Below are 576,716 nucleotides of genomic sequence, written 5' to 3' on the forward strand. Positions count from 1 at the left end.
TCAGTGGGATTTAGAAAAATTTGTTGATCAACTTTGTCTGTTATAAGTGTTTGTTCTATAGTTTCATCAAAGTTATTGTTTTATTTTAGAAAAGTCTTCCAACAGCTCCAAGTACCTCTTGGTTTATATAATCCCCCCAGCAGACATGGCCGGGCACAGTCTTTGCCTTTCTTAACACAGCGGTTACAGCAGCACTTTGCCTGCCTAACTTGGCCTTCCCCAAAATGTGCACTCTTGTAGTGGAAGGGTTGGTGTGAAGATTAGCCAGGTGATTGCTGCCCCTCTGGTGCGTGCGTGCTGAATAAGTAACAGGCTTGTGAAATGGCTCCTTGACATGCAGTCTGCTTTCATGTGGCACTTGCTCGTAGGAAACCCCATTACTGGAAAAACTTGGTCCACTGAATTCAAGTTTCAAAAGACCTGGGACTCTTAATAAATCTGGATATTGAATGTTAAAATGGAGTTTGGCAAGAGAGGTTAAGCTAAGTTTGTTTGCCTGTCTGCTGGTTCCTTTAGTCACTTCTCTCTCTTATCAGCAGAATAATGTGTGAAAGCTGCCCTGCAAGTGGGAGCCGTTCCCTTCTGCTGGGGCTTGCTGTGTTGTGCCGCTGTGTCGAGTTTCCAGATGTCGCGGACTTCACAAAGCAACGCGGATGGAAACAAATGACAACTCCCATTTCTGCCTTGTGGTCTTGCAGAAGTTTGTTAGATAAGCAATAGGTGACTGAAACACGTTGGCAAGCAGGGGATAATCATTAATTATAGATTAATTGCATTCACAAATAGCAGCCAGTCAGTGGCAGAACGGGTGACTCTTTATTCTTCAGGTTGTCATTTACTACATTTTTTACATGTTTTTGTACAAACTGTGGCAGAAGCATCTTTTCAGAATTGATCCACAAATGTGGTGTGTGGACAGAAAGATGAATATGTCCAAGAGATTTCTAGGCAGAGAGCCTTGGGTTAGGCTAGAGGAGAAAGGGTGGACTCGGCTCTAGCGCACATGGCTGAAGTTGTGCAGAGAGGCCTGAAGGAAGTGCTGAACTCCTTTTGTCTTTTAGTGAAGCTGAATCCCCAGCACATTTCGGCTTCCCTTCAAAATACTCACTGAAATTAATAGTAACACTGTACACTAGGAGGAGAGCACGTTTTCTCCTTCTTTATTCCCCAAATATTTTTTAAGTTATGCTCTCTCTCCATTTCCCCTCCCCCCCCCATTTCATTGCATACATTTTATTTTGATGGATCCGGGCTGATAAGATGAATGCTGTTAGGGAGGGAGTGCTAATAGCGCCCTTAAAGTTTCTGTGCCAATTACGAGCACGTCTGCAGTATGAAGAGAGGAGAGAGAGCTAGTGGCCTGGAAGACCAGAACTGCTTTCAGATCAATAGATGAGCTGACACTGAGGCTAGAGGACTGATAGAAGTAGTGGAAAGGATAGACATATTTGGCAGATTTCTGAAGACATTCAATAGTGACACAGAGATGGAGCTGATAAATCAATAGCTCTTTGAGTAGATTAGATTGATATTTTAAATGTATATGGAACTGTCTTAGCCAGGAAGACTGAACAACCACTGAGGGAAAAGATAAGCAGAGAAACGTTAATTCATATTTCTGTATCATTTCAGTGTGGCTTTTAAAGGAATTGTGTGGAACTTGAACTGCTTTCCTTGATGCAGCTGGGGTGCTGGATCAGATGCAAGTTCGAATTGCGCTATTACTCTGGAATTCCTTGGCCTAGCTGGTGTGGGTTAAGTTAGTGATAATGAATAAGTGATTGTTATAGTGAAAAAGCATTTAACATAGAGGTTGTCAGTTAACAGCAGGACAGGACTGGGACAATTGTGCGATACTGTTAGGGGTGGAGTGGAAGTTGGCCCAGACCCACCAAGTATATTATCTGTGTGTGGGTGTTCTCCAAAGCATAAGGATGTAAAGGAAGGCATTATGGCAAACCTTCAACCCGTGTGATCAACAAGACTTAGAATCTAAATTATGCCTTACTGAAGACAAGGGCAGTTTTGTCAATGATTTCAATGGGAGCAATACTGGGCCTTTGTACACAAGGCTTTGTGCTACCTCTGGCCAATCAGGCCGGCTCCTCATGCTACCAATTAGATCAGTTGTCATAAACGAGAGACAAAAAGCTATAAAATGGTTTTAATCGTTCTGGGATTCCTGGAGTGATTTGCAGCTTTTGCACTGCTGATCAGTGTTTGGCTCTCCCACGATGTTCCTCCGTCTTCCTTAAAAACCTACCAGAAGTTCAACTTGAAAGGTTTTCTGCAAGCGATAGTGTTGTTGTGTTCACCAGATGTTGTGTAGCTAAATTAAAGGAGAGCCTGTACTAATGGAATTTCCGAGAAGTTCACAAGTGAATTATTATGGTTGGAAAACTTGACTATTTAATATATATTTCCATAGAGGCAGAAAGGGAGGACTGTAGAATGAAATAAATGTATAATAATGAGGGGGGAAGGATGTCCTTGATTTGCTGTCTCTTATTCTGAACTTGATGGAAACTGAATCAGCCAAAAGATAGATCAGCCACTCATCTATCCAGATTACATTGGTCAAAGGTCTTTGTCTGCTACTGTTTCACTGTCCAGGACTCATTGGACTGGGCTGGCCTGGTCTGTTTAACAAAGAATAATTTTATTAAAAAAAAAATGCTGAAGGGAAACCAATTCCATGAGAGCAAGGTTAAAGTAGTCTTGTTTTTATCTGCAAATACCATTTTATTATATTTGCATGTAAGTAGATGCTAGATAAGTATTTCAAATGAAGAGACTGTTTCAAAGTCATTTGCTTTTCTAGAAAAAAGAACAGCTCAGCAGGACATGGAAGGCTCCGAACTTGATGTATCTTGTTCTCCGTTGATAAATTTTATCTTTGCAAGTTCATAACCCTTCAAAGTTATCCTGAGACACAGCTGCCTCTCTGCAAGGCCTCTTGTTGATTACTATTCAACTGCAGTGTGGTGTAATTAGAAAGAAAGGGGAAATGAGACCTGGCAACAGCGCAGGGTTTCAAACGGTGCTTATAGGGCTGACAGAACGAATTTCTTAAGAAATCAATGTATTGGTAAAGAAACCGCAATATGATTTTCTCTGCTAGATATTTGTGGTCGGACACTTGATCTTCATTCTCTTGACACAAATACTTGCTTCTCCTTATGTGTACCATTATCGCTCAATTCACGATCATATACCAATATGAGATGGGGCTTGGGACCAAGTGGTTGCGTGCCTGAATCACTCTCCAGGCACCCTCGAAGCCGGCAAGGCCTGCCTGGCTCTGCTGCCTACGTACCTGTTGGGTTACAGAACCTCCCTCGGCAGTTAGCAGAGGGACTGACCTCGGAGGGATCTGGGGGGAGGCTCAAATGTCTCTCACCTGCAGTCTAAATGACTTTCATTGCTATATAGTGTGTGATCCTGGGACCCCCAATGGCTTGAGTAATCAAGCGATCCCCCTGCTTGCACACACGCAAAACACAAAAAGCTCTGATAGGAAGTGTTGGATTAGACCAGAATGTTTTCAGGCCAGTATATTAATAAGTTTAGGCTAGTTGTTTTCCCTGGTGATCCTGTCATTCCCAAGTGTGAAATACGAACCATCGACTGGCTTCAGTCTGTTTGTGAACCTTGCAAAAGGCATCTGCAGGTTCATGGCAAATGTGAAACTAATCCAAAGAGGTTTGGAAGAAAACCCACTCAAATTAGGAAAGGGGCAGGGGGGAGAATATGGTATCACTGAATGTAGTTAAGCCTGAGGCCAAAACACTAAAAATGCATTAACCAGAGCACTTCAGGAGGATACTTTACAAGTATGCCAAAGCATAATTTGTCTGGATTTCTTTTTAGTTTAGTTCTTTTCAGTTTAACCTAGTCCTTGAATTTTCCTAGGATTGATTTTGAAATGATTTCAACATGGCAATTTCAATCCTACTTTAATTTAATTTCTGCCTAGGAGTATACATATATGTACCTGTTGTGCGTGTGCATTACGCAGTCTGTGTGCACATGACTGCATGCAGTTGTGACCTTAGACTTGTGAGACCTGGGTTTTAGTCTTGATTCTCTTCCTGCTGTGTGGCTTTGCAGATCTCCTCCCTTTCTGTATCTTGCTTCCCCTCTTGCTTGTGAGGCCATGGCTTTTGGGGGAAATCTTGCTCTGCTTTGCTTTGTGTGTGGTTCTACCATGTGTGCTGTTGCAGGTTGTTGATGGACATGGGGACTCTTTGGTACTACCAAAATCTGGAGGAGGGATGAAACCTTAGGGAGTGTTCAGCTGCGGGCTTATGTTAATGATTAGAGAACAGATTACTATTCATGAGTGCTAGAGTTAAAAATAAAAACATCTGCAGGGTTTAAATTGACATCCAAGCCTGGGGGGGACTAACTACATCCCTTGTGTAATGCTCCACAGGCCTTGTATTTGGCCATCTCTTCTGCAATTTAACTACTGAAAGCCGGACTTCAGTTGTTGAAGATGAATGGCCGTAGGCACTATTCCCCAAACCCGCCCGTACCCTGGACGTTGCGCTTTCCCTCCTCCCCACATCAGTGCTGCAGGGCAGTGCCGCTGCAGCCCAGCAGGCACCATGAGCCATCGCCCAGGCCAACGCTGACGGTCAGCTGTCTGACGGGCTCTTACTGCTCCTGCTCCACTGATGTCGCAGACAATAGATGGATGCATTTGTCATAATTACATGCAAATCTCTATTAATTGGAAAGCATGTTTCTTGCCCTCAAGTCTGTGTGGCTATCGATGTTGGATCACCACGCTGTTGTTCCCCAAGGAGACGATATCCCAAAGAAAATAGGACCGCTTCCAAAGAGCTAAGCAGCTGTGCCCTGTCAGCCTGTTGAAAAGCAATCGCCCTTAACAATGGACTAAAACATTAGCGCTGCTGTATAGACATCACAGGCTTACCCTCCCTGAGCAGTGTGTGTGCGTATCTCGGGGCTGCCACGTACAGGACCTTGCCCATCCATCAATATCATCACTTTAAGAAGAAAAAAGTCTCAGAGATGTTCCAAATGGTTTTGCACTAAAAGGAAGCAACAGGCTTTGCATTTGGCGCAGCGTGCTGGAAGTTCCCGTGCTGGGCAGCACCTCTCGCCGTGGATGGGCAGGAGGAGTTGCCTTTGGGACATAATGCCTTTGATTAAAATTGGCAATTCTGAATCTCCTGCTGGCCCGAAGGCAGCTTGGTGAAATGTGACTGTTTGTGACAGCACAAGTGCAGAAGCCTGTCATTCATTTCCCAGCCTGTTACAGCGTCGAAGCAAGCCTTGCCAAAAATAGTTATCCACAGTAACACTTAGAGCAAAATACCCTCTTGTCCCGGAACCTTTGCATTAATGAAATGAAAATAGATCAGGCAAAATCAAAGGTTTTTTGTTGATTAAACCGCGATTTATGTAGCAAATATTCTCCATTTGTTTACAGAAAATGTTGGCTTCTGATTAGTACTATGCAACAAACTGCAACCACAGGCTGCGCTAGAGCTCTTGAAACCAGACTCAGTTCTTCCCATGATAGCATTGCCCCACGTTGCCTCATCCCCTCCCTTACCTGCCTTCCTCTAGGCAGAGTGGAGGCAGGTTTAACTGCAGAGTTGAATCTTATTGAAAATGTAAAATGAATATCTAATAATAGGGCAATTTAATAGAGCAATTCCAAATGGCTGAAAGCAGATTTATATCAGCACATTGATTAGTTGCTGGAGACTTGCAGAATCTTGTATTTCTGATTGGCCCTGGCCAGATGAGCTCTATTTGATGATATTATTCCTGTTGAGTTTTACACCAATCTCTCTTTGTTACTCTCATTTCCTTTCCAGTTCCTATCCAAGAAAATCTACGGTATCAAGGGTTTGAGCCCTATGGTCATGGCCCACCTGAATTCCCTAGCATTTGAAACATATCTAAGAAATTCAGACTTAAGAAGGTCAAAGAAGATTGTAGCACAAGCAGAGGTGAGAAAGGGAAATTGCACTTACCTGCTTTGGTTTTGCTTGTGGAGCTCAGATTCTGTGAAGACAAAGGCTAGCGAGATAAACCTAAAAATAGAGGGTAATCAGAGGTAGCTGCAGAATGAAAGCTGCAAGTATCAACTGATGCTCTAGAGATCTCAATGCAGAGAAGTATTGGAGTGGAAATAGCTGGAGCAGCTACTGGTTCAGCGTAAGCTGTTATTTGCAAACATCAGAGCATAGTGTTGGTAAGGAGAAGGCTTCAGGAGTCAGATGAATGATAGGTTCTGCAGTGAAAGCAGGGAAAAGCTATTGGACTTAAGCAAATTCTAGTCAGGAGTAAGGACTGAAACAGCAAAGAGATTGCAGGTGAGCCCTCAGATACAGTAACAGAATTGGGCTCCCCAGCACATGGAGTGCTTCTTTGTAGCCTGCATTGCTCCTTGAATATTTTTTCTTTATCTGAGCTGTTCAGACAGTCAATCTAGGTAAAAACCAAACTTTTTTTTTCCTAACCAGCTGAGTCCAGTCTCAAATGAAATCAAATTTCTTGAAAGCATTTTTTAAGCCTTCAAGAGCCAATGAATCATCTGATGTGAAACAGGAAAAAGGAAAACAAATGCATTTTAAGATTTTATCAGCATTTTGATCAGCACCTAAAACCAATTTGAAACACAAACAAACTGCCCATCTCAAGGAGTCTAGGTAATGCTGCATGGTGCTAGAACACAACCAAGTAGGTTGTACAGAAATCTTGAGGTATTGAGTAAAGCAATGTGTGGGAACGCAAAATGCAGATTGCTGATGGTACCATATGAGCATATTGAAAGATGCTGGCAAAACTGTTGCTCTTCCTCATGATTAGAGCCAAAGGCCATGTTTTTCAAGCTCTTAAAGCTCTCCTTCAGACCTGATGTGAGTGTAGACACCTGAACTTCCTGTGAGTTCAGACACTCAAGACTGCGTGCTGGGTTAAATCCCATGGCAGGAATGGCTATCTGGTTCGCTGGGCTTTGTGATGGGTTTGGGCTTCAGCTCTGGGTTGCAGCTGGGCAACTACCTTCAAGTAGTGTCCTTTGAGCATCGTTGTTCCTGCTGTGCAGTACCACTGAGTTTCCCTCCCTAACTCAGCTGCTCAGCAGATCATAGTTCAGCCGTGTCTGACATGTGGGGTAAAAGCAGGAAAAAAGATCATAACACTGCTCTGCGAATTCATGAGATGGTCATACCTCTGCAGAGAGCGATGGTCTCCAGATGGCACAGGCAGCTTTGAAAATCTGAACCTCTGTGATGCTAAAATTCTGATCATAAAATAATTTTCATTCCAGCCCCCCTCCCTCCACCCCATACTTTGTGAGCTGAAGTTGTGGACCAAGCTATATGGAGCAGACTGCCCTTCTGTGGATGGGATGCCTAATGTAACAAGATCTTCAATGGAGGCAATAAATAATCTGAGCTTTCTAATTCGATGACTTTGATTTGGGAATGTAGTTAACTTGGGCTTTGTCTTTCTCACCAATACCCTTAACTGTTCAGATTAATACTCTATCACCCAGCTGCTGATATAGTTTAGATAAGAAAGAAAAAAGACCTGAAAGTTCACACAATTTCTACTGTGAACTTCTTTGACCCTTGAAAAAGAGATTCATAACTTTAAAAAAAATATATTTTCCATTTTTACTCAGCTCACTTCCTGGATATGCCTGGGAACAAGAAGCAGGAAGCACCATAAATCTTGTGAAAAAGCCTGTTCTGGCAAATTTCCTAGCCCAGCTTTCCTGATCATTGAGTTTTGGATCATTTGGATAAACTTTATGTAAGTAACCAAGCTCATGTACTTCTCCAGCCTATTTGCAAACTCCAAATCCCATGAAGCCAGCTCACTGCTTAGTCTAAGCAGCCTGAACTCTGCCCTCTCCTGCCCAGCTTGCTTTCATATATAAAGTGCAAGTTTAGGGCTGCGTTGTTTTTTTGGATGAGCTTCGTGCTAGAGTGACTTACAATCTTACAGTGATTGCTACAGCCAAGTATAACATAAGTAGGCGTCATGCAACCTTCCTCTGCACAGCTTTGCTAATACATCCTAATCCTGTCTGGTGATATCTTGTGCTGTTCAGAGACTGTACTAATCCTGAGCAGAGTTTACTAGTTGCACTAAAATACCATAAAACTGCTGCATAACAATCCAAGGCTTAGTTTGAAGCTAACAAGTTGTTCCCTGTGCAGCAGAAAAAGCAGGTTTGAACCCTGAAGAGAGAAGCAGCCCATGAAAAATGGCTTGAGAATAGATTTTTTGGGTTCCTTCTCTTCCCCTCTAATGGTGACATATGGTTCTGTGATAAACACAGTTAAAGTAAGTTGGTGTGGCAGGCTACCAGGGATCATATTGCCAGAGGCTGTGCGTACAGGTACGTGTATAGTCAATATCCCCAGATGTTTGCTCAGTAATGCTAATAGGGTGCTATTATTCTCCCAGGCATTAGGTCCATTTTAGTCCTGGAAGAATATGGTGTTTGGTTAGGGCAGTACAGCACGCACTGACAAAGGGGTCTGCTGCCTGTCACACCTTGACTTGTTGAGCGCTAACACAGCCTGGGGGATCACAAAGCTGTCATTACAAAGCATTAGCATGAGAAAAGGAGCACTCCTCATGTTTTGGCATGTCACACCCAAGTGACAGGGAGCACAAATACAGTCAGGCACACAGAACAGTGCAAGTCAACGTCGGCTTTGACAATGTTGGGCACCAAGGCTGTCACTCCTTTGACACAGCCCCTCCTTCCCCCTACCCACGCTGCCATTCGCAACAGCAGCTCGCCCACCGCTTTTATTTCTACACAATGTGTCAATAATTACTTGTCAGGCCTCTGCTTATAGACCTGGGATGGTGAATAAACGCTTATTATGCCTGAAAAATGTTGCAAGCTTTACCATAAATCTTGTGTTACAAATGCACACAATAGGGGCTATTGACACAGAGGCAAACACTCACATTAACATGTAAAGTCATGCTGCCGAGAATGGAGTTTGACAAACTAACTTGCAGCAAAGGAGTTTGTTGACCTTTTCTTTGCCTTCCTGGCAACCGGACTAGGTTTGTGTGTATTAAAAACCCAGATGAATGGGAGATGAGAGAAGATACTAAGCATCTTCCTCTTTCTCTAAGAGGAAGCGAGGTAACTTTATATCTGAGAGCACTTCAGAAATGATGTTATCTGATATCATTCTGCAAATATCACATAAGCTGCTGTAGTTGCATGCTACAAGCCTTCCCCCCCCTCAAGGAGTTGAGCAAATTTAAAAGCAAAAGTTGACTGTATTTGAATTCAGCAGCCCGTAGACTTCTGCCTATGCCTGTGTACCCGTTAAAGGCTTAGCAGCTGAAACACCATTCTGGACTGCTAACTATTCATGGATTGCCACTGCAGGTTGTATCTCTTTAGTTAGCTGTCTACTGATTTAGGTTTCAGATTGCTTCTTGAAATGGACTGGAGATTTGATTTTGGTATGCTGGAGCAAATTGTATGAATGGTATTCTCTATGCCAAATTTCTTCTTGAACGCAGGGATCTACACCCTGTACTATTAATAGGGATAGATGAACATCTCCAGAGCATGATTCTAACTGCAGGTAATCTGAACTACCCTCTATAACATTTCATTGGTTTCTACTGATTTCCTTTTATTTCTATGTTTTCTAATGGTTTGCTTTATCTATTTCATCTGCATCTTTCATACTTTGAAATACTCTTGTTTAGGTCATGCCCATCCAGATGTCTTGGATCTGGTGACTGAAGATATCTCATAATTGTGCTTAACCCTTTCATGTTTTCAATAGTCTTTCCCCCACAGCTGTTTTCTGTCTTTTAATATCTTTCTCTTTACTTTTTTATTTATTTTGGCGTTGAAAGCTCAATTTCATTTTTATTCGTGAGTTTCCTGTAAACTTTCTGTCCTAGATATCCTATCTTGAGCTAGTGATCTAGAATGTGTGTTTCAAATGCTAGAAAAGAATACTTTTAAAGAAATGCTGCTTAAATCGCAGTGTTGTGAAGAAAACAGGAACATGGTTTTTTTGTAGCTTTTCTGGAAAACAGCTTCTTTTAAGAAAACAAGATTCTGTTTTGTTTTTAGGAAAACCTGAACTGTGGAATGAATTTGACCTAGTCCCTTTAAACAATCTAAAAACTCTTCGGTAAATAAAGTTTACATTGTATGTGTAAACCAGTGATTTACGTGCATGTTGTGGTACATAGATGAATGTGTAAAGCCCTCTGTACCGACCACAGTCAGAATTGCATGAGAATGTGAATATCTATATAGCTTTCAATTTACCTTGTAAAGTCATTCTAAGGTTAAGATAGTCGTTGAAAGAAACATAAGGCCTGCGTTTGAGGGCTGGTTCCATGATAGTTCAAACCAGTCTGAATCTGTGCTGTTGTCGTCCCGTTCCTCCCTCCCTAAACACGCACATGCACACGCGCACGTGTGCACACACTCCTCCGTTGCCTCAGGTCAAGTGCTTGGTGAGTTGGTTCAGGGAGCTAAACTGGCAGCAAACTATTGGCTTTTCTGTATGATTAATTTTCTTTTGGTTTAGCTCCCTGAACGGGTTCACTGCAAAAGCACTAATGTCAGCACAAGAGAAGGGTCATAAATGCAGCGTGGGGAGAGAGGCAGGGAGGGAAGAGAGTTTTAGGTTCTATAGAACCGCACCTTTAGGCAGCAAGCAATTCACCTAAATTAGAAGTCTAATTATCCTTGTCTCCTTCTGTAGTCGGTGAAAGCAAAAAGACACCACTGGAAAGCTTTTCAAATCTTAAGGTTCCCCCGAGTTATCTCTCCTGACATTCCTTCATTCTGTTGGCATTTGACACAATGAATTTTCATCGCTGTTATCTTAAACAGACCTTGTCTGCTTTGTTTTAAGTTATGCTGATCTCAGTTTGGGATAACTCCATTGATTGCAAATGTTTTTATCACTGTAAATTAGATTATTGGATTGCCCTGTTGCTGCTTAGCAGTGAACTAGGAAACCCACCTCTGTTTGCTTACAGGAAGGAAGGGTTTTTTCTCTTTCGACTCTCTGACTTCCCTTGTCATGTGAGAGCATCTGAAAGTCTGGATAGCTGTATCCTGGGGCCATGCTGAGCTGACCTAAATTCTACCTGGAGCCCCGAACCTGATGTTTTCTAATGGCTGAGTTTCTAAGGCCTGGGGCTAAAGCACAGAGAGCAGTGTAGCAAAACCAGCTGTATGTAGCCTTGGTAAAACGACTTCTGTGAAATCTCTATATAGGAGGTGGACCTCTTTCATACCGTTTCAGGACCCTCATCCTCCTGGAAGAGAAGTAAAAAGCCAAAATCCAAAACATGGGTAAATTGGGCTCTTTAAGCTCTGCAGAAGTTCATAAAGATGAGCACTTTCAGGATAACTTGTAGCACAGAAAAGTTGTCTGCATTTGAGAGCCCCTTTTTGCTTTACCTGATATGTAAAAAGAATACCATTTGTTCTGTATTGTAACGTTTGTTTTTTCCCTGTAACCGAGTGCGCAGGAGGGTTTGAGTCACTTTAGTCTTCAAAATAGTGAATGAGGTGTACAAGCTAGCAAATACAGCTATGCTAGTTCATAAGCTTGTTGGCAGAGCATTATGCTAAATTAAGATCTGAGTTCTGTGAATCCACAAAAGTGATAGCTATCTCACCCTCCTCTGTCTGTTGGTAAATGTTTCAAACTGTTTACCTGTGTCACTAAACCTGATAAAAGCCTGTTGTTCTTTTTCCCCCCCCGCCATGCCCAATTTCAAACTTTATGGAAAGCCATAATCATCTCAATCACTGAATTCTTTATTCGTATATAGATATACATAGTCCATCCTTTCCCTCCATCACAGAAGTAGAAGCAGCCCTGGAGCAGAACATGGATGCTGTTTAACTGTACAGTTATGCTTTTAGCATTAAGGATAGAGAGTGAACTGTGCGTCTGATTTAACTGTAAGTGCAGAAGGAACTTCAAAAGACAGAGCTTAATGATGACCACTGGAACTTGGCCTAGAAGAGAAAACTAAGGCCAACTCTTAAATAAAATGACATAGGTTTTTCTTGAATACAAGTGGTCAGGAATTCAGTCTTACATACAAGAGTTTCCAACTGAAAGGCCTCCAGTTCTTGGACTCAGAAATGTTGCTGCCCTGCCCCAGGTATCAAGATGTTGACATTTTAAACTGGGAAGCTTTCATCCTCTATCTTTTTCCCTGTGATTACAAAGGTGATTTGGTGCCATTAGGGAAAATACAACAAAGAGCTAGTTGCTTTGTTTTCTGTTTTTTTTCTTTTCTTTTCCCTCTCTCTCTTTTTTTAATTTTTTTATTCTGCAGTTTCTGACTTTTTAGTTGATTGCAGTCTTGTTTCAGGGCTGCATTCTATAATAGAAAACCTGTGTGTAAGTTCAGCAAACAGAGTCTGTGTCGATATTGCAGATGTCTGCTAACAGGGGCGTAACGGGCAGAGATGGGCTGTGTTGTGATTCCTGGCTGACTTAGCTATTCCAACAGAAGTTGCTAGTGTAAGTGTAGTTATACTGACAAAGCTTCTAGATTGTAGTTTTGTCACTGCTTATATGACATGACCTTTTCCACCCTAGATAAATTTAAAGCGAAAAGCTGGATAGTTGTCTAACAGCCACTGTCTCCTGCATGGGCTCCTGAGATTTTCATATGTAGCTGTGGGTGGAAAACGGGCAAAGGGCTAGTGCTGGTAAGTCTCTGTGGACATTAGTATACTTTTTTTATGACCTCGTGAAAAGTAATTTGATGCTATTATACTTCTGTGTTGAATCCATGCATGAGCACACCTCTTTAAAGATAAATCTCCTGAGGTCTCAGGCATGCAGTTTTTAAGGGCCTCTGGTAAAACCTAGGGACTGGTCCCCTTCTTTGTTTAACCTTAAAGATTTATGAAAGAGCAACAGTAGGAGGGGAAAACCTCTTTCTCTAGAGGTGATAGGATCTAAGGTCTGTATGCAGCTCATCAGGAGGATACCTTTTTGGTAGTGGTGTTCAAAATGTACTTTTGAAATGTAACTTAATCATTTAGTCATCAGTCCTGGCCTGGTTTCAGCTTTTTAATTCTCTGAAAACAGGATTTTAAGAAGTGTTATCATTTTATGTGTTAATTAATCATTTTTTGCCTTAATAACTACAACTACTGAAGTCACCATCTTCATATTCAAACTGTTAAAAGATACTTCTTTTCTAAGTCATGTCAGCATAGCTAGAAAATGTCATCTTGTCATCAGACCTGGCCTTCCACTTCTGAGGCTAATATTCCTTGAAGAAAGATAGTGAGATGGAACAAAATAAAGTCTATTAAGAGAACCCCAGTAACAAGTTGAGTCTGTGGAGAGACTGATGCTTCATTTCTGGAATACTGAAGTGAAATGCTCGTTAGAATACTGGATGATATGGAGGCAAGTTTCCTTTAAAACCCTTTAGTAACTCTTGAGAGCTTATAAACATCAAAGACATGAGGAGGTGCTTTGGTTGGAGACAGTGATTTGGGGGTAGCTGGACTACCTATTGGTTTTCATACTGTCTGATTTCATTCGCTCCAGAGGCTTGATTTGCAGTGATTTGTTCTTTGCTTCTTCTACCCCAGTCCCATTATGATAGACATTTGATTTCTTCCGTCTACATGATATCCTCCCCATCTACTCAGCCCTGGTGAGGCCACACCTGGAGTACTGTGGCCAGTTCTGGGCTCCCCAATACAAGAGACATGGAGCTACCAGAGTGAGTCCAGTGGAGGGCTACTAAGATAATTAGGGGACTGGAGCATCTCTCTTATGAGGAAAGGCTGAGAGAGCTGGGACTGTTCAGCCTGGAGAAGAGAAGGCTGAGGGGGATCTTATCAAAGTGTATAAGTATCTGAAGGGAGGGTATAAAGAGGATGGGGCCAGACTCTTTTCAGTGATGCCCAGCGATAGGATGAGGGGCAACGGGCACAAACTGAAACACAGGAAGGTCTGTCTGAACATAGGGAAAACTTCTTTACTGTGAGGGCGACTGAGCACTGGAGCAGGTTACCCGGGGGGAGGTTGTGGAGTCTCCTTCCTTGGAGATACTCAGAAGCAGTCTGGACACAATCCTGGGCAACATGCTCTTGGTGCCCCTGCTTGAGCAGGGGGGTTGGACTAGATGATCTCCAGAGGTCCCTTCCAACCTCAACCATTCTGTCATTCTGTGACATATCATTTTAAAATTTCAGATCCAGGTCTAGGTCAGACTTTATATATGCTGCGAAGCGGAGGGCTTTGGTTGAGATACTGACACTTGCAGTTCCCCATGGCCAGTGCTAATCTCATGCCACAGTGTGCAGGTAATTCCCAGTAAACTCAGTAAAATGCTTCGGGAAGTGAGACTGAGGTATCTAATATATACCAATGGAGTCTGAACTTGGCCTTGTTTTCTGTATGCTCCCAGCAACTGATCTGGAGTTTCTGTATGAATTAAAGCAGATGACTGATAAAGTGCAAGATGAAGAGGAAAAAACCCTGTACTTATTTTTCATAAGCATTACCATGAGTCAGCGGCATATGACTGTGTCCTTCAAGGTTACATCTGCGGGAGAGGACAAGAAGTAGAACATTCTGTTGTCCTGAGTGCGAGAGCACGCTTTCAGCAAATTCTCTGCCCTTATCTCTTGCTGTTTATGGTTCCTTTGGGAGGATTATGACCTTCTATCTCCTTTCCACTAAGGGTGGATTGTGTTTTGAAAACATCCTTTTCTAGATGAGTGTCATAGCCAGTTGGACTCAATTTCAGAAACCTTACTTCTCAGAATGTAGTACCAGCAGACTGTTGTTTTTTACTTAAAATGGTGATGAATCCCCTAACTATGGAGTGCATTAATCTCTCTGCTGCTGCAGTTTTATGTATTTTGTTGTTTGTTTTCTGAATTTATTTGTCTGAATCGGACCTAACCACTGTGAAACTGAAAACCTCAAGTTTAAGTGCAGACTACTATAAACTACTGTTTTCCAGTCTCTTGTACTGGCATACTATTGCTGCAGGGCAAATGTATGTGTGATTACTTCAGATTATAGTTCTGTGCTTTTAACTATTGAGGGCAAAATATATAGTTTTAACTAGTTCCTGCATACCAAGCCCAGCTCCTGTGCTTTTTATTAGGTATGGAAGCTCCATTCTTTTTTGGAGAGTTACCTGTCACTGCTGTCTCTCTGTAAAATAAGCTTTCCCACAGAATGCCATTATTTTGCCCTCATCCCATGCTGAGCTTTCAGTATCTTTCTTTCAAGAATAGTCCATAAATTTTATTACAGCTTCTCAGACATTCTGGTCTCTGGGAATGAGGCATGGGAGAATCTCACTGTTAAAAAAACAAAAAACAAAAAACAAAAACAAAAACAAAAAAACTTAAAAGAAAAAAAGACTGGCCTTCTGAAATGCAACTTCCAGCTTTGACAGTTGGCTTGCTCATTCCACTGTGTTCTCCCATGGCAGGTGGTTATTTTACATGTCTCATCCTTGGCTTCTGAGTCTATAATCATTTGGTAGGCTTGAACTGTTTGAACGAAAAAGGTCTTCAACCCATGTCTCCTAACTCATCCTCTAGACTATTATACAAAAAACATGCTATTGCTTCTACTAACACCTGCTCTGCATGCCATTTTTTTCAGTGAACAGAGCTTTAATTGTGGTGCTTTGTAGTAATCATAACGTTGTTGGTATGTTAAGAATGCTCAGGGCACAACTACTGTATAGGCTCCTTAAGGTGCTTTGGGATAGCAGTATCTAGTAGCAGGTCCTGAACTACTCAGCTAAGATAAGTAGCAAAAAGTAAGTGCCTGGATGGGACTGTATGGATTGCTCTTTCAGTTAGATACCTGAATTCTACCATAAGTGAGAATAAATAATGACTGTCCAATCTACTTTTCATTCTTTCTTGAATCACCAGTCCAGTAGGTCAGGAGAAAAAATAGCTGTGATAGGTCTCAATTTTAGTGAAGCTTTTGACAGTGTATCTTATAGACAGAGTAGGGAAATATGATCAAGATTAAGTGACCATAAAATTAGGTACACAGTTGATTGAAAAAAGCTTTAAATTAATGATTGTAAGAGGGGTGATGCCAGACTTGGATGGCATTTCAAAGGGGTGGTTGTGTAGCTGACTGTCCTGGGCTCACCTGTGATCAACATTGTTATTAGTATCTTGGATTAGGTATTAGAAAGATGAAGTGTGACATTTACAAATACTAGTGGGCTGGGAAGGGCTGCAGAAGTTCTTCAGCATGATGCTGGAAATCAAAAGTTCCTGATAAATGCAAGAAATCTTTGAAAATTAAGAAGTTGAAATTCAGTAAAGTCAAATGCAGAGTATTATACCTGAGAGAAGAGAAGGGTGTGATTACAGAGGTGGGTACTTGTCAAGTCAAATTTCACATCCTTCTCTGCACTATTATGTGTCGAAGAGGATGTGAAACTTGTAATGGTTCTCAGACTGAAGGTGAGTCAAATATGCTGTGTGGTTGCAAAAAAAAGTATCATCTTCTGGCACATATTTGTAGGAGTAGCATATGAAAAGCTTAGGAGGTGGTTACCTTTGCTGTATGTATGAAGAAAACATGGATATTTTCCACTGTATCAGACAGAGTAAGCCAAGAAGTAATTGGATTCAATTACTGCAAAATTGCAAGTTGATTTATGTAGGATATTAGGAAAAATTAAATGATGAAAGTTTTGAAGCACTGAAAGAGGTATCTAAGGAGGCTTAGAATTTCCTTCACTGTACATTTTTAGTAACAAATTAGATTGAAATCAATCAGGAATGGTCTTGAAATACTTACCCAGCTGTTGTACAAGGGAAAGAACTTGCTGACCTTTTGAGTCTTCCTTTTCAATGATAATCTATCACAAAAATCAATTCCTGCTATTTTGCCTGCAAGAAATTCACAGCTTCTAAAATTGTCATGTGTTTAAAGCTATTTTTGTGACTGTTTTTGGCATTTGTTTTTTTTCTTACTTTTTTTTTTTTAATCACACTTGTGAATGCATGTTGGCATTCAACTTGCACAGAGCTTGCTGGAAGATGACTTATCCATATATTTAAAATACTAAGATTTTAGCATGCTTTTATCCATCTGTGAAGAAAGAAAACTTGCTGAACAAATTCCAGAAAATTTGGGACAGGTCAATGAAAAATACTTGTTTTGATGTTTGACATATCTTGGTGCATATCAGTAACAACACAGGGACAGATAAATGTGGTATTAGAAGGGGAGAGGAAGAAAGCACTGATTTTATTGTTAGATGACTACCTTCATGTTACTGGTTCTGAACACACATGACAAAGCTAGTAGTCAACACAATACTAATAAGTGCTCGGGCAGCAGATGTTAAGTGTGAGAGCTGGAGTTTGAACACGCAGTTGGCATGTACCAGCAGACAAAACCACTTCAGGCCATGTTACTCTTCGTGCCAGTGCCCATGCTTTTGATGTGGCTGCCACATGTGCACAGCCTTGCCAAGACTGAATTATGCAAACATTTCATTAGGAAGAAAATTGTCAGCCACTACTTTTACATGACTCCAAAATGAATCCTCCTCTCCGCCTCACCCCCACTCCCACCACAGTTATTTGGTGGGTGCAGCATTTTCAGGATACAAATCTGAACATTTTCTTGATTGTATGAATAACTAGAACTGGCCAGATACACTTGGAAGAATTTGCTACCTTGATGGCAGTAATACTGATAGGAAGGCTAGGACTTCTTGAGACTTCAGTGAGAGCTTGGGCGCTCATTTTCTGGAGTGGTAGGTAGGCATCTTGTTTCTTGAGGGAACATTGACAGACCTCAGGTTAGCTACAGGGATGATGGCAGAAGGAGAAAATAAATCAGTTGCTGAAGCTCTGAGAGTAGTTGCTGGGTATCCATGTGAGAATAGACCTTTCTTACCCTCCTGGGAAGCTACGTGACCTCATAAGCCCACAGGAGACTCTCTGTTGGATTTGTTCCATTTTGTGTAATTTTGAAATTCATGCAGTTCATTGGAAGGATTAATTATGAATAAGGCATGTGCCTGCGTGTTCTTTTCATCTGTGAATGTTATCCTGCATGCGGTTATTAGGGGTCTGATTGGACTGAACGTTTTGACAAGAATTCAGTGACAAAAGGGGCCCATTAGTCTTTGAAGTCATGGGCCAAGGAAGAGGAATGCAAGTAACATCAGTAATGACCTCATTTAACTTGTGACAGAGTACAAGATAATCGCGAAAGGTCATTGTGATGTAGCTGCGTTGTACTCTATATGCTGCACTGCTCATGTTTCAACCAGTCCGTATTGCAGTTTCAATGAACGCCGAAATCCTCTAATGTTCAAATATAGGAAGGATGGACTGAACAAGACAACAGAAACTGGAAAGATTCTTTCCTCCCCCAAATACTTAAAAGTGAACTAGCAAAGAGCTAGAAACAATGAAAGAGTTTCTATCTACTGAGATTTTTAATGCAAAATTTAATTTGTGACTAAAAGAACTATCTTGTTAGGAAAAAAAAGTCTTTTCCATAGAAAATGTTGTCTTTTCATCATAGCTACAAAGCAAAAAGATTTCACTTTTTAGTCAAAACTGAAAAGCTGTAGGGACAAACATTCTAATCAAAATTGCCAGAGAAAACAAAACACATTTTGCATTAATAGAACATTTTCGTGAACCTCTAATGCAATTATCCATCTAGCTTTATGATCAGTAAAGAGAATTGAATGGCCTGCTTTGGAAATAAATGTCCTATCTCCATAACAGTTGCACCCAAAAATAACTAAACTTTTGGGAAGAAAAAAGAAAACCTCAAAGCAAATTCTATTTCTCTTTTTCCTTATATTTTTGCCCTCTTATGACTCTGTACACGTTTAGATTTTGGATTAGACTTACATATGTAGGAAAACACCACAAAAAAGACAATTCTCCTAGTATTCTTGTCCTGGTGGGAGATGGGAATTATTGGAAATGCCTTGGAAAACACCTTCCCTCACAGGAAGCAACTCTCCATGCAGCCCTTAGAGATCTGAGTATTTTATAAAGGGCTGAGGTCAACATAAAACTTTTACATTGCTAGGTAGATACCAACACTTTGGATCAGCTTTAACTGCATCTGTGTACTGAAAATGCAAGCAATTTCTGCTAGATCATAGAGTGTCCTTCTGCTGTTCAGTTTCTTAGCTGTGTCTTTTCAACAGTTAACTTTTATTATGGTTTCAACAAAGTTTCCATTTCAGCTTTGCAGATATCTCCAGTCAGGATGACTTGTCCACAGAAACAGACTTTTGTTTCATAAAATTTTTGGAATAAAGAGCGTTTTGCATCAACACAAGAAAGGATGATATTTCCTTTGTTTAGCCTTTGGTGGGAATTTTTTGGACAGATGCAGTCCACAAGGGCCTGTTTTCCAAAAACAGCTCTTGGATTGTGCCATCAGCTTATTTCCCTCTGTACAAAATTGGCTTTGTGTTTTAAGTAGCAGGCCATCTAACAGCCAAGGTTACAAGCACAGCCAGTTATGTGTGGATGGATTTACAGAGGTCAGCAGATCTGGATCTAGGCAGACTTGGGATTCATCAGAATTGAGATACCTCCATGTTGTGTCTCAGAGTTACAGTGACCCCTTTAAGAAATATGCAGACCTTTCTGTTATGCTCAAAGTATGCCATTTTTAGAGACCAATGGAAGTAGGAGATATATATGACGTAAGGCCTTATTTATGGTTTTTGCCTCATGCACAACAGACAAAGTTGCTTGGAAATTAGCATGTTTTTCCGATTTCTTCATGCTATTTGAAATTATGTAAGTGCCAGCGACACAGTAATCACTATGTGCTCTATTGTCTCTAGCGATCACATCAATGCTGCGGGAGTTTCCATGCAGCAGTGATTAAACTCTATGAATCCTTCTTTGGGACACATTGATCGCAGGGTAAAACATGGTAGGGATTTTTCAGGCTAATTCCTTCTGTTGATATTTCATAGTCCTGGTCAAGAGTTTTTGAAGGGATTTTTCTCATCACCCTCACCTCCCCTCCACCCACCCACTAAAACGTTAAGCAATGCTACAAATGTTAATTCCACAGGTTTGCTTGAATCTCCAGACAGTTCACTCTTATTTCACAATAGACAGATGTTTGAAAACATTCAAGTGTGTAGAAATACTGTTATACTAATTCAAATGTCCCACAGTCGAGCTTTGCAGTTGTTTTTTTGCAACACGTGCCTCATAGCATTCAGTGTTTTACTGGAAGCAAAACAACTGGGGCTAGTGGAAAACGTGACTATTATCTGTTATTTACTTCCCCCTTCCACCCTCCCCACCCACACCAGGCAGCACAGTTTGAACATGAAAGTCACTGGAGGATGGCAGCCTATAAATATTCAAGAAATCCAGGCAGGGCTAAAACGTTGCAAAAACCTTTGACTAACGGTTCACAGACCTAAGAGTTCGGACTAACCGCTGCTGGCCGGGGATACAGGCTGAATTCAAACAAAGACCGATTGTAATTTTGTGGTTGGGCATGAATGTTTTGCACAACACTGATTGAGGCCACTTTGAAAATTGGGCCAGGACTGTAAAATAACCTATTTACTGCAGTATGCATTGTATTTGGAAACACAGGGAGGCCTTGTAGATGCCAGCAGGACTTGGTGGAGACCTTATGGCTGAAAAACACTGTTCTGGGTATGAGGAGCTGCGTGGACCTTGCTTATTTTATTTGTCTTAGATTAGGTGAGGCAAAGTGGATTAAACACAAAGCAAGGAATTGGATATTTTTTAGTTCTAATTCCAATTTTCCCATTGATTTTTCTCTGTGACCTTTGCCAAGTCACTTAGCCTTTGGCCCTTTGATTTCTTGCCTGAAGAACAGGCGTGAGACTGCTCACCTTGCAGAACTTGGTGTGAGGACTGAAGAATTATTGTTGATAAATTAATAATTGTAAAGCCTGTAGTACATTAAAAGCCTTATATTAGTGACGAATGGTACAGGAGTCTCATGAGTCTGTACAGAATTGTCTGTATATGGCTAAGTCACCTTCCATTGATTTACTTTGGAGTCTCATTTAAACAAAAGATCGGGCTTGGAGATTGAACTTGTGACCTATGGCACTGGTACTATGATGACCTATTGCCTGAGGCAAAGTACTAAAAGCCAGCATCTTAAAGGTATCTAGCTGTTGAAGGATGCAGAATGGCTTTTTCCAAGCTTTCCACAAGGGCAAAAGTGCCTGAAGTCCGCTGATCTCTGGAGCTCTCCCTCGGAGCCTGGCTATAAGCAACTTTACCGAGCAAGACACCAGTGCCGAAGAGGAAGCGCTGCCAGACAAGCACCGCAGCTCGAACAGAATGAAATCCTTGCTCTCCTGTGTGGTGTTATCTGAGGAAACTTTGACACTTCAGGAATATTCCCCAACCTGGTTAAGGGAGATGAGGAGCAAAGGCATGTTCTCTCTCCCCACGCGAGGAAGGAATAATCTGCCTCCCCAAGTGCCAGCCATTATAAAAAGGCCAAACAGCTTGAGTAAGTGGGTTTGCTTGCATATCTGAAGATGCTGGGCGATCATTTCATCGATCCAAGTATCTGCTTGTCCTTAAAATAACAGCAGCGTGAGATCTGAAAGAAGTATTGTTTGCAGAGCGGGCCTCAGCTGAGGGGCTAGTCCTCGTGTCATCATAGGAAGACCTGGCTGTGGGTGTTTTGGTAAGCTGAACAATCCCCTGCTTTCAGTAGTTACCATGTAGTAGTCTCCCTTATCCCTTTTACAGTCATTTTTTGGTCTGAGAGAGAACCTAATTAAAGTATTTACTTTAAGAAAAAAAACAGGTCTGACTAAATTCCAATGTCAAAGGCAAAAATGGCATGGGAAGAAACAGGTATTGCCGAAGTTTAGCATAACAGATTTGCTCTGAGATGTAGCTTTGGCTTCTCTCTCACCTGCTTAGGCCCTAACAGCTACATATCTGCTCTGCATGATCTGCCTCCGTATATTTATATGTAGTCTGTGCAACTTTGACACAGAACGAGCTATGATAGAAATCTTTCATTTAATTAAAATTGATTTTAAAATTTCCTTGATCAATAATGAGTTAAAATTCATCCCAGCAGTGATGGGAACAGCAAACCTTCTGAGAAAAGCTTTCAGGCCAGTGGTTTTGGCTCTGGAGACTGGGTCTTGCCTGAAATTATCCCTTTCTTGGCTCCAGGCTCCGTGATGCTTGGCACATTATGGTTTACCCTATAGCCCAGCTTGTCAACCACCCATATGAAAAGCTGAGACATCCAGGCTAAAGGTCTCTCTCATTTTCTGCCTTTTGCAGTGTAGATGCTTTAAACCCCAAACTCTTCATGACATCTAATGCCTTCAGGTTGGTAATGCCTACCAGGCATCAAAATGAAATTAGCATTTTGTGGAAAATGACCCAATCTTTCTTCTCTAATTCCTACACTATAGCCTAGCTAATCCTTTTTCTGAGTGTTCACTCATGGGAGAATGGGGTAAGTCATTAATAAAGCAGTACTTAACAGCTAGGTTTAAAAAATTGTAAAAGGGGTCCTCTGTGTTTGTGTTCTGTTCCCATGCAGAAGAAAGACCCTAAGCAAATATATATAATACAATGTTGTTTTTGTAACCTTTCCTTACAGAAATTCATGATTAGTAAAGATTGGCTTCAAATGGCAGTAATACTCTGTTGCTCATGCTCCAGGGTGCTTCCTATTAATTGTCTCAAGCCTTCACTGAGAGATACTTTACCAAAAGTGCTGTGATCAAGGAAAATTAAGGGGCTGGAGTACTTGCTTGGTGCTGCTTCTCTCATGAGAGTTACCCATTTAGTCCCATATCAACATGCGATGAGAACTTTTTTCCTGAGAGGCAAATGGATCACCTTGCTTGATTTCCTTTGAAGCCACATTAACCTGAAATCACAAATTAACTTAGAGGATCTGATAGCAGGATTGGAGCTCTCATTAACTCTGCACTAGAATGAATACAGAAGGTAGCACTGCTGTGATTTAAATTAAAAAAAGAAATTTGTAACTAATGTGTAAATAACAGTGGTTTACATAAATGCATGCAGGGTGATGGGATGCTATAAAAAGTGCGTTGAACAGGAATAGACTATAGTAGCAGGTAGACGATAAGGGTGTCAAACAGGAATGAAAGGAATGGCACCGTCTCTGATCTGATGTTATTTTATTTGCTTGTTGGGGCAAAACTGGCTTATTGAACTGCTAATTTACATTTCATATTGAAAATGTGGTGAGATTATTTGCCATGCTTTGCTGTGTCTTTTATAGAAGTTTAAAATACCAAACCAAATGCCATGATGAGAAAATGTTTTAGGAAGCAGAGAAACAGATATCCCCTGAGCAGTCTGTAGCATGTGAAAAAGTGCACTAATTTCTCAGTTTCAGTTCTATAAAGTCAAGAATGATTGTATAAAATTAATAAACTTTGTGCTGGTGGGTTTTTTTCTTCCATTTAAAAGAAAATTTAGACGCCTTCACTTTAGTAGGAGACGTAATAATTTCTTAATAAAAAGCAGATCTTAAACCCTAAAATACCGTGTATCTTAATGAAAGACAACAATATTTTAAGGTGCTTTGAGAAGGTATTTAGCTTCTATGTTTATTTACAGAGTTTGCCCTCAGTGATGATAAATAATACTTACTACCACTTCTATAGCATTTATATCTAAAGGTCTCAAAAGCACCCTGCAGTCAGTCATTACTGGAGTCACACAGTACCCTGGTGATGTAGCTTGCTATGACTGTGCTACCTGTGCGAGAGATCAGTAACCTGAGCCTGTGCGACGGTAAGCCGGTCGCTTGGTGTGCTGCCGTGAGCTGATGACAGTACCAGGAATAGCATACGAGTCTCCCAGTTCCCATGCTCTCACCTCTAGACAGCACTGCTCTGCATTCAGAAATTCCTTTAGCCAAAAGTAGGCTTTTTTTTTCCTTTTTCCTTTTTCTTTCTTTCTTTCTTTCTTTCTTTTTAACCCTACACTCTCACATTTTTACAAAGTCAGTAAAGTAGCCAGAATTTACTTTGTGATGCAGAACATTTTTCGCAGCTCTGCTGGGTAATAGAATTAGATGCTTGATGGTTTTCGATCACACGTGTTATGATTAGGGACTTGTTTTATGATAGCTACACCCCAGTTTCTTTTAGCATCTAGGATGCAATGAAAGGAAAATTTTACTCATCAGAGACTCAGTTCCTTATTTGGAGTTAAAATGTGCTTCATTTTCCCTGAAAGCATTTTGGAGCCTCTACCTTCCTTCCTAAAGACATAGTTGGGGGAACATTTGCCAACTTAAACAACCCTGTATCCCCTCCTTACCCATGTACCTGCTATTTGTTTCTTCTCTGATGCTCCATCCCCGTAACTGTGCTATTACCATTGTTGCTCATTGCCACCTAGTGAACTGGGTAAGGAAAGCTGAGGTAGTTTAAGGGAAATAGTAGGAGAGAGAAATGTAATTGCCTTAATTTTCAGTTTGGCCAGTACGAGTGTGCTAATGCATGTGCCTTAAAAAACACCTTGATACATTTCAGGATGAGGAATGGTCAGTGCTGGATTTTACGAAAGATGGGAAGAGCAGGACCTCTGAACAGCATGGTGCCACCTACCCCTGCCAGGTCGAGAAACTCAGTAAGTCACATGTCAGAGTGGAGTGGGTAACCACTGCCTCCTGGGTGAGGAATTCTGTCCTCTTTACTTACTGCTAGTTGAGCATAATTTCAGGTTTCCTAAATGACTTCATTAAAAGATATGGGTTTTGCTCTAATAGAAACAGAATATGTATCATCTTAGCTATGGAGAAATGGTGGTTATTTCCTACATTTAATTGTATTTTGATTGGAGATAAAAACAGACAGTGCTTCCCAGAAGAAAGGTTGACCCCATACAAGGCTATATTGGAGGCAATTTAGGGATTATAGTTTGTTTTGTGAAACAACTGTCTGTTGTGTGGAAAATTCAGTTTTCAAAAAGTCCACAAAATTGGCCAGAGAGAGAGATTCCACTATTTTCAATCCTCAAACGGTTGATTAAGATGAAAGGTCTTGTTCTCTTTGCATTTTTCCTGCCTCTGTGTTCTTGCTTGTGAGCCATATATGTACAGTCTATAGATCTGAGAATGGTACCCAAGTCTTCGTGTATCATTTTATCTGAGTTTCTGGTATATCTGATGTGTTGAAAAATGACTTATAAGGCTTACCTGACCCAAAGGTAGAAAGCTTAGACAATGTTTGAGAAAGCTGTGAAAAAGGAAAACCAGGAAGACAAGCTGCTGCTGTTGCTGGTTTTCTACTTCATTCTTTTCACGGGTATTATTAGGTCCTTGGGTCACACCTTGAGTCCTATTACTCTTTGGAGTTCTCTTGTGGTTGCCTGTTGTCGCTTCCTCTCAGAACCCTTTGGGCCATCTGTGGCTTGTGGAGAATATGAAAGCCCCTTCCTGTGTCCAAGATCAATAGCTTTAAAAAGAGAGCACAAGAAGCCACTAATCATCTTTTCCACCAGGCGTGATTAATTTCTGAAGTGCTTCAGCTAGCTCCCTTTGAAGTTCCGTTTCCATCTTTTTTTATTTTTTTCCAGCAAGTGTCCAAAATTTGGAGGCCCACCCACATGTGTCCTGCAATAGGCTGAAGCTGGTTCCTCCAGAGAATCTGTGCTGTTTGGATGTGGGTGGGCCACAGCACTTTTTGGAAAGCTCTCTCAGATCCTGGAAATAAGATTTCAGAAGCCAGTTGAGATGTTTCCCAAAGCACCCTGGCTTCAGTGGAAAATGGGCCTGGTGCAGCTTTCCTGTCTGAATCTTGGATTAAGAAAAGAAGGAAAAGGGAGGCAGGGGAACCCAAATAGCCACTCTGCAAACTTAAATTGAATGTGGTTCAGTTCCTCTGCTCCACTCCAACTGAATAAGAGACTGAAAAAAGTTGCGCCCCCACAACCACCTCCTCTTTACGTGAGTAAATAAGACATTCCAGCAGTGCTGAGGCTGGGCCAGTGGAAAGAATTTTTTTTTAGGTTCCCACCAAGTCATCCACAAATCCACCTGGTCTCTCTTCCTGCTTGTGCTACAATCCACAGCAGCACTAAGGGCTGCTGTTACTGGAGTATTACTTACACAAACAGGGATTACATGTACGGCTGTGTGAAAAGTTCCCCTGGAATTCTGAAACTACACAAATTCAGCATTGGCTCCTTTGCAAGTATAAAAAACTGGTCGTACTGCAAATGGGTGATATGGCTCATCCAGAAATGAACCTGTCAGTATATTGGAGTGGATATGTGCGTGAACCTCAACATAGCTTCCGGTTGTATTGACCACAATTGTCTAGTACATCCTTGGCACTCAAAGGTGTGCACTGTACAGAAGCTGTTGATGGCTGAATTCATAGTTGCCTGCTCAGTTTGCAGGTACAAATAAAGGCAACATGTGCATGTTTTGGCCTTTGCACAGGTACTGATAAGGTTTCTAATGATCAGGCTTTGTAAATGTGTTGTATTGTATTTATATGTCTAAAATTATATGCTACTAATGTGAGACTGCCACTGAATCCTAGGAAATGGAGGCATCCATAATCTGTCACCAGGAGATACCTGTTTGGAAACAGAACCTGGCTAGCATTTATTTTTAATATATTGATTTGTCTATTTTTTTGTTCCTGTCTATGTCTGTTGTACCTGCTTCTGGCTGCTGCAGAAGTGCTGAGGCTTTTAGGAAAACTCTTAGGAAAGTCTGTTATCTTTGCTTTTGCAGTATTAGTTAAAGTGGAACTAAAAGGTAATGAGGAAGCTTGTGCTGGCAAGATTTCTTGCCCAAATGTATCAATTTATGAATTTCTGGGCATCTGTGCTCAATGTGAAGCACCTGCTCATGTAAAGTATGTTCTGTAAAGATTGGATGATGGCCCAATTTGCCAGAAAGAATTCCCATGTTAAAAAAGATACCTGTTGAAGGCACAGCAGCGAGCAAAGAAGTACGTGTCTCTAATACACAGCAATAAAGAGGACGGGAAAGAAAGCCAATATAACAGGAAAAGAGGAATGCACACATGAAATTAAAAAGTTCTGTAGTGATTGCAGTAAACAGTTAATGTGTGAAACAGAAAAGTGGTTTCCCCTGTGTTTCTGGAAATGTAAAATGTGTTTTATGCTCTCTCTTGAGAATGACCCACTTCTAAAGCAGTTGAATCATGACAGTAGACTTAAGTGAGGTTGAAACTAAATAGATACAGCTGTAGACATTTTCATAAGAGAAAGTCTCCCAGGAAGTAAGTCTTAGGAAATCTAGGCTTCATTGTTTAGTTAACAGTAGATGCATTTTCTCCTGGTCTTACTGGAGATGTGTGCTTGTCACACTCTAGTGTAGAAATTATGCTTCATTTAATCCATTCTCCCTTGTTTCTCTCTCACCCCTGTAAAGAAGCTGTTTTTGTTGTATCTTCTAAGACTGCTTTTCACCTCTTCAAATGAGGAGGGTCCTCTGTTCTCCAGGAACTTAATGTTCCTGGGTTTCTTGCTCATGCCGCTGGTGTCTCCTTCCTTGTGACTGGACCTTCTGGGGGGATTGTGACAGCTATCATGATTTGGAGCATATGCATAATCTGGGATTTTCAAGGCCTTATAACAACCATCCAGGTGGCAAAAGACAGTCTTGATTGAATTATGTGATAAATAATATATAAGCATTTATCCAGTTTTTCACATTGACAAAGAAATTAGGTGTTGCTGGTTTTTCATGTGCCAGTCAACCAGTGTGAAACCAAATTTCCTGCATGATGACCCCAAATCTCTGTCCAGCAATATGCACAGCCTGGTGGGTGATGTCCAGAAAAGGACTTTAAAGTGAAATCCTGACCCCAAGGAAGAAAATGACATTATTGCCAAGACTAGGCTGGATTGTCACTGAGGCCCTTATGGATTCATTGCTTAGGGAAATGTATGATTCACAAAGTAGTTGTTAGTGCAGAGGCCATTTGAAACCTTTAACTCCAATTGCTTTGTACTCTCCTAGCTTCAAAACAGGCATGTGATTTTCTGTCCTAATTTGGAAGTGGGGAAAATATTTGCTTCTGGGCCTATGACCTTGTACTAAATACCAAATTTGTCTCCTATTCAAATACTTACAGATGAGTTAAATCTCCCCTAAGGTTCACCAACCTCCCATGGAAAAGAATGGGGCTATTCATTTAGAGCGTGGGGGAGCAAGAGAGACATGTAAATCTTTAGGAAAAGGCTGCTAATCAGTTTATCTCTCTCTTTTTACTTGTGTGCCATACCACCATTCCTTAAGGTTTCAATGCAGCATTTTGTTGCTGTTGTTAGCTGTCCATTTACCACCCAGATTTTTGCATCTTCTACAGGAGCTCTTGGCAAGGAATTTGGGGTACAAGTGCTTGTGTTTATGCTGAAACATCAAACATCTTGGACATCAGCCTTTACAAGGGAAGTTGGTTTTATCTCACCAAGACTGAGTATCTGAGTTAGATCTAGGCGATTGCTTTCCTGACTTCCTTACATGTTGTTTTGCCACTTGTGCCAGACCGAAGTGAGCGTGGTGGGTATAGGAAATAGTCTAATCAGGATGGCACCATTTCCCCTGCCTTGCCAAGAAGGGTGAAGGTGGGAGAGAATAAGCTCTAGTGTTGGCTGTTTGGATGATATTTGTTTAATGTAATGAATAATTTTAAGCTGCTATTTTTTTGGTTGACTGCTTTCCTCATCTGTTACAGGTGTTCCTTTCCGTGTTTCTTTGGGGTTTATGGATGAAGTTGTGGTCATGGTGAAGTTAGTAAGAGTAGGGTTTCATCACACCCCCAGAAATCATGATTGGTTGGTGGTGCATAGTTTCTATACAGATATTTCGTTGAATGTGTAGCTGTTGTATTAAGCTGCATTTTCTTCCTGAATGTTTTAAAAATGGTTATCAAGAGAGTATTTCATGCCTTTCAGATCCCCTCCTCCCTAGTAAAATTAATGTTACTACTGAATATTTTGGATGGAAAAATAATTCTAAAGAAATTTGCTTTGAAATACTGTAAATGTAAAAACGTAAGGGTTTTTCCCTATGATTGTTATGTGTCTTTATCTTGTGCCTGGGAACACTATTTTGGATGCACGTGTGAAATGGCTCTTTTTTTAACCCCCATAAATGATCTGTTTCCTTCTTATTGAGAAAGAGGCTCATTGCACAAAGAGAGGAGGCAAAGGGAGGGCCACATCTCTGCAAGGGATAGATGATGGTGTGCTAATATTGGCATATATATACTGGCATACATGCGGGTCTCTTATCTGTGGCTAACTGAGGTGCATTGTGTGTATCCCTCTGTAAGGCAGCTTCTGCTTTGGTTTAAGAGCTCATTAGTATTCGTGGAACCTAAAAAGTGCATGAAAATACGTTCCCCCCCATCCCATTTCCCTCCTTTTCCCCTCTTTTTGAAACCTCAAGGTGTTGACTGGTAGCTTGGGACAGCACTTAGTATGTTACCACCCATTCACACCTCTACGTGTCCGCTGTCCCCACCTACTCTCACACTTCTGTTGCTGTAATGATGTGTTGCAGAAACGAACCCTGTTGCACAATAACCCTGTAGAAAGAACAAGGAGATATTTAAAAGCTGAGAAACAGGAGAAATAGTATGGAAGGAGAGAGAGAGAGAGAGGGAAGTGCTTTTGGCACACTGAGCTGGTAGTGTATTATAATTCAAGATAGATGAGGGCTGCACAGTAGGGACTATAACGTTCATTTGAATTCTGAAAGTTGGATTCAACAGGAAGAGAGCGAAAAGTCCAGGGTTTGGGGCACTATTCGAGAGTTTGGGAGATTGGGGGTCACCTCCCTACTTTGCTCTGGGATCTGTATGAGAAGAAATGTCATTTGTTTGTTTGTTTTTTTAACTTCCCTCAGGTCTAGATCCACAGAAGATCCTGGGCGGGGGGTGAGGGGGTACCTCTGAAATGTGGATCCTCAAAAATCCCACTCAGAACCTTGGAGGTTTTACTGCGTTTTCTTCCGTGAGAGGGAAGTGAGACTTTCTGAGTTTTCACCTTCAGGTCCACAACTGAGAGTCAGCAATGAGTTGAAACAAACATTTTGCATTTCAGCCACGCAGTCGTAACACTTTCTTATAATTGCACGTCTCCTTGGGAAGATCATGCCCCTTGATTGCCCTTTGGAAGAACTGAGGCCAAGCTTTGCGTTCGCAGTGCCACTGGAAACCAGGCGACTTTTACATTCCAGGCGCAAACCTACCCGGTTCAGTCCTCAGAACCTGATACCGCAAGAAATGATGCAAACCTTTATTATTTTCTTTCCAATTCTGTTAAATTCCAGGGAGCTCAGAATTTGAGATGATGGCTTGCCCTTAAAGAGCTGGTTGTACTTGACAAGTGTGCGGCAGCGCTTCATTAATTACCAGCAGCCCCTCCCAGCACTGCCTCCGTTAGGTAGGATATTTGTTCAGCGCACATAATTATCTCTCTGTCGTTCTATCTCGTATTGATTCATGTGGAAAAATATGATTAAAACATGAACATCTACAAATGATTCAGAATAACAAGAGAGGAAAGGCCATTGTTTTTTTGCACTGACTATACCAGATTACTATAATTACAGTTGAATGGTTATACAGTTCTCCGTGCCCCCCATAAGACTGTGTGCTCCTTCACAGCCCCAACGTGCCATTTAAAAGTAGAGACGTTTGAAAGAAACGTCCTATTAAGGATGTTTCTTTGACCCATTAAGAACCTTTACCTTGGCGCTGCTACATATAATCTCTGGCATAAGGTCATGCAATAGGGGAGGGGGAGATAGGAAGAGAAACACCAACCCTTCAGACATCTGTTCTGGTGTTTCAGCCAAGAGCTGGAGAGAAGGCTGTGCCAGTTCGGCAGCCGCTCCTGCAGCTTGCAGTCGGCTTGCTTTTGATGCCAGCGTTAATAATGTGGGCTTCCCGCTGTGGGGGCGCCCCTGCCAGATTCCTAATTAGCACCCACTGACAGCAGCAAAAGGTGAAGTGGTCAGTTCTTTCCCCTCCCCACATCTTCATCTCTTCTCCCGATAGATTTGTTTACTGTCGTTTTGATTCTGGCCGCTTAGCACAAGGCAAAAGTGTGGGGCAGGGTCGTGTGTGCTCTTGCCTTGATCTCGAATTAAACAACTGGAAATGTTGGTCTGCTGAACCCCTCAGGAAGGCCGGATTCACTGGGGTGTGTGTGCACACGACGGAACGAATTTCACACTTCATCCGTCGCGCGCAGTGGGTTCCCTACTTGTTTGCTCTCACAGCTGCTGCAGGCTCCTTCGACAGGACATCGTTTTCCTCTTCTGCTTTACTATGGGCTACACCTAGTTCAGAGGGCAAGGAAATGTTATGTATGTCCCATTAGCAGTTCTTACCTCCTCCTAAGAGGATGTAGTGCGCTTTCAGAGGACTTGTTTGTTCTTGAATTGCTTCAGGCCACTTCTTGGTCAGTTCTGGACCAATTGGAGATTGTTGAAAGGTTCTGGCAACCAAGGCTGGGAAATAATTGCATCGTAGGATTGCTGGCATGAGGTGTTATCGGTGTGGATACATGTGCCTATGTCATCTGGGTGAACAGGCCTGGAAGCGGGCAGGACCAGACCCAAGTAGTACACGTCAGTCTGAATGTATTTTGGCCCCTCGCAGACTGGCTGGTGGCACTTCCCAGGAGCTCTTTTGTGATACAGAGCATAACAAATTTGATGGAAGGGGAAGAACAGTTTCAGAATAGGTTTTTTTCTTACTCTGTTTATTTTTATTGAGAGGTCTCATAGAAGTTTATTATAGATCTGTCTCTCCGATTCCTTGAAGAAGGAGTGGGGTTAATTGTGCGAAAAAGCAGGCACCATGCAACCTGCAAAAAGTGGGCCAAAGAGTTCAGCAGCGATTGCAGACCTGCGCCTAAAGTGACTGTCACCAGAGCCCTCGTAGGCCATGTGCAGCACTTTCATCTTGACATGAAACAGGGCATTCAGCTTTCGCTCGTGAGGTTTTGAATTGCGGAGCTGGAGCTCGGGCTGTGTGAAGTTGTTATGAATCAAAACTGAAGAAAGGAGTCCCGTGAACCCTTGCCAGCTGAAATTACTGACTTTCCCTTGGCTTTACCTATAATTTGCTGTTAGAAAACCTGTGATCAGGTTTTAGCCTGTGAGCCAGAAGTAGCCAGCTAATCAGCAGCCGTTCTCGCTGCCTGATTAAATGAAATCCTTCATACTGTCATGCCTTTTTGATTAGTAATGCAATGTGATGTATATTCCAGTAATTGTCCTGAATGCAGAACAGTACGAGTCTTCTGCCAGGAGTGTTTTAACACAACTGCGCTGCCCACTGCAAATAATACCTGATTAGCTGACCTTCACGAAGGAAGTGAAATTCTCTTTCTTGTTGTCCACAAAATACTTACCAGGAGCCAGGAAATACCTTATAGTTAGCAAGTTACTTCAGTACTTTTCTATTTGAGTCCTATGAAATAAAACAATGCCAACATAATATAAATATATTGGAAAAATGCTATAACATATGCCCAGATATATATCAGACAGAGCTGAAAAGCCAAAAAACCTCCAGTTTCCATAGAAGATGAGACAGGGAAAAATATTTTTATGAGAGACAGCAAATGTGTATCTTTTTGTTTGGCATTATGGTATCCATGCAATGTCTCTGAAATGGCCACAGTTAAAGTTCATGCTACATTAGGAAAGCAAAGTGGTTTACATTGAAACTTAATAGAAGTCAATTGTGTTTGAAACATCTGATGCAGAAATAAAACACCTTATGTTTTATGGAAGAGAGGAGCTGGATATTTGGCACTCGTTCTTCTTTCTAAACACGTGTGCTCTCTCTATCAGTTTGAGATAATCCAGGTCTGGCTTCTGCCCAGTCACTCCCGACTAGACCTGCACGAGGTGTTCTGCACTCCCCGCACACGCATGTGCACACCCACGCGCGCACCCCTCGAATCAAAAATTTACTTGAGTGAGACTTAGTTGGCTTCTTTGCAAATCTTCAGCCTTCCAGGAAAACATTATTAACAAAAGGTATTTCTTCCTTCATCAGTGAGATCTTGTTTAATTTGAGAAGGACTTGGGTTTTTCTGCTATGGTTTTTTGCTGACTATGTGACTGTGGTTTGTGATGCCCAGCTCAAGCTTCTGAAGTTCATGTTTCGCTTTGTTCCAGCAGGGTACGATCTATCGGACTGCTGTAGCTTTGCTTGATCTGATTGCCTACGCAACAGGAAAAAGTACTTGCCCTGAGAAAGCAATTATTTTATAGATAGGTATGGTATGAATTGATCTTCCAGTTGAGCTAAGTTTTCTTGTGGACGTCTTCCAAATTCTGTTATTGCTTCCTCTAAATTACATACTGATTTTCTTATGCCTCTACTTGACAGGCACAGATTTTTACCTAGTTTTACCCTTTTGAATTCAAATTGAAACTAAACCTCTGTTCTTTGCTGTGTTAGACATACACAGACATTCACACCTGTGCGGTGCATGGGGGTCTAAACACAGGGGTCAAGCTGTGAAAATGTAATCCATGACTTCACAAATACTGATGCATTTCTGGACCCTCTTCCTTCCAAAGATCTGAAAGTCAATTTAGTTAGATAGTGTGATATCCTGTTTAGTAGATCAGTTAGGATTTGCGTTTTATGAAGAGGTTAACGTTTTCTTCCTACAAGGCTATGTGCAAGTCTACAACAGAGCTGCAAATGAACTATGGATTTGGACTTCTGGTTATTAATGCTTTTATTCTGACTTCATCCTTCTTCCCTCATAATTTGGCAAAGTCTTCACCACGAACAAGAAGCAAATAGAAGTCCATGATCCAATTGCATATATGTTTTAGATTCAAACTAATTTACTAAATAACTTTAAGTAAATGATATGTTTGTTTTTTCCTTGTTTAAACTAAGACAGGGAAGCTAATGTATAATAATTTGTAAGAATCTCTTTCTGTTAGCAGTCAAAAAAGAACTAGGAAACGTGAGCTAGTCAGCCAGAGTTAAGACTGATACATTTTAGTCAAAGTAAAAACTTTAGCAGTTATCCTTTTCAAATAAAAATCTAACTTTTGTTGGAAAAATAAGCAAATTTGTTTAACAAATTCTGTTTTTTTGTTTACTGGCCAGAAGATGAACATTTTTCTTTGGGAGACTCTTAGGCTTTAACTTGTTCTGTGCAGCTTACAGGGGTTAGATATAGTAACATTTTCTATGCTTTCAGTACATTTTAGTTTGCTGTTAACAGAATTAAGATAGGTCCTTTGCAATTCACACATTGTGCATTGATTGTGTGAGTTACTGACTTTTCCCATTTACAGACTGTTACTGGAAACTGGGATTTGTCGAGAGTTTTGATCTGTGCAAGAAATGGAGATCAGGATGTTGTATTTCATATACCAGTATATTAAAGCATATTCTCCTAAGAGCTATTTCCAATAATACAGGAATTGTTCTGTTTTTTACTATTTCATGCCATGTCAGCTTCATAAATAGAAGAACAATGTTTTGTGAAACAGTCTAAAAAATGTGTGGAAATTGTAATTCCAAAGGGGAGTGTGATAGAGTAGTGAACTTTTGTGTCAAAATTTTAACTCTGCTGTAGCTTTGTCTTTCCTAAGGGATTAATTTCCATAGCACTGAAGTTGTAAGTCACCTTCCGTTACCGTGCTTTGTTTTTGTTGGCACTCTTGGAGGTTTTCCTTTTTCTTCTGCAACGCGTTGGTGAGTATGTGAAGGCAATCTGGTCCGCCGTGCATGAGAATGTGAGGAAGGCAAGTCTGTCTGTGCAAGGGGAATGGACATTGTTCTGCATGCTTCAGTAGTAACCTGTATCGTCAAATAGTTGTCACAAGTAAGGTAACAAACTGTGTTCCAGAAAAAATTAAGTGCTGAGCGCACAACTGGAAAGGAAATTGACTGTAGAGCGTTGTATTTTGAGGACTAGTCCTCTCTGAATAAGCCTCCAAGATTCAAAAATCTTCAATATGAAATTTCGTCTTGGCTTTATTTATGGCTTCTCTAAGCTTTTAGCAAACTTTTTGTAACATGAGAATGAGTCAGTTTCTAAGACTTTCAGCTTTTCCATTTTGGTCCTTGTTTGTCCATCTCTCTCTCTCTCTCTTTCTTTTATAAGAGCAACTCCAAAACAAACAGGGAAATTAATAATAAAGGCCTCCATGTTAATGCAAATTTAAAGCCATTTGAATCCACAGCATAAGGCAGGAAATGCAAATTTCCCACATCAACATTAATATTGTATATTAAACAGACTGTGGTGGTATGGCTAAATGTCAGTCTTACCTTGGTTTGCTTAGTGTTTTTCCTAAAGCCACAGTTCTTGGCAGTCTAGGATTAGGTGAATATCTGGGCCTCCCAGATGGAACAGAAAATTTAGGAACTTTAGCAAAATTAATGATTTAAACTCAAACAAGAAGGCATGTGACTGTTATTTTAAAATCTAATGATTTTTGGACTAGTTTCATGACCTTTAAGTCCTAAGTCCTGTTTTTTGGGGTTTTTTTTGATTGCTTAGATTTGACAATCCTGGAGTGATCTGAAGCGGACAGCCATTCCTCCTGGTGGGGAAGACTGACCCAAAGAATTCAGTTTACGTCACTGTATGTGTTGTGTAAGTAGGCCCGGTGTAAAAGTGAGACTCAATATTGCCCTGTGCCAAAAGCCAGAGGTCTCCATGCAGTCACCGGGAGAGGAATCCTTCCTTCCCCTAAGCTGCTTGGACATATGGTCAGCTTATGTGTCAGCCCTTGTACTGTCTCCTAAGGGCTGCTGGCTGTGGGTAAGGAGATACGATAGTCCCCCACAGCTGGCTAGCATCAGTGCTGCTGTCAGCAGCAACTACTAACTAGCCTGGAGCACACACCGCTCCTGCGTGCGGAAAAAGCCAAGACCCAGCGTGGTTCCCTGGCCCAATCTGTTGAAGACAGTAAGTCTCCCCAGAGCCGGGAGCTTTTGTCTTTGCTCCCCTTGATCATCCTGACACAACTGATAATTACAAATACATTTCATGTATGATGTCTGTGGAATTCATACAGTGAGGCAGACCTTAATGTTTCCTGAGTCTTTTAAGTTCTCGAAGTTAGCTTTGCGTTCATCTAGGACAGTCTATCTCTTCCCTTCATCGCTGCATTTGCAGTATGGCAGGAAATCCTCTCTTTTGGGCCCAGTCATCACTGACTCCTTCTTCCTTTTCGATCCCCACACTTGAGTGATCCTGTTTCTTGATTGCTATCTAAATTGTCCTTATCATATGCCAGACACTGCACGAGCTGCAAGGCATCATTTCCTGCAGGGCAGTGCCAGGCACATAACATATGCTAGACATCTACAGGCAGATGGGGTTGGTTAGGGCCGGTGAAGCATGAATAAACAGGGTTTTGGTAGGAAAAGGCTAAAGGACTCCGCAAACTGGTTGGATGCCATACCCCAAGCAATGTTAACAGCTCATTAACATTCCCTGCAGGGCTCACAGGTCAGCCCAAGAGGTCAAAAAAATTAAGGACTATTTTCTTAAGGAAACAGAAGGTAAAGAGGGTTAGATACATACAGCTGGTACAGGACACAATGTAAGGATTGGTCTGAGAGGAGGCAAAGGGGAATGCTTCATTTCAGTCTCTGCCTGCTTAACTAGGACCAGCCATCTGTCCATTTTCTACCTGGGATTCTCCCCATGCTGAGCTGAAACTTGCTTTATTATTCAAAAGCAAACTTGCCCAATGGCACAAGATGTTGGGAGGCAGCTGATTCGTAACCTAGCCAAAGACATGGGGAGGAGGGAGGGAGGTTTTCCTTTGAACCAGGCTCTGCAAGCATATGGTAGGCCTTGTACTTCAGGACGTGATCCATATGCTGCTCTTCAGTGCCCATATGCTTTATATATTTTCTGTATTTATTTTAATCAGGATTGAGTCCATGATCTTGATTTTTCTTTTTCTGCTGGCTGTAATTGCGTTTGGTTGTGCTACTGGAGATAATGCGATGAGGTTAAAAATGAACACCGGTGTGTTCAGTTGTGTCCTTTTAACATTGTCTTGTCCTGTGCATTTTGTGGAGAGAATTGTATTCCAGGTTAATCTATAAAGCTATTAGTTTACATTTCATCTTGTTGCATCTCAGGAATGGAGTTTTGTTGACATCAGAGTTGCAAGAGGGACAGGCTCCAGTGACCAGGTTCTGCTAGCACTAACTAATACCACTTCTTGGGAGGTTAAAGGCTATAAATCAGTGTATTCTTACTTCACTGGAGAAGCCGTGAAAATCAGAAAGCAGCTTGAGTCTCTGTTTCCTAACAAAGTAGCAGAATTTGACCTAAGATACCTAAGACTGTTAGGTATAAAAAAGTCTTGTCAGCCACTTTCTTTATTTTCTTTGCTAATATGGTGATGTTTTGGCTTCAGTAAGGCAGTATTTCCCAGTCTCTACAGGGAACCCTTCCTCTCACATGGGCTATGTGGTGGTATCAGACATGGCTTCCTGTATGCCAAACTGAGCAAGAGCAGTGCTGTTCAGAGCCAACCTCTGACCTGCAGCCCTGAGCACAGGTCTGAGCGTGGAGGGGTCACCACAGCCAGGAAATGTTAGCCTGGCCCAGACTGAGAGGAGCAGCACCTACTCAGCGCAACTGTTGGGCAGTCCTGGCCCACTGCAGCCAGACGTGGCGGGTATAACCTCACCATAACTCCGTTAGTCCCTATTTCCTCCTGTCGTGCTCTAGCAGGGGTGTCACCTCCTCATGCAGCACTAGGGCAGAGAGCAGGAGGAAAGGGCTGTGGAAGTAGCAAGACCTTTTTCTACCATGGCTGGCCAATACCCATCATCTGCAGAAAATCCAGCATATGCTATAACTATGTATTTGTATGCAATATAAGAATTCAGAAAAAAAAGGAAACCGCAGTCCAAGAAGAAGAGCTACACTTGCCTACTCACTAAAAAAAGAGCTACGTTGTCTCATATTTAGCTCTTCAGCCTGCAAGAAGTCAAGCTTGCACACTGCCTGCCACAGGACCAGGGCTGAAAACGAAGTCATTCCTCATAGCTAAAGGAGTTTATGGCCAAATTATTTCAGCCACATGCTTTTTTTTTTTTTTTTTCCTTGAAACTCCTTATCTAATTAGTAGTAAAATCGGATTTCTTTTTTATTTCCACATTTTTATCTTTATAGCAAGATGACTCTTGTCAAAATAATTCCTGTTTTGGTTTTGTGATACTGAGGCAAGGAGGGGTTTTTTTTTGGTATTTTTTTTGTGGGAAAGAATGCACTGTGCTATGGGCCTAGTGTTAATGAAACCATATTCTCCTGAGGATTCACACCAGTAATTAAATGCATATTCCTCATTTTTCATTGAAAACAAATAGAGAATGAGCAGATTGGGTATTTCCTGCATCAATTGATAACATCTGCGTATTATTGGGGGATCAGTGGGGAATACTTAAGCCCTTTATCACAGTGTAGTAATGCACATTAAAATTATATGGAGTCAATGATAGTTTTGTATGAGCTAAAACTATGTCTTGGCTTCTTAAAGATTTTATCATTGAAGTGTTTTACCACCACAACATTCTTAGACGCTGAGAAAATCCTATGAAGTCAAGCACTGAGGACAAGACAAGGGGTTTCTTCAAGAAGAATCATCTCAAATCTTCATTTAAGTCTTGGGTTGAAAAGTTGTGAGGTAAGAAAAAGTTAGCAATATTAATCTGTAAATATTTTTCAATTTTACACTTCTCTGAATGACATTATTGGGGAAGTAGAAGTATCAAAATAGTCCATGGGAGCCTGGCGTTTCTGATCCCAAAGAAAGCAAGAGATATTACAAGCCCCCCAAGAGAGCCTGCTTTTGTGAGAGTTTTGAGATCCTTTTCCAGAATGAAGCTTTAGAAATACAACTATTCAAGAGCTTTGTGCTGGAGGCTTTTTGATAGAAAGCGTTTTTTTCAAAATCAAAGATTTTTGCAAGGGAGGTGTAACATCATGTGTACAGGAGAACTGGGGCCAAGGGGCCTTGAACTCCAGCTCCTGTGAATCATGACAATATTTGAAGAAGATGCACTTCAGTGTTGAGTGGAATCTAAATTGGTTCAATTTGGGAATATTAGAATGCTTTGTATGAACATCAGATGTAAAATGAAATATTTCTATACTCTGCAGTATAAATTTTTTGGAACTTTCTGCTCTACCCTGCCCCCTTGGCAAACATTTTATTTTCCTCTCAGTTAGGAAGTGTAATCAAATGAAGAAATCCTGGAGTCTCCAGAGTGCACAAGTTCCAGTTTTTAACAAAATCCAGTTAGAAAAGATAGCCTTTGAACAGAAAACATAGGAAGGAATCCCAATTTCAGACCTTCCACGGTTTAGCTGTTTCTCTACTTTAGAACTTGTGTTATCACATTAATATAGAGTCTCGTTTACTCCTTTTAGCACTTTTCTGAGGTGGAGACTAGAAACCAAATTCTCTAAATTATCACAAGATAATTCTCTGGGAAATCTTTCCTTTATGTCACAAACAGCTTGGGAATGTGACAACCTTATTTGGTTTTTCCAACATGGGGAGTTAGGCTCTGCTTTGTTAGCCTGCACAAGCCCAGCGCTGCTGTCAGATCAATTACTAATAGTGATGGCAATCACTGCCTTACTAAGGCTTAAATTACAATCTTCCTTATAGTTCTGGAAAGAACAATGTTATTTTGTGACATTTTCTGAGAAAATCCACATTTTAACTCTCCTAGAGAAGTCATGGGAATTATCCCCCGTGTTTTATGACAAGCCTTGGGTGGGATTTTCCAAGCCTAAGTAGAAAATGGAGGGCAAAAGCAGTCTTGTTTGGATTTTAAGAATCCGTTTCAGGCAGTGTATGTCCTTGAGACAGAGGAGAAGTAAGCAAGATCATGAATATGTGCTTGAATGTGTTGCTAGCATGCTGTGTAAAATGTGCTATTGGCCCGGCATCCAAATCTGGCACCCTGGGCTCCGGGTAAATAGAGAACAGAGGAACCCCTGCATTGTGCAGCTTCGGGGAAATCCATCCTCCTTGTCCGCTCTGAAGAGCTGGAATTGAGGAATAACAGTGGAAGGTCTGAGACCTAGTTCTCATCTCTCTGAGTAGGAAATGCTATCATTTTCTCTGTTCCCCCAGTGAAGTTTGAGGGCATCTGTCATTTTCTTCTTCCTTCACTATTTAAATGGTGAGAACTAAACAGAACTGGAAGTGTCTCCTGCAACTTACAGGATTGAGCTTTGATTCACACTTCCTTTAATTCACTGCAGTGAAAAATGGGCTGGCATCCTACTGTGAATTTAAATACTCCCAACCCAGGAATAAATGGATCCCATGGCTCATTTATCTTTCAGCTATTAATTAATAGTGGTTAATTGTAGTTATGAACTGCAGCATTCCAGTCTCCAGCATCCATACATTTTATTTAATATATTCTGATTAAGGTGGAGTCAGCGAGTTGCAGAATAAGTAGAAGAGCTGCTTGCCATCCTTACAGAACTTCAGCTTCCCCAAGAATTCTCTCCTATAGGAATCGAAGACAGTTGCATCTGCCTCTTTAGTGAGGGAATTGTTTGGTGACTGAAGCATAAAAAACCCTATAAAAGATCCATTTGAACCACAGTACTCATTTGCTTGTCCTTGATGTCACAGATTAACCTCTTGTTACCTTTCCCAGCATTGTACTAAGAGGATAACGTTGCACATCTATGGCTGCAGTCCTGTTTACAATATAAATAGGGTAATTCACGCCTATATGAGTCTGCAGCTGGAGATAATTCTCTGAACAGCTTTTTCCATATTAACTGTGAAACCTGTCGCCACCCAGAAAAGGACGGGTCATAGAACAGGGCTAAGGGCAGTAGTTTACTTAGATGAACCATGTTGCCTTAATTTGCTATTCGCATTTCCTTTTCCTGGAAACTCTGTGTTTTATTGAGATGTCCTTTATTGGTGTCGTAATAAATAGGTTTTAGGTTGATGGAAGTACAGAATGTTATTTATTTGAAAGCGTTGATGATCTTTGGTTTCCAAGCTAATCCCCAAAGCTTTATTTTGGGTGCAGACGTACATTTGAGGCACTTTACACAGCTCCAGGCGAAGGGGGGGCCCACAAAGACTGACAGGTGTTCAGGGCACATGTGTTGCAAGCTGCAAGGGTGGTTTCCTGTGAGACTTCCTCCCCAAGGCGGCTCTTGTTTGTTTAAGAGAAAGTCATATCCACTATGCTCCCGGTGGCATCCTGAAGCATACTTGCAACACAGCAGAAATGATGACTCTCAAACTGATTTGACGATAAAGCTTCCCGCCACCCCTCTGAAGTGCTCGTGGCTGGGCTCTGGCACAGAGATGTCCTGTTGGAAATTGAACTCAGCTCATCTGTGCTCTGGTGAGAACCCTGTGTTCAAGATAAACATTCTAGTTCACTTTGAAGTTGTGTGCTCATCAAAAGCGCAGTTATTTTATTTGTATTATGCTTGTTACTCCCATGAGACGTATGGTATAAAATCTTAGCCAAAGGAAGGCAGTTCCAAACCTCCTCCCCAGCCCCCAACAAAACCCTTTGCACTGCACTTTAACTATGGCTTTTAGATGGCTTCATTTCCTTCCAGATTTGAAAACAACCCTACACGCAAACTCAGGTCTTATGTGGTATGTCAAGATGAAGTACATGTGTTGCAATTAAAGCATCAAGAGGCATCATGGTGGCTTTATGGCAGAATGAGGATAAGTAATGTTCCTAGTGAAGGCACCATCCTTCCTCACGCGTTCCAGGACATACGCGCAAGCGCTAATGACCAAAGATAGTTGGAAGATATTTACATCAAGCTCATACAGTTCAGTTCTGTGCAAAGACTGGAGTATGTTCCATCCCACTGGCTCACAGCCGTTGGGAGTTGAGCTTCACCTGGGAAACCTGTCTCTGTCCCTTGCCGCTTTTTGTCTCATGGACCCATTATGGGTCCCACTGAGCTTGAGTTTTGCAAGCACAATATGTTTTGCCTGTAATATGCTTCTTTTCACAACTGAGGGTTCCTTTCACTGGCTCATAGCCACTGTTTTCAAATTTCTTTGACTCAAACTTACCTAGAACCTCCTAGGAGGCTTTTCTTGTGAATTGAAATATCTGAATTGGCAGCATATCATTTTCTGAGGTTGAAAGTGAGAATTTACTATCTACAACTTAAGTGAATTTTGAGTGCTAGATGGCAAACTGTAGTTTAGACCTTTTTTCCCTTCACAATTTGAAGAAAAAATGTTAACTCATAGTAATGAAATACTCCAAAATGCTAATTTGTAGGTTTTGTACAAAAATAATTACATAATCTCTAAGTGTGACCCATCTGTGAGTACTGGTAGTTTATAGCCAGGAATATACTCTACCGTATTTTTAAAAGGGGATAAAAATACATTCTGAACAGTCCTAGTTTGCTTGAAAGGAGTTTATCATGACTTGCTAAATGCTCAGCAAGCTAGGAAAGGAGTACGACTTATTTTTCTTCTGGTGTGTTTGCTTTTTTTTTCTTTATATTCCCCTTCTATTATTCTAGTCTACATTAATGAAAATTGATATATCTGAAGAAGTAATGATAAATGTAATTTTAAACTTCTCCGGTGCCTCCTGAGAATCTTAAAGTAATTTGCTCTTGGTAAAGAATTAAAAAAGAATGCCACTGTTATGAAAATGGCCATCATTGTAATGATGATAATTTTTTAAAAGGTGGGAGAACTAAATCATAGAAAAACTAAGCTCAGGATTTTCAGAGCACTCTAAGTACATAATTTTTGCAGTTGCTTTCTTTCAGATTGCTTAATGTAGTCATCTAAAATTCAAGGCTCCTAAAATCACTCCATGGAATCACTCTGTCACTACATGGATTTTGCCCAAGGTCACAGTGGGAGTCTGTAATAATTTTGGGCCCAGAACCTGCATGCTGATTCTGACCTTGCTTAAGCTAATCTTAAATCTTCTGTAGCTATTAATGTCAGTAGATTTACTTTTAATCTGTCCCTGAGATTACAATTCAGATTTCCAGACTTTTCATCCTTTAGCTCAGCAGAAAATAATTCTTTCCCAGTATGCTTCTTTTTCTGTAAGCCTTTAAAAAAAAAAAAAAATGTTCAGATGCTTATCTCAGTCTCTTCTTCTGGCACAAGTGAACTGGAAACCTCAGCTGGAGTCTTTTCTTCTACTTGGGTCAGAAATCTCTCAAGAGGAGCTTTCTTTGCAGTGTTTCAGTGCTGCTGTTCCTGATATTGTGAATGCAAATAGAAAGTACAAAACAAAACTGATATTCTGGGGGTTTATACTTAAGAAAAGTGTTCTATCTGATTGGTTTAGCAGTTGTTTGAAAGCATTCATATTTTTAAAATAGTGCTCCGTAGCTTGGAGAAGACATCGCAAAACTTTTTTAGTAGATTTTAAGACCTCAAATACTTATGTTCATGTATTTTGAATACTTAATACCAAAGATTAGCATTTTATTATATAATTTCTGATGCAGCCCTTAAGTCCACACTCGGTTGGACCGCTTCTTAATATATCTAGCTTGTTGGGGAGGCTTTCTTGCCTTGTCATGTGGCAGTCAGCTTAGGGCCTTATGTGTGCAACTGTTGGTCTTTCTCATTCTGCTCTTTCTTCTACCTGCGTACACTGGTAGTGACGATGCAAGGAGGCAAAGTTCAGGTGCACACAAATTTCAGGTTTTACCTGCTTGTTCTTGTTTGTAAAGTCAGCCTTTTCCAAATGGATTTGACTTGCTCCTTCTCTAGCTATGAGTGTGTCAGGCCAGCTACCAATGTAGTCATGGTTTTATGCATTGTTGGGAATATGCTTTAATCTAACCAAGAATGCCTTTTCTCTCCTGTGCACGGGAAGTGCTCGGTTTGTGTCTGGGCCTCTTAGCTGTGGTTCAGGCTGAGAGCGCTGAGGGAGCGTGCTGCTTTTTGCAAGCAGACTTCACCAATGGCTTCGATAAAGTTAGTATTTTAAGCCCTTTCAGAGGCAAGTCTTCAACAAAGCTCCTCTTGAGTCTTGGTTTAGGCCCAAGTATTTAAAATGGCATGTAATTGGCTATGAGAGCAATCTCATGTATTCTGCTAGTGGGAGGCAGGGCTAGGTAGCCTGGCTCGCTCAGGGTGACTGTGTGTATGCCCTGGGGTGTGCTCCCATCTCAGCTTGTTTTACTTTGTGTGTCATCTTAGAGGGACTTGACTCTGAAATTAAGAATTGGTGGAAAAAAGTTCAACAGAGAACAAAGCTATGTTTCCAGTATTCTGTAGTGTCCATATAACCTGGTTTTGGACAGCACGTCTCCTGAGGGGTGCACTGTATGCAAGTACTCATTAAAATTGGTTGTTCCTTAATGTTGTATCCTAGGTAAAAGATACAGCGTTGTTGAGTGGACGAGCTACGCTTTCTTTTCCCCTTCCTTTAGTTCAGTATTTCTTCATCTGAACCATCTATGTTTCAGTCCTCTGTTTTTATTTCTGTGTGACTTTAAATAGACCTTTTGATTCTGTTCTGCTAATGAAAATCAGAAGCCATCTATGAATAAGCACAGAGTTAAGTCAGGAGGCAACAGCTAAATAATCATTGCCTACGTTTGAGCCGTCTATAAAGCGTACATCTAGGAGGGGCTGGAGGCCTGCTGGGATCCTTTCATCAGGGTCTCCCCAAACGTGGGTGGTGGGGGCTCTGCCGGCAGGGCAGCTGTGGCAGCATGTGGGCTTCTGTTCCCCATCCCTGGGGGATGAGCAGTGGAGACAGAGGAGTCCTTACAAGGCAGAGCGTGGGTGGGCAGGTACATGGACCAGTCCTCGTGCACCTTTCTTCAGCTCTGCAGGTCTCCTAATAAGAGTGGTGTCAGCAGAATGTGGCAAGCAGTGGTTCTTGCTACTAAAACTTCATGGCAATGACTGCGGTAGCTCACAGACTTCCAGGGTATGGGTTGAGGCTTTTTGTATTTAAACTGTTTTAAAAGAAAGATTCTTTCTGACTGACTTGCTTGATTAGGGGAACTGGGATTGTAGGTGGAGTCTTATGTTGCCTGTAGTTTAATTTGGTGTCTTATAACTTCAGCTTTTGAACTTGCTTCTTGTTTGATCAAAAAGCATCTCAGTTTATTGTCCTTCAGTGCCTGCCGTATGAGGCCAGTCTGCCCTGGCTCTCAGAGGCTGCAGTGGGGGGGCTTAAGGGTTGCTGGGGGGTTGCGATGCTGTGTTAATGCAGGAAAAGAGGGTGCCTTTTCAGTCTCACATTTAAGAATTGCCGCTGGCTACCCGCTCCTGTCGTCTTCAATGTTGGTTTATTTAGCTAATGCCTTCTTAAATTGTTCCCTTCTGCTCAACAGCCTTCTCAACTTGTTTGCACCCCCCGTAGTCACTGTGGTTGCGTGTTCCTTTTCTGGGGGATATATTAGACTGTTTATTTAGGCCGAAAGCTGCTAAGGGAAGGTCTGCAACTGTGTTTTCACGCTGCCTAGCACAAACAAACCCTGACCAATGTTTATTTCGGCCTGCACTGCAGTAAAAACAATTGCTGTTGCATGCATTAATCAAAAAAGTTGTAACACAGTTAAAGCCAAATCCCTTTATTAAGTGGTGGCACCCCAAGTCCGTGGGAATAGGCCGGAGAATGGCAAACGTGGCCCACAGCAGCTCCAACACATGGCACAGTAATTGCTGCTTTGGAGAGACCAATTCACCTGCTCTCTCCTCCTCGCTCGTTCCCGTCACTGTCTCCACTTAAAGCTTGTACTCATGGCTCCAATCAAGCGAGCACCCAAATTCCTAGAGGTACCATTTTGCGGCAATATGAGCCTAATTGTTTCTAGATTGAATATTTTCATGGGATATCAGTCTCGGTGTTCCTGGAATTAGCATGCTCACTGAAGGATTGAAGATGCTTATCGGACCCGACAGCTTTAGTGTCAGCGGGATCGTCGACAGCTCTGCGAAACTTAGCTGGGCTGGCGACAATATTTATTTATGTGGAATGGAGACATATGGCCAGAATCATCCGCTCCCTTTCCTCAGTAATTAAAACATCTGGGAGCACAAAAGGACTGTAAGAAGAAAAAACCCTCTCTCTGCTAAATAAAACAGGAGTGTGGTGCCTTTACATAATTGCCAAGGCTTTCTTTTGCAGTCGTGGCGGGGTCTCTGGAGGACCAACCTTCTCTAATGTTTTTTGAATGTGTGACGGTCAATAGAAATACAACTGAACTAGCACAGCACTCAAACTTTTTATTAATACTGTATCTTACTTTATTTTCCAAAGGACAGATTTTAATGCTCCTGAGAGGAATGGGGGATTATTTAGAGTAGAAAAGCATACTGAAGTCATCAGCTGTTTTACAGACCATGGTTACTCGTTGATAGCTTTCTCTGCCTAGTGCTCTGTAGATGTATCTTTGATAAACACTATTTCACTGAGATTCTTGAGGTTCAAATTCAGACCAAGGCAGTATGATGACAGATGTTATTGTGAGATGGAAGTTCAATACAGTTTGTGAAGTGTGTTTAATACAGTTTTATGTAATCTTCAGAGATTAGGTGCCCCAAACAAAACCATCACAAAATGAAGTAATCTGCTAACTTCTTGGCCCTTAAAAAATCCCCAAATGAGCTGAATGCTCTCAGCCTTGCAGGGCTGGGCTTTAGAGGAGGGATCTTATTTTTGGTATATGACATTTTTAAATCCTAAAGTCGTCATCTGCAGAGATGGGTAGCCATTTTGAGAGCTATTACTGTTTTATTATACACAGGGCTCACACTGTGCTCTCTCAAAGAGACTTTATTTATGTCTTAATCTTTTTTTTCTTTAATCAGAATTAGGGTCATGGTTTGAGTGATGATCTTAAAGTACTTGAACAGCATCCTATCCCTGTTTTGTAAGCAACAGTATATTTATGCTCAAAGGTATTTCCTGTGGGAAGAATGAGAAACTTGGGCAAAGAGATGGAATGGGATTTGCCCAAGATCATATAAAAAGTCTGTGGCTAACCTGGAAATCGCTTAGAGCTCGTCTGAGGCTACTGCGGTGGTAGCTCTTTGGGTTCTGAGAACGCAGCAGAGCAGCATGCCCAGCAAGGAACCTGACTTGGAGGGTCAGAACGGTCTTTTATGATGTTAAAATCTGTGAAAGTGAAAAAGCCACTGCTGTCTAGGAATGACACAACAGCATATTTCTGGGACAAATGCTCATTTGTCAGTCCCGATCTGAGAGATCTGCGCGTGTAAGATGGAGTTGGACCAAGCAAAGACTGAGCAGGTAATGAAGGTGATCAGTGCACGATGCCTAAAGTAACTTGTCAGGACCTGGTCTTGTAGGGCGTGATGAGGGTGCGAAGCTGTAGGTGATGTAGGTGTAGGATGAGGGGGCGTGCTGTGGATGGGTGATAGAATTGATGCCTCTGTTTTCAGGAATGGGTGCCAGGGGTTGTAAGGAAGGGCATGGTGGGTAAAACAGCAGAAGAGGGGCAGTGATAAGGAGAAGAGTGTGAAGTTCTGAGTGGGAGTTTAGGAGAAAGTGTAGCCCCTGAACTAGCTTGTTGATCTGGCTGGGTCACACCAGGCTGCACTGCGCTTTGGGCAGTGCCGTCTGAGGCAGCAGTGAGGCACATTAGGAGGGTGAAATGAGGAACCTTGTTATCCAGCTCTTTGCCTTGCTACTCCTCCTGCAGCTACTCTAAGGTTTCTGCTAGCTACAGATGGCCAGTCCTGCATTCTTAGCAGCAATTACATTTATTAGAATACCCAAAACAATCATAGTAATAGATTTTTTTTTTCCTAAAGAAAACTTATCCCCTTAGAGGTCCAGTCCAGTATATTTATGTGGCAAACAATTGAAGTCTTGGCATTATCTAGCTAGCTCAAAGATTCAATTAAACCGGTCCAGTTATAGGTGTAGTTCCTAACTAAAGTATTTGATGTCCGCACAGACATAAATATTTATGCTTGGTAGAACCTATCCTGAACAGCAAAACAATTTGCTCTGACAACATGGAAAACATGAGTGCTCTCCATGTGATGACTATTATCTGCACTAATAGCTTAAGTTTCAGCAGGTGTCATTTTACAGGTGGTGGAAGAATCTGTCAGACGTGTTCAGAAGGCAGCTGATATTGCAGGGGCGGGTGCCAGTTTTCGTGGGTGAGAACAAGATGTCTGCAAGAAGTACCTTGGGCCCAGTTCTGCCGCACGAGTGTCCTTTTGCCCTGCCTGTGTGCTGTAAGGACCCTGCCAGCGCACACAAATGTGGCAACAGATCGTTTTTATCTTAGGAAGTAGCAGATGAGTAGTTCAGTTTGGTGGGTTCCACATTGCTGCCTCTCCCCTCATGTCCAACACCCCAGCCAGATGCATGTTCTGCTTCCATGATTCCTGGCTTCCTAACTAATCCAGAAACCTTCCAGTGCCTAATAAATTCCAGCGCTATCAACCCGTAATTCCTTCAGTCCCACAGTCTAGTACAGACAAGCACTTAACAAAATATTTAGGCTCTGTTTGCTGCTTGCTTTGGAAGATATAATTGCTGGCATGAGTGGAGTTTTTCTTAATTTATAGCATTAGTTAATTTGCACTGGAGACTCAGGATCCTACACTCTCCTAATTCTGTATTTAGGCCATATCAAATGGCATAATGAGGGTGATCATGAATTACTGTTGTTCTGGCAGGAGTTAACTAAGGCTCTTGGATTCAGATAGACCCCGGTGGTCAAACAAAAAACATCTCAGGAAAAGAGTTTGAAACCAACACATATACAAGAGGAGATGTTTCTGCTTTGTTTCTTTGTCAGCCTTCATTTAACCCCTAATCTTCATTCCCCCCTGTGCTATGCTGCTAGAAATGAGATTAAAAAAAACAAGCCTAAGGCAGGAGACAGCCCAGACATCAGAACACACTTGCATTTATTTAGCAGTGGTCATATATTTTTAAAGGAGTCAATAATCACTCGCATCCCTGCTTCCAAGCAGGGAAAAAAAATGGTCATAAATAGTGTAATAGATTTGGTGACAGGTGGATGCATGCATACATATATGTACAGATACACAGATGCATATTTTTTCCTTTTATCTGTCTTTGTGCCAGTGATTTTCCAGGGTCTCAGAAAACCATATTTGCTTCTCCTTCCATCCTTGTCTCTACTTGTGCAGTCGCTTATGGGGCTGCCACCCCTTCATTGCACCGACCGCAACTGTTGCCTGCACAAATGTGACATCTCGCATCAGGCTCCGTCCCGAACCGGACACGGCAGCGGCGCTGCAACAGGCGCCGCTCGCTTAGAGCAAGGCCGGAGAGAGGTGTAAAACACGGATGCTCTTCAGGGGAAACTCTCCTCCTGTGCCTGTTCCTCAGGCAGATCTCTGCATTTGAAAGAACACAGTTGAGATGTTTATCAGAGTGCAAATGGCAGGCTGGAGAAACCCGCACCGGCTTACCGCAGAAAGCCTTTATAGGACTGGTTACTTGGGAGAGAGAGAAGCCCGTATTTACACTCCATGACTGTGTAGCTGGTTAGTGTTAACATTGCTTCTGTGAGCATAGGGGGAATTGTAGTAAATCTTCCAAGAATGGAGAGCTAGTTTCATCTTGTTTGACACATTGTTTCCTGATAAGAGCTGCTGGGAAAATACTTCAGTTTTCTTGTCAGCCCCAGCTTGCTGAGTTGCTGGGGGAGGCTCTGAACCCACAGGGTCCTGGAAAAGAAATTCAAGCGGCCGAGCTCTGGAGGGAGGAAACGGGGAACTGTGAAATGGCTGGGCATCGGGGCAGCTTTCTGAAATATGGGCAAATGTGGATTTATATGGAAGTTAAATGTCTCTTTGGCTCTGCTTGACAAAGAAAGGTGAAGCTTTTCATTTGTTCATGATTCCTGGTTTGCGCCTGCTGCTGGTTCCCCCTGACTGTGCCTCCTCTTGGCCTGTAGTACGCAAGTAGAGCCGAGCATCTGCACTGGTTGACTCTGGCTGAAACGTGCAGTAGCCAAAAGCTCTTAGTTTCAGGACTTGTTCGGATGGGGAAATTTTGGAAAGTTCAGTGACTCAAACAATGCTATGCAGTTAATGCCCACAAAGAAAAAGGACTCAAAACCACTCTAGGGTGTTCATGCTTTGGCTTGAGTGGTTCTTGTTTGCTGTAGCTTAGTCCTGCTGAAAAGCTGTTCCTTACATTATGGTTGCAGTTAGTGTTCCCATGCATCCCAAATTCTCTGATAATCCTACTGATTCTTCTTGGAATCAGTCCTACTGATTCTTCTTGGAATCACAGTCTGTATTACAGATAAAATTGTTTTGAAAGAGTGTGTGTGCATGTGAGCTGGCGAACATGGAGGTTTATTTCTGAAACCCCAAAGCAGGGATAATTCTTGTGCTGCCTTTTTTTTTTTTTTTTTTTTTTTTACAAGTCAAACCTCCGTCTAGGTTTTGGTGGAAAACCCTCACTAAAATTTTATGTGAACCTATGTTGCAAACCACAGGCTGTTTGTGCATGGGCTCTACATGATTTGATTGCAAGTTTTTGCCTGAAGTTTTTTTTTAAAGTCTCTGAAATTCAAGGGTTGCAAGCTCAGATGAAAACAAAGCAGACTTCCCATGAACCACAGTGAACTGAAGCTACTTATTTTCAGCAAAACTTGCATCGGGTTGTATTCAACCCTGAACTTAGCACCGACTCCAGCAGAGGTAGAACGTTTGCTGTAAAACCATTGCAGATGTTTATTTTTAGCATCTCTGAAAATCCAGCCACTTACATAGGTGTCTGGTGAGGATTTATTTGGCCACCTGAACTGAAAAGTATTTCCTGTGTATCCAGCATGAAAAAAAACCCATCAAAACATGGATACAGAGAGGGATATATTTGTACCAGTTTATCTGCAATGAAGTAAGAAATATACCTACATATCTGTCTGTGAACTTTTCTTTTCGGTCCAGATTACTTCCTGCAAAAAAGGATAAGGGCTTGTGCAAGAGTACGCTTGTGACGGACACACACAGTGACAAACTTTTTAAAAATAAATGTCTCTAATTTTCTGAGCAGCTGTTTAAAACTAGATACATGTCAAAAACTAGTGCAGTGATGTCAGCTCAGCCTTTTGCATTTTTCACTACCTGTCTCTAGGCAAATTCTGATACATCACCCTGCACAATCCAAAATGCATTCCTTCTACAAATTGAAGTAGTTAAACAAAATGGGAGCTTGAATAAAAAAGTTTATAAATTAGCTATGAAGTTTTGTAAACACCAGTTTGCTGCCTTTTTTTTTTTTTTTAGATTTAATTGCAGCTCTAAATGTTTAATTCAGAGATTTCAACAGCAGACATGGTAGAGGTTCTGATGGAGCTGCTGCAATATAGTCTGCTGTCTGTCAAAGGGACAGCGCTCCCAGAAAGAGTAACCCAGATCCCCCAAAAGACATTTATGTCAAATTGATGATGAGCTTGGCTGACATCTGAGAAAGATCTTGAGATGACAGGATTAACCCTCAAATGCCCTGGGATGCAAAGGGCATGCCATTTGAAAAGAGGGCACGCACAGAAGTTGGTGGATGGAAAAAACTGCCAGGGTCAGCTGGATGCAGGTCTTATATCGCACATGGAAATTTCAAAACTAGGGGAAAGAATGCAATTAATTCTGTTAGTTTTGGGCCTTTTTTATGCTATTAAAATGAATACTGTGGAGTGCTTCACTGAAGTTAGACTTAGTAACGTTTTTTCAGGCAGTATGTTGGGAGCATCTTCTTGCTAAGCCCTTAGTGCTTTTCTCCTTAACTGGAGAAGTTCTTCACAGCAGACATCCAGTGCTACTGCTATAATGAACCGCCTGAAAAATGCAACAGTAGGTCCTTGATGCTTCCCTGGAGGAAGAAACAAGAACTGAAGACTGTCACCCTAACAGTGAAGAGAGGGCAGTTGGCTGTGTTTGAACATGTGCGCTAATTGCTGCTACCTTCGTGTCCATAATGCGACTCTTGGAATGAGGAGAGCCAGTTCCTCCACTGGCATCTACTGGTAGGTCTGTGCCACAGGCAGCGGAGCAGGATTTATTTACACCAGAGGAAGAGCTGACCTTCATAAATTGTAACCAGTCCTTGACAGAAATATGTACCTATGGCCTTGTCAGCTCTCAGGGGTTTTGTCCGTGTTGGGCTACTGGCAAACTTTGTTGGCAAACTTCCTCTAGCAAAGCCAGCAAAACCGTGTCCTTCCTGGCCTCTTATTCCAGTCCTCTCCCGCTGCAGGACGAGAAGTCACTCTACCCAAAGGTGAATTTTGCTGTTATGATCGTGCCTTTCTTTGACGTGGCTATGTTGGTTAGAAATTACCTCTCACGGTGTTCCTGGCTAGCAGTATTCTTAGCACAGGTGTGTGCTGTAGGCATGACTTGATGTACATAACTGCACCATGAGAAGGGAGTTGATTGTCTCAGTGAATTTAGCATTATTTTTAAGGCCTATAAATATTTCTAGAACCATGAAAAGAATTTGTATCCTGGCCTTAAACAGCTACTATATGTCTCTTAAACATATTCTTTAGATCCGATAAAGATACAGACTGAGGCAAAGATGTCAGCTCATGACATACCACAGGATTCAGCTTGAGAATAGCCTTTTGAACCAAAAATATAAATTGTGTGCAAGCTTTAATATTGCTGGTAGTGTTATGAGAGCATTAGAGGCCCCCATGGTTTCCTCCATTTCTTGGGGATTAATCAAAGTGTGCTCAAGATTTTATAAAAATAAATGTTTTATCAAAATAGATATTTCAGTGTGGATAAACACCAAGTTTTTTTTTTTAATTCCTAAAAATGAGTAATAATTTGCCTAGAAATAGTCACTGAAAATATAAAAAGTGTCTAATATCTATTAGACAGAAGCTGATGGACCTTAAGGCACTTTATTTAACAAATAAGGAATATTGCTCATATGTAGTGTTGTGATTAGTAAGGTTGTCTGCATGTATGGATGTGAAATACTAATGGAGGCTTTAGTAGAAGAGTTAGGACTCTCCTGGGGTTTGCCATATTGGTTTAGACTGGTCGCACGCAGAAGTTAGCAGCAAGCTGCAAAAGCTGTTATGTTTTTCCCCTGCTGTATGTTGTCATTTCAGGGACTAAAATGAGAATATCTAAGAGAGTGAAGAGGAGGAAATAGACTCTGAAAATGAAAGCTTATATGAAAAAATGCATTTGAAAACATTTGTGGGCATCTGAAGGCCAGGTGGGCCTAAAAGTAGAGCACTTCTAAAAGTAGAAATCCTCGAAGTTTGAGAGTTTCAGTTAGGGTTGCAGGCGGAGATCAGGCTTTAGCAGAACCTGAACACAACTGTGTGTATAAATTGGGATAATAAATGCAGCTCTAAAGCTGCGACGGGCTCTGTGCAGCCTTCAGATACCCTTTCTTAAGGGTGGGCGATGCTCGGGAGAATCGTGGCCATGATGGAGATTCCGGGGGTGAATGGCTGCATCTAAGAGAAATATTTCCTATTGGTCTATTCATTAGTATCATAAATGCGGGTGCCCAACATATTAACCTTTGACATAACTGTGTGCGAGGACATCCACCATCCTTGGTTTTGTCTGTTACTAATATCTTGAAGTTCTAAACTGGCACAGACCAGAGTGGTTTACAGCAAGTGAATTAGATCAATTAATTTCCGAAGCAAACCTAATGGGCATTTTAGAAGAGGATTTAATGTCTCATTTACTCTCTATAGCTATCTTGTTAAATGCCAATTAAGTATCTAAATATTTCTTACAACCTTAATGAATTACAGTATAATAAGTAATAAATGATCACCAGTTTTTGCTAACATGCTGAAGGCTGCTGTTAACTTCAGAAAGTGATTATTAAATTTCTCTAACACACTTGTTTGCGCCAGTAAGAATTATTTTCAATATTCAGATAATTTTTAAGAAACATGGAATAACTAGCAGAATATAGATTTATATTGTCCAGTAGGATGTTGTCAAGAAGTAAAAGTCAAAATGACCCTTAAGTCAAATGTTTGAATAAGTTTACAAAGTCCCTTTTGCCCCTAAATTGTGCAAATACTTCAGTTTCTTCCTATTAGTTACTTGCTTCTATAATTAACCCTATTTTCACACACAATTGCCCAGCTAAGCTGAAAATCTGGACCCACGTTTATTCAAACTGGTGAAGATAATCTAATGGAAATTATTAGTGCGATGGTGCAGATATCCTTTTCCAGGTGTACTTGGTGTCCTCCAAAAACATCTGTGATTTTTCTTTTTTTTTTCATGTGCAGTGAACCACAACTGAATGTATATGAGCATGCAGGCACAAATAAAATATACAGGTGATCTTTTTTTTTTTCTTTATTTGGGCTTCATCCTTTTTCTCTATTATTTGTGAACCGTATGCAAACATCAAGGAGTTGATTTTTAATCATTCCTTTCTGTTATCTTCAAAGAGAAAGACATCTTGCTTGTTGTTCTGGACAAACTGGTTTATGTCAAGATAAGGGTTGCATAAAACTTCAACGAGATCATGCAAACAGGGTCAGCAAGGCTGATTCAAAGGACAGGACTTGCACACGCCTGCCAATAGCCCATGAAATAAAACATCAACTGTTCCTTTTCCACAGCAACGTGCTGCTGTAGTGTTTCAACCTTATTGTGAATGGGCAGCTTTGCAGGGAAACGTGCTTCATTCTTGCAAGACCAGTTCAGGACTTGGTCCCTCTCGTGGAGTGAACATTAATAAAGTCACTCTTCACAGCATGCTCACTCGAGTCAGAAGAGACGCCCCACCTGCGGTTCTTTGGCACCCAACTGCTATTGCACAAGAACGGTCTCAGTCAGTTTTGCAGCGGTATGAAGTGTCTGCAGTTGACAGCAGATCTTTCAAGAGTGTTGTAGCACCTAAATTCAGCAAGTGGATTTCCCCGGGTTGTCCTGAGCTGCTTGGAGAGCAATGGGTTTTGTCAGGTGCTAAGCGCTCTTACAGACATAGCTCCTTCTTTACATTCCTGTACAAGTGCTGTTACTCTCCGAAAAATTTGACCATCTGTCTTGCGTTTTTTTTTTTTTTTTTTTTTTTTTTTTTCAAAGGAGTTTCATGCCCTGTTCCCAGCACTGGTGCTTTTAAGAGTATTCTCCAGGTATCTTTTCCAAGCACTGTCTTCTATGCTGTATTAAAGAGAATGCAAAGGTATTTTAGGATTATCTTTCTTAACCAATGTTCCTCCTATTTATGTCAGCAATTAGTTTATTCTTAAAAGAAGGAAGGAAAATAGGAAAAAAAAACAACACGCAAACACTCAAACTGTACGGCTCCCTAAGAGCTTTTTTTCCAATTTATGAAACAAACAAAACAAAAAATACCCTCCGAAGTTAAACTAATATGAAACAGCCCCAGCATTTGAACTTGTCGCACGAAGCTGGTTTAAATTTTAATGTGAGCTCTGGAGTAGATTTGTGTAAGGCAAGGTAAAGCAAGGCCCATGAAATATTGATTCTGTACATTTTCTTATGAATTTTTATACTCCAATTTAGTAAATTTTTCATCTCGCCTGCACTTAGAGGTTGCCTATAAAGTCGTTACTACCAATTGTATTAACTGTTGTAAATAAATCATCTTGGTTTGGGCTATTTGTATGAACATGGGCCGACAGGACCCGGTTTTGTTTGAGCTCTGGCATTTCATGGCCTTAGTCTGAAAGGGCTAAAAAGGGATTATCAAAATTTAAAATCTGTCATGGCGCAGCAGCTGAAAGACAAAACTCTTGAGCAACTGTCAGAGGCAAGCGTCTTCCTTTAACGTTTCCCGCCTGGATCAAATAAGGGAACATGGAGAATTCTCCAGCAGAACAGCTTTTTTCTGTTTCATGTTAGGAGAAAATGAGGGGAATGGCATCGCATCCTGCAGTCCTTACGCTTACGAATCAATCCATTGAAGATGCAGGTAAAAACTAGAAAGGTTAGGTCTGCTTTGGATGTAGCCCAGGCTTTGCAAAAGCTATATATATATATATACATATATATAAAAAATATCTTTCAAATGGACCTTGGAACACCTGATTTGAGGGAAATTCCATAAGTAAAGATTTTTCATTCTGCAATTTTGAGTCTGTAACTCTCAGTGCTTTCTATACCTAGTGCTTAATCTCTCAAATTAATATCCTGTATCAAACCTGGCTTAGATGTTAGCACTGCCTCCTCATCTCTAATTATAGCATATTAAGTGGGTAGGTAGGCAAGATGCTGTTCTGCTACTTTGTGTCTCTGTGTCAAATGCAGTGAAATGTAGATTTCCTGGTGCCTTTTTTGTTAAAAGTACTCCAAAACAACTTTTAAAGCATTTTGGTTACATTCGGTTCAATAAACTTACATTTCCTGTTCTGTGAAGATTACCATGCGTAAAGTTGACTGCTTAACTGTTCATAGAAAGCGCAGCACAAGAGCAACTCAAGGTGTGTTTAAAGGTATTGCTTTAGTAATGTTGAACTAGTTTCCAAGGTAGGCATTTTTCATTATTGTTTCTTATTCTGTTTTTAATCCCCTTTTTTGCTAAGACTCGGCACATTTCATGAACATACCCTTTGGACCTGATGTTGGTCAGGTCTGAACCCTGTGGTGGACACAGTAGCAGGTTGTTCGCTGTCAATACGCTGTAACTCCCTGGATCGTAACTGTCAGCAATCGCTGGGCGAGGACCTGACTTTAGAAAAGTTTCTAGCGTGTGCTTATATCCAGTAGTCTTGAGTGGTGCTTAAGTAGGTGGTTAAAGCTAAGTATATGCTTGAGTGTTGTTCTGAAGATGGATGACGTGAATGTAGCTTACTATGGCTGAGGTATAAAGCAGAACAGAGTTTTTTTCCAGACTCCAGTTAATGGTAATTAAACCCTAATCTATTATTTTATCCAGAGTAAATGTTCATTGAATTTCTGTTTTTGTAAATGTTCTGAAACAATGGTTGTTTTTTTTTTTTTTTGAGAAATTGTCATGAAAATTTGGGCTATTTTGGTCAAGGAACAAGTCTTGTGGAGATTTTCTGACGAAGCGTACCAGGTGCCCTTTTCCAGGTTCTCTGTTGGTTATGTGTAATTTTCTAATGAGTTTTTAATTCCTCTACTTATAACTAAAGGTTTTACATTCACTTTCATAAACTCCCAAAGTATTACTTATTTCAGTAAATAAGCCTGTTAGGTAAAATCATCTCTTCTAGTGTTTGGAGACAGCAGAAAGGCAATTCACAGCTGAGGGGAATTCAGGCAAAATGTTTGAATAATGCTCGGACTGTCCCTCTCCTGTGCTAGCCCAGTCCAGCTCAGAAAGCAGCTGTGCTTTGTTGTTTCATGTGCTGCTTATAGATCGACTTGCTAAATGCGTTTAAAACTCATTTAATTTAGAATAATAATACAAATAGCAATAGTAGTTAAAGAAAAACTCATTTTTTTTCCAAGAAGGACAGCACATCATTAGTTAAATGGCGTTCTGTAATAATCACCTCATATTCAGTTTAATTTGCACTAGGTATTTGAAGCTGACCTTTCAGCTGTCTGTATATTTTAAGTGTTTATGTAAACAGCAAAGGATCCAGTTAATTACAGAGCCTTCCTCCCATTCAGCAAAGTGATGTCCGGCCTTCTCTGATTGCGAAGGAGATAGGAGAAGGCCACTTGGAGACAGGAAGGAGCTTGCAGAAAGGGAAAACGGCGGGCGGGAGGCACGCGGGAGTGCTCGCTTAAATAAAGAAAAGTGAAACGGAGCAGGGCACGGCGGTAGCATCTCGCACTGGCTTCTCAGGAAGCTGTGAAAGGGATATGTGTAATTACAGGGCTTAGTTCTCTGTTTGTGTCGAGGTTACCAGGGTTATACTGCTAACAGGCTTGGCCCTAAAAGTTCTCACCACCTCTGTCTTACCAAGTGCTGGAGTTCAATTTTGTATTGGAAACACAGAACAGTTGATGGGCAGACTGGCATGCTGGCTAAGGGATGATTGAAATCTTTTCTCCAAATCTACAGCCACACCGACCTCCAAATGTTGGGGAATTAAAGCAACTCATGCGGGTGCTATTCCCCATGCGGTTGTTGCCGAGTTGCACAGGTTGTCATCTTCGGTTAGAGGTCTTGCATCTTTGAAATCCGCCATTCCCCTACCCCGAGGCAGTGTAGCTATTTCTTCAATTCTGTGATTTTACACAGAGAGCACTGGTCTCAGTTTGAGGTACCTTTTCTCAAGGGGCACGGATTTTATGCATACTGGTGAAAGGAGTATCACTATATAGAGAGCAAGGGGTTGATAATAAACCTTCAGGAAAGGGTCAGTATCTGCATTTCCTTAGTGTACAGTATGAAGACCGGAAAGGAAAAGGAATTGCAGAACACAAAAAATACACTTGATTTTTGTATATTTATTTTTACGACCCTGATTGGGGTTGGATATTCTAAATTTCCATGCTAGTCAGCTTCATTGTAGATGTGATGTTGTTGAAGTGATGGGTGATGGTGTTTCGCCAGTTTGGGGTGGATGGCTGCTCTGTCTAGAGCTGTAGTATTTGGGGAAGCTTAGATGTGACTCTCTCACTACAAACCGATATATTATTGATTCTTTTTTTTCAAAGACACAAGTAAAATCCTACTGTTTGGTTGGAACAGACAAACTAACTCAGTTACATCTGAAAGCCTTCTGAGGGCAGCTAGAAACGAATATTACATTAAGTTTGGTTATTTAGACTTTAATGCATATGGCAAAAGCTGTATTTTTAAGTTTTTAAAGCCATTTGGTTATAATAGCTTTCTGAACCTAAAATTATTATTTTTAATAGCTGTTAAATGCATCACCTTCACATCTTGCATGTGCAAACAATTGCGATGTAGGCACAGCTAATTAATCTGTAAACAAAGTGTCAGAAGGAAGCGTAGGTGAATGCGTGGAGAATACCTTGCACATATTCAACTGAGTTGTGAACAAATTGGATATTAAGAGCTGTCGTTTTGGCTGTGATATTGTCCGATGTAAGAACACAAAATCACTCTCATTATAAATGAAACTCTTAGGTGTTGCTCCGTATTCATGTAGTGTCCTTCAGGGACCTAACTGTTGTGTGGACGCTAGCTGGGCCTCCCGCTAGTTCTGTATGGTAAGTGCTGTGAATATGAGCCCAGTGTTTTGTCAGCTGGGGAAGCAAAAGCTCAGAAAACTAAATGCTTTGATAGGAAGAAGGTGTAATTTTAAAAAAATACTTTCCTGCATTTTGCATTTAGGGTATGAATGGATGAATGGATATCTAAATACTGTTTTTGTGTGTTGAAATGGAACACTGACCGTGTAGATATTAACTCCTAGTTTAAGCATTGGATTTGGCATGTATCTTCTTATTTGCCGAGTTCCCTTAACTCCTCATAACTCACTATGAAAAGACTTGAAAGTCAGGTGCTGGAAAGTTTAACAGAGAGCAAGGTCAGACCTAAGGGCTGAGCATTTTAAGAGACAGGAGCAAATTAAGTTCACGCTTCAACCCTCTGCTGTGAGAATCTGCCACTCCTGTAAACCCCTTTGCAGCCCCCAGAAGTCTACCAAACAGAAACCAGAAACGTTTCAGCATATATTTCTCCTGGAAGCAATCGGTGACAAGGAATGCAGTTTTGTTAGATGACTGCATTAGCCTTGAACTTTTCGGAAAAATCTCAGTGAAGGGAAAGAGTTTATTCTGGCTTCTAGAAACTCATGGGAGCCCTGCGGTGCCTAGGTTCAAATTTTTAAATGTTCGCACCAGATCAGAGACTGGTATCCACCCCCCGGAAGCTCGACGGGAGGAGAAGAGCAGAACGTACCAGTGAGCACATGCAATCCTTCAGAGTTCATTATCCAGCAAGTGTGTTCCAAAGGACCTTGAGAGCATGTTTCCAAGGGAGGGGTAAGGTCGATGCTTGGATGGGAGAAGCCAATTGAAATCAATGGGAATTGATTTAGAGTCCAGGGGCACTGTGTTAAAATCTCCAGTCTTACGATATAGCTTCATGAATATTAACAGAGCTAGGATCAATACGCAGCTGATTTTCAGACGTACAGCTGGCTCCTTTTCGTCTGTAGATTAAAGAAATGGCAGTCTTTCGTTCTTTAGATAAGATTCAGAATTCCAGAAAATAACTTAACTAGCTTTAAATCCCATTCTCTAGGACTGTTTGATAAGGTTTATTATATTTCCCTACTGTTTAAATGTACGTTTCCCTGCTTATATTTATCTCTGGTGTCTCATTCAAGGATTTCATCTAAAATAGTAAAGATGAGTGGGTTTCTTTTTGGACACTGAGATGCCTCTTGTGCATAGATGGCTCTTGTGTTTTCCTAAACGTTCAGAGTTTTGGGGAAGCCCTGCGAGATAACTCTCCTTGCCTCCTACCTGCCAGCAGATGGCTGCCATTCTCTTATGGAAGTGTATGGTTTCACAGCACATTTTATCTGGTGCTTCACAGAAACGCGTTCGCTGCTGCAAAATACTCTATTTGTCTAATATATGACAGACCTGCCTCTGAATGCCTAATCCACCAATCTGCAAGCCCAGGTGACTGACACCATCCGCTGGGAAGAGCTCGTCAAGGTTCAAAGGAAGAAAGCAGGGCGGCCGCTGTGCGCTTAGCGTATCAGCTGAACCTCCGCTGTCCCGCGCGCTGCCTTAGCTGTGAAAGTGAAATCAGCCTTGAAAAAGTTCTCCGTTAACAAAGGATGCACATTATTTGAAACATCCTGAACGCTTTTGTTTGTTTGTTTTGAAAGTGCAGGTCAGGATCCAAACTTGGCAGCTTGTCCTGATTTCCTCCAGGAGCTGAACAAATGCCCCTGCTCCAAACAACCTACTGAAACTTGGAGAATGGTTTGGGCTCTTCTCTGCAGCAGACAAAGATTTCCTTATCCAGCCTAATCACAAAGGCTCATGTCTCGGTTAAAAAAAAAAAAAGAAAAACTTCCTCTAAATGGAGAGGGATTTTGGTTAAGCCCTGATAAATTTGTTTTTGCTGTGTTTTCTTTGTTATCAGGAGTGTGTCACTTTAACCCCCCGAGAGAGCCTGCTGCACCAGACCATTGCTAATTAAGCAGCGCTGGCTTCGTGGCCGGGCTCTGAACAGCAGCACCTTGCCCTCCTGCGGAGCGCGCAGCACTGCGCCGGTTTGGTAGCTGGCGCAAAGTTCCCACCATGGGGTTTTATGGACTGTTGGCACAAGCAATCCTAATTTTGGGTATTGAGAGGAGGAAAAAGACTCCTTCCTGTTCAGAGTCACTTTGGGTAGTTCAGGGATTTCCTCAAAATAAAACTTCAGACAGAGTTCAGCCCAAACCAGTTACAGAAATTTGGGTTGGGGAGGTGGGGGAGGTAGATCTGAATCCAAACACTATAGTCCTGGTCTATCTTTCCTCTTGAGCTATGGTCTTGTGTTTAGCTAGCCCCTTTTTTGTATCCTCCTGCTCATCCTGAGGGGTTTTATAAAGATACCACTACTGTAGTGGCAAGTAGATGTACTGCCACTACTACGTTTGTCTTATGGTGGCACTGGAAAACTCACTCAGGACGTGCTCATCTCTGTACCAAAACAAGATACGTACGAGCTATGATCTGTAGTATTTAGTGTGTAAAACCTCCAAAATGCCCTGAATCTCACTTTGGGAAGGGACCATGGCAGATTAGGTGTCTTAGTCTTGTTTAAAGCAATGATAATTAAATTGCACATCCATTTAGGGCTTTTGAAAATCTTTCTACAAGGGGATGATTTGTTCCATGCGTGTTGCTGTAATTATGCTTCTGAGATTGTCAGATCTCCACCAGGCCTTTGAACGATAGAACTGAAACATTTAAGGGCTGATTCAAAGCTCTGTAAAGTTATTGGGAAATTAAAGTCAGTGAGTTATTCCTTCAGATTAAATTTTGACTCTGAATGCACTGCAATGTACTTATGAAAAGCTTTAGGACTACTAGGTTGAATACTGTTCCCTGTGGTAACTTTAGGTAGTATTTATCAAACCGTATCAGAAGATCCTTGAAAAGGTGTTTATTTTATTCCAGTGGTATCACTGTGACTAGTGATAAAGGCATCCACTAATGCAAGATACGTTGTCTCAGACATCAGATAAGCTGAGTAAGTTGCTGTAGTTTAGCAGTTCACCATGGAGCTCCTCCATGCTTGGTCGGATACACTTCAGTGGCCCAAGCTGTTAAGTCCACCTGTGGTGCAATTCGTTGCTGGTGGCTGCTGCTGTCTCTTCCTGCAGCCCCCACCCGGGAGCAGCCAGGCAGGCGACCCTGCTCTGCGTGCTCCTGCGTGGGGAAAAAGGAGAAGGTCGTTCCCCGATTCCCTAAACTAGTGGTTATTCCAAAAGTGGTGGACTTGCCCCCATTCTGAGCTCTGCTAGTTGCTTGCCCCTCCAAAGGGATGGCCGCCTTTGCACGCTCTGCTTGTTCTGCATTTAGGGGAGTGCCCTGTTTGGGACAACTTGCTAAGATTGATTTTTTTCACTAAATTCTGAGAAACTGGGACTTTGAAGGTTGGCCTGATATTTGTGACGGAACAGAGAAAACTTAAAAATTTAGTAAGAACACTAAAAAATGATTCCTTTGAGTTTTTTAAAGGTCCACAGAACAGTATTGCAGTGGGTTTCAGAACAATTTTTGCAAAATAAAAATGTGTGTGAAGACAATGTGAACAATGCAGTACAAAATGGGGTAAACTTTGAGGTTTTGTCTTTCTATACATTATTCATTGCGGTTAGTGAAAAGCAACTTGGCTTCTCTTGTGTTTTTGATGGCCAATTGGAAATGGTGAAAATGTTTGTAACTTCTATTGTGTTTTTTTCTAATTAGACAAGGCAAATAGTTTATGAGGAGCAAGGACAGAATTAATCATGGGCTCTTGCTCATCACAGCTGTGCTCTGAATGCCTGACAGAGCCACTTTATGGCATATAATTCAACATATAGAATAAATGTACTACAAAGGATGTCGTTTTGAAAGCATTGTCAGTGCCGGTCATGCTTTTTTCAGAAGTCCTGAGCACAAGCGATTACAATTGAACTGAATGGGAGCTGTGAGATGCTTTGGAAAGTGAAATTCTTGCTGGCATTTTTTAAAAAGGAGATCTGAATCTGGATTACAGCTTTTTATACAATTTGGATATCATTTTCCTGTGTAATTCGGTGGCTGCATAAGCATATTGAGCATTTTCTGCAGCCGGTTGGTTACCTAGGTGTCCAACTATCTGTCTGGGTGTAAAAGCGTAAAAATCAGGTCTGCAGGCTGCTTCCAAGCCTTCTTAAAGGAATATTAACCAATTAGTTTATTGCACTGCAGATTTTTTTTCTTCTCTTTTTAACCAAATCAATTATTTTAGTTAATCCGCAGAACATTGACTGCACTTTTTTTTTTTTAATGCTCTCTCCCACTCTTGCTTTAATAAGTGTGTCCTAACTTTAGACTTCTCAGTCTCTTTTACCTGAACCAGGCTTCAAAAATGATTCACAGTCATTTCCACTTGCAAATGGATGTTTGTCTGCATTGTACCTATGTATTCTGAATAGCTGATCTACAAGTACAAATACTATCTGGACATGCAAGCCCTATTAATTTGCAAGTTTAAGTAGCTGTGTCCACACTTTAAAGGTCTGTTTTATTCACTTTGAGCGTGTCACTGACAGACATAACTGCGAATGTAAATGCTAGTTTATAAAATGTACAGGATAAAAGAAGGTATAATTCTCTATTATATCATTTTTATATTGCAGTGGTGTGTCTAATATCAACTCTGAAGCACAAACTGAACTGAATGAGAATGTGGCTCATTTGGCTCTCAGTTTGTTAGAGCAAAATATTCACAGATTTCCATTTTGTTTTGTGTTCTTTTTAATATAGTATGCTAAAACACCTGAATATTTTAAACTCTTCTGGCAACTCTGGTTTGAAATGCTGAAAGCGTTGCAACTGTACAGATTAGAGTTTCAGAGAGAGTAGATAAGTGTCTGAATATAGTGCTTAGTTAAAAAAAAAAAAAAAAGTCTTCAGATCTTTTGAAGTTATCCCATGTGATACAGTGTAAGCATATTGTGGATGTTGGATCAAATACACTTTTGGATGTTGATTTTTTTAAGGCACCAGTTTTCATGGAGGAGAACGTTATTCTTGACTTGATCGCTTGTATTGTAAGTCACAACTGGCTGGTTTGTTGTTAGCAAATGCAAAGAAAACCCCAACCCTCTGTGTCTCAGGAAAACAAAGCAAGCTTCTGCTATCACAGGCACTTGGGTTTAGAAGAGGTCTTGTTACTTAATAGATCATGGAAAACAGAAGGGCTACTCCTTTCTGGGATTTGATAGCATAGCAAATCAAAGTTTTAGTGGGTTCAAAAATGCCAGAGCAGCACATATACTCCTCAAAAAAATATCAGCGTCTGGAAGTGAAAAACATCTGCATCTAAAACAGGCCAATTAACAAGAAGACACGAGTGATGCTAACGCTCTTGGTCTATTTTTGGTCACTGTCTACGTGATCAGGAAAAACAAAGAATGCTACTGCTTTGGTTAACTCTTTTCACACTTTTTTCCAAGCATTTCTTCTTATTTTCAGTAGGGAAAGGTTGATGAACAAAGCATGTCCATAATAGACTTACAAAACTGGCTAGAAGAACTGAGCAAAGACATAGTTGTTGGTAATTTATTTGATATATCGTGGGCTTTAAAATATAAACATTCTGCAGCCCACTGAGGAGAATTCTGCACCCTCTCATAAAGAAAGCCAAGAAAAGGTATTGTTAAGTCATATTTATCTATCTAAAGCTTGGATTTTCAAATCTGCAATTTTTATTTAGTTGTGATTTCTGTCACCTTATTTGACATTGTGTTTTAAAACTGAAGTCACAGTAAGCCAAAAGGAAACATAAATTTCAGTTTCAAAATCATTTGAGATCTTCCTCAGTGCAAAAATTGCTTTGAGGTCACCTTTCTAATGCTGTTGTCTCCCTCTGGGAGCTCTCGCACATCTTTGGATTACTCGATGCTCGTCTACGTATATCTCAATGACTTTGTGGCAAAAAGGCAAAAGTTTGGCCAGTGTTAAAATTACTTCCCTTCTTCAGAAGTGACTTCTGCTACAGAATGCAAAAACCACTGTATTTGTCAAATAATATGCCATCACAAGTGAAATATAGAAAAGTTTGAATGTGCTGGCGTACAGTTATTTTTTGAGCCTTAAATGTGAAGATATGATCAGACTTGTAGCTATTGGAGTGTACAAGGTTAATATTCACATCTCCTGAGCGTTCATGTGAGTAATGCTTAAACGCTCAACTGTTAGGTGGAGGTGATCTCCAGAGGAATGTAAATGGTGAAACAAACTCGCTTAAATATTCATTTGGCATTACAGATATTCTTCTGTTGAAGTGACTTCCTTACTGTTTGATGTATCTTGATTTGTGGAATGTCCTGAGTTTGTGTGTAGGTTTAGTACAAATAACCATGAAGGAATGGCAGGTTCTGGTACCAACATCTCTAGTAATTCTTCATGTTTTTTTTTATTATCTCTCTTTTTCCATCATGTTTGTTCTCCTTTTCCATTAACTTAAAATTGCTGTTGAAATACAGACCTGAAAAAAGTGTGTTTTTCTTCTGTAAGTTTCTGTTGTTAACAAGAAAGTATATGTTAGTTATTTAGATGCACGAATGGTAATACCAAACACAAGAGATGTACTCATATTTGAGGTGAAAGAGTTACTCAGAATCACACAGCAGCACTTTATAAACAGGGCAGAGAGAGAAGATGTAACTAGTTAAAACCCAGAAGTTGTCCACAATGCTAAATTTTGTTTTCCTTATTTTGGCCCCAAATTTCAAGGGATCTGTAATCATTAGAAATAGGCTGGACCTCTGTTCTACTTGTTTCTTGCGAAAGATGAAAAGCAGTCATCTCTGGGGCAGTATGGTGTAGCTGCATTGTACAAAATACATTTGAAAATATGACCTGAAGTCTGGATGTGAAATAGCTGAAGATTTGGTCTTGATCCCTTTTGAAAATGTTGTTGTCCTTTGTTCCCCCAAAAGCTTTGGTTTCTTTGCTTTACTACCATCTTATCCCATGTTATTTCTTATTCCAACCCTGATCTCTTTTGAACTATCCATGATGATGTCTAGAAATTCTAAACCAGTGATTGGTACCAAGCTATGTTGGCAGAAGAAATCTGAGCAAGCCCTATCAAAGTTTCTTTAAATTCAGTTGATTTTTAGGGAACGGAAATGTACTGTTAGTGTGGTTGCCTTTTCATGGGGGTATCTTTATTTTTAGTAATTTTATCATAAGATAAACTTCTTGCAAAATTGTTTGTTGAAAGTCTGTGGAAAGCATCTTTCAGACTGTTGTAAAGCATGATGCTGAAACATGTTGTAGGCCTTTAGTTCTTTAGTCCATTTGTCTGAACATTTCAGAGTCGCTGAAGTATAGCAGAAGGACTCTGAATTTTCACAGCACCGCTGAGCCTGTGCACTTCTGCATCATTCATAAGTAAAAAGATTTATCCGTTCAGGAATCATGAATCATTGCTTCATATGCAAAGGCCATTTGCTTGCAGTACAAAGGGTTCTAGACTTGTCAGGTGCGCGAAGGTATGCCTGGCTTGCCCAAAACACAGGTCTTGACAAAACTGTGTCACAGGAATCTCAGAAAAGTTACTGTTGATGGAATGGCTTGTTTCCTGCCTTGGGGACCTCATGTCCAATTGCTTTGATTTTTCTCCCCCCTGGTTTGAAGGGCAACTGGTGAAATATGGTGGATAAGGTCAGCAGAAGACCTTGAGTAAATTCAGAAAGGGTAAAAGTTAACAGTCCCAGTGGATTAAATACAATAAGGGCAACTATGGACTTTTCTCATGGAAAAAACTGAACAGCTTTAAATTAATTGAGTGGACTCTGCTTTTTCCATAACAAGGCAGAGTGAACATCTTAGCTGTCCTTAAGAGCATGATAGAGTTGAGGAAGCGCTGATGGCAGTGAGCACTCTAGTGGACTCCACGTCTGTCAAGAGCCTTTTCTGAGACATGTCAGAGTGGCTTGTTTCAGGCTTTTAGATGCCTGTGGATTGTGTTTGTATCAAACTTCTCCCTTCTAGATTAAAGCCCAGACTTTCTCCTGAGCTGTGCATTATTTATGTCTGTCTTCCTGTACTTTTTCACTGCTGGGAGTAGTAAAATTGTGTAAAGGAGACTTTGGGGTCATAAAGAGAGAGTAACAGCTAGGGTATAAGGAGAAGACAACACAGATAAAAAGTAACCAGTAATTTTGGGTACCTTAAGTTCTGTGCATCCAGGACACCCTGAAAGAGCTTTTTTTATCAAACGTTACTTAGGAAGTGTGAAGAGGATTGCCTAAAACTTGAGGCATCCAAAATTGACGATTTTTGAAAGTTTGCTGAAAATCTGAACCTTCTTCCCTGCAAATTCCGAAAAACAGGGATGATCAGGGTTTGCAGCCAGCCCCCACGTGTTTAGTTGCTAAATCAATTTCTCCTCACTGTTTGAGGGGGGAGAGAGAAATTCTTTTTATTTATTTATTTAAATCATTGTTCTTTTTCTAAGAAAACCCATCTTTTCCTTCATGTCTTGTCTTATATTACTCTATCATAGTTCTGTGTATTGATAAGCTGCTGCCATTTCTCTAAGAATGGCTAGATTTTGACAGTGAGTGAAAGGAATCGAGCGTACCAAAGGCGCAAGGTAATTAGTCTAGACATTCCTGTTTGGTTTTGGTTAGTTTTTCCACTTAAAAGATCTGGATATTTTTCTAATTAAAAACAGTGTCGTCTATTCAGGAAGCAGAAACTGTGTTGTGTGCTTTGGATGATGAGCTGTAAATAATGAGTAGGGAATAGGATAAATATCTCATAGACAAGTCATGATCAAGAATTTATTTACGCCGCTTAATTTAGTGGGGGGAAAAATACAATCAAGTCAAATTGGTACTGACCCAAGAAAAATATCTTAATTGGAAGTTAGACCGAGTTTGCAAGAAGTATAACCTGTAGCAAATAATTCTGTTGCTTGCTCTTTATGTGAACTATGTTGGAAGTTATCGAGGCTCAGCTTGAGAATTTGCCTGAGTTCTGTTCCGTACAGAGCATAAGGAGTATCTCCTCGACAACTGCTCTTTTTCGTCCTTCCAGAGGTCAGGTATTGTCCGTACATAGTACTGATGACACAGGCACAGTACTTATGGCCATGTAAATGGGTAGCGATGGCTGCTGGTAGGTGAAATCCCTGATGGCCTGCTTCAAACCCTTTGAAACGAAGGCAAAGACTCAGGTGCGTTCTGTTGGGTCTGAAGCTGTACCTTAATGGCTTTGAAGCTGATTTGTGAATATTTTGCTGGTATTTTCTCTTGACTGTTCAGTGATTCCTTGTCCTGTGAGGTAAAACAAACTCAGATCTTAATTATTGTTTTTTTCAAAGCGCAGCATATGGGAAAGTCAAAAATGTGTCACAGGTGCAGCAATAAAACAAAATCCTAATTGGTTATTGGGTAAAACTGGCAACAAAAGAGGGCACCAGTTCTCCACGGATCCCGGACCAGGTATGTTGGTAAGCTGCCTTCTCTGTAAGTCTGGATCACTGATAATGGGACAGTTATCTTTTTGAGGTGGAGTGAAATCTCTGTTTACTCATATTTGCAATCTCTGTGCAATCCTTCCAGTGCCATTTATGAAACCTTGGACAGACTCCGAGGTAATGAGCAGGCTCCCTCGCTGCAGAAATGCAGTAGGCTCTATTTTAACCTTTCCGACCGGCTGCATTTCAGACCGCTGCTGTCTCATTGCTACTGTGGGGTAATAGTTGTGACCTTTTGAAGGGACCACTTACCTTGTGCAAAACTGCACAGAATCGAATGAATAGGGCAACAGGCACCATGGAGCTGCTATTCTGCAGTAAGAATGGGGTGGATTTGTACCATATCGGGGTTGCTGAGACCTCTGTATTGCTTTCAAAGTTTCTGTTTAGAGTCTGCTGAAATTAATGCCAAGATGCCCTGACAGCTTTGCTGTGGCGACTTTGCTGGCTTTCAGGCCTGGTTCAGGAAGTTCATAGCATCCTTTTTTCTGTGCTGTAAAGCAATAGGTCTCTTATTACCTGAAAATTTTCTCTCTTTTTGTCAGCAAGAGTTACGGAGGGTGACTAGCCCCTGATTGGGGAAGAAATAAAGAATTAACAATAATTTTGCACCTTTCATCTTGCTGATTGCTCAGTCTCTGTGGTCTTCTGGACTTCGTATTTTGTGTATGTTAACTGTGGTGTCCTCCCCCAGGAAAGCAAATGGCTAAATTTGCACAGCACTGGAATATGTGATTGCAGTGTGGGTAGCTAGCTTAAAACTAGTTCAGATAAAATACCAGGAACTGATAGCTTCTGCATCAGTCTCTAGAGGGCTTGAATGGACAAGTTACAGCCATGCTGGTATTCCTACTTGCTATAGGGTAACTAAAGCTCTGAAACATCTCAACTCTGGTGAGAACAGAGTATCTAGAAACCTGAGCAGTGGAAGTCTGGGTAGGACCACTGCTCAAACGCCTACTAAATAAAGTTTGTCATTTATGTTTTTGAAGTATAATTTTGTCCCAGCTATTTCCTTAGTTCCTTCATCTAAACTTTGACTTAAATGGTAATACAGTTTCTAAAGATAGCCACTGGATAAACCAATGTGAACAGGAAATTATCCTACGTATACCAGTTTTTCCAGCTGCAAATACAAATGATAGATAAAATCACAGTATATTTTTAACATAGTCATTTTGAAATGGTATTATTTAAATTCCAGGCATTTTCAGCATTCCGGATCCCTTGAAATGGAGAAATGCATTTAGTGTTTATTTTGCAGCTTTTTGGACTTCTCATTTAGTGCATTTGGTGACCAGCAGGCTCTGTTTGTATTAGATTATACGTGTCAGTGAAACTAAAATCAAGCCAGTGATGTTGCTTGAACTTCCCCATGTAATGGAAACATTGAAATCCTCTGACATTGCTTAAACTTGCATTTAGGTCTGGCATAACTGGATGTTGATTAGGCATCAAATGGTTCAAATACCTTATAACTGTGCTCTTTTATATACCTATTGAAGGGTTTTTTTTGTTTTTTTAATGTAGCACACCTGAGATTTATCTCATACAAAAAGTAGGTCCTGCCTTTCCCAGATTGGAAGAGTTGATTCCAGAGAGATTTGCCAGTTGGAGGTTCCTGTTAAACTCTTGGTATTTCTGTACAATTCCCTAAGGTGCGTGGTGGTTTATTTTATTTTTAAGATTTGGAAGGGATATGATGAGTTGCATGGTCTGGTCACTACAGTAAAAAGATCATAGTGCTCTCGGGAGGAGCTGAATGTGGAAATTTTACGTGAGAAGCTGCCTGTCCATCCTTGGAAGCTGTAACAGCCTTGCCTTGTGGGGTGCTATAAAGTTTTAACTGCCATAATCAGCAAGGACCATCACCATCACTCATGGTAGAGGAATGGCTCTCCTGTATGATAACATCTGTTATCATTGATGGCCATGACTGTAGGATTGTCTAAGCATGTGGCCGTGCTTGAGTTCAAACTTGTCATATGTTGAAATAGGTTGGGTGGAAGACCACAACGAGAGGAGGACTTTGGCTGGGGTCTGGCACAGGATGAGGAAAGCTTGAATTCACATTACCTCTTTGCATGAACACACTTCTCCATTGAAGGCACAGTTAAAAGGCTGTTTTGTTTCTCTAGCTACATCTGCTGCCAGCTACGTAACGCCGTGCAGCGGTGTCATAGGGGCAGAGTGGAGCAGACTAGATATCTAGTTTCTTTCTTTAAAAAAAGAAAAAGAGTTGTTAGCAGCAAGGCAGCAGGGGGGTTGTAGGCAGCGGAGCTCGAGCAATGCCCTCGCTGGTGGGGTGGCTGTGCCCAGAGCCTGGGACAGCGCGCAGCGTGCTCCAGGCCGCTCTTGTGCACGCGCCTTGAGCCACAGTCCGTGCGAACCAGCTGGGAGGTGGTGTTACGACTCCTGTACTCCAGCAGTGCGTTACAGAGGCGCTTGTGGAGTCTCGCCAGTTGTTTTGGTGTATTTGGGAAGGGGACGGAAGGAGTGGTGGGATGTGGCTCAGTTAAAACAAAGCGCTGTGTTTTTGCCAGAGCTCTGAAGAGGTTTGCAGTGACTCCTGTGTTCACGGCTTGTTGGCAGTGGTTTGCCCCGAGACCTCCCGGTGTTGCTTGCAGCCCCAGGGACACTAGAATTAGAAGAGGTTGCTCTCACAGCAGCCCAGGCTGAGTGCAAGAATAAAAGAGCACGTGTCCTGCAGCAGGTTGCTGCCTTGGTATCAGTGCCTGTAAAACAGCCCAAGTGCAGGGATCCTGCTGTAGGGGTATTGCAGTAGTCTCTCTTTCGCTCTCTTTTTCTTTTGTACTGGAGCTTGAGGGTCCTCAGAGTTTGGTGCGGACACGTATGTGTTATCCAACAGTTTGGAATGATAACACAGGATTTTATCTCAAATCTTTGAAAACTATGCTTATTTTGAAGTCTGAAAAGCTGTGAATGATGTAGCCTTTGGGGGGGGGGTAAAGTTGCCCTCTAAATTAAAAAGGAAAAGCTTATTTTTCCTTTAGAAATAACTAGTTGTAAAGAAAGCACAGAAGACCTTCCCAGCATACCGTGGCTCCCGCCTGCCGCGCTGAGGATTTCAGACACAGCTTGCATCCCCCCCTCCTCTCAGCCCTTCCCTCCCACCTCCTCTCCCAGCACCATACATGTGTTTAATCTTAGACATAGATGTAAACCTGTCTATCCTGTATTTTGCATCCTTCAAGTATTATTATAATCAGGCCAGTTTATTAAGAATTAATGCCCCTTCGTGAACTGAGGATAATGGAATGGCCACATTTCCTCTTGTGCTGGACTGTGATTTACTAATAGGAGCTTCTAGGGAAAGGATCATAAAAGAGTGAGGCCCCCACCTCGGGATTAATATTTAATCAGGTGTTAAGAGAGCCTTGTGTAGGATCCTAGAGTTGCCAGCAGAAACCTGCAGGGGAAATGAGAGGGTCCTACATCTTAAAGGGGCAATGCAATTATAATTAAAGGCTTGATCCAAAGCCCATGGACATAAATGAAAAGCTCCTGTTGATTTGAAGGACTTTGGATCTGGCCCAGAGGGAACCAAAAATAATGAATTGTTTTGCATGTGAGGCAGAAACAGGCAGGCATGCGTGTTTTTTTTAATTCCAGGGATATCAAACAAGTTGAACAAGCAGGAGCCTAGATTTAAAATGAACAGCATGGAAAAGGTCTGCTGTGAAAGACATACATTGTACAACATGAGGGCCAAACTTTTCCAAACTCTTTGAATATTGAGATATAAATTCAGCTGGTTTCCTTCTTGCATAAATTAGCTAAACTGAGACAAGTGTGTCAGTTCAGTTGTTCTATGTTGCGTTACGGTGTGTAGTCTGTAGAGCGAGAGAATCTGTTTTTAAGCAGGCAGAGAGCAGTTCCCTTCAGTTTAACAAATAAAATTTGCCCCCTGCCCCTAAATCAGCTGCGGTTGCACACTGGAGCGAGCCGCTGCAGCCCTCACTGCTGGCAGGAGCAGATCAGGTGTGACCGCTCTTGGGCTCTGCAAGTGCCGCGACCCAGCTCCGCAGACCACCAGCGCAGGAAGTGCACATGGCCCGTCTGATAGTGCATCTTGTAAATCTGATTTCTGTAAAGTACGTGCCTTTTTCAGTTACTGTACCATGTTCTCTCAGTACTGTTGCCGAGTTATTTTCTCACAAAGCTAGGCCTATATAGATATATATGTATATATACACGTGCAAATACGCACGTACACACACGCACATGCGTGCACACACACACACACCAGGACTTAAAACAGTGTTACTGTCTTGGAACAGTGTTGGGTGGGGAAGGTTGTTAGTCAATACAGTTGACTACTGTGTTTTAAACTTTGCCCTGTAAGACGAGCCTCCAGGTGATAAGGAACCTCTGATAAGCATAAAAGAGGCAAAAATCGGGGTTGCCCTGAGGGCAGTTATCTCCAAATGAGGTGGGAGAGAAGTGGCCGCTGCGCTCCTTCAGTTGATGAGAGAGAATGAAACTTGACCATGGCAGATTTTTCCTCACTAGAGAGAATATTTTGCCTTCTGGCTAGTGTGTGTTATGAGGGGTCACCCAGCTGAGCTCATTTATATGATCTCACATCATCCTTTTAAATTGGCCCTTCCATCTGATATTCTCCGAATGTATGAAAATGCATTAAAATCACGCAGAAAGTGGGAAGGAATTCACCTCTGCTGGTGCACACTGCTGCTCGGTGTAGCTTACCAGGACCTGCTGTATTTCTTGCAGGCTGCCATGTCCTAGGTCACTTCGTTTCAATTGACTCGAGTTTGCATCTGCTCTCCACCTATGCTGTTTTTGCATTTTTGCTAAATGCAACACAGACGAAGGAGCAGTGATTAGGAAAAATGTTTGTGTCAATAGATCTTCTCGCAGTCTCTGCACATTTTCTATGTGCGTTGCACAAGTTAGCTCTGTGCAATATAGTATTGAATGATAACATGGTGCATTACAGCTAGTTCATTTAGAAAATCTGCTGGTATTTTGGCTTTTTGATTAAAAAAAAAAAAAAGCCTGAAATAAAAGCCTGCAGTTAAAGTGTCTGTACAAGTGATAAATCTTTTAAGAGAACTCGGGTTGGACATTTTCTGTTCTTTGTTCTGTACTCTTGCAAAATTATCAGGTATTGGATTTTAAACATGAATTCTAATTTTAATGCTAATTTACAGCTCTTTCTATCCTACAGAGTTCAACAGAGAGCTGTAAAATCCTACAAATTCCAAAACTGTAGTGGAACTGAATTTTCCTAGGTCATAGACCGGGTCTTGGAAGAAACTTTGTCCTACAGTCCATTTTTCATCTTCTTCAGACCAACCTTCTTCTATTAATGATAGTGACACCCTTCTGTTGAAACTATATCATGTGTTTAATATGGAAAAGTGACATTAGTAACGTACTGAATGTGATGGGTAGTGTTTGTGCAGTGGCAGCTGGAAAGAAGAAAAGGCCAGGACGGTGTGATGAGGCAGCTCCTCCCATGCCACGAGCGGTTGGTTTTGAAGACTGTTGGTGGGTATGTCCTGAGAAGTTCTTCACGTGCATCTAGTGCACAGGACTGGATATGTAGAGGGCAAGGAAATGCAGAATTGGCGATGTACGACTGAAATGGTTTATTGTGTAAGCAATACATCTACAGCTGCATCACTGCATGGGCAAGGCCACTGCATAGTTATGGGGCGGGGAAAGTAGGTACCTTTGAAGGACACGTATGGTGTCACGGGATGTTCCTTGTATGGCAGGCAGAGTCAGACAGTGGGTTTTTGCTGCCTATGACTCCTGAATCTCTTGACAGATCGAGAGTATCACATTGTTCATTTTCAGTGAGCGAAAACCACAAAGCTGAGCATTTTTGCACCCGGAGGATGCAACAGCCTGGCCTTAGCGCTGGTTGTTTTTTCTTTTTCTTTTTTTTTAACTGTTCCTTTAAAAAGTGCATTAAAACCCAAGCACACTATTTGTAATGTTACGCAATTTTGAGGGGCTGTTGGAGGAAGGAGCTGGAAGGTGTAACTCATGTGCAGAACAAGACTAGACTTTTCTTTCCCTATCCATTAAAAAAGGCAGATATTCAGAAAGAAATGGGTGGACACCTTGGAACCAGATACATGTTAAGTCTTAATAGCAAAAATAGCAAAATTCTTTTGTGTTATAACTAAAACCAAAGTATTTGGAATAAGCCTCTTCACTCCTTTTTCCTGCAGTCTTCTCCATGTTCGTTTGACTGTTTCTGATTTCACTGGCCTTTGAGAATTTGAAGGAATTTTTAACAGAATCTTTAAAAAGCTGTTTTTTTTTTTTCTTGGCTTTTTTGTAGCTAGAAATTAGAAACAATACTTTTAGGAATTGAGACCTGTGAAAATAGAGTAATTTCACTTCAAATTTATTCTGAAAAAGGGATCTGATTATACCCCGGAGTCTTGAGGTCTTTACAACTACCTCAGGCTCCATAAAATGTTATGATTCCTGATTTTTGCATTTGGAAGTATTTGCATGGAGAGGTTAATATGTTTGAGGATCAACAGGACAGAGGCACAGAAATAAGGAGGGGCGCCTAAATTGGGAAACGCAGAGTATAGCAAAGGTGGAAGAGGAACCGCTGCCTGCTGGGTCTTAGCTGCGTTCCTGAATGACAAGGCTAAACAGCTTGTCTGATATTGGTTGCTCCCAGAGAAAGTCTTTCCCTGAAAATCTCTTTCCAACGCCATTTAATAGGCAAGCCTTATTTCAGAATTTTTATTCCAGCTCATTTAGGTTCAGGGACCTTCTCCACTGCTTATTAATCTCAAGGAAAAATGTAGCTGCAAGAAGTTCAGTCAGTGTGCAGCCACTCTAGATGAATCTGGTGAAGGTCTTTCCTTTCCCCCTGCTGGCTGAAGGTCAGGAGCCATGGCTGTTTTAAAACTCTCCTCAACAAAGCAGTACCCAATTACACAGTCTTTTAGGAGGGCTGGCGATTATGAGACCATTACTATTGGATGGCAAGAACGGGATCTGTACGTAATTTGGTGGAGGATGAGAAACGATCATAGAAAACTGACTGGTGTTTGAAATGGAATAGGTAAGGGACTTCTGCTTTTAATGAAATGGTAATGGCCACAACGGCCGCTTTGTGATTCAGCCTGCTGTCCTCTCTTGAAAATAATACAAAATTGTCCATTAATGGCACACAGCACTGCAGTAAAACTTAGGAAAATTATTTATTGCTGCATCAAGCCATATAGTCCCTTCTTATAAAGCAAGATATAGCAGAAATGGGGTAAATGCCAACCATTTAGCATTTAGTTCCCAAATACTAAGGTCTTACCTAATGTGAAATCTATCCTTTTCAATTAGAGTGGAAGATAATGAAGTTTATGATGGTCCTTATTTTTTCACAGAGTGAATTTGGCAGTCTGGGGCTGGGCCACAGAGCTAGTAGTCTGCAATTCATGCAAACTTCTGCCCTGCTGAGAAAAGCTTCCTTCTTTTCGAAGAACATACCTGTTGACCTTGATTTCCCTTTTTTTGTCTCCAAGACTTTCATGGTCTGTTAGTTATCCTGCACTCAGACTGTGGAGTGGCCTTACCAGTAGGAACTGAGACCTTAAATTTTTTTGGAAGTTCAGTGCAAAGGGCAGAGACCTGGTGTGATGTGCTCACGGTGATGTGTGTTACTGTGTCTCTTACATGGCTGAAGGCTTCGAGCTGACGTACACTGTGTTGCTGTAACCGGACTGAGTGGTAACGAAGGTGTGAATTATTTGGGCAGAGACAGCATCTGCTAGGGTTTTAGCCAGCCAGCCTCAGGGAAGAGAGGTCAGAGAAGTCATTTTTTGCAGATGTTGCTGCACAGAAGTTTGTTGTGGGTGTGTGGTCTAAGAGCGTTCCTCACTCAACCAGTCCTTGTCCTCTCAATGCCTGAGAAGTTCAGCAGGTAACGGCAGATAGCTGGTCAGAGCAGCGGTTGCTTCTGCTTTTAAATCTGTTCAGACCCACCACCTTTTGTGCGATAGAAAGTTCAGTGATGTCGATTCTTGGAGTAGATGTACATGAGCGTGCATGTAAAATAAAGCAATAGAGCAGGTGGTTAGGCAAAGCTGAAAGCCTCATCCTGCTATGGTCCATGGGAATTTTGCCACTGACTTGTTAGACTTAGGGTTTCAGCCCTAATGTTCTCAAAGAGATATTGATTATACATGGTAGAAAACACCACAAGGTATTTTATCAGAAAGACAAGCACAAACGTGCAAATGAAAACACAGAGATGATAAAGCTCAAAGTTGTTTAGTGGGCCTTCATAAAGTTATATACCACTTAAATCCTAATTAACTCCTGTTTTGGGCAGTTCAGTGGGATTTAATAAATAGACTTGTGGAGAACCTCTGCACAGGGTTGAATTTCAACCTTCGCAAAGAAAATGGGAGGATGTTAGTTTACATTAGGCATCTGTGTATTTTGTTCCCAAAGTAGCATTTAGGAAGATGGCCACAAACAGCACATGCTGTGTTACAGCCAGCAATTTAATCTTCAGGCACTAGTATATAAAATCCGTGATGGGAGGAAGCTTGCATTGCTGCGAGTGTTGTATGATGGAAGTACTCACACAAGCCAGAAGGCTTTGCAACAAGTGGCACCCCAAACCTCTGAGCTCTGCTACAGCCTCATGTATTTTGCACCCGATGGATGTTCTTCTTAGGTTTCTTGTATTTCAAATACTTCAATTATCGTGGAAACAATGAGGCTGCATTAGCATGGGCGGAGCTGAGTGGTGTTACTACAATGCAGAATAAAATCAACGTATTCTGTGGCTTACAACTTATTTCATGGTGGGTGAAATATCAGTTTATGTGATGATTATGTTGCCCAAGTATGTGGTATACTGTCTCCGTGTCTCCTATAGGCAACAATTGCTGCATATGGGTTGTATGTGTGGTTATAATGTGATGGTGGAGTGTGGTACAGAGATTTTATCGTGTGTTTAGGCTGGTCACATTACTCACCAGTTCAGACTTTCCTTTTGGTCAAAATCTTAATATCTATGTGGGTCATCCCAAATGAATGTGAGCAAAACCTTTACACCACAAGACTATCATCATATATTCCGCAGCCGTCACATATTGAATAGGCGCATTATAGGTTCAAGGTTTGTAAAGTCTTTAAAAACATGAGTGGGACTCCACCTGGAAGGGCCGACTTCTTTACTGTCAACAGTTCTGCAGAGCAAATTGTTAAGAAAAAAGATAATTAATTTCTTTATAAAGAAATGATATCTGGCTCTTATTAGCCTGGAGATGCTCTGTGTCTTCTCAAGATATTTTGGCAATACAGACATATATTGTTGGTGCCTTCTTGAAAGTGAACAGGAAACCTGCTGTGTCCGATAGTGTGTTTAGGTCGCAAGACACTGGAGTGTAGATCTGCCACTTTCTGGGCTAATCCTGCTATCCTTTTAGTCTGTTTTCTGAGTTTGTACCACAGAAAAATTATTTTCAGAACTGCAAAATCTAGAAAACAAAAGTGCTTCTACTGCTTTCCGCCTCAGTGCTGGTCAGAGCGCGGGGTGGGACGCCTCCGCTCTTCAGTAGCAAAGGCGGCTAGAAGTGGTGTCGTGCGCTGGCTACCTGCTGCTCCTGGCAGCATTTCTTGGTGCTCCCAAAGGTTGTTCCCTGTGCCGGTGCCGTGTTTTGCAGGTTAACAGACAGCGGGGTGACCCGGGTGGAAGGTCTGGCTCAGGTAGGATGAGCGGCCCCATCGCAAAGTCTCTGTGAAGAGTCGGCACTCAGCTTTTGGTTAATTAGAGGTGGAAAAGAGGGAGCGAAGAGGGGTGGATGGAGCAGTTTTCCCTTCGTAGCAGGCGGATAAGTGTTACTATCTTAAGACGGCATTTCAGTCTTGCCTCTTACTCAGACTCCCTCCCCCCGTCCTCCCTTCAGCTTTAATATCTAGGTTTGTCTGATTTTAAACTGGGTTATTTGAATGTCAAACTTTCAATAACACTTTAATAGAGGTGTCCATTAACCCATGCTAAATTACAGCAGAACATCTCTGGAAATACATGTGACATCCACATGAATACCAAATGAATTCATTAGGATCAGTGCTATTACAATGAATACCAAATGAAACCCCTGGTGATGGGGACATCGTCTTTCTGTGAATAATCGACGGCGTTCCTTTGGCACTCGTCAAACAGATCAGCTGTTTGTTTCCAGTGATGAGAGGTGGCAATCTAGGTTTTGGTTAGATAAACAAATTGTGGCACCAATAATCACTTAGTTGGGGGCTGTAAAGCTCAATAATCATGTCCTGATATCATGCACAGTAGAAGCAGTGCTGCACTTTTTATGCATAATGAATCCCAAACACTTCATAAAAGGTGATAACTTTCTTTGACCACTGAATATATTATTTATAAAAGTGCTCTGTTCCCTTCCCCCTCCCACCCTTGGAGATCCTTAAAATTTTTTTATTTATTTTTTTTATCATGTAGAGTACACTGGTAGCGCTTCCTAGACTATGAGGTCTCTTCTTATACATAATTTATAAAACAATTTACAAGTGATTTATTTTTAGCAATAAGATAAAACATGGTGTGAAGGGTTTTGCCAACAGAGATATAGGCGGTTTGGGAGTAATACTTGTGGAGGAGCCTGGGGTCAAGTGAAATTTATTTTTCTGGTTTCCCCTGAGGTGAACCTTAAGGAGACTGCTTTTGCGCTCATTTACATAGTGCACTAAATACGCACACTTCACTAAAATTACAGGAGGTTGTATGGCACCATATTCTGGATGGCCTTAAAAAAATTCCTTTAACTGAACATTTTGGTAGTTAGATCTTTTTGATAGCTGCTATAGTGGTGTCCTTTTCAGATGTTCTCGGTTTTAATGACCAGTTCTTTCTAGTTGGAGCCACTACTTAGTGGTGGAGCTGTTGGTGTCCACATAAATGATACCAAATCCTAGTCTGTAATATGCAACTTCTTGTTGATCAAGGAAGGACTGTGTTATCTCCTCTCTCCCAGGAGGTGGCAGTGTTTAAGAGCATTAGCAGGACATCTTGAACATCATTAACCTTGTGTCCTTGCACCAACTCTGGTTCTCAACAGTCAGTAATTCGCAAGTACCGTGTTAGTAGCCTGGTGGAAGAAGAATTGCAAGTCGACTCAGGGATGGAGAGAGGGCCATTCTACAGCAGAGGTTCTTTACATCAGGTGTGGTGGCCTCTGATATGAATTAGTTGTTCTTCTGGGTTTGTATGTGGCAAGAAATCCAAAGACCTTGACCTTGTAGCTTTGCTCCAGTCCCAATCTGCAGTTGTCTCTGTTTCACAAGCAAACCCTCCAACTGCCTTTTCTTTCATGCTATACCTTGTTTCACCCCCGCTAAGGCTTTCTGCAAAAAATGGAAAGCTCATTTCTAAAGGGACCTTGCTTTGGACAACTGGTAACCAGTGCGGCACAAAATGTAATGAGCATCAATGATAATTTGTGGTGACTGATAACCAGTGTGTTATGTTTGAGCCTTCTTCTCTTCCTTAGTTTCTTCAAAGAGACATCAGGAAAAATTGCTGGTTGCCGCTGACTGTGTAGGAACACTTGTTCAAAACTGCCTGCTGGGAACACCAACTGGTGGCTTGCAAAATTGAGGTGAAGCTACAGGCAGGGTTTTGCAGCATTGCATGTTGCACAGTCATTTGCATCTGTGCAATATGCTACTTAATCAGCGTGCTGGTACTTTACTAGAGTGCTCAGACGGCCTCTTACATTTGTCTTATATGGATGTACATGACAGTGTGAGACAACTGGGAACAAGACTCCAAATCTCTGCCCTCTATTTTCCATGTAACAAAGTGCACTGATTCTGAGTGTTGGCATTTATATAACAGAGTTGGGGAAATGCTTAGTTACTGCAGGCTTCCAGGTAGGATTAAGGTACCAGCACTTGGGTGTTAGAGGGAACATCCTCCTGGAAGGTCATCTGAAAGGGTAAATGTATTGCTAAAGTGGAAACATTTCCTCTTCACTAGAAACTTAACCAGAGCAGTGCCTGAAGCAGTGCTATGTGCAGATATTGAAATGACTGTGACATAAGGTGATAGTTCAGAGATTGTGTATATTCAGCCATTTTTAGGGGACATGCTGGAAAAAACCTGAGAAAGCGCTTGGATGTACGAAGTGGGTTGTTCTGGGGTCTGCTGTGTTGCAGAATTGTTTTCAGTGCTCTCTGCTCCTCGGTTTGTCTTGACCTGCGCTCCTGAGCTATCACTAAGGTCTCTTGTGCAATTCTGGCCTTGAAACTCCTCAGCCTTCCAGCTCCTAGGGAACTAATTCCCCAGTAATCTATTTGTTTTAAATTAGTATCTCCAAAGTTAACTCCTTGAACAGCCTGGACTTTGGTTCGGGGAGATTGGGGATGTACACTCTGGAAAGCTGTAAGTGCAGGCACTGCTTTCCTTTGCATCCAGAATTCAACAGAGCTGTCAGATAACACGTGAGAGATGGTTAATAATAAATTAAAAACATTGCAGCCACAGGGAAACTGCATCTCTCCCCTCCCCCAGACTCCCCCTCTCTTTTGCTTTTTTCTACCCCATGGGCTTAATCAGCATCAAAGAGTAACAAATCCAATAAAATGTTTCCCTGAGCCAGGAACCAGCCTGAACTGGATGCACACACATCCTCGCTCTCTCCCCCGACTACCACCCCATTTTCAAAACAGCTGACAGTCGAGGTGAAAATAGAACAAAGAAAGGGACGGGGAATGGTAAATCAGAGAGACCGCCCCACCCGTCTGGCATTAGAGAGCTCTAATAGTCCTCCTGTGCTTTTAGGCTACCAATTTGGAAAGAGCTTTTCCATAGTCTTTTTTTTTTTTTTTAATCCCGCCAAGATCAGAGATTAGGGGAGAAGGCAGGGAATGAAAAGGGGAAAGCTTCTATTAATTTCTGCTCCCCCCCATTTAAAATGGGATTGAAACAGCAGCATTTCTGACACATTGCAGCGGGCTGTATCTATACACATCTGATGGCCTCACGGCTGCTGCGGGCCACAAACACCTGTCAGCATTTTGCTGAGCTGAGAGAAATGCTGGAGATGGGAGCGGATCCTGGATCCCGGAGAGGGTCTGTTCTGTGGTCTGTCTCACCTCCCTGCCAGTGCAGGCTTGTCCTCGGCAGTGTGGGCTCCTTTCAGAGCCGGCGAAGACATATGTCACCAGTGATAGCTTCCTAAGCAGAGCTAGAAGGAGGTGTAGGGCCAGGTCTTCAGGGGTGAGAATTGACATAGCTGTATTTGAAGTCAGTGGGCTGTTATACTTCTCCTTAGCTGAGGATTCAACCTTAAGGTATCCCTCTGTCTAGGCCAGTGATCCCTATCTGGGTGGCATGTGGACAGTGTGTGAGCCACTGGCAGTACTCTCATAGTGCTTATGGCATCAGGAGGTAAAAAAGTGTTTAAAAAAAAAAAAAAAGGAGGAAGAACTAAGGAGAAAGCCCCAGCAATGGCTTGCTTGTCTGGATACGTCTGTGTCCCCCAAAGCTATAATGTCTAAGCACTTCCTACTTATTAATATTGCAAGTGCATCTTCTCCGTAGGCCTGGACAGAGAGTTGCCATCATCTCTCTCTTACAGATGAAAGTGGAGCACAGAGAAAGGAAGGTTTTGCTCATGGCCATGCTGGCTATGGCAGAGTTAAGAAATGCATCCATATAACTCGTAATCTGTTCTATATCGGATTGTAGCCAGAGCATTGTTGCCTTTGCCTGGTTTTTGTGAGCCATAATGCTTTCAGGTGAGTTCAGGCGGTCTGACTTTCTGAACCTGCTGTACTCTGCCAGTGCGCAACCGTTCTGGAGATGGAGGTTTCAAGTAGCTGACAGCTCCATCTGCCAGTGTAATGGGCATCTGAACAGTGAGCACTTTATAACTCAAAAAGTTTGACTTAGCCTTCCAAGCAAGGTAAATTGGCTGTGCATTTTGCTTGTGCATACGTCTTTCAAATGAGATCCTAAAAACCTGGTCTTGTACGTCATATGAAAGATCCCATGGCATTTTTCATAAGAGCAGATATTGCACTGCATTTCTTGTTATATAATAATTCATCCTGTGTGTTGCTGTGCTGTGGATGCTGTCACCTTAGTTAATACCTATCTCCTGAAAGATAACTACTGCGTGAGTGACATCTGTTGTGTTTGGATAGGCTAGGTAGGATACAAGGGAACTGCGGCTCTTGTGCTGACCCACGGTATAGGACTGGGTCACATCTATAGCACATACAGTATTAGGCATGAAAGGCACTGCAAGAAGCTGAGGTAGGGCTGCTGATAAAGTAATTCTGCCATAACACTAGAACATGTTATCTTTCTTGCAGAATGTAGTCCCTTGGATACTTTCTCTGTTAGGAGGTGCAAGTCTGTCCTATTAGAAGCTCCAGTATGGCTGGTGCTATGAACTGGCCAGGCTTTAATGAACAAATTCTAAACTTCCAAAGAATTCCTATGGATATGCATCTGTATTATAGCCATAAATAATTAACCAGTCAATTATCGTGATGAATGCTATTTTAATGAATCAGTTGCAAATCATTTTCAATTCTTATGGTTTTCATTGGGAGCACATTAATCATGGCAGATTCTTTGGGCTGCAAAGGAATGTCAGATGTTAACCCAAGACCTGAGTATATCTTTAACAGAGATGAGTCAGATTCTCAGCGATCAGGTCCAGATGCAGGTATGGAAAGCTCTCCTGAAGGTCAGAGGCTCTTCAAATTTGGAAACATAGTGCTGGCACGTTATAGCAATTGGCCCAGAGCATGAAACAATTGAAAACAAGGTCTGAAACTGCCTAGGATTTGAAATACTTTCAAATACGGAGTTTCCTGCTAATTCTGTTTATACTGGGAAGAAGGTAAGATAATAATAGCAATGCATAATAACTGTTTGTGAAACATTGGATTGATCATACTGCTTTTTTTCCTGATGCTAGTCTGGGTTTTTTATAGCTTTGTATAATGCAGTTGACTTCAGCGATGCCTCTGCGCAGGAGAAGAAGTTGCCTGAATAGACCTGGTTGAAGGGTTGGGACTTAAATCTGTAAAAGCTGCCCTTGAATGTCTGCCTGGACATTGCACACGCTTACTTTGAGTTTGGAGTTCCTGTACTCCTGTGGAGAGCATGCTCGGCTCTACCACTTCTGGATGCTTCCGAATAGTGTGATTAACAGAATCGCCTATTTAAGTTAATGATTAGACTTAAACCCGTGGGTATAACATCTTTATTTAACTGAGTTATTGCCAGAACTCAGTGATTGCTCCTAGAATTAGCCAGGAGGGATGCTGAGTGAGTGCTGGCGTTTTGTAGAGCTACGCTTACAGCTCCTTGGAGGCGAAGCCGCAGCGGGCAAGTGCAGCAGATCCATAACGACCCTCATGGCATTGATGGGGAGCAGCGCAGGGAGCACAGTCTCTCCTACTGCAGAAAACGGTAGATTTGTGATGTGGGCTGGGATTTTTTTTCTTTTGTGAGGAGATGGCTTGAACAAGGGGAAGGTTGATGTAAGCACTTGGGTGGGGGGAAGAATTCTGGACCTATTTGAGGGCATTGTACTGAAGAGAATGGAAAAGGAAAAAACAAACTGTTAGAAAATACATCAAGTAATCCACAATGGCAGGCTTGAGCTGAGGTAGTTTTAGTATCATGGTATATGTAACCATATAAGCCTCAATTTATGAATTGACCTGTGTAACGTACCTATTATAAATGGCTTATTTCACTTATAGCTAAGAAATACATAGGTATCCCTCTTGTATATGTGAGGGAACCTGCTCATCACAGGCTAGTGTTGGTGTGTTTTATTACATTATTTTTACTCTCTCTGTTACTGTAGCAAGGTTGGAATGCAGGAAGAAAAGGTATCTTTAATGTGTCTTATGAGAAGATAGAGACCACTGGAAACTTTTTTGTAAATGCAGACATAGTTCAGACAACATGCTTGTCTTCAACATTTGCTATATGCTGCGGACTAAAATGCACAGCATAGTCCTGACAAATGGGAGCCTAATATTTGTTTCCTAAAGCTACACAAAAGTGTCTGCTGATTTTTTTTTTTTTTTTTGGAAGCTGTTGGAAACCCTTGTCTTCTGATAGGATGTGGGCACCCAGTTCATGTAACAAATATAAAAGCTTGTGAGCAGTCCTGACATGGCTTTATTAAAAAATGTGAAGAAATATTTGTGGGATATTTTGGGGGAGTTTTTATACTGCTTTACTGGCAATCACATGAATTTTATATCTGTCATGAAATCTCATGACATTTCCACCAACATGTTGCAAGGAGGTCATTAGAACAATTACTGAGATGTGGGGAAAGAAGTAGCATTCCATAGCATCAATTGCCAGCACTGCCATTGCTAAGCAATTAAAAATCATGAGCACAAAAATCTGACATTTTTCTGGACTGTGTACCGGTGGGGTGCACTTGCATTTTTCTTTTTGAGGTTTTCTGTACTGCTGTACTGCTAGACTTCTTTTCTTGCAAAAAATGAAGCTGTTTGAAAGAATTAAACTTGATTGAAAAAATCTCAAGGAAACTTTTTTCCCCTTCCGTTAAAACTGGCTGACTCGATACATTTAAGCATTTTATAGAAACTGTTCAATTTTGAGAGCTTCCAGGGGGAAACAAGCAAGTTCTGCTAGAAATCAACTCACTTTCTGTCTGATGGTGCCATCAGATTTTGCATTTCAGTTATTTATGAATGTGAGGCCATGTGTCTGCCCAGCAGTTGCAGTCGCCTCGGTTGCGGGCTTCCCGGGCTGGCCAACTTGGGAAGGCCAAGGAGGAGCGAGAGTGGCCGAGAACATCCTGGCGTAGGCTGCTGGAACCGGGGGCGAAACAGCATTTCCAGGTTCCCAGCTCCGTATCACCCTGCCGTGTTGCCAAGGACCCGCGCGTTTCACAGGATCTCTGAGATCTTTAACTGCCAAATGGCTGCAATAGATCTGGAAATGAATGTGATTCTTTTCAGCGTTGAGTGGCAACGTCAAAATTGCTGAGACGCTGTTTCACCCTTCCTTGGCAGCGATGGGCAACACTGAAGCCAATGAAAATTTTGTCAGGTTTGAGCCGTGGTGACGGAGGCTATCTGTTACACTCGCTGTAGTCCTCTAGGAAGGGATTTAGAGATCCGGCAGAGCGTAATTCATTGTGGAAAAGGCATATTTCACTATTAAAGTTGAATTTCAATTCCATGACATGGAGCTGAATTCCGACTCCAGATGGAAAAAATTCCAAAACTTAAATAATTTAATGGAGCTGATATCTGGTTTCCTGAGCAGCTCTATTTCCCATGCAGCAGTAAGCTAGAGTTCTTGAGAAAATTGTCAAGTATCGAAAGACTTGAGGAATAGGTGTACCGAAAGGCTCAACCAATCTCCCACTGTCAATAAGGCACGTAGGATTATTTCCCTGGAGACTCAAGCAGAGCCTGCTGCCAGTATGGCCATTAATAATACAGGAAAAATACTAGGGAATTTTGTCCGAGACCTGCTTTCAGTTTCTGGAAACACCTTTGAGTCTTCCTGGATCCAAATACATGATTTATCCTTTTTTAGTCCGAAGTATAGAAAAAACAAAATAGACTTGAACTTCCTCACGTAAGTAAGGAATTTCGGTACGTTATGTTGCCAAATCTTTGTTCGTTCTGCTATCAGGGACTGTAGGTTTATGGATTATTCCTTAGCACAGCAAGGAGGCTTCTTCATTGCTCTACCCCTGCTTTGTGCCAGCCCTCTTACGGATCTGTTTTCTTCTCCCGTTTGGGAGCACTAGGGTTGATGGTCTGCAGAAATAATAGAACTGCATCTGGATTGCGCGGGATGGGGTGCGAAGCGGCTCTCGGAGCTGCGGGATGAGGCAGGTTTCACCTGTTGCTCTGGAGCCCCTTCTCCCCTGCAGCTAGGCAGCCGGCCCCAGCGGCCCTGCCAAATCCCCCGAGAGGTCACTGCTGTCGCGAGGTGGTGGCTCGCGCTTTCCCAAAGCCCAGCGATGTTTCCTGTAATTGCAAACAAAGAGACAATTTGCTGCTTTGTAATCTGTGGGTGGGGGAGGCAGGGCTGAGTCAGGAAGCCCCCAGAGGGTGCTGGCTTTACTGGTTTCAGCTGTGAAATCAAAACACATGCATGACTCAGTGCAGTGGTTAAGTTCTGCTCACTTTGAGGCCCTGGCTTTGATTAAACTCATGTGTCATTTTCAAAGGTCCATGTTTAGCTTGGTTTTAGATCATGCTTGCATAATTAGTTTATTTAAACTATGTCTCATGTTAAATCAGATTTTGCCTGTGGACTTAAGTGCAACTATGTAATAAGATATACCTATTAAACAGATGTTTAATCTTAATGACTATGTTCTTGACAATCAATTGGAATTGAACATCTAATAACTACAGTGCAACTAGACGTATCTCTTTGCATTTAATAAGATACTATAGTAATATAATTATAGTAATATGGGATATTATAAATAACATATTCGTGGCAATACACCAATGTTTGTATAATACATATATAATATATAAAATCATCTGAGAAGTGAGGAGGCTTTAGCTCAGCTCATTTCCCTGATGGGAGAGAACAAAAACGCGAATGTTATCCTTCCGCAGAGGAAACGCGGTTTGTGTTGGCACTCTGCAGCGTGTGTCCCGTAACATCGCCGTGTCCGCAGGCCGCTCGCCCAGTCCAAGTCGTGTCCAGAGTGGTGGTGTTGAAGGCAGTGATACCGAGTTAGCAGAGCTAAGCTCTAAAGTTCCCAAAGAAAAGATAGACTTGTGTTCACCTGTATAGTGCCTGTGAGAATATTTATTTTCAGACTCAATAGAAAAAGAGGGAACGAAGTAAAATAAAACGGAGAGAACACAGGTGTGTAAATACATGTTGGAAAAAAAGCCAACCAACTCTATGTGAATCCGTATTGCGATTGTGCTTCCAGTTGCGTGTCAATACGATACTTCTACATTTCCACACCTGAGTCTCTGATTCGCAGTTGTAACCGTACCTATAAATGAGCTCTTTCATTAACAAATCCAAGAGAATGTCTGGTTGTTCCACCAGTCTGATCTGATATTCCTGACTCCAGAGCTTTATGTTCTGCTGTTAGTACCCATACAAATTAACTGTTTTTTATCCCTTTGTCATACTCTTTTACCATAAGCATATAGTGATAAACATTTATTTATAAAAACCAAGCAAATTATTTATATTGATCTGTTCAGTTACCTGCTATGTGTCAAATAGCCAATTAAAACAATTGGGTATTTTGGTAGGTATGCAGTAGCTTATGTGTTTTCTCATTTAGGCTCCAGTTGAAGGGGGCATTTAAACTCATGCTTAAATATATCTTTTCAGGAAATCTGTTACACATGTGTTCAGTATTAAGAGCATGCTAACTAGAAATAAGCCAGTTAACTTTTGTCTTATGCTTGGACCTAGTTTTCATTGGACTCCATAGAAAGATTTCCGTTGAAACCAGCGAGCCCTGAGCTAAGCGGTTAAAAAAATGTGATAAGAAAAGCAGGGAGAGAGGATGGGCAACAGGTGGATTAAAATTAGACCTTGGAGTATCTGGTATTTTTGACTATTAAATATGTATAGAATGGAACTCTTGTTAGTGCACATTGCAAGTGTGTTTCAGAATGTGTTTTATAGCACATATACAGAAAATGATGGACTAGGAACATATGAAAGACACATCAGGGATGGGAAACGTTACCCTAGCATTCTGGTCTCCAGCATTGCTCTAAAGGAGGGGAGAAAAAAAAAGCCTTCAAACTTTTCATGTTCCATGGAAATGGTTTTCAAGCTCCCTTTTCACTCAACCTCCCAGATCCCCCTTTATAAACTAACTTGGTTTCTGTGGGCATCTCTTTGCTAGTGCATTATATTTTCCAAGCACCTTCATGTGTTAATTTTTATTATTGTTGTTGCCAACTTGGCACTAAAAAATGCATTAAGCAGGGAGAAGCGTGTGTGTGTGTGTGCACGCGTGCATGGTCCCTTCCCCCTTTCCTCATTTTAGAGACTAGGCAAAAAAAAACCCCACCCAAAACCATAATTTAAAAAAAATTCTTCTCTCACGCAGCAGATTTACAGTGTAAAGCTAGTGAATTCTCCAAAGTAAAGGCCAGTTTTGGTGGCCTTTTTGTACTTGTACTGTTGAAGAAAATGCGTAGCTATCACTGCGCTTGGCTAAATTATAGCTAAAACTTGTCAAGCGATTATTTTTACTACCTTTCTTATTTAGTTCTTTATTTCCTGTTCAGTCTGAGAAGAGGATCGTGCTGCGTGTTTTGTTTTTTTTTGTTTTTCCATTCTGCTTGGTAACTTTTTTTCACACACCTCTATTGAAGACAGTGATTGCAAACACAGTCAACTTGATATTCAACTCACACTGTAAGTTAACAAGTAGTTCAAAGATTAATTACCATGAAACTTGCAGTTCATAGATTCTATTATGATACAGCTCAAGCAAAGAGAACAGGGGGAAACTCCGGCTGATTAGCCTCTGCTTATGTGTTAGCATGTACTTATGGGATCTGACTGGTTGTCACTACATAATGCAAGAACTGCTATGTGGTTATTTTTTCCCATCTATATTAATTTTAATATAGTTGAGTTTCCAGGACTTAAAAGTATTAGTGGCAATATTTGTCAGGTTATTACCGTTGAAATTGTTAATGCTTAAATAGATGAAGTTAATCTTTGCAGCAGCCGAGCGAGGGAAATTGTGTTATTCCCATATTACGCAGGGCTATTTGGACTGTGGTTCTGCTGTCATGAATAGCAGATTCGCACCCTGCCACATCACCTGCAGGACAAATCTGAGCGGGACCTGATGTGGACACGTCTGCGCTTCTGTGAAAGTAGCCGGTGTGCAGTGGGCATGCTCCGCTGGCTTTCTGCTTCTGTGCCAGCTTGCTGGCCCCAGGAGGACAGCTAAGACCTGACCAGCCACTTTGTGCCCCACCGGGCTTATGGACAAATGTGAACCAGCCCACTGAGACCGTGTGTGTGCAACCAAGCCAGGTTTGAAGGCTCTTGCCTTACCCCAGTGCAAAACCAGATATTTCTTAGTAATTCTGGTGGAGTTCACTGACATGGCTCACGGTGTGGCCTGCAAACAGCTTTTCTGGATACAACGGAGTGGAAAGCAGCTTGCTGTAGGGCAAGAATGCAGGTAAGGACAGGCAGGGCAGAAATTCCCTAATTTAGTGTTGTGGCCAAATGCCTCATAATACGGAAGCACAGCCTAGAACTGTGTTAGGTTTGCATCTGTGGCGCTTTAGATTTGGTAGTGCTAATCCTAAAAATAGATTTAGCATCTCATCGGACTACAGCATCCAGGAAAAGAGTAGTGTAGCAAGGTGTAGAAAGCCCCAGATGAGTTGTCCATCCTGTAGTCCCTCTGATAATGACACAAAATCTGCATTTTAAAATTTGCAGAGTGAGACCTGACAGAGATGCGATTGGAATTTGCTTCCCGCTCCGTTCTCACTTGAAGCAACTGTTCCCCTTATTCTGGAGTCAATTAACTGGGATGAAACAAAAGGCACCGGGAGAACCCGCTTGTCACTTCTTAAATGTCTCGGCCTGTTTGGAGGTTGTGCCTGAATCCCTGAGCAAGGGGGAGCCCTTTCCAGTGCGAATTCCCTGCATCTATAGTTTTGCTGGCTAACAAGAGAGGGCAATATACACAGGACAGAACAGGTTTCTATTCAGCCGTGGAGAAAGCACTTGTGAATGTTGCAGGAAATGAGATCTTAAGTCAGTGCATAAAACAATCTAATCCATCACAGCCCCTAGAATGGCCCCTCATAACTCAGGGGCTGTCATACCCCTTTGTGTGCATGAAGGCAGTTGGGGAAGAAGTGACGAACTGCGCACATATTCTGCTAAATCCGTTCTGGCAGCTGAGGTAATATATTTTCAATGCCAAGTCACATAATTTTACTTTAGCTCATTTGACTCCAGGCTACAAAGCTATTCCAGAAAACAAAGGGATGGTGTTTGAATAATGAATAATAATGAATTTAATTCTGTGGGCTTGCACTGGGCTGAAGCCTGTAGGAGGTTAAATGCAGATAAAGTAATGGAAAGCAAAAGTTTTACCTTATAAAACAGCATTATTTTATTCTAGTCGTCTTGACTTCATTAGGTAGCTTTGGACAGATGCAGGTGGCATCTGAGTTTAAAAGTGATACATCTTTAAGTATGACTTACAGATTTACACCTATAAAATAGCATAGAATTATTCGCATCATCTCCTTTTTGCCTTCTGGTTTGTTGTCTGTCCTGTTGTCTTCTCTTGTTTTTGCTGGATGTAGACCTTCACAGGAGTTGCAAGGAAATCTGAGCGTATCCTTGCACAGGGATAGATAAACGTGCACTCATTTTTTTGGTGTCACCCGACATCCTCAGCTGGTAGCTCAGCTGCTTTTCAAGGAAGAAATAAGGCAGATTTTCCTCAGTTCTGGGCAAAGAGACGATGCCTTTCTGTGCCTGTACAGCACCTACCATGCTGCATTTTTGATCAGTTTATTGGCAGGTGGGCAGGTAAGGAGAGGGATCCCCTTGTGGAGTGATCCGTGGTGGGTAACTTAGAAGATGACTTTGGTATTTGTTGATTTGCCACAGACAGGAAATTAAACACCGCAGCGGCATTAGAAATCATTGAGCCCCGGGTGCTTAATTCTACTTTGTCCATCTGAAAATCCCCCTTTCCTTTCGTGTTTTAAGGGAGTATGAATTTGCTTACAAAGTAATTAAGTTGTTCATGGAGTTGCTTAAGACTCTCGAAGAGTCGCACAGGCGGACTGAAGCAGCCAGGAATGTGCCAAAGTGCTACAGATGGTTGTCTGGGGGGTCTCGCCCCATCTGGAGAGGAAGCTGGTGAATGCGTGCACAAAGCTGTGTTAACCTTTGTGTCTCTTATACGGCACGCGTACATACTTGTGCTTGATCAGAGACGCTATTCCAGCTCAGCTGCTTCATCTGCGGGTGGGTCTTTTACTGCAGATGGTGTTCTCGGAGCCGTGGCAAGGGCACGCGAGAAGAGGTACATGCCCAGATAGTGCTCTGGAGAGAAGGGTGAGGCTGAAGAGGGAAGATGGGAGCACGCTCGGTCCGTAGCTGTTTGCTGCTTCCCCAAGAGCTATGGAAAAGCCCTGGGAAGGGTCTCCCTGGAGAAGGTCAAAAAGGCCCAAGGTCAGGGGAACGGGAAGAAGGGGACTCCCTCCTCACCTGCAGCGCGGGTACACAAAATTGGTAGCTGGCAATTGCGGGGGTTGTGCAGCTCTGACATTTCTTGTGTTTGTAACTTGACAGCCTGGTGCCATGGAAATCAGTGCAATGCCGAAGACGCAGCCTCCATTCAGCCTTCCATGGTGGAAGAGGATCAGATTAACCAGGAAGGCAAAACCGCTGTTGGAAACAATTTGGTAAGCATTTAAAGGAAAAAGATCAAGAGGCTTGACAGGCAAAGTGGGTTTATGTAGTGCCAGTTGTGACAAAGAGGTAGATAATAATGTTTGCTGGTGCTGTTCATTGAGAAAACTGGTTTCTAGAAAAGCTGTGTGTGGGATTTAAGCTCTTTGTCTGGAGCCCAAATGTGGCAATACTTCATTAATTTGAGAGAATGAGAAAGTGAAGCTGACTTACAAACAGAAGTGAAACAGGCATTCAGGCACCATGTGCATGGGACTTCCAGTGAGCTCCACTGGAGGTCCGGGCACTGAATATGTGCAGGATTATGTGTCATCTCATGGATCTGTTTTCATGTTCCAAGCCATCTGGCACACAGGGATAAGCAAACAGCAGAAAAGATGATAAGGAAACTGATTTTTAACTACTTTTTTCCTAGTCTTAATGTTGTAAGAGCAGAGGAAAGGACTTTTAATTCCTGAAAACAGATTAATTTTTAAATAGATCTAATATTAAGTTCAGTGATACATGTTAAGTTTCTACCTCGCAAGAAGCCAGTCTCCCGCTCTCTTTGTCTACAAGACTGTGGACACGTGTTCTCTCCCAGTTCTAGCTGTGGTGAGGAAAAAGGTGACCACATCCTTTCCCAAGGCTGCTCCTCTCTCAGGACTACCTGTAGGGTTGGCTGTGTGATCATTCCCTCACTCATTTCAGTCAGTGATGGAAGTTAACAAAGATTTATGATCTAAAGCAGTTAACCTGACCTAGTGCGTTTTGGCCGAAATGCGTTAGGAAGCAGTGGCACAAGCAGCTCGGCTGGCTGCTGGGAGAGCATGGTGACTCCTGGCATGGAAAGGGAAGATGAGCAGCAGGGTAGCGTGAGTGTCAGGCCTCTTAACTGGTGGTGGTTTGGCAGCTGGAGAGTGATACGTACCCAGCGCTAGTGTAGGCACTGAACGCAGAATTTCACTGCAGCGAGAGAAATAACATTAACCCAAATTTGTTTCTTGCCTTGTTTCACTGAAGAGAGTCTGTGTAGAAGGGTTAGAGCTCGCCTCACTTGAATACACAATATTGGTTTAGAAAAATAGTGTTGCAGAATAGCTACAAGTGTTCTGAATATCATCCAAATGCCTTGAGTCTTTGAAAAATTTCTGTTGTTGTTGTTGAACTGTACAATAGTTTTAAAACCATGCCTCTGTTAAAGAAGCTCAAACTCGTGTGCAGTCAAGGCCACTGATACCAGCTCTCATTGCTTAGCTGAGTATTGTGTTATTGCATGATTTTCCTTGAAGCCCACACTTTTGGTGTAATTTCATTTTGCAAGAATCTCACTTGGAAAAGAAAGAATTTCTAGCTTCCCTGGCTACAGAGGAAACCCAGAACACTTCAACATGAAAGCTTCCAAACCCAGAAATGACCTCAAGTTCGCATGTTTTGCAGAGGAGAAGGGCCTCCATCATGCGTGAGGAATTACACCACACCACTATCGCTCTTCCCTGTAGGGTGTTTGCAGAGCTGCAGCCTGCCAGCAGCTGTGCTGGTACAAGGTGTTTGGGCTGGAGGTTATCGCCTCTTCAGAACTGCTTCGAAGTCAGCTAGGTTAGGCTCGTGTTTAAGAGGACCATGTGCATTGGCTCAGGGTGCCATTTGTGAGCGTGGTGCCTCTAACCCGTGGCTCCCGTTGAGCGAAACAGCCCTGCCGCCCTCTTTGCCCCCGCCAGCGCATTCCTGCCCGCTTCACTGCAGATGCTGGTGTTGATGGCAGAAGCCGGGCCAGCTAGTCAACCTCCTGGGAAGGAACATTACAAAAAACCCAAGTCCTCTGCCTGCTCAGCCACTTGGTTTGGCTCACCATAAGCCAAAGCCATAAGTGCAAAGGCAGGAACGGGAAGGTGTGGTGGACCAGCACCTTTCAAAGACAACCAGCTGGTAAACTGGTTTAGCTATAATATCGTAGCGTGCCTTTGCCTGCTCTTGTCTGAAGCTGTCTGCAGAGGTTTTACGAGTACCAGGCTGTGCGCGGCAGTAACCCCTCCCGGGGGAGTCGGGAGAGGAGGAACAGTTGGAGGCAGACACGTATTTGGCACAGTAAGGTCCAAGAGAGGAACCTTATCTACCTTAAACTACGTGCACCTGACTAAAGTGGGCATTTAGCCTGTTTGAAGATGGAGAAGAATTTACAGCCTTTTCTGTCTGGTCAGCGTGTTGCTTCCAGGAGCTCGGTTCCTTTTTTAGAGACAAGGTGAAGTGCACTCCCATGGCAGACCGCTGCCTGTCCGAGTTTAAACCTCCTCCTAGAAAACAGCGAAGAAAACAAAGCCCTTTGAAGCTGCTTGGTGTTGACGTTCTCGTTTCTGAAAGGTATATAACGCCTTTGAACATTTTGAGTGGAATCAGACACATTAAAGAGAGGATACTGACTCCGGGGTCAGGAATTGTCTGGATACTCTGAGGTGCTCAGGTGCTGTGTTACTTCCTTGCGTATGCGTAAGCCGGTGCTTATTTATGCCTGTTTGATCTCGTTTCCCAAGGTGTGCTCAGACAGAGGCTGTGGGAAGGAACTTTCTGACTGAAATGGAATCCCTTATTCAAGATGAAATATGATTATTATTACTATTTTTTTTTTTTGGTAAGCTGTTTCCTGGCAAGGTTTTCCTGTGACATTTGCTGGGAGGGTAACCCATTAATTTGAGTCCAAGCACCAGCGGGAGCTAATCTGGATGACACTAGATCATGCTTGGCATTTGTTTCCTCACTGGTTAGGTGCCATGTGAAATATTTCCAGTGTTGACCCATGTTTCCAGCTTTGGAAGCAATGTTGGAAAGTGCAGTTATACTGAAGAGTTGTCTGATGATTTTTTTTTTCTTCACATTAATAGTGCAGTGGAAATGTTAACTAGTTCACAGAAAATTCAGGTGCAAGCACAATTTCACACCTGTGTCAGTACTGAAATGAGGAGTTGGCATGTGATTGCCGTCACTGTTATTTATTATGTTTACTGTGGAAACACTTCCCAACTGAGGATGAGGATTTCACTGTGCTATGTCTATGTACGCAGCTTAACCTGCTCTTGGACTTCACAGAACGTCTTAACACAGCCTGTGTCCGCACGTAACGAGTCCACTAGAACGATTCTCTTGAGTTTTGGTCCTTGAGCTTGGCAGAGCTACACCTGGAAATGGTGGGTCATGCTCAGAGCTGGCACTCCGCAGTGTTGCATCGACTTAATTAGCAGCCAAGGTGTGAGTACTGAGCAGGAAAATAGTTTGATCATTCTGCGTCCATGTCAGCAAATAGCTGCTGCTCTGCTTCCCATGGGCATTGAGTTTAAGTGCTCTTGCCAATGTGGAGCTGGGGTATGTATTGAGAGAAAGCTTGCAAATTATGTGATTCCATACCAGTTTCGTACTTCACTGTTATGGTGCAGACTAATTAGTTTCTAAGGACATGATGTTGTTAAATGTTTCGTATGTAGTTTTACCTCTATTCAGAAAAATGATTAAGAAAATTGCCAGCGATTTCCTGGGGTGATAAAAGAAGGATGGGGGAACAAATGGCTAAAAGCAAAACAAACAAACAAAAATCTTGTCTGGACAGGGTAATGTGTGTTGAGATGTTAAGAGCTGACTACAAAGGCGTGAGCTCTTTGGGAAACAGGTTTTCAGTTTGTTCTATCCCTTTTGCAGTACCTAGCATGCAGGGCTTCGAGATGCTCCTGCAGTATAAATAATGAACAACCATGAGGTGGAAAAACAGAGCAAGAATAGCAAGGAGATTGAGGCAGTTTCCTGAGCAAGCCAAGTGGTTCTGATAGCTGATTATTGCCAAAAGACAGCTTTGAGAGTTGGGTCAGGTTATTGACAGGACTGATGAACACCACATCTAGAGCAAAGAGGCATTTACAGGGAAGGGGGACAGAGTAGAGAAGGAGGGATGGTTCCCCCTCTTGATGACTGCAAGTCATATTGACTATTGAATAGAAACAAAGTTTTTTGAAATGCAATCCTTTTGCTGGGTCCTCTTAAAAAAAACCCACAAAAAAGCAAAAACAACAACAACAACAAAACCCCCTTTCCTTATCAGGACACAGGCACTGAGTAGCAAATAATAGTGCACAGCATGCCCCAGTGCCAAAAGCGAAGTGCAAGAACAATTCTTGAACAGTTCTTGAGCACACTAACTGGGGGGTCCTTGTCTTCAGCCCTTGAACTGCTGGCGGCTCTCTGTCCCCCTGCCCACTCTGGGAGCGAGAAGGAGCTTCTTCACCCTGACTTTGGGCTGAAGTAAGAAAGGACAAGACTGAAGAAAGAATTCCCTGCAGGAGTGAGGCCAGAACAGACCCAGACCAACTGTGGAGATTCCTCAATGGATTTTTAAGCTGCAGTTTTCAGCCCCTGAATTTTTGACTGTATAACTATCAAACCTAGGGTGAAGATTATTGTTCTTTTGGTTGAAGTACCATAAAAGAAATATTGGGATCCTGATGTGTTTTTGCATCCCAGGATAATTTCCAGGGCAGAGTCCTGGAATTACCCTATTGCCAATTCTGTGACTTGGGAATTCAGCTTCTTTTGCTGTAGATGCTTAACCTAAAGTGTGGTCAAGCTGTTGAGTGACAAGGTGAGCTTTAAAACATGCTAATTAGTTTTGAAAAGCCCTGGAGTAGAAAAGAACCTGCTTACATTGAAACAAAGAGGAACATGCAAGCGGATTTCACCTGGAGTTGCTCCAGTTCCCAAGTCAGCCTCTGTTACAATGAGCTGGTTTCTAAAGCTGACAACTGTCTTAATTGTCAATTGTAAATCCAAACCTCACTATTATCCTTTTTGCCAGTTTTGGGTATCTAAGGCCTGATCTAATGCCTATTGAGATTAGTGGGACTTTTTCAGTTTTCTTGACTAGAAGCTGGGTCAGGCCCCTGTTAGATGACTGTCACATTGGTGTCTAAGCAATTTGTAATTCCATTGAGACTTCAGGTTTGATTAGGAAATCTTTATTATATTTGCTTTTGTGTTTAAGCAGCCTATTTGTAGAGACTTCTTTCCCCTCAACGATAGTAACTGGAGATATGTTTTATTCCAAGAAAATAGTTCTCAACCCATGTTTCTTTGCTCTTTTAAAGAGCCTCTAGGCTTCTTTATGGTCAGTGCAGTCCATTTGCAACTGCCTGGTGCAAACTGATGTCTGTACATTCTTATCTCCCTTGCTTTGTTTTTTCTGTACCGAACTGTAAGCAACCCCTGAAGTTTGTTCAGATTACGGATCAAACACTGAATTTCTATTTCTTTCCTTGCAAATTCCTGGGGGAAACAAAAAATCAATATGCTAACGTTGCATCAAACTTTCATGTCTATGCACACATCAATAAGCAGCTGTTCCATGCTTTGTAACGTTTTGGGCCAAGTTTCTGATTTCAAAGAGATTGATGTAAAACCTGAGGAACTTCGTAGGAAATTCTCTAGATTTACACCCCTTGTTCAGACTGGATCAGGCTGTTAAATCAATCCAGGATCAAAATTTTGATTTGCATTGACCATTAATATCATAATTAGAACTTGATGAGGAATAAGGTCTTTGCATCTTTATAGCTATTCCTCTGGGAAATTAAAACATAATTTTATGACATTGTATACAGCCCAATATATATGGCTGTTCTTGTTTGTTAAATGTATATGAAATAGTATTTGCTACTTCACCAATTTAATACAAAATAAAATCCTTTCAAGTCAGAGAGTAATGTTCAGGGGCTTTATATTTGAAAAAACAAATGAATCCCACGATACACTGTGATTTGCAATAAAGTTGATCAATGTGATCTACCTACCACAAATTGCAGAACATACCAATCACATTCTTTTGAGTAATAATGTTGTTTTGCCTCTCAGTACATTGCTGTTGTTTCTGGTGTTAAGTATAGCATCTTAAGACTTTAATAGAAAAAAACTAAATGAAAATTGATTGATAAAAGCTCCATCAAGGTGTTTATTGTTTTTGCCCAGGGGTAAAGCAGAAACTTTTGAAAACCATGTCATTTGTATTAGATACTGTTTTTCAAAGTGCACAGGCAATGGAGATGTGAACATAAAGGCAGGAAATTGTGTTTAATCATTAATAACCTGCATGGGGAGCTTGTAGTACAAGGCAGAGTGTCCACCTTCGTGCTGGATGATGATGATTTGTTGCAAGAAGTGGTGTACGGAGGCGTAGTGGAAGATTGTGTATGCAGTTGTAGTACTGAAGCTGGCATCCAGAGCAGCTTCAAGCGAATGCAAATGAATGAGAAAATCCTTGATTAACAAGTGTCACTACATTATACTCCAGCTATATTGTACAGAAATACAATAAGGAAGAGGATATGGCTTAGCAGCAGTTGACCGTAGGATCTTAACCCTTTGGAGCAGAGTCTGAAATGACTCGTCTCTCTCTAGTCCTCAAAGTATTCTGGTATTACCATGGCAGAAACAAATCCGTTATTGTCAGAGAGTTTTAGTGTGGATGGGGACTCTGAACTGTCCGACATATATAGGGAAGTAGCAGCCAGTCTGAGAGCCCAAAGCGAGTAACAGGAAAGACGATGTTAGTAGAAGGAGTCAAGAGGGCTGTGGGAGGACGCTGGTTCATGGCGGTTGTGATGTGACACAGGCTTGAAAGCAGCCGCTGCTGGAGTAGCTTGCTGCGTGACTGCCTTTAAGCCCTGGCTGTGTAGGCAAACGTGTTACTAGCTCAGCTGTAGGAGTGAGCAGGCTTGGGCTAAACGTGTCCTGCCTTGGGTTCATTTTGTGCAAGATTATTTTCCCAATTTATTATTATCCCATTTTTTTTCTTATTATTCCAAATTATCTCTAGTTTGGAGGAAGTGTGAGTATGGATTATGGTCAGAAACTTATTTCCTGCTCCCCGTCACTAATGGTGGCAAGGAAGCGCAGCTGTTTTTTTCTTTGGCCACTTAAGATCATTCTACATTCTTGGGTCTCCCTGGGCCTTTCAGCGCTTCAGAGTTGCTAAGTGATTTGGGCAGCACCCCATCATTAAGTATTAAAGGTAGTTATTTGAAAAGACTAAGAGTAGGTGGGCCTGGCTTCCCTGTGATCAGATATGCTCAGGCAGTAGCAATGTAGGGCTTCCTCGCATCGTCTAACCATCTTCACCGTGGGGGCAAAGCAAAGGGCTGGCCTTACGGCGGGAAACTCTGAAAACGCATGTTGTGACATCCAGTTCCTGGCTTAAAAATCCTCCAGTCTAAATGGAAAATCAAAAACCCAATGGGAAATGGCTTTTGAAAATGGAAAATGTGACTTGCCCAAGACTGTGCAGAATTGGTGGCAGAACCAGAACTGAGTTCCAGAGTGCCCCTGCAGCGGCTGTCACGGTGGATTAACCTGCCACGTTCGCCATAAGGCTGTGGCTGAATTTCTGTACTAATTGTGCTCTGTTCTCAGTGGTTGAGCATGGAGGAGTCTGCGTGTTTGTGTTCATGGTGATCTGTGTTTTTTTGTTTTGTTTTCTTTGAGCAGTATAGACAACGTGTAAATGGCCTACATGCTGAGATTGCTGCTTTTAGCCCATTGGGAAGGTAGCCGTTAGATCTGGCTGGAAAGTATCCCAAATTTCCCTTCCACTTCTGATGGACTTTAATTTTTCTCCTTTCGTTGAAGAACGTCTTTTTGGATTTTTATAGGGAAAAATCAAAACTTTCTATTGAAAAACATAATGCTGTCTTTTGAATATGCAATTTTTCATCAGTTAAATAATTTAGGTGGAAAATCTTTAGTGCTACCCAGGATGCTCATGGTCAGAACACAGTTTAACAAAACCCAACAATCTAGAAGTGGAAACATTAATTTTTTGTTCCATGTAAACTAATAATGTTGCTTGGGAAGGAAGAGCGAAACTGTTCAGTTAACTGGAAAAGGTTCAAACACTGTGGTGAAAATATCCACGTTCCTGTGTGCCCAAGAAAGGTGCGTATTTGTAACGTTATTGTATTGCCTTTACTCTTTTCTGGTTTTGGCCTTTCTTATTCATAGTCATTTTCTGTAACCTGCACTGGGTGTGTGTACGTGCTTGTTTAAAAACAAAAACGAAGGTTTCACACTTGTTTGTAGTGATGTGGTGCAGCACCTCTTTCGTGCTTGGGTATCAGGTAGCTATTTGAGAATTAAGCAATTTCAGACGTAATTGCTCAGTGTGCACAGAAACTTGTAGTGACCATGCACGAATTGAGCAGGCAAAATGTGCAGCTGAGATTAAACTCTTTCGAGGTCAAGCCCTACAAATACACTTCATATCAGCAGCTCTGCTAAGAGTTGGCAATAGGACTTGAACTGAACATGTGACAAACATATGGAGAACATATTCCTTTGCTTTGTATGTTTAAAAATGGGTCATACTCGATGTGCTACTGCCTTTGAGGACTATAAGATAAAATGTGACAAGATTCGATGACTTTGAGATGGGAATCCTGGGTGCAATCCAGATGCAGGCCTGATACCAAAAGCTGCTCTCATCTTTGAACATTAATGGCCCCAAAGAACTGAAATTCCTTTTAGGTTTCCTCCCACCCACTCTAAAACAACATGAACACAAACAGTTTTCACTTGTTTTTGTCTCTGTGCCAATCTGTGGTTTGAGCACTGAGGAAAATGCAGTATTTCAGGCATCGTGGCTCACAGGTCCTCTCGGAAGTCGATGGCATGGGCTCTGGAGTTTTTTAGAGGGGTGTTAAGAGCCCAGCTCTAAGTGCTCCGAGGTTGTGACTCAGCGCAGCTATGCCGGGGCTGGCAAGAAAGCAGGTTTCAGAGGGTTGTTGCCCTTTATGCCTCTTTCTCAGCACCCTGCTCCTATTTCGCCCTTCTCACCCTGGCTGGGCTGACGTGGTCATTTGTGGGTCTGATCTTTGAGGTGTTCAGGACTAACCATATCTGCATTTCACCTTCCCTTTTCCATTTTATGGATGGCTATTTATACGTGACATCACTTCTTACTGCGGCCTCAGAAACACTTGCATTAGCAAACTGTGGGGCGGGGGGAGGTATGACTGTGTGAAGGGGTGCTGCTGGTACCAAAATCAACCTTCCAGCAATACTGGCAGTACTTCTTTATGCTGCTTTGAAGATGCAAATCAGCTATTAACCTTGGAAACCAGGGTGGTGTTTGAACACCCTGTGTGGATCCTGTATGATGAAGGATGTCTGGAGGATAGTCCCTGGTAGAAGGTGCGAGAGAGGTAGGGGATGGCAGGAGTATGACGAGTAAGGTATGGCGGGAGGTCACTGCGCTCCAGCATCCACGGGGCAGAGCCGTGCTGTAGCAGTGAAGAGGGTACGGCCAACATCGCAGCCAAGGCAATCTGATGGCTCGCTGACGCCGAAGGAGCTCCTCCAGCCCCCTCTCCTGCCCCTCCTCTGTGCAGTGCCGCTTCCTCCATTGCAGTCCTGAGGTGAGCATGAAAATAACTTTTTTAAGGCACATTTTTGTTTTGTTTTAGTTCCCTAGACTGCTCATTGCAGGGTTCTGCGGTTCATTGCAAGGCGTCAGTTTTGACACACAACGTGGTGGGAAGTGGGACCTCCATTTCTGGTGTCGCGGTTAAAGCATGCACCAGTCTCTGTGCTGGTCCCAGCCATTCTGGTGGCTGCAATGTAGAAGGTGGAAAAATGCCTTAAACTTAGCTTTTCCCTGCCTTCTCCCAGTCTTGTGCCAAATAGGGAATGAAGAAATTGACTGAAAAGCATTTATTTTTTCCTGCTCATTTTCTGTTATTTATTACTTTTCTTTTAAAGCAGAGTTCTAGGCTGAATGTGATTTTCCTGTGGGAGTAAATGCTGAGTCCGTCTGCGTTTTTATCTCCGTAGTTGACAATCATAAAAATTCCAAACAACTTCCCCCGCATTCCCTGCTTTGCTGTTGTCATGTTTTCTGCTGGTTGACAAAGTCACCTCTGTGGCCTTAATATTTGGGTACATTTATTTTGCAAAGTGCTGGGAGCTGCACGGCTTGTTGATGTTTTCAAAAGCTTTCACAAAAGCTGTTGAAACACTGCATGTTGCATAGCTAAGAATTCAGGAATTTTCTACTCCTACTCCCCAACTGTTTTTTCGATTAGTGTTTGTGTTTCTCTGAAGCACCCTGCAAACACCTCCTGTCAGTAGGGGCTGGGACAGCGGCTGAGGAATCAGTAATGCCGTCTCGCTTTCATTTGCTCGTCCACCGGATCCTGTAAGAGAATCCTGGGAAGATTAGGTACATCTCCTCTCCTCCGCGTGCACAGACCTTTCAATGGAGGTAAAATCGCAAAGCACTTGGAACGACTTCCTTTGTGGGTTCTGCTCTCCATTATATGCTCCCAATATATCTTTCCAGTGCTTATAGGTATCATTTTTCTCCTCAGGTTTTGTAGTAGTTGTAGACACAACCACTCTGGAAAACAGACAGAACTCGGGATGCAGATCCAGGTGTAAGGTTTTCCTTCTTTTCCCTGTTTCAGCAAACCAAGAACTTACAATAAACAGACACAAGATACATGTGGTTCTGCTGGGCCATTTCTGGCAGGAAATACAGACCTATCCTGTGCCACAGGGAAGCTGGTCTTATTATCTAACACAACGTGGATTCATGGTGGGGGAGTCAGGCAGTAGGCAATGGGATATGTACACTTGCGTGTCTGCGATGAAGTAGAAACTAAATTCAGGTCATTACTGTTTGCCACGATCTGATTGCTGGCAAGTCAACAGATAAAATAATCCAGTCTTTTAATGCAATTTTTAGTGGAGCAAACATGAGTTAAATTCATCTCCTCCCTTCCCATTCCCTCCTTGCCTGTACCCTCCCCACACCACCATGTATTCCAAAATATTGTTTGCCTGCTCAGTAGCTCTGTTTAACCTACTTGAAGAGGAAAAAATACCAGGGAAGTTAAAAGAAATGTAGCTTGAGAGATGTTTGTTTGGGGAACAGCAGGAGAAAAAGATAAGGCTTAACTTTACAGTCTGCGGTTGACGTGTGGCTAGGAGATCTGGAGTGAATGCTCCTCTGACCTGAGACAGGCAAGAACAAGCTATGATTTTTGGGATCTTTTACCCATCTCATGTGACCCATATATTCTTGGGCAGGGGTGTCTGGTAGATGCTGGATGAGGAGAGTACAGCTTTGATCATAGTGAGGACAAAGGGGAGACCAATCTCTTTTTCCCTTACCATGCATTTGCAAATGAAGAACCCACAGCAGAGACATCACCGATTCCCCTGGCTTAGGGTCTAAGTGATTTTTAAACACTTTCTTGAAAGATCGATGCTTTATTTAAATGAAGAAAATACTGTTCTCTGTACGCACAGCCTATGATATGAAGCTTGAGACTTCCAAAGTGGGCTGAAGCACACTGCCCTTACAGGATTTAACACTTCAGAAAATCTGTGCTTATACTTTGTAGTTGTTGGTGAGCAGGGAGGCTGGCAGTGATTTTCAGAAAGGGCTCTCCGGAGCGTGGCCATCTCTGACAAATGCTGCAGAGGCTCCTCTGAAGGGCCGTTCCACCATTACATGATACAGAGGCCACATCCCTTCTACTCAGCCTTCAACTAGCAAATCAACAATTCCAAAGCTTGCTAAGAAGCTAATGCAGCTTACCGCTTGAAAACAAGACAAAATAAGTAACAAAACAAAAATGAACACAAGTCTCTATAATGAAACAGAGGTCAATTAGAGCTTTTATTTCTCTGCCAGCTCCCACCCTTTTCCCAGGCAAAGGCAGAAATATTGGAAACAGCACAAACTCCGTGTGTGACTTTGCTGTGACTGTTTATTCTAAGTGGGTAATGCTTGGACACCACAGCAGTGGATAACTGGTAGCCTTTGAATTAGAAGGAAAATAGAGACAAATTACTTCAGAACACGATCATATTTTTTAACAGGCTTTGTTTATTCAACTGTAAATAGTAGCTGTTTCATGGATAATGGTCTCTTTACACAAAGGTAGTATGTGTAAGCTATTCATCCCAGTCATCTGTTCTTAGTTAACAACGTTGTATAAGATGTTTCTGATGCTGCGAGATGGGGCAGAGAAGTCTCTGTGTGTATCTTGAGGAACACCGGGGGCAGAATAGCTTAGCTCCATCCAAACATCGGCATCTAGAAGCAAATCTTCCGGGCTCCATCGTCCTGATATAAAAAGATTGCATCTTCCAGAACTGCCAGACCTTGGCAAGCACCAGCTTCTCCGTGTTTCCAAAATGGCGCAAAAATTTAAATTGACTAATTTAACCACTGAGCCTGCTTCCCCTTTCCTACATCTCCAGTAATAGCAGTAAATATCATTAACACCATTCATTTTTTAGTCCGATATTAAGTGTAACTAAAAGATAATTCACACTAGTGAAGAATGCTGATAAGTGAACTTCCAGGCTGGATTTCAGATAACGTGGCAGTTCAGAAATTCCCCACCCTTCATTTCAACCCTGGGTTGTACAAATCAAATTACAAACAAAGGCTGGTTCTGTTTGATGGTGCCAACTATCTGATAAAGGTCTTAGCTGGCTACTCCTCATGTGTCTTAAGGGAATCTACGAAATGAATGTTTGTAATTTTTATTGCTTTTGGAAACTACCATTTTTTATGCCCTACAAAAACTGCATAATCAATTTTCATCTTAAATCAGTTTTCACAGAGACTTCTTTTTCTCTCCAGACTGTTAAGCTTTTGTATGATGAGTTTATCTTAATAATCACAAAAACAAAAAAAAACAATGACCCATAACAAGATTCACTTTGCTCCTTTTTTATGTTTCATTCTGTGTACAATTTGGAAATGTCTGATTTTGAACGGAGCTGTGACTGAGAGTCATTTAGGACGGTCGGGGCACAGCGAGTAGAAGCAGAAAGCCCGTGCTGCTTTGTCATTTCCACCGAGGTCAGCGTTTTTACTTGTATCGTGACCCTAGGCTGCAGTTGCATTTTAAGTTTCCTTTGATGGTTGTGCTGCTTGGGTTTTTGCTGTAAAAGTAAATAAGTGCAAATCTGTTATTTTAAACTCAGACTTGGCCTTTATGCAGTTGATAGTGCCCCACTCCGGGCAGTTGCTGCTGGGGCGAGAGGGGGACGCGTGGTGCTGGGCAGAGGCAGGCAGCTGCTCCACATGCCAGTTTGGCTCTGGAGGAGTGAAGTGGGAAAATGTAGCTCTCCTGTCTCCAGTTATTCATGCTCCTCGTATGCTTAGCCTCAAAGAAGTCATCTTGGTTGGATGTTAGCACCGTTCCAACTGGATTGATTTCTGCAAAGTGTTAATGAACTGAATTAGCACAACGATGAAGGTGATGTACACTTTTTCTTGTACATTTGTTAAAAGGTTAGCAATATTTATTCCAGCCTACATGGTTTTTAGTAATACGAATTTGTAAAAAGAGTTTTGTGTGTGTGAATAGTGACTTATATTCACATCAAGTAAGTTTGGAGTTTCTCATCATCTGTTGGAACCCTTTTGGAAGAGCTGTGTTTGCTTATTGTCCCTGTAACTCATATTTATTGAGTTTTGAACCCTAATTTCAGAAGCCCTGGCTATGTTCAGGTGTATGGATGAAACCTTCAATCAAGCAGGGCTTGATCCTTTAGATGCTTTACTCCGTACTTCCCAGCGTGAGGAAGCAAGTGAGAAGGGTACACAGTAGGCAAGAGCACTGAATAGCGGAACTATGGGACGGGATGTCTCCACAATGATTAACATCATTATCAAAGTGTAATTTACCCAATTACTTGATTCCATTAAACAGAGTTGATTGACTGTTTTTCTCCTGCCACATTTTAACTTGTTTATATCTTGAAGGAGTGAAAGATGTATTGTTTGACATGACAGCTTTCTTTGAGTGTAACTACCTCTTTATTTCAATCCAGTGACTGACAAAAGATAGGAGTGGGTCTTTTTGATGGAGTGTAGGGAATTATTTCCTGATTTGACATCCTAATTGATTGGAGATTTCTTAATATGTTAAGGAGTTTTCCTTCTGAATTGCTCAGGAAAGCAGTATGAGTACCTTGCAACAGGAGTATAAAAGATGAAGATGTCAAGATGAATCAAAAATGAAAAACTTTTAAGCATACTTTTCTGCACTGTGATTATTAGACATGGTTAGTGAAGGGTTTCCCTCTCCACTTACTCTCTCCAGCCCCTATGCCTCCCTTCTCTGAAGTGGCTTCCAAAAATGGGAAAATAAAAGGGCAAAAGGGTACGCTGGAGCTTTTTAAACAAAAAACAGAATATTAGAAACAGGGATGATCCGTCTACTATTGTTAGACAAAAAGAATGCTGTTTTTAAGGAATTTGCAAATAGCGCTGGTTGAAAAACATGAAGCGTTTTCATGTAAAAAGTTGACAATCTCTGTATTTCCACTACAAAACCAAAACCATGCTTTGAGTTTTGGATTACCCCCTTCTCTCTTCAATGGCAAATGAAAAACAAATGGACTAAGATGATAAATAACAGGGGACAGTGGGAAGAGAGGGGAAGGACACTGGAGAAGGCCTTTGGTAACAGAGGACAGATACCACTAAAGGAAAATTTCATCCTGCTCTGCTGAGCAAAATCTGGTAAGTAGTATTAGCACGCAGCCCTCTTTCTGGGCAGACTTGAGATCAGCTTTTCCTAAAAACAGTGACAAGTCTGAGCTGAGAAAGCAGTTGGCTGAGGGGCGACGTGCTCCTGCGGTGTGTGTGTGTTCCCGCCTGCCCTTTGGGTGCAGCACCCACCCCGGTGCCCCCTCCCACGGCGCCGCTGGGTGCTGAGACCTGCGGGGTGCAAAGCTGCTTGGCTTTGTGGTTTACTGTAGCGCAGAAATAGTGATGCCAATGGACGTTAGTGCTGCTGAGATGCAGGCAGAAGCACCGACTCAGCCCTATGACACCTTAAAAAAAGTCAACAAACCAAGTGAACTGGTTATTTTTACAGAGATTTTCCTCTGGGGAGAAGGTTGCTCTGACTTGTGGAAGGAGCTGGATATTTCACCACGTTTCTGTGTTTCGAGAAATGGAAAAAATAGTGATGATGATGCTGATTGTTTTTAAAATGAAGCTGTTTGTAGTTATCTCTTGAGATAATAAGCCCCTGCTGGTTTAGTGCTTCCTTGATTTTGTTGTTGTAAATCTGGAGAAAGAGGCATCGTGAGCCTGCGTCAGCTCCCCCAGGCCACCTTCAGGTAACACTTGATCATCTCAGCCACATTTCAAAATATCCTTTTTAAAACTATTTTATAAGGTTCTGGTGGGGTGTTTTTGCGCTCTCATTTTTTAATACCAAAGCTTGATTACAGCAGTTCTTTTCTTCACTGTTTATACCTTTTTATTGGAAGCTAATTATCTTTGATCCTTTGGTTTTCAGCAAACATGAGACCCTATGTCACGTCTTTGTTTTACGTCGAGATGTTTCAGCGTCACTGAGGATGGCTCAGTTGTTGTCCTCCACTGCCTAATGCCTTGATACTCAGTTGCCACTGTGCAAAGTGGGTGGGAGTGGGTGGAAGGTGCTGTTTTCATAGCTTTCCATTTGCAGTTTGCCTGAGTGCAAAGGACCACGTACGATGGCAGGATGGGATTCAGGATTTGCAGGCTTACGCTGTTTTTGCAGGTGAAGGCCTTGGTAAAGCAGTAGTTGGTGAATGAATTGACAGTTGTTCCTTTTTCGTGACAGCTTGGCTTTGTATCTGCCTCTTAATTTTTTATCCAAAGATCTGAAAGTACTTTTCAATAGTTTAAATTTGTTATTTCCATTTCAACAATATAGGAAATGGAAAAGAAATTGGGGAGCAGCTAATATGCCACTCTGTGCTGCTTCTAATCACATCGGGATCTAAACCAAGTTTGCCTCGTGTCCACCCTCGCATAGTTACTGAGAGGCAATTGTTTTACATGAGATTTTCACGCGTTTATTTCATGCATGCCCCATGATTTTATTTTGTTCTGTTATAAATAATAATATGTAGAGCTGCTTTTCAGAAGCAGGGTTATACTCTGATCCCTACAATTTCATGTGAAAAAATCTTTGTGTTTGTGCTTGCAGATGGGACATACCTGTGTAATATTGGCAGTTGGACACCTAGCATATTTTGGGTATTACATTGGCAAAACAGGTTTGCTACCCTTGTTAGTGGCTGGGCCACCGGAGGATAACAGCTTGCTGCTCCTGCCAGCTGGTGGAGTTGGTCTTTCAGTTGAGGAGACAGATTTCGGCACAGCCGTGCTGAAACTCTGGGGATTCAATTGCTATGGAAGATTTTTACTCAGGCAGTGTGTATGCAAAAATGAAAATTAAGGGTAAAAGCACAGCCGTGTATAGAACGGGTCAGAGACCTTTGGGAATTGGAGGCTTGGAGCGCAGTAGGCCTCTCTCCTCTGAATTATGTCAGTATATCGCAGCTGATTTGGGGACCCAAATACAAGTGCTTGATTCAAAGAAGCATTTTCTCCAAATACCAAGTTAAAAAGAGTTGAAAGTGTAATGGGGGGGGGCAGACATGAGAAGGAAACCTCCTGGGAATCTGCCACGTGATCGTCCAAGGGTATGAAAAGCCACCAAGGGGTTAATTATCCCCAACGGCATATGAAATGACAACAAGCTCTTGGCAACTTTCCCCATTCTTTATATAACACTTCCAAGCGCTGAAGCTTGTATCCTCCTAGTAATGCTTTTAATTTGTGTTCTGTTGGGGAGAGGCCAAGATTTAATCGAAATCATTAGGATGGCTTTGCTTGAAGTAGCTGAGGGCTTGTAGTGAGCTGGAGGAGGTTACTGCAGAATAATTAAAAGAAATACATAAGGTCGTCATTGGTGTCTGAGCTATTCCAGACACCAGGTTCAAGGGGGAAAGGTTGAGTTTAATGACAACTCCTCTTAACTTAAGTAGAATGCTTGCACGGCCACATAGTTTTAATAATTAAACCTTGCCTTTTTCCCTTCCCACACATCTACCTAAGTGGACTTTGCTTCTAGTTTTATCTCAGTACAGTAAGGATGGATTTGAAACAAAGCCCAGGAGCCAGATTTCTTAGAGATTCAGGGCTTTTGGAGATCTACCACCCGATCCAGATCTAAAGTTTGTGGTTTACCTTTTATCGCTAAAATGGCATGAGTCCAAACATGCCTATAAACATGTGTGAGTGTGAATGTGGTTATGTAGATGTGTGAACACGTGTGCGTATTTGTGTAGAGTCTCAGTAGAGATTTGGTCTTGGATTTTGACTATGTAAAGGGGGCTATCAAAGCTGTGGTGCTGTGTACTTTCAGTCTGATATTGATGTCTACGTCTAGATTTTAGTCCTACATGTGCCTGAAAGACCATGCCATGGTTTGGGTGCGTGCACAGGACAACAAAATGCTGAGATGATTTTGAATTTTGAGGCATGATGCATGCTAATTGCATGGGGTAAATTATTACATGCACTTTCTTTCTTTGTTGGACATATATTAAACAATAAGGTACTCAAAAAAGAGTAAAAATAAAATCAGATAATTTCATCTCTCTTGCTCTATACAGGCCCAATTGCCTGGAGTGACATATAGCCAGCGATGGAGCAGACTCGCAAGTGATGAGTGATGCGTGTGAGAAACTGTCTTTCCTGAATGACTTTTTATGTCTGCATTTGAATACAGCCTCTTACAGCAGACTAGGTTCAAATAATGAACTAACAGTGAATGTTAAAGATTTAGGGAATTGACTGTGAACTTGTGACCCTGGGAATATAAGGAGGTTTGCTTTTCAGGAGAATTAGTCTAGCTGGGCTAATGGGTGCCAATAAGGGCTGTAAGCAGTGTGTCAGGGACCAAATCTTTTAATTAACCGCTGAGTGAAAAGTAGTTTGGGAAATGCAGTAAGTCAGATTCAGGTCAGATCAAGCAGAATAATATGTGGGCACTGATGAAATTAGCATACTTGGAAATGCAAGCTGAAAATCTCCAAACTTCCTTTACTAGACTGAAAGAAAATGGGATTTTGTTTGATTGCTTCAAGAAAACATTGCGCCTACTTCTACTGACTTGTTCTAGCAAGCTTTAGACTGTCTTGGCCAGCATCATCTGCAGATGATAAAGATTAAACTGGAGACATACCATGGTCCAGCTTTGGAAACAGCTGTGACCTGTAGTGCCAGCTGACTCAGAAGCATTGATTCTGCTCCTACAGTTTTGTTCCAGGCCATGATGCCCACAAAGTTACAAGAATTAGATTGGTGGTATACCGGTATCTCAGTCTTCCTTGTTGAATAATGTTGTCTCTGGGTTTCTTTGCGCTCCGACATTTTTCTGGATCTGCTGTAATGTTGCAAGTTTTGGGGGAGCGGGGCAGAGTCTGTCGTTTTTGCCATGCTTGTATCATACCTATCACAGTGGAGTCCTGGTCTGAAAGGCCAATACCACTAAGCATTAAGACAACACTGATGATGCCAATCAGTATTGCGCTTGTAGATGCAAGAATCTCAGTATAAGTTATACCTCATTAACAACAGTGTCAGTGGAATCCAAAGTACATCCAGAGAGTTTAGATGGTGAACTAGTGCATATCAATGTATCAGTAAGAAGTAGGGTTTAAATTATTTAATTCACACCTAATAAGATTTTAATCCTAGTGCGATTGTTCTCTGTGCACCTCAAAAAGTATAATTTTAAAGAAGGCCCGTGCCTTAAAGTTTGATCCAAAGGGCTTTGAAATCAGAGTGGAAGAACTTCAGCTGAGCTTAGTGGTCTTTGAATCAGTTTTGAGTCCTTTGCGTCAAGGCTAAAGTTTGAACATGCTTATAAAACTTTGATTGCAGGACCCTAATTTCCCAAGGACCTCTGTCAACAGAAACAAGGTGGTATCTGGTCTATCAAGTAGCTTATTGAAGCCTCAGCCATTACTAACTACTCAAGTCATCTACTTTATTGGAAGGTGTGAGTGCCCTGACTTTAGTCTTATGTGCAATGCAGGATAATGGTGGAGTCCATAAGATCAGAAACAACTTCCCAAAGCCCTATTGCATTCTGTCCTTGCTTTCTTGCTGGCTTCTGCTTGCAATGTTTGGGCAGAATAGCATTTTCTTCCCTCATAATTGTTAAAAGTTTCAGCTCTTGCCAAAAATGAAAGGGCTAAATTGCATTCACTTACTTAAAATCAGTCCTGCTGTCAACTACGATGCATGTTTAATTGTTCTCTCTGTACGTTGCTGGGCTGGAGCAGTTTCAAACAATCTACCAATCATGAGCAGAAGAAGAAATCATTAGAAAATCAATTTTTGCTTAATTGAAGATCCTTCTCCCAAATGGGAATGAAGGAAGATTTATAACCTCAGATTCAGTGGCTATATAATGATGGCACTTTAGCTTGTCAAGGTTTTCATTTGGTAGCTGTGGCATGGACAGCATTTAGCTTCTCCACCTGCTGGGAGTGAACACGGCGTGAGGGACAACGGACTACATACAGCATGTACCAGGGGGAGCAGAACAGGCCATGTTTACAAATCAAGGGTGGAGAAAAGGCATTATAGGAGGGAGCAAAGTAGCAGAAGGGAATTTCAGATGCATTGTTTATTTATGCATTGCTTCGGAATGCTACAAGTGGAAATCCCAGTGGCTAACCCGTGGTGATGTCCCTTTGGCATCCGGTCGCTACTGCTGACAGCGGTGTGCCATAGCCCAGAGCTCCCCGGCAGTTCTCACCTATAGTCCTCACCTATAGTGGCCCCAGCACAAAGATCCCCAGAGATCATACCCTAAGTCAGGGAGAGCTTTGCTGCTGGTTTCGGTAGGGTCACAATTTCACTTCAGCTCATCTAAAAACTTGTAGCCTAATTTTTTTCTCCCATTGAAAATTGAGCAAATCTGCTGAAATATGCGGTTAAATGGTAGTAGGCTAGGCTAGGATGCAGAACAGAAAGCTAGGATGGGAAAATCAGACATTTTGATTATACTCCCCTTCTACCCTTCCTGGTTTCACTTGCTGTGCTGAGCAAACGGGGCACCATTCTCCTTTAAGTCCAAAATGAGTAGAAGCGGGAGTCACAGTGTAAATATCAAGCAGTAGCTAAAAGTGAATTTACCAAAGTTCAATAAACATAAAAATGATGAATTTAGATGTCATGTAATTAACTCAGAATTACACGAGCAATAACCAAGTAATTACACCTTTAATAATGCATTAAACTTGTCAGGAATACTTAGTCATTCAACTAGAATTTAACAAGATAGCCTATAGCAAGTTACAGTAATTAGATATCACTACTGAAAACATTGACGGTTCCTAACTGATACCTTTTATTATAAAGTTAAATGCCAAACACTTCTTTTGAGTGGATTAAGGAATAATATTAGCTGGGTTTAAGACCATACTGCCTACTCTCCTAAATTGTGTGCAGGTATAAAAAAAACAACAACAAAACCCTAAGAAAAAAAAATGTATCAGCTGAACCCGTGAATCACTTCTACAAATTTGGTTCAAGTCTTCACTCATGTGATTTAAATTATAACCTGAGAGTGTCTGTTCCCTGGCAGGTCTGTCAGCAGCAGAGGAGAAACAGAGGTGGAAGAGAAAACTTTGTGAAACGGGATAAGGCAACAATTGTATCGTCAGGAATATGCAGGTCTTCAGCAAGAGTGTGGCACGCAGCGGCGTTTGCAAGAGCAGGAAAAAAAAGAGCTCAGGAGTTGTAACTTAGATATGAAGGTAGGACTTGGGCTTGCTCACAACAAAATCAAATCGTTTAGACTACAAGAGCAAGTGTTTTCCTGCTGTTTCTAAATGTGTTGCTGTATGTCAGTCTAACACTTGGCAAATTATGATTTATGTTTATTTTCCTTTGGTAACCAAACCAAAAAGTGAAATTTGGTTCAGAGAAAACAGGAAAAAAAATTAGAAAACAATTAAAACTATCCTATTTTGGTCAATTCAAAGTGTAGTTCTTCTGAAATCAAAATGTTTTGTTTAATTATTGGTATGTTTAACCTTTTAACTGTTTTCTTATTTACAACAGCTTTTCCCACATTTGACCTGAAGTCACAAATATTTTTGTTTACCAAAACTTCATCTTTTTAGCAAATTTCTGGGAGGAGAAAGTATGCAATTCTATTCTGGAAGTGTACTGCAATCTCTGATGCTATGAGGGATGTCTGTGCTTTAAAACAGACTGAATGAGACTAATGCTATCTGTATGAAACAGCAGAGGTCCACTAGAATGATCACGTAAATCTCTTACCGTTGTCTTCAGCTGTATAATTATAAGGCTTATCAGGCTGCGTGCTGAACTATGTCTGATTGTCACCAAGACCTTTCCTGATTGCATCATGTGGAAATATTCCATGTCAATCTGCAGGATGCAATTCCAGGTTCAAACGGCTGTAGCCTCATCCACAAATGCAAGGCCCCAGCCTTTTTTGCTAGACTGATAATTGAATTAATACCTAAAATATAGGCTCCTAGCCACTAAATAGTTAATTCCGCTTCATCTTTAATGCAACTCCACTGCTCTGATGTGTGTGGCTCTGCTGAGCCCTTCTTCCCAGATGCATAAGATTATTCATAAAAATGAAACGACTGCATTTATGTTTACATGATTCCCAGCCAGTTGCATGGCAACTGGAATTGTCTTTACTTTTATGCATATTAAAACTCAATAGATACCCTTTTAATAATTAATTGGTAATTAATGTAGAGGCTGTAGATTGCTTTATCCAAGGTATTTAGGTTTTATCCCGTGGTTAAACTAAGCAAGCTTTGTTTTTCTGAGTTAGGACTGCTTTAACAGGAGATGCCATGCACTGTTCTTAAAAACAACAGGCAGTAAACAAAACCCTAAAGGAGTCGGCCGACCTAGGCAGCATCAAGGCTAGCCTATATGACATACAGGGCAGAAATAGTTTATGTTGCAGAGGCAGACTGCAAAATACACGTTGTGAAGTAGACGGCAGCAATTTTCAGTGTGCTTTCAACACACCTGATGCTTTCGACAGTCTTCCAGTAAACTGCTTCTCTCTTTGGACTCCCCCAATCTGCAACGCCGGTGTGCAGCCTTCCCTTCAAAAGGTGTCAACGGCAGAACAGCAATGCAGTGGTTCAGAATAGCTCCATTAGCTCTGCAGGATTTATCCTCCCCTCTTAATTGATTGTAAAATAAACGGTTTCAATTACGCGTAGTTAGTATGTATAGACTCAATAAATACTCATCTAGGTCCCTTCCTGCTTTTTATCCTGGGCCACTCCAGCAAAAAAGTCATCTCAACTGGTGGCAAAACTTGCCCATTTAGCCACATCACTTTGGCTGGCAAATTTGACCTGCCCATCCTACCTTTGGGCCTCTCTTGATAGTGAATTGGGATTCCAAAATCAAAAACGGTAGTGGCTGGAACTGGCCACCATTTCCTCTTTATTGAAAATGTCAACAGGACACGTTCTAAAGAAAAGAAATCAGGGAAGGAAATCTCTGAATGGCTTTCATTATTGTTTTAACACATTTTGGAGTAAGAAGTTTCTTTACACTCCGAAACTCCTTTAACTAGACCTGGGTGTGGACAAATTCTCATGCTTAATAGGGAAGTTTATATATAAGCTTGTTTTTCCTTGCTCATCTTACACTAGCTTGTGTGGATGTTCACACAACTGAGTTCATAAGTGAACTCACTTGCTGTGTTGCTTCTCTTCTTGTCTTCAGTGTATCTGTAGCTTAAACATCACTGTTTTGTCCCTGCTGCATTTCCGCTTATATATATGCTTGTGGTGAATGGACACCCTTCAGGGCCCTCACTGACTCTATGCAGCAGTAGCATGGTCAAGGTATTTTTTCCTTACTAGTACCATTAATGTAATAAATTAAGTCAGACATGTTACTTTGTTTACATATGCATGCATGTGTACATATATTGATATATTTAATGCATTCGAATCAGTTTGCTGCTATGAAGGTTATTCTATAGAATATGACCATCATTCAAAGTTAGGTAAAACTAGGTATTCCCAGCACCTGGGATGGGAACTTGCCCAACTGCTAAGTGTATGCAGCTCCCACTTGTTCCTGCAGTTCCTCAGGTGGGTGCACAGTCACCATGACTGCAAGATGCCATCATGGTAAGTTTTATGAATTAAGGATATTATTGATTGTTCATTTTTGCTCACACTTCTGAAAATAAGGCTTAGAGTGTAACTGGTTGCCAGTGGAGATGCAGCATGTTCACAGAATCACAGAATGGTTGAGATTGGAAGGGACCTCTGGAGATCATCTAGTCCAACCCCCCTGCTCAAGCAAGATCATCTAGAGCACGTTGCCCAGGATTGTGTCCAGATGGCTTTTGAGTATCTCCAAGGAAGGAGACTCCATAACCTCTCAGGGCAACCTGTTCCAGTGCTCTGTCACCCTCACAGTAAAGAAGTTTTTCCCTATATTCAGATGGAACTTTGTTGGCTGCATGCATTTGGATTCCCTTACATTTTACATTTTAGAGAGGTATTCATGATGACTCTCTGAATCTTACCTAGGGCTTTGAATTTCCTCCTAGATGTGCCTCTCTCTGGATTGCTTTTGTGTTTCATATCTGAAATAGATTATGTGTGTAACCTTTCAGATATGCTCGCCCTGTTCTGCTTTATCTCTGCAAAACCAAAGAATTAAATATTTCTCAAAAGTCTTCCCAGGTTTCTTCCCAGAAATGAAAGTTTAGGTGTTTGTTGATAGCCTGAGACAAGAAATGTGTGGAGGTAGGTTTGATGAAGTAGTTGGTGGGTATACTAATGAATGAGTCGAAGGGAAAATTCAGAGCGATCCCTTACTGAGATCCAAAGATCACACAGTATTCGTATTCAGGACTTTCAATATTGATCCTAAAGATGGGCAGCTGCAGGTCGGTGCTTTTCTGGGCCAGCCATCCCACTGGTCCCTGTGACAGACCTTACACCATCCAGAACAGAGGATGCACCTGTGTTCTCCCAGGCTGCCAGCTAACGAAGTGACAATGGGGTGTGATAACTCACGAGCCAGTGCTGGATTATATAGAGTCACTGCAGCCCATTAACACTTCGTAAAAATCCTGCATGGCTTAGATTCACTGAACCTGAAAGGCATTAGAATAAAGACTGAAAAGCTGAAGCCCGTATGAAGTCAATAGTGTTCCTGGGATAGCAAAACTAGAGGCTTTCAGATTATTTTTTTGAGCCAATTTGAGACTGAGGTTTAAATAATTTTCTGTATGACTGTCCAGCATGTTGTATATGGGGATTTACAAGAGGGTGAATTCTTTGGGGTTTCTGCACAGGTGCCCTGCTCATCTCCCCTAGCATAGTTAGAACAGAGCAGGAGAAGGGGTACATTGAGTTACTGCCCAAGTATTTTGTGCTAACTTTCTTCAGGGACAGGCCTCCTGGAGACTGTGGAGTTTCAGCCTGTCCTCACGTGACTTGATCCTGCAAAGGATCTGAACCTACTTTGCATGTCCACTGTATGTCCTTTAGGCTGTCCTTTAGAGTCATGGACTTAGGGAAGAGTTACTGGAAAAAGGCTGATCTGGTGTGTTTGCTGTTGCTGAAAGGAGGTCATCCTTTCCCCAGAACAGATTGTTTTGGGCTAGTTAGCTGCTACCTCCTGGGTTGGTGAGCTCAAATAGCTCAGTGAAGTGTCTGATGAGCAGCAGAGCTGGTGCAAGGGAAGGGAATTGTGCAGCTGGGAGCAGCAAAGGGAGAGGAAAAATGGGAGGACAGCAAAATTCCCACCCTTTCAGTGCCAGTGGCATATAAGATTGGTTGATCTGTCCTAGTAAGATCATCTACAGAGCTTTCTTGCACTCCAGCAGGCAATCTTTGTTCTAGGTACTAGGTTCTAGCTCTCAGATCTGTCAGTTTTCTGTAATAATAGTTCTGTAATAAATGTCATAGTTAAGCGATACTTTCTTAGATCTCTTTTTACACTAATGTACTGTTCATTCCAAAATAATCATAAGCAATGTCTCTCCTGATTCATACACCCAGGCCTACTCACAGTCCTACAACTAAGGCTGTGGTGCCAGAGACGGAGGCTTTGGTGGTTATACCGGGTATTGTTGCGTTCTCCCCCGCCCCATGCTGTTTGATCCCAGGCATTTGCTGCAGTGTGTTGACCCTCTCAGTTCTGCAGGTGCAACTGTTTGTATGACTGTGCTGTGAACCAAGTGAGGAAACGTATTTGAGTTGAAAATAACCCTGCAAAAAGGGGTTGGTTTTAGTCCATACCAGTTGACTGTGTGCGTTTAAGGGGTCAACACGGAGAAGGAAACAAGCCAAAGGGAGTAAGAGGTAAATGGAGAAAGAATGTCTTAATTAAGACATGCTACCACTGCTACCATGAAAATGGTGTATAGAAGAGCTTCTGGAGAGCTACAGAAGTTAGTCTATAGTTTTTGTCATATATTAATTGTATTTTGATTAATGCATAAATTATCCTTTAGTGATGTGCACCATGTAATAACCTAGCTAGATAAATACACTGTAACCGATATCTTTCCCAGATAGTGCAGGAGCACTGGACCAGTGCATTTATGCTATAACTACAGGCAATCACACTGTAAATAGTTGGACTGGAAAGGTCCACAGAATGTTTCTCATACTTCCTACTGGCCACAGAACATTTTCCAATGACTTATTTAAGACCTAACGAAAAAGACCAAAAGACTATAATAACTTAGAAGAGGAGAGCAGGAGAAATCAAAGCATCAGCAATGTCATAAGGTCTGCGAATAGCAGGTGACTTACTGAAATCTCCAGATAACCTTAGGATGCTGGCTGTGCCCCATACTAAAGCGCAAGGCAAAAAATCTCTGGTGGTCATTGTCAAAATGGCTTGGAGAAAAGTTCTTTCCTTCTTGATATGAAGTCTTGTAATGGGCTAAATTCTGAGTGTGCAAGTAGGATATACCAACCAACAGCTAATGACTCTAACATCACTGAAGGCCCCAATGCACCTTTCCTGACCTCATGTTTCTAGTTATGTCCATCTTCAGTGAGTCAGAGGAACACAGTAAAAACCGAGTCAATTTATGCATCAAGGGGGGAAAAAACATCTTCATGTTCTTTGCAACACTCTAGTGGAAGCCCTGAAGTATGGGATTAACACAGTATAAAGATGAGGGAGACATACTGTGAAAAGATTTGATAGGATATATTTATTACTTATTTATTCAAAGCAGTAACATTCTGTGATAGGAAGGGGGAAAATGGAGTTAGGATGACCTGACTTATTATAATTCTATGTACAGATATCTCTTGTTTCAGATGGTAATGGGAATTTTCACTTTCCACTAAAATCTAAATGTGAGTCTTTGTCTTTTTAAAGCCCTGACTTAGCAAATTGCTTCAGCATCATTTTGCTTTCAATTAAATCATTCACAAACTGGCTTAAGTGCTTTGGGCTCCCCAGCTTGATTCCAAGTGAGATAGAAAATGGCAAAACTTGGAACATGGAACCAATAGGGGCACTAATCCCCTAATGTCCTTAGTGCCAAGATGTATTTGAAGTCTGACCCATGTGCAAAAAATCCTCTTCCCATTTTATAGTTCATTTAATCATGGGTGTTTTTGATAGAAACCAGCAAGATATCCTGGAATTACCTAACATGATCCAAGTGATTGTCCCATGGTTTGTGTAGCGTTCCCATGCAGAGGTTATATAAAAATGTTCTGTTGCTATGTGAACTGAAGGTTTGTTTTGATGTAGCATCAATACCCAGGAGGGAAGAAAGACTGAGGGGGAGGGAAGAAAAGACAAGACACTGGCATAGTGCCAACCTCTGGAGTTTTTTGTGATGATAAATGGTTCACAAGGAGTCAGCGTGACCTGCCAAGTAAACCTAAATGCTCTCAAAGAGCCGTGGGCTTCAGATACTGCTGACAGACAAGTACTCCTTATCAGCTTTGTGTTTAAACATACATGCAGAGTGTGCACACGTAGGATATCTGCTATAGTGAGCAGTAGGGCATGCCAGCAAAGTGGACTGGACTGACAGATAATGTCCAGCCAGATGACAAGGTCTGATTTTTTTTCCTCAGACTTTTACAAGCAACTTTGCATTTCCTTTTAGCTAGAAGCCTAGGTCACAGTGCATGCTCTTTGCTATTGCTTCAAATGGATCCGTTATGGAGCACAATGAAGGCCTCGCTGGATTCTAAAGGGAAGAATTCCCTTAAGTGCCATAATTTTGGCTGAGCTATAGAGAGAGGGTGATGTTTCTGTGGTTGCTGATTCAGAGCTAGAACTTCCCTTCCTCTTGTTTTTGGTTTGGTTTGTCTTACTTTTGTTTTGCATTGTATTTGACTCAGGTGAGAGGTTTGGGAGTGACAGCCTTGAAAATGGGCATCTTATTTATTGCCCCATATTTTGTTCCTCATTCACTCTCACCTAGAAAGTGTCAATCTTGCTCTGATGGGTAGGTCTAGAAGTGAGCTTGGTGGTGGTTTGGGGAATATGCTTGTGTAGCACTTAGAAATTGTGACCTATTTTATGAATATCTATGTATAACTATAATCCCTATGGTGTATCGAGCAGCCGTTTGGTGACAGAGATCATAATACACACGCACACACTTAGAGAAAACTACTAGAGGATGATCAAAGACGTTGTTAACATGGAATGACTGTTCCCTGGCAGGACAGCGAACAGGCTAAGGGAACTGACCAAGCTGAGGAAAACTGTTTTGCTCCGCTTACCCTCAGAGGGCAATTTTGGAGCAATGGAAAATCTTCAGTAGAGTAACAAGACGTATTAGAAAGAACCTGTCTTTAACTGAAGGAAAACCATTCAAACTCTCTAAACCTAAACAAAACAAAGCAAAAAAACCCACAAAACAAGATAGATCAAGAAATTAAAAATGTAAACCAGAGAGAAAAGGTAAAGGGATTGAATTGCGAGTCTTCCACTGTTTGGGTGAATTAATTCACCTATTTCTTATCCACTTCCACTGTGTATACAAAGGGGAGCAGAGGGGAAGGGAAGTAACAAGGACGTTATGAAGCTTAAGTAGTCACAGGACATTTGAAAGTAGAAACCATGTTAGTAGTGATCCCTCTGAGCGGAGTGGGTTAAATAGGTGCCTTGGTGAATAGCCGAATTAAACAATCTGCAAGACAGGAGCCAGAAGGTGGTGTCGGCTGCAGTGAGACTGTGTTGGCGAACAAGCAGGAGAAATTTCTTCTGTGAGCGAAGGGAGGAGAAGAGACACTTGGAACATGCTGTGCTGTGTGTCCCTGAGACAGCGCTGAGTGAACGGGGGCGTCTGTACCGAGCCGTGAAGTGTGGGGAAGAAATACTGGTGCAGGCTTCAAAAGTGGTGTAGCTACGTTAGCTTTGTGCCCAAGATTAATAGCTCAACATGTTAGGAGGGCTGATTAGCATCACGCTGTTGAGGCCGAGCTCTTTCAGCACTGGAGTTAACTTCAGCAGTATTAGTGCAGGGTTTTCTGGGCTGCACATTGATGTGAAGTGTTGATGTGCCCTGAAGCTCATTGTGACCATGAACTTGTGATCGAGCTGAATCCTCTGTGATTTCTATAAAGCACATGGAGTTAGTGGAATAATAGGTTGTGGTAGGTAGACTGCAGGTACGAGAGTTTGGTGCTGTGCAGTCCATACCTGGCTTTCAACTCAATTGACTTTGTCATGACACTTTGTTTATCACTTTGTGCATCTATAAAATGAGGAGAGGTGGCAGTAGGTATCAGCTTTCTGTTATGTTTGGAGGGAAATGGGAAGCAGATGTTGAAATGGAGTCTATGAGATAGGCTGCCGCAAGTGGGGAGGCTCCCAAAGATTAGGAGGTGGATTAGCTGATGGGTAACTAACTGCTTCCTCTCTAACTTACTATTGTTGCCGTCAATGTGAAGACCCAACACCTGCCGTACATACTTGATTTTTGTGACTTTGAAAAAGGGGATTTAAGAATTCCCGGTGGCATAGCTTCCCTGTCCTGCTGCTGTTGGTGCAGTATGGAATGGCTTCCCCCAATTTTCATGAGACCAAAGAAATAAAATATTGTTCTGTCAAAACCAAACTGCCTCTGGGCAGCAGATGAGGCAGGTTTTGGAGTTCTCGTCTATCTTTTTATTGTTTTAATTTTTCTTTTCCTTTTCCATCCTACGTTTGCACTTTAAGAAATTGTCGTTGAGGGGGGAAGAAGAGAAGGCAAACAAAAGTTGACTTTTGTTAAACGACTGAGACTTGGCAGTTGTGTGGAGGTCACGGTGCTCAGTCAGTGTCAGCCTCCATTCCCCAGAGTTGTATCCTGTAATGTATTTATTTATCATTACAGACGGCCAAAAATTTTTTTTTCCCTTTCAGTTTGTTCTGTCCAAGGCCGCAGGGTTCCGACAGAGATCAACAGCGTTCCCGCAGTGATGAAGCAGCTCGTCAAAAGCTGAATTAGATGTTAAATCTTTCTGAAGTGGGGAGGAGGTGGAAGGAGGGGAATCACATTGTGCTAAGAATTTATCATGTGTTGTTTCCTGTGAGATAATGTATAGGAGAAGATTTGTTATGGAGCAAGTTTCAAACTGCTGTTTCAGGGCTACAGTGTCTGCCAGGCTTATGATGTATTTGATCTTTTTTGAAAGAGCTTCTTCTCCTTCTCTACCTTTTGTTAAGTGTTGTGTCTTGGAGATGTAGGTAAATACTTGAAATATTCCACCTAATTAAATATGTACAGGTAGCATCAAAATTTGCATGAATAAGGAACAAGCAGAAACCTGCTAGATTAGACTGTGAAATTCAGTGGGGCTCTAGCTCCTGTACAGAGGGTAAGAGACTTGAATTTTCTCCTAGCTTTGCCATTGGGTATCTTAGACAAATTGTGTAGGCACACAATTTTGATGAAACCATTACAAATTTTGGTATTGACCTTGAAAGAAATAAGGCCCAACTTTTCAAAGGTGCTGCATATTCCCAGCCTTACTTAAAGCCAATGGGAGCAACAGCTTAATGGTGCCTCTTATAACATTTATTGAGGCATTCTGCATCAGTGATCACCTCCTGCAGTGCAGGTCACTGTCTCAAGCTTGCCCACCTGTAACTTGGTGGAAATGCTCTTTGTTTACTTCTTTTGCCATTTCACCACGCTTTTTTTTCCCTTGGACAGAAGTACATGTGAGTATCGTATTCATTTGTACTTTCTGCTAAAATTGTATATTGTATAAAATTGTATATATCTGCAGTCATTGAACTGGGTTCATGGGCCACTCATATACCTTCTTAATGGACCATAAAATGCCCACCTTTTTAAATTAAGAGGGGGAAGGTGTCAGAAAGATTCTCTCTCTCATCTACTGAATAAATAAGCTGCTGGAAGAACCTTCTGGGTAAAATATTTTGTTCTGACTCTTAAATAAAATGTCAAGAACAATGATAGATGAACTGGCAGTCCTGAAGTTTACTCAATTTTGTTTTGTTCTCAGTATCTAGGTCAAGATATTTCTGGTTTGCTTGGAACAGACAGAATTTCCACAGATCTTAAATAACATTGTTAATATTGTAAGTGGTTTGGTTATCAGGCAGGAAGGAAGCTTATTGATCAGCAGGATAAGCAGTGTGTGCATATGAGCCATCTCTTCCTGCTTAGCTGTAATGAATCTGAAGACCAGAAGTGTGTGTTGCAAGTCCCCTCTGCTGAGGGGTGCTGAAAGGAAGTAGAGCTGCTGGGACTTTATAAAACTATAATATACCTGGCTGTCTGCCTTAGCTACTTGCGTGGTCTTCATTACCAGAGCCACCTGAATAATCTTCAATATAGCTTTTCCTTACAGCGCTGGGAAGTGCTGCTGTGCACCTCCTGCAGCTGAGGGAGTGAGGCTCAGAGAGGAAGCTGACACTGTCGTATCAATTTGAACTTTGACTTTACACTTGAACCCAGTCTAGGTGCTTCTCCTCACAGTCTGTGTGTTGGTTTGGCCTCTGGACTGAACCAAGAGCTTTGTCACGTGCTGGTTCCCAGCAGAGTGTCCCTGCAGGGAAGAGACATGACTGGCTCAAGTCACTTAGCTCAGAAACTCTGAGCATATACCAGATGCGTTGTGGTTGAGGGATGGCTTTGGCTCTGCAATGCTTAACTTCACTGCCTCCAGGATTTAGGAAACCTATTAGGTAGCCAGGTGGCCTGGTATGTATGTGAGAGGGTTAGAACTCAAATCTTATCTCTTCCATAAAAGTGCTCTGACTTTTCTAGATGGGTCCAATTGGGACTTTTCTCCATTCTTCCTTTTGGAAGCTTGCTGTGTTGCCAAAAAAAAAAAAAAAAAAATCCGGATAAATTGTATTAGGAGAGTGACTGCGTAACCTGCCTTTGCTCAAGTGGAAAGGGACATAAGTTGTGCCACCTATCTTACAAATTGCTTACATCTTTCACATTAAACTCCAGAGAAATAGTTCATAGGACAGCGGCAGAAACTCCCAAGCGCCACAGTCATGAGATTAAAGATAAAATCATGCTGTTTCCCCTGCCCATTTATTCAATGAAACTTGAAATCATTCTATAGAGTAGCAAGGCTTTGACCAGAGGAGTGGACAGCAGCTGGCAGCCGGGTAACTAGAGCGTCCTTCTGAGAAATGAGAGATGTTTGTTTGCAGGCCTCTTGCTGGGGAGCAGAGCTCCTACAGGAGTGCAGTAGCATGGCATACCGGCACGGTCTGGACTGAAAGGAGGCAGAGGCAGCATGCTTTGGGAGGAGCACCTCCCGCCTAGGTGTGCAGCACCCACCCACGGGTCCCCTGAGGGGTTGGGGGAGAGGTATGCCGGTTTGTGGATTCCAGACTGGGGTAGCTGTGAGCTTGGGGTGAGCTCAGCTCAGGTGCTGAGGTGTGTAGAGAGCTCTACTGCAGATAAGGAAGGCACATGAAAAGCTTGGGATTAGGCACATCACCTTCCTGAATGCTGGTGCCCAAGGGGGAAGTTGCACAAGGTGGCGGAGCTGATCTAACAGTTCATTCCTGCCAAAAAGAGGGAAGTGTCTCTTTACCACCCAGCCCCTGTGAGCTCTGCGCTGAACCAGTTCCACTCCCTGGCTGCGGCGGCGGCGAACTATCGGATCAGGTATCTTGTGGGACTTCACCCTGGCAGGTGTTTGCAGAAGTTCATGATGAAGCAGAAAATTGAATCCTTGCACCTGGGGGACTATGCTAGCACCTTATCAGCCAAGCAGTTTTATTTACCACATGTTCCTGCTTAATGGTTTCTGGAGAATCCGGAAGAAAGGAGGAAAGTGGCAGTTATGAAAAGGGATATTCTCCAGGTTGGTGAGATTGGCTGGTGCTCTGTTACCACATTGCCTCTTCCTGGCAAAATGGACATACTGGTGGTATTCCTTGACTTTTCTGAGCTCCCATATTGACTCTGGTAAGTGTATAGAAGTGGAAGAATGAGCATGGTACAGCAAGTAAGATTTTAGTTTTCAGCTTTTTATAGAAGGCCTGTGTTTCAGTCTGGAAAACACCTCTGCAGTCCACTTGGATGGGAGTCTTGCTGAATTGCTTTTCCTGGTTTTTTATTTGTTCCATATTCCTTTATATGGTATCAGTCTTCCAGTCTGTGTTTCAGGAAGGATCTAATCCTCATTCTGACACTGCAGGTCACATAGTGAAGCCCCCTGTTAAAGCAGTGTATCTGTCACAATAATATGCTTCCGGTTCACAGAAGAGAAATCCAATAGAAAAGTGACATGATAAAAGATAAGCTGTGTTAAACAAAGACATTTTCTGTGTATCACACTGAAACATGGTGTATTTCATAACACAGCAGAGCACACTTCATCAGAGTCCTAGGGAAGAAACAGACCTGCTAAAAGAATAACGTTTTGGTGCCAGGGAAGTTATGCATTTAATAGATCTCTGCTGTATTTTGCAGAGAGATTTGCAGCTGCATTCATCCTTGGCTAAAATGTAATGGCAACATGTTTTGGGAGCCAGTTCTCCTTAGGGCTTCGTATTGCAACAGTGAAGCTATAAATGCTGGTTTTGAAGTGGTCCGTGTCAGAAGGCAAGCAGGATGCCATTTCAATTGGGAGGTGCTTTTGATTGATTGGCCCGTTTAAATGCTGAGCTGTCCAGGAAAAGATAATCCGGTCAGGTTGCCTTTTAGACACTTTAAGGGGACCAAGTTTGATTGTGCCCTGTGTTGTAATGGATCCTGCTCTTTATCCAGATCCACCCTGGGGAGAGCAGAAACTCAGGGAGAAGGTTCATTTCCCTCATGTGACTTCCCTTAGCCACTGCGACGTGGTGCAGAGCAATGTCTTGCAGCTGCCAAGGTGACACCTACCTTGCTGAGAGGCCGGGCAGATGAATGTGGCTGGAATCATGAGTCTTTTCTTAACCTGTCTCCTACTGTCACTTCTTGCCCAAGAGAAACCTCAGTGAAGTATTTTAACTGGAAATCTCTCCTTACAGTGTCATCCTCTAGTGAAAAAAGGAATGTGGTGCTTTGTGATGGGAGCATCTGCATGTTTGCGTAGAGGTTTTGGAAGAGAAAAACTACAGTGTGTCAGGGAATGACCATCTCTTGCAATCTTTTTGTGCATGCTTCCTTTTTGCAGCATTTAAAAGAGCAAAGAGCTGATCCTCAAGTTACTTTTGTGTTTGCTTTGGAAAGGATCCTTCTCTAGCAGAACTGGAACTGTCTCTAAGAGAGCAAGCTGTAATTATAAGTCCTGTGTATTCTGACTATTAGGAGGAAGAAAGTCAAGTTCATCAAGAAATGCTTCCCTTTTCTGACCTTGTCTCCCCATACCCACCTATCTTCACTTCAAAAGCAAACCGAAAGGGAACTGGATGGCTGAGTGCAATAGTAACAGGCCAAAAAAGGGCTCTTCATGGCACTGAAAGGAGCAGTGCTAGCAGCAGAAGGACAAGAACTAGGTCTTAAGGGACTTATGATCAAATGGTTTGGGTAGTAGATACCAACAGGAATTTGTTTTATACTTTGAAGTCAGTGGGCTTGTCTTCTCTTCCCTCTCCCATTTCTGGAGTTGTTAAACCACTATTTTATGACCATAGCAGGAGGAACTGGTTGGGTGGAACTACTCTGTAACATGTAAGAGTGGGAGACCTTACTGGACCTGCGGCACTGCCCTGAAGTAAGCCGGGGAGGCAAACGCCGTATGAGAACGAGAGCATCAGTTGGTGGTGGGACAGTATGGAAGGGCTTGACCCATGGACATGAGATGATGAGTGATACTTTTCACAGTAGGCATTTAACACTAATGCTCCAGGACTTGTGCTGTGGGGAGGCTAAAAAGGGTTCTTGGTGTATTGTGTTGTGTCTTGGATCTTGGATCCTCTTTATTTAGTAGATTGCTTTGTTTCCCTAGCGTTACCACTGCAGCTGCAAGCCACAGAGGCTTTTTGGCTGAAGTCCTCTAGTTTAAAAGAGCGAATACTGGATAGATCCCTGCTGCAGTGTGCATGACCGAATGCTTTCATTCCCCTCTGGCCTGGGAGAGTCCAGTTCTACTGATCTGTGGGACACATGTCGTGTACCAGGCTCTGGAGAAGAGGGAAATAGTGTGTGCAGAAGTTTTCAGTTTATATAGAAAGATTTGAGGTCTCTGGCCAGAGTCCTTTTTGTGCCTTCTTTGGCTTTTGGAAGTTACTGAGTTTATTTTTGTCTGTGTGAGTTGGCCTGTTTTTTTAATATATGGCAAAGGTGCCTAGAGTTCTGGATAGGCACTTTTTTATATTTCGTGTAAACCTAAACAAATACATTAAATAAAGATCCTTTCACCTCTAGGTTGGTGGTTCAAATCCAGTCATGCTTGGGAACAGAACTATTCAAGCAGTAAAAATAAAACATCTCCTGATTTATGAATAGAAGTGTTAAGTTTTGACTTGTTCTGATTACTGGCATCACGTTATTTGTGGACGTTCAGACAACCGCCAGAAATTCATGGAACACGTTTGTGAATCCCAGAAGTTTCATAAACTTCAGCCTGAGTGATTATTTACTTTCTGGTGAATAAGTGGGCTGGCTAAAGCGGCGTAAAAAGAACAGCTAACTAATGCGTAGGTCCCATAGTAATAATGAGATGCAAAGGCTCTGTTTCTGTTAGCAAGAACAAGGGTGACTATTCTGCTCCAGTTTACATCAGTGCATTGCTGTTTGCTCTGCAGAATTATTGTTACTGGTTTGAGAAAGACACGACGGAAGGAATCCAGCTTGATTTTCAGATCTTTCATTGTTTGCTGGGCCAGCAGTTGGAAAATGATGTCTTTCCTTGGAAGCCGAACTGGTATACTGAAGAAACCATAAAATGCAATAATAATGTGAGATAGTGCTGGGAGGGTATGGGGAGGGGGAAAAGTGGGGCTGCGGTTCAGAGCTCTGTGTGAGATGCAGGCTCCCACTGCCCTCGCAGGGAGAGCTGCTCCGCGATGCACGAGGAGAAGGTCAGCAGCTCTGTCTGAAGGTAACTCCCACTGAAATTGCACAAGCATTCAAAGCAGGGGGCTCTGCCTTAAAACGAATGCTGACCCAGCAAATCCTTATGACTTTCCCACCATGAGTGGAGATGCCACAGTTAGAGGCCAAGTTCAAGGCATAGCTGTCTGAAGAGGACTCACTCTCCTTAGCAGATACAGTCATACACGTATTTGTTAGGCATCCAAAAATATTGCTGAATACCAGACCAGGGGAAACTTAACTAAACCAGTGGCAATCCACTGCCTACAGTATTTCAGAGCTACTTTGGGACTAATTGTAAATGATACTTTAAATGTTTTTTTACATCCTTTCCTTTCTCTGTGTGAGTCTTTGTATCCTCTCACTTCTTTCTTTCCATCTGCAGTAGGTAAAATTTAGAAAAGGTTATTGTAGCTGTTTTGTTACAGCAGACAGTGATTGCACATGGAAGTTGCAGGACAGGGATAACATGACATGGTCTGCTTCTGCTGCAGCTTTGCCTAGGTGTGACTTTAAGACATTACTTGTAATTTCTATTGGTATTATAAATAATAGATCAGGTCCACAATTTATTTGCTAAAGGCTCCAACAGATGCAGTGTAATTAACAGACTGTAATCATTAGGTTTTGGAGAGAGGGTGACATATCAATTTTTTAACTGCTTTTCAGTTTAGAAATACATCCAAGTAGTGATGCCTCCAGAGGGTTATACACATGGATGAATGTAGTTTATGCTTGCCATTTTATATACATTCTCACTTTGCTTTCCAAGTATTAGCTTGTGTAAATCCCTTTGGCATGTGCAGATAACGTGCAAGTCGGTTGTGCATCTGCAGCATTTATTTGCATATGGAAGAAAACATATGTGGAATTGTGTGTGCTGAGTTATGCGTGCAGTGAAGTCCTCTGAACATTTGACCTTCCATAATATCTCTTCAAGTCTGCAACTCAACGACTCGGTTCCTTTTTGCCTTAAAAATAAAGGCAGGGTGACTTTGGATAGAGTAATAATGATGCTATATTAGGAAAGAAAACTTTGAGGCTTACTACCTAGTTACTCTTCCTTTAATCTAATAACACAAAAAACACAGAGACAGAGAAACCAGATTTGGTGAAAGTATACTGGTGCAGCTCAATGGTGCAGGTATCTACCTGATGCGAAAGCCTCCGGTGAACACACCCGGTGACAGCCGGGGAGATTGTTCTTTCTGTGCACACCGGGTGTAACACTGGCTGCAGCACAGCACCAGAGCCTCGTCACTGCTCTAGGTTGCGTCTGTCAAACATCTTTGTCCAACCGGTTGTATTTAGCTCATGGGGTCTTGGAGCAAGGGGGAGATTGCAGTGCTGGGATGCCAGTTCTCCACTGCAGCGGGAGACATGGCCCGAAGGAGTGGGACTTCTGCAAGTGAATTAGGGTAGTAATTGTAATAACTGCTGGTAACATTAATGCCGGCCCTTGAAAGAAGGGAGAACTGTTCTTCCTTTAAGTTTTGGGAGGGCTTCTAAAGTTTAATTTTGCCCAGCAGTTCCTAATTTCTGCCAGTAAATTCCATTCCTTGCATGTGCAGGTAAAGATTATGATAACATTCAAAAGCGTTTCCTTGCAATGCCAGGTAAAATCCAAGAATTTTTACCAGGGGTATACATGAGAGGGTTGTGGCAAACTGACAGGTTTTCCACCTCCAAACGTGTGGAATACCATTGACAATTATACAGAATTTTATGATAGGTGAATGAGAACACACCTGCCTTTCCTCATGCAGGCAAATGTGTCCACGGATATTCTCCCACTTTGGAAGAAATTGGGAATTTCATTTTGTGTTTCATGCTGCTCTAACGCAGCTTTCCTACTGTTATATCACTTTATTTAAGGACAGTGCTGGAAGCAGGAATGTGAACTGACTGCCTGGTGCTTGAGAAGGTGAATAATGACTTGGAGAAGACCTCGTGCGTATCTTTTGATCTTTGGGCTTCAAACACCCCTTCACCCATAATTAACTTGTGTGTTGACTGATCACCTGAGTGATCAAGGGAGACTCAGTATGTCAGTGGAAACCAGGAAACTATTATTCTGTGGCAAAACAGCAATCAAGCCAACTCGTCTATGATACAAATCAGATACCTGCAAGAACAAGTCACATAATGGTAAGCTGTACTGGAGATGGATGATATCCTAAATCATTATCTTCAATAGCATCAATTATGTTTAAAGGGTGAGTAAGACCATGATATCTTCATGGCAAGCGCTGCATTCAGATAACAGCAAGCAACAACAAAAATTAAAATTACAGCATGAATTTCAGAAGGGGGAGTGCACTATACTTGACTAACCAATAAATCAAGGCCATCGGTGGGTTAGACAGAGTGGAACGGTAATGGTTATCTTTCTGTTTGTAAAATGCACAGCTTAAGGTATATAGATCATTTAAAATATATACGAATTTGAAATCAACCAAAATATATGGCAGACATTTTTCTTCTTACAATTATGATATGTTTTTAAAGCATAAGTGCTTTTCAGGGAAAATTTTAGCATGTTTTGCATTCAAATGAAACATCTACTGGATGGGTGAAGCCATTGCATGCACTGCCTGTGCGAGTGAAGGAAATCATTGGATTTATAGGTTCTTCTGCACATTCCATCAAAGTTAGACTTTCTTCCTAATGTAAGGCATGGAATCGGAAAGGCTTTTATTGCAGAACTTTCCGTAAGAGAGAGAGAGTGTTTACTGTCTGACACATTGCAGTGTGTAAACAAAGACTCAAAATAGGTCTGTATTAAAAGGAGGAAATCCAACTGGAAGGAGATTAACTTAATAATATTTTCCATAACCTTGTTATCAGCCTTTCTGAGGCCAGTTTATGATAATAAACTGAAAAAAAAAGGATCATGTTTGAGACAGAAGTAAATTTCGGTCAGATATGAGTGATGTACCTCATAACCAGTTACAATTAGAAGGGAGGCGTCTTACAGCACTGTTCCTCTATAAATCATAGCAGATATTACCCCAGCTTGCACAACAACTGTGAAATATGCTATGAAATGTGAAACTCTTGAAATTAGATGTTTTGTTGCAATTTTGTCCTCAGGAAAGATCTGATTTTACAAAAGCTCTTGACTTTTTTTGAGGGATTGCTTAAAAATGGGGTGAACAGCCTCAATGCCCTAGAAAAAATAATTTAAAATTAACATTTAGTAATGACTGTTTTTGTTTTTCATAATCACAGTTTGTGCAAATTGAAAGCATTGCATATTTTGATACAAAGCATCCTTTCTTGGAAGAATAGTTTTAAAGAAAACCTTGTCTATGGCACAAGCTTCATATTAAGCAAAATTTTATACTAAACGTGAAGTCAAAATTACCTGGGCATATGTTTGAAATAAGTAAGTTAGTAGAGAAACTGCAACATTTGTTGGTGAAACCTTAATTTCTACCATGACTTACAATGTTCTTTGTCTAAATTGAAGTATTAGGGAAGCATGCTTCAAATAGGAAATGCTCTGGAATTTAGGTTTTGCAAAGAAATCCCAAATTGGACATCCAGCAGTGAAAAACACCCCAAACTAGAAATCATTTTTGTAGTTTGTGTTGTCAGTGAGTTACACTAACATTTGCCTTTTTCTTTTTAAATTCCAGATGTCCGTTTGTTACCGTTTTTGTCACCATCCTTTTTTTTTCAAGATACAGGATGGTAATTAAAAAGATACATGTTTTCCTTTATTCTTCTGATAGAGAGTCCGCTTTGACCTGGCCTGGTGCCCATCCACTTTAATTCCAGATGTTACCGTGGAAAGCCTATAGGGCAGGCAACTGTAGGGAAGAAGACCTTGCTGGCTCGAGGCCTAAAAACAAAACGAAAAGCAAATAGGAAAATATCCTGAGTCTTTTTCTTGTATTAGTATCTCAGTCTTTTTCTTCTGATGTTTTATTATTTTTTTGTTAGGAAATGGATGGGTTTGTTTCAGGAGTGTGCTTCTACAAAACTTACCAACCTTTCAGGACTGTTGGTATGGTAGGCCTGTAGCTGCCTCTATTGATCCTAATTTAAAGCTGTAATTGCAAATAAAAACATCATTATATCCCCCAGCTACCTTAATTGAAAGGATTGATTCACAGGAGCAAAGCATGATAAGAACTTCTATATGGGCCAAGTGTTTATGGACAATTTAACACCTTCATTGCAGCGCCGCCCGCATTCTTTCTTGCGTAGAGCAATGTCATAGGGACCAGCGGAGAAACCTCTGCTGTTCTAATACCTCCGTCGTTCTTGGGCTCCATGTGAAGTAATGCAGGGTATCTAGCCAGGACTCTGTAGACAGCAGGAGGATCACTGGCTTTGTCGTTCAGATGTTAGAACTGCCCAGAGAGGCTGCGTGTGTGTCCCTGTCAAGGATTTGTGCTCTAGCTGTGTGAAAATACTAATATAACAGGTTCCTGTAAGCATAGGAAGAAGAATATTATGACTATGAGCCAACTTTCTGGTCTGAAATGGATTAATTATCTACATCTTCACAACGTTATTTCTTTCAGTTGTCTCCCCATAGATGAACCATGAGACTCTTTAGCCTTGCAGTATTTTTTCCCTTGGTACAATGTAGAGTGAACTAAAGGTAAGTCATTTTTTTCATAACATCAAACTGCTATTTTCCAGCACCGCTCATTGTATAAGATTCAGCCCTGAAACCCATCTAGTCTGCAGAATCATTTTCGTTCTAAGCATATGCAATGACACTGTTAGTCCGTATGTCAGCCTTTCAGTATTAGCTTATCTGCAGTCTCATGCCAAACTTTTCTGGTCTCAGATGAGTATTTCAGTTAATTAAATAGGTTCTTCAAAAATAAAATAGCATAAACATGCAGGGAATTTCTCTAAGTCCTTTTCTGAACAAACACACAAACAAATCTAGACAAATTTGACTGGGACAAATATAGTCCCTATATAAATGGTTCAAGCAGGGGATGTTATAGAGATGCAGTGAGTATTGCACAAGCCAGTGTTAATAAGAATACAGGGCTTAATCTCTCCACCCCCTTTAGATCCCTTCCTAAATACCTGTTTGGTAGAGCAGTTGATGTGAGAGATTTGGGGGAGATTTAAGAGCATGTTCCCCGTCCACTCATGAAAATTTTCAGGAATGAATGTGTCTTGAGGCTTTCAGGAGGAGTAAAAGTTAGAAGATTGTCAAATTGTAATTTCTCCTCGTATCTGTCCATATTACAGGACTAGGGTGTACATAACGCCCTAAGTATGCCAAGGTCTTTTATCATGACTGGTCCTCACAGAATATGAAAAACTTTGTGTAAAGGAAATCGTGGAGACTTCAGACACTGGATTCCACTTTCAAATATGAACCTGAGCTAGAGCAGCGGGCACTCCTTGCACTGGCTTTTCCTCAACACGCAGGAACACGACTGTTTTGTAACAACTCAGGAAGGTGAACACCAGTGTCCTCTAAGGTACCAAAATGCTTTCAAGGATCTCAGCCCAAGAGATCCTCTTTAGCAACTCAGGATACATGTCTTCAGAGCCACATAATTCTACTTATGGTACAATATGATCATCCAGTCATATCTGCTTTATATACTCACCTTAGAGGAATAAATCTGTAGGGCAAGAAATATTTTTGTAAGTCTTTGATTAAGATGAACAGAAAAAAAAGAGTTTTCCTCTTTGACTGGCTGGAAACAAGGGTGAGATTTCATTGCTCGAGGGCACGTATTCTGTTATGCAAATAATTCAAATATATGGGACAAACTGAGATCCTTTAACAATAAATTAGAATCTTTAAAGAATTAAACAAAACTCTTGTTTATTAGATAAGCTTATCGGTTGTTTTATCTTCCAGAGGTAAACAAAGAACTGAAGGAATCTCAAACAATCTCTCAGTCTTATGACCTTATGGTCACTGTCCAAAATACCAGCGGTAATATTCCATGTTGTACAACTAAGAAGAAAAGCAGATTCTCAGCAGGGTTAGCCTGTGTCTTTCCAAGTAATCCCTTATTTTTGCAAAATATTTCCATATGGGAAACTCAGTCACTGAGCAGAAACACTGAAAACAGTGTGGCCAGTTCTTTGTATAGATACTGATATTGGCAGCTGGATACCTAATACAGTTGTTAGGCCTTTACAGTGCTGCTCTGCGTGTCCAAATGTAAAACTGTTCACTAGCATTAATGCCCGAGGCTGAAAATTGACTTTCAGTGTTAAACCCTAACCACAGAATGGATATTGCCATTTGGAAGGGAAGCAGATAGCTCCTATCAGCTGCTCTGGAGAAGATAAGTAGCTAGAAAGGGTCTGAAGAACTGCAGATATGAAACCCTTGCCCTGAATTTTGTGAAAGATTTGGATCAAAATACAAATCTGCAGCATATACTTATCTCTCTAATGGCCCTGAGATGTAGCCCTGAATAGAAATCCTTCCCGCTGGGGAAAGTCTGGATCTGGCTCTTCACTGGCCTTGCAGGCAGACCCATCTACAACTAATCCTAGAAAGCAAACAGAATTTCTTTTGAGAAAAACTTTTCCTCTCTCTCTTTTTTTTTTTTAAAGGGAAAATGTGTTGCAATAATGTTCAGCATACAGAAAAACCGTGCTCTCTCTGGTTACAGCTGAACGACACTACATCAGCAGCACGGTATGTACAAATTAAACTGTAACAATGTACCAGGGAGAAGCACAGTAATATCATAAAAATTATCCACAGTACAATATGACTAATGTTGTGTGAAATGCATTCATCGGCGAAATGATGTTTAGGTGTATCTTAAGGAGTTATGCTGATGGAGATAATGGTTATGGAACATAGATAAAGGAAGGAAAGGCGAGTGAAAGACGAAAGGTTGCCGCAAGGGCAGCGTGGCTGCGCGGCTGGGGAGGGCTCTCCAGCCGGCGTGTTTGAACATGGGAGAACCGTGTCCCTGCGGCACGTAAAGGCGTGTGGTGGGAATAAAGTTGCATCTTCCCTGCTCCCACCCCCTGCGTGGAAGTGTGTGCTCTCTATTTCAGGCACACGTGCACATTCCTACATTCTCTCTCACCTTCTTTCACGTGTATTTTTTTTTGCAATCGACTGTTTATCTTATCTAAAAATACAGGCCTTATATGCGTTTGTCGTTCTCTAGCGATATTACCTAGCGAAATTTGCTTCCTCCCCCACCCCCCATTACCAAAGCAACCAAAAATCCTGAAGAAAAGGGGCTGATGTTTTATTGACATGTCTAAAATCAAAACACCAGCCAAAACTCACCAGGGAAGGGGATGAATAGAGCAAACACTTCACTGAGGTGCATCCTGAAGTCATCAGCTCCTTCCTTAGGCTGAGACTCTTTCTGAAGTCAGTAAATGTTTTGCCTGAATGAGGAACCCTGGTATTGGTAAACTAAATTGATTTCCTTCTCTCTTTTTTTTAACATAGATTTGGAAAAACTTGTCCTGTGACCATCATGCCAAGTAAGTGCTCTTTCACAGATGTTTGTGCAGTACTTAAACATTTTGTTCTTAAAAGAACTTAGGGATTATCCAAGTAAGCCCTTTCTGTAGCTAAATTCCATTTTCAGAAACAACTGAAGAGGAGCTCACAACTTGCTGAATGTCCTTTAAAAAGCTCTCTAAGCACTTCTTAAAATTGGAGCACTGGACAGCAAAGTGGATCTGTCTGAAATTAAATCAGTCTTTGTGCAGTATGTTGTTGGAGTGCAGGGACTGATCTCTGACGCAGTCAGAAACTCAAATTGCTAGAAGAAAAGGAGTGCTTTTATGGAGTTCTCGATCAGTTTGCTACTTGCTTTGTTACAAACTGAGAGCTTAGGGCAAAATCATAGCAGAGTTCTTGTTTCTGATGTGTTGGAGCCCTGTTAGCTGAAATCTTGCTCGTTTATGGATTTATACAAGAATAGGAGGTAATCCCAGCCAAAAATGTCAGCATCCAAATACTCTCAGAGTCCAGAGAGATAATCCAGCGGTGGGAGTTGAGTTTGTTTCGTTGTGATGAAAGGGTCCACTAGCAATATTTCCATGAGGAGCAAAGCTTTCCTTCAGTGCTGGGTGTCCTGAGACTGAGTGTTTCAGTTGTGTTCCTCTGGCAAAAGGGGAGGGAGAGAGGTGATAAAATCAGTGTTTTTTATCACAGAGTTTGACTTTGATTTGGGGGTTCTTTGTGAACCTCATAAACGTAAAGCTTTTTCTCCAACCAGCTCAACATGTGCCAGCAATTCCCTGTTGAACGCAGCTGCCAAAACTCACATAGCTGTGATAACCCTCCTTTATCGAGCTGCATAAAACTCACTCTCCAAGTTGCACTTTCCACGGCGTGGGCCGGGGTGAAGCGGGACCAAACGTGAATATCCCGCGCGTGTAACGCGGGCGCTGTGGCTGTGCTCTCGCTCCGTGCCACAGGTTCTGTTTCTACAGGTCTGTGACAGCTTCACACGGACGCGTTTCTATCTACCCTTCTTCATTTGGAAGATAAACTCCAGCCGTTTACTCTTTGCAAGGGAAAGTATACTTCTCCTTAGCTTTGACCGAAGGGTGTACAGTAATGCTGAAAGCTCAACCTTGAGAAGGGGGAGAGGCACCCTGGGAGCTGCCCTGGTTTATCTCAGCTGATTCTCTTCTTTCTCTCTTCCGTAGCCCCTTAATAGCTTGACAGGGGAGCGGGAGGGAAGAGGCGGCCGTCCGATGAGCAGTGCCGGGGTGGAGGCTGTGGGGTGCCGGGGACGGGGGGAGCAGGGTGGCCGCCAGCCAAGTTCCAGCGAGAAACACAATCTCTGGCTTCCTCTAATCTCTAGAGGAAAATTAAGTTACAAAAACCTTTAGTGGAAACTTTGCATACGTTCAGTACCATAGCCATGTCTGACAGAAAAAAACTGATATATTATTTAGTTTATAGTTATAGAATTAAAGACATAAGCTTTCCCACCAGGAACGAAGAAAAAAATCCTCTCAAAACCCGAAGACAAAACTCCTTAAAAACCCCAGAACACTTGTGCTATCAGAGCTCTTGAGAAATTCTCCTTTTGGTGTTGATGGATGGTCGTAGGCGAACTGTGTGTCTAAACATCCTCCCAGATGAGTAAGATGGGTTTTTTTTTCACTCATCCAGGGAGAAATCCCTTCTTCTGTTGTCACGGTGGTTTGTGCTGCCTTCTGAAAGGGCAAAGGAAGGCAAGGGAGGAGGCTCCACATTGCCTTGGGAAGACATCAGTGGCCAAAGAAGGGGCTCAGGCCCCTCATGCAGGTAGAGCGGCTGAAGGGCTGACGTTGTCCTCAAGATGGGCTCCTCGCCACGGCGCGCAGGGCACCGTGCTTGTTAGGGACACGGGCAAGGTGGGGGGATTTCTCTCTCCCTTCCATGTCTGTCATCAAAGCGTTGATGAAAGATGGTGGAGTTTGATTTAAAAAAAAAAGCATAGGCATAAGTGAGCAACAAGTCAGGGCCTATGTGTATGAGATAAATAGCTGATTAAAATTAAATAACCTACTTGTTGCATGTGACACCTAAAGTAATTGCGGTAACCATGAGGAAAGTGTTACCTACCTGTTATGCAGTTTTATGAGAGGAAGAAAGCAGCTACATTCACTGGTTAGATCTTTCCGTCATTTAGTCTTTAGGACGGGTCCACGTGACACGCGTGAGGTGAGGTTTCTTTCATGCCTGAAACGGGGGTTGCGGTTCTGAAATCGCGCGACGTCACTGGGCGGCGTGCGTTCCCGCTGGCCGCTCGGGCCGCTGGGAGACGGGGTCTGTTTGCCCAGAGAGGAGAAGGGCCGGATGCCTCGCGATCCCGCCGCTTGCTCGCCAGCAAGCTTTCCTGCCACCCGCGCGCCGGCAGGCCCTTTCTCGCATGATTCATTTACCAGCCTCATCCGAGGGGAACGTTTTCCGCGCAGGGGAACATAACAGCCATGTTTACATGCCATTTCCCCTCTGGAGAGCTTTATTTCTCTTCAGCCTCAGGGACCTCGACACCAGCCAAAACGCAATATGGGGCTGAAATTGTACGCTGTCCGCCCCGGTCCCCGACGGTCCCTGCAGCAGACCGAGAGGCTTATGTTTGTGTAAGTGTGCATGTGCACGCACACAAAAACAGATGTGTGTTGTCCAGAATAAATGAGGCTATTCAAAGTGTCACAAAATGGACAATTTATGGCCGGTTTCAGTAATTAGTCGGACCAAAGAAGTGACGTGGGTCAGTATTAAAAATGCACTGTTTTGTTTACTTTAAAAAAAGCAACAGGGAGTTCCAGCTGACGAGCAAAGATACCGAAGAGAGGATAATTAAAGAGAAACAATCTTTGATGTTTGTCTTATTGCAGTTTCTCCTTGTTTTGGTGTGCTCCCCGTGCTCCGTCTTGAAAAACAGAGCTGCTGCTTTCTTTTTGGGAGGGCAGCGAGGGGGTGGCTGCGTGGGCACCGCTGTGGCAGGAGTTAGCTGCTCGCCTCCTGTCCTGGGCTCTTGCACCTTCCAGGGATTTCGAGTGCTTTGTACGGAAGTGCTGGCATGCATCAGAGCTTCTAGGAATCAGGCTATAGGACCATGCGTTTACAGGACCGCTTTTATTGTGCTAGTGAGGAAAAAAATTCCCGTGAAAAGAATTCATAGCTTCAAAAATATGCCCCACACCACCCCAGGAGTAACTTCAACAGTATAAGTTAAACCTTAAGAGCTCCCCGTGCCTCATAATTAACCACTTTATTTTAGTATCAGTATACTGTTTCATTTGAATCAACTGTTTCATGTAATTAGGTCCCAGTTGTTCTGCCACTTACACTTGATTTTGTGCCACAGCCGTACAATCATGGATTTCAAATGTGGCCTTAACAAATGCTCCTGAATAACCTAGAGCTTTGGGATATCTGCAAGCAGGCTCTGGCCCTTTTAACTGCAGATCTCTAGCGTGGCTCTAGGTTATAAAAGCACCAGACCTCAGGGAACGATGGTGCTTACTGGCTCGTATGTACAGGGAGGAACCGAACTTCTCTGCGTGCTGTTTTGTGTTTCCTGGTCCACGTGCAGCCCTGTCTGACCGGCCGGCTACAGAGCAAGGGTTGGGAAGCCCTCTTCTTGCCAGCTACTTGTCCTTCGTCTGGTACGTCTGCAGTCTTTTTTTTGTGGGCCTCCACGATGGGTGGATCCTGTGAAGGGATATAGAAAGAAGGGAGGCTTTTCCTGACTCGCACCTTGGGCATCCGTGGTGAAGCTAGCTCTTGCTCAAGGATGCTTTCTTACGTGTGGGGGTGTGGTTCAGAGGTGGAAAGTGGGAAGGAACAGTTGAGAGTTTTTAATGACTGTGTTTTAATGAAACAAGAGGTGATATTTAAATACACGGTTTGTTTCACTGCAAATTTTTGGCAGTAGATGGGGCCCTTACTGTAAGAAAATTGCAGTGCGTTGGGAAGCCTTTTGGAGATGGTGCCCAGTCGCAGCACATTGGCTGTGCCTCCTGGAAGATCAGCTCTCATTTTACTCAGGCACTTTGTTGTTTCCATGTAACTGGCTAGCATGAAAAAGAAAAAAAAACCCACAATGTATACGCCTCTGTGCCCACTCCAGTCTGTCCTAACGCTTTCCTTTACTGCCCGCCTTTCTAAATAGCTGCAAGCTCCACATCTTCGTTGTGGCTGGGCACCTTGACTGCGGCCCGGCTCTCTGTGGTCAGCACAGAAGGTGAAACATGCCTCAGGAGTGGGCTCTGGGGCAGAACTGGGACCTCTGCTGCCCACCACCGCCCCGTGGATGAAGCGTTTCGTTCGCGCGGACGTGCGTTTCCCGGCAGTGCTGGGGCTGGCCGGGGATCCAGACCTGCTCTCCTCGAGGTACTGCCATTATCCTAAAGTGCTTTTATTGATCCGTTGCCTTTCTGTCTCCCTCCTTCTCTTCCTCCCTTTACCCTCCCAGCCTCCTGAAGACTCATATCTTGTCTCATACAACCAAGGTATTTTAAGGGGCGAACAATGATTTTGAAGTCAGATTAGACAAACTGTACTTGACCAGCGTGAAAGCAGATATCCCCTGAATGACGTCTGAGGAAGGATCTGTCTCCATTTGCCAACAGTCCTTCTTTCCCTCCCCCTCTTGTTTTTTGTCCCCTCTCTCTGTGTTCCTATGATCTTGAAAAATTTGGAAAGTGTAAGAGATTAATTTTGAGACCAAGTGCACGTTTTTGTAGCAGCCTGTTCCCCAGAGAATGGCAATGCCATATTGTCGTGCTTTATTTTTGGTTGGTTGAGGAGAGCTCTAATAATAAATCTATAAGCATGCTGTGATATCTAGCAGTATTAAAGGCTGAGATTTACAAAGAGGCCTAAAAGACTTAGTACTTGAGGCCCACAGAAAGCCAATAAGAGCTGCTTGCCTTACTGGAAATTTCAGGCTAAGCATGTCAGAGTGCAGTATATTACAGCGACCCAAGCTACAAATCCGTTTGAGTTGGAGATAAAGGGAGAAAGATAAATACTGGAGAAAATGTTTACAATCCTGTGTATTAGCAAATACTAAGAGAGGGGTTTGAAGTTGGTTGATTTATTTTGATTTGTTATTTCAGTGTTCACAGTTTCTCAGGTTCCTGGCAAATTGTCTTTCCTCCCAAGTAACAGTACTTTGTTAGCTAATTAGTTAATGCATGGGCATTTAGGTAATGGCCTGAAAAATATGCAGGTGCATACAGAACAGGCTGAAAAGGCTAAATTTGATTATAGGAATGTATTTAATTTTTTAAAAATGTAGAATTTCAAGTCTTTTAATACCTGAGTACATTGCCATTGGTGAATAGCGTATTTGGCAGATAAGTTATCAGTAGTTTATAGTCAGGTAAACATAAGTATACATAAATGCCTGACCAGGGAATAGTTCTCTAATTTTTGAATATGGAAACAATCTTAATAAACACATACCTGAATAAAAAACAGACATTTGCTTTGAGCTATCTTTCCTCATTCTGGACAGGACTTCAGTCTGTGAGGAATACCACTGAAATTAATGTGAGTGTTTTGACTAGAAAATATTAATGAGAGTAAGGACAAAAATGTCTATAGTCACATTTATTCCTTATCCTGTTTATTCATAGCACCATTAATTTTTCTTTTGCTAATATTCATGATGAAGAAGAAAAATTAATCAGCAATACTAATGAAAACGGTTGCCCTTGCACTACTGAAACTCTGCTTTCGAGCATATGCTGTCACTTTTGCAGGCAAGGAACAGAAACAATTCTGTGCAAGTGCTGCACGAATCATGGATCGCAACTGGTGCTTGGGTCGGGAATCAACGTGAAGAGTTTTTAAGCAATCCGCTGAGTGAAATATGTTCATGTGAAACATTTAGCTAAGAACTTTGAATATAGCCAAATGTGTGTGGGGAAAAAAAATCAAAGTCTGCAAAAAAAGCTTTTTTGATGATCAGTTCCTCAGCCCATGGGATGCCCCTGTTATGCATTGGAGCAAATGGACCTGCATTGGTTTTGGACCTAATGTAATGAAAAGCAGTTAACAGTTCACTGCATTGCAGATGGTTGAACTAGTTCTAATACTATTTCAGTAACAGGAAACTTTCTCTTTGAGATGCTGGGCAGTTAGAAGGGAATGGGGGAGTCCTGAGAAAGAGAATCTTGAGGAAAGATTGAGGCTTGGCAAACACCTCTTAGTCATTTACTTTTTTATAGAGATTACAGCAGGACCAGCTTAATACAAACTAAATTGCGTTGCTAATGCAAATAAGCTTAATATCATACAATGAGCTAGTGGATAAAAGCCAAAGTTGTCTTTACTTGCAAACAGTAGTTCAAATTGATGCTGCTGTTGAAGAAAACAATTCAGTGTACTCCAAGCTAGACCCAAATTTGCATTTCTTCATGAAAAAGGACAAATTAGAGCTCCTAGATTTTTGAGGCAATATATTTGGTCAGTTCTTTAGAAATCTCGATGGAAGCACTGGCCAACCTTTGTGAGATGGTACTAACTTCTTTTAGTGGTTCATGCATATAAGTAGGCTAATAAATTTGTTTCTGTGTTTCAAAACCTAATTACCAAGTGAAACTACCTGAGTAAATGGGTTTCACAGTCAGAAAAGTTTCATAATCTTGCTTGTCTGGTGAAGGATGTTATGAAAATAATGCTGATGTTTATTCTAAGAAGCAAATATTTCTTTATACAGAGGAAGGTCAACTTGTGGACATACCTGCTGCAAGATGTTATCAGGTCAAGCCATGAAGTTGGATATTTAAAATGGAGGAAGGTGATTTTCTGAACATCGGTACGCAAGTAAGTGCTGTAAGTAATTCTCAAGCTAGAGAAAGCTAGCCGAAAATCACGTTTCAAGGCATAAGTGATGCCTGATCAGAATTATGTAAAAGCGTCTATCCTCCGACAGCAACACTGAATATTGACATGTGCGTTTTGTGCTGTGGCACTGCTGTGTGTGATCCAACGCAGGGAAGCAGGAATCGGGGCAGGTGAGCTGATCTGCTGCGGGAAGTCCTATATGGACATTAGTAGTCTTACCTGTAGGCTCTAGGGCTTTATATAAAAAGAAGTTCTCTATGTACTACAATGCAGTGCTTGGTATTTTCAATTACACAGGATTAAAGACAAGCCCAATGAAAAGGATTATGAGCTAGAGGCGGCTTGATTATTTTCGGTGAGTATCTGCCAGTGGGGTGAGCCAGGCAGCTATATGTCTGGTCTGTGGGACATAGATAAAATAGGAGGAACAAGGAAGGAAAACCTCCAGTAATTTGGGGGGAGGAGCAAGCGGTGGAAGGAGCCCTAAGTACCTTCCAGCTCACGCTGAACGTAACTGCTGGTGGAGCAGTTGTGAGCTGCTAGGTGAGATTCCCCAAAGAGCCTGCTGTAATTAGCCATCCTAGCAAGGTGAGGAGGGGGGGTGAGCTCTGCGATAAGCTAATCAGCGGTGTTTGCACCAATCCCCCTCCCCGCTCAGATGCCCTTTGGAAATCTGCAGCGTGTTTTGTGTTTGTTTCAGAGCCAGGAACAAATGCTGGCAAATGCAAAGGTGTTAAATGTTGGCCAACCTATCCCAACATGCCCTACAAGCTACTGAAGGGAATATTATTCTAAGTGGATGATGAGCTCAGTTCAGCGGCTGTTAAGTTAAAGCTTATTACCCTCATTATGAGATGTGTGTAATGTGGTTTTGGGCTTCTGATACGGGAAAAACAACATTTTTCAAGTGTTTTGTTGTCCTGACTGTTATGCTTGGAGGGGAATTCAGTTTCTGTTTTCCACTGGGTCAAATTCAGCCCAGAGATAAGAATTGTTTGCAGTGTCAGAGTTCGGAGCTGCCTCCGTGAAAGCGGAGGCTGAGTCTCGGGCGATATATTTTGACGGAAAGAGGAGAGGTTCCTCTGGGCTCCTAGTGGGGAGAAGTAGGGAGCAGGGTACAGGGACATTCAAGAGTTTCAGCCTGGAAACAGTCCTGGTCCAACAACGCTGGGGCTGGGTACAGTGCAGTGCAGGTGTCTCTCCCTGCCCCATGCTCCCCAGAGCCCTGCGTTCCAGGTGACCAGGTGGTTTTGCTCACAGCAGGGTATAAATGCCACAAGCCTGCTTGAATTTAGCTTTCCATGCAGTTTCATAAGCCCTGCAGAACCAGGAGTGCTGGAGCAGGAAGTGCAGAATCAGAAGCAGTTTAGATTCAGCAGATCTTCCTAGCTCTAGCTCAGGCCTGGTCCTGCAGGACTGGGCTAGTTTGCACAAGAAGAGCGTCTCTGCCATGTGCTCCTCATCTTGATTATCTGTGTTTTTCCTTTATCTGGGGTACCGCAGCTCCTCCCAATGATGGAGCGCTGGCTCTCTAATCAGCTTTAATCCCTAGCTGTCTTCGGAGGGTCAGGTCAGGAGAGGTTTGAGGTCTTCAGCCCTGAAGTGAAGCCCTCCCTGCCTCAGACAGGGCTGCAATTGAAACCAGCTGATCCCAAGTCGCTTGCAAACATTTCCATTTCAAACCACTGAAGTTTTATGTCTTTCTAGTAAATTTTTTTCTTAAGCCTCATAAATCTCATAAAGATCTGGAACAGCTAGTAAATTTGGCCATTCAGATGCACGTTTTCCAGTAAAGAGGATAATGATTGCTGTTTCTGATGCCACTTGCCCTCCCCACCCCCTCAGCTGTAGGACTGCGCCTCCCGGCGGTCTGACTGCTGCTTGCACGCAAATCGGGCCGTACTCTGAAAGCAGCTCACACGGGTTGCCTTTGCATTGCTCGTTTTGTTGGGAAAATTAAAAGGGATGCTGGTCAGCCATTCAGAAAGGAGCTAGGGTTTTCTGGACATCTACTAGCTTTGCTATTGCCCCAGTACATAACCTGAACACATTTCACAAATGTCTTGGATCAGAAAAAATAGCTTTGTGCTTGCTTGCTCAGAGCATCAGGAATCGTGCTGAATTCAGGCCAGGCAGCCGGGGTTACACAGTGGGGGCAATGGGAAGCCTCAAAACTCTGGAGGGGCTGGGGGACAAGGGCCCTGCCAACGTCCCCCACCGAACAGGGAAGAGGAGAGGGCTGTGCCGTCAGCAGGGCCGCGGCCGTAGCGCCTCCTGCTCCTTCCCTCTGAGGAGCCTGGCTTGCGGTGATACCTGGGCAGACTGCAGAGCTGTGATCGCCTCTAGTCCGTGAGACAATCGGGAAGAAGAACTTTCTGCATCCTCCTCGCTGTACCGGTGGCCAGCCTGGTCTGGTCCATTGGGCTTGGATTTCCAGGTAGACCTGAAAGCATATAAACCCAGGGACTCTACTTCTCAGACTTTCATTGGAAATGCCAGGCAAAAGTGCTTAAGATACTTAGGAAAACATACTATAGAAATAGAAAATTGCAAGCATATTTTCCCTTTTATTTGTTGTCTCCTAAATCCAAACAAGCTTATTTCCTTTCCTGTAATGCTGCTTTTGATAATCTTATGCCAAAGGCATTGAATCTGTTCTTATTGCTGTCAATAGCAAGATGCCTGTTGCGTTTAATGGTTCGGCTATTAAAGCGCTGCATCCCAGTTGTTTGGCTGTGAGCGATCCCAAGATATTGCAGTGACAATATGGAACCTTTTTCCTCTCTGAATGTTTCTCTGCAAAGTTTGACCATTTTGGCTGGGGTAAAACATGTGTCTATCTGGGATTCTTTCCAAGGATGAGATTTTGACAGCTGTGCTCATGCTGGCAAAAATCCTGACATCTTGTGCTTCATCGAAATAGCAGCTTCTTAGCGGAGAGGGGTGGGAATCTGATTTCATAGATGAACTCTTATGAATTGAAGACTGTGAGTCTAGCTTAATTCTTTTTATTTGGGGGAAGATCTTAACCCATCGTCTGAGAGCAGGGTGGAACCTCTCTTTGGTCCCCTCTCCACCTGTGGGCGCAGATGGCTGGGCAGGGAACCGATAGGAGTCCTCTGTGCAGCTGCCAGCTTTGTGCAGCAGTTTGGGACATGCCTTGGACTGCACCCATAAAAGTGGGTGTCAGCCTGTTCTGAGTACATAGCTAATGATTTTCATTTCCATATTAGATGTTTGGGCATGAATGGTGGGTGGTGTTAGGGCACTTCCAATGAGAATCCACCTTTGCGGCTGTGATCAAAGCTTGGCCTATTATTTATGCCAAATAGTTTATGAAAAAACAAAGCCCTGATACAGCTTGAAGTAGCCTGTTAGGGGGCATTTATTATTATTGCTATGGTGATGATGATTGGGTGTTTATTTGTGTTTTTTTAATAGAAACTCCATCTTGACGTTGGAAATATTTCCATCAAAAGCTGTAATTAATCAAAAATGTATATTTCTGCAGTAGTCTTCAGTCTGGTGAACTGTCATTCTTCTAATGAAAATTCATGTGTTTGGAGACTAGAGTTCTTATTTGTACAAACAGAGGACTGCGGCATAGAGAATTGTGTCACAAGATCACCCAGGAACTCCACAGCAAAGCCAAGGATAAACTGGAACAGGACTGGTTGAAGATCACCAAAAAGTTTTTGGAAGGTATTTTGCAAATATTACATTTATTTCAGGTTGTCTAATGCCAGTTTGTTCCTTTATATTTTATCAATACAAATGAAAAAAAAAGCCAAAACATTTTAAAATCATGTCAAGAACTGTTTTCCATTTCTGGTATTTCACTGAAAAAAAAAAAGGAAAAATTTATTTTGTTACAAAAACCAGCAATTAAACAACAAAACCCCAAACAAAACACCTTCTGAAGAAAACAATTCAAACAATTTTGATCAGGAAAAATTGTGTCTTAGGGTTAGACACACAAAATGAGATATTCATGGCAGATCTAAAATCATTTGTGTTACTTTAACTTTCAAGGAAGAACGGCTACACTAACTTAAATTACTCATACTTGCTGTGCATTAGGTGATGTATATGTCTATATGTAAATGACTACATGTGACATTTGTAGACATTTATATCAGCAGGCACCTGATAGCCTCTTCCTGTGTCTAAGCCCTAAAGCCTATCTTACAGATCTGCGCGGCTGTAGGCCCCTGTAATATGGTAGGTGAGGCAGATTTGAAATGGTTAAATTGGGGACAGCCCCAGAAAGAGAATTCATGCACGTGCAGAGTGCGGTCCCACAGTGCTGTGATTGCAATCAGGCATGCATACGAGGTAGAATTTCTCTGAGCATATATTATTTATCCGCATATACACAGTCGCTGCTTTATGGAAGGTTAGTGACCTAAGTTGAGTCGCCAGAAAAATGACCAGTAACCATGAAATTATATGGGGAAAAACTGTATGCCATACACTTTTCTTAGGGGACACGGGGTTTAAGAGTATAGTAAAGGACACTGTATTGTGCAGGATGTTTGGTGAGCGTGGCACTGACTGATGGCCTTGGGGGCCCTTTCAAACTCCTGCCTTAGTAACAACCTCTCCCTTCCTCTCCCACTTGTTTCTTGAAAACCAAGGCAAATATTAGCACGTCGCTGAGTGTTGGGCTGCTGTGTTTAGAATGCTTCTAGTACCCAGGTTAGCTTGATTAAAACTAACATGTCCAGCTCTACACTGAGGAATGCTGATTGCCTGTCTGCCATAAATTAAACCGAAGTTCCCACTTTAAGTTGACTTACAGGTCTGCAACACACGTGTTTACTCCGAGATAGCATAAGGCAGATGTCTTCATCTTCGCTGGCTCTTAACAGGTTATGCACATTGATTTTAAATTACTTAAAGCCTTTAAAACAATTTTTTTAAATGCTTATTCCCCCCAACACACACCTTAACTTTTAGCTGGCCTAAGCCAGAAACACTCAGGATCACGTGATTCTAAAACAGACCATCATAAACCATGCAACAGCTTTAAATCCACAGCGTGGTTGTTACCTGTAACCAGTGAAGAGGCTGGAATAATTATTGCTCATGTTTACACTTCTGTATCTCAGTGGGTTACATTCAATCCCTTAATGATGATGATTAAAAACATACTGAAAACACATAGTAATTAGAGAGAGCACTTACTGCGATTCTGAAAGCACAGAGGTGGCTCTGAAGTGTAGCTGGACACAGTGACGGCTGCCAAAGCGTTGCGAGAGTCAGGAGCATTGTGCCGCCGGGAGTGGGTAGCGGGAGGCCGGCTGAATGGGCGACGGCGCGTCCGGTTTGCACGGTGCCGTCTCTGCCCGCTGCACCGACCTTGGAATCGCTCCTTGTGCATCAGCGAGACCTCGGCGAGCTGCAAAGGGAGCCGGCTGGCTGGGGGGGAAGGGTCACGTCAACGCTCGGTTTCTTAATTTATGTAAAGCCAAAGCTGAACTTTGATTTCTTTGTGGGGGGCTTTTTTTTATTTTTGAGGGTGAGGCAGTATTTAAGAACGGGGGGAAGAGGGAGGAAGTTTGGAATGACAGCTGAGAACGGGCAGCGGTTCAGGCACTTTGTGCCCTGCCGGCGTTTTAACATGAGTTCTGACATACGAAGTTGTTCTCTAATAGCATGCTATAAACCTCGTGTTTTAAGAGTGTTTCTGTGGTTGAGCGACGGGGCCGTGTCTTGTGGAATGTACTTGTCCGATTGTTTTTTCCATTTAAACAAACAAACAAACTCTCATTATAATAAGAAAAGACGGAGGGAGGAGTGATGGGGGTTGTGCTATAAAACTGGGTTTGCTGGAAAAGTTGTCCTGTTTTCCGTCACTTAATTTTGACTGACAAGGGGAGCGCAAAGGCTGGAGAAAATACAGCTACTTTTTTGGAGATATTTTTGTGAGCACAGGAGATGAGTCCTCTCAGGAGGGAGCAATTTAGCCGTATCTAAAGAAAGCAGAGGCAGAGAAACAGGTGCTCCTCAGCATTTCCTAGTTTTCCTTGGAGGTTCAGTGGTCAGTCTTTTATTTTTCTATACCATATCTCTTGCTAATTTTCTCTGCGAACGCAAATTCAGCATTTGTCCCTGTGCTGATGCCTCAGTTACCTGCTCCCACCAGATGCGTCTCCCGTTCCCGCGGTGTTCCTGTCTCGCTGATGTCTCCTTGCAGGTGACCGGCTGTCAGCTAATACTCAACATGGCTCAAGCAGGGCTCTTAATCACTTCCCCTAAGGCCTATTCTTTCTTAAGCGCTGTGGACAGTCTTACGATCCTGCCTGTCACTCAGACCTGTAGACATTATCTTTGACTCAGACGTCTCTCTTGGTTCATGCCTTCAGGCTGTGTCTAAATCTTGCCACTTGTTTCTGCATAACCTCTCTAAAATACTGCCACTTCTGTCCCCTCTCATGGCTTATACACTTGTTCAGACTGTCATTATTGTGCTTCTCAGTTACTAGTACAACGTTGTTAATTCTGGCCTTGACAAATCCAATCTCACCCCATGCTGCAAAAAAGATGATGATTTGCCTAGCCTGCCTGTCACCCCTCTCTTTGCATCTCTCTTGCAAGTCTCTGCTTTTGATCATATCAAATATAATCTACTTGTCTTCATTCTCAAGGTCTTTCATGGCCTGTCTCCACCCAATATAGTATTTTTCCTTTGTGGTTATGATGCTGGTTGAGACCTCTGATCAGCCCTCTGTGCCGCTCTCTGTTGCCCACTTCTTAAAATTTCAAACCCACGTGCATTTTCCTGTGCTGTTCAGGCTGCTTCATAATTCTCTTCCCAGTTTCTCTTTAAAACTCCTTTTCTAAGATACGTATAAAGCCTTCACAGTAGTGAAGCTGTCGGTGTCGTGGGATCTATGATGACTATGCTAATTTTGGTGGTTTCCGTGAACCGCCCTTGTCTGTAACATCATCTGGCAGCTTCCCGCTTGCAGTGAAACCTTCCTGGTTCAGGAACCATCTGTTTGTTCTGGTTTTGCCAGTTGTCCCTGTGGGACTGTGTCCTGCGAAGGGAATACACAGGCCCTGTGCTAATACAAAGTAATAAAAATAAACAGAAAAAGCCAGCATTGATAGCACCATGAGTCTCTTGTTCACTGCTCTGTCGTTGCTCATGTGACGCTGGACGCGCACTGATCCTGGAGAAAGTTCACAGTTTTTGCTTGCTTCTGGAAAAGGCAGAGGAATGGACTCCCCTCCCTCTGCTGTGTCTCTTGCCCAGGGCCCTTTCAGCGCTCCATCATCCGGTAAAATGAAGGTAAAATGCTTAAAAAGCAGGATGCCAAGAGGTAGGATGAGCATTATGGAATCCCTCTTTTGGGTCTCCTGTCCGTCCTGGTGGTGTTCAGAGCTCAGCGCTTGTTGGCGGATAGTTTGGGGGACTTGCAGAAAATGAGCTGGCATCTGGAGTCTGTTTACTAGAAGAGACAGCAATGCCATGGGTCCACATCCGATTCAAGTTTTTATTCTTGTTGGTGTGTTCACTGGAGAAAGCTGTGGGTGCAGGGAGTCCACACTGGCCTCTCTCAGCCCTGGCCTGTGCAGGTCAGTGTCAGATGCGTACTGGTGAGGCTTTGCAGCATGCTCTGGAGCTATACTTCAGCCCACAGTCTCCTGGAGCTGCCGGTCGTGTCAAACCAGTATGAGCAATGGGTTTAAAACTTTTTTTTCAAATGCAGTCTTTGCAGTTTTGCCTATGAAAAAAAGAATTGGGTGCCAAAATGTCTGACTACAAACCCCAACTGCAGAGCAGTTCGTTTTCCTCTGTGAGAAGGAAGAACTCTGAAAACCAAAAAAACCCGCCCTGCGTCAGGAGCAAAGGTCGCTGCCTCTGCGGCCGCTGAGTGTGTAGCCCAAGGCCAGTCAACATCTTGAGCTTTCTACTGTGGCTTTGGGACCTTTTACAAAAGCTGGGCACGTTTCCAGCGCTGAGCTGTAAGAAGGACAGTTGACCCAGTTTGCACCTGGGGCATCTCGGCCTTATTTCAGTTTCACATAAGGCTTTGTCTCGGTTTATTTTATTTTATGTGGATCTTTTTTTTTTTCTGGTTATACTGTCACAGGAAATTCTCACTGTTCTATTACTTTTTTCCTGTTGGAAGTAGCCTTAAAATAAAATGAATAAATATATGTACATGTATATAAAAATATGCAGACAGGAAAGCCATTCAGATCTGGAGAGGTCTTGATAACGCTGCTGATGAGGTTGCCAGAGTTTTCCCTGAGTCGGAGCTGAACAATTCCCCAGCACCTCCCCGGCCCTTGGGAGCTGCCGCCGGGGTAGCTGCAAAGCTTCTAATTCTGACTACAGGTGTTTGGTTTGAAAGACTCCACATGCCATGTTGTAATCTCATTTAGGAAAGAGCTAATTAAATAAAAATACAGATGTGTTACAGTCACAGTTCCTGAACATCTGAAATGCCCGTGGGTTTAAAAAAAGTACAGGATAAACCTCTCCAAATGAGCACTATCCACTTGTCTTTGGTAATATTACCCAGTATTAGTAATTTAAATAAAAAGGAGAGAGAATTTTGAGTGCTAACATCTGCTTCTAGCCATCTCTTTACAGCAAGAACATTGTGTTTAAAAAACAAACAAGAAAGGAGTGCTTCTCCTCTGGTTCTGCCGCTCTGCATATCCAAATAGTCTAGCTGTTGTTTACTTCTTGTGCATTGTGTACCGTCATTAGTGTTTAGCACCATTTTCTCAAAGTATCATAAACTGTCAAAAACATTCCTGGGTGCAAAGCAGTAGCTAGATCTGGTCAGCTTTGTACTAACAAATTAGATAGTTGCTGATTTAGCTCTTTTGATTCATTAATTTGATATCTGTAAATGCTAATATACTCTGTGTAATTTGGATGAAAAATTTATGTTGAAAAGTGCTAGACAGCTTTTAATATGGACTCTGTTCAGTAATAACGATGATAGTGGTAATGATAACAATAAACTACAGAATTCGTATGGTCTTAATTCAGCAAAACATTTAATCCCATGCTTAGCTTTAAGCATGTGTGCATTCCTGTTTGTCAGAGTTAAGCATGCGCTTTAGCTCTTTGCTATATTACTGCTTATTGCAGCTTGTGCTTCTACTGTCCTTTGTTTGCAATGTGTTATTTCTGACAGAAATAAGCTTTTGGACTAGTAAATGCTGCAGAATGACTAATACGTTTTCCAGTAGGATTTTGGGGGGTCACAACAACATCTGAGGGGTGTTAGCTTGTTTGTTTACTACTTATTTTACAAGATTGCTTGTCTCTTATTGCCACTGTTCAACCAGTTTTCCGTAGTGCTACCTCATGGGAGCAGATCCTCAGCTGGGAGTGGAGACTCTTTGCCTTGGAGGGAGTGTATGAAGGTAGCTCTGTTAGCAAACCTGGTAATTTTATTGTGTATCTTCTGAGTAATGTGTCAGGTTTCTCTTAAAGCGTGAGCTCTTGGAGTCCTGCTTTTTTCTTGCATACTCACTTTTCGTGCACACAACACCAAACCCAGCACATTTCTTCTTCACACAGATGCAAGCAAGCACATTTCTGGTCTTCATGGTGGTGGGTGAGAACTTGAAATGTGACCTGGCGGTTATGTTCTAGGCTCTAAAATCAAAAGGCAAATGAGAAGCACTCCACATTTATTATGATATTTTTCATGATTTTCAAGCCTATTTCAGGACTTTCCTGAGACCTGACTCACAGTTTTTGAGCACTTAGTTTGGCAAGTCCTTGAGCTCCTGAAAGTCTAGCTTGCAGGGATTCAGTTTTTTATCAAACTTTTTAGAGAGTCCATCCTTTCTTGCTGTGCCAAGCATTTTGGAAGCACCATGTGAGAGAAAGTGTGGGTCTTAAAGACCGTACAGTCTAAAGGGATTGCCAAAGAGCAGGGAGTACCACTGCATCAGGTTTCACAATCCCAGAGCACGTTTTGCAGCATGCACCATGGAGGGCAGAAGCCTAACGCAACACCAGGCTCCTTGCGTGCGTGGCTAACCTGCAGCTATGGCTCGAGCTTCCAGCTGCCGAGGGATTTCTCGAGCCTGCCGCAGCATCAACACATGCCGTGATGCCACGCAGCTGCGTGTGCAGCAAGTGCGAAAGCCTCAGCGAGCAGGGAGAGCGCAGACTTTCCACCTGGAGTCATTGGGGTGTTATTAAATGCCTCCAAAATCAATGAGAATCCTTCCATTGTCTCAACTGGTCTTTGAATCAGGGGCTCTTAAACAGGGGATGTTGTTATTCTTTTGTTCCACATTCCCATGATTTTTTTTTTTTTTTTTTTTTAACTGAAATGCGGTGATGTCAGTTTTATCCTGAAAGCCAGAGGTGGAAGGAATGGTTAGCCAAGATTAAAGTCTCAGGTTTTTCAATTTCCTTATGTAACTTATGGCTGTATGTCAGTAGTAGTAAGCAAAGGAAAATGCACTAGCTAGACCAGTGTTCTGTTCAGTTGCCTGAGGCCCCAGCTGAAATTTAATAAGCAAATGTAAGATTTTAGTGTTTTGGAATGGAAACTTTACGGTAACCTCTTCCTGCAGTCCCTTTTTAAGTGATGTATCACATGTATGGGTTGTGCAGTACACCTTAGATGCCGAACCCAGCTCTGTGATGCTGTTGTGTTGTCAATCCTGCCCTTTCTTTGCCTTCGCTCTGGGCAGGACAGCATCAGCGTGGTTGTTGCAATGTGAAATGGCAGACCAGACCGTGTGATGGCGTGGCCTTCCTCTCCGAGGTTGGAGCCACGTGAGCCTTGAGGTCACAGAGCAGTCTGGTGCTGAATACAGTTATGTTACGTTATGGCTGGGAATGTAGTCCTGCAGCTCCCATTCAAACAGCTTCCGAAGCTGTTGGTTAAGGGGGGGGGGGGGAATTTCTACTGGAGCTTTTTTTTAAAAAGAGATAATCAAAACATGTTCAGGGGTGGCTTATGGAGAGCTGATCCTGGCTTGGGGAATGAGAGAAAGGGGGACATGACTTCTCCCAGCCCTGTTAGTTCTTATTCTTTGGCTCATTTTTCAGCTTCCAAAACACAGCAGTCTTCTATGAGATTCTCTCAAAATTTTTGGTTTTTATCAAGACAAAAATTCTGTTATTGTTCGAGGAGTCACCTGTCAAAGCAGGTTTGGCTCACCAGGGAGAATGCAAAACCCTTCCATGGGAAATCAGAAAAAAGATCACAATTTTAAATATCCAAAGCCTCTGTCTCCTGCGCGACAGTAGTGAGCAGTGTGTGCTCTCCCCTGTTTGTTGTTGGTTTGTGTTTGACTCTACCTGATATTTAAAGTTTCTTCATTATGATGTTTCATGGAGACTTGTAAACTGTTCCTCATCTTTTTTGCAGGCATGAAAATCTAGTCTTGAAGGTTGTGTTCAGAATCAGATCCTATCAGTGGCTGTTGGCAGGAATGTGCTGAGATGGCAAAGGGAGTTTTACTCTTTCTTCAGCTCCCCACCGCCCTTCCCCATCAGTACCAGCTGGAACAGCCCATTAGTCTGGGATTTTCTGCATGTTACTCAATACCTCCAATATCCGTTGCTGTCTTTAGATGAAGAGGCTGAACAACTTTCAGGAAGTGTATTGCATCTTGAATTCAGGCTAACCACAAAAAAAAAAACTCTTTCCCTTGTGCCAACTGCATATTCTAGCTTTATGTCCAAACAGCACATGCAGGTGGTGTACAAGTGGCCAGTCAAACATAGAGACTCCTGTCTAGGAAAGCACATAAACATGTTCTTAACGTTATGCCTGAGAGTAGACCCATAAAAGCCAGCAGTGTATGCAAGTTATGTTCCTTGGGTGCCTTTCATGTGCTTTTCCTGGGTTAGGGCCCAAAATGAGGCTGTCTCACTGCATGTTCAGGAATAGTTACTGAGGATGGAAATTAGGTATACTCTGTTTTAAAAATCAGGTCTCCATATCTGTAAAGTGTTTAGAGTTCAGCCAGTGAAAGGTCCTACATGATAATAAACCACTGTTCATTCCTCTTTCCTTCCCCATGTGTGTTTATTTCTGTTTGCGCCTCTTTCTTTTGCAGATGGCCGATAAATCTTGTCAGTGTTTTTTTGGCTTTACAGCCTTTTCTCAATCATCCTTCTTTTCGTGTCTCCAGCAATGTGCAAATCTGATCGCTTGCTATTTCTGCTAAGCGTATTTCCTTTCCGCGATACCTTGTCTAATTTGGGGGGCTTTTTTGGTGGGTGATAAAGGGACAAATTTGCAGTAGTCAAAAAATATCGCCATCCCCAGTGCATGAAAAAAATGAATGCTTTTTAGTCACTGATAAAATATAATAGTTTGGGAGTTTCTTGTCGAGGTTGGAAGACTAACCAGTAGATTCCTGAGAAGCATCTTGTAACGTCTGTTAGATCAATTGGAATTGTATCGCAGGCCAGGGGAACAATACTACACAGGCCCTTAAAGTGGAGTGAACACAGATGACATTTTTATTCATTCTCAGCCAGATTGCTTGGTATTGTGTCCTTTCTGTGAAAAATGACACTCTGGCAACAGGCCACTGACTGCAAAAGAACTTGGCATGGACCTCCTGTTTGTCTCAGCCTGAGCTGAGCATCACCAGACATGCCACACTGCTACCCCCAGGCTAAGAGCGCGAAAGCACCCTCTTTCTTTAATCAGCACCTCTGTGCCTTTTTTGATGGAAAATACTTGAGGGAGGAGGGATAGTTCCTGACTGTTGAGATCTCTGGTGGCACCAGCAATGTTACTTTGCTCTCCCTGTAGTCAGAGCATTGGCTCTGCCGGCTGAGAATAGCTGACAAGCAGCCTAGCCAGCTCCAAGTACAGATTTTTCAAGGCTTCTGGTTCTTTGTTTCCCATCTCCTTTTTCCTTTCAGGTATCTTAAGTGAGATTTTCAAAACCCTCCAAGTGATTCAGAAGACAAATCCAATTGTACCTGGGCCACTATAGCTAGTGCAGTGGGTACTGACATAGCCAAAACCCCAAGGATTTCCCTGAGACTTTTCAGAGGGAGACTCCCCAGGCTCCGCAGTCTGTCTGAAATGGAGAGCTTCTGAAAGGTGACTGGGTACACTGTGGACAAGGTGATATGCCGAGCGGTGGGTTATATTGCAGCAGGGATCTTGGTATCAAAACCAGTGCAGTTCCAGGGTATTTACATTATTTTCCAGTAATCCATATCATAAATCGTCTTGCCAAGGTCCCTGGTGGAACTTTCTGGCCTAAGAGAGTGGTTTAAAACAGAGAGAGTGGAGGAAGGCTTTTCCTCTTCAAAGAGCACAGTTTAACTATTAATTTTGTAGGATGCGCAGATATGTTATGCGAGTTAAATAGTTTTCATTCCATCCATTCCATCCATCCTTCCTTCCAGTAGGAGCATGGTGAGATATGCAACAGCCACAGCCGTGCACTAGGAGACACTGGATGGAAAAACTGACTCTGGAATTCTGTTCTACCCACTGGAACCAAATTCTCATTGTGCCACTGTGGAGTGGGTATTTCTCTAACTGAATAGTTGCGTTTTTCTGGGGTAAGGACAATGTCTTTGCTTTCAGCTGCGATGCGGTATGACATGTACACTAGGACCTGTCAGAATTCATGAAGTCAGCTCGGTTTCAATGTTAATAAGCGCTTAATCAAGTCATTTGTTTCATCCAGGATGTCGCATTCAGCAGCGGATTGTGAAATGCTTGAAAATGGGAATCATAGGAGCATTATTTAATGCTAAGTGTTATCCACATCATATCTGAAGCTTGAACATGCCAGGAAAGCATCCTTCACATTCTGCAGCTACTCTATCCAAGCTTTCAGGATCAATCGTGAATTGGCTGGGTACGTACACTACTACTCTCTGTATGTGTGTGGCATAATATTGTATGCCGTATGCAGGAATTCATTCTCATACTGCCTGTCTGTTACCTGTTTTCTATGTGTAGTTCTTTTACTTTAAAATAATACTATGCACTGTTGGACCAATCACTTTAATTCAAGATAGACACTTTAAACCTAACAGAAACTATCTGAAACTTAAAACCAGTAGTCCTCCCTCTAGTCCGTTTGTGATATGTAAGGAGAAAGAAAGAGGTTCAAGCCAAGCAGCTGCCAGTGGGATTAAGTTGGAAGCTATCCAGAGGGACCAGATTTATGATTATCATCTCCTGTTCTTGATGTAGCCTTCAAGAGGCACAGAACTAGGGGCCAAAATTGCATCTTTATTATTTAGGTCCCATAAGTTTTTTCCAGTTGCAAAGCAGAAAAGGAAGCCATAGTGAACTCATGGTAAATATTGTCCCCCTGTATTTTCCTCCTCTGTTTAAGTTACATTTGATGTTGCGTCACGTTTTTTTACAAGCTTGTTTCTGTCTGCAAATATGCAGGCATGGTACATACTCTCAGCAATAATAAAAAACATATCTGAACAGGGTATATGGGACGTATGTTGCTATACAGCTATGTCATTATGTAAAAAATTTCTGCAGAGTGAAACACTGAAAAGTCATTTTTTTTGTCCTAGGGAACCGTTTTCATTTTATATTGTAGATTTTTAGACCTCTTGCACGTAGGCGTACTTCTTGTGAACCAGACCCTTGTGGTAGGTACTGTGCACACAGAAGTAAAAAGAGTCTGGGTCATATCTGGGAAAAAAACATTTTGGTTTGGCATTTTTCCGAGAGTCTATCCTGAAATACTCAGCGAACAAAGATGGAGAAGGGGAATTATAAGAAAGGGAGAAAAATTTAATTTTCTCCAAATTTTATTTTGTGCTTCCACAGGTTCAGTCAAAATGAACCCTGCTTACTTCCAACCAGTGCATCAAAAATATTGAATGTTTTCAGGATTAACATTTTCTGTGAAAATTTTTGTGTTGTCCTAAAAGTCATTTCTCACTAGAAAATGTTTTGCCTGAGTTCAGTTCAAGATCTATTGAGTGCTGGAGCAATTAAAGTATCTGCGACTGTAAGGAGTCTTGGAAGTGCAGGAGACAGAGAGGATCACAGCTAAAGCTACTGAAATACTTTCTATCAGAAATAAGAGTGTTTGGAAACCTCAGTTTCAAACAAAATGTTGTGTTCACATATACCAAGTTCCAAATACTCATCTTCTCCTCCCACCCACCCCACTAAACAAATGGAAATCTATGAAATACTCAGCTTTATATCTCCAGGAGGACAGAAACTGCTTTATTTCTGTTTTAAAGTTTTTGGCAGGTGCTCAATATTTATGAGAATAGGATCATAAAATGACATAGATAGGTTGGTGGGAAAGGTGCTGTGGGAATTTTGAATATGACTTTGTAAACTGTCACATTTTTCAAATCTTAAACTTCAAATTTGAACCAGGTTGTTTGTTCATTTACATGTATCATAGTGTAGATATTGTGGGTAAGGAAATTTTTAAATCAATGAAATGTTTATATGTAGGGCTGGATCATGCCTTCATATTCTACAATCAGTTAAGTTGCTTTTATTTAATTCTTGTAACCACTACCCTTTTTAAAAACAAAAAGAGAAAAAGCCTTTTAAATATTTTTCATTAAAACATACTATTAAGTGGGTAAGTGCCCTAAGTATATTTTAATTTAATTTAGATTTAACAGCAACATTTTTCCCATGCTAATTAAATGCCAGTTTGTTATTAAGAAAATATTTATTGAAGTTGAACTCAGTGATAGATACATATCTATCACATCACTGTTAAACCTCATTAAATAGTGTTTTAATTGCAATTTGTTTTTAATTACCATTCATTAAGCATATTATTAAATCTAAATTGCATACTTATGAACGACGGGTTTGCCAATAAAAGTGGCTAAGGCTCTTAACTACTGCATTGCTTCTGGGTTCCCCTAATTTGAGGTGTGCAGGGTGAAAGTTTGACCTATTCGCATTATTGCCAGCTTGTGTGCCCTCCTTGCCAGCCTGCATGTCCCGTCTTTATTAAATAGAATTAAGAGCATCTGAGCCGGTCAACAGATATAAAAGGAAAATAAAGTAAGAAAAATGGTGACAAAACAGCTCTTTGGGCAAGGAAGGAGGGAGCCAGCGGGGAGGAAGCTGAAGCAAAGAGGGAACAAAGGCAGAGAAAATACAAATTAGGACATTGAAAACAATCATCTACGTTAAAAGAAGCAGAGGATGGGGACTGGCCGCCTGAAGGATGCAGAGGGATGCAACTAATGGGTTGCAGAACTTTTTTTCTTTTAAGTCATCATTGCAAGTCCAGTCAAGGCCAGTTGCTGTTACCATCTGGTGACAGCCTGGTGGCTTTTCAGCAAAGTGAGCTGGTGATCTCAGTCCGTGTGATGCTGGCACAGCTGTTGGCATGGACAGCCCAGTTCTGGAGATCGGGACAGAAGCACGCTGTTTGTTGGTTGTTGTGCAGTATCAGTTCACAGATAATAATTATATATATAAAAAAATAGTGCCTTTCAATTTTTTGTGATGTGTGACCCTCTAAATTTTTTTTCCAGAGGCAGTGCGGGACCCCCTATAGAAATGTTGCTCAGATGAACAGCCTTACGGTATGTGTGAACTTGCTTTTCTCAGTCATGTTTGCCAGACTTCTAAGGCAGGCTGAAAAACCCCAATGTAGGAGGTTTTCCTTTCTAAGGATAATCAATTTATATCTCAACAAAAAGACCTCATTGAGTTATCTTATCATTTGCTGTACTTCTTTTTTTTTAGTTTCAAAAAAAAAAAAAAAAAGAATTCTGGAGCCTTTCGCCTGGAAATGATGCCCTGTTTTTGCCAGAAGGGAGGAAAGGCTCAGAAGAATGGTGTAAGGGTGCTCTTCTGAGGGACACCACTTCAGCATAACCAGTTAGTGAACTGGAGAGCCTTTCCACAGGCCAGTGGAGGGGGGTAACAGACCAACGGCCTTAGTGCCTCATGGGGTGCAGCCTTGCCATCCTCTAGGTGTTTAAGGACCAAGAAAAGATCTCTACGAGTGTCTGACCCTGTCAAAGCACTAGGGGAGGAATTAATGGGGACAGGGGCCATTGGACAATGCCATAGGGACAATAAGACAATGAAGGTGATGTATGTTGGAGTTTAAGGTGATGTATCTTGGCGATAGCTAAAGTAGCCTGAGCTGTTGCAGACTTTCCCATGGGCTCGGTATGGAAATGGAGTCAGGCTTTGTACGTTGACAGTACGTGGAGCACTCTTTGGCTTGGATTCTCCATGCACTGAGAATGGGTTTGTGCCAGGTTATCTCCATTGACTCTAATGGATTTTCTCCAATTCACAGTGCAGTTTAAATCAGATGCAGGACTTCTTTTCTTCTCTTTCCATTTCATGAATCTCTTTCAAAACCTTCTGTACCAGATGTTACAACGGTAAACAAATCATCCTGGCAAACCGAAGTATCTTCTCATATGTTAATGTATGTGTCACAGTAGGCGAGGTCCTAGCATCAGTGCCTCTATCTGCCTCTGGATCTTCTGCTCATAAAACATTAGTTATGCAACGTTTTTTTTTGGCAGATGGGTATCTTCCATGAAGAAGCCCTTTCCATTCCAATACAACAGTGCTTTTATATGGACTGTTTCAGTCTGTGTTGCGCAACCCTTTTGCACAATGATTCATTATGCTGTCTTGCTTCTTGATATGCTGAATCATTGGATGACATTTTGCCAGCTTTTCTGTATGCCAACAAAAACTTGCTCATGTTTCAAAGATAGAGAACGCTGCAGAAATCGCTGCAGCACAGTGAACCTCAACGTTTGTCTGAGAGAAGTTCTCAGCAGGCTTTAAACTCCTCCACATGGGTGGGGAAGTTATCTTTCGGCTCCCGCTCGCTTTGGATGGTTGTAGGAAATTGCACATGGGTTCCACTTGTCATTAGAAAGCTGCAGAAGGCCCAGGAGGCTCCTGCTCCCTCTAAACTGATGGCAACCAACTATTTTTGCACTGTGTCACCTTAACCAAGAGAAAATAAATCGATCCATCTATCCATAAAGCACAACCTGCATTTGAAGACTTCACCTAGCAGAAACAGGGAACTGTGGAAAAGACTCAAAGAGTATCTGTGCTGCTGTGTTGGGGGGCTGCACTGGGAGCTGTGCATCAGTACAGACTTCTCCCAGTGTTCCTCCATGACCCCGGGGTGCTCTGGTTATTGTGTAGAGCTGCTTATTTTTCATGACTCAGGGGCCTGGTAATGATTTCTAACTTCTGTTTTAAAAATGAATTTACTTTTTGTCAATCCTCTGCAGTATTGGCTCCTTGCAGTGGCAAATGACACTTGGCCATTCTGGGATTCTTTCTGATTTCTTTTTGTTAAGAGTTTTTAATTGTAAATATTTATCTGCTCACAAATACCTCCGAATTAACTGAGTGTATTCACAACTGTTCTGAGAAGAGGGACAAGATTTTGACCTGAGAGGAGTACATTACACTGCTTGAATACAAGCTTTTTAAGGAAATACTGTTGTATTTTTCAAATGTGTTCTTTGAATACTTTGTTGTATTTCCCAATGCACTTCAGTTACAAAGCACAGCGTAGTGGTATGTACGTTATGTACTTTGTGGTAAACATTTGAATGGCCTTTTTTTTTCCTACAAGGAGATTAACCCTGAATCCCAAGGGAAAATTCTAGGTTTTCACATTGAAGGAGACATCCTCAAAGATCTTAAGGGACGTTTGTTCATTTGATTTTTAAGTGTAATTATCACACTCATTGCATAGACAAAAGTATCCAGTGTTTTTGATGTCGTTACCTGACTGGGACTTTTATGAGACAGGCAGTTCTAATGACTGTTTTTTCCTCCTGTGCTTACTGCACGCACAAATTCAATGAGAATCTGTCCATCTGCAGTTAGGCTTTGATGTGAAATATAATAAATATCAGATTTTAAAGAGCAGCATGTACATATTTGTCTGACATGTATACGTATAGACAAGGTCAAGGAATTTACTGTAAGTGCTTTTATTCAGGGTCCAGCGTACGTGAAACGTTCTTCATATGGAAGCTGTAATTACCATAACATTTATATCTGTGCTTTGATATTGCCTTTATATATGTCTGTCAGTTCCCTGAGACAGTTCGCTGTCTCAGCCTTAGTTAAGAGTCCTGCATTATTTTGCAATGCAATGCAATGCAATTCTGCAGCGTATTTATTTGTTTACGTCTTCATTCCTCGTGCTGCCAGCTGCATGTCACCTTCTTGTCTCGCCACCTACTCTCATGACCAAATGATTTTGCAGGGCTGCCCTGTCAAAGAAGTGGGTCAAACAAGTTGCAAGAACTGCAGATTGGTTGGATGGGGATCCACCTAGCAACACCACCACACTAATGCTGGATTGGGAAATTTGCCCTACAGGAGTTTGTCTTGATTAAAGGCTTCAGCCTGTCTTTGCAACACAAACACAGGAGCCCCCATGCTGCTCGCTGAAATTTACAGCGTATTTTCTTTTTACTCAAGCATATTGAAGCAGAACAGAAGAAAGGATCAAAGGTACCGTAATGTTTCTATAAACAAGTACTACTTAGCTTGTTTTTTTTTTAATCTTGGGTTTATTTTTTTCCAAACAAATCTTCTAGGCACATTAGGCTCAGATTTCTTTTTATTGCCAAATCACCAGCTGGCAACAAAATCACATATGTCTGTGTAAATAAAGTAGATGAGAAGCTGAACAGGAGATTGGGAGATGATTCAAGGAGTTATATTGGCTACTACACCTTAAAAATCGACTGCTTTATCTGTCTATTCAGCAATGTCCTATACAGACCCCTTTTCAGCACAAAGTACGAAATAACCCCAAGCTGAGATTTTAGTCTGTGGTTTTCCTCCCTTCTAGTGAATTTACAGGAAAACAGATAATTCTCTGGGACTATAACCCAGAACTTCATTTTTTGTTGGCTCATCAAGTGATGAGTAATCCACTCCCTGTTACTCAAATATAGGTGTAACTCTTATGATGACTGATATTATTATGAGGCATTTTCACTTTGAGGGGCAGATCATCCTTCTTTTGAAGGTAATGCAATTTTGCAATTGGCTTGAGGGCTCTATTACTGTCTTTTTGCTATGTTTGGATTCACTTGGCAATGAAACCTCAAAATTGATTAATTTATCTTTAAGGTGAATGTTGCTATTCCTTCTCCATTTTTAGACTGAAATGGCACAGTCACCTCACATTTCTTCATGCCACCCAGTAATTTGCAGGAAAAAAAAAAAAGTTAAAAGGAGCCTGTCCATTTTTATTTGATGAAAGTATCAAAAGGTAAGTAATCATCTTCCTACATCTAAAATCAGGTGAACAAAAGCATCTCTTCGGACCTGGGTGATTATGAGACGGAGATTTCCCCAAGCAGTTATGCAAAATGGGTTCCTTTTGACTGTGCTTATACTCCTTTTAGGTCCCTGTTGAAAGAAAGTTTTGCGTAAGTGTTGAAGAAAAGGACATGTAGTTATATTTGTCTGTTTGAATATCTCTAATCCAGGTGAGATGTTGCTAAGGAGAACAGAGTGACGGGATTCCCTTTGTCAGAGCAGTGGCACAGGAACCTTGTAACAGCTAGTCAGGATCTGCTTGCGGGGGCAATTTTGCCCTCAGTCAATCAACTCTACAAGAGCTTAATTAATGAGTGGGGAATGAGCTCCATTATCTGTGAGGTGGAGGACAGAAATGAAAGGGGTTAAGCATAAACAGGCTTTGTTCCTTGCTAAAACTTTTTAATCCTTGCCTTCTCCCTAACATCCTCTTCTTGGGAGATTTCAGTCCCAACTGGCTTCTTCAGGCTCTCGTCCCTACCACAAGATGTGTTTTTCTCTCCAGGGACGTAGTTCTTTTGTTTCCTCCTGGCGTTTCCCTTTAGTCCCTTGGCTGTAGTGTGAGGGTGAGGTGCTTCAGTTTGGGAAATGCCAGTGCGTGCTCACCAGCTGCATTTTTCCCAGATCGGACAGAATAGAGAATACTTTCTGCCCCACTCCAAATCATCTGCATAGAAAGATAAACTGGGAGTTAACAAGGGTCAGGTTTATGACAGGGAAAGACGACTGCTAATGACCATTATCTATGCCACAGGTTTAACTTCATTACTTTCGCATTAAGTTCTTAATGCCCAAAGCAATAAGCAAACTGAGTCCTGTTGAACTGTAGTAACCTAATCTTCTCTCCAAATGAAATAGAGGGGAAAGCAGAGCCGTTTGACATGGCTTTTTCTTCATCTTTTCTTTTCTCATCCTCCATTCACATATTAGGCATGATGTGAGTTTCCCTCCCTTCTCACAACCTTTTTCTTTTCTTCTTTCCTTCCTTCCTGAATTTTGCTGGCTGTCCAAAGCTGTATTTGATGCAGGGTTTACTCTGATCGAGATGGATTTAGGTTTCCCATAGGCGTGAGGCCAGGATTTGTCACTTGGAAAAGTCTATCATTATAATTTTTTAAGGTAAAAACCTGCGCAAACTACGTCCATAATCAAAAGCTCGTGCATTTCAGAGATAAGTCAAAGAGACACCAAAATTGAGCTAGTCATGGCATTGTGGGTCCCAATAAGTCAGAGCTCACATCTAGAGGAACATATTTACTAGATGTTTTGAAATGTGATTACACTTTTGCAAGGAGAGTGGAAGATGATCTTGGGCAATTCTGCCTGAATGTGAGTTGAAGGCATACGCCAGCCTTGATCCCAACCATACGTTCCTTTTCTGTGCATTTTCTAGTTAAACCCCCTGCTGACATTTATGACCCTGAACTTGCATCACTACATGTGTAAACAGTTCAGGTTTAGTGAGCAATGAGCAAGCACCAGCACAGAATTAATTGTAATTCATGATTTCGAATGAGATCAGCATTCCTGTTGTTTCAGCTCTTTTCCTTCTCACCCCCAACTTTATCAACCAAAAAATAATGAAATATCCTCTTCTGGTGTGACCTTGAGACTTTGTTCTGTATGAGGAGAAGGAAGAGTCATAGAGTCAGAAGAGGGAGCACAAACGGATTTCCAAATAGCTGCAGTTCCTGGACCAAAATCCTCAGCTTTTGACAAAGGATGAAATCAACAGTGCATCGTTTTTTGGGTTCCCCAACAGAACTAGAGGGAAAGAACCAGTGTTGGCTGGTAACTGATGTCCAATGGGGAAGAAATACAATACTGCTTAAGAAGAAGGATCCCAAAGTGATAGGTGCCTTAGAAAAATGATAGATTAGATAGGTATAAGAAAATAATATAAACTATGGAGAGTTAAGCAATGAAAGTGAAAACGTATGAAAAAAACCTATCAGCAATGCAATGTAATATATTACCATAATCCAATATTATATGGTAACCTCCATATGAGAACCTTGCACTCTGAGTAATAAGTGCCGAAGGCTGAACATTTATCTTATGACCTGTTCCCTGTTCAGAATGATCAGGGTTACCAGATATTCAGGATGCTGAGAAAATTGTCCCTCTGTAATAATGTTTCCCTGCCATGCAGGACAAAGGGTTTTAGTTTCCTTGCCCTTCTCTGCCTTGGAAGGGATATAGCAATGTTTATTTTCAGTAGCCAGGAAAGTGTGGCTGGAGTCTGGTCCATGAGTGTTGCAGCAAGGCTTGATATATCAGTCTGACAGCCATCAGCTGTTTTAACCAGCGCTATCTTCTCTCTACAGACATGTCTGCTGTCTAACTGCTTGGCTTGACACTAAGGCCACCCTTGCCACTTGTATTGGTCTCAGATTCTTCTTCAAATTGCCAGCACCTTCAGGACTTTTCTCCCAAATGAGGTATTTCTTGTATTTTGAAATAAGGGGGTCAAGTGAACTGCAGGGCATATCAATTCATGCTGCTGGGAATGCCACAGATAGGAAGGAGTGAATGGTGGATCCCACCTCAAGTATGTGTACATGCCAGCAAATTAAATGGTCCTTATTGGATCCTTAGTACTGACTTAAGAGAAGGATCAGCAAAGTGTTTGAGAAATTGGAAATCCAGAAAATCTGCTGTTACAGGATACTGAGCTCATCCTGTGAAGAACTGAGCTTTGCCTCCCTTCCGTGGGAGGGAAGGGAGTGTATTTTATCCCTGTGCTGGGCTCTTTAAGACTTGCTAACCCTAAAATTCATATGTCTTCAACTTTGATAAGTTTCTGGCCTTTCCTACCTCTTACTTTCTTGGAGCTCTCTCCCATCAGTGAAGAGATTTTTGGTGGTGTTCAGCTTGCCTGGGAATCTCAGAGATCCCAAACGGAAAAGCTTCCACTCTGGTAAAATAACCTACCTCTTCTGTAAAGGAATTCAGAAGAGGTGCAACCTTTCTACATTCAGATTGCAGCCTCCTTTCAGGCACTGGAGAGAGCTTCAGTGGATGCTGAGTTGGGTACTTAGCCATCAATGCCTCCTGTTGATCAAACAAGCTGCCACAGTTCTGAAGTTCAGGGTGAAGAGGGCTTAGGAAGAAGCAACACTATTTTCTAGGAGCCCTGAGGAGACCAAGGGCCCCTGCGCAGTGAACTATGTCTGATGTAACACAGCCTGCAAAATTAAATTTTGTTCAGCTTAAGCATTTAATCACTGCAGATGTTCAGGAGATACTCTGTGAAACATCACCTACTGGGACCCTTTGGACAGATGCTGTTTGCTTTGACGCTCCATCTGTCACTTAGAAATAATCACTGAAGCTTTAACTAGCATAACCCTGCAGGGCTGGCATCAAGGCATGGCATGTAAGAGGTTAAAAATAAGATCAAGGTCAGTGCATGCCATGCATGCTGGAAGGTCAGTGAGTGACGATAACCAATTCTTGCTCTCCGTGCTTTTCAGCAGAGCACTGTATGTATCATTACCAAAAGGTTTTTGTTTTGCTTTTCAGAAGATCTTCTAATACCAATGATATTGGCCCCATAGATTGTTAGAGCCCTTACATTCAGAGTGTATTTTGCAGAGGAGCAAGGTACGGCAGCCAGTAATGGATATGGCTTAAACTGAAGGAAAAACTTAGTCATTTCATACCAGCAAACAGAACTATGTAGTTTTAATATGGGAATGGGACTCCACTGGGATCTAGCAAAAGGCAGCATAGTTGTTTAATTGGGCTCAGAGAGGTGTAGTGCCTTTGAAAGGCATTTTCTTTTTATTTTGCCAGACTTCAGGAGTCTGAGCATATATCTCAGGAAGAGAAAGCATGGAGACAAAGAACTAGTCCGGTAAATATTTTATAGCATGTTTGTAAACCCTGATGAGCTCAGACCATTCCAGGCCCTACTATGTCTGAATTGTGTGTCCACACCAAGGCTCCCTGCCAACAGCTCTTGTTGCTGGTGGCAGACTGTAGTTCCCCTTCACTGGTGTTCCCAACCCTGTTAGTACCAAGGATTATAAAACCAAAAGGTACAACAGTGCACTCCATTTTGATCCATTGTATAAAATTTAATTCTGTATAAATCTAATATCAGATACCTCCCAGAAGTCTGATCATCAGCTATTGCCTTTATTAGCTCTGTTTCTAATCTAAGAAGAGAAACCAAATTGGTCTGGTAGGCTGTAGTTTCTGTAAACTTTTGTTGACTGTGGGTAGGTTTGTCCATTTCCATGTTTTGAGTTTTCCTTCTGTTCATTTGTTTTCATCAGGCTCAGTATCAGAGTAATGTATCATTCTGTTCATTGTTTTAAGACATTGGCATCATCAGGTTTGTTTTCTGGAATCTGTCTTGTTCTAAGATATACTGAAAACATTTGTTTCCGTGTTTGGAAACTCTTAGATGGGAATTGCTTATGCATGTTGTCTTGAAAATGTCTTGCTCTGGTAGTATTTTGCAGTTCAGCATCAGCTCTGAGCACAGATTCCATTGTTAAGATTCCTAATAGACTTTAGATTTACTGTGTTTTATGCATTGTTCTACTGGCTGAATAATTTTCCTTGCTCTTATTAGGCTTCTGCAATTTAATAGTGTGGATTAGTTATTTGACCAGTACCATCTCGGGATACTCCTGTCAGTGAGGCTTTTTTCTTTCAACTGATTTGCCTATAACAGTTTCACAAAGGTGAAAACTGACCTTTTCAAGGAACCAAATATATAGCATTACTAGTCTGAACTTTTATTTTGTTGCCTGCAACAAGTGTGATGGACTCTTAAGTAACTGTACTTACATTATCACTGTCAGTTGTGTGATCAGTTCCTCTGTTTGTCAAGGGTAAGTTAGAGGGATTTCCCCAAGATGGTGTCTTCTCCCCCAGCTTAATGGGTTATAGCCAAAATATTTATTAATTTTAAGGGGAGTGATAGGATGTATTAGTGGAGTAAAACTGCTAGTATGCATCTCTCATATGGGACACCCTGAGGCAAATAGATTATCTTTTCATCCTACACCTCACAACCAACCAGTTTTTTACATCAGTTATCCTGCTTTCTAGCATGATTGTAGGAGATGTCAACTAATATGCTGTTTTGTTGTTTTATCAGGGTCATCAAGAAGGAAGCATTCCAGATAGCTTTTTTCTGAGTTGTTAGTGACTTGGGAATAGGTAATACCATCTTTTTCACACCTCCTTTTCTTCCAAGACCTGGGCCATACCAAAATAGATGACAACCATTGATTTAAACATTCAGTCGTGGAAATCATTGTACCAGCTTCAGTAATGCCAGCTAGGTCATATTAGTGCTCATAAATGACTAATTCTATTTCCTCTTTTTTATTACCCAGGTTCTTGTCTTTGGTGTGTAGCTAATTAAATAATTTCTTCTTCTTATCCTCCCTTTGTGTTCGATGCCTTCCTGAATTCCTTAGTCGCCAGTGGAATTCCACCAAGGGCAGGGTTTGTCTGATCCTGCTGATGGTTGGGTGTCTCCTCACCTCCCTGGGGTCCCTCCAAGTGAGAGCTGAGCACGCCAGCACAAGAAGTTGCTGCCTTCTCTGCCATGCCTGACTTGTGTCTAGACTGAGAGCTGAGAGCATGGAGGTTAAAGGCTCCCTTGTGGCTTTTTGTTTGTCCTATAACATACACTCCTTTCTCTGTCTCTTCTCCGTCCTTCTGAATCAGCAGATCACTGTGCTTTGCCTTTTTCTGGTCCCTACCCTCTACTGAAAGATGTCTGAATTCAAGGAATGTGCCTTGCATCAGGAGATCAGTAAGGTTTGTTCAGTGTCTTTTCTAGAGCACCTTTTTTCTGATACCATGACTTACACCTCACTTTCTGGTTTGTATTACTGCTTCCCCTTCACATATACTTTGTTTCCTCCTTCATTTCAGGGAGAATGTTTTTTCCTATTAAGTGATTCCTCATCCCAGGATTTAAATAGATTGTCAATTTTTCTTTTTTACCAACACTAAGTTCTCACAAAATAACAGAAAACCAGGCCTTATACACTGTCAAACTGACACACTCTCACAGTGTGATGACCCTCTTTCTGTCACCTGCCACATTTTTCATGTTCAACCTACAGCTGTGAAAGTGTTTTTTCTTCCTCTCTTCCAACAACAAAGTCCAAAGAACACTCATTGGTTTGATGCCTGCCTCAATTTGCAGAACATCCTTGGACAGAAATAACATTGAGAGAAGAGTCTTCTTGAAAGCAGTAGGAGCCTTTCATTGCCAGCTCCTCCAGTGGGGCCGAGCTAGTAACAGCCATGCTGTAAACTTCATTTAATTTGCATGGGCCTGTTCCAGAGCCTTCTTATTGACTTCAGGGGGCATTGGATCAGGCTGTATGTTAGCTACGGCAGTGCTTTATGACTCAGCATCACTACTTTGGAACGGTCTCTGTCAGATCGGTCAAATTTTCCATTGAAACGTTCTGTGAGGAGAATGAGAAATGTTGTTCAGCTAGCTGCCTGCTAAGAAAAATGTCTGATTTTTCACCCTCCCCCCCCCCCCAAAGAAATTTTCCCTCCACCAGTAGAAACTTCTGGGTTCCAGGAGGGACACTCTGAATGTCTTAGAACTGAAAATACCTGCTGAAAACTGAATTTTTAACAGCCAGCCCTGCTTATTATGTTTGAGTGTTCTTTATAGCCCTTTCATCCACTTCCATGATGGTACCTGAAATGAGAGGAAAGAGATTTTTTAGAAGTAAAATTTGCAGACCACATTTCCAGTTAATCTTCCATGATAGCAGTTGCTATTGTATGACTCATTGACCTGTGACTAAATAACTATAATAGTAGAATCATTTTAGCCTAACACCATAAAAATTGAAATTAAACCTATGACTCTATAAAGCAGTATTTGTTACATGCTGAGCATATACTTTATTAGAGAAAAGGAGACTTTGTTTGCATTGCCAAGCTAAAGGATATACTTACCTCTTTCCATGTAAATGATTTCCAAAAGTTGCATTTTCGCTTGTGTTTTTTCTGTTTTCTTTTTGAGGGAGAATCAGACCTGAGTTTTGTGATCTGACATGTGTTTCCTCTTGGTTGTTTTATGTGTGGAAATGATTACAGGAGTGAAGTTGATCTGTCCATATAACACATGTACTGTCACTCTGACTTTGTTCCTTATCTACTCCAGGGTTTTAGTTGCTGATCCGTCCGTTTTGCACTTATGGTATTTCTTCTCAGGATTAATGGGATTATTTCTCTTCATATAGAGTAGCTTGCTGGTCACAGTTGTCTTCCAACCTTCTCCTTTAACAGTTAGGGAAATGTGTAGACCTACAGAAGGACTTCAGCCAGCAGGAGAAAAAGAGTATATATGTGTGAGCACTGGCAGAAGCACACAAGTGCATAGTGAAGTACAAGAAACTGTGAATAGAAATGCGAGAAGTATCCCTTAATATCCATCTGATTATCTTTCACCCTAGTGATGGGGAAAGATAGAAGGGCTGATCTGAGCAAATATAGGTAGAGGTAGGCAGACCCTTACCTTGTGTAAGTGGACAGATCTTCACTGTCTTCATGGGAGCTATGAAAACCCCTACTAGTCTCCCTGGAAACTTAGACTTTCACTTTTGTGATGGAGTTATGGCTGAACAAGGAGAACTTGAGATGGAGTAGGCTGAAGTTACAGAGCACACCATGGCACACAGTGGTGAAGTCAGCACATTCCCTCATCTCAGTACTCAGAAAAAGAAAAGAAGTAAATAATAAATTGTTGGCAGTTTGCAATTTTGCTCGTGTCTGCTCCTCTTGTTGGTTTTCTTCCCCTTTGTTCTAGGAATTCTGTAGTAGTGTTCTGAGGAATAATCAATTAATGCTTAGAAAGCAATTATAATGATTCCCACTTTACACTTGAATAAACAGAACGTAGTTTAGGTGACTGAGTCACAAGCATTTTCTGAGTCTGATAGGGCATGGACAGCAATAAAGAGCCTGGCTCAGCACTTGTGCTCTAATTGCTATTTTGCCAGGAAAGTTGGGGCTGGAGATCAAACAGACAGAAATGAGTTATGAAGCTCTCTGAATGTAAATTGCAGGGCACCGTGTGAAAAAAAACTGAAACCATTCAGTTTATTCTGTAGTGATTTCACAAGTACTACATGGCAAAGGCACGATTTGCTTGAGGTCTCACTGGATGACTGAGAGTTGCACCAAGGAGAGGACCCAGGATGCTAGTGCTGTGCTGTGCGTAACCACAGACATATCCTTCTTCCTTCTTGATACTTGATATTTTAATACATTACAGAGTGCCTTATCATATCAGTCTGTACGTAATCCTTTCTAATGTGTTCAGTCTGAAACGTGGTTAAAGTAAAAATGTCCTTTTCATGTGTGTCATAGCTCATAATCCCTTGCTTGTATAGGAAGAGTCACAACCTCAATTCACACAAGTGGTCTGGTACTATAATCGCTCATTGATGCTATTATAGTTTTCCATATCCACTCTGTGTGGTGTGATAGGAGAGGACATCTTATAAGGGTCACTTTTTCTCTTTTCTCCACCAGCAATGAAGATGTTACAGCAATGCAAAACCAGGTCAGAATGAATTTCCCCCTATTCTGAGGACATGTTGTTGTTGTTTGAAAACTCACAGAGCCCATAGAACTGCAGAAGAACAAGCACAAGCCTTGCTATCCTACTTCATCTCCTATCAGCCAAACGAGCAAGCCAGCTTTTGAGTCCTCCAGGGTCATTTTATTTTTAGGGCTGATGCCTGAAGCAGGAAGAAAACAGCGTGATCTGTAGGTTCTGCTTTGAGCTTCCAGTGCTGGCAGCAAAAAACAACTTATTTTGACATGCAAGCTGAGTTTAACCAATGGAAAAAACCCATATAGGCCAGTAAGTTGCCGTATTTTGAGTGCTGCTGTTCAGAACCACAGTACAGTTCCTTGTCCATCATAGATTTACTTTTGATCTTTTCAGTCTATACTTGACATTCCAGCTGTTTTTCTGTCTCTTTATTTAATTTCAGGCTCTTTCTCTCCATGCTTTTTCAGGTTTTTCATTTTTCCTTGTTTGTCTGAAATCCATCTTGGAGACACTTGTTGCCCTGTTCTCTGATCTGTCTTGAGCCTCTGCCAGCTGCTGCTGCTGCTGCCAGTGGATAAAATGACTGAGTCACCACTTTGTGAATTTTGCATTTGCTTGTGGGGTGGCAGAGCCAAGGCCATCATGAACAAATCAAGCAACCACAACAAAGGCCCAAAACACAAACACTGGGACTTAACCTCAAAGCATATGCTGGAGCCCAATGAGGTGACAGCCAGCCGAATGCATACCAAAGGACCTCAAAGCATTACTCAATCTCAGCCCTCGATTAACCACATCAGAAGGATACACCTCACACAGCCCCAGATCAGGGGAGACGGTGGAGGGGAAAGGTAGCGTGACCAAAGGACCTTTTTCCACCTCACAGAATGAGTTTATCAGAGCAGAGCAGCAAAGGGGGGGGGGGGGAGAAAAAAAAATATGCCCAGAATTATTGAACACAGCAAAGCTTCAGTTGAACAAAGCAGCATTAAATGCAAGAGAAGAGAGAAGGTCCAGCTGGTTGGGATGGCTTTGTTCTGCAGTACCTTTGGTGGCTTTGGGCCCAGACAGCTGTTTTGCCTTGCTTCATCCAGGGCAGGCTGGTGGGGCAGCTCGCTTCTCCAGACCAGCTCCCCTAAAGCAGTGGTGGAGAACTGCTCATGAGCAGGACTTCCGCTGGTGGAGCTTTACTCTGTACCTTGTTTTGTGAGGTTGTCCCAGCACTCACTTTTCTCCATGACTGCACCTTGTTGTTTCTCGTGCTTTCTAAAAACCCTGCTTCTTAGCCTGGAAAAAGAGAGTTTCTCTTGTTGACTTCCATACCTGAAAGGCCACAGGGTGTTTGTGCTCTTCACACCTCCATTAGCTGGGGCTGGAGTTTGCCAGCAGATAATGTATTTGCTGTGTGCCAGCAGCATTTAACTGAACACGAGGTTTAGCCGGCGCTTCGATGCCAAAGTCAGTGGAAGTTTTGTTGATTAATTTTGGCTTGATCAGGGTCACTCCCATCCTGCCAGCAGAGGCGTGTGGGCATCTAAAATAACCCAGGTATCGGGGCTCCGCGGCTGCTGAATGTTTCAGTAGGGCTGGACAGAGGGTAGGTGGAAACGCGCTCATCTGAGCTGCAAGCAGAGAACGGGAGTGTATCCGTGTGTTTAAAATACCCTGGCCTGTTTGGGGGTTAAAATAGCCCTGTAGTAAAAGATTTTCCATTCTTTAGCCCTGATGCGAAGGGGAAGTGGGTTCCCATTTGCATTGTCCCCACAGTGTTTGTGTAATTAATGTACGTGGGGGTCCTCCCCTCCCCCACCCGCCTCCGAGGTAAAAAACGACCTTGTCAAAACTTAGATTGCAAAATCTTAGTTACTAAGCAATGGGGAGGGCCCCACTGGGATGGCATCCCGGCTCCTGAAATGGTATGTATAGTAAAAACTAATAAAACCGGTGTCAGAGGCTCTCAGGCTTCCACGTCCCCTGCTGGGTGACCCCCTGATCCCAATTTATTAGCTGAACCCGGGGAAGCAGGCGAACCGCTCCGGCTCCAGACTGGAGGCTCCGGCAGAGGCCCTGACGCACGCTCCGGAGCCGCGGCTCCAGAGCGGGAGCCAGGCGGGGGGAGAGCGAGGGCGGAGGCAGCCGGTGGCAGGAGCCGGCTGGGCAGGAGCTGGGCTGTCTCCGCACCTTGGCGTTCGGATGCTTTAAACGCGGCGGGGAGAAGGGGCAGCAAGGGGGTGGGCAGAGCGCGGCTCGCAAGGCGGCAGGAAGCCAAACGCGTTTCCTTTCGCGTGCTGGCGGCGCGCTGCAGTTGGAGATCACCTTGTGCCGGCGACGGGAGGATTTAGCAGCTGGGGGCGGCAGATGGAGCGGCAGAGCCTGTGCCCCGGGGGGCACGGGGGGGTGGACACGGCTCTCCCCTGCCTGCCACCGGACTGCAAAGGTTTTCCCTTTAAAGCGTTCAAGGGGATGCGGCTCGCTGCGTTACTGCTGACCCCCTGCATTTCCCCTTGCAACGCAGCAATTAAAGCGTGGTGCACAAGGGGAGGGTGATCTTTTTTTCTTTTTCTTTTTTTTTTTCCTTGAAAAGCTGCCAAAGTGAAGCAGTATTGATGAGGATGGCTTGCTTTGATTAGCAGCGACTGGCTAAGGAACGGTCCCCTCCGTGCCGCTTGCCTCCCCCCTCTTCTGCCTCAGACATGAAACCTCGGTGTTTTCTCTGCTTTCACAGGTTTTCCCTCTGTTTTGCGCTGCTAATCCATGCCCAAATCAAGCCTACGCAGGGGCAAGAAGGCTGACACTAACTCCCCTTGTTTAATGCCAGCCGTCACACCTGAAGTGCCTTGGCTTCCCAAGGGCGATCCTATCAGGAGAAGGTGATGCGCTTTTTCTAAAGGCGTGATTATGCAGTAAAGCAGCTAATGCTGGAAGCGAGCAGGTTAAGGCTGTGTGGAGGGAAGCCTACGGCGACAGAGGAGGCCTGTCCCATTCGCCAAGGCTTTATACATGTGTACTTCACTATTTGGAAATGACTATCTGGGGGTGTCCTGAGGAGGGACAGGCCTCGCGTTTCTCCTAGCAGTGGCCTTAATGCTTGTTTCTAAGAGCAAACAGAAGGGCCAGACCTTGGCTTTGGCTGCTGCTCCTTAGTGCCCTCTGGCTTGTACAAAAAAGGGCTGTGATTACAGTCCTTCTCACCTGGAGATATTTTGGAGAAATACCCCTGGGTGTAAAGCCAGCACAGATGACAAATTTGGGGAGTGGAACAGCAAGTGCGTACAGGCAAGGTTTGCTTCCTTATCCTACTGGGAAGCGGGTTGCAGTTCTATAAATTGGGGCTTCCCTGGCTCTATTTTGTATCTTTTTAAACCGCTGCCAAGGTGAACAGTTAACCATGTAATTTTTGTTTTCAGTAGTCAAATACAGGATTTTTTAAGTGTTGTCTAAAGAAAAGAAGTGTAACATACTCCTTTTCTCTTGCTCCTTAGCTGTAATCAGTGCGAGTCTGACAGCTAGCACAGGTCCCTGGTCTTTGGCGTAAGCTTAAGATGTACTTTTTTCTCTGGGTACACTCTGCAACCAAAGAGAGCCTAAACCTGCTATCCAGACATGGCTCAGGCATTGCTGTTGTGGCATAGCAGAGCCTGAAACGCATGTGATGATCTGCAGCTTGATGGTTCCCAGCGCTGCTGCATCTCTGTCATGCACAGAAATACTGTGGTCCTTCCACAGGAAGGCTAGGTGATGAGGAGGAGCTGAAGGCTGTGTCCACGGCAGCAGAGGGTGGAGATGAAGAGGTCCATGGCTGGAAATGATGCTGTGCCTGCACTTCTAGCGCTGAGGGTTTCCACTCTTCCTAGTGAGGATGCAGTCCTGGCTACTGTTAGCTAGACCCTTCAAGTGGTGTGTCCATATGACTGAAAATAGAGGAGGAAAGATGTTCCCGACCAGGTAGGCATTCATTAGCTTCCTTCCTGCACTGGCTCCTGCAAGAAGCAGCCGCAAACCCGAGCTGATATTGTGGTCACGCTGCATTAAGGTGTGCGTTAGGCTTTCTGCAGCGTGTGCATGCATCGTCTTGATAGAGGCCTGGGAATAGCTGCACAGTGCAGCCATGCCTGATGACTGCTGCTGAGGTTTGGGAAGGGGAAGGAAGCCCCCTTGGATGAGTGCTAGTGCACAGTTTGGTTGTGGTGCGGCCTCGGTACCCACAACACGCTGTGTCATGGCAAAGATCCCCACTTGTCTGCTGAAGCAGCACAGTGGTGAAGAGTCCGAGTTCTCCTCCGTGTGGATTTCCCCATAACCTTTGGCAAGTTGTATCCAGTGAATAGCCCTTGCTATTTGTGTCTGAAGTATCATTTTTCTCAAAGTAAGCTGAAATTCTGTGAGTTGTTGGATGCTTTTTATCTTGGCATCACATGGTTTGTGTGTGTGTGTGTGTGTGTGTGTGTGTGCGCGCTTTAAGTATCAAAGAAGCAGGTTTGCTTTGAGAACTTGGGGATGGGGAGGGATGTTTTGTAAGAGGTCATGGGAGAGTGAGAGAAGTTACGGTCAAATTGTGCCCTTGGACACCTTCTGGAATATGCTGTGGGATGAAGATGTGGAGTGTGATATCTTCATCCCTCTTTTTTCTTTGTTGATGATTCAGAGCAGAAATGATCTGGGTCATTTTACGTTAGGAAATACGATGGGCTGATCTGAAACAAAGGGAGGAGAGCAAGTCACTGTTCTAAGTGACTTTGTGGTTCACTTGAATCAAAGCCCAATCTTGCCAACTCATGATTTGATCATCAGTGCTGCAATGCACAGTCCTTTCTTATAGCTCCAGCTCTTGAGTTCTGGAATATCTTAAAATCCACTCCTCTTCCCCCTGCTAGCAGGTTTTGTGATTTCAAAGAAAATATGGGAAACATGACCTCAGTGTGCCCTGAGGGCTGAGGAACTGGAAGGAAGAAGCCAATGGATTTAAAACTGGTTCTCACATGCAGTGAGAAAAAGGGTGATATACAGTACATATAAAAAAGAAAAACTGGATTTTCGGTATTGCCAGTTCCCACTTTGAACAGCACAAAGAAAGTCCCTGGAGAGAGGATCTGAAAAGGAACTACAAATCACCTATTTGTAGCTCCATCCCTGGAGTGAGTGGCAACTGAGTGTGTTGAAGTGTCATGGAGATCTGCTTTGCAGATGTGAAGACAGGAGAGCAACTTTTGTGAATTTTGACCAGCCCTTTGATCTTGGTCACGTTTGTGTAAATCTGGAACATAACTCTCTTGTGTAGAATTGATGACTTCTTCTCATATTGTTGACCAAACCAAAAATGTGAGAAGTGATTCCCCTGTGCCTGCCTGTGACCCAAAACGATGGAGGTTTTTGTTCTTTCTTTTTCCCTATTCATCTTAAAAATAAGTTTAGATTAAGGGAAAAAAAAGTTAAAACAAAATTCCTGTTCATCTTATGACACTGAAATATCCTTACTGGGACAAAGTAAGGTATATGCATGCACGTAATAAGTATTGTGATTCATTACTATGAATGTCATTGTATATATCAACACATTTAGCGTTGATATAAAATGCATGAATCAATAGAACAGTTACTGCTTTAAGAGAACTGAGAGTTGCATATGGATTTGTAAGTATGACGAATACAATGATATGAGATCAACTAACAAATTAATACTCGAGCTTGATTGAGAAATCTCCTACTCCCATTCCTGACCTTGAGAACATGCTTGGGAGCATGAAAGGTATTTTGTCTCTTCCTGCTGTATCAGTTGGTTTAGTAAAGAGATCACTTTTCCCTGCCAAGCCTGTCTCGTTTGTTGGAGAGGGTGAGAATTACATGCTTTTGGATTTTTGTTATTGTTTGTTTTGAGTTTTTATGTCAAAATATTGCCCTTTTTTTCTTTTTTTCTTTTTTTTTCTTACAGGAAGCAGAGACCCAGCTTTGCTCTGAGCCTTCCATTCACGAGACTGGTTTTGCTCCATGTGAGTAATTACGCTATTAAGAGTTTTGCATGCAGCAGTGTTTTGAAGCAGGTTCTTGGTGACTTTGGACCATGTGCATGATATAGTGGGATGGTTCATGGAGTTGCCTCTTGCCTGCAGAACTTAGTCACAGGTAGAGTCTACCATTTCTCCAAAACACTGTGGGGGTATTCCTTTGGGGAATGCTTTTATTTCCTAAGGCACCAACTACTCTCATAGAGTGAAGCAGAAGTGGAGTGAGGATGCTTACCTGGGTCTTCACTGGGTGATACAGGAATCAGAGTGGTTTTGCACCAGCTCAGAGCTTTGCACTGCGTGACTGCTATGTTTTAATGAGCTACCACTCAGCCTAAAGCCAACTTTATAAGCTTGCAGGGCTGTTCTTCTTTTGCCTGCATTAGAGGTTTCCTGTTGGTGAAAGATACTCAAGAGGAGGTGTAGCTGCCACATTGCAGATTCTTCCAGGTTTTGTTAAACTGGTGCTGCTGATTGTAACTTTGTATGAGACAGCCTGCTCTGTAGGTCCCAGCTGGAGCTGAAGGTTGCCCCGCAGCCAGGACCAGCAGTCTTGCATCCCCACAAGGCAGTGGCTGTTTGCTCCAACTGGATCCCTGCAAGTGGTTTGAAGTAAGTACCACTGCTTTCTTCTCCCTTCGTGGGGCAGTGGAACCTGCCCCCCAAAACCCACAATGTCTGTCTGATGGAGTCGGGAGCTGTTGCTGCCTTGACACAGATGAGATACCATTTGCCCTTTTATAAATTTGTTGAGGTTTTAGGACTTCAGCTTTGGGGACATGCAAGCAGAAACAGTGTTGGCCTAAGATGTTTGCTTGACATGAGCGAGCTGAACCATGAGTGTGCTAAAATGCTCCGAGTCTCCTGATCAGAGTGGTTGGTGAGTCCTTACTTGTTCTTTGGAAAGGAAAACGAAGATGTATTCTGTAGTTAGTTATGGTTTGGTTTCTGGCTGGCTGTGAAGAGCAAGGTTAGATTAGACTCTAGCAGGGATATCTGGCAGTATAAGTTTGCTGACAGTGGTTTGAGTAGTCAGTAAGAATGACACCTAGAGTGCTCACCTGTGTGTTTAAAACGTGCTCAGTGAATTCATATGTGAAGTAGACCAAAGAAGATATAAAAGACATGTGAAATGAGTACAGGAGCTTTTCCTTAAGATGAGCTTTTGGATGCAATAACTTGTTCCTGTCAGGCTGTGTTAAATAGGTTAATAACTGTTTTGATTTTTACTATTAAAGAACATTAATCCTATCTCTGATTTCTATTTAAGTATATTTATGAGTTTGCCCTGGGGCTGGTCAAAGGTGAATTTAGCAAAGAAAAAAAACGTTCAGTGAGTCCACCTTAATTTCAGTGTAACTGGACGGAGATTGTGCAGACACATTGCTGCCACTACAGAGCACGATAGTGCTGATTAGCCATGTCTTACCTATTTGTATGGCAGTGATTTTTGGCATGGAAGCAAACTGGTGTGTTGTTTCTGCGAAGGCAGTAGCTCCCAAACCCTGCTGAGTTCCTGTAAGCACTGCAGAGCGCATGCTGCCCTGTGGATGCCTGAAATATCCTCTTTGCAGCACCTGCACTTCACATCTGTCTGCTCTGGGCATGTGTTATCCAGAAACGGGAGATGTGGGTTGAGACTGAGCAGGCTTGAGGGAGGAACACAGGAGAGGAAAGTGGGGTGCAGGGCAGAAAGGTAGAAGGCCTGTACCCTGCTCTGGAGGAATGAGTGTGTGGGGTTGGGAGCTGTTTCAGGAAGAACATGTAAGTACCTTATATTAAAAAAAAAAAAAAAAAAAATCTAGTTCATTATTGTGGCAATTTCTATTTTAAATATTCTCTTTGTTATAAGAGAAAACCAGGATATTTTTTTAAACAGAGCCTAATTTATGAAAAGATCAGGGACCTCTGGCCTACACCGTGTTTCCAGTAGCTCTAACATAAGGGATAAAACCAAAGGGCAGAGCTGAGCCTGGGGAAGAGAGAATAGCATTTTCAGTGTAATCATGTTATCTGCAAAAACATTCTGCTTAATAGTCCTAGCCAGAATCAGCCACCTTTCTAAAGAGAGGTTGTCTAATATGTACAGAGCTAGAAAGATGAGAGGGGTAGAAAAGCCAAGAACAGGACAGAATAAATACTGGTTACACAAAGCCTGAAGGGAAGGGAGCATCTAGTGATCACACTATCGAGCCTTGGATCTATAAATAATGGTACCATGTTTATTCCCCCCAGGCCCTATTGTCAAAAAGACTTTTTTTCCTTGTCAGCCAGAGAGAGACCGACAAGGTTTATCTGAGTGGGAACAAAGTGCGTGCCCCTTTCCCAGGGCTTGCCAAAGCCACGGGGATGTGGGTATGACAGGGAAAGGTGCATTTCAAATGGACCTTTTCGGGAGGGGAGCTCATTGTCACTTAAAGACTCAGATGACTTAGAGTGTCTGTTTACAGGCAAAAACATCTTTCTGCTTCTTTCTGCACTGTACTTGGGAGAGATATAATAGCCTGGTCATGTGCTGGAAAGATATGACTCATTTCATGTTGGTTCTAAGTGAAACTAATGTATTACTCATTTTTATGCAACTCTAGTAAATTGTACTTATTAAAAAGGGGGGGGTGAAGGAGAGAGAATTACCTAAAGCCTAACCAGTATTTACTAGAAAATTAATTTAGAAATATGGTTGACCTCAGCTTCCTTGTAATGAAAATCTGCTGACATATCTTGTGATTTTGTTTCTCTTTTTAAAGCAGCCCTCAGGGTTGTTAATAGTTCAGGTATCAGGACCAGCTACTGATTCAAATCATGGCTGGATGATTTTGCCTGTGTTGTTTCAAAGAAAGGTGCTGGATTCAGTAGTCTTCTGGGGTTTCTGCAGTGCTTATTGCTAAAGCATCTTAACGCCTCCCCACTGCTAAACTCTGCTCATCATGTGTCAAGACACTGGGGCACACTGCTGGATTGGGAGCACAGCTTTAGTGGCTCTGAACGTTGTGGGGGTTGCTCATTTTTCTGGTGGTACCAAAAGTGTCTGAGATGTCTATGCACCAAGATAGACCTGATCCTTGCCTTAAAGCCCCTCTTTCATTTCTTTGCTGACTGTCTTCTGCTCAGAGCAAACAATCCCAAACCCATTCTTACTCACAGCACCATTTATCGTTGAATCCTGATTAATTGAAGCCACGTATCCAGAGGAGCTAGGAAGATGGCAGCAATTTTCAATTAGAATATCCAGAACAGCCTTGTCATCTCTTTCATAATTATTGCATTTACTTTCAAAGGTTAAATAAGATCGTTTTTAACAGCACAGAGTGCTATTTTTCTTCAGCCATGCTTGCAGTGTGTCTGTGTAGGACTCCCATGCACCACTAAACTGTGATTAAGATCAGAAAGAGGGCTCTGTGTTCTCCAATGTCCCTTTTTTCATCAGTGATTTCCATTCATATCTGCTGAGTTCACAGAATGGGAAGTTTGTGGTACCTGAGAAAAGTATGCCGTTTTGTGCGTTACTGTCCTCCTCCCTTTCTCTCCATAAAGTTTATGGAATTAGAGCTAAGCTGGTGTTTCCGTCAATGTCATATGAAATATCACAGAGTCTAGTTTGTTCTCCGGCAGCTATGACACAGGGTCACTGCACTGGGAACAATAAAAGTTTCTCTTCTGCGGATTTTGGGGAGAGTTTGACTCAAGAAGAGACTAAAGGGAATAGATACCATGCATCACAAAAGGGGATCTTCTTTTGGTTTTGCTTTTCGTTTTGTGTTTTTGTCCGTTTGTGTTCTAAATCACTCTTCTGGCTGTACATAGGTATGCGGACAAATGAAAAGGAAAGTGCCTGGGAAAAAGAAAAGCAGCTAAAGCAAGCGGAATCATTCTGGCTGACTTTGAGGGATGGGTAGATGCTTCAGTGAGAGTGAGGAGATCTCATCATTGCCCCTCATTCAAGTGAGCTGTAAAAAGCCCTTAAGCTTCTGGAAACAAGTACTGAAAGCAAACCCAAGCAGAGCCCATGTGCTCCACCAGCTTGAGGGGTTTTCATAGACTTGTCTTAGTGACTGCAGGAGAGACTGGTTAGGAAGCGCCTGGAAACTTGTCTGATTTTTCCAGCTATTCCAGTAGATCTAATGAAAAATCTTATTTCTGCCTACAAACATTGTTCTGCCTAGGTCCTTAGACCCTCAAAGCTAAAGTAAAGCACTGCAAGAAAAATGTTTGCAAGATTTAAGAGAAATACAATTTCTTCCTGTTGCTGGTCCCAACTTTACCCCAGTTCTCAAGGGGCTATGAAATCTTGTGCTTTATTGGTGCTCAGCTGATGATGGAAAAAAGAAGTTATTTCCCTTTTTAGGTTTTTGTATTCACTTTTCAGTTTGTCATTTAAAAAATGACTGAAGTTTGCTAGTAGGCTAATTTTGACGTGTTTACAAAGTAGCATAGTGCTTTGGTTATATATAAGAACAATCCAATTTCCATTGTTTCTTCCATTTCTAATTAAAAGCTCACTGAAAGGTGGAAGGCTTTGTAGGAAAAAATGAGGAATAGCATAGATGGCTTGTAGCAGCAGAAAGTGGTTATACAAATGTGGGCAAAATAAAAGCAGAGTTCAACAAATTCACTGCTGCTTTATAAAAATCACATCTGTGAGTCAGCAAAACAAGATCCTCTCCCATCTATAAATTTTCAACTCAGAAAAGTTCACAGCTTCCGCATTTCCAAGCCCCAGCAAGGCTTGCGGGAAGAGTGGAACGGGTGCAGTGTGACTTCAGAAGCCGGCAGCTCCTGGCAGCGGTTTGGCTGTGCACTGACCATGCGACTCCTGGCACACGCTTGCTCTCGATGCAAGTTTGTCCTGGCCGTGGGAGATGTGGGTTGAGCGCTAGCCTGGGAGCAGCGCCGCGTGCATGTGCTTCGCTGCATAACTTCGCCTCGCGCGCGGATGCTGCTGCTCATCACTGATTCATCCGGCGGCTGCTGCACAAGCCGGCGTTGCAGCTTGCTCCGACTCCTGGCATGGACTGCGGTTCCCCGCATGCCCAGCATGGGCTGGAGCAGCCCTGGTAGCCGGGGAGGTGGGCAACCAGGACTCGCATTAGTGGGGTTTTGTATTCTGCTCATGCCTGGGTTTGCACTAAGCTTTTGTTTCCAAAGAGGGTTTTTCACGCTGTGGAACTGATCCAGGCGTCTGTCCTACTCTGTCAGCCTTTCCCTGGCAAAGCGGCCCTAACTTCCCCGACAGAGTGACTCAGGATGCTCGTCGTGCTGGCTAATGCTTTCTTTCCCTCCCTCCTTGCCACTGTACACCCTTTCCCTCCCTCACAGCCACTGCTCCCTTGCATTTTTAGCAGCAGAGCTCGTTGAAAAACAGAACCGTCTTCTTCGGTGTTGTTGCGTCTTTGACATTTCCTGACCTGCTCCTCTGAGCTGTACATTGCTGATCAGAATCTCAAACAAGTTCTTTCACCCACTAATGCAGTGTTAAGACGATCGGCACTCAAATCCCTGAGATCTCTCCTTCGCAGAGGTTAAAGAGAATCGCTTTTGAAAACTTTAGCTTTCAGCTGAGTTAAAAGAGATGAGATCAATGGGATCTGTGCAGTCCTGATACAGTGCCCTTGAGGTTACATTCCCAGCCTGCTGATAGCATCGAGGCTGCTGAGCCTTTCCGGTGCTTTCTGAATGTGTCCCATCTGGAATAGTTTGGGGAAGGCCGGGTCTAACGCATTCAGGGTTCCACAGAGGGCTTTCTTGGGTAATCTGGGTGGCCTTCCCTAGCAGCATCCTCCCCAGGTGCAGCCACAGCTTACCCAGATGTAATCCTCAAGGCCCCTTCAGCAAAGCCATGCCTCCATTCAGCGTGTCTGTGAGACTGTCTTTCAAGAGAGACAGTTTTCATTTGACCTTCTTGAGGTCAGTCCAGCTTGACCACCCCAACCAGGAGCTTCTAATCCTTGGTGCTTTCTCATCTTGGGAGCAAGCTTGTGTCCTCCTCTCCATACGATCAGGGTGTATTTCCACAACAACTTTGCTAAAGCCTCCTGTAACTTGCATGGGGAGGACTCTGCCCACTTCATCTGACAGGCCTCCAGGGTGGATTGGTGAGTAATACTGAGTTAAGATGGAGAAACTGGTGGGAGATAGCTTCAAAAATTGGGATGTCAACTCCTGAATGTGGGTGGGAAATGCAGGACTGCCTCCGGTAGGAGGTTTTGCAGGAAGTTTTTGGCAAGGAAGCTACTTCATAGGCTGTGATCTTGCATAGCTATAGGAGAGGGCAGGCTGCCGGCAGCATGCCACCTTTGGGATTTATAGGGCCATTTGGCTGCTGCAAAGTGAGCCCATAATGATTTACACCAAACCATGATGAAGCAAGCAGAAAGGAATTAAGTGGGCAAAATATTACCCTACACTGCATCTGTGGCTTGGTCGGTGAAGTAATGCACCATGAAGACAAGTACTAGTGCTAGAAGAACCAGTGAGGCCCTGATGGTTTGATGGTCACTGTCTGCAGAAGGGCTTCTCTGACATTGCTATCCCACAGTGGCCACACATCTCCCTGCGTTGCCTCCAAGCACCTAGGAGCTGGCTGCACAAGCTGGACTGCCAGCTGATTTTGTATGCACCCAAAGTCCTAAAACTGGAAAATCCAGTCAGCTACTTTAATCTGTGGGCAACAGGCCAGGAAAAGTGACCACAGTTTCCCTCAGTTTTGATAATAGCTATCTCTGGCCCAAGATAGTTTACCAAGTCATTGTGGGTCGGGAAGCAAAGAGCTGCTAGGCAAAAGGGTTGGCATCAGGACATTTGGGATTCATGGGCTCTTGTGATGGGACGGTATTTTGATGCTCAAGTCAATGGACTTTATTTTGGGGGGAGTAGAGTTGGCTGGGTTGTTACGGTGATCATGGTAATGGATACTCCTCATGTGCCTGGGTGGACACAGTATCTATGAGGCAGTGTAATTCTGAAGTGCCTGTGGACTCCAAGCCAGAAGACAGTCTGTGCTTGTTTCCCCAAATTTTCCGAGATACTAAACCTAGAGAAAATATCCGTGTGTACTTTAATATGAATTGTTTCACAGAGACTTCATACAGCAACAGCAAATGGGGTGAAAGTGGGGTGAGTACTATCAATGCAATTAGGCATGGGACTGTCAAAGAGGTCCCAGTAAAAACAAAAAATGGAAAGAATGACTAAGGGTGAAAATACTTTGCAGCTGTGAATTCTGAATACTGTTTGCCAGTCTTTAAGTAAATGGTTTTACTTGGTTCTTGGACTTATGATGGAGCAGGCAGTCCCCTTGAGTGATGTTAAGTGGGGGCTGGATTTCTGGTGTTTCTCTTTGCCAGTAGTTTCTCTGTGTGGCCAATTTATTCTGCTTTTATTTGACAGCAGGAAAAGGCTTTATATGTTGTCATCAGAGTCGTCTTGCACTTTACAGAAAATGTCTGTTCACTGATTACATTTCTGGCCCAACAATGCAGGGTCACTTGCAGTTCCTGTAGGTCATCCCCATAGGGCTGCAGATACCTGGGAAACAGGATAAACATCTTCAGTGACGATACAGGTAAATATTACGTGTGTTGTCATGCTGTGGAAAGGAGATGTCTGTTTGTCCCAAGCTGTAGATACAGGAGTCCTGAAACTTGCAGACATAATCCTTGTGGCTGTATAGTTGGTGGAAGTGTTCGTGCATTGTCCCTGGTGATCTGTGGGAGCCTGGGGTGGTACTGCATGACATCCTGCAGACCAGTGGTGATCTCGGGCTCTTTCTGGTCATATTGGATGGAGAAGTGTGTCCTACATATGACAGCACTATGTGCGGGAATGTCATATTTACAAGCTGCGTTAGTGTTGTTCTGGATATCTCTGATAGTGACGGTAATGTTTGGCAGTGGCATTATTATGGCAACGGTGGATTTGATGTCAAATTGCTGTGCCTCCCAGCTAAAAAAGTTCTGTCTTGTCCAGCATCTAGTGGGTGATGCCCAATTGCTTCTAGTCTGGGTTGGCTGGCAGCTCTCACAAGTGTATGCCACCTGACAGCACTGGGCATGAATTTCTTGTCCTTTCACATTCTTGTATTAGCAGCCCGATATTGCTCATCTCATGTAGGAGGTCAGTGGGTCTTCCCAGTGGATGCTAGTGAACTGTTGAGATGTGCCAGGTGTGAACTCAGCAGTAGGGTCCTCCAGCAGCTCAGCTGTACTGGACAGTAACTCAAGCCTGGCTGGTGTAGCCCCCGAGATGAGCACAGGTGTCTGCCACCCAGATGTATGCTATGTCTCTTCTCATGCCTAGCCCTCAGTGAAACCTTCAACACTGTCTCTCTCCCTAGTCCTGCCTGTCCTGCTGCAGGAGTGTCAGACTGCTGGAGGGTGCTGGTGAGGCCTGATGTGGGTGCTGGAGGGTAGTGGTGGGAAGGGACTCCCAAAGTAGGGCTGTTTGCTGTGTTCTGCGACTCTGGGAGGAATGTGAGGAATAGGCAAATGGGGTGTGAGATAAGGGTAGGTGTGAAAGGGCTGCAGGATATGCTTTGGCCTTTGATATACAGTGTAAGGCAGTTGATGAACATCCCAGGAGCTTGTGGTATGGATATGAACAGGCCTTCACTGGGGCAACCCATGGGAATGACACAGTCACCCAGTGTGGGGATGTGGCCTAGGAGACGGTGAGCTCATGTGCCTCTCTGCTGTTAGTCTCTGAAGGCTACCCCTGCTAACCACAAATAATAAAAAAAAAGACTAACAACAAAGACAAAATGTAGTTTAAGCTAGTGAAAGGCAACAAAAAATAGGGTTATTTATTTAAATTGAACTGTGTTTGAAAGTCTGTTTTAATCTAGTCCCTGTACTCCATTTGTCGTGCTGCTGTCGGGGCATCATTTTCAGGGTTGTTGACCCCTGAGCGTGTAGATGCAGAGCTGAGAGTGCATTTCCCCAGTGGCTGAGCAGGCATTCATGTTAAAACTCGGGATGAATTTCTCAGGGGAAGGGAGTAAGGGGGACCAAGGAGCCCCACCAGCGGTGTTTAGAGTAATGCATGTGCTCTCTTGGTTTATGGTGGGGTTGTCTCTGACAGCAAAATCTTGTCTCTTCTGTTTGGATTAAGGCTAGGTCTGATCTGCAGAGGGTAGAGCAGGGGACTGGGAGGCAGAAATCTGGTTTCTATTTCAGGCTGTGCCACTGCAACATGCTTTTTAAGAGGGCTGGTGGATTATGTGTTTCCCACAACCAAAGGGAAATGTACTCAGGAGGGAATGTTAAAAAGCAGCCAAAGGAAAGAGGAAAGGGGTGATGTGATTTGATACCAGCTGACCTCCCTTGTATCAGCTTATCTCCCCTTCTCTTGGGTACCCTGAGAAACACTGAACCTTCCACAGAACGGATATTCTCTAAATATGCCCCCCTTTTCCCTTCCTTTAGCTCTTGATCTGTTGAGAAATTCCCATTTGTTTGTCTCTCCAGTTTCCATAACCTCACTGACTCTGAAGCAATGAGGAAAACCTAGCATTAGCCACTTAGCAGGGGAAGTTCAGCTCAGTCCAGCTGTGGGCTGTTCAGTGTTCACTCTTCTTTGGGTTTTTTTTCCACTACCATGTCCATTTCAGCAGAAGCAGCTGACACCTTAGTCACAAGATCAGAGTCACAGATCTACCAAAGCTCTTAATACCTAGTTGTATGTTTGTGTGTGCATTTTCTTTTTCAGGGTAAGTACATATTTTAAGGATGGAATAACAGTTTGTCCAAGAATCAACAGTCTACAGGGAGCCAACTGGTCTAGCAGCCAAGACTTGTGCTGTTTCCTTGAGGTTTTGGGGATGGGTTGCTTGCCTGTCCTCTTACATAAAAGCATAGCAAATTGTCAGAATAAACACATTTTTAAACACACGACACCATCAGTCAGTGCTTAAGAGAAGCTGATTGGCTGGAAAAGAGATCAAGGCAACCGGGAATTTGGATGACCTGACTCTGAGGCGTTGGGACTAAAAGGTTCTTTTTCATTCACTGGAGCTGTTTTTTTTTTTTTTTTTTCTTTAGGTAATTGGCCAGGAAAGAAATAAAGTATCCTCCTCCTTCCTCCAGGCAGTGAATCTGGAATCAGAATCCTATTGTATTATTTTATCATTTTATTTTTTTGCAAAAGGCAGACTGCTACTGGGTATGAATCCTTGCCTCAGGGCCTGCAGAGAAAGGAGCCAAAATGCAGATCTCCTGTCTCAGATCTGTGCTCACTGATTCACAAGCCAGTGATTAATTTAGGTTAACTTTGGTCATCTGGGGATGATCAGCACTTCCCGAGGAGGGAGCTCTGGCAGAAATTAGAGCGAGCAGGACAAAAGCCCGATGCTTTACCTTTAGGTGAGCTGTGTGACTTTCCTGTACAATTGGTTGGCCACATGGAGAGGAAGGTTTTGCAGCTGCCCTTTCTCAGCCGTGCATGTCCACCCTAGGATGAGTTTGTGCTTCCTGGGCACTGCTGGAGTTGCCATTTTCTGTACGATTGCCTCAAGCCTGGGGGAGAGGCAAGATGGGAATGTGTGTTGAGTCATCTTTCCTACATATCCTCAGAGCAGCGGGACACTGTCTGGGCCATAAACTCAATGGAGTTGTCTATGAAATTTTGTTAAATTTACAAGGCAACAATCATTATTCCAGAGCAAGGAGAGGAGATGGAAAGAGGCTGAAGTCCAGCTAGGATTTGGCTAGACTAGTTCTTGGATTGTTTTCCACGCTTTGTGGTTATCCTTATCTACATCTGGAAACTGGAGTGTGTTTGTAAGAGTAAGCGGATGTGTGAAGTGTTCTGGCAAAGTCAGAAATCTCATTTTCCCTTCAATATAATGCAGCCTAATTAGATTGCTATTAGCGTGTTGAGGACCTGCTAGGATTGTTACCTCTTTGTGAAAAGGCATCTGTATTTCTCTCCTCCCTTCTTCCTGCAAGGACTGCAGAGCTGGGAATGGGAAGGAACTTCCAGACTCCAAATTCCAGCTGTGAAATAAATCTATCAGGAGAGCGTGGTGTGGCCGCCAGCTGACCAGCAGTTTGACAATGTAAGTGGAACTATAAGCCAATTAACAGAAGTTGGGAACAATCAGTAATTCCCTACCAGAATAAAAAAGCCCCACGCAGTAAAAACCTCAAAACAAAACTGCTGCAGTATGCTGGATGTTTTTCATCCTGTAGATCAGTGCTGACAAGATTTACTGTCAGTGGTCGAGTGACCGGTTCAGACAGTGGGGGATAGGTTCTGGCTTGTCTGACTTGATTCTACCATGTCACTCAGAAACGTGGATCTGTACGTTTTTGGATATATTTTTTTTAATCTCTCTGTTGAGGGTAAGGCGGACAGGCGCGCTATGTCTACAGGAGACTGCGCAGTGTTGTGTGGACGTACTCGAGCTAGCTGTTTCGGGTGCTGTATGTGCAATTATGTAATGTGGAAATTGGCCTAACTCATTTGCACAGCTTGCCATGTTAGTGTGCCTCTGCTGCTCTTGGTACTCACGCTAATGTATTTAGTCTTAGCTTGGTTACTTCTGCATAGCATTGCACTGTGGCTTATAGTGAAACCAAGAGAGGATACAGACTAACTGGCTTAAGAATATTCTCCTTCCCCAAAAAGGCTCTTGCGGACCTCGCACTGTGAGATGGTCTGATGGTGGCAATTTTCACATTCAGAATTTGCTTTTGCAAAATGCAGGGAGGATTCGTCAAAATATCTTGGATGCTTCTGTCTTAGCTCACACGTGATTCAGCTGTCTTAGACCTCGAAAATCTTCATACTGAAAGCTCTCTGAGGACTGATACATCCCAGGAATCATTTTGGCTTCAGTAAAATTGTGTGTTTCAGTGAAATGATGTTTCTTCTTGCTAGCTTATTTATTATTGATCATAATTGTGTCACTGTGATGCCTCCTATTCATTTGTTTGATTCACTCATCTTGCATCTTATTCTGACTCTGAGTGCTTTTTAGGGTAGTCCTGCCTTTCTAGAGCGCACATGAATATCTGTGGTTCCACGTGAATCGTTTTAAAATGCTTGCAATAAGTATACGGCTAAGCAAAGTAAGGAGAGAAGCTGGGAGAGATGAGTGGAAAATGACTGCATGAAGAAGAGGAAAAAATTACAGTAGATGGTAAGGAATTAATCAAATAAACAAAGGTCCTTTTAAATGTCTCTCTGTCTCTCTCTCTCTGTCACTCTCTCTGTTTCTATGTTTTTTTTAAATAATCTCATTCTTGTGATGATTACACTGGCCAGCCCTTGATACTTCTCTGTCTGATTAGAGCAGAGTTGTAGTGGCCGTGATGAGTTACCACAACAGTCTATTACTGGCATTGTTAACTAGTGTCCCTCATTAAATTAAACCGAAAAGGACAGGGAGGGGAATCTTTCCAAGGTGATACTCAGCTTATAATTATTTAAATTTATTTTAAAGGATAAATTTATTTTAATTTATCAGAATCTCCTCGTCTTGAAAATAAAAGCTCTTCAGATTTTGGGGCTTTTTTCCTTTTTTCTCTAAATTTATGCATTGGGGAGGGTTAATTCACTCTGCAAAGATTTTTTGAAGGTCATACTCAGTGCCATTATCATTATACAGTACCTTTGAGAATAGCTGTTTGTCTGTGCAGGTATTTTTGTGGCCCCATGTTGCTCTGTGTACCAGATGCCATTTATCTACCAAAACAGTAGGCATCTTTCTGCCCATTGGGGTTTATATGCTAGAGATGAAATTCTTGTATATTAAAATACCAAAAAAATAGCAAAAGGAAACTGTCATTTTCCTCAGTCCTGGTTTGCTAATCTATGAAGAAGGCCATTACATGTGGGTAACCACTCTAAAGGAGCAGAAGGGCTCCATAAAGGCTGGATCTTTGAAGGAAACCCCCCCCTTTGGGGAATTCAGTAGAAAGATGATCTGCTGGGCTTGTTCTGTCTTTCATTCTGCAGAAGTGTAGTGAGGAACTAGGGGAGGTTTTGCATTTGCTGTAAAGGATGAATTTTCCCAAGGATATAGATTCATAAGATGAGGGATATGTCCAGTGACGGGGAAAAATAATTTACTACTTCTTAAGGTAGAACTTGAACCTACTGAAAATATACTTTAGACTTCTGAAAGGTTTTCCTTAGGATAACAGCTCTTCTGTCAGGATTCCTGTAGATCTTTTAGTACTGTGTAACTTCCCCTTCATGAGCCCAGGTCCTAGAAATTGCACCAGGGACAAAGCAAAAATCTGTTTTCCTTTGCAGGAACAGAGCCGTGGGGGTAAACAGCCAGGTCCATTCCAGTCCCCTACACTTACAGCTATTATACATGACACGTGTAAGCCAGAAAATCCCTAGATTATCTATAAACCTTGGTGCAGACAACGGAGGCTGCCAAATACTTCCTCACACTCTAGAAAGAAAGAAAAGCTATGTTAAAAAAAAAAAAAGCTACAACTGTGAGTCTAGAGTTGCGTTTGTGAACCGCTGAAGTAAGAAAGTGTGATACAAGATCATTTAGTTCCTTTTTAAAGTTTGTCTTGACTTCATTTTGTGTTGAGTGCTTTGAAGGTTTTCCCCTACCATGCGGCAGATTCCATGTTATGTGTGCTCCACATTGATGAATACCAGTTCTGTCACATGTTTCATGGGAAACAGCACATTAAGTTACTTCTGCTTGTAACTTGCCTTAAAAATCAAGTACAAACCATGTATCAGTCACCAGAAATAAATTGAGAAAGCTCTGAGATTGGAACCATCTGTGTACTTTAGGGGAAAAAAATGTTCTCCCAAAGAATCCTGCATCTGCCCCTGCCCCTTTGCTTACAGAGCTGGTTTTTATTTAGGATTATGGCTGCCCAGAAGAATGGTCCAGTGCCACGTTGGGTATCAGTTTACCCAGTCTTTTGGCTGGGAGAGTTGAGTTATAAAACTTCCTAGTAGCACTTTACTGACTCCCACCATATTAATCTGTGATTACAGCTGGCTACTGAAAGATCCTGCACTTCCAGTGAGAGACTGAGAGAAGAAATAGGCAAGCTGGTTAGTATGCACCTTATTTATCTAGTGTACAGATTATTGTTTTAAAATGTCGATATACCCATCTGAAGTGCTGGTACACTAGTCCAAAGTTCCAGCATGGTATGCTGATGTATAGCAACTCGATTTGAGGATTGCAATAGCTCCCTGAGCAGATACATTTTTCAAAATGTCACCGCAGTATTGGCTGTGATATGAGTTTGGATGGAGCACAGGCAAGTAGTAACTAAAAATCATTACCTGATAGAGGAGGGTTGCTAGGAGCTTGCTGTGTATAATACAAGTCGGTTCCTCGCAGCTAAGCCTGGGACTTTGCCCTAGGTCCCATGGCTAGGACCTCAGAGCTGTTATGCTCATAGGGTCTGCTTGAGTCGCCCTCCTCTGGCCCCCATTTCAGGGTCTTGTACCCGCTCGCAGCTCGCCTGCGACTTTCCTGCCCAAGGGTCCCAGGCAGCAGCTGCTGCTGGTCCTCGGATCTGGCATTGCCGCAGCATGCGAGCTCTCCGAGGGGGAAAGACGTGCTGTTCGTTAGCAGGTCAGAGAAGCCCCACTAGACCATACAGCCCTGCCTGCAACCCGGTGGCGGTCGCATCCAGTAGTGTTGTCTTCACCTGTATACAAGTGCACATGTATACATCTGCTGTGGGGTGGGTGTCCCTGATCTGAGATCACAGATATGACTGTGACTTATTGCATGGGAACCTACCATGCTGGAACTCAAAAAAGATAGATATGGAAAGGTAGAGGTAGATTTTGAAATTGCCCCTTAGTAATAGGGATACAGTGTCGTGGCATCTCGTGTTGTTTTTCTCCAGTCTGTTAGAGGAAGCAGGAGGTTTGTCATTCTGTGGGGCCGACAGTGTGGTATGGTTCACCAAGCACTTGTTCCTTAAAGTATGAAATTCTGCAAATGCTCCATCTGCAGAAGTCATAAAGCGTTTGACTGGCAGGGGTGCTAGGAAGACATTTGAATGGAGCCAGACGAAAGTAATGAAAGTCTCGTTTTCAGCCTTTTGATTCAGAACCACATTTGATCAATGTTTACACTTGATGAGTGGTGAGAATAGGTTTGAGGGGAACGCCATAAGTGACTTTACACTGTGCTGTCCAACTATTGGCATTGAGTTTGTGTGGTTGAGACTTGCAGTCTTCTTGCATCAGCTTTGGTGTCTCAAAATTAGCTGAAGGAGCAAGCCAAGGAGAGGCTGTCTGATTTTGTTCTGTTTCAGACAGCATACTCAAAATGCTAAAAACTATTGATGATTTCTGTTGTTTGACATCAAAATGACATGTGATGGAAATCTGGCATCTTGCACTCAACCGTTGGTGGGAAAAGAGGAGTCCCACCACTACTTTGCTTTTTATTGTATGTGAGCAACCTTTCTTAGTAGTGGTTAGTAATTAGTCAATGCCTAGAAAACAAGTCATTAGAGCTTCTTACCTTCATGAACTACAGTTGTCTTCCTCAAAATATGCCTGTGGCCGTGACTGCTTTTCTGTCTATTAAAACCAATAATGTGGGGTTATGATCTGAGCCATGGGACTTCAGAGGGATGTAAGCCTGTACCTGAAATTAGGCATCTGTATGTGTTTTGCTGCATCTGTGTGTGTTTTGCTGAGTAAGGGTGTCCTAGCCAGGTACTTAAATTTTAAACGTGTTGGGGCCTTCACTCATAAAGTAAACAAATTTCAATCTAGACAGCAGTGAGAGGAATAAACATTAAGCTCCAAACATTCTGTTATCAAAGCAGCTCTTCAAACTATGCAGAATTGCTCTTCAAGATGGGCAGAACATCTTTAAAACCCTTTTGCAGTAGCTAAGAGCTTACACATTAGCTTTCATGAGAAGCTTTACAGATGTCTGTGAATATTATATAAACACTAGCCTGTTTGCAACAGTTTATAAACCTGAATATTTTATAAGAAAATACTGAACGTTTAACTTGCCTTGTATTTTTTATATGGCAATAAAAACACCATTTTTATCAAAAGATGCTGGAGAACCTGACTAATAATATGACATTTTGTTATAAACTAGGAGGAAAGCTCACTACTCTCAAATTAATAAAGTGTATAATTTTTACAGGATTTTCTACTCTAAAGGGGAAACTTTGGCTTTGCTCGATTTTGCGTGAAGATGCATGTAATTTGTGAGGACATTCTCAGATGCATCTTTATGTCTCTGGCTAAAGAGATTAGCAACACTTGAGACTTACAGTGCTTTTAGTGATATCCAAGCGGACATTGCTTGGAAAATGAAAATACCATGTCTGCACCTGATCTGATAAATGCATGGCTTTTCATACCTTTGCAAAGTGACCTTCCTACAGGAGGCAGGGTTCAGCAAGTTCTGTTCTCAAACATATTCTTCTAAAATATATGTACCAATTTCAAGGAGACCCAAGATGTGCTTTGAGGAAGCTACAATGAGTTGTTTCAATCCAAAATTGCTAGACAGACTCCCTGTAAGTAACCCCCTCATAAACGATACGGTTGGTGTGGCCAGATCTCACACAAGAATGTGTCAGGATTAATTCCTTGGTGGCCTACAAAGTTTTTCCCATTTTACATTTGGTATGAACAATGTAGAAAGTAGGGTTACCCTTTATGCCGTTTACAGAACAAGTATCGGTGCCAACCTGAATAGAGCAAAATTTTTTTGGTCTATGTTCTTTCCTGTAGCTTGAACAGGAGCATGGCTTCTTCATTAAAACACGAGTGTCAGAAAGTCTATCACCAGACCTTTCCCTATAGCTCTGAGCATTTTGCAATCATTTCATTCCTGTAATTGTATTTCTATATTCTTATTTTGCATAATTGAGGAGTCCCTCTGATCTCCTTTATTCCGTGAGTATATCAGGTCACTTCTATGTCATGAGGCTGCAAAGGGGGACAGAGTTTTCTCTTTTTGTCCTCCCAGAGACTATTTTGTTTGTTTGTTTTAGAAGGTTTTTAATTCCATTTCACAGTTTGGAAGCTAAGGCACCAAAATACTAACTGTCTTGACCAAAGCCATAGACAAAATGGGGGACAGAGCACTGAACAATTGCTACCAATTTCCAAGTGAGCTCTCAAACCACTGGACATCTTGATTTCCAGTCTTTTCTGGCACTGCCAGAAAGTTTTCAACTTTCTGGGCCAATTCTTCAACCATGTTGTACCTCTTATTCCCTCTTGTAAATAAAAGCAGCCTTGCAAGGTAACATACCTGAGCAATCAATAGGTAGCTAGTAATTTCCATGGCCAGTTTGACTCCTCTTTCAGTTCACAACTTGTCCGTCAGTAAATTTATTCCTTGCTCGAAGCATTTTACTGAATCATTTCTCTTCAAAACTGTCTGTTAGCACTTTGCTAAGCCTCAGACTGAAGATCTTTGATCCACCCATTTCAAGACTAGATGAATGACAGAACCCAAACTCTGTATCCAAAAGCATTCAGGTTTTGGAGGTACATTCAAAGCCTGAGCTTGGATTTGGCTCGGAGCACAGTTGCTTTGATCTGGCTTCAGATCTGAATACTGTGTCCAGTGACATCTCTTTCCAGAACAAAATCTGGTGTTCCTGTCTCTGTGAGGGAGCTCTTAGCCTTGCTTGGTACCTCGATGCGCCTTGGGTTGGAGAAGACACCTGCTGATCCTCTCCAAATTCATTCAGATGGTGTTTGCATGCAGTAGGGGTGTTTAATAGTTGTTTGTTTGTTTTTAGTGGCATTTTGACAGAAGGAAGAGTGTCTAAGAAACCCCAGCACAGTGTGTTATTCTCACAGTCCTCTCCCTCTTGCCTCTTTCCCTTGCAGTGCGCAACTGCTTCCCACTTTCTAGAAATCAGATCACCACTGCTCCTCCCTGTTTCTTTCCTTTCCCCGCACGATGAGAACATGGGATGTTTTTTTCCCCTTGGATGGCAAAGTCAGGGCAAACTTGGTACTGTGGTCTTCTGCGCTAACAGCACATCGGCAGCACTTCACTCTTTCCAGGGAATTATTCTAGATTTATTCACCACAAAGCATCCAACCATAACAACTCAGTAATTTTAAGGCCTAAGGAAAAAATGTAACAAGATGTTCAAAAATTTTGGTTTGGGATAATTGGGAGTTGTTTATATCCTTGTGCTGCTGATTATGTTGTCATATACCACCATTATTGGTATCCTCAGGAGCAGGATTGTCTTTGCTTAGAAAAAAAAAGCCTTTGTTTTAACCACCTAAATGCTGGTTAATGTAGCCCGTAAATGAGAGGAAAAATATTCCTCTGCTGTTATTGGATTTATCAGATGCTCAAAAGTCATATTGTTGAGGATGGAATAAATGACTAGATAGGTGGATAAATAGGACACGTGTTCACTGGAAGTTTTAGGATAAAATGTTGGGGCACTGCAATTTTTCTGAAGCTTATATAGGGCAGAAAGTTCCCAAAACACAGCAGAATACAGCCCTCAGTCTTCTTGAGTTTGAAAATGCCTTTCTTTGCATACTGATCATACAGACCTTTTCAAGCTGTATCCTCCTTGGGTTTTGTAGCACACTGTTATTTCTATGTGAATCTGGAATTTGCATCTCTGGCCCATTGCTTACCCCCAGCTCACTGAAATGCAGATGGTACCCATGAAGTCCCATGGACGCTTGCTCCGGAAGTGCGTTGGCTAAGATAAGGGACTTGAAAGTACTGCTCCTATTGAGGTTCCCTGTAAGAGCTAGAACTAGTATCTCTTACTAATCCAGTGGAAAAGATTATACAGAATGGGCTGGAAGCTAAATGCTCTTTACACTACTTTGACAACTTAAAAGAAGTTTAAGCCAATATAAATGATATTTGCAGTCATTTAAGACTTTTTGGATTTCCGGAGTGGCCTATCAAGGTTTTCCTGTAAAAAAAAAAAGAATCAAGCCCTGTCAATAATGTGTTCTAATATTTTGTACTAACTTCCAACCTCTCTGAGGTTTCCGTCAGCAATTTCGCTCTGATTTCACAGGAACTGGGACCCAGATTGCAGCAGGCTAGATGCAGTATGTCAAGAGAAAGCGTTGTCTGCATCCACAGTTTTCATATCATCTAATTTAAAGTGCATCCTGAATTTTGGGGGGAAGAGATCTCAACAACTGTAGAGAGGAAAATGAGCCATTTCCTTAGCTTGAACCTGCACGAATTAGTGGTAAAGTGTTGATCTCTAAGCTTGCAGTTTCTGAACCATAAAAGCTGTTTATTTCACCCTATAAAAGAACATTTGAACTTATGTAGCTATTTAAGTTTAAAAGCTATCAGAGAAATGGGGGGGGGGGGTGGAGAAGAAGAGGCTTGAATCAGTAATCCAAGCTTGTAATACAATCTTCATGTGCTGCATAGCTTGCATAGAAATCCCCTTCAATGTAGATTTTCTCTGCTTGTAGCTGTCCTACCATATAGGAAATGTACAGTATATATTTCCAGCATTATCCATAATTGCAGTAAAGCTTACAAAGCAATCCATTCCCCATGTATTCCTGGTGATCTTCAATAACTGGATATTCTTAAGTATGCATTTAAAGAAAGGAAAATCTAACAAGAGCTGGCAGGAACTAACATCTGCAGTGATTTTCCAAAGGGAGTGGTGGTGGTGGGGGGGGTCTTTATTAACCTGCTCTGACTGCAGGAATAGCGACAGCTTTGAAACCTGGATTGAAAACTTGCCTGCTTATGCTTTTATTATATCTGAATTTCAGGTGTTTCTGTATTTCCCTACAGGTTGGAAGTGCTGGGGCTAAAGTCAGGGCAGTTAAGTACCTCCTTGGTAGGCAGAAGAAAGCTGCAGCACCCCGGGGAGAGCAGTGGTGTGTAACCAAGTGGCACCGCTCTGAGCTGCAGGCGAGGACTGAGGGAAGGGAGAGGAAGAAGCCGAATCCTGTGCTCAGCACCCTCCCTGCTATGCTGTGGCCTGTTGCATCCCCGGGGAAGCAGAGTGGGACTTGCTCTGCTCTGGGCATAAGGTCAGGGTTGTCCTTCGTCCTCAGGTGGAGCAAAGGAGGTAAAGGCTGCTTACGTGGGCCCTGACGGTCGTTCCCCCACACGTGCTTGGTCATTCACAAGCAGCCACCTTTCTCCAGCAGTCTCCATCGGTGAAAGGCAAGAGAGACTTTGATCCTCTCTTTGCAGAATTGATAGAAAATTGTCAGCGCCCTAAGAGGTTATGCTTCATGTGACCTGTGTAGACCCTTTCTATACTGACTAGCCCTGAACTTGCAGTACCTTACTAAAAATAGTTCAAAGCGCAACCATGAGTTCCCTCAACTGTGAGCCTACCAGATCTGCATTATTTGACTCACCATTCCTTTGCAAGTATTCATCCTTCCCCTCATAAAACTTAAAATCAGCTCATTCTCTGATCCAAGAGTTGACATCATTATGATGTTACATCCTATGTAATGGTGTGAGAGCTGGAAAAGCATTCACAGCAAAACCACGCACTGAATTGAATTTGCAGTGCCTCAGCCCTTGCTTGGGACCTAACCGCCCTCCGACCCTCCGCATTTACTTGTGCTTTTAAAACCTGTGCACTCCCTTGGAAATACCTCAGCATGTTGCTGAGGGTCTCCTCGAGGGTCTTTTTAATGTTCCCATTTTCTTTCCATGACCCCATTTCTTTTACAGTGCTTGTGAGAGTAAAAGTGATTGTCCTACCAAATTAAGCGGGTGTTCTTGCCAGGAGCAGTGGCTGGGATCTTGTTGACAGGTTTGGAAAAGATTATTCTTTCAATACATTTTGAATGAATTTTTTGATGACATCTGCCATATACTGTCTCCAAACTCAGACTGTATTTAACTGCTTAATATTGTAAAGGGACAAGGACAAATTAGCACCTTTCATTTTCATATCAAAATTAACACATCCTAATAGGCGTTTCAAGAATTAAAGGTGTCTTATTTAGAAATAAATGTAGGAAACTACTTAGATGTATTAACTTGAAATCTGGGCCTCTTTAAAGTTGATGAGAGTTTCATTATTGATTTCAGAGGTCTTAGGATTTTATCCTTTTTGCTTACATGTGTTTGGAGTTACCTTTTTGCTCATGTGTGTCTTTTATATGATGATTTTTTTCTTTTTGATGGACCACTCTCTTCATGGTTGGCTCTGAACGCCACATCTCATTCCTTCTCTCCAGGGCTTTCTCAGGACCATGAAAGATTTTTTTCCCCTTTGATGCATAGCTTGGCTTCTGGGTTTGTTTGTTCGTCCATCTTCCTCTGGTGCGTCAGGAATTGGCCACAGCTAGAAATGGGCTATTAGACCGTGTGTACGGAGGCTCCTGGTGGTGGTGGGAATCTTCTCAAGTGCCTGGCTGGTGCGTATTTGCCCCTAGGTCAGCTTGGCAGGGATCACTGCGCTTTGCTTTTTGTTGTGCTTTTCTCCAGTGAAGAACACAGCTTTTTTTTTTTTTTTTTTATGACCCTCTGGGCAAATTTCATGCAACAAACTCCTAGATTTTACTGGAATCCAGGAGCCTAAGGCACTGGTGGTATTCAAGGCTTTTGGTCTTCTGTACTAGAAATTTTAAGTTTGTTAGAAGGTACTGGAGGTTCCTGGGTGGCTTATGTTAAAGGGGACGTTGCAGTTAAATTCCTGAGTTTAGCGTCCGGATTGCTGTGATGGCAGGGACTAGATGATCCAGATGGTATTTCTAGCTGTAGATTCCTATCGTGCTATGGTATGTGATGCTGTGTAGAGCCATTTTTGATGGCACATGAAATGAGTATTTTGATCATTCCTGCTCATTGAAGGTGCTGTGAAATTGAGAAGTCATATTCTTTCCCCCAGTTTTGGTCCATGCAGATACGTTGGGTTAACAGAAGAGAGAATCAGGACTCGAATCCAAGTTGGTCTGTGTGTGTATTTCAGTTTTCAGTCTGAGAATATTAAGGGCAGATTCTCATTTATACAGAGCCCGCTTCAATATTCCGGCCGTATAAAGATGTCTTAACAGGAATGTAAATGAAAGCTGCTTTATACTTTTAACAGTGTTTGTAGTCTCACTTGGCTGCGGTACAGGAATGACACATGTCTGTACAAATGGCATTTGCCATCCTGTTGGTGGCTGCTGCTACTCTTCATGCCTGTACCCCTAAGCCAGTAATCTGCTGCGGTCCCGTCTTTCCAATCTCAGGAAAATGTTATGTTTTCTTGAAACATCTAAAGCAGGATTGAAGGTTAAAGTAACTTTACTGCCCTTCCTTCACCGTGCACTGACCCTGTATGCGTCTGCGTGCATTTCTACTAAATGCCAGTTCTGCAGTGCCCAGTACAGCTACGTAAGCAGAGGGGAGTCGTGATCCCATCGCCAGCTTGCTGCTTAGGGCACCTCCTGGCCAAGCTCTTTCAGATCGTGTCCTGAATACCCAGCTCTTCTCGCACATTACATTTTGGTGGCCCTGGTGCTTTTCTCAGGGTTCCTTACTCTGCTTCTGGGACCAAATCCCTAAAATGAACTATGGCAGCATCCCAGCATTACATGGTTATGTCCCTTTTCATTTCTGACCATTAAGGCCTTGCGTATCAGTGCCTCATCTTTCAGATGGGAACTGCTGCCCTGCCTTATCTTACAGGGATGCTGGGAGTATGAAGGACATTCAAAATCTCAGTAGTTTAAATAGCATGGTAATGAGGGACATGAAGTACAAAGCTTGTAGAGAAGCCACATCTGAGCTATACAGACGCATGGAAAAATGTCAATGCCAGCACGTACTTCATATATTTCAAAGAAAATACTGCTTTTCTAATATCTGAAAGCATTTAAACATTTCATTTGGTCCATAGCTGTATTCTGACTGTAAGGTCTTGTGCTGGTTTACCACATGTCCAACTGTGCAGGGCTCAGAAGAGCCATAAAAAAGACTCCAGAAGAATCCAAAATGTTTTTTTGTTTGTTTGGACATTCTGTTTTTGTTTTGTTTTGTTTTAGATAAACGTATACTAAGTGATGACTTCAAAGTGCATCGCTGTGAGACTGCCATAGGAAAAATGTAATGCTATTGCCCCCGTGGAAATCTGGGGCTCTCCAGTAGTTTCAGTCCCCCATTCCTCTCTTTTCAAGGTCATGAGAACTTAGTCCAAAACCTGTTTGTGGTCTGGGACTGACTGTTAGCTTGTCAGAGGCTCAGTTGCTACCAGTTTTAAATGGCAAAAATTCCACATGGAGAGAATAGAAGGAAAAGAAATGTCTCTAACAAGCTAAAAAGGCAATGTTTGGAGCTGCTGAGGAGACTGAAATCTTAAAATAACTTATGTAGGGGAGAAAGCTTAGGGGTCTCAGTGCAGGTGAAATGGCCTGAGACTTGTGAAATGCAAACATTTATCATATGATTCTGTAATTTAGTAAATGGACTCTTAAAAACTAAGAGATGAATAGCTTCTCCACGTGTAATAAAGAATATGATGGCTCTCTGCAGACCTTCACAGAGCAGAACATGCAGTGCAATAGCATTTTTGCAGAAAGCTCCATGTCCTCTGTGCTCTTCTGTCCTTGCTGTATTCTTTAGATTCTTCCCATAGATGGTGTGAGTGTCTTTACTGCAATGCTTCTACCCCGGCCAGCTGTTCGCTACCTTTCTTTTTTCAGACCTCATCTGAAAGTATATGTTTCTGCATTTCTAGATTAAATATTCTTCCTGTGTTGATAGTTGACTCTGGAGGAATTGTCTGAGTGACTGATAAGATAAAGCGACCCGTTTGGGGAACAGCTTGCGTGAAGAGCGTTGTAAAGCTGAATGGGGCTGTTAGAATTTAATCTGTCTGATGCTGTCGCTGACGCTCCGCTGTCACGCGTTGTTGTGCTATCGCGCTGTATTACCATTTTCTGAAGGATAAAATATTCTAAAACCAAACAAAGAAGAAGAAAGGAGGACTCCAGCGACTATCGGTTGCCTCCTGCGCTGCAGAGGGGAGGCACGACTCCTCCGCGACAGCCCTTAGCGAAGGTAGGGGCTTCTCTGGAGCCCTCATTAGTTCGTTGCTTATTGTGGTCTGGCAGTGCCCGGGCCGCTGAGCTCGAAGCCGATGACAGGGGAGATGATAAAGTGTCTGCTGAAGCTGTACATGGCTGCGGGTCACTGCCTCGAAATGTGAGAACAAAATGGGTCCGAGCGCTAATGACTTTCAGGTGTGCACGCCAGGGCCTGTCAGGGCAGTCAAGGAATTAGCGCTTGGCACACGGCACGGGCCTCGCGGCTGCCAAGTTAAACATAAATGGGGCCTCGTGTAAATAAACAAGGGGAAAGTGAGCTTTTACTCGCACTAGATTGTATATCAAGCTTGGACACACACCCCGAGCCCATCGCGTGCACGCGCACGCACTACCCCCTCCTGGGGCAACACGAGACGAAGACCGACCGCTGCAGCCCGGCGAGGCAGCGGTGCCGTGCGCCCGCCGACGCCGTCGCTCCTGCAAAGCCAAGGGGACAAGCCGGGCCGGGCCTGGGGCTGTTAAACGCCTGCTTAAGGCACTGCTCTTTGTTTCCTTTCTCATGCAGGTAGACAAGCGCTTGCCTTTTAGCCTGATACCTTCAGTTTTTACTTTGGAAATATCCTCCGTGGTCTCAGGGTGATTCCCCTCTCTGCCCGCTACCTCTCCTTTTCTCTTCCCAGCCCTCTCAGATAGACACCAAGATGAAATTCCTGCTTGGATTGTGTCTCCTAGGCCAATATATTATGCCACCTTCGTGCTCCCCTCCCTGCCCCATCTGGCTTCCGTCCTACCCCCAATAAAGATTATTAATATAGCCTGTTTCCGAGCGATTTATTAGCAGGGGCCAAACTGGTGCCATTTCCCATTTTAGCAGAGCACTGGAAATAATCCTGAGGAGTGCGCCCAGCTATAAAAATGTACTTACACTGTCATATTTGCAGTTTCAAACATGCACCACTTGATAGTCTCAAAAGTGCTGTTTAATTGGGTTTTATGGGTTCTAATTAATTATACCATGTAAAAAATTACTTGTCCCATTACAGCTCTCTGTGGTTTACTCTGAAGAGCAATGTAATTTGGAGATAAATCCTCCTTCTCTATCCCCCCTGCCCCTTTTCCCAGCAAGTTTCAGAAAGGTTTAATTCTCCTTAAACCTAGAAAGAAGAGAAGAGAAACTGAGAGAAAGCCACATTTTGATCAGGAGGCACAACTTTTCCCACTACCCTTAAGCAGCCTTAAATGTGACTCGAAATGATTCCACGTTCCTTCTGCTGAATCAGGCTGGTGAATTATGAATAATCTCACAGCTTTCCAAAGCTCAGATCTGTGGTGGCTGTGATTTTTGCAAAGACTTGCACATGTTTGCAGCTTTATATTTTATGGATTATTTCCACTGATTACACTGAGGCAGCAGTATATGAAGCTGAGCATGTGTGCAGTTTTTTGCTGGATTAAGGGCTAGGTTGAGATTTGAAAAGAGATCGTTTGTTCAGGTACCTCTGCGCTTCACGATGCAGTATGGAAACGGTGTTAAATATCAGGTTGCCTTCATGGCATTTTGATGTGACTAGAAGCACAGGAAACCTCTCAAGTTTAGTTTCTATCCTGTCTTGCAGAATCAAGGAGCTTGGATTATTCAAACAAATTCTGGGATAGTCTTCTGACTTGTAAATGCTTGCTGGAATGACTTAGTGAAAAATGAACAGCCAGGCAGGTACAATCATGGTTGTTTAAAATATACTCTTATATTACATCCATCACTGTAATAAATTGGGTCTCATGAGGCAAAGCATGAAATACAGTAGAACCAAAGTAGATGAACATTGTATCTTATGGTCTCTGACTTTATCTGGAAATTAGGAAGTCAGTGTTAATTAATGGGAAAAGACGTACTGAAGAAACCTCTTTATTTTGCATGTCTGCCTTATATAGGCAAATTTCTACTTATTTCAGACATGTCCTGTTGCACTTTGAACTATGTAAAACTTTTATGTATAACGGGTACCTCCAAAACTACACTGCCCAGCACTAAAACGAAAACTTAATGAAATATCCCAAGGCACTGGTATTGTTCTTAGCACTAAAAGGTTAGGATTCTTCATGTGCCTGCACGGATGAGTGGTCCCTGGATCAAAAAGTTCGCTAGTCATGCTTCACTAATTTGCTTATTTCATAAAATAAATAACCAGCATGTCAGTTGCTGGAAACTTGGACCATCCTGGATGTCTAGATCAGTGTGTTTCATACTCTGGAACAGAAGTAGTAAGATCTGCCAAAAGAATAAAAGAACCACCACAGTCACACGGATTACTCATCAATCTGAAAAATAATAAGATTAATACTAAGAACTGTGTTTTCATAAAGTAATCCTCTACTGTAGTAAATTTAATTAAAGAAATTTTATTACATGTATCTAGCTAGTTATGTTGACAATCCTGCAAAGTTGTTATAGAATGGGTTAGCAAAACAGAGGGCAAACCTGAATAAACCTGAATATCTCCATGCAGTGTTTGGGTAAGCCCAAACCAACCTGAATACCTTGGTGTTTGTACAGTGTTTATGTTTGCTTTTCCATGGCTTTTACTACCTCAGAAAGCCATTTATGGAGAGGAAGCAACATGAAATCTGCTTTTCTCATGTGATTTTCATCATCCAGATATTTAAATAAGTGAGATCTGCTCTTTTCATGCTCTTCTGTCCCCATAAATTACTCAGTGAGGCATTAAAAGAGCCTACGAAAAGCGTAGTAATAAATACATGGAGCTCAAATACAAATGTTGCAGACTGCTCACGCTGCTGTGGCAGCAGCTCTGCTATTAATTTATTGAATCCAACTGATGAAGGACCTGAATGCCTTTTGAGCGCTACTATATGTGGAGCCCAGTTTTACACCACTGAAAGCAATGCTAAAAATTCCATTGACTTTTATAACATTACAGCATCAGGATTACTTGGGAGCTCACTGAGCTGCTCCGATTATTCAGGAGGGGTCGTGAAAGAAGGAAAACAGAAATGGTGGGAAAGAAGAAATACCAGCTGCTAAAGGATCTTCTATCACCTGCACTGGGTCCTTACCCGTGGTGGACTGTACTTTGTACTTTGAGGAAGGAGTTGCGTAACAGAGCGGGGCTCTGCCAGGTCCTTTCTCCTGACACATCCCCGACCACAAACGCGGCCCCTACATCTGAGGACGAGAAACAGCAGGGACTCGCGTGAGTCACCTCCCGCATGACAGGGGAATTCCTTGCTGGCTGCTGGCAGCTTCAGGTCTGAGTGGTTTTCACTGCCTGAGCAAGATGGAAAGATCTGTTCTCAGCTGAGTATTTCGTTCCGATTTCTCACCTCCCTTCAAAATAGAAGGTCCTGATAGACAGTTTTTTTCGATTAAAAAGAGTTCTCACCCAGTTCTGCCTGATCCTTCGTGAACTAGGTTAACAGCAAGCCACTGGAGTAACCTTCGGAGGCATCTGAGACACGTTGCACTTTGCACTGTGCTCTTCTCCTTAATAACAAAACACAAAAGGGCAAATTATCAGTCAGTGAAACAGTCAGACTATCCAGCTTTCCATCACTCTTATTGCTTGGCTAGCCCGAACCCTAGTTTCACCTTTTAGAAGTATTCTATATCCGGCTGCAGGTGCTGTGTTCCCTGCGCTGCCTTGTGCAGGTCTGTCTGGCTTGGCACAGCTGTGGTCAGGAGTATTGCATGCTGGAGTCACTGGAGCTGTGCGGAAAACTTGGGGTTGATACTTCATGTATGAACCTGTAACAGGTCAGTGTTTCTTTTAGGTTAAAGGGATGAAGATTTGGGTCTTTTCTCACAAGCGTATGAAACGAGGCAAGCATGTGGGTGATGGGAGAACAAGGTTGCGTTCCCAGCTCTGCTCTGCCTAAATGGGAGAGGCAGTAAAACTATCTGGAAGAGGAGGGTACGTTCTGCTGACAATTCCTTTGGTATCAGTGTATTAAAAATAACACTTAGCACATAATAGGATTGTTACTAAAAAATTTCTATTCTACTGCAGTGGTATTTTAGAAATGGCTGGTCATATGTACCTGTACCTATAAATAAGATTGAAACTTTCCAGCCTCCCCCCTCCCCCTTTTAACTCTGTCAAACTCTAAACATTCACACTGAAATTTTCCATGTTGGTATCAGCTCAGGTTGATTTATTCAGAACAATTTAAACACAACACGATAAAATAAATTTTCAAGGGAAATTTGAAAGTTTGAGGCAGGGAGAGTGTTCTTCCAATTCAGAATGAAATGAAATTACGAAGTAACTGAATTTCCTGCATGCTGGAAACTCTGAGTCGTGCCTCCATGTGTTTCTTCAGCAACGAACATTACACAATTACAATGGACCTGATTCAGCAAAGTGCTGAGATCCTGATTCCCTGAAACAGAAAGACATGGACAAAATGCTGAACTGAAACATATAGGCAGAGTTTGAACAACTCTAATTACAACTTGAAATTTTTAATTATTTGGGCTTAGTGTTCTATGCCAGGTACATTTTCTGGATTTTGGGAAAGTTCAGCTGATAAGATTTAGGAATAAGAAGATAAGTATATATGCATACATATATGTGTGTGTGTATGTATATGTAAATGGAGGCAGTATTCTCCTTGAAAAGCTTATTATTTGGAACAGGTGGTTGGAAAATCATGAAATTAAGGTTTCCTGTGTAATGTTTGTTTGGCCTCCTTTTGTATGTGCATTTGGTATAGTCTTTAATTACATGACCAGGTACTATGTTTACTGCAAGACCCTGGTCTTGTTCAGTGCGGAGGGTGGAACTGCTCAGGAGATGAGACAGGGCTGGGTAGTGGGGGAAGCTGGTGCCGTCGAACTCTGTCTGTATTTGCTGTAGAAGCTGGAAGATGTGTAGTAAGAGACAGAGCGCTGAAAAGAGGGTGGGTGGTCTCATGACTGAGGTGTTTGAGTACTGCAAAACTCATATCCAGTGTTAGAGAAGTCACTTGAAACTAAGTTCTTTACAGTTGGTTATTAATTTTATTTTGTTTTCTGCATTCCTGTTTGCAGAATATAGAAAAGTTAGTGGTATTTTTTCTTGACATAAGACGCTGTGCAGTGTTAAACATCTGAGAAATCAGTTCCCAGGCATCTCAGTTTGGGTACCCAACATAAGCAGAATGTTTTGGTCTGAATCTCATTGTGTTTCAGTTTCCCATCTGTTAAACAGGAATAATAATATCCTCTCGTCTTACAGGGTGTTGTTAAAAGAAATTAATGTTGTGAAGCACTCTTATGCCATACTGATAAGAGCTCTAGAAAAACTCATGAGAAAATTAGCAATTGTGTCTTCCAAGCAGGTTTTGAATGCTATGCAGTAAATAAGGCCTCAAGCCACATGCCGAATAATGACGCTATAAGAAAATATTGAATATCTGCTTATTAAGTGAGCGCTGTCCATCCTGAGGTAGAATATGGTGGAAAATAAGACGTGATCCTGTATTTAGAGGGTGAATCATAATGCAGATGAATAAGATTTCATGGGTAGCTTTGGTTCTGATGTTTCCTAATTTTTGATCCCTTGGTTTTGCAAACAGATATAAATGGTACATTTGCGAAAGGATTCCTGTGCCTTAAAAGGAAGAAAATCTGTGTTCCAAAGTGCTTGTTGTTAAACAGACGCACAGGAACATAATAGTTATCTCTGTAGATGAGCTGCTTCTTGGTGCTGGTGGGTTTTGGAAAGGAAGAGACAGTGCAGCTTATATTATTTGGGAAACAGTCATTTCAAGAAAAGGTTAAGCATAGTTAAGCAGCTGTAGCTTGTTGCCTCTCCTTTGATTTTAAGAGATGAGAAAAACTTTCTGTCTGGGAAAGCCAGTAGTGGAAATGACTTTGAAATTAGTACACAGACACTTAGCTGGTTGGGCTCCTGCAAAATGTGCATGGTGTATTACAGTAGGTTCTTGCATTAATGCTTCTTCCTAAGGCTTGTGGAAGAGGAAGGTCTTGGATTTTGTAGCAATCAAGTGTATAGCTTTCACAGAGCTGTACCAACTACTTATTTAAGCTAAAAGAATATTTTGGCATGAGAACAAATGGGTATTAATTGACTATGACTAAATTCAGGCAGGAGATTAAATGAAGTTCTTTAGCCCTTGCAGTAACAGGATTCTTGTGTGCCTTCCGAGTGGGAAGAAACACAGAATTTCTTCGCATGGGGTGTGATCAAAATAAAGAATGGGATTGCAGATCTGAAGATCTGTATGAGAGCACATTGGGTTTAAGGACCTAGGAAATTTGTTTCTAGTCGCATATCTGCCGTTTCCTATTCCTGAAAGCAGCCCCCACAAGGTTAACATTTACCTTCTCCATTTCACCTACGGAGAAACTGCTCCCTAGAGGGATGAAAGGATAAATCCCATCTCCTAAACCTCATAATGAACGCTCACAAACCCTTCTCTGCCCTCTGAAAGATGGAGTGTGTCCATAGGCCCAGGGTTTAGCACCACGTAGTGGTTGGGCACTGCTTGTACCCCTAGTGTTTGTTCTCCTCTTCCTCGTTCTCCATTATTTGCGGAGTAGAACTGTGTTGGCACGACTGAACAAGGATCCTTGGCCGACACAAAGACGAGGAATGGTACAGGCTGCTTCGCAAGTCACTGGGAGCAAAAGATAGCTGCCCTGGCACCTCGTCCTTTGCGAGCCATGTAAAGCGTGTCCGATTGCTCAGCCGTCAGCAGGATGCGGCTTAGGGTGAACCGCTCCTGCTGGCTTGCCACTGTTAAGATCCGGCAGTACCTTGATGTTTGCTCACTGGCAATAATTTGCAGGATTAAATTCTCCAGCCAGTCTAAAATTAGTTCCAGGAGGCATTTTGTGCTTTCATTTCAGAGCCCTCATGAGCCTTTCCTACTTTGCAATCTGCTACAGGCTAATTACCTGCTCTCGAGAAGATTTCAAATATCTGTCTTTTCCGCTAGCCTAAAGACCCAAGTGGGGTTACTGTGTAGGACTTGTACCAGGAGCGTTTGCCAAACACTGTAACTAGCTCAGACAGCTTTGTGAGATGGGCAAATAAACCACTGCAGATAAAATTACCTTCATCCCGCGTCTCCACCCAAGATTCAGAGCAAACTTAATTTGGGGCCTTTAAAAACACTTCTCAGAAACCCATTGAAACAAGTGCTTTTTTTGTGTCGAGCCCTCCACATCTGGCTGACCCGTTCGGGAGGCTACAGAAGCACAGCAGACATTTGCAGTCAGACTGACTTCAGGGCTGTGGTTTAGAAAGTTTGGAAGGATGATTTCATGTCTTCTTCTGACAACACCGGCAGCACATGATGCTGCTGTCTATTCCAGGCAGACGGTGAGCTCTCAGGGCCTAACTGAGGCAGACAGAAGTAGAATAGTTTGGGGAGAAGTGGGGAATCTCACATCAGCAGAGCACAGCCCCCAAAAGACCGTAGGCCCTCAGTCTGCAGAAGTCCCGTGGTGGTAGTATCCCTTGTGGAGGTAGTTTGCCATGCTTGGTATTTCTGGCCACCTTTGTGGACCAGTACCTGTTAGGGCCATGCCACGGTCCTTTCTATTTTCTTCCCGCCCCTTCCCCACTCATTTCACATGATTCACATTCCGAATATATGTATGTGTCATGTATAAAAAGTCTTACTCTCCTGACCACAGCAGAAATCCAGAGGGATTTGTTTCCTTACTTGTGATTTCTCAGGCTGATTTTTCACCTGGCGCCGTGCCAAGAGAAACAGGCTTTCTTTCACATACTTCCCAGGGTCATCCTCATTCTGGGCGTCTTTCAAAGCCTGCTTGCTCATTGCTTCTGATGCACGAGGACAGGCACAGCTTCAGCTACCAGCCTTACTTTTTTAGGTTTTGTCGTTGATGTTGCTGTTAAACCCGTGGCAATGTGAAATGCACTGTATTCTTTTCTGAACCCTTCTGTCCCTCCCGGTACCGTCAGCGAAGGCTTCTCCTCTTTGAACCATCACTGAACAGATTGAAATTGCTTCCTCATTTAGCCTGCATGAAGGACGTCTATCGGATTCAGCAAGACATTCATTGAAGCTGTCCACCAGTATTGTCCGGTGATTTAGGGAAAACAAAAAAAGTCCCGCTGCCCGTTGCTGCTAGCTTCCAGCACTGCATCGCAGCATAGCTGAAGGCATGTTTTTCAAATACAGTTACCTAACATGAAACTCCTGAGCTGTGAATAGCAAGACCCTGACCACGGTGCCTGACTATGGATTTACTCTTAGCCAATAGCAGGACTTAGTTGCCTCAACGTGATTTTCAGTGTTTATACTTGGGTGCAATGTTTGAAAACTGTGTTCTGCGACTGAGATCCAGCTTCCTTTGAAGTCAATGGGAATCCCGGCTTTGACTTCCACAGCAGAAGGGTTGGGCACTTTGTTCTTTTGTCTCGTGCAATTTGTGAGTAATTACTGCGATCCAAGTGACGGGCTGGATTTTCCAGCTTGCTTCCAAGCTGCGCTCCTTCTGGAACCAGGCGCCTCTTCTGCCTCTCCCAAAACAAAATGCTGGAGGAGCATGGATAGAGGAAATCCGCTCAAACTAAGTAAACAGCTCTGAGGGTAGGCCAGCAGGATTCATTCATACTCTTTCAGCCCAGACTGGCTGGTTTGATTCCAGTTGGAGCACTCTCTTCATTACAGCCCCCCTGGGGAATGTTAATCTGTACAGTATAAACATTTATAAACATCTACTAAATCATTACACTTCAGCTGCCCCATAAACACTCATGAATGCTTTCCTTAGGCAGCATTGGTTGGGTAGCGTGTGGCTTTTGGAATGAATTTACGTGTGTTTGGCACTGGTAGAAATACGGGGAGAGGGCAAGGGAGGTTAAAAAACATTGTTTAAGCTCCATGACTTATTTAGGATAAAGACAGAAGCTGTTTGTGAAAGATTAAAATGGAACTAGCTGGTAGATGCTGAGGAAGGCCCAGGCCTGTAGAGGGGCTAAAACAGCCCTTCAACTTTGCACGCTGGATTTTTAGCTATGCCATTGCCATAAACATCATGATACACACACACACAAAAAAAAAAAGATGCGGAGACATGGAGACACGGAGATCTTTTCTCTGCTGTCAATATGAAAAGTGGCCTAGTGGTATTTCTGGATCCAGAGAATCTATTGTTATTCATATATGACCACAACAGTAGTTGTCTCTGAAAATACTACCAGATTCCAGAAAAAAAAAAAAAGAAACATAACTTCGGAGAACTGAGCCAGAATTAACGTAACCTGCAGAGCTCTAATCAGCCAGGAAACATCCAGGGCTTGCTTGTATACGCTTACAGGACACGTGAATGGGGAAGAAAGCAAAGCAAAACTTTTGCCTTGAAAACTTGAACTTCTTAATTATTGGATGTGATCTACCCTTTGCATGAAGGTGCTGAGATGAGTAAGGCTTACCAGTGCTGGGGTCGTAGTCACTCTATACCCAGCTCGAAATATGAATGTGAACGAAGAAATAGTAAGTAAAACAAACAAACAAACAAAAAACCCCTCGTGACTTGGTCTCAGATGGGTAAAGGACCATTCCCTCAAACTAATACTGTTTTTTTGTCGGGAGGGATTTTGAAAAGCTGGGACCTGGTAGAGGTATCATGAATCGCCACAAGGCTCACGCGTGAGTGCGGTAACCTGAGCAGAAGTTAAACATGTTGTTTGTGAAAGAGGTGTGTTTATTGACATTCTGATGAGTAGATAATAACTTGATTTTTAAAAAGTACCTTGGAAAATATTATTTAATTGGGTCTAATTATATAGTATCCTTCCCTTGAGCAAATATGCCTGTGTTTACATAAAATTTCTATTTTACTTGTGCATATCGCAGTTACATAGCTGAGCGTAATGGTTCCGTTCAGGGTAACGACCTTCAGAAGCTGCGAACAGGAGCCTCTTTCTGTCTCCTCTTTCTCTCGTGTTTTAGGCTATTCACGGTACGCAGCCGCTGCCTTCCAGCTATCGCCGCACCTAGCTGTGAAATGAGAGCAGAGAAAACGGCAGATTTTTCCCCAGTGGATCTGGATACACAATACAGGCAAGAAATCCTTCCTGATAAACACAGAGCCACGGCGGCTGCTGCTCCCGCTCCTGCCCGGGCCTCTCGGGGCTGTCGTTGCCAAATTAACAGCTAGAGTGAGAACTTGCAAATGGAAGAGCTCCAAAATCCTTTGTGCAATCGAAAGGCCTCGGGGGCAGCCGGCTGCCGGCTCCCCCCTCCCGCCCGGCCCTGCTCCGCCGCCGCCGCCGGCCCCTCGGCCCCTTCCGACGCTCCTGGGGCCTCGCTGCCTTGTGAGACGAGGGGACGCTCAGTATTGATTTTACTACTCACGTTTACCGAAGCCTCTTAAAACATGACATCAAAACAGACCATCATAGGCTAAAGGTGGCTTGGCTATATCTGCGCTTCCCGGCTTTCAAATCTCCCTATAGCATCAGTAGGAGAGAGTGAATTTTCCACAGCTTTTTTTTTTTAATGGCATTTTTGCATGTAATGAGTTGGGTGATTTTAAATCAGTTCTGTACGGTCAAGAATCCATCTCACAAAAAGCAGTACACATTATTAGCTTCAACTGGTCTTTTAACATCCATCTGAAAGGGTCAATAAATGAGTTGGCCTAGAGGTAAAACAGTTGTTATCGTGTGTGCAGTTATGGTCACAGCTGGAGGGCAGTGTCAGGGACAGGCTGTCTGTCTGCAGTGGGTAGGAGACTTTAGTCTCTAGAGTTTGTGTACTATTAATTTTACAGCATTTTAAATTCATATTATTATTATAAGAAATAAGCAGAGAGGGAGAGAGATCATCTTTTAATAGAAAACGGGTTTTAAAAAATCTGGAGCATATTACCCCACCAACTAATGATGCTATTACAGTGGGACTTTTATCTCAGTACGCTCCAAATAAATTCAGACGGAGGTAGCTTGGGTATGTGTTTCCCAACTTGGTATGAGGAACCTGTGGACAGGCAAAAGAAGAGAGCAGAGCAAAGCAACCAGCATGAAGTTTCAGGTTTTGAATTTTTGTTTTTCATCTTTAAATACCTAGGCTGAAATCTGGTGACTTAATTCAAAAGCAAAAGTAAATTTAGTGGTCTCATACAAGCCCCTAGTGGACATCATTTATCCAGTTGAAAAGATCACCATATATTTTAACGTTATGAGGTCTCTGATTAGAAAGTAAAGCTTGGAATATCCTCGGTTAAGAGGATTGGGAGCCAGAAACTTTTAGAAGTGAAGGCTGATCTACATCCTCCCCACAGCTATCGGGGATGAAATATGGTGCAATACAGCAATTGCATAAATGTGGGGAGCCCAAAGCTACAAAAGTAATAGAATTTGCATATCTGACTTGATGAGCATTGACTGAATCATGCTCAAAGCCGGGAACTAAATTATTTGGGTACTTCAGCTGTGATTTGAAGCATAGGGTAAGGGAACCTTACATGACATCTGCCATGCTGTCACTAGCCAAAGCTCTTTTGTTTTCGTTAATGCACACAGATCCCACTTAGTCAAAAGCCGTCAGCGAGAGAGGCCTGCAAACATCACTTTATGTGATAAGTCTCACGACGTCAAGAGCTCAAGACATCCTGTAAGCACAAGGTTAGTGTTTGACCCTTCCTCCCCAGCAATCGTGACTTTCAGTTGCAGAGTCCCTGGGTATTTGCCGGCAACATCCGGACATTTAAGAAGGCTGGTCTAATCTAAGCTCCATTAGAGGCATTTAATATTGGCTTGACGTGATCTACTGCAGCCTTTGTTCATATTTATTCCTATCTCCGTGGGATCAGATAATGGCGGTGGTGGCGAAGGGGGAGGGAAGAGCAGAGAACTGAGACCGCAGCTTCTGTCAGAGCTTTACCTGGAGGACAACGTAAAGCGCTGTCCTTGCAAGGTTAAGAACCAGCCTGTGGTTAAGCCCGGTGCTCTCCTGCCTCTTTGCTGAGCAGCGGCCGCTTCCAAGCTCCCGGCTCACACGTCTCGGGATTTCTCCCGAGAGCTGGAACCAGTGAGTCATCTGAGCCATCCTTCTGCAGCCTTCTTGTTTTGTTTCTCTCCTTTTCATAGGATCGACTGCTTCTGACAAGAAACCTGGTTTGCAGCAGCTCAGAAAATGATGTTCAGTTATGGGTCTCTCACCTCTCAAAGTGGGCACTGTTATTTTGGGGGAGGACTGAACAATTTCTGCTTAGGAACAGCTTGTGGAACATAGGTATAACAGGTCCCTGCTTAGGTCGGTCTGTGAGAAGGTGTTATATGTAAACCTCTTGCTCTTTCCTTCCAGTCGTGCACCTACCGGGAGGAGGAGGAGTTGTATCGCAGTAGCACCAAGTGCCAGGTCGGAGATCCGACGGGCTCTGTTCACGCGGCGTTTGCGGAGAGCTGTCTCACTGCAGTCACGCCGGCTCGGTGCGGAAACGTGCCCCGCTTTAGAGTGCTCCTGTCCCTGCCCTCCCTTTCTCTTCCTTCCCGGTCCTTTGTGTTTCCCTCTGCCGGCCGTGTCTTTGTGAGCGTACTTTCTTTTCTCTGCGTTTCCTTCCCTCCAGTCGTTCCCATCCCCAGCCCACTGGGCTGAGTCGTCGTTCCTGGCTGTTTCTACGCTCCAGCAAACCTCACTGCGCTGCTCGCAACTCGGCTGTTGCGGGGGCCTGAACTCTGCTTTCCAGGAATACTCCAAGGAATGGATTTACAGGCAGGAATATCTGTGGAGACAGAGTTGTTTTCCTTAAACATAAATATCAGAAAGTATTTGCAGAAAGCACATCTGTAATCCTGGGGGAGCAGCTGTACCCATATAACTGATTCTAATGTTGTTCTCATCTAATTAAGGCACCAGAACATGCGCTCTTTATCCAGAAAAGCCAGCTCCCTTTCAAATGCGAAGCACCACGATCTCGCCCACAAAGTGAATACTGAGCGTCTTTCACAAAAGCTATTTGCCAAATCATTTCAAATAGAAATTGTAGAGATTGTTCACAAATAACTAGAAACTGGAAAAGAAGCAAGGTCAGTTGAAGAGGTCCATATAATTTTGGTCCTTGTGTGAAGATACTTAGGTCGTACACAATCCTTAGGCTGACGCTGTGCATAAAAGCAAATCCTGCAGCCAGCTTTAGAGATAAGCACTGCTTCTGAGTTCCCTGGACAGTGTTTGCCAACGCTAACGTGCAATCCAGCTCAGTGACTTCAGGCGAATGAGAGCAGGTTTGGCTCTGCTGACAGATCAGTGCTTTTCCTTTCCTTGCAGTGGAAGCTTGGGGAGCAGGAAAACTTAATTCTTAGAAGTTTAACACTATTAGAGTGATTTCAGTAAGTTATTGTTCCTCTGTCGTAGCCTTCAGCAAATATTATGCAGTGAAACGCGAACACGAGACCTTGTCTGACTTTACTGCTGCTTTATTATGCCAATACTTTGAGTAGCAGCCAGAAGTGTTGGGATGGTCATGTGAAAGATGCAAGTCTCTCAAAATTAGTTCCCTATAGATTAAATTTGTTCCTATCACGTAACTTGTGATATGCTTGGTCTGAAGTGGGATACTTACTGCATCTTGCCAGGAAGGGAGTGACTGTTTGCACTAACCTCTGGTTGCTGAAAAGGTCCTTTCTCATGGCTGCAGTGGATGTGTTTTGGAGAGAGGGACGAGGGGAAGGAAATGTGGACAACTCTTGCCAAAGCAGTACATGTTCTTTGGCTTTTTTCCAGAGGTGTCAAATCAGGACCATTCCTTAACAAGACATTCGTAAAGGATTTGATGCAAAGACTACTTGTCAGCAGGAGTTTTGCCTGTTGACCGTGCTGGGGTTTGGATTGGGCCCCAAATCCTACAGCTTTGCTTATTAATAATTAAGTAAAAAGAGTTGGCAAAGTTTTTCATCCACCGTAAACAAACATGTTTCCCCTATGAAGTGCATTTAATGGAGTTTTGCAGCATTGGTCTCCCGGGCAAGCATATTAGTCTCTGCTTTGCCTCCCTGTCCTAATGGCCACAGCTGGGGGGTGAGGGGGGGCCGGTTTGGACTGCGGAGGAGGCTGGTTTTTATCCGCGTTGAGTGGAGAGGCATAAATTGGCATTCCATATCATCATAAAAAAATTCCCAGCAATTATTAAAAGATTCTTATCTCTTGCTCCCTACATGGATAATGAGATCCCTCTCTGCTGGACTGAGACAGCCTGTCTCTCAGCTCACTTAATGAAATGGGCCCACGTTTGCAAATTAGCATAGCCCTGACTCCAAACGTAACCTCTTGTTGTCTAGTTGTACATCAAGGCCCCTGGCTTATGTCTTCTCTTATTAACACCCCGTAATCATGTCAGCCCTCTTTAGTTTTCATTTCCTGTTTCCTTCTACAAATTCACTTTTGAGTTTTGAGCATGTTTTGGGGTGCTTTTGGATGAGCTGGGATTTTATTTTTATCTCCTTTTAACCTTATTGAAATACCAGTTTATCTGTGGGCGCTGGACTGGGATTAGGGCATCTGTGTTCGGTTTCATATTTTTGCTGGTCATCTGCCACGTGATCTTAAAGTAACGCATTTCATCAGTCTGCTTGTTTCATTTTGATTTTTATTTTTTAGACTGTAAGATCGTAGGGGCAGAGATTTTGCCTTGCTGTGGGTTTGGTCAGTGCCTTGCAGCATACAGTCATTTCTGGTCTCCATGAGGGTGTCTGTGTAATAGATGACCATTAATAATAGTAAGGAACAATGATATTGTACAGCAGCAATCACAATATGCTAAATGCCTTCTAAGAAGGCAGCGAACCCTTTGAAACCCTTTTTTCCTTTGCTCTCCCCTGATGTGAAACTTCATTGTTAGGCCTTTAGAGTAATAAATCAAAGCAGCCCAAAGAAGTGAATCATGATTTCTTTTGCCCGTATGTGGCTGACCCAATCTGTCTTTGATAAGGCAGTGCCCTTCCACTTTATCCGCTACCCTACTAATTATCCTTCACTTTCATGAGCACTAAAATCCGCTCACACATTAGAATAAAGAAAGAAGCAGGGAGGCGATTAGTTGTGTACAGGTAAGAAGCAGCCCACAGTGTTAGCTGGGTAATACTATTTTTCGAAGATTTCTCTTTTTCTGGGATTCACATTGCATTTTCTTAGCTCTGTTGTAGTAAAAAATACTTACAGTTTGTAACACAAAGGATAACTCTTCAATGCAAAGCTTCAGTATATGTCTTTAAAAGATTTATTCCTTTATCAAGTATTAATTTAAGAAGGAGTGCCTTGTAGGTAAGGCAGTGACATCAGTGGTAGGCTACAGGGCAGCAGATTTATTAATTTAATAGGTTTATCCATTTTACAGCTTGGATAATCATATTTCACTAAACTGGTACACAAGGAGGCTTCAGCCTATCTGACAGCTTTATTCTTGTGTAAGTTAACAAGCACATTTTGTACTCATGACCTTGTGAATTATAAAAGTGCGAGGAGCTAGAGAGGAATGACAGACCAAATCCAAGAAACGTGTTAGCATTTCAGTTTTCCTGAGCTAGGTTTATAAAGGGAGCAGTGAGGAACCTCAGCTGCAAAGACAGCTTAAACGTTTGTTCATTTATTTGGTTTAAGAAAATATGCAGCATTCTTTAAAAGAAAAAAATCTACTGGAATGTTAACTTAAAAATTATGGACCTCATTTGTTTATCAAAGACATCAGTTTAACAACAAAATCACTCCCTTCCCAATAGATGAGTTGTTCTTGATCTGGAACAACGAGAAAAGAATTGGGCCAGTTTTGACTGAAGTGAAGGTGTTTGTAGCTACTTGCTACATTCTGTGCTGGCAAAATCCACTAAATTCCCTAAATAAGTGTTTAAAATTCTTGAAACTGACTGAGAAATAATGCAATGAAACCAAAAGTGGAGGTAGACTTTTAAAAATGCCTCTTATAGTTTAAAAACTCATGTATATGTTTGTGTCATTTTTATAAACAGTTCTTGTTTATTATATAGGAAAGGAAGCACACACTCCTCTAGATTTTTTTTTCTTATTGGAACTGTTGGAGAAAAATGAAGTATTTTTGTATTTGTGTAGAGGTTTTCTTTTAAAGCTGGACTTTTCATAAAAAGCATGTTTTGATTTCTTATTGAAGTGATGACACATTCTGGAAGAAGACACTTTCTGTGCAAAACAGCATTCAGCTGAAACCTAACTTCCCTTCAGGAAATTTAACATAAAATGTAGGGGCCAGGTCCTACTTGGTGCTGCTAATAAAAGCTGAGCTACTTACATAGTACTAACTGCAAGCTCTTCAAATAAAACAACAAATACCTTGGAACTCATCGTAAAATGGTACATTTGGCAACACTGAAAGAACTGTAGACCTCAGGGATTTATTTGCATTTGCATTCAAACTCTTTTACACCGTTCTTGACATGTTAAAAGGAATATTTTGTGCAAATCAGAATTAAGCCACAAAGATCGGAATTTCGAAACCTGGATGTTAGTAGAACATGACAGGCCAGTACTGAGCTTATTGCGTGCTCTTAATTTCCTTCCTCTGTATTCTTCACTTTCGGCACGTCACTCATCTTTGACAGCAGATGATGAATGTTCAGCTCTTCTGAGCAGGTGCCAAGATCTGCCTGTCCAGTTTTCGGTGCGGAGCAGAACTGGGCGCTTGCTGTGCACGGCCCATGGCTTGAGCGCCTGGTGCTCGGCTGCCACCCTGGGACGTGTAAGCGAGAGCTGTGTGAGCACAAAAATCGCACGTGGCTTTGCGAACGCCGCTACGCAAGCCCCAGCGTGCAGCGGTGTCGAGGAGCGGAAGCTGCAAGCGTGGGCCTTTGCTGGCTCCTTCGGTAGCCTTCACGTCCTGTTCCAGGCGCTCTAACTTTCTGGTTCGTACACAGGAATGCTTAGTGTTTGGGTTTAAAACACTGCATGAGGATATTTATCTTTGTAAAAGAATTTACTTTTTAAGAAAATGCATTAAGTCATACAATATTTTGAGTTGAGTCTACAACATTTACAACAATTTCTGAACTTTTACCCCCAAGTGTGCAACCATGTGTCATGTAGGGAAGCATTTCTCTTCTAACGTATTGTTAGAAACTTAATGCAATTACCTGGTCTGCACTAGACCGAAGACATCAAAAAGGTCTTTTTAAATTTGCACAGCCTGAAATTTGTGTTTTAAGGCACTGTTCGGTGTGTTCCTTTGCAGGTCTAGCAGGAATCCCCCAGTGGACTTTGTGGACATCTGCGGAGGTTTTGTCCTTCTGGACGCTGTGCTCTGGAGGATCACGTCTTTGCCCTGGTCGGAAGGGCTGTTGGTCAGACGGCGGTGAGTTGGGGTAATGTTTCCAAAGCATTTTCGCATAAACAACTCCCCATTTAATTTCCTACCGTACAATGTACGCAAAGAAGTCAGCGTGGTTACTGCTGTTAGAGGATGCCAGAAGTGTCCCAGCAGGCTCTAGACGCTTTAATCCTTCCCTTTTCTGTTCTTCAAAAGGGGGAACTTGGTTCACTGAAACACGCTCTCTCACAGGGACATTTTATAGTCGGCCATGGATGCGTTACCAGTTGGGATCCCTAATTATTATCAATTTGCAGATTGCCTTGAATGTCTTATTAAGATTCTTGGGGAATGATTGATCATAATCAAAAAATTAATCACCAATCAGCCCTGGCAATTAACATTAGCAAGTCTATTTGCATATATCTGAAAATTTATGCTGCTGCTGAAAGAGGGGACTTCTGCTGAATATTATTGATCAGGGGAGAAGCGCCAGATGCTTCTATCCTTGGGACATTAGACTTTATTAGATATGGCTACTAACGTGTAAGAAATTGAAGGACATTCCTGCAGTCTGCCACAATGTAGGAATCGTCCAGTTTCTAACAGGAATTTCTTAAATGCATCCACTAAAATTTCTTCAAAGATGTGGGCTCTTATTCACTGCAGATACTTTAAATATCTGTTATGATAGAAAAGGTTGATAATATCAGGCTAGATTGTGAGATTTACATTAGAAGAAGTTACTCAAAAGAAATAATTACTTACTGTTATGAGTAAAAGGTTGGTAGGCTTTTGATGAGCTTGACTTATTGTTGTATTATTTGAAGTATGAAGAATTGAATAATAAAGTCCTAGAAGTGGTTGACAATAATCTATGCTTTTCAGTCAGCACATTTTCTTTAATGAATTCATAATCTTCATAAATTTTTTTTTTACAAACTGATATTTTCTTAGTACGTTTTTAAAGAAAGGTTTGTTATCTATAGCATGAGCTGTGGTTTCATCTTGAAATTGTCTTGAAATTGCTTACAGAATAATACATATGTTTAAAATGTTAGTCGTCTGCCACATTTTCTGATACTTGTATTCTTTTAAGAACAATAGCCTTCGATTTTGCTTTAATACACTTCCGTATGTCTCATACCCTGTGTTGTGTCTACAGCAACATGGAAGTGCAGTCTACTATCATCAGTTCAGATTTGGCTCTCATTTGTAGCTGCTTAAAGATGGGGAGCAAATTCATTTAAGCCAATAGGCAGAGTGATAACAGTTTATCCTGTTTAGCCTTCACAGCCATATAAATGATAGCAGAATTAAAGCTATGTCCTCTAAACACAGCTGGTCAACATTTTAAGTAGCAAAACTGTGTTGAAAACAAATGACAGCAAAAACAGGATTTATCTTTCCAGTTTCTGAATTTAAAAAGGTGGAATAATTCAAAAGATGTTTTCATTAAAAATTTTGCATTTTTTTGATCAATGTTAGTTTTCAGTTGTAGCTTTATTGTAAGCTAGAAATCTATGCAATTCATGTAGGATTTTGGAAGAATCTTTTGTACTGAACCTCTAAAACTCTGGGTGGATTTTAAAGCTGAAAAGTGTTCTCTTTAAAAAACATGAGTAAGTGGTAAAATCTATCCTTAACTTAGCTGGGTTGGTTTATTCTCTGATGTCAGCTCTGTGCTTATCTCAATCTTTCTTGAACAAATAACTTTTTATTTATCTGTAGTTGCACAATAATCTGTTTTGCAGGCTTTAAATGCCTGTGTCCTTAATGTCATTAATGTATTTCCTTGGGTCTTATGACTTCATTTTCCTCCCATTAGTGAATTCTGCAGCTGATTTCAAAATGGGAACAGAATCAGAACCCAGCTCCAGCTTAACAGCATTAAGTAAGTCTGAGTTTTTATTCATTTTTCTTTTGGTGAGTGATTTGAAAAGAGACCCTCATCCAATCCTGCCTAGACGCTATCTGAGGTTGGGTTAACCGGTTGCAACATCTGGGTTTTGCTGAAGTTAGTTGGTAACCACGAGACCTTGTCACCGGGAGGTTCAAAGGTTAATTGAAATCAGAGAAGCATAACCCGTTCGATTGTGCAGTTAATGACGCCCGGCTCCCTTCTCCTCCTGCCCCCTCCCAGGCCCAGCAGCGGCCGACGCTCGCGGGCGAGCGCGGGGCGAAGCCGCCGCCGGCCTGCTGTCATTCAGCCTGACGGTTGGGATATGTTTAACGGCTGAGTCACTGAAGCCGATAAAAAATGCCTGCGCTAGGGGAAAGGGGTATGTGTGTGCGAGGGGGAGTCAGTGACATCCCCATACATCATCCCCCAGCCGTAATGTTCCGAGTTTTCGCTGAAAGCTGGTAATGCCTGGAGATTTATGGCAGGTGTGCTTTGCTGAGTGCATAGCGTTGGGTGGGAGAATTGGGGACACGCTGATTGGGAGCCTGCACGACGAGTGGAGATTTCTGGCAGTGGCTTGCAAGGATGCTCTTTATGCTGCGGGAGTTCATATTGCGTTGAACGAGTAATATATTATGTTTAAAATATATAAATTTTCCCTTCTTCTCTCCCCAAACTGATATAAACAGTGAAATTTTGCTAATGAGTATTAAATACCAGAGGTTGATTGTGATGGTAACTTTGCCAGTGTTTCTGCAGTCAGCAGTTATGTGCTATTTACCTTATAGTAGCCAGACAAGCAAAGCAGATTTCAGAACTGAAGACACATTAATATACTAAAATCTGAATCTTGTAACCCTGTGCTGGACTTGGTGACAAAGTCTCCATGGGAATTGGCTTGGTTAAGCAGAAGGAGAAGTCTTCCCATTTGGGGTACTTTTGAAGTTCTGAGCTTGAAGATGGAAAATAACTTTGAGACATTTTATTTAGAGCTAGATGGACTATGGGCTTTTTAAAAACTTAGGCTCCCAGATAATCACTCTAAAAATCTCATGTCATATGTTTGTCCACATGACCTGGTCTAAAACCTAATCTTCTTGCAGTATAATATGAATATTAAGCATAGGCCTGCAGAATATCTCCCTCTCCTTTCTTCTCACAGCCTTCCTCTTCCAGCAAAAGCTTGGCTCTTACATGTATTCAAGTCATCCTGAAGAGAAGGCCTGTTCTTTTACTAATTTTTATTGTTGTGTATCTGTATTTTTGTCATTGTTGTGTCACTTGGGAAATGCAGTCTTGAATCAGGGCCCCACTGTCACGTGCTGTGCAAACCTGAGACCAAAAGACCCCTTTTCTTGAATATCTACCAACTAATTTTAATCTCTGCTATCTTTAATCTAGACTTAAGTGACTGTTCTCCTCCGCAGTACATCTGCCTGTGGGTAGAAACTCAGAGTATTGCAGCCTGCAACAAGATCCTTGTTCCAGTCACAAGAAAGTATATAATTCACATAAATGATTCTTACGAATAATTCTCCAGTGTCTTGTTACTCATCCCCCAGACATAACCATGTAGCAGTGCTAGTAGAAATTTTCTTCTGTAAACACAGTCGCATAAAAATGAAGCATCTTTGGGTTTTCTTGTTTCAAAAGGTCGAAAACAAAGCCCAAACTGTTGAAATCTTTTGTTAATGAAAACTGAAAGCTTGTCTGAATTTCATAACTCTTACTGGTTTCCAAAAAAACAAACAAAACTCCTAAAAATGCACTTATTTTACAGCCAAAAGCATTTTTTGTTTATTCCTTTGTTTAATTAAAAAATAATCAAAGTTATTTTATTTTACTGAAATTATCATTTTGAAGTGAGGCCATATTTTTGTGGAGCAACTAAAACTTCTGTGTATTCTTAGAGCTTCACAAAAGCCGCTCCTCTGCTGGGGCCACAACGTGTACACTTTACACAACCGTGGAAGGTGTTCTGTGGGTAATTTATGTGCCTGAGCCGTACGACTCCCACACACTACCGAGGAGGAGAAGCTAAATCAATCAGGAGAGATTTCCTGTGAACAGCCATATTACATCTACACCCGTTTGCTCTTGGCTGGTTGAGAAATGAAGCAATTTAAACCTGTTGGGTCATGCTGAAATGGGGGCCAAAAGCTTATCGATGTGCTGCACAGGCCTGAGCCTCGTTTCGTCTTCATTTCCAGAGGTTCGTCGACTGCAGCAGTTGCCCCTAGCCCAGCGGTTTCCCTGGTACACGCGCTGGCTCCGTTGCTGCTGCCCTGATGCCAGAGGTTGGGAAAACAACATTTTGATACAAATAGAGAGACTCTAGATAGGATTTTTTTTTTCCTGTCTGTGGAAGACTGTTGAGGAAAATGCAATTAGTCATTAGCTGTTATGTGGCTTTGAAGATAATCTTGAGAAATCCAAGTTTGCTGTGGAATACTAGGTGAAAAATCAAAAGTTTTTCGTTTGTCTAATGTTGCGTACAGTCTTAGAGATGTTCTGCCTGACCCTCGTGCCTTCAGCTTATTCCCGCATCTTTCTCAAAGCTGTGCCCTCCTCAGATGGACTGGGCAGCTGCATTCTTAGTTAAAAAAATAAAATAAAAGAGCACCCCGAGCATACCGAACATCCCCGTAGCGCTCTGACCTTGCAGAGGAGAGCACCTGAAAAGGCTCAGCTGCTGACACATGCTCGCAGGCAGAAGTAACGCACGGCGTGAGCTCGCTGTTGGGTTTCCTATTGCTTGTAGGTTCATATTAAACATGAAATTCCATATGGGCCTTTTAATGGTTGCTTGGAAATTGGATGTCTGTCACCCCAGAGGGATGTATTGGCATTCTGCACCTGATTGCATTTCTGCCTTCTCCCCCACAGGACAAGTCAAAGGTTACGGTTCAGAGGGGAGCGAGCTTGTCGACAGCAGGTTCTCTTCCAGCTGAGAGGAGGCTTTTTCTCTTTAATGGGCTGGCTAGGTTGTGCGTAGGTGTAGATGGTTGTTGGTGTGTATGAATTTAGGAACCTGAGCCAAAGTAAACGGACACAAACAGAAAAGTTGATACTGACTCCAAAATAAATTCTTCTGATCCTAAGCATGGTCAGAAGAATAAAGCAAAACAAGCAGAAATAAAGAAATAGTTCAGAGCTAGTCACAAATTTCCATCCAAGAAAAGGAAAAAGGGCTGTCAGATGAACTGTAAATATTCCTCGGAAAGCAAAGTTACCTTTTTAAATTTGAAAACTTCAGAAATTGAAATATTTTCATGCTTCAGATGTAATTCTGCTCTCTCCAGCCTGACGTTACGCAGTGCCGTTCCTCCCCGGTGAGGTGACGCGCAGTGCTGACGTACTCAAGCCCTCTGCGGTGGAGCCAGCTCACAACTGTAAGTGCCCCCGTCGCGCTTTTCCATGCTGCGCTGGTGCACCTTCCTGAGCTAGCATCTCTGCCAAGCATTTTTGCTGTTCGTATAGACATACAGGCTCTCCTAAAGTGAGTCTGTACCAGACTCCCTAAGTGTGGTGTAGTGATGCCCTGGACTCTGTTATTATATTAATTGCGCATGTTTTAATAGTTCTCGGCTATGAGGATTAGCAGTGCTGTCATCTCTATTTCACATTTGGGGAATTCAAGCCCAAGAGGCCAAGGCACAGATCTCCAGCACCTAACTCACCTAAGGGGCCTGAGCATTGCCTGCAGTAGCCAGGGTCACACGCGACAGTTTATAGCACAATCTGATATTGAATATTCCAAAATGTAGCCCAGTGGATGCTTTATAGTCCCTGGGATGCTCTTCCTTTCTGTGTCTGCAGTGATACTTAAACAGACTGGATGGGTGGGAGACTGGGTGCCAACATCTAGTATTGAATCTAAGCTGTTAAAGTATGAGTCTGCAAGTTACTTCAGTAAATCTACTCTCTTAGATTTAGTTGAGGAGATAAAAATCTGTCCTTGAATCTGGGTGACACGGTATGAAGCAACGATGACCAGATATCAGCAGTGTTTCTAGTTCCAAGTATTTAGAAATTATGAGTGAGGCTTTCCAAATCTTAGAAATAATGAAATAGGTTTTTGAAAAGAACATTGCAGGATATGTTTACTTATTTTCTGCTTTCTTGGCTTTTTGGATCCAGCTGGTTTACTTGTGAAGTTTTTCAGCAGAAATATATGTTTTCTAAGCTTCCTTTAGAAAATGAAACTCAGATTCTCACATATTCCTGCGTCCTAGGTCTGGACTTTAACAGCAAGACCAAACATTCTTGATAAATTTATATGTGCTAATAAGTGCAAATTCCTTGCTAAATTTCAAACCCCCCACGCTAAGCAAGGAGCATCAGAAGTCAAAAGTAGATTGAATCTGTGACTATTTCCATTTTAATTCTGCACTAGAGGTTGCACAAATTTAAAGTCAATGTGGATTATAGCCAAATTCTGTTACACTGGTTTCATTCATGATGACTTTGCTGCTATCAGCTAGCCAGTAATGTCTACTCCAGCCTTCAATCACGTGATCACTAAAAAATCAAGATACGTAAGAAATAATGACTGTAATCATCTGTTAGCTCAAGACTGGCATTGTTAACGTATGCATACAGCGATCCTCTTGGAGCTGGTTCTCAACTGGCCAGAGAAACTCCTATCACTGCCCTGTCCTGCACCCCGTGGCGTCCTACTCTCCAAAACGTAAATGCAGACACGGTTCAATCGGCAGTGCAGGCAGACTGCTGTAGCTCTACCGATGGCAAAACTTGGCTTAAGTTGACTTCAGCTGTAGTCATAAAACTTTGCAGATGCTGAAGGTTTAGCTGCTCCTCAGGTATATAGGCTCTGCTGAGTTTGGTAGAATTTGCAGGAGTTTGCCTGTTCTGAGGCTCCACATCAGTGTTTTTAGGAAGGTTTTACAAAAATGCTTATTTCAATTGTTACCCCTAATTGAGATAATATTGCAGAAATTTGTGTGGCTTATTGCCCTGAGAGAGTGTAAACAGCTTTTTGGAAGCTTTCTGATATGAAATTTTCCAGGCCTTGTATTGTTCTTGCACACTAAGTGCACGGAGAGAATAAGCAATAAAATACCAGATGGATTTTCTTTGAAACATAATTACTGTCCAGGTGCAGACCCCACTTTTGATAGTCAAAGATTTCCATCATTTTAATAGGATTCTTTTAAGTCACGGTATCAGCGTCCCTTGACCTGAACTGTCAGTCAGCGTACTGCACATACAGTACTGGTGAAACAAGAAAGGAGTTTGCTTTTCAGTCCTCTTTGGCCACTGTCCTTTTTCTTGGGGCTGGTAATTGAGATGCCACTTGGTGTCCATTCTGGCAGTGACTTTCTGAAGCGGAGAGCTGGCCACGGGGAACTATACTGAAACTCATTTGTTCTTTGCAAAAAGAGCCAAGCAAGAACATTTTTTGATTTTTTTCCCCCTCTTTTCCTTGTGAGGGAACAGAGCAATAAAATAATAAAAAAGGCATAGCCAGTCTCACCTCCCATTCTGACATGTTGAGTGCCAAAATTCAGATCAAGTCTTTAGGGCGAAGTGAGAACGCAATGAAAACAGGGACTTTATTATAAAGGCAGGGCTGTGAACTTTCTAACTCTAGCAGTGCTCCCGGATGTGACTCTTCACACTGTACACAGCTGCTGAACGCTTCCAGGGACTGTGGGTGGTGGGTGAGGAAAGGGGAAGAGGTGGTTTAGCTATGCACAATATTTCCCATAAGAAATAAAGCAGTAGAGTCTCACCTCACTGCCTGTTTTTCCACATATATTGAGACGGGAATGTATTTATATAACCCTATTAAAAGGGAACACTCAGTAGCAAGCTTGGTCTTTAAATAGCTACTGTTCTGCATACTCCAGTCTCCAAACTCCTCAATTTCAACTCACACCCACTTACATTCTTTTGACATATTCCTCAGTTTTTTGTGACTTTGGGGTCAAATCCAAAACTTATTGAAAGCAGTGGAAAGACGCTCGCTGAATTCAGTGGAATTTGGATAATACCCATAGAGCTCAGATACTGTGGTGATAAATGCAATAAATTATAGAGAAACGTTGCCCATGTTGGGTTAGCTCCACTTCTGAAACAAATGAAACTGCTGCTATTGACTGCCACGGGAATAGGTTCTGGTCCTTTGGTGGTGGCATTTAAGCTTGGTGGTGTGCAACAGCACCTCTCAAAACACTTTACAAAGCAGGGAAATATCTTTATCTCCCATTTACAGATGAGTAAACCAAGGCACAGAGCCATGCTTTAACCTGTGTGTCAGTCATGCAGTGCAACAGAGCTAGAATTAGACGCAGATACCAGCCCCTGGACCACCCAGCGGAAAAATAGAGGCTATTAACTGCTAGGAGTCTCAGAATCGCCCGGCACTGCGAGGTCCTGTTGATGCCAACAGGAGTGGAGGGCAACCAACATCCTCCCATAAATCTTGGAGCATTAATAAACTGACCAGTTCTTCAGAAGCATTTTGTTTTTACCACCAGGACTCATTATTTCATCTTTTTTTTTCCCCCCAGAATTCATATTTTCCCTTTGACTCCTGCTATTTCAGTTCCATTTAGCAAATACTTTCTTGTGTTTTTTTCCCCTGTGTCCCTCCAGCCACCTTAGTTTGCCTTTTTTTTGCCTCTTTCCCTTAAAAACTTTTTTCCTCATTCAGTGCACTAAGTGGATTTACGACCCATTTAGGCAGCTTACAGTGGCATTGCTTTTACAGTTCAGAGGCAGAAGGGCCATAAAAAGATTTACAGTTACAGCAAGAGTCGGTTGCATGGAAGCTCGAGATCCAAATTAGACAAAGGGAGCTGGGCTGTGTGAGTGGCCAGTTAAAGAAGCTTGGAAACAAAAACAAATGAAACTGCTGCGAGAGGAGGAGGTTGGGGTAGGGGGAGAGAAGGAGGAAAAGTTGCCTGTTAACTTCATGTTACTATTGCAACAGCTCTGTTAATTCTGTTATATAAAGCCCTTTTTCCTCCTTTTTTTCCTCTCTCTTGATGTTGTTGTTGGACAGATTTCCTCTGCAAACACAAATCTCAAACTGGAGAGCAGCAACTTCACACAGTAGTTGAGATTCCAAAGCAGATATTCCCAGGATGTTGGCAGCTGTTCTTGCTGCTGTCGCTGGGACTCCAGGATACAAACTCCAGAGGATAAAACCTAGTGGCTAAAGGAGTGGGACCAGTTAGAGTGAAGGACTTCAGGTTGCATTGCATGAGGTTAATCTGACACTTAAAAGAAGCTAGAGAATGGGAAAAGATTTTATCCTGTCCCCCACTAGAGTTTTCCTGCTGACTTCAAAAGGAACAAGACCAGGCTTGACCAAATCCATAACAAGCTGAGACAAAAGAGAGATTTGCCACTGACATTAAAGTAACATGTTTGGGCACATAAAGAGGGACGGGGCGGGAGGCTGCAGAAGGCTGGGGCTGAGCTTCTGTGAGACTCTTGGTCATATCCCATATAGTCAGAGCTAATGGACACAGACCACTTGGAAAGAAATGTTTTCTTTATGAGCAGCCCAAATGGGTGCTGCGTTCGTTTGAGTCTAAAGGGGTGTTTAGCTGGATGGGTACAGATCATCACACCTGCTCAGCTACGGTCCATGCACCGTATAGTCTGTACCATGGCCCTGCACCTCTGCTAATAAACCTTTTGGGGGATCTGAGCTTAACAGTTCAGGAACAGCACCATGCTAATGCAGGAACATGGCTTGAAACTGGCTTGGAGCAGCGGTGGCACAAGCACAAGACTGTCTGCACGTGTTCCCAGAGATGCGCTCTGTTTGGGGAAGTAATCATAAATAAGCTCTATGCATAAGAAAGCCAATACTTTCCATTTCTGCCCTAAATGCCTGTTCTTTTTTTCAGATAATCGAAATGCACACCGTTGGTTTATTTTTCTTCTTGTAGACATTAATTTCTGCTGCTCCCATTATTATCCAACTTCCTGTTCAAAATATCGCTTTTAGTTTCAAATAGATACAGCAGTTTTCATTTCCTGATGTCCTTCACGTAGTGATGCTATCGGACCATCTTCTGGGTTCCGCTCAATTGATGTCCACATTTCAGAAGTGGCTGATGTGCCTATTAGTTGCCTCTTCTTAGCAGCTATTTGCTATAGGGTAGCAGCAGCACAGGAGCTTATATTTCCCAGTTTCTTGAATATGAGCTTCACTTCTGAAGCTGATGAAATCCTTGACCTTGCTGGGCCCCATGGACCTTGTTTCCATAGGGTCTTAGCTATCCTTTGCTTGCTATGCGCTCATAGCTCTCCAGCAAGATGAGCGTTACTGGTGGTGTAGAGGTCACTGGGATCCTTTGGATGAAAAAACACTCCCTAAAGCTAGGCTTGTGCTTTGCTCCCACACGTTCTCACACGGATGTTAACATTCAGGTTATCTATAAGAGGAAAAAGCAATCACAACGTTGTTCCCTACATCCCTTATAGGAGCAGTTCTTCCTTCCTCAGAAGAAGAATCTCCTAATAAGAAGAGTGGTAATATTTTAGAAAGATTTGGCTAGCATTTGCTTTTTAAAGGCAGAAGCGGCCAGCCTCACAGAGAGAGGCTTCAGTCTAACTCAGAAATAAAATATCAGGCAGGCCCCTGTTAAAATCTAAAAGCTTATTGACGATGGCCAGATGGACATCTCTTACCCCTTTTCTCCCCTCTCCTCCCAGCGGCAACCCGTAGCTGCTGCCGTCCCCTTGCAAACCTCAGGCACGCAAAGCGCGGGGGTCTGGGTTTCCTTCGTACATACTTGCAGCACTGGGCTCCGCAGCTCTGCAGTGTTAGCTGCCCTGCCAGCTGGCTCCCTTTCTAATCGATGTTATATGTGGTGCCATATAAACCTCAAGTGAGCAGTCGTTCGGGACACTGATGGATTTCTGTGGCTACCACTGGAGATTTTCAACGGGACACTGAACTGTAACAAATTCTGCTGTGTCAGGGTTGTTCTCCTCGTCTCCTCCTTTTTTGCATTCCCTCCCTTGCGCTCTCCTTCTCTTTTGTCTCGTTCTCCTTTTCCCCTTTTTTTTTCAGTGCGAAGGGCCTTGAGCTTCTGGTAGTGACTTTGACTTACGAGAGAAAGCGTTGAAAAGGAGAAAAGACCATATTTTATGAGCGATGGTTAAAATGTATTCTTCAAGTACTTTTTTTCTTTTTCTAGTTGAATATAGTTGTGTGGACAATATAGCAATTTTCATGAAAAATTCTTACGGTGGTAAAATGTTTCACTTTTGAGGAGGAAAAAAATTGAGAATGAATACAGTCTTTCTGGAGACTTACCAGGCTTGTATTTCTGGTTGATTTTTCCTCTCATTCCCTCCTTTTGTTTTTTTCTTTTTTCTTCTAATATTTATACAAGAAACAAGTATTAAAAGAAAACCAGTCAAACAGTAAACTCAGAGCCTTCAGACATCTTTGTTTTGATTCTGTTCATTTTAAAAACCAAATCAGTGTTTTCAGTTTGAATCAATTTGGCAAAAACCTGAAAAACATTTTAGAAATATTTTGAAAAAGCGCCTACTATTGTAGAGTTTCTTTGCAGAAAAGAATATGCATTTCCTAGGGGGTGGACCAACCTTTTTCTTTCTCTATAAAGAAAATACAGAGAACTTAAAAGGCTTGATTTTAATGGTATCAATGGCATCAAAGCTCCTAGGTCAATACAGCTGGAATCCACTGCCAGGTCTAAGATCCTCAGAACAGGGAGGCTGTTTTTCTCTCTTCTTGAAATTATTTTATGTCTTTCCCCCTTCCCTTTTAATTCCCGTTTATCACCTCGTTCAGAACCGAACTGAACTGAGAGTGCATCCCTTATCTGCGGCCATGCTCAGGCCATCCAAGTGAGCTGAGTCTCAGAAATGACTTTTACTTAACCTGGGAGGCCCCACATCCCCTTTAAGCTGTTTTTGACTGTGTCTTCTAGTGTGTAATATGCTCCGTAAACAAATAACCTGTGTTTTTTTAACTGGGTCAATATGAGTTGAGTTGTACTTCAAGCACGGGACGTGGGGAGGAAGTGGTGGGACCAGCAGCAGAAGGGTAGACGGCGGCAGCCTCAGACCCAGAGCAGTGCAAGGAAGCAAAATATGGATTGCTGCCAGAACAAATGCAGAGCCTTTTGGGAAACCATTTCTAGGCCTTATGAAGAACTATGAGAACAAAGAGGTAAAGGAAGGTACAAATAATGTCAGACCTCCAGGAGAGCCGTTCTCCATGGGCAGGTAGCTCTGAGAAGGCTTTGCCCAGCATTGCCGTTGCGCTCCATGTTATCGCACCTTCAGTAAGGTTGTCTGCAGACACTGAGCTCAGAGCCTCTGGACTGAAAAGATCATGAGGTGTTACCAAAATGAGTTAAAAAAAAAAAAAGTGTATTAACTTGAAAACAGCAGCAATTTTGAACATCTCCGTATGTGGTCTAACTTTGGGGGCTGGAGTAAGGATCCTCAAAGGCATTTATGTGGCTAGAAATCTGAGAGGCCAAGTCACAGCACAGTGTTGTGCAAAAGAACGTAACTTTTGTGAAAATTGCTTTGCATGTTTTCTCCCCAGTTGATCTGTATGAGTATTATGGCCCTCTGGCTTGTTTATTGAATTTTACCTTTTGGATTTAAATCATCACTAAAACTCACTGTTAGAGAAAAAAAAAGAAATACATCTCAGCCTCTGCTTACTCAAAACTGAATAAAAAAAGGTCATATTTTCACTTCTTGATTTCTCTAAGATTTTGAGTGTAATAAGTCCCTTTTTTATTCCAGAAATTACTATGTTCAATGTTGTTTTGGAATAGCTATTAGTAAACTGCAGTTTCAAAACCTGCAGGCGGCACCCAAGAGCACGAAATATGACTTCTCTAAGCTTTCTATTTTTATCAGCCAGATTCTGATCGCAGACACCTTATGAAACTTTGCTGGCTGATAAAGATAAGATCAGAGTCTGGTCCCACATTTCAGTAAAATGAGGCTTCAGTGATTTCCAGCTGAAAAAAAAGTCCCTCACAGCTTCTTTGTCCCTTGAGGTGACGGCTTCATTTTGCTGTTCAACGGTCCATAGAAGACTCCTTGGGTGCTGGTTTTAGGAGTGGGTATGGTAATAGAGACCACTGGTAATGAGCTGGGGAACTAGAGAGTCTCACCCTCATTGTCAGGAGCAAGGGAAATAGTGCATGAACACACTGAAGCAAAACGTGCAGTTACAGGGATGTGATGGCAATACAGTAGATAGGTTATCCTGCCAAAACACTGTCTAAGTAGCCATTAATGGACCTCTGAGTTTTGTTAAATAATTAATGTGCCTGTTGTATTTTTTACTTATAGATCTTTCAAGGAATTTCATTTCTATTCCTTTGCATTTAGTTTCTGTTCTCTGAAATGCTGCTTTTGAGCCTGTCTTCTCAAGGATTTGGAGACATTGTCTGTTAAGCAATTTTCTAATAGCAGCTCATGTCTGTTGTGGCCAGAAACTTCTCCATGTGGCCCCAAGTATATAACAAAATAGATACCTCTCTGTTTTCTCATTATACAGTTAGGGAACTGAGGCATAGCCGGCCGAAGGGGATTTGCCAAGGGCAAACAGTAGGTCTATATACTAAGCAAGAACAGGTCTGCTGTCTGTAGGACTTTGTCTTCTCCTTCAACCAACACAAGAAAAATTTTAGTAGAGCTTTAAAAATTAGTAAATGATCTCTGAATCCTAGCATCCAAGGAGTTCTGAGTAACACTTTTTTGTCCATCTCCACCTGTGAAAAAAAGCTGTTCTCATTGTTATTGTTTCTACCCAAAATACCTGAAAATCTCTCAGGCTTTCTGGTCTGGGTTTGCAAACTCCTGTGATGCAGAAATCTTATACAAACGATGGAGTGCTGAAGTACTGACAAAAACCACCTCCCAGAACTTAATTGGTCCTTCCCTAATTATTCCTTGCTATCTCCATCACTGGGCTGACAGGCCTAGATGCCTGGAAAAGGCTCTGTTCCTAGTTTCTCCCAAAGCCTGTACACCTGGGGATTTTTGCCACCTTCCTCCAAAACACTCACCACGAGTGTGAGAAGGACATTGGATGCAACACAGCAACTCATATTCTTATCTTCTTATCACCAGTTATTTTCCTTGAGTGCTAAATGACCACTTTGGCTTTAGCTTGTTCTTCTCACGGGGAAGAAAGCAATATAATCATAGTATTAGTGGCTAGATCAAACGTTTCCCAGAGACTGGGGAGTACGCAGAGCCGAGTTTTTGGTTTGGCCTTTGCCGAATGTGGGGGATATTCACTGACTTCAGTTATGGCTCTGGATGTGGCTCCAGACAGCCCTTGTGGACAGGACCCAACGGTGGGTGCTGTTCTCTGCTCTTCTGCAAGTAGCAGGTACATCACATCCTGGGGTGAGAGCTTAGCTCCAAATGGCAGTCACTTCTCTAAAACAACCCAAATCTTTCATTACATCCGCTTAGAACAAGGTGTTTCTCCTCTTCTGAAGCACAAAGGAAGGAAATGTATCTTCAGGAAATGTTTATTTTACCAGCAGATTGTCCGAAGCAAGGTTCGACAATACCCGGAAAAAAATCCCCACAAAAATTAATATAAAAACAGGAGGGGTTGGAAGAAAAAAATGTGCGACTTTTATGAGCTAGAGAAAATAAAATGTTCAGAAATGTTCTCCCTGGTGCCGGTGGCTAAGAGTACGGCCATGGGGCTGGGGTTCCCCAGCTGGTGTGCGCCCTGGGGACGCTGCCGGCCTGCAAGGTGGTGAGCTGGGAGGCAGGATCCCCTCTCCTGGCCCCCTCTCTTAACTATGTCTTAAAGCAGCCTTTAAAAAACAGAGCAGGTGAGACACTTAGCAGTATAAATGTTTGCATACAAGAGGGAGAGATGCTGCATAACACCTAACCCAAAGAGGTAACTTAAACCCCCAAACCTGTAGCAAGCCTCCCTCCTGCAGCCCCTGGAGATGTGTTAAACATATTTCTTCTGAATATTGCGGCTCTACTTCCACTCCTTGTTTTTTCCCACCCTTATTTTTTTTCCTAGGCTAGGGGAGCTGTAGAAGAAAGCCTTTCACATCCTTCTGGATGGCAGCTGCTATCTGTAAATGAAACCGAAGAGGTTTAATGCCTTGCTTAAGAGCGGAGGAGTTAAAATGAAAATAAAAGAAATATTTAATTTTGTTCTCTAAAACAGAGCTCTGCCCAGTCCCCTCCTCCCACGTACGCACCGTCGACACCCCACCACAGCAAACAAAACCCTCGGTTATTGCATAAGCTGACCCAGCATGTCCCTGCAGTTTGCCGCAGACCTATAACCTCCTGCTCCTTCAGGCTGGCTCCAGCATGCTACAGCGCGAGTCTGCGTTGACTCAAATAAGCATGGAGAGAGGCTTCCACAGAAACCTCTAAATGGGTTTTAATGTCTCCCCACCGTAGGATTCCCGGAATTAATTTGCGTCTGGCTTTTGAAATCGGGGACGCTGTGCTAAAGAAGATGGATGCCCCTAAGAAATATTGAAAAGAATGAAGGGATGGCAGTGGTGGTTTATTTAGTAAGCCTGGCCATGGGCTGCAGAGTAGTAAGTGTGGTTGGTTGATTGAGATCAGATTTTTTTTTCCAGTGGCAACGCCCGTATAGTTTATTTATTTATTTTTCCCCTTTCACTTCAAGGCACCTAACGAAAACGCAGTATTTTCTAAATCTCTGTGATTATAAATCTAGAAGGACAGCATTCTTGGTTGCCTCAGAGGCCAGGAGCCTCTACCCACAGGAGATGTACAGGAGAAGCAGCCAGCAAGCTTGCTTTGTTATTACATAGCATTGCAGGGACTGGTTTTGGCTCGCGTTGCATGGGGGACCGCCGACTGCATGGAGCATCTCCATTTACTGGTTCCTCTGTGTGCAGGGCAGCCGAGACTGTATCGCTCACGCTCACTGCATACAGCTGCTGGAGAGGGAAGGCTGGCATGTCTGCCCTGCAGAAGCCACAGCTTTGCGTCGGCCGTTTCCCCTGTCCTTCTGGTGGGCTGTGGCCCAGCGTGGTTAGAGCTGCTTCATGCAACCTTGCAAAGCTGGCATGAGACTCGGTGCTGGTTCAGCTCCTTTCTCCCTTTTCACTGCTGCATCTTGTGCCAGCAGAACGGCTCCAGGAACTGCAGGAAGCCTAGCGACCCTTACTTTCTCTTGCAGGGCAGCAGCAGCCGATGAGACTTTCAGAGACCCCCTGAGATTTGGACAGCAAACGTAGATTATTGCTTCGGGATGAGTCAGAATACACTGCAAGGTTAGGAAGTGTTCTTCTGAAGTTTAGTAGTTGAGCTTTAAAAGCAGAGGATTTAGTTTACATTTTTTTATGGGCCACAAGATCAGCTCTGGAATTAGAGATGGGTTTAGCTGTAGAGCCATCTCTGAGCTTTGAAGGAAAAAAAATAAATCAGGGATGTTTGATTCCAGTGCTTTGCTTCATGCTCTCGCTGCCCTGGGAATGGAGGGAGGGCTGTCTGTGGCACGGTGAGGGCAGCCCCACAAGATCTCTGATCGTTCCCTCCCCTTCCTATCATTCACCTCCTCCTCAGCCCTACCAGAGTCAAATATAAACTTTCTTAAAATGAACACAAGATTCATTCCACTTGACCAAGTCTGACTTCCCAGAAAATAAACAGCTACAGCCAAGCCAGCCAGCCCCCTCTCTTCCTGTGCTGCCAGCCTCCAGAGAGGTGATAAATGGATCAAGAGCAATTCTGAGCCTTTTGCAATAGAGAAGTATGTGCTAAGGAGAGGGATCTAACCTAAGGGACTTGCTGGAGTCGACTGTTAAATAGCAATATTGCTAAGTGCCTTAATTTTCATAGGGAAGTTCTAATATCTTTTTTTAGCCTCAGTTGTGTCCTGGATAACCGATTTCCCTTCTGTTTCCCGGCCCTCATAATGGATCAAAAGGGTTTAGGTCAGTAGCACTTACTGTCGTAAGAAGAGAGCATTTCAGGCCTCAGCGCTTAAACTAATTTGAACTGTGCAATGGTTGATTCGCTATTTTGACCACTTTTTCTGTTGCCCTTTGTCTGTCTTCTGTGCAGTGTTGCTCTTACTTAGAGAAAAAAAAAAACACACGGTCTTTTTCTAGCACATGGTCAAAGACTGACAAAAAATGACAGAGCACAACGTGCTGAATGGTTTTCCAACCCAATTTTGCCTTCACAGTGGATTAACCAGACACCTGGAATAGATACTCGTTCGTTTCTGCTACGCAGTGGTCACCTAGTGCCACGTTGGCTGGGACGTGCTCATGGCGTCCCAGCAGGACGAACGTGCGGAAGCTCTGGGCACCATTTTCCAGGGCAGCTCTTCAGGAGCTGGGTGCTCCCTGGCCGTATCTCATAGCACGCTCGCAGCAGGGAAGCTTGCTTGTGCAGCTGCCCTAAAACCGCAGGACCAGCCATGGCCTTTTGGACTCTACTTAAGTCCACACTTTTCTTAGATTCTCAACCCCGTGGGCGCTCCCTGTTCACCGCTGAATTCCTTGGGCGCTTGTTCTGGGAGCAGCGTACATTCAGATGTTGCTGAAGATGGTACTGAAATAATTGATTCTTAAATAGCATGAGAATGAAACGAGCGTAGACAAAATAATAAATACACCTGTATAGAACTGACTCCTTTTCCTCACTAAGTGGTAGATGTTTTGGGACTTAGGTCAGAGTTATCTGATATGTCCCAGATTCCCTTTTCCTGTACTCTTCACTTACTTATGATGTTTATCTGCCTTTTCTTTCCCAGGACAGGTATCTTTGATCTTGGCTGCTCTCACTGTTAAACAGTGGAACGGTAAAACAGTTAGCCTCTCTTTCAGTGTAAGCCTGAGCTTCTGATCCGCTCTAATCCCCAAACATCCTGTCCGATTGTGTGAAGCTGTCAACTTTCTTCATCCTACTAGCAATACCTGGAGCTTTTTTCTTTCTTTCTTTCCTTTTTTTCTTTTTTTTTTTTTAAGTGAGAGCCTTTGTACTGCACCAGACCTGCTCTCTACAGAAAAAAATCTTGAACCAAGACAGCTAAAATGTTCTCTTCTGATGGCTAATTGCAGTAAGTAATAGTAGTCGTAGAATGCTGAACCCAAACACCTTCCTCTGGGAGTCTTCCCACTTTACATAGGCTGATATTCACAGACGGTCTTAATGAAGACAAATGTAGTCAATGAAGATTTGCTAGCACTTCTGTAAATTGAGTATGTGCTACTAATGATGAAATTAAAAGTTCTAAAAAATGACAGAAAAATTATTTTTATGTTAGGTTTCAATTTGCTGCTATTTTCTGCTATCTGCTATTTTCAACTATAAGCATTATCTATTCAAGCCAGAATAGATTAAAACTAATTGTTAGGCCCTTATGTTTTTCCTTCTTACTGTTTTATCTCCTAAGCAACTTTATTTGGTAAAAGACAAATAATCTGAATTCCTAAAGTCAGAAACAAGGAGTGGGAGTCCGGGAAACTGGCTGCTGATCTACTGCACTTTTTGCAACTGTGGTTATGGTTAGAAACTCTAAATATGGCACTGTGTTACTGTACACACTGCAACTGCACCCTGTGTGTCAATGTCTGAGTCACAGCAGTTTAATTTACTGACAAAAACATGTTTTACTACTCTCAGCTGTGAGAAGTCAATAGAGCTAGGAGTGAATGAGCTGAGCTCACTGTGTCGAATGCTACCAACCAAGTGACCGGGCTCGGTGCGTGTCCAGGGCTTGCTGCTGATGTGAGTGATGTAAGAAGCTGAAGGGGCATGTTTTGACAGGCAGACGTTGAGCCTAGAGGCGTTTGAGCAGGGGGGAGCGGTTTGTTCGCAAGGTTTGTGTCGGACAACAACGTGAGCAGGTGGGTTTCCTCCCCGGCACCCCCGGAGAGTAGGGGCACAGCTGTCGGCAGGGCCGTCCGGAGAACTGCACGGGCCCCGCGGCGCTCGAACCGATTCCCCTTTCGTAAAAACGCGTGAAAAGTTTTACTTCCATCACGACGCAGAACAAAAGCGTGTTTCTGGGCCTTGATGCTGGGAAACGGAATTATCCCCCTCTGGTTCTCTCTCCTCCTGAAGCAGTTCACATTCTTTTTCATCAGGAAATGAACTGGCAAAGCCCTTTTTTTTTTTTTTGACTTCTAAACTGAACTGATGTGATCTGAAAGTTACTGGCAGAGACTAAATTATGGGGCCAGTATAAAGTTTCCCTTCTAACAGATCCTCTCCCCCCCCTTTTTATCTTTAAATAATACGTATCCACAAAGGAGACCAGCTGGCATTCCCATACCGTACACATTCATCCTAACCTTTACTATTGCCTGACTCACACAGCATGCATCTGAGAGAGTTATTAATGGAAAGTAATAAATAAATTTGGTTTAATATGTGGTAAATAGGAGGTATCTTTTGTTTGTGCTTGAATTTGTATTTCAAATGTCTGTTTGTACTATTTATATTAATGTATTTCATGGGCTGCTTAATAATAGTAGCAATTAAGATAATAACAATAAATACTAATAATACTGAGTTCTTCTGCTTTTCATCAAAGGAGGTTAAGACTCAGGGGTATACCTCTGGGGCTGGTATAATGTAGATCTGATCTACTCCTGCTATTTCTTTTTGTGGAAAGTTAGGAGTATCACGCAAAGATCAGATCGCCTGTATTTTGGCCTCTGGAATGTCTCTTAGGCATTATAAATGCCAGTGAAAAACATAAAATTGGAAGGAAAACAAACACCAGGACATTGAAAAATGTAACCACAAATACTGACCTATTTTTTTTTCTGATTTAGCAGAATGCTATTAATATTATAATTAAAGCTATTTTGCAGCCTGGGGGCTTGAGCACCTGGCTCTTATTAAAGGTAGATCCATAGCATGTGGTGAAAGAAGAGGACAAGAAGGGAGATGACCCAAGCGAGAACACAAGAGGGCACAGTAGCACCTGTGGTGCACTTTTTGTTCAATGGCTTTTTGAAATGTTGGCTCTATAGAGGTCTTTTAGCTTTGCAGAAATGAAGGCAGGGCAAATTTAGGCCTATGTATGCATGACAAAAGAAGTAATGTGCATTTTAAGAAAGTTGCTGTATAGCAGCTAAAATTACGGTAAGTGTGTTGATTAGTTGGAATGGTAAAACCATAATTTTGTTGACTTAGAGTGGATTGTCTACTAGAATTATTTTTGGTTAATAATGAGATTCAGAGATGAGATGTGATGACTATATCATCCAAGGGTAATATGATAGTAAGTCCCATTATAAGTTTGACAGAATGAATTTGGGGAGTCAGTAAGATTGGTACTCCAGTGTGTTGCCCAATAAGGTCGAAAAAGTACGTTCAGCAGTGGCTTTCTGCAGCCTTCTTGATCTATTCCACTATTATTCTACCCTATCATACTAATGGAAACTATCTAATTTCAGAAGCAAAGGATATTAATGCTGCTTTTCAATTTTTGTTTAAGGAAGACTGTATTTCTGCAATGACTTTTTATATGGTGGATCAGAAATGGCCCAAGCAAAAGTAACTCAGGTTACTTGAACCCTAAGCAACCTCACCCTAATGGACTCTGCTGAACTGAGTGGTCATTGGTGAAAATGCAGTATTCTTCTGAGAGAGTTAGTGCTGTAAATAGATATCTGGAAAAGAGTAACACAGAAATAAGATCATATCCTAGTTCTTTAGTTGAAGTTCAAAGACCACATTCTTGCATAGACATTTCATTCAGGATGCTTGCTAGGGAAGCGAATGATCTCCTTGTACCGTGAGCACTTGCCTCTGCTGGGTTTTGATGAGGAGAAATGGGGTCAGAACAGCTGCAAGTGGAACAAGTCCAGTAAAGGTTTACAAACAGTGTCTTTTGGATTTGGCTGGTCACCGTTTCTGACTTTTGCAGGAGGTTGCCGACTGGGCCTTTACTAAGGGAATTGTGGTTGAAACCTCACAGTACTGTAATCCATGGCCTATATTTACTTCACAATTAAAGAATGAACAACAACCTCCTTTTTTTGCAAAGAACATCTCATCCTTGGGTCTCCAGTTCCTACTATTTGTAAGGCAGAATTTCCCTCCCATCCAAAGCAGCCTCCAGTGGTTTCATAGCCTCCCTGAAGTCAGTCTGTCATTGTATACGGGGATCAGAAAGGAAGATGTGATACTATGCTGCATGCAAAAAAGTGAAGAAACAAGATCATTAACATCTTAATATCCTGTCCTGACATCTCACAAATTATTTTAGACTTCATAGCCAATGTAAACAGGTTTGTTTTCAGCTCCCCTAATTGCCTGCTAATTGAGAGCAGATGCAGGCCTTAACTTTCTGCAGATAAAGAAGAGCCTCTTCTCTAGGGTTTAGCATCTATCATGAGGTCTCTGATGCATGCCTGCAAGCTTCCCTGGTTAGTGATGCCGAGGCAGAGAGGGATTGCACCGGCTCCTCTTGAATCACGCCTGAAACCTCAGCGAGACAGAAGGGAAGACAGAGCTGTGGGACTCATCAGTAACATCATCATCATTATTGTTTCATTTCGTACTCCAGCGCACTTTCTGCAGCAGTGTAGGCTTCCCTTTCGGGGGGCTGGGCGCGGGGAGGGGGAGTTCTCCGAATTATAGATGGGTTTCTCATTATGATAGAAATCACTGGGTTTATGAAAAATGCATTGCTGTCATATTCCATTATCTACTTCCTCCCATGCTGCAATTCTGTAGCTTGCAAGTCATTAGATTCTTTTTCAGAGTTCCTTTGAAATAATCTTTTCAAAAAACACTATTCGTTGGGTTTGACCCTGGAGAGATACTGTCTGTTACTAAAGCTCTCTCTTAGTTCTGTGAGGGAGACCTGTAACAACAAGATAAGTGCATGTATATTCCAAGTAATGTCTGGAGTTTGCTCCCTCCCATTAAATGCAATAGGAGCTCACAGTACAAATGCTGGAATTTTGCTTTGTAAATGTAGGAGAAAATTTAGTTTAGAAATCTAGGTAAATTTGCATTTGGTAGTGATTTAATGTTCCATGGTCTGTTTTAGTTCCAACTTAAATATTACATTAGAACCAGCAATAAAAAAAAATGAAAAAGCGTGCTAACTGCTGGGTTCAGAAAGAGTGGAGATGATTTTGTTCTTGCTGTCAGTGTAGCAGTGAGCTGCCTTTTACTTTCTCCTCTTCGTTTAGCAAGTCAGCAGCGGTAGTTAAATGATAGCCCTCCAGTCTTTCTTCAGGACTGTTTCTGTAAATGAAAGCAGTAACTTCACATCCTTGTGTTTTTCATATCCCTTACAAGGTGCTTGTGAATTTTAAAATTTTTGCGTCTGTTTGCAAAAAAGGTGTTCTTTGGTGGGCACTGGTAATTCTTCTCTGTAAGAAATGCCCTTTGTGCAGGGAGGCTGCATGGTTTCATACCGCTGGGTTCAGAAGATCATAAAACGATATTAAAAAAAAACAAAGAGTTCGGTGGTTTGCGAATGATAAATGGGTAGAAAAAAAGAAGGAAGAATTCCCATCTAACCCATGTCATTCAGAAATACGTAAAGCAGCTGGCATCTGGGTTATTAAATACTGTTCAGTCTCAGAACCGCAAAACCCTCAACGTTTCGCTGCGATTTCTCCACGAAGCCCCATCCCGCAGCAGAGCCCTTGTTGCCTCGCGGGCCAGCCCGAGGCCCGCGGCGAGCGCCCTCGCCCCTGCCGACATGATCGCTCTCTGGAAGGTTGCCAGAAGCCTTGCAGAAGAAAGTTCTGCTGGAGCGGTGATGCAAGCAGTTTAATAGGAGGGCAGGGGGGCTCGAAGTCAGTAGCACAAGGCATAACAGACTAAAGCAGCGGTCCATTAAATCAGCGCACTGGGGCCTAGGCATTTACAGTCACACAGTCAGATGTTTCCAGTAATTATTTCCCCATAGCATTTTTATTAGGTGCTCCATAAATAATATTCACTGCTATGCTCCTCTCGTGGTCTTTTTTTAAAAAGAGAACGAGGAGAAAGAGAGAGAAAGTGAATTAGCTTTGCCTTCAACTCGATTTTGAGGTAATACTGCCTTTCAATCATACTGAAGCAGCTCTGAGCTCGGAAAATACTAGCAAATTAGTTCCTCGTAGACCGAACATCGTTCCCTGTAACCGTAACTAGACAGACTTAACACACGGCAAGTTTCTATTTCAGATTTAGATTTGTCTCCTTGTCATGGAAATTTTTCTGGACAATTGAAACGAATCAGGAGCCTCCAGCTCCGCAGCGCCTGCGTGGAGCTGTGCCAGGCGTCCCATCGCCAGGACGCGGCTGCGGCAGGCAGCCCGGAGACCGGGAAGAGGTGGAAGTCCCTATCTGGAAACGTGCCCCGTCTCAAGGCTGGTTCCTCATTTTCAGAAGCAAACTTTGCTCCACTTTGCTGCCGCAGGATCAGGCCCGTTAGAGATCACCTACAGCCCAAGGATGGGCGGGAAAGAACATGCTGGGATTGGAGTGGGACTTTTTTTTCCCTGTATGCCCTTTGTTTAGCATTAACTTTCATTTTCTTGTATAATTTACGTAGTTCAAACCCAGGGTCATTGCATCAACAGCCAACACCCGTCCTCTCCTCTCTGAGAGACCTTCCCAAACCTCGACGCTGTCGCTGTGTGATCTGGCCTCAACATGCAGCACCTATTGAACCAGGCTGGCTTTTTGACAGAGGCTATTGGGCAAAGGCTTTTTCCAGAAAATATCACCCTGTTGCCTGAGTTATAGTATTAGTGTTAAGCAGTACAGCCTCTTTCCTGGCATTAGGACCTTGCGTTTTGCAAAGGGAGGTTTACTCTAGTATTTGATTTTCAACATTAATTTTCTAGCCAGAGTAAGACTTCCCAAATGAACTCAAGGATTAGGGGGCTTTTTTTCGTATTGCACTGCAATTCTGTGGCCAACCCCAAGCAGAACTCAGAGAAGCAACAGAAAAATGAAGTGTAGTAAGTAGACGTGGTGCAGTTTTGCTACTGTGAGATTCGCAGGCTTCCATTTGTGTGCGCAAAACCTTTAAGCAGCAGTGTGTATTTACATAGACCTATCCACAAGTGTAGTCCCTGTGTCTAGGCTTAAAATCTGTGCATCAAGTATAGATGTGCACCAGGAGCACAGAAATTGTTAACAGCTGGACTGAGAATAGGGTTTTAACTCTTAAGTCCTCATAGGCTGCTTTTTGGACCTTGATTCTGAAACTGGCTTGATTTTGGAAGGTACTGGGATCTCACGAGCTATTCCCTTATTTCCATCAGTCATTCCTTCTAGTTTTTTATCAGTGCACTTCACATTATACCTAGAGCAAGCAAATAAAGTCTTGTTTGGGGGGGTCTAACCAAGCTTTAAAATCATGTATGTGTGTTTGCATCCTGGTGTTCAGATCTGAAATTCCCTGTTGGTGCATTCTCAGCCCTTGACAAGCACGGGAGTTGGGCATATTGCTTATGGTAGCCATCAGCATCTGCTCAGGTTTGGTGGCCTTGTTCTTCGGGGTGTGTATATGAGGGTACAGTGCCACGTGGTGGTATTTCAAAGGGAATAAAGCATTTTTGTGCAGCTTATTGCAGTGGACTCAGGCTATCTTACTAGCCCAGCACCACTGGCTGAAATCCCCAGTATGTTCATCTGATCCAAGACTTGGGTCGGGCCTGGTGGAGCCCTTCCACACCATCCAGAAGCGGTGGGTGACAGGGAATTCCCTGTAGCTCTGCCAGCGGCAGGTTGGCTCAGCTGAGGATGCTCCTTTCCTGGCCTGACCTTTAGCGATGCCCAGGGCCATCCTGTCAGGAGAAAAAGATGAATCATCTGTTTCTCAGAAAACATCTTCTCCAAATACTTTCTCAGTTCCTTTTGTTCTCTCTTTCGTTTCTGGACTAGTCTAGCTGGGGAAGTTGCAGTCTGAAATTAAATGTGAACCCATTTGATATAAATGTATATATTCATTTTGTGGTATAGGAAGACGCAGTTCAGTGAACCCAGGACATTGGCTTTTCTAATTTTCTCTTGCTGCAGCAGGTAATGGATTAACCCCTTGTTATTCCTCTCTAAAGAAGCAGAGAAAGTGATACACTTTGCAAAGACCTTGATTAAAAAAAAAAACCACTGGGTTTTTAAAGAAATACTTTATTAGAACCATAAGGTTTCTTTTTTTTTTTTTTTTGAGAAAATTTGAAATCCGGAGTTTATTTTTCCTTCAGTGTCTCTCCTAAGAACCAACAGGAATTGAGATATTTTTTTCTCTCTCTTGTGTTTGTGCCTACTTATTAAACACACATGTGGCCTGGATTCCTTGCGTAGGTGCAAAGAGGTTTGAAAAAAGAAAAAGAAAAAAAGGTGTAACCCAGTCCATTGACCTGTCTCTTTGCCCTTAGGACTCTTTCGAACAGCTGTGAGAAAAAGAAAAAAGGGGGGGGGGAGAAAAAAGGAGGCAGTTTAACAAGCCAAATCCAGATGTTCATTTCATACACACACCCCGAACAGCTTTTGCATGGTTTATTTCGTTTTCTGAAACCATTTTTCACCAGCCTGTTTTCTCAGCTGGGAAACTTCTGGTGTAGTGTTTTCAAAAAAATATTGCATTTGGCATTACAAGAAAACAGAGCCTTTAAGACATTAAAAGGACAATATCCTTGTTTGACTTGGCCCAGGGAAGCAGGGCTATAGGAATTTTAGATTTTTGTACCACCCAAAGAATAGGTAAAAGAAATTTTCCACTCTTAAACCCAGTTTACATGGGAATTTGAGAGTTGATTTAGCTTGATTTTTTTCCCTTTTAAAGACTTCTCTGAGTACTTTGTGTTAGCGTAGTGGGACTTTATTAGAGTGAAGGAGTAAGCAAAGTGATAGGGATCGGTTCACATCTAGATTCTGATAAAGCATGGTCCAAAACTTGAACTGAAGCTGAGTGCATCTTATTTTTATTTGACTAGCAGCAGATCCTGATATGCTTGCTCACGCTGACTTTTACAAAGTGTAGACAGACAAATTTGAAATGATTTAATACTGGTGCGGTGTGTCTCTACTTAAGGCAAAGGTAAGCCGCATAATGTGAACCATGTCTTCTATCAGCTTTGCGGATAGCACTGATAGAGAGGGCAGTGATTAGTGATGGGACAGTGTCGGTACTAGGGTTTATAGGTACCCTAATGGCTGGCAAGTGATGGATGAGATTAGAGACAATCAAGTGCAAACAAGACGTACACTGGTATCACTTAGCTAACTAAAGGATATATAGCTCTTCAGAGAGCTCAAAGTGCTTTGAGTTTTCTCCCTGACTTCATTCAAGCCAGTGGGTGATTTGGCATTTGCTGTTATGGGCACCTACAGTTTTTTACGTATGAGATCCTACAAGTGCCATTCACTGTTACTTACTGTATTTGAGACTTGGTCTGAAATTCTCCATGTAAAGAATGGTCCATAACTTTGAAAAAGGATGGAGCAGTAATGCTTCGATGCTCCTTTTGTTCACTTGTTCTAAAACAGAAAAGTAGCAGCTATTCTTATCAGAAACTTCACCATCCTATATAGTTTTCAGGCCCTATCAGCTAAGAAATAAAAGTAGAAGTTTGGAATTGTTAGTGGGATAAGGTGGAAGTCAGACAACTTTAAATATAGACTTTGAAGACAGATACATTGCTGTTAAATAAATAGAGGGGAAAAAGAGATTAAAAGGTCCTAACTGGAAAAAGTGCAACATAACTTAAACAAGTAAATAAAAATGTTTAAGATATTTAAATATTCCATGCCATGTTTTTCTTTCACTTTGCTACTGCTAAAATAAGGGTAAATGATCAGATATCTTTCTTTTGGCATTGTAGAGCCTTGACGTACATGGTGTGTGCGTCGGCCTGTTTGTGCCTGTGCGTAGGTGAATGTGTGTGTCCTTAGGCCTTGGCAACACCTGGTAGTGAGAACATTGGCGCTTCAGCATCCGAACACCATCAAGTGGGCTATAAATACATGGTCCTTGAGCTAATATTCTCTTCAGGTGGAAAAAATGTAAGAAAAATCCAATTAAGGATTAAAATGCATTAGCCAGATTATTTGGCCAGTACAGAACTAGAATGAAAAGCTGCCAAGGAGTACTAGGAAGTTTTGTCGAGCAAGCTGGTAGTCTTTTTAAAGACACTGACTTGGTACGCAGACAAAATAAGCCTGGGGAGAGCACATATTGTCTCTTCGTTTCAGGAGACTACAAATTCCTGATGTAAAATGAACACTGAGGCTTTCTTTTTGGATCATAGGAGGGACTTTTCTGACCACAAAAACATCTGACTAGGACAGTCTTTACAGACAGTGGGGAGACGTGGGCGTTCTTACTGTACAACTGCGCCTTATCCTACTGCAGATGTAGGATACAAGGAACGAGTCCAGTGACCCAGTGGTCATTGGTCCAGTGCCCTAATGTGGCTTCTTCATCTGTCAGACACATATATGCAATATGTATTGCATATATGTGTCCATATCTTTATATTTGCATGTGTGTGTACTTGCACATGACAAAGAACATATATTAATTGCTTGGGTAAAGAGGACGGTCTGTGTGGATATGAAAACCTAGAACTCGGGCAGCTTCACACATGACTTTGGGTAATGAGCTCTCCTAATAATTAAGCTCAGAGATAGATAAGTCCAGGTGCTTCTACATAGTGTCAAGACTCCACATTTGGAAATACTGTTCTTTTGGTCCATATGTATACAGTGAACTAATATATTTGCCTTTGGGAAATGTCATTTTAGGCTCTCCCTAAATCGCAAGCGAACTGGTGATATCAGACTATCAGTATATACAAATATCAACATAAACACCTCTGCTGAAATGAGAGTCTTCAAGGCACCTTGAAACTGGTGGCAGGGTTTCATTCTGTGCTCGCACAGGACCCGCTGGTGCGCCAAGGTCCAATGTGGCCTTGGCCCACTGGCACGGCAGTTATGTGCTACTTTAACACAAAATCAGTAAAATGATTCAGGAGCTGAGAAGAAAATGGGGAGGGAAGAGATTTGTGGGGGGGAATTTGCAGTAACGCTGTCTCGTGCTGTCAGCCTGGACTGTTCTAGTTGTGTAAATAGAAAATAGTAAATCTGGTAAAGCGTGAGGGCTCTTATCTTGTTCCATCTTTCAGTAAAGCGGTGACCCAAGCCACATGGCCTCCCAAAAATGCATTCTTTGTTTAGCCAAGAGTTGCACCCTGTAAACATTCCCCAGTCAGTGCATTGAAATGGCTGCATTTATCGTTACGGCCTGCCATAAACTTTGGTCTGATAGTCTGTTCTGCGAGGGGTTGATGCTTGCTCTGGGAACAACGTTGTCAGTGCTGAGAATCGTGGCAGCAGTCACTGAGATCTCAGTCGCTGCCACGTAGACCAGGAGAAGCTGAGTGTTGCCCCTGGCGCTCCATGCTCTGTCTTGCTCATGCTTCCTTACAGCTTTAACCCAAGTTTGCCTATTACTTTGTAAAGCACAGGGAAATGCATCCCATTTCGTTTAGACTGAAGTTAAGGGGAAATCGTAATGTTCTGTTTTGTCACACCCCAGTAGATTAATTTATATAGCACTAATTGTCACTGCTGGGAAGTCGCATGTCATTTTTAGTTGTCTTCTGTACAAATCCTCTGCTGTTATGGTTGTGTCACTAAAAGTAGATACATCATATTTTAATGGCAATTCTTTTATCTGCATTGTTACACCATTTTCTGGAAACGTAAGCCAAGCTAACGAAACGTCATATCTATGTCCCTGGCTTTGCCAGCTTAGTGACCGCAGTAAAGAAGTGAGATTTGTTCACTTCCTGCAATGACAGAGCACGGGCCCATACAGAACTCATCCCAGTCACCCATAAATGGTGCTGTGGGGAAGGTGCCGTGGGTTCTTAAGAATTGAATGAAAAATAGATTTCAACTTTACTGCACGTTTCTGTAGCTTCTAGCACAACAGTGTCTTCTTCCACAGTGGGAGATCCTTTATTTTATTTTCTGGTTTGTGAGAGTAAAAGTAAAGGTTTAGATTTAGAGGGGGGCATTATAGTTGAGATAGAAGATGGAGCTTTCTGAAAGTGAATGCTTACATCACTGAAAAAATATTAGATATTCTTAGAATAATTAAGGTTGGAAAGGGCCTTTGTGGATCATCTGGTCCAACCTCCTGCTTAATACAGAGCCAGCTTCAAAGGTAGGTCAGGTTGCTCAGGGCCTTGTGCTGTCAACTGTTAAATATCTTAAAGGATGGATATTTCACCATCTCTCTGTGCAGCCTGTTCCATCCTCCTTGTGAATTCTTTTTTTAACTGAATTGGAATTTGCCTTACTGTAACTTGTGATGGTTGCCTCTCATCCTTTCCTTGTGAGCACCTGAGAAAATTTGGACTGTTTTCTTTGTAGCCATCTGCTAGTTAGTTGAAGGGGCCAACTAGATCCCCCCTTCACCTTCTCCAGGCTGAACAAATTCCTTCCCTCAGCCTCTCCCCATATGTTCACCCATCCTGAGGGTCCACAGCTGGACTTGCTCTAGTTTGTTCATATCTTTCTTGTACGGGGAGCAGGGGGAAGTGGTCCAAACCTGAGCATTGTGCTCTGGATGTGCTCTAGAGGTGGATAATATTGTTTATTAACCATCTAATAATTTAGTGCCAAGCTAACTGTGAAACATTTAGGAAGGCGTTTCTTTGGTGCCTGGCTTCATTAAACCTTCAGTACCCAAATGTATGCTCTATCAGCATCAGCTCCAGCACTTCATCACTGTAATGGACTTGTGGAAGGCAGGGAAAGGGAGAAGAAGATTATTATTGTCTTTGTGGATGTTGGGGTGCATGCACATGAGCTCTATAAACTTACAGTAAGAAAAAAAAAAAAAGGAATCTGTGTGAAAAGAAAGAAAAAAGCCCCAAGCCACATCAGCTTCCAAAATTTACACTCCTTTCAGGCATACTGGCTGCCCTCTGTCACATTCGGGAGCTCTTTGCCGCATTCCAGCCCCTTTCTCTGGAACAAGTGTTTTAATCGGAGTATTATATTGTCGTCCGCTAAGCTCTTACCAGCACGACGAGTGGGACCTCCTTCACTTGGCAGCAGTTTCCATCAGTGATCTGTCTTCTGTAACTATTTCCGTGGGAAGGCCTTCCATCTGGTGCTTGGCAGAGAGGGGAACTTTCCTCTCAAATGTTTTCTCTCTCTCTCTTTCTCTCTCTCTCTTTTGCCCTGTTTAAGGTATACCCTTTGGAAGTCTACAGCTTTCAAGATTTATTTTTGCACAGGGTACATACTTTGTTTTACGTGGTCTGGATTTCTTTTCTTTTAACGAAACGCCACCCCCATACCCTGCTTGTCCTGGCAAAGAGAGAAGAATGCTGTTTGCTTTAACATTACCTTCGGTCTCAGTATGCAACAGGTCAAAAGATGTGACAAGTACACATACTAATCCCTTTCCCTTTCAGTTAATAGAATAACACAGATGGGAAAGTTTACATTGGGATCTGACACTCGCTCCAAGCTAAAGTTAAGAAGGAGACGGGGCTGGACATTGCCTTTCAGATCAGAGCAATTACTGCGTAAACTCACCTTCCAGTGAGCATCGAGGAGCCCGTCATCCTAAACAATGTTTGCTCTGCTAAGAACTTGCCTTTCCCCTTCCCCTTCTATTCTCCTTTTGAGACTTGTAGGTAGGATTGAATAAAATACTGAAAGTTGTTGTAGAATGAAATATTCCCCAAGAATCAGTGATGTTCCAGTGAAAAAATGCTAACATTTTCCATTGAGACACCACTGTTTGTTTTGAAATGGCGACTTTCAAACATTAGACATTTTTGAGTGCTGAAATATCATGTAGGAAAATTCCCGCTAAACCCAGCTGGTTTTCCTGCAAATATTAATTTGATTTTATTAGAATCACATACTACCAGTTTTATTTTGCATAATCAGACCATTTATGTTTCATTTGGTTCAGTTTTCTTTTTCCTTATAGCCCCCAGAATATGCTCTCTGATATTCTGCACAGTGCATCCTATTCATAAGTCTGCGTATCTGAAGATTTGCCCCTTACTTTATGCCTGCAAGAAACATAGAGAAGAATACGACCTTTAGAAGATTATGCCTATGAAGGGAAAAGTAAGAGCACTGAGTAACTGAACGAGTTGATCTGTCACTTGCCAGACATCACTGTCCATCCATCAGGTATGTACCTCATACCATAAGAACCTTCTGCCTGCTTCCCTAAGGTAGCATGTTTCTGGTTACTGGGAACTCCTTAATTTAAGGTTTTGAGAATAACTCTGCAGTAGAGTTGATAGCTAAGGGCTATTCCAACAGACACTGGCCTCAGAGTATAAATCTAAGCAGGGAGAAATTATATTTTCTTCAGTAAGTTTTACTGACACAAAGAGACATATTTGCACTGAACTTACTAGCAATGAAAATACTTCAGTTAATTTGTATTAGAAACTCTGCCTTTAAGGTCTGCATAGCTGCAAATGTATTGTTCGCAGCAAGCATTCAGTTAGTGATCTGCTTTCTGATTAGAGAACTAACATTTGATTGTGTTTGAGAATCACTGTGTATCTTTTTTATTTAGTTTTTTACAACATGTGCAGTTTCAGAATTGCTTGTCCACATTGCTTTCATCCTGCTAGTTACTAGTACCCTTGATAACTCACTAGTACTCGATTTAGCTATGGATTTGGCTTGGCTATGGATTCACAGGCTCTAGTAAGTGTGGGTCTAATGAACAGGAAAAAGACAGCTGAAGTTCTACAAAAAGATGTTATAAAAAGGCAGGGAATAAAAACTAGCATTGTGATTTGACTATCAAGATGATTTTCAAACTTCTAAGTCACTTAGGCATGCTTTACAGTGTGGCACTAGTGTTACTAGCATTAGTGTTTGGAAATGAATAGTGTTATGGAGGCAACCTGGCTTAGGTAGAGCCAGTGCTCCCATTGCAGTGTGTGTAACAGTCATACTGATCTCCCTGGGCTGGCCTGGCAGCACCTCCGAGGCCCATCCATGCTGCAGGGACCATCTAGAGGAGAAAAAAAGAGCAATCTGAGAGCTGGTTAGAAGAATGCTGAGGCCTCGAGTTGAAGTCAAGGGTCTCTCTAGATCAATGGAGAGATGCCTCCCCGGAGGGAGCTTAAGGTGGACCAGCTTAGACTAATTGCTGGTATTTTGGTGACTAGCATGAGGTAAGAGAAATCCTGCCCTCAGCGCTGGTCCACAGAGTGACTTAGATACATAGGCCAGGATTGATGTCTCGGTTTAGGCAGTTATCTGAGGTGTTAGAGTTAGGGGTCTCCCTGGTCCTTTCTGGTTAAGAAATGAGACAGGTACCTCCAGGGGAGTGGGCTGTCCCCCAAAAGCTCTGATTTGACTTCTGGAGGTGCCTTTCTCTCTCAAGAGAGACAACGGCATCCTGAAGTAAGCACTGGGGTGACTAACTGTAGGCCAGGTGAGTCCAGGTCTTGATTCCTATATAGGGACCAACATGCCCATTGGTTTCAGTGGAAGTTTGGGAGCCTTATTTGGGGCAAGGCACCTAAATGCTTTTGTCAGGCTGACCTTTATTCCCTGTTGTAATTTCACTTCTGGCTTCTTGGCTAAGAGCTCAGCAGGAAGGGGCAATTAATACCAATCACAAGGAAAGCTTTTGCAACATGGGTGACTGTCCACAAGAAACACAGTTGAGACCACCAGCTATTTTATTTGTTTTTGTTCCCAATTCTGCTGATTGAGAAGCTCATGAGATATATCCTGTTTCCTTGGGGGTCCCCAGGGAAGCAGCAGTCAGACAGTCCTTTCCTAGACTGCTTTGGTCAATATAAGTAGTGTAACACTGCTGACACTGCACTGAACTTGCTACGCTGGTAGGTCTCATAGTACAGGGTGCTACGTAAGTCCTTAAAGTGTGCCCAAATGGAGGTCTGATTTAATGCAACAGCCAGCTTATTTCAGCCACTGAACTGTTGTCATTAGATGGTAAACACTTTAATTCATTGTCACTCCAAGCCTGATTTGAACTAGTGACCTAGAGGCAAAAGGCTCGATGTCCTCAGCTACCCAGTTGTGATCAATAAAACTCTCATAATGGAGATAGTGCTAGAGAGACTCCATCGTCACTGGGAGCCACTTCCCTTGGCTTTCTAAAAATAACCTCCATGCATGCTGAGGTGCCTGATGGAGGTTTTTGGATCTATATTTGCCTGCAGACCTAAATTTTAAACCTTCAGATACGTTCATATCTCTCTGCTCTTGGTTATGCCCACAGGTATCACCCAGTGCAGTAGGTAGCGTGGAAACTGCATCATCCTTTGGTTAATCTGAGCAGGAATTTAGGTGTCCCTTGCAATCACATTTTTCCCTGCTTCCTCCGCTTTGAGGGAGGCCAGTAATTTGTTGGTAGCCTTTTAATCCCAGGGGGCCTTTTCGCCTTCCCGTCTCCTACCCCACACAGCCAGAGAGCCTCTTGCCAGCAAACTGAGCCGAGGCTTGCTTCATTTCCTCTCGTGTAATCTCACCCTCTGCTTGGAGGAGAAAGGGGCTGAATAGATTCCACTTACTCCTTCCTCTGTGGCCACTCTGTCAATCGTTCCCGGGTATGGGAACACAGACCAAGTCACATTCAGTCTAGTCGTAATTCAGACAGAGGCACAGCTTGCACTTTAACTGGACTTTGCATCTAAGTATCTCCAGGTACTTTAAAAATTACAATTCTGAAATGTAAATAAAATACACCAGCCCATCCATTTTATGAACCATCGTTGCTATCTGTAGGACTTTCCCCTACTGACGTTATTAGGAATGTTTCCACCAAGTTTAGTTAGAGCTGAATGACCTCCTTAGAAATCATTTTTTGGCCATGTCGTTTATGTCTCTGTGTCAATTTCTTTTATTCACCATATTTTGATGAAGGAAGGAACTTTGCTTCCTAATGCAATTGGTATGGCACAGACCTGATTCCTGTAACCTCATGAGCCAAAAACAGCTACAAGACAATAGCCAGGAGTAAACATTTGCTTTTATAAAAACGTCTCATCTATCCAGAAAATGTGTTTTCATAATGGGACTAAGGCACAGCAGTTCATCATTTAAAGCATACAATTAAATATGCATGTGTGTAGATTATAAAAATGTTTGGGAAACACCAATAGAAGAGAAATATCCAGTGAGTTATTTGTGTGTTAAGATATTGTCTGTTTATTCTCATCCTAGAGATCACATGGCTGATCAAAACAAACTTATAACACAATATTCAAAATACAGATTATTTTCAGACCAAGAAAGCAAAGTTTTCCTCTGCTGTGATGTCTACAAGAAGAGCTGGCAATGCCAGGGAACATGATGTGCTGAGAGTACTGCTTGTCGCGGTTGTCTCGTAGATCTCTTTTTTTCTTGTTTGTTTGTCTCTGTCCATCTCTTGTCCTACATTTCGATATTAGGCTCCTTGGGCAGAGCGTGATTTGGCATTCAGTGTTAGAACAGTCCGTCGTTATCCCAAAGGAGCTTACGATTTGGAAGCAAATTGTGATGGTTATAATATGTATTGAATGTAAGTCACAAAACAAGCTCCAAAACTGAGCTTGAATTTAAAGATACAACTTTATAAAGAGTTTACGAGAAAGTGCAAATTTTGCACAGTCATCTTTAGTTCCTCTTTCAGTCCCTCATGTATGACAGCTGTGTATTCTAGGAAAGGGGTAGCCACACACATTTTGCCAAGTTTACTTCCTGATGATACCCCAATGAGGACATGAGAGAACATTTGGGCCCGGGTTTGTATTTCATGTGAATTTCCTGTGTATCAAATCTCCTTTTGTCACAAGAGCATCTTATCTCATCACTCCCTTTCCAAGAATTTAGTTGACTCATCACTCCTAAGTTGCTTTTTCCTAGGTACGCTTCTCTTTCACTTCATCTGTTACCAGTCCTGCCTTATTCCTTGGCACCATCCTAAAACATATATGCATTGCAGTGCCATTTGCAGAGCTGAACTGTGCCATGTGAACACAGTCCTAGAGGAGGGAGTAGGGTAGGGTGGCACCAGAGCTGGAAGAACAGCCAGAGATGGAAAACTTCCATGAATTCAAGCCTGTTTTCAGGCACCTTAAATTCTATGTTCTTGTGCCTAGTGTTATCCGCAAGATGTTCTGGACCTTCAGAGTTGCCAAACCAATACGAAACCAAGGCTGAAGTTGGAGAATTAGATGGAATACGGCTGTTGGAGGCCACGTGAGTTTGTGTCCTTCACAGTCAGGGAGCTTACGGGCAAAGCTGTGTGAATAATGGACTATTTTTGTTTTCTGACAATTCTGAAAACATGCAGCAAAAATATTTTTGAAAAAGCTTTGAGTGTATTCAAAACAATGCATCCTTTAAAAGCGTGCGAACTGAAAAGCTGTCAGCCTTCCTTTTTGGGCTGAACGAGAAGTTTTGCTTCATTTTTGTACACTTTATTTATTTTTTGTTCATTTAGCTTTAAGTTCTAAATAAAAACCCGACAAAATCTGAAGCAGTTTTAAAAATTATGAATGAAAAAATGCAGATATTTTCCTTTGAAAATTGGAAAACAATTTGAATGCTTGTAACCTATTTTTATTATTTGAAATTGTGTCCATACTACAGCCAGAAAGGCAGACAGCCCAAGGCGAACGCAGCCCTAACTGGAATGGGGGTCTGTATGCTACAAATGACATAGGATCATGTGAATATTTCTGCATGGGATTATAAGCACACTGGACTGACTGTGCAAATACTGTACAGATAGCTGTGCACATCCAGTAAGTGTGACGTGGCCTCGACACGCTGGACCATATGTGCATATCCCTGTGTGCTCTGGAAGACTTAAGGTTCCTTCCCTGTCTGCTAAATCTGTACTGGGGAGCTTAGCAGCCAAACTAAATGCAGCTTTTCATAAAGCTTCTGCCTCCAGCCTCTCATATTTTTATATATATATATGTATATGTATATAATTTGAGTAGTGGAGCTCCAATCTGGGATGATTGTTCCATCAGTTGCCACCAGAACCACCTCTTCTGCTTTTCTGCTTTGTGGCAGGCGGTGTTGGTCAAATTGCTGAGCTATGGATTTTATACTGTTTTACATGCTCCCTGCAGTGATGTACATATGTATTCATACAAGGGAAAAAGGTGGTTACCCATCCATTTCCAAAGAAAGAAGCAATACTTCCTCCCTCCGTTCTGCACTAAGTGTATTCATCTGTTGATCCTCCTGGCAGATGGAGAAAGGTAGTTAAAGTGATGGAGGCAAGGTTAATACGTGGACCTTTACTTGGAAACAGGCCAGTAAAAAAGAACTAAACGACCAAAAAGAATGGAAGATGATCAATTAAATCTCCTTTAGGAGGAGGAGGCTGTTGGTACTTCTCCAGGAACTTGAGGTAAAGTCCTGGTTCATGCTCGCTGTCGGGTTATACTTCACTGTGTATGTCACAAAATAGCCTAGCGAAGTGATTCAGTGCAGTAGAATTTGCCATTTGCCTCGGATCACCGACAGATGTCCTGGGACGTCCAAAAATGCAAAATTATTTTTTTAATAAGAGGGCAGTGGGACTGAATCAACAGAGACCATGAGAGACATGTTTGGTGCATGTGATTCTCATGTGCAATTCATATGCTACTTCTTGAAACCATGAAATTTGGCAAAAATGGATCTGTGCATCTGAAAAGCAGAAAGTTAATATCTGGCAGGGCTCAGCTATAATTTTCACATGAGAGGGCTTAAGTAGAACAAATTAAAAGTGAAATCTGTGGTGCACCTCAAGGCACAATGCACTCCCTTTTTGCCACTTTACACACAACTCTGGTGCTACTTTCCTTTTCCGGATTGAGAATATCTTCTCTTGGAAAGTATGTTTCTAAGTGATTCAGGGAAAGAGCTTCTTTAATGCCTTTTCTGCCCCCTTCTTTTTACTGCTTAAGAAGTTTTATCTTACCTTGGTATCCTAATGAACCTGAGACTATGATAGTTTTTGGGCCGCACCGAGCCTTTAGGAGAGCAGGGCTGTCCCTCCACAGTGGTTGTGGTGATAAAGGTGAAATATTTGTAGAAAGGGAATGTATCAGTCACCAGCTGTTATTATAAGCCTTCCACATTATTTAATGATCAGAGCAGGCCTTAGGCAGCCAAGCAGGGGTCTGTATAGCCCCTAAATGCCTCTCAGAGCCTTGTAAAACCGGGGCGTGATCTTGCCCTCTCTTATCTGTAATGCTACTTGTGAAACAAAATGTGCAGGTATTTGGCCGGTTAGCCATAGATGCAAACCGCAGCAAAGCTTGAGGGTGTTTCATTAGAACTCTATTTAAAAAAAAAAATCAAGATTAAAAAAAAAATGAGAGTCCTCAGAACAAAACCTCACAATGTAAAACCTACCCAGTCTCCATTGCCTTTGCTGTGGGTGTCTGCTTGTTTCTTTTAATTTGTGACTATTGCAACTGTTAGGAGTGGCGGAGTACTTTATTTATTTATTTAAACAGAATTTTAAAACCCTGCGCAAATCTGGGCACAGGCGTGTAAAACCGAACGAGCAAAGGCTTGGCGTGGCGTTGTTTTGTTCTGCTTGTGGATGCAATTTTATACATTGCTGCAGCTGGCTGTTCCTCTTTTAACAGCCAGGCTCTTCAAACCATGTGCTTAGGATAGCTTAGAAATTGCCAGGCTAGATACAGATGATTATGTCTGGCAGAATGTCTTTATGGTGCTGGCCATAAGGGAAAAGCATATGCAATGCTATTGAACGCTGATGGAAATATGATACCTGACTGGTGCCTAGTGCCATCTATGATCCAAGTGATGGTGGTTATGAAGTGACAGTCTGCTTGATATTGGTTTCAGACTGTTTTCCCTTATTAGTCTGAAGGATTAGGCCTGAAGGATATCTAAAACAAACTTTTAAGAGAATTTAAGACAGATGAACTCTGGAGTTTTGTTTTGACTCAAGATAATTAGGGCCCAGGGTGATTAAATTTGGACACACCTCTGGTCTGTGCTAGCCCTGGTTGTTAGTGAGGTATCTACACAGAGCTGCCAAAGAAAGGTCAATAAAAGAGTGACAGAAGGAATAACAGACAACTGCTTGGCTATTTCGGAAGATCAACGCTAGTTTTTTTCAGACACTGTTTCGAGGCCCTGCTGTCATCAGGAACAGGGTGAAATACGAGTGAAATATTCTACGTGGTGTCACTCAGTGGTCTCAGGGAAGCAAGTGTAGTAAATTGAAATCATCAGGAAACCAAGTTTCATAGCTTTAGGTTGATACAGCACCCATGTTCAGCGCAGATAATCCAGGCCTTGCTCATCCAGCATCCTCAAACAAATGAAAAAGGGATCTGGGATCAATAACTATCACTTTCCCATACCACTCTTTCTCAACTACACAGCAAATCATTTTGGGTAAAGAGACCAACAGAAGGGGCCCTACTCTGAACTCTAGTGATCTCAGCTGCCCTTTCCAGGCCTTTGAAAGGCAGGTAGATACAAACGTTCATAAACCTTTGCACTGTTGGGTTCTTGCTATGGAGTGTCTGTGAAGCACAGTTTGCTTTTTAACCTTTTTTTTTTTTTTTTTAAACCAAGAATGAGTTGAGAATTCAAGATCTCAAAATACCTGGCAAACTTCAACATCTTGGCATATTTTAACCTAGTCATTTTGAAAAAAAAATTGTTTGAATTTTAATGTCTAAGGTGTTACTTGTTTATGCATAAACACCTTCACCTTTCGAAATGAAAAGTTGTACTAGAAAATCTTTTGCTCAAAGCTTCAGAATATTTCAGCAGTTTTGAAACAATTTTCCCCCCTTTTTTAATCAGTTGGGTAAAGTGTCAGTCTTATACTTTTCAGCAGATAGTTTTAAAGTAGGCATTTCCCAGTGGGGGAAAAAAAAAAAAAATCAGGAGAACATTTTGCAGTTTGTTCTCCCCGAGGGTGTGCGGAGCCACATCCAGGGATTCGTGCATCCGAAATGGCGAGTTGTGTGCTTCAGCTGTGCTTTTCCCTAGCGCTCAGTGGAGAGGAGGTGCCCAATCTGCGCAGCTCCGAGGGGATTACTGTGCCTCACTCCCTTAGAGCCGTACGCAATTCCAGTTTGACTTTTTTTCTTGCTGCTTCTCTTTTCTAGGAAGCCGGTTGCTGGGGGGAAGGCGCAAAGCGTGGCCTGTGCTGTGACCTCTCCCTGCGGCGGAGGGACAGGGGCTGCGGTACGGGAGGGCTCGCGCTGGTCACCGAGAGCCCCGGCTTTGTACCGCCGTGCTGATGAAGTGAAGGAATCGTGTGCTGCTGGCTCCGAAGTGAAAACAATCACTCTGAAATCTCAGAGCTTCCTTAGAAATGTAAAAAAATGGGGTGGAAGCATAAGTTAATTGTGCTTTTACACACTGTTATACTTGTCACCGTGCCAGACTCTACATTTCTTCCAAGGGTGAAATGAAAACTCCAAATTCATGTGGTTATGAAACAATTTCAGTATGAGCACTCGGTGAAGAATTATAAAGTGGGAAAGACACAGTCCTGTGTCTCAGCTGGTTCAGAAGGGTCTGAATTGATCAAGGCTTCTTCCAGCTTGGAGGAGCCTTTGGAGTGTATTGAAACCATTCTTCATCTGTATGTTGAATGTATATAAGGTATTACAGAAAAGCTGATTTGTTATGACATTTCTTTGATTAGGAGACGAGGCAACTGGCAGAAGGCATCACCGTCATTCCAAGAAATTTCTTTCCTCTACAACTGAAGATTTTAAGAAATGAGTCTGATTTGCCCGATCTACACCTAGATAAATCCATGTGTTGGAAAGTGGACATAGGAAGAAATCACTGGCACTGCAGGGGACTTCTGGAGTCATACTGGTTGCAGTGGGAGACCTCAGTGCACAGGGACGAAGCAGCGTCTGCTGTAGCTGCAGGAATGGAGCTTCAGGTACCGGGAGGCCTCCGTTGACCGGGCTGGCGTCAGCCCCCTTTGCTTTAGTCCGGAGATGGGGAGAGTGCAAAGATAATTTAGAATTACACTTGCCCTTAGGATTTGATTCTGCACCACGCGTGCTTCATTGAGATTAGAATTACAAGGTCACTCACTTCTGATTTACGCCAGAAACAGGCCCAAATAAGATCAAATGAGATCAGTACCTCGTTCAACAAATAGCGTTCTGCTTATTTTTGTTATTAGAGATGAGTCAAGAGGAAAAAAGTGCATCAGGAAGGGGTCAAAATACCCTGAGGCTAAATCGAAACTGGAGGCAACCCATGTTAAAAACTTGAGCATGCCAGAAGTTAGTGCATTCAGATCTACTCTTTCAGATGCATAGAGGCAGGTCCTTAGGGCTGCTTCGTTGCCGAGCTCCCGCTTGGGCGCTTCCCTCCCATTGATAACACCATGCGCTAATTCAGGCACCCGGGGTTTCAAGTAACGTTCGTGCTATGAAGAACAGTTGGTCTTGAGGGAAAACATTTACATAATGACAGCTATTTTCAGGAAAATGAAAAGTACTGGGTGAAAAAGGTTTTGACATTGTGTGAAATATGGGATTTACACACAGTAGTTTTCACCATGTGTATATAAATGGGTGATTTACCATATATTGATTCACACACCATTTGTAAGTGTCTAATTTATTTATTTGTAGAGATGTATGGAAACCCTGGTTTGAAAAGCAGTTTGCATAACATCTGGTATGTCAACAATGTAACCTTTCAATTTACTTGTTGGTGAAAATGTCAATATAATGAACCTGAACTCAGCATTGGTTTACACAAATTTCCTGGCAGACAAAGCAGTAATGATTTGCATGTCAGTATAAGTGACATGTGCCCTCCAGTTTTGAGTAGTTTATATGGCAAAGAGGTATAAAAAGAGTCGAGCACATTGCTGGTTACTTACAGACTTATGCTGGCAGTATAAACTGCATGTATTTGTATAGTGTGAAGCACTGTCTCATTTTGACTTCCAGTTTTTCAAAAATGGCCTTTGATTTTTTACTGAAACGGCTTCTTTTTTTTTTGGATACACAGAAAAAGATAAGAGTAAAATTGTAGCCCTGAAGGTGCCTTTAGATCCTGGTACTATGCAGTCCATGAGCCTCTCCTGGGTACATATTGTTTCAATTACTTTTAAAATTTATATGTTTTCTATAGACAAAGATGTTGTACTTGGATATGGTAGAGGAATCTAGCAGACTCTTGATTGCTGTTAATAATATACCAACAGCAATGACAACAATAATACATTGTTTTCACCTCTTAGATTGCTGCCCTTATGAGATAGCTCACATAAATCACATGGCCTTTATTTTTCGCTCTGTGACTCGTTGCCTCAAACTTTTGAAGCAGAAGAATAATAATTGCTGTTAATATGGAAGAGCAACAAATTCACTTTGAGAGCAGAATCGAAGTCCATTGATGCCATCAGATGTTCCTCCTGGATTTTAGGGGGTTTAGGCCTGTGCGGAGAAGTCACTGCCTAACTCCTGCCTCCAAACTACTTGTGTAAAAAGGTGGGAGACCTGCTCTTAAAAAAATGCATCCCAACGCATGAGTCAGCCTTGCGTTGCAGCACGCGGTGCAGCAGGAGCGGCTGCCTGGGCTGCCCGACGTCCGCCAGCCTCGATGACGCCGCTCGTGGCCAGCTTTGCTCCCCTCCATGCGCCTTCGTGGGAAGGGTGCTGGGTTGACAGAGCAAGTTATCTCCTTTCGTTTCTCTTCCTTCCTCTCCTCCCTTTGTTCCCCACCCCAAAGATCTGCTTTGTGGTTTGGATTTCAATTAAGTTACTAAAAAAAAAAGAAAAAAGTGGGGGAGGGAAGGAGACAGTTACTTAACTAGCTAGTATATGGCTTTTCTTTTTCCTTCCTTTCTTTTTTTTTTTTCCTTGAAGACCAGATGCTATCTGTTTCCCATTGTTCTGCCCACACTATCCAGTTCGGATCTGCTTTGGGTGGCGTATGTAGGTACATGTGAGGGAGAGGGTCACAGCGAAAGCGGTGCCTGTCTGTTATTATCTGCCAGCTTTAAAAAAACTAAAGCCGTCTACGACCTCACACTCGCATCTAGGAAAAAATAATTTCACAAGGCTTTCCAGAGCTTTTAATTTTGCAGGAGGATTTCTAATATCTAGTCTGAATAAATGGAGTAAACCAATGATAATCTTTTGTGAGAGCTGCGGAGGATCTGCAGCGAGGTCCAGCATACCCTGACCCAGCGGCCAGGGCTCTGGGACGCAGCGCCCACGGTGGAGCGTGCTTGCCCTCCGGTCTAGACAGAGTCTGCGATGCTCTCGGATTTCCCAAGATCTGATTTTTTAAATAATTTCTTCAAAAATCACAGTAACTGTTTGTTTCCACCGCTTGTGATTATACCACCGTTCAGGCAAAGGGTTTTATTGGTAGATGCAATGCTTTAAATAAACGTGCAAGCAGAACTAACTCAGTTTGCAAATAATCAAGGCGCAAAACAGAAAGTAGCGGAGACATGTGAAAATCAAGAGCGGAGCAGCAGTCTCCTTGCTCCCATGTTAACAAGCTTTTTACCATATTACTTCCTGGCCTAATGAGCGGCTGCAGTGAGTCAGGTAAATGGCAAAGACTAACTCTGAGCTTCCCACCTGCACCTGAGGGGATAAGATGCACCTGAAACTGTTTGGGACAGAGCTTTGATAAAGGGTATGGGTGGAGGAAGGAAGTGATGGTGAATTTGGGGTTGGGCTGGGCAAGGCAGATGAGCCAAACTGAACTAAAATGAGTTTTCTTGTTGTATGTTTAGAGAGGTAATATTTAAAGATTGCTAGCTGCACAAAGGCAATATAGTTAAGGACTTTATTGGCTGATTTTAGGGTTTTTAATGCACCTAAAGAATAATGACAAAATCCTATAAATATCTGCATGGTGCTGAAGTTTTTTATTTATTTATTTGCTGCTTTAGCATGGGACTCCTGCTGAGTTTTCCCTCCAGCTGTGTCGACTCAGGACCCTGCCTGGCTGGAGCTCTGTGTAATATTACAGCAAACACAGAGCATTATTTAGAATCCTGGGCACACTTCCCACTGCATTAAAATAAAATTGAGTTCTCATAGGTCATGCTGCTGGCCTAGCTGGTGTAGTCCTTTAAAGGTCTTTCCCCTTTCCTCCTTTTGCTGGGCGTTCATTCCTCTCTTGCTTCATCTGGATTTGGAAGGGAGGTCACGACTGAGCTGGTGCCCTAATCCCATCGTGTTTCTTTGCTCTGTAGCCAAAACCTGCTAAAGACTCTCTTTCTCTCTACTGTATTTTTTCTGTAATGTTAACTTTCTCTGCTCCTTGTTTACACAGATGGAGGCAACACGTTTAACTGAGAAAACAAAAGCACATAACTGCATCTACATAACTTTTGCACATACCTGCGGCTCCTTTTGTGTGACCTCTGGTTTCTCGGCTCTAGACTAAATCTTGGCTGCTTGGCTTCAGGGTCCTGGAGAGCTGTGAAGCTCTCCACCTGACCACTTTCTTTCATTTTAATACTTTTTTTTCTTTACAGCTCTTTTGTGTTCTGGACAGTTGACAAAGCAAGAAGATTCTTCTCAGGCTAAAAACTCCTTGCTTTTTTATTTCCAGAAACGGATGAGGGCTGAAAGCAAAGCTGCTAAGCTGCATTTGGAGGGGAAGGTCCACCAGCGTCCTCCACGCGCGCTGGGTGGCTGCGGTCACTTGTGCTAAGGAGGTGAACAGCAGCGACTAGCTCCAGAGGTGAGTTTGGCCTGACTGGAAATGAGGTGGGGATGAGACTGGGGGGGGGGGGGGGGGAAGAGGAGGACACAGTTAGTTCAGAGGAAGAGAGCTCATACGGGCTCGAGTTTCATTTTAAGGTTCTGATTTATCTGAACAGAGCATGGCATCAGCTGAAATTCAGAATGAAACTAGGACACAGACTTAATTGCAAAACCAGCTGAAACCACAGGACTCAGTCACAGAAAATTCTCACTCGTTTGAGGCTGGCATAGAGTTTCACTGAGCTTCAGAAGGTTTGGGGGCCCCCAAAACAGGTTCAGGGGGTTAAAATGCAGTTTTATTTCCAAATTCGAACCTGGACTGGCAGAAGTATTGAGAGGTGTGACTGCAAAGTATTCACCCAAGGAGCAGGGGTGGCAGGGCTGGCGCAATGCTTTCCCACCTAACAGTGAGATTCACAGGGGATATTTCGTAACTGTTGGTGTAAATAGATACGGTCATCTTAAAATATCTCTGTTCAGTGCCATGACAATGAATGACACAGAAGATCCTAAGATCAACAGCTGTTTCTCTTGCAAAAATGAACCAAGAACCTCCGACCTACTGAAACTGCTCAACCACAGCGCTTATGCTATTTTTCTAATTGTCAACTGTTGATGGCTGTGATTCTGATTCCTGGAAATAACCGGCGAGAGAGAGGCCTGTTGCTGACATGAACAGACTTGTGGTTGTGTTGACAGAGCCAAAACAACAGCTTAAAGCGAATCGTTCCAGCAGTATCGCTCCCTGGCCTGTTGCTGCCTCTCCGCTGCTCCCTCCGAGGGTATCTCCAGCTGCAGACATTTATCGTACGACGGGATTTCTCTCCTGCTGCCACTAGCCTGGTTTTGCCTACAAAACCAGCCAAGACGTGTACCCCAAAGTATGCCACTTCCTCCTCAGCTCGCAGGAGCTTTTGCGTGCTCTTTTTTTTTTATACTAAAAGCAGATGGGAGGCATTGCACGGAGGGGCTGCCCGGCACGAGCTCTTGCCCGGAGCTGGTGGGGTCCTTCCACCTCTCTCCCGGCTCCCTGCATATCACGGGGGCAAAGGCGTGGGAGGCTGCGGGGGTTTTGTTTCTTTGTGATATTTGGGAAAGCAAAGTGTTTCTGAGGTTGACAGACACCATGCCTTTCGCTCTAAACTCTGCTCTCCTTGGGTACCTTGAAGGGCGTGAGGTTTTCGGGGGAGCTGACCATGCACAGAGTGGGGAAGCCAAGCGCAGTGCCTGTTCGGATTGGGAAAATCGTTGCTGCTGAGCGGAATGGGGCTCGGGGAGCAGCTTGCCTGGTGGCGTGGCAGGGAGGTCGATCCTGTGGCTGGGACAGACGAGCAGTTGAAATGTGCCGATTTCCTGGTGCCTTCGGTGTTTTTCGTTTATGGGAGTGAAACTGGGCTTTTCTCCTTTTCTTGTGCGTGCTTATTGCCCTGCATGTGTGGCGGGGAGTTTTGCAATCAGTAGATTTCCCCATCGGGATTGGTTTGTCTCTCTGATTTTACAAGGGCTGAACAGGGCATCACTTCTGGGCAAAAAAAAATACAGTAGTATATTGGCGGGGGAGGAGGGAATCCAAGCAAAACAATATCTGAATTTTATTTGTCTTACAAGCAAGCACATGTAAGCGTTTATTATTTCTGAAGGCTCTCTTGTCAATTGGACATTGAACAATCGTGACATCTGTTACAAGTTACTGTCCCCAGAGTCATTTCGCACAGTGTGGAGTTTGCTCTTTTCATCCTCCGTAAATGAAGCCCAGAACGGGCTCGCTGTCCCCACGGAGACGCGCTGGGAAAACACTGCAAACTCCAAGGAGGGGAGGCGATTTTGCAGAAGAGGGTGTTTGCACCATCTCTGCCCTACCACGGGTTGAGCAGTGAAACCCCCAACACACATCCTAGGAGGAAAACTGCAGCTTTCCGGGGGAGCCCCGCTGAGGTCCACATGGGGTGAGAAAACAGCCATTCCCTTAAAACAAAACCAAAAGGTCGGGTGCGAGCGCTGGCTGCGGCGGGGGCGGTTTCCTCCAGGTCACCTGCAGCTCCAAGCGTCGTGAGCTGCTGCTCGTTGGTGTTTCTAGGTTTGTGCATCGTTGACACCTCCGGCGCTGCCGCTGCGAGCTGGGCTGGCCGCTGCCAAGCCGCCTTTCCCTTCCAGCCCGTCCGACTTTACCAGGGAAGAAATACTGTCTGTTTGTTTAGGTGAGATATTAGTCTGCCCCTAGAGATCCAGGTCACTGTAAATGTAACACAAGCCCTATTTCCTGTTAGGAAAGGGGAAAAAATATGCCTGCGAATTGTCTCTGATGTGCTGCCAATTGTCAGAGAAGATTCAATTTGGTGGAGAATTACCGTGCTCTTAAAGAGCTGCACTAGTGACAGAGATTTAGGGCAGCTATTCCTGCCAGAAATGGGAGATTTGCCTTTGATTTCCATAAAACCAGGGTTGTGACTGGTAGCGAGTTGCCCCTCCGGATTGCTCCGGGGAAAGCGCCCAGTTCGGAGGAGAGGTGGAAGCGGTGACTCCTGTTAACTCGACGCCCGGGAGGGTTCGAGCCCTCGCGTGGCCGGAGGGCCGGCCTGGCTGGACGGGGCCACGGGCTCGGGCCGGCAGAGAGCCGGGGCAGAGCTTTCCGTGAACACTCTGCGCGGAAGGAGGAGAAACGGCATGTTCTTGCTGCAGGGCCGACGAGCCAGGACCAAGAAGAGAGAAGAAGTTGCTGTGTGCGTGTGTGTGTGCGGTGCACACATGTGTTCACTGATAATCCAGTAAGGCAAATATGTGACCTGTGGAATGACCCAAAGCTGCTACAATAAATCGCGGTATAGATCACTCGTGTATTTTTCCTTTCTTTTGCATTTCCTGGATCGAGGCCAATTGCAGCTGTCATCTGAGGCAGGGAATGTCCTCCATGAATGCAGCCACGTGAGGACAGGCAAACTAGATTGACCTATTTGGTCTCTTGTATGATAGAAAGGTTAAAAAAAAACCAAAAAACTGGCAGCGAAGCTGTTTTTTCTTATTTGTCCTTTTGCTTATTGCAAAGAGTCTTTGGTATTTAAACTTAGGCCTGGGTAGAGACCCACTACACTTGAGCAAAGATGAGCTTCACACTCTAGGCCTTGGAGCATTCCTGTCTTCAGAAACATTCATCCTCAAAAGTTGTCTGTGGCAAAGAAATTAAAAGAAAAAAAGATTCTACGGAACATGCCCCCCAAAGTTACCCATCCGTTAACTGGATATTAAACAGGCACTTTGCAAGTTGGCGTTCTTGGTGCATTTATGTGCCAATGGTGAATCTTCCACAAAAGAGACCATCTTCTCCATGTTAGCCTTAGTGGCAGAGTAATTGTTAAATAAAAGCTGTATAATCCATCAAAATAACCCCAAACAGGCTTAATTTTTATTTAGCTTAACTACCACAACAAACAATAGCTTGCTCAATGGTTGGAAGGGAACCAGAAGAAATGCAGAGAAACAATTTTTAAGAAGGCAAAGGATAAGGCTTTTTTTTAATTTTATTTTTATTTATTTATTTTTTTTTATGGCTGGTGCGCTCTCCTTGCTATCACAAAGCTGGCCAGGTGATGGGGGGTGATGCACCCAGTGCCTGGCGCTCTCTTTTTCTCTCCCCAGTACGCAGCAGGAGAAGGCGCATTTTCACCGCTATCTCTCCATCTGTGGGCACTCACCCTGGTAATGCCTAAGGATCTCTGAATCAGCTGGGGCACGCCTCGCATCAGCAAAATTATCCTCCCTGCGGTCCTTTGCAAGCTGTTAACCTCCTGCACTACGGTCCAGGCTTCCAGGCAAGGTAGTGGAGATTTACCAAATTCTCTCCAGCCGTTTTTCGAATTTATCAAGGTTTTGCCTGGAGGGCTGGAGCTCGGCGGGGTGGGTGGGCCGATGAGCAGCTGGATTCCTCGGCGGTGATACAAGGCACTGGTGCGAGCTCACGGGGCTGGCCCCGTGCAATGTTCCTGGCCTTTGACTTCATCCAGAAGTACCTCGTGCTGTGGAAAGTACAGAAACTGCTTCTAGCATGAATATGTATTTTTTTTCCTCCTTTTTTCCATTGTGACTCTTGCTTCAGAATAATGCTGGTGTAGGGGAGGGGAACACCTATTTTTTATGAAAATGCAGCATTTTATTTCATCAACATTGCTTAACAGAGACGTGGGTTATTGGCTGGACAGTTGGACAAACTGGTCCAAAGCCAGTGCTGCAGCCCAAAGTAGATGCCTGCGAGGCTCGTGACTTTGCTATTAGCTGCTGCGGCCACCGGCTTGTGTGGAGCAACCCATTACGTTAGTGAGAATCAATTCCTTGGGTGTTTCCCATCACCATCCCCTGCTTCTGGAAGAACTGCTGAACTGGTGATTTTTCTCCTGTTCCTTCCACCTTTTCCTGGCTGTCTCCTAAACATGCTCCAAGCTTAAGACAATTCATGTTTTCCCTGACTGCATCCCTGCTGCAATATAATCTCTGTATATATGGAAACAGGTGATGGGGCATCTGTTTTACACTAAATCAAGGTGGGAGGGTATTAGTAAGAAAGCAAAATGTGGGGAAAGGTCCTTCTTTTAGCCTCCATTTATGTTCTGAAGTCTCCTTCTCTTAGCCTTCTCTGAAGGCTCCTTCTTTCCGAATACCCTAAATCCTATTAATCCCTTTTGTTGTTTTAGTCCATTGAAAACTATTCCATGATTGCTTGAGGAAGTCTGAGATCCACTTGGAGAGGCTAAAATGGACTTAATCTGTTTCTTGTATGATAAATCCGTTTTAAGCTTCTTGGTGTGCCTTCACCAAAAATGTCAAAATTTAATGCTTTGTAATCAATGTAGGTGATAGGCCTTTTAATATACTTTCCAGCCTAAGAGTTTAGAATACTTTCTACCTTTACAAACATATATTCACATGAGACCAATACTGTTCAGGATGTGGGTGGGTATATAAGAAGTACCTAGGGAAAATGTATCTTATACAACAGTGTCATGGACTGCTGGGGAAAATAACTCTTACCAAATGTAGCATCCTGGGGAAAAGATAATTTCTCCTGAAAACACCTGCAGGGTAAAGTTTATTCCCCTTCTGGCAGTCTGAGTAACAAAATAAGGATGCTCTAATAAATGATGTCAGAGGCTGAAAAAGATGGAGGAGTGCAGAAAAGAAATCACTGGTCTACCTCAACTCTGCTGGATCTGATAATCGCTAGCAGATACGGGGATGCCCACACATCACTTCTGTCCACAGAGTTATCTTATCATGTTTGTTTTGCTTGTTTTTTTCCCTTCGGCAGCTCTGAATCTTGTCTCTTTAGTGGCATGACACACATGCCCATCACAGATGTACCCGACTTGGTTCGTCATCTTCATCTCCTGCAAGAGTAAGTATTTCCTAAAAATCTGTCTCTGTTCCTCCCCTTACCGCTATCTTTTGCAGTTCTATAGTAGCCAGTGGAAAACATCTTAACGAGGTTACCACTGTGTCATGCCGAAAGTAGCCAGCAACTCTTTTTAGTTTATTATTCATGCTGTTAAGTATGACCTAGAAATTTGTATCGTTTTGTAACCAGATGTCAGTTCCTTCAATTCCTACAAAGCAACTTTTTTGCCTTCCCGTCCCCTCCTTCCCTGGCTACTCAGTGAAATGAAAAGCCCACAACATGAGTTCATGCTCCTAACAAGATGAGTATTGTCAGGAATATACAAGCTGTGGTTTTTCCTTTCTGCATCCTGAAAGTGAAGAAAAAAGACCTTTGATGTATCCAAAGCTCTGTTATTCTTTTTTCTTCATTGAGCTAATAAAAGGTATCATTATATTATCACACTTGTGTCCCTTCCATGTTTTTTCTGGCCCATATGCTGCTTTGTAACAACAAGAACATAAAACATCCCATGAGAAGCCCTAGGTTAAGTTTATTTGACTTTTTTTTTTTTTTTTAACCTATGTTGTAATCAGGATTGTTTTGCTAACTTAGTTCACTGAGGTAGTTTTTGGTAAAGGCAAAGATTTGCTTAAGTGGCCAGAAAGAAAATACATATGACTGGTTTATGCCTTGCCACCCTGAATTGTAATGTTTTGTTTATTATGACTTTGGGCATGTTTTATTGGTGAGTGGAGAGGTCACAGCCTCGCATTTAGAACCTGTATTTGTGCTTTATGGGTTCTGGGATTTGAAACCACAAGCAGTCGCTGAACTTTTGGCTGCCCTAGGTAACACTGTGTTGTGACTGAGTGGGTAGCACAGGTCCTCCTCGCCGTGCGCAGCCTGCCAAGGACCGACTGGGTGACACTGGCCTGTGACATGAAGCGTCCAAAAGAGCAGATAAGAAAAAGAGACTGAAATAGCCCCCCAGCTTGCTCTCTTCTTTCCTCTCTCCCAGCTTTTTGTCCTTTTTAGTGTTCTTCTGTTCTGAGCCTCCTTGTCAATCCTGGCTTTTGAAAATAAATGATCTTACAGTACTTCATGCATTTATACCTCACCTAGAAAACATGCCCACGTTATGCCCAAATTCTACAGTGATGGATCCCAGTGTAAGTATCCAGCAGAAAAGCATCTCCACTCTGCAGATGGGAATGTGGCTTTGGGATTTGCCCAAGGTTTTGTTTTTTCAAAGAAAACAGCAGCAGAACCAAGGCACCTTCACTTCCAGAGGATTTTCCTAGCCTTACACAGCAGTGCCGTATTACACAGTGAGGGCAGTAGCATTGCCAAGGAGTGCTTGGAGTTGTGGTAAACTTGAAAATACTCGAGGTAATTCTGCTTTATCTCTGTTCAAACAGAGGTAAAAATTTCTCATTGAAAGCGTTAAGTGATGGATGTTAAGATAGATGAAGAACAGCCATGTGCTAATTGTTGTGCTGTTTAGTTTAAAGGATGAGCAATTATGGTATAACACAAACATATATTTACTGCAATCAGTGAAATCGCAAATTCCAGCCTGGATGCTAAATGTTCAGGTGGTTCGCTGCCATACGTGCCATGTAAAGCCTGAACCTGGGATACTCAAAAGGAGCCCAGACCAAAGGCCTTTTCTTTTATTCATTGTGTGTCCATGGCAGATGCCACATTCAAGGCAGCATGCGAGAATAAATTAATTCTCGCTAATGTAATGGTGTGTTCCTGCTTGACAGAGGGGGAAACTGAGGCCCAGAGAGTCCATCTGATTGCATTAGGTCCCTCCACAGAAACAAACAGCGACCCACAGACTGATGATTTCCTGCCTGCCACTCCCAAGTTTCATTCATCTGATGTTGATTTATGTCACATACTGATAGCAACAGCGGTGGTGCACCCATGCCTTCCCAAAACAGTCATAGTGGCATCTTGAGTGTGGGTGATTACAGAGAAGCTACTACAACATTCGCTGTTGGCCAACGTAAACTCATAAATCTCCTTAAAACACTCCCAAATTCAGCACGTTCAGTTTGATCACTCTTTATTGGGAGACTCCTTCTGTCAAATACTATTTTTCTTCAGGTCTCGGTGGGATGAGCAAAATAACTGTACTATTTGGTAAAATCACCCAGGGCAGAGCATCTGGTTCAGTTTTCACCTCCAGTTATTTGGTTCTAGGCTAGTATGGAATGAGTTACTGACGACCAGCCCTTTAACCTCGATCTTTTTTTCTTGAAGAGAATAAATGTAGTGAAATTGTCCTGCTTAAACCAAATGATCCCTTCAAATGTAGAATTAATACATTATAAATATAATAAAAATATACAGTCTTCTTGCCAGGATGTATATTTTTTCTTCCATTTTCCATGTTTTCTGATGTTATCTTTTCATAGCCATTTACTAAATATATATACATTCTACTTATTTACTTCAGCATCCAGCTTCAAGACTTCTTGTGGATTCCCCAGAATTGCACAAGCCATTCATAGCTCAGCCCCTGGAGAAAAGATGCCGCTGGAAGTCACCGAGGAAAGGGATCACCCTGCTGGCACGTTAGGGCCAGGTATTGATAGGCTTCGGTGCAGGACCCACTGGTGGGGCATGAGGATTGATGAGGAGAAAAAGGAGTCTCTCCAAAAGCTGTTTAAAGATTTTCTGTGCTCATGCTTTCACTACTGTTTTCACAAGAGTATGAAAAAATGAAAACAGAGCAATGCAAATTCGTGCAGAAGAGCAAGCAGCTGTGTATAAATGAGTAGAACAAATATGGTCAAAACCGTCAGGCTGTCTTAGTACCTGGACTTTGGCTGAGGGAAGAGGGAAGATGCATAAAAGCTGTTGTTTCCTGAGAAAGGGAGGAGTGTCGGGATTCTGGAATGCAAGGGAAATATGGTGTAGTACAACTGGGAGGTGTAATGCTGTGTAGCAGAGAAAGCTTTTTTTGTACTGTTTGGAATATTTTTACATTTGCCCCAGTTCTCTCTGCCTGATAATGGTCATTTGCCCATCAGCCCACAGTGGGAAAACTCTTTTCCACCAGTCAGTGTACATTGGCAGAGATTCGGCTTTCCACTTTGAGAACAACCCTCTCTGCTACCAGCAGAAGCTGTGAGAGTTTTGCTTTGTTTGTTGTTTTTACCCCCTAAGAGGAGGTCGTTCCCGAAAACGCTTACAACTGATTCTCGCCTCAGGTATACGTTCCTCCCGTGGGTTCGCTAGCTGTGGTCTGTGGAGTATGAATAGCACATGAATTCGTTCCTGCTGATACCCGCAATGAAACATAAGAAAATCGTGCAACGATTTCGATGTTGGTGCAGAAGGGCAAATTACCACATTACCCTTCCTTTATCAAACTGCGTTGCACAGTTCAGCTCTGGCAATTGGATATTTTCAGATCAATCACCAGAGGGGTTTTTTTACTTTTTTTTTTTGCATGCATTTTTTCCATCTTTTTCCATTCCATTTTGGGACAGATCCTGCCAGCATCAGCTTGCATGGTTGTGCAATGAGCTCTTCAGTGGCCAAAGTGAATGTGCCTCATGATAAAGTAGCAACTAACTCCCGTCTCAGCTGGACTCTCTTGTTTCTCATTGCTACACGGCACTGCACTCAGGCGTGTGTGTGTGTGTGTGTGCGCGTAGTGCAATGGATGACAATTTGCTGGCCTGGAAAGGGACCAAGCGCTTGTCTCCTGGGTAAGCTGGGCTGCACGTTAAGTGGAGACTTTCATTATTCACCAGCCAGTCAAAATGATTTTGCTATTGACAGAGGCTTCATTAAGTCAGCCATTCCATTCTTTGAAAACACGGACAAAACAGAGAAAGAGTGGTGGCAGGCAGGGGGGGAAATTCCATTTCTTCCTAAATTGAGTGGAAACATCTTCAGGAAAATTAAAGAAAAACCTGAGAGGAGGACAAGAGCAAAAGAAATAACTGTAGCCAAAGCCACTTTCCTTTTTCTTTTTCAATCTCCCTTCCAACATGCTCCTGGTAAAATCATTACAAAGGCCGTTTATTTTTAAAATTGAAAGATTGGGGAGAGTCATAATGAGATATTATGTGTAAAAGTTGCACATAAATTTCCTTCTGTCATATTTTGGGCTCGCCTAACGCATCCCTTTGGCAGGCCTGAGGGAAGCTGATCGCTTTAGTATAGATTGTGTGTGCTTCAATAATATTGCCCAAGGACAGAGCTACTGGGTGGCTGAGTTGGCTACATGCTGATTTAAAAATTAGCTGGGCTTTTATTGGCCACACTAAATTGTTCTTAAAAAAAAAAAAAAAAAGAAAGTTTTATACCAGAACGACAGAACGAGGAAGCATGATTGGAACAAGACTCTCCTCTCCTTTTTATTTCAGGGAGTGCAATTTGTACTTACTGGAGAGTTTTTTGTTCCTACTTACCCTTATGGGGAGCCGTGGAAGAAAGGAGATGTGACTGTGATGTGTAATGCAGAGAAAACATCTTAGGCTGAGTATTGGTCCCTGGAGGGTGGCTCTGTACAGATCTCAAGGACATGGAGTTTGACAGTACAGCGTTAGACTACACCTTGGTCTCAGTATCAGGATGACAAGCTTTGTTTTCCTGTTTTAAGCTTAAGGACAGGGGATGTCATAAATTTATTACAGAAGGGTGCTAAAATGTTTTTGTTACAGTGTTCATGATTAGGACAGTTTGAAACTTACTGTAATATGTGCAACCTGGGATCTGTTTCCCTTCTCTGAGTCCTGGGCTTGTTCCAAAGGCCACGGGAAGTCATTGGTGGTTTTGTCTGCCGAAAAGAAGAAGGAGCATAGCCAACAGACCAAGGGAAGTTCTTACCCTTTTTACTTAGCGCTGATGAGGCTTGCCCTCAAATACAGTGTCCACATGCAATATCAGTACAGTGTTTTGGCCCACAAGGGAGGTGTGGAGAAAGTGGACAGGGTTCAGTGGAGGGCTACCCGGGTGGTCAGGTACTGAGAGTACGTGACCAGTGAGCCTAGGTCAAGGCTGAGCTTGTTTACTCTGGCAAAGAGGAGGCCGTGATAAGGGAAAAACAGCTAAAATTGTGAACACTGACACTCCCTGAGCCCTGATTAAGATTTTCTTTGTACTTTGTATTTTGTCTTCATTGTCCCCATCTCTCTGTTTCTGACATTTTCCAAGGTCTCATCTGAGTGAGAGATCTCCGCAGTCGCCAGGAGCTGGGGCATTTCCTTTTCCTTCCTTTCTTGGTCATCCAGGAGGACAAAGACCATCCAAGTGCATAAGAATGAAAAGTAATTCATAACAGTTTTTGCTGATATGCTTAATTTAGAGCTTTAGAGTCCAAGTCCTAGCCACATCTGCTCTGTACTTCATTATGGGGCACTTGACCTATTTACTTGCTTTTTGACCCAGAAAATGAAAAAAGAAATGTAAGATGGAAAAGACATGACCAAAATGAGAGGTTTAAATAAATAACTTTTTGTGTGGGAGAAGGCCAAATTCACTGTAACTGTAAACACGGTTTTTTGAAATGAGCCAGATCTGAATACCCTTATATTTTGGGCAAATTTGAGTGGATCTGAGCTTTGCATCTAGGCTGTGCCTCAGTCCCATGCCAAATGAAAACTTGAATAGGAACTTGGAAAGCCAATAATTTAGCTCAATTGGTTCAGATAATCATCCTCTGAACCAAACCTCCCAAGCTCGTCCTATTGAGAGTTATATTTAATTAAATTAAGTTTTCACTCTTCTTTGCCGATAGCTTCATCTCTGGGTAGCAGCCTTGGGCGAGGTTGAAAGTGAAACTTGCTTCCTTTGCTTCAAGGCAGCTTTGTCTAAAATTGACTGCAGAATCAAAAGCACCATGTGCAGCTATTAAAACACTCTCACCACAAGCTGCTCTGCCAGCATTTCTGAATACCCAGTTCCTACAGGTAACCCAGTGTGCTTTCATCTTGGGTGAATTGTAAAAGGAGGCATCGGGGTTTATTAAAGAGTTTGTGTTGCTAACGTGTCATACATCATGCCATTAATTAAGAGAAATTCCTTTTTCCCCAGTTGGGTGGCTACATCATGCTGCCAGCGTGTATATATTATCCACGTCTCCCCACCCCGGCCTAACCCAAGCGCTGCATGACTGATTGTACCCGAGGGAACCTCCGGCCTCTTCAGGTAATTCAATTGCTGAGTCTCCAAAACCGAGGAATTAAAGAAACCTCCGCACTGGGCTCTGCTCCCCTTGTAATTAGTGCCAGAGCGCGCGGGGCGAAGCGGGGTGCGGCAGGGCCATGTGTTCCCAATCAGGGCCCACACAATGCAAATGTTTTCTTTCTGGGACGATCCGAAGAAACCTCAGGGGGATTTGGGGCTTTTATATATATGTAGATGTAATAATAATAATTATCCTCATTAGAAAGCGAGCTCCAAAGCTCTGTGACATGCTCTAAAATTGGTGGGAGAGCCGGCTGATGCTCTGAACGATAACCACCCACGCGTGACCTCTCGCGTGGCTCCGTATGCGCGGAGCAGGCGAGCGACGAGGCACCACGGGCAGCGGATTTCTGGCAGATCCTGGCCCTGCCCAGGGCGGTTTTGTGCAAGGCGAGAGGCTGAATTCACCTTGCTTCAGCTAGGGCCGGACGTTTAAGAAGGGAAACTCCTGTGTCCTTCCTTCTTCCCGCTGTGTGCAGTACATAGAAGCCAGTTGCTTTTATAACACTTATGTGTCCTTCTTGGATCATACAGTCGTGGAGGATTTGGTTTATCCAGGGTGGTCAGAAGAGCAGCACGCAGTCACCAAACGCATCCCCCAGCTTTCTGTTCTCCTCCCCAGCACTTCCCCTCTGAAGTCCCAGGGCTGAGCGGTCCGTGATGCTGTGTGAGCCCCCAATTTTATGGAGGGTACCAGGATTCTCCCTCAGATGGGGCTGAGGGGATAATTAGAGCTCTTCAGAAATTTCGTTATTAATAAGCTTTTGGTTGGAAAATGCCAATTCTGTGAAACAAACCTTTTCAGACTAAAGGAAACTATTTGTCACATCAAAGAGGGGCAAACACTGGAATAACCGCTGGCCTTGGGGTAAAGGAGATCTGTGTTCAGGTCCCAGCTCCAGTGAAAGTGCAAATTACTTGTATGTGAAAAACAGTCCTATATAAGAGTGGAGAATGATTATACACTCACCCAGTACAGGGGCAAACAGTAAGGAAATGGCTTCAGAGAGCTCCTCCGTGTTTAAGCAGAGGGTCCTGACTAGCCGATGCTTTGCTGCTGCTGGGAGGCGAAGGAGGCGAAGGCGCCTTGGCCTCTCCATCGGCGCGGGGGCATCCCCACGTCTGGGGACTCGTCGTGTGGCAGAATGAGCCTTTTTGAAATGGCACGATTGAAAAACCAGTGCGGGGAGGGGTGGCCACGGGCCCGGAGAAGAGCCGTGGCTGAAGCGCAGCGGCGGCGCCGGGATGTGCGGCCGGGGCAGGAGCACGGGTGTCCTCCCCGCTGCACCACTGCCTCAAGGGCGCGAATTCACTAGACTGGCAGGAGAAGTGAGGGCTGAGGACAGAAAGCTAAAGGTTTCTCTGCTGCACAAAGCTGCACATGTTTTAGGGAGTCCTCAGGAAAGGGCTCGTGGTCCTGGCGAGTGAGGCGGCGATGCCCTACAGAAGTGTTTTTCTCTGGTCACTGCACGTCCTGGGCTGGGAATACTGTTTGGGAAGCAAGTTGGGTTTCGACCCTCTGTGAATTAGAGCATATAAAAAAAAATAACCAGAGGAGGCAACCATCTTGAAACGAAGCAACGTGCTTCATTAAGCTGGCTGGGCGCACTCCTTGATCTATATGTGAAAAAAGAGCTTTTTGATAAAGAATTTTGCTGCCGGTCACGAAGTTGGTTTCACTGCATGATTGCTGCTTTAGTGAAATCTATCCAGTTTCTCTGGGAAAGGCTGGCTTTGATGAATACTGAGATTTGAAGGAATTCTGGAAAAAATTACTGAAATGGGACTTTTCAACATTTTCATAAAGACAGCTTTGTTTCTCATTTGAAAGTGATTTTATGGTTTGAAATTTGAATGGTGTGTTTTTAGATAGGAAAAAGGCAAATGCTGACACAGTAATGTTTCATCTTTCTCAACATCTTTATTGACTTGTTATCACTATTATTAGCATTTTTCTTTACAATTATTATTGCAAAAGGAAAATATTTGATATCATTCCTTTTTCTTTTTTTCCAAATCTGTGGTGAGAGAAATGATTTTGAAATTTCAAGCAGTCTCACATGTAGGAAAATCTTTTTCCTCCTGTTGCAAGTATCGCTTACTTTAAGGAACATGGGTGGCATCTAACATTGTTTTTACATTTGGCTGAATTTCCTCTGTTTTAAGATTTTTAGTTTGCATTAAAAAGAAATTAAAAAAAAAAAAAAAAGTCCATATAGTGGCCACTGAGGAATGGTGCTACTGGCAAACTTTGCTAGAAGCTGCTGATCCAGGAAACTGAATGGAGGAAACCTGCTACTAGAAACTCAATCTCAAGAAAAGTCCAGAAATGGGAAGGGTGTGTAGAGCCCCATGAGCCGCTATTGCCAGGTCCTGAGCATTGATATACCAGGTGGGAGATAAAATTGGGAAATGAATGTCAAGGTTCGGGGACGCTGTATCAGAGAAAACAGTCACTAGTAGTTAGCAGGATGAGTGTACCAAGACAGGTAATATGAATATGGTTGCTGTTCTGGTTTTATGTGTGTATAGCACTTGATGCATGACTCCTTGGCAGCATGACTTCTCCCAACGAGGTGGATTTCCATAGGAACCAACTCTGAGACCTGGTGGAATATTTGAGCTTCCTTTCTTGGGGAGGGATATTTTTCAGCAACAACAAAAAAAATCTGCTTACGTATCATATAGTCACACAATAGGTGTTGTTCTTTTGTTGATTTGAGTTCATGTCGGTGCTGTATTTCCAGGAAGACTGTAGGCTGGGCTAACCCACCATGAGATCAAACAACAAGCTTCCCCCAGCCCCGGCCCCCCCAGTTCTGTTTACTAGAAACATTTAAACTAGTGAAATACAGGATGTCTGTTCATTCTGTCTAAACTTTAATGTAGGCTTCTGTATATGGGGAAAATGTCTTCTGAGCTAAAATCAAAAATGAGTGAACTGTGGAAACCCTTTGGCTTCTCTTTGTAAACTTCTCCCAGATAAAAACGGATTCATTTTTAGTAATGACCTCTTCTTTCTGTGTTTCATTTTCAGGTACTGTTTCTGATCTGTTGCCAGGTCATCAGCTCACTAGCGTGAGAGTTTCCTTATCATGTTTAGGAAGCAAAGGACAGACCTGAAATGACATACGTTAGCTGCACTTTCCCCTTTTAGGAAGCTCTTCACGCTAAGCCTGTTTTGATGCATGTATATTTTTGCTTTAGATTTTAGTCAGAAACAGAACTCAGTAACTTGAATTTACTGAACATCTCAAGCAATGGACAGGTTCTCGGTTTGGTGCTGATATTTGCATCTGTGTCCATTGTATTGCTTCAAGACCAAATTGTAATTCATACCTGAAAACCCCTTTGGTATGCACAGTGCTAGCTATAAAGTCTTTACAATAAAGCCTGAATGCTTGGATTAGTCTGACATCTTTAAACTTGGATTCAAAATCTTCTGAGTTGCATTTTCAAGGACATAAAAAATGAGGCATTTCATACACGCAACTATATTTTCAAAAGTGTATGTGCATTTGACTGCCCCATTTTGTGAGGACTTTTGCAGGAAGGGCTGTACAGATGGCCAGACCTGCAGTGAATAGACACTTTGGGAACATATTAACTGCTATTGAGCATGTGGGTTAGGTGCACTTTTTGTGTGTGCAATTAACCACTCCAGAAATTTGACGACAAAGGAATCATTATGTTCCTGAAAATGTTTTTTATATAAATATTGTCCTTTCTGGTTCAGTAGTGTATTATTCTCATTCCTTTTGTACGGCCATAAAACTATCCCTGTTCTTGCTTTTCTGAATTGGTGTAACTGGCATGTGGAATGCAACAGCTGGTTAACTCTGCAATGATCCAAGAGCAGCAGAAGACAAGGAGTGCGGAGGGGCCTGGTTTCTTGTGCCAAGTGTAGAACTAAGCAGCTGCCCTGTATTTTCAGACGAACCAAAATGTTTTGTTAACTGTTTCGGTGCCAAGGGAGGTCCAAGGTATATATAGTGGGATATGGTTGCTGGACTCCAGGGTTGCTTGGCTTCAAGAAGTTCAGTGAGTCTCCTTTCATTGCAAGTGGTGGCTGAGAGCATCTAGGACAAATGCCACTGTCGCAGGAGGGAAGCTTGTAGAACAATTTCCCGTCAAATTTGTTTTTTCTCTACGACATTAAGCATGCCTGTATGTGCAAAAATCTCCCCCTAGAAGAACACTGAAGACTGTAAAGTAAAAATACTCAAAAGTTGGGAAATACCACTGGAGAAATGTGCTTTCTGATAGTCTTTAATTATATAAAATAATAGACTCATAAAAGCATAGGGGTAGAAGAGACCTTAACATGTCATCTAGTTTTCCCTGCCTCAAGGCTGGATCAGCTCTATCATTTTGCAATTGTCTAACCTGTTTGGTATTATCTCAAGTCCTCAAGATCACATGCTGATTTTTTTTTCAAAGGAAGTGTGGCTTTTTGGGATTCTAGGGAGATTTCATTAAACCTGTCCAGAACTGAAGATCTGCATCTTATTATAAAGATAGAATGGAGGATTAGGAAACTAATGTTAATTAAAAGAAAACTGAGATTCCTGTGTTTAGAGTGAGAGTATCAAAAGTGATACTGAGAAGAGAGCGTTATATTCTTCAAAGGAAATCCAGTGGAGGCTGCCTGGAGTGATTGTGTTCAGAGACATGAGTATCAAGGGGAGATGTGAATCTCATACCATAAGAACAGCACATTTACACCCAACACTCGTCCTGCTTCGCCGCTAAGTGGATGCTGTGGCCAGGCTAGAAAGAGGCTAATGAGTCCTAAGACATTGTATGCTGTGTGTACTCATGTGCAGATAAAAGAGGTGATGTGGGGAAAGTGCAGTTGTAATCTCAGAAGGAGGTTCTGTAGGAAGTGAAAAAGATGCACTGCAAATATTCGTGCTCTAGGAAAGGAACAAGGTCTTTAGACTGTGAAGTGCCAGAAACAAGGCCACAGTTAAGGTGCTGGAGAGTCAACTTGTGTTGCCTGTGGGCATGGGATAGATACTGCCCTCTTGGTGACTGTTCTCAACAGGTAGAAAAGCTGGGGCAGGAGTCCATGGTGGGACACAGCACTGAAGCCATGAGTAGTGTGGAGCACGAGCCTGTACAGTGGCTGAACTCAAGAAATTCAGGAGGAAATTAGGTGGGTCTTACAAGGTCTGTTTGGGTTGTGAGATACATTGTGTATAACTTAGGATGTCTGTGGGGCTGGGTGCTGACAGCAAGCTCTACCGAGCTCAAAGATTGCAGTTGGGAAGGAAACATTTGCTTGCAGTATGATGCGAGGAAAGGGGACAGCTTTCACCCCTGTGGGCATGAGCAGGGAATTCACCTTCTAAGAGCTTGAAGCGCCTAGTTTCAAGCAGAGTATCTGCATTCATCTCCCAAGCTTAGCTGTGCACACTCTGATGTGCAGGGCAAGGCCTGATGAATTCTAGATAAAGCCAAGGCAACTAGAGAGTGACCTAATTGTAATGTTAAGTGTCTGTGCTTTATGTTTGTTCTATTCATAACCCCCTCTTCAAACTCAGCTTTGAGTTTAACTGGCTAAATGAACCTTTCTTACTGATAAGTCTCTGTGGTTTAAGGGGTGGAGAGGGAATTAATCAGGGTGAGACTAACAAACAGTGAACTCCTTCTGGGAAGGCACTGAATCTCATTACAGAGATACTCCTGTCTTGAGGAATATGTACCCAGGAATATGCTTAGGGAAACCAGGGGGTGGAGAGCATTTGCAGCCAGACTGGAATGGGTCACTGTGGGGGCTAGCGAGGCCAAGTGCCAAGTCTGGGAAACGTTACCTTCTGGGAGACATGTGCCAGCAGAAAAGACAGCAGATAGTAGAGGAATGCTCTGAGTGAACCAAAGCGTAATGTCAGTGCTCAGCGCGTGGGCTGTGGGTGAGAGCACTGCCAAGAGCAGCAGGGAGGGCAGAGCAGTGTGCGGCCGGTGGGACCCCAGGCTGCTTTGCTTTGCAGAAGTTGCAAAGCACACAGTGAATGCAGCAGTGGGCTGCAGGAGGTGGAAAGCTGATCTCCTGGTGGAGGCTGTCCTGGAGAACTGGAACCTGACCTGCGTCTGCCATGGAGTGCCGAAATGGGGCAGAGCAGGTTGTCTGATCATAGCTTTCCTGTGGCATCAGGCACTGTGGGCTCCCAGCTTTCTAGGGGTCTAACAGGCGTGCTGTGGTCTGAGTGGCAGCAGTGCTGAGTAACTTCATCTGCTTGAAAGCGCCGGAGCAGGCTCGCAAACCTAGGAAGTGCTGTAAAATGTTAACTCTGAAAACAGTGTGTCCCTGTTATCTCGTTGGGCATGCTGAACTCATGGCAACTTCTTATCCTAGTCTTTGTGTCTCTGGACCTCATCTTTACACAGCCTCATCAGAGTGCTCTGAAGAGACATCTGTAGATGTTTTTGAAGCACTTGGATTCTGTAGTGATGAGCGCTATTGAAAAATCTCTTAGGAAATGAATAATTCTGTACTTGAAGAAGGGTTTGAAAGGTGTGCTGTATAAAATGCATGAAGCACTGTGTTTAGGCACAGGAACATAGAATATGGAGTAGCTGCTCATTCTCAGAGCATCATCTAGCCTGTATCTTGAAAAAGTTGAGAGGGCTTTGGAGAAAAATAGTGTAGGATCACTTAATGAAAGGCTGTGTCACCGCGCATATGCGTTAGTGGCCCAGAGTGCTGCTTCTCCCTTTTTGCTCCCTCCTGTGAGCCCAGCTGGGATGTCTCATCTCCTGCCACTCCTCCCACAAGCTCCTCTTGGAAGGGCAACCTGCTGAACTTCCCCCTCTTTCCCCCCAGCCCCTAACTGAAAACTGTGGGAGGAAAAGAATCGTAACTGGGAAAAGTGAAGCAGTGGCTACAGAGGTTGGGGAAGGCACAGGGATTGGAAAGGTGGAGTTGCTGACAGAGGAGCTCTGCGTTGGGGAGGGACAGACCTCCCACTATAGCCGATGGTGACCTGGGCAGACACACTTAGTGTAAGATACTGTGCAAACATAGAGTAGCCTGAACCTGTGTTCAGAAATAGATTCAGATGAAAAAGATAGTGCTACAGCTCAAAGATAGTGATATTTATCTGGCAGCCCTCCCAGTTTCCAGTAGCCTGCAGTTCAGAAACTTTCTGAGCTGGATGTTGAGTGTACATCCTTGTGTTGAATGATAGGCCTTTCTTTCTTGACCTTTGTCTAATCACTAAGTAGTAAATACTTTCATCATCTGTAATGTCCTTTGCAATTAAGTTATTAATTTAACAAGGTGCGGTACGCGAGTGCATCCTTTTCTTTGTTTTGTATCTTATGCCTTCTCATTTTTTGGTGCCGCCTATTTCTTTTGTAGGAGGAAACAGCAAGGAAGCATTTCCTGGGTAAAATGGAAATGTAGCTGGGGAGTGTAGAGCAGGAATATAACTGGTGAGAAGTGTTGGAGGGCAGGAATTGGCAGATTTTGCTTTATCAAAGAGCCAGATCCATTTTTGCAATGAGGTGGGGAGAGCTGATGACATCACGGCACCCCAGACAGCACACTGCAGAAATGCAGGAAGCAGAAATCAGAGATGAAAAAATACGAAGAATAGCCTCAAAACCCCCAAATACATTCTCTCTCATGCTCTCTTTAATTCATGATTTTTGGGTCTGACTTCTCACTTTCTGATCTGTTGAAGATGGCTATACCGAGATCCACAATATACCTTCCTATTTGGTCTGTTGCAAAGTTTTACTTATCAGCTAGAGGTCCTGTGGCAAAAATCCAGGCCCGAGTCTGTCTGGAAGTTGTGTTGAATAGTGGAGCATTCCGGTGTAGTTCAGAAAATGGGCATCAGATTTTGCCATTGTTTCCTTGCAACACTCAGGACTTATTGACAGGAGCAGCTTGTGCCTAGTCAAAGGAATCAACAAGAGAGCCAAAGCTGATACAGTCTTGACATAATTAGGAAAAAGAAATTCCCCCAAAGGGCCATAACATTAACTAAAAAAGCTAGTGGAGGGCCTACTTAGTCTCTCATATTCAGCTCTTAATTTGTGTTAGGTCAGGAGATATGACTCCAAAAGAACCCTGATCTTACAAACATTGGGAAATCTTGGAAATTTCCAAAAGTTGGTGTTGGGGTCTATGTTGAAAGCTGCAAGAACTGTGTATTCAAACACACCAGTTCTGCATCACTCAAGTCTCACATCTCCATTATCCTTTGAGAAACAAAAGTCTTTTCTTCTTGTATCCCCTGAGAATTTAAACTCCTTTCTCATCTCCTGACCCACCAAAATTACTTTCTTAAGTAGCACTCAATGTCACAGCTTCAAGAAAAAGTAGTTAAGTATGTGTTTAGCTTTACTCATGCTGAGAAGCTTCTCTGAGGATTTTGCTACCATATACTTAAGGTTAAGCACAAACTGAGCATTACCAAACTAGGGGAGTCAGCATAGGTTTGGATAAACTTAAATAATTAGCTTCAAAGTTTTGGTGAGTCGTCAGGTGTTTGTTTGTTAGAACTTGGCCCTCCAACTGAACAGCAACTCCACCATCCCCCAAAGTAGGGAGGACTTACTGCATGCAAATCAGGTTCTGACTCTGAATACGGTATATTGCTTATATTTTAAAAATCTGGCGGGTAGATGTGCTAGTCTTTTATACAGTCTGAGTTTTGGATATTCAGTGCAAATGTGTCTATGTTACGTACCGCTAAGTTATTTTATGACATGGCTTCAGGAAAAAGAGGGGGAAAATGATACTTGAAACATACTTTTTTTAAAGCAAATTTTAGTTTTAAGAAAACACAGATAAATTATGGGTCGATTCTCCTTCAGCCATTATTTACTAGACATTTTTAGAGATTATCTATTTATTTATTGCCCTCCGAGACTACTAGAGAGGAAGGAAAATGCAGTTAGTCCATCACTTCCCTGGATAAAGAGAGATGCAAACTCTTAATAAAGTATCGATGGCACCCCAAGGGGACAAAAAGAGATTTGCATCCCAGTGGCCTGGCTGACAGACCACATAAGTTACTGCAGCAGCAGCTAGGTCCTGTCAGTGAAGGAGGAGCATGATGAGAGAAGAGGGAGCAAAACATGATTTGTACTAGCATGCAGTGAACAAGCTAAGCTGTGTAAAAATGAATACATGAAATTAAAAGGATTAATGGGGCAAGTTAGTGCAGGGTAGCAGGGAAAGTCCCCTGTCTAGGCCATTCTGCCAGGTTCCACCCAGCCAGGTTATTTTTTTAAACCTTCTTTCTATTGTGAGTGAAATTTCATCTGGAGAGCACCTCATGAAGAAAATTCAATTCCTCCCCTCATCTCCACCTGGATAAGCTCTTGGAGCTCTTAAAATTTAGATTTTGTTTAAAAAAATCATAGCTGTTTTTACTAAAGCCTGAAATGTTGGCTTGGTACAAGGAAGGCTAATGTCATGTTAGCAATCAAAAATAATGCAGTGAGTTCATTTGCATTGAATATTCCTCTTAACCTCATGTTCTAAATCACTGTTAAACAGCTATGCTGCTTCACGCCAGAGCTGGCTGCATTTCAGGAGTGAGTAGAATAGTTTCTACTTATACCGCAAAGGCCTTTGAAATCACTTGTGATAAAGATGTATAGATGTAAGGTTTTTATGATTTAAATCAGAAAGCAGGGCCTAAATATTTTTTACAATAACATTTTGCCATGCAGTGCAGACTGTGCTTTTCAAGCCTGTCTACTCCCACCTCTGAAGTTAAACAAAGCTATGTATAAATATGCAGCATTTGCCCCACTCGGTGGTTGGGGTTTTTTTTACTACAATACCTGGTTTTCATCTTGCAAAAGGCAATTACAACATTCACAAGATGACAGTCATTTTATGCAACAGAAGGCTGACTAATTGAGGAAAAGGGATGATATTTGGGAATGAAAAACAAAGCTGTGACATGTAAAATTACATATAAAGTGGGGCTTGTTTCCTCATAAAATTCTCAACAAGTGAACTCCAGATGTCAGCATTTAAACACTGTCAGGTATTACTTGTATTACTGTAGCATCTACAGGCCCATGGGGAAATCACAGGTGTTGCGCTCCCAACCTGAGGGGCAGGTTATGCATGGAAGACCTTATGGCTTTTGGTGGGCAAGTTAGAAAAAGTGAAGAAAAGGAAATGTTGGCACTATTTTATTTCAATTTCTTTCTCCCTTTAAAAATAACTGCAACAAGTTACTGCTGACGTAGATTAATCAGAATTTAAGATGATACAGTGACTGGCTGTGAGGAGAAAGAAAAAAAAGTTACCCAAACCCAAAGAAACTCAGAAGTCCTCTACAGGTACAGTAATGATCCACTCATATCAACCTAAGCTTTCAACTGAGTGTGTAATTAGAGTCGAGAATAGGCCTGGGCAGCTTCTGTGGTCGACTGTTGCTGCTTCTTGGTAGATGCGAGCTATGTGGATAGATAGGTCTATGCCTTGGTACTGCTGTGGTCACACAGTTGGCTTCTAGGCAGGAGGAACACTTCTGTATGGTGGTGTCCTTCACCAGATCAGTCGTATTCAGTCCTGAACAAGTTATTTTTGACTGTACCTTTAAAGGTGAAACGGCTTCTCTGTTTGTCTGTGGGAGAAGTGGGAAGAGGCAGTTCAAGACAGCTGCCACTACACTGGCTCTGGCAAGCACGTTCTGATCTTTTCACAGAAGTTTTTGCATGTATTTCTCCTGGTTTGTTGTTTTTCTTCATCTAGAAGGAAACTTAAGTCAGTTTTGGAGGTCATATTGCTCTTTCGGTATTTGAAACAGACCAGTTTGTATCTACTAACGGAGATTTATTGATCGTACCTAACAGCTTGAGGGTTTACAAGTCATTCCCTATATTCCTGGAGTCGTGTCCCAGGAGACATTAGCATGAAATCTTGGATTGATTCACTGGGAATGTTACCTTTTTTCTATTTGATCTGACAGGGTTTTATTCAGTAAGGCAAGACCTTCCTCCCCTGCTCGCCACTGTCTTGCTCCATGGTCATGCTGCCTGGGGGAGCACACACAACCCAGGCCCTACATGTGGCTACTGGAAAACAGGGGAGCCAGCAGTAATCCCTTGTTTTCCTCAGAAGAGAATGCTCTGTCTGAATGTAAAAATGTATCCATAAATCCATCAAATTATCAAATATAGTAAATGCTAACACCAAGCCTTTCTGCTAAGGAGAGTTAAGCCTAAGCGGGCCTTGGCCAAAAGGGTAATGTGAGTCAGAGATGGAAAAACAAAGAATTGTACTTCAAAAATAATGTTTTGCTTAGACTGTTGAATTGTGGTCAAGGGAATGAAACAGGGGACAGGGCTGTTGCTAGGAGTTTCACTGTGACAGGGCATATGTGTGTAGGAACATCTGGTATGTTTGGTCCTAACACTCCAGGTCTTTTACCATATCCTGCCCAGCACCGCTGAAGTAAACCAGGTGTAAGTGGTTTCGACAGAACAGCCAAAACCACATCTTACTCTGAGAAACCGTGTCTTGAACATGAAGGCTTTGTTCTCTAGGGCCAGAGCTCCTCTTTCCGCACTGGTAGTCCGTGAACGTGTTTACAGAGGCCAGCAGCCCAAAGGAATTGAATTCGGGATCTTGAAAGCTTCAGCCTTTGCAAAATAAACCTTCAAAGGAGATTCAGAACTATCAGCAACAAAATACTTTCTATTCTCATCCATGGCAGCCCCCTCCATTCCTGTCTCATGTTTATTTAACAATTTAAAAAATAAATCCATTGCTTTGAGCTCAGGGGATTGATATTTTTAAGGTCTGTGGGTGTTTTTTTTTTCTCCATGTACACTTCCCATAATATTCTATATTTTCTTTTTCTTTTTGTTATTTTACTTTAACCATCATTTGCTCTTGTTGGCAATTACAACTCTTGCTTTTTCCTTATGTTGGTAATACGATAGGTGAGGTGAGGAAATGCTGATGACAAAAGGTCCTATACTCCTCTCCTTACTCTACCTGAGTGGTCCAAATTGTTGCCTCTCTCCCACATGGGACGTTTGGCCTAAAATAGATCCAGAAGGACATATTTTGAAATATCAGTGCTAATACTGTTTCTGCAGTGTCTGTTCCCTGTGCTGTTAATGCTGAAAGCGATGTGAGCCTTCCAAAGAGCATAGTCAGGAGGCTGTTTGAGTTATGTTAAAAAAAAATAAAACCCAAATTCCTGGGATTGCCTTAGTTGTCCCCCAAACTGGACAACCACGAGAGCTAATCTGAACTCTTTGCTCTAGATTACTGTTGTGAGTTTAGCTCCTTGCTTGGTTACTGGATAGTTCAGGAGCCAAACCATGTATGGAGCAGACGTAACATTTCAGAAGAAAATAGAAGGATTTTTTCACTGCATCCACATCGTTGCATTTGATGATTATTGTGTGATGAGACTGACTGCCTATATCACATCATGTTGTTTCTGTTCCCTTCTTGTGTGGCCAAAACATTTCAAACAAGGAAAACAAAAGCAAACCACCAAAACAATTAAAAACAAACAAAAAAAACCATAATGACTTTCTTATGCATATTTTAAAGGGAATTCAAGCCTGCTTTTCTATCTCCTCTCTAGCAAATAATATTATTTCTTCTATAAGCATTTTCTTTTTTTTTCTGATGAATATATAATAGAAAAGATCTTGCTTCACCTGGGTTTGTTTCCGTTCCCATGAATGCTAAGTCAGTCATACACACCAGACCAGAGTGCCTTAAAAGTGGGAGCCAACAGAAAGAAATTAGCCAATTCATGTATTATCTAACTGGTTCTGATGTTCAGATGCTGGGTCAGGCTGCACTGGAAATGGTTCTCAGCAGCTGTCCAGCCTTATGAAAACAGAGAGAATAAAGCTTTCAGCCATCTCATCTTCAGGGCTTAACTCACTTTTCTCATTCAATAAAAAGTAACTGCTGGTCATGTGTTCATCATCTAGCTCTGTGCTTGCTCTGTGTAGGATTTCAATCTGTAACCTTCCCACTAGGAAAAGCTTCTCTACTTGAGAGCATCTTCTCTAGCTCCGAGTATCATCTCCTGTTAGCGCTCCTGCAGAACCTTAGCCAAGGTGGCAGGTTTCACAGGGAGACAAGGTGATGGGGAAAGACCACATCCTACCAACTATCTTAATGTTAAACCCACTCATCCCGTATTGGATCAGGACTCAAAGGCCTCCAATGGAGAATTAGCAAGTACCCAACAGCCAGAGGTGGATAACTATTTTAAGGAGATGATGTCTATTGGGTCAGTTAATGGGGGGCTAGTAACATCTGAAGCACTAGTATGCAAGGACACGTGAGGACTCATCAAAAGACTAACCAATACCCCTGTACACAAGACAGTGCTGTAGTGTGAACGCATGCCTGGCAGACACTCATTCAAGGTGTTTGCTCACAGCAGGAGAGAGCACTGCATGCCTGGATGGTGACAAACTTTACCCCTGCTGGCCTGCCAGGGAATGGCCCATGCCACAGGGCCTTTTCTGATCTGTTCTTCAGAGTTCCCTCCAGTTTTGATGGTCTGACAGTAAGAGGACTCACACAGAAACTCTGCGACTTTACTTTTCTCATCATGACTACTTTATCAGGACTGCAAGGCAAGACAAGACTGCCTGACAGGAAAAAAAAAACATGTTAGAAACATGTGAGGGGAAAAAAAGGAGGAAGAAGCTCTACTCATCAGTGTTGTTCTTATTGCTTATATTCCCCTTCTCCACCTCCTTGAAAACAGCTTCACACAAAAAGCGTGCAAGTCTGCCTAGTGAGGAGGAGACATCATGCACCTTGTGGCTGAACGTGTGGTTAGAAGGCTTCTCGCTACAGTACGTCTGCCGGTCTCCTGCAGGGCTAAATGTATCACACAGGGCAACTGATTTTCGAACCAGTTCAGCATGCCATTGCTTGTGCAAAACACGTGTCCAGCCACCAGGCTTGCATAAATTGGCTGTAAATAGTTAATTAAATGCATTTGTACCCCACCACCTGATTTGCATGCAGAATTGTCAAAACAGCGTGCTAAGATTAGACACAATGTACTCTCCGAACACAATTGTGCGACTGAAACAGTCTGAAAATCTGGCGCATTGAGTTAAATTTTCACATTGTGCCTTCTTGTGTAATAACAATAATCTCCTCTGCCTTGGAGTATAATCGCAATAAAGAGCTTTTTGTGATTCATTCAGTGTTTATTCACTCAGTAAACAGCCCTTTATTGCTTTTTATACTACAAAGCAAATGAGATTATTGCTTAAATTGTCCGGTAGCGACTAGCTTCTGTCCTCTGGCTTGCTTGTTCAGTTTGTTTTTGTGTTGTGGTTTTGGAAAAGAAAACTTGTTTAAAATTAGCTCCCCAATAAATCACAGTAACAATGAAGTGAGAGTTTCTGCAGTGTGACAGATTTGTAGCTTTTTATGTTTGTAATGATGATGATATGTTTTCTTGCTTATTTGTTCCCTTCTGCCTTTATTCTGCCAAACTCTGAAGTCTGCTGCAGTGAAGAAAGTTCTAAGATGCTGGAAGCTGGGACGGGGGAACTTGGATTCCTTGCCCTTGGCTTGCACAGCTGCCTCTGTGCTGTTCCGCAGGATGGAAAGGTACAGGAAACGAGCAAAGAAAGGCGAAGGGCAGGAGTCCAGTGCTCCCAGTTGAGAGGCCTCACCTATAGTTCCAGTTCTGCCCTGCTCCTAAAAGCTTGAGCAATTTCCTTTGCTTGTCCATGCCTATACAATAAGGCTGGTGATGTTACCTCCCTTGAAAAGTGCCCCAAGCTCTTTGGATTGTAAGAAATTATTTTCAGTACTCAGTGAATCTTCACATGGTTCCCAAGAACAGCTCTTCTTATAACATCGCTCCAAGAAGGTGCACGCCAAAGGAGCTCCACAGGCCCCAAAATACCAGGATTGTGAACACCATAGTGTTCATCAGATGGAGAACAGCAAATCAGCTGTAGCCAGCATTTGTTCATTCAGCCCTTTCCTGAGCATGCAAATGGGACAGTCCATAATTACTCCTCGCCATAAGCCTACGTGGTGTATTCACCAAAAGAACGGGAAAGAATATTTCTCTCTTTCAGGCAGTAACGCATTAATGGCATTTCTTATTTCAGCGTTGCCAACTTTCAGACGTTAGCAAAGCATTTCACTGATAATTATTGATCTTCTGTATTTATAGAAAGCTAGTACCTAGTACAATTCAATATTCAGGACATGCCAATTTTCTACGAATACCTGAAAATGACTTGGTCATTCTCCATTTCTGTAATTGCCTTCATATTCCTAGGGCATGAATTGCATTCTTTAAAATCCACCTAGAAATGGAATGTAGATGAAAAACTATGCCTAAATTTCTTTCTTCTTGCTAAAGCCAGGCATGTTGTTTTCAATTTGGGCACCTCAAGTATTACTTAACTTCTGACTTCATTTACCTATGTCTAGTGTCAGTTTCCACACTCAAACAGATACTTTAAATTAATTGATCAAAAATCACAAATTGGAATTCTCAGTGTGTTAAATATGCAATTTGTTGTGTATTTTCTCTAATGGAAAATATATTCTCTACAGGAATCTTTGCGCTTAGCTAGTCTTGACAGCTTTTGAGTGACCAAATTTCTTCTTCAGGAGGAAGGAGAACCTGATCTACTTGTGTCTAGTCTAGTGCCAAGGGATAATTTAACATGTGAGCTACTGCCTACCACGTGCCCATCGTTCCTCACTGTGGTCACCAGGTAGCTTGCTTGCTCCAGAGGCTGAGCTCACTCTTGTGTGGTCATCTGGGTATCTCCTAGCACTTGAAAGCAGGAGCAAGCCCTGGACTGCCATGATAGTATGGTTTTGACAAGGAGCCCTCCAGAGATTCCTCTTTGAGAGCCTACAATATAAAAGCTATCCTAGTCTTGGGCAAAAATTCATTAAACAACCCATATTTCTGTGGTGCAAAAGTAATTAATTTTCAACCACTGCATATCATCAGCTATATGTACCTTAAAGGGGAGATTTTCAGACCCAGTATTGACAATTAAGCAATGTCTTTCCTTTGGAAGGGAAAGGAAGGTAAATATCAAATTGTCAGGGAGGCCTTCAAACATCTCCCCTTAGTTAATCTCATGCCAGTAATCCTTGCAGAGCTGATGGCTCGGAGCAGGCATCTGGACTTCCAGGTTTGCTTTGAAAGTGCATTGGAAATAACCTGCCCACCGGCAGGAGGTGTGTGCACTGCCACCCCATGGCCTGCGCCTTCCAAGGAGCTTTCTGGAGGACACTCCTGCCAATTTTGGCACTGGCTCCATGGATATGACATGTTTGGTTTCACTGTGTAGGAATATACTGTACTTCATGGTTTCCCTGCATAAGGAACATGTTGAGTGCACGGCCTCAGCTATGATTAGCTTTTCGTTTCACAGGACAACAGTGATTTATGAAGCATATTTTCATGTGGTAACCAGAAGACGTTTCTGTTTAATGATTGGACAGTGTACTTTCCTTCATCAAACCTGCTCCAAAAAATCTTTTATTGTTTAAGAATACATTCTCACAGGAGATCTGTTACTTTAACCACATTGCATTTTAAAGGGGCTCTGCTGCGGTTCGCTGAAGCTTTCAGGTTGCTGTATGAGGCGTGCGGTTTGTTGGAGCAAGGTGAGGAAATGTGAGCTTACGGCCAACGTGCCAAACAGGAACTTGCGAGTGTTGCTTCAATTGGCAGCTCTGGCGCTGGGTCTCTGAGCGCCCTTGGGCAGGTCACGTCACCTCGCGGTACGTCAGCGCGGGAGAACCATCCTTTCCATTTTCCTTTCCAGTCCCTTGGCCCGTTTCATTTCTCTTGACTGCAGACGGAGGTGCCGACTCTCACTGTGGACTTGTTGGGTGCCCGGCGCGAGGAGGGCGTGCAGACCCTGCTGTCACAAGAAATATTAATTAATCACTGGTTTAGAAAAGAGATCTCTGCAGACAGGCTCTGTGGGCCCGCAGTACAGCCCTGGCTTTTTGAACGCAGCCCATGGACATGATTAACAGAACTGCCTCAAATCATCCCAACTTTCTCACTGTTAAACAGCAGCTACAGCTCCTTCTCTTTTTGATTTTCTTTTCTTATTCTTTTTATTTTTTTTTAACCTGGCAGCCTTAGTCAATAAGCCATAAGCGCCTAGCTAAGAAGAACTGCTGTCATCAGACAAAAAGGCCTCCAAGTCCACATCCCTAACAACCTATTTTAATAACAAGAGCAATAACGGGATTTATTATGCATGCGGCTTTCTGCAATCATTTCTGAAGAGAAAATTAGTTTGAAGCCTCGGGCGACAGTTGAACTCTCAGAGGCGCCTAAAATAAAATAAGGAGGGGGGAAGCGGGGGGTGGGGGGGGCTGAAAAAATAATAACTGGGGGGAAAAAAAAGTGCGATGGGAAAAGTTATTGGAGCGAGCGTGGTGGTAAACTTCGTGACTTGCTCTCGTCCTCCAGAGGGAAGAGCGCGTTGGCGCTCGGCTCCAGCAGGCTCGGCCGCTGCGGCCACCGTGGGGCCCAGGCGGATCGCGGCCTCGCGGGGCTTGCGTGGCCACACTGCCCCGACCGTCGGCTTTACTGAGCCGTTGGAGCGGCCGCGAATGCCAGGGGGATCCGTGCTCGGCCGTGAATCTCAACGCCGCGGCTAGGGAGTTGAAAACAAAAGAGAGGAGGGGAAAAAGGAGGACAAGGGATGGATGCTGGCGCGGCCTGGCTGCGAGGGGGCACGAGGGCGGGGGGCTGCCCGCGGGGCTGCCGGCGTCCCTGGGGCCGGGGAGGACATGGGCCAGGCGGCACCAAGGACCCTCCGCTGCGTCGGTGCAGGGCGGGAGCAGGCCGTAAATCGGCTCCTCACGGAGCCCCGGGGCCCCGCCGAGTTTCTGCCCCCGCAGCCAGGCCCTTCCTCCTGAGCGGCCTGGAAGGGCCGAGGCGACCAGCCGCTTGGACCCGGGATGGGCTGTGGAGCAGTCGGAGGCGCCAAGCGGCCTTCGCAAGCCCGGCGGCCGGGGCAGCGCCTGGGAAGGCCCCGCGGCTCATGGCGGCGCCCGGCCGGCCCCCGACGGTGTCCCTGTTGGACGGCCGCCACGCGGGTGCCCACGGTGGCTGCTGCTGCTGCCCCTTGGCCGCTGCGTTCCCCGCTTCTCCCTGCCCCACGCTGCCGCCGCGGGCGCCCGCTCGGCAGAGGAGCGGTGCCGGAGGCCCTGCAGCACGTGCTGCGCTTTCCAAAACACAAGCAAAATCAAGGGAAAGGCGTGCACGTGTGGAGGGAGCCTCTGCGCGTGCCTGTGCGTGCCCGTCGCAGAAGGACAAAGCCAGTGACTCTCGTGCATGCAGGACTGAGTGCTGGGGGTTTTATTTGATTTTTTGATTCCCCCCCCCCCCCCCCGAGGCAATGCATGAACTTAATTGCTGGAAATACTGCAGACCCAGCTGACTGAGACCAAGAATCTCAAACCTGCTATTAGATGCTCCTCACTTTCTGGGCTCTGGTTTGAGGACACGTTACTTACTCCAAATCTGAAGTTTGAGGCCGCCCCTTTTGAAATGTGAGGGGTGGCCAAAGCAAATAACGTGGTTATTGTTCAAAAAGTCATCATACCATAAAAGTATATGATCACTTAAAGGCAGCATCAGAGAACAGGGTCTTCTGCTGGCTTCGTCCAGGCCCTTGGCTAACCAAGTAATTCCATAGTGATATTTATGGCTTGTATATAAAAAAGAAAATGGTCTGGAATCCTGTGGCTGTTTGGGACCCGCGTCTTTAATGTCTAACTGCTTATTCATTCTAAAAAGTGGGATTTAATAAGACAGCTATTGTATGTTATTTAAATACCAATTGATTATTAAAAGCATATATATTTATAACTACAAATTATAAAGTACTTGGGAAAGTGCAGCCAATCAAATCAGTGGACTGGCTGAGGAATATCCTTTTCTACCCTCTCATTTTATATATAGAAAAGAGGTTGACTTATGCAGCGGGAATAAAACTAACTTAACAGCCTTTATGGGTCATTTCTTTCTTTGATGAATCCTTGTAACTCCCTTTAATGGTAATAGGACCTTTGCTTTCCAACTGAGCTGAAAATAAACAGACCTCGCTGTCGGGGGTCCTATTGCCTTTTGGGGAGCTCTGAGCAAGGTTAAGCAGAGGCAGATGAAATGTTCTCTACTTTAATAAAGCATGCCTAAAATATTTCTGAATATGATCCTCTTTCCATACTTCCTGATGAATACTACCTAGAGAGTCCTTGCATTTGTACTGATGCCTGCTACAGAGATGGTCCCTCTTTGGACTGATGTATTAGCAAGTCACTACTCTTTTTACAGTAGCAAAGTCCCAGTCCTTGGTAGTCAGACCAGAAGGTTATCTTCTTTAGATTATTTGCACAGCAGTCCTTAAAGATTTTTCTGTCTTTCTCTCATACATACATTGCTGGTCTTCTTTGGTGGCTTTCCCATCTGAGAGAATAAGGACATGCTGAAAGCTATAAGTAATGAGGAAAGTTCATCCTGTCTCTCTTTTTCCTTCTTTTTCCTTTTTTTTCCCTGGTTCTCTCTCTTTTTTTTTTCCTCTGGGTAAAATTATATGATTAATGAAGGCTTGAAAAAAAAAGGTAGCTCTTTCCTGACTCCTTTTCCACATGCAAAGTGCAGCTGCCTATGCAGATACAGGTTCTGCTGCTCAAACAAGCTTTCACAGCACAGCAGGCCTGATGTGCAGCCAAAAAAAGAGAAGATCTGGTATCGTATTTATGTGTCTGTTTAGGGGAATTAACCCAAAACAAAGTGATAGCCTGAAAAAGAAGGCAGTAAGAGAACGGAGAGGAAATTTGTTATTTAAGAAAAAAAAGGAATCCTACTAAGATATACTCACAAATAAATGAAAACCACTTTAAAATCCTGTAACCTGATGGCTTTATGACCTAACTGTGCAAAGGAGAATGGTTTGCTTTTTCTTCACGATTCTCACTGATGTCTGAGGGTCACACACTGAGGTGTCATATCACCAGTAGGTATCAATCGGCAAGACTCCCTTGAAATCAATGTTACTACGTTAATTTGCACAAGATCCAGGTCCAGAAAAACAGAAACATCCCAGGGTGATGTGTTAAAGCCAGGGAAAGCACTAGACCTTAGTGCACCAAAGCGCTTTTCTTTCCACAGGTCTCTCATTTTCAAAGTATTCCTTTAACTTAGTGAACTTATTTTCTAAAACGTGTTCTGATTCACTGTTGAAAAATACTTGCAATTAACACATGTTGATTCCATCAGTGTTTTATTGTATTTTTTTCCCTCAGTGTAGTGAAAAAAATCCATTCCTAAACACGACAAGATCTTTGGAAAGATCTTCATTATATTTCGATAGCAATCTTGACTTAGTTGAAGGAAAACACTTCTGTTTATTAATTAACAGGAATTTGCTTAAGTTAGTTCAACTGAACAAACAGTTTGTTTTGCCACATGAGGCCAAATACTTTGAATTTTCATTTGTTGTGGGGTGAAGCCCTGCTGTTACTGAATCAAATGCTATAAATCTGACTTAGAGCAAAAGCAATACTAGGCCAAGCCTTGCAGTTTTTATAGAGACCTCTGTATCTGTCCAAGTTTTTATAAGATACCCATTTGCACTAGCGTCTGAGCTCCAAATGAATCATTTATTATGAATACATTGCCTGATAGATCTCCTTTTCTGTGTCCACAACCAGCTAATGAAATAAATCTGTTATTTTCTTGCTGTTTGCTCAAGAGTTCATGCTAACAAATTTCAATCTTGCAAACCATTTCCTACAAGGTGTTGCTGTTTATAAAGCGTAATATGAGATTGGTAATATAGATCATTAATATCATTTCCCACCTGTGTCACTGCACAGAACTTATTATGTGTTAGAAGGAAGGATCTGAAGGGCCTGAGAAAGAGGCAAGGAGGGCAGGATGGGTGCATACAGCACCCTCAGGCCACGTGGCTATGCTGGCCACCACTGAGGTCTTTCCTCAGGTCTATTTTTTCTTAGAGTGAGATGAGTATCTTGGCGCAAAAACTAGTCCTGCTTGTCAACCCAGCATTTGCCCTTGTAGTCAACAGAAAGTGCTTGCTGCCTCAGTCCACAATGATTTGATTGTTTTGACCTCATTTTGGTGAGAAAGGATAGTGTAAGAACATGCTGGAGAAGAGGCCGGCTGGTCATCATGCTACTCTTGGGGTAGTCCTGACAGGTCCCCAGAAAGAACTGGTTCCCATCATGCTGGAAAGCAGAGCCCTAATCTCAGAGGAGTTGAGGCCCCAGACGCAGCGTGAACTTCACCTGTGTGCAGGTTTGGAATGCGAATGTGATTTGGATCTTACCTCTTTCACAGATTCGCTTCCCCTGCATCCGCCTGGGCTGAACTTCAGCAGGGCAAAATTTAGAGCAGGAAATGAATTTTCTAATTGATCTCATTTGAAACTTGAGTGAGAAAAAGGATCTAAAATGATTTATTTTGTACCTCCACAAGTATCAAGATTGTATTGCGCGGGGCTCTGTACAGACACAACAATCAGAGAGACGGTTGATGTTCAACTTATTTGCAAGCTAGCCAAGGCCACCTGACTACTGGAGTAGACATTCAGATGTGCACTTTTGGACAGCTAACCTGCACTTAGATACCATTTACACTTATTAATAGCATCAAAGTGACATCCAGTACAGTAACTCTGGAGGATTATGTGAAGTGAAGGGTGAAATAATAACTTCACCAAAAGGCAAACACTGAGGCATTCCCTTTTGTGTATTGAACATTCCTGTAGGCTCTGAGCTTGCTCTTTTCAGACAATGCTTTCTTGGCTGGCTGGATTATTGTATATCACCTCTCTAACCTGCTGTATTAATTTCCATTGACTGTGAAAAGAACTTGTCAAATAAAGAGGGAAAAGGGGCGGGAGGAAGTCTTTTAATCCATAAGGAACAGTTCTTAAAAGCACCTTGTTGTGTAGTAGCTGCACACAAGTGAAGAATTTGTCAAGAATACAGGGCTGCTGCTAATTGTCTGAATAAATTACAGCATTGGAGCCTGGAAGCCACAAATCATGTCATTGTAGCACTAAGCCATTCCTTTATGGAATTGGTCTTTTACAACCTGGAAAAAAACTTTTGAGACGACTGCCCTGCAGGAAAAATTAGAAAGTGTGTGTGTGTATGTACGTGTATGTGTGTGTGGGGGTGAACAGGGTTGCTCTGTAGTCTCTAAGCAGCTGTCTCTGAGAACAGGGCTCCCAATCTGGTTGAGTTTTGTGCTGATACCAGCCAAGTCATGTAAAACAGCAAGACCACAGGTGAAGTCCTTTAACAGGCAGGAGAAATGAGCAAGATGAAGGGAAAATTTTCAGCTGAGTGAGGGTGGCCGGTGGTCACTTCTGCAGACTGACTCCAGGTCATTCCTCTTCGGACCACTAGGGCAAGTCGGCCCCAAGAAAAAATACTAATTGTGTAACGAAGCACACAGCACAGATTTATGTGACATTCATTTTACTGCAGAGGACTCGCACAAAGCACTATTGATTATTTTATCCTTTAAGATGTCGTTTTTCACCAGCATGCAGCAACAGGTACTTGTCATCCTTGTCATGCAGGCACTTGTCCACTCTGACTTTCCCCACCAGTTTTAAATACCGTACAAGGAAGAGGAATACAGGATTTCTTGCATTTTTTTCTGAAGTATTTGGTTCTAGACTGTGGGCTGAGTCCTGTGCTCACAGCTGTCATTTGAAAGGCTCCTACTGAGTTCAGCAGTCTTTGGATGGAGGCAAGTTCATGTGTAGTAATCTAGTGTGGCACACTTTTTAAAGGGGAGTTTAGCCCTGTGTAGAGAAAGACTCTTCAAGATAATTCCCAGCTCATACTGTGAACTAGACAATAAAGTGAAAAGAGCTCACTGGAATTTCCTTAAGGCAACCTGAAGCTGTGCTCCAGCTCTTTCCCAGTTTATTAGCAGTGTTTGGCAAAGTACTTCAGGCTTCTTTGCAGACCACAGTAATTGGTTAGCAGACACTAGAGGACAAGCTGCCTGATAAAATTCAGAGTCTGCAACGAGGCAGACAGGCATGATAACACAGCAATAAATCACAGCTGTTAGGGTATATTCCCCGGACAACTGGCAGAGAGGTTTCAGTCAGAAGTCAAGAGGAACCTGTAGCTGTGTGTCATGCTCCCCTTCACGTTCGAATCTCAGTCTGGATCCTCTCCAGCTGCCAGGTCAAACACAGCATTGAGGCCCACTCTAAAGGGGAGGTAACCACAGGTGAGATGCCAGGCGGGAGATATGCTCAGACCTGTTCTTCAGAGGCTACACTGGAAAATATATTAATTATTATTATACATGTCAGGAAGTTTAGTTCCTAGACCAACTGTCCATCGGTATCTTACATGAGTAATTAGTTGCAGGTCCTGGTAACTGCCTGGGATCATTCTCTGCACAACCCAAAAGTAACACAGGATAAACACACACCAGTGAGACATAAACCTGATATAAAGGTCAGCAAAGCTGATGAGAAAGATCTCAGTGTTGTCAAGCTCCAGATCCAGCAATGTCTGCTTGGGACAAACAGCCTGGGGACAGCCGTGTTTTGCACCAATAGGGGATCAACAGCTGCTTTTTATTTTCTCTCCCTTCCCATTTCTAGCAGTTTCTGTGGGCTAGCTACGCCATGTGCTGAAGGTAGTTAATGAGAGCAAAGCCTTCCTTCCACCAAAGCTATTGCAAATCTTTAGCTTTAATGCATGACCACTTGTTTGATCTTTTATCTTTTGACTGGGCATGTACTGTTCTTTTTCTCTGTACAAAGCTTCCACAAACCACAATGAAATCACTGTTCTGTCACCAAATTTAATGAATCAATTTCATCTATCAGAGCTTACAAAATCTTTTCTACCCTGCAAATAACCACTTTCCTTACATATTCTTTATTTTTGTGGTGCAGAGGAAGTGGGTGAGTGGCATCTCAAATGTTCAGCGTTCAGCCTTACTCTTTCCCTTGAGAGAGCAAGTAGGAGATTTATCACAGACTCTGGTGGCAGCACAAGTAGTCCAGTGCTGAGCACTTTGGTAAAACCAACCAGGAACCCATTACTTTAACGTTATAAAAACCATGATGGATATATACTTGTGTGACTGATGGAGGGCATTATATTAAGAGGAATTGTTCATTTTCTGTACATGCATGTAATAACGCTTAACTAATTAATTAACAATGCACTACTTGTTCAGCTATTTGTGGGTAAACAACCTCAGTAGTGCCAGCGCAGGTATTCTAGTGGGCACAAAAGCCTGGTTCTAGTCTTGCTCAAATGTAAAACAGGAGTGATCGTCTGAGTGGCGTAAAAATGCATTAGGCACGATGAGAAGTAAGTCTCTGGGACAGTTTTTTCACCAACAGCAGTGGAGGTGATTCTGTGTTTGAAATCTCTATTTTTTCCGTTGTTCTTGCGGAATCAGTCCCTACTCCCTTGCTGCTGCTCAGCCCTGCGACTTCCACCAAGCTGTATTTGGAAGGCTGCCATGAGCGCACATGCTCTCCTTTTCCTTTTTCAGGCCTTTGTCAGCCAGTCTATGTGCTGCTCTTCCATATTCGTACTGCCTTTCTCGGACGCCAGCCTTTCCTGACGCTGACTGTCATCTTCAGTCTGCCCTCCCAGCCACAGTATTTACCTGTGTGCTTCAGAGAGCAGAGAGCTCAGATAAGCAGCTCCTCAGTAAGAGAGTCTCCTGTCAAGATGGACTTGTTTCCCTAACAAAACATGAGCCTGATTAAGCTGTGCACTGCAGCAAGGGAAATGTTGGTCAAGCCAAGAGTGAGAAAAGCGCTATCAAGTTCTATCCAAAAAGCTTTGTATTATTAGCTGTGGTACAGAAGTTTAGACTTCTTCAGAACAGGCTTAGTTCAAATGTCCAGGAGATGTTGACCGAGAGAGACTCTAGGAGCTCAGCTGTCATGCAAGTACTATTGCTTCATTTTCTTTCTTTCTTTTTTTTTATTGTATTAGTGTCTGCAGCCTTCATTGGGTGCTGAGATTGGTCCTGCTTGAAGCCTCCATCAGCATCTCACACTGCGTGCTCAGCTAGCAACAAATAGACACCTTTCTCCAGATATTAGCCCTGTTCCCAAATTTGTCAAATTATAGCAATTTGCTCCATCACTGCTTGTTTATAAAATTTCTTGCACCTTCCTTAGAAAAAAATTGGTTGAAAAAATGGTGATATAGATGAGCTAGCATTAAGAGCCAGTATGACAGTTTTTAGAGAAAAAGGCAGATGGCTGAAACCAAAAGCACCTTGCTGACCACATGAATAGGGACATTTGAAAAATTCAAGCTCACTATTTGAGCTTGGTGGCTTTCCCTCTCCAAGGGAGGAAAATTCTCCATTTGAGAATGATCCACAGGAACTTATATAGTCCCAGGACATGTTAGGATGTGTAGCACAGCACCAGTCGCCAATACATTGGTTCTCTTTAATCGCTGAAGTTTACAGGATGTGTTGAGCCCAAGCTCTGATGATGCCAGAATTGTTTAATGTTTTGTATTATGGATTAACTTGAAAGTGGATGATATTCTATTCAATTTGCTGTGTGTTTTCTTTGTTGTCTGATGTTCATTTGATCCTTATCATCACAATTCTTCCACGAGGTATGGTAGAATAGGTATAGCCATGAATTAGAAGAAAAACAAACTACCAGCTGCACTTCTTTTCAATAGTATATATAACATATCCCCCCCCCTTTTTTTATTTCCACAATTGAAGTTGAAGGAAGTGATGACTGAGGCCAAATAAATGTCTTAATATTTAGAAGTTAAAATGTACATTTCTACTTGTAAAGTGTGTTATTGTTATTTAGCTCCAGACCTGCATTTTGCTGCACTCTATTACGTTGGTAGTTCTGCTCCTCCTGGGTTAGCTTCCCATGCACCTGAACGGGGCTCTGAGGGATCCAGAAAGCAGCTGAATCGCTGCAGTTTGGTTCTAGGAGAATAGAATGTGATGTGGGATATTTGCACCAGAGATTTGCACCTATCTCCTGGAGTTTTGAGGTCCCTGTGCAACTCCAGTGAATACAGGCTTCCTCCTCCTCCTCTCTGTGCACACCAAAATGAGCTGCTCTGATAGCACAAGTGAAGGTTGCTGCAGCATTGAGCCTGCACAACCCACCTATGCCTCTGTGTATCTTGGATCCCCTTTGCAGGACTCTCTGGTGTGAGGGCGTGCTACCTGTACCAGGCCCTCCTTTGCAATTTGGTTAGATGACCACATTTCTCCATCGTTCTTCCTCCCCCGAATCACCACTGGAAGCTGGACTTGTTTTTTCTGCATGGAATTTTTGTTGTGGGATGTAGTCATACCTTTATATCTGGTTTCGATTTGGTGCAGAGCAAATTAATTCTTCTGGCAGATTTTTCCACTATCAGTGGGGGTTCCTGTGGTACATTATCAATGCTCCTCACCCTGATGATGCATAACACTAATCCATCATTAGAGCAAGAGTGTGCTCTGATGATGGATTAAAATAATTCATCATAAGAACAAGGGACTATAATGTAACACCGTCAAAAGATGGCACCATGCAGAGATGAACAGATCAACGAGGAAATTCAGTAATGCTCATTGAATCAAGTGGATCTGCTGCCAAGAGGCTCTTCTGCAGCAAAAGTTTGGCAACCTGCGAAAACATCATTATTCTCCTTGCTGAACCAACTGTTTGCAGTAATGGCAGTGATTTAAGCATTTTTTTTGGAACAACAAAGGGATCCTCCCATTGCTAGTCACCCCCTTTTTGGGAATAAATATTCCAGCTACAATTACAAATCTTATGTGAGTCTTTTAATTTTTAAGGCCATTCACATAATGAAATGCAAATATAACAGCTATTTAAACCATCAGTCCAAAGTAAGTTTGTTGCAGTATGGTTAAGTGACTGAGAGAGAGGATTTAAAACTCTGGAGACATGGTTATAGTCTTAGCTTTCTTTTGGAAGCACTACATCTGTAATTCAGCACTTCATTCCTGTCTAGTGCGCATTTGCTTAACTGTAGCCATATGTTTGTGTAGATTCTTCAGAACTCTGTTAAAATAAGGATTAACTGAAGCACCTATTTAAATGCCTTCCTGGACATAAGTTTATGAAATCTGGAGTAAAAGCAAATATTGTACAAAAGGCTTAAGCAAAAGTTAAAAGTTTCTATTTCACTGCCTATGGACAACCAGATTTTGAGTTGCCTCCAGTAAGTGGAGTGTCAAAGGTCCTCTGTCAGGTGAAATGCAAGGGAAAATGCATCTGCTGAAAAAACAGATTGGATAATTCATAGAACTCAGACTAAAGCAGGCTGGAAGGCACCTCAGTGAGAATTCACTATGTTTCTGTCTGGAAACCAAATAATATATGGATAAATGTGAAGAAAAAAAAAAAGAGTGATCTTAAATTTTCCCTGTGACTCCAGAGTACGTGCATCTAACTAAGGAGGCACTCCGTAGGATGAATAAAAGTACTTCTGTGCAGCATTGATTTTCCACAGTCTGAATGACAGTGGTTGCCAGTCTTCCTATTACTGTAATTGCTGGCTAAATGAACTATAATTGTATTAAGTGGTAACTTTGAAATATGTATGCACTGTAGGAAGGAGCTGAAGCATTGCAGGCAGAAAAAATTGATTTGCAATATTTGGATGAAGTGCTGGGGGGCTCGGTTGCATGGAACCTGGTGCAAAAAAGTGCTGTAGCTCAGAGGGGTCCGGTTTTGCGAGGGGGGCATGTGGAGGAGGTGTGTGTGCAAGGAATGCCTCGCTGCAGGGACCGCAGTGCCTCGGGGTGCGAGTGCCTGCTGTGCTCGGGGACAGTAAGACTGTCTCCTGCATCGCTGCTATGATCGTAGCGATCTCAGCAGGCACTGATTTGGGTGAGCCCCCACCTCGTAGCCTGTTTAACAAATAGAAAGGAAAGTTAACCTGCAAGTCCCACCCTGAAGGCTCTGCAAAGTGGTTTCATCTGCAGATACTGTAGCACAGGGCCAGAACTCAATGACGTGCAACCTGCCCTGAGTTTCATAAAGAGAAACTTCTGGCAATGCACTTTTACTAAAATAGTCAATTAGTGAAAAGTCGTTGGTTGTTTATGTTGCAGAAGCACATCTTGGTGCCTGTTAGGAGCTCTGCGTGGGCAGTAAGAGAAGGCACTGCAAACAAGACATTTGCAATAGGAAATTCTTTGGGTCAGTGCTGTTGTCGCATATGGTTTGTACGGCGCTCATGCTTTCTGGCCCCAGTTCGCTGTTTCACTCACTAAAATTTGTTCCTTCCTTAGGTAATATTGAACATAAATAATGGTGCATTACATGGTGCTTAAGATTTAACTGCCTTTTTCGGTTTCCTCTGACTGTTAGTTGTCACTCTTTTTAATAATGAAAGAATTACAGAGGTTTCAATATGACTTTTCATCTTGATATGAAAACTAATGATAGTAATTTTTGAGCAGTCAAACTGAACTGTTTTGACTTATCCAAACCAATTTTTGCAACATTTTGGTTTGCTAAAATTTGACATTTCAGAATCATATTTTGTTCTAATTTCAGATAGGAAAATTGTTTCCTTCCTGGGCAATTTAGGATATATTGGGGAATATTTGTGGATGCTGTGCTTTGGAATGTGACTGAAAAGAGTATTGGTGAGGCTGAAAGCATAACAGAAAATGATCAAAATGCCGCCCATGAAAATTATGTTGTGAAACCCCATAAAATGGAAATAATTTTCTCATGAAAAGTTTTCTCTGAGTAAAACCCCATAAAATGCCATCTCTCCCTTCTATTCGCCTGATGCAATAGTGGGTAACCACATTCTTACCCAGGAGAATTTGGTGCCAGTTTTTGCAACAGGACTGCAACAATACATTTTATTTCCAGTGTGGAAAGACAAATGGACCTTTGTGGAGAGACGCAACAGAAATTCCAGCAAGCCTCTGAAACGAGGGCCAGGCTTGCCATTGGTGTCTGTGCCTTTGGCTGAGTCCTCAACACAGTTGCTGAAAGTGCTACAGTAACATTATTGTAAGCAGCAGGGAAATAATCTACCCTCAAAATCTCGTGCGCAGTTCCTGTTTAACCAGAAGCAAATTGACTGCTAGGCAAGTGACCCCCCCGCCCCGCCACACACCCTGCTCGGTCCCCTGATGGTGGAAATGGTGAGGAGCTTTCCGCGCTCGCCAGCGCACCAGGGTTCCCGGTCCGCGCTGCCCGTGCGGGAGCAGCCGGGGCAGGTGCTGGCCCAGGCGGCCGCCTGCTTCCTTTGCGGCCGCAGCGTGCTTAAGACACGGCAGCTTTGTGCCTGGGAAGCAGCCCGTTATGACCGCTGAAGCGAAGATGCCAATTAAAGCAGTCCTCGGGGCGACCTTAGCCTGCCTGGCAAGCGGCAGGCCAGCTCCAGGAACTCCCTGACTGATGGAGGCCAAAATGGCCCGGCCCGGCGGCTGCAGGGCGAGCTGCACCTGCCTCTCCGAAGGGGGAATTTGGTTCACAGAAGCTGCGGCTATCCCCAGAGGCTGCTTTAATAAAGACATTTCACCATTGCCTTAAGGACTCTGCTTTACCTGAATGTGGGAGAAAATTCATTTCACCATGCTCGTCTGCACTGGAACTCTCGGGGACGTTAAAATGACTTTGCTAATCCACTGAGGATTAAGGCACAGCACACTAATGCTGCTCGGTATCTCAGCAGGAGGGAGGCTGGACATGCTTTCCCATTTGTAAATTAATATGAAGCTCATTTATCCAGAATTCCCGTGCAGGCAATGCTACACACACAACTTGCTCGGATGGGTGGATGGGTGAAGGCATGGATGGATGGGTGGAGGGCAGGGTTTTCAAGAAGAACAAAATTCCTGAGATGAACTATAAGCAAGGATTTTAAGTGTTGTGCCTCCCTTCCTCCCCCCCCCCCCCCCCCGCCTCCTCTTAGTGCTTAATTGAGTCATCTGTAAGCATTTTGGTAGGTCAGGAATGCAATTAAATAGCCTGTCTATCGTAAAATATTTGAGCAGTAATACCTGATAAAATCATCATTATCTTGGAGTAATTGACCACATCAGATAATTAAGGTTCCTGAGGCAAAGCTTCACCCTCAAAGGAAGTTCAGTGATATTAGAGCAGGGCTGCGGTAGTCAAGACTGTGTTAGTGTTTCCATTATAAGCCCTATATTTTAGGGCTGTGTAATTCTATCAGTAAAATGGCTGTAGTCTGAAAGTGTATTCATGATTTGATCTCCCTTTTTCATAGCACAGTGAGGAAAATACAAGGTGTCTTGATCTAAGAGACTGAAAAGATCCAGATGAAAAATAAAGTTCAAATAAGGCATCACTTAAAGATAGGGGGAAAAAAAAAAAGAATGACAAGATTGCATCCCATCTACAGCCTGGTGAATTTTCAGCCTGAGAAGGGCATAAGAATGAGCTTATCATCTCTCCAGTTTTGTGAATGCTTTCACAGTTTGAGAGCGAAGAGCACTCATGCTTTTTTACATACAATGGGCTGAATTCTGCCTTCGATTTCTTCGTAATCTTAAGTATATAAATTTAAAATATGTTTTGCCCAAATATAAAATAGAATAAGCTGTTACAGGGTATAAATGAGTTCAGATGTTTGAGTATCTTGAGAAGATAGCTCACATTCAGACGTTCCTAGACTCAACTTAGTCACACTGAGTTTAGAGAAGAAGTAAATCATAACAAAACATGAGCCTCAGTTCTCAGCTGTAAAATTGAGATAAGTATTTCCCTATCTCTCAGACATGATGTAAGCAATAGATTTGTCACAGGATTAGTGGCAGATGAGACATATCTAACCTCCCTTTAAATATAGGAGTGCCATGCTGGATCAAAGCAAGGTCTATCCACCAATGCCTGGCTGCATTTGGGCCACTGCAAGGCAAGCTGCTAACTTCAAACAGCGGGTGCAAGCCAGGCTGTGCCGCTTAGCCTCGGGGTTAGGACTTTGTTCCCTGGCCCTTTTCTATTTAACCAAATAGATAGAGCAGCCATTACCCTGCTGCTATAATATCTGAGCTCTTCACATTTTTCATTGCATCTTTTCTTTCAATCACCATTTCAAGGCAAGGAAGAAATTTGTACCTCATTTTACAGAGACAAAAATGAGTTCTAGAGACACAGATTTTTTGCATCATTGAAGGATTATGTCATTTATTGTTGCCAAGCCTAGCTGACTTAGGAGACCAAGCAACTTTTGAAGATCAGATTTAAACTTCTAAATGGGTTAAGAATAACAGTGCCCAACTATATGGAAAAGATGAGGGGCAAGAATAAGCAGCATCTCCCAGAACATGCGGAAAGTGTGCTCAAGCAAAGTACAGAAGGAAAATGCTGTTGAGCACTGCACCTTTTTTCTTTGCTGAGACTCATCTCTGTTGGCCCAAAGAGAGGGCCAAGCCATTCCTCTGCAATTTAAGCATTTTTGTCTTACTAAGTGTAGGGAGCAGGATGTTGTGTATATTGAGGCCCTTATATTTTGGGGCAATCTTGGGTGTTGTTTTGGAAGGAAGGGTTGTTGCTATTTTATTCTTTACATTGTTTCTTTTTTCTGGATTGACTCTCAAACTACTTGATTTTTTTGCTGTATTTGCATTCTGATTTTTTTTCTGAAAAGTGTCTTAATGAAAAATACATACCAGAAAGCTCCATGTGAGTAGCCTCCAATGCTGAAGATCAATAACAGTTTATTTGATCACTGACAGCAAATGCTCTTTCAATTAAGCAGGTCACATAAATAACTTTCTGGTTCCAACATTATTTGGAAAGGTTGAGTGCGAAATAAATGTGATTGGGTTGGTGGTGCAAGTGCCACAGAAGGATTGGAGTGAAAAGCCACCTAAGTACTTGGATGCTACTCCTTGCTTTATCAGACTGGCCCCAGACTGCCAAACTGAGTTTGGAAATCTCGGTAGAGCATGCTTTTGTACAGATTTTTAGCACTTTGCTAATTTTAAGAAGGACAGAGGTTTCTTAAGAACCACTCTTCTTATAGTTCTTGGCATTTTTGTTTCTTCTATCAGCTAGAAACAGCCCAATAGCACACCCCCAAATTAAACTCTGTGTGTGGGATGATGCCTTTAACCACCCTTTCTTTACGTAACTCAAAAAATGTTTGGTCCTGCAAGGGTCCAGCTGATCATCATTTCATCCATACGGGTTCCCTCTGTTTTACGGCAGTACTCCTCCATGTCTCCCCGCCTGGGAAGGGGTTTGGGCCCACAGCAGCGTAGCGTCCCTGCATGTAACTCTAGGTGCGCTCTGACATTAAAAATGCTGCACCAGGTCCAGGCATGGTATAAATCCTTAGAGTTCAGTGAAAGCAAACAGTCTTGTGACAGATGAGGATAGGATCCCTACAGCAAAAAGATACAGGACAATACACAGAATATATACTGAAAAAAGTGGAAAGCTACAAATAATGCTTCTTTGTTCAGTGCTTGGAAAAATACAGGCTGCACACAAGAAGTAACTAATCTGTATTTCACAGGCAGGGACCTGAACCAAACAGTGCGGACTAATGATCTTTAGGAGTGTCCAATATTCAAATCAAAATCTAGAGCAAACTTTTGCAGTTATCCTTAATCCACAAATATTATAAGCCCAAAGCTGGATCAAAGCCCTTTTGGTTATTTGATTGTTCGCAAAGCAAAGGGAATGTTCCTCGTTTCATTTCAGGTTGGCTCTGCAAATGGTGCTGCTGTCCTTTCCCCTTTAATTTTTCCAATACTTGGTTTGTGTAGAACAAGTTGTGGGGGGAAAAACTGATTTTGCAGCTGCTGAGAAAAAGATCAGAGGCGCCAACCTTGTTTAAAAATTCCGCAATCAATTTAGGAAAAAAAAAGTAAAACCCTAGGAAACTCCTCAACTTCTCTAAGAAGTCCTCAGTTCAAAGATAGCTGTACTAGGAGGAATCCACAGGATCTGCCTGTCAATAGGGTTCTTAGAGGAAGAAATGCTGTTTTGGGGTTTTTTTTTTTTCCCTCTCTCTGCCACTGAGAGACATTTATAACTGCAGAACAAGGTGAAATTACTAACCAGGGCTGGTGGGAGAGGAGGCTCAGGGAGGAAAGGAGCTCATGTCCTGAGGACAACTTACCTTTGTGAACTGCTGCTGTTGATCTCTAAGCTGCTAAAAGTTGGATGAAAATAAGAGTCTTCCATGTCTCATATGAGGTTCTGAGCAGCCGCCAGGTTGCACAAAGCAGCTTGCTGTGTTCTGGACCCTGTATTCTTGGCTGTTATAGTATGACTTTAATGTCATCCTGAGAGGTGTTAAACACGCTTAACTCTGCAATGTTAATGCACCTGTAGGTACTGAGCAGCTTTCCAAAGCAGTTTCCAAAAGATCTCGTTATCTAAGTTGGTATATTCACATGACCTGTTTTTTTTTCCTCTTCTTAAAAAAATTTCAGTATTTCAACATCTGTAGATTTTCTTAATTAAATTTCTTAAATCACTGGTGGAGCACTAGGGTTTGAATGTCTTAACCACTGGGACTGGGGCAGACACCAAACAGTGAGCTCGAATTCAGCCTAAGGTGAACCGAAGGCCTGGCGTGCCCAGCGTTCCCCTGCGCATTGCTGAGGATAGGCTGAGAAGGCGGCGATCAGTCAGCGTTGCTCTCCTCAGCATCATCTGCCCGTAGAGACCATAATGTCTAATAGCCTTTCTGTATTTGTCCTCTGGGATTGTTTAGCTGCTTTTTGAACAGCCTCATACTTTTGGTCTTTGCAATGTCCTGTGGCTGGGAGTTCCACAGTTCAGTTATACACTGTATGAACCAAAACCTTTTTTCTTTCATTTTAGCTCTTGCATTATGAATAGCAGTGAGCAATCTAGCTATGACTATCTTTCATTACTATCTCAGGATTGCTCGGAATAGGAGGAAACCAGCTTCAAATCTTCACTGAGTGCCACTTATCCTAAAAGGTTGTTACTGCTCATGCAGTACCAGTGCTGAATAGCAATGCACAGAGACAACGGTTGACTTTCAGGTGCAGGACTGTGACAGTCTTTGCACAAATGCATGTGAGATCAGTGCTGAATAGAAGCAAAATGAGCATGCAAATAACCCCATGCACCAACGGGTGTTTCAATGCCTGCAGAGCTGTGTGTTCGCACAGGATCTTGCTTGCATGCTTGTCTCAGGGTAGTCTGAATGCTGAAACTGGCTGCGTGCCAAAGCACATATTCACTTCTGCACATGTATTTAAAAAAAATCTTGCCTTCCTGAGGATCAGCTTGATGCGTTGAATAGTGCACCTGGCTGCAAGTCAAGAGGCTTGAGATTGACTTCAACCGCAGTTACTTATGGAGACTCTCTTTGCCTCAGTTTCCCCTCTTCCCCTCTGTCCAATTTTTGTAGTTAGACTGGAAATTGTTCTGGACCAGTGTAATCTCTCATTCTATGCTCAGCACTATAGGGCTGAGATTTCTGGGGGAAAACATACACACTACCCTAATCCAAATCATGATAATGATAATTGTATGAAGCTGATGGACTCTTCTGAAATTTCCCTATCACTAACTTTTATACTGCCCATCACAGCTGCAAATTCCTAAAGTGACAGCACCTATTGGCCTACCATTATTATGCATAATAATAATTTAACTAAAATAGCAACAGAAAATGTGCATTACACAAAATGAATTTAAATTGATTTTTCTTCTTTCTCAAAGCTTATTACTAATTGGTATTTTTAGAGCAGAGATTCATTTTCATACACTAAAATTAATGGGCCATATCAGCGGGTGTGAATCAGGATAGCTCCTTTGAATTCAATGGGTCTTATATCATTTACTCCAGTGGAGAATCTCACCTACTATTCCAAAGAGCATTTTCTTTTTTTTAACTCACAAAGTAATTGCATTTCCAGTCTTATGTCCTGATCCTGCAAATAATTGTGCAAGACATTAACTTTATGTAGATAAGCAGCACTGCTGATGCCATTGCAGCTACTCACATGAGGGAAGTTAAGGTTTTGCAGGATCAGACCTTAAAATGCAAATCAAAGCATTGCAAAAGCTAATGTGTCCACGGTAATATTTTACAAATGGCAGCAACTAATGTGTAGTCTGTCCTAAAACTTAAGATTTCTGCAAATTATATTGTTTAGTGAAATGGTAGAAATGGGATTATTTAGGTTGCTTATTGCTTTTTATTTACCATGAAAGAATCTGCAATTTTTCACCCCGGAAGCTCTGTCTCCCAAATTGTCTGCAGTAAGTCTTTGAAATTCAGCAGGGGGATAACCTTTGGATTAAAGATCTGCTTTTTTTCTTAGCCCCCAAGAAATTCCAGCTGTAGTTCTGCTGAGATAAAGTGTTTTGAAATAGCCAATTCACTTCTTTCTAGAAAATTTGGCAATAGGTACTGATTGAAATAGGAATTTAGAAGACTTGCCCTTTTCTCCCCCCCTCTTCCAAGAAAAAAATCCTTTGCTGCTGGGTGTCCTGGATCTCAAATGATAGGCTGATGTGCTAACAGTGCAAGGTTAACTGCTGCTGATGGTGCACAAAGGACAGAGTTATCACAAGTTCTTTACACAACAGAAAAGCAACCTTTTTAAGAAATGAAAAGGAAAAAGTTTAGGTTGCAAAGTTAAGCACTTGAAAATGTAAGAAATGTCAGCTCTTCAGGATCCTATATCATGTGGCTATCTTAACTATCTTGCACACACAGTCTTTGATACCAGGATCATACACCCTGCTTTTTCTTACTGCTACTGAAATGCTCAGTGCACACGATGGGCACAATTAACATTGCATGGGCTTGACTTAACCATGGAGATAACACTTCTTTCCCCCCCAGTTTTTGTATGTAATATATATATCACCGTGTACTTTGGGTTATTTTTTTCTGCTTTGAAGCAAATTGAGTTTGACATTTATACAAGAAGCAATAAAACTGATGCAGTCAAAGTATATTCCTAAAACAAGTTCAGTAATGTCTCTTCCAAACTACGTTTGAGTTAGTGGAATAAATGCCTTTTCATGTTTGCAGTTGAAGTACCGGCCAATTCTGCCAAATGGTTTTTGGAAAATTGCCTTCAGAATTGACTTTCCCTGGGGAAGATTTGCTTCTATGGAAAGCAGAGATACTGGGAGAATTTGAAAGAGAGAGAAAGCAAGAGGGAAGGCAGAGGGAATAGGTTAAAGGCTAACTTTAAACAGGTGGCTTTCATTTCTCGTTGCCCAAATTGTTCTGTAATTTCTTACCCTAAAACTTTCTGGTTAACTACAGCAAATTTCATTTTAGCGAGAACAGTTGTATGCTAATCTAGCTTTGTTTATTACCTCGGCTCCAACTGGGTATTTCTTTCTCCTCTGGGCTTCCCATCTCCCAAGAGCAAATGAAAGTTTGGGAGTCTTTTACTTCCAATTCAACTTTCAGCTTATGCTTCTGGGAGTCCTGAATAATTTTGGATCCCATGGATTTGCTTCATCTCGGCTCAGAAGGAGAATGGTGTGGACTTTTTCACCAAGTCGTTAGCAATAGCTGACTTGAACAGAGATGCCAGTTTGACTCCCATTAGTCATACTTCCCCCCACAATGTAAAATTGTCTAGAATGAGTGCCCTTTATCCAGTTTGCTTGATTTATTTTGGTATTTGGAATAAGAATGTGTGCACAGGACACTGGAATAGCTATTGAAGTGTGGAGTCCACATATAACTACTTTACAAGTTGGCAGGCTTTGGGAATCAGCAGGCATTCACTGCACAGGGAAAGAATCCACTCTATTTCGTACATGTTAAACGGTATTTCCTAGTCCATCTATGGATGGCCTGACAGAATGAAGCATTTTGCAAATATATGTGTCATATATGATCAACCCCAATAAATATCTTTCTTAATACACTGCGTCTTTCATCTTGTGTTTCATGCAAGCAGGATGATTTTGCACATACTGCAACTTTTTGTTGCCCCAGTCTAGCTCTCCGAGGTGCAGATCATCTACAGTAATACGTCTTCAGCTCCACTGGCAGAGCTATAGCAAAAACCAGTTTTGTTTGTGGGAGGAGCTGATGAGCATTCCTAACGTCACTGAGTTTACACTGCCGTTTCTCTAAGCTGGTTACAGGGGCTGCTCCCCGCTCCCGTTGTGCAGGCCACCTCTGATGGAGCGTGTTAACGCTGCCCAGTCCTGAGGTTTGCTCCCTGTCACTTCCCGCTTGCGGTTCCAAAATCCCCAGAGGCCACTGTGGCTTCAACCTAAAACTCTACTATTTCCTGCTGGCAGTTGCAGTACAGCTCCCTTCTGCCCCTGAGATGGTGTGAAGGGGACAGCGTCTGTCCTTGAGACTCTGGCCCATTACACTTTCCGTCTTTGATTTGCGATGGCACCCATGAAACTGATATGAGCAGCTAATAAAGGAGGAGAGCATGTATTTTCAGATTGCACCAGGAAAACAGCTGCAGCACTTTCTCAGTTGTAGAATGGCTCTTGCAGGACAGAGGGAGGCCTGTCTTGTTGCCTCCAAATTTTCCCTCTAAAGAGTTTCAACCTTTCAAGACTCCCCCTGCGCAAACCTCCGGCTCGTGTGCGCTGATGAACGTAATTCTAGAGCTTCGTGGAGGAAACCAGAACTATTTTTATTTTTGGTTGAGTAAACCTTTAACATTGAACAGTCAGGTGTTTATTTCACTTCCCAAACTGCCTCCGGCTCCAGTAATGCTTAGCATGATCCTTTTCTCAAGGAGGGGGAAAAAAAAAAAAAAAAAAAGGATTGAGTTAAATGCTCTCAAAATGGAGAGGTCTGAGGAATCACAAACTTGCATCCACTGCCACACATCCTACCTCGGCCCACCCCCCCCCCCCTCACTTTGGCCCTCTTTGGAAGGAACCTGACAGGAAATATTTGAGAGGTAGAGAATTTTCAATGAAAATATTATTTCTCCATCTGCCCACTTTTCCGCCCTCGCAGGTTGTATGGCTAAGTGACGTTTAGGAATGTGCATCCTGCAGGCCACTCGACTGCCTGTCTTCTCACATGTTGCTTTCCCATCAGAAGCGCATCAGGGCACTGGGTCCTCCTGCATGTCACAGGAGACACTTGACCTTTCCGAGTGTGTCCAGGCTTTTCAGAGTCATTTCCAGCCTCGGTAGTTCCTGTAAACGGGGGAGGCTGTCCCCTTTTGATGAGCTTTACTGCAGCCTTCCTGGGAGGCACGGCGCGGGTGGGGTCCACCAGTGCTCCAGAGCTCTGGGATAAAAAAACCAACAACCGTGAAACCTACAGAAAGTTGGCTGATATTGCATGCACGAAGCTATTCAAACCAGATGCTTGCATGCCTTCCTGCCCACGCTACCTTACCCACACTTATCCGTTCCTAGCCTAACAGGATGTTTCAGTTTTTTTGTACCTTGAGCCATTTTCAACAAAAGCCATAACAGGAGAGGGACACACATTCTCTGCAATGACCTACAAGAGGCTGCAGTCAGCAAGAGACGCGCTTGCTCCTTCATCCAAAGGCTGCCATGTTGCACTCTTTTTCCTTGGGCAGGCTAAATTTATTCCAGGTGGCTAGGAAGTGTTAAGGCAACATGGCTTGACAAATAGTGTGTGTCTAAGAGAGGGAAGAGGAAAATGACTGAGGTTAATTTGTGTTGGAGATTAACGCTGGGCGGGCCAGGGGAATGAGTAATAGCTGGACACATTTCAGCCTACCCACCACCCCTTTTTGTGCTGTAAAAAAAACCAAAAAACAAAAAACAACCCCCCAAGTGTCTAGCATGTGCCTAATTCTTTCTTCCTGTTCAGCCGTATTTCTCGGGTCAGAGGGATTCCAGGTGCTGCACCTGATTTCCCTGTGTCACTGAGTGCCTCGTTTCTGGATCTCTGTTACGAAACTCAGTCCTGGCCACCATTTCAAAGCCCTCCCAGTCAGATCTTCCCAGTGGTTCTCTGTAACTGGGAAGCAGTCATTATAACTTGCCCTGCCCGTGACAGCATAGGCTTCTTTGAGCAATATTCACCAAAAAAGCTATGGCAGATCTGGGAGGACCTTGTTGACCAGCGCTAAACTAAATCCATCTAGTCTTGGCAAGATGAAGGGCAGGTCCGGAAAGCAGGTTTTGCTTTGGTATGAATAAGGATGAAAGTTAATGTCAGAGTTTTAAAGGAAGATATAGCTGCAGAGATCATATTTTTTGAAGCTGACCATCTCCACCCATACATCAGCAAAAGTGGTTGATTTTGGAAACATTCTGAACAGGCCCTGAAATTAGTGAAATCTCCAGCACATAGCTATAAACTATAAATCCAGTTCAGGGCCCAGCAAGCTGAGCATGCCAAAAGACCCTAATGAAGCAGAGAATTAGGGCTACCATTTTGATAGGCTCCAGGAAAGCAGAAATATTCAGCACAGGGTTGCTAAATAGTAACCAGTGTGCCAATGTGTTTGTTTATTTTTACTTTAAGTGCTGACTGCACTTTTAGGCACTCATTCCCATTTCTCCCCTGTTCTCCCCCAAGCCCACTGGCAATTGCTGTCTTTCAGTTAGAGCCTGTTCACATTAGCATTTGATTTGGCAAAATAGGGGCGTGTGAAAACTTCCAATAGAAGAGGTTGAAAAACATTAAAAATATATATTTTTCCCCCCCAAATGATTAACTAATTATATATATGAGGCCCAAATATTCAGCCTTGAATTAGCATAATCCCATGGGAATCTCATGGTCAGATAGGCCAGTAAGAGTAGAGTCAATGTTTCATACCGAGAGTTTATGTTTCCATGATACCTTTTCATCAGTAGGGAAGCCAATGCTTCTTGTTCCTGTCCTAGAGTGCAGCGAGCACTGGTTCTGTGATGCAGCTGCTGTGCTGTATGCTGGCTCGCTGAAATGATTTTGGCTAGAAAAAAAACCATGGAAAGGTTGGCATGTTTGTAACTGGCATCATTTCTATCTGGTTTCCCGCATGGTGTCATGGAGTGATGCAGCAGCACAACAAGTCAGAGCAAGCAGTGGCACAGCGGTGGGACTGAATGGGGCCTTTCACGGAGGATTTCATGGAGGATCTCCTGACCCCACACCACCCGCATCTGTGCAGTGGTGCTTTTCCATTGTGCCTGGCTCTTTCACACCCAGAACACATTAGCCAGGGCAATTAAACGTCTTGGTGAAACAGAAAAGACACATGGTAACAATTTTCTTATTGCAAACTTATCAGGTTTTTATTTATTATTTTTTATTCCCTGTGAAATGTGATTACTCACTGGCAAGAGCCTGAAACTTGATGGCATTTTACAGCGAGTAGGAAGGAAAAACAATCCCTTTAGTTTGGTACACAAGTTCATCAGAAAGGTAATCAGCCACATAAACTCCACCTTCCCATGCCCATGCTTTAACTCACAGCTGTGTAGATATAGGCTTTGAGAGCTGAATAACCCATTAATCTCCATGTGGAAAATCAATAAATTGAAAATAATTAGCTGGGTAGGAGACGAAGCAAAGAATGAGACAGCTGTTATTTAAAGCATGATTTAGGCATGTAGAAACAAGGTATAACAAGACATGCAGGGAGGGGAGAAGGAAGGGAGGATATGAAAGAAAGTATAGAGTGGTGAATCCAAGGGAGCAGAAATGTGCGTGTATATATAACCCAGGTTAAGTAACTCCATCCGGGAGGTATTTTGCAGTGAGAACTGTAGAAGGATCAGCAGTGCCTCTGGAAAGTGCAGCTCACTGATTGCAACTGCTCACTACTGAGGGCTGCAATTAGTCACCAGCTATTGAAAAAGGAAACAAAACTCCAGCCACTGTCAACTTTGTCAACATCTTATTCCTTTCCAACTAGTCAGACACCAGGCTCTGCAAGGAAGATATACAAGAAGAGGCAGCAGGATCAAAGTCAGGCTACAGTTGTCCCATACAGTCCTGCCAGTGTAGCACTGCAGCCTCAGAGCAGGCCAGGCAGAATATGACCCTCTCCCCCAAAAAGTCCTGCTTCACTTCACATTGACTTGGTGACAACTGTTGAATAAAAACATCCTCTGAGAGAAACAAATAAAGTGAATTAGAAGAATGTGCCTCATGAGTGGGGAGACAAAAACTTAATAGCACACTGATGCAGATCAGTGATAAACCAAACTGTAGCTCAGCTGTGACAGGTAGTCTCATGAGGGGATATTTGGGCTGAGCTCTTGAGTGCATTATTTTTAAGCTAAGATTTAAAATCCATGCTCCTGTCCAAACCAAAGATTCTAGGTTCAGTTTTGGTTCTAGAGAACTATTTAACAAGGTTCCAGTCCCACAGGGCTGACTAGCCACCGTGTTTATGGTGGAAACTTCACGGGATCCATTGTCACCCAAAATAGACAGAACCTGAACTGGAAAACTTCTAGACAATGAACAGACCCTGGATGCAATTAATATGGGAGGAATTCCTTGCGGAGATGGAGACTACTTACAAGGAGATATCAAAGCAGAAGCACTACATAGCTGGCCATACCCAGGATTACAGTCCTGGGAATGATGTATGTAAACTGGAACACTATGTTTCAGTTATTCAGAAGCAGTATCTTCCCTTCCCTGCAAGCTGCAGATCAGGGCATAAACCTTAGGCATTGACATGTGCTTGAGTCTGCAAGGAGCCATAAACAAGATCTGTGTGGGGCATGAAGTGCCTTGCATGTCTCAATAGTGTTTAATCCAGTATTCACTTCTCTGGGAAAACCCACACCTCCGTCATAGATAACTCCTTGTATGGTAGAAGTAAGAGAGCAATGAACTCAGCCAGTCCACCTAAGATGACATATTATCGATTAAGTTCTGCCTCTCCTTAAAGAGGTCCTGCTATAGCCTCCCCACACCGTTCCTATGTGTGGAGGGGGACCATGTGCGAGGGGAGTCGTCATTTCTACAAACACCCAAATAGTGAATCTGACAGCTGCTGCAAAGCTGTGGAGAAAGAAGGGTGGAAGAAGTGACTAGTTACAGGGCTGCTCTAGACCCAGAGTACCTCTAGCCAGGTGCTGGACGTAGATAGACCTGAAGGCTCTCCCTGCTTCTGTAGCTTCTAGCATAGATTAGCAAGTGCTGCCACATACAGTCTCTTTAACCTGACCTAGATTAAGGATAAATTAAGTTCCGGGTTGACTTCTGGACCTGTGCTTGGGGAGTGACTCCGGAAGCAGTTATTCAAAAGCCTGTGGCTTTTGGATGAAGGGAAGCCAGATTTCAGGTCCTGGTATTGGTGTATCCCTGATGTGTAGAAGAACTTGGACTCATGGGCAAATTTTCTTGCTGAGTGAGAATTATTTTGTTCATCTTTCTCAGAGTAACACTGATTTTCTCCTCTCTTAATCTCACTTTCACCAGCTGTCCAAACCCTTGGAGTTCTGCTTCCACATCTCTTCATGCCTCTGAAAATCACAGTCAGGTTCTTGAAGACCTCTACAGGCTTCATACTGTCTGGAGACAAGAGGGAATTACAGAGGAGCTTAATTCCCTCTATTTAATCTAATCAAAAGCTTTCTAAATACATTTACTAGCTTCTTGTTACTCTATTTTATCAACCTCTTTTTCAAGATTTAATGAGAGATCTATGCCATTTCTCCTGGTTTGTGGGAATATTGTTGAGGTCTCATCAAAATGTTTTCACTACTGGGCAAAAGTCAGATTTAAGATTCATCAGATGCAAAATTTCTTTTTATTAGATGTGGCCTTATGATGAAGGAAAGAGAGGCTGCAATGGCAAAGTTCAGATCCAAGCTGAAAATACAGGGATATTGGGAGGTTTGTTTTCAGCCACTGCAGCCACCCGGACAAGAAAAGGAATTAAATATCAAGTTATGGGTTAATGCTTATTCTGGGGGTGCTTGGGCTATTTCGGATAGATATCAGGGAGGAAGTAGAGGCTAAGTTAATCATCTTGGCCACTTTCTATCTACAATGCTTTTCCAGGATTTTTCATTTTATTAGGAAGGATGGCAAGTCCTTCTGCCTTTCTTTTGAGATCCAAAAGTAATGTATTTGCCCTTCTCACTTACTCAAAAGTCTATATGCCTATTAAATACTTAGACTCTGAAAAAGCTACTTTTAATAGTCTGGATGGATCTATTTGACTGTAACTACAGAGAACAGGACTAAAAAATTAAGTGACAATAGGAAAGAAAGTAAAATCAGGGAAGAAGGAAATAAAGAGTCTAGATGAATTATATGGATGAAGACTATGTTAGTTCTCAACTGTTGACAGCACAGAGAGACTCCGTGCTGTAGGAAATCATGAAAATGCTAAAAGAGATCCAGCAGCCTCCAGAGAGTAAATAAACCTAACTGTGATATGTGAACCTCATCAAACTTAAGAAACAAGGACTTAGAAGGGGGGAGTTGCAATAAGGAATAGAATGACTCAGGCGTGAATAAAAAACTCAGCAAAGGCCATATGAGATTGAGGTGGAATTCTGGCCAACTCCAGTCTGCTAAAAAATTCTCATTCAGATCTCCTCCCCCCCCCTTGAAGAGAGGATGCTCTGGGGGGGGCAAAGAAAGTTTGGGGTTGGGAAGGCTCCAGCGTCTCTAGCTGGAACAATAACTAGACTCAGGATTATTCTTTTACTATGTTTCTACCACACTGTCACTTCAAGCCATTGAGCAAAAATGAGATACAGTTAAATTAAATGAAAAAACCCTGGGTAGGAACAAACCCCCAGACTTCTGCTTGTGAAACACAGCAAACTCGCCGATAAGGTTCTGTCTGGATGACAAAGCCCAGGATGCGTTGAAAAGAGCTCCTTGGGAGTGCAAGTCTGAACAGCTTTGCCAAGCCTCAGGAGCATCAACCGCTTTCCGCAACAAGCCAAAGCCCAGCAGTTTCTCAAACACCAGCCAGTGTCAGGCGAGACTGTTACTGAGCATACCCTGCTCCTTCGCTGCAGCCCTCTGGGGCAGCAGGATTGTTGCATGTAGAGTCTTGTGTGGAGGGAAGGGAGAGACGAGAGAGCTCCCAGACTGACAAGCAGGTTTTGCGGTTTTGTTTAAGATGCTGAATCAGAGTTTCACCTGGAGGGGAGGCAGAAGAGGATGGATCCTGGTTGGCAGGTGTCTGCTGAAGCACAGCGATTCCTGTATCTCTGAGGCTGGCAGACGGCACTGCTTGGCTGGGGTGGTGTTTCTGCTGCTCCAAAGGCGGTTAACGTCATTGTCAGACATGAACGTGCCGGTTCTTGTTGTGTGGCCCTACCAACAAGAGAAAACTCCTTTGAACAAATCTGCAGCAATTTGAAGGGATAATGAAATTCAGCATCCACCCAGGCTTCTGAACACGCTGAATTACACAAGGTTCAGAGCTCGGATTTGTCCTACCAGACCGTTCTCTTTGCCCCTGAGACTAGTGTCTTCGCACTGACTGTGCTAGGAGTAGCTTTTACAGCGAGGATGAACACATATTGATAGGCCTTATTAATTTATATGCTTCCTTCTATTTTCTTTACACACCTAGAATAAAACCTTTCTCCATCTTGCATAAACTATAGTGCACCAAACACAAAGAAAGCTTTAGAAAGTGAGGCCACAGACTGCCCCAGGCTTTTCCATCAAGTTGTTCAGTGCCATGGCACAGTTTTCAGCAATGTTCACCGCTGCTGCAACATGTTAAGTAGGCAGACTGTGAGAACAGCTTTGGACAGGACATATGCTCCCCTTGGCTGAGCCATCCTGAGGTTGGATTCACCTGCAGAGCTGCTCTTTGCAGCTGTGAGCATTGTAATTTGGATCCCAGCTTCAGAAAATCTTTCCAGCACAGTATGGCAGTATTGATAAGAAGTGGTTGATCATAGGATGAAAATACTGAACATATTTACATGGCAAAGTGTATGTGTACTCTTATTTCACAGGTCCTAGCAGTCACTTTGGGGGTGAACAGTTCCTTTCTATAACCACAAATAGTATGAATATGAGCAGCAGGTATTGATCTTTGAACACACATTGGATGAACATCACATGATACTGGTACCAGCTCTGCAACAGCTGTGCCACATTCACAGAAAATATTTAACGTCCAAAATGCTGATGGGTGAGCTTTCCATCAGTAGTAAATTAACATTCTCCCCACTGCAGTAAGCAGTGGTAAGCTCAACATTTGACAGAATTGGTGACTCCAGTGAGCTAGTTGGTAATTTTCTGCCTTGCCAATGATTCTTCTCATCTGCCCTGTCTTGCTGGGCTGGCACGGATCTACCTGTGCTTACTACGCTGCATTGCTTTGCCAGGTCACTAGATGGTGTGCAACTGTGATAATGCAGAGGAAGTTAAAGGAGGAAAAGGCTGCTAAGAGGAAGCGGAAATAACATGTGTTAGCTCCCATAGAAGAAGGTAGAGCATTAGCATTCCCTTCGGGTCAAGATTAGGCACGTGAGCAGAGCTGTTTGGAAGGAGCTTTCATAGCCCCCAGTGACCATATTATACCAAGTTTAAAGCAATCTGTTTGTGCCCTTGCTTCTATATGTATTAAAATTCATCAAGAAGATAAATAATTACTTCATTGCCATCTGTTTTTATTCTGCTAGATAATGTAATCAAGACTATTCTATACACATAAGAAGTATCGCCTAACTAAATATCATCCAAAACACAACCTACGGCTTTTTGAAAGTCACCAGTATTTGTTGATATTCAAGACTGAAGCAGCTGGATCAAGACAAGGCAGGTTATACACCAGCATTTCACTACTGCTTCAGTATTGCTTGAAAACATCCATGGAAGGTTTTCTCATAAATAAATAAATAAATAAATACAAAATTGTGTTTGCTGAAATAGAAATTTCTTCTCTGGCTTTTCTTTGCAAAACTGTAGTTCTTGGTGAAAAGACAATTTATTTTCAGTATTTGGTTTCAGGAAACTAAAAAAGAAGAAAAAAAGAAAAGAAATACTTGTGTGTCGGAGAAGGCATTATTTTTTATGTAATCTCTCCTCCCCTTGAAAAAATGCATAAAAAATATTGCTGCAGATAGCTTTTGTATTGGCTGAAATTTTCATTAGAAGCAAACAAGCACATAAGTGAGCCCACTATCAATCAAGTTCAGTGACTTGCCCAAAGCCACAAGGACAAAACAACAAAGCAAAGAGCCGAGTAGTTAGATCTTTTCATCCCACATTGTGCTCTGACCACTAGGCCTTGCAGATTCCAAATAGCAACAACAAGAAGAGATCCACCAAAGATAAGTGGGCTCAGTTCAGTCTCTGACTTTACTAAGTTTGCCTGAAAGTGGTTGTGTGGGTGGTGCAGAATTTGTCAAACAAGATGTTCACAAAGATCTCCCTAAGCACAGCTGAGAAAAAAATGAAGACAACCCTACCATAAAGTGACACATAATTCAGCTGAAGTGAAATATACTGATGCAACAGCTGAGAATAACTCATTCCCCTTAGGCAAAACTAATCCAAAAAGCTAATAATGAAAACGGGAGGACTCCAAACCATTATTTTTACTTTCTAGGCCAGCAGCAGGGATAGCTTATGTGGTTAGCAGCTGACTCTTGACTTTTATTCTTGTTTCCACCACTAACTCATTGTATGGTCTTGCAGCTTCACTGTTCTGGGCCTCAGTTTACCTATCTTTAAAATGTGGATACGAGTTGAGTATACAATCTTTAACTGATATGCACAGAATATTCTGAATAAATATGGAGAGGACTAGTTGCTGAGGCAGACGCTAGTGTCCTTTTCAGGGCCTGCTTTTTCTCTGTGATTTAGAAGAAGGTGAAAGAGGGAGACTTCCAACATGCGTGTGCTCGTTTAGATTAGGAGGAAAGGAAATGAAAGAGAGGAAGGAAAAAAATGGAAAGAAGGAAAGAAAGAGGAGTGATTTATGCTGCTATTCATATTCTGGATGTTGTGAGAGCTGCCCGGGGACCCTGGTGACTGGGCCTTGCAGCAAGCTGGACAGGAGCCTGCTCTCCGCTTGCCCGGCAGCTGCTGGCTGGACAGGATGGCTCGGAGCCGCCGCGCCGCCTCCGGCAGCAGTGCACAGGGTTGTATTAGCACCAGTCAGGGAAGCCTGTAGGCCTGGGGTGGAGGCTGTTTAAACTTGCGCTGCTGCCAAAAAAATAATGCTTAAACTACAAACATAATATCATTACATTCTCTGGCCAGGCCTCTACAGATGTAAATCACTCAATCCCGGGAAGCCAGGGCAGCTTACACCCAGTGAGAGCATGTCCCTGGATCACGTGAACTACCCTTCAAGGCATTTCCTCAAGGACTGCATCTGGGCATCTATTTGTTCTCAGCTGATGGCTTCCAGTTCAAATTTGCTCACTTAATCACTAAAAAATAGAGCACTCCTTCCATTTAGTGTGTGGCAATTGAAGTGGGCCCACACTTCTGAACCTGTTGTTCAGAAAGATTCTTGAAATCATAAGGTAACACGCATTTTTCTTGCAGAAGCTTGAAATGTGAGACAATATAGTTTGAGCCCCACAAGCTGTATGGGAGACAGGGCTCAGTACTCCTTGTGTCAGTAATTATGACTCAGAAATCATGGGAAAGAGGTCGGTGCTTTAAAATAGCCCATTTTTACATGCACTCTAATCTGTAGTTTGGGAATGGAATACAAGTGCAACTCTTTCTTGGAAGGTCATTGAATTCAGATGAACTGCCCAAACTGGTTCCTATTGGCTTGTAGAAACATTGTGGACAGCAATATTTATGATGATTAGCCTGACAGGCTGAGTAATTGCTTTGCAGCTAAAATGCTAAAAGCAATGGAGCTGGGTTTTCAAAAGAAGTATTTCATCAGAGCTTCCTAAATAAAATAATCGTGGGAAGTACACTAGAAAATGGAACTGATGGCTGGACATATCTTAATATACATGTATATAAATAAATAAATAAATAAATGTGCACACACAGATATGTGTGTGTGTGTGTGTGTGTGTGTGTGTGTATATGTATGCATATACACATATATATTAGTGTAGGTCAGGAAAATGAAGAAACCAATCTGTTTAGATTTAAGCCTGGATTTCACAAATCTTCCTGCACACATTCATTACTACTAATATCATTAGGTCCATAATTTAATTGGTAGTACTCATATGCATAAACATATTTTCAGGGACCTGAAATGTAGAAATCAGAAGAGTTATAGATGGAGCATTCAATGTGATCGATAGCATGAACCTACAGCTTTGACTATTTACTTTTAGAGGTACATTAATAGTGAAAATGAAGCAATTTTGTTTCATCAAACATTTGAATTTCCCACAAGGATTGGTTACTTTTCATTCAGTAATCTTACTGGCTATGCCACACTCAATATTACTGCACTTTTTAGTTTGAAAGAAGTCTCACGTCCAGTCTACTTCCACCAGTAACTAGAAGTTTCCATTGTGGAATTAAACAGGTGAACTACCAAAGAGGCTCATCTCCTATTTTCTAAACACTTATGATGTGAGGACAAGGCTTTGAAAGTACAGTCTTATAAGCTTGTGCTGTATACAAACCCCTACTTAGGAGTCACAAGGTTATCTTCACTTACTTCAGCTACTAGGTGAGATTCAGATCTGCTTGGTTTCTAAACGAGCTGAAACATTTAAAAAATAGAGAAAGTAGGACAAGTATTGATTTGAATCTGGTTCATGAAGCTGAATTCTTTGCTTGCTAGATATTAAAGATGTTTAGATATTGGAGTTTCTAATTGGCATGATCAGATAGATACCACGACTGTCTGTGCAACAGTGGTAAATGTATGTGCAATGCTCAGCCAGGGAACTTACCTTCGGCACCCGGGTGTGTGGCCCTGCTAGATTAACAGCGCACGTGTGTGTTGACATGAAGGCTTTCATGGAACTGTAACCTCAAGGCCCAGACTGTATGAATAATCAATAACCTTCTTCTCATTCAGGTACACCTTTAATGCAATGCCTAGGAATTTACCGTAGGCTCTTATTAATGGAAACACATGGCTAAATCCTGTCCAATCATCCTACACTAGAAATGGGCCTCCAAGGAGTACTTCTTTTTTCATAAAGGGATTTCCTTCACTGTTGCTTCATAGACTGCTCTTTGTTGAGCTTTATGGATACCATCCCCCCCCCTTCTCGGCTGATACAGCAGCAAATATATAATTACTGCACAGGAAATAAACTATTGTCTAAGTTTTGGGACAAGAACTGCTTTTGTATATTCATGACTATTGCAAAACCACTAAGGAATCAAGTTAAACACAGATACTCTGGCCATCTAAATGTGAGCTGTTTCTGGGTTATTTTGGCAGATTTTGGACTAAAGAGTAACCGAGGCTGTCTAAAGTCTGGCTATGCCTAACTCTCCTCCACTCTCTGTCTTTGAATGTCATGCCAATCTCACTGGGCATTTAAAGGACACAGAGGAGAAATCTTCCTGCTATAGATTTGGCAGGCGCTAGTTTTATCAAAGCCAGCAGAGGTGGGGAGAAGGTAGTGCTGTCCAGATTTGGTCTTGAGAGATCTGGCAAACCTGCTCAGTTCTCAGAGACATGAATGCAGTTAATATAGAAACGTTCATGGGTGGTGAGTAGATGGGACAAGAACTCAGGATGACTTCATCCTTTTTTCCTATTATTACCAGGTATTCTGTAATAGCACTTACAGGCTCTAACCAAGACCAGGACCTGCTATGCTAGCACTTGTATGGACACGTAAATCGACACAGTTCTGGCCCTGAAAGGTTTAAACTGAGATCTTGAAAGCAAAATAATTTTGGCCTTAAGGATGACATAACAGACAAAGAGCAGAAGGAGAAGAGGGAGGTGAAGTGACTTGTTCAATGTCAGGAACAGTCTGAAAGTCTTCTGACTCCTGTTCTGCCAGTTTAGTCACCCATGGATTATCCCAGATAGATAAACACTACCACAAAGTGGAAGCCACTTAGGAGAATTAGAAGCAGAAGCTGCTCTCGTCACTCATAGCCTACAAAGTTCTTAGATATTACCTACAGTTCCTTACCATTCAAAATTCTAGCTTTTGGGGGATTGATTTTATTTTGTATCTCTCCATCTTCCCACCACACCCTTGTGGAGAAATCAGAGATCTGGAAAAGTGTAATCTAAGTAACAGAAGTTGCTCCATATCCTGGAAGTGATTTTTGATTTTGATTTATCTGTGCATTTTTCAGTTTCTCACTCTGTCTCCATCACAGTATCTAGGAGCATTTACGAATCAGTTAAAAACATTATACCATATCAGATATGAACAAATAAATTTCTTCTTACCCATCCCCATCCATGCTCCAGGTCTCAACTTTCCTAGGCAGATTTATCAGGAAAACCTTAAGTAAATAGCCGGACTTGCTGGATGCTTTGAAGGGTAATGCAGTTTGACTTTGCCAAACCATAGGGCAAGCAAGTTGTTGCATTAGCTGAAGATCCTGATTAGGAAATGCCTTTGTCCACAAAGGTATGTGTCAACCCCACCCTCACACACATAAGTTCAGATCAGTTAGATGCAAGATTGAAGTTGATCTCGACATCTATCGAGATGAAAGGAGTGAGAGCCTCAGCATCCAAACCATGCTGGGCTTCGTTCAGAGATCCAAACTGGGATTTGGATTTCATTGCAGCTGGAAACACACTGGAAACCAGTTCAGCCTGCTAAGCAATGCGGCAATTAATGACTGTTCCCATAATCTCTCTGCTAGGTTCTGTCTGCAGCCCAGTTTGCTCTATATTTAGGTTGCTAGGGTTTCCTTCTGGAAACTTAAATAACATCAATTTGATGGATTTCCCCCATCCAGGACTTGGGGAAAGTAAATTACATCCCTGGGGGTACCTCTAACAGGTAATACTTCCTGAGTTGCAAGTACCGACTCAAAGTGTTTCAACCAGAAAGAACTTTAGGGGTTGGAGAGCAGGGGGAGATGCGGAAGAAACCTGGTAAAGCCATCCATGAATACCCTGCAATTTTCTATTAATGTAGGACAACCCTCTCTCCTTGGTTTGGCAAGAAACTTAAACTTTGTCCCTGTCCCTGTTTCCCATGATGGATAGAAAAGGCATCACCAGAGTTGCTCAGATGAAAGCTGAAATAGGATTGGGACTTGGCCCTTTCCGCTCTTGCCCACCAGATCCTGGTAGAGTGCTTGCTCTGGCAGTGAGCTCACCTCTGTCTGGAGCTCCCAGGCTGAGCTGGGAGTCATTCCTATCTGCCATCACAAACAGCAAGCTTCCTACAGGTCATTTACGCATCCAGAGCAAGTGGGATTCTCCACTTCTAGTTGACTAAATTTCCAAATGGTCTACAGCGATTATTTCACTTAAAGTACACTGCAGTCTAATTCCATGTTATAATATTTGTTGTCCTTTTAATACTCAGTCTGCTCCTTAACCTGGTAGATTCTGAAGTTAGTAGCTAATTCTGATTCCCATTTCTGAGGGACACCAAGAAACGAGAAGCTGAAATATTGGGTGCCTAACTGCAGTGGACCAGGAGGATTGTGGGATTACATAACTAAAAACTTGTGAACAGACGTCTGTTGTTCTGGTCAGGGCATCAGGAAAGGAAAAAAAAAACCTCCTCTTTTCATCCCGCTCACTTCTATGAAGGAATTTAGTCTGGTTTTTTTTTGTTGTTTTTTTTTTGGGGGGGGGGGGTGAGGTTCTGAAGGATTTAGAAACCTTTTTCTTTGTTATAGTTTTGGATTGAGAATTTTCCGTGATGTCTCTCTATTTGTTTCGAAAGAGTTCTTCCTGTTTACATGAATTAAGGATCTGGTCTTTGGTTTCCAACCCAACCAAGGAGGACTTCAGTACAATGAAAGAGTTTTTGTCCTCTCAGGATTTCCAGCTGAGCAGAGAACCCAAAGTGCCAGAAATCTTGTGGGAAGCACTGTTTTCGGGGAAATTTCAACCCGTATTTTTGATATGAGTCATAAAAATAGTCAACCCCAACTGTAAATCTTCTAAAATCCTTCTGCTGCACTCAACACTTCTGGCAATAGATTATTTTTTCTTTGAACTATCTATCTCACTTAAAATGAAGTTGTGACACCAGTATTTCGCATTCCCTCTTGGGAAGTGTTTAAGGATAGGGTCCATCTGGAGGGTTCCATTCTTAGCTGGTGGAGAAAGTGCCACTGAAACTGATTGTAGCTGTGCCGTGTGGTTGTAGATATGGCCAAGTGACATGTTAGGTGCTCAAAGTGTATCCTTTGAAGCTCAAGCTCTGACAACTTAACTGATGTGGAGAAGCAGGAAGCTGAAGACTAAGCATCATTTCTGAATGTGTCCTGGCTGCAGACTCTCAGCAGTCAGTGGTACTTTTGATCAGATGAATTCCTCCTATTGGGAAGAAGGGCAACATATGCTGGGGCTTTAATTTAATTTCAATTTGCTTTAGCAGAGATTTATAATTATTATAAGAAACGATTTTATAATGTAATTTTCTGTTGTCAGAGTAGGTTAGCTTTATGACCTGCTTTAAAAAAATAAATGCGGCTTTAATTAAAACAAAACCAAAGAGAGAAGTACAGTCTTGTACCAACATGTTGCTGTCAGCACCCTGCTAACTGTCTGAATTGAACTGTAAGCCTCTGCTCAAAGATACCAGCTCCAAAAAGAAAGCTCATGGTACATTTAAAGCTACCGGTGGCTTATTTTTAATTTGCATCTGAACTTAGTATTGCTGGAGGTTTTCTAATAACAATTATGATGACTGTCAAAAATCGGACGCTAATGAACAGCAACCCTTAGTAGGCTGTCAAGTTTTACAGAAGCATAGTTGGATGCATTAATAAACCTGACTTTCTTCTTGCTTAACAGCAGTGCATTTCCATTACTTGAAATGGAGTCACTTTTGGTTTAACCTAGTACGAGATCAGAATCAGAGTCATTAAATTTAGCCTTCAAGCTGCCATCTTTCATGAGGTAAGATGATTTTGCTTCTACATAATGGATGTCACAGAGCCCATCTTCAGTACATGCTCACACTACTCGTAATTTTCTGTATTTGCATTACCTGACATGTGAGACAATATTAATGCTATATCACACTGAAGTCTCTTTGACATCAGCAAATAGAGCCACCATGCAAACCAGAGACTTCCTAGCGTGCATGCACCACGCATAGCCCCATTTTGCCTTTCTATCTCCTTCACAAGGTCACTGGTATTAAGCTGACATCTTAACCATGTTAGTATTACTTTATCAGAATTCTTTATGTCTTAGTGTTCATCATACATCAAGATCTGAAGAGCTGTTGCCTGCCTGACACTGCCTGGCTTGGCTAAGTCAATATGTAATATTTTGGGGATGTAAATTCTGCCTGGGATCAAAATGGGATTTTGATTTTGATTTTAATATTAATCATCCTATTGATTTCATTCTGATTAGCCTCAGAGTGAGAGAATCATCTAGTCCATAAACTAAACTTTGGGGTAGGTATTTATTTTTGATTTCTGTTCTTTTTATTAAAATGGTTCAGTAAGGTCCTCCTCTGCTATTGGACAGTGGATGAAAATGCAATGGTAAAACTAATTCTGGGTCTCTAGTAAATGGTATGTACCCAGGACAAACAGATGACAGTTTCTAGGTGAACAGCAAGATCCAGGAGCAAAACTGTGAGGGGCAGATTGCTTCCTTTGGCTCCAGCCCTCAATGTGATATGTTTACTTGGACCCATACAGGAGCCCAGTAGCTGTAATAGGACACCTCAAGAAAGGATTCTGCAGTAGCTGTCAATATTAAAAGATCAAGGCCATGTATAATGATGTAAAGCTAAATGTTTGAAGGATGATTTGTAGAAAATGAAACCTCTTCTCTAGCAAATGCTTCTTAAAATTTTTTCTACATAATACTTTTAGGTAAAAATAGGAAAAAAAATCTAACAGTCCAGGATTTAGTTTCTAAGTTAGCTGTCTTTGAGGAAAAAAAAGTACTTTTCAGAAAAGATATTTCTTAAGCTAAGATTGTCTAACCTAGCATTACAAGCAAACAGCTTCAGAAATTATATAACCTCCTTTAATACTGCTATACTAAAAACTGAATTTCTTTCTTTCAAGATGGATGCCACTAACATCTTAAACGCTGTCTTGATGTGAGATGGGCAACACTCATTTCTATGCCAGATCAGAGTCTGATGCAAAGTCTTATGTTCTAAATATTATGTTCCATTAGAGAGCTGGTAAATCACTCTTTCTAAACATGTTTTGAGTCTTTGAAAGTTATGAGACATCAACTTGCATAATCTCCTAAGAACTTTTTCGGAAAACAGGTAATGGTTTATAAAATGTATTTATTACCATTTCTCTCTCCTCCATTAGTACGTAACTGGTCATAAGGCCAGATTTTGAAAAGTGTTCCTTTTTTTTTAAAGGCCACATTTTCAGAAGAGCTTAGCATACAGTGTCTTAATCTCTCACTTGTGTTGCTTGTGGCTTTGGACACCTCTTGGCTAGGGGTCATCTTTCTGTTCTGTGTTATTCATTCTGTTGAGCACTGATTCACAACTATATTTCATAGGCACTATCATGCACTAAATAATAATGATGGTCATAATAACTCTACATATCACCTGAGGCATTAAAACCAGTCAGGAGGGATGCAAAAGTTGGTTCAAATAACTTCTGAAACATTTCTCAAATACTTTTTCTAAAGATACATGCCTGTGATAGGATTGTAACTGTAAAATCTTATCAGTGTCCATTTGGGATGGCTTTGTGCTCCCCTTAGAGAGAAGCATCTCTGTGAATACATGCTGTCACGGAGCACATCACATCTGCTACAGGAATGTGCCTGGTGTTCCTCTCACTCTCATTAGTTTATTAAAACATCCAAAAAAAAAAAAAAAAAGGCACTGTGTATCACAGAAGTTCGTTGCTTCTCAGTAAGCCTTACTCTGGAAGACAGTGCAGGTATCCAAACCATGAAACATTAATGTTTATGATGCACCATGTTTGATAATGCTATCATGGGCTAGAAGCAATATTGTGTATAGTCATGGATGGGGAACGGGTCTCGATGCTGCTGTTTGACTAAGGGTTGAACCACAGCTCCCCAGTTAAGATTATATTCTTCTCTCACACCTTTTGCATATAAACACATAATTTACCTCCCTTTTGGTATAAGTGTATGTAAGACCTCAATGGAACTATGATGCTTGACACTGGATTGGCCTTAAGACAGCTACATGCTTGATACAGGAATAGCTATTTTCTCATTTGGTTCCTCCAGTGAAGTAGATCAGTAGTAACCTTAGCAGGTTAGTTTGGGTCTTACCTGATTCCCTGGAAACTGTAGCCAGGTGGTTGATTCTGGATCATCAAGAGATGCTTTTGCTCTTGGGCCACAGACCTGTACGATTTTCCCAGTGGTGCTGAGATCAGAGAAGAAAGAACAGAATAAGCTCATTTTGTTTTTGATCCTTATGGAAATGTCTCTGACAAGTGTATGCTAAATGAGAATCCGTAGACCCTAAATAAGAAGCAGTGCAAGGAAGCAGCTTGAAGCTCAATTTCCACATTGATTTATGCTGAATTCAATTTCCTGTAAATATGCTAAAAAATAATGGCTTTATTTTCAAGGGTATAGGGTGTATTCCTCTCATAGCAGTCAATCAGAGCTATATTGCTTGGCAGTGAACAGGACTGGAGAAAGTGGAGGAGCAAGGAGGAGGAAAAAGCCTTTCTGTGTCCTGTAAACATTGTTCCTCCATTTTGCTTAAAAAATTTTTTGACAGAACAAGTATTTGAAATGCCAACATTTAAAAATCTCAGACAGCTGAACTCATTTCAGTTACATAAAATCACTTTAACAATCTCTTTGCAGTTGGAAAGATATAAGGAAGAAAAAGGAAGTACTTTTATTTTCCCTGTTCAATTTTAAATGAATCAAAATGTCTCCCCATTATCCCCTTGGATAAATCCAACACGAGGTATCAAAGAAATTCCCCCTAGAGCTCAATGCCTCTGTCTATAATGAAATACAAAGGAAAACAACTGCTAACACAAGTAGACTTTGTATTGCGTGAACGACTTTTCCTGTATTAGCAAAGCAGACTACTAATATGACATGATGGGACATTACTAATGCAACAGAGTGTAGCTAATGCAAACAAAATACATTGGCTTGCCTAGTTGAACAGAATAGAGAATTTGTTTTTTCTGGGACCCAGATCCTGAAAATCAAAGCGAATCCCTCAGAAATAAATCTTATGGGTAATTCAATAAACAAGTCAAGCCCCTCAGATGCACCAAGCAGCTTGTGGACATTGGAGGAAAAGATAGATCCAGGCACCTAATTCCCACACTGGCTTTTGAAGGGAGTTGGGTTCTTGGCTGTCCTTGGCACTTTGGAAAAATCTCCTCTTGTATAAATAATGAATGATGATAATTTGCATTGACATAATAACTAAGTATATGTGGTTATCAGTTAAGTCTGTAAAACTGCTATTCAAGTTGCTGGGAGCTTTGCTGTCATTGAATCCAAGGCTGTGTGTTCATAGCAAGTTCATCTCTGAGAACTAGCTGGTTATAATGCTCTCTTAAAAAAATAGCAGTGATTTTTTTTTTTGCCTCCTTCCCCCTCCTCCCACTCATAGCTCTTAATGACGATATTGTCAGCTGTAAATGGATAGGTTTGAGCAAATTAGAGAATCCTGTCCCTAGTTTCAGCTGAGGGTAGTATCTCCCACGGCAAAGGGTCTGCTTAGACTTTGATGCATTTCCCTCAAAAGACTGTCTATTAAATTGAATACTTGTGTACTCTCCCGCAACCTCGAGGGCTGTGTGCTTCAGTGGGAGCTGCTTTGCAGCCGGTAGCAACTAGTCGCAATTTGTTATTAAAACTGCAGCTCCCCACTGCTTGCTGCTGCTGACTACCATGAGGCTGGAGTCTGCTCAAGAAACGCAGAGAAAGCAGAATCTGAGAATATTCCCAAGCTCACCTTTTAATGAAGGCATATGGCATTCAGGATATTGTTATTCATGTAGTAATTGGCAACGGCATACACATATTTATGGTACCGCTCATCATGCTTAGGAAATTTTGGAATTGCTCCATTTTTATGGGCCATAAACATGCACCTAAGGTAAAAGTATATAGCAAACACAAAGAAGCATGAATAAGTCTTTATAATTACACATATATATTTATGTACACACACACAAAACCATCAGGCAAGGAGAATATATATTTTTTTTCATTGTAATTACTGAACTAGAGAGTAAACTGTGCTGTAAATAGTTTCAAATAAGTCTAAATGAGTAAATTTAGTTTTTGTAATTGTCAAGTGAAAAATCAAATACGAGGTTATGAGACTTTTCCTAGATATTTGAGGCTGCATACAACCAGAAAGAGGAGGATGATCTGGAGTGTTTGTAATTAGCTACTGAACCTAATTCAACATTTGCAGTAAAATTGGGGCTTGGCAAAAAGTATAGATTCAGAGAGGAAAGAAAAGGACATCATTTTATAGGCCTCTTTCTGTTGGAAACTTAAAAAGTTTTTTTTTTCATTTTATTTTTCATTGATGGAGAACATGGAGTTTTCTCTATCTACTCATCCTTCCAGAGAGATGTGAGTATTTGGGTCGTATCCTTACTAGGGAAAACTTCTGTTCTAATCTTTAATAGCAGAATTAAACTCCTGCTCCTATAACTATGGTTATCCATATGGATATTCTAATTCCATTTTTATTTCAGAATAAAAATATTTTTTTCAGTTCAATTATATAGGCTAACCCAGAAATAAGAGCTCTTATGCCAGAGTAAGAGTTCCACATGGAAGGATATTGAACAACAGTGGCTTAAATCCACAGACTTATATTTCTGCTATCGAGAAGATTTTGTCTCTCTGAGAGAAGGCTCACTAAAAACAAAAGACCAGTTTAGAGGAGTGGTATAAAACAAAATTGCATGTGCCAGTGTTTTTGTCTATGAGGACTGAAAAGGTAGATATCTTGAACCATTAAATGAAAAAAAAGCATGTTTCTGTTTGTTCCAAATTTACCAAAACTCACCTACTTATTAAAGCACAGCCATTTAGGATGTTTCTCAGTTCCACAGTAGGGTGCTCAGCTGAGCATTCAGTAGTACCCACATTCTCTGTATGCCGGAGTTAAAGATCTAAATACTGATTTTGCTAATGAATGATCTGCAGTTGCTGACCTTGTAATTTTTGTACTCAGTGTTTTAAAGCTGGTATCTGAGAGTCTTCCCCCTCTTGCTCCAAAACCTGAAATTGTAGTCCTTTTGCCCCATCTTAATATTTGAAATATAATGCTTACAAAGACCACCCCAGCGAGCCAGGATTTTGTACTTTTCTATTAGAACCACAATTCCCCTTTATCTTTCTGCTTAGACATCTGGTGTTGCAGGTAGGGTACTTTGGCTCACAGCATCTGGGCTGAGAAATGTTTTCTCTCCTCAGAGTCCCAGCTACTTCAGAAAAATCCTTCAGAAACCATTTATCAGACCACACTGAAATGTTCAGTGAAATTTACTGTGAACCCCCCTCTTTCCCTATGAACACAATTGCCCCAGCCTCATTCCAACAGAGCAGTTGTTAACAAATTGGTTAATTAGCAGCGCTTTGCTGAGGTTTGCTATTCTAAAACAGGAATAGTCAACTCCGTTCATACAAGATTGGAAATGACCTTAACCACTGTTCAAAATTTAAATGGGATTTGTCCTGAAATTTAAAAATCTCTCAGGCAATTATTTCTTCTAGTTGCTGGCTCTCAGCATCTGTACTCATGCTTCTGGATTATTGGACATACTTTGCTGGCAGAAAGAGAAAATGAAGAGCTTTATCAATAACGTATTGGCTTGCAGCTCAGATCTGCTTCAATCCCTGACTGTCATGAATTTTACTCATAATCTTAGGCAAGTTCTGTCATCTCCCTGTAAAACTGAGCAATGTTACTTCATCCCTGCATTTTAAGATGTCTTATTCACTTAGATTGGAAGTTTTTTTTTTTTTGAGAAGGGCCATTTTTGTAAGACTGGGTAGAACCTGCCACAATGTAGCCTCATTAGCAACAAGAAAGTCTAAGATAGCATGATAATATTCACAAAAGTAAATAAGGGATGTAATGAAGACATATCAAGCAAGAAGACACTCTTGCAACATTTCTGTCATCAAACTGAGACCAGAAATTTCAGAAATCCCGTGAAACCACTTGTTCTCCTGATGTTACTAGTTGAATTTTTCAGACTAGTGACATTTCAATTGTTTGGATAAAGCTGGAGGAGCATCCAAACTTTTGGCTGCTGACTGGAAATGTCCAGACTTTCTGAGGTTTCTCTATCGTTGACATAAACCATGGTCTGTGGCTTTCAACAATAACATTTGCACTGATTTTAGCAATTCAAATCCAGATGCAGCAACTGAGCCTGGCAAAACATATGAGCCACAGACCACTTCTATCTATCAGAATGTGGAATCATTTATGGTAAATAATTCTCTGCCAGCATGGACAACCAATTTTTCTTATGGCTTCTCTGATGTACGGGAGCAAAGTCAGTACTATGAATGTCCATATGTATATACAGTCTGGAATATTTGCTTTGAAATACTGCACTTGCACATCTAGCTGGGCCGACCTGGACATGGAGCTGAGTGCTCTTTTGCACAAAAAGGAAACCTCACTTAAGAATTAAACCTGCAATGGGTGAAAATGCTTGGAAAATTCACTAGCCTCTTCCAGAAATGTGCGTAAGAAAGCAATTCATAGAGGGATGGCAAATGCAATATTTTAAAGGTATGCAAGTATCCAGACTCACCTGGACGTAATAATGTACTGGGACGTGGGACACTTCCTACAGCTGTAGTGACTGTGTGTGCAGACCACTGTCAGCCCCTACTGGCAGGTGTCAGAGTTGCCCGGCTAAGCGTCAAAGGCCTAATCCTCCTCCTGCTCGAGTGTCAGGAATCAGCGACTGGCCAATTTGGAAGGGCAAAATAGACAGCCTGTCTCATCAGCACATCTGTGATTGCCGACAGTCTTTGGATGTGAGATAATATTGAGGCCTGCAAGGGAAAGGATAATAATAATAGACTTAACTGAAGCTTTGATCCAACTTTATGAACAAGAGAGAGCCAATTCATACTGCTTACCCAGAAGCAACTCATGCCAGGGAGCTGAAGGCAGATATTCAATTAGAAGTATCACTTCATAAGGGAAAATTCTACATGGAGTGAGATATGAAATGTGAAATTTCAGTGGGAGCTGGATTTTCTTTGGGGGAGTTCAATGGAGAGTTTGTTTTGGTAGCCAATCTCCTAATGGAAGGATAACTTCATCCTTAAATCTCAAGTGATTTCTGCCAATTCATAACAATTTACACCTACAGGGCATCAGCAAATTAAGTCTGACTGCATCACTGTCATGCAGGGAAGTACTGGGTACACTGGAGCATGGAGAGACTGGCTTACAGAATGACATATGTTAAGAAAAGAAATAAAATTTAAGAGTCCCAACTCCCAGTCGCCTGCTGTAATCACTGTACCTTGTTTTTTAATACTCTTCCAGTGCTGGGAATAAATGAATTATTTAGGTTCTGCCTGACCATTTTTCTCTCTCCTTTTTTAGCATTTTATGTCTCAGCTTTAATTCATTCCCAGTATTTTTTCCATTTTAGTTTCTAGCAATAACATTATTAAATTTCATGTCTGCTTCCCTTTTTATTTCCATCTTTCACCAAAAAGATATAAAGTGAAATGAATCCAAATGAGAGAGCTTTTCTCTTCAAACCGCTCTCGGTATCATCGTTTCCTTAATTAAGTAATTGAAGCTCTCCCAACACACACAACGTCATTCAATCTACTGCGGTCTCTCGTATATGCTGGCACTTAGATTTGTTCCTATAGGGGACTGTTTTTCCAGTTCATTGGTCTTTTCTGCATTTCTTCCAATAAACTCTCAGGCCTGGTCCTCCTGGTACCCCATGTCATACAAGCAGCGTGGATTTAGAACATAAAGAGAAAATTACTTTAGTATTATTCATAAGGCTCTTTATCCTGGGGATTATATTGGGACCAGTCTCTATAGCTCTTGCTTCCTTACTTGCATTTCTGGCTGAGCAGTTATATTCCTTGCTTTAGTTTTGTATCTGTGCCCACATTTTCTTCTTTTGAAGTGGAGTATTTTACATTATTAGTAACAAAGTGCCTCCTTTGACATCCTGGGCTGTCCAAACCTCTTTTGCCATCTCTTTCTTGAGCAGTTACTGTCTTCCCTGGCTTCTGGAATGACATTTTTCTTTTCTGGAAATCCTGGCCAAAAGAGTTTTCAGAATAGAAATACATCTTCAAAGGATAAACAACACATAGCCAGTGCTAAGATTTAGCAAATGCCAGTCCTTATGACAAAATCTCCAGAAAAACCTCATGGCCCAGCTGTTTTTCCAGAACAGTTAGTGACCCATGGACCTAGTTCTTGTAGATAGCTGTGATCCCACTAATTTAGTTAGCTGCTCAATCCATTCGATATAATATAGTAATGGCTGTAGCTGTTGGGGGTTACAGTATAAATTTTCTGCTGAAAGTTTCTCAGTGGATAACTGAGAATCTATTTCACTAAATTTTTCAGGGAAAGGATCCCCTCAGGAGCCTAGAAGATATTTTGACGGGGATTGGAAGTGAGGGAAGAGCAATGCTCCGCATTCCTTCTCTTCTGTGGTGCTTGGGTTGGTCTCTTGTCTTCTCCCTCCACTACCACCCTTGCAATGTCAAATCTGCCGAGGGCTGAGGAAGTTCATTTCAGGAATTGCCCTCTCCTCTGAGAACCTAGGATGATAAAGAAAGAAATCCCATCACAGGTGTTTTTCAAGCTTGGGAAGAGGTTTAGAGAAGCCCAGGAGCTGCAGAGGAAGAACAGAAAGCAGGGAATGGGACTATACCATGAATACGGACAAAGTGGTGCAGCTGGTGGTGGAGCTAAGCAATGGCTGGAATCGATTTGAGGCTTACAGAGTTAGAATTTGGGAGAACTAGTTCCCACCACAATTAATGAGTGAGGGCTTCGTGACATTAACAGGATTTCTCCTGTTAGGAGACTCCAGTCTCGTTTCTTGCCTAGAGTTTTGCAGCACGGATCTGTGTGGCATGTCCTTTGCATGTAGAGGATCCGTAAACCCAACCTGTGGCGGTTCTGCTCATCAAGCAGCTGGTGAGTGAGCGGCATGCCGACTTACAGCCACTAAAGTAAAGGAATTTCACTATCGATCTGGAGAAGCACTTGAGAGAACGGGAATAACAGGGCAATAAAGATCGCAATATATCATCAGAATTGGCTGCTGGACCGTATAGATCAGAGCTGCATTAGGCTCATTACAGCCTGCCTGAGACTGATATGAAGAGAGTATGGCAGCCTTAGGAAGGGGAGGAGCTGCTGATAAAGAAACAAAACCAAACTAGCTGAAGAGAAAAAAGAACACATCAGCATGACAAAATTTCCTTTGCCAGCCAAGACAAATGCCTTTGAATCCCCACAGTAAGCTGCTGTCAATGAAATGCGAACACTAGTTAAAGCAAACTATTTCACTATTTCATCCCTCCTCCTACTCCCCCAAACACACACCCAGTTCCTGGAATGAGTGAGTTACATGGAAAGAAAGGGAAAGACAACCAGAAAACAGAGAAGAAACAAAAAACAGGAATCCACTTCCCACGTAAGTCCGTACATCAGCAAGTTGCTTAAGCAGGCCTCTTACTTTAAGCACGAGGGCAGTGCCCTGTCTTCATTCAGCTTGCCCGTGCTGAAAGCCGGGGAGCTGCTTTCCCCTCTTATTTCCTCCGTGAGACCCAGGGGGAGGGCACCGTATGTCCCAGCCCGGGCTGAGCTGGTGGCGAGGTGGGCACAGCTCTGCTGCCCTCGCCGCACGTGCTTCACCCAGCAGCCTGCTCACGCGGGTTTGAAGTGCCCCGCTGGATCGCTGCGCCCAGCGGTTTGGGGCTCGAGCCCCTGATGCACTGTCAGAGATAGGAAACCTCTGCCGCACTCAGAACTGAAAAACGCAAGTGGGGGAGTAAATCCCACCAGCCTAAATCTGCCCACGCCTATTGCAAGCAATAGAAATACAACTATTTCTACCAGCTGAGGTTTGGCCCAGCAGATATTCAGCTTTTCAGGATACATATTAGTCCCCTGGGCATTTTTTTCTTTCTATGTCCCTGGGATGATCGGAAGCTTTTCCTGTGTAGCAGATCCGCTGATAGCCTGTAAAGGAGCCAAAATCAAAGCAAGAGTGATTGCAAAAACCTGATCACAGACGGTGACTCCTTGTCACTGCGGACAAATCTAAGAACACATTCTCCATTCCAGCCCTGCTATTGCATCCCCTGCAAAGAAAATCTCCATAATTGTCACCTCCTCATGGAAGAGACAGGTTGAATTTGACTCTTTGTGGAGAATGAAATAACTCTTCATTACTAGGGAAGGAAGAAGAAGGGGGACTTCCATGAATGCGTCCCATGCTCCCCCAGCATCCTGTTGGTTCCAGTTGCTGTTGGTTTGCCAACACCCACAGGATGGTGTCGGATGCTTTTAACACACTGCCTGGTTAAGAAGCTACTTACTGTGCATTGAGCCAGGTGCGCTAAGCTACTGAAGTGCATTTTTATCAGCAGGCAAGGGCTTCTAGTCAAACAGGAGCCTTAATCCTCCTAAATAGAGTGAAACCTCCCTGCAGATAAAAGACTCGTCTGGCTTGTTCCAAAGGGAGTCGGTGACACGGCTGCTCCCTCACCCCCTTCTCCCTCAGGAAAATATGGCCCTGCGGGAAGAGCGCAGAGGGAAGATCAAAGGGAGCTGCCGTTGAGCTGCCTCCTTCCAGCAACAGAAAGGCAAACCCGTCATTACAGGGAGCAGCGCAATTAGAGGCGCAGCGCGAGGGGAAGGCATGCACGCTTAGGATCGCTGGCAGACAGAGCAATTGGGGCCATACCACGGCGTAGGAGAGATTTGGGCTTGGGAGGGGACCTTGTTTCTTCCCACTCCTTTGGCAATGTAAAGCCCAGGTGTGTCCCTGGGAATCCCTAGCTTTTCAAGTCGTTTAGGAGTATTAATGAGTGGATGCTGGTTTTCACCTGCACAACTCGCAGGTAACTCTGGACTGGATTTCCCACTACACTGTGTCTCTGCAAAACCTCTCTCTCTCTCTCTCTCTCCTTTCTCTCTTTCTTTCTATTGCCCCTTCCCCAGAAAGAAAAAAAAGCAAGCATCCTCTTTGAAAGTTGCCTTCTGTAATTTTTTCCTCTGGCTTTGGAGTATGGAGAGGAAGGAGGGCAAAAGGGCAAACTTCCTCGAAGGTTTAAAGCAAGGCTAGAAAGTAAAATGATGCTCCAGAAAACGTGTGTAACGATGCTGGAGTGGGAGCTGGCCCGGCAAGTTCTGCACTTTCTCCTCTGAGTAAGCGTCGGTCGTCCTGGGACAGGGTCCAGCTAATTATCAACACGCTCAAGATTTGGCGATTGGGTAAATAGTCGTAGTGAGGCATTGGAGGGTGTCGGTAAAAGCGCATTTTCCAGCTAGCTTTTTAATACCAGCTGAATAGAGTAGCTTTATCTGTTCAACAGCTTGCCCGCGTGCACTCGAAACTTTGTCTGTCCAACAAGCCCACCTTACCTGCTCTCTTCCTGCAAAGTTGGCAGCGTACAGGTTTCCAGCACGGATCAGTGTCCTCCATCCCAGGCGTCAGGAATGGGGGGCCAGGGACGAGCTGCAGAGCAGGCGAGGGCTGGCTGTGCATTAGCGACTGCATCCCGCGGGGTGGCAAAGGCTGTTGGGCACGAAGGGGCCACAGGGAGAAGGACGCATTCCTGCTGGCGATGGATGGGGTGGCCAGAAGCTGGAAACGTAATTGTTGGATAAAGACCAGGCACAGCTCTGGTTGGCACTACCTTTCTCCTTAGGGAAGGGGCAGAGTGCAGTGCTCGCTGCCAGGCCCAGTTGCTCAAGCAGCTCTGTGGGGTAGACATGCCCCTGCCATCGCCCGTGACAGGCTGCAGCACGCATTTCCCGCGGGGAAATCCGGTTCTTCTGGTTGCGATGGAGCAGGACACAGGGCCATGGTTTCTCCGACTCCTCTGGGTAGCCCAGCATTCCTGCTGCGTGAAGCCTGGAGCCAGTCTTGCATGTGAGTACAAGGGCTGGGGTTGAGTAATGGCCTTTTGGGAAGCCTTCTGGTGTCTCCGGTCCTCCAGACCATTGTCAGAAACACCCAGGCCCTTGCTTTGCAAAAATTCACATCAACCCATTAGCGTTTTGTGCATCCCGTGGTTTGACTAACTTTTATCCACCTTGCTACAGAGGAAACTGTATAATTTTTGATTTTTAATCCCTCAGACTGGAAGCTCCAAACAGGGGATTTCCATCTAACAGGCAAGTGGTTATTAATAATAAATAAAAACAACCTCTTACATGGATGGAGCACCTCTCATTGAAAGAAATAGATCCAAAGGTGTTACATAGACATGTTTCTACTTTTAGAAATCATCCCCATATGGATTTACAGCACAGATACATTTTGTCCTGTAGCAAAGCAAAAATCACTTTATCCATCACTGAAAGCAGCTGCCTCAGGAGCTGAATGAAAGCTATAGCTGCTAATACTGGCAAATAATAGTGACTATGACTTGTTTTGCATATTTCTATGAATACACTTTAATCTTATCTAACACTTAGGGATGCTGAGGTTCTGTTTGTCATGATGAGCTCTATATCTAAAACTTGGTTTAGTCCCAAATCCCACTTTTATTGAAACACTCTGATACAGACAACCTTTTAGCCTTCCCCAGGGAGAATAATATTTGCTTTCTGATAGGCTGGATTTACATACTTTTCCTTTTTATGTGTGTACATGTGTGTTATGATGAGAAGTTTTAAAACAAACGGAGTTATCCCCAGCTGCTAAGTTCTGACATGCACTTTAAATAAGTAAACGCAGGGATGTGGAGGGGTATGGAGGAGGGGAAAGCAAAATTGGCTTATGCATTGCACTGATCACGGAATTATCATCTGCTATCAGACAGTTTGCCATTAGACCCAGCTGCTGCCAACCTGACCAGTGCATTTCTTCAAGCTAAGCTAACAAAGCACTTATTTGTTATCCAGGGAACTACCTCTAATAGACTTCCAGTGAAATAATATTTGCTTTCCAACCCTACTTTGAATCCCACTCACTTTGTTAAAAAGATTGCCTCTGGCTGTCTCCACTGGTCTAATCTAATAGTTTCTAGTTTGTACAAGCAAAGCGCTTTCAGCCAACTATATAAATAACTTAAAGAGAAGAAGACACTTTTACAGCGCTCTGTGCCGGGTGCTATAGAACATGACAGATTAGTAAATGACGCCTCAGTGGAGCTCATCTGGGAACCTCTGTCAGCTGAATATGAGCAATTACAATATTGTATTTGGGCTGAAAGGGTTGTCTGTCTTCTTACAAAAAGGCTAACAAGAAAAATAATTCCTGTCTTATTTCTCCTGTGCATGAAACCGATCTAAGTGGCTCTAGCCCCTTTTCGCTTCCCCTCCCGTTTCCAACGCAGCAGCAGGAGGGGAGAGGGGGGGAAAAGCAGGCAAGAAAAGAAAAGAGAGTTATTTTCTTTCTGTTTTCACTTTTGGTTTGAATTGAAAATGAAGAAAGAATAATATTAGGAGACGGGACTCCCTGAGGTTTGAGAGGGGGCGTTATATCGTTATATCAAAGCGTACTTTCTGCCACCCGCCTCTCCTGCTCGAGCGGTCCAGTGCGCTTCTTAAAGAGCGAGTGCCCCACGCCTGTTGGAGCAGCTCGATTTATCTCAGCTCACCTGCTAAGATCACCGAGGGCCTAGAGGTTCAAAGAGTTGTCCAAGGTTTAGCTGTGCTATTCCCACTGCTTTTTCTTTTAAATAGAAATGCCGAGGCTGAGCATCATGTGACAGAAAATATAGCATACAAGCTGGGATTTCCAGAGGGAAAAAAAATTCACATCCCCTTGAAATTCTCTTTGGGTTTCTTTGAAACTGCCTGTAGGACTAGAGGGCTGATACTGCATATGCTCCTCTAGGATCAGTCAAGTTACACCAAAGAATCTGCCACGGCAGGAGTTTGACATTGGCTTTTACACAGCAAAAGCTGTTTCTTTTTTTCTGAAGAACCATCCCGTAGAAGGAATTTCTTTTGTTTTCATCTCTCTTTTCTCACCACAGCCAGTTATTGTGGCTCTTTTCCGGCCTGTGAGTAGTTGCATGCAATTGCAAGCACATGAAGGGACACCGGCAGAAAATTATGCTCTTATTAAAAGTGGTCCTCCTGCTACAGAGAGGAAAACAGTGTCATTCCACCTTCCCTCCTGCTATTAAAGCAATGTATACCCCGTCCTATGCCACCCTGAGGCCGGTTAGGGGCTCAGATGCATGGGCTGTACCTGCAGTTAAATACGGGGTTTTGGAAAACAACGAAGCCACAAAGGCACCTGCTCACTGCTGTGCCAAACATGTCCTGGCATTTTTGGTGTGACAGTTAGTTTCTGTGGCCTAGTAGCTGTTGTAGAAGGACACAGATCCATGGCACGATGCAACCAAGCAACCGTCATTCACGGAGAGTAAGCTCTGATTCTTAGGGGAAAGATAGGGTCAAACATCACATTGCAATTAGGATAACTGCCAGGAATCTCATCTAAAACCTGGACAAAAACCCCCATCTAGAACAAAAGCAATGCAGTGTTCAGGTCTACCATTAGTTCTAAATTCTGCTTTTGGTTATGCTCATGCTGCTATCTTTGAAAACAGTGCAAGCAGTGTGCCAGCAGCACGGAGCATAATTTGGCCTACAGATTTCCCCCGCACTAGACAACCATGCTGTACTAATGCTTGAAATATGTCTGAAAACAAATATATGAAACTGAGATCATTTCAACCAAATCAACAAATTTTCACACTGAAAAATGTTTGCTGCCAGAGCCCCTGTTCATTGCTCATGGGAGTGATTGCAACCTTGTGAGATCAGAGATGTCGTGATTAGATACAAATTGTCAGCTCTTGGGGTTTGGGAGATGTTTAACAGGATCTTGATATGTGTTTTCCTCCTGCTTTTGCTTTGTTTGTTCCCAAGTGATACTTTAATCAGAGATTTTCTTTTGCCAGACAGACAGTACCCCTGGAATAAAACAGCAGTAGTGAATGTAATCTTCCCTTTTGAAATATATGGCCAGATAGAAGAGTGAAGAACATGTCAGTAGAGATGACTTGAATGAAGAGGCCAGTAGTTCGGGAGTCAAACACCTGGGTCCCATTCACCAGTTTGGCCACTCAGCTAACGCTATATCTCAGACGTGTTATTTCATCTCTCTTTGGTCTATTTAAACTGTGAGCTCTGTGGGGCAGGGTTCATCACTCTGTGGCTGTGTGGTGTGCAGCAGGTAGAAAATATTTATATTTTAGATTACATTTGGCTTTGCATTTAAAAAAGGAGTTCAACTTCTTTGTTTTATATAAAAAAGCACAAAATGTCTTCCCCAGGTTTTCATTACACAGTTGCTTCCATTTGGAGTTCTAAAAAACCTAGCTTGTAAATCTCTGTGTTTTGAAAACAACTAATTTCAATTTTACATGCTTTCTGTTCAGTCTTGGGCACCACCTTCCCAAACATAGGTGAATGCTGCTGTTTAAAACTCTGCAAAGCACATTTTAGAGAGGAAAGTTTGGGGGAAGTCTCCCTGCTCCTGCGGGAGGTAGAAGGAGGTAGGATTGGGCAGTCTCGGCAGATTCAGCATTGTGCTGAAGGAGTCAGTCTGTTGCAGGTTGGAGGCTTTAACATTTCGCAGTTGCTGGTGTGCAGCGTTGCTAGCAGGACAGGGACGGCCAGGGCTTTGCAGCGACAGCCGTCTCAGACGTCTGCGGAGTTTGTGAGCACGGTGCCAGTATTGCTATGAGCAAGGGCAGCGACAGCATCCAAGTATCCTGGACATATCTTTCCCATGAAATCTTCACAAAATGAGTGGTTAGATCCTAAAGTGTTACAGGACTGAGCAGAGCCAAATCTAGTACTTACTATGCAGAGATTATTTTTCAGCCGTACCTCGTCACTGAGATCCACAGAGATACGTCAATGCCTGCGTCCACTCATTTAGGTTAGTGCTACGCACCTAAATATCTTCTCCGGCTCCTGGCCTCTGACCACTGGTGTCTTTTGTGCAATGACATCACATCTCTCCCCCACCCCTTCTTTTCCTAGATGACACAAAGTGAGGGAAAGCGTTTCGCTGCCTTGCCCCGGCTGCCCCGGCTCCGAGCGGTGAGAGGTGTCCCACTGAGCTCGAGCCTGATTAACTCCCATTGAAGTCAAGGCGAGCGCTCGCCTGCCCGGAGCTCAGCGCACGCGCAGCTTCCCGCAGGACGGCAGCCCGGCCTGGAACAATTCGCCTGTAAGCTCCGTATTTCTCAAACTCAGGGCAGGTTGAAAGTCAGGATCTATATAAAGACTCTTTCACATCCTTAACTGTAATGTTGTTAACCTGGCATTCAGCACTTGAATACTGCTGTGATGGGCACTAGAGATAAACCTCGGAGAGCCAGACATTGAACTAACATTGTGAACGTTTCTTTTTAATCCGGAGAGCTATTATTGACAGTGTGGCAGCTGCTGATGAAGGGCTTTGAAGTATTTTATGGGATGTGACAGCTAATAAAACAGGTTGTTGTTTTTAATTGTTTGGCAGGTAGCAGTGAACTGTGAACAGACATAAACTGGGTGCAGAAGAGTCTGTAGGTTTCCCCAAATTTCCGCTGTGTTTCCTTGCCGTCACCAAAACCTAACATTAAAAAAAATTAGTCCTCCAGTTTGCACCCTGTGCTTTGCTGATATGGTCATGACAGAAAATTGCACCATGCATCCAAAAGTGCTCTGCCAAATTCCTGGGTCCCAGTCAGCCAAGGCGGGGGAGTTTCATTGCAGGGCACAGGGCTCTTTCTGAAAGAGGTCATGTTTTTCCACACAAAGTTTTGCAAATTATCCTGTCGCAGTTTGTCTGCCAATTGCACAGATGGTGTGCCTCTGTTGCACCGAAGACCAGTGAAAAATGTCCCGAGACCTATGTCCTTATGAGACTGCACGAGCTAAAAAGCATCTGCGTTGCACTGCGTATGTGCAAGCACATTGCATGGTAAGAAGAGCAATCTGGGTCTAATTTTACATCCTGCTGTGCAAAGCTCTGCTTTCCAGAGCTGCTTTGGGTGCAAAACTTATTCTCGGTTTCAGCCCAGTGCTTTGGCTCCTTCAGCCTGCTGCATAATTAGCTCCTAACACTTTCCATAGCGCAATGTACTTTTGGGAGGCTCCAAAGAGCTTATTATATCTCTGTTTAAGAGACCCAGAGGGACTATGCAGGGCTTGCATTGTCTGAAATGAAAGATGTCTCGTCAGGTTACACCTTTTAGCTCCTATCTGTATAAGCATGCTGATAAGCGGCGCTTTTTCTTCCTCCATCCCCCCACCCCTTTCTCTCTCATATAATCTTGCCAGATCTAGTCAAAGCAGAATAGCTGCAGGGGATTCATTAATCCTAGTCTAGAGCTAACCACCACTACCACCACCAAATCATAAAAATAAAAATTTAAAGCACCTCAGTTTATTATTCATATATTCCCTGTCCAGCCTTTTTTTTTTTTTTTTCCGTGCTCTCTGGGTACATCCCCCCCCTTCCTGGGACCCCTCCCATCTCCCCATCCTCTCCCTGTTAAACAGTTATCAATTCCAGAGGGAGACTTGGGATAAAATGACACTCCTCCCATGCGCCGAGAGCTGCCAGAGTTGTGTACACTGGCACAAGTACAACAGAAACTAAGCCTTGGCCTAAAGCAATGTAACACCCAGATAAACGAGTCTGCCAGAAAGAGGCCTGGCCGAGGCTCCGCGCAGAGCACTCGGGGATAGGCTGATATGAACGCTCCGGAGCTGCAGATAGCTTCAAGACAGGGTGTATCCAGGAAACCCGGACTTCTCCGTGGTGGTACATCCCGCGTGGCAGCGGTCCAGCGCATCCCCCAGAGCCACCCTCCCTGCGCCTGCTTGCCAGCTGGGGAGGTGTTCCCGAATAATCCCGAGCAAAGACACCGACACCGTCTCCACGCAGAGCTGGCAAGGGGAATCCTTCATCTTTTGTTGCCTTAATGCGTTTAGTTGTGGGGAAATACTCGCACGGGGGAATGGGGAAACGCTGCCTTGCACAAGGGCACCAGCTGAACGTCCTGGGTGGTCAGGCCAACCTCCGGGGTGAGGGAGCGGGCTCCAGCTTTGCCCACAGGTCGGGTGAAAATGTGAAAGAACAGCAAAAAATCTGTTTGTCCTCTACACTCTAAGACTATTTCTACCTTTCCTAGTGCTGGGCTCCACCACAACTGCCTGCTCGTGGCAGCAAAGCCTCCGCGTGCAGACCCAAGTACTGACCGGGCAGGAGAGCCCTTCCTCACAAGGGAAGCAGCTGGAAGAGATCTGGTCCGGCTGGGTATCCTTGCGAGGAAGAGCTGGCTCTTCATGTTCAAACTAAGGAGACAGCCTGTCTGTGGGTGATTTGGACACTTCCCCAGTCCCTGTCTCCTGATTTATCTGCTGTGAAACAAATTGGTTTTGAGAAGCACCGTGATTGCTAAATGCCTGAATGCTGGCTCTTTTCCTGCTTCTAATGGTGGGAGCAGGCAGGGCCAGAACAAGATAGACCCTGGTCTTCTCCCCTCCCTTCACTGAGATGCTCAGGTTGCTCTCTTTGCCTTTCCCCAGCCTTTGGAAAGACTGTCAAAGGATGCCCAAGGAGTGAAGCCCTCCAGAAGTGAGAGGCTTGCTCCAAAACACCTATTACCCTCTCAACACCAGCCTGGTGAGCCTGCTTGCAAATGGTGCAGCAGCAGGCAGAGGGCAGTTTTGTCCAGCAGCTCATTCAGGGAGGGCAACATGGGAGGGCGGTTGGGCTCCCCCGAGGTATAATCCCCCTTTCTGCCATTTGCAGAGCAACTGTTGTAGCTCTAGCCTCAGCGCAACGTGCACAGACAGCACCGCTGCACTACGTAGCTCCCAAATCTGGCTGCTGTTGTCCACTGTCAGTATGCACCTTATTAGGGCTTAGACAGATTGCAGATTTAATGAGGACTGGCTGCTCTAGGCGTCCACTCCGAGCTTTCATGTGCTGCACAGAGCTGCAGAGACCGTCGGAGTAGGCCATGAGCTTCAGCAAAACCGTCACCTGCACCTTGCCATGCCTCCACTGAACGCGCCAATGGTGGGAAGAGCTGATGACAATGCCCTGGAGGGCGGTTCTGTTAATACCTAGACACTCTTTGAAATCTAGGTGGTCCTCTCCTGTCATCAGAATTGATCTGTTTTATGGAAAACCACAAACAGCGACAAGTCATCAGCTTGCAAAACTCTCTCTGCAGATAACCTGTGTGAATCATGAATGCAAAGAGCAGTGGGTGTCTGCTAGCTAAAACGTACAGCCTTCAGTGAGGAGAGAAAGTGCATCCAATTAAAAATACTCAATCAGTGTAAAGAGGCAAGTGCAAACAGCAGAGACCAGGTCTGTTTGCAATGAAGAGACTGGCAATCTCAACATGACCCAGAAATGCAGGCCACGTGGTGCCTGGTACACTACATATGATAAAGGGAACCATTTTGCAAAAGTGTGCAAGGTATCTGTTCACGGTCCCCGCTGCTGAAAACTAAAAATTTCATTGTGAGGCCTATCAGCAACAGGTGGCAACTGAAAACCACCAGACTGGTTTTCCTAGCAAGTTTTTTCTTACACCTTCAAACCAGAGACGGTGCCTAAAGTATTACACTGGGAAGGGTTCTCTAAATCAGAAGCAATGGTAAACATCAGCTTGGCTTCATTTTGAGGAGTCTAGGACTGATGCATGACTCAGGGAAAAAGTTTCCACCTGAAATTAGACTCTGATTTCATCAGCTGAATACTGAATACCATCAGCTCTGCCACACATTCTGGCTGGAGCAATCAAACGCTGCAGATATGAGATGGAGGCAAGCTGCTGTTGAAACCGAGGGATAATTGATACCTAATGAGTGTAAGTGCTATCAGTGGTATTGTTAAATATAGTTAAATGTAGTTTATCCACCTCTAATTCAGTATTGATCCACTTCTCCTGTATGCCAAAGAGGCTGAGTGCACTTGATTTTTAGTGGATCGCTTCAACGTTGTTAACTGCCGTGGATCCAGCAGTACCTTTTGGCAGCTGTGGTTGACCTTCAGTGATCTACACTCAGACTAGCTGAATGTAAGTCTGGTGATAAGCTGAGTTTTACTACTAAAGCTCCAGCTCCTTGAGTCATGCAACCATGTAAAGAACTCTTTTCGCCCTTGTTTCTTTAAACATTTCTAACCTCCAGCATTACACGGAAAAAAGCTCAAAAAACCTGAGCCCTAAAATCTCAAGCCCAAAAAGACAAATCAAGAGGCTTCGGCAACTATTATTTTTTAAACCCATAAGCTTGAAGCGAAACTCCTTGCCTTTCCGCAGCCTGACTCATGCTACTGAATGCCCGAGGCTGACGGAGTTGCTTCCTCCTCCCTCGCTCCCCAGTGCGGACACGGGCTGCAGGGCTCGGAGCGAGGAGGGCTCCCTGGCAGGAGCTGCCGGTCCCGCAGAGCCCTGCGCTGGGCAGCAGGCTCCGGCGCCGCTGGCACGCTCGCTGCTGACCCAAGCCCCGAGCCGTGCCAGCAGCCCAGGCACTGATGATAATGCAGTTTAAAGCTGGCCTAAGCAACCCAGGTGATTGCTCATTTCTTTTCCAACAGTTTGGAGTTTCCACTGCCAGGGCTTTATCTGTCAGTGAGTGCAGGAAAGGAGGCAAAAAGCTGCCTCGCCACTGGCAAAAGCCCAAACTGTCCCTGTTTCTCCTTTGTGCGGTTTGAAACAGCAATCCCTGATTGCAGGCTCTGCCGGGCTGGGTCGGGCAGCGTCGCCCCGCCGGGCTGCAGAGACCTCCCCAAGGAGCCGGCAGCGGCAGTGCCATGGTCCGGGCTTTGCCAAGCGCTCGCGGCTGCCCTGCTTCAAAGTGCGACTCCAGCCGGGGCAGGGAGAGAGCAGCGAATGTGCAAAGGCTCAATCCTGCAAAGCGCCGAGCGCCCTCCTCTTCTCCCTGGCTTTCATTCCCAGCACCTTGTAGGATCAGGCCCTTTCTTACGAACTGTCAAGTCATTATCATCTTTCCCTGTTTGGCATTTAACATCTCTTGGCAAAAGATTAATGAATTGACTGGCTTTCAACAGGTTTTATGAAGCAAGACAAGAGCATGCCAGCACAGACAGAATATTAAATGCATTCAGCAGGGAAGCCTCTCATTCTTGTTGTGTGTATGTGCAGCGAGCGTGTGTGTGTAGGCACGAAGGGCTCTAAGGGAGCTCTTGGCTCCGTATGGCAAGCAAAGGGGGAAAACTGCAGTAAAAGCAACATGTGGCCTTTAGCTTACTGCCTTACCTCAAATGAACCTTCATTAAAATTGCTCTGAGCCTGCTGATTTCGCACTCCCCCCCAACCTCGAAGATGCTTGTCATGTATACTCACATGCTAGAAACATATGATTTAGCGATTAGGGAACTTAAAGCATTGTTCATATTTCTGTGGTCATTTTGTCCCGGGATAAGTGGCCTTCCAGCCGTGCCATCAGCGTTTGGGTGCACAGGTTCACTCTGTCACCTGCTCCAGCAAGCAGCAGACAGAGCTGCCTGCACAGGCGGAGGGAAAGAGAACAATGAACGGTGCCGTTGTGATTTATAAAGGAATAATTCAACCAAAGAGTTCTGGTGACATCAGAAACCACCGGAGCAGAGACCTCCCAAAAGCAGATTTCATGCCATGTAACATGTCTTTTGGTTGTTGTGTTTTTAAAATATATGGATTGAGTGTTGGTTTAGGTCTTTAAAACAAATGAACCATTTTATTCAAGTAATAGCTGTGTTAGCGGTGACTGAAACTATTGCAGTGCTTATTTGCACGCAAGGGTAAAGTAATGGATTTTCAGGCCTGATGAGATCCAGCCAGAATGCTCCTGAGTGTGAGAGAAATTTCAGTCCTGACCCTGCTCTGAGCTCCATGACTCATGTCCCAGACCCAGAGTTTTAAACCTCTTTAGTACCTGGAAATTTTTTTTTGGGGGGGGCACATCTGATTTGGGGATGTTGAAAGAGAGAAAGCCCTAGTCCTGTGTCCTAATGTTGGAAGGTCCTGGCACTGCCAAGTGCTGAGAGTTGCAGACAGTTTCTGATTCCCATGGATGTGACTGGGAAATAAATTTGGTCAGCATCTCACAGGTTTAGGCTTATTAAGACAATCAGAATGATGTGATGGTTTACTAATTATTGCCTCTGCCCGTATAATATTGCATGGTTACCTTTTGAATAAAAGTTAGCAGCGCCAGATCCTCAGCTGGAGTCAGTCAGACTGCATCCCTGGGAATGTAAGGATGAGGCTTCCTACCACATCTCTAAGGCCATAAGGGATCTGTGAACCTCTCTGGATCCTAGGCCTATTTCTAAGAGGTCCACCCAAAACAACTAAGAAAAGCAGTTCATGGTCAGGAGCTTCTCTGGAAAATTCCTAGGGGAATCCACAGATCAAAAAAGGTGAAATCCACTGCTCTGAGAGGAACCGGGAGATGCAAAAGCTGTTCCAACACTTCCGATAAATCTATACTTTAGCTGCTTCGAATGCCCAGATACTGTGCTATGGGCTCGCAACCTGACATACAGCTCTCCTCCCGGCACGCACGTCGTCCCAGGGCTTGGGAGGGTGCTCCTGGCCGGCACAGCAACACCTGTCTTTCTCCAGCTCCTGCACCACCTTTGTGGCTGCACAGAGGACCTCCAAACTCCTCGTAGCTTCAAGCTTCTCATCCAGCAGAGACAGACAAGAAAGAAAAGGCAAAGTTCTCATCCCAGATGCTTGTTTTACAGACTGCATGGAGATTAGTGACACATGGCATATTATGCAGGTAAACATTTCTGCTCACAGTTGCCACACAATAAAGTTACCACATGCCGGCATTTGTACCAACAACCCACGTTATAGTGAGGGTGAAGGAGGTTCCTTTTAGGTGACAACTTTGCTAAAAACTAGAGGTATCCTATTTCTTTAGTGTCAGTAATAATATTAATAATAATAATAATGTGTGCCACCATAAATCAGAGCTAGACTTGTAGGACACTCCAGCCATTTCCATCTGACTGTGCTCCTGAGGCCAGCTGGATGGTGTCAAATCTGGTAGTCTTCTGGCCTGCACCATAAACACAGTGAGCACTGGGGATCCTTGCTGGCAGTCTCAGAGGTGGATGTAAGTTGGAGCAGAGGCTCCATGCTTTTTTCCTCCGGTTGGGTTGTTCCCGAATGAGACTGTATTGTCATGTGAGTGTCCTCTCCCTGCCTTTGTGCAGACAAGTACGGGATTGCAGGCTGCACATGGATATGCAAATGCTACCTTTACATACAAACCATTATGTTCCCTTGCACGGGCTTCATCTGACAGTCATTTTGCAAGCGGTTTTCTTTGATACGACATCGTGATCGGCATGTTCTAACTGGAACGGTGACATCGTTCCACACCTTGAACCACCCACATGTATATCACCACCCACATGTATATCACCACAACCTCGCCAGATGCAATATCCTTGTACGGGCAGGAGTTTCCCAGGAGAAAAACTGACTGAACCTACTTAGTGAGCTTGCAACACTGTGTTTTTTACTGTGCCTTTGACATTTTTGCTGTAACCACTGTGGTCGTGAAGTGAGGCCTTTAATGGCACAGAAGCAATGAATACAAAGTACACTAAAGCTGAGGTAGGCATTGCAAAAAACTTGCACCAGCTAGATGTGTGGGTGACATGAGTTACAGCTTTTGTAATGTCCCCTTTATCCAGGAACAAATTCCCTTCAGTTGTCTCAAAGCTGTATTTTTATATATATGTGTATAAAGCTGCATTCCTGCAGCAGTAGTTTTCACGCTGACACCAGCACTGGTGTACCTTTGCACAGGTACAGGCCTTTGAAAATTTGGATTAAGCTTGTGTTTTCCAGAGTTTTGAGATCAAGGAGGTTTCCACACTCAGAAATGGAAGACACTCACAATCCATATTTAACTGCACCTTGGATTTTTTTTTTTTTTAATAGGTATGCTTCCTTGAGGCTCTTTAGGAGAAGGACTGGCACTCACAGCTTGCACGGTCCATCAAGTGGTAATGACCACATGGCTTGGCAGCATCAAAGCACACTGTAGATACCTCGGAAGCCTAGGTTCTCTGTACAGGGGAAAAAAATGCACATGTATTTATTTGCATGCAAAATCCTCTCCATGCATCTTGTGTGGGGAAACGACAGGGCAAACACACAACTTCACATTGCCTGTTCTCAAAATATTCACTTTGTGCGGCATCATCCTCACCACATCGACGACTGCCCAGAAACAGCGTGTGTGAGCGCAGGTGCTATCGCGTAGGTCCGGTGGCAGCTGCGGTCCCAGGAAGCCACGGGGGCTCCCTGCCACGTCTGCGCCTTGTGCCCGGCCCTGGCGCGGCTGGGCTGCCCGGCGCGCATAGACACGGGGAGCGCACAGGAGGTGTCACTACACAACAAGTGAAATGGGTATTTATTTGCAAAGCAGAAGCTAAGGGGAAGCGATGCAATTCCCCTGGTACGGCACGCACATCTGCAATGTGTCAATGTTACAAAAGCACAGTTTAAGGGCATATGTGATCTCCCCAGCAAAATGAATGGCTCTTCTCAGCCAAGAAGACTAAGCAAACCTGTGCGAGTGACAGATTTACATGTCATTGCATTAACGGATAAACCAACAGTTTAAATACAGTTTACATACTTTGTGTGAAGCAATTCTAAAACCTTAGTTCACACCCATCCATGCAGGGTTTGCTGACTCATAGTAAACTCAGTCCCTACGGTGTATACATTCATGAGCTAATCTATATGATACCAGGCTTGCTTTTTTTACCAAGCTGGATTGTGAAGCTGTTTTATTGCTTGTTGCTTTCCGTGCCCGTTGAACCCCTGCACTGGCAGAAGTACCCTGGGTGTGCTCTGCATCCCCATCTCCCCATCAGACCTTGTAGTTTTAATGCTTATGAGAAGACAACAGTTGTCATTAGAAATCACACCAAGAGCCTGTTGTACCTTAGGAAAGGTAGTGCTCGCCAGCTGGCTCAGAGCAGGGGTCTGGAAGCCCTGTCCCAGACCATGAAAGTTTCCTCCTCAGCCACGTCCCATAAATGTAGCATCCTCAAGCAAAAAGGTTTTGCTGCGTTCAAGTCTGTTGTTTTAAAAAGGGAAGATTTTTGCAGTTCTGAAGTCTCCATAGATTTGTATAAAGTTCATTCATCCTATTCCCTGCTTAAATGTAAATGATCATCAGGAGAGGTGCTATAAAACCTTTGTGCTAAACAAGATCTGAGACAATTTTTTAGGTTTCTGAGAAACCAGTCTAACTCCAGAGTGGGGAGGGGATTGTAGCCAAGGGCCTTATTGGACTTATTTCAACAGTATTCCTTGAAAACACAAGAAAGAGCAGGGGTGAATGAGTCTGTGTGTGTGCACATATATACATCTCTTTCCTTTCCTTCCAACAGCTTTTCCTGCTCATCCTCTCCCTTAATTGAGATTTTTAGCTCTGACAGTGGATCACAGCAGTAATTATTTTCTTGATCTCTTGCCACACACTCTCTTTCATCTAAACTATTTCACCCACTCACTTTTGTGCAACTAAATGAGACACAGCGAACACGTGAGTAGTGCATTCATGCTGCAGAGGGAATAGGAAAATTCAAATTGGGGCAACAGGGCTTTCTCCAGGTTTGAAGGACTCCATGGAAAGTGCCTTTTGGGCCTCACATAGTTTCTTCTCCAATTGTAATTTATTCTTTGCCCCATTCAAATGCCTGTGGTACCAACCCTCACCCAGCCAGGACTCTTCATGGCACTTGGAAATGAACCCAGGCACTCCCAGATACTGGGAAAAACTCAGAAGGACTCCTGAACTCTAGATTTTGAGGCAGACATCCCCTGGCATCTTTTTTTGCTGCTTTAACCTGAATAATCTTTCCAAAATAACTGTCATTGATTCATTTTTGTTTTCAGTGAAACAGATTTTTAGCTCTTTCTGGTGGAAAAAATGTTTTGTCAGAAATATTTTGACTTTATTTCCAAACTGTGAAGTGTGTGTTGGTTCTTTTCTGTAATTATTGTGCATTTTTTACGTGTCAGGGAGAACACTGAAATGAAAGGGATGCACTGCTCTTGGCAAACCTGATCTTCTTTCCCCATTGTTTCTTTTCCGTAGCTGAGGGAGGAATATATCATTTTGTTCAAGAAAAGGGAAAATTCCTGCTATTCTCAGTGCTGTGAACTCTGGGAGTTTGATGACATGCAATCACTGCTCTTGCCAATGCAACAGGACACCAGTTCAGCTGCATTTTTGGCTCAGTCCTGTGCTTTCCAGGAACCACTTCACAGCCACACCAGCCCAGATTAGGAGTACAAGGGAAGGGGGCAGAATCCTCCGGTTGCGACACCCTGCCCCTTTCTCCACCTGCGCTGCAGCTGACTTTTGGAAAGCAGTTCAAGAGAATGCACAGTTTCGGGGAGTGCATTAGCAACGCGCACGGAGGAACTGCAAAGCTCTGCCGTGCTGGGGGCTGTTGCAGGGCTCCTCTTTGTGCTCTGCTCGTGCGTGCTGGAACCGGCACCGCGGCTCTGCAGCCGGAGACACCTGCGCACGCTAACAGTGGCGCGCGGTCTCTAAGCAGTTCAGCACCTGCAGCATGCTCAGGCACCACCGTCCGCCCTTCTGAAACCCCTCTCGGGGTCCTCTGTAGCTGTTAAGTGTTTTTCTTCCTCAGTTCCACTTTGCGTCCACAGCGAGTGGCAACGACAGAGGCCAGGATTTGGTTCTAACCTTTGATATTCCTAGCATGTGCTTTTCAGCTGCTGCTTTCTTAGATGCGAACAGTCATGATCCAAACATCCATTTCTACAAACCTGCTAGCAGACCCCACAAGCAGCAGCTCTATTAAAACTCGGAAAGTTGTCGGCAACAGTAGTTCTCTAATGGCAGTCAATGAACACTGAACTCTGCCTCTAATGGGAGGGCAACAAGTCCGAGACTTGGTGTCACGGTGACCTCTGTTACCACCTTCCTCTTCATCTTTTGTTGTTTTTTTTTTGCCACCTGGGAAAAAAATTGAATAAATTAACATTAAAAAAAGCCAAACAATTCAGAGAATAAATAGGCCTCCAACTTCATATGAATATGGATTAAGGTGTCACTTGTGGGCTCAGGAATTGTCCCTTTTGAAGCTCTTCAGGATGGTCTTTTAGCTTCCGTTATTTTATTCAATAGGCTTGTCCATATGGAGACACAGGAAAATTAAGCCTGGGAATTTAATGATTCGCTGGTTAAGCCACAGCCAGTTAGTGAGTTCAGAATTGGAATGATTTGAGTTTAGTTTAATAAATATCATAATTTGACTTTTATAGATCCAGAAAAAGCCAATCAGTCAGTACTGGAAGTGTCTCACCAGCGGTGCTAACAATCTGTGCAAAGACGTGAGGGCCTGTGAAAACTACCTTCTCCAAAATGACTGATATTGGGCTAACAAAACCAGGTTAAGACCTAGACTTGCAACCAGCATCACTTTAGTACTGGTTTCCTGACATTGCTTAAGTAATGTAATTGTCCTTCAGTGGAGTTATAATGCTACTGAATAGGCTATTAAGTGAAAAAGAAAATTAACTGTACTATTAAAAAGCTTCTTTGTGATGATATAACCATTTTGTACATTAGCATTTCCTTGCTGGTAAAGAACATCACCCTCCTTAGCAACACAAGCCCACCAGTAGCAAGACAGCAGAAATGAGACCTGAGAGTCGATGGTTATTTTACCCTGTGTGGTTCTCCTACCTCCAGATCCGGTTCCTTGCCGGGAGTCAGATTCCCCAGTGCACATGTGGGAATTAGCAAAACAAGAGACTGTTCCTCAAGCTGCAAAAAAGATGTTAGCAGTGTTTCTCAAAAAAAGATCTTTAAATGGGAGTTTGTTGGGATGAATTAAGCTGATCAAGTGTTACGGTATCCCAAGTGATCCTCAGCAAAATGGTAACTGAAAAGAAAATCAACATCTGCCCTACACATTGAGCTGCAAAAGCAGACAGGAGGACTTACCCCTCTGAAAAATGTCATCTTCCCCAAGTGCATATGCTTAAGCCAGGCTAAAGCCAGCTGTTCAGAAGAGTGTGTCATCTTACAGTGCACAGAGCTGAGCGTGTGTATATAAAAGTGTGTTTTTTGCTCCCTGACCTAGAATCACGCTGTTATATAAACCCTGGGATTATCAATAACCTCACATTACCAACCAGCTCCTGTTCGGCTCATTAAAGGCTACCGGCTTGCATCTCTGCCTGTTCTGACTCGTTTAGCCTCTTTGGCATTGTTTCTGTTAATGAAGATAGCAATTCATTACTCTGCACTAGCTGAAACACCCAGAGGTTAACATGGTTTTCCCTTTTGAAATGATTGTTTTACAACGGTATTGCAGCAGTTCCTCCTGCGCTGGCAAAACAGGCGTCAGACTGGATCAGCCAACGGCAAGATATTCCAACCTCAAATACGTCTTCCTGAAATTATGGCTGGATATATCTGAAGTACCCAAACCTGGATTAAACTAGTAAACTTCCACCACTCTGAGCGCAAGCTCGGCTCCCTCGTTTTATCACGTACGACATTACATCACTGCCTTGCAATGAAACATATAATCATAAACCCAGAAGCTGACTCTCTCTAGGGGTTTTGGAAGAACCAGTTTCTAGGGATAAGAAGCTGAGATGTGACCTTGTTTCTTTAAGGTTTCTTCATATGGTACTGAAGCAACTTTGCCCTAAGTAGGTTCATAATACTGTCCTTTTTTTCCTTTAACTGACTCTAGAATTTGACCAGACCGACAGGATCAGCAAAAATTCTGCAAGAAATCCGGGAACTGACTGTGGTCGTTCTTTGGGCTCTCAGTTCTCATGCAACCTGCTGTCTTGCATAGATCCATGCTTTTTTGCCCTTCCAGAAACTCATCCCAAATCTTACCTACACACTCCACTACAAAGCTAAGAAAGTCTGCTGTGCAGGCTGAAAGGCTCCTCTTATTTCTTACCTTCTTTTCTTACTGGACCTCAGTGTGGTGAGAAGCCACTTCTTAGCCCATGATTCTGGTGCAACTCAACTCTCCCTAGGGCAATATCCTTTAGCTTTGATTCCAAAACCAAAGAAATCAGCTAAATTTGAAGGTGTAGAATGCCTCAGTCCTGACCAGTGCTCTGTGAGTTTAAATACTTAAGGTCTGTGAGTTTAAATACTTAAGGTAGCCAGTTTAAAGGGTGTAAAGCTTTAAAGCAGCTTTCAGTCTGAAAGTGATGTCCCTGTAAGGCCAGGATCACCTAAGAGCACATCAGAGACAGTTTTGAGGGAAAAGCATTTTACTGGCTGAATAATCATCAGTCTAAAAAGGTGAATTTCTAGGTCCCTTAATAAAGGAACAACCTGGACAAGAACGGAATAAAGCAATGGGAACTAAAAAAAAATCTTCCAGAAAACCCATAGCTGGAACTCAAGCCAAAAAAAAAAAAAACAAAAACCACCCAAGAAACAACCCCCCCCCCAAAGACAAGGGAAAAACAAGATGAGAAAAAGAAGAGTAGTAAAATTAATTTTTATTTTATTTTACTTTTTTACAAAGCTACAGGACTGCAGGCAAAAGCAAGGAAAACTATTTTGCTCTTGCTGTGGAAAAATTATGAAATTCTGATTGAGAGCATGTTCTGATCCATCTGAGGCTGGCATTTTAATGGGGCTGGCTTCTCCAAGGCAGCCTATTACAGCACCATTCAATAGTTCTAACCATTGTGGAAAAATGCCATGTGCCAACAGCTATTTTCCACAATTTTGTTCAGAAAATCCAAAAGAAATGCAGAAAATTGATTTGCAGCCCTGGCAGAGAGATAGAGAAACAGTAGCACAAGGCTGCAGGCCAGTAATTTATGTTTCGAATGTCACTGAGTGCTTTGCCTATAATTTCAAGGGAGAATGATAATAATTAAAAGCACAAACTCTCCAGTTATTTCTTAGGAGGGAAAAAGCTGAACGTAGTAAGTGCAGGGATTTCTTTAAGTGCTTAACTTTTCCAGTGGAGTTTCAAAAATTAAATATAGTAATAATAGCTGTCATCCAGAGTTATCCCAAAGCGCTTTCCAGTGCAGACGGGAAGCTCCTCAGGCACCGCTAACACGCAGCCGTGGCGTAGGTGAAACGTGGCAGCCGTCGAGCAGCCGAGCCGCTCGGCGAGCCCAGCGCCGGCCCAAGCAAGCGCGACGCCTTGCATCGGGGCTCGCGCGTCTGCCTCTCGCTTGGGGTTGCTGGCGTGGTGCTGCCCCGCGACGCGCATTTTCATGCATTAACTCAGGCTGCAACCTGCTTGTTTAGCAACAGCGATGCAGGGGAAGAACCACCGCGGCTCCCACCGGACCTCTAATGCTCTTCCCATGCACAAATTCTTTGGCAGGGGACACAATACCAAACTGCAAATCATAGTTTGCCAGAGCTAGATTTGCAGACGCGTCTCCAGTACAAGTCTCCGAATAAATGGCTAAATTCACCTCTATACTGTATTTGAATGAAACTTAAGTGTGCATGCTCCGGCGTGCATGATGCAGGAGGCTGTTTATTCGTCCTGTAAACAGGGGCTACTCTGCTCGCGGCGGGAGCGGACACACAAATGTCAGTGGCGATAGCAAAGGATACGCAGGAGCCGCACGAGCATTCGCACTTAGTCTTTAAGAAAGTGAATAGGAATTAGGTGTATGCACTGAGGAGTGAACTTGCTCTAGTCTGTAAATAGGGATCCATTTCCTCTTCAAATTATTTCATTTGCCAAAGGTTTATAATTATACCCCCAAAAATAAGCTTCTAACTTTCCACGTCAACTCTAACAGTCATAGGGACATTCTCAAGGCATTTATTACATCCCCTGAGGAAAAAGACTCATGTTATTTACCTGTTGCTCTCCTACTGAAATGTGTTTGTTCGTTAGCTTTTCTGAGGGATATACAGCACTATTTGTATTTATAAAAGCAATAAAATCAATACATAGAAGATAGAGCTAAGAAAAAGTTCTGGGCTGAGCACGATTTTAATCTGATATTTTCAGCAATATGACTGCTATATTGTGTCTATATTTTGCCTAGAATTTTCAAATAAAATACATCGCAAAATTCTTGATGGATACAGGTAATATCATTGCAGAGATAAGTGGTATGCAACTATTAGCTTGCAACTGGTTAAACACTAACCATTTGAAGTTAAGCTCTATATTTTTGTTTTCTTGTCCAAAAATTATAATATTTGCTGAAGTACAAAGGGAATGTATGTATTGCTACATACATTCACATTTCTGTAGCAGAAAATCCTCCTCATACTATCTCATGCTGGTTGTAAGCAAGACTAGAATTAGGACAGATTATAACAAATCTGTATATCAGTGCTGCTCCTAAATGCATTTTTTTCCTCCAGAATCTAATGTTTCATTAAAAATAAAAACAATTTTATACCCATTCTTACAGGTTTTATAGTAGGAAAATCTTGGTATCAAGTATCAGACTGTGACTGACATAGTCTATGCCTGCCTGAGTTTGAAGAAAGCCTGAAGAAAGGTATAGATAATGAAATCCTGCATTCGTCTCAGTCGAGTATTAACTCACTTCTTTGCTTTTTAGCAGTGCATATAAGAAAGGGGAGGGTGAGCTCACAAGTTACTGTGACAACTTGCTAGTCTGCACCTGGAGCAAATCCCACCAGACCCATTCAGAAGGAATATTATCCTGAGGGATCACACTTTTTAAAGTTCCCAGCAGTTTCCCAGCCTACATTTAAACCTTATGGAGGGGTAATGGCAGCAAAGAGCACAGTGGAATGCAAAGACCATGGAAAAAGATATTCTGAATTTCAATCTTCTACATTACTAAGGTGTTGCTGTACCTTGCTGGACACAATAATCCCATCCTAGTCTCGTAAATACATGGTAAAAAATAAATTATCCTACGTAGGGCAAGCTTTTTTGTATATTCTCGACACTGGTACACTCCCAAGAAGCTGGCTTTTAGTACTACTTTTTGGTTGCACCGACACAATTACGTACTTTGCTGATTTAACTGAGGGCAGAACTTGACCTTTAGGCCTCATTAGCTTCCTGCAATGTCAGAGATGCCTTGGCCACCGGACTTTTGTGCCAAGCCCCACAATAGCATGTTATCATATAACAAATATATGACTAATGATTACTAAGTAGCAGTTAATGAAAGGTTTTCTTGCTTTTTTCTGTTTTATATAATTGTGCAGAATTTGAACCTTGGATAATTAAATGCTATATAAAATGTTCCAATACTAGCGATCCTGGGAGCATCCTTCTGAGCACTTGGCAACCTTGTAATGGCTCGTCATTAACAAGCGTGCCCTAATGTGACATTCCAATTCAGCAGCCTCTCCGAGAAGGTCTTTTTATTCCTTTGCAGCAAGGAGATGAAGACTGGGTTATCCACAAGAAGCAGGTGTTGCAGCCTTGCTCCCTGTGGAGGCTATTTCAATACCCAGACGTCATTAGCACTGAGATACAGTACGTTGTAGTACAGTAAATGCGTCACGTTGCACTGGCTTCCATGGTACTCTGGTGCATCCTGCAATGTATCATTGCGGGTTTCTGTCAGCAAAGGTTGTTTGAAAGGGAGGGACTAGTCACTGTAAGCAGGCACTGCAGAGCGAAGAGGAAGAAGGTAATTTTTTTCCCCCAATTTAGAGACCTCTATCTTCTTTTCATACATTCAGCATTGAAATAAATGAAAAATATTCCAGACTCAGGAATCACTGGGTCCGGTTTAGCAATTCTGTAAATGGCAGCATTAACTGACAAAGCTTTATAATTAATATTGAGCTACAGCAATGTCCCTGATAGTGCACCAGTGCTCCAGTGATTTCACCAGGGTAGGATTTAGCCCTGTTGTGGCTTTGCCCTGTGGTTGGCTGGTGACACCATTTCTGAGTAGCTAGCATTATCCCAGGGTGGAGGCAGGTGAGACATGGACAAAGGCGTCTGTGCTACCTCTTTCTTGCCATGTGGGAGAGACTGTACTATTTCGGGGGACCTGCAAGCCCCCTTAAGCTCCTTGCCCCCAGCAGACCAGGCCCAGTCTTACAGCACAGGCTCTCACCTTAGGATCATAGGTGAATTCAGGCTGGAATGAACCTCAGGAGGGTCAGGCTCAAGGTCAGATCAGGTTATTCAGGGCTTTATCTAGTCTCATCTTGAAAACTTCCAAGGATGGGGACAGCACAACCTCCCTGGGCAACCAGTCAGGCCACCTGACTGTACTCCTGGAGAAAGGTGTCCTGGTGTCAGTGAGTACACAGCAAGTGGAAATTACACAGAGTGGGTAGAAAGCAGTGTAGCAAGGAAAGCAATTACCCAGGTTGTGCAAGCTAAAATAGGAGGGAATTAGAGGGTTATGCCTACACAGCTGTCTCGGATTACACCTAACATAGAGATAAACTGATCTAGCCTAGAACTAGCCAGTGGTCCTTGTGTTGGTCAGTTGAGAGGACACCAATCACTTTTGTCAACAGCTGCTGAAGCTTAACATTTGACTGTGTTGGTCAGAAGCATTTTTTTTTATATGACCCCTGCCTTTATCACATAAGTTAATGACACTAATTTTTACACCCCTGCACAGCATCATTTAAAGTCTCAGTTGAAATGAACATTGAAGTCTTTCCTCTGAATTAAGCTTTGGTTTCACCTGGTTTTGTGTAGCTTTGCGTGGAATCCAGTGTGATTTAGTAAAATCTTATGTCAACAAAGCATGAGTTGGCCAGTCTAACTGTGCATGATGGGGCAGGAAGGTGTTGCTAACACAGCAAGGTGGAAAGTGCTAACATCTGGCGCACAGAAGTGAAAAGGACATCCCCATAGAAATAGGTACTCTTAATGTAATGGTCAAGAACAAGATTCTGCTTCCAGCTCCATAACTGTAAATCAAAACCCCTATAGACATCCAGCTAGCGGATGGAGAAATCTGAAGATGCTCTGGTTACGCCTGCATCAGTGTGAGCAGAACTTGCCTCTGTGTTGTAAGTACAAGTCACAGTTTACCCAGCATGAAGTGTTTCAATTTGATAATAAGGTTTGTGTTTGAAGGCAGGGTTCTGTGAATACAAGAAGATAATTTTATCTAAACTGATTTATCCATCCCTAACAACTTTACTCAGCAGGTTTCTGATGCCGAGTGGAGCTTCGCTAGTGGCTCGGCACGTGTGTTCGCAGGAGATGCCTTTTCTAATTCCTTAGCGAGTTCTTTGTTGCAGGAGGACAAGAACGAAAGGCTGGCTGGATGCAAGGAGAGCCACGACCCCTGCGTCCTAATGCAATAAAGTCCTCTGGGGCTGGCCTCGAGGTTATGCTCCCATTGCTGTGTGAGTGACCTGGATTAATCCCTGTTCTGGTCCTTTGCTCTGCGGATGAGCAGCAGCGCAGGGTGCTGCAGAGGTTTAGGCGGCGATACTCAACCGTGACCCCTCTGATAGATCACGGGGCGGCGGGAGCGAGCCCCGAGGGGGCCTGCCCGGCTCCGCTGGCCGGCAGCGCCGAAGGCAAGCGGGGGCAGATCACAGCCCGGGAAAACGAAGAGGGCTTGGGGCTCTTTTGAGGGCATAGGAGTTGTCCTTAGATTTAAAAAGCAAAAGACATATAAAGCGACACACCCCGCTGCCATAGCTCGTCAAGATGTGGGAAATTCAACAGCATATTATTTGCTGGAAAGAAAATGTCTTTTTTTTTTTTTTTTTAAATGTGGCTCTCAGTGAAAACCACGTTTATAAAATTTCAAACAATGTATGTTTTGTGGTTGTTGGGACCGAGCGCAGCACTCCTCACGGAGCTTTAAATCATTTAGCATGAATGCAAAAGCCCTCTCCGCTTTGCTGAATCGAGAGATCTCCAAAAAAGCCTGAATGTGAAAAGAAAAGTAACAGCTGAAAATTCCAGCCAGCGGGTTCGAGTTTTCCAAGGCCTGTTTGCTTTGGCCTGCCGCTGCCATTCCTTTCTTTCTTTCTTTAGAAGTGTGAAACTGGTTGGTTGCTGGTATTTGTTCTGCGGTCTGCGCTAGCTGTTCCATCTGTGTAAACTCGGTCTTGCCAGCCTGGGAGTTTAACAACACTTTCCCTTCAGCTGGAAGGAAAATGAAAGTCCCGTTAAGTGGCACTTTGAAGCCTTGCAAAACACACTGCCTGAAGTTTAAACGGAGAGCGGGAAGGGCTGCTCCGGCCCGGGGCTGCTCCCGGCCCTCAGTTACGGGGTCGGTCTCGTGCTGGAGCGGGCAGAGGGCTTTCGGCGCCTGCAGGCTCCGGGCACCTTCTCCAAAGTGCCTGAGCAAATTCAGCACCTAAAGCCTACAGGAACTCGGTGAGAGCCAGGGAACCAAGTCACCTATGTTTTTACTATCATTAGTTGCCCGGACTCTGATCTCTGAAAGCAGGCAGGCTCCAAAATGGTTTAGTCAGTGGGGGTCTAGGCATCCGAATTGAAGTTAAACGTCTACATCTTTCTGTGGGTCCAGTTTCTAGCTTGCGTCGCGCATGGGAATCGCTGATCTTCTCATTCCCCATGTCCAGGTCAGTCCTAATCCGAGTGCGATTCCCCTCTGGCCTGACAGCGCGGTTGTGCCCAAAGCGATCAAAGCTTCGATCGCCTCTGATTTTTAGCGTTGTGACTATTTCTATGTCTGGACTGTCATTCCAGGTCACTGCTATAATTGATCTTTTATATTTGCGGCTAGCTGAGCTGCAATTTGGATCTGGTTTGCGGAATGAGTTTCGTATCATCGTCCAGGTCTTGAGGAGCGAAGGTTGAGGAGCACCTGGCTCCAGCCCCGCTGCGGCTGTGGCAGAGGACGGACGCCCTCTGGTACGTCGAGTGGCCTTGATGAAGGGTTGAATTTCATCCTGACGGGGCTCCCAATCCAGCTCCAGGCGGCAGCTCTCCATTGTTGGGCCAGTTCTAATTCAGAGTTAAGTCTGGCTCAGTTACTGTTAAAAAATAAAAATAAAAAATCCCTGATTAACTCTGTCTAGATTAGAATGTTCTTAGCCTTTTATTTACACAGAAAAGATGGTTGAAATGCTGTTTTGCCTCCCTTTTTCACACTGCTGTTCTTCTGACCCGTGGTGTATATTTATCCTTCTTAGGGTTCATTGGCCCTGCTTAGAATATACTGCACAGCTCCCTGGCATGTGGCTGCCTTCGCTGCTTCCTCTTTTTTTCAGTTGTTTTCTTTTGTTTCCTGCCCGTGTACTTAGAGAGGGTGCATTTTCAGAGCTACGTGTGGGATTTAGCTGCCTGAATCCTGTTACAGCCAACAGAGAAGCTGTGCTGCTAATACACAAGTAACACTTCGAAAATGTAGTAAAATTCAGGATTAGTTAATATCACCATAGGAGCAGGATATATCTGCTCAGAGAAATTCATTGTTGCTGAGAAAGCAGAATTCATCAGATCCTTCTAAAATAATGTTTCTGAACATTCATATGAATTCCCAACAGCTGTTGAGTTCAATCATGTTTACTCCTAATAAAAAAAATACACTGCTTTTTTTTTGTAGAAAATTTAGAGGAGGGGAGGTTGCTTTTTTTCCTTAAAATTCCAAGTGCAAATGTTTTAAGGAAGACTTACAACTAACGTTGGAAGTATATGTATTTTTGAAGACTGCTTTCAATTAAAAATTTCCTTATCGAAAATTACTTTTTATTGAAATCCCAAACCAAAGAACCACTGAACATTTTTTGGATTTTGATTTTCCCCGTTGCTTTTTGCTGCTTAAAAATGGGGACATTTCAATTTTTTTTTTACTTTGACTGCAACATCTTATTCCTGCTGAAAATAACTTTATATTGAAAAAATCCAACCAGCTTTTCTCCCTGTGAAGATTCAGGAGATCTCTTCACGGAGTGTTAGCAAAGTGTCCCTTCTGTCACTCAGCCTGTCCTAAACGTAGCTGGAGATATTTATTCCCCAAAGAAATCTCCATTGCATAATGCAGACACCTTTCATTTTTTTGTACTAGAGCTCAGGAAGCCTGTACCTGCCAACATACTTTGACCAAAGAAAGGTCACTTGTACATTTGCATGAAGTTGAATACATTTGCATAAATCAAGCTGTGACTTCCTATATTACATTCATCTTGAAGGCATATACTGTTTTTCATGGTGACATGGGATGGGATGCAGCAGCAACCAGTTATAATAACAATGCCTAGTTTAGGCTCAATCCCACATTGCCATGAATATAGATCAATCCCCGAGTCTACTTGAATGCTCACAGGTGTCAACAAGACCACAGTAGATGCTAGGTGCTGCTTCTACTCATCTCACTAGAGAACGAGACTGTTTGTCACTGTTTTATGTGCGCAGAACTCCACTGAAGTCATGGAAAAAAAAAAACCCTCCAGGTGTGCGGAGGTCCATACAGGGATGGGAATCCTAATCAAAGTATTGCAGTTCACAGGCATTAAAAAACAGGCTTTTCCAAGATCATAAGCTGATGAATACATCTGAGGGTTTTTTTTTTTTTTTTTTTTTTTTTTTTTTTTACAGTAAGCTTTAGGTCATTTAAGTTTACCCAAGGTGGTGGCTGGGATATATTTGGATTCAATTTTTTCTCTGCTGTGATGAAGGTGGCAGAGAAAATTGAGGCTCTCCTGCCTTTCCTGACTTTAGGAACCTAAGCTTTCAGATGAATTTCAAATTCCAGGAAACATCTAATAAAATCACTGCAGCTGGCACTGTTCTAAGTGCCAATATATTCACAAGCAATTTGGGAGTGCCAAAGCGATGACATGCCAGGCCGGCCTCCGCTACTGTGCACAACAGACAATGGCATCTTCCAGTCTGTGCTAGAAAGCCAGGAGACCAGCTCGCGCATTCCCAATTTTGACCTCTGGCAAAGCTTTTTCTTAATAAATCACCTAAGCAGTTCCAGATTGGCCCTTGAGATAAGCTGTGTGATTACTTTCACCCTTAAATCTACTGAAATATGAGACTGGATCTTAAGTGCAGATTCCTGAAAGGGGAAACCTTTTTTTTTTTTCTTGGAGATGACGCACCTCAGTTTTTATCACAGTCAAAGATTGCTTTCAAACATTGCACCAGGGCTGCACAAGCCAGCCAGGCAGGACTGGCTCTTTGCAGAACAACCTTTCTAAACTACGCTGAGGATCTGAGTAATGCACGGGCCTTTCAGTAGCCTCGTCCCTGCAGCGGGCTTCCGCGAGTGCCACCACGGTGGTGGTGGGGGTGTTGGCAGACAGCACGGCTAACAGTGTGGAACGTCTTCACCTACCTGAAAGCCTACCAGTTAGCTCTTGGAGAAACGACTGCTGCCAGCTTCCCCTGAAGGTCCTTGTCAGTGCTGAGCCTAGCACAAGTAAAAATTAGACTGCTTATCCACCTCCCTTTGCTTCAGTCTGCCCTTCTTATGTATAGCTGTTGTCCATGCTCATAAGCAAAACACATAGCAGCACCAACAGTATCAAATGGCCTGGGTGGCCCAGGCCACTGAGCCAGGAGCCTGGCACAAAAGCACTTAGTGCAAAGAAAGAGGTCTGGATAAGCATACTAACCCCCACCATTGTAGGAGTTAATGCTCTGCTTACATCTAATTAAGCTGTGCAAGGTGGGATCATCAGGCAGGTGATCACAATCAGGAGACACCAGAAAACTGTAAAAAGATGCACTTGGAAACCAGCAAAGTTTTACTGAAGGATGAGTGGTGGTTTCATTTCTTTTCTCACCTCTCACCTCACTTGTGCTTCTGCTCTGATTTTAAATCCATGCTTAGGTAAAAACTAGCTCTTATTCATTTTGGCATATGCATGCCAAAACACAGGAATTATTAGGGCAAGGAATGGCATTTAGCGCAAGGCCTTTCCTTGCAGCCCCTCTGCTCTATTACTCCTAAAGTGAATAGCCAGGTCCTTCAGCCTCTCAGACAGGCCTCATGGAGCTGGGAAGTATAGAGCTCTCTTTCTTGAGACTGGGTGAGACGGGATGAAGTATAACATGTCCAGCCCTCTCTGCTTCTGGTTTCTGGCTCTTTCTTGAGCACATACTGATTTGTAGCCTGTCTACAGCAGAGCTGCTCTGTGGGCAGCTTTACCAGGCACAGCTTGATGGAAGGTTTTGCAGAAGTATAGGACTGCGATGGTGCTGACATGACAAATGAAAGCAAAAGCAGCTCTTGGCCTAGGCACAAAAGCTGTTTATTACCTGCAACTGCAAAGGGCTTCAGGGGATGGTTGTTCAGTGGCCAGCAGTGAAGCTTGCAGAACCTCTGCACTCCCAGGCAGCGAGCTGTAGAGCAGCACTTGTTTGAATAGAGAATATTGAAAGGGAGATACGAGAGCAGATATTCTATGTGCTGGGGTTTGACCTTCCTCTCATTCTGGAGCAAATCAGTAGGAATCATGACAGGTCCATGGAGAACTTGGTTCCATGTTTCTTGAAATCCTGCTCCATCAGGAGCACACTGGTATCCCTGCACCTGCGCGAAACAGTCTTGCAGTCTAACCTAGCCCCCACAAGAAGCATTAACCAACAGAGCTGTAAGAAGGTGACAGGCAGGTCATAAACTTAAGCCTTTGGTGATGTGAAGTAGACAAATTTCTCCTCCAGTATCCAACAGGAGTTTTTGGAAGGGTCATATAATGATTTGAGAATTACAGGTGGCCAGGGCACAGGGCTGTGAAATCCCTGTCAGTATTAGCTGGAAGTGTTACATATTTAAACCAAATCAACAGCATATTTATTTTATTTTCATCTTTTGATGACCTCAATAATGACCTCAGTGCAGGGCATTTTCTGAGTCCTAAAGATTAGCTGGGGTTTACAGTTCCCAGAGTGCTGATCACTCCAAGGCAATCACGAAGACTTGGAGCATTTTAGGGGAATTCATTACTGGCTGCTGAAGTCTATATGTAGCAGTTTCATAAGATCTAGCCTTTTTTTTTTTTTTTTTTTTAATAAATCGGGTCTGGCCCTCCATTGCCCCAGCATGCACTGCCTCCTAGCCAAAGCAGCTCTCTTCGGGTGTTTTTAGCAGCATGCCTGTTCTCACTGCAAGTTTGCTTCCTCTGTGGTTTGTAGCATGTTGCCTTCCGTGCTGGTAGGACTAACATAAGGGGAAGTAGGTGGGGAAATGCCACTCCTGTTCCCCTGCTAAAAGCAGAGGAAGAACTTCTATCTTTAGCTTGGAGAAGCAGCATTCCCTCCAGCTTCCCTTTCCTATTTTGCTGGTACAGCAAGGGCTCCCCTTGGGTTCAATCCATTTCAGGTGGATGACAGGAGGAGTAGGTGGCAGTTAGTCAGCTTAGGGCTAATCCTTCCAAGAGCCTGCTCTTGCCCTAGTGAGTCTCATGGCTTTGCACCACGGAGCATGAGATAAGAATCAGGGCAGGGGAAATGCATACAGCCCTCAACTTACATAAAAACTGTCTGGCCTAGCACAACAATTAAAAACAAGAAGCCATTGACAAAGCGTTACCAGGATTTTGAAAGGATCAAGAAAATTTTGGCACCTCTATTGTCCATGGTATATTGCCCTGGTGAATTTCTTGGGTCTTTACAGTGATGTTTTTGCTCCTGGCTGGACACTTATCAGACAAACATCCCGTCAGGCAGAAACAGCAAGTCATTACCAGGCCCTGAAAGAAAAAAAGTAAAATCAACCTAAATACAAACTAAAGCAACATCCTACAAAAACAAGTGATCTATCTGATACCATTTTTCTGCTGGAGGCATCTCCATTAAGGTTCCAGTGACAGCAGATGGAAGACAGGATGCGGAGAGGCCTCTAGGAAGGCTTCTTTGAGCCTGTGCTAAAGTTGCTTTTAACTACAATTACAAAGTCAATTAGAAAGTCATTTCAGCACTAATGTAACAACAAATGATTGATACTTAATGGGCTTGGCAGGCAACTAGCCCAGTAAATACAGCAGAGCAAAAAAAGGCAATTCAAAATTATAAAGATGTCAAAAGTCTGGGATTTTATTTATATATGTATGTATGCATGTTTTCCAAAATAAAAACATTTCAGTCTGAGGTTGCAAATGAAAAATATCTTTAACAAGAGCTAAATTGACGTTCCCAGCCATTCCAGTGCAACCCAAAATGGGTTTAAGGTGGCAAATTCAATTCCAGATCGCCAGCTGGATGCAGAGCACCTCACAGTCTGGGGAGGTTAAGGTCTCAGGTGGTGGTTTAGCCCCTTCTGTAGGTAGAAGCATGCTCTCTTTGCAGGAGTAAGGGTGAAGGAAGCATGAAAACACATGCACATATATATAATATTTATTTCTTGCTACCTCTGTCTTGGAGAGGTGAGAGGCCAATGCATTTGCCTGCTCTCTCTCCTGCAGCTTCTCTCACTCTCTCTGGATTTAAAAGCAATGTTGATGGCATGTGGCGGTGATGTGGTCTTGGTCTACAAGGCTAATCCCAGATGGGATTAGAAATCCTCCTACTGCAAGAAAAGAACCCCAGAGGGATTCAGACTACATCCAGCTGTTGAGACAGAGAAAGGGGTGGCTACGTTCAGTCCAAAGGAGAAATCCCACGTGTCCATCCCCGGAGCAGACAAATGGTTCTCCCTTTGCCGTGGTTACAGCAGCACAGAGCCGAGCGACTGTAGGGCACTGCAGCATGAGCCGAGGCAGATGCACAGAGAGTCCGTGCAACACAGAAGAAAACTGAGCTGTTGGGAAAGTGCTAAGTACAAACGACTTGAGCAAAAGAAGCGCTTCATGTAGACTATGCAGCCTGCACAGATCTGTTTTAATGCTTAAAATTAAAGCAGAGCTGCTTGTGTATGTTATAATTATCTCATGGAGGTGCGATTAGCAAGAGGACTTCCCTTAATTTTCCTGTAATCACAGTGAAACCTGATTGAAGCTATCCTTTTTTCAAGGAAAATTAAAGTTTGGGATCTCCTTTTCATTTCCAATGAAAAACGCCCAAGTTCTGTTCGTGGTGATAGTTACATCATTTGAAATCCACGATAACTCCTCTGGACACAATAAAGCTATGACATGGGTGGATATCCTCACATCCTCACTGCCCCCCCCCTCCACTCCTTCCCTCACTTCTGTTCTGTATCTCCTTTTTCTGTGAAATTGCAGACCTGAGAAGGTGCAATTTAATCGCAAAAGAATAGCCGTACATGGAGCAAGTGGACAGACTGAATGATTTACTTGAGGTTGTTTTTTTATAGCATCCTTTCACTCACCCCAAGCTTTTTTTTTTTTCCCCCCCAAACATATAAGAGGGCTGTATCTTACAGATGTGACAGGCTTAAGCTGCCTTGAGAACACGGCACCTTCCGGACTCCCGGGACCCATGAGCCTGTTTTTTTTTCATAATGCGTTTGGTCTGTCTCTAAAGAGGCTGCTGAAAAATGATTGCTGAACTCATCTCCAGTTCACTCCTGCTAATTAAACACCTCTGGTTCAGTGCTCACTCTCGCTCTCTCTCTTTTTTTTTTTCTTTTGGCTAGTTCCAAGAGGGTATTATTTTTAGCTCTGGAGAGTTAAAGGGGAAGGGAACTGTGCCAGAATCAGGTTGTTAGGAGATGGGGAGAGAGGAAAAAATGCCGAGGGTGGGGGGAGATCTGTAATGATTAAAATTCCTTCTAATAATAAGACAGAAAGCTCTGGTGCATGGGCCCAGCCTAAATTAAGCTCCTGAATTAGGAGCGCTTTCCAAAATTCCTCTCTGGACAATTTAATTAGGCGACAGGTATTTCCGGAGTCACACGGTGGTTCCATTTGGCAATAAATAAAGACTTCAAGAATTTTTACCCTAGAATCCAATGCAGAAAACAAAACAAAACATTCAGCAGGAGACAGAGCAGCGTGTTGTGAAATTGGCCCGTCTCCGTCTCCGCGGGCTTGCTCCGCGCTCAGCGCTCCTACCTCCTCCCTCCCACGCCATCCCCGTCTCGCCCCCTGCCCAGCTGGGGTAATAAATGGTGCACTAGCGCAATCCCGATTAGCAGGCCAGGAGGTTAATCTCTAAGCCGCTATCTGATAAAGTCCATACCCAGCCCCTGTGCTCCGCAGCCTATTGATAACCTTGGGGCTTGCTATTATTTAGTGTCGGTGCTGGATTGAGGTGTGCAGTCCGCAGAGCTGGTGCAAACGGTGTGATCCATCTCAGTCAGCTTGGCTCTCTCCTTGCGCTGTTCCCCCCGCCGGCCCACACCTCCCTCCCTGGTGCCGTGATTGCAGACGCAGGATCCCAGCCCTTCACGGGCAATGCTGGACATGGAGGCGAGGCGAGTCCGTCGTGTCAGACTGTCTGGAGGAGGAGAGGAGAACAAGGGGCTGGCACGGGGAGAAAACCCTCTTGCATTCCCTGAACCGTGAAACCTTTTAATCTTAGTTGATAACTAGAAAGAATAAAAAAAGGAAATAAAAAATGTCAGTGGCTTCATTTTATGGTGTAAATGATCTCTTTTTAACTCATGAGAAGCAGACTTATACCCTCCATCCAAAAAATTCACCCGAACTTGGCTATGTTGAGGAATGCATAGTGACACAACAAGGGAGATGTGTTAGTTTTACATGAAATATATTGCTGATTTTATTTCAGACACAGGGACAACTGATAAGAAAAATCAGAATTCCCAGTCCAGCTGCAAAAAGATTCTTTCCAGCTACACTGATTTTCTGATCATCTTCTTTCTACTGGCTGGTCTTGTATTGATTCTCCAATTCCACTTCCAAACCTTGGATGCTGCTTTAACATTTCCTTGGAAACACTAGATAGGGAAACAGTGGATGTGTGAAAATATTGTTTAGATTTCCTTGGGATGGCAAATGAAGGAACGGCTGAGTCATAGGCACCCAAATCCCATTGAGTATTGGTTTGTGTGACATCATTAAGTGACTTCAGAAGTCCCTGCTGGAGAAAGGGTTTTAACAGTGGCCTTTCAGATATCAAGAAGGCAGATAGATTGAGCAACCCTAACTCCAAGTTAGGCACCCAGAATTAGCAGAAATCTGAAAAGTTCTGGTATCGCTAGCTGCTTCTTAAGAATTTTTAGAGGCGTGAGAGTCAGCACCATGCTCACAGGAAGACTGCTTGTTTCTCATGTGGCTGTTCTAATCTTTAGCAAACATGGTGTGCAGTAACTACTACTCATTGTCAGGAAGTATTGTCTAACGCTTCAGGAAATGGCATGAGTTTGCATTCCTTGAGCCAGTCATCCTGGCTTCTGAGTGCTCCTTGCCTCCCTTCTTCAGGGGTATCTGAGTGTCTAGAATAGGAGGATGAGGGTATTAATTTGCATCAATGAGTTTGCATCAGTTTTTGCACCAGACTGGAAGAAGAGAGAGTATTTTGATTCATTTTTGTTTTTAGAGAATTTTGAAATTATTCAAATGTATGTGTGTTCCCATTTAACATATAATAATGATTTCATTTAAATCTGAAGAGAATCTTCTAGTTGCAAGAGTTATTACCCCACATTAATTAAATATTCATTGATTTCTAAAACAAAGGAAAACTCTCATGCTTATTGAGGTTTTACTGTGATATCCAATATAATGTGGATCTATTGTATGGTTTAATCCTCAGCAAATTTGCATTTAATAAAGGCTAGTTAATATATAACAAAAGTTTCATTAAGCAAATGTAATCAGATTGCAAAAGAATCATTGGGAATGGCAAAAAGGTGGATTGATGGCTAGTATAAAATCAGACTGGACAAAGCTCCTAACCATTGAATTCAAAGGAACATCTGTCATTGACTTCATGGGGATAATTTTAGTTCCATATCTCAATGCAGAAAACCACTTTGTGCTGCTGGTCAGATATTCTGGGGACCCTGACAGATTGTACTACTATGCAACGAAGCTTATTTCAATTGCTTAAGATGTTATAGCAGCTCCTCTGTGCAATCTACTGTAAGGCACCCATATCTCCCCATGCTTTATACGAGTTTGGGTCATCTGACACCTATGGGAGTCCTTGGTCCAAGTCAGACAGCCAAGAACAAGTCGCTGCCTTACTGAACTTGATTTATTTCTGTATATCTATCCTTTAGACCTGAATGTGTGTGGACAGTCTCTGAGGCCTTCCTTGCACCTTTAACTAATGCTGATTGGAGGTCAATTTGAAAAATATCAGTGAGAACATCAAGTCCTTTTCATGTGATTTTTTTTTCTCCTTGGCCCATGCAAAATTGGAAATACTAAAAAAACCCAAGATTTTTAATCTAACTTTTTTTTGTTTTTGTCCACAAGGGAAACATTGAGGTCTCATGTATTTATACAGCTAAAACATTTTAAAGTACTATTTGGAACAGTTACTAAGTCTGGGAGTCAAGGCTGGAAAGCATTAGTCCGGAAACTCTGTTTAATACTCACTTGATGATATGTACTATAAAATCATTGCCTGAAAAAAAGAAAGGAAGAATAGAAAAAAAAACCCTCTCAGCTCTCACTTACCTGAATTACAGCTTCAAAATTCTTCCCCCATATTCACCATATGCACTGCTCTTCATCCAAGTGTTGGGTTTCCCATGGTGCTGCCAATCTGGAAAACAAAATATTAAGGCATGTAAAAAACAATGAATCCTGCCCATTAATTGTTTATTTTTTCATTTGGTTCCTGCCTAGCACGCCATCTTCCATCTGAGAAAGCCATTAGCACTGGGAAGACAGGCACTGAATAAGCATTTTGCTGGAAATGGGACATGTTTGCTTTCTTTGGAAGGTGAAAGTAGTGGAAGAAATAGAATTTGACAATAGGGTGAAACTGCAAAAAAAGGGGGGGGGGGATTTATAAAAGAGCACATGTTTTACCATAAAGCCTCCTGCTAGGATTTTCATGCATATACACGCCCCCTGCATCTTAACAGCTGCTTTGAATACCTCTCTCCTGGTAATAATGCTATGGATTCACAGTCTCTGAGCTTTTTTCCATATGACTCTATCATATTGTTTGTGTTGCTAAATTTGGATTTCATATAAAGTTGAGAAGAATAGTCCTGCACTGAGCAGAAAGCCCCAGAGGCTCTCCTGTGCAGGCAGGTGATGTGCAGTCTGCCCCGCACAACTCTGCCAAAGCCCCTCGGCCTTGTGCTTCAATGCTTTTCCTGCTATTTCAATCTAATTCTGATCATATATCTCAGATTAGGCCAGAACTAGAACCACATCTGCTTAGAGCTTGGTGATGCTGCAAAAAACAAAATACCACTGCAGATTTCATTCAAATATAAGCTTGATTTGCATGATCTGTACTCATACTTTTTTCCTACATTGCTCTGTGCAAATATTTGAGGCAACTGAATTTCACTTGCATGGAACCTGGTGAAGGATAAACTTTAAGTGGCTGCATTCAAAAGTCACTTCGGTTATCCTCTTTTTAGGAGAGCCTGAGGAGATGGAAGCCCTAGAACAGATTGTCTTTAGGTCAGGATCTGGACAAGGAGGATTTGGGAACTTTATCTCTTATATTGTGTCAAGAATTATACCCCCCTCCCAAAAAGGAATGGAAGGAAGCTCATGAGATTGTCTAGACCATGAACTGGCCACAAAGCTGGATTAGTTCTGTCGATGTCTTTCCTGATAGATGGTTACTTAACCAGTTCATAGCAATCTCCAGCAGTAGAGATTAGTCATCTAAATATTTCCATGCATGGCAGAACCAGAGCATGGTGTCCCTCCCATGACCTCAGGTTGCATGCTCATGTGTCCAAGTTTTTTGAACTAGACACAGACTTTAGGCACAGCCTTGGGGGAATGGGTGGGGTGTAAAATTCCTCCACTCAGGAAGAGCACTGAGATGACACTTTGTTTCAGTCTCTCCTTTAGTCACAATTCCTTTTGTGTTCATTCTTTTTTTCCATCAGGAGGTAAAAATTTGCTGTTGGCTTATAGTAGCAGCGAAGTAGAATCCTTTCCACTGCAGCTCAGAACATGCTGATCAGAGATTGTAAAGGTAAATCCAAGACTTTGCTGTACCCTGTATATTCCCTGACTTACTATGCTCAGTTTCCACTCTGCTTTTGTTACAGACTTAGGTCTATTTAGGCCATACAAAGATATAAGGGACTTTCTGGCTCTCCGCTGTAGGCCATTGTCTGAGTTAGAACTTACTTATTTGTGTACAGCCAAGGAAAGAAAGTTAAATATAACCTTTGTACCCAGCCAGCAAATCTTGGGTGGACTGATTTTTCCTATAGGATGCTCCAAAGAAAGCTCCTTTAACCTATTTATCAGATCCCTTTCCCTGAGTATCCCAAATCCTAGCGGTTCTTCTGATTTTCTTCCTGACTTGCAAGGGTTACAACTGTCCACTTGCAGGGGAGAAATAATGCCATGTGATCCCTGTGACCAAATTATTAGCTAAATCAGACCATATTTTGAACACTGAGCATATCCTCTCAAAGAACTGCTTGTGAGCTGTCAATATTATTTATGTTTAAAAGGGCAAAAGAAACCATTGAGTAAATTTGAATAAAGAATAAATTTGGGGAAACTGTAATCAGCCTGTGAATATTTTGCAAACAATAATAATAAAAAAAAGGAATGAAATAGGCTAAACTAATTGATTAAGTTATTTGCCTCTCTCAGTTCTGATCCTCTGCTTGGTCCTTTCAGTGTTTTGATAGCATACCTCAAGCCTGACCTGACTCAAACTCTTCTATTCCAATCAAAGCTCTTTCTTTAGCAGAGAGTGCCAGTCATACTCAATTAAGTGATGGTTTTGCATTGTCGGCAAATGATCATTAAGGGGGGGGTAAGCCAATAACACAAATCTCATTTGTACTTGCAGACAGAGTCAGGTCTTTAGGTGCTAGAGAGACTAATGTATTTGCCCTCTGATTTGCTTTTTTTTTACCTTCCACCCCCCAAATGGTATTACAGTTTTCAAGGAGGTGTTTACAGCACTACTGGCAGTAAGTCTCTAGCTTTCCACCTACTAAAGAAATGCAAGTAACATCTGATCAGCTATAGCTTAACATCCATGGACCCAGCTACACAAGGAGATTCTTGAAGATAATAACAGATGGGGACTTCCATCCGAACCAGAACAGCATTAAAGGTTGGAGGACTTGTTGATCTCAGCATGGTACCTCCCACACTGCAAAGTATTCGCCAAGATGCTCACCAGACTGAAGTGTACGTGCCAGAGGCCTCATCCACTGAAATAGCTTCCTGATCTTTCCATGCTTTCGAGCTCAGCTCAACTGCCAAGAATCCACAGGAAGGAAGGAAGAAAGAATATCCTCTTGCTCCTAAATACCCCCTCGTATTACAGCTCAACACTCTGCTTTGATGCTTTGCTCTAAGAAATCCTCGGCCCACCACTGTGTCAGGAGACCGTCATGGCTAGCCTCTGGGCCTCATTCCTTGTTTCAACTCTGCTGGATGAGGAGGCTCTGGAGCTTTCTGATTCCTGCTTGTTGCAACTGTCAGATGAAATGTCCACTTTGTGAGTGCCTGGAGGTTACGGCAAGGTGTTGAACAGCTTGTGTGAGTGCATACTGGATGCAGGTTTATGTGAGGAGCTGTATGGAGGTAAAAGATAAAAAGAAAGTCTAGAAAGGAGAGCAATGCTGGGATTTCTGACTCCAGCATCTGCATACATAGGGCAGCAGTGATATTGGTGTAAAAGCAAAGGCGCATATCAACCGCTGGCACTGCTTTTACCCAGCTGGGAGGGAAACTGCCTGGGAAAAGAGTTGACAAGAGGGCAAATTTGAAATTTTAAACATGAAATGAAGAATGGGACTGGTTCAGGCATGGATAGGGTGCGTTGCAAGTGCCTTTCTACTTAACTCCTGCTGGCTGTGGTGAACAGAGAAGAGAACAGCAATAAGACTGCTGTAATGTGCAGTGGTGGTTTGATTTGGTTCGCTGAGCTAGTGAACCTCAGAAAGAGTGAATTATGGGCAGTTTTGAGTAAACCACTTCAGGTGAAGAAGGAGGTAGTTGTGATTGATGCCAAGAACTTACTGAGCTGAGGTGAAAAGTGTTTGCGTATTCCAATGTAGCGTGACATATAAGCCCTTCCAGTTACAAGGTGCTACCTAGCATAAGGGTTGCCTTTTCATAATGCTAACCTGTTATGATGAAGGTTTCAGCCTAATGTAAACTTGAATTTTTTATTCTCTTTTCCGGCAGGGCTCTGTTCCTCAATCTTGGAATGCAAAAATAGTGATAAAAAGCCATAGTCCGCCTTCACCTCCAGACAAGCTTAATGCTTACTGCAAAAAACTGTTCAGAATGGCTTTTCCAAATCATACTTCTTCCAAGAATTTGATCTGCACCTACCACTACATTAGTAGTCTCAGTGACTTGTACAGCTACGCTTGGTTCCTCCCCTAGCTGCTGAGCTGACACTAATAGGGGGTGCAGGCACAGAGACATCAGTCTTCAGCTGGGATGACAATTTGGCCCCGACTTTCCTAATAGTACTCTTCCACTGTGAAGAAAACTAACAGAGTTTGGTGAAAAAACAGCATGCCCAGAAAAGGAACCTGAACTTTTTCTTATTCTGAAAACAAGAAAGCTGTGGACTTGTTTCATCAGCATAATGGGAAAAAGCTGACATTGTGACTTTGTATACCCAGACAAAGGGGCAGAAGATTCAAAGTAGGAATGGTTCATGGGGACAGATTTGTAAGGCACATTAGCTTTCAAAAACATGTTAGGAAGACAACTCATTGTTTGGGAAGTGGCAACCTGATAGCAAGAAAATCTATGTTGCAGTGTGGTCCACTAAAGACTGTAATATGGAAGGTTGCAATACAATAAAGAGAAAAGTATAGAAGTACCTCCTGGACATCCCTACACAAGGCATTCTGGTTAACTGTGATTAAATGATGAATCCAGTGTAATGTATGCCGAATTCTCAAACTTACGGACTTCTATTAAGCCATGGGAGAGACAAATGTTTTAACATTCTTTAGCAATGAATCTAAAAAATGAAATTCAGCTCCAGCCTCAGTGCAGACCTCAAATTCCCTTGGATGTCAAAGTTCCTGTTCAGAAACAGCTCCTAGAAGTGTACCATTATTAGACATATCTCCAAAAATCTATTAGGCAATTATCAGATATTTCTTCCACTCATACAAAAAGCTGCTTTTTCTTTAATGCAATTAGAGAATCACTTCCTCAAACTTGCCATGTTTACACTCTTAGTGATAATAACTTAACTTTCACAAGACACTGATTCACAAGCTTTGGTCAGCGGTCTCCTAAATACATGCTTAACACGGCTGGCGATTACAGTCCTTCCCATCAGCTTCCCGGTATAAACTATGAGAAACACAAGTTATAAACCAATATATGAAACATGTCATCATGTTATTTTCTGAGGGTAACATTTTTTATGGCAACTGGTAGGTTTTTTGAGTCTTTCTGTGAACCATTATTAAAATATTAATCGCTGACTGATAGCATCACATATTACTTACTACTCTAAAAGCATATTTGTGCCCCAGAAATATACTGAACTATATTTTCCTTTGTTGCAGAGATAGACAAAGACTTTCTTCTGTTCTGAGGTCTTTGTGTTCAAGCTCCTTCCACTTCCATTTTGTCACTTTACATGTTTTGTTTCATAAATGCCAAGCTTTACTTCAGATGACATAAAAAAGGGTAAAGCCTTGCTGTTTTGTGAGAGGACTGAACCAGCAGAGAGAAAGACAAACTCATTATTGTCCATTTGAGGATGTTATGCCAGGGAAGGCAGTTTTAGTTTGTTGAGAAATTCACTGCACAATAAGCAAGTGAATAAATTCAAATAGGGCTTTCTTATGTCTCCAGACCTTTTGTGCCTTGTTCCTACCTCGCTGATATTTGGACATTAATTTTCACTAGATTGGTGGCCAGGGCATCTGCTATCCATATATAGTTTGCATTAATGTCATTATTGCTTGTGTGCTTGCACAAGCAGTATCCTGAGAAAGAACAAGGCCTTAGAGTACAGAATATTAAAACATGTTTTTTCACTCTTCTACAAAGGCAGCTATAATAATCATGGACAAGATAAAGGCATTGATATCCAATAGTCATCTTAAATAATGATATGCTTACTTAAAAGTGTATCTGTCTATGAAAGGGGAAAATCCAGCAGCTAGGTTTAATTTTTTACTTATTTGGTCTCATGTGATATTTCCATTTTACTCTATAGAGCAACACTGTTGGAACTCATGCATATGATCAGAATCAGCTTCAGTAACAAAATAATTAATATAAAAACAGTGTTTCTAAAACGAGAATTTTTCTCAAGAAAAAAACCCAAACCCTACCATAACAATCAAGTTGAAAGAACTTTTTCTTTGTATTTAATCTGGACATTTTGAATACATGAATGTGTGAATGGCAGACAAGAGCCTCTTATAGACTAATCAGAGATAGAGGTCATGCCATAAGTTATTGGAAAGGTAATTTTTTTCTGGGTATGCAATATGGTTTTGAATTTGACCTATGACTTTTCAGCTGTTACCCGTGACCCTAAATAATCTAACTTCAGCTTCTTGAGGGCTATTAGGAATTGAAGGTCATGCCATGTGTTTCCATATTTCCAAAGTAAAGTGTTAGGCCAAATTATAGTCTGTTTAGAAAATCTATAGAAAATTACCTGGTGAACAAAGCACTGCTTGATGTTACCCATCTAACTGGATGTGATTTCAGGTTAAGTTGTGGTTGAACAAGCCTCTAGCAGATTCTGCTTCCTTGTTTGTTTTGCTGCAGAGAAGGAGGAAATGATAATTAGTTACTATGTGCTGTTACAATTTTTAAAAGTCAGATACTTGTTTATTAAGGAAAATACTGTTTCTGAGATGTTCACCTTCACTCATAAGATTATCACTGTGATCTGTGCTCATATAAATACCCCTTTTTTAATTTCTCAGGTTATTTAGGATAAAGGCCTGAGATTCATCTTGTCCAAACTTTCACTGTAGATATCTATTCTGTAGATGTCTAAACAACTCCATATTAGCTAGTTGCGGAGGTTCCCCTACAGACTATGGAGAGTAACAGGCTTTTCTGAAGAACAATTCATCTTGTCTTGATGTGCATGACTAAAACTGGTCATTAATCATGATTTAGAAGTCCCTTTTTCTCTCCATCGACTTGACCATAAATGAACTGCAGATGACTAAATCAAACTTAGGTCTACGTGATAGTTGCCTAGAATCAGGTGAGATGAGTCCCTCCCCAGGTTTCTGAAGAGATTCATGCCAAAGACAGACCTCTTCTCCAGAGGTGTTCAACAGAGAAAGCTAATTCAAAGCTTGACGAATTTCATGCTTCCCTCTACTTCTAAGGGAAGGCTGGGACAAGAAGAGTGGTAAATGCTCACTCTCTTTCTCTCTTCTGTTAACTGTAGGTATGGTGTTTCTTTTCAGCAATTTATCAGTAAAGACATGCTGGCCTCTAATCAGTGCTTGCTGATCTAATAATCTACAGAATGATTTCCTCCCTAAATAAGAGTGAAGAATAACTAACTCGAATGCTTATAATAGATCATAGTAGTTGGCAAATGGGACTTTTGGAGTTGTAGTTCTGAAGCCAATTGATGTATATCTGCTTATACTAAAGCTGAATTCAGATCACTAATTGGGTCAGCTAGAAGAAGCACTGTGACGAATTCCAGTGTCTTATTACTGCTGGGAACTCAGAGTGTTTCCATGAATGACAGAACATCTACTAGCATTTGCACTGGTCAAGGCAAAATTTGGCAAGGCCAAATTTGGCACCTATGTAAATATATGTATTTGTTATGCTTCAAGTAAGTTTCTGTTGGATGGGATTGAAATGTGTTATCAGGAGTGACTGAAACACAAAGAAATAACCAAGACCTTCAAAATGGACTCAATAATTCAGGATTTAGTAATATGAAAATCAGGAAAAAAGGATCATCTTTTCTAAAGGCCAGATTCCCTTAAAGGTCTTAGAAATATAGGCATTCAAAATTGATGAGCATTTAAAATCTTAAACATCTTCATGGTTATTTGCTCTTCACTGGGATTTATGAAACTTTCTTTGTTTCTTTCACATTTTCCATTCATTTAATTTCTCTTATGCTACCTCCTGAAAACCTAAATGGCTTTGTTATTTTAACAAAAGCAACAGTTACTTCTGTCTATTTCTCCTCCAGTCAAGACCTTTCCAAGATATCACTTTTTGTGAAGCTCCACTGCATGAAAACTAGAAATGCACATGAGCTGACACTGTGCCTATCTCTCCGTTGACTTGTGATGAACTGAGGAAGCTGAACAGAGATGTGAATCTTGAAGGGGAAAAGGGGAGGCAATTTAAGTGCTGAATTAGTGAGCTGTTTTGCCTCATTCTTTCTAATTTGTTACCAACTGATGACTCAGCATCACAAGGGGAATAGTGACTCTGCAATTTTTGTAAACTCTGTCTAGTAACTTCTTCCACATATAAAGCGGTGGGTTTTTTCTTGCAAGCAAGTGAAAGTAGCTGAAACTGGTCTGACATCTAACTTTGAATCCTACTGATGTGCTTCCCACAATTTGTGTTTGTATTCTACAGTGTAAAATGGTAGAATATACCAAAATTTTGGCATCTTTATGCTGGATGCTATGCAAAAAGGCATCTCCAAAATTCATTCTTTGCCTCAAAGAGTTTGCAGTCTAAATATGACAAAATGTAATGAGCCATATCATGGTGAGGAATAGCTTTGTCTGGAAGTATTTGTCCAGAGAGGGAAAAATGACCAGTCCTATGGAAGTTTAGCCAGTTTAAATGCATAGTGTAGATCTAGCATGATGACAGGTACAGTTTCTTGTAATTCTTGCTAGTGCAGAGAGCACTGTCAGCAGAAATTGTGTGCTATCCTAAGTACTCCTATACTAAGTTTCAAAGTTGAACAACCTCTGAAGTGTGTTACTGAATTGTGCCTTATGAAGGACATTTTATTGTACTATTAGTTTTCATTGTTGCCTGCAGCATGGTCTGAAGGCTACGTCTGAGGCAGACCCTGGAAACGTTGTAGGCTTCCACTTCAAGGTAGTTTGGAGAACATACTTCTGTGCATGAATTGCAGTCAGTGGAACTGTCTAACAAAATATCTCTGCAGGGATGTTTTCAAGCCATTTGAGGGCAAAATGTTCAGTTATAGGACATCCCCTAAAGCAGAACCAAGTAGTGTGCCCTAAGCTGTTCCATCAGCTCCTGATATTATTCTTTTATTTTCTTGTCTTTTCTTTGCCTGCCTCTCTCTGAAGGATTTGATATTTTTCTGTGCAAAGCATCTTCTTTCACATCAGCCATATGAACTTCCTTAGGGAGATATGTCTGTTCCTTAAAATAAAAGAAGTTCTCTTGTAAGACATATTGTCCTCCTGATGACCCACCAAACTAGGAGACTAAAGGTGGTCCTTTCACAGAAGGAGAGTGTGTTTGGGCTAATATGCTTGTGAGCAATGATAAGTGGGAGCTTTTCTCTTATTTCTGAAGAAAAGGAAAAAGAGCTCCCTCAAGCAGTGCTGCACTAAAACAGAAAGGGCAGATTCTTCTGTCCTAATCCCTTAGGTGCTTTTGAAGTTAGGCTCAATTCACCGCCAGATTACCCTTCGGGAGACGAAGCCCTATCTTGCTTTGATTGTGAGATAAAATAGGAGGCCTAGCATTTGCCTCCTGTATCTGCAGATATGGCTTCAGTAGTCAAGGCTTCATTTCTGATTTCAGCCCAAATCTATGGGTGCTAAGAACAAGGCTGGAAGATCATAAGAAGTTTTTTTGCTTAACTAATCTTTTCCTTTTTAGTTACACCAATTAATATGAGTAGGTGGATCAGCACAAACAGATACAGGAGTTCTAGTTGTCCCAGAAACAACATTTCTCACTGAAAGGCTAGCTTTTTTTAGTACAAAAGCAGTGAGACATCCAAGCATGAACCCAGCGGGGTGTCTCTGGGTGTGGACGGTGCCGTTTTGGCCAACACTGGGGATTTGGTTGGGACTTGAAAGTACAAGTCACTGTACTGGGAGCTGGACTGTAGACATTGCTGCAATTTCCATCCCTGGGGATGCAGTGGTTGGAGTGCCATCCACAGAACCAAAGGGTTTATGCGTCGTGCAGTGGGACTGAGCAGATAAAACCTTAAACAGGCAGAGGAAACCGAGGGTTCTGCTGGAGAATAAAGAGAATGGTGGGAAAATGCCAAGAGATTATTGGCTTAGCCAAAGATTACACATTTGCACTAGTAATTAAAATATTTTGCATTGGATATAGGCTTTGGCAGGTACCACTGACAAAAGATTTCACACACGCATGCGTGCGCGCAAGTACACAAGCTCACACACACACACATACACACAGGCAAACAGAAAGAATGAAATAAGCCATTAAGAAATATTTCTGCATAATGCAATTATTACAGCTGTATAATTGAATGGGGAAACCATTGATCTGTAGTAGAAAGGAAATTGCTCTTTTCATTGTGTTCCTATGAATATGTGAACATTAATCTCAATCTATAATCAACGTTCATTTCAAATCTGATTGCGTGCCACTAAACACCCGTAGCTATGCTAACATTATGTTAATACGGTTCAACATCATAGCTCCCAGCTTCACAGCACAAATATTTTTCTTTGGCAATCAATAGTAATTTCAGCTGAGTGGATGGAAGTCACGTTTTAATGGTAATCTTTCCTCCAAGCCTCCAAGTGGAAACTCGACTGGTACCTTAACACGGCTGCAGTGCATTGCATGTAATCAGATAAATTAACCTAAAAGAGAGAGAGAGAGAAAACACAGATCAGAAATAAAAAGCGGTGCCAAGAAGCTCTACATTTTCCTGATAGATTAAAGTGCTCATTACCATGAGAGAGAGAGGATTTCAAGAGGGGAAGCTGAATTCCTTTGGCTCTGAGCCATGGTTGTAGAGCCGGCAGGTCACCGCATGGTACATGGAGCACTCAGCACGGTGGGGAGATTCCTCGGAGAAGTGGGAAACAAGGCAAATCCAGGAGGGTGGACTTTGACTCTGCTTCCGAGAGGCAGGCTGGCCTAAGGGTCCAGGTGCTTGTCCAAGAATAAGGAGTCTCAGATTTATTGCGTTGGTGCACTTTCTGCGTGACCTTGGGAAAATTATTTATTCTATTTGTGCCTCATTTTCCTGGTTTTGTGCAAAGACAAGAACAGTGCTTTGCTGTCCCTTGGGGATACTGCGAAGCTTCTGGAGTGCTTGGTTCCTGGGGAAGGGCACCGCAGAGCTATGTTGCTTTAGCTAATCAGACCTCTCTTGGCTTTGCTGACTCACGGAGGTAAAGTTCAGGAACTCTTAGACTTCTACTATGTTACATGGAAGTGTTTTATATCCATTTTGGTATTTACTTTTAAGTACTCCAATGCCTTTTTATTTATTTATTTATTTATTTATTTTGCATTGGAGGGGCCACTTAGACTGCTGGACCGGCTTTCTCAAAATCTTCTCTCTTTCTATCCTCTGTTTCTAAAGTAGAAAACACAGTAGTCTCTTCTTGTAAAATCTCCACAAAAAGTGCTAGATACAGACTGGTGTCATGTTCACAGTTACCAGGAGCTCCATAAATCAAGGTATTAAGACATAAGAACATAAGGGTATGAGAACATCTGCACTGATGCAGAGGCCTATTTAGCCAGATATCCTGTCTTTTAAAGTAGCCAGATAGCAGGAGTCTAAGGAAGCAGAAGAGATCAGACATATAGAGATGATTCCCCCGTAATACTCTCCCAGGATCTGGTGGCCTGTGGCCCAGGCATTTCTTGAGCTATAAATGTTATCATTGCCCACAACAAAGGGTTTTGTTTGTTTGTTTGGGTTGGGTGTGTGGGTTTTTGTGTGTATTTCCAAGAAACCCCAAGGGGTGTTTTTCATCCAAGAAGTTTTCCAACCCCTTTTTGAACACTTCCAAGCTTTTTGCACTTTCAGCTTCCTCTAGCAAGATTTTCATCAGTTTAACTGCATGTGGTGTAAGGGAGTGGATTATTTTGAATTTTACTGCTCTTAAACAATATTTTTCAATAGCAAGTACAGATTGTGGCTTGCCTTGGTAGTATTTATTTTATCTCATGTTTTTAGTTCCCCACTTTGAGGCAGCTTTAAAAGAACTTGATTTGTTAACTTGTTGTCCTTAAATCTGCTTATTTCTTTAAAGTCTGGTCCCTCCTAGGTTTCTTAACAGATTTAGACGTCTTGACTTGTGTACACCAAAAGAAAGACTCTCTATAAAGTGAGTCACTTAAAAAAAAAATCTTATCTGTGTTCTTTCACTTAGTGGTGGATACATTCCCATTTACCATTAGCTGGGATTACCTCCAAAGGCATTCTCTATGGGAGTCCATCTTTTCAGTTATTATTCCAAGGTCCTGACCAAGTTCTAGCAGAGGTCCTCAGAACATTGCTCCAACCAAGAAAAACTCTCTACTTGAGTGGACATCTTTTAAGGGAACAGAGTCCTCCTGAATGGCTGCCGTTTCTAATTTTGCAGATCTTCATAGCAGTTTTTCCTATTTTGGATTCTCCCAAAGGTATTGGCTTCCAGCAACCTGCTCAGATTTACTAATGAGGAAACCAGAAGCAGTTAGAAAGATGAGCTCCGAAAAGTGCACAGGTTTCACATGAACAGGCTCCTTTTATGAGATTACTAATTTGTCCTGCTTTGGAACAGACCAGAAATCCCTCAAACTATTTTGCCTTTGGAACTAAACCATTTTGGCTTTTCACTTTGTATAAAATCAGAAATTCTTAGTGGTGTCAACTTTAATGTCACTACCGATCTTAAAAACTATCTTAGTTCTATTTTATGTCTGTTCCGAGGTCTCTCCTTTTACATCCCTCCATTTTCTACATGAGAAATATTTAACCACTTTTTAAGTTTGTTTTGCTAAAGTTGTCCAATAGAAATGTGTTTCATTCAATACTATGCACTTTTTCACTTCCTGGGTGGAGAGTGAGGTGGAATACGGGCCTTTAAGACCTATGCTGACTTATCAAAGTCAGCCAAACTGAATTTAAGACCAATGGTATTTCAAAAGTAACAGAACATACTTGCATGCACATAAGTAGTGAGATTACAGCAGAGAGCAGTCCCTTTCCACCTCTAAGATGAGCCAGAGTTTCAGCTGGCCTCTGACTTTCTCCAATATCAGGGAGCTGAAAATGTGACTGAAAGCCAACTCTCTCCCTCCTCCTGTTTGAGCTCTCTGCCCAAGCCACTGCAGACCTGACCCCAGGACCTCCTGGCTCTAAAAATGGATGTTCTCCTGCCCAGGTGGCTCCGGTGAAGCACAGAACTGGAAAAGTAGTGTTTATAGATGTAATGATTCGTGGAACAGGTAGGCCTTTGGGACTGGGAAAATCAGCTGTCATCACTTGAGTGTCTTCTTTATATGTTCCTAAGAAAAGGAGAGCCAATATCCTTCACTTGCTGCAGACTATTGAAGTCTAACCCCCCTTGATGTAAAGTGGGTTAGCTCTGCTGATGTCAGTGGAGCTGAGATGGTTCACTTGCTGGCTACGGATTTGTTCTGTTATCTTTGAGGATGAGCAGGATAAAAAAGATGCTGTAGCATTACAATTAAAGTCCTTCATATGCTGTGGGTGATAATCCATGCCATTCCCTGCCCCTTTAGAGCCGAGTAAAGTTGTCTCAAGATTATGAGCCTTAGATGTTTAGAGCAATTTTGACTGGATCAGAGGTTATAGCCTCTTCTTTTTAACATTCTACTTTTATTTGCAGGCTATGAAGTGTAATAGTTCACCATTTTGGTTTAAGTATCACAATAAAAGTCAGTGAGATGGAACAGGCAATAAGCAACCGTTTTACATCAGTGCTGCTGAGACGGAGTGCTTAAGTCTTCATTAACCTACAAAGGAAGGAGTTACAGAAAAGACACTTGAAATAAAATACCAGGGATGGGGCTTGAATCTCTTCTGGAATTGCACAGGCAGACACATAGGAAGACTGATCTCCATGTGTGACTATCTCCTCATTTTTGTGCTGTCATGCAAAAAATGGGAGGCCTAGGCAGCTCAGCACTGGCATGGCAAGTGCACTGGTAGTTGGCTGTGTCACTGGTGGTGGGTTGTAAACCATCAAGAATGTCAGGCAGGCTGTAATGCAGGATTTTAATAACTCAGGGATGGCATTTCTGCATGGCGCATTTGTAAAATCTCCTTGTTCCTCATTAGACCCTTTATTAGAATTAAGGCTTCTGCACCTCTTTTCTGACAAACAGCACTCTGTTAATGATCTACGCATTTCTACCAGCAGGCACCTGTTAGCAGTTCACATATATACCCCAAGAGAAGGTGGGGAATATATTGGTAGGTGGACAATTTTCTGATTTCTACATACCAAAACAGCACACAAGAATGGCAATGGCAGTTACCTCATGGAATGCCAGTAATACTTCTGAAATATGTATTATTTCACTATTTTCCAATTATTTAGAGCTTTCATAACATAAATTCAGTAAACTTATAAAATTCTGGTGTAATAATTCACAATAATGTTTAGTAAGAGAAATAATAATGTTTAGTAAGAGACAGGCAATTGGGGAACATTTGGGGAACAGAATAAAGGATACAGATGTGTTGGAGGTTTAGGTGAAATTATCTCAAATATTCAGCAAGAGCACAAATCATCGCTGTTGGAAACATGGCCATGTTTTGATTGCATCTGATGGTAGAAGAGTCAGGCCAGCTGTGAAATATTAAAAAAATATATATAAAACAATAAAAGCTCTCTCCCATCCCCTGGGTAAGCTGCACGGCCAAGAACAGAGTGTAACGATTCTGACGCCTGGTTGCAATCTGGACTGAAACTCCTTTCTCTTCCTTCAAATTGAGGAGGAAGAAACCTGTGGCCCAGTTTTCTGGGCTGATGGGTTGAAAATCAGAGCGCACAGCTACTCTGGCGCTGTGGTTGGTCTTTGCATAGGACCCCTGGATGGCACGTACCTAAGTATTCGTCCTAAATGAGCCGTGCTCTCCCCTGCAGCCTCTTGGCTGAGTGGGATGTGCACCTACCGCTAGTCCTAACCAGTGCTGGAGTAAAGGAGCCGCTTTTGGGTTACCCAGGAGATGCAATAAACTGCGCCGAGCTGCTCCCCTGGGGCTGCGAGGCCTCCCCAGGCCCCAGGCTGTAGCATCCCAGCCCTGGGCCTTATGCAATGTGCTTTTTTTGCTGCTTCTTTAAAAGGTCTCATTGAGATTGCCGCTATTTACTTTTCAGTATAATGAAGATCGTTTCCCTTGCCTGGGGGAAATACGAAGTAGAAATGCTGAAAATTTACTGTGCTGGCTTATTGCTTAAAAGAGATTTTGCTGTTCGGAGAGCGGAGCTTACTATGCCAGGCTTGCGTCTCCGCCGTGCCCTGTGTTTTGCAATGTGTGAGTACTTGTGACATCTTTTGCAATCTTTGCAGAATCGCTCTGTCTGCTGGGCTTCTGGTTGAAATCCAGTACGACTATTACAAACTTTCCAAAACATAGTCTCCCCCTGTGTCTGTGATTCACTTTCCCCCCATTCTCATCCTAAATTTGCCTTCTTCCAGACAAGTAAACATCTCCTCCTGAATGCCACACAAAGAATGACAACATGCATTTTTGTTTCCTAACATAAAACTGGGAAGAGACAACACACAAGGAAAACTTATCTCTTAAAATAGACAGATATACCTGACTTTCTTCTTTTATTTTACAGCAGATTACCATTTTACTGCAGATTACCACAAAAAATTAAACAGATGTAGGGTGAAAGACAGTCAGAGAACCCGTTCACTTTTCAGCTCTGTTACAGGCTTCTTTTAAACAAGTCACTTATGAGGAGAAATTCAAAGATATCTATCTAGTATTTAAAGGCCTCATTTCCTGTGGTGTTCAAGGTCGGTTACAAGTAATTTTGCTTTCAATTTAAATTAGAGGTAATAATCTTTTGGAGTACATCTGCTTTGTAATTCAGTGCCATGCACAGCTCGGTGTAAATGAAGTGGAAGCAACGTTATCCTGTGTATGAACCTGGGCTACTTACCTAAATAGGGTGCCTGCTCCAGTCTGGGTGCCAAGAGCACTGTTGCCACATCGCATGGATATTCAAATCACGGCTTCAATCCCTCATCTTACACAGGGGCAGAAAAGTACTTTATTTTGCATGACAAAAGCAATTCATTAATGGTAAGGATGTTTCAGGATAATACCTTAAAGACTATGATGCATTTTGATGCCACAGGAGTCAGGATCAGATAAGTAACTAAGATAAACAGATGGCTAGGAATAAATAATAAAATAAATCTGAGAGCAAAATAAATGTAAAAACGAAGTGCTTGAAATATTGACAAGGAACACGTATATCATTTACCCTTGACTCCATGATTACTGTTGGGGGCAAATTCCACAGACTGCACTCAGTTACATCCAAAAAAAGTCAGTGTACATCTTAGAACCGAGAAGGAAAAAGAAAAAAAAAAAATCTCAAAGTTTTCAAGGACTGAGGGAAATGGGGCCTCTGCAGTTACCGTGGCCTGAGCTTGGTGCTGGTGAGCAGTGTCACTCTGCAGGTTTCAGGGTCACTTAGTCCTGCCCTGTGTCACGGCGATTTAATCCGTGATAATTTGTGGTAACGTCACCTGAAGGGGTGAGATCACTGCAAAGTCAAAATCTGGAAATAAGCACTTCATTTCATTGGCTTGTAATTCTAACCAAACTAACCAAAGAAACCTGAGCTCTTTGTTTTTAGTGGGCTTTACAGCTTTTTTAATAACAGTGAAATAAATAAATCATTACATTGGATTGAAATGCCCTGTTTTTAAAAACTGCTCAATTTTTTCTCCAAGAATGTTAGCCCAAATTCACACAAATCCATAAAATATTCTAGAAACCTTCAATCTCTGTGAGTGAGGAGCAAAAAGACGCTTTCTAGGAATCTCACTCTGTTTGGGACAGCATAGTTTTTCCCACGCCCTTGGCATTAGAACTAACTCACCAAAACAGGTAGCAAGTGAACAACAGTAAGTCAAACCTTCCTCTTCCATCCTTATTGCCATACCATGTCTGACACTTCTTGCCCAGCCTTCAAGCCCAGCTATGCCAGGAAGGAGGGAAAGGCCATAGCTTGCTGCTGTTGGGCAGCCAAAATAAAATAAACAGATGATTAAAAAACAAATGGCTTTTAGCTAGTGCTAAAATTTATGTGAGAAATGGAACAAATCATAACGGTCCTCCTCGATCAATTTTATGTTAGAGTACTTTGGCCTTTGGGTTCCTGTACGTGTCCTTTCCCTGAGGTGCCAGGCTGTGCTAAAGCTGCATGAGAGTCCACATGGTTTTGAGTATAAAAGAAACACTTTTGACTATCTGGCTGGTGACTCAGTGTAAATCTTATACATTACTCAGAGATTGCATTTAAAACAGAAGTTTTTTTTTTTCCTTGGCCTCTGCTGTCTTATGAGAAAGGGCTCTCTGTGTATTTAAACGCTGATGAACTCTTAAGTAAAGAATCAAAACAAAGGGGAAAAAATAGTCCCCAAGAGTGTGTGCACTGTGAAGGCTTTTCTGCCTTTGCCCTCATTTTTTTTTCCTTCATACAGCTATAAATCTTTGTGCTCTCTCTCTCCTTGTCCACTGACTCTGCCAGAGGCAAGTGAGCAGCAACTCACACAAATATCCAACCCTAGAGAGAGACAAAACACTGAAATAATCCCTATCTACTTCCCCCCGCCCCATGCCATTTACTGCCTCCCCTCTCCACGCAGCCGTGCCAGCTGCGAGACATGTCGGCATGTCATGCAAGGGATTTATCTGATGCTTTTTCACTTCTCTGCTATTTGCTTGCAGGACTTCAGCAAGTGAGAATTTTATAACTGGCTGATCAAGGGTGAACAGAGAACCTCACATCTCCCTTCTCTGAATAGCAGCTTCTGCTGGGCTTTGGAAAGGGGGAGGCCATTTCGCTCAGAATCTTTTTTTCCCTAATTTTTTTCTCTTACCAAAAAAAAAAAATCCATGAGGTGTTTCTAGCTTGACCAAATTTGCGCCATGCAGCAAACAGTTTGGCAGAGTGCAGCACTCTGGGTCAACGTCCTGATCCAGCTCCGAGGGATGTCTCACTCCTCGGGAGGCAGCCGCATCGCGGGAGCAAGAGTGATGGCACTGATGGCAGCAGGGACATCGGCCTCTGCTTTCGTCCACGCCGAAACCTTGCCTTCCCGGGGATGCTCGTTATTAATGAGAAAGGGTTGGAAAGGCAGGAGTGCCAAGAGCACTAGGGAAAGGGAAGGGTTTCTTGAGCATGCAGGTGCCGACGGACGGCTCTGCCTGGCTGCATGGAGCCCAGGGACAGCGGTGACAGGGGTCACTGGGCAGCGGTGATGGCACTTTTTAAAACTTCAGGATGACTGGGGTTTTTTGTTATTTGTTTTTGTGACAAGGTTATTCGTTCTTTTGGTGTCAAGGGGATTTTGATCATTGCATTTTAAATAAGGTTAAGTTCAAACAATGTTTGGACGTTCTTCTCTGTAACCCTATTTGATTTTCCTATATAAAGTGCAATGAGAGGCAGCATGTCAGACAGGCACTCAAAAGGGATTAATAATTGCTGTTTTTCCATCAGGAAAGACATCTACAGGCCGTCAAAGTCTCACTTGAACATGTAGCTAGCCAGAAATTCTAAAGCTGCTTCATTTTTTGCATTTGGCACCCGGAGCCCCAGTGGCTGGGTCGCGCTGGCGGGTTTGAATACACAGTGGGCAGGTACAGGGGTAACTTCATAAGATCTCTGATGCAGCGATATAGAAATGGAAATTCTTGTATGAGTTGCTGACTACATCGTGGACATTTTGATCACCTGTTAAGTGGTCTGTAGTATCCTTATATGCTGCAGCGAGCACAGCCAGAATATCCTTAGTATTTCTGTAGGAGAGAGCGCCTGTGCCTTTAACCACATGTGACAGTTCCTTTGCCTGCCGTGCCCCTCACCAGAGGTTCATTTTCTTCCCCCGGGACATCACTCAGAGTAATTGTCCCCAGTAATAATCAATAAATCCAAATTATCTTGAATAAAGCCAGATTTATTTAACACAGTGTAACAAATAGAAAACCAGAAAGAAAATCCATGTAAATACAATTTAAAGAGAACAGACTTGTCTGAGTCTATAGACTACATAGTAAGCACTCCAGCTGGCCAAGATACTTTACAACACCGTGTAGAGACCAGCTCATTAACTCTTTATATTTAGGAAAGTGGGTTTCTGACTTGCGAACACTGCAGGCTGCATGGGACCTCTTTTCCTAAAAGACCCTCTCTTAAAAACAGTGACTTTTCTCTCTGTTTCTTATCATGCACAGTAAATAAGAAGGACTGGAGATGGATGCAATTTTTTTAACTAGAAAGTCATTTTGGATGATGCCATTCTGAAATTTCTCGTGGAAATGCCTTAAAGTTTGGATTTTTTAAAGTTTTTTTTTAATTTTTTTTTTTAAGTTTGGGTTCCTCACATGGAAGGTCATCAGAATAGTCTCTGAAATCATCTATTGGCACTTGAGCCTTTGGGCCTCAATGAAACTAGGATCAAATTCATACCAAATGATTTCTGACTTCAGGTTTCTTTCCCACAGCTAAGAAAATAAAATGCCATTCTTGCTAATTTTTTTTTTCCCTTTTCCTAGAAGACAGGTTTTCAGAGGCTGTGATTTCTTGTTTATTTTTGCAGTGACAGGACCTTCTCCTTGAGCAAAACAGTCGAGGCTTTGTTTCTCCAGCTGATTAAAAGTTTACATTTACAATTTATCTATACTGTTTGGTCTTTGCCTCTGTCACTGAACAGATTTTTGTAGTTGTATGGATGGGACTGCTCTCCCCCTGGACCACTCCTTCAGTTGCTGTTCCCCCTTGAATGATCTTTTATTTAGCGTTATTTGATTCTTCCCTATAAAGTGCAGTGAGAGCTTGCATCATTCAGAAAATTAAAAGGGATTTCAGTGGGAGGTTTTGTGTGCATTTATGCTTGCTTTCGTTCTTTCTTGGGTTAGGTGTTTAGAGGCTAATTTTCAAAGTTTTCCATGTAAGACAACAGTGCTGTGATGCCATCCGCCAAGTAACCTCTGTTGGAGCCACCAAGATCAATCGCTACACAGAGGGCTTGGAAATTTTGAAGGCTACTTCATTAAAAGGGAGGCTTCAAACTTTGGTAGTTTAAATGCTAAGTTTTTCTGTTATCGCTAACTGTAGTATTCAAGCAAGTCATTTCATGAGCAGTGTAACTTTGGAAACTTGTTTTTTTATGTGCTTGTACCTCCAGGCTGCGGTCTCATGTGGATTCTCTGCTGAGGTATCAATGCACGCTGCAGCCTTTCCCTTTCCCCTAAAACCTTTAGGACCTTCATAGCTTTGAGATTCATGCCTCTCTGCCAAATATGGTTAAAATTAGCCAACTGTTTCAAAAGTTGAGTGTGCTTATGCACATGCCCAGAGCATGAGTGTGTAAACCTTATTTCCTTAGAGAACGAGGCTAAAAGGAAATTGGCCGCTTTAATCAAAATCGACAAAAGTATTTAACATTTTTAACAGAGCAAATCAAGACTGTTCTTATCGTGTTCTTGCTTTTTTGCAAAAATGTGTAGTGACCCATATCCTCATGTTTGTTTATGTCACTGCAAGTAAGATTTCGATATGTGGAAAAGTATGCAGTGATGGAGTATACCCCAAAATAACACTGCGGAGGTAGATAATTCCCCCTCCGAAAACCCCATTTGACCAGATTATTGTACCGTTCTCAGTGTGTGTATTTAGAATTTGCGGGCGGCTTTTAGCATGCACACAATTCTCTACAGACACATTCCTTCTCACGCCTGACCTCCGTTTTACATGATTTTAAGCTGTTTTCATCTTAACGTGAAGCTATTCCCAGTGCATTTCAATAACATATTTAGCATGCCATTAATTTTTTTTTTTTACTTCAAACCTCATTCCATCTGATAGCCTGGCAGCTCTGAATATAACCAGTTTCCTTTTCATTACCAGTGCTTTAAAAACAAAAAGGAAGACATCATCAGGATTTCATTGCTTTTTTTCTTCGTCATTGAGAATTTCACACTGTGTCAAAAATATGCAGAGATTATCTTGCACATCCCAGTGATGGAGAGAGAAATAATAAAACTATAATGCTTAAACTGAAGCGAGTGCTCTGTCATTGTGTTGCAGATAATCGAGCATATTCGTAGAGTCATACTGTATGCAGGGTTTTTTTGTTTCCTTTTTTTTTCACACCTGAGTGCCTCAGCCATTGGTGGATGTTGCAAAGAGGTTTCCAACCCGTGAAGCACTTGGTGGTGGGCTGTGTGAGCACGTTCCTAGTGAGACATGAACCCTGAGCTAACAAAACAGGTAGTATTTGCACTGGCTTTGTATAGCAGGAGGCCACAACTGCAGTCCTAAAGCCAGAACAAAGGATTGGACCCAGTGAAGCGCAGAACATGACCAACGTCGTCAAGAAAGTAGTCTTCTCTCAGCAGAGAGATGTCCCATAGAAACGCAGTTGATGGGATGGCTCAAGGCCTATGCACTTCTCAGAGTCGGAGCCCTCAGCCAGCGCTTAGCTCTGACGGCAGGGTGGCTCTGCCCGGGGTTTCCGTGAGGGATGTCCATGATGCTCTACTGAGCAGGACTGGACGTAAGACCAGGCCTCAGATTTCCTCTATATTCCAACATTTCTGTGCTTCAGTGTGTGCGTGTCATACTTCAGTCTTGCACACGCGGGTCCCTGATGGCCTGTAACAGCGCAGTTTCTGGAACATCAAGTGCAGCAACGTTAGCAGAAGTCTAACACTGCCATCACTGCTTTTATTAGGTTTTACCAGGTCATTGCGAGGAAGATCCGGTCCTGTCTCACCCCAAATTCTGGTACGTGTTACAATCAGTGGAGGCTTTAGGAATCAGCATTGTTGCTTGTTTTGCTTCCCCCAGAAATGGGGTGATTTGTCATATTGGTGCTCTTCCCATCTTTTAATGGAATGGCCCTTGGAAATGGAGTCAGAGATGACATTTCATTGTATTAGACACAGCTGAGATTTGTTGTGTTACATATTTTCCAGAGAAGATGTTGATTCCCTGAAATCAATCTTGGCTGAGTGAAAGGATGAATTTAAATTTTAAATTGTAATTTTTTGTTGCTTTTTACAAGGATTTGCTTTAACGGTCAAAACCTCCCTTCTGTCTTGTTTTTAAATGAAAAGGGGTTGACTTTTGTTCTGAAGTGATTCTTTGTGTTTTTAAAACTGACTTTGATTTTTAACAGAAAGTTTAACATGTTTATTGGCCAGATCCTCCATTAGGGGAGACTTCTGTTTGTAAAAGTACTTGAAGAAACTTGTTTTTATATTGTCGTCCTAGTTTTGGATAGGAAAATATTTCAAAGCTCAAAATCTGATGGCATGGAAAACAGTTTTCTTCCACTTCAGTTTTTTGAACAACTGCCTCTGTTGAAATACTATTCTGCTTCTTTTTCTTTTTCCTAGTACCCATCAACAATTCATTACTCGCTAAGAAATGGATGAAGTTGAAATAAACCCATTTAATATAGTATTTTCCAAGTTTACGCCAATGTGAGTTTGAATTTGCAGGATAGACAAGGCGATTACCATTTTTGTCAAGCAAAAGAAGCCGATGAACTTTACAAAATGCTCAGTAACTGATTTATCCGTGGTAGTGCAGCTCTCCGGCTCTCTGGACATGGCACAGCCCAGATTCCTGCCAGCTGTGCATGCTGCTAAACATACAGACCCATGCACAGGCCATGGCTTGGATGTGTTTTGCTAAAGCATTTAAAGATTGTCCAGGAGCGATGGCTGCTTTTTCCCTGACACATGAGGTGTAGCCTCTCATGATGTGCATCATCATCTAAAGCAAGCCGGTTTCTGCCCCTAAGATCTTTCAACTCACAAATCTGAAGAAGTTTTTTAATAGAGCTGCTGGCTCAGTCCCAGTGTGGAACGGCACCTGTCTAAGTCCCGTAGTCAGCAGTGTTCATCAGCTAAGCTAACGCTGTGCACACGCTGAAATGCTTTGCTGACAGGGAAATGCAGGCTTAAACAGCTTGCAACCTGTGGAGACCTAAACTGGGACCTAACCATCAAAACCACTGCAATACCCCCGCTCCCAGTGCATTTCCCCCCCTTGCAGCCTCCGCAAAGGAGGAAAGCAGATGATCCCAGAAGCCCCGACTCTGCACACGGAGCAGGTCAGGAGCAGGCAGCTCTCACGGACATCCCAGGAGCAGCGGGCAGCATGGCATGCTTTCCTGCGCAGTTGCACGTCTCCGATTTACCTAAAACTGGAGCCTAGCTAGTTAACTTGAGGGCAAGTTTAATTGCTGTAAAGCAGGGCTAAGGGGAAGAGGGCTTTATTTGCTTTCTCTGCTGGAACTATCAGAAAAGCAGCCACTGACTTTGCTTATTCCAAACTACCTTAGGAACCTGTGGTCTCTAGTGGAGACGTGCCCACTTGTGTCTTTAAAATCCTTTGGCTGTGGAAGCCATTTCCTGCCTGATTTATAGGAACGGGGAACTGGTCGTTGCGTGAAAAACCAAACTGTATTCCTTCCATGCTCTTTCCCCGGCTCATACATTATGCTAATGGTATTAATAAGGATTAATGTAGGCTTGAAAGAATTAGAAAAACATCCCATACATCAGCCCTTCAGAAAAGCTGCATCTTACATTTATCACGTTTAAAAATCTCCCCCCCACACCCCCTTGCAACCCTCCTGCAAGCTCCAAGCTGCTGGCAGAAGATTCTGGGAGCTGTCGGGGGTGGCGGACCCTGCGGACAAGCAGGGAACAGCAGGGCAGCGCAACCCCACTCTGGGGGCTGATGCTGTTTGAGCTCTGGAGACAGCAGGACCAGGCTTAACCCCCCTGTGCCAGCACACAGTGATTCAACTGGCAACGAGAGACTGCAAAAATGCTGCTTTCTCACTTAGCAGATCTGCTCTTAATTACCTGCCTCTTCATCAGGATTCATTGCATAAGCCTGTGGAGTCAGGGTGTGTTTAGGCTACAGCACCTGCAAGCTGCATTGCTCCTCTAAGTGTATGTGCATGCTTCAGTTATGATCATAATCGACTTTTTTCTTTGCTTTATACTAATACTACAGTTTTGTTTAGCAATCCAGAACTAAAACAGTTTTGGGACAATAAGCTGGACTCAAATATGATCTGCACTGCAAATAGGAGTTTGTTAGCTGTAGAAGCAAGGCAACATGTCCATGCAAAAGACACCGAGTTACAGCTGCAGCATGCAGGGAGCTGCGGCTCTGCAGAGCCGGGGCAGAGGTACGCCTCCAGTAGCAGCATGAGTAGGAGTGCGATGCTGTGATATTCTGCCTGCGCAAGAAATACGAATGGGCACAGTTTTTCTGAATAGAAGGAAAAAACTCCCAATCTGATGAACTTATATTTTAAGAGGCCCTTGGCAGGTTGGAGCTACACTGTAAGAGCTGCATATGTTAAAAGCCACCGGGACAAGTGGCTTAAAGGGGACAAGACAGAGGTGCTGATTCTGGCTGAACACTCAGGTGCTGCCTGCTTTGGTTACCTTTTATGTTCTGTTTGAGTTTTTTTCAGGGTTGAAAGCTGGTACTTGTTATTTCTGGAAAGCTGAATTTGGGGGCCCTTACAAACATGTTCAGATCAGAAAATCCTTTCTTCTCCATTACTTTCTGAACCCTCCCAAAAGTAACTCAAGCAACTTTTCACTCCTGAGTTTATGCAACTTTAGACTGCCCTATACCTCTAGCAGTGGCATTCTGGCTTCCGTAAGGGATGAGTGACTGGTTGTCTTTCACAAAAAAAGAGAGCCTCTTCTGTCACCATCCTTTCATTTCTAATTTACATCCACTGGCAGCTCCAGATATATGCCTTATTTTTGGCTCCTAAGAGGGAAGCTTTTCATACATTCATCGTTAAACAGAATGAGCCAGTCCATCAAATATAGAAGAACTTGGGGGTAGGGAGGAGAAAGGTCTAACTCCACAGCTTTGGATTCTAATTTCAATTCTATAGTGTTAAGAAAGATCAGCCTCTGTGAAACAAGGTCAACGCAATAGTAGCAGCTTGGCCTGCAGAACACTCCCATATGCCCAGCTATTAATCATCCTATTTCTCAAGATGTACCAACCAACTTAACTCTGGAAATATCATTAACAAGTAGCTAAGTGTTAAATTGCCAGGAATTTCCAGAGTAAGGAGGGAAAGGGAAGAAGAACGAAAAAGCAAACTTTTTGAAGACTTTTTTTCTTTTTGTACTCCAGCCAGATGGAATTAGGGCAATTGTTCACTTGCAAATACTATGGAGATTAATGAGGTCCAGAGGCAGAGCCGTGAGAAAATAGAAATGTAAAGGAGCGGAGTTTCCAAAAATACAGCTACCACGATACCATAGGGATGGATCAGCTTGAATGTTTCATCTCATAGCCTGACTGGGCAGGCTGCCTCACGTTCTTGGCTTATTAAAAGTCTGAACCCTTTTTTCATCCTCCTAGGCCCACCACTCTGCAAATGGAGCTCATGCTTCTACAGACCAACACTTCTCTACCCAAAAAGTCATGAGCCCTAACTCTGCCAAAGGTTTAAGAATACACTTACACTCATTGAAATGTTTTAGGCTGTTATATTTGCATTTCTTTGGTAAGTTCATTTTGAATTAATTTGTGTAGTACTAACAAAGTGTTTCCTCAATTTTGTGAGAGAGGGAGGGAGCCCTGGGAGGCTGCAGTGATCAAACTGGAGACTCAGGCTCACATCTGGGCCACCTGACTTTGGGCTCATAACTGAGACGCGTAGTGAACCTAGTTGAATACACAGGGACCCTTAACTGATTCTACTGCTAATATAGGCACTTTGGGTAGATGCCTAAAATTGATTGGCATGTCTGAAACTCCAAAGAGTGAAATCCTTCTCGTCTTCTTCTCCAAGGTCAAAAGAAAATTTGCACTTGATTGCAAATTGCAAATGCCAAGACTGCACCCTCAAACTTTATTCCTGGCTGTGCTGGGAAGTGCGGAGATTGTTTAGCGATATGTCAGGTCTCAGCTTCCCAGGGCATCACAGGGGGATAAAAAGCTGTCTTGCAAATGACTTGTGTCACATTCTTGCTTGCAAAGTGCTTTCACAGCAGCAAGGATGATGTGCAAAAGAAAACAGTACAATGATATACTGCTCAACGTCACCTTTCCAGAAAAGAGTTAGAAATCTTTAACCTGCCTACCGGCACTGCACAGTACAGCCCTGATGCAAAATGTTAGGAGGCAATTGATGCCCACTTGAAGGTGCCACATTACTTAAGAGGCTATTATGTCAAGCTATTGGTGCAAGAATATCTGCAGAAGAGTTATCCTGGTCGTGATATAAATTTGAAAGCCTGTCTCTCTCTGACACTCATGGTCACTATAGGTTCTTAGTCTCAAAGTTGTGTGTGGCAAAGGAATGGGGAGAGGGGAGGCTTAGATTTACTATCAAAATAAGCAGCTTTAAAACAACATCTAAAAGATACAAGGTATAAAAGAAATTTATTGTTTTCTGTGTCAGGCTCTATAAGAGCAGGAAATACTATTTAAAAATATTGCTTTAAACCATTAAATGTGGTCTGAACCTAGCTATATTAATATAGCATAGAGAGGAAAGCTCATGAGGCAGCTACTGAAAAATTTCAATATTCAACGCATGGGACAGTTAAATTTAAAACAGCTTAAGTGATTCTTGTGTTTTACCTGCTGTTGCTGCCACATGCAGATCTTGTCACTTTAAATCTTCATTTCGCAATTTTCTGTTCCGTAACTGTAGGGTATATAGTTGGATCCACAGAAGTATAATATTCTGACAGCTGTTTCCTTTGCTAGCAGTTTATTTAAGCACATTATTTGGTGCAATTTAGACCTCATTCAGAACTGCTTCAGAAACTTAAAAAGACTCATTTTTCCTCCCGTTTGTCTGTCTGTCTGATACCACTCCAGTCTTCAGAGCTTCCAGTTCACAATCATTTCAGCCATAGTTAATCAAACTCAAAGAGGAAAGGCATATGCTTGCAGGCTAGATTTAACCTTTAGATGGGTGCCAGGAAATCTTTGGACATAGAAAGAAACAAGAAGAAACTGCTTCTGTTGAGAACAGCAAGTAGAGTGTATCACTTTCATTTATAAGGGCTGCTCCAGAACGTGGATTATGGGGAGCAAATTAACCGATCTGAATGAAATATGATTTGTTTTTAAAATCATATGGGAAACTCTTTGTCTTTATGCAATAGCCTCTGGAGCTCAGGCACGCGGTCTCAATGCTGCAGCTATTCTCGGGTACCTAGCTCCTGCTGCAAGCTGGGAACCGGGTTCCTCAGTGCAGGGATCACAGAGGTTGTCTGGAGCGATGCTATTTTATGGGAGCAGATGGAGAGAGAGAGATTATCTGCAAGCCTTTACAGAGGCTCGCGAGATGGCAGAGCTGCCCCGGCCTCGCTGTGGTCTCTGCCCGAGGATCGGGAGGCAGCGGAGTACCCAGCCCTGGGTCTCGAGAGGATACAGTGCCCAGAGCAGGGAAGGCAAAGCCGGCACCATAGGTATCACAGACAAACGTGGCTTTTGATGGCTCTCACCGGAGTTAGGGACAAACAAAAAGAAAAGCCAATCTGGACTCATGCCCAAGGTTTCCTGAGGCCTGAATAAACATCATGTCTCGTTTACTCGCTGAGCCTCTTGGCTCTGCTGGAAGCCAGCAGGCGCTTTTGCAGGCGGCCGAGTATGAGGAATCATTTTGATGAAGTCACTTTGCAAACTGGGCTGAAGGAGGCTGGGAGTGGTCCTTCGTCGTCATGTCACATTTTTTCCCCCCTCTGCACTGGAGAGACAGGGAAGACCGTGACTGTGCCTTGGAATCAGAGCTTCCGACCTGATTTATGGAGCCCGGCGAAGGGCAGTGAGGCAGCGTTCCCGCCGGCTCGCGCTCCCCGCCGCGGATCCCCGCGCCCCAGCCGGCTGCGCGTCCGCCCCGCTCCTCCTGCCTGGACCCGTGTGTGCCGCGGGAGGGGCTGGCATTCGCATTACTGATGTGGCTCCGCAGCGAGAGATATCAATCTCCCAGAAGTAATTAAATTAACCAGATTTACGCAGGCATTCACCACATACTTTGGATTTTCGAGCGTGCTGCCAAGATCTCCGGCTGCCGGGCACTGCAGCAGGGGCGGGCGGGCAGGGAGGGAGGGAGGGAGGGAGGCCGGGGGCAGCCGTCCCAGGCGGGGAGCGGAGGAGATGGCTCGGCCCGGCGAGCCCCGGCCGCTTCCCGGCAGCTGGCAAAGGCAAAGGGAGCGCACCGCCCGGAGCGGCCGGGTTTCGGCAGGGGCCCTGCCCGGCTGCAGATCTCTAGACGATGTCTGAATTGCAAACAGGTCTTTCCAGGTTAGGGCTCCTCCTGCCCTCCCGGCGCTATCAGGCTGCATCTGATGTGGGAACTCTTCTTGAGTTATAAACTAATTTGTAGCGGGCAGCAGTGTGTTTGGTGGTTAGAGGAGGGAGGCGGGCAGCCGTCGCTGCACCTACCGGGTAATATAGACATTTAAGCAGTCCGTATTAGCTCAGCCCTGGCAGCCTGGCAGATTAAACCAGCTGATCTGCCGCTAATATCTGAACTAGCTCATTTTAAAGCTAGTTTAAGTAGATCTAATCTACAGTTCAGTCACAATACACTGTGTGCGCTCAATCATTTATTCAGTGCCACATCCTGAAATCCTTCTCTTTGTAGTAGTTTAATCAGACCCGTTCGCTGCAAGGAGACTAATTGCCTGGATGAGGTGTGCGAGATTTAGCCAACGCTTCAAATATCTGTGCAAGTCACTTTAAAAGCCCAGTGACTCAGTTTATCCATCTGTGTAATGGGGCATTCCCTTTGTCTCGGCGTTGAAAGGCATAATGAAATCCAACAGAGACACTGGGCGGCAGGAATTCAGCGTCTCCCTGGGCTTGGTCATTAGGTCTTGATGAAGCCAACCCTGCTCATGAAAGGAGAGGCACAGACTTTCAAGAGTCCAGCGGGACTGCTCAGATGAGGAAGTGCTTTCAGCTGGAGAATTTGGTTTGTGAAGCGCTTTGATGCTCTTTGGAGAGAAGCAGCTATGACATGAAAATTCTTGCCCTTGCCTATTTTAATGAAATATAACCAAGTTTGTTTTAGTGGGTTTTACTTCAAAATGTCTGTTCGTTTCTGAAGAAAGAGAAGTGCCTTTGTCAGCTTTACTTGTGTAGTAACACAAGTATTATGTTTGCAATAGAGCTGCAAAGGAGCATTCTTTTAATGTAGTGACATTTGGTCCCATCTAATAACTGTTTCACCAGACTAGCAACACCTAGTGTGTGTCCCAGAGCTAATTTTTTGATGGAGATTTCTCTAACCTTGGAGAAAAGAGAAACTGAAGAATAAAGTTCAGGGGAATTGAGGCCAAGAAATCCCCTTACATGGCTTTGCTGTCACAAGAGGACAAATGCAAAGCAAGTGGGCAGCAAATGCTTGCCCTGGAGTTACTGCTTCTGGTTCTCCCATGAGAATGGGCAACTCTGGTCTAACTCTCTGTGCATATGTTTCTTCAGTCTGTTTCTATTTTGCCCACTTATACGGCAAGCACTTCAGAGAAGATCTGCTTTATCTTGCTTGTTATACATAACTTTCCATAATGACTGACCCAGTTAGCCCTGGCCTTATTTGGAAGTGCTTTGTGCTAATGTAAGTGATCTTCACCATGCTCTTTGAAGATCAAATGGTTTCAAATGGCTGGAGGTTTCTGTGAAAACGAGCGGGCACTGGCTTGGTCCCTCCCCCAGAATTTCGGGTATAACTGAATACCTTTGATTTTAGTGCATTTATGGGACAACGTTTCTATCTTTATAAATGCCAGGTATGAAACAAAGCCAGCTTTCACAGGAAAAAAAAATGCAGCACTAATCTAGCATAGCTAGCCAACAGCACAGCTTAATAAATGGCAAGGAAAATGCATCTACCTGGCACCTTTGTCCAGTCACTCAATTTCCCACCTGTCAGTAGGGGTGTTCAGTTGGCAAATGTCACTTTGCCATATCACTTTGAAACTTTACTTCTAGGTGAGTGCCACAGCATAAAATTTAGCAGACAGCAAAGAACAAGGTCCTGCGGGCCAATTCCAGTCTCACAGGAGGTGCTAGCCAGGTCTTTTAATTCATTTCCATGATCTGATCCACTTGGCACATGTTGGCTTGCAAAATGCCACCAGAGGACCTCTCAGTAGAAGGTTATGCATATAAAGTTCTTCCCATGCTCCATCCCTCTGAAATTCTCAAAAAACTGGGGCCTTTGGGTGAAAGCTCAGGTTCGTCTTGTCTCCTCACCATGAGGTACAAAGATTGATCTCTCTCAAAAATGATTCTTATCCTTCTGGAAGCTGATGAGGACCTAAGTGGTTTTGAAAGAAATCCACAGACTTCTCATGCAGTCTTGCTCCAAGTGTTTTTCTTTACAGCCAAATAAAACTTAAGCCTGGAAATCCTTGTGACTTTTATGTCTTCCTATTTTCTCTTTGAGTGTAGATTGTTTTTAAAGTCATTTTATTTTTGTTGTGACCTCATAAGCCACCTTCTGATGTTGTGTGGGCCCAAAGGGATTCCAGAATCAGCAGTATAGGAATACAACTCCAGAGCTTCAGGACACAGGTTTTTATACTAGGAGAGTGAAGAAAGCAAGTAACATTTTACATAGTTCACATTCGCCTATCAACTATGGTGGGAAAAGTTCATTCTTTTAGCATCCAAATGAAGCATGATTTAGCCTGACCCCACCTGTTGGTTTAGTCTTTTTCTCTATTGCACATCCACATACTGTCAAAGCAAATGAGCATGCATATCCATCTTCATTTCCCCATCATTTCTTATAATCTTCCAATCTCTTTGGTTCAGGGGTACCAGCAGGTTAGCATGCAGAGATTTAATGACAAATGAGCCCCCTCTTCACCTAAGCTGTCTCCAGATTGCCTGTGTTTCTGCTGTTGCTGGAACACAATTCAATTTCACATAGCAAATTGTTTATTTTATATTGCTCTATCAGGCACCATTTTGTATGGTCAGGATTAATTGGTTGCATAGGCAGAGCACTGGAGAGGAAGACAAATACTCAGCTTTTGAATAGAAAGGTGACTAGGAGAGAGACTGTGCGAGTTCACTGAGCGTTACTGTTATGGAACATCTGTGCTGTTTTGCAGTATTGTGCAGATAACCAGAAAGAAATGATTCTCCCAGAATGACAGGAGAGAATATACTAAGTATTTCTAGATCTTTCAGACTCAAGGCATATCTCAACCACTGAAATATCTTTGGAAATTTCCCTTACTGACCATAATATCAAAGTTAAAAATAGATCAGAAAAATGGCTCTTTTGAAATATGAGGTCTATTTTGGGGACTGAAAGAAAGCCATTGAAAAAATCCTAGGTCACTCTGCCAAGCCTATGAATTACAAATAACAGGCAGGCTGGCTCACGGAAATCCTTGTTTGCCAAAAGTTCGCTGTTATCTTCTTTGCGATGTTTCTTGCAGGTGTCAAGCTTCAGTGAGCTTAGCAGACACCACTGACTTTCTTGGACAGGCAATGCCTTTCCTAAGAGACACCTTTACTCAAGATACAGCTGGAAACTAATTTACACTCTATGTCTTCTCTGTCATAATTCATCTTTCCAGGAAGGCTTATGGATGGACACAATACCTTGACTCTTTTTTTCTTAAAGGCAGGAGTAAGCACCATCCAGTACTAAGGTCTTTTAGCTTCTCCAAGACCAACAGTAAATCCATATTTGCAACATGCAGGATCTTCCTCTGGGAGAATTTTTCCCTCTTCATCCTGAATGTAACAGGACTGAGAGAAGAAGAGAGTCTCTCCTATTCTCAAGTTGCCTGTTGGCGGTGCCCTGGTGCTGAGGGGACTTGTTCCTAATTTCAGAAGGAGCATGGCTAGACATCTGCCCTGATTTCTGCAATATATGACTAAAACAAGCTCTAGACTTTGTTCACTGATGTTAGCATGAGAAGGCTGATGATGGGCAGCTGGAATCTGCAGGTAAAGAGCAGCTTTCAGCAGTACCTATTTTTTTACCTATTTTTACATTGTCCCTGAGTGTCTTTCAGGTGCACATCCTTCTACCAGTGACTGAACAGACTGGCTCCTGGTCACTGTGCCTCTAATTTCCCTTAATCTGGCCTTCTTTCATCCAGACCTTGTGCTCTGGGATATGCCACTAGAGCTGGCTTAAATATCCCCTCTGTTCTGCTGTATTATGGTCTCCTACAGGGATTGCTGATGCTAGCAATTTAAGAGTAGGACCCTCTACAAGAAAAGATCCTGCACTTAAAAATCTGCTGTTAACAGCATTCAAAATATCCTCTGTTAATCAAAAGTCTATTGCTAAAAATACTCCCAGTGCTTCTTGTGTTAATTCCAATAAAGAATAAACTTTCAGGGCAATGGGTAACTCGAGTGAGATTTCAGTAAAATATACACAAAGAAAAGAAAATCTATAACTTTTAAGTAATTTAATGGAAAGGGTACATTTACAACTTGTCAAGTATACTTTGGGAATGTTGTTAAACTAATGAATTTTGAGGAATGACACCATTTATGTTCAACATGATAATAAGCACAGAGACATCCCTTGTTGATCTCAATTTCTTCCCATTGGGAGCCTTATTAAGCCTGATAGTGAGTCCTAGAAAGTTTTTGCTAGGAATGGGCTGCTAAGACTGAAGGAATACTACACCATTACAGGCAGAAACAGGCAAAATATCAGTGATAAGCAAGAACATTTTGAGTGAGCTGGGAAATCTGGAGGAAAAATAGTTCCTTTGGAATGGCAAATCAGAGGAATTCTTGCCATTAAAATAGTCTTTGTTTCATGTTTTGTTCAGCCAGTCTGACAAATAGAGAGATCATATAACTTTAGTGACGAGTCACACAGTTCAGTGGAGAGCTCTTGAGCAGCGTCCTGCTGTGATCATGTCACAACCAACAGCGCATAGTTTGTTTGCACCATTTCCTTGCTGGAGAAATACTCAAGAATGAAGACATCATTTACAAAATTTGATCATGATATGTTCATGCAAAATCTGTGAGTAGGGAAAAAAAAAGCATTCTTCCATAAGAAAAAGTTTACAACAAATAATTCAACTTGCTATACTAGTTACTGCAAATATCCCCCCCTAGTTAGTCAGGCTCCAGAGTGCTGAGTTAATGAAGGCTACTGCTCTGACAGGGGAAGAGAAAGAGTATGATTTCAGTAGACCTATGAATATATATCTCTATATTTTTTAAACTTGGTTAAATGCAGTTATTAAAACTGAAAAAGCCCATCCTTAGCAATAAGTACATGAAGGTTCCCATTAAAATAATCCTTGCTCCTTATGGTTAAAGTTAAGCAAGTACTTCAAATGATTTGCTAAATTCAGTCTTTGCTCCTTGGACTGAAAGTTACCTTTGCATATATACTGCCCAAACAGTCAAGAAATGATAAAGGAACCTCCCCTGAAATTAGTACCTGAGTGTCTGCATAATACTCGTAATAATAACAACCCTTTCGTCATCAAAGAGATTCTCACTGAAGCCTGGGAGGGTGTAATTTTCTCAGGGCCCATCATGCATGTGATCCACAACACTGTCTCGTCAAATAATCCAGTGCTATGCTGCCGCTGGGATGTGTCAAGTTACACAAAGAAAATTATGCTTTATGTGTGTCCGTAAAATAAGAGTTCGGGGGGGCTTTTAACATGGAAAGCATTTAAAAAAAAAAGGAAGAAATATCTTCTATCTCTAAATGTGCAGCTAAAGAAGAAAAAAAAAATCCTCTTCCTTTCTCCTTAAATAACAATGATCACAAGCAGAAGGAGGCTGTTGTAAAAAGAGCAGAAAAGAGAACTTAAATGCACAGCTCTGAAACAGACAGAGAGTAATTACGAGTTAGACATGACATAGGTGAAATGGCTTCTGCTTTTAAGGAAAACAAGACCGAGGAATGCAGTGTGATTATTTCTTTTACCCACCTGATCTCATCTTAGCTCACAGCAAGGAGTGGCGCAGAAGGCATCGTGCTTCGGCACTGAGACGCCAGCCCAGCAAACCGCCAAAGCTTGTGCTTGTGTTCCCTTCCCGGGCACGCTAAATGGTCAATACGGGCTTCGAGTGCTTTGCTGAACTTGAGAATTTTTAGTGTTTTAAGTGTTTGTTTAGAGCTGGGTATTTTTAATGCTGCTAGTGATTTACAGCTAGGCAGAGGTTTGCACCAGTACCGTGTGCTCATAGCTGTATGCATGCTAATGTGGTCCTTACTACTGTCACTCTCAATCTATTCCACTTTTGGCTTTAATAGGAACAATATTCCATTTGTTGCTTTTATCTTCAGTTAGATGCTAAGCTCTTGGGTTAGGGAACTCATTGGATTTCAGATGTGCTGCATGCTATAAACCTTTAGGTGATATTTCAGGAGTGTTCGGCTCCAGCCCAACTCTACCCTGCTGGAGTTGGTGGGAGTTTTACCATTGACACAGTGGGTGGGAGAACCAGGACAGCTCTCGGTGTTTTGGAAAATCTCCTCCACCAGTACAAATAACTGACAATGCCCAAATATGCTTTGCTTTTGCCCCTGTTGAAGTTAACGTGAGGCTTGCTGTTGACTGAAACCAGGATTAAATGTCTGCGTTTTTAAAAGTCTCAGATTCTGCTATTGTTCGCAGTGCCTAGGAGGAGGTTCCTTACTGTAAAGTCTGTAACTTCAGTGTGTGTCAGCTCATCTTAATGTGCTGAGAAGCCGAGTTTGCTGCAGCCTGTGGTTTGAGAACCTGTCTCTTAAGGTCAAATCAGAGGTCACTTTTCCAACTGCTGGTTGAAAAATCACTACAGCTGGCCAAATATTGCAAAAAGCATTTATCTAAGAGAGGCCACGTGTTTGCTTCAGTGATACTTGCTTTCTGCAAACATTCACATAAGCAACCTTTTGTTTGCACAGTAAAACAAAGTATTGCAAAGACCATATGCTAACTATGTTCACTTGGCTGTTTTGAAAGGTTCTTCAAAGGTCTGGATTGTGAAGTTTACATATGGACTTAAATAATAAAAAATATTTGATTATCATGAAATGTCCTTGATTGTCAGAAAAAAAGAAAATCTCCAGGTACCGCATGATTTCTGATAGAATCATGACAGCTGATAACTAGATTTGATATCTTTACGCTTGTTGATCTTTGTAAAATGGAGATAATGCTTCCTTAATGCGAAAGGGTTGAATACAGGATAAAATCATTTAAAACTGTAAGGTTCTCAGCTACAGAACTGGTGAAGGCTATGTAATAGGTAGGCAGATTAAAATGCTGATCAGTTAATTGACACATTAGACTATTTGTGGCTAAGTTGTTCATAGAGTAAAAGGGATAAATTTTGAAAGAAATTGGGTTTGCCACTATTAGACTGCAGTACTACAGTCCAGAATAATGCAAAAATTTTCCCAACCCCCTGTATAATACTGTCATAATCACAGCTTCTTCCTACCCCCAAGAATCTGTATTTCCCTGTACCTGTGGGGGATTTTTCTGCTTTCACATTACATCCTATCCTTAATCACCATTCTGCAGAAAGTAAACAATTCCTCCTGTCCTTTTCCCACCTCTTGATATTTTGAGCCATTCTTGGATTTTCTACAATTTGCATTGCGCAGGGATGCCTGTCAGTTCACCTATGCATTTTTAGCGCCGTCCCCTCCAATGTGGTCTCCTTCTTCCTCACTCACAGTTGCGTGTCCTCCGACAACATGCACACTTCAGTTCACGTGCCCCCGCCCACCCTGCGGTGGGTCACTGATGCATGAACAAGCCCCCCTGCTCCCTGCGGCACTCCACTTCTCACCTCTCACCGTCACCCCATCTGTATCCATTTATCACCGCTTTCCAACTTGTCTAACCTCGGTTACCGAGTCATTTTTTTTTTGTAGCCAATTGAGAATTTCACTATCAATGCCAGACTTATTAACCCTAAGTCTTTTATGCAGTATTGTATGAAAAAAAAAAAAAGAAGCCTTGTGGAAGTCCAAGTCAATTATGTCTGCTACTTCAGCCTTGTCAGCTCTCATCGTCACCTCCGCTCCAAGGAGTTAATCATATTTGCTGAGGATGACCTACTGTTTGTAAATGGATTCTGCTGGCTGCCCTTGCATAGCTCGCCATTGCAAGAGCCCGTCTGTGTTGCATCTGTAGTCTTTCCCAATGTTAGGGAATAGAGCATAATATTTCCCCAATTTTGTCACTCCTCCAGCCAAATGTCCCCTTATACCATTATTTTTGTCACCAATGGGAAACTGAGGATGATTTTCCCCATGAAAGACCTGAAGGCCTCAGACAAGATGACAATCCCTATAGTAGGCATAAACACGCAGTGAGAGGCGATGGCTGATGAGCTGCTTAACTCCACATGGAAAAAGTGGAGAGAATTTGCAGGCACCCAGCGTGAGTGCGAAGTGGCTCACCCGAGGCCTCGCCCCAGGTCAGCAGCCGATCGGGGAGCAGAACCCGAGTTTTCTGATGTCCTTAGGCCTTGCTACGTCTCTGACTATTTTTATCTGGGACCCCCCGCCCTGCAGTCTCTTTGCAATGGTGTCCTCCTGTACACGAGAAAAAGGCGCATAGCAACATGTACATCGTTCGGGTGTTTCTGTTAACAAAGGCTAATCAAGCAGCTGATCGGAAAAGCAAAGCTGACACGTGAGATGAATGTACAGTGGGGCAGAGGGTGATCATATGTAATGAAATATGTCAGTTCAAGTCATAATAAAAACAATGAACTGAAGACCTGACGGGGAGGGTGGAATCCATCTCTGCTAGTGTTAGCTGTCCATGCTAGTTGTCGGGGCTGTGCCTCCAGTCAACGGAAGGAGACACCTATCACATCTCCCTTGAGGATGACTCACACACCCATCTCAGACACCAAGCTTAGGGTGAACTATCCTCCGAATGAGGCTGTCTTTCTCTTTTGATGAAAGATGAAGCCACGGTGGCTGATTTTTGGATTTCCACTGTTAGGAGATGGTAGAGATGGTTTTCTAATTATGAATCAGTTTGGTTTGGATGGAGTTAAATGTCCCTTTGGCCTTCTAAAAATAGGTACAAATATCTCTTTTTCATATCTAACCCCTAATACCATATAGGACTTGATCTGATCCCCAAGGGTCCTGAAGAGAAGGAATAAACAGCATCGCCTTTGAATTACTGTACTAGCATCAGGGAATCTGCTGTACTGAGTCTTGCATTTTTATTCCCAGTTTATCCATAGTCCCAGACTGTGGACTGTGGATGAAGACTCAGGGAGCAAGGAATCCCGGTACCTCCAGTCACCTACAGACACTACTGTCAATCTTTGCCACTGCTCTTAGAATTAGAATCTCTCAAGTATAGTAACAACAGGGTACCTGTAGCTTGGGGTGTCAGGTTGAAAAGGTCTGAGGTTACACTCCATATAAATAAACAATGTGTAGAGGTTATTTTTTAGACTACAGAACCGCCGTCAAACCTAGTTTACAGTACAGTCAGCAGTAACATCAGTTTGAAAAGTTCTGCACATCAAGTGAAACTGAGCTTAAGCAAATAAAAAATAGTCAGTCTCACTCATAATCCCTGCAGTGTAGGTTTTCATGTCTTTGACTTTAATGGGAAGCATTTTTATATCAAAACAGTCATTTTTACAAAAAGGACTGTTAAGTGTCGCTTCTTGCTAGTTAGCTGTGAAATTGTCCTTAATATGTGCAGATATTTCAAGTACTACATAAAAGTCACTCCACTAGCACAACTTCTCTTGTATATCTAGACCTGAATCTAATTGTTACATGATGTGAGGAGCAGCATATTCATTAGATTCTCATTGTAAAATGAGGAAAGATTTGCTATAACTCAGGGTATCAGATCCAGATAAGTACTCTAATTGTATTGAAAGGGGCATTGATACACCTGCCCCATGTTAACTGAGAACCTGAGACCTCAACAAATCTTCCTTGGGTATGTGAAATCTGGGTTTCATGGGCTTTGCTATGTCTATTTATACAAATTAGAAGTTTTTCTGCGAAAAAGTTAGTGTTGGTTTTGGTATATATCCAAACACAACCTCTCTCCCCACCCCTGTCCCCAGGAGCTGACTTCTAAATAAAACTTTTTTATTTTTCTTCTTTTTTTCCCCCCATCTCTCCATCTGTATGTAGTTAAATGCAGAAGCCATATGAAGCCTGTGTTGCCTTCCTTGTGTTTTCGCAGCAGACTGTTATTGTAAGGGAAGCTTCCATGAAGTGGCGGAGACCACGCACTGCATTAGCATCTGAGCAGGCAGTGTAAAAAATCAGATCTGATTCTGCCTGCGGAAGATAAATGAGCCGGAGTCCCCAATGCCCAAGATTTGGTCATCTCTTTATGAGTTCTGAAGTACCTATTAGCAGCTTTGATGAGTGCTAGGGGAGATGAAGTCTACCTTGAACAATGTTAGAAAGCTGAATCAAATCACTCGAAATCTCCCAGAGGGAGAAACAGCCTGAACTGGTTATAGACACTGTATCCTTTTCCTCTATTGCCTATAAGGTTTATATGAACAGTCTGATGGTGGGGAAAAAGTAAGCATTTTTTCAGCAAAATCTCCCAAGAATTTACTCATATCTGTAATAGCTACTTCTCCAGCAATTTTATGTATGTAGTTAGTCGGTTTTGCTGAAGCTTTTATCCCCACTCTGTGTCTTCACTTTTCTTTTACAAAGAGATGCCACCTGCTAAGATGAAACAGGTGAAAATGAACTTTCCATTGCATGTGCTCCTTGGTCCTGCCAAGGCCAGTTCGAGGTGGGCTCTGAGGACATATTTAGGGGCAGCAATATGTATTTCCAAAGCACTGCACAATCAAGGAATGCATTATTTTCTGCCACTCTGCCTTCTTGGAATAGTTTGCAGATTGCCAAGCACAAAAGAGTACGGCCATGCAGTTAAACCTGGCTGAACTACTGTGATTTAGCAAGTCACCATGTGTCAGCGGAACCGCAATAACTGCTTTGTATTTGTTTTTAGCAAAGCTGAATAGCTTAAATTGCCTTCAAGCTGCCAGCTGGGTGCCTGTACACTTCTCGTTGGAAATGAGTGTGTCTTCATTGATTATGGACCCTAGAGTCATATTTGCTTAACTGTGCCCCAAATTTGACTGTGTTAGGCAGTTTAGCTTTAGAATTGGACCCCAATGCTCCTAAGTTTGTCAAGGTTAGCTATTTGAGTTCAAGATCAGAAATTTATGCTGCAGTTCCCAAACATTTTTGCTAGGTGTTAATCAGTAGTGGCGGCTGTGGCAGAGAAGAGCAGCTGATCTGGAGGCAGGGACAGTCACTCCTGACTCTGCCTTGGGCTGCATGTCATCGTGATGTGGCCGACACATCTCTGGTGTACAACGCTTAGGGAGCTCTTGCTTTAGACAGCCTGTCTCTCTCCTCCATGGCTGAGCTCGGGCCAGAGCGCACTTGATGCTGTATGAGCAGTAAGAGGTTTTCCTGGGCTACAGTGCAGAGACTGTGCAGGAGAGAGGAAGAGCTACCGCCTCCTTTTTCTGGTGGAGAAATGGGGCCACAGCGGTCCTATGACTCAGCCATCATTGAGGGGGAAGCCTGTGAAACAGCCAGTATATTGCAATCCCAGTGACTAAATTCAGAGGAAAGGGATTCTAGGTTTCAAAATGTCTTCTTTCCACAAGTAGATGTGCCACACTGAGCTGCTACCCCCATGCTTAAGCAGATAGAAAGCCCAAAACGAGTGAGCTAGGAGGAGCTGAAGTGCTTGCAGTTGCTGAAGATGTGGGACACCCTGGTACTCATGGCCTAACTCTCTGTTTGCTCCAGGGAGCTCCAAATCCAGCCTATTGCCTAGCAGTTAATAAACCTTTCATCCCTCAGTGTCACATCTCACATAGCTACTCAAGGCCTTGTTAAAAATATTGGTCCGGGAGGAGGAACTCAGATCCAGATGAACACAGTTCATTTTCTTTTCAATGCATTCTGTGGATGCTCTGAAGCAGATTTTGATGCCAGACATCTGTGCTGCTCACGTGCACCCAGGAAACGCTAAGTACGCCGCAGCAGAGCTCAGAGCAGGATTATGCTTGCCTGATACTGATGATTGGTAGCAACTCCTGAAGCCTTGAACATTGCATAGCATCAGAGGCTGACACTGTCAGTGCTTTCTTCACTGCAGGGAGCTCTGTAAGTAATGTTCAGCCTAATTTAGAAGATAAATGAGTTGGATTTGCAGCAAGAGTGACTTTTCTATAGGAGCAAATGAAGTGGTGCTCTAGGCAGCAGTGGGAAGATCTCCTCTGGGGCTGTGTGTGGTGACTGTGGGTATTGGGAGAAAAACTGTTGGACCTAATGGGCAGTCACAGATTTGGTGATGACAATGGAATGCAGCAGACCACTGGCCTGCAGATCAGATACTGATTTATTCCTCTGTAGTCAAGGCTCTGCATCTGGGGAGATTTTTTTTTTGCCAGGTGCAGGATAGTCCTTTGTACAAAAGCCATGAAGTTAAATCCCTTGGAGTGTCTTTGGGTTTCCTCCATTGCTCAATGTCTGTATAGCAGGTGCTTGCTTGTGCTCTCCCTCTGGGCCAGTGTGGGATGTGTGACAAGTAAGTGCTGATATTGTAATACCGCTTCAGTGTGAGTCTCTCTTGATTTAAAGCAAGAGAGTGACCCAATACAAAGAGATTTCAGCATCAGAAGACAGCAGCTTTGTCCTCTGTCCTTTTTCCCTAATTGCATGGAGCAATTGGCCACACTGAGTCGAACTTTAAGCCCAGACCAAGTATTTCAAGGATATAAATTGATTTGCTTTGAGGGATCCTTACAGTGCTGCTTCCACTGTGGGGACAAAAGAACCTCAGAAGCACAAGGGGAATCCAGAAAAGCTTAGTTAAGCCCTAATGATTACTGAAGGAAACCAGTAAAACTAAAAGGGGAAACAAGTCCCAGCATAAACCTACCCACCCGCTCCCACCTGACAAGGTTGCTTTGTGGACTGTGGTTTTCGATGACCACAATTTGCAAAGATCCTGTCCTGCCCCTGCCCCTCACACCACAGATGAGCGCAGAGGGGCTCAGAGGAGGAGGCTTTGCTGTCTTTTGCAAGGTCAAGGGACTGTTCAACAGGAAATGAATTTTCCACCTAGGGGTTTGCTAGGAAGCAAAACTGATCCCATCTTTTCCCATAATTAGGCCAATGCAAAACAAAGCACCCAAATATACAAAAACATTTCAAATCCTGGTCCTTTTGTGGCACCTGCTGACTATACAGGATGTCACTCTGATGTCTCAGCTCTTCAGTCCCTTGAATGTGGCTTCTTGTACCACTAAGGTCATGCTATATAGCTATTCCTGAAATTCAGAACAAGAATGTAGCAACGGAGAGCAGACGTAACTCCGTATTGCTTTAGAAGCGAATTCAGACTGATGGGAGTCTGCTACGCAAGCAGATGGTAGTAGATCTCATGCAGTTGGAGAAGTGTGACCTCTCATCCAGTGTGTATTGTTAATTACTAATATAGCAATCAAGGGCTGTTGTACTCACCCCAGGAGCAGATGGTCTTATCAAGATACAAAGAAATTGCAGGCGATGAATTGTGCATGGTGTTACCTGCCCTCAGTGTTGTCCTGTCCACTGCTCAACACACACCACAGGCTGAAGGCTCACTTGTCCTCTGCAGCAGCCGTATAGCTTGCTGTATGGTTCTGTTATTTTTCTTTCTCTGCATATGACTGAAGAGGGATGAAGACAAAGTCCTGTAGACACTAGTCTAAACCTGTAGCATATGAGGGAGGGGGGGAAGGTTTGCGGGCTGCAGTGGCAGATATCTAATCTTCTGCAGAATTTTTCCATAGAAATGACACCTGGGCTCCCTAAACTTTTGAGCTGCCTCTAAAGATTTTATTAGACCTTCTTTGCCTGCTTGGCTCATATGTATTCCAGATGTTGGTGGTTTGAAGGATAGAGTGAGATTCCTCATTCTCAAGCCTGGTGTTGAGGGGTCCCACCACCCACTGCTTTTGCATATTTTACTGTTGCCTTGGGTTGCTCAGAGCATTGCAGCTGGGATTTTCATTAGCCTATGTACTCTACGGGTCTCTTCCCAGAGTATCCTTCTTTTTCAAGAAGGAAGTTGTTTGGAGGGCATCTTCTACACCTTTGGCATGAAAGTACATAACATTTGTTCAGCATTCCTGTGCTTTGGTGATCACACCGTTTAGATCCTCTGTGGGACAGAGCACTGATAAACAGACGTTGCTCAACATCCAACAGCAAACCTCCCCAAGATGACAGCATTATAATCAGTTCAAATAGATCTCATTCAGCCTTTGCTATAGGATCTCTTCAGGGTGTTATCCAAATTTTTTTATCAGTTCTCTAGTAAGATAAAGCTGAAGATTTTGTGGGTAGATGATGCCTGAGGCATGATACCAGCAGCAAAAGGGTTGGAAAAGTAGAGAAGTAAGGATCAAATACTTTTATCATCTCCTCTAAACAAGAGTTGCAATCTTCCAGGCTACGCAGATATAGGGAACTGAACGCCCCACCAAGCTTTTACACCTGTGTCTCCATAAAAAAGGAGAATTTGTGGAACAAATGCAACTCATCTGATATAAGAGGGGAAGATTCAGAGTAATGATTTCTCTTCTACATTATTAAGGGTACAAGTGTTTGTTCCTACAGTTCACTAATGTTAGCAAAAGTCCTGAACAACAGGGATTTATTGTATTAAAAATCTCACTTTCCTTTTTTTTTCTTCAGTCTCTCACTCTTTCTTCCCTATCTCTTTCCTTCTTTCTTTGTCTTTTTTTTCTCTCTCTCTCTCTCATTTTAGTTGATAAACAGAAAAGGCAACGGCCCTAGAACAGTCAGTGCATTGTCAAGGGGCCTGCCTTAATCCACTGAAGTCCCTGAGGAATACGAGGGCTCTGTTAAGTGGGCTTCAAAGGCAGAAGGTGGAATGAGGTGTGATAGGAAACCAGCTCTTACTAACTGGTTCACTTCAGGCTAGCTTTAAATAAATTGCAGCTCTGAGCCGTTTGGACGTTGACAAGAAGGCTGTGATATTTGTGGCTGCACAGAGATTTCAGCCTTTTAAAGAGGAATGGGAGAAGCTGAAAGGACTGAAAGCTGTGAAATTGTAAAGCAAAAACAAAACAAGCCTCTCAGCATGGAGACTCCCTGGGCTTGTCCCTGGATTGCTTCTCTCATAGACAAATCTTACCTGGCTCTTAAGAAAAACACATGCTGCATTCCTTGTTATTTTGGCTTGGTTTTGGTTTTGGGAGGGGTTAAGCTGTTTGGAAGCATGTTTGAGAAGTGCCGTACATGGATTTTTTTGGAAGAACTCAGGATATCGGAAGCTGAGTTCTGGGAAACATACCATTTGCCATCAATTTGGGAGTTACCAGCAGTGTAACCTCACCAAAAATTCTGGTCCATAGTTAAGGTGCCATGAAGTAAAAATCTAAGTCTTGAGCTCTGTTGCAAATCGAGCACCACCAAAGCACTAATAGTACCCATTCTGCATCCACTTAGGTCTCCTTATAGCTTAATATTACCACCATAGATGTTGCTGAGTAAAATTTTGCACCCAGTTTATCTGAGCCACTAATTGTGTGGAATCCCGAGGTGGAGACTTGGTGATAGCTGTGGCCTGACTTTTAGTCCATTTAGACTAAATAAAATCATAAGTGCAGCTTATTCCCAGAAGACCCCTAACAGCATTGATCAGGGTCCTACTTTTCAGGTTTTTAGTCAGCATTTGAGTATTATATTCTTTCTCCCTTTCTCCAAGCTATTTTTTCCACCCTTAATCACTGCCAATAGAGATGCAGATTGCTATTGATGTTGGTATAATAGCTGGTCCACTGATATAAATCAACATAGAGAGCAGTGGAATAACATAGATTTATATCAGATGAGGATATGGTATGCTTTTAACAGCCAAGTCTTGAAAAGCTGAGGCAACTGTTCACAGTCTTAATACATCAACAGCAATTACAAGTGAAGAGGCCTGGAATGGAGACTGTAGGTTTTTTTGGTTAAATATTGTTTAAGTTTACAGGTCTGGCAACTGGGGTACTTTCATTAAAAAAAATTTTTTTTAGAGAGATGTTGATGGAGGTGAAGAGCTGCCCTCCATTAAGTAAAGGTGACTGACTTTGTATTAAGTGGGGTGAGAAGGGACCTCAGATTGCACTCTCCCAGCTCTGCCCACTGTAAGCCAGCGAGGGTTAGAACTAAGCCCCAATGAGCAAAGAGCCTGGGGGCAGAGGGGAAGGCCAAGGAATAAATCAGTAAACTAAACAAACACCATGGAAAAAATTCAAACCTCACAGTGAGCATAGCCACTAGATTTTCACTAGTTCTGGTGCTGTGTACGGTACATCCACTGCGCTTCCCATCAGGGCTTGACTCTCACATGTAGGCCTTTGTTAACAAGGCCGTGACTCAAAACGACCAGAAGTGGTGCAAAGCCACAAGTGAGTTCAATCAGAAACCAGCAGGAGTTAGTGAAAACAAGGGAACTGGCAAACTGAGCACTAGCACTCGCAGACTTTCTGCGAGGTCAGGCACCATGGAAAGCTCAGGAGTGATGAGTTTGGGCAGGTCTCCTTTTTACCGCAAAGCTGGCCTTTTTCTGTTGCCCTTCTTCACACATCCTTGCTGTATGGCCCCGCTCTCCTGTGGGAATGCTGCTGGGAAGTGTGATGACAGCTCGTTCAGCAGCACCCACTTGTACTGTTCCTGAGCAAGATGGGGCAGGCAGACACCTGGCCTGCAGAACCAAGCGAAAGGACAAAGCCAAGTTTAATCATGTGCCACTTGCGGTTCCTCAGAGGCTCATGAGCTTCAGGGAGCACAAGCAGCAGCAGCCAGCTCCTGGCCACCAGCCTTTCCATGAGGCCCTCTCCTAAGGAAAGGGCAGGTTGCCAGTAAAGTCAGCACAATTGGTCTGGTATGCCCAGGAACATGCTGCACGTACCATGCGTGAGCAGGCAGACTGTGTGTCAGTAGTGCAATAAATTGGGTCACAGGAGAGATGTGCAGAAAAGCCAGTCAGGTGGGGGGGAAGGGCAATGCTCGCTAAAGCAGGCTTTGCAAGCAAAGCGACTGGCAACCTGGGAAATAGGTTAGTGCTACCAGCGCCCAAGAAGCTCCGTCATACACGGTGACTCACATCTATCAGCGCCTTAGTTGTACAATGAGAGCATGCCCAGGTAACAGCTATCACTCCCCGCTTGCAGGCAGGTAGAGACACTTAACTCCTTCTCCTCAGATTTTAGCATAATTTATAGAAAAAAAATTACTTTCAAGTATTTTTAATAGAAAAATAATAAAACTAAACAGGATACCACTCAAGCCTGAGAATCCCCCCAAAGTTTCTTAAGCACCAAGTGAATTTCAATGGGAAAGAAAAATTTTAACTTTGACTCTCCTTTTTGGAAGAGAGGAAGGGAATATATATATATACTTTATTTTGCAAACATATCAAGGATTTCAACTGAACAGCTGTTGCTCAGTCTGCAATTTAAAGAAGAAGTTTAGGCTGCAGTAAGGTTGCGCTGTTTTATAGATACCACACTGCCATGCTGGCATGGATGAGCAGAAGGAGAAACTCTCAGATGCTGGCCAAGGGCTGAAATGAAGCAGTTCCTCCAAAGGGAGGGGGCAGCTAAGGAATGAACCCTGATCCCATGAGTCATAGTCTGTGCCCTGCTCAGTTCCTGGGGAAAGGCAGCTGCACACCACCCTGTTTGGGTCAAACTGTGAGGTACAACCAATCCCTATGGTTGGAAACTTCTCAAGGCTGTACCCTGTTAATTGTCTGCCTTTAAAACACTGCGTTGGGTCCATAATGCCATGAGAGTGTGAATGCTAGTGACAAAGAAAAGGAAAGTCACATAGTTGTTAGACCCCAGCGTGTTATCAATGCAGATGTGTCCTTCCTGTGTACATGCTGCCTGGTGTCATCCCTGGCAGAGCTCCATCAGCTGGCAGAGCTCCATCCTCCATGGCTGGCCTCACTATTGTGCACACGGTATATCTGTCTGCCTGCGCATCTGAAAGTTCCTAAGGCAGCAGTTGACCAAGACAGGAATAGGGAAAGCTGTGTGTCTCAGGCAGAACTGTTGGTGAGAGACTCATCAATTTTGCATTAATGGTTCCATGTCTTCAATATCTTATGAAAAAGTGAAACAGAAAAGGATTCTTAGGATGTATGGATGGAAATCAAATATTGTGATGCCTCAGTGACATTTAAAATACTACCTAATCTAATCCAAGGAAAACTTTCAGAGACAGTGATTCATTGGATTCAGACTTAGGGGTGCAAGAGGTGACAACTATGCAAATGATGACAACTGCAGTGCAGGGGAAGGTGTCCAAGGGTCTCTCCATGGCACTGGAGGCCTAAAAGAGATCCAGATCCATTCTAGGTCAGTCCAAATGCAAGTGGATAATAGAACTTGTTCTTTACAGCCCTTCCCAAGACTGCTTGCTTCCTGAAGTCAAATCATTTAAAGATACACTTCTCAACACCACAGAAGAATTTATCCCCCTGAGTAGGCAGCCTGAGATTTGATCTTGGATACAGACTGATTCAAGTCACTGCCATAACTGCCTAGCTCACTCCCATGGAGGACCAGGTTGCTTCATTCCCATTTCCTTGGCCAGGTAGAGCTGTGGATGGCCTTCTACCTAAGAAGGTCCATGAGACCATGGTTCTTCTAGCTTATATTGGTAGTGCAGGATGAATAACATCTGGCTGTGGGTTAATGATCAAGCTTTTTGCCTCCAGATGAGTATTGGTGCTGGATGTCAGGTGAGTTAATCTCTCTCTCTCCAGTTGATGGTGGGCAGGCCCCTGTGTCAATCAGTAGCATTAGCAGCTTCCAAACAAAGAACTTGGAAGTTATTGGTGAGATGTGCCACGTTCAGGGAGAACAAGACCTTTCTATTCACTAGATGTTTAGCAATTAAGGTCTTAAGGTCTAAGGTCTTAATCTTGCACTGAGAGGTTGATCCTATTGTTATTGAAGTCAGTAGCAGTTTTGTCATGGTCTTGAATAAAATCTGGGTCAGGGCCAGAGTTAACTTTAAATTAAGAATCAGAAAATGTGAAAAGAGATAGAGAACATCAATGGGAAAGAAAAAAGTTGATGTGTTGGCTGGACATTTCCTCAATGGATTTGTTTCATGCTTCTGAAATGTCACAAGTTTTACTTTGAGCAAATCTCAAATGATTTTCCATTTGGATGGATAAAATTTATTAGATAGTCCTTAAAAACAAGTTCAAAATTAACCACAGGGATCTCCCTCCGTTCTCATTAAATTCATCTTTATTAAAAGTAAAGTGGTGGAGAAGGCAATCTTCCAGTGTCAGTTTTCAGATGTTTAGTTATTAATCTGATCAGTGACAACTTGTGAATTTAAAATTTAGGACATAACACAGATTAAAAATATCCTTTTCTCAGAAGATAGCTCTAGGGAGGGTAATATCACAAATACAGTCTAAGTTTATTATCTTTCTCTTTCTTTTTCTTATGCTATCTTCCCTCCTCCTCTTCCTTTTTACACTACTACATTTCCTACATGTGTTCAGCAAAGCTGAAAATGATATTTTGATAATGGGCACAGGATGAACGTTTAAGAGGGCTAGCTGACAATGTGAGACTTTGTTAAGGAAAAGAGGATACAATGAATAGCTATAATGGGAGTCATTAATGAAGGGACCTTTTTTTTCCCCCCTGAGGAAGGCTACCTCTTAATGCCTCTCAGGTTTCCTTCTCTATTTATACGACACTGTGGAGGTCAAGCCTAAAGTTAGGTCTTTCCTGGTGATGTATAATGAAACTTAGGTCACTAAAGAATTTCTTGAATGCTTTTTAGCCTACATATCCAAATTAAGTTTTGATTGGCTACATTTATTCTGCCTTCTGCCTACAACAGATTCCACCGTCCTTTTTGTGGGGTGATGTTGTCCTTCTCTCCACTTACAAAACAATTTGTAAATGAAATGAAACAAATGGAAATGTCTGCATATCCCTGGCTAGTGTCATTTGTATTCCAGTAGTGTCTAGGAGTCTTGTTCTAGGACAGCACTGTGCTAGGAGCTGTATAAATGCGTAGATATAGATGATTCCCATCTGCAGAAATTTACAGTCTGTTTTTCATAAGGGTCTTCTTTTCCTCATGACACATTAATTTTACACTGACACTACAGATTATATGGCTATCAATCCTTGTGATGTCAGGGAAGATATATTTTCTTATGTAAACTTATCTAAAAATTTGGAGAGCTCCACTCCAATTAGAGAAATTTGACTGGGTTTGATAGAAATAATTTGCCCAAGCTGGCTGCTCTCAGCAGTGAAATATATGTGTTTTTTTCCCCTACACTCTCACATCTCCCTAGTAGCAACAGGAGCAGGAAACGTAGCTCTTCATTGCTCTCTGCTCCCATCTCAGCCTCCCTACATCAGGGACATCCTATCTCCAGCCTGGCCAGGGACCCTTTATTGTTGGGGTGGCAAAATCCAATTTCACCCACGCTGCTGAGAAGCCTCAAAGCTGCTGAGAAGGTTAATATGTAGGCTGGCTTTGTTCTTCCCTTCCCCATTCACTAGCTGTATTTAACTATTGCCCAACTGGCCATGCAGTGAAGACACTGTATGTTTCTGTGTCTGTGACGAAGGGAGCAAACCATGAATGAAATAAGTATTATTTTTCCTGCTGAGGGCTGGTGGATTGAGAGCCCCATTGACAGGTGCAGGGTGAGAGAAACAAGCAGGTGAGCTGGGCAGCGAGAGGAAGAGAAGGAAGTTTTCTCTTTTAGCAACAGCAGAGTAGCAGTGTTTTGCCTTATTGCTGAATTGCTTTTCACGAGAATAGCATGCGAGGCCAACCCACACTCCAATACCTCCATTTCCTTAATGAAGGAGAATTCCTGAGATGAGTTATTCACTCTCCACATCCTTCCTGTTATATACATCCTGCCCACAGCAAAGGAGGCTTCTTAATGAAGTAAGTCTTTTTTTCTTTTCTTTTCTTTTTTTTCTTTATCCCCTTTTTCCCAGCTACGGGGTTTTTGAGCTGCAGGTTCAACTTTCTTCCACTGGGCAGCAAAAAACTGGTGCAGGCTGTTCTCCCTCTATGGTGCATGTTTTAACTCACCTCTTCTGCCTGTGCCGAGAGAAGAACATGGCACACCTTGCCCACAGCACGTTAAAGCCCAGAAATATTCCTGAGGGTTAGTACCCTATGTCTTAGAAATTTAGATTCTGGATTGGCAGTGTTTATCATTACAGACAAATCCGATATGCTCTTCAAAAAAAAAAAGCTAAGTATTTTTTCTTTGCTACCATCACTGTTGAAGAGAGCAGACCAAACTCCATCCTCAGTTTCCCCTGGGTAAGTCAAGACTCAAATCCACCCACTTCAGAGCAGTAGGTCTGTGGAGAAGTGCCATGCGATCCCCTCTTTTCCAGCTGGTTTTATTTCCAGTTTCTCTTTTCATATTTAGTTAACAGTGTCTATATTGCGACAGGGCCATTTTATAGGACATACCTGATATGGCTTTTCTCACAGAAAAGGTTGCAGACAGCTTCCTGTGTCGGGACTGGAAGCAGTTTTTTCAGTCCCATTTCTCCTCTCCTTTCACCCAGGCTCTTTTCTCTCTTTTTCTTAATTTGAACACAGAATTAAATTCCTAGAGAGGATGTCTCTTACAGCATCTCCAGTCTGGAGTCCTTAGTCTTGCCACAATCAGAGCTACTGAGAAACAGTTCCAGTTTGCACCACTCCATCCTTTTCCACGAAGGGCCCAGGCAAATCAATAATTAATGATGTGTTTGGTTAATTTTATCAGCTAAATACTGCCAAAACATTTTTGCTATAGGAGCAATTCTCTATTGGACAGAAGCTGTCTACATTGACACAATGGGAATAGAACCAGCTTGTGTCCTACAGGGAGGGAAAAGAAGAATTTTTTTTAAAGATGCTGGATTTGGGATGGTTTCCACAGCCAGTCATAAGGTCATGGCTATCTAAAGAGTAGAATGGTCAAGACCTTTTAATAAATCCAGACATTGCATCTAACTAAATAGCTTCAAAAGATGATAGCAGCTTGAAGAACCAATAACCACATGGACAGAAAAAGGATGCTGATAAAAAAGTAAAAGAAAGTTGCTGATCTTCAATAAGCAGGCTGCTTTTTATTTTTAATGTAATGCTGTATTACCACATATGGTTACACACGCAGTGTTGGGGAGCTAGCTCTGAAAATAGTTCTTTTACTGGCTTTTAATAACACCAGATGTCTGTGTGTAAGAGGGAGGAAAAGGACTGCAATCGAACTGGGAATTGGACCCTGTGGACTAGTTGAGCCCCAAAGCTGTGGCAAAGTCTCTTCCCTTCATACAGCACCACCTGTATTATTAACTTGCATCTAGGAGAGGAAGATGCTCTGGGTTTTCAGATATCATAACTCCCTTGCCATCTGTTTGATGTGAGGCTGACACAGTGTATACTGCTGCTTATGCCACACTGAGTGTTAAGCCATTATACAAATAACGCCGCAAAACCACTCTGCTTTCTGTTGCTGTTGGTCTTTTTCTCTGAAATAGCCAAACACAAATATTTTGTTGTTTCGTCTCAGCAAAAGACACCAGCTGGGCTTGAGAACCACAGCACAGCTTTCTTCTCATGATCTCACCAGACAGGGGGCAGAAGCCACGTTAATGTTGTTGTCCACCGTAGGGACATTGCCACACAAGTCAGTGGTGGAATATAGGAGGTTTCTGTACTTCAGCATAGTAGAAATCTGCCCATATTTGAAGAGGCAGAACTAGCTTGAACACCTTCATAATAGCATGGTATAATGTAATATTCCACAGCGGGAATATCCAGCGCGTAACCCTGGCTTCCTACCTGTGCATGATGTTCATACTAATGACTGCCATGGTCAGAAACAGAGCGCAGTTGGTGAAGTACAACCATGAAATAGCTTGTGCACCGGCATCACTGCCTCCGTTTGTTGTGTCTGTTCCAGGAGGGTTTGGTGACACTTTTAGATCTGACTCCGAACCAGCCTGTGCCAGGACTTCCAGAGCCTCACCTCTGCTTTAACGAGGAACCCACCTTTCCTTGGCCAAACATGGGAGCTGCAATACGTCCTGTTACAGACAGAGCTTACTAGAAAATCTGAGTTTGGATAATGTTGCTAGGGTCAATATCTGACGGTGAGGAAGAGGAGCATGCTGGCCTGGGAGAGCAGCCACTGGAGGACACCATATCCATAAAAAAACGAGTCATCGCTCCTATTTAACAGCTTTTGATGTGGCGTTGTTAAAGATCTCTCTGAGCGTTACACCAGCTACCTTGCATGGCTGTTCAGGGGAATTAGGGACCAAACACTTATTTAGATGGATTCTAAAATCTCAGTCTTTATATTCAGCAACAGACACCGAACTCAAACATTTAGTAGTTCACCTGCTGCTTGCTTCCAGATGTCAGAAAGAAAACTCTAAACAGCCCTAGCTGGGCTTTCTGACTGACCACGTTAAGGCAGTGACCCTTAAGTCATTTTAATTGCATGCTAAAAGCCAAGGCGAGGAGGGATCCCTGCCATGTCACGGAGGCAGCTGAGCTAGGGCCCTAGTGAGGAGAGAAGAGTGTGAGTCACATCATCTGCCTTGAGCTACGGTTATCTACCCCAAATTGTCCTGGTGAGAGGCCTGTTTGCGTTCATCCACTCTGCAGGGAGCCTACAAAACCTCCACTCACAACGAAGGCACCTTGGGGAGATGTATAGAGTTACATGTAGCTCCCCCAGCACCTGCTCCCTTCCCCAGCAGCACCTAGGCCGGGGGGGTGCTGGACATGGGACAAAGTGTGCCTTCCGGACTGAGACCACTGAGGAGCAGCTCAGCTCTTTCAGAGCCTTTTGGTATCCTCTATCCGGAGAGAACGATGTTAGTACTGATCAATCAGTTGATTTTAGTGCCAAAAGACTGTGGGAGTGATTGAGTTCCCTTTACGCTTTCCTCTGCTTTCTCTGCTGCGGGTTGCATTCCTGACAGCTCAGTGCACGCAGGAGGGGAAACACGGGTGGACACAGCTGTGGTCAGGATGGTGGGGCAGGCTGCAGCTGTGTTACCCGATGCTTGACAGCAAAAGGGCTGTGTTCACCTCCCCTGTGGAAAGTGGAAAACTCTGTACCTGCAGGGAGGGATGGTGGTTCGGGAAGGGTTGCTGTGCACCTAACACTTCTGTCTCTTACTTGTTGGAGAAGGATGTGGCCCAGAAGCCTCTTGTGTTCACCATGTGTGAAAGGGTGTGTATTGGTGGTCCTGTGTTGAGTCACAGGACAAAATGCTTGCGATAGCTGTGCACAGCAGATGTGGCATGATTTACCTGTGGTCCGTCAGAGGTTGAAAGGCGGACAAATACCAAAAACCCGTATGTGCACTCATTCCCATGGAGCTGGCTCATATGTGTCAGTGACTTTGAGGGTCCCATCAGAGGCTGCCAGGCCTGACAGCTATTTATCACACCTCCTCTCCCTGTGACACTGCCAGCATCCAGGACCAGCCATCTGACCTATTAGTGGGCTTGGTTTTCTTTTTCAAGAAGGTAATAAGGCCCACATAATAAAAAAATCACTGACAAAGTCTGAACTGAAAGCTATTTTTTCACATTTTTAAAGATTTGGAAACCAACCCTATCCAATTCAGGGCAACGTTTTGTAATTGCTTGGGAAACCAGCACGCAGGCTCTCAGGGACTTTGGGGGTAAAGGACAAAGTGCAAAGGCAGAGCTGATCCAGGATGCAGTTGGAAATGGGCTAGTGCAAGCCATAGGTAAAGGGCACACAAGGGAAGCACAGAGCATCGAAATATGGGGCTTTTCCCCTCAGCCCCCTCCCATCTCTGCCGTGCCTCTCGAGCCAGGGGCCTTTCTGGCTTAGGGGAAAAGCCAAACACGCATCCACCAGAGCTTTTTATTTTTGCTCTTGTGTGTTGCTTTCCTGTAAAGGTCTGAAAATCAAATGCCTTTGGGAGCCACTTTTTTTTTTTTTTAATGATGACAACACTTCTGCACTTTTTCAGATCATGCACTTTTTATCCCCTGGCACATTTAGTAAACAACAGACTATAAAATAGAGAAGAGCAGTCCTCAGACGTAATAAATAGAGTATGGATTTGATCCAGCATTTTAAGAAAAGATAGTTCCACTTACTGCAATGGAGAACAATGATGCCAGGATGTGATATGAATAGCTATAATAATTTATGTGTTTTTAAGACTTTAGCAAAGAAAAATCATAAATCAGACTTTGGAAAATTCACTATTTTTGCCCACAGAAGCCTGCAGCAGCAAGCAGACCTGAAGGGAGATCACACAGTGGCGTTTCATTTACTAAGTAATATCAAATTTGAGTCTGTGTCTACACATACCATTGGCAATCACATCTCCTCCAGTCTGTCTCTGCTCTTGCATTTAAGGGAGCAACTGTACAGGAATATTGTGACTTATGCCTGTTTTGTGGAGAGGCTACACTTGTCATTTTACCCCATTCACTTTGACATTAGATCCTTTTTGCTTCTCAGTGGTTTGAGATGAAGGTTCATCCTCAGCCATGCACTAGTTAGAGCTGGTGGTCGGAGCAGTATCTGAGGAAGGAGGCAGAGCTTCACTTCTCCATTGCTCTGCAGCTGCGTTAGTCATTTCCACCAGTGCAAAAGGGATACTCCACCGCTCAGACAGGATGGTGAATGGTTATACAAGGTGCACTGGGAATGGAGAACGAGGCTCTGGGAGTATTGATTTAGCAGACCATGAGTGAGTTTTCATTGTTTCTCTTAGAAATGTTCACAAACTTTTGTGCCAAGAGCAAAGATAAACAAATTTAACATCCAACAGTGGACGGGGGTAAAAACCCACCACTTTGGAAATTCAATTCTACGAGCTTTTGTAATACTAAACGTAAAGGGATGAAGGAGGCAATATTCATTTTATTCCTTGTTATAGTGGTGGACATATATTAGCTGCTGGAAGCCTCAAAGCACTACTTAAGGGGTTACAAACTCTGTATATGCAGCTCAGCAGTTACTAAGCTATTGCCACCTCTAGGCTAAAGTAAGGCAATCACTAAATATGGTCTGGGACACTGGTTGGGATTTTTTGGCAATTATTTTAAATTGAAAAAATGCCAGTTGATGGGAATCACAGGTGTTGATCTGAATGTATTACTTTGGGGGAATATTTTTGCTTTCAAATTTAATGTGATTTATAATAACAAAGTAAACATTTTGAAATCAAAAGAAAATATTTTGAATTTACACACCAAAAATATTTTAAAGGAAAGTTCAGAAAAATGATCTGGTAGCTATGGTCTGGATTCTTCTAATTTTCAGATTTCTACCTTTCACTCTAAATCAGGATGGGAAAACTCTAGACTGAGAATTGTTTGTGGATGGGAAAAACTGTTTCCTGCCCACCTCTCTTGGCAAACCACTATGTTTCTGTTTTGCTGCTGAAACTTCAAAAAGCAAAAGGCAATGGTTGGATCAGAGCTGATCTTCCAGCAAATGAAAAACCCTCCCAGGATATACATTTTTTCAGTAACATGTTCATGGCCATGGGAATGTTTTGAAAGGTGAGGTTTCTGTAATAACTCCTGCGGCTTCTTCACCGTGGGAAGGTAAGCGAGCGGTAAACATGCCCGCTTAGACCGTTTTTACATTTCTGTTTGCTCTTCTGTAGGATGAAAACATTTGTCTGATGGGTTTTTCAAACGGGAAATGGCTGTATCATTCCACCCATGAAGCCACGTGACATGGCTGCGGGGAGGCACAGCGCACTGTGGTTTTGAGTGCTCTGACCCTTCCATGATGTCTTCGGTCTATCTTTACCTTCTTCCCCTATGAGGAAGGCTTGAAGTTCAAAATAGAAACTGTTTCCATACACGTTTCCTTTGAGCTCTTATTTCTGTCCTTGTTCCTTACTGCATTCTCTGGGGATAACACCACCACCACAAAGCTGCTGGGGTGACTCCTTATTTAAGTTCCAGGCACTGATCTTCTCTCTAATGTGTTGTCAAGCAAACAGCTCTGAGTTTGATTTTGAACTTGCAGTCACCTACTGGCTGTTTCCCTTTTTTTAGGAACTGGAGAACTCTGAAGAAAACTCAAACCCAAACCAAAACAGAACACCTCTGTCAACAAAGTCTGAAGAAGCCAACCGAAGTTGTGGTAAGAAGAGGAGGCCTCAAACCAGAACTTTGTCTCCACCATCTGTAGGAGAAAGTTGAACTCAAATGTCTGGATCAGTGCTGAGAAGTGCCTCAGCAAAGTCATTATTTCTAACCCCAGAATTCTACAGGTACCTAAAACAAACAGCTCTGGTCTTTGCTTAGAAAGAACTGAATGAAAAAGAAGAGACAGATATTTGATGCCTTAATAAAGACATCACTGTCATGAATATCCATGGATATTCATCCCTTGTTTTACTGTAAGAAATGGCCTTTCCTATCTAGGGCTGAAAAGGCTTTTGAGGACCATCTCCTTCAGGCCTGCCCAGCTGACCCCACATCTGACACAGACATCGGGAAGCCAATTCTGATGCAGAAGTGCAGCACTGCATAGGCCAAGTCCGCTTGCTGCCCCTTCCCATACTCTGACTCGGTTATTTGGACTACAATTCCGGTCACGTAGGACCCAGCTCAAAGGGATCGTCTTTGCACTTCCCTAGGTATCCTAGTATGAAGGAGAAGGTCCTCATTAGTATGATGTCAATATGCTTAACAGCCCCCTGAGGAAAAGGTGGGCAAACCTGCCTTGAAGTTTGATGCAGCATCTGCCACTGCAGTAAGCAAAGGTAATGGCCACAGTCATCTTATGAAAGGAGCAAATACCTAAATATATCAAAAAACAAGGAGTTCTTTTTGGAGAGAAAGAAATTATACTGGGGGCAGGACAGATAAGGAAAGCTCAACACAGTCTTTTGAGTCCTCTAGTCTCCCTAAAGAGACTGAAGAGTCAAGACTTGCTCTCCTGATCCTAAAAGGTCCCCTGTCCTTCAGGAGATTCCCTGTGTAGGTGATGGTATGAATGAAAAAACATTAGAGGGGAGATTTTTTCAAAGATATGCCCCTGACTCTCAGGAGCCCGAGTGTCTAGCTCTGCCTGAGAAAAAGTCTGACCTTTTCTACAAGCCAGATTAATATCACATACGTCTGGGACCTAATGCGAGGAATTCCTGAGTTCTGATTCCAACCCCCATCCTCAGATTTTAAGTAATTTGCCCAACCCACAATCTTTACCTGCCTGTTTGTGGACCAGAGCTAAGAGTGGATGTTTCTCAGGCAGGGATGTTACAAGCTAGCTCCTGTTTGCAAGACGCTTGGGAGAGGGGGATCGCCCTTGCACGGCGCAGGGGATGCAGTCCGAGGAAGCGCTCCCTTCTTGGAATGGAGCGTGACACCAGCACACCTACCTGACCCGCTCGGAAATCAGGGCCGTTCAGCCAGTTTGCTCGTCTGACTGGCTGATCATATCAGCGGAGAGCTGTACCGAGAGATGAAAGAACGCAGCAGTTTATCAGGTGATTTAATTTCTCATTACCCAGAATCAGTTCATGCGTGTGTCTTTGTTATCCCACTGCCCCCGCAAGAGCAGAAACGATCAATCCCAGAAATATTTAGAAGGAGGAAGGGACTTTTTTTTCTCTCTTGCCCTCCCAGGCTTTCAGACCGGAGCGGGCAGGGAGGGGGTTTGCAGGGTGTCAACAACGATAAGCGAGAGGGGAGACGACGCCTGGCACTCGGAGAGTTCGGGCTGGGACAGTCTGATCTCTCCCAGAGCACTCTCGGCGCTTGAAGATCACTGCTTTTGACACGTTTCTCCGGCTGCTGAATGAGAGGATTTACTTGGGTGAAATTTAGGCCCGAGGGGGACATGAAAATCATATTCATAATTTGAAGTGACATGTGATTCAGGATTAAAAAGCTGGCTGGCAGAGAAAAGAGCTGAGGTTATCCTTTTGAGCTGTGCTAATGCAGAAAACTGTGTTTTTAATCCTGTTTTAAAAAGACCTAGAAGGTTTCCAGCTGGGGCAGTTAGAATTTAAAGGAGTGGTAAAGACAAGGAATCCCTTTTTCAAAAGGGGGGGGGGGGAAACCCCAAAACAACAACAAAAGATGAAGTTCTGCTTTTGTTTTTCCCTGATAGCGGAAGCAAATATAGGAGATTTCTCTGTTGGAAGCAAATACAGGAGATTTTTTTAACCACCCTTCCTTTGTCTGGCACCTTAAAACACTGCATGCAGCAAGACTGGACAACTGGGCAGGGCAGAGATGGCTGTTAAGGGAGAAACTAGTGCAAAGCAGAAACCTCCAGGAGCCACGACTGCAGATTTTCTCGGTTTGGGTGTTCTCCTGGGGGAGCAGAGTTTCAGCAGCGGCAGATCGGGGTTTCAGCGCCTGCCTGTCTCCATTGCTGCCAGGAGCCCCAGGCCCATTTTACTGTGAGAGTAGAGCAAAAAGATCCCCCCCATCCCACTGAGTGTACAGTTATGTAATTAATCTCTGCTCCTTACGATGCCACCGTTCCTGAGCGGTGCTTAATTATAGCAAGACAGTGCACTGACATCACTGCTTATTATGCTCATTATACTTGTTTTAACGTTTTAGCTGGTCTTCCTCTTCCTTATTTTTGTCTTTTTGTCTACCGTTTCTCTCTTGCTGCGACTGGAGGTATTTGAAAGGTTGTGAATAACGCATTTTACATCAAAATAGTCTCTCTTAAAAAAAAAAATAAATAAAATAAAAAAATTTGCTCCAAGAAATAGGTCTTCTCATGTTTTGCATTGCTGCCTTCCCATCTCCCCACCACCCTCCCCCTGTGGAGGCGAGGAATGAAAAGTGTTTGGCATTTGGGGCAAGAGGCTAGTTCTCTGGCTTATTAATTTTCATTACCCTTTTCTAATGGCAAAAAATGCAAAGAAAAAGAGGGAATAAAGGAAATAGTGGAAAGGGGAAAAAGCTAAGAGAAGAGGAAAAAAATCATCAAAAATAATGAAAAGTAATAACTAAAAATCATAAATGTTTTCTTTTCAAAGTTCATGAAGAAAGTGTTCCTTTTTTTTTCTCATAATATTATTTACCTATTTTTATTAGACTAATTTTAGCACTATGGGGCAAGGACCCTCTTTTAATTATAGTTGCTAATAATATAGTAAATGGTGGCCCATATTCCAAAGATCATCTTAAAAAATGACACATTAGAAGAGAGTAGCATGTCTCAAAGTAATTTGAAGACTGAACACCAAATTGCACAATCACTAATTAATATGTTAAAAATGTGTTTTTCTGTATTTACCTTAATAGTTTCTGAAAGGCTCAGGTTATTTCTTCAGCAATTTTGCAAAACTGCATTTCACAAAGTAAAATTAGAGTTACTTGTGTTCTGTTTTGATATATTTGGGTTGGTTTGGGTTTGATTTTTTGGGGGCCTTTCTACCTTTTACTATTTTACATAAAGTCCATTTTGAAGCAAAGGTTTCAATGAAATGAAAAATCAAAGCCACTCTGTTCTGAAAAATGTCACATTATTTTCCTGTTTTTCAAAGCCGACTTCATTTGATTAATACCACTGCCTCTCCTCCAAAAAGACCCTATTTAATTGAAATAGCACTTTCTAATGAAAATCTGCACTGACAAAAATAAAACAAACTTCTGCCCAGCTCTGTTCAAAAGCTGTCCTTTGAACAAATCACATGAGACCAAGATTTCAATTTCCCTGTCCCTCAAGATACAGTAACTTCCTATAGTTCCTTTCCCCCTTCTGGAAAACTCCTCAGCTAGGACAAAAAATATGATCCAAAGGTAGCTGAAGTCAATGAGAGCTCTTCTATGTATTGACTTTGGGTTTTGGGAAAGCTCTGGATCAATAGGGTGCTGTTATTAATCAAATAGCCTATGTGCAGAATTTAAGTGTGCCATCATATGAGGTCCTTAAATCATCCTATTGAATTCAATAGAAGTTTATTCAATTCTACTTTCATGACTAAAATAAGAATTTACTATTTTCATCTCTTGCTCGCTCTATTGAGGCGCTACAGCTGAAGGAGGCTTGCTGCCCCCTCTGCCCCAAACATCACTGGACACTGAATTCCAGTCATGTATACTTGTTTAAACCCTACTGATATGTATGAAACTGAGGAGAAACAGAAAGATCTGGAATTTCAAGGACCTAACCTGAGGACATGATTTAGCCTATAAAAACTTCACTGAGAGCAATGATGCACAAAAAGGAAAAATTTTCCTTGATGTTTCCACCACAATTTTGAGTTTGCAGGACTAGCAGTGAGGGCAGAAGGAAACCACACCAAAATCTAAACAACCTCTCTCCCCAGAATTGTTTTCACTTGTAAGCTGAACACATCCGATATTGGATCATTAAGAGACCATAAACATGAAACCCAGTGATGCCGTTTTTGACAGAGGCACTTTTCAGAGTGGAACTGCACTTTCAGTGTGACAGCTTTGGCTGCAGGCCAGCAAAAGGCACAGTCCTCTGGGGAGTTTTGTTACAATTCCTGGGTACGCTAAGAGTACATGGTGCATATTATATGTAATGAGGGAAGCAACTTCTCCCTTGGGTTCTTAATAGAGTTTCCTGCCTTAACAGCTTCATTAGTATTTTTTGTTTGTTTTCTTGCTTCAAGTGTTGACACATCATAAACCAGACTTATTTGCCAATCACTATGTGCACGGCTGTCTCCAAAAGACCCTATTTTGGGGTGCTGATGGGAAATGACTGATTAGGTTGTAAAGTCTAGTACATAGTGTGTACTGCACAATGTTATTGAGATATTACTGTGTATAAAGAGATATTACTGTGGGTGTTCAATCAAAAAGGTACAGTTGAAAATGCTGTTTGGAGGACAGTTCAGGAAGTGCCATCTTCTGGTCTGGATGTCTAATTGATTGTTTGCATGTACAATTACCACAACTGTGGTCACAATTACAGTAATTACACGGGCAAAAGAAACACGCAATCGCATGTGCCCAGTTCTAAAAATCCAGGACGAGGTAATTGCCAATGACCACAGAGAGAGTCTGCTCAGAGAAGGATCCCAGCGGCCGTCCCGGGCCAGGCTGCAGTATGTGCTCGCCTCCCGCGTGGTGCATCCCGCTTTCCATCGCCCCGGTGTCTGTCTTGGAGGAAAGGAGGCTGAAGCCTCTCCTGAGCACCTCCGCTTGGACTTGCATACCTAACCTACATTTCTGAATTGTTTTTGAAATCCAAAGCAGAGATGAGGCCAGGCTCTTTGGATATCGTTTATGGATCAGCACAGGGAAGACACTATAAATAATATCATCACACATTATTAACTGCAATCTCTGAGAAATCCAAACCTGACTAAGATCATCTTTATTCATAGGAAAAAGTCCGAGGTATATCTGCAGAGCATTTTTCTGAGTTACTCTGTCCAATATTACTTAGCAGTTGTCATTTCACTGTGTGTACAAGAGTTGACTTTTTATCTGACAGCTTCAGAAATGAGGTAGAAAAGTTACTTCTAAGATCTAAGAGGCATCCAGTATTATCTCAAAATAGAATAAAACCAGAAGCTTCATAGAAATCAAATATTAAACTTTTTAAGAAAAAAAATTTTGTAAAATTTACTCACAATTTCATCACTGAAAATAAATTTGACATATCATTCTTATTTTATTATTAAAGTTATCTTAGTTTCTAAAATTTCTATTGGATGTGATTAAAAAAAAACCTTCTTATATAATGTTGCAATTTAAAGTAAGAGTGTAATGATGCAATCACTGCAAAAAAAAATTTCACACACACACACACACACACACACACACACAGAGACATATTCTAAAACAACCATGAATTTGTTTGTCTGTAGATTATCTTAAGTGTTCATGGTGATGAGAGTGCAATAAAACATAATAAAAAGCCTGTGAAAAATGATGAAATAAAAAAACCTTCTGCTTTTATAATGTTATGAGAAAGAAAGACCTTTTTTTTAAATATGTAATTTTTATTCTGCCTCTTTAATTTACATGAATAATTTAAAAAAAAGCAATCTTATGCTTCTATGTTTTTTCAGGATTAGAAGAAAATATGCTATAAGAAAAGACTGATGAATGAAATGCTGCAAATACTAAAAGGAAGTCTAACGTGGGGGAAATGACTGGTCTGGTTTTCAAAGAAATATTTGAGGAAACACCAGAAAGTTGATTCATTTTTCATCCCAAACGTCGAATTATAAGAAAATCTAACTTTCTACAAGGAAGAGAAAGAATACGAAGGGTAAATACCCTAGAAATTCAGATTTAAATCCTAATAAATAAATTCAGCTGTCAGAGGTACAAACTGCTTCAAAGTGACTGCTTTTAAACAAAATTAGATACTTGCTGCATGCTTCGTGAGATACATTGCACAGATATCTAAAAATGCATCAATATGTATCACGTGCATACATATACAATTTAATTAGGTTAATGAATTGATACTTCATGTGGCCATGAGCCACCAGGTATTGTACACTAATGGAGACTCCTCAGCTTGCCCTTTCTCCATCCACCCGCATCCACCCGGCAGACATGCAACGGGCCAGCTGAACAAGGAAACACTGTGCTTCTCTTCTTGGTTAGAGGAATAGCCTACTGACAGCTTTCACAAAGGAGCATAATATAAAATAACTGGAAAAGAGCTCCTTCCTATGAGATGTCGGTAAGGCGCTTGAGCATGCCCAGAAGTCCTGCCCGAGGGTGGGCAGGTTGGGCTCTGTCTCTCTGGGGCTTCAGGGTACCAGCCTGGGTGCATCCGTCTCACCTAATTTAAAGATCCTTCTCTTAAGCTTTAGAAGATCTAGGCTTTCTCTAGAGAAGCCTCATCTACAGTTAATGCTTCCCATTTATTTTAAGACAGGATGAATCACGGCTTGGAAGTGTCCACCCCTCTCCCTCGAGTACAGAGTTTGCCTAGGTGAAAAACATTAAGTAACTTAAACTTTAGACAGTGAAGCGAGGGGAGGTGAGTCCCAGCATGGGGACAACCCCGTCACTCTCCACATCATCGCTAACAGCAGCAGTCAGGCTCTCCAGGAGGGACCTGGGCAGGGGCTCGTACTCGCCTCGAGGCCTCCAGCACTGTCTGTGAACGAAAAGCCCCATATGAAGACTAAACTAAGTCACTTTATTGGACATTAGAATCTGGCCTGATTTTCTGGCATACGTCTCCTTCGTCCAGCCTGCGTTATGAGTCACAACCTAAGCCCTAAAGTTACTAAAACTGTTTCACGTACAATCAGGTTGCCTGTTTCGCAGCATATTATGCTTTAGGGCTTGGCAAAGGGAAGCGTCGCACTCACAGGCAGCGCAGGAATTATGATGAGCTTTTCCCAGCTGGACTTCTTGCAATCATCACAGGGATAAAGAGTTCCTCGAGACTCACGATCTCTCCCTGTCAGGCTTCAAGCCTGTCTCCAGGTCTGTTGAGCTTGTCAGGGTTTTTATTTACAAGTTTTAGCTAAAAATCTGTCCTGTTAGATTAAGCCAGGCTGTTTCTACTTTTTCCTTAATCTCCAGGCTGCCTCCCTCCACATGTTAAGGGACACTTAGTTTGTTTAAGGCCTGAGGCAGGCATAATTGCAAAATTTAGGCAGAATCCTGAACTGACCCCAAAGGTCTTCTTACTCGGACAGAAATCATTTGTCATAATGAGCCTACTCGTAACCCACTGACCCTTGGAGCTCAATTAATTTCACGCAGAAAAAGTGTTTGCAGCCTCGGGACCCTGCTGCTGGAGGGATTTGCACAGTGCAGCAAGAAGTCTACCACTCATCCAAGCCAGCATGGGGAAATGGGCTTAGAAATTTCTCTGGACAGACCAATGAACAGCGATAGGGCATTGCTCTTAAAGCAAGGATGGTAAAATGCTGTATTTTTGCGTTCAACTGTGTATGAATAAACGTGTGTTCCTTAGAATAATAATTATATATAAATAAAGGCATATAAGAGCTTGTAGGTGTGTGTTTTAATTTTGGGTCCCTTGAAACTCTTCAAAATACAGTCACCTCGAATGAAGAGGGAAGCGATGAATCGGAAGGGCCCGATTTGCCAGCGTGCTGCACCAGTTCTGGGCCAGAGAGCTGCACGGGCAGCTCTGCCGGGGTCAGCTGCTGAGAAGGGGGTAGGCAACTCCCCTAAGGGACCAGGGAAGCAATAACGATCTGCAGTGGAAATAATTAACTTGGGGAAAATGCTGCAGTAAAATGGCCATATGCTTCCCCTACTCAGGCAGAGCTAGGGCTTTTCTGCATGGGTCTGCAGTGAGCTGAGCAAACCTAGAAAGCGTTTTGGGGCTAGAGCTTCCCTAGCTGAAGATGAACTGCCTGGATTTAAACTCTTGTTCTTTCTCAGCATATCATGTTCTTTCTCACATATCCCCTGGATTGTTCCCTTACTTTGCCTAAGCGACACACAAATCGGAGCAAGAATATAGCTTTAATCTGAATATTTTTATTCATGTTTTCTGGTCTCTGCCATCTCAAATACTTCAAAGGAATGGCTGTGCAGTTTAGCAAATGAAATTAAAATCTGTCTAAGCTACCTAAGATTAGGTGTCTTGGGGAGGCTGGGTGGGGAGATGACAGGGAACAGATGAAAGGAGGGTTCAGAGCATTTGAATCAGTGGATCTGCAGTCAGATCCTGTAGCAAACTGTCTTTTTTGGCTACATGAGAGGGTTGCACTGGACCCACTTGTGCTGGAGTAGATGTATACTAGCCAGAATAATAAAAATCTGGCTGGTTCTAACTCCTGGCGTGGTCCAGTCAGTCTATTTAATTAAGATGAAAAGCACAGTCAAAAAGATAATTCAAGAGCCATCAGTCATCCTAGACAATACAGGGCAGTGATTTTTTGTATCAAGTCATTCAACCTGCTTATGCATTTGCGGGAATGCATGTGGCTGGACTGGATAATCCAAGAGGATCTTTCCAACAGTCATAACCATTTGCACTTGCATAGCACCTTTTGGCCGAGGATCCCAATATCTATAAATCTTTCAGCTCATGGGTGGGAGCCCACTAATGAATTTCAGAGCCACGTGATAAATTGTGTTTATTATGCACTTTCATTATACAGTACTCGTAAGGGATTTTTTTCACTAGAAACAAGTCCTGGACTATGCAAGTTCTGCTGTGAGCTCAGCTGCTTTCATTCAGTGCAGCCAGAAAGCTATCTCAGGGAAATCCCCAGATGGCACAAAACTGGCATTCCCAGTTATTACCGCACAGCTTTTTGGCACAGGAGATGGTAAGGGGGTGAAGGAGAGTGCACAGAGATTCACCAGGAGTTCAACCATGGCAGTCACTAGGTGCAATCAGTTCACTTTAAATTTGTTCAAACTCCTCTAAGTCATATAAGAATGTGCTTTGGCTCCTACTGGGCTCAGGACCCCCTGGGAGAAAAACATGGCAAAGAAGTACCTCTCTCTCCTCATGTTTCCTTTCTGCACAAAGAATAAACTCACTATTTAGGAGAGAGCCCCATGAATTATACACAGCATATTAAATAGTGTAAGTGTGCAACAACTTGCACAGACTGCTTTCCCTGGTTTGATATATGCCTGTTATTTAGGTTGTTTAACTGATAATGCTATTTGGCCCCTGGTTTGTTCACAGTCTGACAACATTCAGAAACTTCTTTTTCCCCAAACTATTGTCTCAAGCACGTTCATGCCTCACGATCATGGAATATAAAAATAATGCATACTGAGTGTGTGTGTGTGTATGTGTGTATATATGAGAAACATGATCGCTGAACATTTATGACATTAATCTTCTCTCACAAAGACAGAAGAGAGAGCTCATAAGTTATCCCTGTGCTAAAACATGAATGTAAATGTCATACTCCTAATGGAGATATTGTCTAATGAAATGTTGGGAATTACTGGCTCTCCTGAGCCACGTGCAAATTTCATTTCTTCCATCCTTTTGGGTTCATATTGAATATTTTTGAGGTGGTGGTATCAGCACTGTAATAAAGAGTGGATGGAGAGATTCTCAATATAGCATTAAAGATCTAACCTGCATAATGTGGGATGCCTGTGGGGATGCTGGCTGCCCACTCCCCTGGCATCTGTAATTAAATGCATTCCAAATTTACATTAAAAATGAATACTTTGCAGAGCTCATCCCTTAAGAACTCAATTCAAAGGTGAAGCTAAGGGAGTCTAGGCTATGGGAGACAACAGCATGGTCTATAAATTGCAGTGGTGTAATTAAATCAATGTAAAGTGGATCAAGTTACTTTGGTGCCAGCTCGACACACTTAAAATGGTTTAAGCCTTGTTTAAATAGGTTTAGCTTCATTTAGTAAATTAGTATAGACAAGCCAAAAATTTTCTATAATTTACCATTGCTTCTGGCCTCATCAGCTTGTATATCACACTGGCTTATATCTTCTCTGAGACATACTTACCGGTGTGTAACTTACATTCTTATTCCTCCTTCTTGCTTTGGCCCACTAACCTGAAAGGATTCATGTGTGGTGCACACACGCCTGAAGAGAAAAGGTTCTTCAAGAAGAGTGGCTGTGGCTGAGGACAGATGTGCACCTTGGACACATTGGTGTCAATGGGGGAAGTGCCAAGCTGCCAGCTCCAGCCAGCTGGTCGTCACCAACAGCTCTCCCCCTCCGCTCTGCTCATGACCTGCTCCTGCTTCACTCCCAGGCTCACATCACTCTAAATTGGATTTTTTTTTTTACTGAAATCAGACATTTTTGCTAACTTGACACATTCAACTGAAAGAAGGCTGAACGCCTTCACACAGCCAGCGCTGCTGGCAGAGCTGAGGTGGTGGAAACCTCTCCAGGAGGAGGCTCTGCTCAGAGCTGGGCCATGGACCAGCTGGGAAGTGGCTGGCTCTGGTAACCCCTTTGGCCAGCACAGCTGAAGCAGCCAAAGCTGCTTCAAAGCGGAGAAGTTTCTTCTCTTGCTTTAGCTTATCTGTCTTCTTCCTTGTTCTTCATTTGTCTACTTGGGAAACAAATCAATTAATTCTGTTGAACTCCACTGTCTTCAGTAGCGATGATCTGCTTTCAGGGGAGTAACTTGTAACTTGGTGTAATCTGATCACTGTGCAGAGCGTCTTGGTATGTGTAAAACCTGTGACAGATAATGCAAGTCTCAGCTTAGGCTTAATAAGGTACAAATAACCAGAGGGATCATCATTCAGAGGGCTGTGCAGCTCACAGGGAGCGCTTAGGGACAGTAATCTATCTAGCCCACCAACATATTATGCAACTGTTACACTGATACCATCATGCTTATCCCCACATTTGCCCTATGATGTTGAGATGTGTTATTATCCCCATTTACAGCTGCAGCACAAAGGATGAGGGTAGAATAAATGACTTGCCAGAAGGCAGATGGGGAGTCTATGGCACAGAAGATTATAGGAGCCAGGTGACCTGTGTCTTGGTTTGGCTCTATGCCCAGAATATCTCCTTTTCTTCCTGTAGTTATTGTGCCTTCATTTTGCAAAATGGAAACCTCTATTGAAATCTCTAGCCCTGTAAGGCTACAAAAAAAGTGATCTAATTCCTAAGTTTAAAAAAATATAAAGGAGCCCTTACTTACCCTGTAGGCCTAGGACTGTTGCATGATTGTACTATATTTAAGAAATGACCCAGCATGAGTAATACCCATATTGTGATGTGGTGCAATTTTGGCCAGCACATTACTATTGGTCTCTATTTTCCATTCACATGAGTCAGTACAGTTTTGTGCATCCAGGACATTGACAGTGTTAGTGGATGCTGATCCTGATTATCTGGAGGAACGACACAGATCAGGGACACCATTTCCGTGTCTCGGATTGCCCCCGCGGCACGGCTGCCCCGCTGCTCTCCGCGGCAGCGATGCTTAACGGCAGGGCTCTTGCTATACTGTGCATGAGCCCCGTCACATCATCATCACACACTGACACAGAGTCTGCACTGGGCTGTTAAATTCCTTAAGTATTTATTGAAGCCAGCAGTGCCTCAGGCTCCCCCCTCCCCCGTTCTCCACATACCTAGCTGAAAATTACTGCCAGCCTTTGCCACTGACCCTTAGAGGAAGCATTGAACCGATCCCCCCTGACAAACACAGAGCAATGGCTCAGCCTTGCCGAATGACCCCCAGTGAGGGCGGCTCGACACCGTAGGCGAGGATTGATTGCAGGTAGCAGGTGAGACCCTTTCCCTCAACTGCAACTGGGACCTGGCCAAATGCTCTGCGCTCCAGGCAAGACGCACCGTGCATGGGGATAGGAGCTTGAGCTACTTTTATCAGGACCACCTGGCTGCTGATTATCTTTTTAGGTTTTGTAATTGCTGGGTGTGCTGATGCTTTTCCTTGCACACAGTTACTGGGGGACCAGCAGAAGTGCTTCGTGCTTCCCTGAGCAGGAAATGGAAATGAGCACAATCAGTCTGCTTATCGTCTCCATCCTCCCGCACTTCCTCTCGTGTGGCTCCATCGATCTGCAGTGAAGATACTCCCCATTTACGCCGCTGTCCAGAAAGGGAGAATTTGATTTGATGTAATTGTTGTCCGATGCAGTCAATCAGGCCTCTGTCCAGCACTTTATGGGAGCAATATTACAGCAGTAGTGACTTTGGTGTTGTGGTGGATTGCATCGATATCCTCGGGAACTGATGTGTTAGGATGAGGAAAGTGACATTTACTGCAGTAAAGGGAGTACATATTTGGCCCCGAATTTAGCTGTGAGTTGAGAGGCATAATTCTAGCTTCAGCTGGAATCATTTATTCCAGTTCTGAATCCTGCCAAGACAAGTAAGCGCTTCTTCATGCTCACATGTTAACGCTGTTATGATGAGCAAAAGATTCATTTATTTCTTAATTGCTGCTCAAATTAAGTTGTTAAAATCAGGGAGAAACCCAACTTTGAGGGACCTGGGTGTGCATGATACGCTTCTTTATCTGTTTTCTGTGGGCTAATATTGGGGGCTACATTTCTTCCTATTTTATATTAAAATTAGAGAGAGGACAAAGTAAAAAGAGAGAAAGAAAATGCCTGGTCTAAATCTGGTCGAGGTTCTGAATCCCAAATCAAAGGAGTGAGGCATCCTCCACTATAAATGTTTTATGAAGAGCACACGCAGCATGGTAATGCCCACAGAAATCTGACAGTTTTCTCTGCTTTCTCTCTCTGTGCTCTAGTTTCCTCCCTGTGCCTCAGGTCATACAATTGAGCCTTGTTGCTCCTGTCCTTGCCTGTGGCCCCTGATTCATCAGTTTTCAGACATCCCTTCTCTGTGTCTGGGAGAAGTAAGCAGGAGAGAGACAGCTTTCCTTGAATTGCCTCATCTCCATCTGTATTTCTGCTTGCCTTTTTTTTTTTTTTTTTTTTTGCTGCCCTTCATCACTTCTTTTGCCCTTTCTCTTCAGTTGCGTTTCTTTTTTCACTACTGTTTCACTGTTTGGTGTTACTTGGGTGGAAAATTACTTCACGGTATGTTGGGGAGAATTCTTACGAATTCGTACTTTGTACGAATGCTTCGTACTCCCGAACTCATTGACCCTGACCTCAGCTTTGCCAGGTAACAACCGTCCGTGGCTGCATACTCGTGCTTTCGCAAGGATCTGTTGATTTCTCTCCGGTAGCTGAACCGTGGTTTTAAGGTGCCTCGGTGTTTCAAAATATCCTCAAGAGTCTGAATGTCTCTGAAAACAAGGCCTAGAGCCATCCCCTGCGTGGCTATTGCCCCTAAAGCTGAAACATCCAAAAAGGATCAGCTCAACGCTTCTGTGGAGCTCCAGCAAATTTTTATCCAACAATTTTCTCACTTTGTTTAGGCATCTATATGAGCACTAGGGAAAGCCTTGGATTTGTTGGGTTTGGATATGCTTTTCTAAGTTCTTTGAAAAACTGTGAACTGTTTTGTTTCTTGTTTTTATTTTAAAGGGTAACTAGGGATGAAGAATCTACCCCATCCCTTGGTTAATGGTTCCTGTGATGCTTTGCCTTTCCTGTTGAAAATGTACTCCTGATTTCCTTTTGGAATAGGTCTAGTCACAGTCATTATTTTTAATTTTAATTCAGCTTTATAGGAACCCTTTCATCATGACTAACTCAAAAAGATGAGGATTCTTCCAAGTTTTTCCCCCAGCCACTTACCAAATGGTGTAGAGTGATAGACCATGAGGAGGAGTCTCCATCGCAGTTACAGCCTTTCTCATTTTGCTTTAACTCCTTTCCTTTTCTGCATCACACAGAGAGATAAACCGCACAATTTAAGTTGCATATAAGTTCCCTTCCATTGGACCTACTTCTGCTGCCAGGCCAGGGGATGAAACTCAAGCTGCAAACACACCTTCAGCATGTCACGGTCCTGTATCACAGTCTGACCTCAGCTCCTTCCCAGATGAGATGGTATTTTCACCCAGCCCCCAGCGGGATTCATGTTGATGCAACAGTCAGCCAGCTCAGCCTTCTGGACATATTTTTGCAAAGAAATAAAAATTGAAATTCAGTATATTTACTGCAAATGACAAATGAGAGTATAAAGCTGAGTAGAGAAATTACCCAAGAAAAAAAGTTTCCCCCCAGGAATCAGATCATATTTGAGACTGTAACTGGATCAGACAAGCCATAGCCAGTGAAACAACAGAAATTCATTGTGCACTGAAGAACTGCAAAATATGGACCTATGGCTCTTCTGTCCAGCTTCTCCTACATACTCTGTCCTCATCCTCTGAAATGTGCATTGCTCTCTCCTTGGATTTGGAGTTAGACCAATTTTATTTTTAAAGAAGAGGCAGTGTAAGTATGTTTGCCCTGAATGTTGCTATGCTAGAAATGCCATGTTATTATGAAAGCATATTTTCAACACATGGGCAAGGTCTACGGCAGCCTGTCGAAACGATTTATTGATGGGTCAACATTTCCACAGCATGCACTATGGAGTGAAGGATTCTCAGGCTACTGAATGTTTTATATTCATTTGATGAACTGGATTTTGCATGAATTAAACCAAAAAGATCAGCCAAGAACAGTTTGGGTTAGGTTCTCAGCTCTGCCATGAGATCTGCTCTGTGAGACACTTCATCTCTCTCTGCTTCTCAGCTCTCCTTTCCCAAAATGAGGTATTGATATTTCTTTCCCTCTATACTTTGTCTTATCGAGTCATGGATATGAGTCTGGGCTCTTATTTTACAGTGTTTGGTACAAGTAAAAACAAAGTGCTGTTCCAAGTTCTATTTCAATCTCTAAACTAAAACACAACAAAATCCCAGTAATAACTAGGTTAGGGCTAGTTTTTTTCTAGCTTGTATTCCTCATTATTCTTCATAGGAAATCAGTGCCTTATCTAATAGAGAAGCTACAATGGTTTTTACTCTTAATTCTATTATTAATAATAATTATTATATTATTTGCATGGGCAGTGCTCTTGAATGATCAGGTCATGTGACCACAGTATGGGCTCAGGGGCCCATGGGCTGGAGAAGCCTGAGATGGACTATGAGGATGAAAGAATCGGAAAAGCAGAAGGAAAATGTTGGTTGTTCAGGCAGGGAGGGAGAATAGTTTTTCTCCAATTTTTGCACCAAGTTCCAGGCCAGCCCTGTCTATTTATTTGAAAAGTCAGGCATGCTTAGCACTTTGCAAGCAAAAAGACGAGAAGGTCCTTAAAACCATAAAGGACAGCAAACCCTCAGAGAGCGTTTGGACTGAATACTGAAATCACACAGGCAAGCCACGAGGTAACGCTCGTAGAGGGTTCCCTGGAAGAAGTGTTGTTTAAAGTCATAGTCTGTGAGAAAGAAAAGCAAGCATTATGGCAGACTGGGAGAGGGAAAAAGTGTGGGAAAGAAGATAGGAAAAGGGGGATGTTAAGTATTCAGGAGGTGGGAATGGAATAGATACGCTTGGTCAGAGACTACAGGTACAAGGAATGAATTTTCACTGGATGTGGCGCACCAACAGGAAACAAATGAGGAGGATTACAGAGAAGTTGGGCACACAGTGACAATGTAAAAAACTTTGACAGTGCTCTGGCCCAAATGGAGAGGGATAAGGGAGAAGTCTGTAGAGAGGCCTGAGCCATCCTAATTCTTCTCCTTGCCTTTGGGCTTGTACAATAGACTGGATACAGACAGGTTCCAACAATGCGTGGGTATTGGCTTTATCTGGAATTTATGAGGTTTTCGACTTACTGTCAGAGCACTATTTCCCTGAGTTTTTTATTTTTATTTTTTACTTTTTCTCAGAGCAGAATAGGTGCATGAAGGGCACATAAAGGTTTATTGAGTAAAAGCCCTAAATGCTTGCAAACTTTTACTATTCTTCTAGGGCTTATAAATATTTTTCTCAATCCTTCTCTTCAAGGCAATAAAAAATTAGTCTAGAGGTTAGCTGTGGGACACTTGACATGAGTCTGGCTCTAATCTCATTCTGAGATTGAGGCAAGAAGTAGAATTGAAACAGCCCGGACTGACAAAGTATTGAAATAGATATTAGCATGCTCCTAACTATATGCTGTACCTTTCTGTGGCATAAAAAGATCACTTTTGCTGTCTGACATTACCAGAAAGTAAATCTACTCAGCTTGGTGTGTTAAAGGTTCATGAAAACAGAGCTGATGGCCACCTTGCTCCTAGCCCTGCTCCTGGGCAGTCAGAGAGCACGATGGCTGGCTAGCTGGATGGATGCTGAACAGATCAAGGACATGCTGGTAAGATAGGTGCTGCCCTCTCTCATAGGCAAGCTGAGGTTTGCATTTTCAGTGGAGTGGCCTCCTTTTTGCAGGGTATAATTTGTTGCCTAAGGTATGAGCAAACTCCATGCAAACACTGTAGATGCCAGTCCCAACAGTTTATGGTGATGATGGGCTGAGATACAGCTGAGGAACTCCAAGGTTCAGACACTCAGCTTTGGAGGCACAGGTTATTTTTTGAGGGCAAAGTTACATGAAAATGGACAGTTCTCATGTGCTCATCCCACTTGCAAGCCAGATCTCACTCCCCGCAAAATGCAGCTTTTAAGGAGGTACCTTTACAACAAGACTGTCTTAGTCCCATTGCTCATAGTAACCTCATCCCAAATTTCCACCTCTGTCTAGCTAACAGCCTGTGTAGATCTGTATAATTTGCTGTGAACCTCCAGACAGGGCTTTGTTTAGCTGTGCATCCTCAGGACATCTTTTAGGAGATTTGAGGAAAGTAACTAAGAAAAGCTAGTCTGTGGCCCAAGGGTTCATATCCATTACACAAGACCCTTCACTTCCGTATGAGAAATTTATGTGATGGATATCAACATGGCATGTAGTAACTGTTTGGCATGTAGCTGTGCTAATTCCCTGTCAGAATAAGGCAAATGAATTAATGCATGTTGACTTATGACTCTTTAAAAGCTGTTCCTGGTCCAAAAGCATACAACTTCTTTGTTTTCCTTCCATTTTCCTTCCCTCCCATTTTAATCTGTATAACTTGGTTTGCAGCCCTAACTTAGAAGAACAGGTTTCGTTCTTTCAGGCTTGCAGGTGACCACCAATATTAAAGATTCAGCAGGTGTAACTGTCTCTGCCACGGCTCCGGGGGGAGGAGGTTTTACTCAGGTGGTTCAAGGAGAGAGGGCTGTGTACAGGACAGAAAGTGAGCTCAGCTTTCCCAGGCTGTGTACGTCAGCAAGTACAACTCCCACGCAGGAAGTACAACTCTTCAGCAGAGCAGCCGTGTGAAACTCAGCAGTTTTGGTTTGCTAGGGTACATACGAAAATATTTTTGGTGTCAGTTTTCCTGGAGGATTCCAGCTTCTGAAAATTAAGGCAAGCACTGACTTTCCTGTTCCAGAGCAGTTGCTGCTAGAATGTCTGAAGCTTCTCATTTCATCAGCATTTCATAAAAATACTCTGAAAACAGGAGAATTTCATGGGAATGCTTCTGAGGACCTTCAGCCTGGAGGTGGTAGGAGGCTTGCAATAACACATTCATTCATTTGAGATTGTTTTGGTGTTAAAACCATTTCCTATGTGGATGTTTACACTGAGACATAAAGAGGAGAAAAGTATCTATTTCACAGATTTTTTTTTAATATAAGTCCATTTGTAGTGAGAAAAACTCCAGTTATCTTTGAGTACCAGGCATTCCTCTAGGAAAGCTGATATAAACCTATATAGCCTTTAACGATTTAAGGAGATCCTACCAGTATGTGTTGTGCATTTATCTAATGAGATCGCGTGGGCTGTCCTCTCAGCACCTCCTCCTGTACTGAAGTCAGGCACCTTCTGTGCTCTAACTAGGCCCTCAGATTAATATTGCCTTGACATAATTGTTCATTCAACACAACTGCTAATTTGTCAGTGGAGCTATCCCAGGGTCTTGCTCCAAGAGATATGCAAACAATAACCTTCTGACCAAGAGACAGGCCTAATGTTTTCACTGCTAAACTGTTGAAAGGATGTTTTGTGTGAAGAAGAAGGGAATGAGCCATGAAGCAAGGGGGTACAGAGTTAGTATTTTTGAAAAGAAAGGGAAAAAAAATCCAACCCAAATTATCCTTCCCTAACACAAATGAGAAAATTGATAAGGGAGAAAAAAGCAAATACATACAAAGTGTATCAGAGGAATGCATCACTCTGCAATCCAAACAAATTCTGGGCATCATTATTAAACCTTCATGTATTCACAAATTCATGTATGTGCATGCTTTCTCTTGCACACCTGTATGCATCACAAAAGCACTAACGTGCAACTTCCAAATAATTGCTTTTTAATTACAAAACTGTGTCCCTATTCCAGTAATGACAACTGCAGCACAGTCAAAACCAACTGCCATTAAAAATCATATTTCAAAGAAACACCAAAGATTAGCCCGTGGCTTTCACTAAGCTGTGTGTCTTTAATTCCTGCTGGGTGACACAATGTGCTAGCTTAACGCAGCCTAGCCTCTGAACTCAGCGACACAAGTCTTGGCTCCTTGAAAAAACAGCACCTCACTTCGCCTATCAGATTTTCAAAGCTACCCATATGCAGCACAATATAACATATCCTCTCCTTTCTCTGCCACATTCGTCTGTGGCACATCTGTGTGCCCTACCTCCCTACTTATTATAAAGGTCCTCAGATTCTTTTGTGCATATATGCATTTTAACATCTGCAAAAGAAATCATTTCTCTTAGAAACAGTGTCAGGGTCGGGGAGTATACACAATAGCTGGAAATACTGCTTAAGGCCCAGAGGGGAGAACTTTTTTCTGCTATGAAAATATGCTATTGCGAGGCAATGCAATATTGAAAACCAACCTCTTTCTCTCCTCCCCCCTGCACCCAAGAAAAAAAAAAATGCACAAGGTGGAAGAGCCTCATCTATTGCAGAATCTACATGAGAGAACAGATGTGGCAAAACAAAACCCGTAGCTTTCCACAAAGAGCTGCCAAAAATAACATTGGCTCAGCGGGCATGTGATCTTCAGAGAAGTTTGCTTCTTGAATGAGTCAAAACAGTGATTCCATTTTTACCTCTTCAGTGAGGAGGAAACGTATTCTCCTCGAGCACCTAATTCTCCCGTAGTGGCTCACTTGCACTGAATTGTATCAGTAGGCTTTGCAGGTGCTGAGAGAAAATGGAAAGTGTGTAATTTTTTTCCTCCAGTTTAAGAAGTGGCCACTTCAATGTGGCAAAATCGTCCAGAGGCATATGTAAAAGCAGACAGCTGTATATAAATCTCTGAAATGAAGAGAGAATATAGAGAGGGGAAGGTCACCGAAGTTGTTCTTCCACAAAAAAAGAGCTGGGGTATCACCGGAAAATATGTCTTACTCTAGGATGCAGAGTTTGCAAAGTTTACAAAAAGTCTTGTGTGATGTGGCTGGTCTCCCTGATCTGCCACATGTCCTCTGGTTCTTTGTTCCTTAAATGCAAATACTTTGGCTTAATTTTTGTAGAAATATGACCTCAGAATGTGTCAGTTTTCAATATGTGACTGTTGGGACTTCAGGTACAGAACATTTCCTGTCTCCGGTGTTCAATGCTTCTGCCTATTTTTAAGATTGTACCAACTGACATTTTGCATTTTATCAACAAGATGTTTTTTCATTAGGAAACACAGTTTGATGTTCCAGCCAGTGTCAGGCTGGGCCTTTGAATTAACCAAAGCTGTGGCAGGCTACCTGGGTTTGTCATTCAAGCTTGCTTTTTTCCTCAGAAAAATAAAACCGTCTGTGTTCTTTCACTGACCACCTGGTAAAACAAGCGAATTGCTTTAGTCATCTTCCATTTCCTTCATCTTATGCATTAACTGACTCCTGCTTAAGCCAAAGGAAGTCTTTTTTTATTGCCTAGGCCCCTCTTGAATGGACACTACTATTTCTTCATGTTCTCAGAGTCTTGTAAGAATTTATCAATTAGCATTTGTGAAGGGATTTGGAAAGGTAACATGTAAATTACTACAATCTGTTTTGCATGTGAGAAGTGAAATCATCATCTATGTTCCAGTAGTCAAAGCTTTATTGTGAACAACAGGCAAAACATATTCTGATTTCCAGGTCTCGGGGAGAGTTTGCAGAACTTGTGTTTCAGTATATCATCCCTAGGCTTGTAAAATTAGAAAATGTGGAACTGGAGTTGGTAAGAAGGTTAAATAACAGACTCGCACAATTGGGTCTTTACAGTCTGTTTTCCTTTAACAACGGCATTTAAATGAAAAAGAAGAGGGTTCCTTGAAAACCTGTTACTCTCTCAAGTGTCTTCCATATCTGCAGGAAGAATCTTTTTAATTTTGCAGTGTCTGAGCATACGATATCCAGGCTCCCCTGTGGGAATTCTGCAGGAACCACAATGATCTTATTTGCATTTTCCCATTCAAGTATTGTCAGGTTTCCTGTGACGTATTTGGGAGATGGTTCCTGATGCTCCTGAAAACTGTTGCCCATGTCGTTCAAAGCAATATCAGGAGGAGTGGAAGGAAGTTCAGCTGTAGAGCTGATTGACTGTAGACTGTGGATATATTTCACCAAGAGCAAAGATATAGTGAGAGCTGGGAAGTACTGGTTAGTTGAGTCCTGGGAAAATTACTGCTCATTAATCTAATAAAAAAAAAATAGCATTGAAAAGTCTTTTGGATGTAAATGCTGAAAGTGGCAAAAGTAATGCACCATATGCCAACTCCAGAAGAATACAGTCTCTCCTCAGACATCTGAAGTCATGCTGTTACTGTTGGAGATTTCAACAACTTGAGCTGAAGTCCATTGCCAAGATTTTCAAAACCAACTACTGGGGAGAGGAGTTCAGTGGCTTTAGTGGAGCCTGATTTTCCCAGAGTTTGAGTATTCAGCAGTTTCTAAAAATCAGGCCAAGAGCTTTTCAAATTGAGAAAACACATTTGACAATTCACGACTGGAAAATGTGGTCAACGTGGGGCTGTAGGTACTCACGTCTTCAGAAAATCAGTCCAAGGTTCCCTCAGTTAGAAACCTGAAGTTTCCAGAATGAGAAGTCACTTTGGAAAATGTTAGCCTCAAACTCTGTTTTAGCTTTTCTGGCTATTAACATGGGAAGAAAAATATTGTATAATGACTAAATATGATAATTATGTAGTGGCTCATTGAGCTGAGAAAATGGAATAATATGTGGGAAATAATAGTGTCGTGCTAGAGGTGAGGCACAGTTCATTTGTGAAAAGGCAGTGACAAAGCTGTCTACTACTGGCTCTCTAATTTAAGGCAGCCTCTTGATACAAGAAATGGTAGTTGTTCTGTGACACTGTGACTTTGCATCTCCTTATTGCAAGATTTATGGATTTGTGTTACTCTTTAATTATTTAAATACAAAGCTAATCTTTCAGGACTCAGAGGAGACAGAAGAAATTAGAAAGTGCCAAGGATTTCCAAACAGGGTAGTCCTTCTCATCCTCAAAATGCTATCTGGGCTTAATTTCTTCCTATGTTCTTTTGAAAGTTTAAGAATATAAATTTGTTCTGAAAATTAGTCAGATTCATGTCAGTGATCAGGAGTAATGGAAACAAAAGTATTCAGACCATTTCCCATTTTTGAAATGTATTTTTTACATATATTGAGAACAACTGGACTGTTGCTATACATCTTTATAATCACAGGCCTATAGGTGATCCTACAACCACCTCCTAGGAGCTGCAGTGTATTTTTCTGTACAAGAGGAACATGAGCCCATATTTTGTTCTGACTTCACATGAAAAAAGAAATTACCATTTCTGTGAAAGTCTAGGTAATATATATCTTCACTGCAAGATTTCATATCTAAACAACTTAAATGGAACTACCCTTCACTTTGATAAAGCACCCGGAAATGAAGTCTGTGCTTATTGAGCAACTCACATTTCACAAAACACCAGTTCTGTCATAGTGCCCACTGTCTTGCTTTCAAGTCTTGGTTCACCCTTCCCTCTCTGCCTTGCACTGCCTCAGCTTTCTCCCTGCTCTATCAAGCTGTTGCATGACCAGCCATGGCAATTGTTCAGGTGGGTCTGCAACACTAGAGAAACAAGTAATACATCATGGATCTTTTGATGGACCTTAATTTCTAAGAAAAGAGAGGAAGGAACCAAGATTAGAGACTAGTCTGCTCCAGGGACAGTACACCATGGTCTGTTGGCTTCTTCTTGGAAAATGCATGGCCCAGCCTCTTACTCCTGACAGTGATCAGTGCAAGCTGCTTACGGAAGCAAATATAACCTGAACGCCTACATATGCAATATGTGATGGCAAAATTATCCATTACATTTCTGATTTCCTCCCCTTTGGTTTACATTTAAAATAAAACAGCAAGATGCTCCATCTCCCAGGTTTTGAAACACAAATTGATGTTGTAATTTATTCCCGTACATTACACTGCCGCTGAGTTATTTTTATACAACATTAAAATTATTACGTAATGTTCTGACACATAATTACTGATTCTTAGCTGTTGCCTAAGTACATCACTGAACACTTGGGTGGCATCAGCTGATTGCTGATACACTCAAACTGTTATTACATTTTTCCTTTCTTAAGAAGGATCCTTCTTTATGTCAGGGTTTTGGTTCTCCTTTCACCTTTAAAGAAGATGCAGTTTTTCTTATAAGTTGATTCTTGTTTGTTCTCCCCTGTAAAAGAGAAATCTTATGGTAAATCATTTCCTATTAAGTTGTATAGGCCTAAATCTTAGCAACGTCAAGACACTATTTTACCGCAAAAAGGAATCAAAAGAGGACTGAGAGATATCCTGGAAGAAACAGACTCCTGCTGGGCTGCTATCTTGACAGAGAATTAGTAAGACCTATTTTCCCAGCTGTGGTGTAAGGCTGTGTCTCCAGTCAAAGACCTGACTGAAGTTTATTATTGTTGCTCTTTGCAGATCTTTGAAAGCTTTGGCTTGTATAGGTCTGTTAAATAAAACTCAGAGATGTCTGCAAAACCCAGAATATGAGAAATACACACACACGACGTAATGCCAGAATCTGTTGCTCCTGTTGAGCATAACACTGGACCCTGAAGATTTTTGACTGTTTCCTGCAGAACTGTATTATATTTACAAAGGATCCTATTGGTATCTTTTTCCAGAAAGTGTCACCGTGAGGTTGGTATGTCTGAGAACACCTATATTATGTATCTGAATATACTATTTTTACATTAGCAAAATGGGGAAGCACTACATTTTCCCCCTTTTCTCCTAATGGCATGCTCAATCCCTGCCCACACAGCAGCTGGAATGGGAGAGGGACTTCTGAGTAGCCAGAAGGAATTGCTTTCCTGGAAAACCATGAAACCAAGGATTCATTTTTCATTCCCACCACTCTCATTAGCAGGTAGTTGTCACCTTTATCCCTCAGAAGAGCAGACGTTCACCGGGCCAGTGCTTCTTCGTGCTGGATGCTGCACGAACAGTCGGTGTGCGAGTTCCTTCCATGCAAAGGACTAGGAAATCAGTACAGCCCTGCCCCAGGTACTTCCCCTTTCCTAAGCCACCCTCTCCACTCCCTGCCTGCAGCTCTCGTTAAGCATGCCGTTGAACCTCCACCAGTGGTTCTCATCTCTAAACACAGGTCTGATGCACATTGATAAGAGAGTCACAAACCAAAACAAGCAGAGAGAGGAAAACTCTCGTCCTCTTTAAACCCTTTCCCCCAGCTCTCCTCAAAGGAAGTCTCATGTGCTTGGTGGCACAATCACTTTTCAAGCCCCCAAAAGCACTTTTTCAGCCCCACTGTGAAGGGAAGAGACCCCAGTACTGTTTGCCCCATAAATTCAACTGGCATGAGTCAAGCTTCAGAAAATCTGGAGATGTATTTCTACTAATAAAAACAAGAAGAACATAGCATGTTGTATTCTTTTCTTTCAAAGTTTTGAGGTCAAAGTGTCATTAGAAACTACAAACTTTTTTTCTCAATGGTAGAAGCTAGAAAATTGAGGGGAGGGGTTGCCTTTTTACAGGAAAGCTGAGGTTCCTTTGTAATTAGTTAATTATAACTCTGGGAGCCAGGGTTAAACCCAGTATGCCAGTTAATGCAAGCCATATCCTCAAGCTGAAGGGGCTGCAATGTGGAGGTTCTCATGGATGCGCTACCCTCTTCTGCTCCTAGCAAATATGCCTCTTTTTAACTCTGGTTTGCACTGTGTTGACTGCTAAAAATCAACCACCTACTACATTTGGTCTTTTATATCTCTTCTCTGGGAGGAGACAGGCTCAGACATGTTCTGGGAGGAACAGGCTGCTAGTCTGTCTCTGACACCTCCCTGAAATACGGCGCTTCAATATGCGTCTTCGCCGCAGGGCACGGCTGGTTTGCCCAATTCGGGCAGCACGTTCTAGGAATGCCACACGTCACCCATGGGCCCCTGGTGCCACCCAGGTCCCTGCCTTCACGGAGAGGAGCAGCGCGGCAGTTGCACAGACCCAGGCTCCTTGCACCACGGCAGGTTTATGGGGCAGGGTGATGTCCGTTCAGCAGCTTGTCTGTACTGGAAAAGGAGTTCCTTGTGTGTTTTGTTAATGTTTTGTTTTTAAAAAACATATGTTTACTTGTATTTCCAGAGGGGAAAGGCAATAGACTGGGAGTTAAGGAAACTAAGGTTTAGTGTTCATTCTGAGAGGCCCTCTTGGGTGACCAACAAGTGACATTGTGTCTCTGTACCCCAATTCCCTGTCCCTAAAATAGGAATAGTAACTGCCTTGACTGAGAAGTGTGTTGGAAGGACAAATAGAATAACATTTATGAAGTGTTTAAATACCACTGTTGGGAAGGAGTGGGGAGCACAGAAGCACATTCGATGGCAGATTTACGTTTTCTTTACAGTTATATGTATGAGGTGTTCTAAGTGCCATGTTTCATCCATCTACCCCAAGACTAAAAATTCAATGGCTGCATTAAAGGGATTGGATTCTTTCCTAAAATGGGTGAGATGGCATGCAAATCCTGTATAATAGTCTGGCCCAGAGTAATAATATGTTTCCTAATGGACAGGGCAAAGAAGCAAGTGGAACAAGTCTGGATGACACCAAGCTATGATGTGAGTGATACTGGCAAATGTTACAGTGACAATAAACAAAATTTCACCTTCATGCTGGGGTAGTTTAGTTGTATTTTGAGAGGAAAAAAGAAGGAATGAATCAGATACCTACACTTGCAACTTCTACATCCCCTGGGAGCATTCAGACTACTGGGTTATAGTTTGGTTAGAGTATGTGTTTTTATTCAGGGAAATGTTGAAAATATCTCAGTTTCATTCCAACATGAAACAAAAGCAAAAATGGTCATGAAATGAAAATTTGGGGGTTTTGCCAATCCAGATTTGGGGTAGTTTGGGGGAAGAATTAAAGTCCTCAAAGAGAGGCCAGTAGGCAAAGATCAGCTGTGACAGTCAGATGTTACATATGTAAAATTACTCCCTGGAAGAACAGAGACCTCCCATTCCCTGTACAGCTTTGCTGTGATGCATCCTGACAGAGGCCCGGGAGCATCCTCAGCACAAGGCAAGGCAGTGCTCAGCAGAAGTACATCTGGCCAGGAGGACAGAATAATTTTCCATTGATTTCAGTGGGAGCTGCATGCACTTGCAGCCCGATAAATCTGGTCCTGAGTAATGCAGCCTGTATGCCTGCATTTGCCTCTCTTGTTCTCCACGCACACCTGCCTACACAAACACAGACGTTCGCCTGCTGACTCACTGGCTTCCCAGCAAGCCGTGCTCCCTTTACTAGTTAAAACATGCGGCTGATACTCTCTCAACCCTGTGGATTAACCCCTGTCTCCTTTAGACACCATCACCTACCGCTAGGCAACGGAAAACAGACTCAGATTTGGGCCTGATGGGCACTCTCAGTGGTGATGCGTGGAGACAGATTTTTTTTTTATGAGCCTCACTTGACCCTTCAGGGTAAGAAGTGGAAATACTTGTTGTGTAGTAAATTGAGCAAACATGACATGGACGGTAAGAGAGAGAGACAAGGAGAGAAGGCGCAGATAACTGCGAGGACTTTATTTAGTCCTATGTAGCATGAGGCTGGGATGGCATCACTTGAGAAAAAGAGGAGCTCTTGGGTCTCCCAGGGCTGAGTTTATACCTGCAAAGCCTACCCAATGGTTTCAACCAAGGTGGTTGGAAAACAATGATAAGACAACTTCTAATCCAACTGTTTTCCTAACATTCAGGCTTTCAGAAAAGCGGGCTTTTACCTCTCTGAAAGGCACCTGGAAATGTTTTCATGATTTTATTTTTTCTACTTGGGGTAGAGAGGAGGGGAAAAATGTTTTTATTGTTATTTTCCAAGAAAATAAAGATGCAGGATCCCCAAAACACATTTTCCTAGTGCAAGAGAACCTGCAGAGTACATTTATGACACCTTGCTGGGGCACATAAATGACACAATGGTCTGTTCTTATTGTGCAAAAGCAAAGGTATTACACTGCAGGTATAGGATTGGTACAAAAAGTCTTTGAGCTGTAGCCAAATCATACTCATCAACCTGTTTTACAGATACAATATTAGATTATTCTATTTCATTCTACAGTGGACCCTGTTTTTGCATATAAGGCAGAGGTCTCAACTCATGAACTCAGGCTAGAAAAATGTGTCCAGAGCCTTTCAGACTGCAGGATCTGGGTTTGGCCATAAGTCCAGATACAGATTCCTCTTTTCCCTCATCCCTTAGGACTAGAGAGCACATAGAACTTCTGTCCCAATAAGTTAATTATACAAAAATGGGTGTTATTTCATCTTGATGCATCATCAAGAAGCAGTAGGTGGAACTGATTTGAAGCTGCTATATTCAAATTTCCCATTACCACACAATTTCTTCATCTTGAACTTCTCTTGTTTAATAACTGGTTTAACAAACAGGGAGGTTGGTAACATCTGGATCTATTAGCCTATCTTGAATGTATGGGACTTCAAGTGTCAGGCTACAAGCAGTCCAAAATTTTATTAGTAACCTCGGTGGTTTGATGGGGAGGAAAGATGGAGCCTTGGAAATGTCTCAGCGAAGAGACGGTTCCACAGTTTCATGTTTCTGTGACTTTCTTGCTTCAGCACAGGGGAGAGACCTGCAATTTCCTAGGGCCTTAAAAATAAGGATTGGAGGGGCCCTATTTCAGAGATTGCCCGTCTTAAGGTTTCCTTTCTCTGTGTTTCATCTGTGCTGAGATTCCTCACTAATAAGCAGCCTTTCTTGCCCTTTCTTGAGCACTGGGCGTTTGCACTGTGGGGAGATGCATTCAGCAGATAACGGCTGCAATCCCGCGTTGTGCAACACGGTGCGGCTGGGCCTTAGATGCAGGGAGCAGGTTCGCCGGTACAGGCGGCTCGATGAAAGCATTTCTGCCCTCACCTGGACTTCCCCTCATCACCATCAGTACAACCACACATGCATCCCCGCCCTATTACTCCAGCCGTCTAAGTAGAGACTGCCAATTTATCAGAGCCGGTGTCTATTATACAATAATCCATTAGGGCCCGGAAGATTAAGTCTGCATTAAAGGGAATTGTTTGTCCAGACATGTAGACATATCTTCTGCTATGATTTTTGCTACCCCGCTTTATGATAGTTTCCCAGAAGAAATACTTTTTATCAGGAAAGGCACTTGGGGGGGGGAGGGGGAAGAAGGGGTTCTGCCAGCATACTTGCATTTATCTAGGGGTGTTTTGGTATAAAAACACCATTGAAAAATCATACCTCTAGCCACCCTGACTGTATCATCAATAGACAGGCCTGGCCCAATTTACCAAACTTGTTAAGGCTTGGCATTTAAACCCACTTTAGAACCAAGGTCTGCCAAAGGTGAGAGGTTAGTGATTTAATCCACCAGCACCCTTTCAGTCAGATAGATGAAAGGCCTGGAAAGAGCAGCACAAAGTAATCTGGCTATTTCATTCACATGAATACCATTTTCCAACGACCACAGACAAAAGACATGGAAAAATATCCTAATGTAAACTGGCACAGAGGCCAAAGCACAAGCAGTTAACGTTAATTATGCATTACTCAAACACTATAGATAGCACCAAACAGGAAGGGCAAAAACTCATAATGCTATTAATAATGAACATTAAATTTGTAAACTCTCTATGAGGAATAATTTGCATAGCAATATAAAGATGGTATCTAATGTGGAAAAACTGGAAACTGTACTCTGGTAAAAAAATAATTTAATCATTATTTCAAATGTTTAAAACTATAGCTCTATTTATTTATTTATAAGCACATATTATGCTCTCTAATTTACAGGTTCCTGACTGTGTGGTGCATAACCACTCTGCTACTGCAGAATTCCCCATTTACTGGGCACGTGGAATAACGGGTCTGGAGCATTTGCTTTCAATGGTCTCAGATGAACAGTGATTCCTGGTGGTACGTGTGCTTGTTTCAAGATCTAGCTGTGACAAGAATGCCCTAATCTAGAAAGCCTGTCTTTTTAATCTGGCCTTGCATTTTAATTTGTTTTGGGAGAAGGCATTGCACTGGGTTGCAGAAGTTTTGTGCTCAGTTCTGCAGAATCCACTTGTGTCTTCACAAAAGAGTCAGATCTCTGTTAGAGTCAGCTCTTTGCTTCTTGGTGAAAAGCAGTGCCTTTCATCTACCCCATCTCCTTGAAGAGCTCACATGGCTGGATCTGGTGGCATATCATCCCGAGGCTTGCTGGAATGACTCCAACACGCAGCACTTTGGAGGAGAAAAAGATTCACTGACTATGTGTAAAAGACTCTTTGTATGATGCATATGGGGCACGATATCTAAACGTGGTGTCTGAATTAAAAACATCAGCAGTTACCAGGGCAGGCAATCTCCTAACCTAGGTGTGCTGACTGTCTTTAGGTGTGCTGACCGTCACGAACCAGATGGCAGTTCCTTCATTAGTCTTAGGCCTAACCTCAAGCCAAGCTGCATTTCTGCTAATCAGAACTGTTCCAAAATATTCAGAATTACTGAAAAAATCAGATACTGTTTATTATACAGTCTGCAGGGAGGTCAGCAGTATTCTCTGGAACTGCTGGGTTTAATTCAGGGGACTGTTCGGGGTGGCAGTACAAAGCACGGTAACATTAGTCAGACCTAGGAAACCACAGTGCCAATTTATGTCCAGTGAAGATTTCTTAGCGGAGAAATCTCTTCCCTGCCCATTACATCCCAGTCCTGCCTTTCACGGAGCCCGAGAAGCAGAGCACGGGTAATCCGCACCTCGGGCAAAGCCCCAAGCGGGTTGTGCTGGTGGGGTGGGAGGAAGGACACAAACCAGCGCAGCCCCTTGCTTTCACCCACGGGGCTCTGAGTCCTCAGCTGAGACTGTGTAGGAAGCTTTCGTATAATACAGCAGCCAAAGCAGCGAGAAGGTTGGCGCCTACGAATGGGGTGGTCTCCTCCCTCCCCTTGTTTAAAACAGGTACCTGGCAACCTTCGTCTGCTTCCACCCGTCACCCCAGAGCACACCTCTGTGTCCCCGTCTCGCCTACTCAGCTTTGCTGGGGAAGCTTCCTGCTGGCTGGGCTAAGCTCTTCGCAGCTGGACGTTGGCTTCGCAAATATCACAGACACCTCTTGGGGGGCTGTGATTTGATTTTCCAGCGAGGCCTCCTGGGAGTGTATCTCAGGCACAGGGCCGGGGGAGCATGGGGAAGGATATGGTCGTATGTTTGATCAGAAAAACAATAATGAAAAGTGGATGGAGCAGGGGAGAGAGCAGTGGGAGTTTTCTCATCAATCCTGGGTCCTGTTGGGCCAGCAGCTCCTCTGGTATGTTTAGGGATGCTGTGTGCCTTAACAGCCTCCATTTACTAATGCAGTAATGACCTGCTGGAGGAGGATTTGGCCGCTGTGCTAATTGCATTCCTCCACTGCACAATAACTTAACACGTTATTAAGATTCCACGGAACAGGGTCAGGGAATTCATCTCTCTCCAGTGCTCTCCTGACCCCTGCACCATCACATACACACACACACACACAGGCCTTTCCTGCCTTTCCCAAATCCAACTGGATGCTTTTAAAAGCTGGAAAGCAAACAATCCATCATTTGTAATACTGGTGCAGTCACAAATTTGCTTCTTATTCAGCATTCCATGCCTAATTTTGAATAACCATAAACCCCAACTCTCCTGCTTTACACTGCTCTTGCAGAGCAAAATGGCTCAGAGATGAAAGTGAATTATTTCACCCTGCACAGAAACAATCTGTGGTGCTGCCACCGGGATGTAAAGAACCTCAGTGGAGAGCAGAATCAGTGCCCATGTCTTCCTTTCCCGTCACACAGTGATTTAAGAATGAAGAAAGAAGTGCATTTGAAGAACCAAATTTTCTTGATATAGAAAAGAGCAGGTCAGCCCTGAGGAACAGACTTTTGGGACAGAAACCTCCACCTATTAGTAATTTGGAGGTTTGCTGCGGAAGAGGTCTGAGGGCTGGCTGCAAGCACTGTCTTGTGTTCTTCTGCCATCCTCTGCAAGGCTGAGGACAGGAGTGACAAGTGTAAATTATCAACGTGCAGTGGGACAACAGGTCTAGCAATGTCCACTGCTCTTCCACTGCAAAGCCAGGAGTGAACACTGCCCTTAAATCTCCATTCCCTTCCCCTGTTCATTTCTATCTGCAGAATGCAGTTATTTAGGCCCTTTTGTTTGCTCTTGCTGCTCTAGACAGAATAACTTCCCTCTTTTCCATTTTCTGGTGCTGGGTTTCCCTGGGATGCCAGATATGTCTAGCCTGGTTTGCTGCCTGACATGGAGCAAGCTGGCCACAGCTTCAGGTGGTGCAAATCATATGTGTTGAGGATAAGGCCTCCTTTACCACAGGTCAAGTTTTTACAAGCTCTTCCAGCTCTCAGGGGTGGACCAAAGCACGGAGGCACCTTTCTTTCTTTCTTTCTTTTTTTTCTTTTTGTTTTGCTTCATGCTTGGGTATTATATTGTGCAATCTGACCCATTATCGTTCATCCATCAGATAAATGACTGTTAGAAGAGAATCTGAAGAGGCAATAATCATCCCAGTGTGTACATTTGTAGCTGCTACTTGGCCAAGAGGCTCAAAGCAAAGCAGAGGGTTAAAATCCTTTGAGAAGTGCCAAAAACAACAGTCGGGGGAGAAAAAAACACAAGGGCAGCTGAATCATCTTGGCTCGCATGGCAAATAAGAGAGCATGATGGAGGCGAGTGCTGGCTGCCGAGTCCCAGGGACGGCTCTCAGCCCAATCTGCTCATGGAAGACTGGGACCCCGGTGACTTTCTCACTGTGTTCCTGAAATGCCACCAGCCACAGCGATGGAGAGCAAGTGCCTTGTCATGCAACCAGGCATTCACACCACTGTGGAATGCCCATCATCAATTTTCTCTTCTTTCTTAACATTTTTATATCCTCCCTCCTCTCCTCCCTGCCAAAAGATGAAAGGCCCAACTGCACCTTCTTCAGAGATGTTGTCTCTATTGCGTGGTGGTCACGGACAGTGGGCTGCATCCACAAAACCAGATTGCTTGAAAAAAACACCTCCTGGGATCTGGGCAGGGCTCTCCGAGGCTGGGGCATCACCCCAATTTACTGGCAAGGCAGGGATTAGCCCCACTGCTCCCGGCAGCCTCCTCACAGCCCTGCGCACAGCTGCTCATCTCCCCTAGCTCTTCCTCGTCGCCATAGTCCCACTCCAAACTGTGCACCATCAACGTTCTTGCTATCTCGTACACCCGCAGCAGCTTTCCCATTAGTACATGTCAGCATCCCTCAGTTCCTTCCCTCAAAAATCTTCTTAAAAGTCTCCTCTGTACTACACAGTGTTCAGGCTGTAATGATTTATATCAGCTTGTGCTGGATTTAGTTAGTATCCTGCCACTTTTGGACTATTGGATTTGGAAGAGGAAGAGATTGTTTATTTCTTTGACTCTTCTCAGAATAATATGTACACTTAACCCACTAAATAAATTAATAGTAGTAATAGTCAGAAATAATAACTCTAAATGAAAGTGTGTGCAAGATGAAAACTCAGTTGATAGAAGCTTTCCTCTGACTTTGACTGGTTTGAACCACAACTTGTTTCCTAGTCATTCTCCTTTTGCTTTTTCTTTATTTGCATGTGTCCCCATCTATCAGTCTAAAAGGCAAACAGAAGGCTGCAAGTTAAGACTATTTCTACTGCAGAAGCACCATGAAGCTTTCACCAAGGCATGTACACACACTGAGAGCTTACCTAACCTGAACACTGTGGCCTCTGCGGTGACCATCCCCAAACACCTGTCCTGGAAGGGGGTGGTGGGGAGGCTCGAGCTGGTGTCCGTGCAGGTGCATCAGGAGTTGCCGCATGGGCACCCTTCCCAGCTCATTGCCACCCTCCCCTCCATCCCGGCAAGGTCACAGCAGAAACAGCGTTTGAGTCACCTCTCGAGAAGGGCTACAGCTGTCCTGGATGAGAGGCTGTCAGGTCATCAAAGTGAAGTCAAATTTCTTTTTTTTTCCCTCCCCTTTATTAAAAGAAACCTTCAAGTGTGTGGGTTTTTTTTTCCTCCGCTGCTAGGAAAGGACTGGTTCGAATGCCCCGAGTCCTCTGCTCTAGTATAATCATGCTCAGGTGCAGAACAAGTTGGTTTTGGATTTTCCCCAAATAAGCTCATTAATGTATTAGTCACAAACAGACTTCAAGGACATTTGACCTCAGTGTCTCTGCTTTCCTCTCTGATCATCTTCCAGCTTCTGCTTCAGCCACAGAAAACTACAAAGAAAAGAAATGGCAGAGTCAACGAAACGAAGGGAAGCCAGAGATTAGAGCTGTGGTTGGCTGGGAGCTCGGCACAGCGGAGCCTTGTGCCATGCTCCCTGCTGCCATTTCCAGGTGACTCCAGTGACGCGAATCCAGGTAGTCACATCAGGAAGGATTTTGACCCTTCAGTTGGATAATTTTTTATATCACCTCTCTTTGTGCAGGGTTTTAAAAAGTTGTGTTTAAACGCAACTAAACATAGACTTCTTAAATGTTTAGTATTTTAGTGAATGATAATTAACAAGGCTGGGGTAAACCTGAGAAGCAGGCGTGGTAAACAAGGAAGAAGGACATTAAGAAAAAAAAAGGAGCAGCAGACAATATAGGAGAAAACAGAGTGAATTCTGAGCTGAAATTTTAACAAAGAGCTTTTCTTCTGACTTCCCAGTTCTGCCATTCCCCAATTGCATTAAAGTGGTTGGCAAGACGGATAATATTTTTAGATGAAATGTACTGGCAGAACAACAGGAACTGCAGCCCCTTTACTGTTCTGCTGGAAATTTCTGCTGCTGTTTCTGGTAAATATGGCTGGTGGCAGGACCTGGCTTGTAGCTTTAACCACATGTGGGAAGTTCATGGGGCAAAGATGCCAAGTCTAAAATTAACCCCCTTGAAAAAAAGATTAAAAAAAAAAGGACCAGAGCAGGGTGAGAGTGTTTAGGTCATTATTTTTAGTCTGTCGTTATATTAAGACATGTAGAGATTTAGATTAATTAAGAATAAAAAATACAAGATCTCAACATTTTCTGGACTTAAATGAATAAAGCATTTGAATAAAATAGAGCAGCTTTAAATCCTTAGGCAATAGCCCAGTAAGACACAAAGCACTTAGGGGGAAGGCTGTAGCTCCTGGTATTGGTATGGAGCATGGAGCTATGGTGTTGCCACGTCTTGCTACAAGCACTGCATTTCTCTGAGCTCCATTACTAGGACTCCATCAATTTTTGCAAAGATTGAAGATCAATTAAAAAAACTGAATGTGTTTCATACCCTTGGACCTGTGAAAAAGAATGAGACACGAAAGGATCAAAATCTGTAAAGCAAATAAAAGGTGGAGCACCAAAACACATCGGTGTTTCCTCATTTTTGTGAGTTTACTTTGGATTGTTTCTGAACTTTTTAAACTAGTCTCCTGATTTCAGAAGGAATCTAACCTCTGAATTTTGAAGTTCAGAGTGCAATAATACAGCTGATCTCAGGCACATTGATAAACATTTTTAAACAGCTTTATTAATATCACCAGTATCACCAGCACAGCAGGACTAGGGAAGGCTGGTGTCAGGAAAATAACCACTGCTCCATCTTTCACCTCAGACAAAGCACTGGGATTCATTTCTTCTTGGGAAATAAAATGTTCTTCCCTAGACTTTGTGCTTGGTTGAGTTTTCCATTCACTGTTTTGTAAGACAGTGTGTTGTCCCAGGTCCTAAATGTTTTGTTGCTTTTGCTACTCTGTCCTTTGAAACAAAAACCTTTCAGGAGCAGTGGTTGTATAACAGAAGTCTGTGCTAATAAAAAACAGTATGGCTCTGGATAAGTATGTTGTATTTCAAGGAAATTTTAAGGTGGGACTACTGAGAGATCAGTATTTATCAATTTCTTCATGAAATCCTTCTCTTAGAAATAGTGAAAATAGATAGTCATGCATCTCTGTATATATTCTGCCACTTTCTTCATGTCTCACTCCTCCATGTTATGCACCTTGTGGCTTTTCATACTTTGTTCAAAATAACTCTGTCAATTTGCTACTATTTTTTTCTTTTTTTAATTAAAAAGCCCCCTGCTAATTCCTTCTTTCTGCCAGCAGATATGGACACTACTGTACAAAGTACCACATATAAATCTTATTAGAAACAGCCCCTGCTCCAAGAAATTTATAGACTATATTAATAACACAAAAGAATGTCATTGTTTTTGCCAATTTACAGAGATGTCAGCTCAGGCACAAATATTTCCCCAAAGCTACGTAAGAAACTAGGAGAGCTCAGAGCCTGAATGCAGATCTCCAAAATCCTCGTTCAGAGCTCAGTCCCAGTCAGAAGATAACTCACCCCAGCGAGGAGGCTGGAATAAAAACCAGAAAAAAAACCCCACACCTCTCACCCAGGACAGACAAAATGGGAAGCCTGTGTAGAGCATGCTGTGACTGAAGGATCCTTCTGGCAATGGGGACATCAGAGAAATAATCCCCTTCCTGGGTTTGGGGTTTCTGTTGTCATTCAATATGAAAAATCATTCCAGTGGAGAATTCCTGGAATAAGACAATGGTGATCGATAACAAATTCTCAGCTATTGTTGAAAAAGGTTTCAGAGCTATTGCAGGCAAGACAAAACCATTCTCAGTACCATTACTGAAAGTCAGGTTTCAGACCTGAAGGCTAAAATGAAACAAAGCAAGCTTTCAATTAACTTCTCGACGTGCTCACAGTTCCCAGGTCAGGGCAGATAAAAAGATGAATATTGAACAAGGCATTGTTCTGCATCTGAAGCATCTTAATGAATACAAAAAGTTATACAACGTATTAGAGGAGTGCTTTTGCCTCCTATCAACTGTTCCTTTCTCTGAGCCAATGATGAGATCATGGCCCCTTACGGGTGATCAATTCTTAAGAATGATATTGGATGATTTATTGCATGCCCGGAGGCAAGTTGGAGTTTCCCCTTGAACTTTGGAAAATCAACATTGTCACTAATATGAGAGATAAAATTTCTCATTAGAAAAGCAGTGGTTGTCTGAGAAAAGAGAAAGAAGTTTCCATTACTAGATGTTTTTATGACTTTTGTTACTGACTTGGGTGGCATGGACCAATCACAAAGTCCTCCCTTTTGCTCTCCTTTTCCCATCTGCTGAAGAGAGGCAGACCTCTTCCAAACTACTGTGATAAATGTGGAAATACTGCAAGTGTTACCTTAAACATTACTATGGTCACAATAATATTTAGCAATGTTGCTGGTTGTTCATTGTCTAATCTCACCTATGGGCTCACCTTGGCTACTCAGGCACACACACACACACACACACACACACACACACACACACAAAGTTTGATTTTCAGGAATCACATATGGGAAAACAAAATTTTAAGTGCATGTAACTACTAGTATCTGAGGCCATCTTTCTAAGGGCCAGCAGGGATTGCCATAAGCAGCCCTGATTACTGCAGGTCCCAGGGGCTATGGAATCCCCTGGGTTTGGCGTTTGTAAATTATTTTTGGAAAAAATGGGTTAACGCTCTTCTCTTACATGGGTTAAATAAGCATGTTTGCAATGCCTCTGTGGTGTATTCTGACCTAGTGTTACGAACACTTAAATATTGCATAATGGAGTCATACCAGTTCAAATAGGAGAACCAGATTTCTATGGATCTGATCCAAAGTTCATTGACATTAACAGGGAAGTTTTCTACTGATTTCAGTGAGCTGCAGCTAAAACTCCGTAAATATAAGAAAGCCTTTTTTATGGTTAGCCCTGCAAAGCCAGTGAAACTTATGAGAATTCACTGGTTTGTGTCTCATGCATCATCAGCTCACTCATAAGCCAAACTGTGACTACTGCTGGCCAGAAAGAGCACAGCCTGATTTCCAGACCCCAGCCTGTTTGCAGAGCAGTCACAAAATACACCATCTTTGTCAAATAAACTTAGAAATCCTCTTTTGGGCTTGGGATCTTCAGAGAGAAAATAAATACCAAACCCTGTAACTCTCAGAGTAACTTTTTAAACTTTATTGCAGCCATTGTTTATTCATTCCTAATGACCAAACACACAAACACACACAAACCAACATTTCCCCTTAACACATTCAAAGTTTAAAGGACTTCCAGAGTACAAATAATTCATGGCATTAAGATGCTGGGGCTGAAATCCTGAAGCTACTGGAGTTTTGCTAATAATTGTACTATGTTTCACCCAAAGAAGATTAATTACCACAAGTTACAATCTCCATAAATACTGTTTTGCAGTGGTGAATTGTCTAAGCCAGTTCCTGTGAGTGAAGTAAGTGGAATAAAAATTAGAGGAACCGGAAACAGAAGAAAAAATTGGGGGAGAGGAGAAGACAACAGTGACACTTTTACAGTTGCGTTTTTACGGGCAGCCCTCTAAGACCCGGTATCTCCGTGACAGTCTTACATGCAGCTGCTGTACAATTTCACCAATAGAACGCAAAACAAATCAGGCTTTCTTCTTTTTTTCCTGCAGCAAAATGTCCTAAACACAGCCGTAACCGAGATATGACACACTGACCACAAAAAGAGAAAGAATGACTCCGCACTTTCCTCTTTCGTTCAGCCCATCACTTTTCTTTCTGATTGCAACCATTCCATCTTATAAGAATTGAAAATGAAATCTCGTATTGTGTCGATAGTTATGTTTCTTGGCTGCGCATGTGCAAGATTCATCCCTGTGTGTACACATGGGGAGGTAGATCAGGAAATATGGACTTCTCTTACTTGTTGGCTTTTACTTATTTTAATTTTCTTCTTTTAAATTGACGTTTTGCATGTGAATCTTTCATGTTTTGCTCCAATGAGTGAGAGTGAAAAGAGAAAAAGGGAAGGACCTCAAGATCACTTCTAAAATATCTCATGATGAGCAACAAATAAAATCCCCAGGAAAAAAAAAAAGAACACAAACCAACCGACAGCTTTCATGCACTGCACAGATTGCAGACAGGCTCTCAGGTGTCTCCCGCTTGCTCCACTTTCCCACTGCAGGGCAGAGAGACCCTCTTACTTAGGATGACCAAACTCCATAGCTGAATGTTAAACCAGCGCTGCCAGGCTGTCCAAACTCCACTGAAGTCAACAGAAACCTGTTGTCTTAAGTAATCTTCCAACTAGCTTTCTAACCAGGTCTTTACTGCACTATGCTCATTTTACTTGCCTCCCTTTCACTTAGTCACATCTAGATTTGGGTTGCATGCAAGAATCATCTGCATAGGGAGCCCAGGTTCTCCTTTTTTCTCTGCACTAGGAGTCTGTTGGTGCAGGAAGCTCCCTTGCTCTTTAGTCTTCTTAGTTTGTAGAGAAAAATGAACTTTTATTTATACCTCTTGCTTTGCCCACTGAGTGATGCCATGGGCTGAAGAGCAGCCCTTGTAATTGCATTTCAGGTATTATAAACTATCTGTCCCATGGAGGTTGACAGTGTGATTTGAACATTCTGATTTTTACGTATTTTGGCACCATGAGGAACCTAAGTAACAGCTTAAGATCCTGACTCTTAATATGAGGGACTGTACAAACCCAGAACAAATGACAATCTTTGCCCCAAAGAACTCACGGTAATACTAAGCAGCAACATCCTGTCTACTGGGCCACTCCAAACAGCTTCACGTGAAGTCAACAGTGACGACCGTGATAGAAGAATGAGGTCCATGGTTTTGTAATGGAGACCTCTGTCAATGAAAGAGTCCCTAAGTCTTTTCCAGGGCCTCATGACAATTACTCCTTCCGACTCTGGTAGCAATCAGAATGCAGAATAGGGGGAGGGGGCTTCACAACGATAATTGATCAGAAATGAGACAATCAGTTGACTCCGGTGGCTACGTGATTAATTTTCAGGGTCCAAAAATGCTATTAAAAGCTGCAAATGATGTGAAAATTTGAAATGAATTTTAAGCAAGTATACATTTCCTGACTAGAAGGCACTTTAGCCCTGTAGCACTGCAGCTTAGAGACATCCATCTGGCTTTCTTCTGTCAATCGATACCATTAAAGCCCTAAAAAAATCCTTTCTCCATATAGTTATAAAATATCAATTACATACATTTTCATTAGCTGAATGCAGTGATCAAGGCTGATTCATTGGTTGTTTGTTTCTCAGCGAGACATTGTTGGCACCGTCCCAACCACAGAGTCTTATCCAGCGGGAGCATCCTCTAATCGCACTGATGGGGTCCCAGGTTTGGCACGGCGCATGCACACCAGCCGTCTGTCTGCGACCGTATCACAAGACGTCAGTCACAGAGCTTCAAAATACGGGTGCCGGGTTTTGGTTTCACCTGTCAATCACCCCTACCGTGCTTTAACTGTCAGTGCTTGCAGAGGATATTCTGCTGCAGGACGTAAAAGCTCCAAACAGACATTAATGAGTTATGCTAAACTCTGACTCTCTTCTGTGGAAAGTACTTTCCCCTCTGTTTTACTGATGCAGGCGTTTAGATAGAGAAAAGATAAGTCACTTGCCTGAGGGCATGCACTGATTGAGTATCACAGACCAAATTAAACTCTGACATTTCTTGGCCCTCAGCTCCGTTTTGTGGAAGCTCAGTCTCCTGAAGAAACAGTTGAAAGAGAAACTAATACAAAGCATTCCTGCATTAAATACACCACCTATTCTGTGCTCACCCACTCCTATGATTTTAACTACAACCATTTCAGCACCAGCATGCAAATGTCTCTCTGTCCGTGGCTGCACACCTTCCTCCTCCTCCTCTTTTTCAGCTCAGCTTTCTCGTATCTCCACCTGTATGCATCAACGTTCATGAAGGCTAAAATTCAGCTTGAGATCTTTTCTCAAAAAGGCAGGGGTTAAGCATGTCTAGAAGTGTAGAGATATTTTTAAACCAAGCAGAAACGTGCACGGCCACACTGAGTATGGTTTGGAAAGCTGCAGCTTTCTGTTTTCATTCAGCACTTCTTGTCAGAAATAACGCAAGAAAGGGAAGATAATGGAAGAAGGCTAGGTTTATTCTTTGGAATGAACACTTTAAATGACAGCAGTAATCATTACTGTCTTTTATCCTCAGGAAAAAAACCAAATAAACAAGTAAACAAACAAAAAAGAAGACACACTTCTCATACAGCCTGCTGGAATTTATGGCTCAGCTTCTCAGAAGTCCTCTGAAACAAATACCATCAGCTGTGTCCTGAATATTTTCTAACAAAAAAAAGGAATGTGTATTCCTGGAGACCTGAATGTGGTCAGAGAACATGAGGTTCTGCACAAATCAATTGACTCCAAGCCATCGAGTCAGATTTTTGTGCCTCCTTTCCAGTCATATCAGGATGGTAGGCTTGTGAATTCAGACACCCCTTTTGATGATTTTTGGCTTTGAGGATTTCCAGGTTCTCTCAAGTTATCAGAGCAAGCAGAATAAGCATTTCTTGCCCTCAGCCACCTGCAGGGAGCCGGTACCTCTGCTCCGTGTCATAGGGCGGCAGATGCTGGCACCAGCCTTGCAAGGTTACATGTTACAAAACAGCCTCACCCAGCAAAGCACCTGCTAGGGAGCCGTGCCTTATCCCACGGATCTCGCTGTCCTGCGCAAACTTCTCATGCCTTGTACCCAGTAGCATACTGAAGAAGACTATGAGACCTCCTTTCTAAAGGTAACCCATGGTAGAGCCTGCCTCTTGCTGTTCGGTTGAACACAGAACGGGTCAAGAAACTATTCCCTCACTGAAAAACTGTTGAATGTGTTCAAGCTAAAAATTTTTACTGCAAGAAGAAAAATCCATTGATTTTTTTTCCAGTTTTCAGCAACTGAAGAAGCTGCCTGACTGGACACTGCAGGAAATATTTGCCTGACAGACTGCAAACTTTCACTTTTCAGTTGTTAAAAATGTAGAGAAATGTTTCCCTTGTTGGCTCCAGCAAAATGAATATTTTCAAATACCAGGGTTTTATTTCTTTGGCATTAATTAAAAACCTTATTGACTAGAGATTTTTCATTTTAATGATAGAAAAAATATTTCTAATGCTAAATTTCAACTAGCTCTTCTTCAGAGCTCCCCGCAGCTTCCCCTCATCACACAGACCTAAAGGCAAATCACATAGATAGACCCAAGAAGTGTTTCCCCATGCCAAGGTTACATGGATATGTGTGCTTGGGATTTGGAGTTCTGACTTTGGGAGGACAGAGGCCCAGGGTGGCTGCATGTGACAGCACGGAGGGATGGGCTGCGGCATCCCACTGATCACGGTACAGCAGGATGCAGCAGGCACCTCATGCTGCAGGGCAGCAAATGGGATGCAGGCAGGGCTTCTGCTGCCTCTTTTGCCTGATGATGAAAGGCACCAGCCCAACAGCCTGGGAGAAGCATCTTCTGCTTATGCAGGCAATAAGCACTGCAAATGCAGCAGTGCAGGCTTATCCTCAACCACTAGTTCTTGGCTGGTGCTGTTTGTGCCTTGACAGCAGGCTCTGTGCTCTGTGGGGCTTTGCATGGGTGCAGAGCTGCTGTGCACACCCTTTGGAGATGGACCAACTCATTGCAACCCCCTTGCTCGCCCAGCACGCAGCCACCCAGCCATGCTGGGAAATGCTGCATGGGCAACGTGTGTGGCTCTTCCACATTGCACATGTGGTCAGCTGAGCTCTTTCCTCAGTAAATCCACCATCTCCAGTAGTTAGGTCATAGGATAGCATGTGACTCTACATCTGCCAAAGTCAGGCCTGTCCTCACCGCTGCTCAAGCTCAGCTAAGCTGCACTCCAGCTCTGCTTAGCTGTTCCAGATGGAGAAAGGGTGGGTTAAATTTGCTTTGTCTCTTGGCTTCTGCTCTACATCTGCCAGGAACTGCACATGCTGGGGTTATGTCCACGTAGGGATATGCATTTATAGGCAAGCCCACTGCCTTGAGCCATAAAGGAACTGACTCAGCCTGGTCCACTGGAGATAGCCCTCCGAGGCTTGCAACTTCTTCCAAGCCCATGTCTCACTGGAGTGTTTTTTTGGCCAGATAGTAAGAAGTGAGATGTTTAGTGGTAAAAAATGAAACCACTTTTGATTTAGGGAAATAGTGAAATTTCTCTCAAGGGCAACAAATTGTAAATTCCCCTGAAAATATATCTTCCCTGTGAGAACCTCCTAACTAAAAGAAAGTGGAGTTTTACAGGGCTTTGTCTGCCAAAGAACTGTGTAGATGTGACTCATTTGTTCTCCCCAGGCCAAATGTTGGTTGGTGCCTAGAAAGAGGTTTAAGCCTCCTTACAGACACCCTCTGATGCTACACTAGAATCAGCACCACAGGACACATTCTAGCTGAGAGAAACTCTTCCCAGCTTCCTTGGGCGCTCTGGTTAATACCAGGAACACCAGGGGCAGAGGACAGTGTACTGAGCTCATTGCTTGTTCAACAGAAGTATAACCATTCTGGACACCTTCCTCCCTCCTGGTCTGTGTCTTTTGGAAAATCTGTTTATGTCTTTCTGGAAACGAGTCTTCTAGGCGGGCTACAAGAGACCAAGTACTTGAGGCCAGCTGGTGAGCTATTTTCTCTCTGCCGCTAAGCTGGTAGTTGTGTTCAGTTGAATTTGACAGAGGGATAGAGCAAACCAGGTCTAGACCAGTTCTAATTTTTTTTTAATATCTAACTTCCTTACTGTTGCTATTACGTTATGATCAGGAACAAATGCTTCATCAGCACACTGTCTTTTTCAGGAAAAATAAAATAGGCCTTTAACCACAAGATTTTTAGAGTTGATTCTGTGTCTGTATGCTCCCATGACACATGAGAAAACACTTGTAAAGAGAGCCAGATATGCTTGATTATTCTTATTCTTATCATTATTATTATTAATACCAATTATCAATACCATGATACTTTTATCATGTTTATTTTTTATCATTTTAGATATTTTCTGTGCTTGACCACGTGCTTTTTAAAAAAATGCTTCCTAGCAGTTTAAGACAGCAAAATTCACCTGCTTCTCTAGCAGGACTGTAAGTTTTTAAAAACAGGAACAGCATTTCCCATATGGAGAACCCTTGATTCCCATTACCCAGGTCATTGGCACATATATTTAATTTCCATTATAAGTGACAGCAACAACACGCTACTTGAAAATGCAGTGGGTCATAGCATGAATGACAATATTCCAGCAGATAAAGTAAAAAGAGATAAGGAGTTCACTGATTCTCAGCTTAGGCATCCATACTACAGCCTCAGACCTGCTGCTGGTTCATGATGGGCAAGAAGTGTTGGGAAGGTGACAGTGCTTGGGTTATATGGTGCGATACATCTGAACTAGCACAGGAAAATAATTCTGTGAGCTTTTTCTCTGTATGGGAAAAACTCTTTTAACTTTGTTTCCCTGATCTTGCAGAAGTGAGAGAGAACCTAGAGATTTTATGCCAGCTGATGAAAAGCAACTAGCTCTCAGTTTATGAGGGCACCATCTACCACTTAATTTTTGTCTGTGCATGACCCAGTATAACTGATCCCCAGTGATGCCTCTGGATATTACCAGAATGAAACAGGATTCTGATCTGGACTTCTTTTTGAGAGAGAGATTGGACTAACAGAAGAAAAGAGAAAAACTCAAAAAGCAGAATTTTAATTTGTCTTAAAAAAAAAAAAAACTATTCTTTTTACCAAAAACTGATCATCACTAACCAGCATTTAGATGTTTCTTGAGTGAATGTCTTACAGAAGGTGAATTAGAACATTATAGTGTCTCATTTTGTTATCTGATAATACACTGAGTAGGGATATGTAGCATTACTGTGTGACTTAATTACAAGTGAGCACCAAGTCACCCTAAACATCTGAATCCTCAGGGATGCTTCTGCTTAAACTCTTTGTTGGTCTGATCAGCAACTGCAGGAGAAGCACCAGGTGGTGTTTGTTTTGCCATCCAGGCAAGGATTTCGTGTGCAGACCTGGGGTAAAGTATTGTAAAATGCACATGACTCAGGCACAGAACAGGGAAAGTACCTGCCTCTGTGAAAACTAGATAGAGAAGTGGATTTGTTCTCCATACAGTATGCTCTTCAGGAACGAGCCCTGACTAAATAAGGTACTTACATCTGCTTTCTAGCACAGTGATAGTCCTGTGTGGCTACTGATAGACCCCTAAAGGAAAGCATACACATAAATACCATACTTGGTGTGCTGCAGAGACTGAAGTTTTCTTGGTGTCCTCTTGAGAAAAACTGTAGGAACTTTGCTCATTCCCTGTGTAAGAAAATGGGATCATTGACTTGTTGGCTTGAAACAGTGGATGAGGGCCATAGTGCTAAAAGATCTTTATCTTGTGCAAAAATAAGTTTGACATACTTCTTTCTGCTGCTGATGATGATTTCATTTCTCTAGAGCCTTATTACTGTTGATAACATTTAATGTTTTGGTTTTGAAAGCAGATGTAATGAGTCATTTGAGTCTGAGGGCTTCAGTTCGTTAACAGCTTCCCAAGTATTTTAGATGTCTGACAATGGAGAAGGCATCTTTCTCAGTGCTCGTGTTCCTGCCCTTGCGGGCCACACTGGATCAGCAGAAGAGCTCAGATCTCCAGTTTGCTTTGATCCTTTTAGTCAGAACAGAGGGAGAGATAGGCAATGCTTTAACATTTGACTCAAGCACTTATGACCATTCAGCAGGCTCTAGAAGACAAGGCACTACTGGAGCAATCTTTTGACTAGTGTAAAATTGTATTTGGTCTCCCCTTTGCTTCCAAGGAAGGTTTTGCAGCCTGGATGTCTTGAGATGAGGATTTCTGCCAGCTGTGACTCAGGAAAAGAATTTAAATGTGATGGCCTCAGCCTAGTACTCAGTGGAATATTTGTCCACATCATAAAACCACTGGACACAATATGGAAATGCAATTGACATTAAACCAAGTGATATAATCCCATCTAATGGTATTATAATGAATCCCAAGTGAACTGAACATGATTGGGCAAGTATTTAAAAGTGTTACTGAAAGAGTTTTTATAGAGTAAAGGACTGTGTTTGCCAACCAGTGGCCAGACACACAGAACAGACTCTAATAAGTTAGCCAATTCCCACCCTGTAAACCTGTGGCTGTTTCTTAGAGAAACATCTTTTTTTAATTAGTGCTTTTACTTTCTGAAGGATTCAAAGGAGTTTTCTGAAGTGTGTTTTATTTTTTAAATACATTGCTCCTATTCCCAATTAGCTATTTTTGGTCTGTAGTGAAATCCCTTGATGAGTAGAAGGGGATTAGATTTCCGTAAATCTACCATTTATGAACTTGTCACTTGCTAAATGATGCTGGCCTTTCACCTAACGGCTCGTTGTGCCTGACGTGTCTGTATGGATTGCTGTGTTATTCCTCTGCTCCTCCAGTGATATTCTTTTTACTAATTTTGCAGAAGGTACATTCTGGCATGGTTCTAAAAATCTGATCCAATTGATATGTGAGCATGGCTGACCGTCTGCTTGATTGAATATCTTCCAAGTGCAATTTTCAGCACTTCCTTTTCTCTGGAGAAATGGGGTGGGAAGAGAGAGAGCAAGAGCTTTCCCTACAATCTGAGACAGCATCTTCTTCTTTGACTGGCTTGAGAAATTTGTCCCTACAAGAGGGAAAGGTCGTTTCCCAGCTTGATGGTACTCAGAGTCTAGATGTTCTTGGAAGCGAGCTGCCCCTGAAATCCCTGTAGGTTGTATGAGATACTGAATAGCATTCACAACATTCTGAGATTGTGTCTGGTATCTTGTAATGTGTTTTACACACAAGCCTGAAATAGATGTAGAAGGTTTATTTCAATTCAGCAACATTTGCAAAAAGCATTTGTTTTACATTTTCTCTTCATGGATCAAAATAGCTGCACAGTACTCAAGCTGGTAGAGAATGGAGCTCTGTGTAGCTGGTCTTAGTGCGGTGTCCATTCTATTTTTTGATAATTATTAGATATATTTCCTTATAGTCTGTCTAGAGACTCTGCCCAGAACAACAGGCTTACTGACAGTGTAGAAATTTTTCTGGTTATGTATGTGACACATGTACCAGCTTCAGTGGTAATCATCCCAATCTTGATGGCTTTTGCGAGTCAACACAATGCTCTGGGCATGTTGCCTTCAGCAGGGGAATAGCCAGAAAGATAAATCACTCGTGAGAAATCACAGGTAATAGGGGCAAAGCTGATTATAGAAATATCACCAGCAAGCACTTCTGGTGATCGTTACAGTCATGCCCCCCCCCCCCCCAATACAGTATCGCCTGGGTGAACTGGGGTATATCGGGTTGATACCACAATGTCACAACAACAGTAATGTGGATGCACAAAAGCACAGGTATCCCTGCCACAGCCAGACTGGCATGCTTTAGGTGAGAAATTTTCCTAATATAGTGAAAGCACCAAGATTTCAATTCCACCCCCCCCCCCAAAAAAAAAAAAAAGCAGAAGTGTTGCACTTCCTCTGTTTCTTATGCTGGGAGGCAGACATGTCCATTATAAATATCCTTGACACATGAGCAGAGGCAGCTCAAGGCCTGGACCTCCACATGACTAAAGATCAAGGCCTTTAGGCATCACTAGCAGTTAGCTCCTGTTTTCAGCTTAAGGGTCACAAAAGTAACTAGCAGATTTCTGTGGGAGACATAAAAAGTTGCATCATCTTTTCCTCCTGGGGGTGTTCCCTTCAGCCTTGCCTTCCTGAATCTCTGCTCATTCGAAGGAGGTCTAAAGCTAATCCTCTATCAAATTGCCCCTTTTATCAGACTCCTAATGATCCATTGTTATAATTTGTAAGTGCTATTGGTTTGCTCCTTTTAATTGGAATTTTTCTCCAGAAGTTTACATTCTTCATGTAAGAGTTTTTCCCTCTGCAGTCTGTGTTCATAGCTGTCCATGTGTTGGCACTCTTCAAGCTGAGGTTCAGTATGATGTACAGTACCCCTTCATCACTGCTGAGGACCGTGAAATGATGATGTTGGCTGGAAAGGAAGAGAGGGAGCAGAGTGGAGTGTCTTCCTTGGCTGCAGAACAATGCCTGAGTCCCATGGGCTTTCCAAGGGAGTTAGGAGTATTTCCTTCCGTCGGGTCCAGGGAGACAACTGTTCATCAGTGGATGAGGTTGAGCAGAACCTCAGAGCTATCCTTTCCTTGTGCCAGTGCTGTGTAAAACTGTGTCACAGTAGGACTGGTAGAAGAAACTACTGTAGTAAGAGCTACCTATGATCTGACCCGATTTGGGTAGGGTTATGCAATGGTCACCGTGTCCTTAAAACTTGCTTTAATGAGCTGAGCACGACGCAGCCAAGGAGTGTACTCATTTCAAACTCCTGTCACTGGGCTGTATTTGCTGCCCATTTCCATTTACTGAGAGTGGCTCTCCCAGAAAGGTTGCTTTGAACCCACAGTTCACTCAGGACGTCCTCCTAGACCTTTATAGGGCTCAGGGAATGGCCACCATCCTTCCAGGGGCAAACCACCCCACTACACAGCTCATCCCCGCTTGAGTCCCTGTGGGTTGCCTCAGGAGGTGATTACAGCCACTTGCACTTTCACTGTGAATGTAGACAGCTCTTCTGCTGCCGCTACTCATACTTGGTTGTCCTGAAACAAAGCAAAAAAAAAAAAAAAGACAAAGCAAGGGACTGCCCTATGTGAACTGTACAGAGCCAAGATTCCGGAGCGTGTGCAAGGCAACTGGGTGTTGTACCTGGAGTGATGCAGCTCAGGAATAAAGGGAAATCAGCAAAGCCTGTTTTTAAAATTTGACCCCATTCTAGTTGTCCAAGCTTACAGCAAGGCTCAGCAAAGCTCCTGCTTCCCAAACACACTATACAATGCTGTAAAATTCCCTGAACTGTGTTATGCACTGGAACAGGCATGGTGGCAGAGCACTTTAAAGCACCATCCGCCTTGATTCAGAAGGTCAAGTTCAAGACTTGCTCTGAAAATACACTAAAGGCTCTCAGTTGATCCAGCTGACGTTAGCTGATGCTAGCCAACTCATTCCTTCACACACTCTTGACCCCAGGTGTCCTGCCTTCACCAGGGTAGCCTGCTTGGCCCCTGGGCTTAAGACAACTAAAATGAAAGAATTAAGAGTCAGTGATCAAAATGGCCCTGGTTTGTGTTGAAACACAGTAAATCTTATGCAAGCTCAAATGTCTTTGTAGCTAGCAATGGATGAAAGCTGCCTCCAGCATGCACAGCACCAGGCAGCTTGAAATCTTCAGCAAAACTTGCATAACCAGTTAGTTCCTATACCAGAGTAATACCTTCACAAGGACTACCGGGAATCCTTTGAGTGCTGTAGCTATTTATATACAGTGAGGATTTCCCCAGAAAAGAGAACATGAAAGATGATCTTGCCCCAAAATGCCTGACATCTATTGAAAATGAACAGTGAGCATTTTCTCCAGAAAATGAAGAATTTGCAATCATTGCAAGCAATAGTGGCCCCTTCTAAAAAATTTTTTTCATGATATATTCAACAAGACTACTGTAATGATATAAATGGTAAAGGTCAAAAGCAGATTGATAAATGTATTAGCTTTGAAAGTGAAATTCATCCCTGGTCACCCTGCTTGTGAATTTCAGGACCGAATTTAGCTACACCCAATGACATTTAAACAAAATGACGGAGAACAGCACACTGCAATACTAAACAAAATTTTAAGAACTGAGTGCTGTCCTGAATCTCTTTTACTTAAAGGACAAATTCAAAGAGCTTTACTTGTTTTTTCTCATTTCAGTGATTAATTGAACTTCTGGTTTTGTACCTTAGAGTACAAATCCTGTGTATTTTAGTGCGAAAGTAAGCAATGCTCAGTAGCACTTTTCCACCCTAACTGGGGATGAAAGTGTGTGATTACTCACAGATATATATTATGATACCAAAAAGTCCACCATTGCCATAGGCTATTGACTGCCCCATGATTTGCACCTGCTCATCTTGGGCTAGTGAGTCTGTATATGGAGGGGCGTGAGAGCAGCTAACCATCAAACGGCAGCAGTCTTAAAAAAAAAAAAAAAAAATTGCTCTGCCTGAAAGGAAAATAATAGACCAAGACCAGGCAACAGTCAGAGGGTTTAGCTTTTTCATAGGTAAAGTGCTGTGGATACAGATTAATTTTGTTTGTTCAATATTTACTGTATTTTCCTTTAACCTGTTCTGAAACAAGGACTGGGAGCACTTTGCTAAATGGATTGAAATTATGCTAGCTTAACGACATACCTTGAGAGTGCCCTGGTACTGTCTTTGGCAATGCTCTTTTGCAACAACATAGAGCTATATCCTTTCATGGGTTTCCATAGATTCCCTTTCCCCTGCTATGGCAACAGCACACTCAGCTCTGCTCCTCCTCGGTGCTGGAGGTCGATCAGGATCAGGAAGATGCAGCTCCTGAGGGAATCAGGCCTTCTTGATGTGTCTGAAAACTCAGATCTGCCCAGAAACAGAGTCCCCTGAGAGTTCATGTCACCCCAAATCAAGCATTACCTGCTCTCAGATACATCTGGCCTTCCGCCCCTCATCCATGAGGCCAAGGTTGCACAGGGGGCAGGCCACCGCGAATCTCTTCATGTGACATCAACCGTCTGAGCTACTTTCCTCAGTGCACTGCAATCTTCAGATGGGGTTCCCTCGTCCTCCAGAACTGCAATGACGGCACCACAGAAACTGGAATACGTTTTCCAGCCTCTCCACAGCACAAACTCTACAGTTTTTGATCAAAGATACAGAAGAACTAAATGACCTCACACAAACCAAATACATCTCAGTCCATTTATTCTTTCATCTCATTGATTTTAGGATTTGATCAAAAATTTTCTAACCTCTAGACATAGATATTTGTCCACAGTCCTGTGTTTGCAAAAACATTTCAGATTCTTTGCTGGGTCTAAGACTTCTACTTGTGTGCTAATTGTACAACACATTTGGGTTATTACCTCTTCCACCCTCCAGCACTGGCAAACAGTCTCGGTGACAGACTCTCTACTGCATGGGAATTATGATGAAGTATTCCTAATGTTTTTTTTTTTAACTTAGAATCTGTCAGGTATCTAAGGGAACAACCCACACACCTGTACTCTGCTCTCCATCTCAGAAAAATGGAGAAAGCTCCCACTTAATTTGGTGGGCCAAGACCAGGCCCTGGGAGACCTCATTGCTGTTACTCCAGCTCCTTGTCCTTCTAGCAACTTCTGTATGGTTTAGGGCCCAGAGGTGGAACAACTTTTGTGTTCACTGAATTCTAAGTCAATGCGTATAAATGTCTGTTGATTTAATGTTTCTCTTCAACACTATGTGGAGGGAAACTGCCCAAGGCAAATACAGTACTTAAAAGTGCAACGTTACAGGAAATGTGTGGCCAGACAATTGGGCACAGACCTGAGGCAACATCCTCCCTAGCAAACTTCCATTTTTTTCTTTTTCCCCCAAAATGCTTTGAGTTCGATGGAAGTAGTCCTTGTTTATGGAATCAGAATCACTGATGAGGTAAATATTGGAAAAAGGAACAGAGAGAATTGCAAAGGTATCATCTGGCTGTTCCTGAATGAGCCTACACCTTCCCTCTGACCTCCACACAATATTGATGGTTTCATAATGGACATCCAGGAATACGGGATCAAAGGGAATATCTGAGTATTATTGGTCCTAACTACTCAAGCTCAGCCATGCTTTTAACTTTAAAAGCCTTGGAGAAAGCAGCTTCTTTTGTGTTTTACATTTCACTTGATGTTGCTTGACTTAGTAAGCTCCTAGTGTTTCATGACTGCATGTCATAATCCAGCACGCTGAGGTGGTGCACTCTGTATGTCTCTGAATGACATGCGTTCAGCCCAAATCCTGGCACTCGTGTTCTAGCTCTGTGATCTTCAAAACAAAATGTGTTAGGTCATAAATGTTGTGCAGGCCTTGTTAAGTTAGACACAAATTGCTTTTTCTATGTTAATGAGTGCATTTTTGAATTATTATTTTGAAAAAAATGGAATATTTATTCTGTAGAGGAGATCCTGTGGGGAATGGTGCTTTTCATACCAGAAGCTAAAATGCTTCTGTGGTGACGGATGGAAGACAGAGGAAAAGAGGGAAGAAGTTACATCATAGATTAATTTTTCTGTGCTTCTTAAGACTCCATTTCATGAGCCTATAGTTATAACACTCAGTGATGTGCTTTATTTTCTTTTCTGCCTCTTGTTTCTCAGGTATTACAAATACTGATCACTAAACTCTCTCATATAGTTTGAAAACCACCTACAAAACTGTTGTTGAAATGTGCAAGCAACAAATCATCAAAAACATGTGCCAAACAAAGGAAAAGCAACATTTATTTCTCCTGCTTTAGCTAATTCCTTCTCCCTGTTCTTCTTGCTAGAGAAGATGGTGATGGTGACTGGGGTACCGCCCGCAAGGCAGGAGACAGCAGCAAGTCCCTAAATCCCTGGCTGTGAAGTTCACATGCACAAAGTGCCTCCTGTTTGGTGGAACTGATTTGTAGCTGTCGGGCAGCCTGCAGGACTGCTTGTATCCCCAGAGCTCGGGAGCCTGTTTGCTTTCCAGCCACTGCTCGCCCTCCAGCACAGTTGCTAATGTGCCCCAGCAGGCTTTGCTCCTGCCAGCCCCAGCAGCAGCAAGGCTCCCGTGCTGCTGGGTCGTACCCGCGCCGCTGCAGGTGGGTAAGCAGGGCAGAATAGTGAGGCTCTAAGGCTCTCCAAATAAAGGCAGGAAATCGAGACAAGGAGGGGAGCATAAATGCAGGCCAGAGTATAAATGCAGGCCCCGTCTATGAGGGAATAAAAGGGAAGCAGCTGTTTGAATGGTGAATAAAAGAGCAACGCTAAAGTGGTTATGAAGTGGCTTGCGTTAACTGGAGAAAGGGGTAAATGAGCTGGCTGCAGACAGCGGCAACTTCACAGGCTCCACAAAGAGCCGCTGTTTCCATGATTCGCTTGCTGTCCCTTGGGACACAGTATAGCTGTGTGCGTACTGTCTTTCTTTTCCTGGGTTTGGACAGTTACCGTGCCATGTGGGTTCAGCCTGTGGCTCTTGCCCTGCCTGGACGGATGGCTCCGAAGGTGGAGTCAAAACCCAGCGCTTGAGTTCCCAAGCAAGCGAGACAGTTCCCTGAGACATGAGTAGGGGTGGAAAGTTTCACAGAGGCAAGGTGAACAACTTAAGGGCTTGGGGAGCTGGTTTGGAGAATGAACCTGACCCTAGAGCTAACACAACAGCAGAGAGGTCCCCAGAGACCTTTCCATAGAAATCAGCTTTATACTGATTTTCAGACTTCTGCAGCATGTCTTGTTAATCACAAGTGGATGTATTTTATGCTTTTCAGGTTACCTGTTGTTAGTTTCTCTATTTGGCTGCATCAGTAAGGAGATGAATAGGAAAGAAACACAAGATCTCTTTGTGGACAATACCTACAGATAGAAAGGTTACATTAGTTGAATCCCTGTTGTGCAATGAATAATTCAATCATCCATAACTATATCCCTGTTTAAATATAGTTACCACTGTTACTGCTGCCATCTTTCAGCATTAAGCTATTAAAAATAGCAACAACATACAGAGTTTGGGCCAACTTTATATTTACCTATGCGTGGTTTATAAGAGATATTTATTGAACAGTTTCTGATGATTAGCAACCACTGTAAATAATCAAGGTCTGTCTCCTTCATTAACAGTCATTAAAAATCATTGGTTGACTTGGCCTGAATCATCAGTGACAGATATTTGCTTTTGAGCTCCTGAATGATTCTGTGTGGTGCAGTATATAGGCTTTTTCAGGTGCTGCCACTGTTAGACACCGCTGCCAGCTCTGTGCAGCGAATGGATTAGCTGTACCCATGTATGACAATGCACAGAGATGTCACCAAGCTAAAATGTGATGTATGCCAACTTCGTTGACCAATATGAAGCCAAAGCCTGCTGAAAAAGCTGGTGCTTTAGTAGAATATGGTCTTTTTCTTAGCTGTACTGTGCTTTTATAGAAAGAGGATTCAGGAAAAGTATTTTCAGTCTGTATTCAGAGAGAAGCCAGGAAATAATGGGACTATTCCTTGTGCAGTAGCCTAACAGTTCCTTTACCTGAGCTGTCTGAGTGCTGGAGAGTCTTACCTGGCACAGCCTAGGAAAAAAAAAAAGTGGATATTCCCCAGATCATACCTGGAAAACCACTGGACATGCAGGATTTCTCTTAGGATAAGAGGTATTATATAGACAGAAATAGTGTGTGATTCCTCTTAAGCAACAGCATTCCCTGTGATCAGAGCAAGGAGCTGAGGGTAGATCTATATTTTATTTTTCCTTCCAGCCTACTATGCTTCTTGACTAAATCATTTAACTTCCCCATATTTCAGTGAAGCTATTTAAAAGAAATACCTATTTACCAGAAATGTGCAGGGCCTTAACCACTACGCAGATTTAATTGAAGTGTTCAGTGATGGGTATGATACGTAATTTTACAGATGATACCCATACAGATTTAAGCTTACGGCAAACCAATTTTTGGAACAATGTATGGAAAATGCTGTATCAGAAACCACTCCAGGTCACTGGTTACCTAATTTAGCTTCCCTGACTTGTTTCAACTACCTTTTCTAGAAAACATGGAAATGAACAGGACTGGTCGGCAAACTCTGATGTTAGTCACTGTAGCAAAGGCTGACAGAAAAGACTCTTAAATAGTTACCACTAGTAGAAATATTATTAGCAAAATTGTTACTAGCATTTCTACCTTTGCTCCCAGTAAAACTAAAAATTTGACAAGATAAGCTTCAAAATATATATAGAAACAGAGGGTTACCCCTCTAAAAAAGTTCCATTTCCTATAAGAAAGGTTAAACTCATTTCTGTGCCTGCAGTTTATTCTGCATTGCTCTTCTGCTATTGAATTCACATCTCTTTCACCAAGCTGAGGATAGCTGAATCCCTTTGCCTCTTACAAAAAGAAGGGAAGTGCATCCTTTGCCATCCTCTTAGTGTATTTTCCAACAGCTAAACCATGCAGTAAGCAATTTCTTCAGATTAATCAAAGCCCAGTTTCTCAATTAATACTTTCTAATGACACTGAATGAAGTGAGAGAGTTTTGAGGGCTTTCAAGGTATACCCCAAAACAATTGCAAAACTGCAGAAGGTGCTTTGCTCTTTGCAATATCGATCACGTAGTCTTTCAGAGGGATCTTTTCCAATTTTTTTTTCAAATAATTAAAGTATAATATTTTACAGCCTGATAAAATTTACGGGGACCCTTGGCAAGTAATTATAGTGCTTCTTTAAAAGAGACCCCATAAAAGATGCATGATTAGAAAGTTAAGGATCTGGATAGAATTACAACGATGTGACAAATAATTTACAAGCGATAAACCATCCCAAGGAGAGGGGGAGGGCGATTAAAAGAAAAAGGGGGAAAGAAACATTGAAATAACCGGTGATGAAATCTCACAATTAAAATAATAAATTTCCCCCCTGTGTTTAGTATTAACTTTTTGTAACTCTAAGTTGCTGTGCTTTGGCTAGAGAAAAGATTCTCTCTGGCTAGAAAAGCTCTAGTTTAATCTTGATGTGAGGCATTTCTTTCATCAGAGGTTGTTCTGAATTTGGCACAGTAGCTTTCATTTTACTACATGTGTAAGACAAATATTCTGTATAGATGTTCTGCAGTACTAATGATCCCTACGATTGTGGAACAGTAGCTTGGAGGATTTTTATCTGCCTCCAGATGTTGGCTGAACTCATTCTTTATAGAACACACTTATTCGATTGCAGCTGAAAAAGAAAAAAAAAAAGATAGATTTCAGCTCAAAACAACCCCAGATTTAGGGAAAATGTAGGTTTGAATGTGGATTTGAATTTTGTGGGTAGGGCCCATATTTACATGACATGAAGGGCATCTGAGGCAGAATGAATACAGGGGAAAAAATTCTTTCTCATATTTTTCTTAGTCCCCATTATGCAAATACCAAGGTCAAAGTGTATACTTAACCCAGAGCTAACAATTGGTATCAACACTGGACCTGCAATGAGCAACTACTGCAAATGTGTCAAGTGAACATTGGCTGTGTGTGAAGCAGGCAGTTTGGGTGGGCTCCTGAGCTGCCATCCATATGCTGATGAGGTGCTGAGATTAAGGCACAGACAGAAAAGTGGACTTGCGAGCTGGGAACCGTAACACTGTTTGACCAAGTCCCTCATCTGCACAATGGCAAGAGAGGGCTGTTGTGCATATTCAGCTCTCTGTCCAGGTGTAACCATAAAGGCATGGAAAATTATCATTTACATGAAAAAATGCAGCACTGGGAATTCAGATGAGGAGTATAGGCTTTGCATTGAGGAAGAGGGCTTCCAGGTGGAAAACAACTTCTAAAAGTTTAGGAAATAGGTGACCACATGATGGAGAGCACACATACAAAACATAGGCTGAAAGTCTTTTCACGACACAGAAGACTATGAAAATCTTTTCACAAGAGCAATGCAAAAAGTACCTTAAACCAGACTCAAGTGCACATCAGAGGATCCATATGGATTTTTCCACTCACCTTTCCTTTCCTGTGGATGGGCAAATAAGTCACAGCCCTGATCTGCAAAGGAAACTCCAATAACTTTCATTCCTATGCCTCTGTGTCCTGGAGCAACAGGGCCCTCAGAGAAAAGAGCAACAGGATGTTTTGGGATTTGTAGCTGATTCTGCAGAGCTCTCTTTTACCTAATGAAGTTTGGCAAAGCAAAAATCTGATTCAATTCAGGTTGAATACTAAAGGTGTAAGAATGTAAATTTGACACCAGGTTGGTTTTAGTGCACTGCTGATTTATCCTACAGTAATTGCAGAATCAAGCACATTAATCAGATTGATTTATGCACATCTGTTTTTCACAAACCAGATGCTGATTGGATGAAAAAGGAGTGCAACTCTCCTTACAATAACTGGTGTAAATCAGGAGTAGCTCTGCTAAATCATTGATGGTACCTGGGTTAGAAGCCCATGGTAATGAAAGAATGACACCTAACGTCTTACAGTCCTCAGCAATTCCATTTGAGGTTCACTTTATTTTATTAAATTGCTCATGTGACTCTCCCCAGGTTTGTACTTTGTGGGCAGCAGAAAGGGCAATCAACGGTTTTGTGAAACTCCTGATAAGGTCTAACCTTCTCCTCTCATATCCTATAATGGTAAAATTGGAAAGAATATTATAAACTCTTTCCCTTCTGAGCATGTCTGATAATTCCTCTTTAAACCCTTTATTGGGGCAAGCTCTAATTTATTCACAAGTAACAATGGATTAACAGGAATTGGAATAAAGTGGATTTTTTGCAAATAAAAGTCAATATGACTCTACTTTTCTGGAACACTAACAAAACGCTGTGGGCTTAACACCTCCTGAAGATGAACTGAGGAAATGATTTCAAGGCCTTAGTTGTCACTTGCAATATCAATCAGATTTTACCTTCCCCGTGGCCTGAGTGTAGTACAGTCAGTGAATAAATTCAAAGAGAGAAACTACAGGAGAAAATTCAGAGATTTCCCAAAGAAACACCTTTTCTGCTTCTTTCATTCTAGCCCTAGGATTCAGATGTTGTAACCCTGTTGCCATATTCTTGCGGTTTGTTGAGTGGAAAATGCACATGTGTTCAAACAGCTGTACTGTTAGAAGCTCAATCCTAAATGTAGTGAAACATCTGTAGGACAAGGGAGAAGTGTCAACTGAAGTGTATAAACTTCGAGCTAATGATATGGCACTGTGTTGACAAAGCCTTCTGTTGGAGTTAAGATTTTCCTCAGCACAAAGTAGCAGGTGATTCAACATTTTCCAGACTTTCAAAGGGATGCTTTCTCTTGCTTTCCTGCCCATGCTTCACATGCTGCAATCACTGGGACTTTAGGACCAACTTCGCAGCTTGTCTGCATTAGCAGATTGCAAGATCTGGCCTTTTGGGGGTTGTTTTTTAACACTGTCTTCTGAACAGCTTGCAAGTGGAATTTCTTTACTTGTCAGTCCTTTCATTTTCTTTGCAGGATTCAGACAAGGGTGGCTTCATGTGTAATGAAGGTCCCAAAAATTCTCATTACAATCACAGTGCCACATCCATAACTCCTGTGGTGAAAGTCACTGGTGACCAAGGCATGGGATCTGTATCCAGCATTTTTGGAATGAGACACAACTGTCATGATCTGAAGCCAAAAAGCCTCCTGTGCATCCAATAAGCAAATTTTGTAAGAAGCTGCTTTTCCAGTTGAAATACACATGCACACTTTTTTTTTTTCTTGTTTATTTGTAAGAACGTGAAAGGAAGGACTGTAGAGCTAAGAATGCACTTGCTAACCACCAGCCATAGAAGAAAACAAAGAATAAGCAAACCTAAGGAAGAGCATTTCATCTCTGGAAACCTGCACTTGAGATGGTCCTAGCATCAAAGACCAAACTGAGCTTCCCCATATTCTGGGAATGTACAGATCCAGGGTTTGGCTCCAATCTCTATGTAAGTAAGAGCCATGTGCTAAGCTGAGATTCAGACTGGAGTCTTCCCAAAATCGGAGGAAGTTAAGATACAGGGTTTGGCTTTAGTCCATCTCTAATTCAAACCAAATTGTCATCTAGATTCCAAGTGGAAATGAGTCAGAAGGCCTCATCTTAGCAGCTGATGAGATGTCCACACTGCATAATCACCATGACCAGTTTGGCAGACAGCAAGCACCCTGACTCAGGAGTGGGAAACACCACTACACCTGTGGATTGCAGAGCTTCCACAGCCCTCAGGATCTCTCTGCATGCTCAGCGCCTACACCACGAAGGCTTCACTTGCAGCCTTAGCATAGGTGATGGTTTGGCCTTCTGCAACACTTGGACTTCATCCAGATTATGAACAATAAGGTTTAAAGTGTTTAAATGAGGGCTCTTTATGAAACCTGATGACCTCCGTTACTTGGCAGGGACACTTTCCTCTTAGAGCTGCGCAGAGCAGATCAGTTACTGTACGTTCCCATCTTTTTCCTGGCTCTGCTTTCTTGCTGCTGGGAGCCTCCTGTCTGAAGCTGTGCTCCCTAAGGAAACATCTATATTCCAGTGCACTGGAAGGACTTGATTAAATGAACAAGAACAAGATTCCCCCGTATGGCAGCAGTGAGTTTCATTACGCTGTTTTCACTATCAAATTTGAGAGGACTGCCTGCCTTGTTCTGTGGCTTGCACTCACTGCATCCTATCTGGCTGGGGGCTCTGGTGGACATACAGTTGGAGTTTGTCTCTGAATACGAAGGAGGCTTTATATCAAACCTGGAACGAACACTTTGAGGTTTGCTTACATGCATTGTTGTTCGGAAATTGGAATCAATCTTTTCCCAACACCACACTGAGCATGCAACAGAATTTCTCATTCCAGTCTCCAGATGCTTGGAAATGGCAAAGGCTACTTTTGCCACTCTCATACAGTACCCCCATAGCAATCTCTTCCTTCTTTCATTATTAGCAATATTTATTATCAGCACTGTAGCAATATGGATCAGACCCTTTCTGTGCAAAATGCTTTGCAAACATGCAGAAAGACAGTTTTACAAGCTATTCACCCCAGCTTCCAGAGTCTGCAGTAGTGACAAACTGTAGCTGCTGCTTTTCTCCCAGTATCAGAGAGGGTTACACTCGGTAGAGAAATTTAAAGAGGAAAGGACCTCTCCATTTTATGCACACCCCCTCCCCACAAAAATATGTCAATTTGTTTAAAGAGAAATATCTGTTGCATCCCAAACCCCATTACTCCCCTCAGGCACTCCCAAAACACCCAGGACTAGGAAGATGACCACCACAAAATTTTATCGGAGGCGAATGTCCTGGGCTGGCCACTGCCCTGACAAACAAGCCCCATGAGATCTGTCTTGGTCTCTGCCTGTGCACAGCACCTCGTCTCAGGGGTGACAGATGGGCAGTTCCTTCAGCGGAGCTGCCAAACAGCAGCACGGCTTCCTCACCCAACAGCGACCCGTAGGGAGAGGATCAAATGTCTGTGCTTTTTTCAGCGCTTTGCCTCCCAGCAAAGAGTTAATGAAAAGTAGCTAGGCACAGAGTGGTGTTTCTTATGGAATCACGTGTTGTGAGAATAATGCAAGCAAACTACTTTCGCAATGATGCTGAGGTCACTCGACCACAAGCCTCCAGATCTGTTATATGCAAGGGAGAGATACTGGGACAGGACTGTGGGCAAAAGTTCTTATTTGTGGGAATCCTGTCAAACCTCTACAGGCCTTGGGAACACCTGAAAAAAGATAAGCATGATAATTATTTTCTAAAATAAGGAACTGTTGTTCTGTCTTTCCCCCCACACCCCTAAGCAAGTCAGCAGCCTGCTGTGGTTTTGTTCCACGTGATTCCTTGAAGAGAAACAAAGAAGTGCAACATCCTATCAGAGTGATTCACATAACTTGGAAATGACCTGATTCACACGTTTTTTCCATTCTCTGTAGCTGATGTGAGTCTTAAAGCAAAGAAAAGGAAAAAAAAAAAGAAAAAAAATAATAGGTTCTGATGTTTAGTCTGTAAGTTTTTGGAGTGTGTGCTCCATTTTCCTGCTCCAGTTAAGACACAGGAAAATACTTTGTTTTTCTGAAGAGTCTTCTTTTCAAATATGGCTGAATGCCTGCTCAGGGCAGATGTTCAAAGACATTACAGGATCCTAAAAGTGAAAGGAGACACTGATGTCGGTGTGATTCTAAGATGTGCACAAGCAGATCTGGGTCCTGGTTCCCTTGAAATGAATGGAGGAACTGTGGGAATAGGGTGCAGCCAGAGAGCCTAAGCCATGCTGCGCCTTTGCCTGGACGATGCTAGCAGCCTGCCTTGCTGCCTTACCCCGGCACTTCTGACCCCTTTGAACCAGGCCTGGAGTGACAATACCCCGTCCGGGAACAGAGAGACCTTCTTCTTCGCAGTTCTTACTACTGCTTTGAAAAATTAGCAACAAGCATCACACCAGCATTTCTCTGGGGCAGGGACTGCCAGCTTTTCTTCTTTTTCATGAAACTTCAGGTGTGGCCTCAGTCCACAGATGCCCCATGGAATAAATAATAGATACGAATAAGAAAATCCCTTTGCTAAGAGAAATCTCCCTGACTGACACTGAAAGCAGAATGCTGTAGTTTTTATGCTTGACGAATTAAGGACCAAATACCGGTCTTCGTAATCAGCTGCAAACTTCCTACTGACTCTAAAAGAAGAAGGACTCAGGCCCCCTGTAACTAAAATAAAGGGGCATAAGAAACTCATTAGCGGAGTTAGCCCGACGTAGTAACTGGACACAAGACCTGGAGAACAAGCAGAGTGCGTGCCAATAGCTGTCTTTGCTTAGCTTGGTTTCAGTGGTTCACTTAGCCATTCAGGCTGAAATATATATATATTATATATAACAAAACGTAATTTTCAAAACCAGTGGGAGCCCCATGGCTGGCATCTGCCCAGGTCCAGAGTGCCAGCTGCTGCCAAGTTGTTCTTTTCATGGTTTATTGGAGTCAATTACACATGGGTGGGCCAGGAAAAGAGGAGGAGGGAGCGAGGCGGGAAGAGGGAGAGTGGCATTTCCCTCCACCCCTTTTTTCTTTAGTTCATTTTTTATTTGTTATTATTATATAACTTTGTTTTGGGCTTCCAAAGTTGTTGGCACTAAGTTTGGTAGCAGCCCTGCCTTCCTTCCATGGAAAAGCCAGAGGGTTAGTTCTGTTTCTTTTTTAATTTTGTTTTAAAAGACTCTCTCTTCTAAGACACGTACCACATGTTTGGAGCAGTAATTGTTCCAGATGTGCTTGAGCTAAAAACCTGCGCCCAAATTAGCCTGCAACTTGGAGAATTTGGGCTGTCGCTTTGCAACCCATTTCTGAAGAGTTTTATTCTCCTCAAATGGAGATGTGGTCTTCCAGATTCACTTCTGTCTCTGATGGACCTTTTTATGCCAGAAATCACCTAGGTTGTTATAGATAATAAAATCACCTGGTGCTTGCTGTAGCCAAGCTTGGCCTAGGCTAGCTGAATAGACAAGAGTTGGATGGGGAGACAAGGAGGTAAAAGGACTTGTCCTCTGCTAAGGGGAAATCAAAAAAGAGTTTAATATCTTGCGTATTGTGACCTACAGCCTAGTGGTATAGGCATGCTGTTTCCTACCCAAACAGTCATTTTACATCACTGGCAGCCAGAATGTCCCAGCAGATCCCATCTCTCACAGGACACTGTAAATAACTCTCAGTTGTACTGAAACATTGACATTGCATGGGTAAAACTGAGGTCAGAATATGGGCCAGATTTTTTCAGTATTATCCTAAATTGGTCATTTACAGGCTGAAATCTACTATGCCACAAAGTACGGCTCTCTATTCTGTAATCCTTGGATACTCTTTGCTTTAAAACTAGGAGTTCTTGTGTCGATGGATTCTTGGATCTACACTACACGTGATTCACATGTTCCTGTGTGAAAGGAAGAAAACTAAATAAAGATTAGTTCATTTAAGAAAATAAAGCCCACAGTGAAGGCATGAACAGAGGGGGCACAGCATTGCTTGCAGATGACTAAGAGTTTACAGTTAGTGTGCGGTGGTTTACACTGCCCCAAAAAATAATACCTACTGCCTCCCACATAGAGCAACAAAAGACCTATTGTCTGCACCCTGACTGGCTGGAGATGGGTTCCCACAGTGTCTATCAAGGGACCAACTTCTGCGTCACTCTTCAGTGAAAGGGGGAGCAGACTCAAAAGTTTTATCTTCTCTGAGGAGGGGATGAAATTCCTGCATGGCTGTGCACTGACCTGAGGGTGGCAGAGGACGAGCTGTCTGGGATGGGATGGGATGAGCAGTGGCAGGTGCTTGTGTTGGTAGCTGATGGGTTGTGTTAATGTTAGGTCCAGCTGGCCCAAATGATGATCCAGATGCTTTGAGAGGAAAGCACCATTTGTTCAGGGTAGCACACAAGATACCACTGAAATTCATAACATCATTCAGGCAAGCCTGGGAGAGTGAGGACTGAGAGGAAAAATGCAGTCCAGGACCTGAACTGATGGTCGTGGAGCTTCTCTGATTGAGGTGGCTGAGGACCTGGTTCAGTCTCCACTCAGATCTCAGGGAAGAAGAGGAGCAATAGGCAGCTGAGAACAGCTAGTTGAAAGGAACAGTACAACTTCAACTTCCGCTTGAGACCAGTGTTAAAAGTGTACAAATTACACAGAGAACCTTTCAGAGACATTAGATACCGCCAAAAGAGGTTTGGTTGTCAGTCCTTCCCAGCTCTGACAGACTGTGGTGCATGTGGCTCTGGGGGCTAGTATTTTCATTCCAGGTATTTGTGTTTACTTTTTTTTTTTTTTTTTGTGCAAGCTCTTTGAATCACTCAGGGAGCTATTTGTGGGGCTGAAATAACATCAGATCAGACCTTCTCACGGTTCTTCAGTTCCCTAAGAGTCAAAACATGGTGGAAGGACCCGATCTCACACTATTTTTGGCCACACAAATTGCACCCCGGGGAAGGAAGGATGGAAGGCCATTAAAAACAATAATCATAAACATAAATAGTAAAATATTTAGGTTTCGGGGAGTTCCTGTGGAGCCTGAATGCACAGGTTAAGGATCAAAGGCTGATTACAGTTACTTTCCAAGTTCCGTACATCTTAATTGGTGTTCCCTAGGCTTTACACTGTGTGACTAAGGCACCCATTTCAGTACTAAAACCCACTAACTCGAAGATAGATTCCATTTGTAGGTGAACCCCTTTGTATGGAGCTGTGTGTCACTGGGTTTGTGTGGCTCAGCAGTGTGTCTGTGTTGTCAGATAAATGTAGGCTCACAGCTGATCTCAGGATTAGATCCATCCGCCATGCACATGTTAATGGGCAAACCACAAAAAGACTAGCACTTAGCCCAAAATCACCAAAGGTGGCCAGACCAGGTGTAGTGTATGCTGGCCTCAGCTTGATTGTTCATATAGAGCAGGACTGAACCATGCATGCTGGGTACATCCAGTGGATGTCTCAGAAAGCCTAGGGACCTTTTGTGTACGGGTTTTACACTCCATCCCTGTGGGATATCTTTTTCTGTCCAAACAAGTGTCCTTCTAAGGGTAGTTGGGGTGGAATCCATTTCATTAAACTTCAGATATCTGCTGTTGAGCTATTTGCCCTGGGCTTTGGGTATATTCAGTAGAGAGATACAAGCATTTCTAGGGTTACTACCTGTCTCATTCTCAGAAGAACTTCTAAAGGAGATCAGAAGAATCACGCTTTAGCAGTGGTCATCTCTGCTCACTGATGACAAAGCCACAGTAGCCAGCTAGCATGGGTGTAATGTCTACATGGAGATTTACTTAGATTACTCAGACATGTTTAGACACAGAAGATATCTACAGCTGAGGAAGATTTATCCTATACTATGTGACTGTGCCACGTGGGTGGAACATGTGCAGCACTCTGGACACAGCATACTAAAATCTGTTCTTCAACTTACAGTGTAGTCACACCCAGAGCAGTTTCTTTCCTCTTCTGCTTACTCCTCACACCAAGGTGGAACAGCCCGGCCACACCACAGGTGGGCTTACCTTCCCCTTCCACCCTTATGGTGAACCAGTGCTAACGGGTCTGGGTGACCAACGGGAGAAGTAAAGGCGCTGCCTACTTCCTCTCTACCACATCCTTGCCCAGGAGCTCATGGGGTGCAGCACTGACCCTCTAAGTAGAGATTTACTGTTTGGGACAAGCCAAGTAGCATGAACTACCACGTACAGGTCTTTGCACAGCATTCAGCATGTATACAAGCACTTTTCAGGTCTGTCCCTCCAGACCAGTGATTAGGGTTGCTAAATTTCCATTTTGAACTATCTTAAACACTCTCTTTGGCTTCTGTTTTCACTTGGACAGGCCTTGTTTCACACAGGAAAACTACCTATAACATCCTGTGTTTCATTACTGTTGTTTACTCCCCCAAAGCACACTGAAAGGTGCTAATTGTATAACGGAGTTCCGCTAAAAACACATGTGCAGGAAAGGTGTGATAGACCCTGGCACCTTACAGAAATACTGAGAGCAGCTTCAATGGGCTTTCTAGGAAGCCACATTATCTGCTCATCTTAGCTTAAAAGGGGAGCTGCAGGGGTTTTTCACCCCTTTAAAAGAAAAAAGCTTCAGCTTGATTTGCTTCTAGTCCTTTTGGTGATCTGCTGCTGAATAAATGCTGTGGGTATGACATGGAGATACTTTTACATTTCTGGTGTGGCCCCAGTTGTGTGGACTCCTAAACAAACAAAAAGGCAAGGGAGGGATTTTAAGTAAAACTGAAAACAGGCAGTGAAATGGTCAAACCTGACATGAAATTTTAAGGGCCATGTGCACAGATCCAGCACATAGAGAGTAGGGTAATAAAGCAGAGGTAACTTCTGTCTAATTTGCTGCTCTGATTTGTACTGCAACAATGCATCTTCCAAGAAGGCATCTTGCCTGGACTGAAAGAAAATAGAGCACTTTGGGCAGTAATGCCCCAAAATGCCACCAGAGCAGCTGGAGCAGGGTTGCCTGCACTAAGCATACATAGGTGCAGCTGAAGGGGGGCTACTCTGTGGAAATTTAACCTCATTTTGCAGCTTTGGAACAAGGCAAGGGGGATTTATAAGTGTGGTACCAGTGAGAAGGTAAACTTTCCAAAGTAAAATAGACTCCAAAAGTTTTAATACTGTACTTTTTGCAAAATAGATGGGATAAAGTAAAGAAAACAGGATAAACAAAAGCAGGAGTGCTAGAATTACACGAGGGAAGATGTAACTAGGAAGGAAAAAAGAGAAAGGAGGATTATTACAGTCTGAAAAAAACAAAAATAAAGCTAATGCATTTGGGGGTTTGGGCCCTTTTATAAAAGTGACTAGGAAATTTTAAAAAGCACGAAGAAGGAAATATTAAGAGATTGATGAGACAGGTTAAGAAAAAACTTATCAGAATGAAGAAAGACCCAACTAGGAATCAAAATTAATTTGTGATAGAAGGCATTTGTTTTATAATGTTCCTTCACAGAAAGATGCAATTAAATTCTGTAACAACCAACAGACCCCCAGCCTTTTGGCACCTTCGTGTGTGTGTTTTTTTGTTTTTTTTTTTTCCTTCAAATTTCATCATCCCCAAAGGTCTAAGCAGCCAAAATCACCAGAAAACTTTCAGACGAAGGTATTTGGTACTTGTGAAGTGGACACTCTTTTTACTGAACATGTGAGTTGGTTCAGGACTTCCCCCACTCATGAAGATCTTGCCTTGACCTTCAAAAAGTGCTTCAGCTCTTATGGACCACTCATTTGGTTTTGCCCTTAGGTTTTACAAGCAAGGTGGCAATTGAGGCTTCTTTTCTTTGAAGGCTATATCTGTCAGGATATTAACTGAAACCATAATTCACTTTATATTTGGGGTCCATTAAAGAACCATCTATTGGTAATTGCTTTTGACCACTAACAGCCTGTGGCATAGCCAAGCCGAGGACTGAGAAGAGGTCTGAATAGCTGTTGTGAGGCCATCAAATTCCCACTTTTTTTCAGAGTTGGTGGCATTTCAAGCCACTAACTTTTTGCATAGTTGATATAAGAAACAAAAAGCAAAGCCAATGCTCTATTATTAAATGGCAATTCAAAACACTTGAAAAATTGAAAAGTTTTTTCAAAACTAGGGAAGTAGTTTCTTAGGAAGCTGCTACTGCAGGGCAATACCACACTTGCTGCACACACTCACTAGTCGCCCCAGAGAGCTGCCATCAGCACAAAGACACGCTGTGCAGGGGAGCAATGCAGCAGAGGCAAATCTCCAGAGAAAAACTGGTGGTGCTGCAAACCTGACCTGCACAGTATACATGGTTTGGAGGGGGCCGTTTGTGAGATTTGTTTTAAAAGGGAACTCTGAACTCATTTTAAGTGGTAATGCAGATTCATCTATAGTATTAATAGCTGCTTAAGAAAATGACCTAAATAAACACAGATCAGAAGACAAAAGGCTCCTGTCAAGAAGTGTGTTGAAGTCTGGCCTGGCTTCCATAGCTACAGAAGAAGAAAGAGCCTCCCTCTTTAAATACCAAAGGTATGTTTGTGAGAACACAGCCAGCCTCATTTAGCAAGATCAGGTTATGAATATAGGTTAGAATAGTCACCAGAGTCAGGCCAAAAGTACTTTGATTATATTCCTTACATGCAGAAAAGTTTGTTTCAGGGCCCCATTCACCTTGTGAATAGATCCATGATGAATAACTTGAATTCAGTTGTTTCTCCAGCAAAAATGGAAGATAGTTTGGTCTCTTCTTTGTTTATCAAAAGAAGTATTTCCATGAGCGAGAGAACCAATGAAGCTTGATTTGTGATGATTTGTACCATGTGATTACCTGAGTTATTTGAAATCCAGGAGAGCTGCGGCATCAATGCTTTCTTTATTAAGTGCGTATGTAAGAAATAGAGAGGTTTTTAAATGCCATAAGCATGGGAGAAAGTTTCTTGGACACCTGTGTGGAGAGAAACTTGACTGATGAGTGGAGTCTCTGATGTCTAGGACTATGACTGAGCCAGAATTGTGTCTTTTTGTCCTCTGTATGAGTGCTAACTGGAGTCTCTCCTCTTGATCTATCTTCTCCCTTCATTTTTACAAAAACTATATGAGCCTAACACCTTTGAGATCTTTACTCTTTTTCCAAATTGGTTGAAGCTGGCCAATAAGTTCAAAAGTTATTAGAGATGGCTGACTGATAGATACTGCTAGAGAGCAAGGATTGTATAAGCTTTGTATTATTAGCGAGGTAGGCAACAGATAAGCCTGAAGTTTTCAGATATGTCTTGGGGGAATAAGCACTTAACTCACTTTGGATTACTTTGGCCATCCCAGTCTGAGTAAAGTAACTGTCCTGTTTCACTAGAGCTACATACACGCTTCTCCATCTGCCCATTGTCATGGCACCTAAAACAGAAACTCTTTGCTACAGCTTCTCGTGTGTTTACTCACACTGTGCAGCAGCAAAGCGTGAGCAATGCCTTTTCAGATATTTGGATCAAAGCAGGAGGTCACTGTGGTCAGCGAGCAGCCTTGGTTACCACCACACCCAGCCAAAGCATTCTTCCTTCTCCTCTGCTGACAGTCAAGGCTGACTCCCTGCATGTGACTCCCCCAGCATTGCCTCCCCACCACAGGTTTCTGGTCTTGCACAACTGAGACTACATATTGCATGGGCATATGTGTCACATTGCAGGCTGAGAGTCCCAGTAAACATTTCCCCTTTTCCCCATCCTCTCTCAACCTCTCCCCCCAGCACACAAGTGTACTCACCCACTAGAAGCTCTGCTTTGATGCTGGAAGCTTTCCTGCACCTTGCTTCCTCTGGAGAACTGCACAGCGAACACGTTAAGAAGCATTGTTAAGAGACACTTTGCAAAATTAGAAGGCCAAAGGTTGCCCCTTTAGATTTGTCATAGGCATTTCTCTAGGAGTTCTTGAAAGCTAAGATGAGATTATCTATAATTTAAAGAAAAAGAAAATTGGCGGGAAGCAAATAGCTCTTTGGAAAATCCTCAAAATGCAATGGATATCAACAGAATGTTTCTACCACTCTTGGGAAGTACTGCCAGCCCACATCTTTCTGCTAACTCCTAATGGGTCCATTAACTACTCCTAAATAATGATGGAAACCATATGGGTGCACAGGTGGTCTCTCAATAAATACCAAATGAATTCAGTATGATCACCATTAACACAATTAATACCCAGCCAATCTACAATGATGGAACTATTAAAATTAAGCGCTACTATATTTCCACAGTCCCATGGCAATTTTACAATGGAAACAAACAAAAGGATAGAATTAACTTTTTTTTTATTACAGTTATTTGATTTTATTTACTTACAGGCAGGTTTTAGGCTTTTGTGTAATCTGAAGTATCTTTTCTCTGCTATGCAACAGCAGTGCTCAGCATCTTGAGGTGGATTTTGACTCTGAGAAGGAACAATTTGGGGACAAATAATTAAAAATATCTAACTAAAACAAACATTTGGTTATTGAGGGGAGGGGGGAATTACATGAATTTGGGTATTGAAGCAAAATGCTTCCTACTTTCTGCAGAAGGCTATAAACATGAGCAATGAATATGAGATTGCCACAGCTGCTCTTTTTATCATCTACACCATGAGTTCATCACTGCTCCCTGATGGCACTATTAGCGTGGTTGGGATTTTACTTTTAATTTTTTTAAATCAGTACTGTTCCAGCATATATGGTGGTCCATTCAATTATCAAAGGAAGAGGAACATATTTGTAAGTGACCTTCTATAATGAAACGCCTGATGTAGGCCCAGCTTCAGTGCACACCATTGATATGGCATTTTGGCTCTCTAACCCACCAGAATTAGGTTTTTATTTTGCAGAACCAGAGCTATAACTTGGGTTAGTTCAGATTCAGTTTCCATTTTCATGTTTCCCTTGAAATCAATAGCAAACCTCCCTTGAGTTAAATAAAGCAATATCAGTTCCAAAATCTGTGTGGTCGAGTGGAGGTCAAATGGAAAGTCCTGGCTTTGATCCATCTTCACAATGGATGAAAAAGGGGTGCTTTAAATTTTGCAAAATTTTGTCTGTTTGACTCCAGAGGCTGTTTGATATGAATCACTAAAGTCAGGATTGTCGGAGCGGATTCAGAGAGAGAAAAATTCTGAACCTCTAAACCCTAATAAAGGTCCTAGTCTGCAGGCAGGGGGGGCAGAGAAACATTGTTGATGACAGCCAAAATTGAGGAAGGCAAAAGTTCTACTTGAAATCAATGCATTTCACCACTGGGCTTTTGTTAGAAAACTAACGTCTCATCAGTTTCATAGGGCAGTTTCAAGACTTAATGGAAGTTTCAGGCTTGCTGCAGCTCATGCCAAGTTGAGCTGAGAGATTTCTCAATGTGCGGGTGCGTGTCCTATTATGAGAAGCACAAAGGACTTCTCTTTGGTGCTGTGATGAATGACATAGACCCTTTATTCTGTGGCTGGAGAGATCCCAGTGCACCTTCAGTTTTAAGATGAACTTTTGGGTCTGCTCTACCTCAGTTGGACCAGGATTTCAGCCTTAAGCTGTCCCTGTGGTGTTTGATTTTAACAAAATGAAAAAGCCCCATGCAACCCAGACTGTCTATGATTATACTTGCGTTTAATATTCTTTGTGTCCTTAAACAGCACACCCTTCTTTCTATTCATTACAGCAGGTTAATATCCCAGAAAGCTGTTACTCAGAATAATCTGTGTGAGGTTTGAGTAAGTTGTGCACTTGAAACTTCCCTAAACTACAGTTCTATGAAATATGTTACATGCAAAGCACAAAGCTCATTTCACAATTCCTTACTAACTTTTCTTACAAACTGTCTTGCACACAGATTGCTCTTAAGTGTTTTTGATTAACTCCAAGTATCGATGCTCTTGTTCTTGAATAAAAGTCTGTGCTTCCACTTTGAATAACACAATTTCAAAGTGTATTAAGGTAAACAGATACAGTGCACTCTTGTTCCAGAACTCAAATGCCCATGAAGTTATTCATTAATCTCTTTTTCATTTAAATTCACACTTTATCTTAATCTGTGTTTCAAATGCAGATGAGACCTTAATTAAATAAAAATTCAGTAGATGGTTTCAAATTCTCTGTTCAATTTACATTTCTTGTACCTTTCTAAATGCTGGACTTTATCTTCAGAGCCAGAGGTATTACCATTAGCTCTCTTCTTTTAAACAAATGCATAATAATTGGTAGGCTGGAGTTGTCTATACAGGAATAAATTAAATATTGATTACTGGCTCTTAAGTTTATGAACACATTTGGATAAAAACCCAAAAGCTTGTCTGAATCTTTGGAGATTAATCAAAACTCGTGTGTGTACCAGAGATTTGGTTCTCTTGCAGTTTAGCCAAAAATAAAAATTCTAAGTGTAGGTGGCCTTTACTCTGATGCTTCATGGTGATCTTTGTTTGACCACCTCTTGGTTTCACAAAAATGCCGAAGGCTTGGGGGGAAAAAATCAGTCAACATGTTTGATCTCCAGAAGAGTTGGTTTATAGCTTTACTCAAGTTCAGCACAGGAGTTTAGTTGAGTGTGTTTTGTTTCATCTGAAGCTGTCCAATGTTTATGAACTATGAAAAAGGAAGTCAGAATGATAAGTAAGATTACAGGAAAAAAAGCTTCTCCTATTGTCTCTGAATCAGGACTCTGTCTTCTAAGTGAGCAAATGTATCCCACCCTTCTCAGACCAGGTGTTAGGAGAAAACCACTTTGTTATAGAGCAGTTACCTCCTTCAGAGGAAATTATGAAGAACAGGAAAAAAGCATGTTCATCCATTTATGTTATGTTTGAGGTATATGTACAAAATATACAAAACAGCCTTTTTCCTCCCATTCCTTTTATCCTACACATTTGCTATTGCACATGACCGTATGGGATGCACACTGATAAAATTAGGCAGCTTTTCTCCTTCTCACATTAGCTTCCTGTTCAGCACTAATTCACAAGCCCACGTAAATTCACTCTGTCATACAGGCTTTTCTACCTCTGCATTGCTAACCATATCACTGTATTACTCAGAGCTAACTCATAAATTGCTTCCTCTCAACTTCCTTCCTTTGTGCGCTGTGTAAGGGGAGCAGCACTGTGGCGTGTCCATAGATGGGGATTCCAATTTTACGCCCTGCAGCTGTAGATCTCCATCAATACTGAACCAAGATGCTTTATTTATTTATTTTTAAATATCCTCAGCAAATGTAACAATATTTGTGTATTTCAGCATTCTGGGGGCAAAGAAATCAATCCAGCTTCTCCTTTTAAAAAGATACCCTCTTCTGAGTAATAAAACCTTTAATAAAAAGTCTGTTGATGTTTTGCAGATGTCCCTGAGACCTGAACAGTGGGTGGGCATAGTGGAACTAACAGGTACAGGGAGACAAATTCTGTGTTGGAGAAGCAATTTGATGGCTGCTAGAATTAAATATGAGTGAGAAGGGTGTTGGCAGGATCCAGATGGGGGTTGCGGTTAGGCAAAGATGTAGCATTTCAGCGTGAGGTTGAAGCAGGACTCTGGTTTATGTCTGAAGTTACTAAAATCTCCTTATTTGTTCTGACTGGAAAAGTATTCCTTCTAAACGGTGGAAATATTATCAGCTTAGTTGTCCTCGTGAGATTTCTAGTATCTGTGGGTATACATAAGAAAACATTTCACAAAACAAGTTCCCCTTTTGGGATCATGGGATTTGAATTGCCTTCTGGGGCCCTTGATGTTCACAACATCTGTTGGTTGTATGTTTGAAGTTCCAGTTTGGACCTGCTCTGGGCTAAGATAAAAGAGGAAGAGCATGATGTTATACAAAAGGAGGGTGCCTGGCACAAAATCACTAGCAATCACTTGTAGCAGGGAGCTGTGCTTTGTCCTTGCTTGAATGAGAGGAAGAACGAACATTTGGGGAGCTTCAGGACTCCAGGTTGCTCCAATATCCAGATTTCTACTAGTGTCAGAAGCCTTCCACATTCATCTCCTTCCTGAGCCAGGATGCTTGTAACAACGTGATCTTTGATTTGGAGGAGGGAGGAGAGGGAGTTGTCAAGTCTCGGTAGTAAATTGCTTATATGTAATAAACTGCACAGCATAATGAGTGCTTGCTTTAAGAATCCCTGCACTCCTAATTTCTCAGTTAGTGCACGACAGGCACACTGAAAAATCAATGTGTGTTTTTTTCTTTCTCATAGTGACAGTATTAAGAACACAGAAATGCAAGACTGAGGGAGAGCTCATAGACAGTTGCTGCTAACTATTGTACATACTCAAAAGAGGATCAAGACCCATCTTAAAAGAAGCGAAATGTTCTGCTTCCTCTTGTCCATTTGGGAGAACCTTAACTGCTTTGAATGGCTAGAAATCTTTCTCTTTCCAGCATGTTTCTATTTGTTTCTGTGCCAATGCCATTTTGCAGCTGAAGTGGTTCATTTCTCAGTTTGGGCTGTAAAATCCTTACACAGTGACTGGTACTTTGTTCCCTGGGCTGGAGTCTCCTCTGCCACAGCTCTGCCACTGCTCGCCCCCAAGGTAGGGAGACTCAGTCCGGCTCAGGAGTCCCTTCTGCCATCACCCTCTGGCTGCAGTGACAGGCCACATGACATGGTGGTGTAACACATGCATTTTTCAGTGGTACTTTTTCCTGCATCTGATTTTTGTTTGGCTTGCACACGTTTTATACTTGTCCAATGTTATCGACTCTTTTGGCTCCTTGACTACATGAAAGCAGACGAGGAACCATGTGTACCTTTTTATTTCTAAAAATAACATAAGTCAAATACTGATACCTTTACTCAGTTTTCATTCAGCCCTATCCAGCTAAAAGTCTCAGTAATTAAATTTGTTTGAAAAAGGGCTACAGAAAAGCCGAGTGTAAACTGACTGATTTTGCCCAACACAGGCCAGCTTAATTTTGGTAACAGGCACGACAGCAATTCTGTTGCCAGCAAAGCCTTCCTGAGGTGAAAGTACATCATTTTTTTCCGCAGAACTTTTTCCATGATCTCTCCAATGATGAAAATGTCACTGTTAAATAAAAATGAGAGGAAATCAGCTGTCTGGCTCTTGAAGTTGTCATCAGTGCAGATACAGTTAAATTTGCAGGGAACTCTGTTGCAGTAAGGGACTTCAGGAGAGTCATTGATCTATTGAGAAGGGGGAAGTGAGGGTATTCACTGCTGGATAAAAATAATCTACTTGAGCAAGCGATGGCAGAGTCTGTTGTGGTTTGCCTTCACGTGATACCTTGAAGAGGAAATAGAGGATATGACTTAGAAGAGGCAAGGTAGGGCAATGCCCCTCAGAATGATTCATGTAACTTCAAGATGACCTTTTTTTCTCGCGTGCAAATTTTCCATTCAGTACAGTTGATATGAGCATAGAGGAAGAAAGGACATTCTGGCTTGTGCAATTCTCCTGTGCATAGAGTTCATTAATCAAAAAAGGGCTTAGTTCTGATTTCACATGGCCACACTGAAGTATTAACCCAGGCTAGGTCAAATGTTTTCTACCCAGACTCCCTACAATGTATATACAAGAGTCTGCTTTCTCTCAGTCCCTCCAGAGGAACAAGCAAATTCTTCTTAATTTAGACATCTGAGTGAGAAAGTTCCCTTAAAGCACTCAGAACCATAACAAATACTCTTCAGATATGTGATGGCAGGCTCAGTGACAGTGAGGACACACTCACCCAAGTGGAGTTCACCACGGGCCTTGGCCCATGCTCCCCAGCCTCTAGGTGAGGAGCCACCGATGAAGAAGGGAGGCTCTGGGCGTGGATACTAAGGGACAGAAACGTAAGGCTTTCTGAACCAACGGAGATGAGAAGAGAATCAGGGCTAGGAAGATAAAGGTAGCACTGACAGAGACTAATGTGAGTGCCAACACCTGGAAGCCAACCGTGCAGCACAGATGGACACTAATCTGCTGTAGCACTGTCCTGGTGCGGTTCAAGTATTCCTTGTTTTCTACCAGAGTGCCATCAGAAGTATTTCAGTTTCCAGTTTTCCTCCTGATTTCAACCGGGGGGAGGGCTTAGTTCTCTTTGAAGGTATTTTTCAAATAGATTTAGTCCAGCGGCTAATTAACCCACACGTCTGTGGTTTGTGTGTGTGCACACGTGTGTTCATACACATGCAAGCGAGTATGCAGGAGGCAGCGAAGAAAAGAGGACTGGAAGGAAAGTGGATCTGAAGTATGAGCTGTCTTCTTATTAAGGACATACCGTACACTTTATGCAACTCCCAGTAAATTCTCAGATCACCACCTGATCTATTTATGTCCGTTAGAAGGGACAAGACATAAACCCCAGCACCTTCATTCTGATCCCACAAACACAAGCTTATGAGGTTTCACAGCGAACTATTCACCTTTAGAGGAAAAGCACAAAGTCTCTGAGGGCTTTGCCCAGCCAGGACAGCCTCTTGCTCTGCCGGTCTCTTACTCTGGGCTCTGCTCTGTGAGTCAGTCTTCCCACAGGGCTTTTGGCCTGGCATTAATTAAGGGGCCTGCAAATTACATTGCCTAAAAATCGTAAGACAAATCCAAGGTGGCCGATCTGGTGGCTTTGTTGGGGCGACCAATGCTTGTCTCAAAGATACTCGCCAAACAACTAAGCAGCGGCCTGCTGTTTTCAATATCCCCTTCATCCCTCCAAGTAGTCATTTGCTGGCTTGCTGTGGGCCTGGTTTTACTCTCAGCTACCTCCATGTTGGCCCACTGAAGAAATGAGAACAAGATTTGGTGCTCTAGGGCTGATTCTTGTGCCTTTTTATTTACTCCTTTGGAAAGCATTATCAACCCCAGCCTTTCAAATATCACAAAATAATGAGACTGTTTTAAAAAACATGGATTTTTTTTTTAAAGCTTTCTTTGCTTTGCTTTTTTTTTTGGAATTCACACAACGAATATTTTGAAGTTTCTCTCTGTAGCCAAAGCACCCTTATAACTTAATTATTGAAATAAATGAACGCTGAGATTCCTGCGTAGCTGCAGGAGGTGGGGACTGTCTAAAAATGCCCCAAACGTGACAATTGTTGTCAACGCTCGGCTACATGCTCCTGAGTAGCGCTCCTGAGCTGCATAGACCCTGTGGAGTTACGGATATAAGCACGGCTGTCCTACAGGCAGAAGTGTTGCAAAATGAGGTGTGCAGCGATACAGCTGGCAAACGAGGAGGCCGTGATAGGAAAGGGCTGTCGCTGACGAAACGAGCCCTCAGTCGGTGCCAGAAATGGTGCAGTTACCTCTGCAAATTCAGCCGCGCAATCTCGGCTGCGACAGGTCTCAGGTGCCAGCCTGCCCTTTTGGTGTGCTCGCAGCCCCCACGCGAGCTGCTCTTCAGGAGATACAGCCTGTCCCCTTCCCATCTGAGAGAGAAAACTCTTCGCCCTTTTCTCTTCTTCTTCTTTTTTTTTCCCCCCACAAAGAAAAACTTGCCAGGTCTGCATCTTTTTCCCTGAACTGTTTCCTCTTTTTAATGTTAAAAGCATATGCCGTACAGCTTAGTTTCATGCTGAGATGTTAACTCTTTTTCAATGTTGGTTTTCATGCGACTGTGTTAAGTGGTGGCAACGGCTCAAAGGCCACTACGGGACTTTGTGGCCTCGGAAGTGTGTCTGGGAGGAAGGGGACAGCCCTGCTCTTACCAGGTGAGGCCAGAGGCTGCTCTGCCAGACACCCCCATGCAGCCCAGCATAAACTCACCCACCGACAAAGTCGCAGCAGATGTTCCCTCTGAACAACCCTGGGTCTTGTACGTGCATTTAAGGGTCTCTTGGCATTTCAGTTTGGCACCAAGGAACATGCAGAAAGTGAGTGTTCAGATGAACAGCTAAGCCTGAGCCGCCCCAGTGTTAAAGAAGCACATTTAACTGTGTTTTTAACTCCAAGGGAACTAAACAACCCAAGAAAAAAATATACTTGTGGGAAACAAGGAAGGCTGAGGGCCACAGCTGGTGCTCGCTTCATGACAGGATCAGGACAATTTGGGCCAAATAACCCAAATCCAGCCTAGCTCTTGGAGGAGAGGCTGGTGTCCAGCTGCCGAAAGACTCACAGGGAGGCGGTGGCACAGCCCCCTCCCAGCACCCTGCCGGGGCTGCAAGGAGCCCCGCGATCCTCGACATCTCCCTCGCGACTGGTCACAAGCTTGTTCTGAGGAGCCCGACCTCCCTGACCGCCCTCCCAGCTGGCCAAAAGCCAGGTGGTCGCATGAGCAAAGTGCCAAATCCGAGGTGGGGACCTCTGCGGAGAGGTGGGTGTTGGAGTTTGGGCTCTGCACATTGTCCCCCGGTCACTCGGCTCAGGGACGGGCGTGGGGTTGAGTCCTCTGGGTCTGCAGCCGGAGCAGGACACGGTCAAACGTACTGAAGTCAACTGAAACCTTTCAGCACAGGTTGATTCAGCTTTAGATGAAGCATTAGAGCTGTACTAGAAACAGCTTTCGTTTCCCAAATACATGTTTGAGGTTTTGATTTTTTTTCGTGACCTAAATCAGCATGAAAGGAAAAATTCTGAAATTTCTTTGCAGATCTGTACTTTAAAAATAAGGGGGAAAGCCTGGGCGAATGGCATGATTTCTTTTTTATGTTGACCCTTTATTTTTAAATGACTATATATTAAAACAAATTTCAAACGCAAGGCTTGTTTGAAACAGAAAATGGAAATTTTGCTTTTTGAAAATGTTGAAACCGCACCTATTGTTTTCTTCTAAATATCTTTTTAAGACAGGAATCAGAAACCAGCCCTTTCCCACAAAAAGGTCTTGTTTTCACTGAATTTGCATTTTTGACTGAAAGCCTTGTTTCATAGTCTTGAAACTAGATCACTGTGAAGCAGCTTTTATATCTAATTGGCCTCAAGGAAGAAGAAAACTCTGTGGGTGGGATGCATCTCACCTACTTACAGGTGTTTAGCCTAAGTTATTCGTCAATAGTGAGTGGCATCTCTAAAGGGCTATTCTTTCCACTGGTCATAAAAAATGTCTAGAGAAGTAGCTTACACTTGATAGCTACTATTTCCATTGGCTAAAATTAAGTGAGAGAAATCCTGTCCTTGATGTTCACACTCCAGGCTGAGGAGAGAAACTGAGCATCACAGCTCGTAGGATTTCAAGCTGAGGCATGTTGGGAGGAAAAAAAAAGGAGAAGAAAAAGGAGAAGGGTTCTTCACAGGTTTTTCAGAAAGAGTAAAATATTTTTAAGTGATAGAAAATAGAACGGATTTTACAGGGAACAAATCATTCAAAGGAACACTTTGGTTATTCCCATAGTCAGGTAAAACATGAAAGACCAATTTTTTTCAAAATCTCAGTAAACGTTCCTTTTTTTTTTTCTTTTTCCTGTACAAATTAGCTATGCTTATGGAAGACTTTTGTCTAATTTTCATAGAAATGTTTATTTTTCTACTCAGCTGAGTGCTCTTTTTTTTTTTTTTTTCTCCAACAAAAGCTTTTAAATCTGTTTATAATGCTGCATGGCAGACAGGTCATATCACCTGTAAAAATCCTCACTTAAATGCCTGAGTTGAGCATATGATTGAAGTAACTTGGTATGGAAATCAAAACTGAGCACAACAGTGCATGGATTTTGCTTTTTTAACTGTTACTGAAAGGAATACACTTTGTTGTGGTTACACCTGTCCCTTTTTGCAGGGGTATTTGGCTCCTGTAATGTTTGTGCTCACCGAAGGATTTGTGAGGGGCAGAGCTGTAAAGCCTTTAGCCCTTTAATTTAAGCTGGTAGTCCAATTTATAAACAAAAATCTGCAGATTTCATTTTCAAAAAACTACACGGGATGAAATTGCAGCCTTTCAGTGGAACATTATGGAAAGGGTACAAAGCAAGTGAGCACAGCAGACTATAAGGAGCAGACATTGCTCTGTGTGACAGTCTCATAATCACCAAGTATAAAGAAGAAAAACACAGAAGGAGCTCATTGACCAAACCCTGATTACTTTCATGACCAAATCCCTTGAAAGTTTTAGGGATAAATATACGGAGACAAAGAACAATGTTGTGTGACAGCTTAGTAAGGGCCCTTGTGCATATTTGACCAAATTAGCGTCTGGTGAAAATACATCTGGTGCTATGGCAGTTTCTACAAGTTGAAGGTCTGATGCAAACAATTTCCAGTCTTGCCTGTGTACCCTTGCAGTCTGTTAGTGGAAATATTTTGTTAAAAGTTCCCATAGGAAACAAAAAGCAAACAGTAAACTAGAGGTGGAGATATTGCTGAGTTTTGGTTTTGCTTTTTTTTTTTTTCCAGAGAAAAGAAAGAGAAAGAGAAAGAACATTCCCTTACTTGTAAAAAGCCCTGTTTTTCTATCAACATATCTGCTGAAACAAGTGGCATTTCTCGTTGCGTTTATTTGGACTGCTTTTGTTTTGCCTCACAGCCACTTTGTTCACAAGTCCTACAGCTGCTCAGCTTTGGGGAGGTGTGGTTATTCCCATATCAGCATTTCCAGCTGGCACTACTCAAAAGCAGAAAGACTTTGACGCCCAAGAAGGACTGTATGTCCGGCAGCGCTGTGGCTGCGGTCCCTGTCAAAGTGTGCAGATGCACAGAAGACAGCCCGGAAAGGATCATCCGTTCTCAGGTTAGACCTTTGCACAAGACACAACATTTAGCATTGCAATTCCCATTTAACCGTGTGGAAGGGCCCCAAAACATTTTCATCTGTTGGAGAAATCCTTCATATTCTATATACCTGTGTACAAATCTTCTTATGATAGTGTGTACCTCCATAGCCTCCAGTACCTGCCAATATCGCACTGGGCAACATAACTAAGTACTGTGTTCGTTCCCTCATGCTGTCCTGGGAGCTGGATGTGCTCTTCTTCTCCAAGAAGGGAAAATACAGAATTTGCTCCAGTGGAGTCAGCCATTGGCCCTGTTGATTGCAAGGGCGAGGTGCAAGTCCTTCCAAGAAGAGTGAGTTTGCAGCTGGGGGACACCTTTTGGTAGTCATAGGAGTTGTGGCAAGCCACTCACAGCAAGGCTTAGTGAAGGGGCCATCCCAGCAAAACGAGAACGCAGTGCTGGAGGTTTTCATGCACTGTCCCGAATGTGAACATCAGAAACACGCTGAAAGCCTCCAGTTCCCTTTTAGATACGACATGGTCTGTGGCAATGCAGTAGCGCTGACCCTCTCTCACACATGAGGCTGTTGTGGGCACAAAAGAGATGTGAAATAGAGTTTCTCTTAGCAGGCCAGAAACCTCAGCTCTGAGCGGGGTCAGGGCTCCTCTAATGTCAAGACTTATTGGCATATTTGAGGGACAGGATATGGCTCCGTCACTCGTAGGTGACTGGGCCCAAGCCTAAGGGTGACTTGTGTCAAGAGTTTGTAGTGTTTGGAAAATATTTTTGTCTACTGGAATTGTACTTTTCTCATTTGAGAAACCCGGCTCATCTTCACCTTTCTACAGGCTGGTGCCATCCCAGTTTCCTCACTTCCTAACCCAGACATGGTCAAAGAGCAGGGTCTGGCCCTGATAAGAAAGGGGTTAAATTTCTCACCCTTCCCACCCCTCCACCTGCACAAGGCCTGCCAATCAAGAACTCACTATAAATTGGCTGCTTGTGGCTATCAGAGGGTTTGTGGTGTATGAGGGTGGAGGAGCTGGTTTACATGGGCAGAGAGTAGCTGAATTATATAGGAAGTGTTTTCATGTATGGGGGGCTCCCCCCCTATTTATTTAGGTGCTAGTCTCATGATTACAGTGGAGTTTATTATTGTAGGAAAACTTTACCAAAAAAAGCAAAGCTGAAATGTAGTAGGCCTACTCATCACCTTGGAGAGAAATGCATGAATAAGCGTGTGCAGGACTGAGGTTTCAGGATTAAACTGAAAGGCTATCTATATTAATGTATTATCCTGATGTTTATTTTTAAGAGTGTCTCTTTGCAGCAAGCGTGCAAAGATTTTATTTCTTGGGAATAGGCCTAATGTCAATTCTATTCTCAGGGTAGACACATAATTCCCGTTAATGGGAATGATTCTTCTTCTTCAAAGGAAAAATAGACCCATTAGAGACATAGAATATTATTTAAAAACCTTTGATCTCACAGCACAATGGGGGTAGATTGGTAGATAGAGGCAATGTCATACCTGTTGCCTGTTGGATTTTCAGCTCTGCCCCACAGAATAAATCTTGCTGTGGTATGAGACTGAGATGGGTTTTGACAGTGGATTATATCAACCTGAAAGAGTGTGGTTTTCTTTTTTTCCCCTGAGGATGTCTTAATGAGCTGAAACGTGAGGGGTCAAATCTGTCAAAATTGGGACTGCCTCCTAGAGGAGAGCCCATTGGTCATAAAGGAAAAGTTACATGAGTTTGAGACCTAGCATGCCCTACATACTAGGCAGAGTTATGAGAATCCATGTTAGGACAGTTTGTTTTTCAGCCTGGCTTCTCAAGGGAACAAGGCTTATGCAATCGTACTGTCTGTGTGTCTGTGTCTACATCCTCCTCCCCTCTCCTCCCCAATAACTTTTGAACTCATTGCTCAATCTCAACCTACTTTGTCAGAGGGGTAGAGGCCCCAGAGAGGGTTGCGTTCCTTCCAGTGTTATAAGAATAGGTAGAGGAGAGCGACTCTACAGGTGTCCACAATGCCAGGAACTGCTGCAGCATGAGTGTATAGTAGCAGATACTGGGGAGCTGAAACGGTAGGGTGGTGGAAAACAGCCTTCACAAATGGCCTAACCTGCACAAAACACTTCTTGAACTCATTCCACCTTAGAAATCAGGAGACAAAGCACACAGAAAACCATGCTTGTTAAATGAAAAAAAAATAAAAATCCTCACCTGCTGCAGCAGAGCTTGTTAATCCCACAATCACAGCTGCTGGACATGGTCTACGCAGCACAGCACTGTCCAGGATGTATTCCTTCTCTTTTTGTTGACACTGACTCACTATGAAATCTTGGGTGAGCCACTTAAAGCCCATACCCCTTTCAGTTTCTTTTTCTGCAAAATAAGGTGCAGTTGTCAGTTTTTGTTAACTAGCAGCCTCTTAAAAACCACCTGAGTGATGGCAGATATATGTGGCTGTTGAGATCTGGTGCAATAAGAGCCAGGTTACAGCAGGTCTGGGGTGAGGAGCCCAGCTGGGCTGAGGAGAGCCTGAACTGAGCAGAGGTTTCCTCTGCTAGCGATATGAGTGATGTGATACTGCTGACTTTTGTTATCTTAATACGTGTCAATCCAGGACAGTTCAGCCATTAGGTACTAACTCAAATAAGGGCCTCATTCAGATCTGGAGCAGATCCTTCCTACCTCCCCTCCTTCCAGGAGATACTTACTGGTGCTGCCACATGAACTCAGTTAATTACAGGGGAGGAAATTGTGGTCCCACAGACTTCACAGAAAATATTCAGTATAAGTAAAGCATTTAATGATAGGCAGTTAAAACACTGTATATCTAACTCCTAAGAAATGGTGGGTTCAGAGATGTACTACTTACAATGAGCAGGTGATAACAAACTCCCCAAGTTCCAAAGGCGTCATTTCAAAACTACAGAGCGAACTTATTAAGCATGCTGTGGAAGACAAATGCTATTATATGAATATACGGGGAAAGACACTAGATTAGGAAATTTCCTTGGATTGCTGGCTCCACATTACAGGTATGAGAGCTTCTTCTGGCTCATAAATAACAAAAGAACAGCCTTCTGAATATTTTCAGTGATTTCTGATCTCCTCCCCCCAAATTTTCATTTTTTGGAAAACTGTGTCACGTGATTGCTAAACAGATGAGAAGCGAGAGTGTTTCTATTTACTTCATCAGACTTTCCCAAAAGAGCATGAAGAACCAGTATTTTAAACATCACATAGCTAGAAAAAAGGTGTAATTAATTAGTGGGTTCTTTGGAGTTACTGCTGGGGCTTCTAGAGGAAAAAAAAAGTCCCTTCTAGGACATAACACAGGATTGTGTTGGTACCTGTGGAGATGGGTGTCAGCAGGCTTTGGAGAAGGAGAATCTCAGACTACTAATTTCGTCTAGAGCAGATATTGGTGAGTAGAGAGGTTACAGAAAAAGAATACCTATATCTCCCAGGACTCTCTGTTGTATTTGTCTGCGTCTTTCTAATTCTAGAAATGATAGCTAAAGGTCCAGTCTGCATCCCCACTGGGGCAGTGAGTACCTCAGTGGGGGATGGATTTAGGTTCACCTGTAGACTCTTCCCCCCTTGCTTAAAACTGTTTCATAGTAAGAATATTCCCTCCTCTCCTGAACGATGAATTGTTCTATTAGGGGCTCACTTCCCTTCCTAAGTTCTGCAGATTTGGTACAGTGCACTCCAGATTGTTTTCTCTACTTCCCAATCGGTACATCTCCTTTGAAGTCGAAGGAGCTACTGTGATTTTAGCCCTATTGAGATATTCACTATGGAAGAAGTATATAAAAGACTGCTGCTCACAGGGTGGGAGCTGCTGGTTTCCAGTTTCTCATTAATTTTTCACTTGTCTTTTATTTCAGTGGGTCTACACTATGCTCCACCTTTGGCACAGACGCAAATACTATTTTTTATGTGGTTCAGTGGGAGGAATGGTTTTGATCATTAAAAGCAAAGCAAAAATTATTTCAAGCAAAATTCCAGAGCCTCTTCTGCATCCATTTATCTTTCCATTGCTTCCTTAAAGCACTGCCTATTTACTCTCTAGGGATATATGCTCTAACTGTGTTTTACCACATTTACAGGAGCAGTCACATATGACCAAGGCTAAAATTTAACCTTAATTGCTCACAAGCTGCTCCCATTGAACCCTGTTGGCATGTATGAATTTTATAGTGCTGAAATGAGCCCAGTAAAAACAGGAAAGTCAAGAGCATATTTAGTTGTGAGCTATCTTTAACAATATTAATTTGCTAAAATATAAGTGATGAAGACCTGCATTTCTTGAAGGAAAGTGTAATTTCCTGCAGTCACCTCCTTAAAATATTCCTGATTAGGACTTTGAAGCAGTCAAAGAAGAGATTGGCCTCTAGAGAGCCCACCACCACTCCTTGCTGAGAAAGAGCTTTGGAAAGTGAATCACTGCTGTGTGACTGGATCCATGCCATACACAAAGGATCAATAAAGTTTTATGTACCTTACTCGCAAGCCTCAGGTTTTTGATTCCAGGTGTTCACATTAATCTGGGACACAATAGCAGGAAGAAGTTGCTATGGTTGCATGGAGATGGCAGCGCAATCTGGACTGACTGTAGTCAGCAAGTAGAAGTAGTTTAATTATCTAAAATAATAGCACTTCTTCAAGCCTTTTTTGCTGTTTGCTTAAATCCACTGGGCACTGATACCATATAATTACTGCAGATACCTGATTGTCTAGGATTTTCAGTGGTCAATAACACTGTATCCTATGAGGAAACCTTTGTGATTTTGCCATAGTGTCCCATCATGAGCCAACTGGCAGTAGTCAATGAAGTGAACAACCTCGGTGCAGAACTGTTAAGAGAAAGCTTAGAAGAAAGTAAGAAACATAGAGAAATGTATGTTCTTTTTGAATTTCAATTTTAGAAGTGTCTGGTCAGGGAAATTAAAACTAGCCCTTAGCTCTTAAGAGCAAATTCTTGCTGGGGATGAAGAATTTGCAAGCTCTAGTAGGTTTAGGGCACCATTTTACCCCCCAGCTTGCAGAAACTCTGTTTAATGACACCTGCAACCATTAGAAATGATTGCAGGCCTGAAACTGTTATAACTGGGGACCACAGTTTGTGCTGCAAGCGTTGCTCTTTGGAGCAGCACTTTCCAAACAACTCTTCAGTCTAAGATTACTGAGAGCCAGCTCCCATATCCATGATAACTTCCCTCTCTATAATGCATGCCTTTTTTGTTTCATCTGACATTTCCATCACCTTCAAGAAGCCTCACAGAGTAGGGGCCATGAGGTTTGGATGTAATTGGCATATGGATGGGGCTTAGGTTTTTTAATACAGAATTTTTATAAGACTGCTTTTATGTTTGCCTTTGCTCTTTGATCTCCGCTTGAAAAACGTTTTTCATGGAGTTTGTTTGAAAGCACAAATAATTGCTTACCACAACTAAGGGCTAGCAAATAGTTCTAGAAAAGAAAGAAGACTAAAGAGAATCCATGAGCTGATGGAGATGCCTTGAAAGATGTTTTAGAAACAGCTTGTAATGGCACATTTTGCAGGACTGTTCATCAAGTTAATTCTCCTGTTGCGCTGGCGTTCTGGATATAGTAATAACAACGAGGAAGCATGTAATGGATTTCTAAAATGGGAGTGTTTTAATAGATTTTAGTAAATTACATTGTATTCAATACTGTAGTGTTGTGATACGACACTCTGCAATGAAAGATAAAGTCACTTGCACACGTACTCTGCAGTCCAAGATAAAATACAGTAATACCCAGGGAAGATGAGATTTAACTAATTATGGCCCTGAAAAGCAAGAAGCCTGCAAAGCAGTAAAAAAACGCCTACACCAATCTAGTAGAAACGGGAGCAGTCACCACCGGAACAGTGGATGTGCAGAGCTATTTCAGCTGTTCTGCAGTGCATTTGTAGGAAAAGCCATTCTTGTCATGGTAGACGATACTCTAATGAAGGAAAGTCATGTTATGGTGACTCAGCATGACTAAAGGTCCCAAAGACCTTGAAGCAACCCACATGTGTGGAGAAAGTTGTGGTTATTGTCTTGCTGATCCTGTGGCTCTCCATAGTAAAAATGTGGGGTGCAGGTGTATGACTAGGACAGCTTTTTAAACTAATGCTGAGCTAGGATTTCTTCACTGTGAAACTTCTCAGGTCTCTGAGGAAACCCCCTGGCAAAGACAAACCAAAATAGAGAATATTTAAAAAATGTTAAAAGTCAATTCTTTCTGTCGCTAACATTAACTACTGTAATGCAAACCGGTTAATGATGGTGCTTCATGAAATAAGACATTAATCTCCGCTTGTAATGCAGGAGCCATACAACTTGCTTCAGCCTTAATCTTTTATGAGTTATGGACTCTTCTGTGATTCATAAAACAAATAAATCACACCTCTAAGGTTATCATCTATTTATTACTGCTTTTCAAATGTTCAGGATAGTATAAAAAGGGTCTCTTTTGCTTGCCAAGGATTGTCAGCTACTGAGTAACATTTGGAAACCAGAATCTGGATTCTGAATACAGCTGGACATTGGTTTTATCTTTGTTCCTGAAGACAGCCAGTTTGACAGAAATACACTCATGGGGCTGTGTATGCAGATTTCATCCCATGCTTTTAGGCTATAGTTGTAATGAGTGAGGCAGCTGACCTAAAAGATGACAGAAAGCCCCTGTCCTTCATTTATAGAAGGAAACAAAAACTAATCAGCACATGGGACCTGCCAAGTTAGGAACCTATGGGGAGAGTAATGCAAAAGAATAATTTGGAATAGCAAGAATCAGAATAGGACATACATTCAAATTATTGGGAGATTTATTCAAACCAAAAATCACAGTTACACTGGTACTTCATAGCCCCCTTTAACATGCTCTGTGCTCCCTTTCAATATTATGCCCTTTACACCAGATCCATAAGCCCAGAGTCTGTTGAAGAAAACTGTCAGTTCAGCAAATGTGGGTGGGTTTCGTAAGCAAGCTGGCACCAGACTTTGCGTCTAATGCTTACAGTGAGAGAGAAAAAGTAAAAGCATCTGTTTTTAGGAACCTTCAGCACTTTCTTTCTGGGGGACAGTCCTACTGGTCAGATCCCAATCCATGTCATCAGGTTGGCAGTTTGTCTGGCCTGACTGTTCCCAAAACTTACTAGTGTCATCGAGGAAGGAAACCCATTCGTTCCATTTTCTGCCTACAAAGATCCAAATGGCTCCCGTCATAAATGCTGATCTTGACCTTAAATTTTAAAAGCGCAGTGGCCCAGAAGATTTTCCTAAATAAATAAATAAAATAAAATGCCTCTAAACCGCAGAAGACGTGACGTATACTCCTTTGAAAACATGCATATGTTTGTTCCTGCCCAAGTACACGTTTATGAGTAGAGGAATGTGCTTTTGAGCTCTACTTCTTATTTATCTTGTCTGTGATTTGTTTGAAGGAATTATAAAAATACAAATCTCCCAGGGCCTTTCTTATAATTTGCAATAAAAGCTTTGCTCCTTCTATCTATACTATGACTCTTGATCTGTGGACTCTAAGAAAGAGTCCAGGAATTGCATTTCCTTTCCAAGAATACTAAAAAAAGTATAAATACTAACCAAGTGCAGTCTAGCATTTTTCTTGTCATATGCTGCATATCCCATTAGCTCCTGCTCAGTTCCCCTGTCTTTGTGTATGTAGATTCCTTCTGTGAAAGGCAGGTGGAATTGTAAAACTAGAGGTCAGTTAACCAACGATTCAGTCAATGTTTTCTGCCTTTATTTTTAAACAAACAAAAAAGTTTTTCTGTATAAGAGCATAGTATAATAAAATAAATTCAAGAGGGATAGTTGTAAACATAGTCCTTTAGGGAAATGAGTGCTTTCCTCAAAAGAGGCAGTATTCAGCAGGGTAATAAACACTCCTAAATTTCAGGATGAGTAAGTGACTGTTTCCGATTTTTTTAGAGGGGGAAGAAGGGAGTTAAGAATTGAAGAACTTTATATGTAAGCTGCTAAACTTGGGATCATTTTTGCATTTGGCGACTGCAATTTTAATTTCAGTTAACTTCACCCCTGACTTGGACTGAGGAATCATCTCTAAGGGAAAAGCTATCTGCAGGAAATTTCCACTGTAGGTACAATTGAGATATGTATGTAGAATGAATAATTATGATTATGCAATGTCCATGTAAAGCAGCTATGCTCTCATGCTTTGGAGTTAGAGAAGGTATAATAACAGAGCGCTCAGTTCCTTGTTTTCAAAGGAGCAAAAAGAACAAGTGGAAAAAATCTGGTCATTAATGACAGCAAAGCTTGCTATGAATGATCATTGTACTGTACTTCAGTTTTCTAAAGCAGCTGTTGATAAATGACACCAGAAGGTATCTTTTGGCTAGGAAACCTGCCCATTTTCATAAAGATTATGTTCTCAAACCCCTGCAATTGTATTATACTGCTCTTGCACCACTCTGTGGAATTTTGCTTTTTATTTCCTACAGCTTCATGAAGACTCAAGCAGTTTGGCCACTTTATTAAACATAAGCATCAATCTGTAAAAAGCTTCTTGATTGTCTAGACAACTAGTTGTGAAAGTCAGCTTTGTTTCGTTGACTCTGAGTCCCTGGGGATACGGACACTGCTCCTTCTGTTCTCGTCTGTCAATACTCTCAGGCCAAAATTTGGAACTCTCCCTTTTTTTTTCTTCCCTGTATGTGCCAATTATTCTTGTTTTGGAATCCAACTGAAAAAATGTTTCAGTGCTATTTCTTTATACATTTTCTTTTTTAATAAATAAATGCCAGCAGCCTGGAGCTTACGAGCAGCCCTACAGTAATAAAAGGATGTACACAGCAGGCAGTACTCAATTTGCAAAAGAAAAACAGATTAACATTTCAGGTTTCTGAGGGCTTTTTGTCAACAACAGTACATTTAAAAACATCAATCTAGTAGTAATTGCATTATCAGTGCATTCTCGGCTGATTCTTTGGCTGATTCCTTTAATATCGTGGCGTGGAGAAGTAACTATGGGAAGTCTCTTTAATACATATAAAAAGTGATAGCCTTGTAGCAGGATGAAGTTGATTTGACTGTATGTAATTCCCATTTCTGGGACTGGAATGAAGTGAATACACAGGTAATGATAGGAGACAACACCCACAACCAGGGCTTCAACAGTTACAAAGACTGGTACCAAGTCTTATTCCTGAGCACTTTTACGGAAGGTACATTGTAAGCTGATGATGAAAAAGAGCACTTAAAAAAAAAAAAAAAAAAACCTCAGCAGAGACTTTAAGAAAACACCATGCAAGTATCAATTCACCGTATCTTTAACAGATGCTCACCAGCCACTTTTCGTGTATAATACCGCTGATTGCAGCCATGCAATGAACAACATGGAACTAGACATTGTTCTCCTCCTCCAAATTCTCTCCAAGTCTTTGAGAGCTATCAGAAACTGTGTAAGAAATACCCTGAATGCGGTGGATAATCAGCTCAGGGAAGCCTGCTGCTGCTGAATATCCTAATTGAGTGCCTTCTCCACTAGGCTCCTGGCTGTGCCGGAGGATGGCTGTACATCTCTTCCCTTTGGAGAGGTCTCACTTTGTACAAATAATTACTCTGACATGGGGATATGGAGGCTGATTGCACACTGGACTGGGCAAAGACTGGGGTATTTTCTCTCTTCCTTTTCACATGGTTGCCCCAGTTGCTGGGTTACTAGCTATGCTGGTCTTCCTCTCAGGTTTTCTCTCACTCAATGAAGAATAGATGTTTCTTTTAAAATTTCAGCTACTTTTGTAATACCAGAAAATAATTTTGAGTCTGATTTTATGCTAATTCCCAGAGACAGTTCTGATAATGTTGTCTTATGTATATTTATTAGGGTTTTTTTTTCCTTCTAACATCATTGGATTTGTTTTGAACTCAAAGGTCAGTTCCTACACCAGTATAAATCAATGTAACTACATTGATTTCAAGGGTTGCAACATCTTTCATTAATTCCTATTGCCAGAGATACTGTATTCATCTCCTGGGAAGAAGATACATATATTTTTATGCATTTTGATTTAAATTACACACACACACACACACAAAACTTCTAAGAAGAATTTAGTTCTGTAGCATGCCATTAACCATGTAATTCAGTCCTAGTGGTGTTAAATGATCAATACAAGAGAATCTCAGCCAGTCACCTCCAAAGCTTTCTTTGAGTCCTTCCCCTATGCATTTCCCACTCTGTCTTCATAAAAGAGATCCCTGATTCTTGCAGAGGAGACCCTTCCATATTTTTTTTCTATGAAAAATGTGCTTTCCTTATTTGGATGTATTCCATTAGCAAGCTAAAGGATATATTCCCAGGTAAAACATCCCAAGTGAAGTTCACAGTCATTCAGATTCAGTCACTCAAAAATAAATTCCAAATGCTAATTATATTTCTCTAATTTCATTGGTCTGCTCATGAGAGGGGGAGTTTCATGCTATCTTTGAGATGTAAATTAAAAAAAGAGAGAGAGAGAGAGCATTAAAATTACTCAAAGTGTTTCAATGTTAAAATGGGAAGTTATGTCTTTAAAAATCGTTTCTGGTGTAAAGTTATGTCTGTTGTTGTATATATATCTTTCCCGCTTTATAGGGAGTTCCCAGGGTGCACAGTTCTGTAGCTTCTCTTCTGGGCACGCAAAAAGCAACTTCGCAAGAAATTGATAATTCTCTCTAGGGAAAGAGAACCACTGCCTTTAGCTAAAATATGTTTTATTAAGAACAGAATCTTCCTTGTCAGGCCACATCGCTCCTGCTGAATTTGAGGGATGCCAAACAATGATGTCAGGTTTGCCACATGCTGATAATGACATCCATGCCTGGTGCACAGATAAAGCAGTAAGAGTACCTGGCTGACATCTTCCTCTACAAACCAACATTTTCACTCCGTTTTGGGTGATAAGGCATGAATGCTGGTGGTTGAAAAATGCTTTAGAAAATGAGGTACAGCACTTGATAACAACAGCTCTTCACGGGTTTGTGGGCTGGTGTGTGGTGGAGAAGAAAAGGAAGTTTAGAACTTCAAGAAATGTTTTAGATACTTTCTGAAGGTTAAATGTAGCATATATGTGCTTCCTCTTTCCATACTGATTGACAGTAGTTTCAGGTTCCAGCTGAGACTGTGACTTCCTTAGCTGAGATCTCTTCAAACAGGTCCCTCTCCTGAGCTTCCAGCCACACGGATAATGCAGAGAAATGGCAGAGACAGGCAAAAGAGCTTCTGAGCCTCATATCTGAATGAAGTAAAGTACTGAAGAGGAATTCATAGTCTGGCCCTGAATTAATTACTTACAACACATGACATAAAAGATGTGTTCCTATAAGTAGATGGGTTTGCAGCTATATCCAGGAATAGGTCTGGTCCTTGTTTCTTCTGTCTCCTACTCACACTCTCTGCAGCCCCTTTGTAGCTTCACCTTGCTACAGCACTTTCTAAGCAATTACAGTAACTGACTGACTGACATAACTATGCCTCCAGTGCTTTCTCTTAAGAAAGCTGGACTGTCATTCTGGGAGTACTGGAGAGAGGTAATAATTGGGTTAAAGTTCCACAAAAAGAGTCTTTGATGGTATTTTTGTTTCCTTTTGTGCCTTTAACTTTAGGATCATACTCAGAACCATAATGTGGACATCACTTATCACAACACACATGAAGAACTAGATAATGCCATTAAGTACATGTCTTTTACTACGTGCCTCATAGCAGTATATTAGGGAGGGGTAGGCAATGCAATGCACCGGTGATTCTGTCCTGGAATCTGACTCATGTTTCCTGATCTCTGCGCTGGATATTTAACCTAACATTTTTAGCAATCTTCTGGCAACTTTGAAATCCTTACAGGTGCTATTATTGAGGACTCAGTTGTTGTGGAGAACAAGATAATATTTCACGACATAAAAATACCCTGTAATCATTTCAGATGGTTGATGATATTGCTGCTAGGCATAGTCAAACTCTTCTTCGCTTCACTGGAGATTGAGGCTTTCCCTGTGCTCCATGCAGCCCAGATATAATCCCTTCTGATTAGAGCCTTTTCTCTTTGATGCTCCCCTTTGTCATCCACACACTGGGAAAATTGCTCTGTATTGAGTTACATGCTTTGTGCAGTTTGCCTAGTTGTCGTTTTTAACCTGGAAGTGAAGCTGTCTGAGCCTGAGTGGCAATAGGATTCTGACTTCTAGTAAAACTTTGATTAATGAAGCTCAGGTAAACAGATTAGTCATTAACCTTTGCTTCTCATGATAAGATTACTTATTGATGTAGACTAGCTGTGCTGCTCCCATGCTGCCAAGGATGGGAATCTCGCCTTGCTTGAGACCTGAAGACTCTTCCCACCATCTAACAAGTCCTCCCTTTTAAGACAGGGAATCACAGAGCCGCTGCCTCTGCAGGGAGTGAGGTATTTCCTATGGGATCTCACAGCATCCAGGGCACTTAGTGTTAAATGCAAACACTAATAGGCAGTGCCTGATAAAAGAGAGTGCGATATTTGTATCTCCTGCTCCTGCTCTACATGTTTGCTAAACAGCTGTCAGTGAGGGCAACTCTGCTGAGACAGAGGGAAAAACATACACAAAGAGAGCTGAACTTTCAAAAAAATGAAGTCATGGTTATGCAATAAGCATATGGGACAATTTCTTAAATCTTTGACAAAGGCCAAATCTTTGGTGACAGACAGGGAACTCACTGCGTAATGTACATGTCTGTAACCAGGGACAAACAGTCTTTTATCACTCTCAGTTCCAGTAGGTCTTTTTACTCAAAATCATACTACTAATTCTCCCTGTAAAGGAAATCAACGGTCCTCTATCGTCAGGTTTCAGATGTGGCCATTGGGCAGGACCCTGCTGGGTGCTCCTCTGTGCCCTTCACTGCAGGGCTGCTCGTCTGGGTGGTTTTTGCACCCTCACTGCTTCTCGGACCTCAAATCTACTGCTCTGCATGGGTGCAGAGATCCATCTACCAGAGGAAATCCTGAAGAGGGTCTTTTCTTTATATGATCAGCAGATTAAAACGTGGGAAGGCTATACAAAGCTAGAGAACAGAGCTGGTCTATGCCTACCTGCAGTCTACAAAAGCAGATGGGGACTTCAAGTTACATGCTGATCTGATCGATCTCTAATGTAATGGATGCTATGTAAGTGTGCAGACATCTGCACCACAGTTTTGCACGCAAAGAATCACAAGCAAAATAGATAGCTGGAGCTTCATGTTTTCTAGGTGATCAGCAGACTGAACTTCATGTTTGCAGGTTCTGCTTTGCCCCTTGCAAACACTTGTCTTTACTGCCATTTTCAGCCCCATGATCCCCTGTGCACACAACTATTAGCAGATGGAAGTCTAGCAAGCTGATCTGTAGGCCCAATTGGGTAATCAAACATTTAATTGTTAACAATTATCCATTAATGCCTATAAATTAGGTTGCCAAACTACTTCTGCAGACTACAAATATTTGCCTCCAGAACTTGTCTGCAAAAATTGAAGATGCATGTGAAAAGCTATACCAAAATGAGCAATGCTGCCATTTTCACCTCAATTCTGCAGAATGAAATACAAAATGCAAACATTTGCTGCATCAGAAACGTAACAAGAAAATTAGAAGCTGAACTTGAGGGCATAATGAAAATGAGGTCTTAAGTCAAATTCCAGCCTTTCTTTCTTTCTCTCTGATATGACTGTTCCTCCTTTTCGCCCTTCTGTCTTGCTTTTTCCCCTGGACTCCCTAGCACCTTGATTAAACATTTGCCCAACCCTGGTGATGTATATTTTGGGGATGTCATGATTTTTTATGACTAGTCATGCATCTAGGAATGTTGGTCTTATTAAATAAAGTATAATGACATGATTTCAGGTAACACTTCAGAGATGAACATGCTAACTTCTTTCTACTAACATTCCTAACTAGGCTAGACTATAAACCTCAAAAGTAAGAACAAACTATACTGTTATGCAGAAAATGTAAATGTATTTTACAAAAGGATTCCAGTTGCCATCCCATTCAGTATAAATGGTAGGTTTTACCTTTTTATAATTGCTTGTTTTCTGCTGTCTGGTTTATTAAAATGATGTGGTTATGACCTTACCCATGTGACCTCTCTCTTTGCTCTCGGAGGAAAGACTGGGGTGGTATTGCAAATATTGGGACTTCAAGGCTACATTTATGTTAGTAAATTCCAATGTGTTTGGAAATGTTCCCAGGGCTAGAACCCAACTATTTACACAGTAAACTGTTAAGCTGTTCTCTGGCACAAATTTGACCCATTTCAGCTAGTCCTCTCCCTGAATGGTTCTTGGGCACAGAGTGGCCAAGGGGCCATTCCCGCAGGCAGCACACATGCAAACCCCACTTCTTCGGAGGATAAAGGAGTTTACTAACATCGATGCTGGCCATTCTCCACCAGTTGGCACATTTTATTTACTAGATGAGGCAGAACCAAAACGACTCGAGCTTAGTGCCCAAGCAAACACTTAATTTTCTTTGCAGAATTGATTTGATTTGAGACAAATGTTGCACATGACAGGGACCAGAATTAGCTTCTACCTTGTATAGTAAAAGATGATGCATGTAAAAAATTAGGCTCCCAGTCACAATCTGTTTGCCTGTGTACATGCCAGTGGAGTCTGAATGGTGCAAAGTCTGAGTGTAGCAAAGACAGGGGAAGCAAGGCCCGAAGGTGAAAACTAATGTTTCTTGTTGCAGTCACCAGGCTCAAATATTCTGCCAAGGAAATAATGCCAGAGGAACTGCATAAAGAAGATGGCATAATGGTTTAATGGTGTTTTAGTAAAATATGATAGATGCTTTTTAATTTCCCTGAGTGTTTTACTATTTTAAGTAACTCTGAAGGTATCATCTAATTCTATAGATAAGCCACCTAAGTCACCAGCCCAGGACATGTTTGCCAAATTAACTGGAATGGCTGCTGAACACAACACTTGCTTTTACTCAGAATACAAGAGCTGTTCAAGGACTGAGCACTTTCTTGCTCTCTCGCTCTCTTCCCCCTGCACCCTGGGCAGTCTCTCTCCTCTTTTTCTTTTCTTCTCTTCCTTGCTGCCCAAGATGGTTCTATTAGTCTTGCAAACATTAATTCTCAATGCAAACAGAATAAGGCAGGTACAGGAGGATATAAATGGAAAATTAATTGAGGAGCAATGTGTAGAGTTGCGTATATGATTTCATCAGCATGCATACTCAAGCAGAAGCCAGTCATTGAGTTGCTGCCCCTCAAAAGCCCTCCTGCACAAGGAACATGATGCTGGGCTGCTAGGGGACAGGAGATGTGCACAGCTAGCTTTTTGAACAGTGCCTAGTAATCAATTATTCTTTTTGTTGTTGTCATTGAAGGTTCACTGTTATAGAGTAGGGATCCTGTGATGGATGGTATGACATGGTATTTCCACTATGAAAAGACACACTGTTCATTTAAACCAGCAGATATTTCCCCAATTTGTTTTTCCTTCAGGCAAGGGTGACCAGAACCAGGAGGAACTGAGTGAAATGCCCTGTGCCCATGGTTTTTTTTAATATGTATCAAAAGATCAAATGCTTCGAAGGAAATCGCATGACTTCACAGCATTGTTAAATTGGAGAGAGACAGGAAGTGGAGAGAAATGAGACGAAGAACCCGAGAAGTGTCTCATCCCAGGGAGAAACTCCATCAACTGACCCCTTCCCACTGGGCCACCCGCAACCCCAGCTCAGCCCACGAGGATGGGACTGCTGGCCTCAGCCAGAAATTTGATTAGGGTTTAGACACATAAGAGAGCCCTCACCCTCAGACTGGGCTTGCTCAAGGTCTGACCTAAATGCCACCCCAGATGAGCCGAGGAGCAAGACTCTTTTGTGGTCCTCATAATGAGGCAAGCAAAACTGGAGCCCTGCTTCCCCAACAGCAACCAACTGGTGGGAAAGGCTGGGCTTTCCTCAGCTGGAAATCTGCTTTAACCTGCTATGGTCAGTTGTGATCAGAAATCATTACTGACAGCTGTTTGTTAGCACACGTAGAATGAGACAGTGGTCATTTTTGGAGTTCCTTGCCAATCTTTGACCAGGCAGAGTACATAAACTGATCAATGAATTTTACTGCTTTTTCTGTTTCATAAATTGTCCACAGATTATTTTGTTGTTCAAACCATTTGCCTTACATGCTCTTTGCAAAGAGAGATTTTGTGAGAAGTTCATTGCAATTATTTGTAATCTATATTATTTTGACTAGACTCTGCTGACGACATAGTGATCTTTTTGGCTTATTGATTAGAAGAAGAGTTTTAGACTGCTGCATTATTATATTTGTAGGTATGAATTCAGAATTTGTTTTCTGTTAGTAGATTTTAGGTCCACAAGAGACTAATAGTTCACTCAGTCTACCTCCTTGAATGACACAGGCCAGAGGTTTCAGGCAGTTCCTTCCACCTGTACTGTGCTCTATGAGTACATTTGACAAAGCATTATCTCCTGGAAAATTATTCAGTCTTTCTTTCAAGCCATATCGAATTCTCCAGCTTTCAATAAAAAAACCCAGGTGTTCCCTTGACTTTCCTCTCATTAAAATAATTTGCTACAGTATTCCTGGGAAGCTAATAGAAGTGGCTGAGGACATGAGCAGAATTTGTAATGAATTTTCACACAACTTTTAGTATTTTCCCAGAGGAAGTTTCAAACTTAGCAGAGAAGACTAGGGCTGTTGTTACCACTTATATCCAGATTCGTCCTGCCTGGCTTAACAACCTGGTCAGTCTAGGCCCAGTCTCCGGTCTATGGAGAAAAATAAGGTGGGCTGCATTTTCCAGTGCTGGCATCGCTACAGACTGCAGTGGCAGGCTAAAACAAGCAGTGTGTACCTTTTAAGTACTTCAACTAGGTGCTTAAATTTAGATGAGCAATATCCTGGCTTTACTTGCTCATCCTTAGGAGTGGTTCTTGGAGAGAAGAGCTGGGACGTAAAGATGGGATGATACAATGAAAGTTTATCATCCTTCCATCTCGAGGGATGCTTACTGGGCTTTTCTGATAGCAGTGTGATTTGTTTTAAAGAATTTATCAGGCTCAGGTTTGTTTCTACTCTAGCTGCAATGATGCTAGCTTTAATTCTCAGCCTTATCATCAGCATCCTGATTCTCTTTTTATTTACCAGGGAAAGGAAGAGGCTAAGTTTACGACATGCACAGTATTAACCTTCTAAATCCTACTTCATTTCAGGTTTTACTTGACTAGATCATGTTTGTTTCTCTTTATTTTGGACACAATCTGAGATCACGACTATAAAGATTTCTGGAGAAAAGAACAGCTGATGAAAAGGATCTTGCTCTTTTCCTCTTAACCTCCCCCCAGCCACCACCGATAATAGTCTTTCTGAGACGACTTTGCTTTCTTTCACGTCCCCAGCTTTGCTCTTCCCCTCAACACAGTCACTCTGCACTCAGCCGCCTGCAAGCAGTGCTGTAAAGTCTTCCAGTAAATGTCTCACTTAAAGTGTGAGGAAGCCTGAATTAAACAGAGCAGGGACTCTCGCTGGCCTGAGCTAACGGAGATGTCTTTCAGCGAGACGTCAGCTCCGGGCAGTTCCAGCTCTGCCAGTGTCATGACAAACCTTCCCCCCCACGGTTCAGCTGCGTATGAACAGCGATCCATCACGAAGGTGTGTCACAGTCTTTGGATTGGGCCGTGACTGTTTTTTAGGTGTTTTCTCTCAGTGCAGGGCCTCGGCTTCCGATCTTATGTGTGTGAATGGGAACAGCAAGAAAACAGAGCCTGTGTCAGAGGGATCTCTGGCTCGTGGAACCGGGACGGACTGTCTTTGGCTCACAGGCCTGCTAGAAACCCGATCTCCTGGGTCCAGTCTTGTTAATAAATCATGTTATATCTGTAACCAGCAGAAGATATGGATCTGTCTACATGACATCTATAGAAGACAATCTGACAAGTCTGAAATGCGGAATAATTTTAATCGGTGTAACCAAAGCCAGAATTTGGCACACCACTTTCCAGGAGCTGGAAATCTCATGGTGGTAGTATTAGTCCTCTCCAGTATTTAGAGAAAAAGCATCTAGTAGTGGGTGATGATGCACTGCTAGTGAAGCACTGCAATTGTAAGCTTGGAGCTGTTAGAAATTAACACTGCTCCTTAGACTTCCAAAATAGATGCCGACTTCTACTGTGGAGCAGTCATTAGTGTAATGAACCGGAGGGGAGAGGAGGGAGTGTATCTGCCATCATGTGACAATTTCATAAATGGTAACGTTTCAGAAGTGATAAAACTCCATCCTTGATAATAAAAAAAGAAATAAATAAACCCAAGCCTTCTTTTCGAAGGTGCATGCTCCCCAAGGGTCGGCATTCATTTAAAGTTTCACTAGTAATGCTTTTCCGGTGCAGCAAACCATCTTTTTGCACATACTTCTAACATTGAAAGTTTCTGCATTTTGACAAGTTTTGTTCCCTTTTAAGGAACAAAACTTTAGGGCTGCGTCAAAACTTCATTGCTGATTTGGAGGAGGAGAGGAGACAGGGCAGTCACACAGCCGCTCCCCGCTCCATGATACGCAGCGAGTGTCAGAAGTGCTGAAGCTAAGGGGGAAGCCGCAGCGCCCTTTGCTTCCCTACCCCTGCCCTCCACTTCTCCCTTCCTCCCTCGGGCTGACCTCCTGCACCAGGAAGCCTGCCCTGGATCTGCAGATTGTTCTGCTGCTATCCTGCCCGAGAAGCAAACAAACAAACAAACAGAGACTCCCATCTGCGCAGAAAAGATACCATTAATGTATAACCACAAGGAACAGAAAAACTAGTGAGAGTGTAAACAAGGGCGAGAACATGTTTGCAGTGTGTTCAGGATGGATTGCCTAACTCTGAGGGAAGCAAAACACAAAAGTTACACTTCCGCTAAAGAACATGAGTGACTTGGCGAAAAAGGAGGTTTAAAGACTACACTTGCATTCCCTTACCTGTCTCTCTCTTTTCCCCCGGACCACTTTCCCCTTCTCAGGTAAATAGATTACAATTAAACCTCCTTAAATAGGAAAGAAATGCTACATGTCTAGTTTTCTCAGAAGGCAAAAAAACATCAAATGAAAAATGAGGACAGTGTTGCAGAGGACAAGCACAGAGGAGAAGGAGGCTGGAGAGCTTCCCAAGCCTGGGCTGTGCACGGAGCGGCCACCGTTCGCTTCCCACTGCCACACGATGGCTCAGGACTTTCCACCTGAGGCAATGGCTCACCACGCACTGAGCACAGGGTAATGTAATGACTGATACCTTCCTCAGAAGGTTTCGTGAGAGAAACAGGGTTGAGCCTCATCACCATCCATCACTCTGTATTCCTGAAAAGAGTGGGTTAATGGTTCACAAAAATCAATACGTGATTCCTGTGAATGACAGAGTGGTTCTTCCTGCCAACTAGCAATACATTTGCTAAGGAAGCAGAAGCCTGTAATATCTAATTCTGACACAAAGCATAGCGTCCCATACCTCTTCTGCTAGTTAGCAAGCACTTACTTTTCTATTGAGGTCGTAGCTGATGGTGATGCTAAAGCTAATGGCCAAATTTTGTTCTGGGCATGTGCATTGCTCAGCACAACCGGGATCTTGCTCCCTGGCTGAATTTCCTAGGTGCTACCACCTAGCAACAAACCATAAAACTGATTGCTGCAGAGAGTCCTGGATGTTGAAATACACTGGGTCTCCTAGGGTTTCCCCCTTGCATAATCTGCCTTTTTGCTCCTCATCTTCTTCTGCCTATTTCATTTTTTGTTGCTTTTTTTTTTCCCCCTCCAAAGATCTTACTGGAATATACAGTGACCAATACTCCTTCGATCTATTAGGAGGGCTGGAGGCACAGTTTACATCCTCACTTCCATCCTCAGTTTTACCGTCTCAGACTGCGCAACTAAAGGCCTTGAGAAGTTCAGTCAGGATCAGGACTGACAGATCAGGTCAGATTTAGGAGTTGTATGTGCATGCTCAGAGGAAAGAACATTATTGCAGTAATAAAGGAGGATTAAGACCCAATACCTTTGCTTTAAGCTTGACCCAGTGACTTTGAACCCATCGACGAAGCCTCCTGATGAGCAAGCAGAGGATCCGACCCTTTGTTTCCAGCTCAGCCCTTGGCTCCGGCGCTGCTTGCTCCAGTGGGCACGCAAGGGTTTCACTCAGTGAATACAATAATGGAAACAACATCATGTTGTATTAAGAACACATATGCAAATATATGCTTTTAGCTATATTGTTCTGTTGGGTTGCTTTTACCATAGATCTAATCTCTTCACCCTTGGCACTGAAAATGTGTTTTAATTAACCCACTAGCAAAACATTTGACTGTAACAGTTCGATCATTTTTAACTTTATTTTCCTGAATGAAAACAATGCTGGCCAAATTTACTGTACACTGTCACCTTAATTACCTGTCTTAGACAATCCCCTTCCTACTCACTTGCAGTTTATCACAGTATAACACAAAAACTCTTCCTCTAAAAAAAACTTTAAATGCTTCTGAGATTCAAACCGTAGATTGCTTGTGCAGCTATAATCTTAAAAAACATCTGCTACATTTGTGTGGTAAAGGAAGTCTCTTTAGAATACAGCCTTTGATTTCTATAAAAGACAAATCAGGCCACATGTTTTTGTTTTGAATGCTTCTCATCACAAGAGGAAATTTTCTGCAGCTTGGAATTTTGAAGGCATGAAAAATGTATTTATTTTTTTAAACAAAGAGCGTACATAAGAACATCAACAAAACTCCTCGGAAGTGTTAAAAACCGTTCCTCTATCATCTTTAAAGAAACACTAACGACTGTCTGACCCACATTTTGATCTACCTTTCTGTCTTAAATTTATCTGGGTCATATTGTGTCCTTGATCCAGTCATATAACTCCCACTGACATCTCAGACCTTTGGAGGTTCACCCATCATTAGCTCTGAAGCTGCTAATAGCTCAGACTAGCAGAAGATTAGGAGGTTACACTAGGCTTTTTTTATTTGTCTCTTAGACAAAGAGTGTTGATGGTAGGGGTTTGACAAACTGGGTTTGACACCAGTGAGAATTGGAGGTATGAGGTATGAATTGATGGTACTTGGTGGCCTAGAGAAACCAGAACAGTGTTTTTTTTCCTGATTTCTGAAATGGCAATTTTTAAAGAAACTATTAAAAATAAAAGCTGCTAGTTCTTCCCAGGGAACCCTTCGTTTACATTTTAAAACTGTGCTTTGTTACTGCCTCGTTCTTCCACTTACATCTCCTCTCTCTTCTTCAGAGAGATATAAGAAATATCTTTGCCAGTCTTTTTTCAAAATTGAACACAAGGACACTTGCAGAGGATCATCTTTGGCAGTTACTGACGACACAGACGTTTCTTCCTCTGGCTCTCGTCTCCGACCCCTTCCACCAGAAACCCATGAGAAGCTTTCAGCTCAGATGGCCTCTCTTTCTCCTTCCTGCTCCTAAGCACAGCAAACAAGGGGTCAAACCCTGCCTAATGCAGACTCTTACCCATCAGCCTGGAACGCTAAATACCGAAGCACGCAATTAAATGCTTCCCTCATTCAGGGCAAAATAACTCAGCACGTTACTGCTACATGTCTGGGGCAAGAAGGGAGCAACGCATGGGCCACGCCGCACACCAAGCCCGTTGGCATTCCTCTCTTTCCTTCTGCCTCATTTTGGTCAGTCTCCATGGGGCAGACAGAAATATATCCTCAGATTTTAGGTCCTTTAGTGTGGAAGATTGTATCTAGGTGTGGTGTCCCACTGATGTGTCATTTGCTGCATGGTTTTATTTTAATAAGTAGGTCATTGACCTTTAAAGTCAGTCCAGCTGGACAACACGCCATTTGAAACAATGCACAACACCTTTTCCTGGTGGCCTCATGACTCTCCTTAATGTGCTCTGCACAGGACAGCAGGCTAAGACACTCCCCAGTCATACAGGGACTATAAAAATCATCTGTAAATGCCATCTTGAGCAAGAAGCTGACTCTTAGGCTCAATGAAACTTTCGTCTGGAGTTGTACTGGAGTTCCCTGGTAAAGCGCTGGGACCTACTAAGCTCAAAGCCACTACAGCTTTCATCCTTCTGGCCAGAGTAGTTCCCTGGGATTAATGGCCACAGGGCCATAGCAAGAAACCGCCCACTGCTCTGCAACTCAGGATCAGCTCTAAGTCTGCAAGAAAGAATCATCTTCATTAGAAGGTGTGCTGCTTTAAATCCTATTTCATGCTGCTTCTTTTTCTAACAGCTGAGTTTATCCCAAATCAGGAAGCAAAATAAGGGTTACAGATTTAAAGTATCCTCATTCTGGTATAGCTGCATTCCCATTTCTACTCATAAAAAAATAAAAGGCAAGACAACCCCAAATTCTACACCTATAATCCATCTAGTTAAATTAGTAATGATCTAGGGTAGGGCAAGCCTAAAACACAGTTTGAATTGTCTTTCACTGATGAAAGATGAGTCAAGTGACCAATCAGTGCCTCCCTGTTAATGAATTTCTGATCAACAAGGTTATTTTTATGTTTGCATATTAGAAATAATTTTTTTACCATGATTTGAAACACAACAGTCCATGTTCTGCAAAATGAAGACACTGCTAAAGAAAAATAATTAAGATTGAATTTTAAAAACTCAGGTCGCCAGTCTCAGAAGAAATCCCTCACATTTGCAGAGGTCTGTCAAGCAGGTATGAATAAAAAGTGTCCTGCTGATGGCAGCTGCGACCTGGAGCACATCCCCTTAGGCAATAGTCACTGTCAGAGTGAAGAGGAAAGCGAAGAGGGCAGAAAGGTACTTCAGTCCTAGCAGCTCGCACAGATCTCATGTAATTTGTACTTTCACTCTGTGGAAATACTTCATTAACTGTAAATTGCTTTTGTTTTGTGGAGGGATGTTTTTTCAGTTGTCTCATTTTTCTTTTAGTCCCTTAGCGTTAAGCAGTCTTTTCGTTCATCCCATGTTTTAAACTCAAAGCAGAATTAAACTGTATGGATACAAACACCTGTCAGCCTTGGGTTTTGCCCAAAGCTTGCTGAAGTCAACATGAAGACACTGGTCCCCTGCAGTCAGAGATCAGCCTGTTTGTGACCCAGGCCTGTAGCTCCCTACTTTTCTTGCTGACCCTCCTACCTAATTCAGCTTTGTACTCTGTGAAATACAGTATCCTTCCAAAAGGACAACCGATTCTGATTAATCTGAAGATTTACTATAAAAGGGGATTATTGTGCCTTTGTCTGTAGAATGGAAAAGGTCCTAGGAGTTCAATCTTAAAGATATGGAGGCTCTGCCATGCTCTTGATCACGCACGGCTCTGTCAGAGGTATCAGGCCGTAAGGACAGTGCGCAGTGGATTGGCGCTCTCGCTGAACTCCCCTCACGCTGCTTTCCCTGGAGAAATTGCTGATCCAGTAAACAGACCGAGTTCCTCCAGTCCATGTTCCCTATGCATTTGTTAGAGGGAGAGTGCAGGGCAATTGCACATTGGAGCCTGCTGGTAAATAATGGCAGATGGTTTTCATTACAGCAAAGGAGCCTGTTGTTGCAATTAGAGGGGGAGATTAAAAAATTTTTCTTTGCACAGAATAACAGTGTATTTACATAGTTGTGCAATTGCATTTTTGATACAGAATCAGATTTGCACAATACTTGGTGCAATTTTTTTCTGTAATCGTGTCTTCCTCATGCTCTCAGTTGCAGTATTCCTTGTAAATATCTATCTCCTCTCCTTAGTACCCTCATCTATATCACGCACTGAAAAGACATCATAGAGTAGCTCTTATTCAAGCAGTTTATGAAATTCTACTGGAATACATAGAAAGATTCCCAAAGAATTCAGTGAGTTTTGGATTAGGTACCTAGATTTGGGTGCAGTTGAAACACTGCATAATAAACCTTCTCTGCCTTGCAAGGTTTCATCTTTTGTTAATGAATATACAGTTTAACAAAGACTCTCTAAATCTTTCAATGGGACCAGGGCTCAATTTTTACCAACATTTGCATGGAGTTTCTGTGGAAATATCCTGAAAAGTTGGTGGCTTTATTTGAAGATATGAGAGTTGGTGTGTATTCGGAGCTCAAAACTAAAATTTGTCAACTCAGGGTAAGCCCAGCCTTGGACAGACTCTTGAGTGTCATACAATTGCCTTCTTTTCTGATGTTCTTTCATCACTCAGTTTCAGTCCATTTGGAAGTTCAAGCAATTCAGGGATGTTCAAGAATGCATTTCACTCTTACTAAGGCAGAAGTATAAGCTATGCTAAAACAAGTAGTGAGGATTCTGCTTTGCTATGAATCTAGACTCCTTTTAAATTCTCTTACCAGACTTGGGGAAAATGCAGACTTGGATTCACATACTACCATTCTGGCTAGACTTTCAGCTCTTCTTTTCAGTTCTTCTGACACCGTGCTGTAATGTATTGAACCTTTTTCAATATAAATAATTTTGTTTCTCAACCATAAAGCACATACAGATGAGGGTGCTTTGACTGTTTCGATACCTCTTCAGGATTAAAAAGAGTGGGAAAGTTTTCTGCAGTCACCCACAGTGGATGAAGTTCTGACCTCTCTTGCGTTAGGGACGGAGAGGACAAGACGAACTCTTCTGAAGAGGTCGGCTCCCAGTAGTTCCCATTATAACGCCATGACTCAGCACTTAACATGTGATCTCTGCCCCAATACAAGTAGGGTGAAAAAAAAAAAAAGAAATATCCGGTGACCCTTTGAGCAATGTGTCTTGCTGACGGTTAATTTGCCAACAGTGCTCTGTGGCTCTGTATATTAATTAAGTAGCAAATTAATTTATTAATGTCACCAACTCACAGAGAGTGGAACGTACATCCATTTCATAATGTCTGACTCCATTATCAGCAAGCTAAATTCAGAGCTCAGCTTACCTACACGATACTATTGCTGACTTCAACATACGCCATATGAAATTGTCTAGGGGCAGTTTTTGGCCTGATGTGCTTCACTGTGCTACAGACAGCCATGGGGCTTTTTATTCCTGTAAGTAAATTTTCCTTCAGAAGCTTGGCAAAGTAAAACTCAGACACTTTTGGGCTCTTTGCCCAATTTGAGTACAAGGGGCACAAAAAAAGGTTCATTTTTCTCACCAGCTACACATTTGATTGACATGAAGAGCTGGTCCTATTAAGCTGAGATCTGGCCTGGGTTCAATGTATTTGGAAGCCTAGTTACAAAAGCATTAAAACAACTTTAACAGAGATTTTGTCAACCTATCAAAGACAAATCAAGAGTGATTTCCCTGATGCCTCTGCTGAATTGGGTAAATTTCATTTATTGACTTCAAGCGCTGCGTGCTGGTAATTTTTCTCTCTGTCTTTTCCTCCAGAGGAATTTGACATGATCAGATCTACTGTGATGTTTCATAATCACATTTTCTTTCCCCTTCCTCTCTCCTCCTTTGCAGGGTGCCGTGAGTGTTGCCACCAGGTATGCAGCGTGCGTATGTGTGTGTATGTCAGAGATGAAGGATGGACCAGATGAAGAAGTGTGCTTACATGAAGCTGATTTAGTACAGCCTCCTTTAATCTAATCTGTCCCACAATTACTTTAGCCTATATCACACGAGGCCCTCCAACTGATGTCTGCAGGACGGCCCAGGTGAAACAAGCTATTAAGTTTTAAGGTTTTAGTGGAACTGGAATGGACTAAACTCTTCCAGCTTCATGCACTGCAAGCTCATAGGATGGAGGGGAAAAAAGATGTGAGCTTAAGCACAGCATGGAAGGAAGTATAGATACTTTAGTATAAGTATTCCCTTCAGGCAATGCTAGTCAACTGGAGGAGGTTTTCCTTTGGGGTAAAATGGATGTGCCATGCAGTGGAGGACACTGGATTCCAATGCATTTGCAATAATTCTATTTAAGGCAGCCTGAAGAGTTCCCTGCAGCACCACTAAGGCTTGCAGCACTCCCAGGGCCTAATCTCGGTCTGGATTTTTCATTTTTATGTCATAACATTTTTTCATTTTCATGACACACACTTTGCACTGATGGTCAGTGACTCCCCTCAAAGGAACGCAGAGAGAAGCACACGCAGAGAGCCAGGCTCACCCTGTGAGAGATACTGTTGCAAGCATGGAAGACTACCAAGAGTCCTTGACCAGTTTGTTCAGGTTTGCATGAGAAGAGCTTGCACTGATGCTGCTTGGCACGTTCCTTGGAGTTTTCACTCGCACTTGCAAGGATTTGGGGTGAAACTAGATGAGTCTTGGTGGTTTCAGCTCTGTGGTGACACTAATCCCAGTGCAAACTTCATTGTGAGACAGCGTGGAAAGAAGCATTGTCCCTAACAGTGCTGTACAAACTCATTTTTAAAGCCAGTAGCAGTCACTTATAATGATTATAAGAGCAGAAACAGACTGAGATCCTTCCATCTAGAGACTTTCAAGCTCCTTAGGCATGTGTAGAGCTGGCCTGAGGCTGTTAGCAGTAAAGACAACATGTAATGGCAGAAGCAAAGAGCCAGCTGGTTCCAGGTGCCCAGAGGCACCCCAGGGTGCATTAGACTGGCTGCTCCCCACCCTCCAGCATCCTTCATCACTGGTCCCTCCTGAAGGTTACTGAACAGGGACATGGTACAGACTTGGACATCCTGATACAGCATCCTCCTGCACGGTTCCTCCCTCTCCCTTATCCTGAGGTGCTTCATGGAGCCGCAGGCAGCCGGGCACTGGCTGTCTTTTGCCACTGCTGCAGGCCTCTACTTACTTTGGCTCTGCCTAAAGCAAGCCTAGTATATGTCCTTTGTTATCTCCCCTTCCCGGAGGAGAAAACCAAGGCTAAGCAAGATTTAAGTGCTGTGCTCAAAGTCAGACTGTGATTCAGTGATCAGCTGAGAAAGCCGACGTGCTGCGCTAGCCACTGTTCATGTTTCTTCCCAGTTAATATGGATGGACTTATTCAACCCGTATTTATTTCAGGGTTTCTTTTGCATGACATTTCCTCAATTTGTTGACTTACAGTTTTCATTATTGTGAAATTTGATTACAGAACCAGGCAAAATCATAAAGCAAGGCATGTTTCTGCTTTATTATAAACTCCAAACTAGCCCCATTTCAGCCTGAGGATTGCATGGAGAGAAGATTGATTCTGAGTTTGCCAAGTGACCTAATCACGCAAATATTCTGATCTTTTTTGGATCCCACTGAAAATATTTCATACACTTGAATTACATACTTCTTTTTTTCTCCTGTTTTCTTCATATCCCACATACTGAAGTAGCAAGAGAATGCCTGGACACTGCTTCTAGATCCTAGATCATATGAGCTGCTTTGTCTTTTGCTTTCTGTTTCTTTCTCAGTACATGCTTGTAAAGATATTTCCTAATCAGAGCTGGGTATGTAGCATACAGAGATTCTCACAATGCAAAAATGTAGCATGTTGGCCTGGAGCAACTCTTCAATTTTTCACATTTATGTGACACTATGAAAGTAAGTAAGAGCCATGATTTTATCTTGTGCCCTAGCAGCTAGAATTTACATAAACTTATATAGGTCTTGAAATCACAAATGCAAAGTGAAGTATTGCATATCATTAAAATAAATCACTGTCACAGAAGCCCAAATCTTAAATAAAATCTTGCTTTTTAGAATCAATCTGCTTGGTCACACAATGCAACAGAGGAAAAGTTTTTCACTGAGCATTCTATAGACTGTATAAGTTAGGTCAATCTCTATTTTTATTCTACACTATCACATTTAATAGCATAGAGTTACCTCCCTTAACTATGTTTAATTTGGCTTTATGTTTGTTTATTTTCTCTGTCATATCATTTTTTCCTCTTGTTGTTAGTTTTGTTTGGCACTTGTATAATAATAGTTTAGAAACAGTAACTAATTAACCTTTCTAATACTCCTGGGTGGTACTGTAGGCTAGGTAAGCCTTACCCTTCCTCCCACTTTATGATGAAATAAGCAGGAGTTTTCTGATTTGCATAAGGATGAAGAGAAAAAATCTGTGTCTGAGCCAAGATTCAAATCTGGGGCTCCTAGTTCTGATTCATCTCTTTTTCTCTTATTCTGGAACTATTTTAAAACTATTTTTTGTTTCAGATTTTGGGGGGAATGAATGAACTAAGGGGTTTTCTCCCCTTCCCTGTTAGTGTGTCCTCTGTGTCACTTGGTCCTGGCACTTAGGGACAGCCAGCTACCAAGACACACAGTGCTACGTTCCCCACCCAGCAACATCACAACTAATTCCCAGCAGCTGTACTAAGGTTGAAGGCTAGCACAAGGACAGCTGACCTTTTTGTCATCCCTGTTATGGAAATGAAAATGAAAGCAAGACCTTTTCTGATGGCTACTATGCAGCCAGAGGAGGGTTAGAAGGGTAAATACCTTTGTAACTGCGTGGTATGTGCAAGAGAGAGACTAACGTTATCAGAGGGAGGCGTAAGAATGGGGTCTGCTCAACCCCAGGGTGAAGGCTGCAGTGGTACCCTGGGAGCTGGTTCATGTGAAGCAGGAGGGCAGTTACGTGCCTCAGGGACAAGGAGGGATGGTGGGCGCAATGGACTGCTTGGCCTTATGAGGTGGAGAGGGAAGTGCATAGCTAGGGATTAGTACTTCTAAAGCAAGGAGGAAACCAAACACTCAGAGAAGCCTGGCTTGCTTGCTGGCTGTGAGAAGCCATGCTGAGGGAAGTATCACAGCCCAAGCCATGCACCTGGACAGCCCTCAACTTCCAGCCAGAGTACTTCTGCTGCAGCTTTTGATCTCCGGGATGACTATGTCCTTCCTCCTTTGCAAACTCTTTTGGTGACCTTGTGTGTGAGCATGCACGAATGTTTCAGGAGAATCCCTTAGCTGCCAAGTCCTAGGTTTTGATGATCCTTCTACCTTTACCTATGGGCTTATAGTATCACTAACTGGTCAGTTAGAAATGTGAGTTCCCTAATGCACTGCAGCTCTGGAACAGCTTCCCAAGGAGGGTCTGTTATGGTGTAAATGAAACCAGAAGGTCTGAGAGGAGCAGCAGCGCTTCCTTGAGCATCATAACTGAGGTGGGCTGGATGACCGTGCTCCCACGGCTGTGAATCACAGCAATCACCCATGCATGCTCGAGCACTGTTGCCTCGTGTGCCAGCATGCAATTCTCACCTGTCCATGACTGTTTCCATTGGATCCAGAGCAGTGCAGCAGGCCTCCCGCTCCGCGCTGCAGTATCGCTGGTAGGGCTCAGCCTAAAAAGTTCTCAGCTCCTAAAACCGGAGTCGTTTCTCCGCAAGAGACCTGTATCAGACTGCTCACCGTCTGTCTGCCTTTTCCAAATGGGAGGAAAGTGAACTGGGGATCAGAGGGGACAATAACGCTTTTGATGGAATATACACATGCGTGTAAGTGGAATATACAGCTGTACAATGGAAAAGCACAGTTTGAAATGTTTATGAAGTAGGCCAGTGGTGGGCTGAAATGTCAGCACTTCTCTCTGTTTTATGTGGTAGTAGAATAAGATTAAATTCCCCCTAAATGCCGTAGTGGCTTCTGCCTTATTAGAATCATCTCTTGTAACATTTTTAGAGTATTGTGTGGAATCCACTTAAATGAATCCCCATAAAATGAAGAGAGCTGTTAGAATAATCTGGCTGTTGTGCAAGAGGCTTTCCCGTGCACAGCACGGTTCTGCTCTGCGCTTGCAAAGGGATAGCAGGTACGAGCTTCCCAGCAATTCGTATTAGGTATCTCAAAAGGCACCAAGATACTTGCAGCAACTTTGTATTATACTGGTATTTGAGCACGGAGAGAAAGAGCTTTGAATAATTAAAATCAATTACAAGGCTAAAGGATGGGGATTCTTCTTGGCTTCTGAGAACATTTTACAGCAGTGAGTAAATGTTTTCTTGCCTTTCCCAATAATTATCTCTCTCAAACACACCTAGGTGCACAGTCTTATGCAGGCACTGTCTATTCTGGTTTAGATTTTAAAAGACCTCAAGGTCAGTTAGCCAAGCACTTAGCACCCACAATGCAAGCTGTATTGCTGGTCATTGCACAGCAGCCCTGCACATGTCCCAGATGGTCAGGTTTCTGAGGAAGCCAGCTCCAGCTGTGACACCTGGGCACTGTTGAAGATCAAAATCTGCTCTTGCCACTCCATGCATTAAAATCCTTCTGGAAACACATAGCTGCTAGCCGAGTTTGGCTGAAAGTGCCAAAAAAAAAAAAAAAAAAAAAAAAAGAACTTAGTGCCTTACTTAAGTAAAAGATTACAGCACTTTCTGTGTATGTGCGTATCTGGTTTGGAATAATGTCCTGGGAACAGGATGGTACATGAGCGTTTTCATCTGGCCAGGCTTAGAAGATTAAGGTCTATCATCTTGCAAAAAAGCCGAGGTCCTCGATCTGCTCGCTCAGCTGATGTCTACTCTGACTCAGGGCATCTCCACCTGAACGCCCACTGCTCTCTGCCGTTCCTGGCAGTGACGCAGCACTGTGAGGCAACGTGCTGGTTGCGTTATCTCCGGATGAGGTGGCACGCTGAGCAATGATGCAAATGGCCTCAGCCCGGAGACGCTTTCTGCCTCTTCATCCTCATTTACACGCTCCTCTCCCTGTTACGACCCCCTGCCTCTCCTGACTGCCCCAACCACTTGCTTTTTGCTGCTGCCTCGTTCAGAAAAACCCATCGCTTACCCTAGCGTGAAATCCTTTTAGCAGAAAGGAATGCTTGCTGGCTCGCACACGCCCTGCGATAAAACAACAGCTTGTAAACAAATACATAAAGAAGCATTTGGGTTTGGGCTGACTTCAAAATATATCAGTTTATTTCTGCTATGATTTGGAGAGCAGAGACATCTTTACATTAACAAACGGCACATGACAGGCTTCATATCACGGCGGGGGGAATGCACATGGCTTTTTGCAAGGTCAGCTTCTATCCTGGCTCTGCTCTGCGATGGAAGAACAGCCCTCTCACATCATACTTGTTCCCCAGCAAAGTAGTACCAGGCTTTAATAGTTCATTTCATCCTTAATACCTCTAGCTCCCCATTAGCAGCCTCTTGCCTCTTCCCCCACTTCACTGACTACAGGGTTTAATTGTAATAGCGGAATATTTTCAGTGACCAAAATGACATCCTTGTTTTTGTTAGAGAATGCTTAAAACTTGAATTTTTCTGTAGTTTTCCCAGGGAAAAATTCTGTTTCCTGCTTTATGGTTTTTCACCCCCTGAAATGATAGAAATTTGAAAAAAATAGAATGAGGTAGAAAAGCACAGGAAGGTATTCTAGGTGACACCACCTCGGGCAAGAAAAGCATCGGCGCTGCCCAGCGCAGGTTGCACATCGGCACTCAGAGCAGCGGGTGCCAGCGCTGGCCGCCAGCGGACGCAAGTCGTGTCGAGGCTCCGGGCTGAGGCAGACTCCGAGGACTGGAAACAAGTTTGTCCGCTTCTGCGCACGAACCTGGCAAAAGGGAGACTCCTGCGCAGGGCAGCGAGGCCGGGGGAACAGGGCACGGGGTCTGGAGAAGCAGCGAATATCAAGTAAAAAGCCCATTGAGAGACGTGTTGCCAAAAGAGTCGACAAGAAGGTTTTCTGTGCTCCCTACTTAAGAAGACTTTTTTGCACGTGGTCCAGAATTGCCCCATGTGCTATTGTTCTTCTCAAAAAACATATGCACTCCTTTTTTCCTCGTATTTTTAGCTCGGCTCCCTTCAGAAACAACAGACACTGCCATCTCCCTAAGTTCCTGGATAGCAACAGCGCTGAGTAGTTTTCTGTGGTTCAGATGTGTTTCAAACGTGGGACAATTGCCAGGACTTCATTAAGTGAACAACATGTGAATATAACCACATATAGCACTGCTTACATACATATAGTGCAGAGCGCCTTTGCATGAAAGCAGATGTTATGGAAACAGCCCAAGCCAAATAAGCAAGGGAAGATTACCTCCATAATGAGCTAAAAATTAGTTCTGCACCCTCATAAAGGGATCACAAAAAACACCCATGTTTTCCTAAAATAAACAGAGTGCTAGTGGCACAGAAGCGTGGACAGGTATCAGCAGGTGTAAAACATTTGCTCTCTCAGTATCCCATATATAAACATTTTTCAGAGAAATTCAGATGCAAGTCTAAATATATCCAAGTGAATCTAAATGGATATAATTTATTTTTTCCAGCATACAAATCATACTGAATAAAAATTCTCTGAATTTCTTAGCTTCTTAGACCCTGATTTATTATTGGCTACTAGGAAGTGCTATCATCACTGAAGTGTGTAGACCGATTAGCACAAACTAATTATACTCTATAAAATGATTAAGGTGGAAAAACCATTACTTTACATATTTGGTTTTTTTTTTAATTCTTTGAGATATACATAGCACACCGCATATGTTGTCATTTGCCTGCACAGAGGATTCCCTGCAGTTTTAATATGGAAATCTCCCCCCCCACACACACACACACGTTTTTCCCCTACATCTGCCTTAAAATATTTTCTCCTGTCACTGCGCATCACTGTCCAACAGCCCTTGTGTCCGCGCCAGCGGTGGGGCACGAAGGGAACTCATCACCGGGGTGGCCAGAGTTTTAATTAATAATTCCTTAGTCCACATTAATCTGGAATCAGACAACATCGTTCCGATTATCACTGTTGATCTGAGCAGGCTTTTCTTCTTTTTCTTTAAGTTCAGTGGGGAAAACGAAGGGGTTTCGCTGGAAGAGAAGGCAGCTAAAACAAGAATTAATGTTACTGGGAAAGAAGCCTGGGGGTTTTCCCCATTTTCTTCCATATTTCTATGCCTTCCAGTCTTACTCAAAAGAAAAAAAAAAAGAGAAATTTCGAAAGGGAAGTCCCCTCTTCATCATTCTTTCCCCACACAGACACTTTCTTGCTCTCTGTTCCCCACTCCCCTGTGCTCCATCCAGGAAACACGGGGAGGGGAAAGAGAGGAAGGGGAGCCATTTACCTAGTTTCAAAGAAAAACTTTTTCCTCATCACCAGTGCTAAAACGCTTTGAAACAGCCTCTCTTTCCACACAAAATGAGCAGCTATCCTCACTTCTTTAGCTTTGCCTCTTTTTCTCGCAGGAGGAGAGAAGTTAAGAACCTAAGAGAAGAGATTTTTTTTCATAGCTCTTCTTTACTTCAAAATGAACATTTTATTTCAAATTTCAGCACATTTTCAGCTTTTTTTAAAAATGAAACATTGAATCAAAGAACTACTTTATCCATTCTTTGTCTAAACATTTTTTGGGGTGGGGGGGGATTGTTAAAACTTACTGCCTAGATACACGAATCTTTGAATTTTGCAATTTTACTTACACGGAGTAATAGTTATTTGTCAGAGTTAAATTAATGTTGATGGATTTCTTTCATATTTGTTCTTCATTTTGAATAAGAGTTAGTGAATGTAGCTGTTAAATATCATTACATATGTACAGTTAATTCACATCTGCATTTTTGCGGCGGGAGGGGTAACCTATTTTCTGCTTCTGCTCTCTACAGCAGGGCTCACATGTTTTAGGGGCTAGTTCTGCCATTCACTTCTTTCAAAGAGCCCTGATTGGCTTCAGTGGGAGTTAAAAGCACTTCAGGGCTTTAAGAAAGAGGTCTGATCAGTTTTTAAAGCGTTCAAAGCTGAATGGATTTAACTATTATCTGCGAGTTTTCAGAAGTTTCTTTCAGTTACAATATGATCCTCAATGCACTTAGTATGATTTTTTTTTTTTTAAGGATTTAGTATATTGTGACAATAACTGCAGAGCAAACGCTACTGTTAAAAAGTCAAAATCAATTGTTCATACATCAGAAAGTCACAATCCATTGATGTGACATGAGAAAACTCCTCCGGGACACCCGGGACCGCCAGGCACGTCAGCTCCGCGGGCGCCCTGGGAGCTGGAGCCCCACCGACTTTGGTTGAAAACCTTTGGACAAATTTATGTTGTCTGCTCAAACCACAAATTACTGCAGGGACCACCTTGGTCCGTTGTCTTCAGGAGTGATTAAACCTCCCTTTTCCTTGAGCAGCTTTTCAGACGGCTCCGACGGCCCAAGGGGAAGGGAAGGGGACGGGCGGCCGCGGGAAGCTCCGCTCGGGCTCCAGGCCAGGTTCGGGGCCGCCGCGCTGTTAGGCTTGTGCTCCTGCCCGGGCCGTCCCCACCTGCATTCGTGCCCGTCAGCCTGGTTTCAGTGCAGCGCCGCGGGGAGGGAGACACCCACGATGCAGATCCCGTTGGGGGATCAGGGTCGGATCACCTGGAATTGCCCAAATGCTGGCAAGAGAGGAGGAGTGCTTGGCAAAGCACTTAAGATTTGGGGGTTTTTTAAGTATGGCAAGCACATGTTCCTCCGTGTTCCCGAATAATGGGTGTGATCCATCACATACTTAAAAATAAGCACTTCTCAGAGCTTAAGTACCTGCATAAGGCCTAGCATATGGTTAAGTGCTTGGCTGAAATGGGGCAGCCATATAAGTAAAAGCCCATTGAGTCCAAAACTTAGCTAATGGAAACTGGAATAGTGCCACTGATTACAAGGGACTATCCTAATTAACAGCAGCAGAGAGTCTGAGCTTTATGAAGCATAAAACATGGCTCCGCGGTACATCCCACCAGAACTCAGCAGCCTTAACTCTGACCTTTAGAAAACATATTAGTTTTGTAATCCCAGTTACAATATTGAAGTGTTTTTAAAGGGATACAGTCACTTGGAAAACTTAACTTATATCTCTCTCTATGTAATATGTATGTATTTATCAAACTGACAGTTGATTGTTTACTAAAGTAAAGCCTTTATAACTGCTGTTTCTTGAGAATATTATCATATATCTAATTTGAGAAGAAAAATGCATAGCCATACTGATTTGTGGTAGAATTATGCATGGGTATGGGTTAGCACGTGAAGCTGATCAATATGTGTCATTAGTGTCCACATACATAATTTTTATGGCCCTTTTTGATAGAGTTTGTTTTGTATTTTATTTTGAGATCGCTAATGAAAGACAGCCATTTATTTGGAGGTCAGTGTTAAGCTTGTTGTGTTGTGATGAAATATGTATTTTGCTTTCTTTGTACTTGATAAGAATAATGCATGGACATTTATTATGTCAGCACAGGAAGATTTATGATATCCACCACTGTTAATGTCTTTGCTTTTAAGTGCTTAGATTTTGTAAATGATCTGATAAGTAGATACACTGTTGTTACTTAGCAACCTTAATTGAAATCTTTAAACAAAGTGCTTTCATTTCTGGAATTTCCCAGGTAACTTTTTTGGCACTTTTTATATGTTCATTTTCTATTTTTCTCTGTTTGTTACAAAGAGATACCTGGGTTTGTTTTTTTCTTCATTTTTTCTAATTAAAAAGAAGAAAAAAAGAACAGGCAAACTGACAAGAAAACCAAGTCGCAGTCAGTGATTAGCAGCTTCTCCTTTGGTTCCGATTTTTTTTCCCTAGCGTGCGTCAACACAGGTTTTACAAGAAAAGCACGCCTTCCTCCCGCCGAGGCCGTTAGCAAGTTTTCCACGGCACGTGAACGTGGCGCAGGCTCATTCGAGGCCTGGCGCAGGCAGGCTGCCGCAGGGGCCGCCGGCTCGCACCTCCAGAGCTGCCTGCGTTGCTGCTCGCAGCCGCCGGTCACGGCCCAGCAAACGCACCGAGCGCAGCCACGCGGCCCCCCACCCGCAAAGGGAGCTTTCGGAAGCGCGCTCGCCGTGGGCTTACTGTTATTGCCATTAATGCTTCTCAGGTGTTGTTTTTTTTTTTTTTTTTAGCCCTGGATTTCGGTGGTAGCTGTCAGGCTGCTCCTAAGTGCCTTTGAAAACCCCCCTGAAATGCAAAGTTAAATGTTGTGTTAAGTCTGGTTTACCGTTAGAAAGAAAGCAAAAAACCAAAGAAATCCCTGTGCTCCCGCCTTAGCACTGAAATGGATTTTCTTTTATAATTTCCATAATTGCCGGAGTCCTCAGGTGCAGCGCCCGCGATCGCACCCTCTAACCGTGGTTATGATCCTCAACCAATTCCGCATCGCGCTCCTCCCTAAGCTGCTTGTGGGGGCACGGTGCTCACGACGGGGAAAGACCTGCATCCGTTTAATCCCTCCGCCTTTCGCTCCCTTGCTTTAGCGCTTTCAGTACTTTTGTCGGGTGTAATTATACCCGGCTAACAAGGAGATGAGTTCTGAGCCTAAGTTAAATAGTTACGAGGTGTGTGAGCTTGTCCCACACACGGAGGCAGGAATTACAGGCTGAGGAATGAAAGTGCTTTCCCTTGTCAACGTGATCCGAAGGGTTTCCAAGGAGGAGCCGTCGCGGAGAGCAAAGCGAGCCCGGGGCCTGGTGCTGCACTGGCCTGTGTTCGGACGGAAAAAGGGCCGGGATCCCAAAGTTTGTTTAGAAGAAAGATATTAAAAAAAAAAAAGGAAGAGGAAATAAAAGACATCTATTCATTAGGCAGATATTTTTAGCAGAAGCCCCAGCTTAGCTAACATGACCTACCGCTAATTTAATAAGCCGAGCCAGTAAACTCAGCAGGGGCTGGACTGCGCAGTCCGAATGCCGCGGTTGCCCCCCTCTCTCCGGACCGCCGCCGGGTTCCCGGCTTTGCACGAGGTTTGCGCAGGCGGCCGGAGCCGTCCCTCCGCCTGCGCCGCTGCTGCTGCCCTGGTGAGCGCAAGGCCATTTTTTCTGGTTGTTTTTTTAATCCCCTGGTTTTGTGTGAGCTGTGCTGAAGGGGAAAGGGTGGGGAGGAGTAAATGCTGCAGCTCCTAAAGGTGTAGCATCTAACAGCTGCTCAGGAAATCTCTGAAATCCTCACGTCACAGGGCTGGGAAGGGCAGGAGAGCGAAGGGAAATGCAACAGCCGCTACCTATTCACTGTGGCCAAAGGTGTTTCCTTTCGCTCTTCTTTACTGAACGAGACGGGGGGGGAAAGGGATGGAAGAGCAGAGCAGAGTAGCCAAAAAACCTGGAACGCCCACTGTGATGTGAATTTTAAGGGAAACCGCTTTCACAGTTTGCAGGGCTCGCATTGCACAGTTGTGCAAGTCCCAATATCTCGTTGTTTCAGAAATTGGGGCTACTGCGTACTTCGGGGTGGCTTTGGCCGGTCCTGTCCTGCCCCTGTCTCAGCAGGTCCTGCAGGAGAGAGGAAGAGAAAAAGAGTGATTTAGCAGGAAAGGAGATTAAATCTGCAGTGTGATTTGATACACAGCCTATCACACGCAGCACTACTGCTGGCATGGGATGGAAGTGGGTCTGAATAACACGGGAAAGATAAAAGTGATGAAAAGAAAAAGCCCATTTTGAAGTCAGATTCTCAGTATCCTTAGAAATCAAATGTTCTCAACAGGAGAAAAAAAATACTTATATGGATGGTCACGGGAAGCTTCATTCTGCCGGCACCTGATCTCACAGAAATGCCAGTCTTGTCTCAGACCCTCCCTGTCCCCCCAAAATCACGCTGAACCACAGTCTTCAAATCAGTTTGACTCCTGTTCTCTTTACTGAGGAAACTTCAGAAAATCTGCTTTTATTTGGTAGGTTTTGACCCGCTTCTACATCAATCATTGCACCGAGTTCCCCGGAGTGTGTTGAAACATCTAGGTGCTGGGACTGAAGAAAGCTTTATAAAAAATCAATTGTTTTCCTGCAGCTGGCGTTGCCGGAGCACAGCCAGGATAAAGCTGCTCGCGCGCACGGCTGGGCTCTGTGCCCACGCAGGGTCTCCAAAACGCTCCGTGCGCAGGGAACGGGGGCTTCTCCTTTCCCACCGGCGGACCCGCGGGGACAAACCGCTCCCGATTTCCTCCGTTTTTAAATAAGAAGGCAAGCTGGCTGATGGCATCCTTACTGCGGGAGCAAAGCCGTACGGGGCACCGGTGAGGCCGGGAGGTCCCGCCGAATTTGGCAGGGCGCGGAGCAGCCGCGAGGAAGGCGCCCGGCGCATGCCGGGGAGCCGGCGCTTGCAGCCGTGGCAGCGTGCCCCCGCGCAGCAAGCGCCCCCTCGCCAGGCGGCTGCGCCCGGCTCTGCCCCCACCCAGTTTCCTCTTCTCGTGCAGCTGCTGTTTTTGGCTGCTTTGCTGCGTTGGTACCAGGCTGTCGAGGCGGGAAGCTGGGGAGGAGGGTAGAGCCGCTCGCAGAACGACACAAGCGCTGCAAACGCTGTTAGGGAGGGGGAAGAAGCAGCCGAGCGCGGCGGGCCGTTTGGGTCTGGTTTGGGGTTTGCTGGTTTGCTGTTCCTTGTCTTCGGGGACGCGTTACGGCCCGTGGAAGCACTAGGGCAGAAGCTGTCGTAGGGGCTGAACTGCAAAAGCAGCTCTAGCTGTCGCAGCCTGGCCGTGCTTCTTAACACATCCGAGGTGTCTCCCAGTGTCTGTTGGACGGTATCTCCTTCCCCAGTGGATGCAAATCCCACTGAAAGCAGGCTGCCGTGCGGGGAGAGGGGACCTCCGTGGTGGTTATTGCAGCGCTTGGTCCTCCTGCTCCCGACATGCCTCAAGCGCCGGAGCAGAGCACTGGCTCTCCGGCCCTGACGCTCCGCTCTGCAGCCCACAGCCATGACAAGGCACATGTGCGGGGAATTAGAATAACATTATTTTCTTAATATAGCTTTTAACAAGTGTAGGTTTTATAGTCTTTTTAAGCAGCGATTTTTTTTTTTCCTTTGTTAAGACAATTTTGGTTCTGCACCGGGGAGCCCAGAAGGACTAGGTCCCGGGAACATCTGGAACGTGAGAGCAACTCTGCTGGGCTCTCCCTGGCAGGCTCTAACAGGGAGCGTTTCCCCAGCTGCATTCCCCAGTTGTACAGCACCTCTCCTCCCCCCAGGGCTCTAAGCATGCTGCTGACTCAGGGCTGAATGCTGCCCTGAATATGCTGGCCCTGGGGAAATTTGGCCCTTTAGCACATGGAAAATATCGATTTTATCCCCTTCATAAAACGCAGCCATTTGTTCTAACGGTTGGATGGAGGATAGCAGACAGTTTTCCCAACACAGTATTATGTTCAGAACAGAACTGTGCTTCCAAATACTCTGCTCCAGCCTCGGCACAGAGACAGCCTGAAAGGCCTGAGCCACGCAAAGCTGTGGGAGGTTCTCCATTGACTTTAATAAGGGTTGGATCAGCTTTTCCGTTATCATATCAACAGCCAGGTTGCTTCTAAAGCAAGACTGCAAGGGTGATATTGCTCTGCAAAGCTGGGGTCTGGAAATACAAGTGCCTCCTTGTTATATTAATTCGCTGGAAGTATTTATGTGAACATTTGAGGGAAGGACAACTTCAGCCTCTGACTGCTGTGCGCTGCTTTCTGTCACGCCAGCCCAAGGCCTGAAAGTGCATCCAAAGCGAAACAATCAGGAAGGAGAAGGTAGAGAGAGGGAAAATCTTTTCAAAGCTTCAGTAAATTTAACCTTACTTCATTTTCCCCCCAAGTATGTGCAATTCCAGTCAGGCTCAATAAACCGTCTTGAGGCCCCAGGATGAAGTAAACATGCTGAAAAGATTGTTGCACCCCTGTGGCTTGGTCAACACCATAAACCTGTGATCCCCCACCAGGCACCTTGCACTGTGAGAAGAGGCTGGAGGATATGCATATTGTATCTTATCTTGTCAATGAATATAGAAGTGTCTTTTCATTGTGCTCCGAATTAAAATGGATTATGATTCAATGACACTGAAACTTCCATAGCATGAAAAGCATTTTCTGACACTGTTGCTGCAGCAGCACCCTACGTGGTCAGAGCTCCTTGCTGTAGTATTTCTCTTCACTTCTTCCTTCCTCTCCACCCCTTGCAGTCACACTTGGAAATGCTGGGTGTCTCCATTAATGCCTGTTATTTCAGGTCTCAGAGGTATCCGTGCAAATCCCACGGTGTTGCTCCATACGGCAAAGCAGCAGAGCAGGGCGGACTTCTTGCATCGGTGCCTGGGCTGTGGTGGGCAGAAAGCCCCAGCGAGGGGTTTCCAAGAAGGGGCAGCACGTGGGGAAGGAGGTGACAACCACACAGCTAGGTAACTGTTTGCGCTGGCGTCACCCCAGCCTCAGCCAGCAGGAGAGAAATGAAAGATTTATGGCTCATGCAGGAACAGAAGGGTTCAAGGAGGATATTGGCCCTGCTCCCAAGCCTGACGAAGTCAGTGAAAACTCCTCCCGTCGCTCCAATGGGGTTTGAGCAAGACCCTTTTATGAGCACGGGCTGCAGCATGTTCCCGCCTGCTCGCTGGCCGCTCTGACCCGACCTGTCAGGGCCCTGATGTCGGGGCACTTTGCTCTTCCCAGAGCGTGGAAGGGAGGATACGAAAGAGGATGTCCCAGAGCCAGGACAGCAATTTTGTCTCTTGGCATCCTGCTTTGATAAGAGGGGAGGAAAAATCACCAGAACTAGCGTTCAGGACAGACTGCCTGGCAAGAGCTCTGAAAGGAGGAGGAAAACTCAAAAGCCAGCAAAGTAAAAGAACTTAAAGCCACACAACCTCAAAGCCAGTGGAAGTCCAACAGGGCACAAGGCTGTGGAGCATGTATATGTGGAGTGGCCCATACCTCCAAAGCAATAAATACCCCGAATAACGCTGCAGTACCCTGGCAGCACACAGAATAGAAAGTCAGTATCCTGGCTTTTAGAAGCCACAGTCCTGCCTTTTGGTGTGCCAGGAGAGAAGGTGGCCCTGCTCCAGACCTCTCAGCACGTTCCCACCACCTGTTGGCCATGAGCCTCTGTGCCCTGCCACCCCTGCAACTCCCCAAACTCTCCTTCTACAAGTGACTTTGCTTCACCTTTTTGTTTTCACCTGCAGAAGCCGAAAGCGCTGCTAACCCCCAGAGGGTGTCCAGGGCAATCTTCCACCTTGGGCAACATCCAGGCCTGCAGGGACCGCTGGCATCTGAGCTTGTATGGTGTGTCTCACCTGGTTACCAAAGAAGGCAAACAATCCTGCATCAAAACAACACCACCAAACATACAAAATCTTTTCATTTTCGTTCTGTTCATTTTCAGATGAACAGCAATACCCACATTCATGGGTGCCCACAATCATTACACAGTCATGGTTAAGGAGATCTATTTTAGAGATATGTACCAAGTTAAAAACGCATCACACTACTGCTATTCAGTTGGTCTCAAAATACCATGGAAGTGAAAATAGTTAGAATGCCGGTTGCAGAAGCTATTAGAAAATAGTGGCAAAACAATGAAAGAAATTGTAAAAAGAAGCATTTCAGTATGAGGCCTATGACACAGCAAAAATCATTGGCTATTATTAGGCTAATCAAAACAACATAGATAGTTGCATTTTCTTACGGAGACATGGCAGGGAAAACATACTTAACTAAGAAAAAATAAGCCTATGTTACCAGAAGTCAGAGACAAATCCTGAAGTGACTGAATGAGCAAATACCAGTTGTTTCCACTGGTACTGCCTGAGTATATTATTTTGTTGTTTTTCATGCAAACAAAAAAGGTTTAGGTTTGGGGCAAAAATAAAAAAAATGACATTTTTCATTGCTTTTTACATGCTTGAAAACAGTGGTATGACTGTAATAAAAATAATTTCAAAATTATTAGGGAGAAATTAAACAAAAAGGGTCATTCATCCCAGCATTCACCACTCCACGGCAAAGGACAGGCCACGCAGAATCGCTGCTCCTCTACCGCGCCGAGGTGACCTCCACATTCGGCTCCTGGCTCCCTCATGTGCCGGTGGCGGTCCCCGGGCTTCAGCTGGAGCACTCGAAAGTGTGCACATCTCCCACGAAGTGGGATTAGCACGTAGATAAAGTAGGTGCAAAGATCAATCTGGACTATTAAAATCCTAGAGCTGAGTCCGAGTGAAAAAGGTTTTGCCTCCTTATACGAACACGTGGGGCAGAGATTGTGGTTTACACTAGCAAAAGCAACTTCTACACGCTGATGCTCTGGGACCGCGCATCTATGGAGGACAGAAGTCAGACTATTAGCTGAATTACTTTTAAACTGTAGTATCCACTCAAAGCAAAGCACTGTAGGGATGGGGTTTGGTAGTCCGGGGCTGAGAGCCAGAGGTGATTAACGAAGTCCACACCTTTCACTACAGAAAATGGCAGGATGCCTGGCCCTACACTCCCTCCTCTCTCTGTCCCCAAGGAGATTAGATCATCTAAACTTCTCTGAAATGTTGTTTTCCAAGGATTCTGCAGGGCAAGTTGGTCCAAAAGATAAAGTGCATTGATTTCAAGACATAAGGACGTATTGAAGTTCAGAGCATTTCACTTCCCTAGCTGCACTGCAAAACTTGAGTGTGACATTTATAGGGGGTTCTCTTTGCAACCCTAATGGCATTCCCCGGAGACATGGGAATTGTTTTGCATTTTTGGCTAGAATCACTGTCACATCCCCCAGGAAATCCTCAAGGGATTGTTCCAGCTTTTTCTTGCTGATCCTTGGCAGTTTCAGGTAGCAACAAGGGACTCACCTAAATCCCCTTGGGACCTGAGACCTGCAAGGAGAGGACGCTGCCAAGGGCTCTGTTTTCCTGTGGATTAACTGAAAGCTTGTGGGGACATCTGCAAATTTTTCAAACCAGACTGGAAAAGTACAAGCCTGAGATTTGTCACATTTACCCTCCTATGTGTGTAATTATTTACCTGTACATTGCCCGGTGCTGCCGGGGAATTCTGACAAGCCCACGAGACGTCTGCACCTCCCGGGCTGTGCAGGCTGGAGGCTCACGCACTCTGGGGTTGTGTAACGCAATAAAACTGATCCTACAACAGCGTATGTCCGATACACCTGGATTGGTTTGCAAAACAGGTGTGTTTTTGGCTGGGCTGGGTGGATCCGACTGTTCCTAGCACGCCGGGTGGCATCAAAGGAGGCACAAGGTTGAAAGTGGGTGAAGGAGACAAAAGGCAGGGTTGGGAGCGAAGCTTGGGTGGAGAAGGAGAAGCGGGAGAGGTGGCGGATCAGAGGCTGGAGTGTAGGCCGTGGCAGCGTGACGTGGTGCTTTGCAACTCTGCCTGAGGAGTCAGTTACGGCCCGAGCGCGGAGGAAAAGGCGAGAGCTGTGCCAAGGCAGAAGCGTTTATCGGATCCCGTGAACAAACGTGCCACCCGCGTTGTCCCTGACCTGGGCGTGCTCCGGCGCCAGGAGCCCGGCTCGCTGACGCCCACTGCCTTCCCCTGCACCCAGGCATCGGCAAAGTGACTTGCAGCCGCTCAGCAGCCAAACGAGGAACAGCACGCCGGCGCCCCGTGCCTCTCATCTCCCAGACCCTCCCTAAAAATTTATTTCTGAGCCTTTTTCCACCATCATTTTCCTTGGCAATGCTCAGCTGAGAAAGGCAGCCTAGCAGCGCTTGCTCCGATCTGGTGCAACAGCGGCAGCCCAAGCAGGATTCGGCAACAACCGGAGCTTGCCAGGTTGCAAGGGGTTGGCATAACGCAAAGAAAAGATGAATCAAAGGATGACACCGCTGGATCCCACCCCATGAGGAGAAGCAGCTCTTCTGCGCACAGCTATTCCATCGCCTGAACAAACTGACATGTCTGGACCAGTTGGCAGCTTGCGTACTGCAATTAAACTTTGCCAAAATGGTAAAGCCAGTCACTATAAATCCAGATCCAAACCAAGTATTTTTTTTATGATGGAGGCCACAGCTTAATATAATTAACTGTGACTTACACGCTGGTTACTCTGGTGTGATGTCAGCTTCTCCACACTGTTTATTTTAATTAAAACAGAAATTGTAGGTCTTGAGTGCTGGTAATTACAGCCCGTGGACTCAATTTGCCAAAGCCCCTAATTAACCTGCTATGTGTCTACCTGACTTGAGGTGTTAGCTGAAACATGACTGGTGCAGTGGCATTATGTTGTCTGCAGTGATGGAAATACAGTAGGAAGACATGACAGGCTCTGTGATGGGGGATCCATATTTTAAGCTATTCTACATGACATTCCTTTCACTTTTATGTAGATTACCAGTTTCCTACCTGAGACTTTGTAAGTGATAGACTAGCTGAGAAAATGGATTTGATGAGAAATACCCCTTTTTCAGAATAATTGTCTCCTATATATGCTCCGCAGCTTTTGGAAATCTGGTATCTCTGTGGCAGCTGATTGCAGTAGGGCAGGTGGACAGGGCATGTTCCTGCAAAGATTTCTTTGCCTCAAGAGAAAGGCTTAATGGTTAGAAATGCTTCTGCCCAGCCTTGGCACCTCTCAGCTCGCTTTGCCTCAAGAAAGTTTAAGATGCAAGGATTTCTCTCCCAGTTCAACCATATACTCACATCATCCAAGTCCCACTTAAATTTCCCATCTCTTGCCTGGTCTCACATTTAAGCTGTACATTTCCCCAATAAAGGGTCTACTTATGCTCTTGTTCGCATATCTCCAATGTTACTCTTGTTTCTCCAGTTCTTGGCTTGTGCCAGGCCAGCCAGATATTGCACGACCAAAAGCAGTAGGGAGTTTTGCCATTGCCTGCAGTGGGCCCACCTCAGGGCCTGCAGACAGACATGCTGCCCTGCTTTCTCAGCAGCTGAAAAGCCACAGCTCTGCATCAGTTTGGAGCTGAGCTAACTACAAAGAGCATTAATTTGTTCTGTAAAATATATGCATCCTAAACTGAGCTGCTTTGCACAGTTCAGCATCTGCAGAATTTGAACTTGTGTTTTTGAGGCAAAACATATACCAGATACAAATTAGACAGCTATCTGCTTAGATTTGCCATTTCATTGTCTTTCCTTATGAATTTCCCCCTTTGCTCATTTCTATCCTTCACATACAGTGATTTTGCAGAATAAAGTGTATCCAAATGATTATTGAAATAAACAATGCAGAGAGGTGCACAGAACACCAGGGCTGGTATCAAATGCAGTTTCTTACTGGCCTTGATGTATCTCTCCAGCTTCAAAAATCTTTGTTTTCATTTGAAGACCTACTCCCCTCTATACTTGAACCTTCAAAATTGGAAATGGAAATCTGTCTGTTGTTTTAGGTACGCTTGTAAGCCATGGCACCTCAGGTTACCCTTTAGCTGGGTGACGTAAAAATGCAAGAACTTAATTTATGGGCTATATATTTGAAAAGAGAAGATACTCTCTGTCCAGTTTACCCTAGAGAGAGAAAGATAGGAAATCATTTCCACAGGCTGTTCTTCTTTTTGGTTAGCAGTTAATAACATAGGATACTAAAGTTCCCTTTCCTCACTGAAAGCTCTTTGTTTCCCACAGATCCCCCTACATTTGTGGGGAGGAGGGAGTTTGTTCTCTGTAACTTGTCATCATTCAAAGCTGCGTTAGTCCGGGAGAACAGAGCTGAGGGAAGGAGAGGCAGGACGGAGGGAAAGGTGCTCTCTATGTGTGTGATACATGATCGCCACCATCTCACAACACATTAATCTTCACTCGCAAGGAGAGACAGGCTAACTCCTCGGGGCTTTGCCACTGCCACCCTCTCCTCCTCATTCATGAAGATAAATGCCCTCGGAGCGATCAGCCATCATGTATTCTTTATGCATGTGCCAGATGGCTGTCTTGTAAGTGAGCTAGAGAGAAATCTTCACTAAGGAGAGCAAACAGGCAGCAGTGCTAGCAGAGAGCTTCTCCCAGGTATGACAGCCATCCTGCTGTCCAGCCATCCCTGCAATTTGGCGTGATTTGTGAAATGGAGGGTCCTGGCGTGTCTGCTGAGCTCCCGCGTCGTCCCACTTCGCAGGCGTGGAGCTCAGTGGGCTGAGCGGTCCCACTCTCATGGAGCCTGCCCCTGCTTCCTCCACGTGCCAGAAAGACTGCAAACAACAGGGTTTTCCATCCCCAAGGAGCATCTCCTGCAAGGTTGGTGAGGAACAAAGTTGAGCGTAAAATGGGTGTGGAGCTTCCTGCAGCTTGAGGAACAAGCTGTGACAGTCCACAGCCTGGTGTGATTTTGTGTTTGTGTTCTCTCTTCCTCTCTTCTGGAGGTCAGACCCTGGTGGCCTCACACCACCCAGCGAAGCGCCTGGCGCCATGAGTGTCCACACTGTTTCAGAAGATGCTGAGCACAAGTTTCTTCTCCCAGCTGTTGGAGGCACAGGGCCTGGTTCTGAGCACGTGGACACTGATTTTCCCCTGCACTCTCTCCCTCCTGCTCCCAGCCCCAGCAGACTTATTTCCTTCTGATTTTGACATGCTTAAGCAATGACCAAAGCAGCAAAGCAAATATTGCAGAGGGAGTCCCGGAGCCAGCAGCAGTGAGGCTGGACCAGGCCAGCGCTTGCAAGTCCGAACAAAACCTAATCTGTGCTTTCTATTGGCCACTGCCTCCCACCTGTGAATTACCAGCAAGGACAGCCTAATCCAGAGTAAAAACTGGGATTAAAGAGAGAAAGATTTTTTTTTTTTTAACAACAATTGATGGACTGTTGTTAATGAGGATAATTTTTCATGTACAGAATTTGAGTGGAATCTTTTTTTCTTTGAAATCCAGTCTCCAAATTCCCTTCCAGTGCCTCCAAGATCTTGGCCTAAACTGTTCAGTGTTTTAGAAATGACTTTAGGTAATTATATTACTGCTGAACCAAGGGAGAGATAGAAATGTTAACACCGGATATTTTTATTATTATTATCCCTGACAACTGCAAAGTTCCTGTTAGAATGGGAAGCTCGCAGCATCTTAATCTGTCATAAACAGAAGAAGGAACCACAGGCTCTCAGCATTATTTTATGTCTTGAAGAAATATCCAGGAAGCTAAGCAATACAATTAACAAGATGCTTTTAGATCATTTATAACAGAAAACCCATCAGATTCATTAACATGGCTCGTTCCAGCTGTTCGCAATGCATAGGGTTAATCAGAGGAATTCTCCTGCAGTGCTCCGTGATGCTGCTTGACAGAACGGTGTGTTAATCTTCACACAACATGCATGGAAATCGTTGGGCAGGTCTTCATGAAGCAGATCAATCAGAGAGCAGCACCAGAGCTGGCCACTTGATTTGGCTGCCTTTCATATATATGCATGCCAGGGAGAAATAACTTTGTCCTAAGCTGCTGTGTATCAATGCATCGACTTGTAGACATGTGCTAGACAGCTTGAGGAAAAGAGTGCTATGAATTAGCCATATAAAAGGGTTTGTGTTTTCTAAATGGAAGCAGACTGCTCCAGGCTCAGATTCAAGACTCAAGTTCCTGCTGAAGAAGAGAAAAATAGTTCCTGCTGAAGAAGAGAAAAATTTCCTTTTCTCACGTATCCATGTGACCCACTTTCTCCTAGTGTATTCCCACAGACCTTACCACCCCCATGTGCAAATACCTGGGCTGGTACCTCCTTCTGATTGGGCAACTTGGGTCAGTAACACTGTTGCTCAACCACGGAGCTCCACTCCACTCACACAGATCAGTATGAGCACTGCAGTCCCGGTAGCCTCAAATACGTCTGCGTTACAGGTCAGGAGACAACACAGCGGTATATTAAGATTGCCAGCTCCTAGCGGCAGGGACCGTTGCTTTGTCCTGTGCATGGATAGTGTCCTACCTGTGGGGCATTGCCTCCTGGTTAAGGCCTGTCGATGCCACACTAATACAAAGAAATTAAATAATAAAACAGTAGCAATAACCATAGTAATTAGCGCTTCTTTGACTTGTTGCCACAGACCCACCAGCCACAAACATTAGTCAGGGTTTATGATCATGTCTTCCAAACTGCAAATGCTTGCAAAACACCTACTGTCTCTTCTCACATGGAGTGGGGGGAAGAAAGCAGAAAAACAGCTGCCTGTTACAGATCTCATTGCCCATGTTGTCAGTGTTTTCCTTTAGCTGTATCAAGTCCCACCCCATTCCAGCTCCACTAGGTGCATGGGTACCTGTCTCCATCAGTACAGGTTGGAAGGTCCTACACTACATCTTCAGTGAGAAAGCAAAGAAGGGATGATGCTCAGCTGGATTTCTTCTGTCTGTCATTGAGTATCAGCCACAGCATGAGTTAAAATAGGGACATAATAGGATAAATGAAAGGGAGTGATTGAGAAGATGTGGGCGACGTGACAGACAAGCAAGCTCCTTGCATGTTGATGAGAATGGCATTATCCAGACGATGGTTGATTTCTTTTTGTGTCTTGTTTAAAGGGGCAGCATCTTTGAGCAGCCTGGATTTCTTCATAGATAATAGTTACATTGCAGAAAAATCCCTTGTCTTCCTAGTGAATCAGTCCTACATTAATTTAACCAAAAAAGCCCACAAGGCAAATTAAAACAAATAATTCAAAAGCAATCCAGTATGGGACAGGAAATTGTCATACGAGTTGTCAGCCTCATAGCCTAACACACAAAGAATGGGTCTACACATAATGGTAACCCCTTGTGAAACAAGCTGATATTTCACTGAGTGTTTAATAGACCATAGCATCAAAACAATGGAAGGTCTGCCAGTACTCACAAACTACATGTGCAAAAGCCTCTTGCAGTCGCTGTGTTCGTCTTTCATCAGAGATACTTGCTAATGCAGAGTCGCACTATTCTACTTTTATAGTATGTGCTTTATATGATATATGCATTATTCTAAGGTATTTACAGAGGCCCTGCAATTTGGAAAAGTACAGAACACTGAACTCCATAGAAGAAAAATGCATAGATGGATTTGAAAGCAATTCTTGCTGAAGGAGCCTTAAGGCCAAGGTGTGTTTACAACCTTGACAAAGTTGCAGAAAGATGAAAGAGAAGGGCCAAGAAAACATATAATTAAAATAGCGTGATGCTACTGTGCACTTACAAATAAAGAATAAATATGGAGTGCTTTTATCATGAGAGATGCTGCTGTTCTGTTGTCACCAACTTTCAGGTATCATCCAGAGACAGTATGTCCAAAATGAGACATCAAGACTGCTTCTGCACAAGGCACATGTTGAAAAGGAGTCCCCTTAAATTCAGCAAGTAGGAGAAGGTAGTCTTGGACAGAGCAATGATAATGAACCATTTGGTTATGAAACAGAATACTCTGGAGGCAGTTTTAAGAAGGCGGTCCAGGTCAAAGCTGTTATGATGAGAGAGAACTTTTAAATTACCCAGGGTTTAAGGGGACCCAGTGTTCCTTCTGATTTAGGAATCTGTTCCAGCTGGAGATGAGCCAGCTTTGGATCCTTGAAAAGATACAGAGGCAAACTCAGAACAAATGGGAAAACAGGAATTGGTAGACAGAGTTAGACTTATCATGCATTTTATGTACTATCTTGATAGTTACAGCAACCCAAACATGTTAACTCTGAGGCAGGTAGAAGAAACCCTTCCACAGGCATTGAGGGATAATTCCTTGATCTGAGGCTCTAGCTTGAATTGGACTGTAACAACAATCAGTGAGAGGAAACAACGTTAATCAGGATGATGTTCAAAATGTCGTAGTGCTAGGTACAGCCATGGTTACGACCCATATGACTGCTCCTGCTGTTGACTCTGTGGTGCCTTGCTTCCCAAAGGATCCCAGCACATCCCACAAACTACAGTATTTTCAACTGGAGCGACTGCAATTCAATTTTCTCATAAGTCAGATTTCTCATAAGCCAGAGTCCCGTAAACCAGCCAAATATTGACCCAGACAGCTCTCACAAATAGGGCAAAACTGCTGGTATCTGTGCAGGAAAGACAGCCTCCCGCATCTGTACAGCCAGGGGGTTCAGTCATCTGCTAACGTGAACAGACACCTTTCATAATTCCGTGCCAACTTAGCATATGCCCTCCAAACTCATCATCTGATGGCCAGGCATAGATATTTACAGCTGCATTTTCCTTCTGTGTAGACTGGAGGAGGGCCCCTGCCTTGCGAGGCATGCAGCCTCTCGCCCAAGCTCCACCAGTGCTCCACTGACCCAAACAACTGGTGGAAGTGAGCAGCTTTTGCTAGCTTGTAGCTTTCCCTATGCAAGTGCATGACCCAAAATGATACTCTGGACGGCCCTTAGCAGCAGCAGCAAACCACTGAATCTCATGTGATCTACAAGTGAAACTCATCTCATTTTTGGTTTTGCCCTCCTGCCGCAGCACTTCCACCTCCTCCATTCACAGAAGAGCCCTGCAGTGAGTCTCCTCTTCCCAAACCAGCTGCCGTCGGAGCACCGATGTCGGGGAGCAGAGCTGTAGGACTGTTGCTGCAGCCGCAGCAGGGCCTTGGCTCGAAGGAACAAAATGCTCTGAACTGCAGCTGAGCACGGGAAACCCGACCTCTTGTGTGATTGTGCACATGCACACAGCGAATGCCAGCCTTCACCTAGTGTTCGAGACTCCGGGGGTTAGGGATTTCAACAGTGCTTTGTATGGGAATCACCATGAGGAGCCTGAGATATGGCTGTTTGCTAGGAGCTCTGCAGGCTCCGCTTAACAGTTCAGGCCCTGAAGAGTTCACTATTTATATGGCTAAAGAAGGATAGTCTAGTAAATTGGATATTAAACTGGCGCTTTAGAGAGCTGAGTCTGTTTCTCTATCATACCACAGATCTTTTATGAAAAGTTGTGCATGCCTCAATTTCCCATCTCTGAAATCATGTTTGGAATAATATAGAGTCTCTATGCTCCTTGCTCCTTGCTCCTCGCAGTGGCATTGCAAGGTGCTGTTAAACCTGGTGAGGTGCTCGCACAGGGCAAAATGATATCTGAAAGAAATAGTAGGTTAGACAAAAAGGGGAGGGAAAGTCAAGATGGTGGAGTGGTGATCCAGCTTGTTGGAGGCCCAGTGAAGAACGGTGAAGCTAGGAGGAGAATCGCAGCCTCCTCGGGGCCAAGCCGCCTGTCCAAACACTGGTCCAGATTCCTGCTGAGAGGCTTTCTGTCTGTAGCAACTAGCTCATCCTAGCCGTAAGTTAAGCAGGAGGTTTTGTGTCTTTAGAGATACCAACAGTGTCTTTCAGCTGGGTGGAGTCCCAGGTAGTCTCCTGTCTCTGATGCCATCCAGAAACAGCAGGGTTAAGAGTGATATCACCGCTGAGTGGCCCTGGCTGTCATCAGTGATGCTGTGACTATTCCTTGTGCGAGCAGATTACGTCAAAGGGAAGACAGGGTGTGAGGACTGTGTTCACTTCACTGTGTTTTAATGAATAAATTGGAGCTGCTGTCAGCATACCCGTGGGTGCATCAGCTACAAATCAACACTTAAACAAATGAACTAAATGACATGATGTCAATGCCAGGTTCACAGAAAACTACTTGGTCAGATCACAGACTGAGCACTTTGTAACACTAAGACCATCCCCAAAATTACCCTTTGGGTAAAAGCCTGAACTAATTAACGAGTAGGCGTTCTGAAAGGCAAAGGACTCAGGGGACACAAACATTAATACTTAGTATCACCGAAACTAATCAACACTAGAGATGTCTACAGAAATCTAAATCTGGCATTCCGCATCCTTGTCTTGCTTCGGCTGGAGTTACTGGCAGAGTAAGAGCTATCGGTCGTTTCCCTAGTGCGGACCATCCCTCGGGGCATGCCGTGAGCCTGGCCCCAGGGGTTTACTGGTGCCAGCTGCCCATGGGAGTATTTGGTTGGTGCCAGTCACTGTGATGGAGCAGGCAGAGGGAGGCAGGCGGCTGAGGAAGCCAGGAGTCCTCCCTTCTCTACGATATGACAGTCAGTGCCGTCACAGGAGCCAGGGACTAAGGCACTAACCCAGGCACCTGCAAAAAGAACTGCAGGGTCCTTTCCTCCCCTCCCCAATTTCTTTTTCTTTCCTTCCTCAGCAGTTTCTTAGCGGGGTCAGTCTCAAGCAACGCTGAGTTGTTCCCGTTTCTTTATGAGGGACTGTTGCAAGAGGAGCGGTTTGCCCTCAGGCGCCAGCAGGGATTGCTCTGCCTCGCAGTGACGGCTGAGGACCGGCTGTGCCGTCTGGCTGGGAGCGCAGGCCGTGAGAATTGCCCGTGTGCTCTCCCACCGCTCTGCTCCAGGGCTGAGGCGCTCGCTGCAGCCAGGGCACCTTGCAGTAGAAACGCAGACACCTTGTCACTAAGCTCCCCTCCCACGGGAGGCCCCCGGCGGCACCTCCGGACCTGCCGTCTCTCAGCAGAAGGGCAGCAGAGTTCATACCACTGAACTGTCTGGAAACAAATCAGAAATCAAAGCACTTTACAGAGCACTTCTGTAACGCAGACCCTGGGAGAGCAAATGCTTGATCAGAGCTACTCAAATGAGCAACCTGTTTTGGATCTGGACCGCAAACAGATTTTCCCCAGACCTTTCCAAAGTGCCAGTCATGCGATGCCTTCTGGGCATGTGATGGAGGTGCTGTTCTTCTCACCATTTTCCTGGCCTCCTGTGCCTTGCAGAGAGCCAGTCTGTCTCACTGAGTACCAGGGAGTTACTTCATACGGCTATGAAGCGGTATGTAGGCTGGCCTGGCAGGTTTCTGCTGAACGGTGGAAAACTTTGGTTAAAAATAATATGAATTTAGCCTCTTATGCCTTTAGTTTAGCCACCCAAACTTTCCATTTTAGGGATGTTACAGCTACCTTGATCTGCTCCAGTGGAAGAGGATAGAAAGTTTGGATCTTGCTGGAAGGTAACTGCTTTTTCACTGTAGCCTTCTGGTAAGAACTTGTGAGCAAGGGAAGCATTAAAACATAAGTGACACTTCACAAAATCTTAATTAGTAGAGGGAAACACCTTAATCAGTGTATTCTTTGTCTACCTCACCTGGTTAATACCACCTGCAGGTCCCACACTGCTTCTGTGCAGCCATCACCACGACTCTTCTCTTGGGCCAGTTCTGCAATGCAGAACAAGCTGACCATAGATCTGGGCTTGGACAATCAAGGATTTGAAAATATGTGACCCTTCAACTATACCTACATGTGAGGGGGAGCCTGCTGAACTTATGGAATCCCATTTGTTTCTGTAGACAGCCCAGGGAAGATGAGCTCCTCCATGGAGCTGTGTGGGTGCCACTCTGTTGGCTGTAATTAAGTGCTGCTTGGCTCAATTATCTTGTTCAATTTATATGTGATACTTTCCTGGAAAGCTATTAAATGCATGCTATTTTCCTGAGATAGAGGCTTTTGGAGTTATTCCGGGCTTTTGTATAAAGACACATTTAGATAGTTGCGATAAATAGGAGGATAGATGCTTTTCTGTGAGTGACATGTGAGGCCATCAGAGGCAGATGGAGAGTTTTCAACACAGCTGGTATGTTTTTGGTAACTGGGTTTGTTCCTCTTACAGGGATTCTGCAGAAGTCTGATGGCTTTCACTAGAGACTTGAGCAAAACTGATCTAGTAGTACAAACCCTAAGTGCTGGGCAGTCAGGGGCTTTCCATGAGTCCGTATGTTATGAGAAATGTTATTTTGAGATGTCCCCTCTTCCTCTTACCCATCATGTCTCCAGTGTCAGTCGGTATTTGACACTCTTAGTTGAGGTCAAGTCTTGAACCCTTTCTCCAGGCCAGATCCATCTGCTATCCACATAAACACATACTCATATGAAGACTGCTCAGGAAATCTGTGGCATGAAGGAGACTTCAGGACATCCAAATGGACCAAGTGTGGACAGGCTCGTCTACCCACAGATGTTCACTGTTGAAGTCTTCCTCAGCGCTTGTAGTACTTTGAGCTCACAGCATCAGCCAGCAATGTGGAACAGCTGTGATCAAGACAGAGCAACCAGATAAGACTGTTACAGTTGTTGTTCTGCTGAGTCTTTAACCTCTGAAATTAATAACTAACTTGGCAAAGGCTAAGGCCAAAGCTGAGCTAATCAGCCAGTTACTGCAAGAACTAAAGAAGCCATTGAGAGACACCAGCCAGAGCCTACTTCTTTCTTAGATGGGAACTTCAGTCTCTCTTGCATACTTCAAGACTGAGGGATTCAGTTTCAGAAGAACTTGCATAGCGCAGCTGATTTCTCCATGCACAAAAAGCTACATAAGTTTGAATCGTGAAATGCAGGCTGAAAACAGTGTTGGGTTCTGGGAACAGAGAGGGCACTTGACATTGAACACTGGGACAGAAGCAGACACCTGACCTATCTCCCAGCATCCTCAAATTTCAATGAAGGAAGAGCTGGTTCCAAATGTTACACACAGTCTCTAGCGCTGTTAAGGTCCAAACTGATATTTATTTATTTATTTCAATCTGAATGCCACCTCATATGTAGCCCTAACTTAGGACAACATATAACCCTCACTTAGGGATGTTTTAAAACGAGGATCAAGCTCTACTCTGTCACTGAGCACTGAGGAGGTATTTGAGAACTCAGGAGGAACCTATTAGATATTTTAAGGCAGTTTGCCAGTTCTTTTGCCAGCACACAGACTACTACAAATTCTTACAGGAACATACATAGTTCAGACTTGCCCTGCGCAGTGACACCCAACCTCGTTTAACTCCTGTGCATACCATCGCCCTTTGCCAGCCTCCTCTCTGATGCTTTTTTCCTTGTTCTCAACAAACACAATTCTAAATTCAGTCCCTGAGTTTCCATTAAGAATAAGCAAAGCAGAGCTTTAAACTCTGAAGGTGTTTTAACCCATTTACTCCTGGTTCAAAAAGCACCCCAGTTTCTTTCCACAACTCAGGAAAATTTCCACCAGTGAAATCTTCAAAAGGAAAAAAAAAGGGGGGGGACTGAAAAAGAATTAGTTTTCCTAAGGTGGATCAGTTTGTCTGGTGTGGTTTTACTTGCAGAGAGGTGAGTTAAAGGAATGATGGTGAATACAGTCTTGTGACCTGATCTGAGCCTCCTGTGAATATTAGAACACAGTCCAACGTTTTCTGGTCTGTACTTGTGGCTGGTAGTTCAAGGTCACATTACAGAGGCTGACAGCACAGCTAAGATCCTGCAGCACCTGCTCACACCTTGACTCTGATCATTTTTTCCTCAGGAAAAAATTTTCATGAACAACTGTAGAAAAATGCTCCTGACACGCCATGCGGTTTCCTTTTGATTTTGCTGTTCGTAGTCAGAAAGGGGCGTCAGCCGAGCAGAGGTGGGTGTATCATTCAGCACGGAGGGAGTTAATCCGATCCCCTTTACTAGGGCCGTGCACCCCTGGATGAATGCAGCTGCATTGTCCATGATCACAGCGCTGTGCTAAATGTGCTGCTCTTCCTGTAGCCCTAACGTGAAATACTCTCGGCTCTATTAACAAAGACCTTACACTCTGTTTTACGTGTGAAAACATGGAGCTTTTCCATGAACAGCTCCTGGCCCCTTCATGTCATCATGGTGCAGTCTGTGCTTTTACAGTTTGCTGAAAGCTGCCTCAGCATTTCCACCATAAACTCTGATTTTCTAGGATTTAAAATTTGGCTGGACAAAAATTTCAATGAGCTGAAACTTGGCATTTCCAGACTCATCTGGGGAGCCAGTTTCTCATATTGCACCAGATTCTGGTTTCTTCAAAGGGTGAATTTCTATTTCCTTGTAATAGAAAGTGGTAAAAGTCAATGAAAGAAAAGGTGAAAAAAATCTGAGTATTAATTTCAGATCAGACATATTTTAAATTGAGTGATAAGCACTGTGTGTGTACATGCATGAAATATATACTTCCACAGCTGAGAATTAGTTATTGATAAACCCACAATGTGATGTAGCAACAATTTCTAATGTTCTGAAAGATAACCGTTAGTATTTAATCAGCTAGAAGAATTGGATGAAATGTATAAAGTATAATAAGTGTTATCCTTGTGCAGGTGCCAGCTCCAACCCAGCAATTTTAAGTTGAAGCTTGCTGATGTTTTCCATAACTCAGACCTCATCTGAGCTCTGCACCCTGGATCACCATTGCCTGTTCCCTATCAAAGCGCGGGGAAACTGAGAGTAGCAAAGGGAGAGTTTCATTTACGCTTTGCACAAATCTGCTGCCTCTCTCCCCTTGGTGAGTCACCGCGTGCTCTGCTCCTGCTCCGCCAGCCTCTTCCACCAGAGCTGCCTCTCGTCCTCTCATCCATTTTGGAAGAGGCACCACAGAGGTACTTCAAGTGAGTGTGTGTCATTGACTGGCAAATGGAAGATCAGATAGCATTTTTATAGCATCTTTTGGTTCTAGCCTTTTGCAGGAATGATCCACCAGCACAAGAATTGCCTGTTTTGTACTGAATTTACTTCTCTCCTGCAACAAGAAATGTCTTAAAGACCTGTTTCCCTGCTGAAGTTTTGCTCTGGTGCAATTATACTAATGGTTGCATTTCATTGAAGCTCCTAATGGTGTTGGTGCTGGCAAGGTATGAGGTACCTCTGCTCAGACCAGCATAAGCTGCATGGAAAGCAGAATTTTTTTATTCACAAGCACAGTGCATCTACAGTCAGGGTTTGCACCTGTGCAATTAGTTTGATGTAGTCATACTGGAGCAAGGAAAAAGAGAGAGAGAAAAAAAAAAAAGCAGTGTAGACGAAGCTTTCAGCTGACAGAGAAAATAAAAACACAGCTTGTGGTTGTGTGAACTGATCTGTGATAAAAATGTTTGCATAAAATTACATGCAAATGACTGGGAAGTACAAACATACCCACAAGAAAGTCTGTTCCAGTCAGGACCAGAAGCAGAAGTGCTGGAAATATAGGAAGCAAACTTGACCTCAAGAAAGTTACAGAGTAAGGGTGTGAGCATCTTTCAGCTGAAATCAGTGACAGCGTTCCCAGTTTTCTCACTGGGCATGGGATCACCCCCCCAGTTTTGCAAACAAAAGAATGCTGTCTAGCTCAGATAAGATTTAGGTAAGTATCCAGACTGCTGGTGCTTTTGCAGTTCTTACAGATACATGAAACCTGGAGAAGTTCACCTAATGGGGTATATTTCTGTGCCCCCCCACCATGTGCCTTTTTGGAAGTGGAGGTAGGGATGTGCGTTTAAGATGCAGCAGCATCCACTCATTGGTGCCATTCACTTGGCCAAGCTGGGATTATTGTGGATCTCAGGAACTATAACTCCTTTGGGGAATGGAGATGGCCAGAGCTCTGACTTCCAGAGCTAGAACATATATGGACATACATTTGTATATATTCTCATACACACACACACACACACACACACACACACACACGTACGCACACGTATATATACATATTTGTATATTTACACACACACATAAATATATAGGTATATGTGAGTGTGTTTGTGTGTGTGTGTGTGTGTGTGTGTAAATAAAAAAAGTTGATTTTCCTCCTCATTTTAACCAAAGATAGGAAAATTAATAGTTATAACTCAAACAACACTGATGCAAAATCACAACAGTATTTTGCTTATCTGATCTTATCATTCCTTTGATGGGCTGGGTTGCACAATGATTACAGCTAACTCTGCAGAACCTGAGAGATAGCATAATATTGCTCATAAAGGTTATCATATAGCTTCTTCTCATCACAGCCACACTGTTGTTAATAGCCCAAGCCTGAGTTAAAACAGGAATACTTATCTTTAATATGTATTTCCTGCTCCCAAATATTTAGTGAAAAGTATTGAATTTATTGGCAAGAAGGACAAACAACAACAGACTCTCTTGAGATGCTAAGCACATATAAAAATCCAGATGTTTCCAGCATCAGGATTTTTTTTTTCTTTTCTTTTGGTCTCTGTTTTCCTGCCAGGCCTACAGGAAAACACACACAAAATGAAACTGCTCTCCGATGGTAGCTTTGAGGAGTGAACTCTACAAGCAAGAAAAAACAAACAGTCAAAATCAAGCGTTTTCCTCTTCTGTGATTTGTTCGGCTGCTGCTGCCGAGGCCTGTGCTCGTACCTGGGGTAAGCGTTTTTCCTGTTTCTTCCAAGGCCCCACTTGCACGACCCGCAGACATCTAAGGCTGGGAACGGGGGAGGCATGGGGGGGTCCCGGCGTGCAGATCCTTCCTGCGAGACGTCGAGCGCTGCGTGCTTATTGATCCTGGGCCTGCATATGGCGCTGGAGATAAAGTCGTGTTTGTTGTCCATCTCGCTGTGGTCAAGGCGTCCTTATCTCGGCTGCAAATCGGGGCTATACAGCTCCTGCGGGTTCTCGGGGAGGCTGTGCAGAGAGCAACTGGGGGAGGGAAGGCCTTGTGCTAAGGGCTAAGGAATTTCCCTTATTATCTGATTAATCTTTAGGACTTCCCTGACTTCCTTCCCCTCGTCTCACAATCACATTGTGTATAGGCTTGGAAGACTCCTGGGAATTTGAAGGACACACTCATTTATTCATTGTTATATTATTGCACTAATGAAGGCCACTGGTCTTTCCAACTCAGTGGGTTCTCTAGGCTTTTTTGCATAAAAGCACTAGGAGGATTCCTCTACTGCACTTCTACTACTCCTCTGCTTCATTAGATAGCTGCTGCATTAGGTACTCTGCAAAATACTTCGTGATTAGTGATTTGCATCTACGTAAACTTGACAGTGACCTGTGATAAGAGAATGATACCATAGCATCTTGCTGATGCTACTTCTTCTCGGAGTGTTATTTCCCAGTATCTTACTCCATCCTGACCTGGCAGTAATGAAGTCAATGAAAATTTTGCTTTTGACGTTAGTGGAGGCAGGAAAAAGCTCGCCATTGGATTCTTTACAGAAGCCTGGCTCTCATTAAAATTACTGGAAAAAAATGTATGTGTCCAGTTTGTATACAGAAATGATGTTGATTGTCCCTTGTGGCTGTAAAAAACAAAAAACAAGCAAAATAACTTAGAAAAGAGAGTATAAACCCAACAAAGATTATTTTTCCAGTGTATTAAGTAAGTACCATGTATTCAATGGTTGTGTTTACTGCTCAGTAGGATAACTCATTTTCAATGGAGGCCAGCAAAGCTAATCTGGTTCTGTTTTCTTTTGCTTACTAAAAGAGCTGAAAGACAAAAATTTGTTAACTGCATATACAGAAAATGTACATGTAGCGCTCAGCTTAGTGCCCAATGATATAAATATTCCAACAGAAATAGTTAAAAAATTGGGAGAGGAACGAGGAAATTCCCTCTTTCTCTTCTTCCTTTTTTATCAAAATTTTTTCAAATTATAGAAGAAAATGTTGGGAATTATTCTTCAGTGTACAATATCTGCTTACATATAAATCTCGAAATTTCTGTCATTTCAATGTATGTCATTTCATTGCTCTCTGGAAACAACTTCACTGAGAGTGGAAGAGGGTCTTAGCTTCAGCACTGCTTGCTCCACATCATAGACTCGCTAAGAAAAGCACATGTAGGAAACCACCAGCGAGGAGCTGCTCACTCACCATCAGTTGGTTAGCCGCAGCTCCCAAAGTGTTGTCATGATCTAACTTTCCAGCCAAATTTATCCTGGAGGAGTTAAGACTGCTTCTCTGTAGGCATCTGGCTGATGCCACTAGGCTTACCAGAGAAAGAAAGACAGTGCTTATATTGCATGACAAAATGTACTTATTTTGCCCAACAAATTTGCCCACTTTGAAGGAATTCACCATGCCAAACACCCACGATTTGTTCTCTCAGCCAGTCACTGAATGCAGCGACAGTCCTCTCTGAATTTCTCTTGCCTCTGTGTCCAAGCATAGTAAGTCCCACAGAACCAGCAAAACTGACATTTTCAAAACTGGGAGTTTCAAAGCAAGGCTCCAAACCCTACATTTAAGGCAACTAATTTTCTGAATAGCTGAGTCACCCTCAGCTTGTTAGGTATCAGCAGGTGCTGCTGAGCGCTCTGCTCCTCTGAGAATGAGAGCTCTTGGAGAGCTGTTGCAAGCAGGAGAGAAGCTGACTGTCTTAGTCACCTCTCTGTTAAAGTCTTGCTCCCACGTCACCGATGAAAGACTTGATCCTATGCCGTTTTTACAGCAGGAACAATTCTCTCATCACTTCTTGACATGCTGCAGCAGAACAGAGCTATGACCCATCCTCTCATATTTGCCTTTCAGAGTCACAGGAGGCTCTTTCAAAGGCACAGTCCCATTTTGGATTTCTTTCCTAAGACACCAAATCCAACTGCAAGCTCTTGTGCTCTCTTTGTCAACATCCCCTAACAAGGTAATGTAAATCTCACTTCTCCCAGCCATGGGCATACTGCAACCAATATCTGCCTTCTCTCTGAATTTCTTTTTTAAATCAGTATTGGCTCTGTGGTTCCAGTAGCTAAGCCCAGCTTGGGTCCCTAGGAAGTCTAATTGCATCATTGACACAGAATTGCCTCATAGAGTTGCCTGGTAAAGGCAAGTACAGGCAGCCTTCAGCACTGCACCCTCTCTGCGTGTTGGCTTCTCCCCTTGCAGATGAATTTCAGAAATGTCAGCCAACTGTTTGACATTTCCCATTTGTTTTTAAAGAGGGACTGGTGCATATACATGCCCTGAGACTTTGACAGGCACTGATTCATCTCTAGAGTCAGTTCATGGTATCCAAGGACTGTTATCATTAATTATTAAAGACCAGACTGTCAAAAAGTATTGACTTTTTATAGATATCCCACTTGAAGCCGATGGGAATTAGACTAGAAAGACCAGATGTTCTGGTTGGCTGCAAGAATCCTAGGGAATAGGGGACTGCTGGTGTCTTGGTGAAAATCTTCAGGAAAATATTTTGTCCTCCATTTTCTTTGGGTATTGGATTTCCTCTGTGTTCCTCTCTCAAGTTTTAGCCTTGGGTATTAGTCCATTCCCATGGCAGAAGACCTAAAGTGATGGGCAACCTAGGCCTGCTCCTGGACTTTGCAGGGATCAGGATCCAGGTCCTGCAGAGGCTGACAGACAGTATAATATTGCTTGTAAGGCCTCTCATCTTGCTTATCCTCAGCATACCCACACTGTTGTCAGTAACCCAGGGGGAGGAAGAGGGTGCCTCATGTGACTCAGCTGACTGTGTTGCTTCCTCCACATCTGTTTTGTTTTTTAAGCATGCATATAAACTAGGTCCTTAAAGCTATGTAATTTCTGGGTTATCCACCATAAACATCTACCCAGAAACAATGACCACAGAAAGAGGCTGGAACTCAGTCTCTTTAAGCATTTGCCACTACAATTAAACTGAGCACAACAACTCAGGAGAATAGCCTCCATCTCAGCAGCAGTGATGCTGCTGGATGGACATGTTTCCACTGAGCAAAGCATGCCTTCACAGACATACAGACCCCTTTATCCTTCACCTTGACTTTGATACTTTTTGCCCAGCTCAGCTAAGCTTTTCATTTGACCTTAAGATGTGGGATTGGAGGAGGTAAACCCAGCCCCAGGGTCCTGCTGGAGTTCCCCTAGGGACCAGCTCATAGGTTCTTCTCATTGGCAAGAAGTTCTGAAGAGAAACAAGTATTTGCCCACTCCTTTGGCTGACCAAGGCTTAGATTGTACATGGAGAGAGGAGTCATGATCAGCTGGAGATGGGAAAGGGAATAATTACCTCCCACACACCCAAATACCATGCTTTGACCTAGAGAGGGAAAGGCCAATATGGACACTTGGGAGCATCTTATGGAGACCACCTTATCCAGATGCAGAATTACAGCAACACTGTGGGTGGGAGCAGGAGGACAAACTGGGGAGAGGAGAGGGGGAAGAACATAGCAGAAAGAATAAGAGGGGGCGAAAGGTTCATTAAATCAATAAAAAAGAGCCTTTTTATTCCCTCCTCATTGACTACTGGAACTACGGAGTGGACACAGACATTTGGCAAGGCTCTGCCTCTGGGATGCACACAACAGGGATCTACCCCACGCACTGCACACACTGCAGTCCTCCCCACCCACGAAACCTCTCCAGGGCTCACTCTGGGCCTATTTCAGCTTGGAAACCCACCAGTCCTCTGATATCATCCCCCATTGGGGCCTGAATTCATTTCAAGTTGATTGACTCAGCCCAAAATAAATCTTTTTTATACAAAAGAGGTATATCTACGGTTCATAAAACAACACATAGGACTGAGATGGCTAGAGAATAAGTGATAAAACAATGCCAACTATTTATACAATTGGTTTCGAAAAGGGATTTTTATTGATTGAATACATCATTTTTTCCCATTATACTTTTGGGGCCACTTAAATCGACTCTGCTCCATAGACTGAGGCTTCACACATTGCAGAGAACACAAGCTTGGAGACTGGGAGGAAAATTCAGAGCCAAGCTAATTAATAGACACAGTCTCCTGTTTATTAGATGCCTTTTAAAAGTACTGCTTGTTACCTTTGAAAAGAGACTCAAGGCTCAGTCATACAAACACTGTCTGTAAAACCACTCACACTCACAGACCGGCACTGAATTATTAGCTTTACTCGCTTGAAAACTCTGCAGAAGCATTTGCTTCATGGCAATTGATGAAACATTTAAGCATGCCTATTTTATCATCAAATGGAAAAGATCTGAGAACATTTTAATGCCCACAAGAGCCTTTGTCAATGAGAAGTGAATGTTTTGTCCTCGCAGTGATAAAGACCTCCTGTATAGCTCCTGTCTAGGACCGGGCTTTGAACTTTAAAAGTAACCAATGTAGATAAACAGGAAACAATAGATTACAGCTGGTAGCTCACAGTAAATTGTGCTCTTGGCTTTTTGTTGTTGTTGTTGTTTTTATCTTTCAGTCGGGGACAAATATAATGTTCCATCAAAGTTGAGGTCACAATTTGTTTATCTATTGGGGGTATTTTGCACTTTGCATTGCAAGCTCCTGCAACTAAAAGAAACACAGGTTGGCACAAAAGGGGAGGAGGAGTGAACGCTATAATGGGAGAAATGTTACCCAATAATTAAAATTCAGTGGAATTTCCTAATGGAAACAACAATGTGTCTTTGTGTACAATTAACTCTGGGCTCCAGTTCATGATAAAAATTCTAGCTTGTAAAAAGCCCTGACCTCAATACCAACAGCTCAACAGAGGTTCACAGATCTGGTTTTAAAAAAAAAAAAACTTTCACAGAAGGGGAACAAATAATAGCTGGACTTGGTCCCCTAAATATGCTCCAATTATTCAGGATGATTGAAGATAAGAAGATACAGGAGAAGTAGCAAGGGAAAAATAGCCTCACAGCTCAAAGAAAAGTACAAAATGTTGTTTGATGTCTAGAGAGAAATTTCACCCTCCCCCCCTTGTTATCCCAATCATACATTCAATGGGGCACCCTGTGTGTTAACAGTGAAGTCCTAGAAAATCTTTATTATTATTAGTTCAATACTTTTTTATTGTTAACAAAGCAGACAAAACGAGTTGTTCATTACGGTGAGTGACTGACAGGGAAACATGGAGGACTATTCATTAAGTAATTACTACTTTTAGGCAGAAAAAGTTACAGTGCTTAAAGGAGGGAAAAAACAGTACAAAATCAAATTGTCTATTCTTTTTTTGGTGGGTGTGTGTGGAGGGAGTAATGTCTCATGGAAAAGACAGTTCTACAAATGTCAATCAGTTTGACAAGCAATTATCAACTTTAAGATAAGGACATAGACTGCAGGTAGAATACCTCAGAACATGCTACCTTAGTTACTGTGTAATGTAATGGTAAACAGAGTGGTACTCTTCCAGAAGAATATATCGCTGGCTTGTCTGCAAGCCCATAGAAAGAGGATCAAACCTCTTTGTATTTTATAAACAACCACAGTTCACTTTGCAGAGGACTTTTCTGCCACCACTTCTGAAGAATGAAGGAAAATACAGTTTCTTATGAAAGGACAGTGAATTCAGAAAGTTATTTTGGAAATAATTTTTGTCAGAGCTCGAACAGGCTGGATTCCTACTTGGGCTCAGTGTTCCTCTGCTACAGTGAATTCAATAGCTGTAGCAGCTGCTTCCATCAAAGAAGGTGAGAAACAGGACTGTCAAATGCATTTAAGTGTCTGAAGCCTCAAATCACAGTTTGTACATTTGCTCCTTAATCCTTTTGGTTCTTTTGCAGATTTGCCAGCACTAAAACAGCCCAGGAATCCATATTTAACCCTTTGAGGGCTAAAGTGTCAGAAGTGCCTACTTCACTGGAAATCAGGAGCAAGGCCAGTCACCTGGCATGTGCATCGACAGCAAAGCACTCAGAGAGGTGCAACTTGGTACTGAGAGTGACTTAGTTCCTTTGGTTTCCCTAAGAGTTGTAGGTGCTCAGCTACTTTGATTACAAGGCTCTTTATTAGGTGCTTAGAATTCAGATTAAACAGAGAGAGGTGTGATCTCTATACACATGGGAGCCTGTGGAAAGTTATAAAAAGAAATAATTCTGCATTTCAGCCACTATCTTCTGATTCTTAACCACAGGTAGATTTAAGAAGGAACTTGCCTGTGTATGCTGGAGTGTATTAGCTCTTCGGATCTGGATGCCATGTAGAAGGAACAGAGCAGCCTCCACAAGAATTAGCTGCTTGTTGCAAAAAGGAAAGAAATTGGAAATGACTGAAAGCGTGAAAGAAATAGCACCTTCACTCAAATATTCTTTACGATGAATACTACCGTCTGCTCTGGCCTTGTGCATTAGTTAGGCCCCGCCACGTTTAAAATTGCTGACTGGGTGCAGACAGCTGTGAAGTCACTGTGGCAGAGGCTTCACTGGACCCTCATAGTCCTGAGGCACATCCAGGATGCTCTGCAGGCTTCTGCAATCCACATGCAGCTACCCATGCCTGCATCTTCACTCCTCATGATATCCATACCCCTGGACTAGACTGACTTTATAATTCCGACCACTGTTTGACATAAGGTTAGGGCTCTCTCAGTGGCTTCCCTACAAATCAGAAGTGTACCTATTTTTTGCTGCACTGGGTCATGGATCTGTGCAGATCCCCAGGGAAATTACTTAAAAACCTAAGCCTCAGGTTTTTGTTAATGTTATATATCTACATATATCCTCAGCCTGTCACTTAAACAACTTATTTCTCACCTACACCATTAAAAAGCATTGAAGGTGGTGGGATTACTCGGGATGTTCAGGAGAAACGTCCTTAGAATTTGATCCATTTTGTGTGGGACAGGAACACATGCACACACGCCCCGGCTGGTGCGTGCATGCTGAGAGAGGATGGCAACAGCGACAGCCAATGGCACAACGCTTACTGATTCCAGTGGGGCAAGAGCAAGTCCTTAATCCCCGTGTTGTTTCCAAGCTTCCTGTTCTGAAATTGCCATAATTAAATTCTAAAGACTGAGAAAGCACCAAACAATTTGCCAAGTTTATGTCAGGCTTTATCAGGTGATCTCATCATAATCCAGTAAGTAGCATATCATGAACAGCAAATCTAATTAAATCCTCTTGAGATACGGGTTAAAAAACAGACACAAACAAGAATCAAACATTTAAAACCTGCCATTCTACAACCAGAATTAATCCCTTGAGAGAAGTGAGTTTCCTTGAAATCTAGACAAAAAGGCCCTCTATGTTCTCCTTTCCTCTGGTGGCTCATGCTTTCTCTGGCACACACAGTCTGAAGGAAAATGCAGTTACTGGGGTTTTTTACTTTTTACATAGATTGCATGAGATGTGCCTCTAAAGTCTCTATTCTGGACTAGAATACAGCACCAGGATGGAGATGGCGAAGTAAAGGAGACATATTTTGTTTACTTATTTATCTCCAGTATTCTCACTGGTGCTTTAGGTGCTATTTGGATGTAAAAGAATACTCCTAGCCAAGAGAAACAGTCTGAAAAGTGTTAATGTGAATGCAGAAAGGCAGCAATGAGTTTGTTGTTTTCAGGCCAGTCTCTTGATCAGCACATTATCTGCCAGGCACCTTTCAAAATGCATCTCAAGTACACCTTAGGTGTCTGCGTGCATGCAGAAGCCCTTAGGGCTACACCTATGCTAGTAAATTAAGCAGTGGCAGGTAACATTCCCAGGCATTGGAGTTGGATAGCCTATATTGTTAAATTCCTAGAACCTGCCCTGGCACATTTTTGGTCTGGATCAATTAGCATTCTCCCACACACATCCTGGGAATTCAGGAGTTAGCACAAGCCAGAGACCATTCCCAAGAGATGCCATGCATTCGGTCACCGAATCAGGTGGCTGGAAGAGCTTAATGATATGGGCATGCGTCATTCCACGTCAGCTGGCCTTATTGCCAGAGAACGGCTCTAGAGACGTTTAATTTTCTAATAGAGATGTTGCCTATGTGCCCATGTCCTAGCCTGTATCTGCTGTAAACTTAATCCTGGTACTTCATAAAAGTGGTCTACCCTGAAGCCAGATCATATCAGGGCTTTGTGAAGGCAGCTCAGGGCTTTGTTGGAAGATTTTATGAACTACAGCTCTTCTACACCTAAGACATGTTCAATCTGGGCATGATCTGCGCTCAGACCCAACCTGTCAAATAAGCTGCATTAGCTTAGAGCAGAGCTGAACATGGTAAATGGATTTCTCTGTTGTCATCCTTCTTGCTTGATAAGAGGTAGTACAGCCCTGATCCCTCTGAAAATCAGTGAGAACCTGACGTTTGCTATCTCTTACAATCCTTTAATCGATTGATTCAGAAGACCCAGAATTCACACCAAGCAATACAATTTCAATCTGGCATGGAAAGCAGTTCTTCCCCTCCACGGTTAAGCTAAAAATCAAAGCTCTGAATGGATTTCCCTCAAGCGAACATAATAGCCCCTCTCATCTGAATTCACCCTGCCTAGCTTTAGGTACCCAAAATAAAATCCCACTCTCCCAAGTCTCCCTCTGTAGCCAAAGGAATGAGACAGAAAACTCAGGAAGACAATTCAATCTACCTCCGACCTAACCTGTGTGACCGCTAATAGATAGGGAGCGGGGGCCAGCAGTGGTCATCATTTCGGCACTTCAAATTAATGTCTTTTACCTGTAAAACTGCAATGCTTCTTGATCAGTCTGCATTTGACAGTGACTTTCAAGTCTGTTATAGGCCTCACCAACTTCTGTCTGTGTTTTCCCAGTAAAATAGAAAGAAAATTAACTAGCTCTGTCCCACTTGCCAGTTCTAATAACAAAGATGACTATCAGAGTTTCAGGCCAAACCTGATTCAAAATGAAATTTTTGTTCTTCTCCCTCCCACTCGCTACAAGAACTTCTGGTGATTTGGAAGTTTTGTAGCACCAAGGTGACCCTTACTTAGAAGGTGAACCATCTCCCTTACATGGCTATCAGCAACTGGTCAGCATATTCGATGCATTCCTGTAACTGTAATTTATCTAAAGCAATGCTAGCTGGTCCTACTACTTACTAACTTCACAGGTGCCACCAGGGTGGATGTTAGAGTACCTGCCTCATCAGGCACAAAGCTTTTCTGCTACCCCACTAATCCCAGGCCTGGATGTCACTAGTTTGCACGTTGTGATCATTAAAAACCTCACTGCAAAGGTGGAGGGAGAGCTCAACCCTTGATGCTTCCACAGCACAAGAATTGCCACTTAAATTTACATCCCCATCAAGTGTTATCTGTAAGGGACCTGCTGCTTCTAGTTCTCCTGGGGAATGGACCCCAGGCACTCATACGGAAATAACACAATCCACTAAAATACTGTGTAGTGCTACTGAGAGTGGTTTCCTGACTGCTGGTGCTTGCAGATCTCTAAAGGTGAGGAGGAAGCAAAAAAACATTTCAATCGAGAAAACTGCAGTTTGTACTTGTGGCATTTGAAAAGTGCTTAAAACAGGATTTTTCTTCCCTGTTCACTGACTCCATTCCTTAAAGGAAAATTGATTTTGGTTGCAGAATCTGAATTTACCTCTGCCGCCTTCTCTTCCAAAATAATTCAGTACAGGATGTTGTTAAAAAGTGTCAGTCTGTGATACTTTTCAATCTGGCAATACTGTGATAATTTCCTGGTCCCCACCTATTCTCCCTCCCTCTCCACATGCCACTTACACTGCTGGTCACTCTTACAACACTGCGTTTTTCTGCAGACTGTGTCCTAGAAAACCACCCATCAGTCTCAGCACACCCATTAGTATAGCGCACCTTTAATTCACCCTTTTTTTCCATGAGGTCTGAAGTTCAGTATGCAAAGGCAGCTTCAGAATGAGACAATTTCAGGCTTAATTACAAAGAGCTAATGACAGAGAGACAATGCCAACTGGGAAAAAAAAAAAAAAAAAACAATTCACCAGATCATTTGGCAAGAAAGACACATTTTCCTTCTTTCCAAGGCTTTGCTTTTGTTAAGATCTACTGTATTGAAAACAAAAGATACTGCTCATGCTGAGTATCGGAAGATCCAGATGAGCCAGTGACCTATGATGTCTTTTAAGCAAGATAATATTTGATAGGTTTAAAAGGAAGTGAAGTTTAATCTTTGAAGACTGGAGGTTGTCACAGCAAAATAAATTATCTGACAGTATTATTAATAGCAATAAATAATAGTAACACCTTGACAACGTCAGATGGAATCTGATGACCAGCTTCAGCTGATCACTTTTTTTGCTAAGTCTGACATATGAGCCCATGGGTTAACCCTATGGGTTAGTTAGCACGGAGCCGCTTATCAGCTGTGAACCCATGGCATCATGACCCTCATTCATTGTCATTTTAATACCAAGACAAACACACAGGATGAAAACCAGATCTTGGCACTTCTTTCTTAGCCACAACTTTGATGTTGAGACAGTTGTTCTGCCCTCAAGGTTCTTCTTTTTCTCAAAGACACCCTTCTTCCTCATGCCAGTGATGGCTTAATATGTGGATATATGTTTGGTACCTAGGCAACATGTCCCAGGTATGTCAACACCTTTTGGATTCTTTTTGGTACTTTGGACAAGACTTTGTCCTTGATGATAAAATCTTTCTATCCAATGTACAAGATGTTTGGTGGGTATTTCTTTGCAGGTGTCTAAACTCCTGCCTAGCACAGAGGTAGGTCTCCAGATCTTGAAAGCACAGGTCAACACCTAATTATATGTAAGCTGAAAATTTTCACTTGGGGCCTTGGAGTTGAGACTCCATTTGAGAGATGCACTTGTTGAAACTCATTCTTGCACCTAAATTAGAACCAGATTTAGAAGCTCAATGCAAGACTTTCCCACAATCCAGTAAGGATCCACTGACTGCAACTCCATTGCTCTGCAAAAGCAAACTCAAAGTGGCACCTGAGGCCATGTTCACTTCCCTTTCACTTCACTTACCTGTGGAAGCATCCTTGGGGCTAGTTGTGGGTGATCCAGCTGACACTCCAAGAGAGGAGGAATCCTGGGTGTATCCTCTGCTGCTTAGCTCTGGCACTCAGTGCTATGCCTTGCAGCCTTGTCATATGATCACTGTAGGGCAGACAAGGTGGCCTTGGGCCCTTCCTACGAGAGACCCAGTACTGCTTACTGCAGAAGCAAATGGGATTGGCCAGCTCACAGAGGTTGGCCTGAGTTCTGGCTGCCTTTGAAGAAAATATCGACATGAGGTGCTTGGCTTCAGGCTATTCTCAGGGTAATCTTTATTAGCTAAGCATAGACACACACTTTGGCCCTAGGTGGAGCAGCATTCACTTCCCTTGGGTAGGCTGAAGGGATCTGCTGGAGAAGAGAGGAACTTGCCAGAGAACATGGCTGCTCACTTCTCCATGCTCACCTAAAGGTGAGGCACCTGTGATGAACACATACAAAGAACGTTCCCTTTAAACATAATGCTTGGAAGAAATATCACTCTGCTTCAGTAATTCCAGTGTGCCTCAGCTTAGCTTCACTTCTGCTTTAGCTGAAATGCAAGAACATTTATGCCCAATAATCTTTCCTCTGCATTGCAAAGCTCCTACCTGGTTCAGCTTGGATATTAATTTCTGTTCAAGAGAAGCCAGGTTAGGAGTAGAAGAACAAGGAGGAAGACAACGTCCTCCACAGCTAACAGTGAATAAAAAAGTTCAGGGCTGTAAAAACATTTTACACTGCATAGAGAATGCATGGAGTACAAAAGTCCTGGTACTTAACCTTCTGCAAACACTTTTGAGCTCTTTATGTCCATCTCATTCTTCATTCATATGTCTCAGTGACTGCCAAGTTACCTTTTCTGTGCTACATACTTCAGATCTGATTTGTATTTCCTTTGGTTAGCACTTCCTCCTCTCCCTTCCCTGTTTTTCCCCCAGTATATACACCATCTCTCTCTTCTGCCTGTTTATATTTTGGTTTCATCTTTCCGGCCACCTCATCCCCTATCTGATGACAGCAGCCATCAAACCGAAGTCCTCTTCTCTTTTCCCAAGAAGTGATACTTGCTTTTGGGCAAATGTGGTCTAGAGCAGTAAAGTATTGCAGACTGCAGCTTTGCACACCGGTCAGCTCTCCAGAAACACAGGGCTGCAAACAGTGGCATTTCTCCAGCACCAATCCCATTAAGGCCACTATTCCTTCTATTACTAGCTGAAACCAACATCCCTCCAGGCTAGGGGCATTAATCACATTTAATAAATCATTATCCAAGGCCTGGAAAAAAAATACGATAGAGTATGACAGACAAAGGCTGAGAGAAAGGAAATTATATTGTTCTTACTTTTGAGTAGGAGATAGGTTAAGAGGCCCAGGTTCTGGAAAGGCTGTATTATTTAATCCCACTAATCCTTTGCAGTTCTGGTTACAAGTGACTAACTCTAGTCCACCTAGCAGAGCCAGGAATGCTAGCTGGGCTTCCTAACAACCACAGGCAATGAGGTGACTGTCTTGGCTAATGCAGCTCTTAGCCGCACTTCTGAGACTGCCCATTCTGTCAGAAGTAGTCGCAATGAGCTGGGGTAATATGAAGACATGACAACCAGTAATTTTTCTGCATAGTACTTAGGTGGTAACAATGATTGAATCATATTGTAACTATCAGTTTAGTACTAAAAAACATGTTTTTACCTACCAGGTGACTAAAGAAAGACATATTATATAGGACTAAATAATATGGCCCCACAGAGACCTTACTTCAGTTTCACAAGCTTAAGTCCCAAAGATTGAATATAGCGTTTTTTCATATAATTGCAGGAGACTGCTGACTGCTATGCGGGGGGGGGGGGGGACGACAAACTTTTGAATGACTATTTGTTGTTTGGATTTGCAGAGCTTAGCTACAGAAAGCTAATATCTCAGTAGCTAACATGTCGTAGTTGCTTCTCAGCTGCATAACGTGACCATCAAGAACTTCACAAGGGTTGCAAGGACCAAGTATAGACTGCCCTGTTCCAAGAGCAGATGTCCTATTTGAGCTAAAGAAAATTCACTATTGGTGGTTGTCTAACGCATAACACATGGTTAAATGTAAGTGATCATGGCAGTAGAGGGCAGTAGTGTACACCACCCCTAATGCTTACAAAAACCTAGTGGTCCTGTTTGTCTAAGGACCATTTCTTGATGGCCTAAGGCAAAAAAATGAATAACAGTTCGCTCATCCTGTAGAGACCCAGAAAACACTATGCCCTTTGATGTGTGATTTTTGTCCAAGTGGTTGTCAACACTTCTCAAAACTACAGGCAAGACTCCCTCCCCCGGCATTTAGCGCCTTTGGCAAAGACTGGGGTTTGGGGTGTATGCCAGCCGTCACGGAATGGATGAAACCTCTGCAACTGGATGCTCCCACCAAGCTCATGTGCTGCTGAGTGCTTCTGAATGCAGGGAGACTTATTTTAGTGTCTATCTGGAGAGCTGAGCTTTTCTGACTTAAATGAAAAGGCAACAGCCAGGAAATGAACCAAGGGCTATGGACGCAAACATGGTGACAGCTCCAGGCTGAAGAACAGAGAAGAGGAAAATGAAAAGCAAAGCTGTTGAGCCATCCTCAGTGCTAGCCCTTGTCATTCACTTTTTCCTTCAGGGAAGATTTAAGGCCTCAGTGACAGCTGTCAGTCTTGCCTCCCCTGCCTACCATTGGTTTAAATCAGCCTGTGAGTGGTATATCAGTGGAGTATGGCAGGAAGGATTTTCTTTAAATTTTTTAAGTAATAAAAGAAGATTCTGTGTCTTTAACCTTCAGAATAACCTTGTTTCTGTCTGGTTCTCATTGCTGGACTGCTCCTTGATGAGCTTTTTATGCCTGATTAATTAGTATACTGAAGGGGGTGGGGGCTGCTCTGTTTAGCAACTTGTGCCTCCTTCTGACTAATCCACTATCCAGCGTTACAGCTCCACAGGGTCTGCAGTTACCTCTCTCATGCCTCTGCTGTGGGGTATCATTACCTCTTTCTACCTTTTGATGGTATTGTTTCATATTGATTTAACCACATGTATTGAGGGCTGGCTGGAGACTAGATTGATTTGAGTTTGTAGGCTTTATCTCTCCATTATCACAAAACTTTTCAAAGAAAAAAAAAAAAGAAGTAGAAGCAGGAGTGAAAGGTTCGGATTTATGGAGTATTACCTTCCAAAGTGCAGCTTTTACAGTGTTATTGATGACAAGGAATCACTTTTTTTTAGAAAGACAACTTTGCATATACCCTTATTGCCAGTTTGTGTGCAATCAAGACAACAGGAAAAGCACTTTTTG

The 576,716-nt window shown here is 42.8% G+C and overlaps 1 protein-coding gene and 2 long non-coding RNA genes across 19 annotated transcripts; all 3 read left to right on the forward strand.

Annotated features, from left to right (window-relative positions):
• Nucleotides 1-134,135: 134,135 nt before the first annotated feature.
• Nucleotides 134,136-139,203, forward strand: LOC136993648 (uncharacterized). The gene is made up of 4 exons (XR_010886043.1): nucleotides 134,136-134,212; nucleotides 134,993-135,027; nucleotides 138,541-138,666; nucleotides 139,173-139,203. It is a non-coding gene; the product is annotated as an uncharacterized lncRNA (long non-coding RNA).
• Nucleotides 139,204-155,567: 16,364 nt separating this feature from the next.
• Nucleotides 155,568-161,108, forward strand: LOC136993649 (uncharacterized). Its single transcript, XR_010886044.1, has 3 exons — nucleotides 155,568-155,695; nucleotides 158,334-158,384; nucleotides 161,072-161,108. It is a non-coding gene; the product is annotated as an uncharacterized lncRNA (long non-coding RNA).
• A 23,106-nt stretch (nucleotides 161,109-184,214) lies between these two features.
• Nucleotides 184,215-426,621, forward strand: LOC106488315 (uncharacterized). Of its 17 annotated transcripts, XM_067308041.1 has the most exons (19): nucleotides 184,215-184,267; nucleotides 187,647-187,756; nucleotides 210,616-210,726; nucleotides 212,190-212,291; nucleotides 212,974-213,098; nucleotides 217,862-217,981; nucleotides 219,765-219,830; nucleotides 222,050-222,136; nucleotides 223,142-223,231; nucleotides 248,800-249,008; nucleotides 256,961-257,184; nucleotides 257,506-257,754; nucleotides 261,417-261,548; nucleotides 265,205-265,382; nucleotides 266,868-266,954; nucleotides 269,404-269,532; nucleotides 272,118-272,230; nucleotides 272,997-273,110; nucleotides 298,171-298,932. In XM_067308041.1, coding segments are annotated over exons 2-9 (618 nt in total). In that variant the 5' UTR covers nucleotides 184,215-184,267; nucleotides 187,647-187,754; the 3' UTR covers nucleotides 223,147-223,231; nucleotides 248,800-249,008; nucleotides 256,961-257,184; nucleotides 257,506-257,754; nucleotides 261,417-261,548; nucleotides 265,205-265,382; nucleotides 266,868-266,954; nucleotides 269,404-269,532; nucleotides 272,118-272,230; nucleotides 272,997-273,110; nucleotides 298,171-298,932. The 17 variants fall into 17 exon arrangements, with proteins under 17 accessions (XP_067164142.1, XP_067164134.1, XP_067164130.1 ...); XM_067308033.1 differs by lacking the exons at nucleotides 222,050-222,136; nucleotides 223,142-223,231; nucleotides 298,171-298,932 and adding an exon at nucleotides 426,576-426,621; XM_067308029.1 differs by lacking the exons at nucleotides 222,050-222,136; nucleotides 223,142-223,231; nucleotides 298,171-298,932 and adding an exon at nucleotides 342,348-342,821.
• Nucleotides 426,622-576,716: the final 150,095 nt, after the last annotated feature.

Source organism: Apteryx mantelli, chromosome 18, assembly GCF_036417845.1.
Source record: "Apteryx mantelli isolate bAptMan1 chromosome 18, bAptMan1.hap1, whole genome shotgun sequence".
NCBI classification, from domain to species: domain Eukaryota; kingdom Metazoa; phylum Chordata; class Aves; order Apterygiformes; family Apterygidae; genus Apteryx; species Apteryx mantelli.

What these genes read in the sequence shown, in the direction of transcription:
- LOC106488315 (XM_067308033.1), top strand. An exon ending in AGACATCCTGTAAGCACAAG is followed by an intron (nt 212,292 to 212,973) that starts GTTAGTGTTTGA and finishes CTTTCCTTCCAG; the next exon opens with TCGTGCACCTACCGGGAGGA. An exon ending in CTCCAGCTTAACAGCATTAA is followed by an intron (nt 219,831 to 248,799) that starts GTAAGTCTGAGT and finishes TTTTCCTTATAG; the next exon opens with CCCCCAGAATATGCTCTCTG.